This window comes from Crotalus tigris, unplaced genomic scaffold (genome assembly GCF_016545835.1).
Source record: "Crotalus tigris isolate CLP2741 ecotype Arizona unplaced genomic scaffold, ASM1654583v1 scf7180000017883.2314494, whole genome shotgun sequence".
Lineage (NCBI taxonomy): Eukaryota > Metazoa > Chordata > Lepidosauria > Squamata > Viperidae > Crotalus > Crotalus tigris.
This window is the reverse complement of record NW_024096700.1, coordinates 1-478,060: the sequence shown is the minus strand read 5'-3', so window position 1 is coordinate 478,060 and position 478,060 is coordinate 1. Positions and strand designations below refer to the sequence as shown.

The following is a 478,060-nucleotide window of genomic DNA, read 5'->3' as shown; positions in this document are numbered from 1 at the left end:
ACTGAGTGATAAGGCAGTTTTTGATAAAGATGTCCGAGAAGAGCAGTGTGTCATTCTCTTTTTCCCTTGTAAACTTTATTCTTTTAAAGATGTTGTTGGTTGTTTCACGTGTCTTCTATAGATGTACCTTTTTTATTAGTATGGAAGGATTATATAGGCTGTTTCTTTTTTCTGTTGTTCTGGGTTACTGCAATTCATTTGTGAATAATGCTCTTACACAACTCCTCTTGTGGGAGATTGGCTTGTTACTTTGGCAATGGAGCACTTGATTAGTGTGGGTTGGTTTTCTATAGACTGGCATTTCTGATTTGCCATTGTTTCTTCTGATGATGATGTCTGGGAAAAGCAATGTGTCGTTTTCTTTTTCCCTTGTGATTTTTGTTCCTTTAAAGATGTTGTTGATTGTTTCACGTGTCTTCTCTGGTTGTTCCTTTTTTATTAGTATGAAAGTATCATCAGCCTACTGAATCCATACACTATGAGTCCTAAAAGTGGTGATCACATGGTTGTTGTTATGTTTGTCCATCAAACTTAAAGAAGGCAGTAAGAAAGAGATTGATGAGGCCCATCATCAACCTTTCAACCTTAGTATATTTGGCTAGGTCCGCTGTGTTGTACTGTATTTCTGCCATGGATTCTACCACTACTTCTCCATCTACGAATGTAAAAGTTTGTTGTGACATTGAATGAAATCATAATTCCATCTTCTGGAAGCATTGTAATGGGGAGTTGATTCACTCCTCTCTGTGAGATGTCTAAGCTTTTTTTGTAAGTTCTTTGGCTACATTGTACGTTGGGGGCCCTGGTAACAATACAATTGGTTTAGAGGCATGTTAGGCTGGCATATTTGGGGGCATCCATAAAGTGAGGGAGGATGGGTTCACTGCTTTTCATCCATCACTCTCCTTTCTCTTCTATTGGAAACACCTATGGGCATCAAACACTTCAGAAAACACGCAATGGGAGAAATTTGCATGTAGGCAGACTTCTACCAAGAAACAACTATTCTTTCTGCAAAAATGCCTATGACAGGATGCCCTGCTCACAAGTGTCAGCCACAAATTTCCAAAATAATGCACAGCTGTATGTAAAAGTAACAACCCAAGCTTCCACAAAAAGAACTGTGAAACACATTATTCAGATTAGCACAAACACACTGCAGCAACCTTAACTGTCAGGAAAAAGGAAACAGACCACCTATACCATGTCTTCCAATGAAATGGATACCCACATAATTTTATCAAAAAGTGCCTGGCCACTCAACCTACAGCAGAACCAATACCAACTATGAAAAGGATAACCCTACCATACACCAAAAACATCTCAGAAACAACTAACAGGCTTATTACAACTGTAGGGCATCACAGTAGCACATAAACTAACTAAAGCCTTCCAAAACATCTTAAGTAAATCAAAAGACCCAGTGGCTCAAGAAATTCCTTTGGGCATGGTTGTGTGTACATAACGGTAGTAAATGATGCCTTTCCACAAATAAATCATGATTTTGTTACTGAATTATTTTACTCAATTCACAAAATATACTTTATAGTTTTTTTTGTGTGTGTACTTTCAGAGTAGGATCCATCCCATATTTTAATGTTAAATTTAAAATATTTAATGTTAAATTTAAAGATATTAATCTTTACTAAATTATCAATTACTTCAATGATTGTAAAATCATGCTTGATTGAACAATTTGGTTAGCCCTATTTGAAGGATATTTCTAATGATAGCTACTTCAATATTTCATGGATGTGAATTTAACACCACAGTTAAAGCTTTTCTAAATCAGACTTCTACTTTATTGCATCTACCAAATAAGACTATCCACACATTAGGTATTATAAGACGTCATGGCAGAAACTGGAAACAGAGACAGATTCTATTTTAAATGAAAACTTCAGCAAAGAATTATCAACTATATATGTAAATGGGAATAAAATCCTTTCCCACAAAAAATTGGCCCTTAATCAGAAGAAAACATATTTCTGTATTACAGACTTAGTAACAAAGTAAAACATTAAAGTAAATGGCTCTATTATTTCTTATTCAAAGGGAAAGCTTGTCTGATTTGGATTGACATTCATCAAATGCATTATTTCCACTCTAGAATTGATGGAAAGCAATCATTCTCTCTAAAATCCTGCTTTTAAAAGCAGATACATCTACACACTGAAGATCACTTGGTTAAGAAATTAAAAAAGATACTGCTTACACTCTTTTAATACTATGGTTAGTAATTACTACATTAAGTATACCATGTCCCCGGCAAAAACAAAAAAACAAATTTTAATTGAAAACATTCTGAACTTCAAGTACATAAGCCAAACCTAAAGGCAATGCCAAAGAATGTTCAAACTATCGCACCATTGCACTCATTTCACATGCTAGTAAAGTTATGCTTAAAATCCTACAAGCTAGACTCCAGCAGTATGTGGATCGAGAACTACCAGAAGTACAGGCAGGATTTCGAAGAGGCAGAGGAACTAGAGATCAAATTGCCAACATACGCTGGATCATGGAGAAAGCTAGGGAGTTCCAGAAAAACATCTACTTCTGCTTCATTGACTATGCAAAAGCCTTTGATTGTGTGGATCACAACAAATTGTGGCAAGTTCTTAAAGAGATGGGAGTACCAGACCATCTCATTTGTCTCTTGAGAAACCTATATGCGGGTCAAGAAGCAACAGTGAGAACTGGACACGGAACCACTGATTGGTTCAAAATTGGAAAAGGAGTCCGGCAAGGCTGTATACTGTCGCCCTGCCTATTTAACTTATATGCAGAGCACATCATGAGAAAGGCAGGGCTAGATGAATCAAAAGTTGGAATTAAGATTGCCGGGAGAAATATCAACAACCTAAGATATGCAGATGATACCACTCTAATGGCAGAAAGTGAAGAGGAACTAAAGAGCCTCTTGATGCGGGTGAAGAAGGAGAGTGCAAAAGTTGGCTTGAAACTCAACATTAAGAAAACCAAAATCATGGCATCCGGCCCTCTCAATTCCTGGCAAATAGATGGGGAAGAAATGGAGGTAGTGACAGATTTTATTTTTCTGGGCTCAAAGATCACCTCAGATGGGGACTGCAGCCTAGAAATTAAAAGACGCTTGCTCCTGGGGAGGAAGGCTATGGCAAATCTAGACAGCATACTAAAAAGCAGAGACATCACCCTGCCAACAAAATGTGTATAGTCCAGGCCATGATTTTCCCAGTTGCAATGTATGGCTGTGAAAGTTGGACCATAAGAAAGGCTGAGCGCAAAAGAATTGAGGCCTTTGAACTATGGTGCTGGAGAAGACTCCTGCGAGTCCCTTGGACTGCAAGGCGTTCAAACCGGTCAGTCCTAGAAGAGATCAACCCCGACTGCTCTTTAGAAGGTCAGATCCTGAAGTTGAAACTCAAATACTTTGGCCACCTAATGAGAAGGAAGGACTCACTGGAGAAGGGCCTAATGCTGGGAAAGATTGAGGGCAATAGAAGAAGGGGACGACAGAGAATGAGATGGCTGGATGGAGTCACTGAAGCAGTAGGTGTGAACTTAAATGGACTCCAGAAGATGATAGAGGACAGGAAGACCTGGAGGAACGTTGTCCATGGGGTCGCGATGGGTTGGACACGACTTCGCAATTAACAACAACAACAACAAATAACACAGTCTACAATATTCTTAACACAACTTACCTTTCTTAGCTGACTTTCTATTACTAACCATTGTATTAACATTGTCATTTAAACATGAAACGTTTAAACAGAGTTGTATGCCATTCCATATATAGAGATCAATGAGCTATTCTGTGTGTGTGTGTGTGTGTGTGTGTGTGTGTGTGTGTGTGTGTATTGAATGCATCGAAATAACTGGATAGCACTGCAGGTTTTTCCAAAATCTCTGAGTTTATATTTGGCTGCAAGATGCCATCCTGCATTATATTATTGTTTATGGGACCGAAAAACTTCAGTTCTAAGCAGTTGTAATATAATTTAGGAGGAAATAAAATGAGGAAGGAGTGGCAATTAACTTTATTGATACATGTATCCAAATAGTTAAATTTTCAAGTGTAGGAAATAATCTCAGGAAGCAATAAGCAGCCTATACTGGCAATGGGCCAAATACAAATAGTCCTCAACTTACAACCGTAATGGAGCCACCCATGTGACCACCTGATTTTATAATATTTTTTTGCAGCAATCATTAAGCAAATGTCATAGTCATTACACGAACCAATTGTTTGCTATGGGTCAGTTTTGCCAAAAAAACCGGAAGTAAATGCCAGGCTTTGGCAAAACAAAAAAAAGTTGTAAAACATGGTCACATGATCACAGGACTTTGCAAACAGCCACAAATATGGGCTAGTTGCTGAGCATCTTAAATGTGATCACATGATTGCAGGAGGCGTCATAACTATAATGTGTCCTAAAGGCCCACCCTATGTAAATCATAGTGTTAATGGAATGAATAGTATTATTGTCCCTATTGCCAAAGATTTTTGTTAACAAGACCCAGATGACTTTGATGCAGTAATTCTCAGTTTTGATATAAGGAGAGAAAATGAAATGGGTGTTATATTCATCACTGTTAGCTCCTTGACAATAGGTGAGATAGTAAATAAACTAATTGCGGGGTACTTCCTATATTCTTTCCTCAGCAGTTCTGTTTACTCTTCATTGGTCTTTTTCTAATGCTGTGATCTTGAACATTCACTAAAATGTATTAAAAATAATTTAGCAACTTCTTGGTGAATTGATCTGTAATGACTAAATCTTCCTTATTGCCCTGGAAGCAGAGTTTACAAATTAAATGTTGCTGTCAACCTAAATAAGGAACTCCCAAGTAGCAATTATTTTATAGAACGAGTTTCTGAGGATGATAAGTGTATTGATCTGATGTGCCTGATAACCTGGTGCTGCCAGCATGCATGTTATCTTTGGTGCTGCCAGCTGTTAGTCAAAATGAATAATCAGGAACTGATGCAATGTCCAGAAGTTGCATTTATGCAAAATAGTGCAATGAGCTTAGAAACCAGTTCAAGATGCAATGGTCCTATGATTGCTTTCTGCTAATTGCTTTCTGAAAATAGTTTAAAACATAATCTTTATCTTTATTTATATTTTATTCTATATATCTAATTTAGAAACTGTCCACCTAACAGAGTAACTCTGTGTGGTATACCATTAAAAATATAAAAACCATATAAAATATTGTATTTCAGAAAAAAGGAGGCAGTTAATACGAGGATAGAATAAAGTTAAAAAGGGAGGGTGTTCCTCTGCCCCATGAAATTGGCAGAGCCAGTCTTCAAAATTGCCCAGAAAGCCAGGAGAGTGAATCTTTAATGTTCTGAATATGCTCTGTCTGAGGGACTTTTCTCCTATTACTTGTCTGACCATTAAGGTCTTTAAGAAAAAGAAATCGGTCTCTGAGGCCTATTTATCTAGCAACAGAAAATAGCCTTGCACATTGTTGCTCTTGGAGGGTTGTGTTTAAATCCTACTTCCTCTCCATTTAGAATAGTAGCCAAGATGCACGGCTTTTGGCAGATTTTAAATGTAATGTTTGCATTTGATTTAATATTTAAAATGTTTTCATATTTGCTGTTGTAAGTACTTGACTAAGTTGAAAGCTGGTGGTAAACCAAATAAAATCTTCACTATCATCATCATATTGTTGTCGTCATCATCATCATCATCATCATCTACCTATGCTTCTCAGTGCTAAAAGGCTGTTTTACATCTTTGTTGTGGACAATTGAAAGTAATGTCCTCACTAATTAAAACTACATAAAAAAGCAAGTAAATAATCTGAACTGTATTTATAGCTGTTGGCTATTCATTAAAATAACTATACCCTTGCAATATGGATCAATACTCCAGATGCTGTTATTCAGTTATGTGTCATGGTTCCAACAGACAGAGACGAATAAAGCAGAACTCTGAGGCTTGCAAAGTCCTCAAAGAACATGTTTATTAGTACAAAGTATCAGCACGATCAAGAGTGAAACCAAGTCTGGATACACAAGTAACAATTTTCCAATACAAAGTTAAATAATTGCAAGCAATTATGTTCCCAAATATGATTATTTAGCGGGCTTTTTATGCAATGCCCAGTCCCTAGTCTGAGGAGCAGCCAATGACCATGGTTCCCATGGGACAAATGATTATTTTAACTAGCAAAGCACCTGGGAAACCCCCCTCCCTCCATTCTATGTAGCAACCTAGAATGAGAAGGAAAATGGCTGCAGCCATGCTCATTTGTAGAGTTGACATTCTGTTTGTCAGTAATGTTTTCCCTACACTTCCACTGCTTGTTTTAAATTATTTTGACAATAATTATATATTAGACCAAATAAACAGAAAAAATGAGTTTGCCAATCCTGATTTTTTTTAAAAAAAGGTAATTGATTAAAACTCAGTTTGTTATTTTAAATTCCAATTATAGTTCCACAATAACTACAGAATAAAATAGAATTTGCTTTTACTGCTCAGGGAATACAGAACATTTAACTGGGAATAGGGATTTTTTAACAGTACAGAGAAATGTGTTTTTTAAATCACAATATTGATGAGTATTTATATTCTTTGCTGGATGTGATGACTCCCTCAGACACTTCCCCAGATACCTCTTCAGATGTTAGCTCAGGGGAGGATTAACCAGCTCCTGGCATGTCAGGAGGGGAGTTAGTCAATGGCTCCAAGCAGCTGTCTGAGAATGATTTGGCTAAAGTGCAGCTGCAGCAGGACAGCCCTGATGGTGTCTGATGGGGAAAGCATGCAACTGCAGCCAGTCAGCAATGAGAAAGAAGAACCGCCTTTTGCACCTGATCCAAGAGCACGTATGGCAGAGAAAAGGCAGGAGCAGCGAAAGTCAGCCAGATTACCCTGAGGAGAAAGCCTCACCCTTCTTCATGGGCTACACCAGAAGCTGGCTACTTAGCACAGCAGATAGATGGAGGCGATGCTGGGAATGTGTTCATTTCTTAGCTGTGTGTTTTCTGGTCATTGTGATTCCTGCCTTGTTTTGGATTGATACCGTGCCTTGACTTGGACCATGCCTTGTGAACACTCTTGTATTGTGGATTTAATTTTGCCTGGTAGGTTTATTTTGATTGGGAAACTTTCAAGTGCCTTGTGGATTCATTGGCCATTGCTCTGCAGACTAGCATTGATCTGCTTGTAGCTGGACTTAATTGGGACATTTCTGAGTTTTTGGTAAAGGGAATTGCTGGGGAATATTAATAAACCCACTAAACCACAGTTACATGTAGTGAGTGAGTAGGACAGCATACTGGATATCCCGCTTTTCTCAATCTCTCTCTGTGTGTGTGTCAAACCAAATTATTCCTAATCTGGCATGCCTGAACCAGCCCAAAGTATGGAAGCCAGCCCTATCCCTTTAATGCTGGTCTCAGGTGTTTATATAATCTCCTGGAACGCAAACTTAGAAAGTGAGATTTGTTTCCATCTTGAGTAAAATATCACTGCTGCCCTTTGTAATTGGTAACAGTACTTTTTTTTTTTAAAGCAAAATATTCTCTAATAATGGAGATTGTTTGCAAAGGCTGCTATGGGGGTTAGTAAATCTTTACATGTTTTATTTTGAGTGCTAATTTCACACCTTTGTTCCATTTTAAATGAGGATTCAATTATAAGAATTAAACAGAAAATAAATGAGCAGGCATATGTACTTGTAACAAAACAAGTAATTTCTGAAATGGTTTCTATATAATATATTAAGAAAATATTTTCTCTCTTGTCCTTATTGAAATATGATAAATAAAACTGGAATGAGTATACTGTAGATGGGATATACCACAACCTCTGGACTAACATTTGAAATCTCATGAAATTAAATTCAGTCCCAACATCTATTAGTCATATTTGAGCAGCAAACTATGTCCTTAAGCCCAGTGGGAATCTAAAGCAGTCTCTGCAATTCTGTTCAGATCCAGTAACAACTCGATGGTAGCTGTTAATGCACAGAAAATACTCAAAACTTTCTTTCTCAGCAGTGTTTTTTTTCTTTTTAACAATTGGCTCAGTAATAAGGAGAAACTCCTACGCAACAGCAGGACTACTATGCACCAACAAAAATGTGTTCAATATAAATTGACTTTTTTTAAATGGTAGTCTTACTCTTTTTTAAAAACTACAATGATTTCTGAAGGTTTTAATTGCCTACCATAGGAGGTTGATGTGACTGCATTGTAGCTGTTAAATTACATCTATAAACCCATTCATATGTGTTAATGTCCTTCATTATCTTGCTTATCCTCACAACAGTAGTCTTATTTTTAAAAGACCATGCCAAGAGCTAGTAATTGATCAAAATCAGAAAATGGTAGATAAAAAAGTTAGTTCGTTTATGTAACATTCCATTTTAATCTTTGCCATCTTTTGTTTTATCAAGATCTAATAGCGAAACCGCACCCACCCCATTGCCAGCAATGGCAAAAGAGTTGTGAGACATCGAGACACTTCACGTGACATTGCAAGTTTGGCACCCCTGATCTACTCCTCAGTGGATAATGCAATTAATCAATCAGTTAAACCTTTATTATGACCATAAAGCCACCAAAGTAAAACAGAAAAAAAGAAACAAACAGGCTAAAAATATATAGAATATATTTCAGCCCCAAGGAGAAGTGGAGAATCCCTATAGTGGCGCAGACCTGAGCAAAACAGTATATAAGTCTCATAAATAAATAAAACAAAAAGATCTTCCAGAACAATATTTAATCAAAAGAAGTCACATTCTCTGCCAGGGAATCTTTTCCTGATAGGATAAATAAAAGTCATCCAACATTTGACTTTTTTTAAATGGTAGTCCATGCCAAGAGAAGAGACAATGAGGTCCAATGGAATCTAATTCTTCATTTGCTTACAGCTAATAGCATCTTGACAAACTAAATCTGTAAATTTATATTGAAACCAGCTTGGAGAACAAACCACAGTCTAAAAACCTCTAAGTTTCTAAACTAGTAGATATATCTTGAGAGATTCTAGGGTGTGGTTACCCTGAACATCTCCCCTCTTCTTCCCTTACTCCTTAGCTTGCGACTGTGCAGTCTCTTGATTCAGGTCTCTTTCTAAGAAAAGTCTGGAGTTGGTTCCCTCCTGCTGCTGCAAGTGCACTTTCCATCCCATAAATTTCCTGCAGAGCAAAAGAACATTTAAAGTCTGTGAGCAAGTCTCCGTAAGGGCATGTATGCTATGTTGGTATAGTGAAATATTACTGGAGCACCCCAATAGGGCAGTGGAAGGCAATCCAAGCTGAACAAACTGAAAGGCCTGGTAGAATTTCAGAACTGTGAGATAGAGGACTTAAGAGGCTAGCATGTATTTATTTACAGAAATCCCACATGCTTCAAGGTTATGAACCAGACTGATTTGAAAAACCAATGTCCTAGATATGTTGTCTAAAATTACTTCTCATGTTTCCAAGGCCTAATGAGCAAGAAGAATCCAACGTATCCTACAGAATGATGCTTGCCAATATTTTTTTTAATCAAGTGGACTTTATGTGGTCTTTAAGAACTTGTAGGCCTAGTTGCTCTCAGAAAAAAGATAATTCTTGCTTTGATAAGCCTCTATTTCAGAATGGGAACAAAAGCAGCAGACAACAGAAAATTGAATTAATCCTATTTTCTTTCTGTGTTAAATGCTCCTGAATTTACTTAAATAATTTTCCTCGTGTAATTTTGAGTTAAGAATGGATAAGTGTGGACTGGGGTATTATGGCAGTTGATTTCATTTTATAGTTTTATGAATGAGATTATTTATGCAAATATATTCCAGTATTATAGCAGTATATGTAACAAATTAAGACAAAGCATGTACATATTAAAACAAAAGCATTTTCAGATTCCTGAATTACTATTAATAAATAGCAAGATGCATAGATCACATGATTTCTTGTTTGATGTCACCTGTCAATAGGAACCTCAAACCATGCAATTCTAGCTTGTTCTACTCTTAAATCACAGCTAGAAGTTACACTTTGTTTTTCTGCCAACATTTCTGGTTTGTTGGAATTACTGACTCTCAGTTTGAACATAAATCATGTAAAAAGTTTCAATTTGTTTAAGAATCAAGCAGAGATAACTGAAACATTATTTCACGGAACTTCAAGAACACATCATGCTATATATTCAAATCCATGGTCTTTTAAGATGCTGTGAATTAAAATGAAACACAAAGTACTTGAATCCTTGCATATGGAAGATTATTCCTCCATTGTGCTGATATTTCAAAGAACAACTAGTAATAAATCAAAGTATGCTAAAGTGGTGTAGGTGCTGAATCGTCCTACTCAAAGCTATTTTTGAGTGTATGAGTCAATGCTTGTGACAAATGCTTTCTCAATTGCTTTTGAAATACGCATGGCAAAAGTTTATTAGAATTATATATAAGTAGAAAAGCTGTAGGTTTATAGAAGTGATTTATAACATGATTAAAAAATCCTTGGTTGATGAACTTTTGATTATGTACACATATATTCTTTTGAAATCTATAATCTTGACAGCAGATATAATGTTCTGATCTTTGATATAAAACAATACTGGAATTTCACAAAATCTATAGAAAAAAAATAAGTTTCAGATGTGAATTTACATCACCAGATATGGACACAGTTTCTTCCCTGAAGATGCTGCTACCAAATGATTCATTTCATGATAGAAATAAATATATAAATTACTTGCTTAATGTCAAGGGGAAGGAAGGAAGGAAAGAAGGAAGGAAGGAAGGAAGGAAGGAAGGAAGGAAGGAAGGAAGGAAGGAAGGAAGGAAGGGGAAAGAAATTTAGATTGGTATACTGGTTAGGCACCTATAAACCAGGTTGGTCCCACTTTAGATATGAAGCAAGCTGGATGACCTCAGACCAATCATTCTTTCCCAGCCATAGGAAAAAGCAGTGGCAAAGCACATCTGAAAATCTGTGTTTTTTGTCACATGAACATTTCCTTAATCCATTAAAATCTTTGCATTAGATCTGAAATTTATGTTTTTAAGAGTTGTAAACTGCAGCTATTTAGAGTAGAATCTCTTCTGTATTAACACTGAATATTTGAAGTACAGCTGAAGGGCACCAGGTATATATGTTTGTGTGTGTGTGTGTGTGTGTGTGTGTGTGTGTGTGTACGTATGTATGTATGTATGTATTCTTTTCAAATGTTAAAAACTATATGGACAAATCCCTGCAGTTTTCTTGAGAAGGTTTTTAAAAGTAGTTTGCCATTGCCTCCTTCCTTAGGCTGAGAGACACGGACTGGTACGAGGTTACCCAACTGGCTTCATGTTCAAGACAGGACTAGAACTCATGGTCTCCTAGGTTTTAATCTGGTGCCTTAACCCCTACACCAAACACTCTCTCTCTCTCTCTCTCTCTCTCTCTCTCTCCTCAACATGACTCTGCGCAACTTACAGAATATATATCTCTTACAAAGCATTCTGGAATTTTACAACAGTTTCCCTAAATTAGGAAGGAAAATCTGTGGCCTCCAGATACCAGTGAACTACAATTCCAGCCAGCATAGCCATGGCAACTGAGGAGAAGCACTGGGGATTGTAATTCTACAATTCTTAGAGCATCGTCAGTTTACTATTTAATCTATTAGGCAAGACTAAAACAGGTGCAATGGAAAGTGCCAACTTCTCCCCCATCCTGGCACCACTGCAGATATCCATAGAAGGAAGCTTCCTTTGATTTGCATGGACTTCACCCAAAATTAAGATCTTTGGAACAGCAGTAAAATTACTTTGAATATTAATATAAAGCACTTACTTGCCCAAATACGTATTTGCCTAAGAAATATGTCCTCTCAGTTTTCTCTCTCACATGGTTACAAAGAGTACTTGTGCTTTGGTATAAGTATAGCCTTGCATGTGAGAATATAGAAAAGCTGAAGAAAACCTATTGCTAGTATTTTTGAGAATGTGAAATTATTTCTTATCTTTATGTTGTAACCATTATTAGAAGATATCGTGAATTTGATTTACTTTACCTGCTGATTTTCTGGTTAACAGCATGAAACAGGAGCTTAATTTGTAAAGGTAGCATCTGTTTATCTTATTGCTTGAAACAATTTATGTTGTCCAGTTAGAATTATTATCTTAAACTTTGAAGAGGGTTCTCCCACCCTCCCACCTCCAGTATGGTATGCATTGCTCTTGTATGCTTCCCACAGCATGTATTATGTCTGGCAATCTTAAAGTCCAATAAAACAAAATATGAATTGAACTAAGGCACTATTTGCCACTCAGCTTCTGTTTATAAAACAAAATATACTTCTGCATAGTGGCAACTAATGACTACCAGTTTATTTTTAAGCTAAAAAACACATGATAATGCTGCAGTTAAAAAAGAAAAGATAGAACCCGAATGCACCTATTTTCCTATTCTTTGCAATGTCTGTGTCACTTTTTATTTGATGAATCCCATTGTGGGATTGAGAGACAGAGGCACATATTTCACAGAAACCATTTTATTTTTCAGGAAAGACTTAGAAACCACTGCTCTATGCCAGATATTAAGACCTTGTTTTGGGGTTTTGCTGGGATTTCTGTATAGGAATAGGCCAGATATGATGAAGCAAATGTTATTTCAGTAGCATTCATGCCCAGGGTTGCATTATCAGGAAGGTGGGCAATATATAATTTAGTAAACAAAGAAACAAATACAGTTAGTCTTTGACTTACGGCCACAACTGAGCTCAAAATTTCTATTACTAAGCAAGGCAATTGTTAAGTGAGTTTTGCCCCATTTTACGACCTTTCTTGCTATAGTTGTTAAGTGAATCATTGAAGTTATTAAGTTAATAATATGGTTGTTAAGTGAATCTGGTTTCCCCATTGACTTTGCATGACAGAAAGTCACAAAAGTTGATCACCTGATCCCGAGACACTGCAACCATCATAAATATGAGTCAGTTGCCAAGAGTCTGAATTTTGATCAGATGACCATGGGGATGCTGCAATAGTTATAAGTGTGAAAAATGGTTATAAGTCACTTTTTCCAGTGCTGTGGTAACTTCAAACAGTCACTAAATGAACTGTTGAAAGTTGAGGACTACCTGTAAATAAATAAAATGTTTTGTGTTTTTGCTGGAATTTCTCTTTATAGATCGTGCAAGAGTAAAATATTGTGAGAGAAACTCTTTCTGTGTCAGAGTATCTCTGGCTTAATCAGTGAAGCTTCACAATAAAAGAAGGTAGGATTTTAAAATTTAAAACAGACTGATACAATCATACCACTGCTGTCCTTTTATCATCCCTTCTCCTATCACTAGTGAAGCCAGTGAGGCATCAATGCTCTTACCAAGGTGTCTCTGAAATGTTTAGATTTTTTTTAATCCTCAGTTGATGGAGATTTAACACCTGAAAAGTAAGATACATCTGAGAAAATCCAGATATATTGTAACCCTACTCTCATTGTAATGTTATCTTTTCTTAAATATAAAACAATCCTCAGGACCAAATAGATATTGAATTTTTTTAATTCTTTTTTTATTTTATTCTGATTGCAGTCTTTGTGCCATTTTAAATGTGAATCCTGGTGGTGTCTGAATCATGTTCAGGTTTTGCTATAAATAGGTAATATGAGCATTGGTTGTCTCAGATGTTTTACCAAAAGCTGTTTTTTCCTTGTGGTTCACCAGTCATGCTTCTTCGCTGCAGTATAATATATTCCTCCTGAGAGATAGGCCCAATCAGAGGAACCAGTAAACATTATTTCCAGTGGCAAACACAACAAACTACAATGACACCAACATGGAGATATGCATATAGTGACATCATAAACATATTTCATCATTTTATTTATTTATTTACTTACTTACTTACTTATAAATTTATATGGCTGCCCTTCTCACAGAAAGTGACTCTCCATGGTGTACAACGTTGCCTGCTTTTGCCACCTCCTACTCATGACTCTGGCCTGTTACAAACATTAATTTACCATATTTCTTTCTCACTGACAATATTACTGCTCAATGTGATAGAAATTGGGGCAACATGGTAACCACTGAATTTATTTTAACAAATAGCACAGGACTCATAGAGCTAACTAATAATTGTAGAGCTGGAGCATTCTCCTTGACTGCTTGCCAGACAGATGATATAAGAAATGTAGTTACAGGTAGTCCTCGACTTATGAGCACAACTGAGCCCAACATTTTTGTTGTTAAGTGAGACATTTGTTAAGTGAGTTTTGCCCCATTTAACGACTTTTCTTGCCATAGTTGTTACGTGAATGACTGCAGTTGATAAGCTAGTAACCTGGTTGTTAAATGAATCTGGCCTACCCATTGACTTTGCTTTTCAGAAGGGGATCACAAGACCCCGGGACACAGCAAAGGTCATAAATATGAACCAGTTGCCAAGCATCTGAATTTTGATCACATGATTCTGGGGATGCTATAAAGGTTGTAACTCTGAAAAATGGTCATAAATCACATTTTTCAATGCTGTTATAACTTTGAACGTTCACTAAAGAAACTGTTGTAAGATGAGAATTATCTGTAATGATAAGAGGTGTGAAAGATGCAACTTATTGGGAATCTTGATGCTGGCAGCCTTCCCTCAACTGCTGAGTGCCAGGACCTAGATAGCTCCCACATCTAACATACCATATATAATCATCTAAGTGCAAAGATCCCTGAGTTCAGTTCCCACTAATACAATGACTCCTGGGGGTCACTGCAAATGAAAACACCACACAGAATAGACATTGTATAACAATAGAAAATTTCTCCATCTCCAAGAAGAGTAGGAGTGGAAGTCATGCAAAATCCCATACTTGAAGGAATAACACAATACAGGTAGCACCCTGACTTACGACCATAATTGAGCCCAAAATTTCTGTTGCTAAGTGAAACATTTGTTGTGAGTTTGCCCCATTTTACAACCTTTCTTGATGCAGTTGTTAAGTGAGTCACTGCAGTTATTAAATTAGTCAAACTGTTGTTAAATGAATCTGGCTTCCCCATTGACTTTACTTGTCAGAAGGTCGCAAAAGAGGATCATGTGACCCTGGGACACTGCCAAGCATCTTAATTTTGAACACCATGGGGATGATACAACAGTTATAAGTGTGAAAACTGGTTCCAAGTCATTTTTTTCACTGCTGTTGTAACTTTGAACAGCACTGATCTCTTGTAAATTGAGGACTAGCTGTATAACATTTGAACCTTCATTTGGTTATCAATGACAGACACTCACAGATACAGAACTTTTATTATACACATTAGAAAACTACAACATTACATTAGTTTTTGACATAATCAGCATTCAAATTGAGGCATGTCATAACATCTTATACGTTTTGAAATTCCTTAAAAGTAGTTGCTCCTCACCAAATCTGGGCTATAGGAGAAGTGATCAAAAACATCCCAACGGAACTGCTTCAAAAGTTCTTGGGTGTGTCTAGAGTGTGCGGGTGAGCATTATTGTGAACCGACACCACACCAGAAGTGGTACCATAAAAAATCCTGCCAAAGGTGAAGATGCCAAAGGAGTACTTGCCTGTGAACTTCCTGGAGTGTGGTTCAACCATCAGTTCAGAAGTCTACTGTGAAATGTTACGAAAACTCAGACGAGTCATCCGTAACAAGCGTCGAGGCCTGCTGACTTCTGTGTGGTGTTGATTCACGATAATGCTCGTCTGCACAATGCTAGACGCACCCAAGAACTTTTGAAGTTTTTGATCACACCTCCCAGATTTGGTGCCAAGCGATTATGACTAAGGAATTTCAAACACTGTAAGACGTTATGATAAGTGCCTCATTTTGAATGGCGATTATGTCTAAAACTAATGTAATGTTGTAGTTTTCTAATGTGCATAATAAAAGTTATGTATCTGCAAGTGTCTGTCATTGATAACCACATGGAGGTTTATTTCTGAATTGTCCTCATATCTGGCTAACTATATTGGAGGATGCCAAATAAGAATAAACCTGATAATGTGTGCCTCCAAGACATTTGTAGCCTCCAAGATCAAATATGTGGGCATTGACAAAAGACTATTGAAGAAAGAAAATATATTGTATTGGCCCTTTTACATGGCTGTTAGGAAAATCCATACACTCCAATCATTTATGCAGCAGTATGTTATTTTTAAGTTGCACACATGCATTAAAAAACACACATATATTCCTGAATATTTTTTTTCAGCCCCGTATGTAAGTGTTTTAGTCTGAACTAGGCTACCATGCATTTGTTTTAACAAAAGCACAACCAGAAGGATTTAACTATTTTGAGTTATAACTTCCATTGACTGTAAATCAAGTCTGCTGTTAACCGACACATCCACATCTACTCCCAAGAATTTTTTTAAAATGTTGCCTGGTTTGCGATATAAAAAGTGATCTCTGCTGAACTAGGCAGTCTGGGTAACATTTTTTTTTTTTACTTACCAAGTATCAGAAGGTTGTCCTCATTAGTCCACTCTTATCCATGGAAACTGAGGATTTGTGACCAGGCAATCTCTCTCAGCCCCGCAGGAGCATTATAGCAAAAGGAAAGTTGGAGGAATACCAAGTATGCTGCCATGAGCTACTACGGAATTCTATCTGTCCTGCTCTTTCCATCTGTCATAGATGTGATCTGTTTTCTTTTTTCTTGCATGTTGGTTTATACTACCAATATAAACCAGCCCCTTGTTTGCTTTCAACTGTGCTTTTTTAATATTTAGATTGCATTATTTTGGTTAATATGTAATTGATCCAACTTTTGAAATCCCCTTGCTGGTGTATATTTACTCATCATTCTAAAAATTAATACTGGTGCTAATAAGATGCTGATGTCCTCTGCAGACACCAGGGGAGGGCAGCAAAGTGGTTAGATATTAATATTCCAATCTCTGTGGAACAGGTTTTATTATGAATATAAAGTACCCATTACTGTTTAATTCTTTCTAGAAGTAACTTGGAGGCATTTCCCACTAGAGGCTGATATGGCAGCTGAGTTAGTTGAACTTCAAAGCTTCTATTTACTTATTTATTAACTTAGGGAAACAATTTCCATTGACCTCACTGGTATAGAATCAGCCCACACTAGGCTTGTTTATATCACAGTGGCAATAATAAAAAATCCCAAATTTTAAAGTTCTGTATGTATGGCAGTTTTATACATCTTCTTAATAGCACAGTGCTCAATTGTTCTAATACTATATTGCTTTTTAGTATTGTTTGGGGAATAACAATACCTGCTGTGTATTGAACAGTGATTTCAAATAGAATTAAGCTGAATTTATATTTTCAAAACTGTTGCCTTGATTTTGCTCATTTGTAAATCTGTTGTTAAAGATTTATATTTATATTTAGGGCTTAGAAGAAGAAATTTTAGAGCTTTCTTCCATTTTATTCAGCAAACAGATTTTTAAAATTTGTCTCAGATTGCAGTCTATTTATTTGGAGGTGTGTCCATTTGAAATAGTGATGGATTGCTTTAAAATGTGTAAGATAGTTATAGCAGTACTGACAAGCTGGAATATCACACTTGATTATTAAGATTTCATCTTTTATTAGAAAAGTAAACTGAAATTGATCTTACCATTGTTTCTGTTGAGCTACCCTACTAATATCACATGTTGTTCAGTCAAATAATAATAATAATAATAATAATAATAATAATAATAATAATAATAATAATAGTAATAGTAAAGTTAGAAAGGACCTTGGAGGTCATCAAATCCAACCCCCTGCTCAGGCAGGTAACCCTATACCATTTCAGACAAATGGCTGTCCAGTTTCTTCTTAAAAACTTCCAGTGTTGGAGCATTCACCGCTTCTGGAGGCAGGTTGTTCCACTGGTTAATTGTTCTAACTGTCAGGAAGTTTCTCCTTAGTTCTAGGTTGCTTCTCTCTTTGGTTAATTTCCATCCGTTGCTTCTTGTCCTGCCTTCAAGTGCTTTGGAAAATAGCTTGACTCCTTTGTGGCAGCCCCTGAGATATTGGAACACTGCTATCATGTTCCCTCTCGTCCTTCTCTTTGTTAAACTAGACATACCCAATTCCAGCAACCGTTCCTTATATGTTTTAGCCTCCAGTCCCCTAATCATCTTTATTCTGACCCAAATCTATCGCCGTATCTGGTCGTTGAGATTCCTCTGTTCACCTACTCGGACTTGGGGGGCTTGTGGCTGGCTGTGGCGCTCTCACCTGTGCATTCTGGAATGCACTTTGGTTGTCCATGTAAACCTGTGTGCGGCTATGACGCTCTTCCTTTTCCAGTTGTTCCCTATTAGGCAAGAAAGTGGTGTTCTGGAGTATTCTCTGAAGGCCTTCCACTCTAGCCATTTTGTCTGCCATATCTCTTTGGCTTTGAGCAAGTTCAAGTTCTTTTTGGGTGTCTTTTCTTTTGGCCTTCATTTTGTCTGCTATAGCCTTTCGTTTGGCTTCCATTTGAGCTGCTTCATTTTCTTGATCGTTCTTCATTTTGATTGCTTCGGCTTCTAGCTTGGCCTCTATTTCAGCTTCCTCAAGTTCTATGGCTGCCAACTCCTTCTTTCTCTGCCTCTCCTCTTGTGCCACACGAAAGACAGCTTCAGCAGCTTTAACATCTATGATTATTTGCTCTTCCTGTGAAATTGTGGATGCTCGGCTATGACGGGGGGATGCCTTCGAAAGGCGGAAGGCACCTGTGACATGCGATTGTTGGGACACACTGGAATATGCCCTGGGTATGTGGCGAGAGGATGAGGCTGTTCCAGATATGTGGGATGGAGCCGCATGCGACCGTTGGGATGGTGCATGTGGGGAGCGGGAAACTTCGGACTCGACCCTGTCGACTGGTCTACCTCTCTGGCGAGGCTTGGGCTGTGGGGAGCCCTGTGAGCTTTCTAAAAACTTCTTACATTCCTTGTTTAGTACCTCGAGGTTGTGCATCTCACCATCAACTCTTGGGTCTCTTAATTGTTCCTGAATGTCCTTGAGTTGCCATTCAGAGACCGTCCATTGCTCAAGGGCATCTTCTTTATCTTCTTCCAATTCACTCGCCTGTACAGGGGAAAGCTCCTCCTGAGGCTCTTGGTAGAGTGGGAGTAGTTTCCTCCAGTGTCTTTCATGGTGCTTGTAGTTTGACTCCCATCTTTCCATCAGATGTGAGTGCATGGCTGCTGTGTGCTGGTTGGGGTATCTCAACTAGGCTGGTTGGTTGAATCCCTTCTGCTAGACCAGTAGGACACTCTGCTATGGCTAGGATAGGTTCAGTGTCCTTCTCAGCTATTTTGAAGAGAATTTGAAAAATTTCTCTCTTTGACCACTAGGGGTCGCTACTTGTAGATCAGCTTCTGAGGTGCTGTCTGTGGGTGGAGATGCCACTGGGTGCATTCTCCTGCATTTGTGGGTACTTCAGTGCAGTTCACCCCTTCACCACTAGGGGTCACTTGCTGTGGGTCAGCTACCAGGGTGCCCTGGCTTCGAGGTTCACCCTTTGTCCACTAGAGGGGCTTCTCTGGGTGCGGTTAAAGGCTTGCATGTAGTGCCTCCTTTAACCACTAGGGGGCGTCTGAAGAAAGGCCAGCCAAATTCTTCCTATTACCACGTTACTGCTAGTGGTCACTGAGAGAATGTAGAGGTACAAACTCCCACCTGGCACTGTACTGCTAGTGGCCACTGAGAGAATGTAGAGGTACACACTCTCATCTGGCTATCTTTGAGTTGCAGGCTGTGACCCTGGGTCATCAGCTGTGATAATAAGCAAAGAGACTTGGCTTTGATTTCTTCTGCCTAAGTTCCCTCAAGCTGGAACAGCTTAGTGCTCAGCTTGAGTGAGTGAGTGAATGCTTCTGGTAAGTTCACTCTGTGCCCTCTAGGGGGTGTTGGTAGCTTGGGATAACTTTAAGTAGTTTGCACTTTAACTAACAGATTTGCTCTGTTGTGTGCTGAATTAATTGTAGCTGTTGTAACTCAGCTAAAAAAAATTTCGCATGACCACCAGGGGGTGCTTCTGCGATGCTATGTGGGGGTTGATTCTGCCTCTGTATCCAGATTCCTCCTTATAACATTGGCTGAAATTCCGAGCATTCCTAGGGGCTGTTTCACTATGGCAACAAATGAGCTTTTGTCTGAATTTTAGAGGCAGTCATTAAACAGTTCTTTGTTTCAGGCTGCGTAATTCACTGGCAAAGGGGGGAGGAGGATAAAGTCCAAGCTCCTTTTGGTGTTAAAATTCAAACTTTTCATGCAAGGAACAAAAGTGTAGATTTTTTCCTTTCTCTTCGCTATAAACATTAACTTGTGAACAGATCCAAAGGTAATTTTGAATCAGTACAAGGCACTTTTTACTTTGAAGCATTGTAGCTGCTAGCGAATTAGCAAGACAATGCCTCTGAATAACTCCTTGAAAGCTGTCTTTTACACAGACACGCTGGCTTTGCTTTGCAGGCTTTTAAAGGCATCAAGAGAATCTTCACTTTGCTTCCTTGAGGGTTAATGTAGAGAAAAGGCTAACAGATTTGATTCTCTTTCTTCAAACTGTTGCAGCTTTGAGAGAAGAATTAATCTTTGCCAATTTACTATTTGCTTTCAAAAGATGGCACGAATTATGAGTATACTTTCTTACTATTCTGACCCAAATCTAAAGTGTCTTCTTTTAAATCCAGTCAGATAGTTAACTCAAAAGAAACTATCTTATAATAAACAAAATATATTTTAATGAGAAAGATTACTTGCGTTCATGTTGTGATTGGTGCTGCTGGAAATACATCTTTGTCCATCTTTTAGATCATCACTTTAGGTAAGAAAGTATTGCTCTTTATACCATCTTTATAATGACTCAGGCTTATTGTGTGATCTTCCATGGCCCATGCTTCTTACAGACAAAGAGATTCCCATGTGGCTTGTGTCCAGGAAGACTCCCAATGACCTTTGGAACTCCTCCCACTGACCCATCCGCATACCTAGCATTTAACCCATAACTACCAGACACTCCAACATAGAGCTATATGGTCCATAGAGCTATATGGGCCAGAATAATCTTTGTTGCTCTTCTCTGTACTCTTTCTAGAGTCTCAACATCTTTTTTACATCGTGGTGACCAAAACTGGAGGCAGTATTCCAAGTGTGGCCTTACCAAGGTATTGTAAAGTGGTATTAATACTTCACGCGATCTTGATTCTATCTCTCTGTTAATGCAGCCTAGCACTGTGTTGGCTTTTTTGGCAGCTGCAGCACACTGCTGGATTGTATTTAAATGATTGTCCACTAGGACTCCAAGATTCTTCTTACAGTTACTACTATTGAGCAAGGTACCCCCTATACTATACCTGTACATTTGTTTTTTCTTGTCTAAATGTAGAACCTTACTTTTTTCACCATTGAATTTCATTTTGTTAGATAGTGTCCAGTGTTCAAGTCTGTCCAGATCCTCCTGTATCCTAAGCCTGTCTTCTGGAGTGTTGGCTATTCCTGCCAGCTTGGTGTCATCTGCAAATTTGATGAGTTCCCCATCTATCCCCTCGTCCAGATCGTTGATGAAGATGTTGAAAAGCACTGGGCCCAGAACAGAACCCTGGGGCACCCCACTACATACTTCCCTCCATGTAGATGCGGTTCCATTGAGGACCACACGCTCAGTACGGCCGGTCAACCAGCTATGGATCCATCTGGTGGTGTTGCTGTCTAACCCACATTTTTCTATCTTATCAAGTAGTAGGTTGTGATCTACTTTGTCAAATGCCTTACTGAAGTCCAAGTAAATTATATCCACAGCATTCCTCTGGTCCACTAATTTTGTCACCAGAATCACAAAATAAAGCCGAAGATAAGAAGAAAAGCCTGACAAAATGGATTACAGAGATACTAAAAAATCTACGACTTGAGAGACAAAAAAGATAAAAGAAATCAACATCTTACCTGATTTGTCTCTCCCATCTTTAACAACATCCACAAAAAAATAGCAAGACTTTTTAACTAAGTGGAATAGATGGATGAGAAAAGCCATTTGGCGAAAGAAAAAGATTAAAATTAGATTCAAGGGATTAGATTAGAAGATTGGACCTATCAGAAGCAATTTTTAAAGATTAAGCATTTGTTTGAATATGATTAAAATATAATATGGTCTGCTTAACCAGTAACTATTGAATGGAATAGAATCTTTTTTTTAGCAATCCAAATTTAACATAAAAATGATTGTCGCAGTAGTGACTGCTGCCTGGGGATAGCCCTAGATTGGGCTGATATAGGCAAAAGATTTCTTCTTCCCGTATTTGGGCTGACAGGGTGCATCGTAAAAAACACTCAAGACATATCTCCTCCCCGACCTCTTCCCTCCCTGATACATCTGACAAAGTGAGAAAGAGCCTGTGGCTTATAGGTCAACACAGCTGCCTAATGTGCAAGCAGCCCAGGTTTGAATCTCAGAAGGGTATGGCTGGCTGATCAGAGCTATATATAGCTAGTTACTATATATATATAGTTACTGGTTGAGCAGATCATATATATATTCTGAGGTTTTTGCGGGTGTTTCTATGTAGGTCTTTGGTTATTCGAGTTTTCTCCCGCGTCAAATTGGAAGTGTCTTGGCGACATTTTGACGAAGTCTCATTTGTCATCTTCAGGCTGGTGTTTTCGGCTTCGTGCTTCTGGGAGCAATATATATATATATATTAACAATTACACTAAAAATATATCCCTGGGTATATCCATATTTAACATTGAGAGCTTGGAGCATGGGTAATCCCCCATCCCACTGGAGACAGCCTAAGGAAACACCGAATATATCAACGGAGAGGATTATAGAGAAGACTTCCCCTTCTTACCATCCACAGCCCGGGAGTATCCAGACAGAATGCAAACAACGATTGAGACCTCCCCCCCTCCCAAAATGGTCATATATCTCCGAGCATCTGAAGGAGCGTCGAGAGACACAGGAGCTTCAATGTGTGGACTAGGGGTTTGCACACACACCCCGGGATATCCAGAGGGGAGAGCATCGCCTAATAAGAGATCCATATTTAAAACACCCTTGGCGGGGGCATTGAATTGCCTGCTGTATTTGAAAGGGGAAAGAGTAGCCTCTCCAACCCCATTGCCTGTAACAACTCGATCACCCTGTTCAGCAGTACCAACCTGAATGCGCCAACGGGAAGTGTGGAGTGACCCCGATGAAGATGCACAGGGGAGGAACACCAAGAGTGGAGGGGAGAGAGCAGTGAAGGCTGATGCTCCTGATTGTTGTATAGAGAACATCCAGGGCGAGTTAGTTAAAACTAGGATGGAATGTATAAAGATCGGAGATAAAGAGAGGAGATGCCTGGGAGCAACAACCACCAGATCATACTCGAAAAGGGGAGAAACAGCCTCATTAGCATGTTTGGTGAATACGACCTGCCCACCCCACCTCGCAATGCCGATCCGCCCGTATCAACAGGCAACACGGAAGAACCCTCAAGACGGCACTATGCAAGCAAGGAGCAAGGAGGAAACAGGGGGTGTGATAGCAATTAACTTGAATAACATCTGCGGAGACCATGATTGGGGAAAACACAAAGAAAATAAGAGACAGTGCATTGCAACGGGGCAATCAGAACGGAGTGGGGAAGGGGGGGATGGAGGTGTGCAACTAAACAAAGTGGGTGTGGCAATAAAGCAAAAAAAGAGGGGGGACGTTCCACCAAACCCTGAATTTGGCAAAGAGAAAACACCCGATGACATTTACACAAGCAAGAAATGAAAGAAAGCAATTATTGCTAATAAGAAACCGGCAACCGGGAAACAGCCTATTCCATCAGGCCCAATGACAAGATCTAGGAGCCGGGTGCAGACCTTGGCCAATCTATAAAGAGGACTCTCCTACTTACCGGCATTTTGAGACCTGATGATGTCAGCAGTTGCTGACGAAAGCTAGGCGTTTTATTGATTTTATTGTAATTTTATTGACATTTTACTAAATTTTATTAAATTTTTTAGCACTCCCTGGTGCTCACATTTATTTGTTTGGTTATATATATATATATATATATATATATATATATATATATATATATATATATATATATGATATGTGAAATGTAACTGTCTTATCAGATACTATTTTTAAAGATTATTTGTTTGAATATGTTTAAAATATAACATGGATTACTTAATTAGTAAATGTCAAATGGAATAGAGTTAAAAAATGAAAAATGGGGGATATAAATGAATTTTAGTTTGAGAGAGATATTTTTCTTTTTCTTTCTCTTTTTCTTCTTTCTTATTCTGAGTACCGTAGTACTGTATTTTTTTATATGATAAATGTAATTGTTGAGAGGATTATTGTGAGGGAAACAGCTTAGTTATTTAACCATAAATTAACTTTGACAAAACAGATAAAAATTATTTCAATTTTGTGGGGAAAAAGTCTAAATGAGAATGTTGAAAACAGGACATATAATACAACCAAGAGGACTAACTAGAAAAGAAATTCTATATTGATGCTATTACTAATTGGATAAATGTTAGAAAAATGTTTATATTTCACCTCTTTGTTACTAAAATACTAAGAACTGTATTAACCTAATATTTGCAAAAGAGAACAATATGGGAAGAAGAGAAAATCAAGGAAAGCTATTATGTAGAGTACGATATGATAGAAATTAACTATTATTGATTGTTGTGAAATGTGAACGCAGACAACATGCTGTTTACTAAGCAGCAGGTTGTTAGTTTTAAAAAAATCAATAAAATATATATTAAATATCTTTTGATCTATTATCATTTACTTCCAACAGTTTTATAAATTCAGTAGAATAAAGAAAATACAGCTATTGGACCATAATGTAATATTTAGTGATGCAAGTCTTAAGTGAGGTTTCCATAACAACCCTGCTTGGAAACCAGAAGCTTTGAAAACTTTCCTGAAATAGAAAAGTACCAAAGCATTGGTACATTATATTTTATGGGGAGGTTTTCAAGTTAGAAGAGACACATGTTTATGCATCTAGCTTCATTACATCATAAAATCGTGGCTTTGATGTCAGTAATGCTAATAGATTATCATTTTTAAAATGGTGCCTGATATCTTTGGTTGAAGCCTGGTACATGCTGACTTACTGATCATAATGGGATTTACTTCTGAGCAATGCAAAACAAATCAGATGGGTTTGGGAAACTAGAACAAAGCAATATTCATTTTTTCCTTCCCCATGGTGGATATAATATTCGATAACTGCAATGTAGAAGAAAGGAAGGTGCTGGGGAGAGATGTTGATAGAGAGGTGAAGCGATAAATTGGAAATGTGGGAAAAGAATGAAAGGAAACATACTCAGCAAGATGGCTACAAGGAGAAGATTATGCACATGGTATAAGCTTGCAATAACAAAGTAAAGATCAATTTAGGCTAACCTAAAAGCTGGGCCGCAACTTTTGTTTATACAGAGAAGGACTTTTACAGCTTTTTCTCTAGTGCATATAAATCCCATCAATATAGATTATTCATCTATCTTTAGTTTTGGGTCTGTATTGTTTATGATCAAATTAGATACATAATACACAAATTAGATATTTATTTGATAGCCAGAGGATACACTATTTCCTGACACATTGATATACTGGTTTTGAATCAGTCAGCTAAGGCATCTCCAATACTGGATCCTACAGTACTCCTTCTGACCTCCCTCCCTCCCTTCCTGTCACCCTTAGGACATTAGACAGGTATTGCTGATGGCCCAATCTGAAGTTCATATACACCAAGACAGTCTTTAATTAGAATCCAAACTTCCCTCCATCTGGGAAGGACATGAAGGCAGGATCAGTAGCTTTGACTTTGCAGCTAAAAGAAACATGAGGCTATTAATCACGTTTGTATGGAGATTCTCAATCATTCAGGTTATGGTTGTCCCAAAGATGCTTTTTCAGAAGGCAACTGGACTTTCTTTGTTTTTGCTTGAAGACATTTCGCTTCTCATCCAAGAAGCTTCTTCATTTCTGAACTCTGAAGAACCTTCTTGGACGAGAAATAAAACATGTTCAAGCAAAACCAAAGAAAGTCCAGTTGCCTTCTGAAAAAGCACCTTTGGGATATTGGTCAAGTTCTAAAGGTTTTTCTATGCAAAACCTTTTCAAGTTAGCTTCTTCCCCAACCCTGCAACTGCAGTAGCAGACCCATCCCTAATTTTTTTCTGAGTGAATGGTAACACCCAGTTTGAATCAGAGAAAGAAACTGCCCAGAGCTTACTCCTCTGTGTGATTGAAAGTTATTATCCAGTGACTCCAGTTCCATATCTCTTCCTGTTTGTGGCTAAACTCATACTACCATACTATTATGGTATGTATGTGACCTTGCCTCACACTATTGCAATTGCTTTCCTGGGACTTGGAGTTTAATTCATGGAGTACAGTAATGACTTTTAAAAAGCATGATTTCCTTTGTGGCAAAGAGGTAGGTAAGATTTAATAATATGGAGTTAGAGGGAAGCCTGGAAACAAAGGGAGAATTATTCCATTCCACTATTTTGGGGAAACCATATTCTCTACACCTAGAAGTATTTCTAGAGGGACTTAGGTCAGAGCCAACTGATTAGTATAGAAATAAGAGCTTGGCCACTCACTTGCATTCATGTCAGAAGCACCCAGGGGATTCCAGATTCAAAGGATCAGACGGTGACATCATCGTTGCCTAAAGGACAGCCAGTTGGGGACTTCTTTCATGTCCCCATTAATGTGCCCACCAAAGTGGTATCTATCTCTTTACTTGCAATTGCACACTTAACAGAATAACAGATTAATAGAGTTGGAAGAGACTTTGGAGGTCTTCTAGTCCAACCCCCTGCTCAAGCAGGAAATTCTATTCCATTTCAAACAAATGGTTGCCCAATCTCTTTTTAAAAACCTCCAGTGTTGGAGCACCCACAACTTCTGGAGGCAAGTCATTCCATTGATTAATTGTTCTAACTGTCAGGAAATTTCTCTTTAGTTCTAGGTTGGTTCTCTCCTTGCTTCTTGTCCTCTTCCAGTGCTTTGGAGAATAGGTTTGCCCCTCTTCTTTGTGGCAGCTCTTTAGATATTGGAACACTGCTATCATACTTTCAAACTGCTTATCAGTACTTTCAAACTGATAAGTTGGTGGGAGCTGGAGCAAATGACAGGAGCTCACCCCATCACAGCAGCAATCAGGTTGTGGGCTTGCTGATTGTCAACCCAGCATTCTAACTACATTAGCCACCATGCTCCACAGCTTGGCCACTAATTGTGTCATATTGGGTTAGAATCTCCCAAGGTGCTGATGGTTCCACTTAGACTGTTCTCTAAATATAAGCCATGAAGCTTGCTAAACAAAGATTAGGAAATCTTGAACTTCAGCATATCAGCAAACCCTAGGTTATATAGTACTGTGAATTATTGAATGAACCAAGCAATGTTAATACCCATCCCTTTGAATACAGTTTTATAGTATTTTTATAATATATTTATATTAAACATTATTTATGTTATAATATTATGCATTATATGAATAGCACTTAGTGCCTGGGCCTCTGGTGAATCTGAAACTCTAGAATGTGTTTGTTTGAGGCATAAAATCTACTCAGAAATATGTATTCTGTTAATTCATCTCCTAAAGGAAAGTCTGTCTGGTCATCCTGATCAATGTTATTTAAATTTTTTCTTCAGTGATAATTGTCCAGAAATCACCTTTTTGATTGCTAAATTTTGTGCCTTAACCATAAGCCTGTGTAGTGCTTTTTTTCTATAAAAAAAAAAAAGTGCCGGAACTCACACACGTCATACAACCCGCCTTGCCTACCCTACAAGGTTCCATCCAAAAAAGGTGCCGGAACTCCGTTCTGGGCCTTCTATGAGAAAAAAAGCCCTGAGCCTATGTCATATTCAGATTTGTCAGTTGAAACACACCATATATTAAACTGCTATAATTCTTTATGTTTTTATTGTAATGGATTGTTTTTATTTATGTTATAGTCTTGTACTGTATTAAGTATTATGTAATTTTTTTCTTCTTTGCTAACATATGTCACTTAATCCACTCAGTTGTTTGCGACAACTGAAAAAAGATAATATATGCAGAATATTAATTGGCACAATCTTTTATAAAAGACAGATCATAACTGATGCAGTTTTCAAATGACATCACAAAAGATAGATCTACATTCCTTGAGATTAATCTTTTAGTTGATGCTGCATCAGTACTAGAACTGCAACAATTCAGTGTTGCTTTCTCCTGTAAAACCAGTTTTCCCACATACAGATTGTCAGTACTCCATCAATATTAAGTTGATCGTAAGTATTTTCTAGTGAAGACTTTACTAGAACATTACAGCTGATTGAATTTATTCTTTATTTTGCAACATGAAAGTTAAGATTTGTGTTATGATGACTCCTAGACTGTTTAAGAACTCAGTTATCCAAAGGGCCTCTCACTGTAAATTGCCTACTGATTTTCTACGGTCACATTTGAATACAGTTTCAGGTATTCAATTGAGCGCCTGTTTGGGTGGCAAAGTCCTTCTAGTGCAGAAAGTAAAAAATAAAGATAGATCTTTGTTTGTTTGTTTGTTTTACAAAAACTCAGATTTAGCACTGTATTATTATCACCACTGCCTGAGTAGCATCTGCAATCAGGAAACAAGGAAAAGTTAAAGCTGCTGCTTACCACACTGCTTAACAATGGCAGTATTTATTCAAAAGAAGCAAGGTTTTGATTTTTTGAATGAAAGACTATAATACATTAGCATTTGGACTTAAAGCAATAAAAATATTTACTCAGCAAAATATTCATTTTGTTCCTTGGTTAATTTCTAACCAAATTAACTAACAGAAAAAAGAAATCTACGGGAGAGGTCCGTGGTGCTCTCTGAGCTTGGTTATTTTCTTGCAGACATTTCATTACCCAAACTAGGTTGGATAATGAAACGTCTGCAAGAAAACCACCAAGCTCAGAGAGCACCAAGGGCCCCTCATTTCAACCCTGAGCTACAAATATTCTCCTTTATTGAATGTGGGCAATACCTTGCTACAATTTTTAAAAGGTTGGTATGGCATAGCCATAGTTGGAAGAATACATATTTAAATTAACTGAATGGTCTGTGAATGACCATTCTCCACAGCCATTCCAGTTTTTCATGTGGCCCCTTGGGAAAATTAATTGCCCATCTGATTTAGATGCAATAGGCATATGTGTGTGTGTGTGTGTGTGTGAGAGAGAGAGAGAGTGCATGTGTTGACAACATAAAATTTTTTTTAGCAAGTGGACATCTCATGATATGGGAAGGATGGAAAAGGAGAAACACAATCATTTTGGATGCTATTGCTTTTCCTGATACCCTCTTGGAGATTTCTGATAAGGCTTTACATGTAATAAAAAAACTGGGTCACTGATTAGAAAGCCAACTTCTTTCCTCTTCTGTGATTTAAAGTAAGTCTGTTTTCTCTCCCCCTCCCCCATCCTGTTCAGTACAAAGATGTCTTGAAAGTTCAGATAGTAATTGGATTAAAAATAACACCCAAGGTCATAATGTGATTTGTAGACTAAATTGATTCTTAAATTATTTTGGCTTATACTGTGCCCACAAGACACAGGTTAAATGGGCTGCAGAGATTTTGAATATAGAAACTGGGTTTTGTTTTCCCCTTCTCTGTGTCCTTAAAGCAGGTTTCTAAAAAGCCTCAGAGGGACTGCAGGAGAAAACCCTTCAGGATGGCAAGAGGTTTTGTACCCTTCTGTCGGCTGGCCCACTTGGAGCTAAGAAGTGTTTTATTTGTAATGATTAAAGCCACCTTGTGTGGGGATGGAAGACTGAAACCACTTCTCTACATAGCAAGCATATGTTACACTGAAATCTGTGGAATATTCATAACCCTGAATGTAACCACAACTTTGCCACTTGTCTTTAAAGAAAAATATATTTCTTTTAAAATATCATGTTTTTTACTGTGCAACTTATATTCGCTTAAAGACTGAAGGTATTCTAAATTAGCTTGATTATCCTCTCTGTATGTGTACAATATGGCTGCATGAACTTTAGTTTTAAGTCAATGATGTCAACACCACAGGGTCTCTTTTAAAGTTATTTATCCCACCCCATTGTTAAGCAAGGAATATATTCAGGTTATTACAATGAAACAGCAGTATTGTGCTATCCTTGAATTTTTCTATCCTCCCTGCTCCTTTTATATGTGTTTTGCTCATGGAGAGCTATTTGTAGTGCATTTCCTCTTGTGGATTCAGAGAATGAATGAGAAAAGGTATGTGTGAAGTAGAAAATTCTAATTAAAAAGTCACCTAGTGATTAAAAGACTGACTAGCAAAGGGGCTGTAGTGTTCTTGTGTATTCTATGATGACTCACAAGCTATCAAATTAATAAACATCTCTAATTTGGTTTGCATACATTCTGCAGGTAGTTTAAGTAACAATTCTGTGAAACGATGTGCATTTTCTGTTGATATATTAAAAAAAATAAAGTATTCCTCATTTGATCTATAAATAACTTGGAAATATAATGCCATAAGTAAAAGGCCTCTTTTTTGCTAATTTGATGTTTCTAGGACACTGAAATCATATTATAAGGGAGAGATAAGAAATAAGCTATTCGTTTGGTATTCACCAGCCTCCTTGCCCCATCTGGCTTTACTTTTGCTTTAATTTCAGAAATTAAATGGAAAACTGGAATGCAAATCAATTTCTAAAATCTGAGTCCACCTTTCCCAGCTGGTGGCTTTTTCAATTTCAGCTCTTTTCTTCTTTTACCAAAAGTGATCTAGCATTTCTGCAGGTCTTTTGCAGTAGTTTAGAAGCAGTTCCAGTCTTGTCCAATCTCATGGCATTAGAACTGGATCAATCTTTTTCCAGATCTATTCGAGTTTGCAACATGAACAAAACTGGTTTTTCTCTTTGCAACTTTGTCCCTTTGCATAATTATCCATGATGTTTTCCCACTGGCAGGGGTGAACTTTTTCTCCCCTATGCTTCTGGATTCAAGATAGCCATTATTTTCTTCCCCATCCCCAGAAAGCTTCAGAATAATTATTTATAGATGTTGTTTGGAATCTCTCCCCCCCCTCAACCCCGCACCCCATTTCAGAAACTACTGCAATAACCAACCATAGTTTGGAGAAAGCAAGTGTTAGTAAAAATGTCAATACACTTTTTGGCAGAGATAGTTTGGCAGCCAGAAAGCTTCTCCTTAACATTTTTTTTGCAGAGTGTTGATAAACAACCAAACAAATGCATGTAAAATATGGAATTGGAGTAGTCTAGTATTTTATTTTATTTCCCTTTTTTTGTGTAATAGAAGGTGAGGGGATTTTGGATGCTTTGGTCCAAAGATAACTCGAGGTAGGCCACTCATTGAAAGATGTTGCTTGGGATGCCCTAATAGTCAGTTAGAAAGTCCACTGATTAAATCATGATGTTCCCAACGTGCTGAGGTAGGAAGAAGCAATGATGGGTCATCTTCAAACTGTCTATGATTGTTTAATGGAGAAATAGCAAAAAAAAAAATCTATTCTGCCATTACCTCTACTTTCTGTCTAACATTTTATTATAAACTTATAAGTATTTTTCAAAATATTAAAAAAAAAACTTTACTTCTAAATCCAGGAGGAATTATTGTTACATATACTTGTTAATTGTTAGGTCAGTTCCAGTAGAATATCCTTAACTATCTGGACTAAAACAAAGCCTATCTGACATTTTAATTTACATCTTGCTTTCAGGTATTATATTTTTGTAAGTATGCCTTAAATCAAAGGTCTTAAACGTAAAGGTAAAGACTTCCCCTGTACAGTTATTTCTGACTCTGGGTTGCTGTATTCATCTGTGATCTTAGCTGAGGGAGCCAGTGTTGTCCAAAAACACTTCCGTGGTCATGTGGCCAGCATGACTATATGCCATGATGCAGGGAATGCTGTTACCTTCCCACCTATTTAAGTGGTACTTATTTATCTACTCGCATGTGCATGCTTTTGAACTGCTAGGTCACCTTAATTAAGCTATAATGTCACTCAGATTCAGAAGTCAATCTGCCAATGGTCCTCAATCAAAAACATATCTGAATCTCATTGCCTTACTAATGCAAAATCATAGTGCCTATAAACCCTAAAATAATAATAATAATAATTTAGCTTTTATGTTGAAAAAATAGGTTCTGCAATCTCTATTATATTTTCCCTGTTCCAATTAAATGTATTATTATACATTTCATATAACATTTCTTAGCCTTCTCTAATTAGTTTGAAAGCTGTGTAGGGTACAAAAGAATTATCTGTGGTCAATGGAAATTTGCCTTAACCTTTTATTTCTGAGAATTCATTGAACACTATTTTTTTCCATTTTGCTATAAATACTTTCAAGGAATATCTATGAAGGTGTTAAATATGTTTATTGGATTTGATTGAAAATAGGCATATAATAAACTTCTAAACATTTGTTCATAAAACATAGCCTTATGGAGTAGCTCTTGAGATTGATTGCTTTGATTTTCTTTATTTTTTTTGCTAAGAAGCTTCAAAAATTTTTGGTAGCATTAGAATGTCAAAGAAACAGAATAGTCAATTTATTGAGGCATAACTTGCACATGCTGGTTGCTATGGTAAAATGGGTCTCTTATTTATATTTAAGTAAAATCTCTCTTCCACCCAAATTTTTTTGTTGCCAATATTAAATTTTCTTGAGTCACAGTGAAGGAAACAATACCACTATAAATAGACTATCTTAATAAATCTTATACAATAATTATATTCTATGAATAAGGTATAGAATTGTCTGTGTGCCTTTGAGTCAGCCTTCATTCTTGGTGAGTGCCTAGACATGTTCCTGCAGTTTTCTTGACAAGATTTTCAAAAGTGGTTTGCCATTGCCTGCATCCTAGACAATGACTACTCCAACATCACCCAGCTGCCTTTGTGTCTAAGATAGGATTGGAACTCTAAGTTTCATAATTGGTGTGGTGCCTTAACCACTACAGCAAATTGACTGTCATTTAAAAGATATCATATAGCAATAGCAAACCTATTTTCTCTGTATAGATTGGTGATCCATCTAAAGTAGTATATATTAGCAGAAACCCAAGATATTCAGAAGGTTAAAACATTTTACAGAAAGGACAGCACATGCACAGTAGATAGAATAATCAGTGAGTTCAAAGATTAAAAATAATAATAAAAAACCAGGAGAGGGGAAAAATGTTTTTTTTTTTTTTTGAAAAAGGGCTGGATAGGTTGACTGACAGAAGGGAATACTGCACTGTATTTACATCAGAACATCCTTTGCAAGTATCACTGCCTTTCTATTATGTTATAATCATTATCTTAATAACAGGAAGAACAGGCTTTATATATTCTTCTGTATATTAATTAATGTGAATTTTTTAGTTTAACATTTGTACAAATGTTATCATCCCATGCCATTTAGAAATCCAACTTTAGTTTTGGCTGTACTTCTAACAGAGAATGAGAACAAACATCTTCTGCCTGTTTGATGTTCAAGACTCCTTTTCAAAATAGCATGTGGTTCTGACATACGTAAAGAGAAATAGATATTACAAGGAACATTTATTGCCTCCTACTGGCCCTTATTCTGGAAAGCCAATTTTGTGTAGGGAAGAGAAACCACAAAGATGATTTTAATACAGCATTGTGTATCAAACTACATCTATCTGTTTTCTTTCTTTTTTTTATAATATTTTTTTTATTTTTTCATTTTACAATTGGATATTTAAAAAGCAACCTGATGACTGGGTTAATCAATAGTTCAACAGTGTACATAAATCTTTAGTATAAATCTCATGTTACAACATCAAATATTTCCTCTCTTTTTCCGTTAATATCTGTTATCTCATATTGGGCTAGTACAATTCTTATTATCAACTAAATAAAAACATCTTTGGTGCAGTTATCAATAATTTTTAGCTTGTAGATATCTTAATTGCATTTGCACTTAATCCTTGTATGCAATTAATGTCCTGTTATTGCTTTTTTCCCCCAGACTTTAATTTCCCGTCAGTATTCAAAATAACATTATTATTTATGATTTCCAAGTATTTTATGTTTAGGTACCAAACATCTATCTATCTCCTCTGGTCTAAAATCAAATCTCACCTTTCCCTGGATTCTACCATACTTCCAAGGGGAGGGGGGATATGCATGCAGGTTTATTGCTTTCACTTCCTCTATTCGCTATAATGTAAACTTTTGTTTACTGACTCCGTGTCTGCTATCCATTACAATGTAACAAATTGCCTCCTGCACTATGCACCTCTCTGAACCTTCTTCTCCCTAACTTGGGAGCTAGGAAAAGTGGGGGAGGGGAGAAGTACAAACCTCCGGGACCTGGCTTATTTCTCCGTTCTCAAAAGGACGTGTGAAGAGCTATGGAACATCACACTACAAATGAAGCTGAATTGATGTTATCTCCCCTTTCCCATGATGGACCTAACACCTGGGGATTGGCCGATCTGAATCATCCAGATGAACTGTGGAGTGGGGTTTGCTTAGGGACACTTTAAAGTAATTGATCTGTAAAGAAATCCCTCAGATCCTGTCTATTATGCCTGCTATCAACTACTCTTAATAAAAGTTCCTGTTGGAAGAAATTGTTTGCAAGAATTCTGCTTTCTTAAGAAGTGGAATTGAAATGGGTCCTTACATTAAACAGGATCTGCAGTAATAGTCAACCTGGAAGGAAGAACCTTACCGGGGGCCTTTGCAAAAATTACAATGTCAGACGATGAGGCAGGGAAGGGAGAAAACCCTGTAGAAAGGGAGACTTCCCCCCGACCAGGATCCCGCCAGCTATTGGGATCCAAGACATCATACTCCTCAGGAGAAGTGGTGGAAACACACAACTCCAAACCTCGGTGGCTGATGGGCATTGGCAAGAAAGATGAGTGGGAAAAGAGAACGAGAAAAGTGACCCTGAGATGGGCAGCTACCAACCTGAATGGAAGCAAGAGATGGAGAAATCCCTGCACGTTAGCAAAGAGAAAGGAAGTTGTGCACAGCACTCAAACTGGATCCTAGAGAAAGCTATTGACCTGATGAAAAGAACCCTCAGCTCTCTAGGGGAGGAGAAATCTGAACCCCACGGCTGCACTAGCACCTAGAGCTGCAGCTGGAGAGACACAGATGGGGAATTGGAAACTGTGGTTCCAGGGATGTCCACTGAAACAGCAGCTACCACCTCGGCAAATCCTACTCCCCACCAACCCGCAGATGGCGATCAGACTGGGAGACAATACCATTGGCGGCAAAGGCACAGATCCATCCAAAGATTCCCGCCACTGGATGTGAAATTCAGGGGGGAGCCGCCACGCTTGGGGTTCTTCCTAACCCAAGTCCTCAGCTACATGGAAGAATACGGATGGGATATCCCCAGTGATAAAGCCCTTATCTGTATCGTGCAATCCGCTCTGGACGGGGCGGCCGCAGACTGGATGGTGAACCTGTATGATTCCAATGCCCCAGAGCTTAACAACTTCAACCACTTCATGTCCTCTCTGAGAATGCGATTTGAGGACCCCCTAGCTGATCGAAAGGCCCATGAGAGAATCAAGACAGTGAGGCAGGGCAGACGCCTGGTAGCCGAATATACACAAGAATTCCGGGCCATTGCCAACAAGCTGAACTGGCTGGAAGATATCCTCCTTAGCCATTTCAAGGACAGCCTAAACTACAACCTGTATGATCTTGCCTACCTCGAGCGGTCCTGCATCAACTCGATGAATGGTACATCCTGGCGGAGGAAGCAGAGATCAATCTACTGAAGAGGCACCGCCAAGGAAGAACATGGGGCTGCTCGCCTCCTGAGCCGACACGCGAGCCTGCAAAACCACTGGCTATAGCCAAGAAGTCAACGGGCTGTTTCAAATGTGGGAGAGAAGGACATCGTGCCATAGAATGCCACTCAAAAGCCCCTCAGTGCAACCCAGACCGATCACCAGCCAGGAAATCAGGGAAGTCCCCAAGCCAAAAAACCCACCATGAGGGCGATAGAGGCTGTGGAGTCCCCAACCCCTGCCAAACCTGGGGAGGGAACTCTGGCCTACACTGCAGGGCCGGTGGACACTTGGATGACAGCTCGGAGGGCAAAGTGGACCCATCGTACCTATCCTCAAGACAGTGACTATATTAGCTCCCTCCATGCCCGAAGCTGTCAAAGTGAAAGCCTTAATAGACTCTGGCTGCACCCGCTGCCTCATTAGCCTAATGCTAGTGGGGAACTTGGGCATTCCAGTGGGGAGGCTGAAACAACCAATCTCATTTGGTCAGTTAGATAGGTCCATAGCAGGGGGATGCCAGCTACCCTAGCCACTTTACCAGTCCACCTATCCCTGGGGAACCATGAAGAAGACATTACATTTGTAGTGACCCCAGGCATGGAGTGCTCAGTGATCCTAGGGCTGGAATGGTTAAAGAAATGGAATCCCTGGGTAAATTGGAGGATGGCAGAACTCAGTTTCCCGAAGAGGGATCCTGCGAAAACCCAAGGAGTCCTACCAAACTTAGGAATGGAGAAAGCATCAATGGGAGAGGAAAAGAGGCTACCCAAAATACCAGAGGAATACCAAGGCCTTGCTGAAGTTTTCAGTGAGGAGAGGGTGGATGAGCTTCCCCCTCACTGACCCACGGATTGTGCCATAGAATTCAAGCCCTGGGCAAAATTCTTGAAGCCCAGACTATACTCTATGAGCCCTAAGGAGAAGAAGGAAATGGAAAGATTAATAAATAAAAACCTAGAAAGGGGGTTTATCAAACCTGCCAAGCCTAAAGTAAATGCCCCGGTCCTCTTTAGAGAGAAGGACAGCACTTTACGCTTGTGCATGGATTACTGCACCCTGAATGCAATCAGTGAAAGAAACCTATATCCCCTACCCCTCATGAAGGACATGTTATCCTACCTCTTGAAAGGAAGAATTTTCACTAAACTAGATCTAAGGGAAGTGTATTACTGCATTAGATTAAGGAAGGGGATGAATAGAAAACTGCATTTAATTGCCCAATGGGGTGTTACCAACTCAAAGTTTTGCCATTTGGACTACGAGGGCCCCCCGCAATATTTATGCAATTAATCAACAAAGTACCAAGGGAACATCTGTTTCAAGGGGGCAGGATGTCAGAATCCAGTTATATTTCAGTTCTATCTATCTCCTCTGGTCTAAAATCAAATCTCACCTTTCCCTGGATTCTGCCATATTTCAAATGGGGAGGGGGGATATGCATGCGGGTTTATTGCTTTCACTTCCTCTATTTGCTACAATGTAATCTTTTGTTTACTGACTCCGTGTCTGCTATCCATTACAATGTAACAAATTGCCTCCTCTGCTATGCATCTCTCTGAACCTTCTTCTCCCTAACCAGGCAGCTAGGAAAAGGGGGGGAGAAGTACAAACCTCCGGGACCTGGCTTATTTCTCCATTCTCAAAAGGACATATGAAGAGTGGTGGAACTTCGCACTACAAACAGAACCAGATTTATGTTATTTCCCCTTTCCCACAATGGACCTAACACCTGGGGATTGGCCAGTCTGAATTGTCCAGATGAACTGTGGGGTAAAGTAATCAATCTGTAAAGAAATCCCTCAGATTCTATCTATTATGCCTGCTATCAACTACTCTTAATAAAAGTTCCTGTTGGAAAAAATTGTTTCCAAGAGTTCTGCTTTCTTAAGATGTGGAATTGAAGTGGATCCTTACAAATATTCTGGTTACACATCTTATCTATTTGATTATAATATTGTTCTTTCTAAGAGTTATCTGATTTCCATCATATTTAACCATCTAATTGATAATACAGCATCCCCTCTAATAAATCAAAACCATTATAGGTATTGTCTGGGTTAACCAATAATTCAGTAATATACATAAATCTTTAGTTTAAGTCTAATATTAGAACATCAAATACTTCCTCTCTCTTTCCAATAATATCTGTTATCTCATATTGGGCAAACACAATTCTTATTTTCAACTAAGTAGAAAAATCTTTGTTACATTTATCAATAATTTTTAGCCTATACATATCTTGTGTTTCCACTTAATATCCTTATATGAACATTGTCCTGTTATTGCTTTTTTTTCTCTATTTTCTAAAAGTTATCTATTTTCCACTATATTCAACCATCTAATTGGTGATATAATATCCCCTCTAATAAGTCAAAGCCATTATTTTCTTCAGCCTTACTCTGGCTTTCTTCCTTTGCCAGCTAACCTTCCATGTCAGTGCCTTTGAATAATCAAATAGTCTATTTTATATATATATTATTTGGAATAAGAAAGGTTGAAGTTTTTTGGGAAGAACAACCACATTCGTATGCCTTAAACCCCTTCCCTGTTACTCCAATTTCCCACAATTGTCCTAATAGCTTTATCTTCCATTCAATCTGTTCTTCCTTTTCCTCAAATATATCCTGATTTTTTGATTTGAAAAGTCTCTTACATTTTCAATGTTGTCACTCCATTTTCTGATTTTTCAGTTGGCTGGATCTTTTGGTCAGTTGGGTCCTCTGTCTTAGCGTTTAGTTGTTCCAATTTTTCTTTTGTTTTCTGCATTTTAATTCTTTGTTTATAATCAAGATCTGGGTTTGTATATTTAAGCTAGAACATTGTTCCTGTGTGTTGCTTCTTATTTTATCACAAGCTGAAAGAATAGTTTCATGTATTGATTTCAACTTGGAAAGAATTTTTTCCTGATCTTCATCGATATTTTCTTTTCTTTTCTTTTTTTTTGTTTTTTGAAATTTTTAAAAAATTTTACAAAAACAAAACAACCCTTCCCCAAACCTCCCCAACTCTCCCATTCCCTCCCCCGACCTTCCCAGAGCTGAATACAGGCTTAATTAAAATTTCTTCAAAAAATCTTAAAAAAGATATAAACCATGAATAAATCTAAGTACATTAATTGAACAAATTATAAAATAATTAACAATAATATATGTATAGAAAAACATAAATACCAAAAGAAAAATGCTTTAAAGAAAAAAGAATAAAAAAAGAAAAAGTTAAAATAAAATATAATAAAAATAAAAAAGAATAAAGTCTATAAAATGTTTTAAATTTTAAATATAAGTTATTGAAAAACTAAATAATATTTTTTATATCCAACTTATATTGTATAAAATCTATCCATTTTTTCCATACCACAAAATACTTCTCTTGCGATTGATCCTTCAAAAAAGCCGAAATCTTTGCCATTTCCGCCAAATAAGAAACTTTAAAAAACCACTCTTGCAAAGTAGGCAAAGATTCCTTCTTCCAACATTGTCCTACTAACAACCTTGCAGCTGTAATTAAATTTAACATCAATATGGTCTCTTTAGTATCACAATCAATAACAATACCTAACAAGAACAATTGTGGGGTAAATTTTACCCTCCTTCTAAAAATTCTTTGAATATTCCACCATATCTTAATCCAAAAAGCTTTTATATTTTTGCACAACCACCAGATATGATAATAAGTAGCATCCAAACATCCACATCTCCAACATTTAGGCTGTAAGTCAGGATACATGCGAGACATTTTTTGTGGATCAAGGTGCCATCTATAAAACATTTTGTAAAAATTCTCCCTTAAGTTTGGGCTTGTGTAAATTTAACATTCCTCACCCAAATAATTTCCCAGGTATCTAGTAGAATTGGTTCACCAAAATTTTGTGCCCATTTAATCATACATTCTTTGACTAATTCTGCTTCTGAATCCAATTCTACTAACACCCCATAAATTCTCTTAATGTGAGTTCGTCTTTGATCTTTTATTTGTTTTAACAAGTTTTCATCTTCTCTAAGCAAACCCACATTACGATCTATCTTCCACCTATCCACTATTTGTCTATACTGAAACCATGAGTAAATAATATTTTCTTGTGTTAAATCTTCCAAAGATTTTAACTGCCAATTTTTACCATCCCATCTAAGTAATTGTGCATAAGAAACACTATCCATCTTAACTCCTCTCCTTATCCCTTCTATCGCATGCCATGGTATAGCCCATAATGGAATTTTAAAATCACTTCTATAATATTTCCTCCAAACCCGAAGTAAAGAAATCCTTATAATATGAGACTTAAAAACCCTATCGACCTTTTTATTAAAAATTAGATAGGCATGCCATCCAAAAAGTAAATCCCAACCCTCCAAGAGGAGTATTTCTACATTTGTTAAATTAACCCAATCACTTATTAATGTTAAAACCACAGCCTCATAATACAATTTCAAATTCGGTACCTTGAGTCCACCTCTCTCGCGAATATCTTGTATAATTTTAAGTTTTACTCTTGGTTTTTTCCCTGCCCAGATAAATTTATTAATACCTTTCTGCCATTCATCTAAATCATCGATATTTTCTTGATAATGTGTTAAGTTGAAGACTTTAGAATCAAACATTAAAAATATTTTTTTGCCTTTTGTAACTAGGTATGGGACATCTAGTTCATATTTTATAGGTGGTCTTTATAATAGAAATTGTTTATCAAGAAAGAGTTTATAATCCAAGGTATTCCATCATCTTGTGTAATAATATTTGCTTCTCTTGCAGGGAAATAGGAAAGCAGTTCCCCATGCATAGCTCTGAGAGTCAGTAAAAGTTTAGATTCATAGTTCAAGCAGGCCAGCTTCCAAAACAGTACATCATCCCTGCCACACAGATAAACTGCCCAGAAATCCTTTCTTTGCAACTGGGTTTTTCAAAGGTGGCAGCTGTCAAGATCAAACAAATTTTATCTGAAGTCTGGGCTTCAAGCCAGGTTTCTTTTAGGCAATAACAAATTGTAATACCATAATTCACCACAAGATGTCACCAATGCCATTTAATAGCTTTTTAAGTCCAAAACTTATATGGTGGTTTTTCAAGTCTTTTTTTTTTAAATGAAAACAAAAGTCTCCAATAAGAAAAAGGATCCCTTTTAATCCCAAGTTTCAAAAGAATATATATCCAGTTAGGTTAAAATTAATCTTATGGTTGCTCTGTTTCTCCTGGGTAGTTAGTCGTCACTTTTCTTAGAGCAGGGCTTTTCAACCTTTTCACCCATTGTACCACTTTTAGGATATGGCAATATCTGAGTACCACCAGTTGCCTAGCAAGGTGTCAAAAACTTGATGACCAAAAAAAAAAAAAGGAAAAAAGTAATAAAGTACAAGTAGTCCTCGACTTACAACAGTTCGCTTAGTGACTCTTCGAAGTTACAATGGCACTGAAAAAAGTGCCCCCCATCAGAAGGTCACAACAGGCCAAGGGCCCATCTAAACATCTTGAGGACTATGTGAGGTTTCTGTCAATTCTAAGGGAACCTTGCTGGTCCTTAACAAGATGCAGTTCTAAAACTCAGTAAGGGGTGTTATCCCCAGGATATTATTAGTTGTATTTTCTTTTGAATAATTATAATGTATGAGTGTTCTGCCTGTGTGCAGACAAATTGTGATTTCCATTAACCCCCAGTCCCTTGAACACATATACCTGTGTTGTTACATCATAAGGTATATTGTTTTATCTATGGGGGAGGGATGTTGTGTCCTGAGCCTGCTGAAGCATTCAGCAGGCTCAGAAATGTTGCAAATGGTCCCGGGCAGATCAAAAGCTGCCCGGGACCAGACTGGCTGTCGCCAGCCTTGTGCACATGCGCAAGGTGCAAAAACAGCCAGATTCCTTTGGCTGACATTGTCCGGGTTCAGGACAGTATAAAAGGCTGTGTGCCTTTTAGGTGGCTGCTGGTTGTAAGGAGGAGTCAATAAAGAAAGCTTGATGTTCACCATGTGTCTTGTTTAATGCCTGCGACCCAAAAACATAAAAGCATTAATGATCTAAAACAAATTTAAGGTTTGAGAAAGACGTAGACAAATCTTTGACTAATTCTCTTGTTTCAGTGCTGGAGACTAAGATGGAGGAAGGGTTTAACAAATCCTGTATATGGATAGTGTATTCTGTTAAAATATAACACAGAAACCACAAATTAAAATGCTTGCCAATTCTCTTAGGAATAAAAAAAGGCTCAGTAATATTTAAAACTTAAAAATAAAGGGCTTCTTAATCCAGTGTATTGCCAGAGGAGGATGCTGTCTATCTATGACTGCTCAGCACTCTTTTTACATTCATATATTCAACCCTATCAGGCCACAACCTGTTCAATCTGCAAAGCATTCCCAGGACACTATAAATTCAGCCTCTTCACTTTGTTTTATCCTCACCAATGTCAGATTGCAGATGCTTTCAATAACTCCCTGAAGCTACCTGAGGGAATGTGAAATGTGAGCTGCCAAGACAGGGGGTACAGTGAACCTTCTCTGACAAATGGAAAAGCTAAACAGGAGAAACATTGTTGGTTTGTTACATTTATAAGTAGTCCTTGACTTATAATCAGTCATTTAACAACCACTAGAAGTTACAAAAACTGTTATTTAAGAGACATCCTTGAAGTTACAACTATGAAACTACTCCTGTGGTCTCATGATTGTATTCTGGATGCTTGGTAATCATCTCACATTTACGACTAGTTTTAGTGTCCTATAGACATATGATGATGTTTTGTAATATTTTTTGCCATTTTCCAGCAAAAAGTGCAAAGATGCCCTTTGGATAAGCTGGATTTGGACTTACAATCGTGATACATTTAATGACCACATAATTCACTTAACAATTGCAGTAGATCACTTAATGGCTGTTGTAAAAACAGTTAGTAGTTTGCTTAACAATTGCATGATTCAATTAATGACTGTCATAAAAATGATCATAAAATCAAGTCTGGTCTCTTGGTTAATTGACTTACAATCACAACAACTTACAAATAAAATTCTGGACTCAATTGTGGTCAGAAGTGAAGGAGCAGAAGGAAAAGAAGGTGAAGAAAAAAACAAACAAAGATGGTGTCCTGAGTTGCAGACAAACCTTTTTCCTGCTTTCAAAAACGCAATGCTAATTTACAATAGATGTCATGTACTGAAAAGGATACATCATGCAGCAAATGTGTGATGGTTAATAGACCTGATATTGAGAAGGAAAAAGAGAACAATTAAGGGAAGAAAAAAATTACTCAGTTCTGAGAAAGTGTTAAGCATGAGAAAGACAATAATTCCAACTTAGTTTTGTATGGTATAAAATAGAGCAAAGAAAAACTTCAGCAGCCTTTCAAAATTTTATTTCTGTATCCAATAAGAAGCATTCCTGCTGTGCCCCTTTCTTATCATTGTGTACTTCGAAGGGCTGACAAGATATCAGGTACTCTCTTGCCTCGTAATCTTCAGAGTACAATTCAAAATGCTAGTTTCAGCTTTTATAGCCTAGTGCCTAGGTATTTTCAAGGCCTAAGTGCAACTGAGGTAGATGAAAAATTGCCATTAAGAGAAATGATAAAGTACTTTTGAATTATATTTTAATTAACAGAGGTGATGTTTTGAAAGCATTAACTAATACTATAAACTGGCTGAGTGTGATGACCTGTGTGCAATTCTATGAAGAAACATTTTTACAAGAAGTGCCAACCGAAAGTCACAAATGGTGTAAGATATTACACCTGTAGGGGAGTGTGGTTTTCTGCACATTGTATAAACTTCCCTTTTCCTATGTGTGTTGTCTCAAGATATGAACTTCTCTCTTTTAGTGTGTTAAAGGTAGATAAGAAGTCATCTATTAGGTTAAGCGTGGGCGGCAAGCTGTATAAAAATGACACCCTGGGAGTAACTCAGGGTTCAGAATCTGTCATGCTAATGCTCTGAACCATTGTGCACAAATAAAGCCTGTTTTCTCCAATCCTTCGTGGTCTTGTCTTCTGATGTAAGTATCGTGGTTTTTCCACAACACAACAGCCCACTGAATATTTTCAGCCTAGGTAGACATGTTGAGAATTTATCCCCTAAGTGAGATCAGAATAGAGAAGACTGAAGGACAATGCTACTCTATAGAACATACTATCTCAAGAAGACTGGATGAAATGTAAGTCAGAACTTTTTTTTTAATAGAGCTTTTCACTGTTCAAGAATGTTGTATTTCCTTGGAATTTGTTTTGTTGGAGGGTGGAACTGTTTTATGGTTTTATGGAAATAATATGGTTGTAAAATGTCTAGAGATTGTATGTGATGTCAGAAGTACAGGAATGCTATAAATAAATCATGCCATAGATGTCATGGGATGATTAAAACAAATGTAGTCTAGCATCAGTGCCATGTCATGTTAAATCATCTTTCTAATTCTGTTTCTGACAACACAAAACATACTAAATGGAAATATGACAAGACCTTAATTTTTGTAGATTAAAATATGCCGTTTCCAGCCAGTGGATTGAATCCTGTTTCTCAAAGATGTGGGCTCAGTTCCCCAAGTCTTATCCTTCCCTACAGTGTGCTTGGCAGTAGCCCACTCATCATTTGCAAAGAACCATTTTTCATGGGGAAGAAGAAATAAGAATATTGGGACTGGGAGACTAGTCAGGGTTGAGGGAAAGCTGAATGGAGCAAAGTACCAGTATATCCTCAATGAAAACCTGTTCCAGAGCGCTCAAGACCTCAAGACTGGGCCGAATGCTCAGTTTCCAACATGATAACAATCCTAAACACACAACCAAGACAACACAGGAGTGGCTTACGGACAACTCTGTGAATGACCTACAGTGGCCCAGCCAGAGCCCTGACTTGAATCCTATTGAACGTTTTTGAATACCTGAGAATGGCTGTCCATCGACGATCGCCATCTAACCTGACTAAACTTAAGAGGATTTGCAAGATAGAATGGCAGAAAATCCGCCAATCCAGGTGTGCAAAGCTTGTCGTGTGATACCCAAAAAGACTCGAAACTGTAATTGATGCCAAAGGTGCTTCAACAAAGTACTGAGTGAAGGGTCTGAATACTTATGCCAATGCGATATTTCAGTTTTTTCTTTTTAATAAATTTACAAACATTTCTAAAATTCTGTTTTCACTTTGTCATTATGGGATACTCAGTGTAGATTAATGAGAAAAAGATGAATTTCAACAACTGTAGAATCAAGCTGCAGCATAACAAAATTGACAAAAGTGAAGGGGGTCTGACAACTTTCTGAATGCACTGTAAGTACTAAATTATGACATTAATGAACATTTCTAAGTGAATTAGCAAACAGTATTGTTGTGTCCTGAGCCTGCAAAAGCAGGCTCAGGACGTTGCAATGGTCCTGGGCTGTTACAAGCTGCCCAGGACCAGACTGAGTGGCGCCAGCCTGCGCCCATGCGCAAGGTGTGGAAGTGCGCCAGTTTGTTACCTTTTTGCCGGGGGATTCTATTAAAGGAGGCAGAGAGGCCTGCGAGCCTCTGAGTTGTGTCGGAGAGAGCTGATGAGAATAAAAGCTGTTAGAATCAACAGAATGTGTGCTCTTCTTTCGCCGTTGACTCGAGGACTCAACACTGGCAATGAAGGTGGGATCGCTTACAAGATAAAGAAAGAAGACTTGTAAGGCTTACCCAAGAGTCCTGGAGAGAGGAAGACAGCGTTAAATTCAGCATCTGGCCTGCCAGTACAGCGTTGCTGGAGGTAAGCTGGCTGATAGACCCCTTCCTAGAATAAGAAGCAAGGATGGCGAAGATAGGGAGATTGTCTGAATTCAACATTACTCACCCAGAAAGATGGGAATCTTATGTCGCTAGAGTAGAAAATTACTTTAGAGTGAATCAAGTTAGAGAAGATGGCTTGACGGCCGCTATTTTGCTGTGTGTCTGTGGTCAAGATGCATTTGAAATTGCAGAAAATTTGGCAGCCCCTGCTCCTCTTGAGTCTGTTACTTATACAGACTTAAAGAAGTTATTGAAGGAACATTTCCAGCCCAAGTTGTCTGTTATTGCGTGGAGACACACGTTTGAACAGAGGGATCAAAGAGCTGGTGAATCAGCCAAAGAATACATTGCAGCCTTGAGAAGAGCAGCTAAGCCCTGTGACTTTAAAGATTTAGAAGAAAGGCTGAGAGACCATTTTGTATGTGGGCTAAGGAACAGAGACTTGCAACAGAGACTCTTTGCAAAAGAAGATATTTCCTTCCAAGATGCCTTGAGAGAGGTCACTGAAGAGGAGGCAGCAGGTGGGGCGGTCAAGAATATGAGGCCTATCAGGAACAACCCAGAAGCAGTTTCTGTGCACCATGAGGGAGTTCAAGAGAGCTCGAAGAAAGATCCTGAAGATGAGGTGGATCATCTCTACTCATCCAAAGAAAGGAAGCAGAAGGAAGGCAAAGAAAAGACTCCAGCTGTGTCCAAGTGCTTCGGGTGTGGAGGTCATCACAAGAGGGCCGACTGCAGGTTCCGTTCTGCAATCTTTAGAGCATATGGCAGGCAAGGCCACATAGCATCTGTTTGTCTGGGCCATCAGAAGGCACAACCTCGAGAAGAATTGCGTCTGAAAGGTACCAGGGTCCCCAGCCAAAACAGGGTGGGTTTCTGTGCATCACGCATAAGTATTTGTAAAACAGGCACACACAAACCACTTAAGAAGAAACTGTCACTTAAGGTGAGGTTGCAAGGAGTTCCATTGGTTATGGAGCTGGACACTGGGTCTGCTCTTTCCATCATTTCTATCTACACTTTCAGGAAGATTTGCAATAGCAGCGGGTTCCAGGCCAAACTTAGGCCATCCAATATAATCTTAACAGATTTTCAAAATTCCAAGATGTGTGTAAAGGGGGAAGCCACCCTTACAGTACAATACAAGGATTTTGAAGGTCCATTAGATGTATTGGTAGTTGGGGGTGAACGAACGAGTCTTATTGGACTTGATTGGTTTGAGGCTTTGGGAATCCAAGTTACAGGGCTACACAATTTGCAAACGTTAGGCCTAGCAGAGGTCTGCAAAGAGCTTGCAGATGTCTTCAGTCCCCAGCTTGGAGCTTACAAAGGCCCCCCAGTTTCTTTGAAACTTGACCCCACTGTCACTCCCATTAGGGCGAAAGCAAGAAGAGTACCCTTTGCTCTTAAAGGGAAAATTGATACTGAACTGGATAAATTGATCCAGCAAGGTATTTTAGAACCTGCTGATTCAAGTCCATGGGAAACCCCCATAGTTACGTCTCTCAAGGCTAATGGGGACATTCGCATCTGTGCAGACTACAAATGCACACTAAACAAGGCATTGCAACAGCATGCGTATCCTGTACCTGTAGTCAGCCATATTTTGGCTTCTCTCAAAGGGGGGCGTGTTTTTGCAATGCTAGATCTGGCACAGGCTTATCAACAGTTACCTGTTGATGAAGCTGCTGCTGAAGCACAGACTATTTAACTCATAGGGGGCATTCAAAGTCAAGAGACTACAATTTGGAGTAAATGTAGCTCCTGGAATTTTCCAAAGTGTTATGGAAAACACCCTGAGAGGTATCCCAGGGGTTTGCCCCTATTTTGATGATGTCCTTATTGCTAGAGAATCCACTCAAAATTTAGCTGAGAGGTTGAAGGATGTTTTGCTTTGCTTCAGAAAAACAGGCCTAAAACTTAAAAAAGACAAATGCAAGATAGGACTTTCTTCTACAGATTTCCTGGGATTCAGAATAGATGCCAGGGGTATTCACCCTGCTGAGTCTAAATTAAAAGCCATACAGCAGGCTCCTAGGCCTAAGTCTAAAGCTGAGTTACAAGTATTCCTAGGCCTCTTGAATTTTTACAATGCTTTCATTGTAAAGGCTAATGTAGCAGAACCACTTCATAGGCTTTTAGACAAGCAGGCAGTGTGGCAGTGGTCCCAAGTACATGAAAAAAGTTTCAATGAGGTCAAGGCATTACTTACATCAAATGATGTGCTTGCACATTTTAATGAAACCTTTCCTGTCTGCATCGCTTGTGATGCTTCCCCTTATGGGGTGGGGGCTGTACTTAGCCACTTAAGAGCTGATGGAACTCAGGTTCCTGTTGCATATTACTCCAGAACTTTGTCCTCTGCTAAGCGAAACTACGCTCAGATAGACAGAGAAGCCTTGGCCATTGCCGCTGGAATTAAAAAATTCCATGATTTTCTATATGGCAGACATTTCACGGTCTATATTGACCATAAGCCTCTGTTGGGGTTGTTTACCACTAACAAACAAACTCCCTATTTCATCTCTCCTAGAATGCTGAGATGGTGTATCTTTTTGTCAGCCTATGATTTTTTATTGATTCACAAACCTGGCAAGGAAATGGGCCACGCTGATGACCTAAGCAGATTACTTCTGCAAATGGTAGAGGCTGACCCTGACCCTGCCATTAATATTCTCTCCATTCAAGTGTCGCCTGAGTCTCCCCTAAATGCCAGGGATGTGGCTGCTGAATCAGCCACAGATGTCACGCTTACTCGTGTGCTGTCATGGGTTTTGTCTGGATGGCTGAGAGTTGTCCAGGTACTGAGTTCCAGAGCTTCTGGCTCAAGAAGCATGAGTTATCCACTTTTCAGGGTTGCCTGTTGTGGGGCAGCAGAGTATTATTCTTACCTCATTGAGACCTAGAGTCTTAGCTTCCCTCCATGAGGATCATCCTGGCATTGTCAGGATGAAAGCGCTTGCGCGCAGCCATTTATGGTGGCCAGGACTAGACAGGGAAATAGAGGCCCAAGTGCATGGATGCCATTTGTGCCAGTGTTCATGCTCTGAAATGCCTCAGGCTCCTGTGCATAGATGGGAGGAGACACAGTCACCGTGGTCTAGGGTGCATGTAGATTACACTGGGCCCTTTCAGGTCCTTGTTGACAGCCATTCAAAGTGGCTTGAGGTTGTTCCTGTCTCTTCCACTACTGCTGCCAAGACCATTCAAGTACTGAGAGGGATTTTTGCTGCACATGGCCTTCCAGATGTTCTGGTTTCTGACAATGGTCCTCAATTCACTTCTTCTGAGTTTCAGGCTTTCTTGCAGACCAACATGATTTGTCATGCAACTTCGGCACCATTCCACCCTTCCACCAATGGTATGGCTGAACGGATGGTTCGCATCACCAAGGATGCTCTAAAGAAACTGACCTACGGGGACTGGCACCACAGGTTGGCAGACTTTCTTCTTGCTTACCGCACCACACCTTCTACTTCCATTGGGAAGAGCCCAGCAGAACTTCGCTGGGGGCACAGACTGATCACCAAACTTGACAGGTTGCATCCGGACAGGGTGGCTCCTCGGGTCATCCAACCAAGGGCACCAAGGTGTCTGCAAGTGGGTGCCCTGGTATGTACCCGGAACTACGGGCTTGGTCACCTGTGGGTTCCGGTGGTAGTATGAAAGGTCACTGGTCCATTGTCTACGAGGTTTCCCTGGACAACGGTCGTGTCCTTCGGCGGCATATCGATCAGCTGCATATGAGACTGGACTCTCCCTCTCAACTCCTGGGTTTTCTCCGGGGGAGAGGGGGACCACTGTAGGCAAAGGGAAGGGTGTTGGCAGCAATCGGGGCCAAACAGAGAAGCAGAGGAAGGCCTGTCCCAAGGTTCTGCAAATGTCCCTAACAGGAATTCAGGGGAACAAGGAACAATACAGGCACCAGTACTTACTCCAGCCAGGGAGTCACCCAGGGGGCATACTCATTATTCACAACCCCAATACAGCTCCAAGCTGGGAGAATAACCGGGAGCATCCAAACAACCCAAATAACACAAGAGAACTGGCATACAAACAAATAAGCTGGCCCAATGCTGCTACTGCTTCCAAAAGGATGTCTACACACAGGGAGGTAGTCAGAGAGGCAAGTCCTGATTCTGGTACCTCCGGCATAGAATGGGGGGCAACCGAGTACTGGGGCAATGCAGAAACCCCAGACAATCCCGTTACAGGGCTTGGGAGTGAAGGGATGCGTTCCCTTTATAGGTCTACTGTGGACTTGGAGAGTACCACAGAAATGCCAAATACTGGCGGGAACATAGTGGGGCCTGAGAGTCTACAGTTAGGCAGATCAACCAGATACAGTAGGGAGCAAAGTCTTGGTCTGACGAGCCCGGTGAGCAAGCAAGCAGACCAGGCAACAGAACCCAGTTCTTGGGACCACCAGGGCTTAAAAGAGGAGGCAACTCCACTACAATCTCTGCACAGGATGATTTAGGGAGTTTCAAAAACTGAGAAGGTCACAGAGGGTTAAAAGATCTCCCAAATACCTGGAAGATTTTGTGACATTGCTGTCAAAGCAAGGGAGGTAAAGAGGGTGCCTGTTGTTGGGGAACTTGGAAGTGCAAGTATTGGGCACTTAATTCCAAAACAATAGCATGGTACCATGCTATAATGTGGCTAGTAAGTAGCTGCAACCGATGTGCAGGTTTCATAGGAGTAGCACACCACGCTCATGTTGAGGTCGCGTATATCTATCAATATAGCTAATTAAGTTTCATCCGGGGGGAAGGGGTGTTGTGTCCTGAGCCTGCAAAAGCAGGCTCGGGGCGTTGCAATGGTCCTGGGCTGTTGCAAGCTGCCCGGGACCAGACTGAGTGGCACCAGCCTGCGCGCATGCGCAAGGCGCAGAAGCGTGCCAGTTTGTTACCTTTTTGCTCGGGGATTCTATTAAAGGAGGCAGAGAGGCCTGCGAGCCTCTGAGTTGTGTCAGAGAGAGCTGATGAGAATAAAAGCTGTTAGAATCAACAGAATGTGTGCTCTTCTTTCGCCGTTGACTCGAGGACTCAACAAGTATCATGCTCCTTTATAATGAATTGGGTGCACTGAAATGAACTGAGGACTTTTGCAGGAAAAAGATATTAACTAAATGGTCTAGCTAATAATAGCACTTAAACTTATATACCGCTTCAAAGTACCTCACAGCCCTCTCTAAGAGGTTTACAGTGTCAGCATATTGCCCCTCCCCCAACAATCTGGGTCCTCATTTTACCGACCCCGGAATGATGGAAGGCAGAATCAACTCTGAGCCGGTGAGAATCAAACTGCTGGCAGTCAGCAGAATTAGCCTGCAATATTGCAGTCTAACCACTGCACCACCACAGTTCGTTAAATGGACTATTTAGTAAAGTAGGTAGATTGAATGTTGTAGATTTCATTGCTAAAATTTCATGAGTTCAATTTTAATGAGATGGGCTAAAGAACTGAGCAACAAAAATCCATATGATCACTGGATGGCAGCAAAAATAGCATTTCTGAATATCTTCAACTCCATCTAATTGTTGTTTTGATTCTTGAAGGCTGAAGAGAATAGACAGAGAGAGGGGGGAGCGAGGGAGGGAGGGAGGGAGGGAGGGAGGAAGGAAGGAAGGAAGGAGTTTTTTGTGAGAGATAAGAATATTTTTTCTAATGTTGATACTGCAGTGGAATATTGTTTTCTCTCTCTCTCTTTCTCTCTCTCTCTCTCTCTCTCTCTTTCTCTGTGTGTGTGTGTGTTTGTGTGTGTGTGTGTGTGTTTGTGTGTGTGTGTGTGTGTGTGTTCATAAATTTAAATTTGAAACTAACCTGGCTATACCACTGTATTTATTTAATAGAAACTTGAGTTGATTTTCTTGAACTGCTGAACTTTGGATAAACAACATATAGATTGAAGAGGATAGAAATTAGATTCTATAAAGCTGTACAGAAATCAATCTAGCATAATTTATTGATACTTGAATCATATGTTCAACCAGCAACTTCTTTTACTTAGTTCCACTCCTTAAATTTCCATTACTGTACTGCACTATCTTAATGTTTCTGATATGTGAGATGTTGGATATAGCAGGCCTTCCCATTTTATTAGAAAGAAAAATGCATTTTCTTGTATCATGATATATTTTATGATTGCTACTTGTTTTTCCTTAGTGGTGTTGCTTGCTTTTTTACTAATTTGCATAATTTAATAAAATCCTATAAATCATCCCATCATTAGCATAAATAGATAAGCTTTAATACTAATAAGGAAATTACTTAGTTTCCTGTTGGGACTAATTTGGAAAAATGAATTACTAGGGCGATTCAATGTTCCTCTATTTCTTTTCCTGTTAATTAATGCATGAAAGTTCCCAGTAAGCTATGGTTACTCTTTTGAAATCTAATCTTGAAGATATTCACTTATCAGTCCCATTGTACTCTAATCTTTTATGTACATACGCACAGAGAGAGAATTTAAATTGGTTGGCCATGTCACTAGCTAGAAGAATGATACTAATTGATGTTTTGATTAGGCCTAATAAAGTTATTATCTTTTAAAAAAACAAGCATTTTCTTTTCAGTAAAAATATATCAAATGTATGAATGTTCATGCCAATAAATTTTCTATGTTATAAATATTGCACACACCTTCAGAGACAATGAGCATAACAAAGATGGTCAAATATAGGTAAAAATATTAAGAAAGGTAAAAGTGGAAAAATAAATCAATTAATACTTTAAAAGGTGAACATGGGAAAAATTAAACACCCGCCTGCTCATAATTGCCAAGCAACTTGAAACAAAAACCTGTCCAAGTAAGGTTTTTGTTCTAAATCTGATGGGTTTAGAACATAGCAATCTGTTGTAAATTTTCAGCCTCAAGGAAAGATGACACTCCCACATTGGAATAGCAGTTCTGAGTGGGTTTTTTTATATATATAAATAAAGCTTTTCAGGAAGGACAAAAAAAAAAAAAAAAAAAGACCTCCCACCCTGGCTTAAACAATAGGACATTTGTACCCACATCAATCCATCAATGTGCACCACTTTGTATTTGGAGGAACTTTTCACTGATGGCACAATCTATGTGGAATAGCCCCTTTAGAGAAGTCCAGCTAGATCTAGCTCCAACTTTAGATGTCAGTTGAAAAATAAAACATATGGGCCTTATTTTTAACATTAAAAAATTAAAGAGTTAAAGTCATGTAGGTTAGGTGAATGAATAAATATGAATGAAATAAAGCAGTAGAAAAACATTAATAACATGACCATTTTGAGACATAGCAAACAATAAGAATGGTGATTACTAAGTATTGCATTGAAAAACGTCTGCTTGATTCAGAGATGTGACTTAAATATGAGTTTGTTCATGGATACTCATAGCAAAAAAAAGGATTTAAAATTATTGTTGACTTTATTTTTTGTGAAAGTTATATCTATTGTGTCCTGAGCCTGCTGAAGTATTCAGCAGGCTCAGAAATGTTGCAAACGGTCCAGGGCAGACCAAAAGCCGCCCGTGACCAGACTGGCAGGCGGCGGCCTTGTGCGCATGTGCAAGGCACGAAATAGCCAGATTCCTATTGTATGTTACTGTCTGGGATCAGACAGTATAAAAGGCCTGGTTGCCTTTTTACAATTGCTGGTTGTAAGGAGACATCAATAAAGAAAGCTTTGCTGTTCACTATGCGTCTTTGTTTAATGCCTGCAACCCGAAAACACAAAAATATCCATGTCTTTTCCTTCTGGTATGAGATGATTTTGGAGATTGGCAATGTTATAAATCAAAGAATTAATATGTGTCCACAACTTACTTTGGTGAATATATTAATACAAATATTTACTCTAAAGAATTAGTGATACTTTTGGTGACTGCTGCTAGAATATCCATAGCTAAACACTGAAAAGATGGTGTTCTGGTGCCAAAATGTGATCTGCACTCTTCATCTAGGTTCTAATCAAGCTAAAATTAAAGCCTTCTCAAAGGCTTTAATTTTGATTTTATTTTTATGGTAATCAGGGGAACCATAATTGATCACAGTTATTAAAATATTAAGGCACTGAGAAATATTGAATAATTACCGTATTATTATTAGTTTTATTATTTTTTTCTTCCCCTTGTTTATCCATATATTTGTGCCTTGAATTTTATTGCATTGCTTATTATATTTTTTGTAGAAATTAGAAAACAATAAATAAAAAGTATAGCTTTAGAATAAAGTTGATGGAACTATTTGAGATGAAACCATCATGGAAGAATTCTGGAAGGAATATTTTAGAGAATTGCATAGGAATAACATCAATGTATTGAAGATTGAGTCCAGGAGAACTTTCAGTTCATGTGCTTATTCCTTCAAGGGGAAGGAATAATGATCCAACTGTATTAACAATGGGCTGAACTCGTAAATGATTTTTTTCAGGAGCAGATGCATAATGGCCACTTTAAGATGATTTGTAATGACTCTATTCTAAAAAAAAAAAAAAGATCTCCTCTGAAATCCAGCCTGACCTCCTAAATGAGTTGGTTGTGGGATGTAGGTGGGAGAATTCATGATGCAGAAATCCTTTTCAGTAAGATACAGTTCTTCAATCAAATAGATGTGACTTTGTAAGTGTTGCCCAGATCGGAACCATTTCCTGGAGATTTTGCTCTATCTCTTATGAAATTAGATTGGATTAGATTAGAATATTTTGTGGTTTCAAATTTACCAAAGCAAATCATAAGGATGAGCTCATGTCTCCCAAAAATATATGGAAATAAGCAGGGACAGGTAGGGTGAAATTGCAGAGCTCATAAATCATTATTACTTACACTTATGCTACAAATCTTCTTAAAAATATTATAATAGTCTAGTCCAGTGGTTCTCAACCTGTGGGTCGGGACCCCATTTGGGGTTGAACGACCATTTCACGGGGGTCGCCAAACAACGCAGTCCACCACATTTTTCCCCTTTTCCTTAGCTATGCTACTCCCTTTTATTCTATTGGCTTTTGAAAGCCAATAGAATAGACTCTCTTGAATAGAGTCTAATTCTATTGGCTTTCAAAAGCCAATAGGAATTGTCCAGGCTGTCTCTGCCCTGCTGAGCCCGCCAAAAGTCCCATTCTGCAAACGGTGCTGCACCAGTTGAGTAGTCCTCGATTTACAACCGGTTGAGTAGTCCTCGACTTACAACCGGTTGGGGGGTCGCGGCATTAAAAAGGTTGAGAACCACTGGCCTAGTCCCAGCTAACACTAACATATTTGAACAAATATATGGTGAAACTGAGCTTTATTACAAATTTATTTTAATTTAAGATAAGATTTCGATCAGGATTAGAATTTTTGGATATGGTTCAAAATTACAGCAAAACTATTCCCATCTTCTCTGCCTTTTAAAATTTTATTCAGAACACTATTAGTACTCAACTGATATGGATCCCTCTTTTCAGACATTTAATTATTAGTATGATACATTGGGACCCAAGATTTCACTATAATAATGTATTGTATCTGTATAATATTTCCAATATAATTGTCTGCATGTGCCCAATAACAATTGCTGAACAATTCATCCTGTATTCTCTAACCTTCAGGTGATCAATTTTTCTGCAAGATCTCGTATTGTAACAAGGTCTTGTCTACTTCTTATTCTAATTAATTTAATTGACGCCCTCTTTGCAATTTTATGAAATTTGTTCTTTTCAAAGAAAATTACAAGATCAAATATTTATTCATAAATGCTTTCATCAGCACCAACACAAAAATCTTTGAAAAACATACAGTATAAATAACACATTGTCATTTCCCATGATAATGGAATTTTTAGCCATCAAGTGTTAACATCTTTTCTCCCCCAAAATTGTTTCCCCTCTTTTTCTTTGTTCTGTAACTACTATGTGGTCCACTTGTCAAAATCCGATCAAGATTAAAGAGAGAACATAACCTCCAATATGTCACTTATCACTTCTTTTTTTCAGGTGCAGGTATATGTGTAATATTCACACAGCCAAAGTACAGTATTCCAAAGAGCATGTCTAGGTTTTCAACTGTGCATCCTACAGCATGAAATATGGTCAATTTATTGTGAATCTTTAGCTGAATATGATTAGAATGTCTTTTCATTCTATAGATGTTTAAGAGTAGACAAAACATAGTACTATAATTGTATTCAGTGTATTCAATTATATTCTACTATAAATTATATTCTGCTGGATGGTTCTTAGAGGGTCATAGGTCTACTTTTAAAAGTAAAATTAATGTAATCCAGTTATATTCTGAACCATAATATGCTATCTCAAATTTCACAAGTAAGCTGTCGCACAATATACAGATGCTTCAAAGACATGGGTAAAAGAGAATCAGTGTAATCAGGTAACATAAGCTTTGGACTGAGCTTATGTCAAGTGCAAGAAATCAGGAGTCTAGGCAATTCAAATGAATACAGTTTATTGTATGCTACATTTTCTACAAGAATCTGAATACTAACAGTCAAAGCAGATTGGTGGTAGATAAGAGTCAATGTAATTCAAGGTGGGCTGGACTTAAATCTCTTGTGGGCACAAAAGGACTCAAGACTGATAACGCACTTGACCCTTCCCTCAGGCTCAGCCTGGTCATCTCCTACAGCTTGTGATTTTATGACCATGATTGTATAGCCTTCCAGGTAATAAGATGGAAGTGGTTTGCTACTGACTTATTGAAGCCTATCATCCTCTGATTTCAGGGTTGTGTCCCATTTAAGTATTAACTGGATCTAAAGCTCAGCCAAGGTTGGCAATGTGCTACTACCATAGAATGAGCATCTCAATTTTAGTCGGACCATTTTTCACAAAACAGTTAATGTTGTGTGCTCTATGGTTGAAACTGAGGCTGCTTTATCTTAAGTTTAGCGAGCTGACTTCCTTAAATTGACTTATGTAGGAATATTCTTGGTTAAGACAGAAATAAAAGTCCTCTGAAGGACAGCAGGGTATATCAAATCTATTCTGCTTGAATGGGCTGCCCATGAAATCATTTTTTAGACCTTAGGAACATTTCACAAAATTAATTTTGCGGAATATAACATAATTGTGCATTTTGACACCTGTTATTTTTCTCACAATTAATCTTTCCCAGGGTGTTATTTTATATAAAATATCTTTCTGCATCCATTTTAAATGCAAATTCAGTGAATATATTGTGCAACTATCAGTATGTTATCTATCTATCTATCTATCTATCTATCTATCTATCTATCTATCTATCTACACATACACACACACACACACACACACACACACATACACTGCTCATCTTCCTACAAACTGTAATCTAAATTTTGTCATTTAAAATCACCTGCCTGACCTGTTTATGTATCTTGCAGGAAATGCCTTGTTTTTCTCACTGGTTTATTTTATCTGGCTCTTATTCTTATGCAATGCATTTTCTTTTCAGAACATCTTTAAACCTGCAAAATGTTTGCCAGCAATTTAATGTCTGGAACTCTCAGTTCCTTCTTTGTCACATTCAGAAGCCAGACATCTTCCACAGCTGTTTTTCCTATGGAGGAAAAACAAGGCTGACCAGAGGAGTCATGATATAGCCAATCCCAAATGTGACTAAAATGTCTTCTGGGCATGGAATATACAGTATTTTTAACAGGACAGCTTTAAACCATCTGTTAATTCTGGTGCTTGAGATTCAGACTCAACGTGCTCTCCCTTCACATCTCATTTTGGAGACTATTAATGCTACTTTGCATTTTTCCTGCTTTAGTAATAACAATATGAAGTTGCAAATATAATATTGCCTTTTTCATGTTAAGAAACAAGTAGAGATCCTACTGCTGCACAACTGGATTTTGTATCTGTAAATTAAAACAAAAACCCTAATCATTAATCATAGAATGAACAAATGGAATATAGTCATTGGCGTGATTTTTGGAGGTCCTTTCCAAACATTTGTTCACACATTTGAAAGTCTTTCCACTGTTCCCTCACTTTTCTTGGCTGAGTGGCTTGTGGCTTCTGTTACCAACCAACAATGTAGCCAAATGTTAGGAACTCAAATACAGCATAATTTAAAATCTCAGATTAAATTAAATCTACCTCCAGAAAGCAAGTATGCTTCTCTTTTTCAAAGAGCTTTCTATAATAGCTGGAAAGATCCTTCCTTGTAAATCATCCCTGGATTGGCCATTAAGCAAAATAAGTACATACTCAACTTTACTTGAATTGTGCTGTAATTTTATTTATCTGCTATGTTCAATTTTAATCTGCTTTGTTAATAAAACTATTCTCTTTGACATGGTGAGTGAGTAAAGTTTAAAAGTTTGGTTAGCAGTTTTTATTTATTTTTATTTTTACAAATAACTCAAGGCAGCAAACATATCCAACACTCCTTCCTCCTCCAATTTTCCCCACAACTGTTAATGAGTCCTTTTGTTGGACAGCGCTTACAGTATTAGTTGGTCCTGGTGTAAGGGCAGAAGTCTGTTTCTTCTAATAAAGCAGCGTAGACCACTGCAAGACGTACAACTTCATGAAACTACTTCATAGTTAATTTATATTAAATGTATTCATTTCTAGATGTTTTTAATGTAGCTCGTTCCTTTAGTGGTCCAGAATGATTTAAAGAAATAGCAATAGCAATTAGACTTATATACTGTTTCACGGGGCTTTACAGCATTCTCTAAACGATTTACAGAGCCAGCCTATTGCCCCCAACAGTCTGGGTCCTCATTTAATGACCTTGGAAGGATGGAAGGCTGAGTCAACCTTGAGCCAGTGAGACTTGAACTGCCGAACTGCTGGCAGCCGGCAGTCAGCAGAAAGTAGTCTGCAGTACTGCCTTTTAACTACTGCGCCACCACAGTTAAACCGATCTTTAAAATATCATTAAAACAAAACATTTGAAAACAATTGATATATTAAAATAGTTAAAAAGGCTGTTAGAAGCCTGTAGTAATTTTTTTTAACGAGAAGACTCTCATTAAAACTACAATGGCACCTTGTTTCAGACTAGGGTCCCTCCATAGAAAAAGTAGAATTAACCATATCCCCAGTGAGATTACAAAATATGTCTCACTGATGATGGCTATACTCTATGGAAGTACAGTTGTTGGTCTTGAAAGTATTTTGGTCCCAAGCTATGTAAGCCCCATGAAATGAACTTGGAAGGAATATTGCTTCAACATGAACTTGGTTGCAATGCCCAAACCATCCTCAAGAGATCCTCTATAAAGAGAATATTAAACAATTAAAACAAAGTACCTTTGAAACATTTTACTTCATTGGGCTTTTCAGACCGGATTTGACACTAAGCTAGCTCTCCTTTCACCCTCAATTCTGTTAAGGGGTCCTGAGCCCCTACGCCCTTCTGGTAGCTTCCAGAGGGGTAATGAAGAGTCAGGAGAAGATGCCTGAAATGGAGTAGCTGGCTGGAGCCGGGTTGGGGTTGACCAGAGAGACCCCGACCAGTGCTGAAAGCAACTTTGCAACCTCACCAGGCTCAATGCATTCCAAGGTGTGGGCTGAATGAAAAGAGTTGACCCAGGTGCTGGAGTGGATGACTGGAGCAGCAGCTTTCAACCAGCCACAATTGGAAACGTGGTGAGAAGGGTTGCGGAAAGCCTACAAAGCCTAATTCCCACTGTGCTACCCTCGTCCTGAACCAGGCAGAGAGTTAAAATGGTGGAAGCAAGAAGCCCCAGAATGGCTAGCATTGAGAGAGCACTACTTGCCGATGTACAGTAGCCAGGCAGTGGAGCAACTGAGGCAAAAGCTTAGCAGCCTGGAGGTCCGAGGAGGAGAGCAATCCCATGACTGGATCCTAGACCTCAGGGGGATCAGTTCAGCTCTCAGCACCAACATCGATTCCATCACCCCAACACTCATCGGGAGCAACAGCCTCAGCAGTTGGGGGAGTAACTAGTAACTAGGGGATATCTCTGCAACCCAGCCCCAGTTCAGGATCAGGGACTCACAGTCCACCACTAGTACCTATCCTCCAGCCTGGTTATGGAGCTCATCTGTGGATGTACCTGTATGGTAGAGTTTGGATGCCAGGATCCTGGCCTGTGCCAAGAGCAGCTCCTGGCCCAATACTTCCAAGAGGGTCTGAGCTGCAACCTGTTTCATCTGTGCCTAGCCCGAGGGATTCTAGACTGGCTTAGTGACTGCTACCATTTGGTCACCACCGTGAAGCTAGACCTGGCAGTGTACAAGAGCCATGGAGGGTTCAGACCACAGCTGAAGAAAAGTCAAGAGAAACATATCTTAGGGAGAAAGCAACCAGTGGAAGTGACTCCAGTCCCTGCAGGATTGTCTGATTGCATCCTCTTCATGTGTTTCCACTGTGGCCAGGAGGGCCATAGGGCAGTGACATGCCTGCTCCCAAACCCCCGTAGGACTCCAATGCCTCCAACTCCCTCAAAGTCTAAAAAACAGCTGAAGAAGGGAAGGGGAAGTTGCAAGCAGCAGCCCAGTTTGTGGAGGTCTCTCCCCCCCCCCCGAAGAGCGAAGGGGAGGGAACTCTGACTGAAGAGAAGCTGCCAATGACCCTTTATGACAGTGAGAGCAAGGGAGAGAATGACCCTATGGTGAGTGGACCTGTCAACCACCTTGAAGTTAAATGTTTGTTGGGCTTTTCAGCAGGAATTTGACACAATCATAGAAAATAACAAGCATTTAGCTATTTAGTAGATAATGCTGGAAATTTTCCCACAGCTGGCTTCTACTGTTGGCTTACTATTATTGGACAAAATAAACTTGAATGTAGTTTGATGCATGATGACAGGTCCACTACTTTATTTAATGAACCTAATAATTCTTAATTAATCATTTTTAATAATGTTTCTGCCATTATCACTGCCATGTGTATGAATCAATCCTAGATGTTCAAACCAAATCCCACTCTGGTCATAATCAGATACCTCATAGCATAGATTCAGTATGGATTCTTGATGAAATACAGGATTGTGCAGTGACTATAGGACAGGGGTGTCAAACTTAATTTCACTGAGGGCCACATCAGGGTTGTGGTTGACCTCGGGGGGCAGGGGGCGTGGTCAGGGTAGGCATGGTCAGGGTGGGTGTGGCCAGCTCAACATCACTTGAGCTGGGGGGCACCTGTGTGGTCTGGGCGGGGCTGGGGGGATCCAGCCTGGTTCTCGAGCTCCCGGGGCACTGGGACCCCACAGCTCAGCCCAGCCCAGCCCAGCCCAGCCCAGCCCTGCTCTCCCAAGAGGACACCCTGCTGCACTTATCTCCTCCTTGAAGCTGCTGCTGCTGCTCCTTGGCAATGATGTGTGAGGGAGGGCAAAGTATGTGGGTCAGAGGGAGGCCCACTCCCTCTCCATGTGAGGAAATCTGGCTTTGTAACTAAAGTATCCTCAGCAATAAGATGGGAGACCACCAGGAGAGATCAAGATGAGGAGACAAGGGGATGGCAAAAGGGCAGCAGGGCTGCTGGTGGCCAAGTGCTAAGACGGCACTTCCCTCAGACCCTCACTCTTTCTCATTGTAATCCCCTTCCTTCCTTCCTTCTTCCCTTTTCTTCTTTTTCCTTCCCTCTTTATTCTCCTTTCTTCCTTCTTCCTTCCCCCTCTTTCCTTCTTTTTCCTTTCTTATTCTCTTCCCCTCTTTCTTTCTTTTTTCTTTGTCTTTCCTCTTTCCTTTCTCCTTTCCTTTCTTGGGTGCTCAAATGTAAAAGGGGAAACATTTCTCTATGCCTCTTTGCCTTGTGATCAAATGACACTTTTGCTAGTAATTTGTGGTCATTTAAAACACGGAGAACAAACCAGGTACAGTTTATCCCATGCTTGAATTTAGTGGGGGTGTCCACAGACAACAGTACAGCAAAATAGTCAAAATGGTGGCTGTGATAGTTAATAAGAGCTCCTCTGTTTTTTATGTGCAACAGCTTTAGCTTTCATGAGCAGAGGTAGGTTAGTTGTTTTTCTATTAATACATAATCCTTAAAAGGGCTCTCCGATAGGGAGCCTGCCTTGGTCTAATTCAGACTGGAAATATACCAAAGGAAAATATTTTCCCCACTGGAAATGGCTGTTGCAACATACAAGGAGGGGATACTTTCCTAAGAACTCACAATTCAAGAATACTAATGTTAACTTGGATTGCCAACAAAGTTCTGTCTTGACAAAACAGAACACAAAATAGCTTTCTTCTTTGAACTGGGGCATTTCCAACCGAACTGTCTCTTCCTCAATCCCTGATTCCTTCCTTCCTTCCTTCCTTCCTTCCTTCCTTCCTTCCTTCCTTCCTTCCTTCCTTCCTTCCTTCCTTCCTTTTTTTTAAGCTGCCAGAGGCACCAGGCAGATGTGGCAACAGGCAGCCAGCTGTGGGCAAAGGCTTCCCCTCCCCATCATTGCCTCTGCATGGCTTAGCTCACCTTTCCCAGACACACACAAACACACACACACACACACACACAGTGTGTGTGTTTATATGAGTGCACACGAAGGTTTGTGTGTTTCTCTCACCCCTTGCAGCCCTGCACCCTCAACAGAGACCTTCTGCGATGGCAGGCTACAAACTAATGAAAGCTGTTTTTTGGAGTTCTTTTTCTCAATGTGCTGCCAATTACATTGTGCCCTGCCCCCTGCCCCCTCAGCCCCGTGGCAGGCTGCAAGAAGCATTCCTCTCCCATTCTTTTCCTCCCGATGTCACAGCATGGAGATGCAGGAGGTGAGACACCCCCACATACACACACACTCACACAAACACATTGCAGGTTCTGCGAGAGGTGAGCTGAGAGCCATGGAGCAGGAGGAAATGATAGGGAAAGTGGTCAAAATGGGAAACTTCTGTCCGGAGCTTCTGGCAGCTTAAAAAAAATAAAAATGTGTGGAGCAGTGGCCTCTCTTTCAGTCCACCCTCCCCTCCGTTGCTTCCACGCCAGGGTTGACTCTACACCTGCCAAAAGAACAGTTTTGATTTCAACCCCCCCCCATTCCAGAAATTGAAAACTGCTGCCGTTCACCTGCCGTGTCCCCCTGACAGCCCCTGCAAACTCCTGTTGCATGCTGGCAGGAAGAATCCTAAATCTCCCATTCTGTTTCCTCCATGCTCAGGAAGGAAGCTGTTGCCCGCGGCTCTCCCATTTGGGGGAGGGGCAATCCCAGTGAAAGTGTGACAGGTGAGGCTGGGAGGGGTGGGGTGAGGCTGGGAGGGGCAGGGTGAAGCAAATGAGCTGCAGCTGCTCCTGCACACCACCACCCTCCGAGCGCTCACCATTTCCTGTGTGTGTGCCAGGAGATCGGGGTGGGCCAGGGCTGGGGCAGCAGGGGCCGGTTCTTTGCCATTTCTGTGAACAGCTCCAGGGGCCAAATTTGGGCCCTTGGCGGGCCGTATCTGGCCCATGGGCCTTGCGTTTGACATGTCTGCTATAGGAGGTAAGAGATGCATAGAGTGGTGAGGCCAGGTAATTTTTGCCCTAGATTCAGGTCAGTCTGTATTATAAGGCATTTTGCTTTCTCCTTTTTTTCTCCTTTCTGTCTTTCTCTTATTTATTCAGATGTTTAGAATCCATTAATACACTGGTGTATTCATCTTCCCTGTAGGTCATAAAACATTAAAATTTAAACAACCAGTCACAAACCAAATATAGCCCCATTATAATGACATATCACTGTAGTGCTAGGTTTGCCACTAACCACATTGTGAAGTTTGCAGATGATACAACAGTAGTGGGCCTTATTCATGATGACAGTCAGGGTGCTTACCGCAAGGAGGTTAAGGGTTTGGTGAACTGGTGTAAGGAAAACAGCCTAGTTTTAAATACTGAAAAAACCAAAGAGATCATTGTTGATTTCAGAAAAGGCAGGCACAGCCACACTTTTCTGTGCATTAATGATTCACTGTAGAGATGGTTACCAGCATCAAATTCCTGGATGTGCAGTTAACAGGTAGGCTGGCTTGGTCACTCAACAGCGAGACACTGGTAAAGCAGATACAGTAGCGCCTGCATTTTCTGTGCTGCATGAGAAAAGCACATCTTCCTTCACCTGTCCTTACCACTTTCTACAGAGGGACAGTCAAGAGCATCCTATCATATAGCATCACAGTCTGGTTTAGAAGCATCAATGCTTCAGACAGGAAGGCAGTGAAGAGAGTGATGAGGATGGCTGAAAAGATCATTGGCAGTTCCCTCCCTTCCATCCAGGACATAGCACATAAGCTTTGCTTGAGCAGAGTCCGTAGATTGTCTGGGACATGACACATTCTCTTCATGACCTGTTTTCCTTGTTACCTTCTGGGAGGAGGCTCTGTGGTATCCGAAGCAGAACATACAGATTCAGTCACAGTTTTGTGTCATACAATATTAACCTTGTGAACCCTAAAGCTTCCTCCTTCCGTTATGTATTCAAGATGAACAGTGATTAATTTTTATATGTTACTTATATGTAAGGGTGTAGGTCTATCCATATGTTGTATACAGTATGTTTTAAATGTGTGTTACGTATATGTACACTTTGATAGGAAGCAACTAAATTTCATTTTTTTAATGTGTGCCATTGTGCCCACAGGAAAAAATGACAATAAAGGTTACCTAATCTAATCTAATCTAATCTAGGTTTATCAACAGCTTTGTATCTGTGAATCTGAAATTGATTTTTAAATCAATTTTTCAAATGGTTAAATTAGAAGTCCTTTTTTATTCAATGACAGCTTGAATTAAATTAAAACCATTTTTTCAACAGTGCCTTAAATTGGAAGCAAGTCAGATCTATGAAATATGTTGCCTTTTAGCAATTTTTAAAAAAATCTAAAGTTATGTTGCTTAATGTCAACAGAAAATTGAGCTGACAATTGATACAAATAATGCTATCAATCTGTCTGAAAATCAAAGCAATTCTCATTGGACTTTTTTTCCAACAATATTTTCAGACAGTTTTTCATCTATTTATTATATTTTTAAAAATGGGTGCCCTGTTACAGTTTTCATAATTAACTGCAGTGTTATTAATGGCCTCTTGGGGCATCCATATTTTCCCTAAAAGAAGACAAATTGACAATAAGCCTGTGTACTTAGTCGAAAGACTCTCCAGTTTATGAAGACTATGGTTGCATTTAATCATATTGCAAAATGCCATAGCTTATTTTTATTCTTATTGAATCCTTGCCTAAGGATTCTGTTCCTTTTTTCAACTTTGATGGTCTTGAATCTCTCTGAATTAGTTATATCCTTGAGCTGGACACAAAACCCAGGCATAATATGAAAACTATAAACAAATGATATATTTCCTTTTATCCAACAAGCAAGCTGATGTTTGCAGTTAGCTAACTGCAAATTAAGGTTTAAAATTGCACTCTACTGCTCTAAACCAAATAATGCATATTACGCTATGTTACAAACAAGCTAATCACTTTTCATATTATCACAGTATATGAACCTAGTCAGGCACTGGAATATATTTAGATGTAAACTATTTTTGTATTATATATTTAGTTTCCTTTTTAAGTGTAAAAATATACCCTATAATGTGTACATTAGTGGCGTTGTTATGAATCATATTAAGCCTTTTGCTTGTTCTGCCACTTTGTTCTGCCACTTTGGCTTCTCTTTCTTCCCACCCATCTCCTGTTCATCTTCTAACGACAGTAATCAAGAACAAGCATGCAAGCATATGCAACTATGAAAAACCATCATAGTTCAAATGTTTCATAGTACCCCAAGTTTTCTGCATTTTTGCTCAAGCCTTGTAGCATCATATTTGAACAATATTCTATACAGTGAAAAGCCATTTATTTGAAGCCACCTTTAATTTGATGGGTTTTGTATTTGTGATTTTTTTTTTAGACTCTGGCTATGTTGATTTTTTTTCCTTGTCAGTAACATAATTTTAACTTCCATCGTGCCCTCACAGCATACGATATTTGTAATTGGAGGGATGTAACATTTAACAAAAATTCCTGAATACAAATAAATGAAATATTCATTATAAACATATCTGTGCAGCACATCACGTAAAAGAGAGAAGTTGAGCTGCTTTGCTTTCATATCAGTTTTGACTCCTGGGAACTGCATGAATAAATCCATGTATTTTTCTTGGCAGCATTTTTTGAAGTGGTTTGCCATTGTCTTCATTCTCAGGCCAAGAGAGTGTGACAGGCCCAAAGTTAACCTGTCAGATTCCATGTCTAAGGCTACATTAAAACTCATCCTCTCTTGATTTCTATTGCAGTATCTTTAAACACTACCCCCAAATTGGCTCTTATAATATAGTAATTTTAATATATTTCTTTCATAACCAACAAAATAAGCCCATTTAGTTTAATAAACAATGGTTTAGAATAGTTTCTAGATATATATTAATCATTTTCAGTAGTTTATATTTCTCCATGACATCATCATCATCATCATCATCATCATCATCATCATCATAAAGTTGGAAGGGACCTTGGAGGTCATTTAGTCCAACCCCCTGCTCAGGCAGGAAACCCTATACCCTTTTGGACAAATGGCTGTCCAGTTTGTTCTTAAAAACTTCCAGTTGGAGCATTCACTGCTTCTGGAAGCAGGTTGTTCCACTGGTTAATTGTTCTAACTATCAGAAAGTTTCTCCTTAGTTCTAGGTTGCTTCTCTCTTTGGTTAGTTTCCACCTGTTGCCCACATTTTTCTTTGGCTCTGCTCTTCAATAAACTACAACTTTCTTTCTAAAGCAGTCTCCCTTTTGTTTATTCCCGGCTTGGATTGGACCCTGATGAAGATTTTTCTTTCAACAATAGCTTTATTGTATGTAATACCAACTCAAATTGTTGAGGCTTAAGATTACTGCATTGTTGAATGCACCTTAGGATATGCTCATGAAGTGATTTATTTTGATGTTTAATAACCCTGTTGCTTTTTATTATAAGCACAATAACCTAGATAAATAGGATTAATAATAATAATAATAAAAACAATAATAATAATAATAATAATAATAATAATAATAATAATAATAATAATAATAATAATAATAATAAAGTTGGAACAGACTTTGAAGGTCATCTAGTCCAAAACCCTGCTCAGGCAGGAAACCCTATACCAATTCAGACAAATGGCTGTCCAGTCTCTTCTTAAAAACTTCCAGTGTTGGAGCATTCACAACATCTGGAGGCAGGTTGTTCCACTGATTAATTGTTCTGTCAGGAAATTTCTCCTTAGTTCTAGGTTGTTCTCTCCTTGATTAGTTTCCATCCATTGCTTCTTGTCCTGCCTTCAGGTATTTTGGAGAATAGCTTGACTCCCCTTTTTTTCTGGCAAACCCTGAGCTATCGGAACACTGCTATCATGTCACCCTTAGTCTTTCTCTTCATTAAACTAGAGATACCCAATTCCAGCAACCATTCTTTATATGTTTTAGCCTCCAGTCCCCTAATCATCTTTCTTGCTTTTCTCTGTGCTCTTTCTAGAGTCTCAAAATTTTACATCTTGGCAACCAAAACTGGATGCAGTATTCCAAGTGTGGTCTTACCAAGATATTATAAAATAGTATTAACACTTCATGTGATTTTGATTCTATGTATGTTAATGCAGCCTAGAACTGTGTTAGTTTTTTTGGCAGCTGCAGCACACTGCTGGCTCATATTTAAATGATTGTCCACAAGGACTCCAAGATTCGTCTCACAGTAACTACTATTGAGCAAGGTACCACCTATATTATACCTGTGCAGTTGGTTTTTCTTGCCTAAATGTAGAAACTTACTTTTTTCACCATTGAATTTCATTTTGTTAGATAGTGCCCAATGTTCAAGTCTGTCAAGATCATTCTGTATCTTCTGGAGTGTTGGCTATTCCTGCCAGCTTGGTGTCGTTTGCAAATTTGATAAGTTCCCCATCCATCTCCTCATCCAAATCATTGATGAAGATGTTGAAGAGCACTGGGTCCAGAACAGAGCCTTGGGACACTCCATTACACACTTCCCTCCATGTAGATGAAGTTCCATTGAGGACCATACACTGAATACAGCCAGTCAGCCAGTTACGAATCCATCTAATGGTGGTGCTGTCTAATCCACATTTTTTTATCTTATCAAATAGTAGGTTGTGGTCTACTTTATCAAATGCTTACTGAAGTCCAAGTAAATTATATCAACAGCATTCCTCTGGTCCACTAATTTTGTCACCTGGTCAAAGAATGGAATAAGATTTGTCTGGCATGATCTGTTTTTGACAAACCCATGTTGGCTTTTGGTAATTACTTTGTTTGCCTCTAGGTGTTCACTGATTCGTTGCTTGATTATCTTTTCCAAGATCTTGCCAGGTATTGAGGTCAGGCTGACAGGACTGTAGTTTTCTGGATCCATTTATTTTCTCCTTTTCATGAAGATGGGAACTACTTCAGCTCTTTTCCAGTCCTCTGGTAGTTCCCCAGTGCTCCGGGATCTTTGAAAGCTATAGTTCAGTGGTTCTGAGATCACATCTGCCAGTTCCTTCAGAATTTTGGGGTGTAGACCATCTGGTCCTGGTGATTTGAACTCATCTAGGGTGGACAGGTGCTCACTTACCATTTTCTTGCCTATCTTAACTTGTGTTTCTATACTGTTTTTTATGGTACTGTTTTTGACAGGTTGGACTGCTTTTTCCCTTTGTGTAAATAAGGATGCAAAAAATGAGTTGAGTAGTTCTGCTTTCTCCCTGTTGCTTGTCGCCTTCTTGCCACTTTCTCCCACTAATGGACCAATCATTTCCTTAACTTTTTTCTTGTTTTTTACATGTTGAAAAAAGCTTTTTTTGTTACTTTTGACTTTTGTTGCAAGCCTTAGTTCATTTTGAGTCTTATCTTTCCTCACTTCATCTTTGTAGGCTTGGGCTATTTGCTGATATTCTGCCTTAGTTATGTGCCCCTCTTTCCACTTTTTATATTTGTCCTTTTTGCCTTTGAATTTATCAGAAAATTCTTTATGCAGCAATGCTGGTTTCTTTTGAGAGCTGTTATTTTTCTTCTTCATTGGTATAGACTGAGCTTTTATAATCTCACTTTTCAAAATTTCCCAAGCTTCTTGAGTTGTTTTCCACTTGAGGATTCTCATCTATGGAATCCTTCCCAAGTTCTCTCTAAGTCCAAGACTCTAGTTTGACTGTGTTCTATTGCTTGTGCTTGCATAATGTTGAATTCCAATATTGCATGGTCACTCTCCCCCAAGATTCCTGTGGTTTCAACACCTTCTATCATTTCATCTCTGTTAGTGAGAATTAAATCCAATATGGCTGATCCCCTAGTTCCCTTCTCTACTTTTTGGGAGTCAAAGTTGTCTGCTAGGTTTGTCAGGAATCTGTTTGATCTTCCACTCTTTGATGAAGAGTTTGTCTCCCAGTTGATGTTAGGGTAATTAAAATCCCCCATTACTATTGTGATGTGCTTCCTACATACCTTAGTTAACTGATTAGAAAAAGTTCACCTATTACCTCTGTTTGGTTGGGTGGCCTATAGTATATACTTATGGCAATGTCATCCCCCCCCACTTTTTTTTATATTGATCCAAATGCATTCAAGACAGTTTTTATTATTGTTGTGCTCTATTTTTGTAGAGATGTATTTATTTCTTATATAGAGAGCAATTCCACCTCCTCTTTTATTTGGTCTGGTTCTTTTAAATAATTTAAATCCTTCTAGCTGTGTGTTTCATTTGTGGGTTTCATCCCACCAAGTTTCCATAATGGCAACAATATCATATCTGCCCTCATTTATCTGAATTTCTAATTCACCCTGTTTGTTGCTCATGCTCTGTGCATTGGTGTATAGACATTTGAGTCCTTTATGATGAACCTTGTGTTTACTTTCTACATAACCTGTGTGGTGCCTGATTCCCCTATTTTCTTACCACCTGTTTGATTAGCGTTGTGTGACACTCGCTATTAACAGCTTGATTTTGCTTGACAGCAAGGTTGATATTCTTGTCCATACACACCTATGTTACATGCACTGATAACCCTATAATTTTTAGATTGCCAGGGACAGAAATGTTCTATGTCAACTAACTCACTGTCCCCATTGTTCAGTTGTTGTTTCTTGAATCCAACTGAGTACTCACAAATTATTTACTCAAATGAGCCAGATAGAATATGGGTCAGATGGAAGATTCACCTTCAGAATCTACAACAGAAGCATAATTATATTCTGGTAAGACATTATCAGTTATCCCATTTGTTTCTGCCAATATGGAATTTAAATGGGAGCATTTTGTTGATTTTGAAGCATATAATTTTGGAAGAATGTCACAGCAGCCTGGACAAAGATTGTTGTATTATTCATCCACAATAATGTATGGGGCACCTTAAACAATGCCATCAGTCAGCATTCAGTGGTGCATAACAGAATCACGAGGAAAATCCCCAAGTACCTCTCAAAAACTGAGCAATCCTTTAGGAATCCTAGATAGACCATCATAAGCAGATCCCTAATGATGCCAACAATTTCAAGTTGACCAGAAAGTGATCTGCCCATGATAAAAGAGTGGCTATAATATCTCCTACCTTCAGATCTCAATCTAACAGATTTGAAGTGAAAACTATATCATGTATGTAGTTCTTCATATTCCCACTCAGCAATGGAACAGCTGTTCTCTTTTAAACCTGACCACTGCCAACTAAACAGCTGCCATAAAGAGTCATGAAATGTCCATAATTCAGAGAGTAAACTGATCCACCCTAAGAGAACCATGGGAAAAGGAAGTGCCATCTACATGCTCTCTTCTAGTGCCCATAAAATGGTTGTTATCAGACTCTTGTGGCTGAGGCTTTGTCATAAATTTCAGGGCAGAAAGAAGAGAAATGAAGTATGAAGAGGTGACAAGAATTTGAGATCTAAGATTTCTGCTTATTTGAAGGATTATTCACAAGAAAGATACATTTCGGTTTGGAGAAGATGGATAGATTATATTCAGAATAAATATGGGACTAAAAAGTTCCATTTATTTTATGAATAAATTATTGAATATTATTATTATTGTTATTATTATTATTAATAATAATTTAGTGTAGTGGAATTTTTATTATATTGTGTTGTTTATAAATTGGGATTTTAATTTGATTATATGATAAAGTTTATTTGTAAATTATTTATTCTGTGTTAAAAGAGAGTTAAAGTACATTATATTTGTTTATCTACATAGCTGGTTAATGTTAGTTAGATTATGATTATTATATTTGTTACCCTGTATTCAGCTCTGGGAAGTGGGGGAGGGGTAGGGGGGTAGGGTGGGTGAGTTTGGGGTATATTTTGTAATTTTTCTAAAACTTTTCAATAAAAAAAGAATCTGAGATATCTCTCTCTCTCTCTCTCTCTCTCTCTCTCTCAAAAAAAAAAAAAATGTGGAATGCCAGTTTTCTTTCAAGGCCACCCTTCTGTTGGCTTCAGTGTCTCAATCACTCTGCCCCTTTTGTACATTTTTATCTTCAACTACAACATTAGTAGTAGTATCTATGGATTTCATCATAAACTGATGTTTCATTTCTTCTCCCTGACCAAACAAGGTAAAAAAAATTAGAACTATGAGTCATCTTCCAAAAGATCCTTTCATAATATGAATAAGCATAGAGACAACCAAATCCAAATTGGATTTTTTTTCCCTTTCTCTGAGGCTTATAGACTATACAGAGTGTACAGAGAAATTTGGAATTAAAATCTTTGGATTCTTTTTTCTACTTGTTCTCTTCTTTTCTGCAGTCTTGTATCATTGGTGCTCTTTTTCTGAGTTTTCATCCAAAGCAAGCTTTTTCTCCTGTCTGAATTCAGTCAGAATTGTATGTGGATTCTCACAAACTCTTAGGTTCGGGAGACGCCTGTGCTCTGATTCTCCCTTTGAGAAGACATATGAGTCTTCCCCTATTTTCAGAGACCAGTGGAAAAATTCTTTCCATATTCCAAGGGAATACACATATTTGGGCTTAATTACTAAACTTGAATACAGTAGTTCAGCTATTGATCTTATGATGCTTCATTAGATTTGCTCTCATATCAGTGATAGATTCTACTCTGTTTTCCCTTTGTTTTCAGTTCAAGTACTTAGGCATAGCTTTCAGACATTTGGAATCTAAATTTGAGTCACTGTCTTAATTAGATCTATAACTTCAGAGAAAATTTCCAGGGTTTTCAGTCAGAGATGGAAAATGAAGATTAATATTGTTTCATCTGAAAGAAATTTTCTCACTCGTGCCTATTTCTGAAGACAGGAAACTTACAACTTCAGGTTTTCCAGTTACATTAGTTTTAGACCAGTTGAGGGAAAGTATAACTCAGCCTTTAAACATCTCACCCTGTGTACAGTAATGTACTAAGTCATGCAATAAAGTGCAGTGGCTTCATCTGCATAATGCATTAGATCACTAATTCATTGTGTTATGACTTAGCTTGTTCCAGCCTCAGAGTCAAGAATTGGGCAAATGTATAAAAATGGTATAAGATACAAATTTTTATATTGATATTAATTTAGATTGGACAAACTGGCTGAACAAATCAAGCAATGATAAGAGTAGGAAGACATAAGCAGTTACCATATTAAAGTTATATTAGCATATACAGTATCTTTGTACCTATTTCCTCAACTCTATCTTTAAAACAAAAAAGAAATCAGTTGCCAATTTAAGATCTTTCAGCTAGCTCCAATATTACAGTAACAACTTACTCAATTAAGTAAGCAAAGTAGCCTATGAAATGCTGTTCTGTTTCATTAGCACTTTAATGTCCATGCTAGGGCATTTATAGCTAATAGACCCTTCTATTATATCACTTGGACAATTTGTTGGCCAAGGAGCTAGGAACTATAGAGCAGTCCTTACTAATAAATAGTAGTGCGTGACAAGTTAATCAAGGATTTAAAAAGTCATGTCCATAGGCTACTGTAGAGTGTGGCTGCAGATAGCAGCAAGCATAGTGCTGTGATTTATTTATTTTTTTTATTACAAGTTTTACAAATTTAATACAATATAACCCAAACCCCTCCCACCCCTTTCCCCCCTCCCCCACTTCCCAGAGCTGATTTCAGGGTAACAAATAAACAATCATAATCTAACTAACATCACCCACCTATACTATCAATCAAACCATAACATACTTTAACTCCCTTTTCAAAACAACTATTAATAAATTAAAAACAAAAATAATAATACAGTTAAACCATAACACTAAAATAGTATAAATTCAATCATATTAAACTATTAATAATAACCTAAAATCTACTCATAAGCAAGATAATACTTTTCAGTCTCATATTTCTTTTGAATATAATCAATCCATCTTCTCCAAACCGAAATGTATTTTTCTTGTGAATGGTCCTTCAAGTAAGCGGAAATTTTCACCATTTCTGCTAAGTTAGACACCTTAAGTATCCATTCTTCCATAGTAGGCAAAGAATTTTTCTTCCAATTTTGCCCCACCAATAATCTTGCAGCTGTTATAAGATTCAACATCAAATTAATTTCTTTAACATCAAAATCAACCGTAATACCCAACAAAAATAATTGTAGAGTAAACTTTATCTTTCTCTTAAAAATCTTTTGAATATTCCACCAAATCTTAATCCAAAAAGCTTTTATATTTCTACAAGTCCATCAGATATGAAAATAGGTTGCATCTAAGCTTCCACATCTCCAACATTTGAGCTGTAAATTAGGATACATGCGGGACAACTTTTGGGGGTCCAAATGCCATCTATAAAACATTTTATAAAAATTTTCTCTTAAATTTTGCACTTGAGTGAATTTTACATTTCTAACCCAAATTGTCTCCCATGTATCCAATAAAATTGGTTCTTGAATATTTTGAGCCCATTTAACCATACAATCTTTAACTAACTCCGTTTCAGAATCTAATTCTATTAAAACATTATAAATTCTCTTTATTTGGGCTTGAGTTTGATCTTTAATCTGTTTTACCAAATTCACATCCTCTAAAGTAATTCCAACCTTTTGATCTAGAGTTCACCTCCCTAACAATTGATTATACTGAAACCAAGAGTATACAATATTTTTTTGCTTCAGCTCAGTTAAAGACTTTAGTTTCCAATCCTTCCCTACCAAACTAAGTAATTCCTTATAAGAAATCCTGTCCAAATTCACACCCCTAGATATTCCCTCGATCACATGTCCAGGAATTCCCCAAATTGGAATTTTATAATTTAACCTATAATAATACTTCTTCCAGACACGCAACAAAACACTTCTCAAGATATGAGATTTAAAAACCTGGTCCACTTTTTTATCATAAATTAGATAAGCATGCCATCCATATACTAAATCCCATCCCTCAAGAGAAACAATGTTTTTATTTGTTAAATTGAGCCAATCACTAATCAGTGTTAAGGCCACCGCATCATAGTACAGTTTTAAATTAGGCACCTTAAGTCCCCCTCTTTCCCGTACATCTTGTATAATCTTAAACTTAACTCTTGGTTTTTTCCCTGCCCATATAAACTTATTAATCCCCTTCTGCCATTCCTCCAAGTTAACATCTTTTTTCAAAATAGGTATCATTTGAAACAAAAAAAGAAACTTTGGAAGAATATTCATTTTAACTGCTGAAATTCTTTTCCAATCATTTAAATCCTTTTGAACTTTTGCCCATAATGTCTCATAATTATTTTTATACAATTTAACATTAGAAGCTGTAACATATACTCCTAAATATTTAACCTTTCTCACTATTTCAAAACCTGTTAATTTAGCCAAAATATCTTTTTCCTTCATAGACATATTTTTCGATAATATTTTAGTCTTAATATTATTTACCTTAAAGCCAGAAACCTTGCCATACTGAGTTAAAATTTCAACCAAATCTCTAACCAAATCTGTCGGTTGAGATAATGTCACAACCAAATCATCAGCAAAAGCTCTCAACTAATAATCATTCTTATTTATTTTTATTCCCTTAATTCTAGATGATTCTCAAATTTTAATAAATAAAATCTCCATAGTTAAAACAAATAACAATGGGGATAAAGGACATCCCTGTCTAGTATCCTTTTCAATATTAAATGCATCTGTTAATCCCCCATTAACTATAATTTGTGCAGACTGTTGTTGATATATAGCCTTAAGAGCATACAAAAATTTATCCCCAAAGTTCATTTTCTCTACCACTCTCAATAAAAATTGCCAATCTAATTGATCAAAAGCTTTTTCAGTATCCAAAAAAATCAAAGCCGCAGGGATTTGGTTGTTCTTGTCTAAATACTCAATTAAATTAACAATTTGTCTAACATTATATTTCATGTATCTTCCAGTTATAAATCCAGATTGATCACTATGAATCAAATGCTTCAAAACTTGCATTAATCTATTTGCCAATATTTTTGAAAAAATCTTATAATCTGTATTCAAAAGAGATATAGGTCTATAATTCTTAGGCTGAATCAAATCCTGATCCTTCTTTGGGATCAATGATATAATGCCCTTCTCCAAGATGGAGGTACCTCTGCTCCTAACAGAATATTGTTAAAAAGTTCCTTCAATGGTTCTATCATTTCTTCAGATAACATTTTATAATAAATTGCTGTTAATCCATCTGTACCTGGAGCCTTACCAACCTTTAATTGCTTAATTGCCCAAATGATCTCTTCAGAAGTAATTAAACCATTCATCTCATCTCGTTGATCATTTGAAAGTCTAGGAAAATGTGCTTCCTGTAAATACTTTTCTATATCTGAAACTTATATACTTTCACTAGCATATAACTTTGAATAAAAATCTAAAAAACTCCTTTTAATCAAATTTTGTTGAAATACTTCTTTACCTTTGTAATTTATTTTCTCTATAATCCTTAATTTCTGTTTCTTTTGTAGTTGGTAAAGCTATACTGGATCTAATCCTTACTAATCAAGAAGAAGTGATAGAGGGAGTTGAAGTTGCTGGAACCTTGGATGAAAATTTCATGTTGAAATAGAATATAATGCAAACACAAACAATAGAAAATAATCCAACCACAATCTTAAACTTCAAAAGAGCTGATTTTAACAAACTCAGAGAGAACCTAGGAGAGATTCCATGGATAAAAATCTTAAAGAGGAAAATAATACAAGAAGCATGGGAAATTCTGAAAAATGCGATCATAAAAGCCCAGACCATCACAATACCACTGAAAAAAAAACACAAGAAATTCAAGAAGAAGCCAGCATGGCTGCACAAAGATCTCTCTGACAAACTGAATGACAAAAAGGACAAATACAAAAAATGGAAAGAGGGGCACATAACTAAGGCCAATTATCAGCAGACAACCAGAACATGCAAAGATGAAGTCAGTAAAGCAAAGGTTCAAATGAACAAAGACTTGGAACAGAAATCATAGACAATAAAAAAAGTTTCTTTCAACATATTAATAACAAGAAAAAAGTCAAGGAAACTGTAGTCCACTAAAGAGAGAAGATGGCAAGGAAGTAACAGGCAACAGGGAGAAAGCCGAGCTGTTTAACTCATTCTTTGCAACAGTCTTCACACAAAAAGAAATTATAGGCCAACATACAAAAAAACAAACTAGAAACAAAAATTTAAATAAGCAAGAGAACATCTATCCAACCTTGATAAATATAAATCACTAGGATACATCCCAGAGATCTGAAGAAGCTGGCAGATGTTATATCAAACCATTGTACCATATCTTTCAAAAATCTTGGAGCTCCAGGGAAGTACCTGAGGATTGGAAAAGGGCTGATGTGGTTCCCATCTTCAAGAAAGGAAAAAAACAGACCCAAGAAATTACAGACCAATCAGTTTAATATCAATACCTAGGAAGTTCCTGGAAAAGATAATAAAAAAACAGATCTGTGAACAACTAGAAGCAAACAAAGTTATAACCAATAGCCAGCACGAGTTTGTCAAAAACAGATCATGCCAAACCAATCTTATTTCATTCTTTGATAAAGTTTCTAAATTAGTAGACCAGTGAAATGCTGTGGACATAGTATACTTAGATCTCAGTAAGGCATTTGACAAAGTAAACCACAACCTGCTGCTTAGTAAACTAGAAAAAGGTGGGTTAGACAACAACATCATCAGATGGATCTGTAGCTGGCTGACAAACCATACTTAGCGAGTAGTCCTCATACAGAGAAGTAAGCAGTGGGATACCACAAGGCTCCGTCTTAAGCCCAGTACTCTTCAATATCTTCATTAATGACTTAGATGAGGGAATAGAAGGGGAACTCATCAAATTTGCAGATGACACTAAATTGTCAGGAATAGCCAACACCCCAGAAAACAAGCTCAGGATCCAAAAAGATCTTGACAAACTTGAACAATGGGCCTATCCAACAAAATGATTTTCAATGTGGAGAAAAGCAAAGTTTTACATTTAGGTAGGAAAAATCAAAGGTTTAAGTACAGATTAGGTGAGAACTGGCTCAAAATCAGCAACTGTGAGAGTGACCTTGGAGTCCTAGGGGGCAATCACTTGACTATGAGCCAGCAGTGTGCAGCAGCAGCCAAAAAAGCTAATACAATCCTGGCTTGTATAGAGGCATAGAATCAAGAAGTATTAGTACCGCTTTATAAAACCCTAGTAAGACCACACCTGGAATACTGCAACCAATTTTGGTCACCATATTACAAAAAAAAAAAAAATGTTGAGACCTTGGAAAAAGTTCAGAGAAGAGCAACTAAAATAATCAAAGGTCTGGAGACTAAAATATATGAAGAATGGCTGCAGGACCAGGGTTTAGCTAGTCTAAAGAAAAAAAGAAACAGGGATGATATGATAGCAGTATTCCAGTATTTGAGGGGCTGCCACAAAGAAGAGGGCATCAAACTATTCCCCAAAGCACCAGAGGGCAAGACAAGAAACAATGGTTGGAAACTGACCAAAGAGAGAAGCAACCTGGAATTAAGGAGAAATGTCCTAACAGTGAGAAAAATTAACCAGTGAAACAGCTTGCCTTCAGAAATTGTGGGCGCTCCAGCACTGGAGGTTTTTAAGAAGAGACTAGTCACTTATCTGAAATGGTATAGGTTCTCCTGCTCGAGCACTGGGCTGGATTAGAAGACCTTCAAAATCCCTTCCAGCTCTATTCTGTTCTGTTCTGTTCTGTTCTGTTCTGTTCTGTTCTGTTCCACTCCGCTCCATTCCATTCCATTCCGTTCCGTTCCATTCCACTCTATTCTATTCTAAATAAATATATTGTGGATTGAATTCCTGAAAACATATTGTGACTTTGTTGAAGCTGAATATAGAAGACTGCTCACCTACTCTCTGCCTAATCTCTAGCCTAATAGGATTTTGATATGTATGCAATTCTGAAATTTCAGATCTATCCACCATTCATTCATTCATTCATTCATTCATTCAGTTTATATAGCTGTCCAACTCAAATTGGAGATTCTGGGTGGCAAATAATCATAAAAACAATTAAACAGAATACAAAAAATTAAATCAAATACAAATAAAAACCTAGAGATATTATAATCCATCAGTATCAACATAGTCAGAAAATGGGGCCCTTTGTTATGGGTCTTATGTTTACCTTATATGCAGCTTTCTCATTCATCTCTGTTGTATTTGTTTCCTGTGTCACTCTATGAGTCATCTCTCTCTCTCTCTCTCTCTCTCTCTCTCACACACACACACACACACACACACACACACACACACACACACAATGGCTTTGCACAGTGATGGCTTGTATTTTATTTGCTTACTCCACAGGAAACACCCTTCACATACTTGGGAACCCGTGTCCACGAACATAGCCTTCCAAAGATCCTCATCTCAGGAGGGGGAAAGTTCCGGAGGGCAAGCACTATGGCAGAAGGAGATACCCAGTGGTGGGATTCAGCCAGTTTGCACCGATTCTGCAGAAATGGTAGCTAAATTTGGCTGAGTTCGGAGAACTGGCTGAATGCACACTGCTTCCAGAAGTCCAGTATAGGCCTTGGAAGCCTGGAGGAGGCCTCTCAGGCCTAGAGCAGCCCACCGGAAATTCATGGATGCCACTTCTGGAAGTCCGTTCTAGGCTTGGAGACCCAGGCCTGCATCAATAAGAGAACCAGTTGTTCAGGTATTTCCACCACTCGACATACCTCCAGGTCCCACGGCCAACAGTCCTTGGAGCATGCCCATCCTGTCAGACCAGCTTGGATAGGTAGAAATAACTGGAAGAAGATGGTCTCTACTCAGGTAAACTGGTTCCAGGCCATGAAGGACTTTAAAGGTAACAATCAAACTTGAACTGTACCCAGAAACACACTGGCAACCAATGTAGTCCTCAAAGCACTGGTGCTTCATGTGCCAAATAACTGACACTATTTAGAATACTGTGCAGTCATGTTTTCTTCTACCTGAAGGTTCAAATGCTTGCCAAGGCAGTCCACATAGAACTCATTGCAGTAGTCCAACTGGATGTCATGAGTGTATGAGTGACAGTGAGCAATGCTTCCTTGTCCAGGATGGGCAGAATCCAAAAGTGTACAAAGGTCATTTCAATCATGGCTGCCACTTGCTCTTCTAGTAGAGCACTGAGTCCAAGAGAATTTCCATATGGTGCACTGATGCAATGCCATCCCCTCCAGGACCATAGCTGGAAAAACCTTGATACTGGAAGGCCCAAGAACCCAAAGCCACAGCTGCAGAATGAAAAAAAAAACTCAGAAAAATACTCAGAAAGAAACTGCCTTAACTTTTCAAACTGTAAAGGAGACAACAGGAGACTTTATCAGATGTGCAAGATTGAAGTCAGCCTTCCCATATAGATTAGACAGGAAACACAACCAGATGAGTTAATTCTACTTTATTGTAAAGCTACATTAACAGAGTCTTGCAAGTCTGATAATATTGTTCTTCAAAATGCCTTGTCAAGAAGTTCAGACACAGCTACCTGCCCTAAAACTTTATTAATGAAAACAATGCAAGGAAATTATTTTGCTTTTCTGTGGCTTCCTTGTCAGGTTTCATTCCTCCTGACTAGTAGCCCAATTGCTTTCCTACTTTGGATATATTTTAAGGAGATTTTTATTCTTGGACTTAATGTTTCTTAGTTTCTTTTTAAATTCATAATTTGACTCCATTAGCCACAGTGTAAGCATCTGCCCCAGCTGTTCCCTCAGGAAAGCAAAACTCTTGACTCCATTAAGGTTAATCAAAAGAACCTTTACTGAGATAGTGGATGCAGAAAAGTCAGGTAGAAACTGAAAGTCTTGCACAAAGCACAAAGCAATTTTTTTCATTTTCCCTCAAACCCAACCCCCCTGAGCAGTCCATTGGCAGCCAATATGATGCCGTAGAGATGTTATGAGAACACTGAGGTGCTGGGTAGATAATAGGTCACTCTCAGGGCACAATGACCTTGGGACAAGGCTGGAAGCAGCTGAGAAGGAGTCTGCTTCTTCTCTGAAGACAGACTTCCTCTCTAATTCCCAAGAAGCAAAAGTATGCAAAAGCTTTCCTCCCCCCTCCCTCCATCAGAATAGCAGGGCACCTGCATGGTGGATCTAAAGAGCTGCCCCCTGAAAGAACAACTTTAGTCCTGTAGCAGAAAACATAACAAACAGGGAGAGAAAGGAAACAAAGGATTACTGTACACAGTCATTTAGGTTTATCAGGGTATTGGTTATGGAAACAGTCTGGGAGCCCTCACATGATGGTCATTTACCCACTCATTTTCAGCTTTGGGAAAATCTTTCAATGTAACTAAGTACTAGAGTTCCCTCCTATGGCTGTGGGAATCTAAGATCTCATGAATTTCAAAGTGTTGCTCCCCCTGTACCTTTAATGGTGCAGGAGGGGGTGGAAGAGTGGGTCTAATAGGCAAAACAACCTCAGGTTTTAACATACTACAATGGAATATTGAGTAGATCCTACTTGGGGATTTTGGTAATTCTAGCTCAACAGCCAGAGGGTTGATGATACGCTTAATGGGGAAAGGCCCCACAAACTTAGGTCCCAACTTCTTCAATGGCTGCAGGGATTGCAGGTAGTGTGTGGAGAGGTAGACATGATCCCCAATTTTGAATGGTTTGGGTTCTGTGCTCTTCTTGTCAGCTTGCATCTTATAAGCTTCTCGAGTGTCCACCAGGGCTTTTCTCACAATGGCCCATATGTTTCATAATTTCAGAATTGTTGTAGGCTACTTCTGCAAAAGGCAATAGGTCAGTCCAATCATCCTGTTGATAACAAAGCATCTAAGGTATTGTTCTAGTACTGAGTTTGTGTGTTCACAGTCCCCATTTGTTTGGGGATGATGACTGGAACTGAGCCCCTGATCAGTGCCAAGTAAATTTAAAAATGCCTGCCAAAATTTAGAAGTGAGTTGCACCTCTCTATCTGAAATGATGCACTGAGGTGCCCCCTGTAAATGATAAATATGGTGCAAAAATAATTTGCCCCCCCATGCTGATGGAATCTTTGCACACGGCACAAAATGTACTTGTTTAGAAAATAAATCAGTCATGACCCATATAACTGTATTTCCTGAGTGTTCAGGGACCTCCACAATAAAATCCATAGAGAACTCTCTCCAGGGTGCTGACAGTTTTACTACAGTTTGAAGAAGCCTGGGGTTTTCCCTTGTCTTTATTTAGCTGCAGCACACACAGGGCAACTCGCCACATAGCTCTCAATGTCCTTCTTTAGGGATGGCCACCAAAATCATCATTTTATTAAATGCAAGGTCCTCACAAAACCAAAATGTCCCACCATTTTGGAGTCATGGCCTTTTTTTAACACCATCAATCTCTGAGTTTTTGGCACATAGAGTTTACTCCCTGCCCAAGCTAATCATGGTGGTACAGTGGTTAGAATGCGGTATTGCAGGCTACTTCTGCTGACTGCCAGCAGTTTGGCAATTCAATTCTCAAGGTTGACTCAGCCTTCCATCCTTCCGAAGATGGTAAAATGAGGACCCAGATTGTTGGCAATATGCTGACTCTGTAAACTGCTTAGAGAGGGCTGTAAAGCACTATGAAGTGGTATATAAGTCTATGTGCTATTGCTATTGCTATTCCATCTTGGATGGAGCAAATATTAGCATGACTTTGAAACCATGTGTCCTCTTTCAACACAGCTTTAAGAGCCGCAGCCACTCCATTGTCATTTGGGGCCTTCCTTTTCACCTACATTCTTATAGTTACTTGGCTAGCTAGCTGCTGAGATGGAAATACTGGTTTAACTATCTTTGCTTTTGGGCAATTGTACTGAGACATGCATGACAGGGCATCAGCTAGGAAGTTTTTCCCTCCTGGGAGGTAACGCAGCATGAATTTGAAATGACTGAAATATTGTGCCCATCGCACCTGCTTTGGAGACAGTTTCCACAGGGTTTTCAGCACTTCCAGTTTTTCATGGTCAATCCAGACCTCAAAGGTATTTTGCTCCAATCTAGGAAATGCTTTCAAGACAGGAGTGCCCAAAAAACTGCATATGCCTCTTTCTCCCAAACAGGCCATCTTTGTTTGGTTTCAGATAGTTTCCTGGAGGTGTAAGCATATTGCTTGCTTCATTAGAAGATTGGCATGGTCAGGGTGGTCAGCCCTCCACCTTCTTCCTCCTTATCCTCAAGCTCCCCCTCTCTAATTCCCAAGCAGTTACAGCAGATGTGAAAGTGTACAAAAAATGCCAAAAGCCTTCCTCCCTCCTCCCTCCAACAGAATGGCAGGACATCTGCATGGTGGACCTGACACACAGTGGCATCTTTCTGAAATCAACTTGAACCTTTTTTTTTTTAATTGAATTTTTGAAATTTTACAAAAACAAAACAACCCATCCCCAACCCTCCCCAACCCTCCCATTCCCTCCCCCGGCCTTCCCAGAGCTGAACATAGGCTTAATTAAAATTTCTTCAAAAAAGCTTAAAAAAAGATATAAACCATGAATAAATCTAAATATTAAATACATTAATTAAACAAATTATAAAATAATTAACAATAATATATATATATAAAAACAAAGATACCAAAAAAATAATACTTAAGAGGAAAAAGAATATAGAAAAGGAAAAAAGAAAAAGATAAAAGAAAGTATAATAAAAATAAGAAATAAAAATAAAAAAGAATAAAATCTATGAGTTATTTTAAATTTTAAATATAAGTTATTGAAAAACTAAATAATATTTTTTAATATCCAACTTACATTGTATAAAATCTATCCATTTTTTCCATACCGCAAAATACTTCTCTTGCGATTGATCCTTCAAGAAAGCCGAAATCTTTGCCATTTCCGCCAGATAAGAAACTTTAAAAAACCACTCTTGCAAAGTAGGCAAAGATTCCTTCTTCCAACATTGCCCTACTAGCAACCTTGCAGCTGTAATTAAATTTAACATCAATGTGGTCTCTTTAGTATCACAATCAGTAACAATACCTAACAAAAACAATTGTGGAGTAAATTTTACCCTCCTTCTAAAAATTCTTTGAATGTTCCACCATATCTTAATCCAAAAGGCTTTTATATTTTTACACGACCACCAAATATGATAGTAAGTAGCATCCAAACAACCACATCTCCAACATTTAGGCTGTAAGTCAGGATACATACGAGACATTTTTTGTGGATCAAGGTGCCATCTGTAAAACATTTTATAAAAATTCTCCCTTAAGTTCTGGGCTTGTGTAAATTTGACATTCCTCACCCAAATAATTTCCCAGGTATCTAGTAGAACTGGTTCACCAAAATTTTGTGCCCATTTAATCATGCATTCTTTAATTAATTCTGCCTCTGAATCCAATTCTACTAGCACCCCATAAATTCTCTTAATATGAGTTCGTCTTTGATCTTTTACTTGTTTAAGAAAATTTTCATCTTCTCTAAGTAAACCCACCTTACGATCTAACTTCCATCTATCCACTATTTGTCTATACTGAAACCATGAGTATATAATATTTTCTTGTGCTAGATCTTCCAAAGATTTTAACTGCCAATTTTTACCATCCCATCTAAGTAATTGTGCGTAAGAAACTCCATCCATCTTAACTCCTCTCCTTATCCCCTCTATCGCATGCCAAGGTATAGCCCATAATGGGATTTTAAAATCACTTCTATAATATTTCCTCCAAACCCAAAATAAAGAAATCCTTATAATATGAGATTTAAAAACCCTATCTACTTTTTTATTAAAAATTAAATAGGCATGCCATCCAAAAAGTAAATCCCAACCCTCCAAGAGGAGTATTTCTACATTTGTTAAATTAACCCAATCACTAATTAATGTTAAGACCACCGCATCATAGTACAATTTCAAATTTCGGTACCTTGAGTCCACCTCTCTCACGAATGTCTTGTGTTATTTTAAGCTTTACTCTTGGTTTTTTCCCCGCCCAAATAAATTTATTGATACCTTTCTGCCATTCATTTAAATTAATCTCATTCTTTAAGATGGTATCATTTGAAATAAAAAAAGGAACTTTGGCAGAACATTCATTTTGATCACCGCAATTCTTCCCAAAAGAGATAATTGCAATTTCTCCCAATTTTTCAAGTCTCTTTGTATCCTGACCCACAACCTTTCATAATTATTTTTATACAATTTTACATTAGAAACAGATAAAGTAACCCCCAAATATTTTACCTTATCAACAACCTCAAAATCTGTCAACTTGACCAAAGTCTGCTTATCCAAGTTGGTCATATTTTTGGGTAATATTTTAGTCTTGTTATTATTAATTTTAAAACCCGAAACCCGTCCATATTGATATAACAATTGTAATAACTCTACTACAGAATAAGTAGGTTGGGACAGGGTAACCACCAAGTCATCTGCAAAAGCTCTTAATTTATATTCTTTTTTATTAACTTCTATTCCTTTTATTTCCTGTGATTCTTGAATTTTAATCAGCAATATTTCCAAAGTTAAAACAAACAGCAATGGTGACAATGGACATCCCTGTCTAGTCCCCTTTTCTATTGTGAAAACCTCTGATAAACCTCCATTAACAATAAGTTGTGCTGTTTGTTTTTGATAAATAACACCAAGAGCTTGTAAGATTTTTTCTCCAAAATTCATTTTCTCAATTAATCTTAACATGAATTGCCAATTCAGTTGGTCAAAAGCTTTTTCAGCATCTAAAAATATAAATCCTGCAGGAACTTGATTATTTTTATCTAAATATTCTAATAAATTAATTATTTGTCTAACATTATTCTTCATATACCTTCCAGTTATGAAACCCGTTTGATCCTTATGTATAACCTGGTGCAAAACCCTCATAATCCTATTAGCTAGGATTTTTGCAAAAATCTTATAATCTACATTTAAAAGAGATATAGGTCTATAATTCTTTGGTAAAGTAAGATCTTGATCTTCTTTTGGGATTAAAGATATAAAAGCTCTACCCCATGACGGGGGAATCTCTAAACCCTGTAATATATTGTTAAAAAGCTCTCTTAAAGGTTGAATCATCTCTTGTACCAAAGTTTTATAATAAATAGATGTCAGACCATCCGTACCCGGTGCTTTACCTAATTTTAATTCTTTAATCACTATCTCAATTTCCTCACTAGTAATTAAACCATTAATTTCTTGTTTCTGATCTTCTGTTATTTTGGGGAAATTGGCTTCATTTAAATAATTATCTATATCTAAAACCTGTATTTTAGTACTCTTGTATAATTTTTGATAACAATCTAAAAAAGATTTCTTAATCAAATCCTTATGGTATACCAATTTACCATTATAATTTATTTTATCTATAATTCTCTGTCTCTGTTTCTTTCTTAATTGATAAGCCAACCATCTCCCTGGTTTATTAGCATTACAAAATGTATTTTGTTTCATATACAGTAAGTTAGTTGCAGTTTGATCAGCCATCAACATATTAAATTGTGTTTTAAGCAATCTTATAGATTCTTTAACCTTTTCATCTGTAGGATTTGAAATCAAAATTTTTTCTTTTAATTTAATCTCATCTTCCAATTCCTTACGTTTCTGAATCTGCTTTTGTCTATGAGCATTATTCATTTGTATCAAGATCCCACGCATGAAAGCTTTACCTGCATCCCATACCATTGACATTGAAGTTCCCTTATGCATATTTAAGACAAAATAATCCTTTAAGTGCTCCTTTAATTTTTGAACATTCTTTTCTTGTCTAAATAGATTTTCATTCATCCTCCATGATCTCCTCTCCTCTCTTTCATCAACCAACTCTGACTATGATCTGTCAATGTCCTAGGAAAAATTTTAACATTCTTTACCCTGAAAGATAAGTCAGTTGTAATAAAAAAAAGTCAATTCTTGAGAAGGATTGGTGTCTATCTGAAAAGAAAGTAAAGTCTCTCTCCTCCTGATTGAGTTCACGCCAGTAGTCTCGTAGCTCCCAGTCCTCTTTCAAATCAAAAAAAGCTTTAGGTAATTTAGCCTGTTTAAAAGAAATAGAAGATCCTTTCTTGTCTCTTTGTGTATCTAACACACCATTCCAGTCGCCCATTAATATCACAGATCTATAATCCAACAAAGTTAATTTCTGATGTAACAATTTGTAAAATTGTTCCTTTTGTTGGTTTGGTGTGTAGAGTCCCACTATAAGTATTTTCTTACCATATAAGCCAACTTCAATCATAACGTATCTCCCTTGAAGATCAGATTCTACCAAGCAGGCTGATAAATTTTACTTAACATAAATAACTACGCCCCCTTTTTTTCCAGGAGCAGAAGATACAAAGTGAGATCCCAAACGAGCATTGACTAAATATTTTTGATCTTTAGCTATAATATGTGTTTCCTGCAAACAAATAATATCATTATTATGTTGCTTTAAATAATGAAAGATTTTCTTTCTCTTCTGGGGGGAGTTAAGGCCATTAGCATTCCAAGTCAGGAGCTTTACCATCTCCCTTAACCAGAAGCCTGGAGAAGACTGCTTGAAGATCTGCCATTGAAGAATGTGCTGCAGAACTCTTGGGTCTTGCTCCTCCCACCGGCAACGAAGCACTTTCTTGAAGAGATTCTTTAACTTCTTTCCTCTGTTGTTCCTTTTCCTTGCATCTGTGCGCTGCACGGGTCATTCTTTGCTCTTTAATCTCTGCTTGTCGCGACCACTCCGACTGTAACTCTCCAACCACCGTCACGCCTAATCCTTCAGACTGCTGTTCCACCTCTTTACCATCCAAAACTTTCTGCATCATAGATGATGGTGAGCCTGCTCCCAGGACCGAACTGTAAAACTCCTTTGCTTTAGTGACTGTGTTAAGTCTATAACGCATCCCCGCATGGCTCAGAACAATACCCATCAGAATCTCCCATCTGAATAGCATCATTCTTTTTTTAAGTTCATTAGCTAAAAAAGCAAAATCTTTTCTCTTTCTTAGAATTTTAGATGGGATCTCCTTTAAAATAATGACATCTTGAGCAGCAATCTGAAACCTCTTGTTATAGAAAGCTTGTATAATTTCATTACGCAGAGATCTCTTTGCAAAATAAATCACCACATCTCTTGGTAAGTTTTTCTGTTTTGCGACCCAAGAGTTAACTCTGTATACTTTTTCCACTTCTCTAAGTATTCCCTCTTTCTCCCTCTTCAAAATAAGATCAAAGTCATTCACCACAATCTCTGTCAAATCTTGATGCATATCCTCTTTCAGACCTCTGATTCTTAAAGCATATTCCATCTCCCTATACTGAGACATAACAATGTCATCTTGTGAAATTTCCATCTTTTTTTCCATGCCTTCAAACTTATCTTCCAAGATGTCAACCTTATCTGCAACTCTTCGACCCTAGAGTCAAGCTTCTCAATCACAGAAGCAAGTTCTGATAGAGCCATAACTATATCTTGCCTCAAAATAGTATTATTATGTTCTAACAGGTTCTTCACGTCCCCTCTAATTTCAGTTTTATTCTGATCTAAAAGCTCCTTCATTTCCCCTCTGATTTGAGTTACAGCATTTCCCATAATATCTTTCATATCTTGTACAGATATTACTGGCAGAGGAGAAGATGGTGGTGTAGCTTTAGGTTGTTGTGCCGGTAAAATCGCAGGAGAAGAAGCCACCTTAGGAACTGTAGAGGCTGCTTGCCTCTTTGAAGCCATTTTTAAAAAAAATTCTTATTTCCTCTTTCTTCCTTCTTAAAAAAAAACAATAAAAAAATCCTCAAAGAATAAAAAACAAAGGAGAGTTTAAAAGATATTTCAAAAACACAAAACCACCTTCAGAAAAAGAAAAAAAAAGTTAAAAAAGTTTGAAAAAAAAAGCTATATAACGTTCCGTTTAAGTCACTTTTTTTCCCCCGAAAAAAAACTTTCAAATCGCCATTTTACTTTCACTCTCCTCACAAGCAAAAAAAAACAAAAAAAATCAACCTAAACTAAAAAGCAAATAAAACTCAATAAATCCAATCCTTTATCCAGCTCTGTCCACTTACCTTTTTTTGATATTCTAAAAAAACCCACCCCTTTGATTTGCTTCCTTTAACAGTCCCTTCATTATTTTTAAGTTTTCTCTTTTGTAGTTTATTGTGCCTAGGTAACCATACCACAAATATGTCCTTGATGCAACATTTTCTCTTCCATGGCCCCATCATCTCATTCACAACCCATGAATCTCCTTGTCACAGCTTCCAATGCCACAAAAAATGCAACCATTTTCTCCATTGCTTCTAAAATGGAGCATTCACAGGACTTTTTGTGTGCTTGTACAACCTAAATCACTTTACTATTTTAGTCAATTTTCAGGATTAGACCTTATTTGTTAATAGAAAGTGTGCAGAAGCTCAAAGGTGTCAGATTTCTGACATAAAACGCCATCCACCCCTTGCATCACTTTGTGATTGGTGCATGGTTCCCACTGGAAACATTCCCAAACATGATGTAAGTTTCTATAATGTTCAGATTGTACCAATGCAGTTTGTAGATAAACATCCCTTTGAGATGATCATCTCCTGATGGTATCTCCCATTGAAAAGATTTTCACTTCCATCTGTGACTAATAGAAAGCAGTCAGTTTTACAAAGCTGCCACAGCTATCATCTAATATTTGCAATAATTCACTTTCCCTAACTGAGGTCAGTAGACATTCACAGCATATCTGTAGTATGCAATTAAATTGCTATTACAAAGAAATATGGCACAAAGTCTGCAATAGTCTGAATAATGAACAGTTCATTTCCGGAGTAATTTCTGTTTCCATGGAAATAAAGCTAAGGGATTTTTGTTTCATTTTTCTAAGAATGTATTAGAACAAGTATTTTATAATAATGGACAGTATTATGGGTGGTGACATACTATATATGCATCTTTTCCTTCTCTGCAACTGAGGACAGCAGGTTTTCTCCTGTTCTTGTGGGTTCAGTTAACTAGAAGAAAAGATGGTCATCTTTCTAAACTCATCTAGTTTTATCCATGGCTGAATAGAAATTTAAAAGCTACCTAAGTCAGTTACAGCAGTATGCATATTAGTTTCCCTTTTGATAAAATCCAATGCACTGAATATACCTACTGAAGGAATTCTGATTCTCTGGAGAAGATGGTTCCTTATGTACACTGGCCTTGAACCATAGACAGTTTATAGGTAATAATTAGCACCTTGAAGTATATTCAGAAACACATAGATAGTAGTTATCTAGTAGTTATCTCTTACCCACTAACATTCCGTCCACTGCATTTTATTGTAGTTGCAGCTTCTAAGTAGCTTCAAGGGCAGCCCCAAGTACATATGTTATAGTAATCTAACCAAGAAGTAATAAGGGCATGAGTAAATGTCATTAAGAAATGAAGTACAAAGCAAAGTTATTGCAACTTGTATTTATCTGCTTTTGCAATCAGCATTAAATTACACACAAGCAATATAATTGCTTTCAAAATAAATAGCCTGTAGCCACATTTTAGATGGAGACAGTTATTACCAGCCAGAAAGCTAGTTTCTTGACACCAGCAATAATTTTCTGTAACCTAGCTTTCATTTTTTGTCACATGCTAATAACATCAATCTGCTAATAAATGCTGACTGTTTAATATTGGAAGAGACATAGACCAATGATTTGTGATGTATAGGATATGCTGCTTGCTTATTATCCTGCAAAATACATGTTTAGAATTTAAGCAAGCTTTGAAACTTGGTCAATAATGCATTAGATCAGGGTTCCCCAACCCATGGTCCGTGGACAGCCATAAGTCCACGGCATGCCAGAAACCAGGCTGTGCAAATAAGTGAAGGTCCATCCATGGGATGCAAAACCACACACCCCCTCTCCGTGGAACCAGTCCCTGGTGCCCAAAAGATTGGGGGCCACTGCATGACATGATTGCAGCTTAAAGGTTTGTAAAATTATGAAATATTTATCTCACTATACCCCCAACTATTCAAGTATGCACAATAGGCAGAGTTCCTTACTAATCCAAATGAACTAAGCAGTTTCCTCTATTCTAGCAAAATTAAGCTCCTCTGTATTAATGTGCATGGAATGTGAGGGGATGCATTTATCATTAATATTGCAACACAGGACAGGTTGAAAGATACCTGATGAATTTTAAGACTCTGTTTTAGAACTGTTCTCCATCAATCCTTGAGCCAGCAGAAAAGTATAGTCTCATAAATTGTGCTTCTCCCTTTATTCATAACTAAACTGCAACACTTAGGCGATAGTGGGACTGTTGAAGGGAACAATTTGTTGCACATTTTATTTCTTAATGTCTTTTCACTTTTCAAAATTAAAGTAAAATCCCATTAATTTGGGGATATCTCTAGAGAATCTGAGGTTCAGGAAAATAGAACGGATACTGTATATACATACTTCTCTTCCACAGTACTGAATATAATTATGAGCCTGTCTCTGGCACATTATGTTTTCCCAAGTTAGGACTTTAAGTTCCATCAGACCTATCCTATTCCATCTCCCCTCTAGACTATAAACAGAGAGGAAGTACCTTACATTGCCATCAACCAGACATCCTGTTATCTACAACTGTTACAATCCAAGTTAAGAAAAGGGGGATATTTGCCAGTTGGGTCCTCCTTCCCCTTTCTATTTGCCTGCCCCAAATGGATATCAATCTCTCTACCTAACAAGTGGTTTGGGGTGCATTGAGCAAGATGCATTTGGTGGATATTTAGAACAGCAATTGTAGCCATTTGTCAAGGTGCCTTATTAACAGGTTGAAAGTGCAGAGGAAGAGTGAAGAAAGACAGGGCATAGCTGAGATTCCTGCTTGATGCAACTATTTTGTGTAATTATGACTTTCAAGCTATTTCTGAATATAAATCTTGTGCTTTTTTAAAAGAGCACTAAACCCATGTTTTTAAAAAATAACTCTGCTGGTAAGTAACAGGTACAGAAGAGAGCTGAAAGTGATGCAGAGAATAATGCTATGAACTGGGACTCTTCAGCTGATCTAATCTATCAAATTGCCATCCTTAGGAGTCACCAGACAGCAGAGGATGACTCAGCTGAGAACACATGAGGAAGGAGTCAGGTGACAAGGGCCCAATCTGGGCAAGGGATCCAATCCTGAAGCATATCAGTAGCTTTGGAAAGTTGAGCTAAAGCTCTCTATTTAGCTTCTCAAGAAACAAGGGAACCAGTGTCTGTCATGTATTTTTCAGAAACAATCATGCAGGGAAAGGCTATCAAAGGACCTTCTGACAACGTGGTAAGAACTACAAAATTCAGATATCTTTGAAACACAAATTTGTTTGGCCCAATTACTAGAGACAAAATGTTGTTTGAGAGATGGAAGGGGTTGGGTTGGAAGGTCAAATGACAAAATGACTAGGAATGTGGAATTGTTGGGGGATACACAGGGAATTAGGAGATTCAGCCAAATTTAAGAAATGGATGGAATTCTGATTTTCTGATATAAGAGTTTTAGAGAAAATTAGTATTATCCTCTTAAAGATTGGAGATAAAATATCTGGTGGGGGGCAGATATTCTACTGTGCATTGCCTCACTCTTTCTCCAATAACCCTAATACCAATGCAGCCTGGTGAGGGACTCCTGGTCTTTATCAAAAACATCTAAGTATTATAGAACACATTAAAACTAGAAAAAAGACAGTTATCTACTTTCCTCATATTTGTAAACTTGTGATCTAACAGAGCCCCTTTCATGAATATTTCTCCCATGTAGCAGGAAAGAATATTGACCGCTATTGTTTGGATGGCCGCCTTTTCAGTCCAATACTTCAGAAGTTCCTGGATTTCCCCAAACCACAACATATGTTCTGCAAGCTATCAGAGAAGTGCTGGTTTTGACATGTTTCCAAAATAGCTTGTCATGAGGTTGACTAGATTTATTTGTGTTGCTTCTGTGAGGAAGGTATAGGTTTCTCAGAAAGTGTTATGGTTGTTTTTTTTTTCCTGGAGAATGAAATGTTTACCCATCTTTTTGTATAAATCTAGTTTGTACCAAATTTAGAAATATTAACACAAATACAGTTCAGAAACTTAACAATTTATTTGGACTTAATTATAGATACAGAATTTGGGATAAAAAACATTTCAAACTTATATGGGGAAGAAGCTGGCAGTATAATGAAGCCTTGACAGAACTGTCCTGTTCCAAAGATTTAGACATGTTGGGAGAAAGAAGCAGGGGGTTTCGTATGGCCTCAATTATCAACATATGATCTAGTTAGAATTTATTTATTTATTTATTTATGAGACTTATATACCGCTTTAAGTGCAAGCACTCTCTAAGCGGTGTACACCATCTTTCTATGCTGCCAGAATCCAAGGAAAGGAGCTATGACAAGATTAACTGATGACTGGGTTAAGTGTATTGTGTGAACTGAGCTAGTATTTTAGAAAGAGAAAGCTACCAGAAGACCAAGTGAAGTCATAACAGAAACGGATGCACTTCATTGCAAGAAAGACTGCAGTTTGGAATAATTTTGGAATAATTTTCCCCATTGAGAGGTTATAACTATGCTGAAACTAGGCAACAGTGAAGGAAAGTTCTCCATTAAGTCAAGCTGAATTCTTAGTATTTTGTGGATATGATACCCAATTGAATTTGAGGATATTTAAAAATCACACTTTATTTCATTTATTTTTCTTCACTTGGCTGAATTTTGAAAAAGTACAGTCCTATCTATTTTTCCTACTGAATTGTCTTAAATGTAGATGGGCTCCCTACTTCTTTGTGCTATGCCCCCTTCCATCCTATATTTATTCCTTCAGGGATTTAGACTGCCTTTGGCAAAGACATCTATGCTGACTTAAGCACATTATTTTGGAGAGTGGTGGTGAAGAAATATCTAATACAATGTGAAGGAAGAATGTGAGGGTGCTTGCTTGAAAATAGTAATCACACGACCACTTTCCTTTTATTGGAATAAGGTTATTTAGAGAAGGGCTTTTCAAACAGTGGTACATTGGCGCCTGGTAGGTGGTATGCTTACGATGGGTTGAAAAGCACTGTAAAAAAATGCATTAAAAAGTGTAAAACTGTAGCATGGGATGAACTGAAGCAGTGGCAATGCAACACAAGCCTGTGGGAGAGCCAGCTGGAGCTGTGGTGTTGCCGGGGCTCTGCTGAGCACCCAGGATCCAGCTGACTGGTGCTTCCGGATGCTGTGCGCAGCCTGGGGAAAGGAGTCAGTTGCAGCTACACCAAAGACAAAAGGAGCAGGGAAAGAAAGGAGATGATATAAAATAGACATGCCCACGGGGTATGTACATTTGGTCTGGGGCCACCCTGGAGACAGCAAGTGGCCAGCCCACCCCAGCCAGCCCCAGCCTGCAGTCAAAGAAAAAACCCCAATCCAGTGGGCCATGCAGTTCTAAAATCAATAGGCTGCTGTTGGGGAGGAAAATCAAAATAGAGCAAAACAAGCATAATCCAGCATGGTTTATTGAATGCAAAGTTTTCCTTGGGTTTTCCTATCCCTTCCTGGGCTATTGGCAAGGTCTGAACTGAACACCGGGCTGAAAACTACTCAACCAGATTTTAGCCTAACCCCTTGTGCAATCCCAAACCACATTCTTGAGGTAAGAAGATGTAGTAACAGAAGAGAGCTGCAAAATTGATTCGTTATTTATTCTTGTCTTTAGCAGCAATAACTATATTCTTTGATGACTTTGCTAGCAACCTGCAGGCTGTGAACTTTTCTTTCCCCCTTGGGGAAAGAATTCAGGAGTGCTAGATTTATTTTTCCGGCTAATTACAATATACCTTGTTGGTTTTTTAAGGAGCTTATCAGAAAAAGATGTGTCTGAAAATTAAAGGATCTATGGACTGAGTTGTGAGACAGTACATGGACTTATGCACTTCCAGTTGCTGACCGGTGTGCCACTAATATTCTGACTTGACACCAGCATGCTCTCAGGGCCCAAAGATTATCTTCATTCTTCATAGGGCAGTATTGTGGATTAACTACATTTTTCTGGGTTCTGATTTTAAGGTGAGTATCCTGAGCTACGGAGGCCTTTGATCTTCTTCTTAAATACATAATAATAAAATAATGAGAACTAAAGGCTCAAAGGGAAGGCAGATTAGAAAGAACAAGACCTTTTGGGGTCTTCAATTCCCTTCCTATTAAGAGTTCCTTAATAAGGTTTGTTCTTCCTTCCTAACATCAATAAAGGTGGTTTTTCCAGAAAATATGTGAAGAGCTATAATTAGTGATTTAACTATGTTTCCCTTTTTGCTGTGTTTTAATTCATACATAATGTATGTTTAATTGAGGAGGGCTTGGAGAGGTAGAAGTGGCCAATACCAGTGTGTCTTCTTCCATTCGAACCCAGCTGTCTTGAGTCAGCTATGTCCAGTGAGTGGCGTCAAGCAGGCCACACTCATCTGCTAGGCGACTGGTGGTACTCGAATATTGCCGTATCCTAAAAATGGTACAATCTCTGAAAAAGTTGAAAAGCCCTGATTTAGAGCAGTGATTGGCTGGCTATTTGTATTACTTTGAACAATGAAGAGAGCATAACTTAAACCTCCCTTCAAACCCCTTTCTAGAGCTCTTGGATAATCAGTTAATAACAATAGGTTTCCAACACCCAAAGATCAGCTCAACTGGTATGTTTTGTACCATTCCATCAAGGAGTTCTCCCTTATTTTACTTCCAAGAAGAATTTTAAAATGTGGTGCTTTGGAGTTTTCTGCCCCAAACCCAGAAATAATGAATTAAACAAATTGTCATTCCTGAAACATAAGCAGACACTATACATTGGCAGCACTTTTCAGAGAAATTGTTATTAAACTAATGAAGCAAAATCTCCAGGTAGAGATAATAAAAGGTGCTTACTGATAGAAATATAAAAAGTATATTGAAGGAAGGGAAAAACAGGAAAAGCTAAATGTGGGATTCCAAATAAAAATCAGGTTAGTCAGCATTTCTAAACTAGCTATTTACAACCTGCTTGAGTAAGGTCTTGAATTTGAGCCCATGTTCAGAATTGATTGCAGAGAAGGATGGTAGGTCAGAAGTCATCTGGCTTTCCTTACTAAATGTTATTAGCAAGTCTTGTTTGCCATTGCTGTTTTTATTCTTCCTTTTTATAAAATGCTGAAGAAATTCAAGGCTAGCCTTTTTGGAAAGATTAATTGTTGCTATTAGATACAAGATAAAAATGAGGAAATCCAGAAATACAGTAGGTTATGTAAAATGTTTGGCTTCCAAACCACCAAGTCTTCATACACTCAGAAAGGCAGGAGGAAAAGAAAACATCAGAGTTTATGCTCAAGACTATAAAAGTTATTCACATCTTGGCTTTGGCAAAAGTCAGCTGTTCAGTATGACTTCATTCTTGTTTACAATTAAGATTCCACTCTAGCCATGCCTTTCCACAAAGCTGGCCAAGGAGTTGAGACAGACTACGAAGTGTCAGGAGATCTGTGATTTACTGCCAAATAATAGTCAGGAGTTTAGATGGTTGGTTTTTTTTTAAATTTAAGCAAAATGCTGTCTCTGATGTCATGGATTTAGCTAGCAAATCATTTTTAAAAATCTAGTAACTGAAATCACCTTCCCAACAATCTCTGATTAGTTTTCATCAGTTATGCCACAGGCATTATATAGAAGACACTTGTAGGGCTGGGAGAGAAGTAAAAAAATGAATTCTGTCTATTCAGGCCATCAACATGGATTCAATGTACCAATACTTTAAAACAAAAAATAGAGACTTTCCATAATGAAGCTACTTATACCAAAACTCTAAGAGATGATTACAATTTCTTTTTTAAAAAAAATCCAACCGTATAAAATACAAGTACCACGTGTATAAGCAGATAGACATGGAAAATACTGGGTCGGGTGACTGGAGGGAGAAAATGAGAGCCCACTCCATGGAAAGAAAAGAGGAGGCAACAGTATTTAATGCAAAGTTGCCTGTTCTTGAGGAGAAGGGGAGCTGATTAACCTCACCTCTTTTGAAAAGATATCATTATGTAGCCTGATTATTTATTATATTTCTAGCCAGAATTTGAAAAAGAAAACATTCCAGTACATCCACAGATTTCAAAAACTCAAAAAGGTACTGGAAACACTGGAAAATACTCTTTCCTTATCAGAAGCCAGATCCCTAAATTTATATTGTAGACAGAGGGTAGAACAATGAGTGGGTTTGGCCTTGTTTTTATTTCCTGAAAGAGTTTTCTTATTTCTACCGGGAAATGAAGGGTTTTTCTTCTCTGGTGAGCTGATGCTCTTCATCCACCCTTAAGGCAGCAGAAAACAAAACCAGCATGAAATTTGCTGTCTTCATTGCCAAACTCTATTCAGTCTCTTATGCCCTTTTTCTCCTATACCACTGGTATCATCTGATTGACCTGAATGGGTGACAAAACCTAATGGAGCATAACACAGAAATAAGAAAGGAGTTCTACATTTCAAACAGAGGGGAAGATTTTCTTTGCCAAGTTATATAATGATGTTTGGGAAAAGCTTTCAGCCTTATCTCCAAAATATTACACTCCAAGTTTTTTTTTTAATTGAAAAGACCAAATATTATCAGCAAGAACAATGGATGGAAATGGAGACAGCACTTATTGAAATCATAGAATCAGACCCTTCAGTTCCAGACCTTGTAGAGATTAATAGCACATGTCTATCTTTGCCCTAGTAATTAAAAAAGAGAGCTTTGGAGGGGAGGATGGAAACTCTAATTGCTCTGGGACACAATCCTGCTTTGTACACCAAAGGGCAATATTGCATTAACTCTGTGCTGATGGGGGCATCGTGTTTTAATAAGGTAATAAACTGCCTGGCTTCAGGCACATGGGAGTTCTGTAAGACAAACTTTGTTCATTTCGTGTGGTTGAAAAAACACCAGAGAGAACAAAATCAAACTGGGGACTAATATTTTTGTGGTTGCAGCATCATTGCAGGAAGCACCAGATGAGTAAAGCTAAGCTTCTCCATCAAGGATATTGTACTACTATAAGAAACCATCATGCAACTCAGCCATCATGTACTTTATTTAAAACAATAACCTGGTCCTCTTTAGGGAAACCTTGTGTAGGGGGGAAAGGGACAAATAGGAGACAAAACCAAAAAAATTAGCAATAGATTTCTGAGTACACAGATATTCATCTCCAAGAATATATTTGACAACATCTGGCTATTTCCTAACTACTATGAGAAGACCTACTGGCTATTTAATTAAGAATGTACTTAACAAAAGAAGATATATTTAGGCAGACTTAGCCAACAGATTTGACCAACTTTAAGCAGTCCTCTTAGTCCTTTAATAAGTCAGATTCACAAAACTATTATTTAACCTTGCTTCAAAGCAAGTGACTTCTTCTCTAATGGTATAGTAAAAACCTTTCATATGATATAAACCACTCTGAACTTTTTGAAGAAGGTATTTTAAACATGCCTATGCAGACATGCCATTTTCAGAAGAAGAGCAGAAGAAATGGAGCATCAGGATGCAAATACAAGAAGCCTCTGTTTCCTGTGCTACTTGCTTTCATTCAAAGGCAATATGCAGCTGTTCTATTTTTCTTTCTTTCAGAGATTACCTGATTTTTAAAAATAAGGTGACCAACCGTCCTCCTTTAGGGAGGACAGTCCTCCTTTTGTGAGTTCTGTCCTCCCTCAAAAAATGTCCTCCTACATGTCCTCCTTTTCGATATTTGAAGACTAATCTGCAGGGCTTTTTTTTTCTCATAGAATACTCAGAATGGCATTCTGGCACTTTTTTTGATGGTTTTTTTTCAACTTTTGCATGAGCTGTGCTACTCCCCCTATTAGCTTTCAAAAGCCAATAGGAATTGCTGCTGAGCACGCCAAAACACCCAGCCGGCAAACTTTGCACATGTAAGTTGTCTGCAGCAAAGGAGAATTGGCAGGAACTTTGCACCCCTCCCTGCTACCCTGCTATCTCCTAGTTAGTCCCGAAGATACCTGGAGGAGACTGGTAACTTTCTCTTGATCTTCGGCCCTGTTAGGGCAATAATGGCTGCGGGCGCAAGACGCAGGGGCGGCGGGGCTGCTGCAGGTGTGGGTGTAAGGGGCGGCAGTGGCTGACTGCCCCCGTGCTGTGGGAGCCATGGGGCCTGCTCTACATGGGGCTGCGCAGGGTGGGTGGTGGTGCTGGCAGGGTGGCTGCAGGCAGGGCAGCTGCAGGCGGAGTGTGTCAATGGCGGGCTGCCCCCCGGGGGCGGAGCTGGTGCAGCTGGTGGTTTAGGAGCCACGGGGGCTGCTCTACATGGCGGGGCAGCAGTGCTGGCGGGGTGGCTGCGGGTGGTGGCGCTGTATGTAAGCATAATTACAATATAAAATGTTATTGTTACAAATGTTTTTATTATGCATTTATCATATTATAGTGTATTCTATATTATTGTTGCAATGAATAAAATGTTTCTTTTATTTACAATATTTTTTTCTTCAATTTATTTGTAAAACTTTTCATTGTAAAAAAGTTGATCACCTTATTAAAAAGCAATATTGGGAAAACAGGAAAAAGTTGCTAACAGAAGACCGTTTCACATAAACAATCGCCAAATATTCTGAGAAAAAGGATAATTGCATAATACATAACTCAATAAAACCACCTTTGGGCAGGAAATAGGAGAGAGCAGAACACAACATAAAGTAATTTGTTCCCAGTTCAGAATATTAGAAAACAAGATTGTGTGTGCTTTTCATTTTACTTAGTGGTTAACCCCATGCACTGCATACAAAAGTTCTCACAACCACACCTTAGCATTTTTATATTAGATTGTGGGGTGGGGTTGGAAGTATCTTAAATTTTTGGGAACCCTAGGAAGTCTATGTAGGCTTTACTATGCTAAAGGGATCAATGGTCTGATTTTGTACAAAGTGGTTTCTTCTGTTCCTAAATCCTAAATTGTCCATGTAGTATATAGGGGATGCTCATGGACATGTTCTTTCGTGCTTTCAAACTTCCCACTCTACAGACTTTCATTTTTAAGATTCTTTCATTTCTAAAAGAGATTCACGTCTCCACTTGATCATAGAAGTTACATGGGGAGGGAAGATAGTTCCATGCGGCACATCAAAGTGGTATTTTTGCATATATGGTAGAACATTTGATCAGATTACACTGTGCTCCGTTTCAAAAGTGGGTACGTTTTGTTCATGTAAATGTGCAGAAGGTTTTTTTTTTAATGTTCTGAACATTGTAATCTGCTGTGGGGTATTTCAAAGCTGATGCACTGCTTTGGGCTCATGTTCCCAGCTTGACATGATAATCACTTAATTCAGACCAGAATGGGAAGATTTATAATACTGATGAGAACCAGGTGTGGTTTTGAGCACTTACTGTCACAGTTTCTGAACTGACAGCATCTTTTGATGCTCTAAAAGATGATAGCAATTATGTAAGGAACATTTTTTGTTCTTAACTAAAATCATGTTTAGGTTATATTTAATGAGGCATTATCCTGTCTGAAGATTACCCTCACAGAATCTCTATTTCTGAGAAGTCACATTATCAGAATCAGCAATTCACTTAGATATGCTGCTGTAATTGATGGACACCTTAAGAAATCTAGTTGCATAGGAGGTATAATAGAAAATAAGTATGGAGGGAGGGAAGAATTGTTGCTGCTACACCAAGTTTTGCCCCACTGCTGTTCCTAGGTTAGCTGTTATCTCACCAGCAGAATCACCACATCTTCTTACTTCCCTTTCCTCCTTTAAACTGTTCAATGAGTACAGGCAATCCTCACTTTAGGACTGGGGGATGGGGGCAGCAGTCCAAATTTCAGAACCAGGCTATAAATAGCTTCAAACAGTTGCTAACCAAAGACTCCCAGAAGGGCAAATTCATACAATGGAAACAGAACTTTCTGGGACTTTGTTGCTTTTCCAGCAGTTCTGGTCATTCTCTCCCTCCTCTCTTGAGTTACTACTCACAGGGCTTGGCCTGTTTTAAAAACAGCAGTTGGGAATAAAAATAAATAATAACATACCAGACTTAACAATTGTTAAGAAAGACAAAGTCTGAAAAGTGGATATTGTAGTGAGGGAAGTTAGCCCAAAGAAGGAAATATTAAAAAGGCAGAAAAATATATTTTTTTCCTCAAAAGGACTTTTTAAAACCAAACCTGGCTCCAAATCTATCTCTCTGCCCCAAGCAAGACTTTAGCCCCATACAAATGCAGATGTAAAACCATCAGAAAGTTGGAGCCAGAGCAATCAAGAAGACAAAAGAAGATCTGTATACCCCACCCAAACTCTAGGAATCAGCCCCATCACCTGGGAAGCAGGATATGATAATAGAATTAAACCACAGATATCAAGGCCTAGACAAACACAGAAACAGTCTCAAGGTTCATGCCACAGGAACAGGAAACTATTCCAAACAAGGCTAGAGGGGGTATAAAAGCCTACTACCCCATGTGCTCAGTCTCTTCTCTCCTCTGTACTTTCCTGAAGACCATCTTTCTGCAATAAACTGTAACCTTCTTCCCAAAGCAGTCACCATGTTTGCTTATTTATTCCCGGCTTGGATGAACCAGGATGAAGACCTTACTTCTATCAGTAGTATCTGGAGACAGCAGAGTAAAAAAGAAAAAAACTAGGGGAAAAACTAGAGAAAAAAAACCTGGAGAAATTCAAAGAATTGCAAATGGAAATATATTGATTGTGGCAAAAGAAAGCAAAGATAGTGCCAATATTAATAGGCAATCCCAAAATAACTGGAGCACCTCTTGAACACCATTGGCATTGACAAAATCACCACTGGTCAATTGCAAAGGTTTTGCTTGGAACAGCTTACTCCTCCTAGGATACATTTACAGTGTAACACCATCAAACAATATCTGCCTATCTCAGGTCCTTGGAAAGAATTCAATAGGTGGATAAAAAGGGCAAATCCAATTTAAACACCTAACTGACTGTGCAGCCAACCATAATAATCAATAGAAGCTATCTCTCAGGTGCATCAAGAGAACTAAGAAAGCTGCACTCTAGTGAACTTAGAGATACATTGGATTAGTTGCTGAGATTTCTATAACCTCTAATTCTTTTGCCCTTTTAATCAAACTAGAGAAACTTCTGAGGTTTTTTTTAATGTAATTAGATAATGAAAGTGTGATAAGTGATTAGAATTGTTTCTTATTAGACATGTCTAAAAATGCTAAGATTTCTTTTGGGGAAAGTGCCAACTTCTCTAGTATATGATTTTCTATGAGAACTTGTCTGTGCAAATTGGTTTTGCCCATCTTTTTTGCTCTGCCTATTTGCACCAGCATATTATAATACGATTGTCCCACAAGAAACATTTTTCAGACACCAATTTCAGTTTTCATTTGCTGATCTTTGCTCTATTACAAGCATATGTAGATGGCTATAGCTGAGATGCTAAGCCAGCAGTTCTCAACCTGTGGGTCACAACCCCATTTGGGGTTGAACAACCATTTCACGGGGGTCGCCAAACAACGCAGTCTGCCATTTTTTCCCCTTTTCCTTAGCTGTGCTACTCCCTTTTATTCTATTGGCTTTTGAAAGCCAATAGAATAGACTCTCTTGAATAGAGTCTAATTCTATTGGCTTTCAAAAGCCAATAGGAATTGTCCAGGCTGTCTCTGCCCTGCTGAGCCCGCCAAAAGTCCCATTCTGCAAACGATGCTGCAAGTTGTCTGCAGCGAAGGCGAGCTATCTGGAAGTTTCCACCCCTCCCTGCTGAGCAACTACTAAAAATGTAAGTAAAAGAGGGCCAGAGGTGGGAGGCCAGAGGGCGCAGGGAGGGTTGCTGACGCGTGTGGGGCCCGGCGGGTGCCTTACCTTCCTTGGGCTGGGCCAGCTGGTGGCCCAGCCAGTGGTCGGCCTGCGCCGTCTCTGCTGCTTGCCAGCTATGCCTCGGCCGGCACAGGGGTGGCACCATGCATGTGCGGCGCTCCCGGGCAGGGAAAGTCCTCGACTTACAACCAGTTAGGTAGTCCTCGACTTATGACCGGTTGGGTAGTCCTCAACTTACGACCGGTTGGGGGTCGCGGCATTAAAAAGGTTGAGAACCACTGTGCTAAGCAGACAGTTTATTCATTCAGATAACCACTCAGTAAAAAGTCTATTCTTTTTTTTTATTATTATTGAAAGTTTTATAAATTTTACAAAAAGACAAAAACAATACAAAACAAAAGACAACATATACAAAAAAGAAACTAAACATTACATATATATATAAAAAAAAAACCCATCCCCCACCCCTCACAAAAACCCTCCCTTCCCCTCCCTGAGCTTCCCAGAGCAGAATATAGGCTTAATTAAAAATTAAGAAATAAAAATAAAAAATTAAATTAAAAAATTTATATTTATATATATATAAAAAAATATCTATATATATATATATAAATAAAACTTATAAAAAAGCTATGTGATATTTTTGTATACCCAATCTAAATTGTATAAATTTTATCCATTTGTCCCAAACAGCAAGGAACTTCTCTTGCGTTTGTTGCTTTAAGAAAGCCGAAATCTTTGCCATTTCCGCCAGATAAGCTACTTTAAGAAACCATTCCTGCAATGTAGGCAAAGATTCCTTCTTCCAATATTGTCCTACTAACAGCCTAGCGGCTGTAATCAAATTTAACATCAATACAACCTCCTTTGTATCACAATCTGTAACAATGCCTAACAAAAATAATTGCGGAGTAAATTTTACCCTCCTTCTAAAAATTCTCTGGATATTCCACCATATTTTGATCCAAAATGCTTTTATCTCTCTGCATGACCACCAAATATGATAATAGGAAGCATCCTTATAACCACATCTCCAACATTTGGGTTGCACGTCAGGGTACATAAGAGACATTTTTTGTGGATCAAGGTGCCATCTATAAAACATTTTATAAAAATTCTCCCTAAGGTTCTGTGCTTGTGTAAATTTGACATTTCTCACCCAAATGGTTTCCCAAATGTCCAATGAGACTGGGACACCAAAATTCTGCGCCCATCTAATCATACAATCTTTAATTAATTCCGTTTCTGAGTCCATTTCAACTAATACCCCATAAATTCTCTTGATATGGGTTTGTCTTTGATCCTTGACTTGCTTAATAAGATTTCCATCTTCTCTAAGAAAACCCAATTTACAATCCACCTTCCATTTATCTACTAGTTGCCTATATTGAAACCAAGAATAAATAATATTTTCTTGCGCTAAATCTTCCCGTAATCTTAACTGCCAGTTTTGCCCATCCCATCTAAGTAACTGACTATAAGACACCATGTCCATTTTTACTCCTCTTTTTATTCCTTCTATCGCATGCCAAGGTATAGCCCATAATGGAACTTTAAAATCACTTTTATAATATTTTCTCCAAATCCTAAGTAAAGAAATTCTTAAAATATGAGATTTAAAGACCCAGTCCATTTTTTTATTAAATATTAAATAGGCATGCCACCCATAAAGTAAATCCCATCCCTCTAAATGAAGTATCTCAGGATTTGTCAAATTTACCCAATCACTGATTAGTGTTAAGACCACCGCATCGTAATATAATTTCAAATTTGGTACCTTAAGTCCACCCCTCTCACGGAAGTCTTGCATAATTTTAAACTTAACCCTTGGCTTTTTCCCTGCCCAAATAAATTTATTAAGACCCTTCTGCCACTCACTTAAATTAATCTCATTTTTCAAAATCGGTAACATTTGAAACAAAAAAAGAAACTTGGGTAGAATATTCATTTTTATCACTGCAATTCTTCCCATGAGGGATAATTGCAACTTCTCCCAATTCTTCAAGTCCTTCTGTACCCTGACCCACAACCTTTCATAATTATTTTTAAATAATTTTACATTAGAAACAGACAACATCACCCCCAAATATTTTACCTTATTAACAATCTCAAAACCCGTCAAGTTAGCCAAAATCTGCTTCTCCTGACTAGACATATTTTTAGGTAAGATTTTAGTCTTATTTACATTAATCTTGAAACCCGAAACCAAACCATAATGATGAATCAACTGTAATAAGTTTACTGCAGAATAATCAGGTTGCGACAAAGTAACAACCAAGTCATCCGCAAAAGCTCTCAACTTATATTCTTTTTTGTTAACTTCTATTCCTTTAATTTCCTGAGACTCTCGAATTTTGATCAATAATATTTCCAGTGTTAAAACAAACAACAATGGCGATAAAGGACACCCCTGTCTAGTACCTTTCTCTATTGTAAAAACCTCCGACAAACCTCCATTAACAATAAGTTGTGCCATTTGTTTTTGATATATTACCGTAAGAGCTTGTAATATCTTTTCGCCAAAATTCATTTCTTCCATTACTCTTAGCATAAAATGCCAATTCAATTGATCAAATGCTTTTTCAGCATCTAAAAATATGAGCCCTGCAGGAACTTGGTTGTTCTTGTCTAAATATTCTAATAGATTAATAATTTGTCTAACATTATTTTTCATATACCTTCCTGTTATAAACCCTGATTGATCTTTATGCACAAGATGATGCGCCACCCTCATAAGCCTATTTACCAAGATTTTTACAAATATCTTATAATCCACATTTAAAAGAGATATAGGCCTATAATTTTTTGGTAAAGTAAGATCTTGATCCTCCTTTGGAATCAATGATATAAAAGCACTACGCCATGAAGGAGGAATCTCTAAACCCTGTAAGATACCATTAAAAAGATCATTTAATGGTTGGATCATCTCCTCCATTAAAGCTTTATAATAAACAGCTGTTAACCCATCCGTACCCGGTGCTTTCCCTAGTTTCAATTGTTGAATTGCTGAGGCAATTTCCTCCTTAGTAATTAAGCCATTAATTTCATGTTTCTGATCCTCAGTCAGTTTAGGAAAACTTGCCTCAGCTAGATATTTATTTATATCTAGCAGTTGCACATTAGTAGATTTGTATAACTTTTGATAATAATCCAAAAAAGATTTTTTAATCAATTCCTTCTGAGAAACTAATTTACCCTTGTAATTTATTTTCTCTATTATTCTCTGTCTCTGTTTCTTTCTTAATTGATAAGCCAACCATCTCCCAGGCTTATTAGCATTACAAAATGTATTTTGTTTCATAAACAATAAATTGGTTGCCGCTTGATCTGCTATCAACATATTAAATTGTGACCTTAGTAACTTTACAGATTCTTTGATACTTTCATCAGAAGGATTTAGAATCAAGGCTCTTTCTTTTGATTTAATTTCATCTTCAAGTTCTCTACGTTTCTGAATCTGCTTCCACTTATGACAATTATTCATTTTTATCAAAACACCACGCATAAATGCTTTACCTGCATCCCATACCATTGACATTGAAGTCCCCTTATACATGTTCAAAGCAAAATAGTCCTTTAAACACTCCTTTAACTTTTGAACATTCTTCTCTTGTCTGAACAAATTTTCATTAACTCTCCAGGATCTCCTTTCCTCTTTCTCTTGAGTCAGCTCCATCCAAACTGGGCTATGATCCGTCAGTGATCTAGGAAAAATCTTTACATTCTTTACTTTATTATACAAATCCGTAGTAATCAAAAAAAAAGTCAATTCTTGAAAAAGATTGGTGTCTATCAGAAAAAAAAGTGAAATCTCTCTCCTCTTGATTACATTCCCGCCAATAATCCCTTAATTCCCAGTCTTCCTTCATATCAAAAAAAGCTTTAGGTAACCTTGCTTGTTTAAGAAAAGGAGAGGAACCTTTCTTGTCCCTTTGTATATCTAAGACACCATTCCAATCACCCATTAATACCACTGATCTATAGTCAAGCAATGTTATTTTTTGATGTAACTGCTTATAAAATTGTTCCTGTTGTTGATTTGGAGCATAAAGTCCCACTATAAGTACTTTCTTACCATATATACCAAGTTCAATCATCACATATCTCCCCTGGGGATCTGATTCTACCAGACAAGCTGGTAGGTTTTGTTTAACATATATAACAACTCCCCCTTTCTTCCCAGGAGCAGAAGATATAAAATGAGATCCCAAACGAGCATTGACTAAATATTTCTGATCTTTAAGTAAAATATGAGTTTCCTGTAAGCAAATAACATCATTGGTATGTTGCTTCAAATAATAAAAGATTTTTTTCCGTTTCTGAGGAGAATTCAATCCATTAACATTCCAGGTCAAAAACTTTGCCATCTCCCTTGGCACGCAGCCTGGAGAAGACACCATCAAGATCTGAAAGAGCTGCATGTGTTGCATAACTCTTGGGTCTTGCTCCTCCCACCGGCGATGATGCACTTCCAGAAGAATTCTCTTTAGGCTCTTTTTTACGTTGCTCCTTCTCTTTACGCTTATAAGCTGCACGAGTCATCCTCTGCTCTTTAACCTCCATCTGGCGTTGCCTTTCAGCTTGTATCATCCCAGCGGAAACCAAACCTAATGCCTCAGATTGCTGCTCGACTTCCTTGCCACTCGGAGATTTCTGACCAGATGGAGTTGAGCCTGCACCCAGGACCGAAGTATAAAACTCTCTAGCTTTGTCAACTGTATTCAATCTGTAGCGTGTCCCCGCATGGCTCAAAACAATACCCATCGGAATTTCCCATCTAAATGGCATCAATCTAGCTTTGAGCTCATTAGTTAAAAAAGCGAAGTCTTTCCTGCTTCTTAAAATTTTGGATGGGATTTCCTTTAGAATGATAACATCTTGGGCAGCAATCTGAAATCTTTTGTTGTAAAAGGCTTGTATAATCTCATTCCGCAGGGACTTCTTTGTAAAATAAATCACCACATCTCTAGGCAAATTCTTCTGCTTAGCAATCCAGGAGTTAAGTCTATAAATTTTTTCCACTTCTCTATGTAATTCTCCTTTATCCATATCCAAGGCCACTGCCAGATCAGTAAGGACCACCTCCACCAAATCTTGATTCATATCTTCCTTGAGGCCTCTAATCCTCAGGGCATACTCCATCTGTCTGTACTGAAACATCAAAATATCTTCTTGTGAGGACTCCACCTTCCTTTCCACATCTTGAATTTTATCATCAAAGGAATCAACTTTGTTTTCCACTTCCTCAAGCCTTGCATCGAGCTTAACCACCACAGTAGCCAAGCCTGAAACTGCTGCAAGTATATCTTGTCGTAAATCATTATTATTTTCTTGCAATTTAGTCTTTATCCCCGTTATCTCTTCTTTAAGATCAGATTTAATTTCTGATTTAATCTGTGAGGCAAATTGCTTCATTTCCTCTCTCATTTGAACTACAATCTCTCCCATTATGCCTCTGACCTCTTGTGCTGAAAGTCCAGGCAGAGGGGGGGAGGGTGGTGGCTGAGCCGGTGGTACATGTTTAGATTGTTGTTGTAATTGTGCAGTGGAAGTTATAGGAGAAGAAACAACCTTAGGTATTGAAGCAGGCTGCTGTCTCTTTGAAGCCATTTTAAAAAGCGCAGTTCTCACTTCCCTTTCCCCTCCACACAAGAAGGGAGGAGGAAAGAAAAAGAAAAAGAATTTAAAAAGAGACAAACTATAGTCCTTGAAAATCCAGAGAAAATCCAAAGAATAAAAGATAAAAGAGCAAACAATTCAAAAGAAAAAATTCTAAGCCAAAAGCAAAAGCAAAAGCCAGTCCTTAAAAAGGGAAAGTAAAACAAAAGGGAAAGGAAAAAAAAAACTCCGACACTTTCAAAACGCCATCTTAAATCCTTTCACTAATATAACAAAGAAAAGGAGGAAAAATAGTAAAAATCAAATAATAAAAAAAATAAACACCTAAAGTATATAACAAAAATCCTTTAAACTGCTCCGTCCGTTTAAAAATTACTCACCAAAATACTATAAACACGGAGATAGAAGCGGCGGTTTCTTTTGCTTCCTAGGAAGCAAAAACAGCTGGGAGGCGGAGATCAGCAGGAGCTCCGAGGGAACACTCCTTTCACCCCCTCTAGAAATAAATCCAGAGGGGGTTTAGGGGTTCTACCTCTATTCCTGCGTTCTCTGTCCCTTCCCTTTGCCCGGGAAGGGAATTCCGAGCCGCGGGCCAGCTGATGCGCGCTGTGCTCCGCGGCTCTGACACTTCCCCAGCTGGACGGCTAAAAGATAGCCGCCATCGCCGTCGCCTCGTACCGGAAGCTCCAGTAAAAAGTCTATTCTTATGAACAACATAACATACAGTAATAATCTATGAAATATGAGGTAGTATCTAATGGGTAAAATGTTGGCAAATAATTAGCATAAATTCTAAAGGATACTTGATAGAGCTATAGAAATGAATTCTACATTTGTAAACAAGAGTAAGATTTCAATATATCCAATGATGTAAAGATATCCACAATCCAAGACAAAACTTAAAATGGTTTTGCAGAGAAATTAAAAATAAGCCACATTTTTTTAAAAAGCTACAAAGAACCAATAGCTGCAACTCTTTGTGAACTGTCAAACGTCTGTTGTCTAATCTTAATGTTAACAACTCCAAGTTCCTTGTGGAAAGAGATGCTCTATTATACAGACACAGCTGTTATTCATGGAGTTGTGCTCTTTTGCTTAGTTATTCTCTGCTGGAGTTGGTCTGGCTCTTTTATCTACAGCAGTAGGATGTTCTTTCTTGGGAGAATAATAATCCTTTTCCTCACAGCTCATGAAAACAACTGAAATAGCACTCTCTTCTGTGCTTTTTCATCAGTTTCCCATTATTGTGATCCCAATCATTAGGCATGTAAATATAGTAACAGGATCTGAACACTGGTATCTATTTGTACTGTTCCTATATGATTAGATTTAACAGCACCAGTCACCTCTGTGGATCTGAGCACTATTTCCTGAATTTCCTTACTGCTGATCATTGCCTGCCAAGAAACATGTATCCCAGTGCTGACTTTGTGGCCCTATTTGTTCTTCAAACCATAGCAAACATAGCCAGTGAGGGAAAAGTGAATTGCGTGTTATTTTCAAATTTTATCCTGACCTTAGGGAAAGGGATCTTTGCCATGTTAATTTCTACATGTGCCATGCAGCATTATAGCCTAAGGTATATAATACCATTTCAGGGCTTGCTACTAAACTAAAGGAAGAAAAGTAGATAGATTGAAGGATAGGAATTAACCAATTCAATATGAAGAGAAAAGAGGGGAAATTAGGAAATAGAAGGGACTGAATCTTATCATATCCTTCAGTATACGGAGAATGGAATCCTAGTGTGATTTGAACAGAATGCACTGTTACTTTCTGAAACAAATTGGAGCTGGAGAGGGAACAGCCAGGCTGCAACATCAGTTGTGGGTTCTAGACCTATCTTAGTCATGAAAGCTAGCTAAGTGATTGTGGGCCAGGCATGCTCTCTCAGCCCAATTCACTTCATAGGATTGTTTTTATGGGGAAAATAGGAGAGAGGAGTATGAAGTATGCTTGCCACCTAGAGTTATTTCTAAAAATAATAAAGGCAGGATAACAATTTTTTTTAAAAGCTCCTTTGCTAAAACCTCCAAACAAGCTCAAGGTCCATTCCATTGTAACAAACTCTTTAGTTTTTGGTATGTCTCAACAGTACCAACTAAGACATCTGATCAACATCCTCAGTAGAACAATCTTTTGTATGGAATGGCATAATATTTGAAAACAAGTCAACAATTAATCAGTCGGTTACAGGGTCTTTAAGAAAGTAGGTTCAGCTGCCAGATAATTTTCTCATTTGCAAGATAGGCCCATGACAGCTGGACCTATTGCTCAATTGAACCAAGCAGTACAAAGTCTTCCAAGGAAGCTGCTTTCACATACAGTATGTTCTATATGAGGATAGCACTGAAGAGAAGAAGGGCATACCTAACCTCATCCAAACTGAAGGCAATATGATTTCTCTCCTACTTTGTCTCTTCCAAGAACCCTGAGCAGGTTTTGAAAACAAAAATTTTATTGAAGCACCTGATAAGCATAATTTAGACTGTGTATGCTTACACATGTCACACATACACACACCCACACAGATACATGCGTATATGTATGATGGGCTTGTTTGCTTTCATTATTTCATGGAATCTTTCCAAACCACTGTCTAAGGAAGGGAATACAGTCTGCCAAAGACCAGAATGAGTGGATTACGTTCTGTTCTACATTAACCTAAAGTTCATGCATGACTGATTTTTCTCCTCTCCTAATTGAAAATCAGCCATTTATACTATTTATAATTAAATAATCTGACAAGGATGCATGTGGTAAACAAAAGGAAGATTAAAGCAGTTCAACAAATAGTAATTATTTTATTAAAAAGAAAGTTGAAGCCAATTTTCACATCTTTCAAGATCATTCTGTTATTTGATTGTTTCTATGACTACAAAGATGGTGGGATGGAAGGAATGCCAAATAAAACTACTGAGGAATTAAAGCCATAGTAGAGTAAGATAAAATAAAACAATTATGAAAGCAGAATATGGAAATAATGATACCCATATGTCATTCCATTTTTAAGGTTACCCTTTATTGATCTTACATGGGTGTGGAAGCCAAGCAGAATCTGGCATGGTTAGTATTAAGCAAATCTATGCAATGCCAGGGCAGATTAGACTGGAAAATTGTAAAAACATCCTTTAAAAAGGCAATATAAAGTTTTTCATTTTGCTGCTAAGAACACTACATATATTACATATTCATGAAGTCCCCAGGAGTCAAGCTCATCCTGAAAAACACTTCACATTTGCATTATTTGAAAGGTTTGTTCAAATCACATAATTTTTTTAAAAAAAGAAACCCCCCCCCAAATAAATTATGAACATAGGAAGTGTACAGCCTTCATCTTTCAAATATTATGCAAAAGTCAGAATTAGGGGAGATGCAACAATAGCCCATTCTCTCATTATAAACAGTTAACAAAGTCATTAATCATTAATGACTTTAAACTAGGATAGGCAGTAGTAGTAGTAACAATAGTAAGACCGGACTACATCTTTTAACTGAATCCTTTCAAAATCCCCAAAATTATTTTGTTTAGAAATGACAACCATTCTGGCTTTATGTCATCCTATATGTATTCTTATCAGCAAGAAAAAAAGAGAGAGCCAGGAAGACTTGCATTAAAGAATTATCCATTTGTAATTCTTGTTAAATTTAATAGTGCATTTTGAGCAAATCGAAGCTTACAGACAATATAACACAATTTCTTCATTTAGCATTTGGTCTTGAAAAGTGTTGAGTCCTTCGCGGAAATGCAAGACACAAGAAGCAGTTGTAGTTCTCAGTTTTCTTTATTCTGTGTTCAGCTTACAAGTAGATGGCTTCAGCAGCTCCCAAAACCTCCCAGCTTCTTATATAGGCATTTCCCGGGTCAATGCGATACTTTTCCCGCGCCAGCACCCACGCATGCGCACGGCGCTGGTGACAGCCTGTCTGGTCCCGGGCAGCTTTGCACCTGCCCGGGACTGCCTGCAAACGCCCCGAGCCGTTTGCAAGGCTCGGGACATAACACCCCTTTCCCCCGGGCTAAAACTACTACCAACATATAATCATTTATTTTATGCAGTGTTCTGCTTCCCAGTGCTCCTATCGTTACCTGGCTTTTGTTTAGCCAGCAATGTTATGTAATCTTCTAAGTATTTAGGAGATTTCCTTGCTCTCTGTGACCTTCTCAGTTCTGGGTTTCTGACAGGTGTTCCCTGACTGAGGGGTGACAAGAGCCTGTTCCCCTTATCATGCCTTGGTGCCTTCCAAGGACTTTGCCCCAATGCCTGGCCTGCTTGCTTGCCCACCGGGCTCGTCAGGCCAGGGCTCCTGTCACTTTGTGACCTGGTTGACCCGCCTAGCTGTAGGCCCTCGGGCCCCTTGAAGTGATAGCCACTGCTGGGCGTTTCTGCAGACCCTCCTAAGTCCAACCAAGACCTGTCAGAGGGTTGTCCATCCCTTAAGTCCCGTTCTGTATCCGGGCTTGTGTGGGATTCTGTACCTTCCCAAAATTCAGTTACTTCCTGATTTGGGCTAGAGGTGTTGTAGTCGGGACTTGGTTCCTCGACCACCTCCCTGTATGTTTGACCCCCTGTAGGATTTGGGGTAAGGTCAGGCCAACTCTGGGGATTGTGTGCCAGCTCTCTTGCGGGGAATGATTTGTTGGGATGCTCCCGGGTATCCTCCGTGACTGGAGTGCTGTGTGATGTGTGTGGAAAGTGAGTATGCCCCCGGGGTGACTCCCTGGCTGGAGTAGGCGTGAGTGCCTGTTGTGTGGGTAAGCTCCATGAATTCCTTTTTGGAGCACTTGCGGAAGCTTGAAATGGGCCGTCAGTGGCTCCATCAGTGGAGATGGGCAGCAGCTCGTGCCCTTCCCTTTGCTCCAAAGGGTCCCCCTCCCCCCCTGGAAAAGACCCAGGAGTCTCAGCTGGAAGATGCCACCTAGGGCGGAGTTGGTCGATGTGCCTGCGCAGGACACGACCGTTGTCCAGGGCTACCTCGTAGGATAGAGGACCCATGACCCTGGAGACAGAAGTGGGGACCCATGTATGACCAGGCCCATAATTGCGAGTCCAGACCGGGGCACCCTCAAGTAGTTGTCTAGGTGCCCTAGGATGTGAGGTAGATGAAGGCAATCTGTCCGGATGCAACCGGTCAAGTTTAGTAGTAAGTTGACGCCCCCAACGACGTTCAGCTGGACTTCTCCCTGTAGAAGTGGACGGTGTGGTGCGATAAGAAAGGAGAAAGTCAGCCAACCTGTGATGCCAGTCCCCGTAGGTGAGTCTTTTCAAGGCGTCCTTTGTGATGCGCACCATACGTTCAGCCATACCATTGGTGGACGGGTGAAAGGATGCAGATGTGGCATGACGAATCATGTTAGCCTGTAAGAAGCTTGGAATTCGGAGGAGTGAATTGAGGGCCGTTGTCAGACACAATGACATCTGGAAGCCTGTGTGCAGCAAAAATCCCCTCAGTACCTGAATAGTCTTTGCAGTGGTGGTGGATGAGACAGTACAACCTCAAGCCATTTTGAATGGCTGTCAACAAGGACCAAGAAGAACTGGCCCTGAAAGGGCCCAGCGTAGTCAATGTGCACCTAGACCATGGGGACTGTGTTTCCTCCCATCTATGCACGGGAGCTTGGGGCATCTCTGGGCGAGATCGTTGGCACAGGTGGCATGCATGCACCTTAGCCTCAATATCTTTATCTAAACCAGGCCACCACAAGTGGCTGTGCGCAAGAGCCTTCATACGAACAATGCCAGGATGACCCTCGTGGAGGGATTCTAAGACCCTAGTCCTCATTGAGGTGGGAATGACAACTCTGTTTCCCCAAGCAGACAACCCTGAGAAAGGGACAGCTCGTTCCTTTTGGACCAGAAACTCTGAAACTCAGGACTAGGGCAGTGCTCAGGCCAACCAGACAAAACCCAGGAACGGACACGTGAAAGTGTGTGATCTGTACCTGTTTCAGCGGCAACATCCCTGGCACTAAGAGGGAGCTCGGGCAAGGCTTGGATTGATAGAATGTTGACAGCTGGCGCGGGGTCAGCTTCTACTACTGGCAGAGGCAACCTACTGAGGCCATCAGCATGGCCCATTTCTTTCCCAGGCTTGTGGAGTAATGAAAAATCATATGCAGACAAAAAAATAGACCACCTAAGCATTCTAGGGGAAATGATTGGGGAGTCTGCTTACGTGTGGTAAACAGTCCCAGCAGAGGCTTATGGTCAGTGAAGACCGTGAAATGCCTGCCATATAGAAAATCATGGAATTTTTTAATTCCAGCAACAACAGCCAGAGCCTCCCTGTCTATTTGAGCATAGTTGCGCTCAGCAGAAGACAATGTTCTGGAGTAATATGCAACAGGAACCTGAGTTCCATCAGACTTGAGGTGGCTCAGGACAGCTCCTACCCCGTAAGGGGACACATCACAAGCGATGCACACAGGAAGCGACTCGTTGAAATGTGCAAGTACACTGTTAGAAGTGAGCAAGGCCTTGACTTTGTTAAAACAAGCCTCATGCGTTTGTGACCACTGCCACACTGCTTGCTTGTCTAGTAGCCTGTGAAGAGGCTCAGCTACACTGGCTTTATGTGGAAGGAAGGAATTGTAGAAATTCAGGAGGCCCAGGAAGGCCTGAAGTTCGGCCTTAGACTTTGGCCTAGGTGCTTCTAAAATAGCAGTTAGTTTGGATTCAGCAGGGTGAATCCCAGCAGCATCAATTTTGAACCCCAGAAATTCAGTAGAAGGCACCCCAATCTTGCATTTGTCTTTTTTGAGCTTGAGGCCTGTTTTCCTGAATCTTAACAGAACAGCCCTTAGCCTTTCAGCTAGAATGTGTGTGGAGTCTCCTGCAATCAAGACATCATCAAAGTAGGGGCAAACCCCTGGTATACCCCGTAGTGTGTTTTCCATTACGCTTTGGAAAATCCCAGGAGCGACATTCACTTCAAACTGTAGCCTTTTTACCTTGAAGGCCCCTCTGTGGGTCACAATAGTCTGAGCTATAGCAGCATCATCATCAACAGGCAGCTGTTGATATGCTTGAGCTAGGTCAAGCTTTGCAAAAACACGCCCCCCTTGAGGGAGGCCAGAATATGACTGACCACAGGAACAGGATAGGCATGTTGCTGCAATGCCTTATTAAGAGTGCATTTGTAATCAGCACAAATGCGAATGTCCCCATTTGCCTTTAGAGGCGTGACAATGGGGTCTCCCAAGGACTGGAATCAACAGGTTCTAGAATTCCCTGTTGGATCAGTTTGTCTAACTCAGTGTCAATTTTACTCTTTAAAGCAAAAGGGACCCTTCTTGCTTTAATTCTAATGTGAGTGACAGTGGGGTCTAGTTTTAAGGACACAGGGGGTCCCTTGAATGTGCCCAGCTGGGGGCTGAAGACATCTGCAAATTCTTTGCAGACTTCCTGTAGGTCGAGTGTTTGTAAGCTGTTGAGTCCTGTGATATGTATCCCCAGGGCCTCAAACCAATCGAGTCCTATGAGACTCGTTCGTTCACCCCCTATACTAATAAGTCTAGTGGACCTTCAAAACTCTTGTATTGCATGTTAAGGGTGGCCTCCCCCTTAACACACACTCTTGAATTTTGAAAATCTGTTAGCACAATGTCAGAAGGCCTTAACTTGGCCTGAGTTCCACTACCGGAACAAATCTTCCTAAATGTATGCAAGGAGATGATTGAAAGGGCAGACCCTGTGTCTAGTTCCATAGTTAATGGAACCCCTTGTAGCTTCACCTTGAGTGACAGCTTTTTCTTAATGGGCTTGTGTGTGCCTGTCCTAAGGATGCTTCTTCGCGAAGCGCAAAACCCTACCCTGTTCTGGCTGGGGACCCTGGTACCTTTCAGGCGCAGTTCTTCCTGAGGTTGTACCTTTCGTCGGACCAGACACACAGCTGCAATGTGTCCTTGTTTGCCGCATGCCCGGCAGGTAGCGGAGCGGAACTTGCAGTCAGTTCTCCTGTGGCGACTTCCACAGCCGATGCACTTGAGCGGAGCTGAAGAGCTTCCCTTCTGATTTTCTTCCTTCGTGGGGTGGAGACGGTTGACTTCCTCGTCCGGATCCTCCTCGGAGTTTCTTTGGACGTCTTCCTGGTGCACGGATGCAACCTCTGGACTGTTTCTGATCGGCCGCATGTTCTTGACGGCGCCGCCTGCTGCTTCTTCTGCGGTGACTTCTCTTAAGGCATCTTGGAAGGATAATTCTTCTTTAGCGAAAAGCCTCTGTTGTAGATCTCGATGCCTTAACCCGCACACGAATCGGTCCCTCAGTCGTTCTTCGAGGTCCTTGAACTCGCAGTGCTTGGCGGCCTTCCTTAATGCGGCGATGTACTCTTTGGCCGACTCACCGGATCGTTGATCCCTCTGCTCGAAGGTGTGGCGCCATGCGATGACGGACATCTTGGGCTGGAAGTGCTCCTTCAGTAGCTTCTTCAGATCTGCGTAGCTGACAGACTCTACTGGAACAGGTGCTGCAAGGTTTTCTGCGATTTCGAAGGCATCTTGACCGCAAACACAAAGCAGGGTGGCAGCCTTCAAGCTCTCTTCCCTCACTTGGTTTGCCTTGAAGTAGTTCTCCACCCTGGCTACGTAGGACTCCCACCGCTCTGGATGTGAGACGTCGAACTCCGAAAGCCTTCCAACCTTTGCCATCTTCAGGAGACGGGTCTATCAGCCAGCCTACCCCCGAATGCGCACTGGATTGGCGAGTAGCTACCGAGTCAACGCCGTTCCGCCGCTTAGGACTCACTTGGGTAAGCTTACACTTCTTCCTTTCCAGGCGATGTAAGGCATCTCACCTTCGTCGCCAGTGTTGAGTCCTTCGCGGAAATGCAAGACATGAGAAGCAGTTGTAGTTCTCAGTTTTCTTTATTCTGCGTTCAGCTTACAAGTAGATGGCTTCAGCAGCTCCCAAAACCTCCCAGCTTCTTATATAGGCATTTCCCGGGTCAATGCGATACTTTTCCCGCGCCAGCACCCGCGCATGCGCACAGCGCTGGCGACAGCCTGTCTGGTCCCGGGCAGCTTTGCACCTGCCCGGGACTGCCTGCAAACGCCCCGAGCCGTTTGCAAGGCTCGGGACATAACAAAAAGTATATCAGTATGCTTTTTACATCAGATTCTCTGGATGGCTGAGCACTGACTGATTAGTTATTACGTTACATTATTGTTTTGTCAGAATATTTCAGAAAATTAATATGAGCATGAGAGGACACTCAAACAACAGCTGATCTATTAGCATATTAAGTGAATCTTTTATATGAAAAACATCAGAAATATATCTTAATATGGCTCAAATAGAACAATTGTTCTATTTTTCAAATAGATCAATGGTAATAGGTCTTTCTGAGCCAAAAGCATCTATTTAAATCTATTCTTCTCTTTCCTAACATTATTCCAATAACTCTCAGAATATGATCCAACTCCATATTCTCAAGAACTGGATATAAAACTGCTACATGTATAATACTTGAATCACAGAAGTAATCCTATATATTCCAGTTTTTCAACCTAAAAGTAAATTTGCCTGGGTTTTGTACCTATCCAGAATACTTTCCTAGACTTCACAGTCAGAAACAGTTTGAATATTAATTATCAGTGATTATTTCAAACAAAAGATGTGGAGAATGTGTGCAGAAGTATTGTTTCCAACAGTGATACTCAGATGGTCTGCAACCCACCTTCTTGATTTTTATTAGTGCAAGTCATGGTTCAGTTGCCTTGACACAAAGGTTTTAGTTTCAGCTACCAGTGATTTGGAAAATCTTCATAGGAGCTCCCAGACAACACTGATATTAAAATATGGTTGGTCTTGATATTTGGAAACAGATTTGATGTACATGAGCATGTATCTCTCTCTCCCTCCCATGTATCTCTCCCTCCCTCCCTCCCTCCCTCCCTCCTTCCCTCCCTCTTGCCATTTTCATTTAAAATAAGTCTTTTGCATTATGAATATTGGTTTAAAGTATTGTTTCTATAAACTAAAAAATGATTTCCTGCCAATAAATATATTTATGCAGAATATAATCTTTGAGCAGCAATTATGGCATATTCTTCTTCCTCTTAGTAATTTGCCATCCCAGAAAATTCTTAGTAAACCTTTCCAGCATTAGCAAGCAGTCTATCTCTCTGTTCGACCATAATTGCTTACTAGCATCTGTTAAAATAAATCCCTATAGCTTTAACCATATTTTCTTCAAAGGAAAGTTTGGAGTTATTTCTCAAAGATATATGGAACTCTGAATTTCTGCTCTTAAGATTTTTCAGACATATGTGAAGTCAGATCTGATTTTTAATACCTTATATATTATATAGACATTTCGAATCATGTCTAAAATAAACAGTTCTTGACTATCATTTATTGTGCTTTTTGATTAACTTGACTGCCTAAACCCAGATGAGGAGGAGGAGGAGGAGGAGGAGGAGGAGGAGGAGGAGGAGGAGGAGGAGGAGGAGGAGGAGGAGGAGGAGGAGGAGGAGGAGGAGGAAATGGAAAGGTCAGGAGCAGGGGGCTGAAAGTAGTTGATGGTGGTTGAAATGAAGGAGATGAAGATTGCCAAGTCCGGACAAGTCAAGATGAACTTTTCTTGGCTAGACTGGACATGATGAGAGCTTAAATGAGAAATTATTGGAGATCAAAGGTGGGGCGCCTGAGCTGTCAGTCAAAGACTGAATCTTTGTAGGGCTCTTCTTTTGTAGAAGAGAAATGACCAAGGATGAGACATGGTGATTATTCCAGTCTTTGGGTTTCCCAGCAAATTGAAGAAGAGAATTGGAGAATTGAATCCCAGACTTTTATTATTAGCTCTTCTGGTCTAGCACAGCAGCAGCAGCAGCAGCAGGTGACATTCAGAAAGGAGGAAAGGGAAGTGGCAGTAAATGTTGTTAGATTAGCTTACATTCCCCTCACTGAATAACACTTACTTTTGATTTGTTACAATCTGCTTTTCATCTGTTTTGTTCATTTTGTGGCACAGAAACATTTTTTTTATCTTTCTGTGACATGAACAAACAGGCAGATTTTTCTTCTCTTAGTTTTCCTTTTTTATCTTTTAAAGTTTTATTAATTTTTAAGAATTACAATCTTTAGAGCTTAGTAAACAGCATGTTGTCTGGGGTCACATATTTAACATTAACGTCCTCAATATAAGTCTATTCAGTACTGCACAATCCAGTATTTTTTCGCATGGAGGCGCTAGTGCAGAGGAAGGCAAGTGGCAGCCCCAGTGGCAAGAAGGGCTGCTGAAAAGATAAGAGTCTGTATGTGCACCTGCTACAAGCTCATCCATCAGCCATGCTGCCCATGCTCAGATCAATTGTAGCGCACTATAGAGAGCGTTGCTGATGCGGGCAAGGCAGATGCACACACAGGCTTCACTTTTTCAGCAGTGCTTTGGTGCCCGGCCAGCAAAGTAGAGATGGGCGTGATAGGGCAAGGCCAGAAGGGGCGAGATGGGGTGAGGCAAATGAGCTGCAACTGCTGCTGTGCATCATCAGCCCCCGAGCACTTGCCATTTCCTGTGAATGCACCGGGAGGGCACCCAGCCCAGGTTGGGGTGGGCCAGGGCTGAGGCAGCAGGGGCCAGTCCTTTGCCATTTCTGGAACAGCTCCGGGGCCAAATTTGGGCCCTTAGCAGGTCAGACCTGGCCCGTGGGCCTTATATTTGACATGTCTGGCCTAAAGTCACCCTGAAGAGGCGATGAAGAAGGAGGAGTGTCTTGTTGATCACAGAGAGTGATCACAGGCAGTCTTTCAGTTTGATCTGAGAAAAGCCCTCCAAACTGGCAGGAGAAATACTGGCTATATTCCTATGGCCAGCGATTAGCTGCTGACAACCAAAGAAGAAAAGCACCAATTAATACATTGTAAACAGCATGTTTGGAACTGGGTGAGAATATTGATCCTTTCTTTACTATTTTACAGCTGAATTTCCTGGGAAAGACTCCCAAGAAGCTAAAAACCTCCGAATGTGAATGGAAGCGGCGTTTTAATTTTTTTCTTTTTTTGTCCAAACAATTTTATTGTTTTATCCATTTTTACACCAGAATGCTTGAGAAACAAAGTGAAGATAGGGTAATCAGTTAGGTACAATAATATCATACATATATAGCTCAAATAATGTTCCTTAAAATTTCCCTCTCTAACAATTAGAATAATATAGTGAAACTAATACATTTCTAAGTAAAATTAATTCATTAATACCTTCCTAAATAAGAATCAATAGAAGTTATCAGCAACCTTTCATCGATGTAAATCAAACCCTGTTTTTAGGTTTATTAATTTCCAAATACCATATCTAACTTAGCCTTAAACAAAAATATTATTTACAATTCGGGTATCCATAATTTCTCTTATTTAAGCATATTATTTCCATAATTACATTCTTACATTTCTCAACTATTTCTATTTCTTATTCACTAATTCTTCATTTATTAATTTCATCTCTTCCATCATTGCAATCTTTTTATCATTACAGCTCCACAAATTAGCTATCATATCTAATAATAAAAAGCATAGGAAAAATATAAAAAAAATAATAGAAAGAAACAAAAAGAAACCAAGAAAAAGAAAGAGAAAAGAAGGAAGATCTATTATTCCAAAAAATATATTCTTACTATAGTTCAATATTAAATTCTAAATCTTATCCTAAAAATACCTTTTAAAAATCCAGATCCAAATCAATCCACATCTCTATAAAGCCACTGCAACCCATAAATGTAATCTTAAATTCCATATTTATATCTTATTCTAGCTTTCTTTCTGTTCCAAATGGGTTTCCATAGTAAGGCCTCTAAGTCCGCAAATAAAACTCCCTCCATTTCTTGCCGTAATGCATAAATCAGGGGAGAATCTCCCATTGTCCATTTTAATAGGCTAGTGAAAAAGTTGTAGCAATTCTCAATAGCTCGTGGTTGAATATCCATCTTCATCTTTTTTGAAGTTGTGTCTAGTTTAATTACAGTCATTTTTGAATAATCCAAAGTCTCAATAGATTGTCTATAAAGTAATATAGAGTCTTCTTTGATATTATTTTGCTCTCCTCCTATTGGTTTTTTTATCTGTCAGGTAATCAGTTGGAGTCTGGAGATCAGCCTGCCCTTCTAGGGTAACATCCTTAGTTTCTGTGCTAAAAGTCATTTGTTCATTAGCATCAAAAGTTTTTTCCGGTGTAGGTTGGTAGTCCTGATGTAAGTTTAATTCCTCTATCTCAGTAAATTGTGGATAAGTTGAAGACGGGTGTCTTGAGTATATACCCCTTCTGCTGTTTCTTGGCTTACAAAGTGCTCGCTTACACCTTGTGCTTTGATTTGTTGTTGAAAAATAATCTCTTTTGTATAGGCAATTATTTGTTCAGTATTTTCAAAAATTTTGTCCAATATATACTTATAATTGAAATCTGGGTAGAGTTCCTCCATTTCAGTAGTATATAAAGCCATTTTTCTTTAGGTGGAGGCTGTATTTAATAACAATCAGACAATATCTGCTTCCACCCAGCTATATAGCTTCTTTATCTTTCCCTTTTGAGATAATTTGAAGGTCAAAGTCCAAAGAAAGGGAATAACAATTGCAGTAAATAATTTCACCACAAGATGTCCCCAGAGGGTTAACCAGTTGTTCAGTCTTTCCAGACCCCCAATAAAAATAATTTCTTTCCTCTTTTCCTCGTTTCCTTTTTTACTTTAGTTATAAAAATAGTAGAAAATAGAAAAAAAGATTTCTCCAAAATGCTAGCATATTAAGTTTCTATAATAGGGATTTTATATTCAAATATTCAAAAATAAAATCAACCATTGAAAAAGTTAAAATTATTTTTTCTTTTGTTCTAAGGCTTTTCTTCCCCCATCAACAAAGCTGCTTTAAAAAGATAGGGAAATAATTCCAAAGGCTTTTCACAGGAATAAATAGGAAAGGGAGAGGCAAGGAAAGGTCTCACTGAATCTTCCACAGTGGTTCTATTTTGCTTAGATGTTCTTGTGGCTTACAGTTGGTGCAGCTAAGTGATCGGCCGTTTTACTGACCAATCTTTACTCCGTCGGCCCAAAGAAGCTTGCTTAGACCGCAGAGGGCACCGCCGCCCCTCTGCAGTCAGACGGGCAGCCTCCTCAATGGTGGTCACCCCTCCAGGGCGACTTTCGACCCAATCAAGGGTCTACCGGCAGGGGAAACTTGGCTGATGAAGAGACAAGTCTCTCCCCTCAACCGCAGCACTGCGACCTGGAACCGGAAGCCTGGAAGCGGCGTTTTAGTTTCTGTGGGGGACAGAAATATATAATATTGAAGTGAAAGTAACATAAAGTTATAGTTTTGAAATCTGAGAATTGAGATAATTGTTAAGATTTTCTCTTTAAAAAAAAAGAAAGAAAAAAACATTGAGATGAAACATAAGAAATCAATCCTTTGTTTTAAGAGTGGAAAATGGATTTTGAATGACATCTAGTGGTGGATCTGAGTACAGCACTATAACTAGCTTCCTGCCTGCTTTGTGATTTCTAGCCTAAAGGAGAACAGCTGGCAATAAAGGAAAATATTTTGGCATACTTATCACCCTGAACTTGTTGGATTATAAACACCCACTGAGCTTGGACTTTTAATCTCAATAGTTAGTGAAAGGGAAAGAAAAACTTGACCTTTGATTATGTCTGACTGGGAGAGACTTTTGAGATGTTTTCAGGGAGATTGAACACTTTGAACACTTTGAACATTGTGGATTATAACCTTGCCTGACTGACAATTTTTGGATGTCTGAGACAAAGGATCACTATAAAATGTTGCTTTTGGGACTGGACATGTATTCTAAAATCTATTGGATTATAAAGGCTACATATAAAGACCAGAAAGCTAGAGGAAACTTTGCTTTACTCTTACTGAGACTGGTGATATTAGGGGATCTCCAGGACTGATGCCTCAAGAAAAAACAAATACCTTTCAGAAGGAAATATATGCTATGCTACAACTATTTCACCAAACAATTGTTGCATACCAAGAGGACATAAAAAGAAACCACAATGAGACCAAAAATAATTTAGATAATATAAATGAGCAAATCTCCAAATTAAATCTACAACTAGAAAGTTTCCAGACAATGACTACAAAGTATGAACAAATAAACCAGAGATCGGAAGATGAAGCAGAGGAAATGGACCAAGAGATGGAAGCTTGCAAGATGCACCTGATGACAAGGAAGAAGGATATGTCAGGGGATATGCTACAGTTTGGGAGACAAAAGATGAGGAGAGAAATTGAGGGAGAAGGAAGGTGGGAGTTGCTTAAGGAACATAAATGGGTGGAATTCCCCCTCAAAAATACCCTACCTAAATTATCTTCCCCATGCCAAGCAACTTTCATAAATATAGAATGGCCAAGATGTGCAGTTTCTGGCACTGTTGAGGGCACAGGGCTGCAAGGGGTCACACACATGCACACACCAACACTCTCACACACACACACATACACACACACACACACACACACACACACACACAAAGACGTGTGCAGGTCTGGGAGATGTGAGCTGATCAGAGCCACGGAGAGGCAATGATGGGGGAAGAAAGCCTTTGCCCACTGCTGGTGCCTGTTGCCACCTCTGCCCGGAGCCTCTGGCAGCTTAAAAAAAGCAGGAAGGAAGGAAGGATGGAAAGAAGAAAGGAGTCAAGGAAGGAGAGAGGGAAAGAGGAAGGAAGGATAGGCAACTTGGTTGGAGATGCCTCAGTTCAAAGGAGAAAGCAATTTTGTGTTCTGCTAACTTTGTTAGCAATCCAAGTTAACATTGGTATTCCTGAATTGTGAACTCTTAGGAAAGTATCTCCTCCTTGTGTGTTGCTAACAGCCATTTCCAGTGGGGAAACAGAACAAAGCAGAGTGGTATATTTCCATTCTGAATTAGACCAAGGCAGGGTCCCTACAAGAGAGCCCTTTTAAGGATTATGTATTAATAGAAAAGCAATTAACCTACCTCTGCTCATAAAAGCTAAAGCTGTTGCACATAAAAAACAGAGGAGCTCTTATTAACTATCATAGCTACCATTTTGACAGTTTTGCTGTACTGTTGTCTGTGGACGCCCCCACTAAAAGCAAGCATGGGATAAACTGAGCCTGGTTTGTTCTCTGTCTTTTAAGTGGCCACAAACTACTAGCAAAAGTGGCATTTGATCACAAGATAAGGAGATATCAAAAAATATTTCCCCTTTTGTATTTGAGCAACCAAGAAGGGACAGGAAAAGAGAAAGGGAAAGAGGAAAGACAAGGAAAAAGAAGGAAAGAGGGGAATGAAGAAGAAAGAATAAAGTGGGAAGGAAAAAGAAGAAAAGGGAAGAAGGAAGGAAGGAAGGATGGAAGGAAGGAAGGAAGGAAGGAAGGAAGGAAGGAAGGAAGGAAGGAAGGAAGGAAGGAAGGGGATTACAATGAGAGAGAGGGAGGGTCTAAGGGAAGTGCTGTCTTAGCACTTGGCCACCAGCAGCCTTGCTGCCCTCTTGTCATCCCCTTGTCTCCTCCTCCTGATCTCTCCTGGTGGTCTCCATCCTATTGCTGAGTATGCTTTCGTTACAAAGCAGGGTTTCCTTGTATGGAGAGGGAGTGGGCCTCCCTCTGACCCACATACTTTGCCCTCCCACACACATTATGAGCAACCTGGCCAAGGAGAGCAAGAACAGTAGAAGTAGCTTTGAGGAGGAGGTAAGCGCAGCAGGGTGCCTTCTTGGGAAAGCAGGGCTGGGCTGGGCTGTGGGGTCCCGGCACCCTGGAAGCTCAAGGACCAGGCTGGGTGCTTGCCCTCCACCAGGGCTCCAGGCAGCCTGCACTGCTATCTGGGGGACCTCCACATGGCTTGAGAGGGTCAGTGAGGCTCCTCTGGTGGACAAGAGTTTGGTGCTTGCCCTGGTCTTGCCTTTCTCCACTGGAGACAGTGGATCTCCCCAGCCTGCCTGGACCACACAGGTGCCCCCAACACAAGCAACATTGAGTTGGCCATGCCCACCCCGACCATGCCCACCCGGCCCCACAAGGTCAAGCACAAATCTGATGTGGCCCTCAGTGACATTGAGTTTGACACCCCTGCTTTAGCTCCTTTTTAGGGCAAAATTGGGCATGGAAGGCCTTCCCTGCCGTCCTGCGTCCATCTCGCTGTGACACAAAACTGGAAGTCGTTCTCTTAGTTTTCCACATCAAACATTTTCTGTAAGTTTGAAGACTAGATGGCATTTTTACCAGTGACTCATTTCATCCATTCTTGACTACAATTTCATATTTGAATTTACTCTCAGATTGCACATCTCTTTTCTTATAATGTGATATATAGCCCCTATGCAGTGCTCTTCAGTAGGTTTTTATCAAAAGACTATTGTACTTTAGAGTCCATTTGTTTAGTGGGTGGTAGTTCAGCAATAATTTATTATTTATCCAATTTATTGGCCATCATTTTATCACAGAGTAACTCCTGGTGGCTGACAATATTAAAAAAAATAAAACTATATAAATAAAATACTACAAAAGTATAAAAATACAGAATACAATAAAAGATGTAGAGGGAGGGAGTAGGATGAGCCAGTTGGCTGAGCAGGTCTTTAGCCACTTATGGAAGGTCAGGAATGTTGAAGCAGACCTCACTCTGAGTGCCAAGATGTTCCAAAGGGGAGGCTCAACAGCAGAGATGGCCCTTCTCCTGGACCATGCCATCCAGAATACCATGGCTGATGGGCTCACAGCATGCGTTCTCTCCCGGCACAAGTAGGGCGGATCAATCCCAATGGGATGAGATGGTACCCTAAGTAGACAATCATGTTATATAGGGCTTTAAAGGGGATTACCGATACCTTGAATTGCATATGGAAACAAACTGGCAGCTAGTGCAGCTTGTGAAGCAATGGTGTGATAGGGGCCACCTTGGCACGCCAAGAACTGTCCATGCCACTGCATTCTGTACCAGCGGAAGCCTTCAAATGTTCTTCAAGGGTAGCCCCATATAGAGTGCATTGCAATAGTCCAAACACAAGATGACTAGGTCTTGAATAGGATTGCTGAGCCAGGAAAGGCTACAACTGATTATAACCCAAAGTTGCACAAAGGCTCTCCTAGCCATGACTGCCATCTATTCATCCAGGAGAACCCCCAAGTTGTGGATCAGATCCACGACATCCAGCACAAAGATGTCAAAGTTCTGGATCTTGGGACTCCATGCCCCAAAGCCATTCAGTCTTGCAGGGTTGTTACAGTAGAACCATTATCACATTACAATAGTCCATCCATGAGATGACTAGATAATCCCTTTGATAAACCTCTTATTTTCACACTATTTTTGGATACTCACTGAAACAGTATTTAAATTGAAAGAATCCCCTTTTTGTTATTTGATTTGGTTTTAATAAAGTCTGCACACATTGTTTGCTCCAATGTTTTCTTGCTGTAAATTACAGAATACAAAGTCACTGCAGTTATATTTTTATTCTACAGGTAAAAATATATAGAGAAGAAAATAACAATAGAAATTAAGATACTGGAGACTTAAACAGCACATATATCTGAATCATTCTAGTTGTCTGGAATTCTCCAAAATTTGGGACAAATCCTGCCTCTGGCTGGAACATTTCCACTGCAAGGTTTTCTGTTATTATGGCAGAAAATATACAAAAGAGAAAAATATAAACAGAATTGCCATGTTAGTAATTTCAAGAACTGAAAGCCTAATTTTTTTTTTAAAAGGACAGATTTTGACACTTCAAATTTCAAAATCTCACTTTAGTGTATAGCAATCTGAGTATTAATAAATAGTAGAAGAATTTAAAGGAGCGTTTTAATCCAAGTTTACTTTTATTGCATATCCTGCCTTAGCACCAATGTATGGTAGCAAGGCATGCTATAGAGATGTTCTGCAGCATCATATGACCGTCTCTGGTGTGTACACATATTTCATCAAACATTTTCTCTGGCAATATTGCTTGAATCTGATGAAGAACATTTCAGAAGAGACCTCTGTTTGTTCAAATATGACGAAAGGCCATGAACTATTACACCTCACCAACTGGACTATGTTGAGTTTTGTGGTTCACTCAGTAACTTTTCTTCTGTAGTTGTGCTTCTGCATTTGAACTGATTCCACAGTAAGCCAAAGATGGTTGGCACACATGGCAATAATAGGAGAACTTGTACATGTATTATATTTTCTTTGCATTGCTCAGCAGATATATTTCTATTGAAGGAATCTATGAGAAGTCACTGGCTCTTATAAAACAGAATATTTCACTAGGAACTCCAAGAAGAACTTCCCAGAAGTTGGCAGGTTCTATATAAAGAATTAAAATGAAAAGCATTTGTACCCAAATGAAGACTAATGCATCAAGCATTTGTTGGAACAAAATGTGCTTCATGAGGTTATACCAGCTGAAACAACTCAGGATCTGCCAGCAGAATACAACCCAATATCCCTGCAAAGGCTTGTTTGATAACTTCCATTCTCACCCTGTTTTATAAGCTGGAAGTGAAATCAGGAAATATATCAGTCCTATTGAAGCTCCCACACTGTGCTGGTGGACTCTGTTTAACTTGGCAAATTCATTGAACTGCATCATCCCAGCCTGATTATTCTTGTTTGCTTCACATTTAGCAAATTGTCATTTTTAAAAGCACAGTATGACATCTCTGCAGAAATTTTCCCAGAGACATTAGAAACAAATAATTACATTGAAGTGGTTTGTGAAGACCATCTGACTTGACTGCTGTTCCCAAAAATAACTTATGTCAGTTCTGTTGTCAAATGAATCTATCTTATTGTTCATGCTTATTATTCCTTAGCTTTCTATGCCATTAGTGTTTCAGGAATTTGAGCCAGCATATGTAGGACATCATCCATTTTAACCTATAACTGGGCTGAGATTTGGTGACAGATGCAGTCACCTAATTAGCTTCCATGGCTCAGTATCAGCTTGAACTAGGATCTACTCAATTGTAGTCCAACATTGTAAATACAGCATCATACTGTTGACAGACGTTTTGCCATAAAGAAATGCCTAAAAGAAAAGTAGAAATTTAGGATCTCAGTAGAGTCCAGCCTGACAGTTGAAAGAAGTTATATTGACATGTATTGGGAAAGGGGGGTTCATCTTTCATCGTTCATCTTTCTGAAGTAAATTCATATTTTATATAGCAGCCTTCCCTCAACTTGATGCCATTTAGACTGTTGAGCTGCAAGTCCCAGAATTACCATTCCACAAGTGTATTGCTGATAAATACTGATGTATACTGTACTGTACTGTATGTATGTGTATAAAACAGTACTTAATCTAAGCAGGTGATTCAATGAACCTTTTTCAAACAGCTGATTTCCAATAAAAGTCTTACAATACTCCTTCACTATTTCATTAATTAGTACCAGGGCTTTTTTACTCATAGAACGCCCAGAATGGAGTTCTTGAACCTTTTTTGGATGGAACCTTGTAGGGTAGGCAAGGCGGGTTGTATGACATGTGTGAGTTCCGGCACCTTTTTTTTTTTTTTTTTACAAAAAAAGCACTGACTAGTACCCTCTTATACTGTATATAAGACTTTGGCTTTTAATCAATAGCCAACAAAGTAACCAGCAGTGTTAGATAAGGGTTACAAGAATTAAAATCTACAGTGAAATTCCAAAAGCCAACAATTAGAGAAAGCTAGTTACTCAGAATATGAGTCAGTGCCTTGGCTTGGATAATAAGTTAATCTTCTGACAAACTTGCAGATGGTATTTTGCAAATCTACACATGAAGGACTTAATCATATACCCTGATAAAATGACTTTTAAAAGAGGACAGGTGACTGAAGAAAAGAATGATTCTGAGTGGTAAGAGCAGTTGTTATTAATCATAGGTTTCTTGGTACTCAAAATGGCAATTTAAGAAAGCCGCACAGGATGCAACAGAACCTAAAATCAAAGTTCTTTTGAACAAAAGCTGTAATGAATACAATATTTGTGCCAGATGAACAATGCTGCAGGTTCCTTGTGCTTCCTGAAAAATATACTGACATTTTAGGTCAGTTCCACAGATCCTAATCTGAAACAGCTTCCAGTTATAAAATTAAATTTTAGCTAGGAAGTTTTCAATTGATGTTTATGATTGATTCTTTCTGGAATAAATTGTAAAGAATCATTGAAATTTCCCAGATTTATTCAAAAGATTTTTAAGAAAAAGATAAAGTTTACTCCGCAATTATTTTTGTTGGGTATTATGGTTTATTTTGATGTTAAAGAAATTAATTTGATGCTGAATCTTATAACAGCTGCAAGATTATTGGTGGGGCAATATCGGAAGAAAAACTCTTTGTCCACTATGGAAGAATGGATACTTAAGGTGTCTAACTTAGCAGAAATGGCAAAAATTTCCGCTTATTTGAAGGACCATTCACAAGAAAAATACATTTCGGTTTGGAGAAGATGGATTGATTATATTCAAAAGAAATATGAGACTGAAAAGTATTATCTTGCTTATGAATAGATTTTAGGTTATTATTAATAGTTTAATATGATTGAATTTATATTATTTTTAGTGTTATGGTTTAATTATATTATTATTTATGTTTGTAATTTGTTAATATTTATTTTGAAAAGGAGTTAAAGTATGTTATGATTTGATTGATAGTACAGGTGGGTAATGTTAGTTAGATTATGATTGTTTATTTGTTACCACTCTGGGAAGTGGGGGAGGGGGGGGAAGGGGTGGGAGAGGTTTGGGTTATATTGTATTAAATTTGTAAAACTTTTAATAAAAAAAAAGAAAGAAAGAAATTTCCCAGATTTTAGTTTTGCTATGTGGGAACAACCCTGAACTCTTTTTTACTAAAAAAAAAAAAAAAAAATAGGTATATTGCTCATTATTTTAGTAAAGCATACACACGTATAGTTTCACCACTACCGTGGGTCAATTTCACTAGTAGTTAATGGATTTCTTTGAAAAGACTTGTATCTTTGAATCACATATAAGCATCTCTAAGTAGGGGTAGAACAGATATATTTCTGAAGAGTCAGCAGAGACAAGTCAGCACAGATGGTATTGAGTTATTCATAGTATTATGTTGTTTTGCCCAAGAAGAAATCATACTTCTTACTTAAAAAATAAACATTTATTTATTAAATGAGAAAACTTAATAGTACACGTTTTTTAAATTTAGTTCAGAAGAGGTGCCTTTGCAGCATCTGTTCATGATTTATTAAATTGTTTGTTTAAGATCATGAAGTTGCAAAGTTTCCAAAATAACTGCACAACTTTAGAAAAAGTAGTGGCAGTTTTAATAAATCAGCAATGAGTTGCTGTGCTCTGATTCCCAGATATCCAAAGATTTCCAAAGCATTTCTTCCAAACCAAATCTCTTAAAAATATTTTATAACAAAAATTATTACAATTTATTATTCTTTCTAAAAATATTTTATTGAAGATTTTAATAATTCTAGAAACATACAAACTAAATTCAGAGAAAGAAGAAGAAATAGGATTAAAAATACAAAGAAAAAAAGAAAAAGAAAAAGAAAAAAATGTATAAAAAAGTAACTTCTGATCTTTATCACAATCAGGTAAATTAGCTAATTAGTTAATAACTAAAATAGATTTATTGGTTGTACAAGACAGTCATCTCAGTAAATATCAGTCTAAAATATCTTTTATTAATGAGCTGTAAATGGAATGCCTCTATTCCTAAAAGGTCAAGCTTTCTATAAATGGTAAAACAGATTTTTAACTTGAACATCTGATTCAGAAATGCTTGGGATTTGCCTGCTTTAAAATGATACTCTGAAGACAAAGCCACCATATCATTATGGCCAGTCAAGTATGTAAGTGTGAATTTACCAATTTCTGCTAAATATTATTTGTGGTTAACTGATCAAAGCAATGCAAGAGACTATTTTGAGTCTCCTTAGAACACAATTACCCAATCAATCATTTCTTCACATTCCAAGACCAGCATAGAAAAAAAACACAATCAAGATAATTGCAGAAAGATAAAATATGAATATAACGTTCCAAAAGTCCAGACATTTTCATCTGCTGTAGAGTTTCTTTGAGCATTCTCAGTAGCATAAGTTATCTGTGCCCCCAAGGAGCATCTGGGGGGATACAGCATCCAACTTATCTTTATCTATGCTCCACTACTTATTTTTGATTTGGCATCTAAAGAAAAAAAATCCCTAATTATTATCTTTATAGTACATTTTCTTCTAGAAAATGAATAGTTAAAGCCACAGGGATCTTTCTTAATGAGCTTGCTACAAAGGATAGAATATTTGTATTGTCTGCATAAAAAACACAGGAATGGATCATCTGCCAATTTTGGAAGCAAAAATTAGGTCCAAACCAGTTTCAGCCATTGAACATATATACAGGGCATTCAGAAAGTATTCAGATTCCTTCACTTTTTCAATTTTGCTATGCTGCAGCCTGATTCTACAATTATTGAAATTCATTTTTTTCTCATTAATTTACACTCAATACCCCATAATGACAAAGTGAAAAGAGAAGTTTAGAAATGTCTGTAAATTTATTAAAAAGAAAAACTGCAATATCATGATTTTTTAAAAAAAAATAAAAATGTATAGTATATTGACATCCTTATACTCATATTTCTTTTGTTATGCACCTCCATGAGCCTATTATAGAAATTAGAGGGAGAAAAAATAGACCATTAATTGGCCATCTCCAGTTCTGTAAGGGAACCACTGTATAGCATTTTGTAATACATCTAATTTCATGGTAATCAGCCTGAATTTTCATTTAATTATACATCATTATTCTTAATTACACACTGAATATATTCCTAGGTTCTTCTTCCTTCAAGGTTTATGCCATTTAGAGAAGTGTGTATCTTCTCTTTTTTAGACGTGAATGTATCAGAATTAGAATATTTGATATGACTGAAATTCTCACTTATTCTTTACAGATAGTTCTCACTCAACAACCACTTGTTCAGTGACCATTTGAAATTATGGTAGAACTGAACAAGGGGTCCTAACATTGCAGCCATCCCAGTTTCCCTGCAAGAATATAAAAACAATTCAGGCCTTGGCAACTGACTTGTACTTGTAACTGTTTTAGCATCCCATGATCATAGAATTGCCATTTGAAACATTCCCTGCTGACTTCCCACAAGCAAAGTCAATGGAGAAGCCGGTGGGAAGGTTGCTGGTTGCTCCTATAAGTAGCTCCCACTTCCACTGTTTTTCCTCCTGAGAGTCCTGCCCACCCAACTGCACTCATGCCATGCTACAGTGCCCAATGCCCTGCCTGCTATCATGTCACACTGCAGCACCATTTCCCTGCCTGCATTCACACCATGCCACAACACCTAATCCCCAACCTGCACTTTCACCGCACAGCATGTCCCTGCTCCCTGGTTTGTTTGTGAGCTATTTAAGGAAAAGCTTGTCATAACTGGATAACTAATTCTCAATTTCCTCTCAGTTTCACATTGATTTTGTTTGCTGGAAACTGGCAAGAAATTTCAAGTTGCAATCACATGAGGTGTTCAGTGCTGAGCTGAAGAAGCTTCTTGGATGAGAAGCAAAATGTTTTTTTTTAAAAAAAAAAAAAACAACAACAAGAAACTCCAGTTGCCTTTTGAAAAAGTACCTTTGGAATAGCATCAGGTAATTGCTTAACAACTCACAATCTTAATGGTATCAATGAGTATAGAAAGTTGAATTTGCAGCTTTGTGTACTAATTATTTTCAATTTATACAGGTTTCTTTTTCATTTGTTTTTTTTTCTTCAATAAGCTATACCTGGAAAGTATATATTAAATTTTATTAATGTAGTATCTGTATTTGGACAGAGAAATCATATTGGTAAAATAAATTATATATTTTAATTTGATAGAATATGGATTCATTATGCAAAATATTATATTATATTAACTAGAACCAATAAAATTGTATTATTTTTATACATCGTGAACTTCCAGAGATTCTTGTAATATATATTTATAATATATATTACACTAGTTACCACTCAGCTGGATTATTGCAATGTGCTCTACATGGGATGCCCTTGAAGTGCATTTAGAAGCTTTAGATCAGTGGTTCTTAACCTTTTTGAACGAATCGCCCCCTTGAGCCAATGAGGAAGTTGTCTTCGCCCCCCTCCTCCAACATAACCTCTCAATCACAACATAGGAAATAATTCTTCAATTTATGCAAACATTTTTTTTTGTTTTCTTCAAAATTGTCATCAGGACATATGATGCAAATAATTTATTTCCAGTCTTTTTCCCATATCTCAACTGTGTGAAAAATTTTGGTGCCACCCGTCACTTTATTCTCAAACTTTGTGATACATGTATTTCATTATTATCTTATTTATTCAAGACACTTAAATGTAATGACCATTGAAAACAAAATTCAATTGCAAGAAAGTGAAATGCCCAAAAAGAAAAACAGTAACATTTAATGATTGAATTACAAGTTAAACTTAAGATGCAAAAAGAAATATAAAAAGGGCATAAGAACAAACCACAATGCAGGAACTAAGAATTTCAAGACAAAAACTCTAAAACTAAATTAAGATTCGAGGAACGTATATATAGTCACGCACACTGTAAAAAGGACTAAAAAGACACAAAGAAAATATAATATCGAACTGGAGTGCACGCTAAAAAAGTACAATACAAAGAGACACACAAAACAGCATGCGATGTTTCGAAAGAAGCGCTCCCCCCTCCATCACTGCCCATTCTGGGCAATGGCGCACCACTGTATAGGTAGAGCAGGGGTAAGCAACCCAAAACACTCAAAGAGCCACTTGGACCCATTTCCCACCGAAAACAAAACACTGGGAGCTGCAAAACTCTTTTGACATCTAAAATGAAGATAACACTGCATATATCCTTTTTTACCTTTATTATATATATATAATATATATATATATATCTTCAGTGTTATCTTCATTTTAGATGTCAAAAGAGTTTCTCTCTCTCTCTCTCTCTCTCTCTCTCTCTCTCTCTCTCCCTCTTTCTGTCCTTGGTCTGCATGTCCTCTTCCCCCACTCAGTGTGTGTGTGCGAGAGAGGGGGGGAGAGAGGCACTCTCCCTCTCCTTCTCTCTTTCTCTCTTTCCTCTCCCTCCCTCCCCCCTTCTTTCTCTAGGTGAGGACAGAGAGAGAGAATGAAAGGCAGAGGGCACCAAAGGGGCGGGGAGGGGGGCAGGAGGCAGCAGAAGACTCTCTGCCATTGCTGGAGGCTCACAGTCATGTTGGCAGGCCATCCCACGTGCCGCTGGCAACCCTGGGCTCAAGTTGCAGAATGCCCTGCCCATTGGCTGCATTACCAAGCCTCCCCTCGCGCCGCCGGGCTTAAGTTGCGCTTCTCCCAGGGGGCAGAGTACCCGGGCGCAGGGCCAATCAGGAGGCCTGCGAGGGGGCAAATCTGCATGAGAGAGAGAGAGAGGGAGAGGGAGAGAGAGAGAGAAGGAAGCATAAGTGCCTCTCTGTGTCTCTTTCTCTCTCTGCAAATGGCGGAGGAGGCTCGGAGCCATAGGGGAAGGTGTCCCCAAAACTTCTCGTTCCATCGCCCTCATATTGCCCCCTTTTTGTTCCTTCGCCCCCGCATTGCCCCTTTTCATTCCATTGCCCCAGGTTAAGAACCACTGCTTTAGATGGTTCAAATTACAGTGGCATGTATAATTTTGCTATTATATGAACTGCACTGCTTCCAGTAGACCTCCATGTACAATTCAGGATGCTGATTGTCACCTCTAAAGCATGGTATAAAGCCAGGTAACTTGTAGGACTGCCTCTACCCAGTGGTTTTTGCCTACCCCACCATATCTTCTCAAGAGGGTACACTCCATGTACTATCAATAAAAAGGGTCATCTGATGGGACATCAGAAGCATGCTTTGGTGTCACAGTGTGGGACCTAGGGAACAATTCTTCCTGAGAGACAGACCGGCCTATCCTATTGGCCTTTCAAAAGGTTGTGAAATACTGGCTGTTCCCTCCTCTGTTGGGGTTGGTATGTTAACATGGGGGTTGTGGCATATATGAATAGTAATTTTACTGACCTTCAATGCAGTTTTACTTGTTTTTTGGGGTGGGTGGGTAAAGGAATTCTTTGTTTTTATCTTGTAGTCTACTCAGGGTTTCAGTCATATAAATTGAACAAATAAATAAACGACTGTGTGTACAGTATTTGTGTCCCTGTGTCTGCTTTTTACTGTTTGTTGTATGCCTGTGTAATTTTGATTTCAGTGATAACATGTTTCTAAAAGATGCTTGAGATTGGCAACATTGTATTCTGTATATACAGAGATTGCTTATTCATTTGTTTGGAGATAATAGCATGTCACACTATAAGTGCTTATTCAGAGACTGTTGTAATTTCTTTATCACAAATGAATTGTTGAGCGAATTATATACACAGAATCTTAGAATGACAGAGTAACTCCCTTAACTCACTTCAAAAGTTAATTTAGGATAAAGAGCTCCTGGATAATCTAAGGCTGATGTAGATTTCTGTTCCATTTCAGAATAAAACTCCCATGCAAACAACAGATAGAGTGCAATGAATGAAGGTTTGAATTTTAGAATTTAACTAAGCATTAATTTGGGAATTACCTGATACAATAAATAAGAACAAACATCTAACTAGGGAAATTGTGCTGCGTTGCTAGAAATCGTAGGCCTTTAACTCAGATTCCTGGCTCACTGACAATATACAGATCATCCTCGACTTATGAGCACAACTGAGTCCAAAGTTTTCATTACTACCATAAGTGAAACATTTGTTAAGTGAATTTTGCCCCATTTTACAACTTTTCTTGCCCCAGTAGTTAACTGAATCACTGCACTTGTTAAATTAGTAACACTGTTGTTAAGTGTATCTGGCTTCTCCATTGATTTTACTTGTAAGAAGGTTACAAAAGGTGATCATATGACCCCAGGACAATGCAACTGTCATAAATTTGAGTCAGTTGCCAAGTGTATGAATTTTGATTACATGACCATGAGGATGTTGCAATGGTCGCAAGTGTGAAAAATGGTCATAAGCCACTTTTTTCAGTTGTAAGTCAAGGACTCCTTGGGTCTGCAATAGAGAGAGGAGTAAATGCAAGTTGTGGAAGATTTTCAGAAGAAGACCAACTAAAAAAATGTGCAACAACTCCTTATAGTCTCTCTTTTCTTTAGCGCTTATCATTTGTTCCAAAGGAGAGGGAAATTATTGGATTTTATTATACACACTGAGTTGTTTCTTGTATTGTAATTTATTTCCTGAACTACCAATTCAAATCAGATAACCCAGATTTGGGGTAAAAGTTGGGACTAGGTTTTTGAACATTTATACTTGACCATTGTACTTTCATGAGGAAAAACAGTGTTTCAACACAAGGAGAAAAAGTAAATAAAATCTCCTTGCAATTCTTTTTTCAACATTATTCAAATGTCCTGTTTCTTCATGTCATAATTTCACTGCTGGATTTCGTGCTTTTATCTAGTGTGCCTCAGCATGTATCAAGGACTGTATAGGACAGTGGTGGCGAACCTATGGCATAGGTGCCAGAGGCAGCACTCAGAGCCCTCTCTGTGGGCATGCACACCATTGCCCCAGTCCTAGGCCTTCAGCTGGGTTTTATAAAACCTTTTCACTTTAGGCCTCCACCGCCATGTGCAAAAAAAAAAAAAAAAAAAGGTTCAATCAGTCAATTTCAACTTTTCGCAGGAAAAAAAAAGATCTTGCAAAGTTGGAATTAATTGATTGAACTTTTTAGTCCCACCCAGTCTGCCATTACCGCTGCAGCCACAGCCACCCAATGGGCCACACCCAGCCAATGGGCCACACCCACCCGGCACTCAACAATGCATAAGTGGATTTTGGGTTGCAGTTTGGGCACTCAGTCTCTAAAAGGTTTGCCATCACTGGTATAGGAAATCTGATCATGGCATTAAAAAAGGTAGTTGAGCTGGAATGGAATTAGTGACCTGGACACATCTGTGGTGCTAAATAGTCTGCAGCTATTGCTACTCTTAGCAAGGAATTTACAGTCTTAATACCTAAGATTCTCACAATAGAATTCCTGTATCATCCTTGTTTGACAATATTAATGGGAAAGGAGGAATGTTTTCAATATTTTAGTCTGCATGGAAGCCTTCTGGGAAAGTTGGATACATTCCTGGATGTTTTCTGAAGAGGAATTCCTAATTTTGGCTGAAACCAAGAGTATATTGTACCAGGAAGTATAAATCAATAGGAAGGCTTTACACAATATGATCTAGATTCATGTGTCATTGAAAAAAAATCTATATCTTTATTGTTAAATCTTGAAATATAATGAAAATAGAAGAAAAAAGCATGATAGCATAAAAAACACTGCTATATTTGAAATTTTAATACATTGTAAAAAAGAAGAAAAAAATAGAGGAGTTTAGTGATACATCTTCCCTTCCCTTCCATTTGTGTCCCCAGCCATAGTTAAGATATATGAATTATTAGTTTCTATTTGAGCCATAAAAACTACATTGTCTAAATTTACCCTTCTCCCTGATCACATGATCATTGTTAAGCAAAAAAAGAAACTAGTTACTTTGTAATTGTGCTCATGTTACATTTATTGAATCATGAGTTAGCCAATTATGTTTCAGCATGGCAGACTGTATGAAAAGAGTTTAGGTGATTAGTTTATCGATATAGTGCAAATCCAAGCATTGGATTAATTAGTAAACTATGGGTCAATTAAAGAGGTGCAGTGGGTTACGTTTGATTAATAAGTAAATACTTAAAAACAAATTAACATTACATGTTGAGCATATTAATAATACATTTCAATGAAATAATATTACTTAAGTTTTTTCATTTGTTAGTGACACATCTAAGATATAAGTAGATATACACAAATATCTATAAATATAGCCTGAAAGGATACTTGGTACTTTCCACTCATGTAAATGAAATTACTTCTGGAAGTTGACCTGTTTAAATTAACTTGATAAAGAAAATCCCATGAAGCAGAAGATTGGAAATGTCATCGTCATTACAGACATACAGTCATCTTTTTCTTGTAGGCTCTTATTGAAATGCTCTCGCCATATACCATTCAAAAAAAAAAAAAGACCCTTGTACCTCCTTACAGCCTTCAACATAATTCTCCAGACCTGTAGTACTTCCACATACCAAAATGGAGGTCCTTTATTTTCAGTGTTATTGAAATTATTTGATCCCTAATACAGAATGCTTACAGTAAAGATTTTATTGTGCAAATCACCCTACTTCATGAGATCATACGGGGAATTCACACAACAGCATCTTTTTTCCATGTTTCTCTTTCTCTCATTCTAGAATGTAAGATAGATAGAATGCCTTTTTATCATTATTACTGGTATTCATTCAGTATTTCTTCATTCAATATTACTGTTAAATCATAATGAAAATGATGCTGATGCTGGATCTCAGGGAATCCATTTGTCTCTTTTTACACTCCCTCTTCTTCATTTCCACCTCTGCAGAGCAGCACAAGAAAAGTTTTATTGTGATGGTTGCTTCTGCAAATCTCAAGACACATAGCAAGCATATGCACATATGCATCTTAACCTAGAGTTAAGATGGAAGAAAGATAAAGTAGTAGTAGTGGTGGCTGCTTTGACATCAGGGTGCCAAGAGTTCAGGGAAGAGTGAGGAGTTCAAATATTAAGGGGAAGAGTTTGGAGGTTGCAAGATCTCAGCCCTCCTGTAATTTTGCAAAGGGGTCCTTGGGAGAAGAGGTGGAAAGGAAGAAAGAAGAATATGGATTTAGGGAATGAGATGCATGAAATGAATATAATAATTTTGTAAATTCTGGCCTATACTTGAGCCTGATGGTGCAGGACTTCCCCAAGGTCTAAAACATATTTCAAGGATTCCTCTAACCTCAAAATGTTGAAAAAGGCTGCTGTAAAGGATATATCCCAAGATATATCCTAAAGGACTCTAGAGAGTATCTATCCTAACTCTCTTCCTCTGTCTCTTAGCTAGCTAGCTCCAGACTGTGATGTTTCTTGTCTCTCTTGGAATGTGTTCCCTTCTTCTTGGGAAACTGCTGTTTCTCTGTAGTCCATCACGCCACCTGTTCCTTCGTAAGCACCAATATGAAATTAAACTATTAACCCATTTAACTGTTTAACTTGATAATGGCAGTAGCATTAATAGGTTTATAATTTTTAAAACCAATAATTAAAAATGGAATTATTTACTAGCATGATCCACAAATACATAAATGCATAGAAAAGAATAATTAAAACAGTAATACTATAGTGATAGTGAGGCATAACCAGTAGTCATCAGTCTCTTTCTTCACTAGATGTTCATCAACTGCTGTTAAAATGTGACTACATGTCCAAAGCTGTTCCAGCCAATAGAGAATCATTCATCAATAGCGATTTTTCCACTGTAGCCTCAAACATTTCTTAGCCCTTTCCCTCTTCCCAGCAATACATAACACTGAAAAGATAGAGAGATTGAAATATCAAGCAATGTCACTGTGTACAGCATGCCATGTTTCTCTCTGCAAAATCCTTTCTTTGATGGACCTAGTGCCATACAAAGATCACTAAACCTACATGACAAGAGATGTACTGCACTGAGCTCTCCAAAGTGCTGTTTGGAAAGCTTTATAAAGGGGTAGTATGTTATCCTTTTTTGGAAAATATGTGCAAGATAAAGAGAACAGATTTATTGTGGTCAAAAGCCTTCACCTTTGTGTGTGGGGAGGAGGCAAGGCTAGCTATTGTTACAATCATTTCCTCATTGCTTACATTCCAGGCATTTATGTTGCCACTTAACTCTAATTGAAGGATTCATTCATAGTGAAATTACTAGACAAGAGCTGGCAATAAGGATTTAATTCTCTTTTGCTCAATACCTTATAAGCTTAGGCAAGTTATTTAATTGCATTGGCCTTGATCCAGCACTCAACTGGGAAGACTTCAGCACCTTCTAATCAAAACACTTTAATGAGCTTAGCTCAGCTATCAACAGCATTGCTGTATTCAATCAGATTATCATCATCATCATCATGTCCATCATCCACTCCTAACCTACTGATTCTCTGCATGCAAACAGAGCAAAAAAAGATAGATATAGGTATCATTACTGGCTTGCTTGTTTTAATAGCACTCTATTATATTCCTGACATTCATGGTTGTTCACATGCTTCTTCAACTGGTGATATTTGGGATTTGCTTACAGGTTATTATCCTGCTTCAAAGTTAAATGAAATTCCAACCATTCATATTCAGGAGAAAACAGATCTGGAACTGCTCATTTTTAGACATAACAGTATGTATGGAAGTTTTATAGCATAGTGATTAAAGTCCTGGATTTACATTAAGGAGATCAGCTTCAAATCTCTATTGCATGACTGGCTAGTTATTCTATCCCCTGGTTGTGGGGATATTAGTCAGACTCTCCCATGAGAATTTTCACTTTGAGGTCATTGAGAAAAGGAAAAATATAAATACTATTGTAATCTTCAGCAACGTATTTTATGCTAACTATTTTCCTTGATTAAATTGCCAGAGATTGCTAAACACTTAAACAAGCCACTTTTTGATATTGTGCAGGATCATTTTCTTCTAATCAAATAAAAACAGTTTTATCACACAATGTGGTATTTTATATGATGAAGAAGGTTTTATTTAAATTGGTTCTCTCTAAGCAACAAAATGAGATGGACAAAAACATGTATAGATTATATTCTTGATTGTTCATGAAGACCCATATTCTTCCACTTCATTGCCCTCTGGTGAACATTGGCAGTTGTTGTTGTAAATATAACTGTGTAAATATTTTTGTCCCTTTGCTTGATCATAAAGACTTTTCCTCTCTTTGTGGATCTTCATCTCTTATTCCAAATTACTATTAAGTGATCATAGAGGAATAAGGCATTGTATTATGAAGACTATTAGTATTTCCTTTTGTTTGTATGTACTGTATATACTACTCATAAAATAATGGTCACAAGGAACATAACAGGATTTAAGTCTCAGCCAGTAAGCTTTCTCCCCATACGTTATGATTTGAATACTCTGTATCTGCTACCATACATTCTTTTATAACTAAAAGAGGATCACTCCAGCTTCAGGTGTGGTAGAGTGAGTTGAAGAGCAAAATATAGAAGGAAGCAGGAACAACAACAATAACAATAGGCAATAAGGTAGCCATGGAGGATAAGATTGCCCCTTTCTCAATTAATTATTGGATTCTAATTTGTCCAAGAGCTGTCAATTAGGATCATATTTGGAGTAAGCGAGCAATCTTCCCAGGTTCCTTACCTGCCTGAAACAAATGGCTAGACTGCCTGAAAAAAGAGGCAAGCAACTTCTGAACATAGAAAATAGAGGGTCAGAGGAACATGGAAACAATATTCGAACTGGAAGGAGGCATTTTAACATTCAATTCAGTCACTAAGCTGAAGACTTGAACTTCACACAAATGAATAGAAATAGTAGCAAACAAGCATCAGGCATTTAGGCTACAATGGTCTCTCTGTTGATTGATAGAGACAATAGAATGGCTCTGCTCTTCAAAGCAAAAGGTACTTCTCTTAAGATATTTAACTAATCATTGAGATTCATGGGAAACAAATGGCGGACAGAAGACAGTTCTACAAAAAGCAGAGCCATCAACCACAACAGAATGAAGAGCCGGTGAGTAGCCTAGTTCTTTGATCATTCCTCTCTAGATAAGAAGATGGATTTGAGATTGCCCACAAGTGCTGAAGATAATTGCTCCTCATGCTGAAACTGCAAGACAGTAGACTCTAATGGGTGGGCATGAGGGAATATCAAACCACAGTTAGGGCCTTTGGACCATCATTGGGTTCGCATGCTCCTTTTCTAATAATTTTTACAAATGTTTTTTTAAGTACTTTTCAGCTATTAGAATTTTAGGACTGACAAGTTTTACAGCACCACGTGAGTTTCAATCAGTCCCTAGTAAAAACAGTTTTAAATACAAATTTAAGACCTTATTTTTATTTATTTTGGAATAAACAGCAAAAGGGTGATATTAAAACTTTGATTTTAAAAAGTTGCAAACAGATTAAGAGACCAGATAAATTAAAAAAAATATTTTGGAATGAATTAATTATAAAGAATCCTTCCCAGAGGAAAATGCTTTTGTTTTGAATTCTTAAAAAATACATAGGACTTTATAAATTAAACTCTAAAGGAAACTAAGAGCTAAAGATTACAGTTAAAGGAGAATAATACTCAAACTCAACTTACAGTTACAGAATAAGATGAAATATTTTAATTTTAGACATATTGAAAGATATTTTTGGACACATGTTAATTTTAAGAGTTTCTGTTTCTAAAAATGTGTTTAAAAGATGTTATGGAAGAGGAAACAGGTAGATTTTAAAATGATTGGCTATAAGAATGACATGGGAAAAGATGTTATACTGACATGCAATAGAAACCCGCTGATATTTTAATAATGGGTATACAAATAACAAACCAAGAGAGTGATGAGCATAATTTTTCTATATTGATTTATAAAAGAGAATTGTTAAAGCTTTGAAGAATTGAGAAAGATTAAGAAAAGAAAATTGTAAGAAAAATGAAAAGAAATCAAATTCTAGAACATTATTTGAAGGGACTAAAGTCAAGATTGGAAGAGGTAAAAGGGAGGGATCTAAAGTTGGTTTATTCAATTCAATTAAGTTAAAATAGATACTGTATGGTGTTATTGCTGGTAACCCTTAATGGACTCTGATAAAGGAGAATATTTATAGTTTAAGATTGAACCGAGGAGTCTTCGGTGCTTTCTGAGCTTGGTTGTTCTCTTGCAGACATTTCATTACCCATCCTGGGTAGCATCATCAGTGCACAAATCCTTAATGGACTTTTGCTGACACCATGACTGAAATGACAAGGCTTTAAGAAATTGTTTATAGATGGGATATGGGGAGAAAAGATCATTTGTTGTACTTTAAGAGAAGGTGATAAATTACTAAATTGTCTGTACTTGTGAAGTAGAAAGTAATTTCTTTTATATTTCTCTGCTGTTTCTTTATCATATACTTATTTTTTCTTTTCTATTTTTTTCTTTTCTGCATCTTCTATTTTTATTTTTAATTCATTTGTATTATTGTAATTGTAATTTTTAATAAAGTTACTATTAAAGGATAAAATATTTAAGTAATTGTTAACTAAAATGGAAATCTTGATTTTACGTTGATATAGCCAATAGTTCTCAACCTTTTCTTCATCACAGACCCCCTTTAAATACTTTTTGTGGCCATGGATCGTGGTCATGGACCACCAAGATTTAATTCAAGATTTAAATGATAACATTTCTTCAAACCTTTGTGCACCTCCTTTGATGATATCACACACACACACACACACACACACACTAGAAGTCTGTGGACCACAGGTTGAGAACCAATTATTATAGACAATTACATATATAATGAGTAAATGAACAAGTTCCCATTCTAAGCAAGATTGCTTCTTATTTCTACTGGAAGGGGGAAAAAATCTTTCTTAATTTCCTTCCTGACACCAATTAATTCACTGGAGAGCTATTTTGCATTTCTAGCTATTTAATAACAGTCCATCTGTCTCAGTCTTATGATCATGTTTGCTTCTGGTTCTGCACCAAACTCATTCTAAGAAAGAAGTCTGAAGTCATTCCTTTGGGTTATAGCTGTCCATGATGGACACTGAATTCAAAAGCATTTCTTCAAGACATTCTGACTTTTCAGAATATTTTATCAGACAAAAAACTTGTCTTTTGTTAACACAATTTCACTTTAATTGTTTTTGGCCTTTATATATGCAAGCACAAGAAAATACCAACTCTACTTCAGAATTATTATTAATAATGTTAATAACATGTTTGTATCAAATACTCTAACATTCCTCTCCCCTTTTTAGGAAATCATTTGTGCTGCCAAATGATGTATTTATATTTAAGGTTGAGAGGCACAGCAGCTATGTATGCATTGACTAAATAAAGCAATATGCAATTAATGTAATCCTTCCTGTGTAGCTGAAGAACCAAGACCTGCTTAACCAAATAAGGCTGAAGCGTCTGCAGAAATCAACATATAATTCTTGCTGAAAAAGAAAGAGTAACAGGATGGAAGAGAAACATATTAAGGCACATCAATTATTTCTGTGTGTGGAGGGAGGGAGAGGGAGAGAGAGAAAGACAGAGAGAGAGAGAGAGAGAGAGAGAGATCTAAAATCTAATATTATTCTCACCCAAATCCAGCAATAAGAATATTTGGCATGTAAAATAAATAAATTTCTCTGAGTTGATGAAGATCGTTACGTTGCTGGAATACGTGAAAATGTAGAATTCTTAAGCATGAGTGATATCTTATGCACAAAGACAAATTTAAATACTAGGATCTGTTCTTAGAAGAAAGCAAATTGGGATTCAGAGCATTGGGGCGGGGGATGTGTGTGCTTGTGTTTGTAGTGTTTAACTTCTAACCTGCCTTCAGTTTTTTGTTAATATTCCCTTTACATTCCCTGTAAAGGCACATGCGCTTTTTCCAGATGTATCTCATACTCTATAGAGAGAAAAATAGCTGCCAGAGCAGCTGTGGGCAACTAGCACTAAGACTATAGAACCCTTAACCTCCATGTGGTTGTTGGCCTAATTTTAAATCCCTCTTCAAGAAAATAGGTCAAGCCAGATATCAAAAATTATATCTGCCCTTTGCCTGAAGGCTAGTACTCAAAACAGAGAGAGAGGATGCCTTGAAGAAAATGAGAATAGGAAAAAAATGAAAAAATATGTTAGAGCAAACGGGGATATCAAAGGAAATTAATGTTCCAATCCACATTTGACTTTATGTCACTTCCCACTAGCTGTTTCTCTATCTATCCTATAAATTAAGGTGACCAACTATCCTCCTTTTGGAAGGACAGTCCTCCTTTTTTGAGTTCTGTCCTCCCTTGAAAAGTGTCCTCCTAAATGTCCTCCTTTTCCATATACCATCCTCTTTTTGGAAGGACAGTCCTCCTTTTGTGAGTTCTGTACTCTCTCGAAAATGTCCTCCTAAATGTCCTCTTTTTGACGACTAATCTGCAGGGCTTTTGTTTCCTCATAGAACGCTCAGAAGGCGTTCCGGGACCTTTTTTTAAATTTTTTTTTCAACTTTTGCATCTACTCCCCCTATTGGCTTTTGAAAGCCAATAGGAATTGCTGCTGAGTGCGCCAAAACACCCGGGCGGCAAACTTTGCACGTGCAAGTTGCAGGAACTTGCACTCCTCACTGCTACCCAACTACATGATCTCCTACTTCTTAGTTCCAAAGATAGCTGGAGGAGACTGGAGCGGTAAGTTTCACTTGATCTTCCCTGTTTGGTTCTACGCGGGGATACACAGGGTAGGTGGTGGTGCTGGGGGACGGCTGGGGGGTTGGCTGCAGGACCAGAGCCGGCGTGGCTGGTGCTTTGCAAGCCGCGGGGCCGGCTCTACGGGGATGGGCAGGGAGGGCAGTGGTGCTGGGGGCGGCTGGGGGGGCGGTGGTGCTGGGGGGCGGCTGGGGGGGCGGCTGCAGGGCCGGAGCCGGCGCGGCTGGTGCTTTGCAAGCTGCGGGGCCGGCTCTACGGGGATGGGCAGGGGGGGTGGTGGTGCTGGGGGGCAGCTGCAGAGCCAGAGCTGGCGCGCCTGGTGCTTTGTGAGCCGTAGGGCCGGCTCTCCATGGCAGGGCAGCAGTGCTGGCGGGGCAGCTGTGGGCGGGGGCGCGGCGGGCAGTTGACCTTCCATGGGCTGCGCCAGCTGGTGGTCTACGCAGTGCTGACCTGCGCTACCACCACCTCACCCTGCGCATCTACATGGCCATCCTGCAGTGCCTGGCTAACAACACCTGCCTCCGCCGCCCACCCCCGCGCAGTCCAGCCGTGTAGATTTTTGGACAAGTGAGAAACCGAGATTGAATATTGATACTCTAGCTGCAGCACTTGCCGTAAAATTCAATATGAAGGATATTTCTTATTCAGATATTTCCAATATATTGTTAGAAGATGATACATTGACAAAAAATATTCATTCAATGGAAAAGTACTCATTTAAATAATTAATAGGCATGTAAGCATAATTACAATATAAAATGTTATTGTTACAAATGTTTTTTATTATGCATTTATCATATTATAGTGTATTCTGTATTATTGTTGCAATAAATACAATGTTTCTTTTATTTACGATATTTTTTTTCTTAAATTTATTCGTGTCCTCCTTTTTGTTGTAAAAAAGTTGGTCACCTTATATAAATACAGATTGAAAAAATACAGTGGAAAAAAATGCAATAGGAAAGAGGTAAATGAAAGAAAACATTCTCCCATCATGTGTTTTTGTGTGTTTTTGTGCTGTGTTGAGAAGTATTATATCAGAGGCACAGAAAATAAGAATTTTAGATTCAGAATGGAGCTTATTGACCAGATCCTTTTTTCTCAATTAGTCTGTGTTTGTGGTGTACATTTTCTTTTTCTTTCTTTCTTTCTTTCTTTCTTTCTTTCTTTCTTTCTTTCTTTCTTTCTTTCTTTCTTTCTTTCTTTCTTTCTCTTTCTTTTCCTTCCTTCCTTCCTTCCTTCCTTCCTTCCTTCCTTCCAATACCACAGTGATAAAACCAATTTCATATGACTTGGTGAAGAGAAATGTAATTAAAACATTTAAATCCTCTCTAATGAATAATTTTAAAATTACTTGGTCATACTTACTATTTATATGATAAACAACCATGTGAATTTGGAATGACTTAATTGTTGTGTCCTGAGCCTGCAAAAGCAGGCTCGGGACGTTGCAAGGTCCTGGGCAATTGCAAAAGCTGCCCGGGACCAGACTGAGTGACCCCGGCCTTGTGCACACGCGCAAGGTGTGAAAGCACTCAGTAATTGTTGCTATTAAGTTTGGGTCTCTGAGTTGTTAAGAGAGGCTGTGTGCCTCGTAGATTGCCAGATTGGAAAAAGCTGTTACTAATAAAAGACTGCTGTGTTCAAGATGAGCCTCCTCACTCTTAATTACTCTCAGGATATAACACTGGCGACGAAGGTGGGATTCTGCAAAGACTCACCTTGAAGTCCTGAAGAGGGGGAAGTCGGCGTTGGAAGCAGCATCTCAGGCCTATCAGTACAGCATCGCTGAAGGGTGAGCTCGGCTGAATAACTCTTTCCCTCCCCACATCAGAAAGAGTAGAGAGAAAATGGTGAAGATTGGGCGTATTTCTGAGTTTGACATTGCTCATCCAGAAAGATGGGACTCTTATGTTGCCAGGGTGGAAAATTATTGTAGAGTAAACCAAATAAGGGAAGATGGATCAAAGGCTGCAACGCTGTTGTGTGTTTGTGGTCAGGAGGCATTTGAAATAGCTGAGAACCTAGTGGCCCTGCACCTCTAGAATCAGTTACGTTTACTGACTTGAAGAAATTGTTAAAGGAACATTTCCAGCCCAGATTGTCTGTGATTGCATGGAGACACACATTTGAGCAAAGAGACCAGAGGGCAGGTGAATCTGCTAAAGACTTTATTGCAGCTTTAAGGAGAGCAGCCAAACCTTGTGAGTTCAAGGATCTGGAAGAGAGGCTGCGAGATCGTTTCATTTGTGGTTTAAGAAACAGAGATTTGCAGCAGAAACTTTTTACCAGAGAAGATATTTCCTTCCAAGATGCTCTAAGGGAGGTGACAGCTGAAGAAGCAGCTGGAGGAGCTGTAAGGTCTCTATGGCCTACCAGAAACATTCCTGAAATGGCAACTATCCATCAGGAAGACATCAAAGATGAGTCAGACACAGATCCTGAAGATGAGGTGAATAGACTTTACCTGCCATCGGGGAAGAAGCAGAAGGGGCATCTGGACAAGGCCCCTACAGCCATCAAATGCTTCGGATGTGATAGAAACCACAAGAGAGCTGAATGCAGGTTCTGGTCCGCCATATGCAGAGGGTGTGGAAAGTGAGGCCACATTGCAGCCGTATGCTTGAGTCAACAAAAGGTACAACCTCAGGAAGAATTGTTTCTGAAAAATACCAGGGTCCCCAGCCAAAACAGGGTGGGTTTCTGCGCATCGCGCAAGAGTATTTTGAGGACAGGAACACATAAACCCTTAAAGAAAAAACTGTCTTTAAAAGTAAGGCTGCAAGGGGTTCCTACAGCTATGGAGTTGGACACAGGGTCCGCTCTCTCTATTATTTCTAACAATACATTTAGGAAAATTTGCAACAGTAGTGGCATTCCAGTCAAACTAAGACCATCAAACATAATTCTCACAGACTTTCAAAATTCTGAAGTGTGTGCTAAGGGGGAGGCCACCCTTAATGTGCAGTATAAGGATTTTGAAGGTCCTCTAGATGTGTTGGTAGTGGGGGGGAACGCCCGAGCCTTATTGGACTTGATTGGTTCGAGGCTCTGGGCATCCAAATCACTGGGCTGCACAGTTTGCAAACGTCATGCCTGGCAGAAGTCTGCAAGGAGTTTGCAGATGTGTTTAGTTCAGAGCTTGGATCCTTCAAGGGGCCTCCAGTCTCATTGAGGTTAGACCCAACAATCACCCCCATCAGGGTTAAGGCAAGGAGGGTATCCTTTGCCCTCAAGGCCAAGATTGATGCTGAACTGGACAAGCTGATACACAAGGTATTTTAGAACCTGTAGATTCAAGCCCATGGGAAACCCCTATAGCAGCGGTTCTCAACCTATGGGTCGCGACCCCATTTGGGGTCGAACGACCATTTTACGGGGGTCACCAAACAACGTGATCTGCCATTTTTACCCCTCAGGGGGCGGCGCCGGGCATGCGCGCCCGCCACACATGCGCGGCGCGGCCGTGTGACGGGAGTCGCCGTCACACAAACGTTGAGAAACGCTGCCCTATAGTAACGCCTTTAAAGGCTAATGGGAAGATACATATTTGTGCAGATTACAAATGTACACTAAATAAGGCTTTACAACAGCATGCTTATCCAGTTCCAGTGGTAAGTCACATTCTGGCATCTCTTAAGGGGGGCAGCATCTTTCCAAAGCTTGACCTGGCACAGGCTGTTGATGAGGCAGCTGCAGAAGCACAAACTATAGTCACTCATAGAGGAGCTTTTAAGGTCAAGAGACTGCAATTTGGGGTTAGTGTAGCCCCTGGCATATTCCAAAGCATCATGGAAAGCATGCTGCGTGGAATTCCAGGGGTCTGCCCCTACTTTGATGATGTCCTCATTGCTGGGGAGTCATCTCAAATGCTAGCTGAGAGATTAAGGGCTGTCTTGCTTCGTTTCAGAAAAGCAGGCCTTAAACTGAAAAAGGAAAAATGCAAAATTGGAGTCAATTCCACTGAATTCTTGGGATTTAGAATAGATGCCCAGGGTATCCACCCTGCTGAAGGCAAGCTGCGAGCTATACAAGAGGCCCCTAGACCTAAATTCAAGGGTGAATTGCAAGCCTTCCTGGGCCTCTTAAATTTTTATCATACCTTCCTACCTCACAAGGCTGCTGTGGCAGAGCCCTTACATAGGCTCTTGGACAAACAGGCTCCTTGGCAGTGGACTAAGGTCCATGAAAAGAGTTTCAGTGAGATTAAGGCCTTGCTAACTTCCAATACTGTCTTAGCTCATTTCAACAAGCAGCTGCCTGTGTGCATCGCCTGCGATGCATCTCCTTACCGGGTAGGAGCAGTATTCAGCCATCTGAAGGCTGATGGGACTCAGGTCCCTGTAGCTTATTATTCCAGGACCCTGTCTCCTGCTGAGCGTAATTATGCTCAGATTGACAGAGAGGCTTTGGCCATAGTGGCTGGCATTAAGAAATTTCATGATTTCTTATATGGCCACAAATTTAAGTCTATACTGACCATAAGCCTCTCTTGGGGTTGTTTACCACAAACAAACAGACCCCACATATCATTTCTCCTCCTATGCTGAGATGGTCCATTTTTCTGTCAGCATACTACTTTACCTTAATTCACAAACCTGGAAAAGATATGGGTCATGCTGATGGCCTGAGTAGATTGCCCTTGCAGCAATTGGAGCCTGATCCGGCTCCAGCTGTTCATATTCTGTCAATTCAGGAATTACCAGAGTGTCCCCTCAATGCCAGGGATATGGCTGCAGAAACTGCCACTGATCACACGCTCACACGCGTGTTGTCATGGGTATTGTCAGGGTGGCCTGACAAGTGTCCCGATATGGAGTTTCAGAGCTTCTGGAAAAAGAAGCATGAGTTTTCCACTTTCAAAGGTTGCCTGGGGTAGCAGGGTTGTGATTCCTACCTCATTGAGGCCTAGAATCTTGTGCTCTTTGCATGATGGACATCCTGCTATAGTAAGAATGAAAGCGCTTGTGTGCAGCCATCTTTGGTGGCCAGGTCTCAATAAGGCTATCAAGGCTCAGGTTCACGGGTGCCAAGCATGCCAACAGTCCCAGCCTGAAATGCCTCAGACCCCAGTACACAGGTGAGAGGAAACTCAATTCCCATGGTCCAGGGTGCATATAGATTACGCTGGGCCCTTTCAGGGGCAATTCTTCCTCATTGCGGTTGACAGCCATTCCAAATGGCTAGAGGTTGTTCCTGTTTCCTCCACTACTACTGCCAGGACCATCCAGGTGTTGAGAAGCATTTTTGCATCACATGGTCTTCTGGATGTGTTGGTTTCAGACAATGGTCCCCAATTTACTTCTTCTGAGTTCCAGGCTTTCCTGCAAGCCAACATGATCCAGCACGCAATGTCAGCTCCCTTCCACCCGTCCTCCAATGGAATGGCTGAGAGAATGGTGCGCACTACCAAAGATGCCCTCAAGAGATTGACTTATGGTAACTGGCATCACAGGTTAGCAGATTTCCTTCTTGCACACCGCACCACACCATGCACTGCCCTGCTGAATTCTACTGGGGTCGCCGCCTCATAACAAAGCTGGACAGGCTGCATCCTGACCAGGTGGCTTCACAGGTGGCACAACGGCGGGCACCTAGGAGACTCCAAGTGGGTGATCCAGTCTGGGCATGCAACTATGGACCTGGTCATCTCTGGGTGACAGCTGTGGTCTGCAAGGCCTCGGGACCATTGTTGTACAAAGTGACATTGGGTGACGGCCATGTCATTCGCAGACACATAGATCAGCTGCATTGGAGATTGGAATCTCACTCTTCCGCTCCTGGCTCTGCTCTGGGGGGGAGGGGGATGATAATATGCAGTATGAAGATTCAAGAGATAGGGGGTTTCCCCACTTATCCACAATCACTCCAGACAGGGAGACATACCGGGGGTGTTCACATTACTCACCTTCAACTGATAACACTCCAGACAGGGAGTTTGACAGGGGGTATCCTCATATCTCACAAGGGAACAGTGACCAGGAATTCCAGCAAGGGCGAGGGTACGTCCCGGCAACTACCTCACAAAGGAGGTCAGCAGGAAGGGGGGTGGCCAGGGAGGCGACTCCTGATTCCGGCAACTCTAGCACAGGTGGGAAAACTTCCGAGCTTAGGGGTGACCCTGATGCCCAGAATCCAGTATTGGCTGGCCTCGGGGCCGAGCAACAGTGCTCCCAGGGAAGGTCCATTGTGGACCTGGGGACTACCACCCCTCCAAGGTATGCTGGGTTGGACAGAGAAAGTCCAGCCAACCAGCCAGGGGGCAAGTTGGCCAGGTACACGGGGCAACAAAGTCCTGGTCGGCTGAGCTTGGTGGGCGGGCAGGCAGCGGTGGCAGCCCTACATTTCCAAGCACCTTTGGAGGCCAGGCCACAGCTCCAAAGGTGCTTGGAAATGTAGGGCTGCCACCCTAGCAGTAGAGCAAATGAGCCCTGCACCTTCGCCAGGTCCAAGAAGGTCGCAAAGGACCAGATACCCCCCAAAATATCAGTTTTGAAGGAAACTACTGAAGGAAGACTCCACAAGTAAAGGAACTGTTTAGTATTGAAGAGTTCTTTTGATTTCTGATACATTTATTCCCAAAATGTTAGGATGTGTGTCATGCACGTGGCAGGACAAGGGTGTTCCCCAGGTCTGAAGAGGTCACAACGGATCAATCACACACTCATAAATCTTACGGGAATTATTACAGGGTGTGATGGATCCGGAACACGTTCGGTCAGTGAAGTTGCATATATGAGCAGAAATGTTTAATCTGTGTCCTGAGCCTGCAAAAGCAGGCTCGGGACATTGCAAGGTCCTGGGCAATTGCAAAAGCTGCCTGGGACCAGACTGAGTGACCCCGGCCTTGTGCACACGCGCAAGGCGCGAAAGCACTCAGTAATTGTTGCCATTAAGTTTGGGTCTCTGAGTTGTTAAGAGAGGCTGCGTCCCTCGTAGATTGCCAGATTGGAAAAAGCTGTTACTAATAAAAGACTGCTGTGTTCAAGATGAGCCTCCTCACTCTTAATTACTCTCAGGACGTAACATTAATAGCCAGTGATTCTTAAAACTTTATGTCTCATGATTATAATACATGTCCTCACTCTCCTTTGATCCACCTTTGTATTTTTCTACTTGATCTATATAGCCCTTTGGCTATTTACTACTTAAATCTCTAATTTAAAAGCTGTTCAGGGGAGCTGAATTGGAGTGGCAGCCCTTGTGGTCATGGGATTGCAAAGACCTCCCACTTGTCATCTCACAACCTTAGCAGATAAGTTAAAGTTGCCAAGATTGAAAGAAATGGCCTGCCTATTATTGACAGCAAACTGGGATACCTCCTTAGCCACCATGTTCTGATTGACCACATGCACTTACTGTCTGTCAGCTGTTTTTCAAGCTACTTAAAATATGTGTTTAGCAGTCTTTTGAAAAAGTCCTAAACCCATTTAGTCTGGTTTTGAACATAGTTTTACTGTTCTTTTAGAAAAATGCTGGTAGACAAGGTAATGAGCTCCTTCACTTTACCTCACAACTATTTTTCCCCACCCTTCTCAGATTAAACAATGGATGTTTAAAAGACTGTAAAGTTGTATTCAAAAGCAGACCAAACAATAGTTGATAGTGCTGATCCAGATCTTACATTCAGAGCTGACTAATCCAAGTTAGTTACTAGGCATTTTGAAACTTAAATAAATAACACTGTTTGTCAATGATTAGTGTGAAAAATACTTTTGTATACTTCTTTTAACTCAGTTTTTACCTCTAAATTGAGCCTGCTCACAGAACTCTTTATACATCCAGAGACAGTTTAAACCAGGTATATTTTGCTGGAAGACCCAGGGCTATGTCTACCACCCCCACCAATCTCTCCAAAAATTACCAACATTTATCTTTTGATCTAAAAGAGGCAGATAAATTCATGGTTATTCCACCCCTCTTCGAGAGAGTGATTGGTAGCAGTTTTCCAGCCATCAGTGTTTGGTGGAGAAGAAGTAAAGTCAGAAGGTCTCGCAGTTGCTTTCCTAGCACATTCCACTGTAAAATAATAAGCACCAACTGCTAGCCTTGTAACTTAGGCAGAATAAGACTCATCAGGCAGCAAGTTTTGTATCAGAATAGTTTGAATGGGGCCCTTCAGCTGGGCCATATATTGTACTTAGCAGAATGTTGATGAAACTGATGGATTCAAAACAGTATAGTATATTAAAATGTGACATACTTGCCATATTAAAGATTATATTTCTTCCATGGCATCTATCAAGCTCCTTGCCTACCTGACTTGGTGGAGTTTTTTTCAGTTTATTAAAAATTATGTGATAGGTCAAGTCTCTAGCATCCACATTATTTATTTATTTTTTTGTAAAAAAAAATTATTTTCAATTTTACATTACATCATAAAAAATACTTCAGATAAAGAGTAAAATAAATTTATACACATAACTTTCGGTATTGTTCACCCATTTCCCCCCAAACCGCATCCACCCTCTAACCTCTTTTCTCACTTCCCTCTTTCCCTCTTCTTCTTCACTCTCCCCCTCTCCTCCTTCTCCTCAACCTTCCTACTTACTTCTCCCCTTCCTCCTATCTTCTCATTCCGGATGCAGTACAGGAGAAATGCCCGAGCAATTCCTCTCTCCAAAATAAAACATAACATTATATACAATGAAACTATTTCTACTTATCTGAGCTATTTAAACTTCAACCCATCCCCCCCTCCCCCCCCCAACTTCCCAGAGCCAAGTACAGGGTTATACAAACATATTAAACATAATCTATTTAAGTTTACTAATTATACAATAACCAAAATCATACTAACCCTTAAATCTCTTCAAACTTTAACATCATAATTTTATAAACAAATCTATTACTCATAAAATAAATGAAACTTTGTAGTTCCATATTTCTTCTGAACATATTCTATCCATCTTCTCCATACAATAACATATCTCTCTTGTGAATGGTCCTTTAAATAAGCAGAAATTTTAGCCATTTCTGCTAAATTAGAAATACCCATTCTTCTAAAGAAGGCAGACAGTCCTTCTTCCAATATTGACCCACCAATAATCTTGCTGCTGTTATTAAATTCAACATTAAAATAGTTTCTTTAGCATCAAAATCCACAAAAATACCCAAAAGAAATAACTGAGGAGTAAACTTAATCTTTCTTTTAAAAACCTTTTGAATGTTCCACCAAATCATAATCCAAAAGGCTTTAATATTTTTACAAGTCCACCAAACATGAAAGTAGGTTGCATCCAAGCAACCACATCTCCAACATTTAGGTTGCAGGTTCGGGTACGTACAAGACAACTTTTTAGGATCCAGATGCCATCTATAAAACATTTTATAAAAATTTTCCCTCAAATTTTGAGCCTGCGTAAATTTAACATTTCTAATCCAAATTACCTCCCATAAATCCAATAAAATCGGTTCCTGAATATTCTGGGCCGATTTAATCATACAATCTTTTACTAACTCTGTTTCCGAATCCAATTTTATTAACTCATTGTAAATTCTTTTAATATGAGCACATTTCTGATCTTTAATCTGAATTACCAAATTTTCATCTGCTAAAGTAATTCCCACTTTCTTATCTAAGGTCCACCTCTCCACTATTTGCAAATATTGAAACCATGATTGTAAAATATTTTCTTGCCTTAACACATCTGAAGACTTTAGTTGCCAATCAGTACCCGACCAAATAAGTAACTCTTTATAGGAAATATTATCAAACTTTACCCCCTTAGAGACCCCCTGAATTGCTTGTCCAGGAATCCCCCAAATAGGTATTTTATAATTTAACTTACAATAATACTTCTTCCAAACTCGAAGTAAAGCATTTCTTAAAATGTGTGACTTAAAAACCCAATCTACTTTCTTATCAAAAATTAAATATGCATGCCAACCATATAATAAATCCCAACTTTCAAGAGCAAGAATATTTTTATTTGTTGAATTAAGCCAGTCACTTACTAAAGTTAAAGTGGCCGCATCATAATATAATTTCAAATTAGGTGCTTTAAGTCCACCTCTTTCTCGAGCATCTTGTAAAATCTTAAACTTTACCCTTGATTTCTTCCACCCCAAATAAATTTATTGATACCCTTCTGCCACTCATCCAAATTAGCATCCTTTTTTAAAATAGGTATCATCTGAAACAAAAAGAGAAACTTTGGTAGAACATTCATCTTTACTACTGAGATTCTCCCCAGTAACGATAGTTGTAATTTTTGCCAATCATTTAAATCTTTTTATACTTTTACCCAAAAGCGTTCATAATTATTCTTATACAATTTTCCATTGAAGTTGTGATATATATTCCCAAATATTTAACCTTATTAACTACTTCATAACCTGTTGCTTCAACTATAATATCTTTTCCCTTCGTAGACATATTTTTCAATAATATTTTAGTTTTATTCTTGTTCACCTTAAAACCAGAGACCTGTCCATACTGTGCTAAAATTTCAACCAAATCTCTGACTGAATCTGTTGGATAGGATAACGTCACAACCAAATCATCAGCAAAAGCTCGCAGCCTATAATCAATCTTATTTATTTTTATTCCTTTTAATCTAGATGAATCTCGAATTTTAATAAGTAAAATCTCCATTGTTAATACAAATAGCAAGAGGGATAAGGGACAACCCTGTCTCGTACCTTTTTCTATTTTAAATACATCTGTTCATCCCCCATTAATTATAATTTGTGCCAATTGTTGCTGATATATGGCCTTGAGAGCACACAAAAATTTATCTCCAAAGTTCATTTCCTCTACGACTTTCAATAAAAATTTCCAATCCAATTGATCAAAAGCTTTCTCAGCATCTATAAATATTAAAGCAGCAGGGATTTGGTTGTTCTTATCCAAATACTCTATTAAATTAACAATTTGTCTTACATTATTTTTCATATATCTTCCCATTATAAATCCAGATTGGTCAGTATGAATCAATTGTTTCAAAACCTGCATTAATTTATTTGCCAGTATCTTTGCAAAAATCTTATAATCTGTATTTAAAAGGGATATAGGCCTATAATTTCTAGGTTGGGACAGATCCTGGTCTTCCTTTGGAATCAATGATATGAAGGCCCTTCTCCAAGATGGAGGTAGCTCTGTTGCCGATAGAATGTCATTAAAAAGTTCCTTTAATGGTTCTATCATTTCTTCAGATAGCATCTTATAATAAATTGCTGTTAGTCCATCAGTACCTGGAGTCTTGCCAACCTTCAATTGTTTAATTGCAGAAATAATCTCTTCAGAAGTAATTAAACCATTAATCCCATCACCTTGGTCACTCGTAAGTCTAGGAAAATGTGCTTCCTGTAAATATTTTTCTATGTCTGAAATTTGTATAGTTTCACTAGCATATAACTTTGAATAAAAATCTAAAAAAGACTTTTTAATCAATTTTTGTTGATAGACTTCTTTACCTTTATAAATTATTTTATCTATAGTCCTCGATTTCTGTTTCTTACGTAATTGATAAGCCAACCATCTACCAGGTTTATTTGCATTACAAAATGTATTGTGTTTCATATACCTCAAATTAGTTGCCATCTGATCTGCTATTAACATATTAAATTGCTCCTTAAGCAGAGTTATAGAAACCTTTAAATTATTATCCATTGGGTTAGATATTAAAATCTTTTCCTTACATTTAATGTCATCTTCCAACTCTTTACGTTTCTGAGTCTGTTTACATCTATGAGCATTATTTATAGAAATCAAAATCCCTCTCATATATGCTTTACTAGAATCCCATACCATTGGGATTCTAGGTACCCTTATTCATGTTCCAAGCAAAAAATTCCTTTAAATAACCTCTACAACTCTGTATATTCTTTTCATATCTAAATAAATTCTCATTCAACCTCCAAGACCTTCTAGTCCCTTCTTCCAATGAAATTTCCAACCACACAGGACTATGATCTGAAATTATTCTAGGAAATATCTTGGTATTCTTCACCCTAGAAGAAAAATCATTAGTAACTAAAAAGAAGTCAATTCTGGAATAAGATTGGTGCCTATCTGAAAAAAGGTAAAATCTTTTTTCTCAATGTTCCATTCTCTCCAAATGTCTCTAAGTTCCAAATCATCCTTTAAATCAAAAAAAGCTTTAGGAAGTCTTGCATGATTAGAGACTTTAGAAGAACCCTTCTTATCTTTACTTGAATCTAGAACACCATTCCAATCTCCCATCATAATAACTGACTTGTTATTCAAAGAAATTAATTTCTGGTGAATCATCTTGTAAAAATATTTTTGTTGTTGATTGGGAGCATATAATCCAACAAGAAGAGTTCTCTTATCATTTATTAATAAATCAGTAATGACGTATCTTCCTTGTGGATCAAAATCAATTAATTTCAGTGAAAGCTCCTTTCTCACATAAATAACTACACCTCCTTTTTTCTGCAAAGCAGGAGCTATGAAATGTACCCCCAGGCGGGTGTTAAACAAATATTTTTGATCTTTAAAGATAATATGAGTCTCTTGTAAACAAATAATATCATTTCTATGTTATTTCAAATAATGAAAGGCTTTCTTTCTTTTCTGTGGTGAATTGAGACCATTAACATTCCAGGTTAGAAGCTTTGCCATTCGTGGCAGGTTGAAGCCTTTGGAACAAAACCTCTAAATTTGCAGTCGATAACCTCTTTGGTCTTGCTCTTCCCACTGGCTCTGAAGTAGACTGTGATGAAACTCCATCATCTACCTTTTGTTGTTGTTGCTGTTGCTGTTGCTGTTCTCTTTCTCTACGTTTATGAGCAGCACGTGTAATTCTCTGTTCCCTTGGGTCTTCCATTATTTGCAAACTCTGTTGCATAGATTCAACCAATAATTCTTCTCCCAAAAATGATATTGAACCTACATTCAGCTGTGCTTCTACCTTGCTCTCTTCCTTTTTTGATCTTGGATATGGTGGTAGACCTCCTTTTAAAACAGTAACATAAAAATCTCTTGCTTTTGAAATTGTATTAAGACGATATCGTGTGCCAACATAGGTCACCACTATCCCCACAGGTATATCCCATCTAAATTGAATTTGTCGTTTCTTAAGTTCTTCAGCCAAAAAAGCAAAGTCTTTTCTTTTTCTAAGAATTTTGGAAGGTATTTCCTTTAAAACTATCACATCCTGAGCTGCAATCTGAAATCTTTGCTTGTAGAAAGCCTGTATAATTTCATTACGAAGTGATTTTCTAGCAAAGTAAACCACCACATCTCTTGGTAATTTTCTCTGTTTTGCAACCCATGAATTAACTCTGAAGATCTTTTCTATATCTCTCAACATTCCTTCAGGATCACATTCCAAAATAGAAGCCAGTTCTGCTGCAATTTCTTCTTTCAAATTCTCCTGAACATTTTCCTTCAAGCTTCTTATTCTCAAAGCATACTCCATTTCTCTATATTGTGACATTATAATTTCATTCTATGCAACATCCACATTATCTTCTATTTTTTCAGCTCTGTCTTGTAATATTTCAACATTACCAACCACCTCATCCTCACGGTCGTCAATCTTTTCTACAAGACCAGCAAGCCCCTGGAGTGCAAACACAATATCTTCCCTCAGCTCATTATTTTTTTGAGCCAGGAGCTCTGCTGTTTTTTGTACAGTCTTCTCCAAAGCATCTTGTAAATTCTTAAGTGTAATTGCCTGAGGTGGAGGAGAAGGTGGGGAAAATTTAAGTTTAGGTTGTTGTACAGTCTGAATTACTGGAGAGGAAATTGAAGTTTTAGGAAGAAAAAGAGGTCCAGGATGTTTTGAAGCCATTTTTTAAAACAGAGAAAAAAATTTTTTTTAATCTTTAATAGGAATAAAGGAGAAGAAAAAGCAATTTCCCCTTTAAAAAGAAAAATCTTCTTTAAATAAACCAAGTTTATTACGTTGTTGAAACTTTGTTACCAGTTAGCAATAGTGAAAGGAAAGTGAACAGTGAAAGTTCTCAGACAAAGAAAGTAACAAAGAAACAGGATTCCTCCACCATATTTCTTCACTCCGATTGAAGTAATAACAGGAGAAGATGTTAATTCTCACTGAGTTAAGTTTAAAATAAAATCATCCAATTCTTATCTTCCTGACCGCTCTGTCTGCTTTTAAATTAACTCACGGTTTCCATTTAAACAGCAACAGTGGAGGCAGCGTCTACCTTCGTTCTCCCGCTGGAGAACAAAGGCGTCCAGGAAAGCGGAGCACACCCAGACTCTGAAGGAGCTCTCACACTTCGTCTCCCAGGAAAAAATCTCTGGGAGACTAGTGAGGCTCTACTTCTATCCAGGCGAAGGCTCACCTTTCTTCCTTCGCCCGGGAGGAAGGTTTCAAGCCGCAAAACAGCTGATCAGTGCTGTTTTGCCGGCTTTTACGCTTCCCTGTGATGGACGGCTATCAAATAGCTGCCATCGTCACGGCACAGCCACCGGAAGTCTCTAGTATCCACATTATTATCAACAATAAGTTCCAGATTATTTTTAAAATATAAAAATTATAGGAGGACTTCTGTTTATATTTGCCCAGAGAAGAGGGGGGAAAAGACACAGAAAATGCAGTAGCAAAATGACAGACAGTAATGACTTGGATCCCAAGTGTGTTACATTAAATGAAAATATAACTTTTTGAAATTCTGTGTAATATTTTGTGAAAAATTGACCTGAAAGCTATGCAGGCAGTAATCTAAGCAATCACAAAGATGACCATTTTTGCAGAGAAAGTTAGTATGTAAAATAAGCTGGTAATTTTATCATTCCAGCTGTAGAACAGAGAAAAAAGCTCCATACTGCCTCCTTGTTACCTCATGCTTATTTATATTGAAAGTCCATAAATGCTCAGTTTTTACTTTATTAGTCTGCCATCTATATGAGGTAGCAAGGAAAGGTTAGAAAGTTAGAAATGTAATGCTGTTTTCACTCACAGTTCTGTGCAAGGATGCCAAGCAAACATCCTCCGGCAGTCGTGTCTGAATGGATCCTACACTGTATCACTGATAGTATGTAGTGATTTCACATATATATTGTCACTTGAGATACATATGTAGAAGCAGACTTCAATAGAAAGCAATAAAATGTACTTTGGAAAAGGAGACCAGAAGTACAAGTTGCCTAGTTACAAAGCACAACACAAACGTAGAAGGAATTTGAGAACAGAAGTTCAAGAAATCACAAGAGTTAATTGCACCAAAGAAGTATAAAAGAAATTTTGCACATTGCTAGAACAGACTTTTGGTCACCTTTAGCACATTTTAACTTGGTTTCATGGGTGTAAAGCCACTAAAGTACTTATTTCCTACAGTATTTTATTTTAGCTTAAGTAGCTTGTCAGGTACAGGTACCTTGCAAATCTTGTGTTGCTGATAGAAAATATAATAAAGAATTAAAATAAATGAAGAAAACTACACATTTTAAAGTTTATTCTTGTGGATTTTTTTTCAAACAAACTGAGTGAATCAATGAACAGCAAGTCCAGCCCTTCCAAAGTACAGAGCTGTCTCTGAGAAAACAGGATATCATATTTAGTAAGTTCACAAGTGCACATGTTCTTTCTAGACTTTCCCCAAACAAATATGGGAGCACATTTCTTTTCAGAAGCCTATGCTTTATATGACTGCTGATATGTGTTTCATTTTAAGCTGCTTTGATGCCTTTGCAGGGCTAAAGAAGAAATGAATGTAGTTCCACTTTAAATGTCTTGCACTGGGATATGTCACCTATTCTAGGCTTGTTTGCTAATTTGATAAGCTGCAATAGATTTGCCATCCAAGAATTATGTTCACAAAGTCACTATCAGACATTTTACTTTCTGCTCATTATGGCCTCGATTTTATCTCATCTTTACAAATGACCTATGGACTCATTTGTGTAGATATTTCTTTAAGAAAATAAAAGAAAATTGTAATTATTTTGTTGATACTATTCTGACCCAAATTTAAAAGTGTTATATTTCAAATCCAGTCAGATAGTTAACTCAAAAGAAACGATCTTATAATAAACAAATATATTTTAATGAAAAAGATTACTTGCGTTCACGTGGAGATTGGTGCTGCTGGGAATACATGTTTGTTCATCTTTTAGATCTTTCCTTTAGGTAAGAATATATTGCTCTTCATACCATCTTTATGTTTATAGGGAGACCTTCCATGGCCCATGCTTCTTACAGACAAAGAGATTCCCATGTGGCTTGTGTCCAGGAAGTCTCCCAAAGACCTTTGGGACTCCTCCCACTGACCCATACACATACCTAGCATTTAACCCAATAACTGCCAGACCTTCCAACATAGAGCTGGGCCATAGAGCTATATGGGCCATAGAGCTATATGGGCCAGAATACTCCCCACTTGGAAATTTATATTTCCACTACTAAAATAGTAAAAACGTAGCATCAAGGCATGCAATACTCATTGTGGTTAACTTGTGACTACATAGGTAAAAACTTGGTATCAAACATGCATAACTATAAGGTAAACATAAAACATGCACAATTATGAAAAAGGCAAGTGTTACATCAAACAATGCATAAGACAATACATAATTTGAGGTTTAATCTTCTGGTTCAGTCTTCATCAGCGATGGACCAAATCGGTGATCAGCCTGGTACAAGTGTCTTTGAGTCACAACCTGACTCACGTGGCTTCACGATCTGGATCTCAGCTGGGTAAACTAGTTCATCAAGTGGGTGGGCCCAGTGCGCAAGTCCCTTGGGCCAATAGTTCTGGTATGCAGTCTTGTCTCCCAGTGAGACAAGGTCTTCTTCCTGTGAAGGAAGCTGGAACCAAATCTGGAAGAGAAAAAACTGGAACCCAAGCTTCTCAGGAATGAGGGGAACTGGATGCACAGGATACTCAGGAACTGAAAAACCTGGAAAGACATAAACAGCTGGATCTGGAAACTCAGGAACAGCTGGGGCTGAAGAATCAAGATCAGGAACATCAGGAAACTCAGGAACAGCTGGAGCTGGAAACTCAGGATTAGGAACATCTGGAAACTCAGGAACAGCCGGAGCTGGAAACTCAGGATCAGGAACATCTGGAAACTCAGGAACAGCCGGAACTGAAGAATCAGGAACAACAGCTGGAACTGAAGGGTCAGGAACAGCAGCTGGAAGTGAAGAATCAGGAACAACAGCTTGAGCAGAAGACTCAGGATACTCAAGAACCGAAGGGTCTGGAGCCACCGGTGGAGTACTGAAGAGGGCTGCTACTGTTGTCGTCAGGGTGAGGACTTCATGTGTGGGTGTCAGTGTATTTAATGACATGGAGTCCATGAAAGGCAGTAAGTCTTTGCAGGCTTCTACAAGGCTAATTCTTGGGGTGCTGAGACAAGTGATCAAGACGATCAAAACTATGCCTAACTTCAGTTGTCTGTGCTTAGACAGGGTTTTGAAGCGGATTGGTTGACGTTTACCGGGTGTCTGAGGTTGAAGGTTGGCACTTTGATCTGAAGCTGGAAGTGCATAATGTTTTGGTCTATGTAGCATCTGTCTATTTGGACAGGCCAAGAGCTGAAGACTTTCTAGCCAGATCAGTTCTGTTATCTGCGTGGCAAGGTTGGGCCACTTTACTTGGTTAACAAAGTTCTTATTTGTTGGCACATGTTGCCATTGTTCAGGGTTTAAGGATGTTTCAATCCTTTTCTCTCTGTTGCTTACATGGACGTAGAAGTGTCTACTTTGTTTGCAGATGTAGCTTGACATCACCTTGCTGTCTGCGTAGAAGGTGGTGGACTGTAGTTCAAGGCACAACATCTTTGCTGTCAAGTTGGTCAGCTTTACAGCCAAAGTGGTGCCATATAGCTGTAACCTTGGTACGGTGTGGCCTTCTTGTGTTGTTAGTCTCGCTTTTCCTAAGAAGACACTGAGACTGCAGCACTCCCCGCTGTAGACCCTGATGCATCTTATGGTTGCAAACAAGGTAACATAAGTGTGGCTCTCCCCGCTGTAGAGTGAGACGTATCTTAAGGCTGCAGACACCTTCGTAGGCACATCTAAGGAAGCGTACAACTCTTTCTTCTGCACTGGGGCAGGGGAGCTGGAGACATACATGCGCTGCACTTGCATGCTTTGGGGACATTTTGGGAGTATGCTCCATGACTCCCAGTCTTGGGGGCGTTGTTTGTCTTGTTTGTCCTTTATGGACAAAGCTAAATTGTAGTAAGTCTTGCTTGTCTGGAACACGGTTGCTTCCAAAACAGGTTTGGTTGTTACAAGCGTGCGATGCTCTAGGTGCAGTTGGAACATTGTTGCTACCAAAACAGGTTTGGTTGTCACAAGCATGCAGTGTTGTTCTAGGCACAGTTGGAACACTGTTGCTACCAAAACAGGTTTGGTTGTCACAAGCATGCAGTGTTGTTCTAGGCGCGGTTGGAACACTGTTGCTACCAAAACAGGTTTGGTTGTCACAAGCATGCAGTGTTGTATGTGTGGTTTTATGGGGTTCAATGGGGTAATAACGGTGGAAAGATCTTGTGGCACTCCCCGCTGTGCAGTCATTGCCATTGCTGGTAATCCCATCAGGTTCAATGTGGCAGCAATGGCGGGAGGATCTTGTAACCTAGGTGTCGTGACATCAACTCTGCGGTTGACCAGCGAATCAGGTCGTTGAGATTCCTCTGTTCGTCTACTCGGTCTTGGGGGGCTTGTGGCTGGCTGTGGTGCTCTCATCTGTGCATTCTGGAATGCGCTTTGGTTGTCCACATAGGCCTGTACACAGCTGTGAGAACTTTCCCTTCCTAGACTTTCAAAATTGGGCGTTGACATGGCATCTTCTAACTCTCTCTGCAGGATCGCTTCTATTGCGGCTGCCTCTTTTGCTTTCTGTTGTCGCTGGAAAATCTCAAAGTTGGCCTGAGCTTTGGCCAAGTCTTCTCTATGTAGCTTGTCGTCTACTGCTACTTGTGCAGCAATGTTAGCCATTGCGGTATTGATCCGTGCTTCCCTGAGACGGGCGGTGATGCTCTTTGCTCCTGAGGCTTGAGATGCATGGCTCTGGCGAGAAGATGCCTTTGAATGGCGTGAGGGTCCTGTGACGTGCGGTTGTTGGGACATGCTGGAATGTGTCTTGGATATGTGGCGAAAAGATGAGGCTGTTTCAGACACGTGGGATGGATCTGTGTGCAACCATTGGGATGGTGCATATGAATAGCGGGAGACTTTGGACTCGGCCCTGTCGACCAGTCTGCTTTCCTGGCGAGGCTTGGGCTGTGGGGAACCCTGTGAGCTCTCTAGAAACTTCTTGCATTCCTTGTTTAGTACCTTGAGATTGTGTATCTTGCTATCGATTCTTGAGTCTCTTAATTGTTCTTGAATGTCCTTGAGTTGCCGTTCAGAGTCCATCCATTGCACGTAGGAGTCTTCCTTATCTCCTTCCACTGCATGTGCCCGTTCTGGGGAGAGTTCCTCCTTCTGTTCATGGTAGAGTTTGTATAATCTCTCCCAACTTCATTCATGGCGTCTGTGGATGATGTGCCATTTCTCCATCAGATGTGAATGCATGGCGTCTGTGGGCTGGTTGATGTATCTCAACTAGGCTGATAGGTTGAACTCCTTCTGCTAGACCAGTAGGATGCTCAGCTATGGCTAGGATAGGTTCAATGTCCTTCTCAGCTATTTTGAAGAGAATTTGAAGAACTTATCTCTTTGACCACTAGGGGTCACTACTTGTAGATCAGCTTCTGAGGTGCTGTCTGTGGGTGGAGATGCCACTGGGTGCGTTCTTCTGTGTTTGTGGGTACTTCAGTGTAGTTCACCCCTTCACCACTAGGGGTCACTTGCTGTGGGTCAGCTACCAGGCTGCTCTGGCTTCGAGGTTCACCCTTTGTCCACTAGAGGGGCTTCTCTGGGTGCGGTTAAAGGCTTGCGTGTAGAGCTTCCTTTAACCACTAGGGGGTGTCTGGAGAAAGGCTAGCCAAATTCTTCCTATTACCACGTTACTGCTAGTGAGCCACTGAGAGAATGTAGAGGTACAAACTCCCACCTGGTCAGCTGCAGGCTGGAACTCCGGGTCATCAGCTGTGATAATAGGCGAAGGCAATTGGCTCTTGCTTCCTGTCTCTCAAGCTGGGACAGCTTAGCCTTCAGCTTGAGTGAGTGAGTGAGTATTTTTGGTAAGTTCACTCTGTGCCCTCTAGGGGGTGTTAAAAAGGCTAGCCAAATTCTTCCTATTACCACGTTACTGCTAGTGAGCCACTGAGAGAATGTAGAGGTACAAACTCCCACCTGGTCAGTTGCAGGCTGGAACTCCGGGTCATCAGCTGTGATAATAAGCAAAGAGACTTGGCTTTGATTTCTTCTGCCTAAGTTCCCTCAAGCTGGAACAGCTTAGTGCTCAGCTTGGGTGAGTGAGTGAATGCTTCTGGTAAGATCACTCTGTGCCCTCTGGGGGGTGTTGGTAGCTTGGGATAACTTTAAGTAGCTTGCACTTTAACTAACAGATTTGCTCTGTTGTGTGCTGAATTAATTGTGGCTGTTGTGACTCAGCTAGAAAAAAAAATTGCATGACCACCAGGGGGTGCTTCTGCGATGATTCCTCCTTATAACATTGGCTGAAATTCCGAGCATACCTAGGGCTGTCATTATGGCAACAGATGAGTTTATTGAAAGGCAATAAACCTTGCTTTTGTCTGAACTTTAGAGGCAGTCATTAAACAGTTCTTTGTTTCAGGCTGCGTGATTCACTGGCAAAGAGGGGAGGGGGAAAAGCCCAAGCTCCTTTTGGTGTTAAAATTCAAACTTTTCATGCAAGGAACAAAGTGTAGATTTTGTTTTTCTTTCTCCCCGCTATAAACATTAATTTGAGAACAGGTCCAAAGTAATTTTGAATCAGATACAAGGCACTTTTCACTTTGAAGGTTAGCTAGCAAGCGAATTAGCATAACAAAACTTCTGAATCACTCCTTGAAAGCTGTCTTTTACACAGACACGCTGGCTTTGCTTTGCAGGCTTTTACAAGCATCAAGAGAATCTTTACTTCCTTGAAGGTTTATGCAGAGAAAGGGCTAACCAATTTGATTCTCTTTCCTCAAACTGTTGCAGCTTTGAGGGGAGAATTAATCTTTGCCAATTTACTATTTGCTTTCAAAAGATAGCACAAATTATGAGGATATCTTCTTACTATTCTGACCCAAATTTAAAAGTGTTATATTTCAAATCCAGTCAGATAATTAACTCAAAAGAAACGATCTTATAATAAACAAATATATTTTAATGAGAAAGATTACTTGTGTTCACGTTGAGATTGGTGCTGCTGGGAATACATGTTTGTTCATCTTTTAGATCTTTCCTTTAGGTAAGAATATATTGCTCTTCACACCATCTTTATGTTTATAGGGAGACCTTCCATGGCCCATGCTTCTTACAGACAAAGAGATTCCCATGTGGCTTGTGTCCAGGAAGTCTCCCAAAGACCTTTGGGACTCCTCCCACTGATCCATCCACATAGCATTTAACCCAATAACTGCCAGACCTTCCAACATAGAGCTGGGCCATAGAGCTATATGGGCCATAGAGCTATATGGGCAGAACAGATACTATATTAGGAAGATGTACTGAAATAGTGCATCAGGTTTCTAGATTTTTATTATTTTCTGTTTGGACTGTAGGGTCATAATCTATTAACAATAGTATAGATATCAACTGTACATCTAACATTTCTCCTACAAGCAAGCACATTGAACAGGAAAACTCCTAACTCGTGGGCTAACCTGCACATTTCCTCCTCTAAAATATCAGTTCACTCTGTGCTCCAGTAGGAAAAGAAATGGCAAGAGAAACTAAAAATTAGTGAAAAATGTGCTTATGAGTCCTCAGCTATAGTGCCCACAAATGTGATTCTGGTAAAACACTTCTTTAATTTCTTCTGCCCTATTAAGATGGAATACATTAAGTGATGGCCAATGGTGACTAGATTTAATTCCTCACTTGTGTTACAATCACAATAGGCATTGTACTGATCATGTTTTTTCCCCAAAGGTAGAAATTAAAGCAATTTCTCCTTTTTCCACAGAACATTAGCTAGCCTTTCACTACAGCTGTTTGATGGACCATCTGATTTACAATAAAGTTGCTAGTCTTGAATGACAGGAAATGACTGAGTTTTTCCCTGTCTATGTCATAGCTAAACAACTGAAATTGATTTATTTAAACAGAAAAGATAGGCAAAAGTTGATAGGGACTAGACTGGTTAATAGAAGCAGTCTATCAATTTATCCTAATTGTGAATTATTTTATAGCAGTTTTGATCAACCTTATGTGCTCAACATGCATTTGACCAGACATGAGAGGACCTATAGTCCAACCACAGTGAAAAGATGAATTGTGGGAAAGGCTATTCAACAATTTATTAATGCACCAGTTGTTACCAAGCAGGTGGGGACATTTGTTTAGTTTTCCAGCACACTATTTGTATATAAGCAAAACTAATGCAACGATTCTCATTTCAATGTGTAAATTGTAGCACTAAGATTGTTAATTTTTACAGGTATAATTAACTGCAAGTATTCCTTTAGAAATAGAATTTTTAAAAGGACTTGGTAGAATTTTTTTTCCTGTATATTGAAAAGCAATGACCTAGAAGTTTATTCCTAAAATTCTGTCACCATTTACTTTGAAGAACATGACTTTCCTATAGTGAGTGCTATTGATTTCAGTGCCTCTTAGAGCCAAATAAAACTACCTGTACTTGGAGTATCTGTGTAATCTGAAAGAACACCACACTGTAATACAAACTGAGAATTGCAAATTAGCTTTAGCTTTTTGTATCAGGGTAGATTGAACTGTCTTTTTTATTTTTGCAGGCCAAGCTGTGCTTAGTTTATATTTTGTAAAGTGAGGGCAAGGTGATTTAAACCAGAGTGTCTTTTCTAATTTCCTCCTTTAAAAAGGGAGTATTTGGAAAATTTCAAACACCTGTTTCCATTGTACATAGGTAAATTTAGGACCCAGAGTTTCTAGTAACTGCTGAATCTATGCATCACTGACTTTATTTGTCAAATGTTATCAAAAGTAAAACTGAGCAGCCTATGGTCTTCTTAGAAGAGAAGAGCATATAGAGACTACATATTGGTGCAAAATAAAGTCTATTATGCATCAGTTAATAATGGATCCAAGTACTAATAGCTTGAAAGAACACTTTGGTTGGCAAGATCCAACTTATACAAATATAGCCAGTGTTGTAGAAAGGGAAGCAGTACAATCACAAACACTCCAGTACTCCCCACTTTTTCTCTATATAACAGCACCAGCTATACTAACTCATGGGACATTTCACCATAACCTGTTGCATGACCCAATGACCTTTCTCAATAATTAATAGTTAGTGCACCGTATTCATTTTGCCTAAAAGATTGCAAAGCCATCTTATATTAGATGATTTGTGAGCACATCTGTGCCAGGTTTTTCACAGACAGTACTGCAAGTCTGCAAATTCTGGTCACTGTGAATAAAATGCTATTTTAAATCTAGGTGTTTTTGTCTAGAGTTTTTTATTTCTGTACAATACACAAATGATTGTCATTCAAGGTCTGCATTGGTTGTTGTTCTTGCAGACCCAAATCTGCAAGGCTCCCTTGTAGAGATAGAGGTCATGTAGAGGCTGTGTGCAGCACACTGCCGTGGCTCAAATTCCTACATAATCTCACCTACATGATCTCACCAACTTCACACCACCAGGATGTTGCAGAACACTGCCCCTGGCTTGTGCCCCCTGGCTGATATATTCTTAAAGATTGGCGAGGAGAATCCACCAATAAAAATGCTGTTGCTACTTTATCTTTTGCTGCTTGGAAAAACTGTATAAAAGCAATAAACACTGTGAAGACAATCGGACATCTTCGCACCTGCAATGACTGGCCTCTGATTCCATCATCTGGTGCCCGAACCGGGACCCCCCCCCCCCGTGGGTAGCAACGGCCAACATACTTACCAGCATCTGGAACAGACCCCTAGGTGCACCTTCATCCTCCGGGACCCCTCAGTGGTAAGTATGGGTTGCAATCTATCTCAACACGAGCAGAAACATGTACAGGAACTCTGATTCCTGTTACACAAGTCAGGCATGACGGCGCCTGAGACAGACATAAGGAAGCTGGTTGAGGAGGTAGGGAAACACTGCTCCTAGTATCCAGAACACGGGACGCTCCGGTTACGAGATTGGATAAAGATAGGGCATACTTTACATCTTGAACCCCAGTACAGATATTACATTGATGGTATCAATGCTGTCAAGCAGTGGAAAAATTTGGCTCCAATGCTTCGGCAGAACAACAATTGACTACAAGCCTCCTGCATGATTACGACCAGGTAAAACTTGTCCCCCCAAAAGCATCTCCAGTTGGACCTTCAGCTCCTTCTGAAGAGGCTAATTCTTTTGCTTCTTTACGGCCATTGTACACCCCCATAAGGAAAATATTAGAGGAACAATTAGAAAAAAAGGGGGGGGAATGTAGAAGAAATTGTTGATATGCTTTCTGTTTGTCCAGTACTCACCACGGGACAAGTAAATAAAAATGGAGCTCAAATAGTGGAATATCACCCTTTGTCATATGCAATTTTAACAGAACTTAGAAAAGGAATTAGAGACATGGGGTTGGGAAGTACCTATGTGCAGGGAATGCTGAGAAATTATATCTTAGTACCTGAAGATTGGAAAACTACCTTTCGCATGTTGCTTACTCCAGCGCAATATGTAGTTTGGGACAGTGAACTTAAACACCAATGTGCTGTGTGTGCTCTTAACTCGGGGGGGGGTCTTTATTCCTGATCAATTGTACGGTTCTGGTCCCTTTGCCTTAGTTGATGTCCAGGTTGTTCTACCGGCTGCCACTTTACAGGTTTCTTCTGAATGCGCTTATCGAGTCTGTTTCTGGGAAGCCTCATCAAGCCTTTTCTAATATCAGGCAGAAGGCTACTGAGCCGTATCCTGATTTTATTAATAGACTACAGGATGCCTTACGGAGGCAGATAGACAATCCTGAAGCTCAGCAGGAATTGTTGATGAGGCTGGCAAAGGATAACACCACTTCTGAATGTCGAAGAGCAATTATTGGTCTGGGGAAAAATCCTGATTTGGCAGATATGATTAGAGCATGTCAAGATGTAGGAACAGCCTCTTACCAAACCAATTGGCGCCTGCTTTATCACAAGGCAGCAAGCCTCAAGGAAAGTGTTACAACTGTGGCAAACCCGGTCATTTTAAAAGGAAATGTAGAAATCCGGGGAGAGGTATATCTGCAGCATCTCGCTCCCCTTTCCATCCGGGATTGAAACCAAAAACAAAATGCCCAAAGTGTCAAGGGTTATCATTGGGCAAGTGAGTGTCAGTTGGGAAACGGCGAACCGGCCGGTCTCTGGTGCCAGTCCAAACAGAGACAACAGACCAACAATAAGAAATACTCCTACAGCTACAAGAGGTAGTGCCAGTATTGATTTGATACTGCAGGGGGAAGTGAAATTTAAATTTCCTGGGTAGGTTCAATTATTAGGCCCCCTACTACAAAATTATGTAGGGCTTGTCCTTGCATGGTCAAGCATGGGTAAAAAAGGTATTTTTGTTATCCCCGGGGTGATAGATTCGGATTATACCAAAATTATTTATGTTCAATTGTTGACCAACTTGCCTCAAATTTTGCCCATTTACACTAGCCCTGCTCAGCTCTTGCATTTGCCTTATTTTGTCCTGGCAGGGGGAGAGTTAAAGGAGAGAGGGGAAGGATGCTTCGGTTCTACTAACCTGACCACTTCCGTTATAGCTGCCATCACTACCCCTATCACATTTCAATGGCCCTGTCAGATCATTGTGCTGCAGGGAAAGCCATTTGAGGGAATTTTGGACACTGGAGCAGATGTTTCAGTGATCTCTGCCAAGCAGTGGCCTGCCACCTGGCCAACTGAGCCCTGTCCAAGTGTGTGTGGGGTCATCAAAGTGCGCAATTTCTTTCAGCCCATTTGTCTAATTCAGATTTGGTCATTCAGGTCTGCCCCTTTATATTAGATATTCATGTCAGCCTTTAGGGATGTGACCTACTCAATAAATTGGGTGCCACCCTCACTTTGGAAGACTGAGACTACTGCCCTTCTGTTGACTTGGCTGGTTAAAGAGCCAGTGTGGATTGATCAATGGCCCATGTCACACGAAAAATTGATGGCTCTCCACCAGCTGGTTAATGATCAGCTGCTTTCTGGTCATGTTGTGCCTTCCACTAGTCCATGGAATACCCCTGTTTTTGTCATAAAAAAGAAAAGTGGCAGATGGCACTTCTTGCACGACCTTAGGGCTGTTAATGCCTGTATTCAACCTATGGGCCCTTTGCAGTGCGGAATGCCTAATCCTAATTTGATTTCTCAAGATCATGAAGTAATGGTAATTGACTTAAAGGACTGTTTTTTCTCTATTCCTCTATGCCCCCCTGATCCAGAAAAGTTTGCATTTACTGTGCCTGCAGTGAACCATTCAGAACCTAATAAACGTTATCACTGGACAGTTTTGCCACAGGGAATGCTAAACAGTCCCACATTATGTCAGCTTTATGTTGCTGCAGCATTAGCCCCTTTTCGCAAACTTCATCCATTGGCTTTGGTATATCATTATATGGATGATATTTTAATTGGAGCCCCAAAGATACAACCTAATTGGCTTTTTGAAATACAAAAGGATTTAGGTATCTATTGATTGCAGGTTGCCCTGGAAAAAATACAGCTGCACTCTCCCTATCTTTATTTAGGATATAAAATGTTGCAATCTTATTCTGTTCCAGCTTTTCCTCGCTTGAGCTTACTCAAAGTTATTTTGTTGGTCAATTTGCAGCAATTGCTGGGCACCCTCAATTGGGTTCGCCCATATTTTTCTTTGCCTACACATTTACTTAGTCCATTATTTGACTTATTGATCAAAGGAAAACAACCTGGAGATCTCATTATAGTTCCACGTGCAGCACTTGTCACGGTTGAGCAAATTAATGGCATCTTGAATACTCAATTTGTGGACCGTATTCCACATAAAGATTATCAGTCAACTCTTTTGATATTCCTTACTAGTAAGCTACCTACAGGAGTATTAGCTGTATTAGAAGCGCAAAAAGTATATTGTATTGAATGGCTTTATTTACCCCATACCCCATCACAAAATGTTTTGCCATTTATCCAGACTATTGCTGAATTAATAACCTTAGGATGCACTCAAGCTTGCCATCAAAATGGGATCGATTTAATTAATATTGTTTTTCCTATCCCAAAATCTGATTTTCAATTTTATTTTCAGAATAACTTATCTCTTCAGTGCTCTTTAACTGACTATATAGGCTGTATTTCCTATCATTTGCCTAAAGATCCTTGGCTTACGTGTTTAATGACTTCTTCCTTTCCTGTCCACCCACTGCTTTCTCCTTCTCCATTGCCACAAGCTCCTACTGTTTTTTCCGATGGAGGGCAAATGAGAGGAGCAATTGCTTACAAGGATCCTCATGATGATACCTGGAAAGTGTCCTACACTGCAGTGCAATCCTCACTGCAACTCTCAGAATTATCTGCTGCTATTCTAGCTTTCCACACCTTTTCTCAACAGCCTTTTAATTTAATCTCTGATTCTCATTATGTGTGTCAACTTATTTTTAATCTTCCAGGTGCTTATATCGCGCCCAGGATTGACCCCAATCTCATGGCTTGGTTTTTAACTTTGCAGCAGCTGCTACAAGATCAGAAGCATTTATACTTTGTTTCTCATATACGCAGTCACTCATCCCTTCCTGGCCTCTTTCTGGAGGCAATAGTCACGCTGATGCCGCTGTTCATGTCTTACCCACTTTGTTTTCTGATCCTTTTTTTAGTCACTCTTTTTTCCATCAAAATGCTAGAGGGCTGGCACAAGCTTGCCATATTCCACTCGACCAAGCCAAGCAAATTATTTCATCTTGTCCCCAATGTTTTGGGGCATCTCCTTTGGGGGACATGGGAGTTAATCCCTGTGATTTCACCTCTAATCAACTATGGCAAATGGATGCTACCCATGTTCCCTCTTTGGCTCCCTGGAAATATATTCATTTATCTATTGATACCTATTCAGGAGCACTATGGGCCACGCCTCAAAGAGGGGAAACAGCTCAACATGTTATTTCTCATCTTTTTTTGGCCATTTCAGCCTTGGGTAAGCCCTCTTCTTTAAAAACTGATAACGGGCCAGCCTATTCTTCAGTGGCCTTTTTGCAATTTTGTAGAACCTGGAATATTGTTCTTACTTATGATCTCCCCTCTAATTCCACTGGTCAAGCCATTGTGGAATGTGCTAATCGGTCCTTTAAGGACTGCCTCCACAAACAAATAAAAAAGGAGGGCTCTCGGGTACCCAATTTGTTGTGGGTAACACAACAGGTTCAAAAAGTATTATTTACATTAAACCAATTGAATGTTTCCATTCAAAATTTGACCGCTTATCAGAGACACTTTCAACAGAAAACAAACTTGCCTCCCCCTCTGGTATATTATCGGGCTTTACCAGACAAAGCATGGTTGGGACCGGTCCCTCTGATCACTTGGGGATGAGGCTATGCTGCTGTGCTTGCTCCTACAGGACCTTTGTGGATTCCAGCGTGTTGTGTCTGCCCAGCCAAGGATGTCTTGGCACCAGTCCCTGGATCCAGTCCCAGAAATGGCAAGGGTAACTCTACAGACCAATCCGATCCCGGCATGCCAGTCGGCCAGTGACATGGGGAGATGTGAAGAACTTGACTGCCAAAGCGCAGGCAGTGCTGCAGCAGCAGCTAGTAGAGCAAACCCCTGAGAACTTGTGCGCTGCCATTTTTGCAGTTTTAACTGCAAATTCCTTAGCCATCATTTGTTTATGTTTGATTGTTAACAGCAGCTGTCATCCCACCCGAACAATCACTCGAGCAACGAATGAAGAAAAATTTATGGGTGCAGCTTGCTAACATCACACAAAATGATGTCTTTTGCTTACATGAAGCGTAGGACATGGAAAATTTGCTTTCTACATGTTTAGTCCCTGTTTGTACCCCTTCTGTAGTAATTCAAAACTTCACTGGCTTAAGCGGATTTTTATTAAATGAGAACTTTAACTATGGGACTATATCTAATTGGGGGTTCACTGCTTATTATTCACCCCCTGACGCAATTGCTTTGCACACTCCCAGTGGTAGCAATCTCTGTAAGTATAACATGTGCAAAAATAGTTAATTGTACTTCTTCAAGTAAAAAACCTCACTGTCGTCGTATTAGCTCACCTGTTTTAAACTGTACAGCTTTTGAAGAGACTTCCTTTAATTTTACCTATGTTTGGCTACTGCAAGGATGGTTTTTTACATGTGGACAGGAAACTTTTAATTATATTCCTGCTAATATTAGTGAAGTGCAGTGTTGCCTCAGCCGGCTGATTCCTGTTTTGCTTTCCAAACAACAATTTCACTCGAACTGTTCTTGGCATGAGGTCATGCTAGATAGCACTTGTGACTCTGAGACAGCCTTACTTAATAAAGCAGAATATGTAGTGCTGGCTGTGTCTATAGTGGGTGTGCCAGCACTTGCTGCTCATGCTCACCTTAACATTAACGCTGTTGTGTGTAATTTAGTAAAAACAATTAATGCTACTTCTTCAGCTATCTCAGCAATCAACCATGAGCTGCAAGATTTGAGAAAGGTTATTTTGCAAAATCGTGCTGCTATTGATTATTTGCTTCTGTGCCAGCATTTGGGTTATGAAAGTTTTGAAGGAATGTGTTGTTTCAATATTTCGGATAGGTCACGAACCATCCAGCACCAGCTCAATATTTTACACAATTTGGCCTCCGATTTGAAAATTGATACTTTAGGATCTTGGTGGGAAAGCCTTTGGGCTTGGTTGCCCACAAGATTATTGGGAAATGTCCTACATTATTTAGTCATTATCTGTGCTATTTTGATTAGTGGTGTTCTGCTTTGTTCAGTGTATTCCTTCCCTTTGCAACATATGTATCACAGCTTTTCGCCCCAAACCCCCTCCCACTTTGCCTCAGGGTCAGGTTTATGCCCTATATAAACAACTGCAAGGATGTGCCTCTCCTGATTATGATCCTTTCACTAACCCCTCTTACAACGATACCTTGTCTAAAAAAACAAAAAAGAGTGAGATGTAGAGGTAGAGGTCATGTAGAGGCCATGTGCAGCACACTGCCATGGCTCAAATTCCTACATGATCTCACCTACATGATCTCACCAAGTTCACAGCACCAGGATGTTGCAGAACACTACCCCTGGCTGGTGCCCCCTGGCTGGTATATTCTTAAGGATTGGTGAGGAGAATCCACCAATAAAAATGCTGTTGCTACTTTATCTTTTGCTCTTGAAAAAACTGGTATAAAAGCAATAAACACTGCGAAGGCAGTCGGACATCTTTGCATCTGCAATGACTGGACTCTGATTCCATCACTCCCTCAGCTAAATTTTGTGTCTGTGCGTGTGTGTGTGTGTGTGTGTGTGTGTGTGTGAGAGAGAGAGAGAGAGAGAGAGAGAGAGAGAGAGATGTTGGTCATGGGATCTGTTAGAATCAGTCCTTTAGCTTAGGAGTTACAGCCCCAAGTGCTTCTACCACCACTGGGACAACTTTGGTCTTCACTTTCCACATCCTCTGGTTCTTCCTTTAGGCCCTGGCACTTCTCCAGCTTCTCATACTCCTTCTTCCTGATATTGTTATCTCACAGGATCTTAGCCCTCCTATTCTCCATAATGCTCTGTGGAATTTCCTATCTGAACTTGGGATGGTCTAGCGGCACTCGTACACTGTGTAGATGTTCCTGTACATAATGCCTCTGTGTGTGTGTGTGTAAATGTATATATGTATACTCTATAGGTATATATATATATATATATATATATATATATATATACATTTAGATTTTTTCATTATAGTAAAACTATACAAAACAAAAAACAAAGTGAGAAAAAGAAAGCATATAATCATGCCTTTTTTTTACCCTTCTTTTGATTGAATAATCATCATCTTAATCTTTTCCCAATCCTCTTTGCCTCTTTTTAATCCTCAAATCCTGAAATCATCAATTCAATATTTTTTTTTCTTTCAGCAAAAATTCATATAAGGTTTCCAGTCTTCCAAAATAAAAAAAAAACTTCATTTTTTTTCTCTGACCAAATTGGTCAGCTTCACCATTTCTACAAGTTCAGTTAATGTTATAATCCAATTATCTGCCTGTACATATTTCATTGCTTTTCCAACTTTTTGTGGAAGCTAAAGTTCTGTTGCAAAATATTCTGCTTCTTGTCAAGAAAAGCATTGGTATGAATCCTGTCAGAACTGTCTCCATCCCACTATGGGTCTCTTTCTCCCTCCCTCCCTCCCTCCCTCCCTCCCTCCCTCTCCCTCTCCCTCTCTCTCTCTCTCTCTCTCTCTCTCTCTCTCTATATATATATATATATATATATATATATATATATATATATATATATCTTGCATTCAAAATTCAAAGCTGTAGTCTGAGGTACATGGTCACCTTCAAATAGTCTGTGATTGTGTTTCAGTTCTTTTAAACTGGCACAGAGATTTTCCTGCACAATAGGAATATTGTGCAGGAACAAAATAAAACACAACAAGGTAACTGCTTAGTAGAGTACAAACATGTAATTGTAAAACTATTCTAAGTGGTCACTTTATTGCACTTTATTTTGTTCTTTGATCTCTTTGGGAAATTTGGCTGCATACAGGGATACTAGCATCTTTCATTTTTCATGAGCTAAGTGAGAGCATACCTTGAAAAACTAGCTGGTTCCCTCCAAGTATTGTTACCTTCATTGTCACTGTGTATGAGGGCCATTGATTTTAAAGGTTTGTCTCATTTGCATAAATTTGTGCTTGTGGATTTAATTTAAATATACCATCATGTTTTATTCTCACAGGGCATGATGACACTATAAATGTTAGTTGTTGTCTCTACAGTTCTTTTATGCCTTCTGAGTATCTATGACCCATGCTTTTTGCCACAAGTGATTGCTTTGATTGTGTTGCCTATTGCTGTGAGTATCACTGCATTTCTTAGCTAACAGATCTCTAAAAAGTCTTCTGGTAGATTAAAGTGCACACCCAGGTGAAGAGGATTGACATATATTGAATTTAGCTGCATTGGCAGTTGAATTTTACCATAACACAGGCAATGGGATAGTATTTCCTGAACATTTAAGAGCGTCTCATTTGTTTAAAAGGACAGAATTCTATAGAACAGTGGTTCTCAACCTTTTTAATGCCGCGATCCCCAAACGGTCGTAAGTCAAGGACTAAATAACCGATCGTAAGTCGAGGACTAAACCGGTCGTAAGTCAAGGACTATCCAACCGGTCATAAGTCGAGGACTTTCCCTGCCCGGGAGCGCCGCGCATGCGTGGTGCCGCCCCCCTGCGCCGGCCGAGGTGTAGCTGGCAAGTGGCAGAGATGGAGCAGGCCGACCACCGGTTGGGCCACCAGCTGGCCCAACCCAAGGGAGGTAAGGTATCCGCCGGGCCCCATGCGTGCCAGCAACCCTCCCTGCGCCCACTGGCCTCCCACCTCCCACCCCTGGCCCTCTTTTACTTACATTTTTAGTAGTTGCTCAGCAGGGAGGGGCTCGCCTTCGTGTAGACAACTTGCACCACCGTTTGCAGAATGGGACTTTTGGCGGGCTCAGCAGGGCAGAGACAGCCTGGCTTTTGAAAGCCAACAGAATTAGACTCTATTCAAGAGAGTCTATTCTATTCTATTCTATTCTAATAAAAGGGAGTAGCACAGCTAAGGGGGAAAAAAAATGGCGGACTGCGTTGTTTGGTGATCCCCATGAAATGGTCATTCGACCCCAAATGGGGTCCCGACCCACAGGTTGAGAATCACTGCTATAGAAAGAGAAATGTCTGATATTCAAAAAGAGTAGCCAAGGAGTTCTCATCAAGACTTTGTGGCCTCCTTCCATGAAACTTCTATAGCTTCAAGGAAATTCTCCATGTTGCCTAATGGTAGGGCTGGCCCTAAAATGCATGCATCCAAAGCAGTGTGCATGTTTTGCCTAGGGATCTAACTTCTAAAGTCTATACATAACATATTAAAAATCTAATAGTTTTTATGAAGAGATTCATTTTAAAGCATGAAAAATAAGTAACCTTTTTAAGAATACAGCAGAACACTAGCACTTACCTAATCAACTGGCTAATATACTGTACATAATATTTTCCTGTTATTCCTGAACTGTACAAAAACTTCAACATATTTGTAACTCTTCCATATCTGGTTGTTGAATGACTATGTAATGTACACAATAAAATGTCAATAGTGTCATTTGGATATTTTAAAGACAGAGAAATTACCCAAGAATCATTGATGCTGCATATATCAATTGCTCTCTCATCAAGCTGTGTCCTGCAAGTTTCAGGATTTAGCATCTGTACTTTCACAACTTGCCACAGAAAAAGGACCCATGACGATAATTAATACCTAATGGCATGTAAATGCTGCTGCTTTAGTTGTTGCATGGCAACTGACAAATCATAGACCTGTCAGTGGGCAAGAAAAGAAAGGAAAGAGACATTTAAACTAGAAGAGGCATTCACCCTGTTTCCCATACCAGCTGATCCATTTTCTTTTTAAGCATATTTCTTTTTCTCTATTAGAAGTCAGTCCTGATTTTGTGGAATAAAAAACAAAACAGCAAAACAAAGTGGAAAGCCTGAAACATATAATTTAGCAAAACTTTTTCTTTATTTTTAAAGTAAAAATTTCTAAAAGCTAGTTAGAATGCTACACAGTTATATTTCTAAAACAAAGGCTTTAACAGTATCCATTCCTACAGTTCAGACCAGGATATACTTTTGAGTTACTTTTTGGTAGATTTTTAGTTAAAGTGATTAAGTTGTGTTATGGTCTCACAAACTATAGGAGAGGATACTGCCTTGATTAAATGCTTGTTTTTCCAAAGATTCCTTCCTCAGTCAGTTATTTTTAACCTCTCTAGGAAATAACTAGCAATTTCCAGTGTAAATTCTGAAGTGTGTTGGCTTTGCAATGTAAATGAAAGCAAACAATAGTTCTCTTGTCCTCCATCTAAATGAGCAGTGATAATTGTCTTCCATCTGGGTATAGACTCCTGTTAGTTATGTTATAATTAAAATCAAGCTTGGCCCCTCAATTGCCATTTTACTATCACATCATTCTAATGGGTTATAGAAAATAAAAGAATTTTCCACTTATTGTACTGTGGGAGGACAGCAGTTGTTTTCTGAAGCTGGTTGCCTTTTAGATTGGCACAGAAGGCATCCTTTTTGTTCATCTGGAGAAACAAAAGCATAAGAAGAGACAAAAAAAAAGCAAAAAAGAGACAAAGACAGGAAAAAACACATTTAGAGCACATATCAAGTAAGAACATTCAATAAGTACATTATTTTCTTAGTGTTGTGTTGTGATCCAGTTTGTGTTGTGGTCCAATCAAAGCAATGAATTTGGAGATCTGCTGGAGTCCTTCAAGAGCAGGGTACCAGGCCATGGGATGCCAGCATCCAGTCTGCCACAAACAAGCAAAGCCCCATCCAGTCCACAGAAAAACCTTTCTCCACGGAACCGGTCCTTGGTGCCCAGAAGGTTGGGGACCTCTGTTCAAGAGAACCTCAACCAGATTTAATCATGAAGGGTTCACTTTTCTCCTTTTTTCCTGTGGCAGAAAAAAGCTATTTCTTTGTGTCTGTGATAGAACTAACAATCCAGTGAAATAGTTTCATTAGCAAGTAATCTCAAAAGTGTTTTATTGCCAAGCATTTCTCCAGCAGCAAGGTTTAAACACGGACCTGAGGGAGTTAACTCTTCAATGGTAAAGAGCTCTATTGACAGTGGAAGGGATTAACACTGCTGGAGATCTTATTTTCCTAAATAATGGAATTAATTTCAGAATAAGGCAGTTTGGGAAGGAACAAAGACCTATTTTCATACCATCCTGTCATTATCTGTATTACAAGACATCTCCAATAGTATCGTTGGCGGTACTTAAGATAACCTTTATTGTCATTTTTTACTGTGGGCACAAGGATACACATCAAAAATGAAATTTAGTTGCCCGTTCTCAAAGTGAACACATACATGACATACACCTAAACATATTATATACAACATATACATACTATAAACAACATATGTATAGGCTACACCTCATATGAACATTAAACACTGTCCATCTTGAATATATAACAGAAGGAGGAAGCTTCCTGCCTTGAATAGAGCTGTGCCTTTTTTGTTACAGGCACACTGATTCTCACCTGTGTTGCTTCCTGTGAGGTCAGGCATGAAACTAAATGTAAGTTAGTACCAGCTATTATTACATTAATTAGATTTGGTTCGATTAATTTGATAACTGAATTGATTACTATACCTTCCACAATCCCTGATAAAATAAAATGCTATCTTTCTACAGTACTGTTACTAACCTACTCTATCTTCCATATACCTGCTGAGAGAGACCTTATGTTTTGAAACCATAGCTGTTTATTCAGCCAATCTCTGTAAAACAAATGAAATGTGGTAGCCCCTTTACTGAGGATATGAATGCCCTCAGTTCTTTCTTTTTATGTCTTTCCCAGTTGCTCACTGTTTTCCAATTTTAATTCTTCTCTTCAGGCCTCTCATTAATCAGCACTTGGCCCATGTAAACCACTTCACAATGGCTTGATTAAAAAATCATGGCTAAAGTAAACCATGACTAAACATTTTTATTTGGTTTTTAATTAAGGAGAACATAGAGGAAAAAGAATAATGTACAGTATGTATGTGACAGATCTCCTGCGTGGGGAGAGAGGGAGAAAGAGAGATCAGAAAAAAAGCAAAGGATTATTAATTATTTTTTCTTTCCCATTCTGAAAAGCATTAAGTCTCTTAGCAGTAAGAAAGGTGTGGATATTTTACTCCTGTTGTCCAGCCCTCAATTTCCATGTAGCAGGTACAAAATTTAAAAGAATATGACTATCAGAAAATATTAAATTGAAAACTAAATTAAAAATATAATGAGTTCTTCCCAGAATATAACAATTATTAGAAATTGTGTGTGTTTGAGTGAAACATTATTGGACTTCTAATAATATGATGGTTTAATTATTCCTCTTCTGTGCAATAACAAAAAGTCTGAAATATTTTTCTTTTGAGTATTAGTTTAAGATCTACTGAAATATTTATGACATACATCAAGACAGCCTTCCATTATTTATATAAAATGGGGATTTCCAATTTCTTTTTCCATGTAGTGAAATAGTGGAAAATATGTATTTCAAATCTTTTTAGTCATCAGAAAACCATGGTTTAACATGAGATGTAACCAAAAACTTTTCCATGGGGTCGCGATGGGTCGGACACGACTTCGCAATTAACAACAACAACAAGAGAATTGCAGCATTAATTTCCTAGATCAGTGATGGCGAACCTTTTAGAGATTGAGTGCCCAAAACCCTGCCCACCCACCCACTCCCATTCCGCCCCGTGCCCCACCTGCCCCACCCCCACCCCGCAGGCCCACCCACTGCCTCCACAGTCTGCTGCAGATCACCCAGGTAGCCCAGCAGCACCATGGCAGCCACGCCCCTGCCCGCGCCCCGCAGCATCAACTGTGTGTGACGGGGCGTGAGGGCAGAGTCTTGTCCCCACTGGCCAGCTGCCATGTCCTTCGCTGCACTTGGGGGAGACTCTCCTCCAGGGGGGCTGCTGATGAAGAGGGGGCCAAGGGGGGAGCCGGGGCTGGGCCCCAGCCTGACCTTGCCCTGTGACAATGGCACCCCTGCCCTGCCTTGCCTTGTTTCGCCTCACCCAGCAGGATGAGCCTCCTGCCCACCATCCCACCTGCCAGAGACCCCCTGGATCTCCCCCAACCCTGCCTGCCACCCACAGGCATCCCTCCCCACAAGCAACATTGAGGTGATCACGCCCACCTTGTCCACACCCAACCAATCTGCCATGACCACAACCACGCCCACCCAGTGAGCCACACCCACCTGGCACTCGGCAATAAATAAGTGGGTTTTGTGTTGCAGTTTGGGCACTCGGATTCTAAAAGGTTCGCCATCACTGCTCTAGAGTTTCAGCATGTGAGACTATAACTGGTATTATCCCTGACTATCTGATGTAATCCAGATTTTAATAAAAGATGCAGATTCATCATCCATATTCTATGCAAACGTACTAAGTGTTTGCATGATTGAAAATATCCTATTAAAAATAATGCATTGAATTTATTGACATAGAAATTTATCTTCTCATCTTTGTAGATGATATGCTTTTGATCATTTCTATCACAAAAAAAGTTAAATAATTTTGAACATTTGGATCATATAGTAGAAGCAAATTTTCTAGGGGTAGAATTTAGTCGAAGTCCTGCTGGTTTGTCTAGTCCAGGGGTCTGCAACCTTGACAACTAGCATAGCAGGCTGAGGAATTCTGGGAGCTGAAGTCCACAAGTCTTAAAGTTGTCAAGGTTGCAGACCGCTGGTCTAGCCTTTTAATGTTATTTTTAGCTAGATTGGGAAATGGCTTTCTCTGAATCATTATTTTTCTAAACCTGTCTTCTCACAGAAAGGGACCTTTTTGAAATCTTAGTAATGAGCAAAGAAATGAAAGATTCATTTGGATTATAATAGGTGTCATGGGCTAAGCAATAATTTGAAAGTCTCATTGGAGTAACCCAGGTTGAAGTTCACCCTCAGTCATGGAGGTTTAGTGGATGAGGTTAGGTCACTCACTGTCTCTCAACCCAACCTGCCTCAAAGATTTGTTATTGTGAGAAAAAAATGAGAGAACAGACATTGTGCTTTCAGCTGCTGAATAAAAGCCAGTACACAACCAAGCAAAGAACAATAAATAATGATATATAGGCCCTAGTATTGATGTTATGTAATTATTTGTAGAATACTATAGCAAGCTATGGAACTGCATACCTTGGCTGAAACATACCTTGTATTCTGAGATGGTATGGTAATGTGAAAAACACTCACAGAACTACAATATGTAAGTCAACAGTATCCATCCAAGTCTGATTGGTTGCTTTTCCATGAAATGAACATGAAACCTCAATGCTAATTTTACTCCAAATGGCTCCTTAATCTGAAGTTCAAAGGAGATAACCTTTTTAGTGGTGGCTTCTTACTTTACTAAGTGATAGCAGCCAGCTGATCTAAGCTGATCTCCAAAAGCTAAGTAAAACTTGCATGGGAAACTACCATGAAATGCTAGGATTATAGCCAAGATTAGTAAGTAAAAAAATATCATGGAAAAAAATGGCAAATCAATTCCATATTCTTGCCAAGAAAACTATATTAATATATTTGTGAAGTCATCAAGAACTGAACTCGACTCAAAGTAGACTTTATTTTTTTTAACCTCAGTTAAGATGGCTGCCACCTGGCCCCTTCATTAATGTTATTTAGCACCATACCTTGTAATATCACTTCTATATTAATATTTTATTAATACTGATTTGATGGTATTTACATTGTGACATAGCACTCCATTTTGTGACCAGTCTATCTTCATTAGATAAAAGCTTTGCATGTGTGGTACACTTCTCTTTTAGCCCTGTGGGTCACTTCTAAATCTTCCAAACAATGGGGCACACTCCAACCTAGAAGTGGGAAGAAAATAAGAGAATATTTGTGCTGCAATAAAGCAGTCTGTTATGCTATGATATGTCCAGTTCTTGGAAAGCAAAGGACCCTCTCCCGTCAGCTGTACTGGAAGGCAGGTTTCAGAAAAATCCTTGTGTAAAAAGGATGAGTGTCTGTCAGACTGTGAACATCAAACTATTAACTCATGTATTACTCTGTTGTATCTCCTACAGAGATAAGGGGAGTGAGCTCTTAATATTCCCCATCAGACTACTCTTGAGACAACCAAATGATTTTTATCAGATTCTCCTTCTGACAGATAAGAGATCCTAAGATGACACATATTGTGGTTAAGTTTGCATTTGCAGCCTGCAGAATTCATTCTTGTCTAATGGCAAATTCATTTTAGATTGTGCTTGGATTATACTTTGTCAACCAGAGTATTGCATAGACTATATTGATTGCTATTACCTTCTTTTATTGTTATCTTAGTTCTATCCTTCTATTCATTTAATAAAATTGTTTTTATTCTGATATATTTGCTTAGTCTGTGACCTACAATGTAATATTCACAAAGACACTGTGCTTTGTAAAGTATAGTTAAATTTTATGTATTTCAGTATCACATCTAGGTTGGAATTCAGTACTGGACCTGAATGATATAGAAAAGACATTTCCCTGGGGATCCTTTTCCTACAAAAGTGTTAAAGCCAAATTCCAAATGAAAGCCAATGATTCTAAAATCAGGACTTTCCACTGAATGTTCTGGTTTGTGGGATGAATTTGCCAAGTGATTTAGCAGCCTTTGTGCTTCATGCCTTTGTGGAATTTTTCTATATAAACGAAGGACACCACACTAATTCCTAACTAAGGCCCAGTTTATTATTAACAAGCAAGTGAATTGTTTATGTTACTATGGCTATTCAGGCCACTTCCAGTTCAGTGACAGTGAGGAAACAAGTAGAAGTTATGCTTGCTTACATAAGTTTACGGACAATATCTTTAAATTGATTACACTGATTTTCCATAGTACTGCCTGTTTCTTTTAATGGTGTCTGAACACAAGTGCCAAAACTCATTTTTCCCTTGAGAATCCACTATCTTGGCCTCAAGCAGCAAAATTCTCTTAACCAGCCCTGGAGATTGGAGAATTAGCAACCTTCCACATATTATTTCCAAAATCAGCTATTTTGTTATAAGCCTGTTTGCATAGCTTGGCACTTTGGATGCTAAGATTCTTGAGGGTCAACCAATTTGATGCAAGCATATAGAAAAATCTGTCTTAATCACCTTGAAAAAGAAAATAAACTCTCAGAAAATGGCAGACTGAATTACTAAATCCTTGTGTATCAGTTTATAGATCTAGCTGCTGAGAATTCTCAGAGAGGCAATATGCCACTGAATATTAAGTATCTTTCCTACTTTATACCTTACCATGGTACAAATATGTCCTTTGAACATCTTCTGTTTGTCACTTCATGACTTGCCCTGCATCTCATCCTCAACTCAAGACAGGCTTCAATAAAGTAGTGTCTTCCCCTGCCCTTTCCACACCCACCCAGCATCTAACAAGATTTTATAAAGTGTATATAATGTCTTCTGTTGGAGGCAAAGTGGAATGCTCAATCCTGCATGGGATCAGAGATACTTTATGGATGTTTCAGATTTCTGTAAACATAGCCTCTTTAGTTCCTGGTCAGTTTCATCTACCATCATTCTGAAGAGTTGGACAATGAAATCCTGCACTGATTTGTACAGGGAAGAGAGTTATAGTTTTCTAGCACAAATGTTTTCTTTTTATTCTTCAAACATTTCTTCTCTAACTCCATGTACAGTTCCCTGCCATAAACACTCATCCACTCATGTAGGTTGCCTTTTGGAAAAGCACCTTTGGGACAACCAGCAGCTGGTGAATTTAAGGAGTGGTCTACAATGGAAACACCAGAGCTCTCAATGGCTTAACCAGATTTATTAAGATTTAACACTATGATCCATCCTTGTTTAGCATGAGGCTGAAATAGTATAAACATGGGACCATTATGTTCCAAACAGAAAATGGAGGGCTCTGAATGCCTACATTTGTTGTTTGTATAAGGAAAGGAAAGGAAAGGAGGAGGAGATGGGGAAGGGACGGCTAAGTAAAATTGATGTTTCTGATTTCCATGACATCGTTTAAAAACATTTTTAAGTCTGAGCTACAACAAAATCGCTGCAGGAAGGGAAACAGGTCAAGAAGTTGAGGCACTATTTACTTACAAAGACCCAACTGGTTTCTACTGTGGTGCCTGACCGGCGAATGGTAGTCCACCAGCTAATATATAAGGGAAGCAAAGCTAGTGGGATAAACAAGTCCCTTGGTTTATGATAGGCTGCACACGCATAATCAGGACAGCAGCCGTTGGCACCCAATGGTTCTGAATGGATGCACCAAGACGCCGACTGGCAAGTGTTAATATCAGCATTGTTTTGCAGCGATTTAACCATGCCAGCCCCACAGTCTTCCGTTTCGTAGCTGCTTTTTAAGACCCTCTGCTCAAGGTAGCATGTAACATAAGCCCACAACATCCGACATGGGGATAATATTATCCGACATACAAGAGGCCATTTCAAAATAAAGGAATAGTGAAAAAACACCAGGACAGAAAATACACATCAACGGCTCCACCTCCCGGACTGCAGCTCCGAGCTCGGGGCCGGAGGGAGGCGCTCCGCGCTGGAGCCGAAGGAGTTAAGCGGCGGCAGAGGGTGCCGCTACTGTTGCTGTTGCGGGGGCCGCCGTTCGCTGGGCTCGGCGCCGTTCTCCTCTGCCCGGAGTCGGGGCTCGCTCTGCCAGTGGGAAAATGGCGACGGAGGGAAAGAGAGGGGAGCCCGGCTCCAGCGACCATGAGGATCCAACAGCAGTGGTAGGCGAAGAAACGTCCTTCTTCCCGGTCGGCCGAGCCCGACCGAAATGCCGAGGCAGGGCAGGCTTGGAAGAGGCGGGAGGCGGTGTCCGGAGGGGGGCTTGGCGTCCGGCGTGCGGAGCTGGGGAGGCAGAGCGCAGGGAGCGAGGGAAGGCGCGCGGGGCCCAAAAGGGGCTGAGGGAGACAGCGCGCCGGCTTAGCTTGCTCGGTCCCCGGAGGACATTCTGCCTCCTTCGCTCTGGGGAGGGGAAGCCTCGGAGAACGTTGAGCGGTGGTCCGCAATTACAGGGCTGCTCCCCCCCTCGCCTTCGATCTCAGCAGGATAGAGGATGGGAACGGGACCCTGCTCAGAGTCAATCCCGGACTCTGTAACACGCGTGGGGAATAGGTAGCGCGCTTGGGGAAATATGGGCGGGTACCTGAAATAGGACCCTGCTTCGGGAGTCTTTCGGTCTAAGGGCGGTCGGTGAGAGTCTCCTTAGAAGAAGAGGTTAGACCCAGGGCTGTTTCTCCCAAGTAGCTCCCCATTGTTTCTCTGCTGCTCTTTATGTAGGTCTGCCAACGCGACCTCGTACTTTCCAATGGGACGGTGCTGTGGACGTCCACAACCTGCATTGTGGATGGGTTATTGGAATATTTCAAGGAGCTGACACTACAGTCCTTTCTAGGGTTGATCTCCTGCTTTCCATTCGAGTTGCCTTTCCCGCCCGGTCAAGTCCGGGATATTGTGGAAAGCCTTCCAGATTTTGGAACGCGGCATTGCCTTTGAATTCCTAGCTTTTTCGAATTAGGATCGCTCCAAGTTGGAAAGAATATGCTTAATAGGAGAGAGGGCTCTTACTGAAAACAGACGGGGAATCGGCCTGCTCGGGCTCTCCCTTTTTCTTTTTCCCATATATAATGCCAGGCACACATTTCAAAGTGGCAGAGCTGGAATGATCTTATCTTTTTCATATCTTTGCTAGAGGCTTTCTCTCACGCAAATACAAACTCTTTCAAAATCCCCCCAGATACAGATAATGTTATGCTTTGTCACTTAATCAGATATTCAGTTTGGCAGTCTTTCCCATCCAAAACCCCTTCCCACATCCCCAATGTTATAGGCATGACCTTAATAATTCTATAATTTTTCAATCAATTTCTAGTTCACTTGTTTAGTTGATTTAATCTGGTGGTGATTTTATGGAACTGCAGAGAAAAATCCATGATTTGATTATTCCCCTGAAAGCTGTAAATCAAAACCCTCTTGTCAGCTGAGCAGCATGTGCTGCTTATCCACTAGCACTCTTTCAGGGAATGTAGCATAAAAGTGAGGCTTTATCCTTCCATTAAGGTTCTTTGGAATTATTATTGCATTTGTTCCATTTGGTTCTTCTCTTTTCAGTAATTAAAGCAAAAACAAAATAAATTCAGAGCAGCCTATTACAGTCTGGTTGTCTTCAGTTGTGTTGGAAACCAGATTCCCAAATTCCTGTGTGGTCTGGAAATCTTGCCCTTATAGCTCAAGACAGTTGAGGAAGGGGGGGGGGGAAATTGAGGAAATCTGATGAGAAGATGGTTATAGAACTTGACCTTTAGACAAAATCTCTAGGGCAATGATTAAGACAATCAAAAACAGTCAAAAAGAAAAGTAGGTCACACTAGTATTTCTTGCACAAAGCAGGGGAACATCAACATGTGTGTATGTATATACAGTATTCATTCATACTATAGGCATGAATTTGAGAAACTAAATTGGAATGTGGAATCCACAATACTGATTGTTTGAAAAAATAATTTCTGGGAATGATGTAAAAGAAATCCCAGTTTTAAGTTTTTAAATATAATTCGCTATTTATTTAGTTTTACAATACACATATTTTGATTAAAATCATTTAAACTGCTTGAAATAATGCTGATCTGCTGAATAGATTCTGGGATGGTAATAGTTACCCAGCTGAATCGATTGTTCCTACATAAAGTGAAACAAGCTTCATAAAATAAATATTCAAATACTGTATTTAGGAAAAGTGAAAAATGCTATTCAAACCCACGATCCATCTAGTCCAGTTTACCCGACCTATCACTGCTTATTGTCTGCAGGATTAGTTTTCACATAGAACTATTTTTTTTCCTGAGTCTTACATGGAAATGCTGATAATTGAATTTGGGATTAAAGTATCCTAGAATTAAACTAAGGTCCCTTTCCATATTGCAGAATGAATTAAACATATATGTAGATGACATTAGCAATGCACTATGAAAGTAGAAACATGCTTTATATAGGAAATCAAGGTATGGAAATGGATTTCTACTTGTACAAGATAATTTTCCTGCCCCTGCACCCATCCACACCATCCCAGTATAAGCCTTCTGATCTGTTCTGGAGAAGCTTACCATCCTCTAGAGCCAAAGAATGGGGAATTTATCAGCAGGCAAGTATCATTAGATCGCATCCCTGGAAGGCTATTTATAAGCAGTTCCCCTACTAAAAGGTTGCTCAGGGGATACTTTTCATTCTGATAACTGGTGCCTTTAAATTAATATAAAAAGAGATCCAGCCCCAACCATAATGGCATTTTAAAAAACTTGTGAGGGGCACAAATCTTGGACTAAGTTTCATTGTTATGAGTGGAACTTGTATCATTAAATGTGCATAAGATTGGGCTATAAAACAGTTACTGGTATTTTATAATGAAGAAAAGCTGGTTTCTTTATTAATAGGTAGATTTTGCATTGTTGGCCAGGTCTCATATTAATTTGCAATTTAGCAGTTATCTTTCCACCATTGGACTTTCAACTGAACTGAAATTTGGCTTGGTTTTTACAGATCCCAAAACCTAGTAACATCATATTATAAATGGGGGAACAACAATGGTTGGACAGCACCCTTCTTTTGTTATTAAAGTTTTGTGATAAGAATGCCATTTTGAATTTGTCAGCCCTCAATGTTTTATTCTGCTTTAGAATATATTAATAAAGGAAAAACAAAACAGAACCCAGTAAGTTTTAGCAACAGTGTTGGCAGGCTTTTGCTGGAAAAAATGTATAGAATATTATGAAAAAATAACTCTGCCTTTGAATATCAGCAGGAAATTTATGACTGGGAGAGGAGTGAAGAGGAAAGTTCTTTAATAGACATATTTGGGAATGAAGCCAAAATTCTTCCCAATCTATGTTTTCCTGAACTAAGCAAAACTTAGTTGAGGGAATGGAGGAGTGAGGGGGTTGCAAACCTTAGTATCTGCTTTGTTGCCATGGTAATACTGACAAGGGAAAAACATGAAGGCAGTTGGCATGATTCACCCCTCACACCTACAGGAAACTCTAAGATACCTTTTCAGAGAAGCATCTCTAGAAACTGTCCTAAAGGTTGATGTTCAGCTAAGCACAGGTTTGCATTCTGCCTTCTCAAAAGGAGCACAGGTTGGATGCCTTCCTGATGCCTTTCTACAAGACAGTAGGAAATCTGCAGTAGAGTGGAGTTGGATCATAAGGAGATACGTAGTAACTGAATTTCCTACAAGACAGATTCTGATTTTTACATGAGGTGAGCAACCTTTGGTGTTTCAGAAGTTTCAGCATTTACATTGTTGATCCTTAGCCATACTGGCTGGCGCTGATAGGATTACCTTCATGTGATTCATGAAGTCACTTTTCCTGAGTAACAGCCATGCTAATTATTGCTCCATTGCATAGGAAAGTTCTTGACTCATGCTAATTCCACCTGCCCTACAAGTGAAATTTGCTTCAAAAAAATGTGCATGCAACTATACATAGGTAGTGATGGTGCTACCAGTATGTGCTACATATTTTTCAAGAAGCTTGTTTATCTTGGTTTCTATTGTGTATTAAGAATATAATAATCTGCTTGAAGCTATTTGTGAACTGTAACTCAAGGATTGTTTCAGTCATTATATTACATAACAGAGCTGCTGCTTTCTGTAGTCATAGGCATTGTCAATTGATGCTAATTAGTTTACATTAAATTCATTCACTATTAAGTTAATGCAGCTGCTTCTGGATTTTAATTTTTTGGAGACAATACAGATCTGTAAACTGCATTTTTTTTCAAATCTCCTCTTGGGAATCCTTATTTTACAGACTCACATATGGTGCCTTCTCATGGAATCTGATTGTATTGCAGTGAATTCTAGACCAGTGGTTCTCAACCTGTGGGTCGGGACCCCATTTGGGGTCGAACGACCATTTCACGGGGGTCGCCAAACAATGCAGTCTGCCATTTCCCCCCCTTTTCCTTAGCTGTGCTACTCCCTTTTATTCTATTGGCTTTTGAAAGCCAATAGAATAGACTCTCTTGAATAGAGTCTAATTCTATTGGCTTTCAAAAGCCAATAGGAATTGTCCAGGCTGTCTCTGCCCTGCTGAGCCCGCCAAAAGTCCCATTCTGCAAACGGTGCTGCACCAGTTGAGTAGTCCTCGACTTACGACCAGTTGAGTAGTCCTCGACTTACGACCGATTGGGGGTCGCGGCATTAAAAAGGTTGAGAACCACTGTTCTAGACATATTCTAAACCCCAGAATATGGAGGGTTTTACTGTAGAAATATAAGAAGTGGATTTCTGGTCCTATGTGCTGTGTCTCACTCGTTTCCCACTTAGCAGGAAAATGATGGTACTCTGGCTGACATTCACTAATAGTTGATATTTTATATTGTCTGTGATTCAGGTGAAGAAGGCACGCAGCCATGTAGATTAGAGTCAATTATTGTCTTTCCTGAATTAATTGGTCTAATTCCCTTTGAAACTAGTTTTAGGAGCAACATTACATCTGATGGCAACAATTTCCAGCAAATTCTTGCTTCACAAAGATCGGAGATCAAGTTTTTAAGGCAATGTTTCTCAACCTTGACAACTTCAAGATAAGTGGACTTCAACTCCCAGAATTCCTCAGCCAGCATGGAGGATTCTGGGAATTGAAGAGCATGGAAATTCAGGGTGCCAAAGTTGACAAACAGGGATATTAAACTAAGAACATATATTAACATACAGTATGCTATCCTACAGTTGTCCTTTGCAAAAAAAAGTTGTGTTAAACCAGCTTTTTTTCATGGCACTTGTACACTTTGTTTCACTAAGGAACTCTGGATAAGGTTTCATGGTTTATTTGAACACAAGTGGTTGCACATGTGAATCTTGCAATAATATGCATACAATCCCTAATCATGGGCCACACAGGAACCAGCAGGGAGTAGTTAATGCAAGATTTTTTCATTCTTTTTAAAATAAAATAACAAAAATATTGTGATCTTATTGCCTCCTCCATCATGTACCAACTATACTATTAGATGTACAGTTAACAGACTTTGTATATAATACATCTTGGTTTTATGAAAGGTGGCCTTGACACTTTGGTAGTATATTACAGTATATTTGAAGCATCCTGCAGACTTGGAACATAGCTGACCTCTATTTTGGATTCATTATAAAATTGCACCATGGAAAAACAGATGTGCTATTTTGATTTTACTCTTGCTTTGAAACGCCTAATTAGGTCAACTAGCAACAGGGGTTTTATATGTAGTTTATAAGCTCGCACTGAACAGAATTGCATTGGCAAGACTTTGGTAGGAGGGTTATGGGTTATGTATCCCATTTATGATTTATTTTTATACTTGTAAATAACTACCAAAAGGTTATATTCTGTAAATATGTGGCTATCAGCGTGTCATCTGGTGGTCATCCAGGTTTTTGCAACTCAGATCTGATTTTTATTTAAATCACCACCAGACATGTTCTTGCATATATGTAAATATCACATAAAATCATAAGTACTTGTTTCAAAACTAATACGTTGACTGCAGCTATTATTCCCAATCTAACCAATGCAATTCAGATTAGAATGCACTGAAATGCATTTGGGGCTATAGCTAATGGTTGCATGTGAATATTATATGCATATACCTGAGTTCAGCTATCAGAAACTGCAGATGGGAAACATCAGCATCTACTGAAATACTGAATTTACAGTGTCTTTTTTGATGTTCTTAAAAACGACTTGTGCAGGAAGAAAATTCCCCTTTTCTACTTAATTGTGAATTAATTATTAATTGTGTTATATTGGCACAGTGCTTGCTGCAAACATATTTTGATTTTTCCCCCCAACACAAGTGAGCTTTTAATGATGTTCAAGAGCAGAAACAGACCTTTCCAGAGGAAATAAAAGCTATTATAAATGCACCTACATTCCTTTTCAAGAACTTTATCTACCACTCATTTTTACCATTTCAAGTCAGCTTCTTTTATTTTATCACTTCTGATGTCTTGGAAATAATTTGTTAAAGATCTTGGTGGAGAGCACTAGGAAAAAATAATATTCCCCAAAGAATAAGTTTGAATGAAGAAGAAATGAATAGCTTTAGTTTAATTTTGTTCCCCTTAAGCAACTGATATCTATTGTTCTGAAATTGAATGTAACAGAATAGACTTTGAAGAGATTTTGCAATAATCTTGCCTACTCTAGATAATAACAAGATGGAAACAAGGAAAATAGGAAAACTCTCTTTACTGTCTTTGCACATCTGAAATGGCTATGTTGATGCAGATTTCTAATGTGCAATCTGTCATTAATGTAGCATATTAAAAGACTTGACCCAGACCTCTCTATACTAGTAAACTCTGGATGCTATATAAAGAAAACTCATGTCATCCATGTATAGGCATGATTGCAACAAACTCCTTGAAGCTAAAGTTGCTATTGAGCAAACATGAATAAACTACTGAGTGAGAGATTTTCAAAGATTATCATAATCTGCCATCTCAGTTATAACCCCTGTCCAATACCAGTAGCATGGGCAGGACTTAATTGTCAGATGAGTGCAGATATACTGTCATAAATTGCTGATGCATTTGTGTGGTATGTCTGTAAGGTTTGGCAAGGGAGTCACCAGGAGGCATCTGGTTATTAATGAAACTATATATAATTTTAGCAAATATTGATTGCTTCTCTGAATTTAACATACTATATCACATAAAATGATGTAATAACTAAAACTGTTAACAGTACAGAAAATATTATGTAATAGCCCTATATAATATATTTTTATTAAAGGCTGAAATATCTCCAGTATTATAGTAGCTACAGAGCCACAAATCACTCAAAAGCTAACTGTCAAATTGCGACAAACTGAACTGAACAAAAGCTTTCTTTTTAAATCAAGTGCGCTCCCACATGAACAGGAATGCTAATGCCTAACCAGACCTTGCTACTATGGTCGATGTGATAGTGGCAAACCTAGAGAGGGAGGCAACGGAGTGGTTGAATGGCTTGTATAACGAACAAGCACCTGATCTATGGGACTACAACCTGTTCGTCCAAGGGTTAAGGGCTAGGTTCAAGGATGGTTCCATACCTTTGCAAGCTGAGAAGTGAAGTGAAGGGCCAGGTTCGAGGATGGTTCCATACCCTTGCAAGCACGAGGTGAAACAGAGGGGTCGACCAGCCAAGGAATATGTGCATGAATTCTGGAAGGTTGTTGGCAAGATTGTGCAGTGGCCTGAGCAATTGCTAGTTCATCATTTCAAGTCTGGTCTAGATCCAGACCTATTCCAGGCATGCATCTACAGGGGGATCCCTGATCAACTCCATGAGTGGTATCGCTTGGCCATGAATTTAGACATCAAGCTGAACCACTACAAAAAGCCACTGATTCCTGGAACTGGACCGAGGCCAGATCCGACAAGGTGTCAGCTTCCCCACAAACCTCACCAACTGGGATGACTGGAACTCCAAGAGCATCAACTGGACCACCGATCAAGTGTTTTATATGTGGCCAACCAGGCCACTGAGCCTCTGTTTGTCCAGTTCCTTTCCCTCAGCAAAAATGCACTTCAACCACGCCATAGAAACAAAAAGGAAGCTCACAGCCTACCAGAGAAAAATTGAGCTGGATTAACCAGGAGTAAGCCATTCGAGTCACCTCCCGTATTTGAGAGAAGGCCAAGGCCCCAACTGAAGCTGCCACTTCACCCGCTCCATATGACAGCGATGATGAGGGAGAGAACGACCCGATGGTGAGTCAGCCTGTTCCACCTTTTTCCCTCTCTGCTAAGCTCTTAGTCTTTAAGACAGGCACCCAAATGGACTTTCATGTGTTAATAGACTCTGGGTGGTCACAGTGCCTGATCAGCCTTCCTATTGTCCTCAAATTGGACATCAGAGCAAAAAAGCTTTCTTCCCCCATGAGGTTCGAACAGGCAGATGGATCCTTAATGGGCGGAGCTTTAGTCACCCACCTAACGGAGCCTATGCAACTAGAGGTGAGGGAGCATTGGGAATTTATTCAATTCCTGGTGGCCCCAAAAATGACTGAAGCAGTGATCCTGGGATTAGCTTGGCTGGACAAGTGGAAACCTCTAAGCTGGTGGCAGAAGGGGATGAGAACCCTGAGGTTACCCATAGGGCCGTCACCTCCCAACCCCTCTAGTGCCACCAGCGGGATCTCAATGCAGCCATCCAAAACTCTAAAAACAGCAGCAGATCCTCTGCCAAGAGTGCCTCTAATTCTCAGAGAATACCGAGATTTGGCTGAAGTGTTCATGAGACAGAATGTGATGTCTTACCTCCCCATAGAATCACTAACCGTGCTATTGAGATCCTGCCAGGAGCAAAATTGACAAAATCAAAGATGTATGCAATGATCCTTCTCGAAGTAAATGAACTGAGAGAGTACATAGATAAAAAATTGGTGAGGGGCTTCATTCAACCTGTAAAATCCCAAGTGGCCGCCCCTGTACTTTTTAAGGAGAAAAAAGATAGATCACTTAGACTCTGCATTGATTTTAATTTTAGTCTGAATGCAGTCAGCGTGGTAAATATGTACCCTCTCCCATTAATGAAGGACATGTTAGCCACCTGGCAAAAGGATGAGTTTTTACCAAATTAGACCTAAGAGAAGCATATTATGGCGTGACAATAAGAAAAGATGATGAATGGAAAACTGCCTTTAACAGCCCCCTAGGTAGTTTTTCAGTTCAAAGTCATGCCTTTTGGATTACAAGGAGCTCCTGCTGTGTTCATGCAGCTGATCAACTAGGTGCTGCATGATAATTTATATAAAGGGATTTTGGTTTAACTTGATGACATCTTAATCTATACAGAGACTATGGCAGAACATACGATTTTAGTACGAGAAGTACTCAAAAAACTGCTGAATGCAAAGTTCTATGCAAAACTATCAAAATGCGAATTCCATCAGGCATGTTTGGATTATCTGGGTTACAGGATCTCCAACAAAGGGATAGAGATGGACCCAGCTAAAGTAAAAGCAGTGATTGAATGGCAGCCCCCACAAACTCGAAAGTAAGTCCAAAGCTTTCTAGGAATTGCTAATTTCTAGTGCCAATTTATCCCCTCATTTGCTGAGATTGCTTTGCCCATCACAGAACTGTTAAAACTAGTAAAGATGGGGGTAAGCCATGACCAGATGAACCCCTGCACTGGTTGTTAGAGTGCCAAGCCGCTTTTGAGAATTTAAAAAGACTGTTTGCTGCCGAACCAGTTTTTAAGCACCCTCATCCTGAGGAGCAGTTTATCTTTCAAGCTGATGCCAGCGATGTGGCTGTGCGGGCAGTCCTACTACAAAAAAACCCTAAAGGAGAATTACAACCCTGCGCTTACATGTCGAAAAAACTCACTGACACAGAACCAGATGGGCTGTCTGGAAGAAAGAAGCCTTTACAATCCGGTGGGCTTTACTGACTTGGCATCATTTCCAAGAGGGGAGCAAGGTGCCTTTTGAGTTTAGGACTGATCACAAAAACGTAGAAGCACTGAAAACATCCCGCAAACTCTCTCCCAAACAAGTCCACTGGGCACAATATTTTAATTGTTTTAACTTTACCCTGAAATATATACCAGGGGAAAATTTTTTTTAGCTGATGCCCTCTCTAGGTTACCTCAATATAAAAGCCAACACAAACAAATCATAAACCCTATCATGCCACCATCACAAGTTATTTCTCAAATAAACCCCGGAAGACAACAACAAGTGAGGTCACCTAATCCAAACAACCCATTAACAGAGAAATTAAAACAAAAACTAAAAAATGACCGATGGTTCAAGAAAAATCAAACCATGGATTGGCTTGGAAAGGGGGGAAATTGTATTTGCCAGAATTGCTCAGGCTCCAAGCGCTCCAGTGCAGCCATGATGTTAAGCAAGCTGGTCACTTTGGTTATTTAAAGACACTACATTTAATTCAGAGGCAATTTTGGTGGCCAGGTTTTAAAAAAAGATGTGGAGAACTATGTAAAAAGTTGTGCAGTCTGTGCTACCATGAAAAGGATTCCAGGAAATCCTCCTAGACTATTGTAGCCTGTCGTAGATCCTTCTCTGCTGTGGGAAGAGATCGCTATGGATTTCATTGTTGAATTACTGGAGAGTAGAGGGAATACGGTAATATGGACTGTGATTGACCTTTTTTCAAAGCAAGCTCGCTTTATAGCATGCTCTAGACTCCCATCTGCACGGAGACTAGCCAAATTGTTTCTTAAACATATCTACTGGTTGCACGGTGCACCAAAATGAATAATTTCTGATGGGGGGGGGTTCAATTTACGGCCAGATTCTGGAGAGATTTCCTCAAACTGATTGGTTCTACATAAGGACTTTCATTGGCTTTTTATCCCTCTATGAATGGAGCATCTGAAAAAGCGAACATAATGGTGGAGCAGTATCTTTGATGCTACATTGATTACCAACAGACAAATTGGACTGATCTCTCTTTTGCAGAAGTAGCCTACAACAACACAGTACACAGTAGCACTGGACTTATGCCATTCAAGATAGCTACTGGAAGGGGTTTTATTCCAATGCCTGAATAACCCCAGGATCCCCTACCTCTCAGACATTAGATCAGTGGGTGTCTGCCTGGAGGGGTGTGTGGGACAATATAAAAAAAGCTTTAACAAAAGCCTCAGAGGCTTATAAAAAGCAAGCTAATAAGAAAAGAGCACCTCAGAAACCTTTCCATGTGGGAGAAAAGGTTTATCTTCCTACAAAGTAAGACTAAAATTACCTAGCAAAAAATTAGGACCAAAATATTTAGGACCATTTCCCATAGTGCAAATCATAAACCCAGCCACTGTGGAATTAAAACTCCCTCATCTTTTAGGAAAGATCCATCCAATGTTCCACTGCAGTCTGTTAAAACCTTTCAGAGAACCAACTCTGAGACCCCTTCCTAAAAAAGTACCTAGCCCACTTGTGGTGGCTGGAGAGACTCATTATGAAGTAAAGCGTATCCTTGATGCTAGATTATGCAAGGGAAAATTGCAATATTTAGTACAGTGGAAGAGATATCCGTTGTCAGAAGCCACCTGAGTGAAAAGTATTGATGTGAAAGCTGACAGACTGATTTGCAAATTCTATGATAAACATCCAAGTAAACCGAGAGGGGATTCTTAACTTTTATTCTTGTTTAATTTGCAGGATTTCTCCTTTCTTTTAAGGGAAGCCGAATGTCAACATTGCAACAAACTGAACTGAAGCCATTTTCACTTTGTTTTCATTACCACATATTTAGTTTAGAAGAAGGGAGGGGGGTGTAGTTTTCAGTTAGCCAAAACAATTTAAATACATGGGAAGCATTTTTTCTAACAATTGGTGAATGTGATTTATGACAACTAATTTGGGGTGGGAATTGCAACTTGTAATTTTGTAACCAAGGGGAAGGGAATTTAATCTTGGGTTCACCTTTGTACATGCTGTTATTTTGTAGCCAAATAAAAATGTTCTTTAAGGAAGAAACCCTTGCCTTGAAATTCTTTTAATTGGTCTCATCTACCAGAACCATGACACTATCAGGAAGAGCAAAAAAAATATTAAGGTGTGCTGAAAGACAAGAAGAGAAAATGCATGCCCCTGCAAAGAGGCCAGAGAACTTCTGTATTTGTTGATGCAACTGTCTTGGCTCTGAATAAGGCAACCAGTGCCCTCCAGATGTTGTGGATTGCAAGTCTGATCATTTGAATTGCTAAATGCAGTAAAATTCTGGGTAGGTTTATTCAGAAGTCAGTTCCATTGCATTCAACAAAATTTACTCTTGGGTAGGTGCATTTAGGTTTCTAGACATTAACTTGAGTCCTTGAAATCAAAAAGCTTGTGAAATTTTATTTTTGAAAATTATGAAATAATTTGATCTACATTTCTAGGGCTAATATGCAAATCAGCTTTAAATTATCCATCAACTTTTCTATTTGGTAAATGTTTCAATCGAGTTAAAATGTTTCATTTCATAAAAGTTCTGATGCAAATAGAAGTTAAAAATCAAAGTGTATTTAGAAATGTACTTTTTCAAATGAATGTTTTAAAATATGCAAATAATGTGAATGCCTTTATTTTCCTTCCAGAATTTTAGAAAATTTGTACAGTCCATTATTTCTGAAACACTATATATTTTTACGGATCTGTTTTCAATGCTTTTATCACCAACTCCCACACAATTAAACAATCTTTCTTTTACATAGGAATCTCACTTCTAAGCTAATGGCTCATTACAGTGCAAAGATGTTAGAGACAAACTTGTTCCACCCCTCCCCTTCAATTGATTAAATACTGGATTTCCTTCTCCTACTCTTCCTAAATTCACAAATATTGAATGGATCACATAATAATCTTGGATGGTTTTGATATTTTTATATAATCATCTTTACCCTAGAAATTGTTAGCTTTCTCCCAATCTCTGCTCTCACACTTCCTGCATGATGCCAGGAAATCTTACCAGATCTTTGTAATGCAGAAATTTGTGGGATGCAGGTACTTTCTAGAAAAAGTAGATAGTGATCCAGTAATTTCAGAAATTGTGATGTTTGATCCAGTTATAGTAATTGTGTGCTGCCAGAACTACTAGTAAGAGGATTTGACTGGGTCATATGTGTGTGTTTGTATGTAATATTTTTTAACTGCATGAATCACTCAGAGTTGCATCAGTGAGATAGGTCAGAATCTGTTAAAAATACTCTTAATATCATTCAGATTCACCCGCATCCCCCAAAAGTTAGGCAAAAGGCAAATTTGATACATAAAGGACTGCTCAAAGGATGTTCTTGACAAATATGTTTTTAGACAGCTTTAAAATGTGAACTCGCAAAATTTTACAGCCGATCAGTCTCTGGCTAACTATCTTAAAGTTTGCTCCATACATTCACCATAAATCAGACATGTCAAACACAAGGCCTGGGGGCTGGATGCGGCCCGCGAAGTGGTTTCATGTGGCCCGCAAAGCCATCTTGGAAACAGTGAGGGAATGGCCCTGCTGCCTTGGCCCTGGTCCAGGCCAGCCAGGAGCCAATGTACAATTTTATGATGGCCATCTATGCTGAAACACATTTAGTCTTACCTCCACAAGGCTGTCTGGAAACAGCGAGGAACCAGACTCTGCTGCGACGGCCCCGCCCCCTGGGTGCATGCTGGGGAGGTGTCACCCTTTGTGAGGAATGAAGAAATGCACCATTGCCTGGAAGTGGCCAGCAAATGGCCCTCGTCTATTTCACATATCCGGCTTGATGGGCTCTGGGAGAGGGTTTTGGGCAGGCAGCGGGGTGCTCTCCTCACAGCGCCAAGGGGCTGAGCCGGGCGGCGCAAATCCCAAAAGAAGCACAAGGCCGCCCAGCTCCCAGCCTGCCTGTTTTCAGCAGGCAGCGGGGCGCTCTCCTCACAGAGCCGGGTGGTGCAAATCTGATGAGAAGTACAATACTGCCTAGCCCCCAGCTTGCCCAGTTTCAGCAGGCAGCAAGGTGCAAAGCTGGCGAGTTTCACACTGCCTGGCTCAACCTCTCGACGCTGTGAGGAAAGTGCCCCGCTGCCTGCCGAAACTGGGCAGGTTGGGGACTGGGCAGCATCATGCTTCTTTTCAGATTCGCACCGCCTGGCTCAGCCCCTCGGCGCTGTGAGGAGAGTGCCTCGCTGCCTGCCGAAATCTGGCAGGCTGGGGGCTGGTTGGCATTGCACAGGTAACGTTGACTCTCATGCTGCTCATGGCATCCCCTCCCCAGAGTACACAAAGCCAGATATGTGAAGTAGGTGAGGGCCATGTGCTGGCCACTTCCAGGCTAGGGTGCATTTCTTCATTCCTCACGAACGGTGACACCTCCCCAGCTGCATTTCTTGCCTGTTTTTCTCCCTCATCTCAAATATTTTCCCATCACTCTATACTTGGGAAGGAAGGAAGGAAGGAAGGAAAGAAGGAGAGCAAGTGTCTGAGGGAAGTCCTGCCTTAGTCCTGCCCTGCTGCCCTTTCACCATCCCTTTGCCCCCTCCTCCTAGCCTATCCTGGGGGTTTATTGCTAAGGAAGCTTTGGATACAAAACTGTGTCTTCTCCCATGGAGATGGAATGGGCCTCCCTCTGACTTTGCCCTCGTACCCATCATGAACAACCTGGGTAAGGAGAGCAAGCACAGCAGCAGCAGCCTTGAGGGGGAGGAGGTAAGTGCAGCTGGGTGCCCCCTTGGGGAAGTGGGGCTGGTCTTGGTGCCTCAGGTGCTCGACGGCCAGGCTGGGTATTTGACCTCTACTATCCAGGGCTCCCGGCTGCCCGCACCCCCATTGAGGCCCTCCCTGCATGGCTTGAGAGGAACAGTTGAGGCTCCTCCAATGGACCATGCCTTGGCACTTGCTCTGGTCCCACCCCCTTCTGCCAGAGACCCTCAGATCTGTTCCACTCTTGCCCAGTCCCCCACAGGCACCCTTGATGCGAACGATGTAGAGCTGGCCGTGCCCACCCAGCAGACCACACCCCCTCCATCCACACCCACTCATTAGGCCACACCTACCCTGGCCACACACCCCCAGCCCCCCCCCGAGGGCAACCACAATGCTGATGCGGCCCTCAGTGAAATTGAGTTTGACACCCCTGCCATAACTCATCTCTATCTTTTCATCCTTGGTGGAAAGCTGATAAAAAAGCAAAAGAGAATTTGACCAATAGACTAAAAATTCAGTGGTAGTGAGCAACAGTGCGGATCTGGACAGTTTAAGTTTGAAGTATTGTGATGAAATCAAATTGATAAAATGTAATCTTTATTGTCCCCTTTATGGATTACTGCCTTGTCGTGGTGAAGGGGCTTGTGTAACTCAATGAAGCTATAAGCTATGCCGTGCAGGGCCACCCAAGACGGACAGGTCATAGCAGAGAGTTCTGACAAAATGTGATCCACTGGAGAAGGAAATGGCAAACCACTCCAGTATCTTTGCCATGAAAACCCCATGGACAGTACTAAAAGGAAAAAAGATATGACGCTGGAAGATGAGCCCCTCAGGTCGGAAGGTGTCCAATATGCTACTGGGGAAGAGCAGAGGGCTAGTACTAGTAGCGCCAGAAAGAATGAAGCGACTGGGCCAAAGCCGAAAGGACGCTCAGCTGTGGATATATCTGGTGGTGAAAGGAAAGTCCGATGCTGTAAAGATCTTTTCTCCATAGGAACCTGGAATGTAAGATCCATGAATCAAGGCAAGCTAGACGTAGTCAAAAAAGGACTTCCAGTGGATCTGCGCGCGCGATGGCGGCTACTTTGTAGCCGTCCTCCTGGGTAAGTGTTTGAATCGCTATGAACAGCGGCCATCAGCTGTTCAGCGGTTCAAAATCCCCCTCCCGGGCAAAGGGGGGGGAAGAGGGTTGTCTGAATAGTGGTAGAGCCACTCTCATGCACCCCCAAGGCTTTTTTTGGGGGGTGAGAGGAGTGCTCCCACGGAGTTCAGACTGTCTCCGCTTCCCAGCTGCTTTTGTCCCTAGGGACAAAACAAGCCGTTGCAACCACCTCCGCGATTAAAGTGATCTGGTGAGGGTTTTTTTAGAGGCGGACAGAGCTGAGTAGAGGATTTAGCTTTTGCTTTCTTTGATTTTATTTGGATTTTAAGTTTAAAGATTTACTTTTACTTTTATATTCCCTCTTTTTATTTTTTTTCTTTTGTTGAAAGGGGAAGTAAAATGGCGATCGGCAAGCCTTTCGGTTTTTTTTTTTTTTGGGGGGGGGAAGGTAGAATGGCGATCGGCAGGCTTTTTGGTGTTTTTTTTATCCTTTTCCTTTTTTTTTAATGATTGGAACGGAATGTGGATTTGATTTTGATGTTGGGTTTGGATTTTAGAAGCATTATTATTTTTGTTTAACTTCTTTGTTTTGCTTTTTGTACTTTTAAAAAATGGAATGGATTTTTTCTATTTAATTATTTTTTTCTTCTTCCCTTTTCTTTTTTTAACTCCTTTCTTTTTATTATAATGATCTCCTTTTGAAGGATTTTTTGATTTTTTGGAGTTAATCTCTCTTTTTATTTTGTTTAATTTTTGTAACTTTTAAGAAGGAGTAAAGATTTTTCTAAGATGGCTCCAAAGCTTTCAGTATCTTTTTGTTATAATGATCTCCTTTTGAAGGATTTTTTGAATTTTTTTGGACTTAATCTCTCTTTTTCTTTTGCTTAATTTTTGTAATTTTTAAGAAGGAGTAAAGATTTTTTTTAAGATGGCTCCAAAGCGTCCAGTAATTCCTACAGCTCCTAAGGTGGTTTCTTCTTCGGTGTTATCATCAGTGCACCAACCTAAATCAATAGCTTCACCCTCTTCCTTGGTACAGCCAATAATTGTGAAGGATTTGCAAGATATGATGGGAAATGTTATATCTCAAATTAGGGCAGACATGAAAGAGATTTTAGAGGAAAATAATAAGATTTTGAGGCAAGAGATAGTTTTGGCTCTAAAAGGAGTTGCCTCTGTTCTTGAAAAGCTGAACTCTCGTGTAGAAGAGGTAGAAGAAAAAGTGGAAATGATGGAGGGAAAATTTGAAAGCATGGAAAAAGAAATGGAAAATGAGATTCTTATGCTTCAATATATACAAATGGAATATGCCTTAAGAATCAGAGGTTTGGGAGAGTCTGTGCAAGGAGATCTGAGAGAGATGGTTGCAAAGGACTTTGCTGTGATTTTGAATAAAGAAAAAGAGGAAATACTTAGTGAAATTGAAAAATTATTTAGAGTTAACTCTGTGGTGGCAGTGCAAAAGAATTTGCCAAGAGATATGGTAATTTACTTTGGGAAAAGATCCCTGCGCAACGAAATTATACAAGCTTTTTATAAGAAGAGATTTCAAATTGCTTCACAAGATGTTATAATTCTAAAGGAGATCCCATCTAAAATTTTAAGAAGAAAAAAGGAGTTTGCTTTTTTAGCAGATGAACTTAAAAAGAGACGAATCTTGTTCAGATGGGATGTTCCGATTGGAATGGTGGTGAATTACCTGGGGATATGTTATAGACTTAATACTGTTTCTCAAGCAAAAGACTTTTATACTTCGGTCCTGGGGGTATGTTCATCGCCATCTATTAAGTTTAAAGCTTTGGAAGAAAAGAAGGTAGAATTGCAGTCTGAAGAGCCTATACTTATGAAAATTGGGAAATCTCAGTTTGAGGGGCCTCAACAAGTTGAGATGGAGGAGCAGAGGATAACCTGTGCAACATATAATCGTAAAGAAAAAGAGCAACAGAAGAAGGAGTTTAAGGAAGCCTCACAAGTATTGGCTCCTGAGTCTGTGGGAGAAGCAGGATTTATAAACTTTTTGGAGCTACCTTTAAAGGGTAGAATTGCAGTCTGAAGAGCCTATATTAATGAAAAATGGGAAATCTCAGTTTGAGGGGCCTTAACAAGTCGAGATGAAGGAGCAGAGGACAACTCGTGCAACATATAATCGTAAAGAAAAAGAGCAACAGAAGAAGGAGTTTAAGGAAGCCTCACAAGTATTGGCTCCTGAGTATGTGGGAGAAGCAGGATTTATAAACTTTTTGGAGCTACCTTTAAGGGCAGATTTCAAAGCACTTCTTTCGAGATTTATGGATAAGAGAGACTGACAAGGATGGAGATCGAATGAAAATTCTAGATAAGATGTTTAAGTTTAAGTACTTAGTTTAAGTATTCAAAAGAGTACTGAGTCTGTGGGAGAAGCAAGATTTACAAACTTTTTGGAGTTAGCTTTAAGGGCAGTTTTCAAAGCACTTCTTTCGAGGTTTATGGCAAGAGAGACTGATAAGGAATGTGTTTATTGTGGATGGAATTTGTTATTGGTAAAGATTTAAATGTGTATAAGGGAATTTTAATGGTTTATGGACAAGGGAGACTGATAAGGAATGTGTTTATTGTGGATGGAATTTGTTATTGGTAAAGATTTAAATGTGTATAAGGGAATTTTAATGTTTTAAGTAATGTTCAAATTTGTGTTTTGGAGAGAGTTTATAAAGAATGATGGATAATAACATAAGTATGATATGAAAAGGTTCAGAGTATATTATAATGTGTTTAATGATTGGGTTTTTTATTATTATTATTATTATTTTTAAGAGAAGATAACTTGTTTAATTAAATGTACCTAGATTTGTTTAGGATTTATATGTCTTTTAAGTTTTTTTTTGATAGGAGAGAAGATTATGGAGATTGAATGAAAATCTTAGATAAGAAGTTTAAGTTTAAATATTTAGTTTAAGTATTCAAAGAGTATTTAGTTTTAATGGTATAATGAAGGTTTATATGTTTATTTTTGTGTTCTAGGATAAAGAAAGAGGGAGAGATTAGATTTTATATTGTAGGTATAGATATTCAAAGAAAGTAATGTTTAAATTTGTGTTTTGGAGGGAGTTTATACAGAATGATGGATAATAATATAAGTATGATACTAGAAAATGTTTAGAGTATATTATAATGTGTTTAATGATTGCAATTATTATTTTTTAGAGAAGATAACCTATTTAATTTAATGTATTTAGATTTGTTTAGGATTTATATGTGTTTTAAGTTTTTCTTTTCTTTTTCTGAAAAATTTTAATTAAGCCTGTACTCAGCTCTGGGAAGGTTGGGGGAGGGTTTGGGAGGTTTGGGGGGGTGGGGGAGGCTATGGGAGGGTGGGGGGGGGGTTGGGGAGGGGATTTGTTTTGTAAAATTTAAAAAACTTTCAATAAAAAAAAAGAGATGACAAGAATGAACATCGACATCTTAGGAATCAGTGAACTAAAATGGACAGGAATGGGTGAATTTAACTCAGATGACCATCAGGTATACTACTGTGGGCAAGAATCCCTCAGAAGAAATGGAGTAGCCTTCATAGTCAATAAAAGAATAGGAAAAGCAATACTTGGATACAATCCCCAAAATGACAGAATGATCTCAATTCGAATCCAAGGCAAACCATTCAATATCACAGTAGTCCAAATCTATGCCCCAACCACTGGTGCTGAAGAGGATGAAATTGACCGGTTCTATGAAGCCCTACAGCACCTTATAGAATTAACACCAAAAAATGATGTCCTTATCATCATGGGGGATTGGAATGCTAAGGTAGGAAGCCAAAAGATAACCGGAATAACAGGCAAGTTTGGCCTTGGAGTACAAAATGAAGCAGGGCACAGGCTAATAGAATTTTGTCAAGAGAATACGATGGTCATAACAAACACTCTTTTCCAACAACCCAAGAGACGGCTCTACACATGGACATCACCAGACGGTCAACATAGAAATCAGATTGACTATGTGCTCTGCAGCCAAAGATGGAGAAGCTCTATACAGTCAGTAAAAACAAGACCAGGAGCTGACTGTGGCTCAGATCATGAGCTTCTCGTTGCAAAATTTAGGCTTAAATTGAAAAAAGTAGGGAAAAGCACTAGGCCACTCAGGTATGAACTAAATCATATTCCTGATGAATATACAGTAGAGGTGACAAATAGATTTAAGGAATTAGATCTGATAGACAGAGTGCCTGAAGAACTATGGATGGAAGTTCGCAACATTGTACAAGAGGTAGCAACTAAAACCATCCCAAAGAAAAAGAAATGCAAGAAAGCAAAATGGCTGTCTGAGGAAGCTTTGCAAATAGCTGAGGAAAGAAGGGAAGCGAAAGGCAAGGGAGAAAGAGAAAGATACACCCAATTGAATGCAGAATTCCAGAGAGTAGCTAGAAGAGATAAGAATGCCTTCTTAAATGAACAGTGCAAAGAAATAGAAGAAAACAACAGAATAGGGAGGACCAGAGATCTCTTCAAGAAAATTGGAGATATGAAGGGAACGTTTCATGCAAAGATGGGCATGATAAAGGACCAAAATGGCAGAGACCTAACAGAGGCAGAAGAGATTAAGAAGAGATGGCAAAACTACACAGAAGAACTATACAAGAATGAGCTTAACATCCCAGATAACCACAATGAGATGGTCACTGACCTCGAACCAGACATCCTAGAATGTGAAGTGAAATGGGCCTTAGAAAATCTGAGCAACAACAAAGCTAGTGGAGGTGACAGTATTCCAGCTGAGCTATTCAAAATCTTAAAAGACGATGCAGTAAAAGTTCCAATTCCAAAGAAAGGCAATGCCAAAGAATGTTCAAACAATCGCACCATTGCACTCATTTCACATGCTAGTAAAGTTATGCTTAAAATCCTACAAGCTAGACTCCAGCAGTACGTAGATCGAGAACTACCAGAAGTACAAGCAGGATTTCGAAGAGGCAGAGGAACTAGAGATCAAATTGCCAACATACGCTGGATCATGGAGAAAGCTAGGGAGTTCCAGAAAAACATCTACTTCTGCTTCATTGACTATGCTAAAGCCTTTCGATTGTGTGGATCACAACAAATTGTGGCAAGTTCTTAAAGAGATGGGAATACCAGACCATCTTATCTGTCTCTTGAGAAACCTATATGCGGGTCAAGAAGCAACAGTGAGAACTGGACACGGAACCACTGATTGGTTCAAAATTGGAAAAGGAGTCCGGCAAGGCTGTATACTGTCGCCCTGCCTATTTAACTTATATGCAGAGCACATCATGAGAAAGGCAGGGCTAGATGAATCAAAAGTTGGAATTAAGATTGCCGGGAGAAATATCAACAACCTAAGATATGCAGATGATACCACTCTAATGGCAGAAAGTGAAGAGGAACTAAAGAGCCTCTTGATGCGGGTGAAGAAGGAGAGTGCAAAAGTTGGCTTGAAACTCAACATTAAGAAAACCAAAATCATGGCATCCGGCCCTCTCAATTCCTGGCAAATAGATGGGGAAGAAATGGAGGTAGTGACAGATTTTATTTTTCTGGGCTCCAAGATCACCTCAGATGGGGACTGCAGCCAAGAAATTAAAAGACGCTTGCTCCTGGGGAGGAAAGCTATGGCAAATCTAGACAGCATACTAAAAAGCAGAGACATCACCCTGCCAACAAAAGTGCGTATAGTCCAGGCCATGGTTTTCCCAGTTGCAATGTATGGCTGTGAAAGTTGGACCATAAGAAAGGCTGAGCGCCAAAGAATTGAGGCCTTTGAATTATGGTGCTGGAGAAGACTCCTGCGAGTCCCTTGGACTGCAAGGCGTTCAAACCGGTCAGTCCTAGAAGAGATCAACCCCGACTGCTCTTTAGAAGGCCAGATCCTGAAGTTGAAACTCAAATACTTTGGCCACCTAATGAGAAGGAAGGACTCACTGGAGAAGGGCCTAATGCTGGGAAAGATTGAGGGCAATAGAAGAAGGGGACGACAGAGAATGAGATGGCTGGATGGAGTCACTGAAGCAGTAGGTGTGAACTTAAATGGACTCCAGAAGATGGTAGAGGACAGGAAGACCTGGAGGAAGACTGTTCATGGGGTCGCGATGGGTCGGACACGACTTCGCAATTAACAACAACAACAACAACAATCTTTATTGTATATGGCAGTGGTTCTCAACCTTTTTAATGCCGCGACCCCCAACCGGTCGTAAGTCGAGGATTACTCAACCGATCGTAAGTCTAGGACTACTCAACTGGTGCAGCACCGTTTGCAGAATGGGACTTTTGGCAGGCTCAGCAGGGCAGAGACAGCTTGGACAATTCCTATTGGCTTTTGAAAGCCAATAGAATTAGACTCTATTCAAGAGAGTCTATTCTATTGGCTTTCAAAAGCCAATAGAATAAAAGGGAGTAGCACAGCTAAGGGAAAGGGGGTAAAATGGTGGACTGTGTTGTTTGGCGACCCCCGTGAAATGGTTGTTTGACCCCAAATGGGGTCCCGACCCACAGGTTGAGAACCACTGGTATATGGTGTTTGGGTCCTAACAGTGAACAAGTAACAACCAGGAAATGAATTGATATGAATATGAGATTTAAACAATTCTACTTCAAAATATTGAATTACAAATATACTTAGTGAGAAAATAAAAATATATTCAGTGTTTGGAACTAGATTGACTTTGTTGCAAGTTATAAGTTTATTTTTATTGAACATGCAAATGGAATAATCTAGCAGTTACAAATCTTATATTTCATCTTGAAAATAAAGTCTTAATCAGACATGAATTGTGAATATATTTGCTAATGTAAAAATGCACCACCATATCTATAGCCTTACGGACAAAGCAAAAGGTTGGTGAACAATATTTCTTTTTTATTTTGTTTTATTTCCCCAATCACTGATTCAAACAATTCAACAGATAAGGTTAAGATCTGCCTTGAGTGTCTGTATAATTAGAATGGTGAAATTACATATTTAAATAAATATTTCCAAAATAGGCACTTTTGGAGACTATAAAAACATAAAGTGCCAGCCAGGATGCCTTCTTGCTGGCAGCCAAAGTCAGTAACTGCAATATGGAAAGTCTATAGTAAAAGGTCCAACCTTTTAGCATAGAGATTTTAAAAGAGTTGAAATCATGTCTGTCTTCGATGACCAAACAAAATATATGGCCACAATACTTGCTGTGTTTTCCCAAGATGGCATTGTCTTTAATATGTAGAAAAACACCATGGGGGTACACAAAAATCTATTACTTTAGAATATTTTTAGAACAGGGGGATGCAACATTACCCATACCCAACAATTCTGTTTAGTTTCATAGTAGTATGCTGTGGACTGCATGCTCCCAAATGGTGGGTGAGACCAAAAGAAATATAAACATGAATTAATTTAATTTATATTTTATTAGTAAATATTAGTAAATATGTGTAATATTTTTCTATTATCATAGTAAAATTATAAATTGGTAATATTTGGCCATTATCATTATCATCTAAGGGTTTTGAGATCTTCATGTAGCCAGGGAACCTTAAACTGCTTACCTTCTTTTTAGAAACAGAGTGACTTGAATTATAAATATGCCCTAGACTCTGCTACATGGAAGATGAGTAAAGATTAGCTCCTGTATTTACTGACAGTTTTATTGTTGTTTATTGCAGTGGGATTACTTGCTGTTTCTAGGAGCATTAAAAGCTAGAAGTAAGACATGAATCAATCCATACCTTCCGCTGTCGAGTGGATAGCTGTCAAAGCAAACCTGTCATAATATATGACATTCTCAAATACATCTGCATTTATTTAGCCACAATTATTGGTGGATAAAGAAGGAAAAAGTAAAATATTATTCAAGTTGAGATGAATCCCTGGTGAATCATTGCAGTTTCTTGATCATTTTGGAATTGTTCAGTTTCTTGCTTGCTGAAGTGCATATGCTTCATTTTTGAGGAAAACATTTGTTTTTTCTTCCTTACTTATAAATGAACCTTGTTGCAGGAATAATTTTATTTTACTACTTCATTAGATGGAACATCTTCGCAGAACCTCATTTATTTACTTTTATTTTTCAGAAAAGAGAATTCGATGTGGACAGTCTCAGCAAATCAGAATTGAGGATGCTTCTGAGTATTTTAGAAGGGGAGTTGGAAGCACAAGATCTTGTGATTGAAGCTTTGAGGGTATGTCACCTATTTATTACAGAAACATTTTTCAGTCTAGAACTAAAAGTATTGCTCAGATGTAGTAATGATTCTAACAACTATAGATGAATAATTAAATTTCAGTATCAGAAAGGGTGGTATTTGATGAACTCCGTCCGGAATCTCTGTTCAGGCTCCAGGACTGTAGGTATATTTGTTGGGGCAAGATCTTTTAAAAGATTGTTCTGCAATGTTTAATTAAACAATTCACTGATAATTAATACAAAAATACTGGCAAGTTTTATGGTCAAGCCCTTTGAGATCCATAAATTCAAGTACCACTTGGATTTCTTGAAAAATCTAGTAAGCTACTTTATCAAATCTTGCAAATTACTACTAAGGTAATTTTCATATATAACTAAAATTTTCTCAGACCCATCCCATCCCTATCTCACTTTGTCTGGACTCAGAAATCTCTTCTGTAATGGCTTTGTTTCCCACCTGAATTGCCTTAGTGTCTCCTCTGTATTTTCTAAGTCTGTAGGCATTTTATCACAACTACAGTGTTTCCCCGAAAATAAGACCAGGTCTTATATTAACTTTTGCTCCAAAAGACACATTAGGGCTTATTTTCCAGTTAGAGCTTATATCAGGGAAATATAGTACTAAATGCATCTATCTGTCTGATGATCTTAACTGGGGCTTATTTTGGGGGTGGGGCTTATGTTGCAAGCATCCTGAAAAATCATGCTAGGGCTCATTTTCTAGTTGGGTCTTATTTTCAGGGAAACATGGAAGGTGATTTTGGGGTGGAGGTGTGGTGGGGTAAATCTCTTTTTTAATGAATGAATAGAAACCATATATATACCCCATAGGGGAGAAAGAGTAAAGGTTTACTCTGGTTACTACTAGAATGGCAATTAAAATTTTCAGTAGTAGGATCCCAACAACTGAGAGTTAAGCTGCTTCTGCCTGTCTGTATGTGATTGTTCCATCTTGATTAACTAGTCTGGGCTATGATTATTTTATTTTATTATTTTATTTTATTTTATTATTTTATTTTATTTTATTATTCCATTGTCATTGTTGACTCCTGGCAACTGCCTGGCCTAGTCCCTTCAAATTTTTTGGAAGGATTTCAGAAGTGGTTTTCCTTTGCTGCTTCCTAGAACTGAGAGACACTGACTAGCCCCATGTAATCCAGGTGAATTTGTGCTTAAATTGTAATCCCAACCTCTGGTTTCTAGCCTAGTGCTGTAACCATTTACCCAGACTGATTCTCTCTTCTGGATTATGATAGAAACTGCTAAATAGTGAGAATCCTGTGTAATGTTTCTATCTGCAGATGTGGATTCTCTGAACAGAACTGAAGGGGCATTTTCTTTCTATTCTTGCAGTTCATCATTTTTGCATCTGCTTACATGAAATGGAATGTGTCGTGTTGAGTCCTCGGTTAATGGCAATGACGGCGCGAAACATTCTGTGGTTTCAGGAACTCTTTATTGGTCTTCAGTAGCCCCTGTTACAACTCTGAGCAGAACAAACCTCTCAGCCTCTCTTAAAGATGATCCCTGGGCCAAAAAACATTTAGGCGCGCTGCGCGCCTCGCGCATGCGCGCAAATGCTGGCGCCAGCCAGTCTGATCCCAGGCAGCTTGCAACTGCTCGGGACCATTGCAACGTCCCGAGCCTGCCTTGGCAGGCTCAGAACACAACACCCCTTCCCCCCGGCTAAGACTACATGAATAATTACACACGACCTCAACACGAGCGTGGTGTGCCCACCCTTGCTCAATGGTACCATGCTATTGTTCTGGGGATTAATTCCCAGTGTCCCCTTTTCCGGCTTCCACAGAAACACCCTCTTACTGTTTCTGCTTTGCCAGCAGAGTTATAAAATCTTCGAGATATTTGGGAGACCTCTTATCTCTCTGTGATCTCCGTAGGCCCTGATAATTCCCAGATACACCTTGTCCAGAGGAGGCTATAGGTTCACCCCCTTTCTCAGACCCTGGTGGCCCCTGTGGACCATGCCCCGCTGCCTGGCCTGCTTGCTTGCCCACCGGGCTCGTCAGACCAGGACTTTGCTCTCTCTCTAACCTGGTTGACCTGCCTAGTTGCAGGCGTTCTGGCCCCTCTAGAAGGCTGCCACTGTTGGGCAATTCTGAAGAGCCTCTCGAGCCCACACTGGACCTAGCATGAGGCTGACTTCCTCTACTCCCCAGTTCCATAGTAGGACTGTCTGTAATTTCATTACTGTCCCAAACTCAGTTGCCCCCTCGGTTGAACCAGAGGGTTCAGGATCTGGATTTGGCCCTTCTATCACTTCCCTGTGGAAGTGTCCTTTTCTGGGGAAGGTGGCGAAGTTGGGCCAATTGTGTTGATTGTGTGCCAGCTCTCTTGCAATGTTTGAGTTATTAGGATGCTCCCGGTTATTCTCCCTGACTGGAGTGCTGAAAGGTGTAAGTGTGTAATGATTATGCCCCCGGGGTGACTCCCTGGCTGGAGTATGCACTGTAGCCTGTGTGCTAGCTGGTTCCCCTGAATTCCTGTTCGGAACACTTGCGGAATCTTGTGATAGGCCGTCTGTGGCCTCTCTGTTGGGGCCTGGTTGCTGCCAACACCCCTCCCTTTGCCCGTAGGGGTCCCCCCCCGGAAAGGAACCAGGAGTCTCTGAAGGTAAGTCCAGTCTTGTACGCAGCTGGTCGATATGCCGTCGCAGGATACGACCGTCATCCAAGGAGACCTCATAGGACAAAGGACCTGTAACCTTGAAAACTAGAGCAGGAACCCACAAGTGACCTGGCCCGTAGTTACGGGTCCATACTGGGGCACCCACTTGTAATTGCCTCGATGCCCTGGGTTGTGTACCCCTAGGAGGCAGTCCGGGTGCAACCGGTCAAGTTTAATAGTTTGCGCCCCCAGCGAAGTTCAGCTGGGCTTCTCCCCGTAGAAGTGGAAGGTGTAGTGCGGTAAGCAAGGAGGAAGTCAGCCAACCTGTGATGCCAGTCCCCATAGGTCAGTTTCTTTAAAGCATCCTTGGTGATGCGGACCATCCGTTCATCCATCCCGTTGGTGGAAGGGTGGAAGGGCGCAGAGGTGGCGTGACGAATCATGTTGGCCTGTAAGAAAGCTTGGAATTTGGAAGAAGTGAATTGAGGGCCATTGTCAGACACCAAAATATCCGGAAGCCCATGTGCAGCAAAAATCCCCCTCAGCACTTGGATAGTCTTTGCAGTGGTGGTAGAAGAGACAGGTACAACCTCAAGCCATGTTGAATAGCTGTCAACCAGGACCAAGAAGAATTGACCCTGAAAGGGCCCAGCGTAATCGATGTGCACCCTAGACCGTGTTTCTTCCCATCTATGCACAGGAGCCTGAGGCATTTCTGGGCATGAGTGCTGACAAAGGTGGCAAGCGTGCACCTTAGCCTCAATTTCCTTGTCTAACCCAGGCCACCACAAATGGCTGCGCACAAGTGCCTTCATTCGTACAATGCCAGGATGATCCTCATGAAGGGAACCTAAGACCCTAGACCTCATTGAGGTAGGAATGACAACTCTGCTGCCCCACAGCAGACAACTCTGGAAGGTGGATAACTCCTTTTCCTTTTCCTTTTCAGCCAGAAACTCTGAAACTCAGTGCCTGGACAACTCTCTGGCCATCCAGACAAAACCCAGGATAAGACACGAGAGAGTGTGAGATCTGTGGCTGATTCAGCAGCCACATCCCTGGCGTTTAGAGGTGATTCAGGCAGTGCCTGAATTGAAAGGATGTTGATTGCCGGGGCCAGATCAGCCTCTACTACTTGTAAGGGTAATCTACTGAGGCCATCAGCATGGCCCATTTCTTTGCCAGGTTTGTGAATTAGAGAAAAGTCATAGGCTGACAGGAATATTGACCATCTGAGCATCCTGGGGGAGATGATGTGGGGGGTCTGTTTGTTAGTGGTAAACAACCCCAACAAAGGCTTATGATCAGTGTAGACCGTGAAATGTCTGCCATATAAAAAATCATGGAATTTTTTAATTCCAGCAACAACAGCTAAGGCCTCCCTGTCTATCTGGGCATAATTCCTTTCAGCAGAAGACAAGGTTCTGGCGTAATATGCAACAGGAACCTGAGTTCCATCTGGTCTGAGGTGACTGAGTACTGCTCCTACTCTATAAGGAGAAGCATCACAAGCGATGCACACAGGAAGAGTTTCATTGAAGTGTGCAAGCACATTGTTGGATGTTAGTAAGGCCTTAACCTCATTGAAGCTTGCTTCATGTGCCTGTGACCACTGCCACACTGCCTGTTTGTCCAGAAGCCTATGAAGTGGTTCGGCTACATTAGCCTTGTTAGGAATGAATGAATTATAAAAATTCAAGAGTCCCAGAAAAGCTTGCAGTTCAGCTTTGGACTTAGGTCTAGGAGCTTGCATGATAGCTTTTAATTTGGACTCAGCAGGATGAATCCCATTGGCATCAATTTTGAATCCCAGGAAATCTGTAGAAGGCACCCCAATTTTACATTTGTCCTTTTTAAGCTTGAGTCCTGTTTTCCGGAACCGCAGCAGGACAGCCCTCAATCTCTCAGCTAGATTTTGGGTGGAGTCTCCAGCAATTAAGACATCATCAAAATAGGGGCAAACCCCTGGTATACCCCTCAAAGTATTTTCCATTACACTTTGGAAAATTCCAGGAGCCACGTTTACTCCAAATTGTAGTCTCTTGACTCTGAATGCCCCCCTATGAGTTACAATGGTTTGTGCTACAGAAGCAGCTTCATCAACAGGCAGCTGTTGATAAGCCTGTGCTAAGTCAAGCTTTGCAAAAACACGCCCCCCCCTTGAGGGAGACCAGAATATGGCTGACTACAGGTACAGGGTAGGCATGTTGTTGCAATGCCTTATTGAGAGTGCATTTGTAATCTGCACAGATGCGAATGTCCCCATTAGCCTTAAGAGGTGTGACTATGGGAGTTTCCCAAGGACTGGAGTCAACAGATTCTAAGATTCCTTGCTGAATTAATTTGTCCAATTCAGCATCAATTTTCCCTTTTAAAGCAAAAGGTACCCTTCTTGCCTTTACTCTGATAGGGGTGACAGTGGGGTCCAGCTTCAAAGAGACTGGGGGCCCTTTGTATGTGCCCAGCTGTGGGCTGAAAACATCTGCAAATTGTTTGCAGACTTCCTGTAAAGCTACTGTTTGCATGCTATTGAGCCCTGTAACTTGTATTCCCAAGGTCTCAAACCAATCGACTCCTATGAGACTCGTGCGCTCACCCCCCACTATCAATACATCTAATGGACCTTCAAAATCCTTATACTGTACGTTAAGGGTGGCCTCCCCCTTAACACACACTTTGGAGTTTTGAAAGTCTGTTAGCACTATATTAGAGGGCCTAAGCTTGGCCTGAAAACCACTACCAGAACAAATCTTTCTGAATGTGTGAATGGAGATAATTGAAAGTGCAGACCCAGTGTCTAGTTCCATGACCAATGGAACCCCTTGCAACTTCACCTTAAGTGACAGTTTCTTTTTGAGTGGCTTGTGTGTGCCTGTCCTATAAATGCTTCTTCGTGAAGCACAGAAACCCACCCTGTTTTGGCTGGGGACCCTGGTACCTTTCAGGCGCAATTCTTCTCGGGGTTGTACCTTCTGACGGCCCAGACACACAGTGCTTCTCACATGCTCTACAGATTGCAGAACGGAACTTGCAGTCGGTCCTCTTGTGGCGACCTCCACACCCGAAGCACTTGGGTACAGGTGAAGCCTTTTCTTTGCCTTCCCTCTGCTTCCCTTCTTTAGTTGGGTAGAGATGATCTACTTCTTCATCAGGTTCCTCTTCCGAGCTTCCTTCGACTCCCTCGTGGTGCACGAAAACAGCTTCTGGAGTACTTCTGATAGGCCTCATATTCTTGATTGCCCCACTTGCTGCCTCTTCTGCAGTAACCTCTCTCAAGGCATCTTGGAATGATATATCCTCTTTAGCAAAAAGTCTTTGCTGCACATCTCTGTTTCTCAGCCCACATACAAATCTGTCACTCAGTCTTTCCTCTAAGTCTTTAAACTTACAATGTTTAGCTGCCCTTCTTAATGCAGCAATGTACTCTTAGCTGACTCACCAGCCCGTTGATCCCTCTGTTCAAAAGTATGTCTCCATGCAATAACAGACAACTTGGGCTGAAAATGCTCTTTTAGTAATTTCTTTAAATCTGTGTAGGTAACAGATTCAAGAGGTGCAGGGGCTACTAAGTTTTCAGCAATTTCAAATGCATCTTTTTTTTTTTTTAAATGCATCTTGACCACAAACTTGCTGTGTCAGGGTGGCGGCCTTTAAGCCCTCTTCTCTCACTTAATTTACTCTGAAATAGTTTTCTGCTCGGGCCACATAAGATTCCCATCTTTCTGGATGTGTAACATCAAACTCAGAAAATTTCCCTATCTTTGCCATCTTCAGTAAAGCAGGAAGGGTCTATCAGCCAGCTTACCTCCAACGAAGCTGTATTGGCAGGCAGTTGCTGAATTTAACGCCATTTCCTCGCTGTCTCAGGACTCCAGGGTAAGCTTACAATCTTTTGTGTAATTGTAAGGCAATCCCATCCTCGTCGCCAGTGTTGAGTCCTCGGTTAATGGCAATGACGGCGCGAGACATTCTGTGGTTTCAGGAACTCTTTATTGGTCTTCAGTAGCCCCCGTTACAACTCTGACCAGAACAAACCTCTCAGCCTCTCTTAAAGACGATCTCCGGGCCAAAAAGCAACATTTAGGCGCGCTGCGCGCCTCGCGAATGCGCGCGAGCGCTGGCGCCGATTCTATTAACTATTTGAAAAGGTTTAATAATGCTTCATTTGCCTCTAACGCCTTTTCATATCCACTGTGAACTTTGAACTCTGTTTCAAGTATCATTATTTCACTATTCCATACCTATTAGGTTCAGAATAAATTTCTTCTAAATTATAATCCCTATCAGATTGAAATCTGTAAAAAAATCCTTCCACAGCCTAAATACTTTTGCATACGAAGCATTCTTAACAGACGTGTTCACTGACATCTGATTCTGTTCTGTCGTAATTTTTTATGGTTTTTTTTATATTTAATTTTGTGCAACCAAACAGACAACACGAACATCACAGTTACTTTAGGAAACAAATGAACGTTTTTTGTCAGTAAGTTATCTGCCAGTGAGAAGAATCATATACTGTATGGCAATTATTTCAGACTTTGGAATAAACAAAATGGGATAATTGGATGTGGCAGTTATATGTCATTCTGAATTTATAAATGGTTTTAATTGTTTTGGAGTTATATACTATATTTGAGATAAGTCCCTTGGGATGAATGAGATTTCTTCCCAAATTCAGGAATTTCTGAAACAGTTATTTCTACCATCTTCTGTAAAAAAGTATGCTCACATGAATCTTCTTCTCATGAAGTTTTAATTTTGAACAGATTATTGGTAAATGTGGGAGACTGTTGAGGAGATGGGGGGGATATCAGCAGATTGGGAGGGCCCTTTATGGCTTATCAAAGAAACCAAATCTTAGCTTGTCATGCAAACAGTCTGGGGAAAAAAATGAAAAAGCTTCAAAGAGACCCTAATGAACTCATTAATGAAAGAGCTGGAGTTTTCCTATCTCAGTTCTCAATATTCTGTACTCTAATTCTTGGCAGTAAAACAAATTAAAGAAACTCTGTGTGGATGTTGCTTCCTTAGCTGTGTTCTACATTAAAGGGTTTGACAGTAAAATTCAGGGGAATTTTGCACTTTGTAATAGTCTGAATCCCTATGGGTTATGAGTTATGATTTGTTCTCAGTAAGGTTTCTCCCATGTTTGTATCATGTTATTACAAGGATATTGTAAGGGAGATGTCAAACTACTCAGTGTGACATCTAAACAATTTTCATCTCTCAAACATATAGGATTGGCCTATCATTCTTCATGGGGTATCTAAGATGATACTGTGTTTCCACGAAAATAAGACCGGGCCTTATTTTATTTATTTTTTGCCTCCAAAAGAGGCACCAGGTATTATTTTTGCGGGATGTCTTTTATACTCACCTCCTGCACTAATAGCCCCACCCAGCAGGTCCACTTCTTCTGGGGCTGCAGCTTCATTCTGCAGCTGCATTCCAGTCTGCATTTTGCAGTCAGGTCTTTCTAGAAGGCCTTTGCAGCCAAGTACCGAGTTATGGATTCAATCCATAGCTCGGTTTCGGCTGCAGAGGTCTTGTAGAACCGAGCTGTGGATTGAATCCATAGTTCAGTTCTTGGCTGCAGAGGCCTTCCGGAAAGGCCTGTGACTGAGAAATGCAGGCCTGGCTGCAGAAGATGCCACAGAAGAAGTGGGCCGGTGAGGAGAGTCCTGGCTGCAAGGTAAGTGAGTGTGGGGCGTGTGGGGCAGATCCACCCCCACCCCCACCCTAGCTTGATTTTTAAATATGTGCCTTGCCCCAAAATTAGAGCTTATTTTGGGGGTAGGGCTTATATTACCCCCCCCCCCCAAATGAAGTTAGGGCTTATTTTCGGGGAAACATGGTAGTTGTCACTAGCAGAGTAAGCAGATTTTCTTTAGAGTCACTTTTCAGGGTGAGCTAAGCAGCACATAAATTTAATAAATTCCTAAAATAAATAATGCATGCTGTGAATAAATAGCACATGAATATGCATCTAAAAGACTAAAGTATATTGTGCATACAGCTTATTAACCACAACTTTGGGTGACTCACAAACAACAAAAGAAACAAGACAAAACAAAAACAGTAAAATAGACCCTAACACCCCACCCAATTCATCAATAAATGCAATTCACAACCTGCAACCTGACCCTATTCCAATGCTAAGAACAGCCAGCTTTTTATGGTCTTCTAGAAGTCTAGGAGGGGGATGCATCCCAGAGGAAGAACGTGTTTCACAAGTCATGGGCTGCTCTGGAGCCCCCACTCCTCCATAGATGCAGTATTTAAGGATGAACAAAATAACAGAGTTGGAATGGACCTTGGAGGTCTTCTAGTCCAACCCCGTGCTCAGGCAGGAAACCCTATACTATTTCAAACAAATGGTGGTCCAATTTCTTCTTAAAAACCTCCAGTGTTGGAGCACCCACAACTTCTAGGGGCAAGTCATTCCACTTGTTCTCACTGTCAGGAAATTTCTCCTTAGTTTTAAGTTGCTTCTCTCCTTGATTAGTTTCTATCCATTGCTTCTTGTCTTGTCTTCTTGTGCTTTGGAAAATAGGTTTACCCCCTCTTCTTTGTGACATCCCCTTAAATATTGGAACACTGCTATCATGCCACCCCAGTCCTTCTTTTTGTTAAACTAAACATATACAATTCCTGCAACTCTTCTTCATATGTTCTAGCTTCCAATCCTCTTATCATCTTTGTTGCTCTTTTCTGCACTTTTTCTAGAGTCTTAACATATTTTTTATATCGTGATGACCAAAACCAGATAAAATATTCCAAGTGTGGTCTTACCAAGGCATTATCAAGTGGTATTAATACTTCATGTAATTTTGATTCTATTCCCAGCCTGTGTTGGTTTTTTTGTTAGCTGCAGCACACTGCTGGCTCATATTTAAGTGATTGTCCACTCAGACGCCTTCAGAGAAAGGATCCGGTGTGTGCCCATCCTGTCTGACCTGGTAGAATGGGAAGATACCCTCAGGGAAAAGTAATCCTGCAAATTGCCTTGATCCATACTATGCAAGGTTGTATTGCATCCAGAAAGAAATTGGGAACCAGTGTAGCTCACATAACAGCAGGTTACTTGGTAATTAAGTTGCCTGCAGTTTCTATAATTGCCAGTAACATGCCTAACAACTTACTAAGAATTCTGGAATTTGTAGTCTAACTCCTGGAGGGTATCAGGTTGGTAAAAACTTATAATTCAACATGATTATTTAGGCTATACCAGTTATATATTACAGAATCCACAAGAGCCGAGGTGGCGCAGCAGTTAGAGTGTAGTACTGCAGGCCACTTTAGCTGACTGTGTTCAGCAGGTCAGCGGTTCAAATCTCACCGGCTCAAGGTTGACTCAGCCTTCCATCCTTCCGAGGTAGGTAAAATGAGGACCCAGATTGTTGGGGGCAATGTATATATATATATATATATATATATATATATACATTGCTTACTGGTGTACATCGCTTAGAGAGTGCTTGCACTTAAAGCGGTATATAAATCTCATAAATAAATAAATAAATAAGATGCCTGATAGAACCTCATCTGTTCCACTATATCTATAATGAGTAGCCATAAGTCATATCATTCCTGGTGTTAGTAATAGCAACATGGGTATATGCATGCCTTCATAAATCTAGCTCTCTCCACTCTTCCTAATCAATGAGTACAAGGTCCAAGTTTGCTGTAAAAGGGAGAAATGGAGGCATGCCAGAATCCTAGATTTAATAACTGTTGGCTTTAGATGGAACTAGAAAATCTTCTGCTTAAAACTCTGAAATATTGCTATCAATCTGTAAAGATGCTACTTTGCTAGATCTGATTTGACTTGCTGTTTCATATGCTTAATACTTAATATAATCTAGTAGAATTTGGATAGAGAAATTGAAGCCATGCATAGATCTTACAATATAAGGTCCATGCATGTCTTGAATTTCTCTATCCAAAGCATATCATGTCCATTTCTCTCTCTCTCTCTCTCTCTCTCTCTCTCTCTCTCTCTCTCTCTCTCTCTCTCTCTCACACACACACACACACACACACACACACACACACACACACCACTGCTATGGGGAAAAAAGACCTGTGGAACTCTCTACACATTATCTTTGGATTGGATTAAGTCATTGGACTAGTTGTTTGTGGTTTATAAATATAGTGAATATTCTTTTTTTTTCTTTGAATAATTAAATCATCAACTAACTAACTTTATTTTGACATCCCAGTTTAGATAAGATTGTTGTGTTTTCACTTCTAATTTCTTTTATTTTTTTACAATTCAGGTGGCAAAAAATATTAGCATTGTTCTCTTAGCTTGATCCAATTTAGTGTCTGCCATTCAATTTTAACCATATTCATCAATTAATGGCCCAGATAGAGATGTACTTTCTTATTTGCATTAAAAACAATATTCCAGCAATGTGATTACTTAGGACAGGGCTTTTCAACCAGTGGTACGGGTAACACTTGTGGTACATTGGCACCTGGCAGGTAGTACACGACCATCCTAGAAAAGTGGTAGTGGGGGAGGGGAATGAGCTGAACCGCTGGAGCTGCAGGGCTGTCAGGGCTCAGCGGAAGCGCCAGGATCAGCGCCAGGCTCCAGCTGGAGCTCACCGCTGATCCTGGTGCTTCTGCTGAGCCCTGAAGAAGCACCAATCAGCTGGAATGTTGCAGCGTTTCCAGGGTCTTGTGATTACATTCAGATGCTTGGCAACTCATTCATATTTATGACGGTCACAGTGTCCCAGGGTCATGTGAAGTGACCAAAACCTGCTGCAACTACCCAACTGATGGGGGGAATAAAAAACAAACATCCCCCCACCCTACCCCCGTTGCCAATCCTCAACAGAAATGCTCACAACAATGAAAACCTCGGACAGGAGGAAGAGTGCCGCCAGGTGGACAGGCAGGTGTCTTGCTCGGCTATGGCTTGGGGGGCACTTTTTCAGTGCCATTATAACTTCAAACAGTCACTAAGCGAACTGTTGTAAGTCGAGGACTACCTGTACTTTATCACTTTTTTGGGGGGGGGTCATCAAGTTTTTCACACCTTGCTGGTGGTACTCGGATGTTGCTATATCCTAAAAGTGGTACAATGGGTGAAAAGGTTGAAAAGCCCTGACTTAGGAAGTATTGCATTGCTTATGTAGATGCACATGAAGATGCATAACCATATCATAACATTCTTACGTAAATGAAAGAGTTTTTCCAAATATTCCTCTGCTTGATAAAATTAATAGAAATATTAATACTATCAACTGAGCATCAATGAAAATATTAGCGTTTAAAAATACAGAACCCTCTAAAATGGTTTGTGACTGACACTGAAGCCTATAAAACACAAACAACTTGTCAGAAAATCTTTAGCTTTAAATGCTGTTCTGTGCCATACTTGAAGATTAACATAGCCCACACAAAATACACACTGTGTCCATAAATGGTGATGTTTCTCTAATGAAGCAGCACATATATAATAATGTGAGAATAAGTAAATGGAAATAATATTGGATATATTGTGTAAGATGCATTATATATACATTGTACATGGTCTTCTGTAGATAATACATTCCATGCTTTATAAACTAGCTTGCATTATGTTTTTATCTTTTATGATTAGACAAGAAGAAATGTTTTAAGACCACCAATGCACTGTTTGGTGATGATACAAATACAAGAATATTCAGCAATTTTCTTTTTTTTGTCATGTTGATTTAATGTGGCCTTTCTTAAATAATATCTTTTTTTTAAAAAAAAACAAGTTTTATTAATTTTCCATTTTTACAAACCTTCGGGTATTTAAGGAAGCAACCAGGTGGTTAGGTAATATATAGTCCAATAACACGCTTATCCATACATATATCAGTTTACATCATCAAAAATTTCCTCTCTGTTTCCCTTAGTCATTAAACCAAATTCAAATTAGTAGGTTGCTAGTTATAACTCAAAGTTTAAAACAATTATCTACAACTTTTAGATTATATATCTCCAAATTCTGTTTTTAACTTTTGTCTGGTTTCAATTAAAATATTCCAGTTGGCTTACTGTCCAATAATGTTTAAGTTTCAGATAGCCCACAGTTCCCTTAATTCATACAAAATAATATCATATCTAAAATACACTTATTATTTATTCCAGTAAATTCTTAATTTATTTCACCATCATATTCTAATTCTCATTTTAATATTATCGCTTACTCATAAAATAACCTTTATCCTCTAAATCCATCTTCTATTTGTAATTCAAAACAATTATTTAAGTAACTAATTTATTTCTCTTATAGATATAGATCCTAACTATTAAATCCAATAATATCTTTTAAAATCTCCTTGGCTCATTACATAAAGTTTAAAGCTCTTCCCTTAGGTATCACACAAAGAAAACTATTTTTTTTTTTTTAAGTCTAACTCTGGCCTTCCTTTTATGCTAAGCTGGCTTCCATAAAAAAGCTTTTAGATCCTCAAGTGGCTCTCCCTTCCTTCCTGGATATATCATTTGAAACAGGGGAGACCATCCGATCATCAGCCTATCAAGGAAGCCAGTCCCTTCACAGTCGTTGAATTGTTGGCCAAATGGTTTAAGTCTCCATATCTGAGTTAATGTATTTATCATACGTTCAGGCTGGCCTTCTTCTTCTGATTTCAGCTGAAGTAGATGAAAATTCATGTTTGATGTTGTAGTTGTTTTTGGATCATCTAGATTATCTAGAATCTCTGTATTGTCTTAAATCCTCTGCAAGTTCCATCTTAACATTGCTTTGTTCAGTTTCTGTTGCTGTTGTAGTTGTAAAGTCTTTAAGTGAGGTCAAAATTTGGGTATTAAAGTTCTGAGTAGATTGTTCCTGACATTCTTTAAAATCCACTTTGTTATTAGATCCTTCTTCTGTTGTTTTTTGAAGTGTAGATTCCTCTAATGGGGTTAAAGCTGTGTTTTGTGGCTTTAAAGTGGCAAATAAGTCTTTGATTCTAGAATTCACTAGCTTAGTAGCCTCTAGAATTTTTTCAAGTATAAGTTTGACATAGACTGTGGGTGGTATGCCTCCATTTTTGTAATGTTTACAGGCCTTTAGTGGAGAGTATTTTTAATAAGAGTCAATAACTGTCCACCTCCACTATAAAAAAATATTTTCACCACCCAGCTGTTTCAAGTTCTTATCTTTTGGTTGCTGTCAAGGACAAAATTTAGTCTCAGAGATCTCCCAGTCAGAATTTTTTTTCCACTTGCTGTACCAAATTTCACCACTAGATGTCCCCATACAAAATAGGGCTTTTTTCTGGTTCAAGAGAGGAAACAAAGAACATTCCCTTCCCCCTCCCCCCCCAGTTAACAAAAAAGTAAAGCAGTAAGTTTTTGTCGAGATGCAGAGCTTTTAGGGAGCCCTGGTATCCAGATATTACAAGTCCAGGTAAGTGGTCATTTAATCTTGTTGTTCCTTTTGTGTGTGTGTGTGTGTGTGTATTTCTTGGCTTTAAATTCCCAGAGTGACCAAAAGCTGCGGAATTCAGCTGGGGGAAAGGGGTATTTCAAAAAGGGCTTTCAGCTGGTTTGACTAAGTGAGCAGTCATGTTAATGGCCGCTCTTTCCTCTTCGGTCCTGAGGAGTTACTGCAGATCAAACGGAGAGGTTGCCGCCCCTCCATGATCCAGCAAGATTCCCCCCCAACGGTGGTCGCCCTTCTAGGGCGACTTTTGATCCTTTCCAGGGTCTTCCGAAGGAGAAAAACCAGACAGCAGAGAGAGGGATCTCTCTGCGTGTCCGCCAGTGTCGAAAACCGGAACCAGAAGCCCTTAAATAATATCTTAAGATATTGTTACCAAGTCTACTTATATTCAGAGGCTGCCTTTTGATATAAAACAGAATCTAATATCAAGATCAAATTGCAAGTTTAAAATACTTTGACCCTAATCCTGAAATAAAATGCATAATCCACAGAGACAATTATAGAATTTTTTTCTGGGATAATTGATTGTAATTTTATTGACTGCAGCATAAGCAAACTCCAGAACTTTGTCTAATATTAATAGTAAAGTAAAAATGCTAAAGTCTTCAACTTTATTGGTTATGTGCAAATTTGATTTGTAAACTGGGAAATAATCTCAAAAATACACTGTTTTTGAGAACCAAGTTGCTTTAAAATCCATTCATTCTTCCTCCCTAATGTCTTCCTCCTTACTGAGACTGCATTTGTTGATGCGATTAAATAATTTGGTCCTTGAGAAACAATTATGTATATGAAGAACACTGTTAATTAAATATAGTAAAATTAGAATGCAGGCAGTTAAATATTGGAATGATTTCTCTTTAGGAATGTAGCGCTTATGTTTAAATGTACTGGTTTAGTTTTTGAAATAAATAGCAATAGTACAGCTTTTAATCCTTGTCCTTGACGTTCTATAAAAATATTACGTACAGTATGCTTGGGTTAGAGCCAGTATCTTTGAAGGCTTTGGAAGAAACTAAACTACAAAGAATAAATATGGATTTTGAGTATTACTATTTAGGTCAGGAAGAAGAATTGTTTTGTTCTTTTTTTTTCATTGGATTTTTGGAAGTGTTTTTCTCTGTTTCATCCTTGTTATTGGGTTAAATATGTAGTTGTTAAATACATATTTATAAGTGCTTTGATGAACAATTTATTATATGCTTTTTAGATGCTGTTTTCCCAACTATGTTTCATTTTTGTTTGCAGCTGTCCTAAATGTATTTTTTTAATGTGTGTATTTCTTGATGGCATAAAAAAAATAAGAAAAATATTTGTTTTTAAAATGTTGTATTAAATAATTTATCTGTTCCTCCTAGTCAGGAATAATTATTTCATGGTAGTTGTTCCCAGTTATTCAGAATTCCCTTAGGCTTATTAATTCTGGCCCCTTCTTTTTTTCAAGAGGCAAGTGAACACATAATGATTTAGAATGCTTTTGATTCCCATGAAAATCTAATGTTTGCTGACTCTGCATTATTCATCTGAGAATGTGATTTTTATTGTATTACATTGGAGTGTTTTAATTATTAGAGATTTATTGTGTGTGTGTGTGTGTGTGTGTGTGTTACAACACACCTTGCTTGGCCAATAAATATTGCCAAGTTTTAGATGTAAATTTTGCTGAATCAACATAACATAACATGGAAGCCAATGACTTTAATTGCACATTATGCCAGAATATGGTTTAGCAAAACATAGTTTTCCTTCTCTCTCTTCAGGGTTGTGTTTCCCTCTCCTCCCCTGCAGCTACTATATCAGCTATCAGTGAAATAGCAGCCTCAACATTTTTGTGGTGATGATGAACAGTACTGGAATTAATGTAATGGAGGCTTTCACAATGTGGCTGCCATGGAAGGAAGAATTTCCCATTCCCATGAAATTGTTATGGTGGACATTATACATTATATACACAAACAACAAAATACCAGTGACAAAATATACTCCCTTCTTTGCTCCATTTCTCAGTTAACCCCTTGAGGTTAAAGAAAATTAATTTGTTTCAGAATTTGCTCAAGGCAGAACTATAATGGAACTTGGATTCTATGAATCTTATGATCAACCCCAGATTTCTGCTGAGAAGGGAGCCCTATAACTGAATACCAAAGATAGGCTTCCTCCTCCAAAGCCAAGCAGTATACCTAGCCATGAAAGCACAGAAATATGTGACAGCATTAACACCTTACACCAGGGGTAGGCAACCCAAAACACTCAAAGAGCCACTTGGACCCGTTTCCCACCAAAAACAAAACACCGGGAGCCGCAAAACCCTTTTGACATCTAAAATGAAGATAACACTGCATATATCCTTTTTTACCTTTATTATAGGTGTGTGTGTGTGTGTATACACACATACGCGCGCGTGCGCGCGCGCACACACACACACACACACACACATTAAAAATAAAAGTAAAAATATCACTCTTGGGAATATCCATACTATTAAAACAATGATCACCAAGAGAATGCTTTAAGAGAATAAAATTACATACACACAAAGGTAAAAAAAGGATATATGCAGTGTTATCTTCATTTTAGATGTCAAAAGGGTCTCTCTCTGTCTCTCTCCCTCCCTCCCTCTCTATCTGCCCTTGGTCTGCCACTCCTCTTCCCCCACTCTCTTTCTTTCTCTCTCTCTTTCCTCTCTCCCTCTCTCTCTCTCTCTCTGTCTCTCTCTCTCTCTCCCTCCCTCCCTCTCTCTCTTTCTCTCTCTCTTTCTCTCTCTCTCTCTCTCCCCCCCCTCCTATCTGCTGCTCACCTGGCAAGCTTCAAGCTGTTGTCCAACAAGCTCAGGGGTAAGCAACCTAGTCTCTGTTATGACTCATGGACTTCAACTCCCAGAATTCCTGAGTCAGCCTAGCTGAGCTAGCTAGCTCTCTCCTGCCCTTCCTGCTTCCTGCAGAGACGCAGCAAAGGGAGGAGCTCCGCCCAGTAAGCTTTTCAGCTCCTCGGAGAACACTGTGAGTGCACTCTCTTTTACACACAGAGAGAGAGAGAGAGAGAGAGAGAGAGAGAGAGAGGGAGGGAGGGAGGGAGGGAGAGAGAGAGAGAGAGAGAGAGAAGCGCAATTGCCTCTCTCTGTCTCTGTCTCTCTCTGCAAAGGCAGAAGAGGCTGGGAGCCACAGAGGAAGGCTCAAAGAGCCACATGCGGCTCCGGAGCCACAGGTTGCCGACCTGTGCCTTACACCAACAGAAAAAAAAACAGCCTGGCAAAACATACCTACATACCAACCTACAGTACATAAAATCTAAACAAAACATACTATCCTATTTTATACAATACTAAAAAATTATGGAGCACTTTGAACATTGCATTAAAAAAAAAACTTACACATAATGAGAGATGCACAGCACAGGCAGAATTCTTCCTTTGTCCTCCAGTACTCTTGAGACTTTTCCCACAATAAATCGGGACCTCTAGTTCATTATCTTCACCACCTTTTTAAACATAGCGGGTAAATTTTGAAGGAGCACATTAGGTTACATTTTTATTTGATGATTATAAGAAATCAAAGCTATTCTTGATAATACAAATAGCATTTGTAGCATTCTGTCCTCCCAAGAAAAGCCTTTAAAAAAAATCAGGTGGACTAGAAAGCCATGGAAAGGGACATTCCTAGAGGCAAATAGGTGTCTATAGTTCCTATGTTGGATTCCCAGACTTAGGGAATCACAAAGGCTAGATGTTATGAGTTTGTCACATGGACATTACTGCAAATAATAACACACTTTTCTTGGTGGACACATTTAATTGTCAAGCATAGAGTAAAAGCATTGCCAGTTTCAGGCATAGTTATAGAAAAGTAATGGCCATAAATAAATATCTGTATGTCTGTGTGAATGCCACTTGGCACATTTTAACATAAATTTAATAAAATAGCCCCAAAGTCAGGGGTGTAGTCCTATTGTACTTATGGATGGTAATTATCAAAATCAACTAAGACATTTTATCCTTTTGGTTAAGTTTACATTAAAAAGATTTTTTTCTCATAGCAAATGGCATTAATTTGCAATTATATTTGCTTTGGTTGTTTTTAAAAATGATGTCTTTGTTATTAAAAATCACAATTTGTGTATGCAACAAATTACCAAAATTCAAATTAAATAATAGGCTCTGGAGAATTTGCTCAGAATATCACTGCATTCTAAAGCAGCTCAGGCAGACAGCTAGGGAAATTACTTCAAAACTTGTGATTTGATTTCTAGAGCTGAAAGTTCTCACTTGAGTGTCCTATAACTTAATAGATACTTGAATTTACTGACCTTGGTTCAGTTTATTTCATAGCTGGAAATGAGCTGCTTCCCGTGTAGATTGCTAAAATAATATGTCAGATTCCTCTATTGAACTTTTTGAAACAAGAGATGGATCTGTAACTAAGTGTCAATTAGCAACCTAAACTCTAGGTCAGATCTGGAAAAAGATTTCCAAATAAGTCATCTTTTCAAGGTAAAAAGTATTCCTCTTTATTACACACCCCACACATGTTATTCAAGCACAGGATTACTAAGGAATAGGAAAAAGCTTTGACCTCCAACACAACACTCAAGTTTTTTTTCTTGCTATTAATAAAGGAGATACTTCTTTCTTTTCTCCTTCCCTCTCTTAGTCATAAAACAACCAAAGTTCACAGAGCCTGTAGAAACAGTTTTAGTTGCTTCTTCAGTAGCCACCCAGTTTCATGGTCATTCATCAGTCCTGTCAACTCTGGATATTGCACCAACAGTTGACATTCTAAAGGTATTGCTGGCTCCATTGGTAGCTCTTTTCTAGGAATGAAAGCTACTTCAAAATAAACATAACAGTGCTGATGATAAAGAGCGAAAATCCTGATTAAAAAGCAGACTGCAAAACAGGCCTTCAAAGAGCTGCTTAGCCCTCATTTAGCAAGCACAAGTGAGAATGGCAACTTGGTCATTAGGTGAAGCAATCACTAAGCGAAATCATGACTGTGTTTATGATAATTCAGATTTCTACTTTTTCATATTTTTCATATCTGTGCATGATTGCTAAGCAAGGGAGTTCTAAATGAGGACTTTCTGTACATCCATCAACAAATTAGGAAGATGTAATCCTGTCCATTGTGTTTAGTACAGTTGTAATTTCTTACCAATTGCAGATAAACATACCAAGATCACAAACTGCTCTAACTAGGTTTCTATTTTAAGCTGTTCTTTTAAGCAGGGCAAGCATTTCAGTCCCTGGCTTTCATTATCAAAATTTAAGAGTACCGAGTTAGAACATTGTTCAGCCTGCTTAATAGCTCTCACCTTTGCCAGCTACTATGTTCTGCCATTCTGGCCAGAGATGATGCTTATTGTCCACTCCTGACAGTGTGGAAAACTGCTTTAGACTTTCAAGGCAGGAGGTTGGTGTCGAGGCTATGAGGGACAGGAGGTACAGCCACTATCAAGGCAATGGCCTGATAAAAGAAGATTGAATCCAGGGCTTCCGGATTGTCATGCGGCTGCCATGGATGGCTGGGAGACTTACTCTCTCTCCCCCGTTCAGTTTCGCAGCAAGGAGGGGCTTTCGCTGGATCGCGGGAGAGCAGCAACTCTCTCGTCAGAACAGGCAATCCCTCCAAACCGGCGGACGAAAGGCCGGCTATAGAAATATGGCTCATCCCTAAGCTGCTAACAGCCAAAGTCACATTACCATCTGGCAACTTCAAAGCAGCATGGACAGGACTGGGTGAGGTTTGCCTCTCTTACATCCTAATTACTTAATTACTTGCATAAGCTGCTAAAGTACTTTCCCCCCTGTGGTGAGGGAGGGGGTATTCTAGCCCTCCCTCCAGAAACAGCGACAATCAACCACTCGGGAATTTAAAACGTTGGAAAAATACTGGGATCCTAATTGGAATTCTATTTCCTAAAATTGGTGGATTATAAGATTTGTAACTTTCTACTCTCTATATATTTTTTCCTCTGATTTTCACTCTAATTACTATTGGAGATTTGGGGTTTTTTCTCCTTAAAATAGGGGGGGGGACTAAAAAGATCCAACTAACTCTGAGACATAACCTGCTATTCTTCAAGAGACTTGTTGACAGCTTTGAAAATAGATATCGTACTTTCCGGCGTATAAGACGACTTTCACAAGCATTAAAATTGGCGCCGAAGTCGGGGGTCATCTTATACGCCGAGTCGTCTTATATACCGGAAATAACGGTAGTTTCCGGCATATAAGACGATTTTATAGGCATGCGACTCAGCGCCGAAGATGGGGGTCATCTTATACGCCAGGTCGCCTTATACACCGGAATATACGGTAAGATATAAAGCAACCTTGAAACACCATCTGCAAAAAACTCAGCTCAGCTTCTCATTTGGTGGACTTTCTGACTAAGTTTCTTTTTTTGAGTTTAATATACTACAATGGAAAAAGAACAGGAATGGATTTCTTCTACAGAGGAAGTACAGGAACAAATTCTTTGTATGTTAAAAGCGATGATCCAAACTCTACATATAAGTTTGGATATGCAAACTGAAACTATGACTTCAACCAAAGAATTATCTATACAGAACTCTATAGAGAAAGTGAAACAACCAAATGTTGTGACAGAAGACTTAGATACTCAACAAATACAGACAATGGAAAACACAAAAAAGAAACTGATAATAGAGAACAAGGAAAGGACTTTTCTTATAAACCAGAATGAATTTGAAGATAAAAAAGAAAAACAGATGAAAGAGAAGATAAATACTTTGGGACAACTGCATCAAACTGGAAAAACAAAGAGACTATCAGCTAAATCAACGTGTCCTCTTAAGAAAACATCAACTGGACGCTCTTATCAACATCAAACAATAGCCATAACAATACAAGGAGATTTTTTTTTCATGATTTAAAGGCAAAGATACGAAAAATGACCTGGCAGAGAAAAAAAGCTAGAATAAGATTGAAAAAGATTGGGGTTTTGATCTATACATGAGATCTAAAATAGAATATATCTAAATGGATAGAATATGTATTCTGAACAAAAGATATTGTAACGATTTGAGGTAAAGAAAAATTTGGTCATATACAATCTAGAAATATATTGAAATAAGAATATTATACTGTCTTATTAGATTGATAAGATAGATGGTAGAATTTATATTTTGTTGTTGTTAATTGCGAAGTCGTGTCCGACCCATCGCGACTCCATGGACAACGTTCCTCCAGGTCTTCCTGTCCTCTACCATCTTCTGGAGTCCATTTAAGTTCACACATACTGCTTCAGTGACTCCATCCAGCCATCTCATTCTCTGTCGTCCCCTTCTTCTATTGCTCTCAATCTTTCCCAGCATTAGGCTCTTTTCCAGTGAGTCCTTCCTTCTCATTAGGTGGCCAAAGTATTTGAGTTTCAACTTCAGGATCTGGCCTTCTAAAGAGCAGTCAGGGTTGATCTCTTCTAGGACTGACCGGTTTGAACGCCTTGCAGTCCAAGGGACTCGCAGGAGTCTTCTCCAGCACCATAGTTCAAAGGCCTCAATTCTTTGGCGCTCAGCCTTTCTTATGGTCCAACTTTCACAGCCATACATTGCAACTGGGAAAACCATGGCCTGGACTATACGCACTTTTGTTGGCAGGGTGATGTCTCTGCTTTTTAGTATGCTGTCTAGATTTGCCATAGCTTTCCTCCCCAGGAGCAAGCGTCTTTTAATTTCTTGGCTGCAGTCCCCATCTGAGGTGATCTTGGAGCCCAGAAAAATAAAATCTGTCACTACCTCCATTTCTTCCCCATCTATTTGCCAGGAATTGAGAGGACCGGATGCCATGATTTTGGTTTTCTTAATGTTGAGTTTCAAGCCAACTTTTGCACTCTCCTTCTTCACCCGCATCAAGAGGCTCTTTAGTTCCTCTTCACTTTCTGCCATTAGAGTGGTATCATCTGCATATCTTAGGTTGTTGATATTTCTCCCGGCAATCTTAATTCCAACTTTTGATTCATCTAGCCCTGCCTTTCTCATGATGTGCTCTGCATATAAGTTAAATAGGCAGGGCGACAGTATACAGCCTTGCCGGACTCCTTTTCCAATTTTGAACCAATCAGTGGTTCCATGTCCAGTTCTCACTGTTGCTTCTTGACCTGCATATAAGTTTCTCAAGAGACAAATGAGATGGTCTGGTACTCCCATCTCTTTAAGAACTTGCCACAATTTGTTGTGATCCACACAATCAAAGGCTTTAGCATAGTCAATGAAGCAGAAGTAGATGTTTTTCTGGAACTCCCTAGCTTTCTCCATGATCCAGCGTATGTTGGCAATTTGATCTCTAGTTCCTCTGCCTCTTCGAAATCCTGCCTGTACTTCTGGTAGTTCTCGATCTACATACTGCTGGAGTCTAGCTTGTAGGATTTTAAGCATAACTTTACTAGCATGTGAAATGAGTGCAATGGTGCGATAGTTTGAACATTCTTTGGCATTGCCTTTCTTTGGAATTGGAATGTAAACTGACCTTTTCCAATCCTGTGGCCACTGTTGAGTTTTCCAAATTTGCTGGCAAATTGAGTGTAGCACTTTTACTGCATCGTCTTTTAAGATTTTGAATAGCTCAGCTGGAATACTGTCACCTCCACTAGCTTTGTTGTTGCTCAGATTTTCTAAGGCCCATTTCACTTCACATTCTAGGATGTCTGGTTCGAGGTCAGTGACCATCTCATTGTGGTTATCTGGGATGTTAAGCTCATTCTTGTATAGTTCTTCTGTGTAGTTTTGCCATCTCTTCTTAATCTCTTCTGCCTCTGTTAGGTCCCTGCCATTTTGGTCCTTTATCATGCCCATCTTTGCATGAAACATTCCCTTCATATCTCCAATTTTCTTGAAGAGATCTCTGGTCCTCCCTATTCTGTTGTTTCCTTCTATTTCTTTGCACTGTTCATTTAAGAAGGCATTCTTATCTCTTCTAGCTACTCTCTGGAATTCTGCATTCATTTGGGTGTATCTTTCTCTTTCTCCTTTGCCTTTCGCTTCCCTTCTTTCCTCAGCTATTTGCAAAGCTTCCTGAGACAGCCATTTTGCTTTCTTGCATTTCTTTTTCTTTGGGATGGTTTTAGTTGCTACCTGTTGTACAATGTTGCGAACTTCCATCCATAGTTCTTCAGGCACTCTGTCTATCAAATCTAATTCCTTAAATCTATTTGTCACCTCTACTGTATATTCATCAGGAATATGATTTAGTTCATACCTGACTGGCCTAGTGCTTTTCCCTACTTTTTTCAATTTAAGCTTAAATTTTGTAACGAGAAGCTCATGATCTGAGCCACAGTCAGCTCCTGGTCTTGTTTTTTACTGACTGTATAGAGCTTCTCCATCTTTGGCTGCAGAGCACATAGTCAGTCTGATTTCTATGTTGACCGTCTGGTGATGTCCATGTGTAGAGCCGTCTCTTGGGTTGTTGGAAAAGAGTGTTTGTTATGACCATCCTATTCTCTTGACAAAATTCTATTAGCCTGTGCCCTGCTTCATTTTGTACTCCAAGGCCAAACTTGCCTGTTATTCCAGTTATCTTTTGGCTTCCTACTTTAGCATTCCAATCCCCCATGATGATAAGGACATCATTTTTGGGTGTTAATTCTATAAGGTGCTGTAGGGCTTCATAGAACCGGTCAATTTCATCCTCTTCAGCACCAGTGTTGGGGCATAGATTTGGATTATTGTGATATTGAATGGTTTGCCTTGGATTCGAATTGAGATCATTCTGTCATTTTGGGGATTGTATCCCAGTATTGCTTTTCCTATTCTTTTATTGACTATGAAGGCTACTCCATTTCTTCTGAGGGATTCTTGCCCACAGTAATATACCTGATGGTCATCTGAGTTAAATTCACCCATTCCTGTCCATTTTAGTTCACTGATTCCTAAGACGTCGATGTTCAGTCTTGTCATCTCTTATTTGACTACGTCTAGCTTGCCTTGATTCATGGATCTTACATTCCAGGTTCCTATGGAGAAAAAATCTTTACAGCATCGGACTTTCCTTTCACCACCAGATATATCCACAGCTGAGCGTCCTTTCGGCTTTGGCCCAGTCGCTTCATTCTTTCTGGCGCTACTAGTACTAGCCCTCTGCTCTTCCCCAGTAGCATATTGGACACCTTCCGACCTTAGGGGCTCATCTTCCAGCGTCATATCTTTTTTCCTTTTAGTACTGTCCATGGGGTTTTCATGGCAAAGATACTGGGGTGGTTTGCCATTTCCTTCTCCAGTGGATCACATTTTGTCAGAACTCTCTGCTATAACCTGTCCGTCTTGGGTGGCCCTGCACGGCATAGCTTATAGCTTCATTGAGTTACACAAGCCCCTTCGCCACGACAAGGCAGTAATCCATAAAGGGGAGAATTTATATACAAGTGTGTATTTCAAATATTAGAATGTATGAGGAATTGTGATAAAGGAATTGTGTTTAATTAAAAATCTGGAAAAAAAAATAAATATTAAATGTTAAATTAAAATATTAAGGGAAAATTAACCATAAGGTCACTGATTGGCTAAATGTTTGAATGTTTACAAATAACTAAGATTTGAATTTAAGATATTGTTATGAGTTGGGACAAAGGTTAAGTAAAACTTAGAAGTATAAATACTAATAATTAAATTTGTATATGGGTTTGTGGTACAAATGTTGGTGGTTTATTTTTTTTATTTTTTTTCTCGGAAGTAGAAGGAAGAAAAGAAAAAAAAAATTATTAGCCCCAAATGTGAGATACGAGAAATTGGGATCATTTAAGATCTGGAAATGATAAAGATTAAACTTAAATATCAATGGGAAACTAAAGTTAAGAAAAACCTACTAGGTTATTGTCTAAAGGGTGGAATGTCAAATTAATTAAGATATGTATAGACTGAAGATTATTGATGAATATTAGAAAGGTACTTTTTGTTTGATAGAATAAAAACTGTATTGGTTCGAATACGACAGTAGATATTATGGGAGAAAGAAAGGGAATTAGTTGTTGTAATACTTTGAGATTTGTACTGATGATATTCAAATGTAATAGAATGACTGCGCTCAGCTGCCATGCTACTTTTCAAATATGTAAATGTAATATTGTAAAACTAATAAAAAACTTGGAAAAAGAAGAAGAAGATTGAATCAAGGGCAGGAATGTGAGATGAGTAAACATAACAGGCAAATTTTTCCCTATTTCTCAGGAAGATAAACAGAGGGAATAGAAAAGTGCATTCAGACTTGCAAGACCTTGATATTATAGCTTTAGAATAAAACTACTGGGTACATGGCATGGATATGAAGCCTGATCTAGAACTTGAGAACTGATAACTGAGTTATCTCTTAATGAACAGTTTAGAAATACCCTTCCTTCTTTTGAATGGCTTTGTTTTAAATTTGAACTTGCTCCTTTCTGAAGCATTTCAAAGCATATCTCAATAAATTAATGCATGCACACACAGAGGGAGAATGAATGTTAACTCCTAGACAATCCTGTGATCTGTTGGATTATGCTTTGAGAAGAGGGTAGTGTAATCTGATGTGACCAGAATAATATTAAATGTTAGGCTAACCATATATTTCTTTTTACACCAATGCTGGATGGAATAATGGATCCTGGATTTTTTCATACATTCTTTAGGTTACCAGATTTTAGGTACTTTGATTCAAAAATTGTAACAGTATAATGCATCATATGGGCTAGGCTGGGGTACAAACAAACAAATAGAATACAATGAGAGTTTTAGTAGCAGACAGAGCTGTAGAAGACAAGCCATGCATTGATTTTGGGATGCATATAACATACATAAGATCTTTGTCAGATAAAACCAAGAATGAAAAATCTGTCTATTTTTTTACTGTCTTTCAGAGTACAAATATTACATCTTGAATATGTTACAGTGTTATCTATGAGTGAGCATTATTAGTTTTACTGATTGAAATCAGAATTATACATTGGATCAGGAAGCCAAGAAACAGCTCAGTAGCCCAAAATACTGCTTTAGCTTTTGATTTGAAAAATTATATATGATTCTCATATTTAATTAATTAGGATTTTTTTTATTAAGCCAGAGTATCATTTTCTTCTTTGGGCTGCATTTTCTGTTGACTTCATGAAACCAGTCCATGAATGGTACCTCAAGTACATATTATTTAATGTCAGGCTTTCTACAGCTACTTTTTAAGGCACCTGCTGCAATTTAATCTGTCTTCTTGGGCAGCCAAAATTACTCATGAACTTTGCTTTCATTCTCTTCTCATTTCTAACTAGTACCTGCCCTTTGACAGAGGCTACTACATTAGATGGAGGAAGCAATTCAAGCAAGATATAGGAGTTTATATGCATATAATTGAATATTCTTTTTCCAAGATAGTTGCTATCTGTCTCTCTTGATATACTAAGAGGAATTCCTAAGTCAAATTAAATTTGAGAGAACATTGAATCTGCAAATTATGCCTAACCAATTTTAGGGTTACCTGGAGGTAAATAGAGCAATTATATCTTTCAATAACAAAGATGAAATCTAATGCCAACAGTCAAATGGAACTTAGAATCCCACTGAATCAATGATACAGTACTTTAGGGGTTTCACTTTTTGCTTATAAAAAGTATATCAATTTTAAAATCCAACCTGTCTTACACAAGCACTTGCCAATAAAAAAAAGAAAATATTTACAAAATTAATTATTATTCAAAACACACTAGAGGATTCTACTGAAAGTTTAGCAACAAAGTGCATAAAATACTCTTTTATTCAATTATCCTTTGGAAGTAATAAAACTGCTTTAACCTCATAAATGAAACTAAGGAATAAGGGAAAGGCAGGTCTCGCTAGAACAATTCTTGAAACTTTTTATTGCCGCAGTGATGGTGATTGCCTCTTTTTCAGCATTTGCCATGTTAACTGTTAGAAGAAACAGAGCAGAGCATCAGTAGGTAGCTTGAAATGTTGGTCTTTTGGGGTAAAAATAAGGTATTCTTGACATGTATGGGTGCCACACTCTTTACACACATAATTCCTTGTACATCTTCGGAATTCAGATAAATGCATTACTTACCTTAAGGCAGGGGTGGGCAACTATGGCAACTTTACGACCTGTGGGCTAGGGTTAGGATTGGCTCAAGAATTCTGAGAGTTGAAATCCACAATTCTTCAACTCCCAGAATAGTTGCCTGCCATAGTTGCCCACTCCTGCTTTATCATCATCATTATCATCATCTCATGGACAAGATGGATAATCAATATAAATGTAATAAATAAAGAAATAAAGATTGCCCTGATAGACAGGTGGCACCGGAAAACACTTAAAGAAAGAAATAAAATATCAAATAGATGACAGTTCTGTATCTGGGATGAAATTGCTCCACTGTGCTCATCTGGTTTCTCTTCAGGTTGTATAAATGATTTGCTATATTTCAAAATAGAAAAATTTACTTACTCTGCCCTTGGGATTTGAGAATGGGTATATATCTCAGCCTCAGCAATAGGCAAACTTGATTCATCCCCAGATTGGTCAAGTAGAGTTTGGGAATTGCGTGGAGATTACCAGAGATTGCTGGGTTATCTGACAAAAAGGCAATGACAAAGCATTTTGGTTTGCTGCCAAGAAAACTACATGGGCACAAACATGTATTTATCAAGGAGTTGTGTTTGTCTCAAAAAAGTATTTACTTTTTATTTTAAGTCATGGAATAAAAATAAACTGGTCGATATAATGAAAACCCATGTTGCAACCATTTCAGCCCTACAGTCAATGATTCCAAATTATTGAACTCATTGGATGCATTGGAAGTTGTTCTACTGAAGTTAAAGAGAATAGAGTGGTGATATGGTAAATATTTAAAATTTATTCATTATGGGGAGGGATAATCATAACATCATAGTCCAATTCATTTAAAAGTTCCCAAAGTGTTATCTGTGGATAAGTCTTGATCTGTATTTAATCCTGTATGTGATTTTTCTCCTTTCCTTTGGCTGTTCCAGCAGCTATCTTCTTAGGATTCTCAGGCAGCCCAGCCACTGGGTGTGGGACTAGGTTTTCAGCACATGCTTATGAGGAATAGGAGGGAAGGATTCATCACTGTAGGCTTACTATTGCAGTAAGTCGTTCCTGATATATATTTCTCGGGATATGAAGAAGTATAGGTGGTAACAATACAGTATCTCATGAAAGACACTGATTAATGATCTCCTGGATTGTTAGAGGGGAAGGTGAACCCTAGCTCACATCAACTCTAACACATTTAGAAGTATGGTTTATTGATGCAATGGCAGTGGGTTGAAAGAATGTCTGCAATTCAGCTCCTGAAATGTCAAACCCATATGTAAATGTCTTCTGAATTCATGTACATTACTCATAGTTTATTTTTGGTTCCCTCTGTAGTGCAGCTCCGAATTGCTTTTCAAGAAAACATGATATCAAAGCAGCTCAAAGATTGTTTTAAGGTTGTTATGTACATTTTCTCCTCTCAGTATGAATAATATAAAAACTGAATAGCTAAGAATATTTGACTACTGAATGCCAAACCCTAAAGTGCTTTCAGTTTGTTAAATAGGAAACATAGGATGGTTAAGTGTAGTCTGGTAGACAATGGAATACACTGGGTAGTAATTCAATAGTCTTGTTGTTTTCTGGCAGGGCTGTTTGTACATTTGCTCCAGGTGTATATCACATAGTTTTTCAACAAGAGCAGTTTCTTTTCCTTCCCTTCAGTTCTCTTTCCTTCCTTTCCTTTCCCTCCTCCCGTTCCTGAAACAGCTGGGTGGTTAATAATGAAAATTAATTCATAGATTCCTCATAGTAAGAAGATCAAAATATAATATAAACAAAGTTTTATTTAGCCATATCATTGAACAGATGTTCCATTCCATTCTGTTCCTTCCTTCTAATATTTTTCATCCTATCTCCAATGGTCAATGTTCTGTATCATCTGGGCACATTCAATCTGCATAGGCTATTTTGGACTCTTTTGTTTTTTTCTTAAAGAGGTTTTCTTATTTTGAAAATTTGATATTTTTTTCCCAAGCCTGCTGATATTTGCCAATACTATATCAGCATATGGATGGGCTGGATGCAGCTGAAAGAATGAATTTGCCATTTGAGTATAAAATACAGACTCAGGTTTATAGGAAAGGAAAGGCAAAGACTGACATATATTCAAGGATAATGAGGTCAAGAACTCTGGGCAGGATTTCAGGAATTATTGTCCTTTCCTTTTCTTAACTTTGTGTTGTATGAACAGATGTTCAGGCACTAAGACCAGTTTGAGTCATTTTTTACTAAGAGTCAAGAAAATACCTTATCTCTTGATAAATGTTATTGGTACAGGAAAGACAAGATGAGAACCTTCCGGATGGTATATAGGAATCGAAGTAAGAAAACAAAATTTTAGAATTTACTTTTCCATTGTGATAGCTTATAAGTTTCCTTTAATCAGTTGGCATCCAGATAAATTAGACTTTATTTCCCATTTTCAACCAATTCAGGCGCTGCTGTTAGAATCCACCATATGTGTATGGTTTCATGTTAGCAAAACTAAGTTTCCATATTGATTTAAGTCACAATGTATATTTATGTATTCTGGAGGACTTAAACTTTACTTATTAATACAGAATGAAGCAAAATATTTTAACATTTGACATGTTGAAGGATATTTTTGAATAATGGACCCTAAAGTTAATTTTAAGAATGTCTGCTTCTATAGATAGACTGTAATTTAAAAGATGTTACGGAAGAATATCAAGTTTTACTAGGCAAGGCTGATACTGATCAGAAGGTGGATTTAAAAATGGCAAGCTACCAAAATATGGAAAAAATTGTTATGTTGAACATACAAAAGAAACTGCCTGATATCTTAATGATTAAAAAGGATATGCTACTAATAAACCAAGAGATTGTCCTGTATACTCTTTTTATATTGGATTTACAAAAGAGGCTTTTGAAGAATTTTGTGAGAAGGGATAGAGAAAAAAGTAAAAAGACATCAGGTTGTAGAATATTATTTGAAAGGACTAAGACCAATATTGTAAAAAAAAATAAAAGGAAGGAATTTATAATTGGTTTATCTGATAAGGTTAAAATAGATAAGTTGTTACCTCTGGTAATCCTTAATAGATTTTTGTTAATCATGAATAAAATCATGATTACATTTTTAAAGGATTTTTTTTTTACAGACAAGAAATGGGATAAGGGAAGAAAACATTGTTTGAAATGATAAATTACTAAAATTCTTTGTACTTGTTATGAAGGGTCATTTCTTTATATATTTTTTCTTTTTCTTTATGATATTCTTATTTTTTATTCTTTTCCATTTTTTCTATTTTTTTCTTTTCTGCATGTTTTCTTTTTTTAGTTTGTAGTTTTGTAATTATAATTTTAATAAAATTACAAAAAAGTGAAGTAGATATAAATATGTTTGCTTAATAAATGTAAGGAACTTATTTTTCCTTCACGAGCTGCATTCATTGCACAAGATGCATTGGGTGCCAGTTTGCTTCCAGGTCCAATTCAAGGTATTGATTATGATCTTTAGAGCCCTAAGCCAAGTAAGGTTAGCTTACTTAGGGAGAATTCTCTTTTGTTCCCCTCTCATTCTCCTCCCATATGGGACCCAACTCTCTTGGCCTTTCAGAAAGGTATAAAAAGTGGCTCTGTGGCCTTACATGTGGCTCACAGAAGAGCATGCAACCATGAGGATCCTGAAAGCCGTCCTCCTTCCTTTTAATTGACTTTTAATATTAATTTTAATCCATACTTGCCTTCCTAAATTGTAAATCTCATATACTATTTTTTATGTTTTAATATATTTGTCTTGTACATTGATGAATTAAAAAAAACAATACTATTATTTTAAAACAAACATTTAATAAAATGATAATGATATCAATAATGATCAATAAAATAAAAACACTTTCCCAGTGTAATTGTATGCCTGCTTTTATTTACCCATTAACTGTCTTCCAATTAATTGTTATGGAGCTGCTTCTGTAGATGTTATACCTATCATCTGATATACTGTTATTCATATGTGACATACAGAATCAGACTTATGACTTATCTAAAACTTGCACTATCAGTGGTCAGTTCATATGATAATCTTTCTGAATTAGAGTTTAAGATTACAATTTATTTTATGTGGATTATCAATATAGTTCACTATATTGGCTCCTCCTGATATTTTAAATGCTGCCATCTATTTTTTTAATTATTTCTTTTGTTCCACATGTTTTTGCTCTTAAATGCATTTGACCAATCATGTCATTTTATAGTTTCTATTACTTTATCCATGTATTTTTGGATGCTAATCTTAAAGAACAATTTGCAGATAGTTTCCTGTATGTATTAGTTTAAATGAAAATGTCTATGTGGCTAAATTGAGAAATATGCAGTGTCATTAATAGTATTGCTAGCTAGTTGTTTTTAAGTATACAATTTTGGTAAAGGAAATGCTGCAGTGGACTTGCAAGGGATAAAATTCATATGAAATGGAAAGTGTATATAATATTAGCCAAAGTAATGGAGAAAGAAAACAACCTGGGTGCAGCCAAAAGAATTTATTGAAAGTTTGACTAATTCTATTAGAAGGGTGATTGAATAAAGCAGTGGTTCTCAACCTTTTTAATGCCACGATCCCCAACCGGTCGTAAGTCGAGGACTACTCAACCTGTCGTAAGTCGAGGACTACTCAACTGGTGCAGCACCGTTTGCAGAATGGGACTTTTGGCAGGCTCAGCAGGGCAGAGACAGCCTGGACAATTCCTATTGGCTTTTGAAAGCCAATAGAATTAGACTCTATTCAAGAGATTCTATTCTATTGGCTTTCAAAAGCCAATAGAATAAAAGGGAGTAGCACAGCTAAGGAAAAGGGGGAAAAATGGTGGACTGCGTTGTTTGGCGACCCCCGTGAAATGGTTGTTCGACCCCAAATGGGGTCCCGACCCACAGGTTGAGAACCACTGGTATATGGTGTTTGGGTCCTAACAGTGAACAAGTAACAACCAGGAAATGAATTGATATGAATATGAGATTTAAACAATTCTACTTCAAAATATTGAATTACAAATATACTTAGTGAGAAAATAAAAATACATTCAGTGTCTTAGAACTAGATTGACTTTGTTGCAAGTTATAAGTTTATTCTTATTGAACATGCAAATGGAATAATCTAGCAGTTAGAAATCTTATATTTTATCTTGAAAATAAAGTCTTAATCAGACATGAATTGTGAATATATTTGCTAATGTAAAAATGCACCACCATATCTATAGCCTTACGGACAAAGCAAAAGGTTGGTGAACAATATTTCTTTTTTGTTTTGTTTTATTTCCCCAATCACTGATTCAAACAATTCAACAGATAAGGTTAAGACCTGCCTTGAGTGTCTGTATAATTAGAATGGTGAAATTACATATTTAAATAAATATTTCCAAAATGGGCACTTTTGGAGACTATAAAAACATAAAGTGCCAGCCAGGATGCTTTCTTGCTGGCAGCCAAAGTCAATAACTGCAATATGGAAAGTCTATAGTAAAAGGTCCAACCTTTTAGCATAGAGATTTTATAAGAGTTGATGATATTCAAATGTAATGGAATGACTGCGCTCAGCTGCCATGCTACTTTTCAAATATGTAAATGTAATATTGTAAAACTAATAAACAATTGCCACGATCCCCAACCGGTCGTAAGTCGAGGACTACTCAACCGGTCGTAAGTCGAGGACTACTCAACTGGTGCAGCACCGTTTGCAGAATGGGACTTTTGGCAGGCTCAGCAGGGCAGAGACAGCCTGGACAATGCCTATTGGCTTTTGAAAGCCAATAGAATTAGACTCTATTCAAGAGAGTCTATTCTATTGGCTTTCAAAAGCCAATAGAATAAAAGGGAGTACCACAGCTAAGGAAATGTGGCCCAAATGGGATCCCGACCCACAGGTTGAGAACCACTGGAATAAAGTATACTAAATATTTTTTAAAAAATTGCAAGCTTTATTGATTCATGGTTGAAATGCTGGTATTACATTTAAAATATATTTTTGAAATTCTGAATCTTGTTGTTATCGATCATTACTTTGCTAATTGTGAATTTCCTTGAATATGGTTTCCTTTGGGGAACAGTTGCATTTAAACTAAAATCTAATTTGAGTTGGAACTTTTCATTTCTCTAATGAGAAAGGTTGTGTAATTATGATTTAAAAAATACAAAATCAACATTAAAAAGAATTATTAAAGAAGCATAACCTGTTTTTTCTTATTGTTTCCATTCTTTAAAAAAGCAAACTTTTTGAATAGAGGAGGTTTCCTTGGCAACCATTGTTCCAGCTAATTCTTCAGTGATATCATAATTGTATATGTAGCAATATTCTGTTACTATGGAAACAAATGTGATAAAATATCTGTATTTGTAGAACTTTAGAACAGTCTTGCCTATGAAAGAGGGAAAACAGCTGAAAAGTTTGCATTTTCCTTTTTCTAATAGTTTTGATGTCATGAAAAATGTATATCCTTGATCAACAAGAAAACAGTTATTTATGATCAAGATTCCTGTAAAAACACATATTTCAGAATCAAATATTCAGAGCAAATAAGTTGACATTGTATGTGATTGTATAACATAATCTCTGGAAAATGGTCTCTGATTCTCAGCTATTACAAAAGGAAATACTGAAATCTAGTATTAGTTCTCTTCAATGCTTTTTTTGTAAAAAAAAAAAAAAAGGTGATGAAACTCACACACGTCTTACAACCCGCCTTGCCTATCCTACAAGGTTCCATCCAAAAAAGGTGCCGGAACTCCATTCTGGGCGTTCTATGACAAAAAAAGCCCTGGTTCTCTTGGACTCACATTTTCTTCAGAAATTTAGTTCCTAGCAGTTCTTCCTTTATAGCTATGCTTCATATGAAATCTCAGTTTGATCCTGAATTGTAGGGTAAGAACAAGGTGGGAATGGAAAAGAGGTTCTTCTCATTTTTTTACTTGTTCAAAGTCTGGATCTTCCCACATCTTATTCCTAATGATTTTAAATAAGTGTTAGGCTACAATTTTCAAGGAATTTGACTTAAACTATCAATGCTAGAATATTGTTTGGAGGATGGATCAATGCAATACTGGTGTCAAGGGGAGGGAGGCAGACCTTCATGAAACCAGTATACATAGTCCTTGCTTAGCAACCATTCATTCAGCAACTGCAAAGTTATGACAACGCTCAGTAAGGAGAATTATGACCAGGCCATGAAATTACAATGGTTGCAGTGTTCCACAGTCACAAGATAGCAATTCAGGCACTTGGGAATCATTGTGCCATTGCAATGGTAACAGCATCCCACAGTCATATAATCGTCAACCTTCACTGCTGGCTTTTGGCAAGCTGGGGAAACCAGCAAGAATACAACATAATATATAAGAACCACATCTGGAACTGTCGCTTTATGAGTGTGTTGCTTCATGATGAAGTTGTCAGTCCCAATCAAGATTGTTAACTTATATTTGTGAGGCTGATGGAATGCAAATTTAAGAAAAAATGTAATTTTCTATGTTTTGCAAATTTTCTTTCAAACATTAAAGATGTTCTGCTCTGAAATGCTTTTCACAAATATGTTTTAATGTCACAATAGCATGCTACATTTCTGCTAATTTCATATCTGTTTTATTTATATGAAAAATTAGATCCAAAATATGTGAGTGGGATGGTCCTGTCTTTAGGGAATAGAAATTATGGTGAGAGGCAGGTTTTTTTTTACTTCATTCCATGGGAAACTGTTAGTAATGTTGCTCCTAATGCAAAATAGGCAATAGAAAATAAATGATTGTAGATCTACTCAGAATAGATGTAGGTCAATTTCTTCCAGGAAATTCTTTTTCCAGAAGAATTTATTTTTCTAAGAATAAAACTTTTCCAAAATAGTACAATTTTGCATTGAGATTCCTACATAAATAAGATCAGTTAAGGAGCAAATCAGTAGCTGCTGCCCTGCTCCTCATTTTTTTGTTTTTGCTCTAAAGAACAATTATTTATTAAAACTCATATGAACAATATAGTGAAAAAATATACATATTCAACTTTATACATGAATTTGGTACCTTTCATAATTACTGTATTTTCTATGCAGTAAATTTCCTATGTCAGGAAAAGATTAGTCTATTTTTTGATGAATTAAATGTATAATTCTAACTGTATAATTCAGGCTTTAGTAAGAAAAGTGTATTTCTAGCTGTTTGCTTATTTTGTGACTAAAACAACTCTGAAATAGCCAGACTACATAAACTATATAGAGTATGTGCTTGTATAATTATAAATGTCAGACCCTTTTGGTATAATATTCTTCTGTTCTTTCTCTCTTACAGTGTTTCTGTCTAGTATGTCAGCAACAAAATCAATGTACTTTCTAGTTAATGGGAAACATTTCAAGGTTTTTGAAACACAAGGTGCTTATGAGTCATGTAAAATTGATTTTTTTTCTACGGCCAGTCAAAGATACTATTACTATATAAAGACAAACTAAACATGCATTCACTATAAAATGTTCCTTAAGCTGTTTGCAAAAAGAATGTTTAAGGAAATTTCCAGTGAGTTCTAAATTAGTATGTTGATCTTGAAGGAAGTATTGGGTTTAAACCCTGGCATCCAAAGAAAGGAACATTTGAGTATTTTTAGGAAGGCAAGGAGTTTTTAGAGTACAATTACTTCATTTTCTTCATGAAATGTGACCTGCTTTTCTTTCCCTGTTTCTTTTTAAGAAATGTCAAGGAAATATTAAATTTTCTACTATATGTAAGAGGCAAGCATTCTGGATATATATTTCATAAATGTGTGTGTGTGTGTGTGTGTGTGTGTGTGTGTGAGAGAGAGAGAGAGAGAGAGAGAGAGAGAGAGAGAGAGAGAGAGAGAGAGAGAGAGAGAGAGAGAGAGAGAGAGAGAGAGAGAGGACAAGAAAGAATCTAAAAATTGTCCCACTTTGACCTTCTTAGGTATAACAGAGAAATAAGAAATGTTGCCAAGCTTTCAAGATTTTCTTATTCATGCCTGTATTAATAGAATTTAGCATTGTTGCTTGTGACTTCAATTATATGACCTGGCCTTCCTTGAGGGGATCATATATACTTATATATTGTTTGTTCCACACTGAATGCTACATATCCCAATGGCATTTGATTCTGTTTTTTGAAATTACCAATTAGAGAACAATTATTTCTATATCAATAAGACTGATTAAAAAAACAATGCTGACTCTATTCAACTGAAACATGCCTATCTTGTCTTCATTAATACACTTAAAAATCTTGGTTCTACAAGGACACAGGAGTGCAAGTTGTGTAGCATTAACTGGTCAGACTCTGTGATGTTAGCAAAAAAAAAAAACTTGGTTTGTAAAATTTAAAAATGAAGGAAAATAATAAGCATTTTTATTTGATGAATACACAAAAAAGGATGTAAATCTTTTTGCCTTAGAAGCCAACTGACTTTCATAAGTACTACTTTAACAAAATCTTGAGAAGATTTTTGAGCACTTTTTATTGATACTTTTAAAAATCCTGTTTATAAAATTGTTAAGTTACTCTCTGTTAATATTTACTTTCTGTGTTGCTTGTCATGCTTCAAAGGAATGAGAACTTATAGAGAAAACTGCCATAATACTTACATATTCTAAAATGTGTTGATTTATTGTTAAAGACCCTGAAATAATTTGTAATCATCTAAACATGACTCAGGATGTTGATTGCTTTTCAGCAGCAGGTATATGTAGTTGGTGAGTCTGTGAATATATAATTTAACTATCATTAATTATTTGTGTTTGTCTCTCAATATTTCAGGCACGGAGGAAGGAGGTTTTTATCCAGGAACGATATGGCAGATTTAATCTTAGTGACCCATTTTTGGCTCTGCAGCGAGATTATGAAGCAGGGGCTGGTGCTAAAGAGAAGAAGTCTATCTGTACCAACCCACTCTCTATTTTGGAAGCTGTTATGGCGCATTGCAGAAAAATGCAAGAGAGGATGGCAGCTCAGTTGGTTACAGCAGAAAATAGGCAAAAGAAGGTATCCTTTCCATTTTTTTCTTTTCTAGATGCTTAGTAGGAAAATAGGGATTTTTTTTTTTTACTTATACCAAAATAGACTCCTCTTTTAGTGGTATTTTATTATTGATGGTGAAATACTAATGGTAGAATGTAAAATAGTAGGGTTGAAAGAGACCTTGGAGGTCTTCTAGTTCAACCCCTGTTCAAGCAGGAGTTCCTATACCATTCTGAACAAATGGCTGTCTAATCTCTTCTTGAAAACCTCCAGTAATAGATATATTGCATTTCCTCTTAGCACTTCATGGTACACACAATTCCATCCTCAACAGTTTCCCTGAGAGGAATGACTGGCCCAAAATCTCTACAGTTCAGGGCAGACTTGAGTAGCTCCAATTCAAGTCCAACATCATAACCTCCATGGCTCCATGCTTTACTTTAACTGCCTTTGGGCAAGAAGAATAATTTCTTCTACTATTTGTGAATAGGCAGAATATAAACTTTCATAGCTTTGCTATAAGCAAACAACTAACAAAAACAAAATATTTTATATAGCTGCTGATGGTTACAAATCAACATAAGTTTGGTTGTGAGACATCTGAAGCCAAACTATCTTTTGATTTTATTTATGTATATTTTGCCAATATCTGCATTGCAGTTCTATTAATAAAGCAAAAACTCAGATGACTAACATGAAAATTTTTTGTCCTCCTTTGAATTAGAAACGGAGAGACCATGCATGAGAAAAATAGGGGGTTTCTGAGATTTGATCTAGACAGGTTAATATTAGGAGTCTGTTATATTTATTTATGAGACTTATATACCGCTTTAAGTGCAAGCACTCTCTAAGTGGTGTACACCAGTAAGCAATGTATATATATATTTGCATTGCCCCCAACAATCTGGGTCCTCAGATTGAAAGCAGGAAGTTTGAAGATCCTGAACTGAACATCTGATAATGAGTTGATAGGTAAGAAAATGTCCAGAACTTATTAAATCAGTCTTTTCCAACCTGTTTAAAACTGCAACTCCTATATATACTGATATTATGGGACTGGAAATTATATCAAAATATCTAGCAAGATCCAGGTTGGAAAGAATTGTCCCTGATGGGATCAGATATCTGATCCAATTCTCGGTGACAGAGAGGAATAGAATTCCTTCCTTCCTTCCTTCCTTCCTTCCTTCCTTCCTTCCTTCCTTCCTTCCTTCCTTCCTTCCTTCCTTCCTTCCTCCCTCCCTCCCTCCCTCCCTCCCTCCCTCCCTCCCTCCCTCCCTCCCATTGATTTGCTACCTATCTCATTTCAAAATGACTCGGGTGGCTTATAGCATTAAAAACATAAAACCATAAGATAAATATTTCTCAAATGATACAAATGGAATTACAATCAAAGATAAAATCATGCGGTACAAAGATTGTTTGGAGGTGGGAGAAACTTCTAATACAATTACCAAAGTCCTTGCATGGATTGCCTTTGATTATGTAGGACAGATGGCGAGGAAGTTAACCACCAGATTACAAGAATATGAGCAAGCAGTTAGACAAAGAGACCAGAACTCACTGATAGCCTCACATTGCAATGAGGCTATCTAAGATTGTTAGCTAAGCTACTAAGATTGTTAGCTAAGCAGGAACAAAAATAGCCAGAGAAACAATTGAAGCCTGGGAAACAGGCCACTTGTCAGTCAACAAGAGTGCTGATTTACCATCAGCTTACTTAGGAGCTGAGGTCATGGCAGCACTAGGAAACAACAATCAATGATTTAATAACTGGCCATCAATACCCTTATCAATAACTAAAAGCCACATATAGCCAGGCATCATATACATACTACACACAGAACAGTGCTTTTTTTTAAAAAAAAAAAAAGTGCCGGAACTCACACACGTCATACAGCCCGCCTTGCCTACCCTACAAGGTTCCATCCAAAAAAGATGCCGGAACTCCATTCTGGGCATTCTATGACCAAAAAAGCCCTGCATAGAACAACCTGGTGGAGACAACTTAAGATTTCCTGGTTTCTAGCCTGATGCCATAAATACTACACCAAAGTGGCTTTCTTGACAGGGATTTGTGACACATAAAAATTTGTCTGGAGTTTCAGTTGCACTGCCATGGCTGGTTTCTTTACTTTCTTGACTACACACTATGATACCTCTGTTTAAGATCATCTTCTGAAGCTCTTCTTCTTGTGCCCTACCAAGTGAGTCAGAATGACTACCAAGAGATCTTTTCAGTAGTGTTTCCCAGCTGGCTTGCCTTTTCTATATGCATGAAGCAGAAGAATCAAAATCATGTCCTTCATCTCTGGCAGAAACATGCCATAAATGCTCCTTCATGCCATGACATTTATGCTGTTTCTGGTTTTATTCTGTTCTAAACGTGTTCTAGTAAAATACTGAGTATTTTACTGCTTGGTAAGTAAACAAATACATTCATACAATGCATTTTATTTTATTCATTAAGTATACTTAATCTGGAAGGTGCTAGATTCGGTATAGTTGGGGAGCATGAAAGTGAAAAAAACCACTGCTGGTTTTAGAATTTCAAACCTAAGGTGTTTCCTATGTCTAAGCATTAGACATTCAAGTATATCATAATGTCAATGAATGTTCAATAGAAAGCTTTTGTGATTTGTTATCCCAATGGTGAACATTCTATCCTAAAGACATTGTCTCCTGAGTAGGGCCATGGGAGATCTTAAATGTAGCTATGTTGCTTCTTCGAGCGATCTCAGATGCACCCTAAAGCATATGCACAGGAAAGTACATGAATGAGTTGTAAATAATTTAAATGCATAAGCCTATGGCTGACAAAATGTTGTTTTAATCTGATAGCCCTTTTGAGAGAAGTATAGGATTTATCTCTCCTTGATTATGTGTTTACTCCTGAAAGTTTATTAGAGTCGTATTTGTCATTGCATTGAATTCATTGACTTTATTTGCTTGTGGGAACAATTATAATGAAATTTGAAAATATGGGAATTGCAGCTATGCTAGACAACAAACGTGGCTGCCAACTCTAGCTTATAGGAAATGTCCTGATTCAGATACTGTGGCAAAAAAAAAAAAAAAAAAAAAAAAACCACTAAAGAAGCTTCTGTTTTAGACAAATAATTTGTACCAGCAAGATAAGCAAACTGAATATTTGAGCAGTAGGACACCAATATTTTTTTTTGACAATTTAGATGTACTGCATCTGAAATCTGTGATACTATTTATTGGATTTGAAGGAGAAATAAAACAGTTTTCTAAGGATGGAGATAATGTGGAGATTCACCTTTATCTATTGTAATTCTTTGCACCCAACCCAGCAGTGATCACAATAACGAAAGTTTCTACTGAGATTCCCAAGCTTCTCAGTGTGAAGCATTCATAAAAATCATACAAAGATTACAGGTACTGAAGTTATGACCATTTACAGCAGCGCTGAATGAATGGTACTTATGCCTACTCCCTGAAGTTTGTTTATTTATATCCTGGTTTTATTATTTATATAAATAACTGAAGGGAGAGGACATAACTATTACTCTTACTTCCTATTTTCCCCACAACCACAACACTATGAGGTGGGTTGAGCTGAGATAAAATGACTGGCCCAAAGTCACCCAGCTGGCTTTCATCTCTATCCAGTACTAGAACTCACAGTCTGGTGCTTAACCATATACCAGATGGCTGTCAAATTAATTAGAAGTCATGGTTGTTGCAGCACCCTTGTGGATATGTGATCAAAATTCAGGTGCTTGGCAGCCCTCCTGCACTTATATCCACAGGCACATTTCAACCCCTACCACCTACCTATCTTCTCCCCACTTCTGTTTTTTTTTTAATTTTTATTTTAGACCAACAAAACAAAACACAACACAACAAAACATTACACACATACACACGTAATATATCCTTTTTTGTTAACTGCAATTTGTAACAATACTCTTCTATTATTTACATTTCCCCCCTCATTCTTCTTTGAAATATTTGTCCTTATTGCCCCATTGTTTCTTATTTACGTTTTCTTCTTTCATATTCTACTACTTACTAGGAATAATTCATATTATTATTATTATACATTATTATACACATATCGCCTCTACCAACACCTCATTTTAAATTTCCAACATTATTCATTGTAGTAACTCTCGTATTTTTATAAGACTCGACCGGGATTCCATCTAGGCCTGGTGATCATACAAATATTCTCATAGTCCAAATCCAGTAGCTTCTTATATACCTTATTTTTTTAAAAAAGATTCACGTTAATTATTATTTAGTGCATATACTGTTTTTACTCTAATACTACTTCCAACATTAAAATTCACCCCTTTTCATCCAAGTATATTGATTTTATTTTATTTTTTCTTTGACATATATAATAATTCCTCCTTTCTTGTTTTATGCTAATATTATGTATAATGTTTCTAAATTTTACTTTCTCTAGTAATTTTCTATAATCCTATTTTATATAAACTTCCTAAAGATACATCGCATCTACATCCAATTTCCTTAAATTGTTAAATGTTTAAACTCTTTTTCTTGATACATTTAATCCATTAATATTTACAGAAAAGAGCTTAATTACGTCTCCCATTTTTAACTTGATCTATTTTTTTGTTTTTATTTTGTTTTATGCTTCTTGTCTCTATAAGTCTTCCTTTTGCTTCTCTTTCTAACCTTTCTCTTTCTTGTAACTTTCGTATTTCTCGCTCTCGATCAACTTCCTCTAATAAATCTTCATCATAACTTTTACTCTCCGGCTCTCCCCTACTTTCTTGTTCTTCTCCTTGTGAAAAGTAACTCTCATAAAAGTCCTGTGCTTTCTCAAGTGTATCTATGTTGTGTTTTTTTTCCTGCCAAGTTAAAAGTATGCCTTCAAGTATTAACCAACGAAACTTGACTTTATATTTAATTAATTGAGTCGTTAAAAATTGGTATTCTCGTCTCTGATTTCATATACTGCGTGGTATTTGTTTTAATACAATTATTTCTTTACCCTTATATATTATTGGTTCGTTTCTTGTTTTTTTATATATTTCATCCCTTATTGATCTTCTAGTAAACCTTATATGGACCTCTCTCGCCAATCTATGCCTTCATGCATAATTTGTATATACTCTATATATTTTGTCTATGTCTCTTTTTACTTCCAGTTGTTTTTTTTTGCCTAAAATCTCCGCCAACATCTCTGCCATCTTTTCTCCCAAATCTTCCTCCTTTTCCTCTACAATATTTTGAAATCTTAGAAAGAATGAAGCTTTGTTCATTTCCAAAAAAGCAATAGATTCAGTCAACTCCCTATTTGCCTGCTCAGATTTCTGTATCATCCCTTCTATTTTACTATCAACAAGCTCCATTTTTGTTTCGATTTTTTGAATTCTTTGTTCATTTTCCATCATTGTTTGTTGTATATTACCCATCTTATCATTCATATTTTTAATTTAATCTCTCATTTTTCCAATATCATTCTTAATTTCTTTATGATGTATTTTCATTTCTTCATGATTATTTGCTATTGCCTCTTGGGTCATCAGCATTGTTTTTTGAATCGTTTGTAGTGTTATCTGCAAACTCTATGGGTTCATTGCCAATTCTACTTTTTCTTTCCCCAACGTGATTTTTTGGCCTGAAGGAGAGGCCGTTGTAATTGTGGGATTTGTAACTGTTTTTTTTTTTTTTGCTAACTTTAGTTGTAGTTACAGTACTTGTCATTTTTATTATTTGAATAATATTTCTCCACTTTTGCATAAAGAATATATATAATACTTCTAACTATAAATCAATATATATGACTATAATATCATTGTATAACATTAACGTTAACAACTAAAATTACAAGTAAAGTTGTACCTTTCCTTATCCCACTATTTATCTAGTACACTTTATAATTATTCTTAACATCTATTATATATATATATATATATATATATATATATATATATATATATATATATATATCCAAATTTCTTTTTCTGACAAAGAATTAAAGAATTAAATTGGGAGACTAAGATGGCCATTTCGAGCTCATTCTGCTCTCATCAGTTAGCCACACCCTTTATGGGATTCTGACGAGCTAACTGACGAGAGCAGAATGAGCTCGAAATGGCCATCTTAGTCTCCCAATTTAATTCTTTAATTCTTTGTCAGAAAAAGAAATTTGGATTTGTAATGTTTCGCAGTTGTGACTTGAGCCTGCTTAACGCCCCTAGTTGGGGAGCTGCAAGGCAAAAGAGATTGTAAAAAAACTGCAGTATAGCAGTTAAAAATGTCAAGGTGTAATCAATTAGACATCTGTCTGAAAAACTTCCTGCATATATATATATATATATATATATATATATATATATATATATTTCTATAACACTATACATGATACATATACATATACTATTCTCTAAGTAATGTCACCACTCTTAATTTCATTCACTCTCACTTGAATAGTCGCCTGTTGATATTTCTCTACTATGCTGTGATTACTTTTCCACTTCTATTTAGTTCAATTACTCAATTACACGTATTTCTATTTCATTAATACAATTCATTTACTTCATTATTTTTAATACATTTGCCTGAGACCACTTTTCTACTTGTAGCTTAATCACTGCTTGTATATGAGTGAATATTGCATCAGCCTTTTTTTCCTCTCAGTCTCAATTTAATATGTCCACCAATCCACCAAATATCACCTCTTATTTCTTCTTCTCTGTATCCAATATTTCCAAAACATCCACTCGTCACTTTGTCCAGATATATGTCAATTAAAGTCCAAGTTTCAATGTTATTTATTCTTCAACAATAAGCTAAATTTCTCCGTTGTCTCCCTTCACCTTTTAGTCCTTATGTTAATTTTTCAAAGTCCTTCTTAATCACCTTTAATTGTCTCCAACCGTCCTTTCTCCAGTCCTTTCTTTGATTTCATTCACAACTTCTTGCAGTTCTTAAATTCCAGTCTCTCACATTTTGTAAACTTTGCTGTGGGCTCTCAGCATTCTTCACGCTGTTCTCGTTCTGCTCTATTTGCTCCCTTTTCCACTCTGTTTCAATTCAGTTGCCGCTGTATTTCTCTCCTTATAGCTTTACTTTTCCTGCGCCTTCTCTCAGCCAAATGATTCTCACCTCCTTCAGGGGTTTCCTTGTCTCCTGTTACAAAGCTGTCGGTTCAATTTTTCACTCCCTCTAAGGCTGCCGCCATCGCTCCAGGCCGGTCATAAAGACTGGTTTCTTCTCCGCCAATTTTAAGAGTGCTGCTTCATTCTGCTCGGGTGTTTGCTTTCCACCCGGCTTCTCTGAAGCTTCCTCTTTAATTTACCGATTTCTCCGGGATTGGCAAAGCCCTTGCCGGGCTCTTTGCGAAGATTTTCCCGGGACTTAGGAACAGAGATCTGTTCCTTCACCCGCTCCACGATGACGTCACAGTCGGAAGTCCCTGATTTTTTTGGGGGGGGGGGCTCTCCCAGTTGACCCTCACCATATTCTTGCTCCCATTACTGACCAAACACACATAACTTGGCCCTTCACAAAGCAGTGCTGCCGTGTGAGGCATTCTTCCTGAGGTCATATTTGAGGGACCAGGCTAAGCATACCTCATCAACACTGGGAGCAAAAAGACAGCAAGGGGCAGCGGGGGCAGCAGAGTGCAGGACAGCCAAGACCTCAGAGTGCAGAGTGGCAAGAGTAGGACTTTACGCCACACTGTGGGCTGGGCTGAATTGGACTGGGCTGGGGCATTGTGGCTTTGTACTGCACTGCTGGTCTGGGGCTTTGTATGAAATGACTTGAGGTGGAACCTTGGCGAACAACTGGTGGGATTCAGTTAACAATAGCAGTTGTTACTAAGTCACATGATCTCAAACTTTATGACCATTTCGCTTAGTGGCAAAAATTCCAGTCCCAATTGCTGTCATAAGTTGACGATTACCTATACTTTTGTTTGTGCCTCATCACACTTAACTCATGTGCTTTGACACTTGCGAAGGGTGATACTTCAGAGATTCTGATGCCTAATGTGACAAAGTAAAATGTAATTTATGTGCCCCTCAAAAAGTGTAGGGCTAGAAATCTATTAACAAGTCTCAGTGCAGGAAGTGCTGTTAATTACAGCCAGACATAATGGTACCATGATTCTTTTTATGACAATAGCATTGTGAGAATTGGAGTAGCCATGTACATCCATTTTATCTGGAGGTGTAACTTGGTAGACTTCTGGTAATTCCTAGCAGTCCAGAGGTACAGTTACTTGTTAGAAGGATAGATATGCAGATATTTTGAGAAAACAACTGGAAATATAGATTCACAGTATTGGTTTGAATAGTACATTTTTAAAATATGTATTAAATCAAAATAGTAAGAAAACACACAGAGAGAACTGAGGCATGAATGAAGGAAAATATACATGTCCCAGGATAATGTTGCAAGACTGAATCTGAGTCAGTCATTGGGACCACAGGTTTACTCTTCTGAGCTTTTGGACCCATGCTGGAGCAAATGTACAGCTGAGACCATTTTTTATAACTTTTGTCCTTACTTATCTCTTTGAAAAACCAGCAAAACCAAATCTTTCACCCTTATTTAAACTTATATGAAAACTGACTATTGGCAATTGTTAATAATAGTTGACTATTATTCAGATACCATTACTGCTTCTGAGTATGCACCAAAAATACTTTTAATATTTCTTGTGGTAATGAGGCTATTCTGCATTTCTTTGTAGTTGGAAATGGAGAAATTGCAACTACAAGCCCTTGAAATGGAACATAAGAAGCTCTGTGCTCGGCTGGAGGAGGAACGTGGCAAGAATAAACACGTTGTACTGATGCTAGTGAAAGAATGCAAACAACTATCCAGCAAAATGGTAGAAGAGGCCCAGAAGTTGGAAGAAGTCATGGCTAAATTTGAGGAAGAAAAAAAGAAGGCCAGGGAGTTAGAGGAATCTCTTGCTATGGAAAAACAACGGAGTACACAGATGGAAGCCCAAATGGAAAAGCAGCTTTCTGAGTTCGACACAGAGAGGGAGCAGCTACATGCCTGCCTCAGCAGAGAAGAAGCTCACACAAGTGACCTCAAAGAAGAGAGAGAGAGAATGAGAAAAACAATTGAGCAGCTCAGCAAGGAAAATGATGCAAAACTCCACCTTTCTCTTCCACGAAGGAATAAAGAGAGAGGCTTCGTTTCTGTCTCCACTGGAACAGAGGGACCAATTTTGAGGACGCTTTCCTGCCAGACAGATGCAGTATTAATAGACAATGGAAATGAAAGTGTTAGAAAGTTGCCTTTAAAGCATTCAACCATCCACCCTTTGCTTTTGGGGCACGCAAAAGTGAATGTATCCTCCAATGCAGCATTTATGAAGCCCATAATTGACAGGCATTCATCCTGCAGCGACCTTCTTTTGTCCCCTGTAACTTCTAATCTATCTCATAATCAAATACGAATTGAGGAGAATGGACCAGTGGCTTCACCTGACTTAACAAATCTTCCTTCCCCACTTCCAGATCATGTTGCATCCTCTCCGGCTCCCAGTATAGCATCCCAAAGCTACTTGCAAGCATCATCTGTTCCTTCCCCACATTCTCCATCTGTCAGCACTACTGGGCATCAAGGTCTGAATCCACGGGTTCAGGCAGCCAGATTTCGATTTCAATCCAATGCTAATGATCAAGATCAAAATGGAAACACGACTCAAAGCCATACATCAAGAGACGCCTCACCCACAAGTCGAGACAACCTAGTTGCCAAGCAGTTGGCTCGGAATACAGTCACTCAAGTCCTTTCAAGGTTCACCAGTCCTCAGGGCGTGACACCTGGACGTCCAGGAATGTCACATTCAATAGATGTTGGCACTTACCCTCCCCCAATTAGCAGAATGAGTTTTAAGTCTCCCAGTGTTTCAAGGATTGACAGAGGAAATCCCCCTCCTATTCCTCCCAAAAAGCCAGGTCTTTCACAGACTCCGTCTCCACCACACCCACAACTTAAAGTAATTATGGATAGTGGTCGCTCCCCTAATGTAGGTGCCAAAACTGAAGGCAAATTCCTGGTTTCATCATCTTCCTGTTCACCTCAAGGAATCAGGGTAATAAATGAAGAGGTTATGTCTAGGTCCTCACCGCAGCTGCCACCAAAACCAACAATAGATTTATCTGTGGCATCTGCAGGCTGTGCCATTCCATCCATGGACATGCCTCAGGTGGGTGCCTGGCCTTCCCCGTCCCCTGGACTGAGCCAACCTGCATGTTCCAACAGCTCCTTTGTCATTCCCTCCACCATTGCCTGTAGCTCTTCCATAAACCCTCTTAGTGCTTCATCCTGTAGACCATGTGATTCAGACAGCCTCCTGGTAACAGCATCAGGTAAAGGGTGATGTACCCGCTAAACAACTTCCTTTTTTTACATTGTCATATAAATATATATTTTTTCTCCATAGATTCCTTTTCCCTAAGATTCTCTTTTGCCTTTTCTCTTCCTTCCTTTTTTCCCTTTTCCTGTGTCACATTGCACTTCCACTTAATGCCTTTCTAGGTTTCAGGGGTTTGGGAAATTCATTTGTTTTCATGAATTCTGATTATTTTGCATGGCGAACTTTTTTCTTTTTTTCAAGAAAGTTGAAGGAATATCTTAGAGGGATTGTCTTAAATTAGAAGTCTTTTTCATGTGTTGTTTGGTATTGTAGTATGGAATGGGGAGGAGGGAAGGTCTGTTTGTTTAATCCATTCCTTCACAGTTCTTTTCTCCCTAAGAATTGAGGGTACATTTTCAAAAGAACTCTTAGTGGAAAAAAAATAGGCCAAATGAAGAGAAAGGTCAGAAAATACTTTATTGCTTTTGCTGCTCACCAGTCTTTGCTTCATCTCTGTTAACTGCTTTATCTGATAAAAGAAAGCTGTCAAGAAACAGAATGATTGAAACATTTATATCTTGCCCTTTTGGGGAAGAAGTACTGTTCCTAGTCAGTTATAGTGTTTAAAAATGACAATTTCATAACAATAACAGCACAAAGCAAATTGTCCAAAGAGAAAAGGTCAGCTGTTCTCTGCTGTCTGCAATAAATCTTCAGTAACTGTTTAAAACAGCAAAGGAGGGGAAGAGCATATTCCCTGAGTGGAATAAGATGGGGATTCTTTTTTTTAATGAAAACACTTTGTTGGTTTTATAATGTGTTTTCTCTACTTTCTATTAATACGTTTTAAACTAAAAGGGAAATTGCATTACTTTTCTGAATCACTGTATACAGTCCTGCTATAGTGCAACTGAAAATGGCTATAGATTATAGCCCTAACTAGTCTTTGCCATTTTATTCACAAAATCCTTACACTTCTGAACATTTTTAGTGATTAGTTTAAAACTTATTAAAAATAACAATTGACTTCAATTAAGCATAATTATTTTTTCAGTCTAAAATGCTTTAAAATGCTTTTTATTCTAAACTCAATGCAAAGTCTTAGCACTTCATTAAATGTTCTTCAACTGAAGGTAGATTAATCATTATGAAAGGTTCTATTAGATTAATTACATAGTTGAACTTGTTGTGGTTATGCTAAGATTTAATGTTTTGCCATATTTTAATTTATGAATATGGTAATTTAATGTCAAACATGTTTTGAATAATTGTTTCTCAACTTTCAGTGGTAAAAGCAGACTTAAATGTAGTTATGGGTCTGTTTTGTTTTGATAAAGCCAGGACAGTGTAACTTCTAAAATTCCTATTCAACAATTAATAACCAAATGGTTCACATATTAACCCTGAGGGTGTGAAATATCCATATTGCATACTCACCATAATACTATATTTACTTTTCATGTGATGATTGCAATTCCACATAGTTTAAGGCGTTCTGATTCTTTCCCTCACTTATGATGTCACGTGAACTAGGGGTTTTGCCCAATTTCAGGAGAATATGAAGGGTACTCTATATTTGCGTGCGTTGAGTATTCTCAGTGTCACCACTTAAAATAAGTGAAGCTGGCATAGAACCACATTTGTTCCTCATGTTGAGTGTGTCCAGTCACATTCTACTGCACTCCAAAAATAGTAGCTATTGTAGGCTTTGCTTCACTGATCTAAAATAAATGAATTGCTTTGTCCTCTAGTAGATATCAAAACTATTAGTTATCTAAGAGAAAAAGGGGGGAGAGAAAAGAATTTGTAGCTCTTTACATCCTTATGAACATAATATTACCTTTAGATTTTAAGCCAGAATTATTTTTGTTAGGAATAATTGTACGAAATTATGAAAAGGTATGTGTATATTTAATGTTATATGTATTAACTGCAGTGAGAATTGTATTTGCTCAACATTGGAAGGATGAAGAATTAGCAGCTGAGGAAGAGATAATTAAGAAAATTTTAGATTGTGCAGAAATGGATAGACTGACACTAAAAATGAAAGAGAAAGAAGATTCAGATTACTTTAGAACATGGGATACATTTTATCAATGGCTAGAAAAAAACGAGATAGAGAGAAAGGGGTTTAACATGTATTAGTAAACTAAACATTGGAACCCAGACAATATGTTGCTGATAAAATATTAAGGATTTGTGACTATAAAAAATTAATAAAATATTAACTCTTTATGGAAAGTGTTTGGAAGATTAGCATCAACTCTTTTAAAGCCAATAAATATCTGTTAGGTTTATAATCAGGAAAGAGAAATTTTATAATTCTCTAATCAATTGAATAGATTATAATCAAGAAAGAGAAATTTTATAATGCTCTAATCAATTGAATTTCCCATCCCCTCAGCTTATATTTTCTTTCATTTAAAAAAAAATCCTTTCAACCAACCTACATGATTCCATATGGTTTGTTTCTAATGTAAGGTTGGTAATGAATTCTTTATTAACCATCTCCATAAACTGAAGCTGATGCCAGAAGCTGTTTTTTCTGCCTTGTTCCTTTCATTCTTCATCACTGCATGCCCAATTCTCCTTTCTAGATGCTTTATGTTTACTAACTTTTGCATATAAAACCACAAATCTTATTCACGTTTCCTAATTTTATTACACAACTACCTCAGTGTATTCAAAAGCTCCTGCTTGTTAATAAGATCTTTCAATTTAGCATGGATTGAACATTATGCTTAATTAATGCAATGCAACTATTACTGCTTAATTTTTAAGTGTTTAGTGTTGTTTTAGAAGACAGAAAAGGTCCCTCACGGAGCTGCTTCATTCATGTGTCCCTACGTTGAATTCAGGTTCCCCTATAAAATATATTTTTGTGCCATATTTTGTGCGCAGCAGTCTACCTGTGAAGTTTCAGAAATTTTTCAAAGATACTGCATTCAACATTAGAATCCTGTTAATTGCAAATGAGCTTATAAAAATGAAATGTAAGCATTGCTAATGCAGTATAATTAATAACCAGGCAGCTCATAGTACTCAGTTGATCTTTGATGAATAACTGTGTTCCTGAAATAGAAGTCTTTTCCAGAGGTTTACTCTCAACATTTTTTTCTGTGTGGTCTGGTCACTATAGATAGTTCTCAACTTATGATGACAATTGGGCCTGGAATTTTTGTCCTAAGTTGTTTTGGTCTTAAACCTAGTCAGACCCAATTTTATGACAATTTTTATAGTAGTCATTAAGTGAATCCAGTTTCCCCAATGCATGTTGTTTATCATTTTTTCCCCTGAAAATCAGCAAAAAAGACCGCAAATTGCATTTTTGTGACTGCAGGATGCAGTCTGTCATAAATGTGAGCCAGCAAGCATTCAAATTGTGCATAGGTGATTATGGGAGTGGTGCAGTAGTCATAAGTGTAAGCCACTTTTTATTGTAACTTTGAATCATCTTTAAACAAATGGTTGTAAGTTGAGAACTACCTACATTATAAACCCATGCTGTCATTTGATTGCTGCAGTTCACAATAGTGCTAAATAAGACATTGATGCTGAAAGTTTATTTCCTTCTTCTCCTCTTTTCGATATGAAACTGTAGGGAATTAGGAATAAATTCATCATTAAATTCAGTCAATTAAAAAAAGTCTTTATACCTGTGACAGACTGTGAAGTGGGCTGGTCTTCTATCATACCTGCTTTAACTTATTGCTAAGAATATCATCATAGCAAGAATGGATTGCTTCCACAATAATCACATTACCTAGAATTCATCATCCTTGTTTATTCTGTTTTAAGAAAAAAATGAAATTATTTGACAACTCAGTGTCCACCTCCATATTTTCAGAACCAAACTGAGTTGCTTTGAGCAGAGAATACTAAGCCCAGTGATTCTATTGTGCCAACATAATTTGATGAACAGGATAAAAGTTACAATTATTATATAATTGTTTCTATTATTTGTATTTTAAAGAGTAAGCCTGAATTCTAATTTGATATTTAACATGAAGAAAATAGTTTATTCCATAAAGGTGGCCTTGGTCAGTCAAACTGAACAATGAAAAATTGAGACATATTCATCAAAGTTCTAACTAGTGATCTATCAAGGGAAATAATCTAGTTTAAACTACAAAGTTTTTCACCTCTTTTGCCTATATTCTGTTTCATATTGTTTTCAATTTTGGTTAATGATTTTGATTTATTTTTAAAAAAATATGTGACAGAAGCTTTTAACAGTTGCTTGTAGCTTTGTAAGTAAAACAAATCTTATGAAATTCACATGACACGATTCTGTATTGTTTCCTTTCCTCGATGAAACACCAAACTTTCTATGATGGCCTACCCTGCAGGTACTTAGTGCTTTAGAACACATATTTATGTTCAGAAAAGCTAGCCCTTGAGTAAAAGAGTCATTTGTGGCTGCAATCAAGAAGCCAACTATCCTGTGCTACCAAGAAGTCTAAGTTGGTCTCCTTCCCCCCACCATCAATCACTAGCCTAACCTTGAGTTCTCTGTTAGAATCTTGGCTTGGGAATAGAATTATTTTCTTTCATTTTTTATAGAACAGCTTTCTCTTCTAGAAGGAGTTCCAGGATGGCATAGATTAATTAGGGACAAAAGTAATATTTGTGGAGAAAATAAGAAACTATTGCTGTCATTGTAGCAAAATACTGATTCCAAGATAAACTTCAGGATGTTGATGGCCTTCTTGCTCATTTCCTGCCTTTTCTTTACTACTTTCCTCTTCGTTTACCTTTTTTTTCACCCATCAATGTGACTTGCTGCCTATTTAAGTTTTCAGTGCCTCCCTTTTGGCCCACTAAATATTATCCAACACCAAGGAGACCTACTATAGCTCAATTATCTGGAGCAGACATTGGGAATTATAGCCCCTTTATGACTTGTGGGCTTCAACTCCTAGAATTATGGCTGGCTCAGGAATTCTGGGAGTTGGTCCACAAGTCATAAAAGGGCCATAGTTCCCCACCCCTGATCTAGAGGCTGATTAGGCTGTAATATTACCATAACTACTTTCTTTATATGCATTTTGGATCTATATATTTGAAATTACTTTCAAGTCCAATTTTCTTTCTCTGTTTTAGCCAAATCTGATTATTGCTATTGTAAACATGCCATCTTTAATGAAATTTACTAATATTTCATCATGGAATGGAAGCCTAAGTATAAATACATTGAAAAAGCACTACTTGAAAATTAATTAATAATGAATTGTAATATGGATATGATTATAAAGTATTTTCTACACTGATATTTGACAGCATAAATGCCAAATTGCAATGCAAACAGTATTCTAAATCTTATTATTCCCCCCCCCTCATGGTACCTTCCAGGTGTTTGCAAAGAATTATGATGATTGAAGTTGAACATACTTGGAAGGCTTCTTACTTAAAGAAATTAATGACCTCTTGGGAATAGAATAGAATAGTTTATATGTAATGAATATTCTTCAAAGAAGAAGAGAGATTCCTTTATACTTACTCATTTTTAGTGAGAAGTTCACAGTTCCAAACTTCTTTATTTTCAATCCTCTTCTCTATTTCCTTTTGCAGACTTTTGATCAAAGAAGAGTTCACAAAGTTTTCCGCACCATATATAGCAAACTTCATGTACTTAATAAGCTGTCCTCTAAAGCTGCTAACCTCTGATACCTGGAATGTCTAACCAAGATAACCTTTATGATTTTCTAAAGTTCTGGTCTGTCAGTTGCCTTTCTTAAAGGATGATGTGGACCTTTGCCCAGTAATGTTTTATGACATTTACTAATTGCGCACTGTAACCTTCTTTTTAAAAACACCACAAAAAATGTAGCAGTGCCATTAAAAATGACACTACAAAGTGATTAGGCCACCAGAAAAACAAGTATGCATCAATTACAGGGCTTTCAACTATTTCTTCTGAAATGCACTTTCAATTAAAATATCTTTTTATACATTTAAAATGAAATTTCTTTAATTGTTATTTGTAAGACATGGCATTTCAGAGTTTTTAAGAAGGGGCATAATCCTGTATGAAATATCTCAAAGCTTTCCTACTAAATTTAGCTAGCTTTAAAGTTGTGTGTGTGTGTGTGTGTGTGTGTATGTATGTATGTATGTATATATGTGTATATATATATATATATATATATATATATATATATATATATATATATATATAATCATTTCAGTTTTAAATAACAATAAATATAACCTTTTAGAGCTAAGTGTGACTTTAATTCTTTTGGGATGCAGGATTGACAAAATGTCAGAGTTTTCATTTTGTTGAGCATTGTATAATAACTTGCAAAGTGAGCAGCATTAACTTCTTGTGTGTTCTCTCTAACGGATGTTGCTTTTAACTCACAGGCTGGTCTTCCTCCCTAACCCCTTTATTAATGAGTGGTGGTCCTGTTCCCCTGGGTGGCAGGTCCACCCTTCTTCACCAAGCTGCTGCCCAGGGAAATGTCACTTTATTGTCAATGCTGCTTAATGAAGAAGGTCTGAACATTAATGATTCCTGTGAAGATGGCTGTTCTGCCTTGTATTCTGCTGCTAGGAATGGACATACAGGTGTGGAATTTCTCAGATTTTATTATATTGGGCCGTTATCTAAATGTTGTTTTCAAATTAATAATTAATATTCTTCTTCTTGTGCCATATCCGTTACCGGATGTTGGCGATCATTGTTGGCGATCCTGTTTTTATCAGCAGCCACACGAACAAGTGCTGCTGAGTTTTGTCCAAACCAGTCCCTTAGATTTTGAAGCCACGATGTTCTTCTTCTGCCTGGACCTCGTTTGCCTTCAATCTTTCCCTGGAGGATTAAATGGAGTATGCTGTATTTTTGTGGATGTCGCATCACATGTCCAAAATATTCTAATTTTCGTTTTTTAATTCTTTTGATGATTTCCCTTGGCTTTCTCAGGCAGCTTATCACCTCCTCATTTCTGATCTTGTCAACCCAGCTTATATGTAACAGCCGCCTGTAAATCCACATTTCAAATGCTTCTAGTATAATAATTAATATTGCAGTTCCAAATATTAGGTGTAGGTAACCTATAGTCTAAAAGCAACATATGCTCCCATCAAAATTACATTGCTGAAATTTGTGAGAAATCACTGATTATCAACAATGTAATTTTTACTGTGTATTTTTTTTAAAGTGTGTTAAATCTCCATAAGTATTATTCTGTAGTCCTTCTAAAAGGCATGATAAAATCTTGTACAACCATTATATAGGCTGCATAGTTCCTCTTCCAGTACCAAGAACAGCTCCTGCTATTTAGCAGCAGAATTTTGTAACACCAAAATATTTTGCATTTGGCATAGGATTTTGCATATAGAAATTTGTTTCAAAATGTTTGTAGACTGATTCAGACTGCTGAGAACTGTTCATCAACACTGAATAAAGAAGACTTAGAAAGTAATTTAGTGGTTCAGTAGGCCCACAATGGCTAAGAGGGAAATAACCTCATAACAAACATGGAGATTTGTTGGGAGCAGATCAACAATCTATTTAATCCAGTATCTTGTTTCCCACAGAGGCCAATTCTTTGGGAAAATCTTAAGCAAGGCCAAAACACAGTAGTCAGCAAGAACTTGCTTCAGAAGTTGTAGGTGCTTCATCACTGGAAGTTTTTAAGAAAAAACTGGACAGCCACCTACTGTATATGCCGGCGTATTAGGCGACCCGGCGTATAAGGCGACCCCCGTCTTTATAGCTGGGCCGCATTCCTAGAACGTCATCTTATACGCCGGAAACTACCAGTATTTCCGGCGTATAAGACGACTCGGCGTATAAGACGACTCCCGTCTTTGGCACCGATTTCAGCGCTCGCGGAAGTCGTCTTATACACCGGCATTTACGGTATCTGAAATGGTAGTGGGTCTCCTGCTTCAGCAGGGGATTGGACTAGAAGACCACCAAGGTTCCTTCCAGCTCTATTCTGATTGATTGAACTTTGTATCTTGCTCTAAGACAGCCATTATAACTAGTAACCATCTGTATACTTTTTCTTTATCTAATATCCTAAGCTAAGATGTCCTATTACATCTTGTGGCAGAAAATGTAATTGGCAGGAAATTTCCAATCCATTTTGCTGATGTCTAAATTCTTTTGGCAGTGTGTATAGTTCATTAAGGCTGTTATAAAATACAACATATACATTTATTTATTTATTTATTTATTTATTGAATGAATGAATTGGGTAGCTGCCCAATACCAAATGGAACTCTGAGTTGGATATACCCACCGATCTAGAAGTTAATCTATTAAACTGTCTCAAAACTTTCGAAGAATTCCACTGCAGGAGATTTTAAAAACTGCTTTGATAAGCAAAGACTTTTGGAACTGTCATTAAACTTAATTGTAATTTATTCCTCCTCTTCCCATTTTCCTCCTCCATATATTTCAACTCATAGATTGTGTAAGATTGCTGCTGACTTCAGAAGCACAAGTTGACCTTATTGATAAAAATGGCTTTACTCCTTTGTGTTCAGCAGTCACTCAGGGACATTGCAAGTAAGTAATTTGCCAATTATGTCTTTCTTTCCTGTCAAGCAAAATGACATGCGTTCTTTAAGTTTCAGTTTTGGAATGTATAATTTTTGTGAGTGAATTAAGGCAAAGAAATGCTTGGCCCTCCTATAATACTTCCTTGCAGTATGCATTATTGAGATGATTTAGGATTTTTTTAATGAGCTGATTTAGGATTCTTTTTATGATTATGCTACAGGGAACTCCTGCTTAAAATTGATTTTTTTATTAGAAATGGACAGCTCTCTCTACCTGTCTACCTTAAAGAAGTTGTACCTTTTCCTGGACATATGCCATGACTCCATGGAATCAGAAAAAAAGAAACTGTGCTTGGGATAAGCAGGTAGCAAAGGCTACAACCATATCACTCTTCTCTTAGTGCCTTGGTAATTCAAATCTATATTTTCCTGAGCACAGCCATTCCCACATAGGTTCTCTGTAAGCCAAGGAGAGGTCAGGAGTTCTTTAAGGAGCAATCAAAAATAGAAAAAGGAGGCCCATGCTGTATCCAGATACAACACATCACTAGTTTTCATATATAAATGCAGAGATGTATTTGAGATTGTAGATTCCTCTCCACCACATAGTTCACATTTTTGCTTTCATATGTGTGTAGAAAAGGGAAAATTGGGCTGCTGTGCCTTGTTTTCTTCAAGAGCATCTCTAAAGTGAAGCTTTATATTGATTTATAGTTTGATTTTTCTTGAGAGCCTTATCAGACATTTCTTTGCAGGCACAAATTAAGATGATATGAAAAACATTGGCAGTTACTAGCAGCCAGTGAAGAAATTGCATGCATAAAGATATTTCCTTTCAATCTTCAAACTAATCTGCTTAGAAGACAAAACCTCCTATCAACTCCACTTAACTGCAGACAGAATAGAATAGGGTAGGATATTTCATTTTCTGCAACACCTGAGAAAAATTGCATAAAGGTTTAAATTGTTTGAAAGAGTGATGGACTGAAGAAATCTTTAAAGAACTTAATAAAGATGAATATTTGATACCCCCAGGCTAGAATTGTTATTGGTATGCTTGCTAATGTACATGTATAGGAGATAAAGATGAAGTATCTGCAGTAAAATGCATAATTCTTCTGGGCAAGGGCAGCTTCTTATTTTGTCTGCCATGTAGAAGGAATCATCCATCTGTAGACTGATTCTAGATAGGGTGGAGAAGAGAATCTCTTCTCTAAAATGTCTGCAATATTAATTAAATCACTTGTTGACCAATGAAAAGGTTTCTTGCTTGCTTACTTGCTTCCTGCCTTCTTCCAACCTGAGCAGAATATTTAAATGGCAAAAACTTTGATAGTGATTCTGGTTGGTCTATCACTGTAGAACTGTTTCAACAAATTAGCAAGTCCATAAACAATAGAAAAGGCAGCACTGCAAAACGGTGAGCTCCCATGAGCGTTCATGTTTGCCCTTTCCAGCTATCTATGGGCCCTCCCAACTCTCTCTCTTGATCCATATGATGGGCAGGATTTCAGCCCATGACAATCATAGATTCCAATAGTATGAATAATGCTAGGCTGCATTAACAGAGGAATAGAATCAAGATCACGTGCGTGTTAATACCACTTTACAATGCCTTGGTAAGGCCACACTTGGAATACTGCATCCAGTTTTGGTCACCACGATGTAAAAAAGATGTTGAGACTCTAGAAAGAGTACAGAGAAGAGCAACAAAGATGATTAGGGGACTGGAGGCTAAAGCATATAAGGAACAGTTACTGGAATTGGGTATGTCTAGTTTAATGAAGAGAAGGATGAGGGGGGACATGATATCAGTGTTCCAATATCTCAGGGGCTGCCACAAAGAAGAGGGTGTCAAGTTTTTTTCCAAGGCGCCTGAAGGCAGGACAAGAAGCAACGGGTGGAAACTAAGCAAGGAGAGAAGCAACCTAGAACTAAGGAGAAACCTCCTGACAGTTAGAACAATTAACCAGTGGAACAACCTGCCTCCAGAAGCGGTGAATGCTCCAACACTGGAAGTTTTAAGAAAAGACTGGACAGCCATTTGTCCAAAATGGTATAGGGTTTCCTGCCGGAGCAGGGGGTTGGACTAGATGACCTCCAAGGTCCCTTCCAACTTTACTATTATTATTATTATTATTATGGAAGGGGATGGGGATGGGGATTCCAATAGTACAGGCATGTCAAACTGCCAGCCCGCAGGCCGGATGTGCAACACCGAAACCGTGCCCATCCCATTGCCAGCAATGGGGAAAAAGTCATGATACGTCATGTGATGTCATGAGTTTGACATGTCTGCAATAGTATAAAGATCAGGGAAGGGGATGGGAAAAAATACCTTGCCATAAAACATCACAGCTCCAGTATTCATATGGGGTGAGCACTATTCTTCAATCTACACCTCTCAGTCCCTCTGAAATGAATTATGCATCACAACTCTGGAAGGATTTAATGGGCTCATTTCCTAATCGGGAATAATACATTAGAGAAAGGGCTATCATCAGACTATGCCTCGGTTATCCCGAGGGAAACATAGAAGCAAACCTTTGGGATAGATCACTTCTAAATGATTCAGCATGCTGACTAGGTTGCAGTCTGTTCACAGAAATCTAAAAAGTAGAAGACATTTCCAAATTTCTCTATAGGCCTCAATCTGATTCAGAAGCCCTCTTAAATGAGGCCTTCCTTTTTAAATAAGAACAAATTTACAAACAGAAAGTCAATAATAAGTACATCAGCCAAAGAAAGGGCTTGCTGTGCCCCTGGCTTCAAAGCTATCTCTTCAAGTTATTGCCCTGCTCGTCTATCTCATGTTCATATAAATATGAGGTACTTTTACTTGGACTCCAGCATCATAGATAAAGAAGAGCCATTCTCTAGTGATAAGAATAAAAGGATTAGGTCCATAAGCCACCTAAGTGGCAATAACACTCTCTACAAATTTATTGTTACAGTAGAACTATTAGGAGCTTAAATTTCCTAGGAGGATTAGTGATTTAATCCTACATCTACCCCATCTCCAAAGCACTTTCTTTTTTCTTTCTTATAATTTGCCCAAATAGCTATCAAAAACATATGGGAATGTGGTAGTGAAAAGGAATAGGACAATCCACTAAAAGGATTATATAATAGAAACCAAAAATTAGTCTTTTTGTTAGAATCATCCAAACCTCCCACTTGGAATCACCAAACCTTTGATATTCTTCATTTGAACATGCAGGCAAAAAGTTCAACCTGGGGAGAATTCGTTTTTCATATAGGTTAATAAAAGTTATTATGTTGGTTCTTGATTTAACCTAGTGTGTGAATTCTGAGATTGATAAATTTGGACAATTCCATGCTACAGTCCCTCTTTATCTTGTTTAGTTAATCTGCAGGCATTTCAGATATTCAGATAATTCATTCAGTGGATCTTTCAGGTGTACTTATCATGTTTCCAACCATTATTCCCACAAATGGTAGAGATTCATGTGATTCATGAACAGAATATTCAGTGTTTTTATAGACATACTTGTGATGACAAGAAATACCATTTGCCTGCAAGCAAGAACTGGTGTCACCACAAAATAGACAAAATGAAGAAATTAAAGAAGCCAAGGTGCTCTGGGACTTTAGAAGTCAAACAGACAAGTATCTGCCAGACAACATCCCAGATTTAACAGCTGTTGATAAGAAAGACAAAAATATCTGAATACTGGATGTGGCATACCTGGAAACAGCAGAATACAAGAGAAAGAACTGAAGAACATAACAAAATAGAAATACAAATCTGCAAATAAAAGTAGGTGAACAGTGGCAAAAGAAAGCAAAGACACTATCGATAATAACAGGTGCCTTGGGTGCAATCCCCCCCAAAACTGAATCACTCCTTGAACACTATCAGGATTGACAAAATCACCATTGGTCAATGGCAAAAGGCAAATTCATTAGGAACAACTTACAGCCTCTGCCAATATCAAAAACACCATCAAAAAAACCCCATCTGCCTATCCAAGGCCCTTCTGAAGGACTTGACAGGTGGATAAAAATGCCAAATCCAGTGTAAATATTGGGTGCAACCAACAATAATTGATAAACAATTGTAATCTAATAGCTAAAATGCTGTTAATAAAAGCCATTTATTAGAGGAAAATATTCGCTTTCTAAAAGGAAAAAGAGCAAGGGCTGAGTGTAGCTCGTGAGAGAGAACCTGCCATAAACTGAAAGTAAAAGAAGTGAAGGAATTCTACTGAGAGTCCCAGAGACATTAAAAAGTGAGGGCCTCTTTAAAAGGTTTTATTTTCTGCTTTATCAAGACAAATTTATTTTGAGATAGGTGAGAGGTTATTCAGGCCACAAGCAATCTGCCACACTACACTGACACCTAAACTCTGCTTGATTGGCAACAGTGCAAGGTTTTCAGCCCAAGTGCCATACATTCTCAGTGTTGTGTAGCAGTCAGCAGCCTGTCCACCAATTAAGGTTCTGAACCCTTCTCATGTGTAGCCCAGTCAAGTGAGCAAGATACCTAGGTTTCTAGATGGCAGTAAAAAAAGAAAAGGAAGTCACAATCCAGCCACACTAACTACTTTCCTTTGCATCAATTTTTTTCAGATATTTTGAATTATAATACCCAGAATTTTCCCCTAGGAAGGACATCAGTTAAGGGAAGGGTTCCTGTTTACAATAAAACAGAATGGAAACTTCATAATGCCACATTTGCCAAAGCAGAAACTCTCACTCATTATAACTTTCTATCAGAGAGCACTTTGCTTCTGCTCTTAAAAATGAATTCTGAGGATTGGGTGGATAAGTGGCGGGAGTTGGTTTTTTTTTTCTTCTTTAAATACAATTAAACTTTAAAATGCAATTAACACTAAGACAATCATGTTACTTCTGTTAAGGCAGATACCTTTCAAATATTTAAACTAGAATACCCATAAGCTTCATCCAGTATAATTAAAAGACTTCCAAGAATTATTGGAATTGTAGCCTTAAATATCGAGGGACACAAAACCTGTGCATGTGTCTAGGAACAAAATGAAGGACCATTTATGCATTGTTTAGCCAATCTGTATCTCTGACATAAATAGCAGAAAAAATTATTACATCACATTGCAATGATTGTAATAGATGTTTTAAAAGTTTTTCCTACTAAACTAGAATTACAACATTCAAAGGTAGTTATTGTATGTTTTGTCAACTGCATCTGTAGATAAGTTGCAGCCCATTTTTTATATATTTCAGTGTACTTATTGTAACAATATAAATGCTTACTTGCTCCCATTTTGTCCAAATTATTCTAAGCTTCAAAAAAACAACAACAGTGGTGTTAAAGCAATGTAGAGCAGTGCACAAAAATGTTATAGCAGCAACAAGTGACTTTAGACCTGCCTTTCTCACCAGAAAGCATCATACTAGATGCTAACCTAGTTGATCACCAATATTATTTCTATTATATTATTTGCTATGTAAGTTATTGTCTTTTATGCCTGTTTTTTACTTATATCTGTAATTGTAGTATATGTGTTTGATGCAGCATTTTCTATTCTAGGGGCAATAATAATGCTTTGTAATCACAAATCATTGAGAGGCTGTAAATATTGGAATTGTGCATAATTCAGAGAAGGGTGGTGCAGGTTTTTCTGCAGAGTTGTCTTCTCAACTGATCCCTGACCTGTGACAACCCTATTTATATTCTAGAGATTGTCATTTCTCTTTGGTGGCATGGCACAGAGTTTAGCACAGAATTATAACAAAGGTTTGAATTAATTTCTTCCTTCCATCAGTTTAGATGTTTGACTGTATGGTGTCCAGCAAACAAAGTCAATGGTGAAACTAGATTCACTTAATGATTACATACATTAACAACTGCAGTGATTCACTTAACCATGGCAAAACAATCATAAAATTGGGCATGACTCACTTAACAACTTCCTTGCTTAAAAGTAGAAATTCTGGCCCAAATTGTGGTCATAAGTTGAGGACTATGTTACTTTCATTGCTTCTCCTCTTATCTTAATTCTCTGATATTTTGAAAGGTCCTCCTTCATTCTGAAAAATTCTTATATATCTTTAGATCCTTTGATTAAGTCTTCCTGTAATATAGAGGTCCCCAACCCCCAGTCCGTGGACCAATACCGGGCTGCAGCATGCCAGCAACTAGTCTGCACAAACAAGCAATGCCCCATCTGCAAGATGGAGGCAGCACACAAAACCACACACCCTCAAGTCCGCAGAAAAATCTCTCTCCACGGAACTGGTCCCTGGCACCCAAAAGGTTGGGGACCTCTGCTGTAATAGACACTTTTTTCTCTGTTTCGTGCATGCATATTATCTCATCTTAAACTTATTTCAAATTGGTTGGGCTAGTTCTTGCTTTGCTGATCTCTTTTCTACAGACTCATGAACTAAAAAGTTGCTTTTTAGTTCATGGTATAAACACTTCCTTATAATTGAATCAAAGATGCTGTGCTCTGTGTTTGTAAGGGTTTTTAACCTCTGGTCCATGGACTCCTGAATGTCCATGGATAGATTTCAGAGGATCCCTGAACTACGATGGGGAAAAAATTACAATTTAATTTTTATTACTTTATGTATTTAAATATAATTTTTCTGATAAGGGTTTTATAGATTTGACCAGATTTTCAAAGAGATCCATGGAAGAAAAAGGTTAAGGACCCCAGTGGATCCATGTAACTAAAAAGAACCTTTGAGTGGTGCAAAAATTATAAATACAGAGCAGAAATTGATTTCAAAACATTTGAAATGTATTTAATAGTTCTTTTAGTGCATAATATGAAGACAGTGCAGTTAGTTAACAATTTTTTGTGAATCCTTATCTAATAACTCAGGTGTAATCAGTTCCGACTAAGAGACCAAGTAGTAAGGCTGAAATATTTAGAACTCATATTGAAAAGATTCTGGAAAGGGATTTGGCTTAGGCATCAGAATTAACTACTGTAGAATTGCCGTATGTGGACCTAAAGTGAATTTTTTCCTTTGCCAGAAGGATTTGCTTTTTTTCTGTAATGTGCTTTATCATGCTTTCTGTAACCATCAGATAGTTATAGGCACAACTTTTCCATTCTGCAGTTTCATATTTGATGCTGTCATACTGAGCACTGTCTGAGAAAGACATGCAAATAGTAGAGTCGCTATCTTCCAGAAAACTTTTTTTTAATCCAGCTTTATTTTTTGAAATTTGAATTTGAAATAGCAGTTGGAGATTTTTATTTTCAATGTGTAAGGACCCGCCTCAATCCCCCTTCCCAAGAAAGCAGAACTCCTGGAACAGCTTCATTCCAAAATGAACTTTTATTAGGAGAAGTTGACAGCAGGAATAGAAGACAGCATCTGAGTGTTTCCCGCACGAATCAATAAGTTAAAAGAGTAAATGGCAAACCCCACCCCAATAGTCTATCTGGCTAGTTCAAACGGCCCAGTCCCCAGGTGTGAATCCACTAGGGGAACAGGGTTGATAAGGCGCCATTCCCAAGGCTGTTAGATTGTTAGGTCTTTGTGCCTCTTCTTCCACAGCTAGAGATAAGGCAGATGGCCGGAAGCACATTCCATTCTCACCCCAGGCAGGCATCAAGGGAAACAGTTCAAAGAGCAAGCACACAGAGGAAAGCAGAGAGGATACATTGAGCACCCATAGCTTCCCCCCCCCCCAGGATTATGGCAGAACCCTCAAGAAGAAAGAAATCACCCCCCTCCTAACAACTGTGTTCTGACACAGTGTGTGTCAGTTAAGCAATTGCAGGGTTGAGGGACTCCGTTGTTGCATTTATTTATTTATTTATTTATTTATTTATTTATTTATGAGACTTATATACCGCTTTAAGTGCAAGCACTCTCTAAAGCGGTGTACACCAGTAAGCAATGTATATATATATATATATATTTAAATTGCTACCAACAATCTGGGTCCTCATTTTACCTACCCCAGAAGGATGGAAGGCTGAGTGAACCTTGAGCTGGTGAGATTTGAACTGCTGACCTGCTAAATACAGTCAGCTAAAGTGGCTGCACTCTAACTGCTGCGCCACCTCGGCTCATTAATGGAGTCCTGCTTCCTGCCATAGTGCATAGTAACCAGTTGGAATGAGGAAGCTTGTCTACAATGAAATATAATTCAGAAATGAACCAGATAGCACTGCTTGAACAGTTCATGTCAGAAAATGTTATTTATGATGCATAACAGAAAAAGGCAACAGACATTGTTTTCCCAGTGGGCTGGGTGCAGAGCAATAATGATGCTGTATAAACCTGCCCTTAGGGCCATGGCCCGTTCTTCCACAGGTGAAGGCTGGTCATGTGGACTAGCCCTAAGACTTCTCAAGCCTGGATTAGGGAGCAAGGCTTCTGCCAATATTTCTATATTATTTATTTACAGGAAACCTATTTTTGCTGATTATATTTTGCAGAAGAATTGGTCAAAAATTCCTTCCTTCTTAAGCTCGTTAGGTGTTTTCAGTCTTCTTATGACATCCTAAACAACCAATAATATTAGCAATATGTAAAGCACAGAGTAAATAGATATCATTTAAAATCAAAGGAATATGCAAAATTCATAATAAATATAACAGGCTGTTTCAAAAGTTAAAAAAAAAATGGGAAGAGAACCTGAGATTTAAACACAGTGAATAGGCTTGGAACTGTATGGCATAATATTTCCTTCAAATCTATTTTGGTCAGTCATCTAGGATTCTGTAAAAAAATAATTGATAAATGGTATTTCTTTGAAGCTGTATTTTGTCAAAGTCTGCTGTTCTTCTTGAGGAAGTATAGTTGAATGTTTTTAAGAAAATTGGAAAAAGTACACAATTAGTGGTAATTAACAACAATGAACAACAAAGAGTCTTGAATTAAGGACTGTTTTACTCTCAGCTATTCCATTTATATTAAATTACATCTCTCTATGCCAGGGGTGTCAAACTCAATTTCATTGAGGGCCGCATCAGCATTGCGGTTGTCCTCGGAGGGGGGGGGTAGGTGTGGCCAGGGTGGTTGCGGCCTATTGGGTGGGTGTGGTTGGAGTGGGTGTGGTCTAATGTGTGGGCATGGCCAGCTCTTCAACGTTCACGTCAAGGGTGCCTGTGGGGCCTGGGCAGGAGTGGGACAGATCTGAGGGTCTCTGGCAGAAGGGGATGGGACTGGGGCAAGCGCCAAGGCATGGTCCACTGGAAGAGCCTCACTGTTCAGACCATGCGAGGGGGGCTGGATGGTGCCGCGGGCTTCCTGGAGCCAGGCAGTACGAATCCGAAAAGAAGCACGATGCCACCCAGCCCCCAGCCTGCCCAGTTTCGGCAGGCACGGGGGCGCTCTCCTCATAGCACTGAGAGGCTGATCTGGGCAGTGCGAAGCTCGCCAGCTTTGCACCTTGCTGCCTGCTAAAATTGGGCAGGCTGGGGGTTGAGTGGCATCGTGCTTCTTTTTGGATTTGTGCTGCCTGGCTCAGCTTCTCGGCGCTGTGAGGACAGCACCTCACTGCCTGCTGAAACCCTTCCCCCGGAGCCCATCAAGCCTGATATGTGAAGTAGGCGAGGGCCATTTGCTGGCCACTTCTAGATGATGGTGCATTTCTTCATTCCTCACAAAGGGTGACACTTCCCCAGCACGTGCCCAGGGGGCAGGGCCAATGCGGCAGGGGCCAGTCTCTTGCTGTTTCCAGACAGCCTTGTGGAGCTAAGACTGAATGCGTTTCAGCATAGACGGCCACCACAAAATTGTACATTGGCTCCCGGGCGACCTGGGACAGGGTCAAGGCAGAGGGGCCATTCCCTCACTGTTTCCAGGATGGCTTCGTGAGCCACATGAAACCATGTCACGGGCCACATCCAGCCCCCGGGCCTTGTGTTTGACATGTCTGCTCTATGCAAATGTTTTTGTAGACAGAAATATTGAATATGAATATTTAAAATTCTGTGTCTGCTTTTAATATTACAGTCTCTCTTATATATTCTTGCAAACAGTGCATTTTTAAATATTTGCTCCTGTGTAGTTTTTTGTTTGTTTGGAGTTCTTTATTTATGCTTGCTTCTTATATATTCTAAGAACACTGTTTGTTTGGGACTGAATTGTTCCATGCTCTGATTTATTTATGTATTGCATTTATCTAGCCAGTTTATATAACTGATTGACCCAGTTTAAATGTGTGCATGCTTAAAAAGATTGTAGATGAATGACATTGTAAAGGTCAGGTATTTTTATATATCTTTTCTTTTTCCTAACCCTCTTTTGTCAATTTTTCTTTCCTTAGATCTGCAGAATTATTAATCATGTATCATGCCAATGTTAATCATGCTGCTGAAAAAGGAGAGACTCCTTTACATTTGGCCTGTAGAAATGGAAATATTGAATGTGTCAAACTTTTACTGGAAGCTGGAGCAGATAGAAGTGCAAATACCTCTGTAAGTCTGAATTCTTTCTCAGTCAACATTTCTGTTGAGATGTATCTTATTTTTGTTGGTTTGCTTTTTAGACTTATAGCCTCCCTTTTGGTCAGGAATTCAAGGCACATCTATATAGTGCTAGTCTTCCCCACAGGAGCCCTACAAGATTCGATGGGCTAAGAGAGTGATTGCCAATAACCTAGCACACAATTTTGTCTCTCAAAAAGTAGAGAACGGAACTAAGGGATCAGCCATATTGGATTTAATTCTCACTAGCAGAGATGAAATTAGAAGGTGTTGAAGTTACCGGAACCTTGGGGGGAGTGATCATGCAATATTGGGATTCAACATTATGCAAGCACAAGCAACAGAACAAAGTTAAAGTAGAGTCTTGGACTTTAAGAGAGCTAATTTCAATAAACTTAGAGAGAGCATGGGAAGGATTCCATGAATGAGAATCCTCAAGGGGAAAACAACCCAAGAAGCTTGGGAAACTTTGAAAAATGGGATTATAAAAGCCCAGGCTAGCACAATACCAGTGAAGAAGAAAAATAACAGCTCTCAGAAGAAACAAGCATTGCTGCATAAAGAACTCTCTGATAAATTGAAAGACAAAAAGGACAAATATAAAAAGTGGAAAAGGGGGCACATAACTAAGGTAGAATATCAGCAAATAGCCCAAGCCTGCAAAGATAAAGTGAGAAAAATTAAGGCTCAAAATGAACTAAGGCTTACAACAAAAGTCAAAAATAACAAAAAAAAAAAACTTCTTTCAGCATGTAAAAAACAAGAAAAAAGTCAAGGAAATATTGGTCCATTAGTGGGCGAAAGTGGCAAGAAGGTGACAAGCAACAGGAACTGCTTAACTCTTTTTTTGCATCCATCTTTATACAAAAGGAAAAAAACAGTCCAACCTATCAAAAACAGTACCATAAAAAACAGATTAGGAATACAAGTTAAAATTGGCAAGAAAATGGTAAGTGAGAACCTGTTAACCCTAGACAAGTTCAAATCATGAAGACCAGATGGATTACATCCCAAGGTTCTGAAGGACCTGGCCGACGTGATCTCAGAACCACTGAACTATATCTTTCAAAGATCTTGTAGCACCAGGGAACTACCAGAGACTGGAAAGAGCTAATGTAGTTCCCATCTTCATGAAAAGGAGAAAATAAATGGATCCAGGAACTACAGACCTATCAGCCTGATCTCAATACCTGGGAAGATTCTGGAAAAAAACTAAGCAACAAATCAGCAAACACCTAGAGGCAAACAAACTAATTACCAAAAGCCAACATGTGTTGTCAAAAACAGATCATGCCAGACAAATCTTATTGCATTCTTTGATCAGCTGACAAAATTAGTGGACCAGAGGAATGCTGTGGATATAATTTACTTGGATTTCAGTAAGGCATTTGATAAAATAGACCACAATCTACTACTTGATAAGATAGAAAAATATGGGTTAGACAGCATCACCACCAGATGGATTCATAGCTGGCTGACCAGCTGTACTCACCGTGTGGTCCTCAATGGAACTGCATCTACATGGAGGGAAGTGTGTAGTGGGGTGCCCCAGGGCTCTGTTCTGGGCCCAGTGCTCTTCAACATCTTCATCAATGATTTGGATGAGGGGATAGTTGGGGAACTCATCAAATTTGCAAACGACACCAAGCTGGCAAGAATAGCCAACACTCCAGAAGATAGGCTGAAGATATAGAAGGATCTTGACAGACTTGAACATTGAGCGCTATCTAACAAAATGAAATTCAATGATGAAAAAAGTAAGTTTCTACATTTAGGCAAGAAAAACCAAATGCACAGGTATAGCATAGGTGATACCAGGCTCAATAGTAGTAACTGTGAGAGGGATCTTGGTGTCCTTGTAGACAGTCATTTAAATATAAGCCAGCAGTGTGCTGCAGCTGCCAAAAAAGCCAACACAGTTCTAGGCTGCATTAACATACACAGAATCAAGATCACATGAAGTGTTAATACCACTTTATAATGCCTTGGTAAGGTCACACTTGAAGTACTGCATCCAGTTTTGGTCATTACAATGTAAAAAAGATGTTGAGGCTCTACAAAGAGTGCAGAGAAGAGCAACAAAGATCAGGGGACTGGAGGCTAAAACATAAAGAACATTTGCTGGTATTGGGTATGTCTAATTTAATGAAGAGAAAGACTAGGGGTGATATGATTTTGCTTACCTATTGTTTTTCTTAATGTCCTGTCCTCCATCTCAAAACTTGAGTACTCTTTCTAAAGCCTCTAAAGTATATCAATTTATATAATAATCAAATGCATATTATTGATGGGTAAATTAATTTGCACAAGCATAATTTCGCATCAAAATCCCATTACATTTCCTCAGCTGAACTACATCATTTAGCAAGCCTGCCAAATGTCATGAAAAAGCAGCAAATTCTTGATGATTTCTTTTGTTTTTATTGCATCCAAGAAAAAGAGAGAGGTGTTGGGAGTTTATGCTGCAGATATCAAAAAAGTAATGACATAGAAAATGGTATTCTGGCAGCAAAACGTATGTGGGCAGTCATGCTGTTAAAATGCAGTATTGTGTTTTTATTCACTTCCATTGGATTTCAGTCAGATGATATAGTGAATAATTATAGTTTTAATTACTTGGGGAACATAATCCACAAGGCCTAAAGAACTTTTGAAATGGATCTTTAAAAATAATATCAATATTATTATTTTATCCTTTATTTGTAATTGCCTCTGTGATAAAAAAGCTAATTGACAAAATTATTTCCTGATTGATCTTGACCACTTGACCTTTGACCTTGATTGCAACACAAATTAGTGCAGGCAGTTGCATTTTGAAGAAGAAGGTTGCATTTTTTTTTTCAGAATAAAGAATACTGGAAAATACTGCTGTTTGTAATTTGCCATTTAAGGGCAGAGAAGCCTTGTTCTATCAGCTGAAATGTACTAATTGGTGAAAGGAGAAGGATTAGTAATAAAAAGTGTAAAATTTACATAACTTGAAGAGAACCCAGAGTATATTAATAAAGTAAATATATGCTTTCAGAGGTTGGCTGTTTTAAAGAAATAAATCAAACATAATTGAAAATTTTTTCCAAAGAAGTTGTACTTCCTTTGGCTTTTGTGCTTTCTACATTATGCTAATGTAGAAAAACACTTCTAGCATCGCATAGTGCCAAAAAGTAAGCATATTCTTATATAAATGTGTAAAATTTGTAATTATAATAATAATAAAACATCCGCCTATCCTAGGTCTTTGGGAAAGATAAATGGATAAAAATGCCAAGTTCAGTCCAAGCATCTGGCTGACTGTGCAGCCAACCAGAATAATAAATTAAATATCTGACAAGGTTCCAATAATGACTATAATTGTCTTACTGGTGAGCAGAACAATGGAAGTATCTATATCAGACATATCAAACACAAGGCCCGGGGGCCGGATGCGGCCCGCGAAGTGGTTTCATGTGGCCCGCAAAGCCATCCTGGAAACAATGAGGGAACGGCCCCTGCTGCCTTGGCCCTGGTGGCCATCTTGGCACTTGCCCTGGTGGACCATGCCTTGGCACTTGCCCTGGTCTCACCCCCTTCTGCCAGAGACCCTCAGATCTGTCCCACTCCTGCCCAGGCTTCCATAGGCACTCATGATGCGAATGATGTAGAACTGGCCAGGCCCACCCAGTAGGCCACACCCACTCCATTCACGCCCACCCAGTAGGCTGCACCCACTCTGGCCACCCCACCCCCACCCCCCACTCCCCCAGGGCAACCGCAAAGCTGATGCGGCCCTCAGTGAAATTGAGTTTGACACCCCTGATCTACATAGCTGGCAATGAACAAATCCCAAAATTTGTTCAACTACCAAGAAAAATATAATCCATATAACATATATCTTATCAAGATAGTTTATTTTATCCAATAAAGAACAATAAGTTGGAAATTTGGCCCAAAAACATGTGATCTACTGTGGCCCTTCTTGAACTGATATTCTTTAGAGTTTAAAATGCAATTTCTAAAATTTCCAGCCAGCATGGTAAGGAATCATCCATATATTTATCCCTAGATCTAGCTCTACTTTTGCCCAAATTAATGTGTCTGCTTTACTTCTGAAACTGCTACAAAATTAAAAGGAAGGGGGGGGGAGAAGAAATATAGGTGGCTTCCTCAGGGATTTCTTATACTATCTTAGCATTTCAGTATTGTGTAGCTCACTAGTAGAGGTGAAACAATAGAGTTTTATCACCTGCAATGTCTTTGGGTGGCGATGCCCCATTTAGATCTAAGTGAAGGTATGAATTAAAATACTTGTTTTGGTCATAATAATTGCCTTTAAAAAACCAGAACCAGCATATATGTTATAAACTGTTATATCTGTAACTGTAATAGAGGCTACAGTTTTAAAGCAAGGACATACGAAAGATCATACCTCATATTTCTAGAAGTTGGTGGGAAATGCATAAAATAAAGCTGAAGTTAAAGAAAACAAATGCAAAATGCATTTCTCCAAACAATATAAATTCTCTTCAATAAGCATGTGTTTATACTTGCATCAGTGTTCCCATGTGGTGCTATTTTTTCTACATTTCCTAGGAATACAAGACATTATTATCGATGAGCTTTCTTTACCATACTTTTTTATGATTTTACTTCATACAGCTAAAAGCATCCTTTGCACTCATTAAACTCATTTTGCCCTATTCCCTAATTTACAGTCTCTTTCTCTCTTTCTAAAAGCAGCTATGGTCAAAAAGTCAGATAAAGCATTTTCTTCTCAGATTAGATTCTGATATATGGAAGGTAGTAGTAGGGAGTCTTTACCAAAAGTATTGCAAAAACATGAGATATTTAGAAGAGAACAGGTTTAAGAATATGTTTGCTTATTTGTGCATTCATTCATTCTTTCATTCATTCATTCATTTGTGGTACTAATTCATTTATTAAGGATCCCGAACTTGTTTTAAATTTGTTTTTAATTGATCTAGGATGGCTGGACTCCATTTCATGCTGCTGTTGATGCTGATAATGTTGATTGCCTAAAGTTTTTGATGTATTATGGAAAATCAGGAGATGGAAGCTTTGAGAATGAAGCAGATGCTAACAACATCTTGAGCTTAGAGAGTGAAGATTTATTTAGCCATAAAGCAAATCCCGTGGTTCCTGCAGATCTCATCAACTGTGAAAACAAAGATGGCTGGACTGCAGCCCACATAGCAGCATCAAAAGGCTTTAAGGTCAATTTGTTTATCTAGCACATTGTTTAGGATGTTGGGCATCAGATTTAAATGACAATTGCATTGGTATGCTTGGCTGAAATATTTGAGGCCAAATTTTATCTTAATTTAGGATGCTATTTAAAAAGGGGACAAAGTTAGTTTGGGGATAAAAAATATGGATGTGTTGTCATGAAGATGAAGGAGAATGTAAACCAGTTTTAAGACTGGAATGATGATTGAGGTAAATATCCTACATTATAGAATTTAAAATTATGTAACAAAAGACAAACATGAAAATCCTTTACAGGTTCATTGCCACCAAAGGAAAATAAAGCAACTAGTATTAATCTAATTCACATATTTGTACTCTAACAATTGTGGCCAGTGTTGTGCCTTGTGGAACCAACTTCCTAATTGTTGGCTTATAAAATTACTGTCTAAATTCTATGCTATTCCTTATCCTCTAAGGCAGACATGTCAGACTCGCAATGTCACGTGACGTGCAACGTATCGGGACGGTTTTGCCATTGCTGGCAATGGGGTGGGCGCGACTTCCAGATGATGCATCCGGCCCACGGGCCGGCAGTTTGACACCCCTGCTCTAAGGGACATAATAGAAACATTTTAGCTGGGTATAATTGGAAAGACTAAATTAAATGAATAAGTCATAGATCTTGTACCCCTATTGCCCTTTTACATAGTGTCCTTCTAAAAGAGCCAACTCAAACTGGAGTACTACTTGGCTATTATATAAACTGCAGTGGACTCCACAGTAGTAATGGCTATATGTGCAGACTGTGAAAAATGGCCTGCTTATAAACTGCCTAATTTCCACATTAAAGCAAAATACTTCTTAGACTTTTAAACTGATAAACATTGATCAGATTTATTACAATCAACTCATTGGGCTTTTGACACATCTATAAATCATCTTTCCCCTTTAAAGTAAATGAATGCAGAGCATCACTTTTTCAAATCTGGGTTCTGTGGCATATATTTTTCCTATTCAGTTATATCATAAAAAGCCTGTACCATGGTCTTCAACCCAGAGCCTTTTGATAAACACTATAATTTCTATCATTCTTCAAAGTTTACCTGGTATATTCACTCCTTAGGAATAATGGGGCTTGTAATTAATCCAGTCTATTTATTTTCTGCATAAGTATTAGGTATGTTTTGCTTGTAATCAAAAAGAAAACATTTTATTTTATATATGTATATATGTGTGTGTGCAATATGCAATATTGTTGCAATATGCAATATAAATTCATGGAATCCCATGCTGAAAAATGTCTGAAGGAAAGCTAGTTCTTTTTATATATAACTTGTTTCAGTGATGAGAAGCATTCATTTTAAAAGATTATAAAAGTTGAAACCAGTTCATACCGATCCCTTGTAACCTTCGAACTATATTGTTACTAACTTTCCAGAGCTGTCTAGAAGTTTTGTGTAGCCATGGGGGACTGGAGGCTGAAAGAAAAGATAAGTGCAACCGAACACTACATGATGTTGCTACAGATGATTGTAAACATCTTCTAGAGAACTTGAGTAAGTTAACAGTCTTATATGAGTACCAGAGTGTTTCTGTAAAACACATAAAGTATGCACAATTCCCATGTGATGCAGAATATCCTACTAATTACAGATGTTAAGACTTCTCTCTATTTCTATGTAACCTGACAATAGAGAATGTTCTCTGGTGGAAAGCCTGAATGAAGGAATGGTTATGGTATTGTCCAAGTCCACTCACAACCATGGTCATCCACTGGCCCTGTTCATTTGAGATGCTTGACTAGATCTTGTAGTTGCAGAGAGTTTGTCATGACACATTCAAATGATATAATGGTCTTTAGAGATTAAATTTAGCCCCAAATAGATCTAATTTGTTCAGAATGAAATCAGGCTTCCCCTAGTCATCCTTGCCCAAAATACTGATAGAGCATAAATAATCCTTACCTTTCCAAAGATCAAAAGACCATCCTAGGCAGCCCTTGAGTTATGGAGCTACTCTAGTAAATTTCTTTCTGGCGTTGTTTGTGCTCCCTCCCATGGCTAGTGAGAAATAATGGGACTACCCTGTTTCCCCATGTCTTATATTATTTTTGCCTCTAAAAGAGGCATTAGGTCTTAATTTTGGGGGTGTCTTACATTTTTTGTGACACCTGCCTCGCCTTGTGGCACCAACAGCCCCATCCCCAGCTGCTGGTCTACTTCTGCTGTGGCCGCTTGCAGCAGGAGGCCACACGGCATATCGCGCCGCTGCCACCACAATGAGGCAAGGCAGGTGGGGGAGGGGGTAGAGCTATCCCATGTGCCCCGCACCTGCTTACTGGTACTTCAGCCTTCCCCCCAGCCAGGCCATTCCTTGATTGGCAGGGAAAAAAAGATTTTGCGAGACGTTGGAAGGTCTGACTGAACTTTTTTTAGTCCCACAAACTCTGCTTCCCTGCAGTAGAAGAGAAACACGCCAGAGCTGGAAAGCAGGTTAGCAAATAAATGCTTTTGGGAAGCGGGAGGAGCTGTGCTGAGAGGAGAAGCAGCAGAAAATGGGGCTGCTGTTTCCAGAAAGGAGAAGGGAGACGCTGGGCAATGCAGGCAGCAAGCAAGTGCTGTTCTCTGCTCTGCATCCCTGCTCAGAGCCGCTGCGTTCTCCATTCTCTGCATGACAGGTGACAGGGCTGGCGGAGACAGGCGGCCGAGAGAGGTGGCGGCGGAGAAAGAGGTGGCGGCTGTGCCCTGGCAGGTGATCTGTGGGGTAAAGCTTAAAGACAGCCCCTTCAGTGGCGCACAGTGGCAGTGGAGCCGTTTACCATCACTCCCCCCTGGCTCCAAAATGGCAGAGAGGGACCAGGCCTACCCCACCCATCCCATCCACCATAACATGGCAGTCCAGCTTGGGAGGCGAGTGAAAGGTCATCGATCAAGAAATGGTCTGGCGGGGGGGGGGCTGAAGTACCGGTAAGCGTGGGGAAGCTCCACCCCCTCCCCCACCTGCCTTGCCTTCTTGTGGCAGCAGCGCAGTATGCCTTACGGCCTCCTAACCCATTGCAGCAGCAAGGTTGGACAGAGTGGGCAAGGTCTTAACTAGGGCTTATTTTTGGGTAGGGCTTATATTAGTCCCTCCACCAAAAAGCAGGGTAGGTCTCGGTGTAGGGGAGGGGCCCATTTTTGGGGAAACATGGTATGAGAATAAATAAGACACAGGCAGCTCGTCTGAAGCTCTCCATGATGGTGATAGCTGTTATCATAGCACACTGATGCTTTTGTTTGGACTTGCTCTGGCAAAAGAAGAAAGAAAAGAGGTGAGGTGAGAGAAGTCAGTCTTTAGGAAGAATGTTGGAATGGACTAGGTTGTTCACTTCATGTGAAAACAGCCAAGGATCAGTCCAACCTACTTGTCAGAATTGTTTTGTGAGAAAAATTGAAAAGGTAAAGCTCTCTGTGCCATTTGAAGCTTCTTGAGGAAAACAGGATATAAACCTCTCTATCTCTCTATAGAGATGGCATAAAATACTTAGGGTGGGTTTTGTAAATTTAAGGTAAAATATGCTATTACATTTTGGACATTCACCATATATCTCTTTTTATGGTTTGCACTCATTTCTCTTGAGCCATCCTTGTCAAAGATTTTCAGACTTGCCTTGCCATAATTTTTAGCCATACATAGTACAGACTGAAGGCACATTAGAGCAAGGCTTTTCAACCAGTGGTACGAGTACCACCTGTGGTTCATTGGCACCTGGCAGGTGGTACGAGACCATCCTAGAAAAGTGGTAGCGGGGGAGGGGAATGAGCTGAACCAGTGGCAGCACCGCACAAGCCTGAGCGAGAGATGGCTGGAGCTGCAGGGCTGTCAGGGCTCAGCGGAAGCGCCAGGATCGGCGCTTCTTCAGGACTGTCAGGGCTCAGTGGAAGTGCCAGGATCCAGCTGGAGCTCAGCGCTGATCCTGGCACTTCTGCTGAGCCCAGAAGAAGAGCCAATCTGCTGGAATGTTGCAGCATCTCCAGGGTCTTATGATTTACATTCAGATGTTTGGCAACTGATTCATATTTATGATGGTCACAGTGTCCAAGGGTCATGTGAAGTGACCAAAACCTGCTGCAACCACCCAGCAGATGGAGGGAATAAAAACCAAACACTCCCCACCCCAACCCCACTGCCAATCCTCAACAGAAATGCTCACAACAATGAAAACCTCGGACAGGAGGAAGAGTGCCGCCAGGCGGGCAGGCAGGTGTCTTGCTCAGATGTGGCTTGGGGGGCACTTTTTTCAGTGTCGTTGTAACTTCAAACAATCACTAAACGAACTGTTGTAAGTCAAGGACTACCTGTACTTTATCACTTTTTTCCTTTTGGGGGGGGGAGTCATCAAGTTTTTGACACCTTGCTAGGCGACTGGTGGTACTCAGATAGTGCCATATCCTAAAAGTGATACAATGGGTGAAAAGGTTGAAAAGCCCTGCATTAGAGCACCGTTGATTATTCATGATATTTAATCATTTTAGCACTAATCACTTACATTCCTTTATGTCCCATTTACATTAAAGAAAAGTTGTCAAAATCACACTTATTATTTCATGCTGAATTTATATTTTCTCAAGCTAATTCAGTGAGAGGATATCATTATTTCGATTTTGCAGACCAATCTTATGGTTGTTCAGGGTTTTTCACTGGGACCATTCTCAATTGCATTGCTCATGGCTTCTTGCCAGTTTATAATCATGGTACTCAAATGCAAACGTGAGTTGCATCCTTTGAAAAGACTGCTGCTTGTCCTTTCCTTCTCCTGTTTTTCTGTTTTCTGGAATTTGGACATTGGAAACCAGTCAGAAAAAATTTGCCATATATGCTCTTCTTGTAGTCACCCTTGTGAGCATTGCAGTTTGGCAGAGCTCCAGTGTTAATCCCTCTGTCCATTTAAAAATTGAGCAGTCTGACATAGCATATCTAGACACCTAAATTAGCATGGAATGAATTTTTCCCCAAGGCACTCTCACGTGGAACTTTAAATGGAAGCGTTAATTAAGTTGAACCTTTTTACATCAATTGAAAAATTGATTTATGCAGCAGCAAAGTATCTTCAAACTCTTACCAGAGCATCTATTGTAGTAAACCACAGTCAGCATTTTAAATGAAGGAATAAAGTAGATTTTACACACTAAAGCAGGAAAAAAAAGCATGTGCAGAATACAGGTTGTGCTGAAGAAAATAATTTTAAGATATTTACTTTTGCCATCTGTGGTGACTTTCTTTCCTAACCATACACATTTGAATGCCATCCCATTTCATGGACCAGCAAAAATTGGCAGGAGAGTGTGGGGAGAAAAGATAATCTAATGATTCCAATAAATTTCTCTTTTTGTACCTTTTAGAGCTAAAGAGGGTATGGGTGTTTACGTGCACGCAGGCAGCTTATTAAGAAACGATCAGTAGAAATGCATGTATATTTTACTAAGTATCTTAAGTAAACATATTTTTAGTTTGGGATTATCAGAACAGAAGAAAAAAAGTTCCTACTTCTGCTTTTTTTTTTTTTTTGCATTTCCTTTTAGTTGAGCATTCCTCAATTAGGTAGCTTGTATATATAAATTGGATGACAGTTACCATAAACACTAGTAAAGATGAGCTCTCTGGGAATTGTTGGATTTGTAATCCCAATATATTTGAAGGATGTCAAGTTATGGAAAGCTGATATACAGTAGAGTAAGTTAATATTAAAGCAAGAGCCTTCACAAGATGTAGAAATTATGATTTGGCTAGAACAATAATAATATGGTAGGATATTCTTGAAATTTAAAATAGGGGAAGCAATGGCCTTTCTGATTGTTCTTTTGTACTGTGAGGAATAAAAATTCAACTCCAAGGATGTTGGAAAACAAGTTTATTAAAGCTTTTGCAAAAGCTGGTGAAACTCTTGGTAATGGAAAATCCCAGAGTCCACACCTGAATCAATTTTTGCAGAGGTTTTTATACCCTGTCCCGTGCATCACGCCACATCCTTCCAAAGTGAGCCCAGTTAATAGGCCCACCTGGTCACATGCTTTCCCACCGCCTAATAACCATTACAGTTGTTGGCAGGAATAGCCAACACTCCAGAAGACAAGCTTAAGATACAGAAGGATCTGGACAGACTTGAACACTGGGCACTAACTAACAAAATGAAATTCAATGGTGAAAAAAGCAAGGTTCTACATTTAGGCAAGAAAAACCAAATGCACAAGTACAGCATAGGTGGCACCATGCTCAATAGTAGTAACTGTGAGAGGGACCTCGGAGTCCTAGTAGACAATCACCTAAATATGAGCCAGCAGTGTGCTGCAGCTGCCAAAAAGGCCAACACAGTGCTAGGCTGCATTAACAGAGGGATAGAATCAAGATCACGTGAAGTATTAATACCACTCTACAATGCCTTGGTAAGGCCACACTTGGAATACTGCATCCAGTTTTGGTCACCACGATGCAAAAAAGATGTTGAGACTCTAGAAAGAGTACAGAGAAGAGCAACAAAGATGATTAGGGGACTGGAGGCTAAAACATATAAGGAACGATTGCTAGAATTGGGTATGTCTAGTTTAACGAAGAGAAGGACAAGGGGGGACATGATAGCAGTATTCCAATATCTCAGGGGCTACCATAAAGAAGAGGGAATCAAGCTATTTTCCAAAGCACCTGAAGGCAGGACAAGAAGTAAGGGTGGAAACTAATCAAGAAGAGAAGCAACCTAGAACTAAGGAGAAACTTCCTGACAGTGAGAACAATTAATCAGTGGAATAGCCTGCCTCCAGAAGCAGTAAATGCTCCAATACTGGAAGTTTTTAAGAAGAGACTGGACAGCCATTTGTCCAAAATGGTGTAGGGTTTCCTGCCTGAGCAGGGGGTTGGATTAGATGACCTCCAAGGTCCCTTCCAACTTTACTACTATTTCTGACTATTTCAGTTACCAAACCGTACAATTATTAGATCAAAAGCCCCTTTTGTTTCTGTCTTATCTTCCCTTCCTTGTCTATGGCATGATTTGTAACATTCTGCTAAGTAAGGGTGTAGACTTATCTACAAGGTGAACTGTTACCCAAACTGAATAACTGCAATTATAAAAGATTTATGTCTTCCCTTTGCATCTAGAAGCTATGTGTGTAACAGAGTTCATGCTTCGGTTAAACATGGCTGCACTTTGGTTCATAGTTATACTTTAAAATACTAACTCTAGGCAGTTTTTATAAAGAATAAACCTTACATAAATGGATAATATGTTATTCATAAGCTATATGCTATTCTACAATAGTGTGCACTATTCTAAAAGTATGCTTTAAGTCAGTGTATATAGTTTCTCTCTATTCCTCCAGCTTACCATATCTCCTTTCCTAAAAATACCTTGGCTAAGTGCCTCTACATGCCTATTCCTTTAGCAGAAATGGAAAATTGCAACATGTACATTTCTTGTATACCTCACAGTACAAAGATAAAAACTTATTAAAATACAAGTAATATGGACAACAGTGGAAAGAGCTGATTAAAAGGAAGTAGATACTTTAAAAGATAAATTCTCTATTGAACTGAGCTTGATTTCTATTAACTGGAACATATCCATGCAGTTTTCTACATACTGTAGCTATTACATTGTGTGTGGGCAGCAACACTGCTGGGCCTTATCACCAAGGTGTGTAAAGTTGGAGCATTGCAACTGATTAAAATACTTTCCTTCCATCTCAAGGGTAGGAGGAAAACACATTATAACATGGTTGTGAGGAATACTCCACGCTCTTCTCATTTCTGATTCAAACAACACATGAAGCATGAAATGAAAATATAAATTTGTAATATTTCACCTTTTTGTCAGATTTTAAATAAAACTTTGATGTAATCTATCCAGCTATAATGTTTCTAAAGTGTGTTATGCAAATGGCTACTGTCTATTGTGATCTGAAGCATTTTAGATATATTTAATATTCATCTAATGAAAGAAAAGGATCATACAATAATCAAAGATTATGAAGGTGGATCTGAGACCACTGTTGTGTAAACCTTTGCTGTAAAGTGAAATAATTTTTATTTAAAAAATCATTGTTTCTCCTGGATTCATATTTTAATGTAAACGTAGAACTAGTTCTTGGATCCAGGAATGCAAAGCATTAAAAAATGTACTGGTAAAATGCTATGTCTCGGTTGCAGACTTGTTCAGTTTTCTAATTCTACTTAAACAGATGCTTTTAAAATCCCTTTACGGATTGCTGCAACCCAGATTGAGCAAACTTGCTATGGTACAGATGATTTTGATATGGAAAATATTGTGTGGATGTTAAATATACGAAAACAGACAACCTGGGATGATTTTTCAAAAGCAGTGACTCAGGCAGTGACAAACCATTTCCAAGCAATTGCCTCTGATGAATGGAGAAGCCTGGAAGACTTGACACCTAATAACACCACAGAATTCAGCATCGGCCTCACTGCAAGCAGTATATTATCCATCAAACTGGGTAAGCACTATTGTTTCACAGATCTTTCACATGTAAAAAGTACCTTCTGTAAATCTAAGCCAGTTACAAGAAGCTGATAGAATATAAAGACTGTCTTCAGATTTAACATTCACCAGAGGCCTCAAGGAAAACCTGGCTTTATCTATTCTTTCCTGAGTCTGAATGATAATAAGCCTATAATATCACACTCAACTACAATATAATATTGATATTTGGCTTTTTTTAAATTTACTGTCTTATATTAACCCAGTCATTGATTTGTACAGCATGATTCATGATTTTAGTATGATATATGAAACCAGTTGTGACTTATTCTGTGCACCACATTTTAATATAACGTATGTATCCCAGTGTGTGATTAATTCATCCCCTCCCCCATACCTGGCTTATTAGTTTAGTTAGGAATTGATTTGAGTTTGTATTAAACCATGATTCCTGGTGAGCGTATCAGGACAAATTAGGAATTGGAGTGGAGTCATAGTTTATTTTGTTTGTTTTTATCTCATCTTTATTATTTTACAAACAATCAAAGGGGCTAATTTGGAACAAATTATTATACATATTACAAATTACAGTCCAATTTTATTATTATTGTAGGAGTCAGGTTATCAGTGATAAAGCATGTGGAATCTATACACTTCATGTGGTCTGTAGAATAATATGCAAAATGAATGTATGTGTATTGACTCCAGTAATTTTCTTTAGTCTGCATTAATCTATGAATAATAAAAGAGATGAATGCCAAATTATAAATTAATAATAGTTACAATAAAAAGTCTGGTAGAAATTTCATTAAACTTTATCTTTACCCTTATTTGCAGAAATCCAACAATTTCAGTTATTATTTTTTATTCTGAACTTTATTTCAGTTTTCAAATATGATGGAGAAAATAATGAACTGTTTAGTCCTCCACATGAGTTGTACTATAGTCACTGTGGTAAATATAAAAGTGTGTGATGTATTGTATAAATTGCATCATAATAGAACTATTAGTGCTCTGGGTATGCCTTTGAATTCCTTTTCTTTCTTTTTTTCTTTCTTTCTCTTTCTTTCCCTTTCTTTCCCTTTCTTTCTTTCTTTCTTTCTTTCTTTCTTTCTTTCTTTCTTTCTTTCTTTCTTTCTTTCTTTCTTTCTTTCTTTCTTTCTTTCTTTCTTTCTCAGGTAATATTTCATGGTCAGTAGGTCAGACTTTTCCCCAGCCACCTTGGGAATTTTTGAAAAGCAGTGAGGTGGAACACATCATCATATCTTTACTTGGTAAATTCATTTATTTCTGTCTGGCATCATATATCACATTTTAATGAAAAGTTATAGGATTGTCATCTTCAATATATTCTTTTTAATTTTTAAAGTTCAATACCCTTCCTAGAATATGTTCACAGTTAAAAATGTGAAGTTCAGCTGCAACAGCTAATTTTTAATTATCTTTTTAGATAAGTCTTTCTTAGCTTAATACACACAATATTCATATCATATGCAAATTATTTTCAATAATTGGTTTTGAGCTACAGTTTTATATTTCTCTCTCACATAAATAAAATATACAATAAGAAGGTTTTGTTTAAACTATCATTCTGGGGGTCTTTCCATTCTCAGCCTCACCACCTTGGAATATGGTCATAACAGTTCTGTCCTACATTACAGATATTATGATTATTATAAAGGTGTAACGTATCTAAAGAGGTTAGAATTTTCCAGAATGCTTGCCTAAAGCATACATGTAATTTTGTTTTTCATTGTTATCCAATATATCCAGAATAACTCACAGAGAAATTTTTTCAAGGCAGTTTGGATTGATTAATTTAATAAAAACTACAGCTGTAGGTGAATGTTATGCATTTACAGTAGTGTGTAATTTAATACTTAGCCCCTCCTAACCATGGAATTGTACTCATTATTCTTTGTCCTATAGGTCCTCAAGAAGGATATTTGCACAGTGTGACTTATGCATCTATGATCCATCTTCCAACTTTACAGAATTATCTCAGGCTGGTATGAAGATGCTTAATACTTCCTAACAATATTATATTTCTTTCTGACTTGCCACTTTTATAAATATGCTGAAGTAAAATCCTATAAAATATTCTCATTTCCTACCTAAGCATTTGGGAAAAGTTTGTTGATATTTGCTCCTGTCAGGATTGCCTGACATGAATGAGAAGAAGAGAATCAGGAGTTTGGCCACTGCAACAAACTAATTTCTTTCCCTGGGTATCATTTATGGCAGGGGAGGGCAACTATGGCCCCTTTACAACCTGGGCTCAAGAATTCTAAAGTTCAAGTCCACAGGTCATAAAGGGGCCATAGTTGCCCGCCCCTGATTTATAGTATTAAGAAGCAGATTATTTGTGACAAAAAGTAATGGTAAAATTATTTATGTTTAACTGTTTGAATAACTACAACTGGAATATGTGACATTATTTTGAGGTTGGAAGATTGTGTCTACTTCTCTCCCTTAAACCTTTGACTATGAAAATTTTATTTTCCTCCCTGGTTTCATTCAATTGTCTTGGAGAAAATCTATATATGTGGTCACTAGAAGTTGATGGCACATAATCAGTCAATCAGTCAATTCATTTCATTGCTTAGAATAAACTGTGAAAAGAGCCATTAAAGAGAAGCAGAAGCTTTCTCAGCAAAGCACCATTTTTTCCTGGATGTATGACTTCGTTGAACATACTCTAAATTGCTTGATTCCTGTGTATGAGTCAAAACATTAACCTCTCCCTAAGATCACCAGAGAGATACTAGTGATCTAGCATGGTCTGTATTCAGGTACAATTAAAGTTTAGATTAGCTACATCTGGTGAATCACAGATTCCCCACCACTGTTCTAAGAGTATTAGAAAAATTATGCTGGATCACATCAAGATTCCAAGCAGTCATTTTATATCAAGGTGCTTTAGTGAAGAACCCACATATATCAACTGTCCCCATGTTCTGCAATAAAATATAAAATCATAACACTTGTGACATCTATAAGGAAGGAATTCTGAAATCTGCACAGGGGCTCACAAGGTTAGGACACTGGGCTGATGATTGGCAAGCTCGCATTTGAGACCTGGTTGCTACCATGGGACAGGGTGAGCTCCTATCACATGCTCCAGCTCCTGCCAACCCAGCAGTTCAAAAGCGGGCAATCGCAAGTAGATAAATGGCTACAACCTAGATGGGCAACTTAACAGGGACGTGAAGTGATGGCAGCAGTGATGTCACCATTCAATCCTTTCAATTCAGAAGTGCTTTAGAGCTCCCAACACAACTGTGGTAGTAGTACTGGAACCTGCAGTTTAAAAAAAAAGGGGGAGGGGGGAGTTCAGCAATTTAATTTAAGATATCTAAGCATATCTGTACTCATTGTCCATTTTAATGGTTCTATTGGCTTGAAAGGGTATGTATGGGTATGTCATAGGAGTTTGATAACTTAAAACTTTACTGGTAGATTCCTTGTTCCTAGAGCTTCCCAGTAAAAGATAATAATGTTAGACTTCCATCAATCAGGCTGAATCTCTTAACATACTCCTAAAATCTAATCAGCTTTGTATCCTTAGTTCTTCCACTAAAAAGTTGACCTGTTTATGGACACTGACTGTTATTTTGTTTAGTACTCAATTCTGATGTTACAGGAAAATAATTTTGCTAAAAATTAGGAATCTGTTTCTTACCAACATTCATGAAAACAAAAGATAAATGCCATCTATTTAGTTTAAGCCTGAAAACTATGTAAAAATAAGGAATCAACGTACCAGATGGTGTAGAGAGCACCATTGTTAATACAACAGGAAAGGGAAAGGAAGGCTGGAATCCTATTCTTCCTTTCCTGGTAATACTGGTAAATCCAACTGAACTCTTCTTTTGAGTATGTATGTACACATTTATTCCATAAAACAATGTGTGTGTCTGCCTGTGTGGGCCTATGTCTGTGCCCGTGTTTGTGTGTCTATTAATTTTGAAACAGACCTGCTGAAAATATCACCTCTTAAAATTGCATATTGTACATCAATATTATTGTGTTTCTCCCTAGGTGGAACAGTATCGTAATATTATCTTTCATGGTCCAGAAGGAAGTTTACAAGACTATGTGGCTTATCAGATAGCCCTGTGTCTGAAGGTAAAAGGATAAAACTGCACAGCATTTGGAAAAATGAAAGAACATACTATAAATATTTATTAAATTTGTAAATTTTTGACATAGCACAAGCAACTGGCTGCAGGTTTCTGCTGTGATATAGTCAAAGTGAAGATAGATGCTGATTTATCCAAGGAGCAACTTGCAGAAGTATTCATCAACAATGGTATGAATTATTTCTGACTTTAAGCTGTATGCTTATTGGTGCTTACACTGGCAAAGCTACTTTTTAATTCAGAAAATCTCTGAGATATCTAAAATCTGACAAAGTATAAGAAGCTTTTTTATTGGATTATTTCATTGTACATATTGATTCATAACAGTATGCTATGTCCAAGAGTGGCTTAATTTTTTTCTAATGATAGAGATGTGTCCAGGGTAGGGGAAAGAGTAGGTTCAGTGGATTCATAGCTTGTCTCTAAGATTCTTTGTTGTGTTTTCCCAGCATGACAATTGTAAAACTTTCCTCTCTATTATCAGAACTTTTCTCAGACCATTTCCTTCCTGATACTAATAGGCCACCTCTGAAAAACCCAGTCATCTCAAAGGAACTTCCCAACAATTGGAGTATAATAGGCCATGGATGCAAACAAGTAACTATATGAAAGTACACTCCATTCAACACCATGGGGCTTATTTCCAACAGAAATGGATTACATCATAATACAATTCTTTTATCAAAATATTTCAAAATTAGAAAAAAAAGAGGGGCACAATGAGAACTATTAGTACTTTTTCATGGATTACCCATTAAATGTATTTCTTTAACTGTTTTAAAAGTACAATGTTGAAAACATTGTTTTGGTTTTTTATTTATAAATATTATATGGACATTAACATTTTGAGTCCCCTTGTGATGGAATATCCAGCTAGAATAGGGGGAGGGGTGAAAAGATTGGAGAGTTTGGAGTCCTTGCAGGGAATGAAGCAATGGAGGCCACACACCCTCCCCCAGAACTGGCTGTTACCAAAAGAATGTAGTCAGTCTGGCAATATTGATGTTAGATGCAAGGAATCACCATGAGTTGACCAGGGTTGCTTCTTTATTGTTGCCTTCCTATTTACAAGAATCTCAGCAGACTGAGTATATTTTCTTGGGAACAGCCAAAGACTTCAGGAATTCTCCATGGGAGGTGGTTTGACTTCCTGTCACTTCCTTCCCTGGAAGGACTCCAAGCTGACCAGTGTTTTCTACTCCTCTCCCTCACTCTAGTTGGAGATTCCGCCACACCTCTATGTGTCTTTTCCTGCTAGTAATTCAGTGTAATTAGAATAACAGACTTTTTCGGTGTATGGAGCAACCATATAATTTTGTTCATGTGCAATCATCTTACCCTCCCTTTTTGCTCATCATTGGTAATTCAGGTTGTTCCATCCCCCATCAAATATAATGAGAATACCTTCTAGACATGTGAAATGGACTTTCTTTTGCCAGACACAATAAACTCTGCGTATTTCCAGGTTGCTTGATTCCGGTGAAACAGCCTTCAAGAAGCAACAGAATCATCGTCATTTTAGAAAATTTAGAAAAAGCCTCATTATCAGAATTACTCGGGGAGTTTCTTCAACCTCTTGAAAATCGTGGCTTGGATAACCTCTACACTGTAAAAAAAGGTATAAAATACATTAATTCATTTGGATTGGTTGTAATCAGGAGTTGAAGAAAAAAGAAACTTTAAAAGAATAGGATTCCATTTTGTTCTGTCTCTTTCCATTTCCTTTAGTGATTTTTAACTCATTTAATTGATTTATATTTGGGTGGTGAAATTCTTTATACTAGAACTATATAAAATATACATTTTTTCTTATGTTTTAACATTATTTTAGCCAATGGAGTATCATATACATATTACTTCCATGAAAACTGTTTCCTTATGGGGACCATTGCAAAGTCTCGGCTTCAGGGCTCTGATTTGATGGTTCAGCAACATTTCCTCTGGGTTCAGCTAAGATGGGATGGAGAACCAATTCATGGCCTCCTGCGGAGATTCTTGCGAAGGAAGGTTTTAAGCAAGGTAGGAATCTTACATGTTTAAGTTTGAGACAGTTATTCACAACTAAATATATTTTAGATGATTACTAAAGTCAGCCTCACTTTATGTCAAGCTTCACTCCTAGAGATCTCATGAATACATCATTACGACCAAGAAAATTGTTGCAGAAATAAACTTTTATTTTTGATGGATAAATTTTAGGAGTAATCACTATCAGCAACTGGTAATTTTCTAGGCCCCAGAAGCCGACTGGTAGTTTTTAATACATCATGCTTTATTGTCTCTGAATAGCGTAGCTGCAGAGCAATATCAGATTACAGGTAGTCTTTGAGTTATGAATGTAATGGAGCCTGCCTATTCAATTTGTAATTCGAAAACTCAAAGTGAATCTCGTACCTTGAACGAGAAAACTCCCTGCTCCTTAAGATGTGGCTTGTTATGTGCACATGAGGTATCTCAGGGTGGGGAAGGCCATGGAGGGCCTAGTGATGGATCTCCCCTTCCCAGCTAGCCACCCAGCCTGCCCAACCTACTCCTTTCCTGACTGGCCGGTAGCCCAAATCCTGACCGCTCTTCTCCTTGTCATCCTCTCAACTCAAGCAGCAGCAGCAGCTTGAGTTTTTCTGCTCCATCCTTAAAGAAGAAACCAGAGGTGCAGAGCAGGATTGCTCTCAAGAAGACGCGGGTGCACTGCTCGCTTGTGTGTGCCCGCCTTATTGAATGCAATCTTGCTCTGTGCCTCCTTTCGGACAGAGCAGAGAAACTCAAGCCACTGCCGTTCAAACATTTTTTATCTGAATGGAGACCTTGGGGAGATGGGGAGCATCTTCTGCGTGCGAATGCAAGGCTTGAAAATACAGCAAATTGCTGCGTTTTCACCACTCCATTTCCATAGAGAAGGAGCTCCCCATCTCCCTACAGAAGGAGCTCCCCATCTCCCCAAGGTCTCCGCTCATATGAAAAGTATTTGAGTAGCCCACGGCTTGACTTTCTCTGCTCTATCTTTAAGGAAGAAACCGAAGGCGCAGAGCAGGATTGCTCTCAAGAAGACGCAGGTATGCTGCTCACTCACATGCGCCGGCCCTATTGAGAGCAATCCTGCTCTGCGCCTCTGTTTCCTTCCACTTGGATAGAGTGGAGAAACTCAAGCTGCTGCTGCTCAAACACTTTTTATCTGAACAGAGACCTTGGGGAGATGGAGAGCTTCTGTGTGTGAATGCAACGCTTGAAAATGCAGTGAATTTGCTTTGTTTTGAACCCCATTTGCTCACAGAGGGAGAATCCAGTTTTCCCAAGGTATCCCTCCTGATAAAAAGTTTATGAGCAGCAGTGGCTTGCGTTTCTCGGCTCCATCTGAGTGGAAGAAAGCAGAGGCGCAGCAGCGGGATTGCTCTCAATAAGGCTGGCGCATGTAAGCAAGCAGCACACCCAACTCTTATTGTTTGAAAGCAATCCTGCTGCTGCGCCTCCACTTTTTTCCACTCGGACGGAGCCGAGAAACCCAAGCCCTGGCCCCATGATGCATCCCTTCTCAGTTGAAGGCTTTGTTCCTGCTCTCAGAATAGGCCAGTGCATGCAAGTGAGCCAATCAGCCGGGCCATGGACAACCACGCTTTGCCCCTAGGCATGCAAACGAAGCAAACATTCCCCCCCCCAGAGAATGGAAGCTTCCGGGGGCCATGATCTTTTTTTCAGAGAATGGGTGTTTGAACTCGCGTGGGGGGCATGATCTCTTTTGCAAGAATAGGTGTTTGAACTCTCACAATATTATGGCACCCAGGAGCTTCCATTGTAATTTCCAAGCTGACTCTCCTCTCCTTCAAAGGGAAAGAAACCGCAGAAGAGAGGAGACAGATTTTTGCAAGGTGAGTCCTGTGCGTCAGGAAGGGAGGGAGAAGCAGTTGTAAGAAGTGTGTGGGGGGGGTGAATAGGGTGAATGATGCAGAGCCTCTGCAGTTATTTATAAGGGCGAATGACTGCCATGATGCTGCAATATTCGTAATTTTGGGACTTGCTTATAAACACTAGGGGGTGCTGATTGCGTAACTTCGAACAAGCATTAAGTGAACACTCATAACTTGGGGATTATCTGTATGGTTCATCAGTGATGTTAAGCTGACACTTACTGTATTATTGGATAGTTTCCAATTAAGTTGTTGTTGCTTTTAAAAACAATTCCATGCTAGCTTATTTTTTATCCTGGTTCATAGTCAAACCACAGAATAAAAGATTGTCTCTAGGCAAGTTACTCAAAACCTACTGCACTGCAGTATGGGTTGTTGGGTTTTGTTTGTTTGTTTGTTTGTTTTTTGCAATAGAAGAGAATATATGTCGTTCAGGGTTGAACTCCACAGTAGGTTTTTTGCTGATTGCAGACTTTTTGCTAATAAGGAGAGTTCCAAATCCTCATGAGAGATGGTACATCATCTTCTCTTCAAAGTATAGTCGAACTATTGCTATTTAATGGAGTGAATAGGAATGCCAGTTCCTAGTGCAAAAAGGATGCTCTCTGGCCTGCACTATTGATCGGACTTTTCGTCAAAAGGGTCCATGTCTGTTTTACAGTAATTAAGAAGGACATCCACTCAGGTATTAATACATGGCAACCCCAAGATTGCCTCTTCATCACAACTGAATGTTATCCATAGGTTTGTGCTTTGCTATTAAAAAAAGTAAGCTAAACTTATTGTGATTATAACACTGACATTTTCCATTTTAGAATGTCAGAGCCCAAGTATTACTATAATAATTGCTACAACTATTTGTATGAAGTAGGCTCCGTATGAGTCATTGCAATAATTTACGGTTTGAGGCTGAAGCTGAAACTTGCTGGTTCTCAATTCAGTTTCTTACAGAATGTGGGGGGGGGGGGGAAATCCTAATGTAAAATTATAAATGTTGGGGCATCACAATTGTTGCTTCAAATATGGGACAAGGATTGCATTGCTACAGTTGTTTTTTTTTTAATTATTATTAAAAAGTTTTATAAATTTTACAAAAGAAACAAAACAATACAAAAACAAAAAACAACATATACAAAGAGAAAAAAAACTAAACATTACACAACAAAACCCCCCTTCCCCCACCCCCACCCAGACACCCCCCCTTCTCCCCCCCTGAGTTTCCCAGAGCAGGATATAGGCTTAATTAAAAAACAGTTAAAAATTATATTTATAGAAAGAAAGAAAGAAAAAAAAAATATAACATTAACATATATATGTATATATATAAAAATAAAAATTATGAAAAAGCTATATGATATTTTTTTATATCCAATTTAAATTGTATAAATTTTATCCATTTATCCCAAACAGCAAGAAATTTCTCTTGCGTTTGTTCCTTTAAAAAAGCCGAAATCTTTGCCATTTCCGCCAAATAAGACACTTTAAGAAACCATTCCTGCAATGTAGGCAAAGATTCCTTCTTCCAATATTGTCCTACTAACAGCCTCGCGGCTGTAATCAAATTTAACATCAATATAACCTCCTTTGTATCACAATCAGTAACTATACCCAACAAAAATAACTGCGGAGTAAATTTTACCCTCCTTCTAAAAATTCTCTGAATATTCCACCATATCTTAATCCAAAATGCTTTTATCTCTCTACACGACCACCAAATATGATAATAGGTAGCATCCATACAACCACATCTCCAACATTTAGGTTGTAGGTCAGGGTACATAAGAGACATTTTTTGTGGATCAAGGTGCCATCTATAAAACATTTTATAAAAATTCTCCCTTAAGTTCTGTGCTTGTGTAAATTTGACATTTCTCACCCAGATGGTTTCCCAGGTGTCCAATGGAACTGGCTCACCAAAGTTCTGCGCCCATCTGATCATACAATCTTTAATTAGTTCCGTTTCTAAATCCAATTCAACTAAAACCCCATAAATCCTCTTAATGTGGGTTTGTCTTTAATCCTTCACTTGCTTAATAAAATTTTCATCTTCTCTAAGAAGACCCACCTTACAATCCACCTTCCATCTATCTACTAGTTGCCTATATTGGAACCAAGAATAAATAATATTTTCTTGTGCTAACTCTTCCCGTGATTTAAACTGCCAGTTTTGTCCATCCCATCTAAGTAGCTGTCTATAAGACACCATATCCATTTTAGCACCTCTTTTTATTCCTTCTATCGCATGCCAAGGTATAGCCCATAATGGTACTTTAAAATCACTTTTATAATATTTTCTCCAGGTCCTAAGTAAAGAAATTCTTAGAATATGAGCTTTAAAGACCCAATCCATTTTTTTATTAAATATTAAATAGGCATGCCACCCAAAAAGTAAATCCCATCCCTCTAAATGTAGTATCTCAGAATTTGTCAAATTTACCCAATCACTAATTAGTGTTAGAACCACCGCATCATAGTATAATTTCAAATTCGGTACCTTGAGTCCACCCCTCTCACGGAAGTCTTGCATAATTTTAAACTTAACCCTTGGCTTTTTCCCTGTCCAAATGAATTTATTAAGACCTTTCTGCCATTCACTTAGATTAATCTCATTCTTCAAAATCGGTAACATTTGAAACAAACAATTCGAGAACCAGGCTTCTTTTAGCCAGGCTTCGTGATGCCACGAAGGGAGGTCAGCTGCTAAAAGAAGCCTGGTTCTCCAATAACAACTCAATCAATCGTCACATTGACTTGCACCCAGCACAACAAGCGCTACGAAAATGGAACTCAAACCATCATCCTTTATATCACAAACCTTACAATCAACATCCACAACGTTCTAAACCAGGAGCTACACCTCCCCCCTACCAGAAACAATCTGATATAGACTACCCAGAAACCTCCCAACAACATCAAGGGGAAACCACACACCCCTTTAATTGGAGAAAACAACAATAATGACATTGGAACGCTTAAGAAATTTGAGGATAGAACCACTAAATTTAGCACTACCCATAATAATAATAAAAGTGAATATCCCATACAGAGAGGGGAGAAAAAACATGTGATGACGACCCGTTCGCTTGATAAAAGGGAAAGTAACATGAGCGGGGAATCTGCCCAAATATCAACAGACTTTTGCTCACAGAAATGGGGGGGATTTAACTTGAATATTGACCTACGAGGGAAGATGAGCATGGAGGACACCATGATGGAGGAGGATGATTCAAATGGAGATGTGAACACAAGTGCTCGAGAGAACGACGGAAGAAATCTTTACTCCGATTCCCCCTCCCACCTATCAGCTGTTCAGCGGGGAATGCTGGCACGGTCTAGGAACCAAGCGCAGACGTCTATGGAACCCGTTTAAACCAACTTGTTAGAAACGGTCTCTCAGCCCTGAAGATGTTGGGGAGTTTTCCCAACGAAAGCTTGGCAACCTTTTAATATAGTAAAATACTTTAATTAAAATATTTTAACTTTAAACTCTCCTGGTGAACGCGCTTTATTCATTCCGGGAGTCGCATTTTCACCATCATTATTGAATATATATATATATATATATATATATATATATATATATATATATATATATATATATATAATCACTGAGATTAGAAAGATGTGTTTTTTTTTCCTTTTTTTGAAAGGAATTTCTGTTATAGCTGTTGCTTCAAAGCATGATATTATACCTTAACTGAATACTTATGGCAAGTTCTTCTGTAACATTTTGGACTTTAATCTATCTCTATTACATCTCTCAAGTGCTCTCAATTTGTACAAATGTTATCATTAAAATGAGCCAAATCAAGCAAGTATATATGCATATATATACTTGCCTTTATCACTATATATGATTTGCCTTTATCACTATAAAAATGTGTCTTAGCAGGACTGTTTGAGGGAAGTCTTGATTAATGGTGGATGGTAACTGTCTTCTATTGATGGTACTCCTGAGTATAGTAATAGGAGTACCATCAGAGAAATTTAGAAATGCTTAGAGGTTATGAGGGCCAATGTCAGTAGGTTAAAGTCCTAGAACCCTAGTAGTTGATCCTATCTGACATGCTAAAGCAGGTCCTACTTCTCAGTGCCAATTCATATATCTTTGGAGAAGGATATTTAGAGAAGGCCTTCAGGAAGCAAGAGTCTACAATCTTTTGTTAGTGATACTTACAATTTCACATTTCTTCTTAGAAAAAATGCTATGGACTTACATACTTTTAAAATTGAGAATTCTCAACAATTGAGCCAATGTATATTCCACACTGCCATATAGATAAATAGCTCCAGTCCCCCATTATACTGAGGTAATCTCACCTTTCTAAGTAAATGATTGGATTTCCCCCCCCCTTTTTTTGCATTAAATCATTTTTTTTTCCTGTTTTGACTATTGTATTTGAAAGTTGCCTTCACCTCCATTTGGGCTAACTTTGAACCAAGCTCATTTGTGATCTGAACCAATGATTTTACAATTCAACATGTGAATGTCTGAGAATTTTTTACATCATTAAATTAACTAATTTCTCTAACAACATAATGATGTGAACAGACAAAAGAGTCATTAGGAAGAATGTTTCTATCCCAAATGCCTTTTATTTTTGCACAAATCATGATGCACAATAGTCACTTGCTCCAAGATGGTTTATACAGCACATTTTGCAAGTTATCATTTCTGTAATATTATATCCTGTTTCCTCTTGTGACTGCTTGTCAGTTGTAGGAAATCTGTGTAGCAAATATTTCTGTAATGATTCAGCTGGGAATTTAGCACAATAGTTTCATACAATGTTGACAGGGTGTGTTTATTAGACTGTGTTGTTTCTGGATCTAGTCCAGTAGGATAAAAACTGCCTCTGAAATGTGCAAGAATCTGTCTTTGTACATATTTTGCTCATTCTTATAAAGCTTGTCCAGTTCTTCATTTATTATCATTGGCAGAACCAACAACATCCTTACAGCTTCAGCTATATACATATAAATGCAGATAGTCCTTGCTGAACAACTGCTCAAAGTTACGATGGCACTGAATGAATGGTAGTTAATGGCCAGACTTAAAGTTATGGTCAAATAATCAAAACTCAAGCACTTGGTAGCCCACCCACATTTAAATTGCAATGTGTGCTGCAAATCCCTACATCTGCCTATGTCCCTTTTGACTAGTGTGCACTTTACCCTATACCTGCTGCCCTAAGCTGAACTTTGCTATCTTCCACTGGTAAAGAGGCACACCTAGCTGAAGGAGCTGATAGCCTTTTGCAAGGTAACTTTAAAGGTTTTTGATCTATGATGCATCGTTTCACCCAGTTAAAGGTGCAGACATAAGAGTATTAGTATATATATTGTGAATCCAGTTACCTTATCTAAGGACTTCCCTTTTGAGAATATACCTATACAAATGGCAGAAATAGAACTGAATTATTCTATAGTAGCCAAAAATCAGAAGAAAACTGAAAATATCTTTACAGAGTAACCTATTCCGATAAAATTCTAGCTGCCTAGAATGCCCCACAGCAAGCTAGGGGGCAAATAAATGGAGTGGAGAGTAGAGAGTGGAATAGGATAGGACAGGACAGGACAGGACAGGACAGAACAGAACAGAACAGAATAGAATAGAATAGAATAGGTTTTTGTGAACTACAGCTCACTTTATCAGAGGGAGGGGGGATGGGAGGCATTGCCTAGTATTTCATTCATTAATTCACCACCAAATAAAACTGCAGTTTATAGCAATCCAATAAATGTTCATTTAATTAAAGCATCCATGATAAACATAAGGAGACCTAAGGAGAAACTTCCTGACAGAAAAATTAATCAGTGGAACAACCTGCCTCCAGAAGCTTGAAAGCTCCAACACTGGACATTTTTAAGAAGAAATTGGACAGCCATTTGTCTGAAATGGTATAGGGTTTCCTGCCTGAGCAGGGGTTGGACTAGATGACCTCCAACTAACTATTTACCAAATGAATAGTTTGAAAGAAAGAACTTCTATAATATTAAGAAGGATTATGCTACCTTTGGTTACAAAGCAGTAATTGAGAAACAGCATCTTGTGTTTGAGTTTTAAATTCTGTTTCATCTTTTTCTGCATTAAAGGGGACAAGGCAAGAGCAAATCATTTTAAATTTAGAGTCATTTTTCTTTGGGTAATCACAACTTGAAGCTAATTATCAAACAGTAAATTCCCAGGTGTTAACCTGCTCCCAAAATCTGTTTTAAAAATTATTATTTCCTGTGATTTGCAATGTATGCATCTGGAAATTGCTTACTTTCTTTAAAGAGCAACATAAGATTATCATAAAAAGTAATAATTTGTTCTATTCTGTGCAGTTCAGGGGACAAATGCCGCCTCCCTGTGATCCAGTGTACAAGATGGTTGAGTGGATTCTTACAGTGTGGGATCAACTGAACTCATGTTTATCACGGCTTGGTGCACCCGAAGCTCTTGTTGGGCCCAGACATTTTCTTTCTTGTCCAGTGATCCCTGGTCACAGCCATGCAACAGTGAAGTAGGTCTTTTTATGTAATTCTTATTAATATCATCCCACCCTTTAAAACATTTCCATCTCTCCCTCTCTACCTCCTTCTCCCCCTCTCTCTCTCTCTCTCTCTCTCTCTCTCTCTTTCTTTCTCTATCATCTATCTATCTATCTATCTATCTATCTATCTATCTATCTATCTTTTGCAAAGTGGAGTCTTCTGAAGGGATCTCATATTATCTTTTAGGCAACCTGCTACTTACTTTGGATTGGTTTCCCTACGTGTCTAGAAAATCAGTACAGGTCCTGAAATCCAGTATTTATTTAATGAATTAATTTTATTTTTATTTATATCTTGCCTATACTGTTTTTACAAATAGCTTAAGGCAACAAACATATCCAACATACCTTTCTCCTCCTATTTTCCTCAAAACATACCTGGGAGGTGGATTGGGCTGAGAGAGAATGACTGGCCCAAAATCATCCAGTTGTTTAATTCTCTATCCCTTTCTGTGGGCACCCACGCCATGAGCAGGGCGATCAAGGGAAGTAGCACGCAAGGGGAAGAAAGAGAGGGGGGGGAGGGAGGGAGGAAGGAGGGGAGGGAGGGAGGGAGGGAGGGAGGAAGGAAGGAAGGAAGGAAGGAAGGAAGGAGATGGAAATGAAAAGGAGGGAGTCAGGGAAGGTGGGGAGGGAGGGAGGACAGAAGGAAGGAAGGAGATGGGAATGAGAAGGAGGGAGGCAGAGAAGGAGGGGAAAGAGGGAGAAAGGGAGATTGGAATGTGAGGGAGTGAGGGCCTGAGGGAAGTCCTGCCTTAGCACTTGGTAACCAGCAGCCCTGTGGCCCTTTTGCCATCCCCTGGTGGTCTCCCATCCTATTGCTGAGGATGCTTTAGTTACAAAGCCAGGTTTCCTCGCATGGAGAGGGAGTGGGCCTCCCTCTGACCTATGCACTTTGCCCTCCTGCACCCACCATGCCCGCACAGGCACCCCTGACGTGAGTGATGTTGAGCTGGCCACACCCACCCACTGGGCCATGCCACGCCACCCCCCAAGGGCATCTTAATGCTGATGCGGCCCTGAACTTTGCAATAAATAAGTGGGTTTGGGGTTTCTGTTTGGGCACTCGGGCTCTAAAAGGTTCGCCATCACTGGGCTAACATGTCTTTCATTAGGGGCAGGGGGTAGACATTTTCCACACACATATCTTTTAGCCCTCTATAGTCTACAAATAGGCATAAGCACCCATCCTTTTTCTCCCGGAGCTGTACCGGGGTGGCCGGCTGCATGAACCCCACTTCAGATTTTTGTCTATAAAAGAATGTAGTTCCTCTAGTTCTCTAAGGGTCATCAAGTACAATCTGTGTTTAGGTAGTTTATCCTCCAGCAGGATCTCTAAGGAGCAGTCCATTGGCTGATGGGGTGGGAGTTTGTCTGAACCCTTCTCACTAAACACATCCCGGTATTCCAGCGGAATTTGGGAATCAGCTTTCTTCCTCTCTTGCACTGCAGTCCCCACCTCCTGCCTCAGCTTTGGGATCCCTAAGTCTCTTCCCAGTTTCCTTTGAGTTTCAGATCGCCAGATTTTTAGCAGTCCCCTCCTCCAGTTCATATAGGGGGTCCATTTCTGTAGCCACGGTAATCCCAGCATCAAATGTCTCTCCATGCCTGCGGTCACAATAAAACTCAGAGTCTCTGTGTGCATCCCCATCCGCATTTCTATTGGCTTAGTGATGAATGTTGCTGGGATCTCCCCTGCTCACGAGTCATCTAACTGGCAGAACGTGACTGGCACTTTGAGTAGTCTAAGTCTCATCCCTAATTTCTTCACTAGGGCAGGGTTGCCCAAGCACCTGGGGCACCCTGAGTCCAGTAGGGCTGTTAGGTGGCTTTTCATCTTGAGGATTGGACTATCAGTTCAGTGGGGACTGTCACCAGAGTGATAGGGCCACTTACCAGAAGTCATCATCAGAGTCAGTGTTGCTCTCCCCCAGGCCTCTTATTGGGCCGGTTGGAGTTCTGTCACCATATCTGGGGGAAGGGGTGAACTCTATGACCTCCACTCCTTCCAGGGCCATCTCATGGGCATGCAGCGGTGGCTTGGCAGGCTTTTTGGTGGTCTTGGGGTCATCCTATTGCCCCTCCTTTCTGCACTTGAAGCAAGCTGTGGAATGTCACTGAGGGCTCTGGGTACCCGTCTGTGCTTTCAGGGTTCCTTTCTTCTCCAGGAAGGAATTTTGCTACCCCTTCCATGGGAGATGCTTGTTTTGGGCGAGGTTGATCTCTACTTCCTCAGCCAAGACATACCTGCCATACAGAGTGAAGGAGGAGAATGACCCTGGAGATGCAGGCGTTGTAGATGTTGGGGGGGAAATCCAATAAAGGCAAGAGAGAGCACATCAAAAACATCTCACTTTAGAATTCAGAGGTTTACTTTATTAAAATTTAGAACACACATTAAATACTTACATTCAATAACCCATTGCAATGAGGACCAATTTGGATCAGCAGTCATAACAGTGATGGCGAGAGGCCCCGAGTTCCATCCAAACTCAAGCTTTTATACCTTAATTCTCTTCAAAACTAGAAACAGTGGTTTTGCAATATCGTGTACTTTCTGCTGACCACAACTTTCCACATAACTGTTCTTACACGTGTAAATATGAAATTTGCACCCATCTGCAAATATCAGTTCCTGTACCATTTCCCACAGCTCAAACCCTTTTGTTCTAAATATACATATAAAACAAGCAAAATCCCCTTAAGCAAGGCATAGTGACAGTTTAGATTACAAATATTTCTTCTGAATTGTGAAACTGGCTATAGCACAAACTTTGGTTCAGTATTGTTCTATGAGGCCTGGTTTGAATAGTCTAGGCCTTACTTTGCATGCAAAACTATGGCATAGAATTTTTCCTTCCACAGTCTCCACTTCTTGTCCATAAGGACAACACTAAGCATAAGCAACAAGATAAGGAAGATTTGGGGGAGCTAACGCTGGAAGGATGTTCTAGTATGTGTATTTATAAAGTTATAAAATAATTAAAGGTAATATATATATATATATATATATATATATATATATATATATATATATAAAAAAGAAAAATAGAAAAAAGAGGAAAGAAGAAAATAATAATAATAAAAAGAAAAAAAAGGGAAAAAAGTTTGGCTTTTCAAGAAAATTGGCTTTTCAATATAAATTATTAAAAAGCTAAATAATATTTTTTAATATCCATCTTGTGTTGTATAAAATCTATCCATTTCCTCCATACCACAACATACTTCTCTTGAGATTGATCCTTCAGGAAAGCCGAAATCTTTGCCATTTCCGCCAGATAAGAAACTTTAAAAAGCCACTCTTGCAAGGTAGGCAGAGATTCCTTCTTCCAACATTGTGCTACTAACAACCTTGCAGCTGTGATTAAATTTAACATCAATGTGATATCTTTAGTATCACAATCTGTAACAATACCTAATAAAAACAATTGTGGGGTAAATTTTACCCTCCTTCTAAAAATTCTTTGAATATTCCACCATATCTTAATCCAAAAAGCTTTTATATTTTTACACGTCCACCAAATATGATAGTATGTAGCATCCAAACTTCCACATCTCCAACATTTAGGCTGTAGATCAGGATACATACGAGACATTTTTTGTGGATCAAGATGCCATCTATAAAACATTTTATAAAAGTTCTCCCTTAAATTTTGGGCTTGCGTAAATTTAACGTTCCTCACCCAAATAATTTCCCAGGTATCTAATAGTACCGGTTCACCAAAGTTTTGTGCCCATTTAATCATACATTCTTTGACTAACTCTGCTTCTGAGTTCAATTCTACTAAGACCCCATAAATTCTCTTAATGTGAGTTCGCCTTTGATCTTTTATTTGTTTAAACAGATTCTCATCTTCTCTAAGCAAACCCACATTCCGATCTATCTTCCACCTATCCATTATTTGTCTGTAGTGAAACCATGAATATATAATATTTTCCTGTGCTAAATCTTCCATAGATTTTAACTGCTAATTTTTACCATCCCACCTGAGTAATTGTGCATAAGAAACGCTATCCATCCTGACCCCTCTTCTTATCCCTTCAATCGCATGCCATGGAATAGCCCATGGTGGAATTTTAAAATCATTTCTATAATATTTCCTCCAAACCCGAAGTAAGGAGGTCCTCATAATATGAGATTTGAAAGCCCTATCAACCTTTTTATTAAAAATTAGATAGGCATGCCATCCAAAAATTAAATCCCAATCCTCCAAGAGGAGTATTTCCACATTTGTTAAGTTAACCCAATCACTTATTAATGTTAAAACCACTGCATCATAATACAACTTCAAATTCGGTACCTTGAGTCCACCTCTCTCACGAATATCTTGCATAATTTTAAGTTTTACTCTAGGTTTTCTCCCTGCCCAGATAAATTTATTAATACCTTTCTGCCATTCATCTAAGTTAACCTCATTCTTTAAAATGGGTATCATTTGAAATAAAAAAAGAAACTTTGGCAACACATTCATTTTAATCGCCGCAATTCTTCCCAAAAGAGATAATTGCAGCTTTTCCCAATTTTTCATATCTCTTTGTATATTGGCCCACAGCCTTTCATAATTATTTTTGTACAGTTTTGCATTGGAAACAGATAAAGTAACCCCCAAGTATTTTACCTTATTAACAACCTCAAAATCTGTCAAATTAACCAACACCTGCTTATCCAAATTAGTCATATTTTTAGGCAATATTTTAGTCTTATTATTAATTTTAAAACCCAAAACCCGTCCATATTGATATATCAGTTGTAATAACTCTGTTACAGAATGAGTAGGTTGAGATAAGGTAACCACCAGATCATCTGCAAAAGCTCTTAGTTTATATTCTTTCTTATTAACTTCTATTCCTTTTATTTGCTGTGAATCTCGGATTTTAATCAACAATATTTCCAAAGTTAAAACAAACAGCAACGGTGACAATGGGCAACCCTGTCTAGTCCCCTTCTCTATTGTAAACACCTCTGACAAACCCCCATTAACTATAAGTTGTGCCGTTTGTTTTTGGTAAATAACACCATGAGCTTGTAAAATTTTTTCTCCAAAATTCATTTTGTCAACTAATCTTAACATAAATTGCCAATTCAATTGATCAAAGGCTTTTTCAGCATCTAAAAATATCAATCCTGCAGGAATTTGATTATTTTTGTCTAAATATTCTAATAAATTAATAATTTGCCTAACATTATTCTTTATATACCTTCCAGTTATAAAACCTGTTTGATCTGTATGTATAACATGATGCAAAACCCTCATAAGCCTATTAGCTAAAATTTTTGCAAAAATCTTATAATCTACATTTAAAAGAGATATAGGTCTGTAATTCTTTGGTAAGGTAAGATCTTGATCTTCTTTGGGAATTAGAGATATAAATGCTCTACCCCATGACGGGGGAATCTGAGAACCCTGTAATATGTTATTAAAAAGCTCAGTTAAAGGTTGAATCATTTCTTGTACCAGAGTTTTATAAAAAGTAGATGTCAAACCATCCATACCCGGTGCTTTACCTAATTTTAATTCTTTAATCACCTTCTCAATTTCCGCACTGGTAATCAAACCATTAATTTCTTGTTTTTGAAATTATGTTAATTTAGGGAAGTTGGCTCCATTTAAGTAGTTATCTATATCTAAAATCTGCACTTTGGTACTCTTGTATAATTTTTGATAATATTCTAAAAAAGATTTCTTAATCAAATCCTTCTGGTAAACCAATTTACCATTATAGTTTATTTTATCTATAGTTCTCTGTCTCTGTTTCTTTCTCAGTTGATAAGCCAGCCATCTCCCTGGTTTATTAGCATTACAAAATGTATTTTGTTTCATATATAATAAATTAGTTGCAGTTTGATCAGCCATCAACATATTAAATTGTGATTTAAGCAATTTTATAGATTCTTTAACCTTCTCATCTGTGGGATTTGAAATCAAAATTTTTTCTTTTAATTTAATCTCATCTTCCAGTTCATTACGTTTCTGAGTCTGCTTCTGTCTATAAATATTATACATTTGTATCAAAATCCATCGCATGAAAGCTTTACCTGCGTCCCATACCATTGACATTGAAGTTTCCTTATGCATATTTAAAACAAAATAATCCTTTAAGTGCTCTTTTAACTTTTGAACATTCTTTTCTTGTCTAAATAAATTTTCATTCATCCTCCACGATCTCCTCTCCTCTTTTTCATCGACCAGTTCCATACCCCAATGGATAGTATGTGTATTTATTGTCATGAGGGGCACTGGAGAAGGTTTGTGGGAGAGAGAAAATAGGTATTTTTTTACAGCAACTACCACTATGCACAGAATAATAATAATGAGGACAGAGAGTAAGAGCTTCAAAAATTTCTCTCCAATAACAGAGAACAAGTTAGAAAACATGTTCCAAAATTCTCCCTCTCCAAAAGACCCGAAGGGGTCTGGGTCTGTTTTATAGTCTGCAACAGCCTTACATATTTTCATAGTGTTGTTACACAGGCTGCAGTTGCCATCAGGGATAAAAACACAGCAAGGTGAACCTATCAGTTTGCATACTCCACCTTCTCGGGCCAGTATGTGATCAAGAGCCAATTGGTTTTGTAAAACTGTAGTCCATATAGCAGTTAGTTCAGAGCCCATAACCTCTAAGCTATTGACGGTAGTATTGGCCAAAGCTTCCAAAAGAACAGATTGATCCCACAGCATGTTTATACCCAATTGGGGAATAACAGTACCAAAAAACTGGTTCCATCCATTGGTTAATAGTTCTCGTTTATGAAGGCGGGCAGAAGTAGGGGCACGAAGGTCTCTGGGTTCCAAAAGGAGCAGGAGGCCTGGAAAAACTACTCCTAAATAGCATCGACCTTTACAGCCTAGGGAGGCATGCAATATGCATGATCTCTGCAAATGAATTGTAAACCAGGTGGGGCCGTAATGCCAAAAATGCACTTGGGGGAGTGTCAAAGACAAGTATTTCCTCTATGGAAGCCTGATGTTCTAGATGAAGGGGTCAAAGGTATGGCATGCCAGTATGCCTACCCTCATACATCTTAATTTTCTGGGAACAATTGAAAAAGGTACATGGTTTAGAAGCAGATATCTGACAACACACATCATAAAAAGGTATATCAAGGAGGAAAGGCTAAACAACATGTGGAGATAGGGAAAAGCAGTATTTAACTTCATGAACATCAGATTGGGACAGTATTGTTTGGTACATGTCCTGGTCATAGCGTGGGTATTTATGCCAGGGGTCGAAATTGCACTTATTACCTTGCGCAGGATGGCAAAGCTTAGTAGATGCATTCATTGTATACAAGCAGGTCCTAATCCTGGAATCTCCTGGATACTTTTTCCATGAGATGGTCATAACAACTGTAAAATTACAGAAGCTGTACCCCAATTCCTCAATATTCTGGGAGGCAATGCTGAGACCATGGGATTCAACACATACTGTCCCCACTTCACTGTCATGCAAAGTGTGGTATTGCAACAGAGAGGGGAATGATTGGCTGGTATCTGACTATGCTGGTGTGGGCCTAGGCCTAAAATCTAGCTTACTTACAGCCAACAAACCATAAGCCCTATTTCTTTTTGTACCATGGTCGTGGTATGGCTCTATCAAACAGGGAGACCATTTTACCAGTATCCCCAGCATATTACAAACCCAACAATTACTTAAATTACTAGTGCCATGGGTGGCAAACTCAGAAGGTACGGAACTAGAGGGAAGGCTAGACAAACCCAAAGGGGAATCCCTGCATCGTCATAGTACCTGTTGTAGTACCAGATCTTCGGGAGGATGATGATCACACAGGTCCTCGGTGGCAGAAAGAATGGTTTGAGCAGGCTGAATAATCAGGCTAGGGGGAAACAAGGTGTCATACATATTGAAAAACAATAACACAGTCATGATCCAGACTGTAGGCATGAGACATCTTATCCACACTGTCTCTTGTAATCATCTCTGGGCTTCCATTGGTGAAGACTTAATTGCAGGGGAGTGAATCAGGGGCTTCCTTCTGTTGTTGCAGTCTGGGTTAGAGATTGTATGCTGGTGGGGAGCAGAAGTTACTAGCACTTATTCCCCTGTTGGCAAAGCTTCAGACTTTGCCTTATTGTGGTCAGGTGCCTTGGATCACGTGACTTCCTCGTCTGGGGCTGGTACTTTCTTTCAAAGAAAGAAACCATACCTTCCTTGGTGTTTGTACTTGGGACCTGAAAACCAGAATGTTGTTTAAAGACTAGTGTAAGGCATTTGTTTATCTGCAGCCCTCAAGGAATTGCGTATATTCTGAAAGAGAGCTGTAATGTCAGGAGAGGGAGAAGGGGAGGTAGACGGAGTGGTAGAAGCAGGAGTGGGGGTAGCAAGAGGGTTGTAGCTAAGGCAAGGTTAACATAGGTGTTATGTCCCGAGCCTTGCAAACGGCTCGGGCGTTTGCAGGCAGTCCCGGGCAGGTGCAAAGCTGCCCGGGACCAGACAGGCTGTCGCCAGCGCCGTGCGCATGCGCGGGTGCTGGCGCGGGAAAAGTAACACATTTACCCGGGAAGCGTCTATATAAGAAGCTGGGAGGTTTGGGGAGCTGCTGAAGCCATCTACTTGTAAGCTGAACGCTGAATAAAGGAAACTGAGAACTTCAACTGCTTCTCGTGTCTGCTTCCCGCCAAGGACTCAACACTGGCGACGAAGGTGGGATGCCTTGCACTACCTGGAAAGGAAGAAGTGTAAGCTTACCCAAGGAGTCCTGAGCGGCGGAAAGGAACGGCGTCGACTCGGCAGCTGCCCGCCAATCCGGTGCGCATTCGGGGGTAGGCTGGCTGATAGACCCGTCTCCTGAAGATTTGAAGATGGCGAAAATCGGAAGGCTTTCGGAATTCGACGTCTCACATCCAGAGCGGTGGGAGTCCTACGTAGCCAGGGTGGAGAACTACTTCAAGGCAAACCAAGTGAGGGAAGAGAGCTTGAAGGCTGCCACCCTGCTTTGTGTTTGCGGTCAAGACGCCTTCGACATCGCAGAAAACCTTGCAGCACCTGTTCCAGTAGAGTCTGTCAGCTACGCAGATCTGAAGAAGCTACTGAAAGAGCACTTCCACCCCAAGATGTCCGTCATCGCATGGCGCCACACCTTCGAGCAGAGGGATCAACGGCCCGGCGAGTCGGCCAAAGAATTCATCGCCGCATTACGGAAGGCCGCCAGGCACTGCGAGTTCAAAGACCCGAAGAACGACTGAGGGACCGATTCGTGTGCGGGTTAAGGCATCGAGATCTACAACAGAGACTTTTCGCTAAAGAAGAACTGTCCTACCAAGATGCCTTAAGGGAAGTCACCGCAGAAGAAGCAGCAGGCGGCGCTATCAAGAACATGCGGCCGATCAGAAACAGTCCAGAAGTTGCATCCGTGCACCAGGAAGACGCCCAAAGGAACTCCGAGGAGGATCCGGACGAGGAAGTCGACCGTCTCCACCCCACGACGGAAAAAAAACAGAAGGGAAGCTCTTCAGCTCCACTCAAGTGCATCGGCTGTGGAGGTCGCCACAGGAGAACCGACTGCAAGTTCCGCTCCGCTACCTGCCGGGCATGCGGCAAACAAGGACACATTGCAGCTGTGTGTCTGGGCCGACGAAAGGTACAACCTCAGGAAGAACCGCGCCTGAAAGGTACCAGATTCCCCAGCCAGAATAGGGTAGGGTTTTGCGCTTCGCGAAGAAGCATCCTTAGGACAGGCACACACAAGCCAATTAAGAAAAAGCTGTCACTCAAGGTGAAGCTACAAGGGGTTCCATTATCTATGGAACTAGACACAGGGTCTGCCTTTTCAATTATCTCCTTGCATACATTTAGGAAGATTTGTTCCGGTAGTGGAACTCAGGCCAAGTTAAGGCCTTCTGACATTGTGTTAACAGATTTTCAAAATTCAAGAGTGTGTGTTAAGGGGGAGGCCACCCTTAACGTGCAATACAAGAGTTTTGAAGGTCCACTAGACTTATTAGTAGTAGGGGGTGAACGAACGAGTCTCATAGGACTCGATTGGTTTGAGGCCCTGGGGATACACGTCACAGGACTCAACAGCTTACAAACACTCGACCTACAGGAAGTCTGCAAAGAATTTGCAGATGTTTTCAGCCCCCAGCTGGGCACATTCAAAGGACCCCTGTGTCCTTAAAGCTAGACCCCACTGTCACTCCCATTAGAATTAAAGCAAGAAGGGTCCCTTTTGCTTTAAAGAGTAAAATTGACACTGAGTTAGACAAACTGATTCAACAGGGAATCCTAGAACCTGTTGATTCCAGTCCTTGGGAGACCCCCATTGTCACGCCTCTAAAGGCAAATGGGGACATTCGCATTTGTGCTGACTACAAATGCACTCTGAATAAGGCATTGCAGCAACATGCCTATCCTGTTCCTGTGGTCAGTCATATTCTGGCCTCCCTCAAGGGGGGGCGCGTTTTTGCAAAGCTTGACCTAGCTCAAGCGTATCAACAGCTGCCTGTTGATGATGATGCTGCTATAGCTCAGACTATTGTGACCCACAGGGGAGCCTTTAAGGTAAAAAGGCTGCAGTTTGGAGTGAATGTCGCTCCTGGGATTTTCCAAAGCGTAATGGAAAACACACTACGGGGTATACCAGGGGTTTGCCCCTACTTTGATGATGTCTTAATTGCAGGAGACTCCACACACATTCTAGCTGAAAGGCTAAGGGCTGTTCTGTTAAGATTCAGGAAGTCAGGCCTCAAGCTCAAAAAAGACAAATGCAAGATTGGGGTGCCTTCTACTGAATTTCTGGGGTTCAAAATTGATGCTGATGGGATTCACCCTGCTGAATCCAAACTGACAGCTATTTTAGAAGCACCTAGGCCAAAGTCCACGGCCGAACTTCAGGCCTTCCTGGGCCTCCTGAATTTCTACAATTCTTTTCTTCCACATAAAGCTAGTGTAGCTGAGCCTCTTCACAGGCTACTAGACAAACAAGCAGTGTGGCAGTGGTCACATACACATGAGGCTTGCTTTAACAAAGTCAAGGCCTTGCTCACTTCTAACAGTGTACTTGCACATTTCAACGAATCTCTTCCTGTGTGCATCGCATGTGATGCGTCCCCTTACGGGGTAGGAGCTGTCCTGAGCCACCTCAGGTCTGATGGAACTCAGGTTCCTGTTGCATATTACTCCAGAACATTGTCTTCTGCTGAGCGCAACTACGCTCAGATAGACAGGGAGGCTCTGGCTGTTGTCGCTGGAATTAAAAAATTCCACGATTTTCTCTATGGCAGGCATTTCACGGTCTTTACTGACCATAAGCCTCTGCTGGGACTGTTTACCACACGTAAGCAGACTCCCCAAATCATTTCCCCTAGAATGCTTAGGTGGTCTATTTTTCTGTCTGCATATGATTTTTCTTTACTCCACAAGCCTGGGAAAGAAATGGGCCATGCTGATGGCCTCAGTAGATTGCCTCTGCCAGTAGTAGAAGCTGACCCTGCGCCAGCTGTCAACATTCTATCAATCCAAGCCTTGCCCGAGCTCCCTCTTTGTGCCAGGGATGTTGCCGCTGAAACAGGTACAGATCACACACTTTCACGTGTCCGTTCCTGGGTTTTGTCCGGTTGGCCTGAGCACTGCCCTAGTCCTGAGTTTCAGAGTTTCTGGTCCAAAAGAAACGAGTTGTCCCTTTCTCAGGGTTGTCTGCTTTGGGGAAACAGAGTTGTCATTCCCTCCTCAATGAGGACTAGGGTCTTAGAATCCCTCCACGAGGGTCATCCTGGCATTGTTCGTATGAAGGCTCTTGCACGCAGCCACTTGTGGTGGCCTGTTTTAGATAAGGATATTGAGGCTCAGGTGCATGCATGCCACCTGTGCCAACGATCTCGCCCAGAGATGCCCCAAGCTCCCGTGCATAAATGGGAGGAAACGCAGTCCCCATGGTCTAGGGTGCACATTGACTACGCTGGGCCCTTTCAGGGCCAGTTCTTCTTGGTCCTTGTTGACAGCCATTCAAAATGGCTTGAGGTTGTACCTGTCTCATCCACCACCACTGCAAAGACTATTCAGGTACTGAGGGGGATTTTTGCTGCACACGGGCTTCCAGATGTCATCGTGTCTGACAACGGCCCTCAATTCACTTCCTCCGAATTCCAAGCTTTCTTACAGGCTAACATGATTCGTCATGCCACGTCTGCACCCTTCCACCCGTCCACCAACGGTATGGCTGAACGTATGGTGCGCATCACAAAGGACGCCTTGAAAAGACTCACCTACGGGGACTGGCATCACAGGTTGGCTGACTTTCTCCTTTCTTATCGCACCACACCGTCCACTTCTACAGGGAGAAGCCCAGCTGAACTTCGTTGGGGGCGTCAACTTACTACTAAACTTGACCGGTTGCATCCGGACAGACTGCCTTCATCTACCTCACATCCTAGGGCACCTAGACAACTACTTGTGGGTGCCCCGGTTTGGGCTCGCAATTACGGGCCTGGTCATACCTGGGTCCCCGCTTCTATTTCCAGGGTCACAGGTCCTCTCTCCTACGAGGTTGCCCTGGACAACGGTCGTGTCCTGCGTCGGCACATCGACCAACTCCGCCCTAGGCGGGACTTTTCAGATGAGACTCCTGGGTCTTTTCCAGGGGGGGAGGGGGACCCTTTGGAGCAAAGGGAAGGGCACGAGCTGCTGCCCATCTCCACTGATGGAGCCACAAACGGCCCATCCCAGGGTTCCGCAATTGCTCCGAAAAGGAATTCATGGAGCTTACCCACACAACAGGCACTCACGCCTACTCCAGCCAGGGAGTCACCCCGGGGGCATACTCACTTTCCACACACATCACACAGCACTCCAGTCACGGAGGATACCCGGGGGCATCCCAACAAATCATTCCCCGCAAGAGAGCTGGCACACAATCCCCAAGGTTGGCCTGACCTTACCCCAAATTCTACAGGGGGTCAAACATACAGGGAGGTGGTCGAGGAACCAAGTCCTGACTACAACACCTCTAGCCCAAATCAGGGAGTAACTGAGTTTTGGGAAAGTACAGGAACCCACACAAGCCCGGACACAGAACGGGGTTCAGGGAATGGTCAGCCTCCTGACAGGTCTTGGACGGACCTAGGAGGTTCAACAGAGACGCCCAGCAGTGGCTATCACTTCAAGGGGCCCGAGGGTCTACAGCTAGGCAGGTCAACCAGGTCACAAAGTGACAGAAGCCCTGGCCTGACGAGCCCGGTGGGCAAGCAAGCAGGCCAGGCAGTGGGGCACAGTCCTTGGAAGGTACCAAGGCAAAATAAGGAGAACAGGCTCACATCTCCCTCCAGTCAGGGAACTCATGCTAGTAACCCAGAGCTGAGAAGGTCACAGAGAGCAAAGAAGTCTCCTAAATACTTAGAGGATTACATAACATTGCTGGCTAAACAAAAGCCAGGTAACGATAGGAGCACTGAGAAGCAGAACACTGCATAAAATAAATGTTTATATGTTGGTAGTAGTTTTAGCCCGGGGGAAAGGGGTGTTATGTCCCGAGCCTTGCAAACGGCTCGGGCGTTTGCAGGCAGTCCCGGGCAGGTGCAAAGCTGCCCGGGACCAGACAGGCTGTCGCCAGCGCCGTGCGCATGCGCGGGTGCTGGCGCGGGAAAAGTAACACATTTACCCGGGAAGCGTCTATATAAGAAGCTGGGAGGTTTGGGGAGCTGCTGAAGCCATCTACTTGTAAGCTGAACGCTAAATAAAGGAAACTGAGAACTTCGACTGCTTCTCGTGTCTGCTTCCCGCCAAGGACTCAACAATAGGGGTGTGTGGGGCAGAAGGAAACAAATGGGGGAAAGCAGGGAAGAAAAACAAGGGGGAGGGGAACGGGGGGGAGAGAAAGACATGAGGAGAAAGAAGGGAGGGGAATGAGAGGGAAGGGGTGGAGGAGTTGCGTAGGGAGGAGGCCGAGAGGAGGGGCGTCTAGGATAGGGCTTTTCAACCTTTTTACCAATTGTACCACTTTTAGAATATGGCAATAGTTGAGTACCACCAGTTGCCTAGCAAGGTGTCAAAAACTTGATGACCAACCCCCCCCCCAGAAAAAAGTGATAAAGTACAGTTAGTCCTTGACTTACAACAGTTCGCTTAGTGACTGTTCAAAGTTACAGCGGCACTGAAAAAAGTGACTTATGACCATTTTTCATGCTTATGACCGTTGCAGCATCCCCAGGGTCATGTGATTTACATCTGGATGCTTGGCAACCAATTCATATTTATGATGGTCACGTTGTCCCAGGGTCATGTGATCCCCTTTTGCAACCTTCTGACAAGCAAAGTCAATGGGGAAACCAGATTCACTTAACCATGTTACTAATTTAACAACTGCAGTGATTCACTTAACAACTGTGGCAAGAAAAGTCATAAAATGGGGCAAAACTCGTTTAACAAATTTCTCTCCTCCCTTTTATATCCTCTGTTCTCTCCTCCCCTTTTATATTCTCTCTTCTCTTCCCCCCTTTATATACTCTTCTCTCTCCCCTTATACCCTCTCTTCTCTCTCCCCCTTATATCTCCTCTCCTCTCCCCCTTTTGTACTGTATCGTCTCTTCCCTCTCCCTTTATATCTTTTCTTCTCTTCCCTCTATATCCTCTCTTCTGTCCCCCCTTTATATCCTCTCTTCTCTCCCCCTTTATATCCTCTCTTCTCTCCCCCTAGCAGGACCCAGGCAGGCAATACATCACGCAGCTCCAGCTGAATCTCTGCCTGAAGACTGCATGAGGCTGCCTACCACCCTCAATCAGCTGGAGCTGCGTGGGCTGATCCTGGGCTCTCCGCAGGACCCAGGCAGGCAATGCCTCGCGCAGCTCCAGCTGAATCTCTGCCTGAAAACTATGTGAGGCTGCCTGCCACCCCCAATTAGCTGGAGCTGTGTGTGCCAATCCTGGGCTCTCAGCAGGACCCAGGCAATGCGTCACACAGCTCTAGCTGAATCTCCACCCAAAGACTGTGAGGCTGCCTGCCATTCCCAAGGCCGCCGCCAATCAGCGAGAGCTGCATGCTTTGATCTTGGGCTCTCAATAGGATCCAGGCAATGCCTTGCACAGTTCCAGCTGACTTTCCCACAAGCCTGTGCGGCACTGCCACCGCTTCACTTCATCCACTTGTACACTTTTTTTTACAGTGCTGTTCAACCCATTGTACGTGTACCACCTGCCAGGTGCTGATGTACCACTAGTGGCATGCATACTATCAGTTGAAAAACCCTCCTCTAGGATACTCAAGCAACAAGTTCAGGGTGTGGTCATCTTCAGGGCTGGGGGAAGCAGGGGTCAAAGGGCATATTCTACTAATAGGTACCTTCTAATGCAGCATCTTTTCAAATAGCAGCAATAGAGGTTTTAAGATCTGTGACTTATTTTTCTAGCATTTCCTTAGTATGTTTAGAAGATTGGATATGGTGCTCAAAGCATCGTTCTTTCCATTTCAGCATACCAGACAAAAAATGCAAACCAATTGCCTGGCTTCCAAGAGTCAGCAGCAGCGTCCAATTGATAACAAAGGAAGCTGAGGTTGTCCCTATCAAAAATGGCAGAAAGGGGAAACTGGCGCTTGGAGTCTTGACCAGTGAGAGCGTGCCATTCTGATAAGTATTGGCAAAACCTAGGCCCTTTATGGGAATGAATGTACCATGCTGGGGTGCCCTTTTCAGGGATGTCATTGGTCTTGGAGGGGTAGTTTCCCATTGTTGAGCTGCAGCTTCTTCCATTTAGTCCAGTGATCAGACTGTTCTAATTTGAAACAATGATAGCAGGAAGTGTGTAAAAGCCAGGCAGAAAGGCTAGTGAGGAAAACAAATAAGTAGAGATTGCTAGATGTACAATTATTTAAGGAAATAACAGTGTAGGAATACACTTAATGGAATGGTGGTGTGTATAAATGTGTGTGGTTACAGAAATATGTTCACCCAGCTGCCATTCTCATATATTTTTCCAGATGCTTTGCCCATATCTGGCCATTTCCCTCATGGGAAGATGGAACCACAAATCTGGGCTACCACAATCACTGTACTTTTAGGCACATCTCAATGCATTCACCAATCACCAGACATTCACACCTAGTAACAATCGCTTCATCCTTCTCTGGCCATTTCCCTTGTGGGAGAACAGAACTGCAAATCCAGACTACCACACTTGCTTCATATCTTTAGATAGGTCTCATCAGGCATGGCTGGGATTATAAATGCTTATGTAATACTGATATTGAATACCATATCTTCTTTTCTTCCTTTTTTTTCATCTCTTTTTGTTTTCTCCTCTAAGACAGTCCAGGGAACCAACTGTTCTAGGGGAATAGAAGGCATTTGAACCCAGCCAACACAGGCAGTCTTTATGTATGGAAGAGGTCCACATCTTCTGGGCAGCATTAAAAATGCACACACACCCCAGCAAACAAGCTGACCCTTATCTACAGGAAAGGGGGTGCAAATGTCAGTGGTGCAAATGTCAGCTAAGACTATCGCACTGCCTCATTGCTAGGTGGAGAGTGCAGTGTAAAACAAAAAGTTAGAGGGCCAAAGTGCTAGCACAAATACAAGCTGAGGTAGAAAGAAAAAAATAAGTAAATGCAATAAAGGAAAAGGAAAAGTATAATGGCAGCAATGCCGCAGAATAACCCAAAGACAAACCGTGGCGTAAAATTCAACCTTCATGGGGGAGTAGGCCAAACAAGGATGATAAAACAAAAAATAGCCCGATGAAAAAGGTTAAGCAAAGTATATAAAAGCAAGCAGTTATACATAAAGGAATCAATAACTCTAGTGAGAGAAACAAGGTCAAAAGGTGCATGTGGAGAATGCAACGCCCAAAACAGGAAGAACAAGACTATCAGTTCAGCCTATATACCATATAAAGGCTAACTAATGTTAACCACTAACATTAGTTAGCCTATATACCATTAACAAAAGAAAAGGGACTCTGAGGTCAGCATGACTTCATCACTGTGATTTGTAGTCCTCATCAGGAGAATTAATCAAGGCATCATTAATCAAGGCAGGCAAAATATTGACTAATACAACAAGTGCAGATTCAGATTGCAAAGCTTTATCACAAGACCCATTGAAATTCACTCATTCAACATGGTCTATGTGACAATCTATGCAATGATAACAGCACTCAACCCAGCACTCACGGACACAAAATTTACACATACTGTTCTATCAAATGGGTATGGTTAAGGGGCAAGGCAGACAATGAGCAAACCCAGCTTGAACAAGTGTAACAGAATACTCACTATTCAAGTTGCCCTCCCCAAAGTCCAAAAGAAAAATATCAAAGGAAAAGAAGAAGCAAACAGATATTGCAGGAGAAAACTGGGCTCTCTCAGCCCTCATAATAAACTACTTCCAAAAATATTACCAAGAAATTGCATGGATTTGTCCAGAAAGTTATCAACAATCAAGAGTGGCTCAAAGTTACCAAACTAACTAATTAGCTAACTAATATTTGTCACTAAATATTATTAAAAGTATATTAAGCAGCAATATATATTTTAAGAGTATCATTCAGTATACATTCACATGACATGTGTAAAGGATAGGGAAATTTTAAGATAAGGTAAGATGAAATAAGGTAAGATAGGATAGGATAGGGATTTTAATTGTAAACATTTATGTTTAATTCTATTTTCAGAAGATTGGAACACAGCGTTCAGTTAATTCGTAACTACTATATGGATATAAGTTCCATCTTTTTAGGAACTCCAAAAATATAAAAATCTTTTTTTCACTTTTATCATTGATTAATATATATTTATTAGTTTTTGAGGTTTGTGCAAATGCAGATATATGGCCCTTAGATAAAATTCAGCAAACTACAAACCTTAAGAGAGTTTTTTTTTAAAGCCCTTGCAGCAGAGTTCAATGTCTGTGGTCCCAGAGCTATATGCAAGTTCCCAAAATAATCCAGAAGCCATCTAAAAATTGCTGCTGAATTTTATCATTTATTTTTATAAATAACTTCTTTATTTTTACAAACAATCCCAAAATATTAAGTATTATATACCAGTATATAATTTTTAAAACAATAACATTCAGTAAAATGTTATTTATTACCATTGCTTCTATGCTGTTTGCATCATATGACTCTAAGCTGCTTACAATGCAATTACATCAAAATTATTAGAGATATTCAAATATTAACTAAGTTTAAAAAAAAAAAACTAGAATCACTGTGCCAGACTGGATCAGATGGGTAGGACTGAGATAAGCTTAACCAAATCTCTGAGAGAACAGATGTTTCTTAAGCTGTTACTTTATAATATTCTCAAAGGGAAAGCATAAAATGCTAGGAAGTAATCATATGAACACATTTAATTTAAATCAAATTCTGGCTTTTGCTTGACCTTCTTCAACAGAGAGGAGTTGTGGCCCTTTGCTCCAAAACACTGGGCACACCTGCTTTCCATTAATATGATGTACTGGTGAGAAAGTCCTGCTTAACTTTTGGCCATCACTCATAACTAACACTGCTTTTAAGACTTCCCAACAGTATTAATAGCTGAACTGTCTAGCATGTAGATTGCTGCTGTCAGAACCCTCTCTGTCAGCCTCATTTTTCGGCCTTTAAATTTTGGATAAGGATGAATGATGATAGTGATGATGATGATGATGATGATAACAACAACAATAACATCATTAATAATAAAAATAACAACAACAACAAAGTTGGAAAAGATCTTGTAGGTCATCTAGTCCAAACTCCTGCCCAAGTAGGAGACCCTACACCATTTCTGACAGATGGCAGTCCAGTCTCTTCTTGAAAGCTTCCAGGGATGAAACTCCTACAACATCTGAAAGCAAATTGTTCCATTGGTTGATTGTTCTCATTGTCGCCTTATTTCTAGGTTGAATCTCTCCTTGATCAGTTTCCATCCATTATTCCTTATCTGGCCTTCAGGTGCTTTGGAAAATAGGTTGATCCCCTCCTTTCTGTTACAGCTCCTCAAATATTGGAACACTGATATCATGTCTCCCCTGGTCCTTCTCTTCATTAGACTAGCCATGCCCAGTTCCTGTAACCATTCTTCATATGTTTTAGCCTCCTATCCCTAATCATCTTTGTTGCTCTTCTCTGCACTTTTTCTAGAGTCTCAACATCTTTTTATAGTGTGAGGGCCAAAATTGGTTGCAGTATTCTAGGTGTGGTCTTACTAAGGTTTTATAAAGTGGTATTAGTACCTCACATGATCTTGATTGGTTGATCTTGTTGAATTCTTCTGATAATGCAATTTAGGATTGCATTGGCTTTTTTGACTGCCACCGCACACATTTAATTGATTGGCTCATATTTAATTGATTGTCCACTAAGACTCCAAGATCCCTTTCACAGTTACTGCTATTAAACCTGTTTCACTAATCTATATGTGTACTTTTGATTTTTCTTGCCTAAGTATAAGACTTTACTTTTCTCTACATTGAATTTCATTTTGTTAGATAGGACCCAGTGTTCAAATCTGTCAAGAGCCATCTGGATTTTGAGCCTATCATCTAGGGCAGTGGTTCTCAACCTATGGGTCGCGACCCCATTTGGGGTCGATCGACCATTTTTCGGGGGTCGCCAAAGAAGGCGATCCACCATTTTCTCCCCTCAGGGGGCGGCGCCACGCATGCGCAGAACGTTTGTGTGACGGGGGTCGCCATCACACAAACGTTGAGAACCGCTGATCTAGGGTGTTTGCTATTCCTGCTAGCTTAGTATCATCTGCACATTTGATAAGTTCCCCTTATTTAAGCCATTTATGAAGATGTTGAATAGTACTGGGCCTAGGACAGAACCTTGTGGTACCCCGCTACTTACTTCCCTCCATGTAGACTAGGGGTGTCAAACTGGGCTGGATGAGTCATGACGAAACCAGCTCTGGCAATGGGGTGACGTTGCGAGTTTGACACTGCTGATGTACAAAGTTACAAATCCATCTGATGGTGATGCTGTCCCATTTTTTTCTAGCTTTCCAAGAAGTAAGTTGTGGTCTAATTTGTCGAATGCCTTGCTGAAGTCTAAGTATGCTGTACTATGTCCACAGCATTTCGCTTTTTCTACTTACTTAGTTACTTGGTCAAATAATGAAATAAGATTGCTTTGGCATGATCTGTTTTAACAAACCAGTGCTGGCTACTGGTTATATCTTTATTTGTTTCTAGATGTTTGCAGATTTGTTTTTTGATTATCTTTTCCAGTGTCTTCCCAGGTATTGATGTTAGGCAGACTGGTTTGTAGTTTCCTGGGCCTGGTTTTTTTTTTTTTTTTTTTTAAGATGGGAACCACATCAGCTCTTTTCCAATCCTCTGTTAGTTCCCCGGTACTCCAGGATTTTTGAAAGATATGGTACAGTGGTTCTGAGATGACATCTGCCAGCTCCTTCAGAACTCTGGAATATAATCTGTCAGGTCCTGGTGATTTATATCCATCAAGATCAGACAGATGTTCTCTTACCATTTTTTTGTTTATTTTAACTTTTATTTCTAGTCTGTCTTTTTCTGTTATTTTTTGGTAGATTGGGCTATAATTTCTTTTTGCATGAAGACCGATGCAAAGAATGAGTTAAGCAGCTCTGCTTTCTCTCTGCTGCCTGTTGCTTCCTTGCTGTCTTCTCTCTTTAGTGGACCAACTGTTTCATTGATTTTTTTTTCTTGTTATTTATTTCTTGATCTTTTAGAAAATATTGCTTTAAAGATGAAAAATTATATTTAGGTCTCAACATGTTATGGAAGAAAAGGTAAAAAACCCCCAATCATTGTAGTAAGGATTTTTCAAAGATGGACAGTGACTGTCAGAAACATAGCTCTGTTTAAATATTTATTTGCTGGATAAATAAAACAAGATGCTAAAAATAAAGAAGCAGAAAAATTGCTAAGCATCTCTTTGTCTCACAAATGTCAGCATTGCTGATATACTGTGCTTGCATTTTCATAGGAAGAAGTATTCATCTTTTCCATGGGAGTGAGAATAGTCTCTCTCTCTCTCTCTCTCTCTCTCTCTCTCTCTCTCTCTCGCTCTCGCTCTCGCTCTCGCTCTCTCTCGCTCTGTGTGTGTGTGTGTGTGTTGAGCAGACTGGAAAATAACAAAATGTCCTTATATTCCCATTTCCTTCCTCCCATACTGGTTCTTCAGTTCTAATACATCAATACTTCTTTTTTTGACTTTAATTCAGACTTTTTCAATTTTAATTTATAAACTGGTCATAAGGAATATTTTGAAACATAGCCAAAAGGAGCTTTCTTATAGGGATGGTTAATGTAACCACTTGCTTCTGTCTGTCAGAAGGCTTCTGCTGTTGCTAAGAGTAGTAAATCTATCACAGCATAAGCTTTCAGCAGTGCACTTCATTAAAGGTATAATATTTTAGCCCAAGGTATCTATTATACTGATCCACAAGCTTAGTTGTGAAATAGGGAATTATAAACATTGAGGCCAGAGGAAAATTAAATGCAGGAAGTACAGTATTCAATTTAACTATTCTCTTTAATTTGCCCTATTTGTGAATTAAATATGAAGAAAGAAAGAAAAAGAAATGGAAAAGGAGTAGGGAAGGCAGATTTGTTCAAATTCCACATACAGAACAAACCTAGTACTTCTCCCTAATTTTAAATGAAATCCTTTTATACTCTTCTTTTTGTATTATGAGGGCAATTTGGAAATAAATCTCCATTTGGTTATCAATGACAGACACTTGCAGATACAGAATTTTTATTATACACATTAGAAAACTACAACATTACATTACTTTTTGTTGCTTGGCCCCAAATCTGGGCTATACGGGGTGGGGGGGTGATCAAAACCATCCCAACGGAATTGCTTCAAAAGTTCTTGGGTGTGTCTAGTGATGTGCAGGCAAGCATTATCATGAATCGACACCACACCAGAAGTCAGCATGCCCTGATGCTTGTTATGGATGGCTCGTATGAGTTTTCATAACATTTCACAGAAGATGTCTGAATTGATGGTCGAACCACGTTCCATGAACTTCACTATCAGTACTCCTTTGGTATCTTCACATTTGGCAAGATTTTCTTTGGCACCACTTCCGGTGTGGTTTTGGTTCACAATAATGCTCGCCCACAATAGCTAGACGCACCCAAGAACTTTTGAAGCAGCTCCATTGGGATGTTTTTGATCACCCCCCCCCCCATAACCCAGATTTAGCACTGAGCGGCTATTACTAAGGAATTTCAAACCTTGTAAGATGTTATGACAAGTGCCTCAATTTGAATGGTGATTATGTTGAAAAGTAATGTATTTCTGTAGTTTTCTAATGTGTATAATAAAAATTGTGTATCTTTGAGTATCTGTCATTGATAACCAAATGGAGATTTATTTCCGAATTGCCCTCGTAGAATATATTAACTGTATATATTGCCATTCTGATACTGATAAATGATTAGCTTTTAACATGGTTTAGTTGGGAAATTCCTCTCTTTTATTTGGGAGTAATCTTTTATTGTAAGGACCATTATTTTCATCTTCTTTGAACTCTGTTTTCTCATACTTTTCTACCTGTTGTATATGCTGAAATCTTCTGGGACAAATCTTTGTTTTTCGAATCTTCTCTAAGTAGATCTCATCTCCTTCCCATATATTCATATCTACAAATTTATGTCATAAAGCTACAAATAGTTATATCATAGCATTATATAGTGATTGATATAATATACCAGTGACACCATACTAGCATTAATGTGCTGGTAGATTATTAATTAATCTGATTATATATGGCTAGCACTAAGTTTCCTGATAGTTTTTCCCTTTTGCAGATCTTGCTTTCTGTTTCAAAAATATTACTTTTGTGAAATTGTTGTGAACATTGTTAGCATTTTCTGAGGCTTTTGAGTGTTTTAAATCCAAGTCATAATCTAGTGTTGAAAACCAATATGATGGAATGGTAAACATGGAAGGACCCAAATAAATTCCTAATTCACCATAGAAATGCTCTGATTGACCTTGACCAATTATTCTTTTTTTGACCCGCCCACCTACTTCACAGGTTAATTATTACAGGGGAACAAAGAATGGAGTACTGTGTATGTAGCCATACACAGTACTCCATATGTAGCCATTACTGAACAAAAGGTTCCAATCAGGGTCGGTCACCAGGACCAGAGGTTTAGTCTTCCGAGGTAATCTTCAATTGACAACCACAAATAAGCCCCACATTTATGTTGTTAAGTGAGATATTTGTTAAGTGAGTTTTGCCTCATTTTACAACTTTTCTGGCCACAGTTGTTAAGTGAATCGTTGCAGTTGTTAAGTTAGTAACTCAGTTGTTAAGTGAATCTGACTTCCCCATTGTCTTTGCTTGTCGGAAGGTTGCAAAAGGGGATCACACGACCCCAGGATGCTGTAGCCGTCATAAATACATGCCAGTTGACAAATGTCCAAATTTTGATTGCGTGACCATGGGAGTGCACAACGGCCATAAGTGTGAAAAATCATCATAAGTCGCTGTTTCCAGTGCTGTTGTAATTTTGAATGGTCACTAAATGAACTGTTGTAAGTCAAGGACCACCTGTATTTGCCTTCATTCATTCTGAATAAAAGTTGGAATATAATTCAAATAAAAAATATGACCAACATATTCCTTTTCTATAATTCATTGGTTTTAAAGCTAATGTCTTTTTGTGCCAATACAATATCAGAGTCCCCCCCCCCAGCTTTGGACAACTAATTCCTTAGCATTTTGAAGAAAATCAGTGCTTTGAGTCAGATAATATTCTGATGCTGATTTATGATGTCAAACTGCAACTAATACTTTGTCAAAATTATGCTGCTTCTTTGAGTACTTTTTTAGTGAATATCGCTGTTGTTCGGAAAAATAACAATAGAGACATGCTACCACATTGAATGCACTACTGTAGATAAAACCATTATAATTTGAATAGCAGACTGGTGGCCAGATCAATCTTAGCACTATCCTTTTCCTTATATTTGCATCAGTGTCTGGAAATGATAGTTATCTCTTCATCCTATTTCTTTTTTCCTTCTGCTTCAAGGTGGATGTCAAAATTGTGGAATGCCATTATTGCTCCCCGAGTTCAAGAAGCAATTCTCTCCAGAGCTTCTCTGAAAAAACCACCCACATTTGGACAAATGGCAGTCAAGAAATGTCCAAGCCGAGGGCAGCAGGCAGTAGTGAAAGCTGCACTCAGCATCTTATTAAATAAAGCAGTTCTGCATGGATGTCCTCTTCCCAGATCAGGTAAACTGTGGGAAATATGTAAATCTCTGGAACATTTACTTTTGGTATTGTGATCTTTATTTTCTTTATATAAGCTTTTTTGTTAATTCCTGGGATCATGAGCTTAGAGTGAAAGTTAGGTCAAAATGAAACTAAGTGGGGAAAATACTCTTTTAAACAAAAGACTTAATGCCTTGGCAACTGCACTACACTTCCTTAATACCTTGGCAACCACATTGCATCACAGTGATTTGCTTCTTTCATTTCCATTATTACAGAAATAGAGCTGTACATTGCAGATTTTAAAGGAGGAAACTTTCCTCTCTCTATGGTATCAAACTACAAGAACTGCCCCAAGAAAAAAGGAGAAAATGTTGCTTGGAGAAAAGCAAACACAAGTCCACGTAAGAAGTCACACTACTCATCAGCCCAGTCCTGGAGTAAGCCAGAGGGAAGTGCAGAAGGTAAAATATTGGTGGAAATTGGGAGGCAACAGGGATAATTTATTTGGACACTTCAAAACTCCTTATTGACATTTAAAAAACCCAGTCAAGGACTTTCATTTTTTAACTTTATCAACTGTGTTTAAATCCACTAAGCAATTTTGGGAGCATAAATTTTCTTACTTGTCCAGGAATAGTTGCAGAATCTTTTTTCAAACATAGAAAAAAATGGGCATAAATATGAATTTCTGACTTACGATCCTTTCTCTTCAGTAGGTATTAAATCAAATAATTTATTGAAGGAAAATGGGAATAATGTGTCTTCCTTAGAAAAAAAGTAAGTTCTGTGTTTGCATGTGATGTCTGTCCCTTTCCCAAGGAAATTTCACATTATAGTTTTGTAGCCATCAAATAAATCAATACATCTTGTCACCTAGTGCAGGGATCCCCAACCCCCCATCCATGGACCGGTATTAGGCTGCGACCAGTTAGGAACCGGGCCGCGCAGCTGGAGGCATGCAACATCTAAGCTCAATGTCCTTCCTCCTCTTCCTCCTGCTTCTTGTGCTCTCTCTTCTTCTGCCTCCTCCTCTTCCTGCTTCCTCTCCCTCTTGCTACTTTTTCTCCCTCCTCCTCTTCTTCCTCTCTTTCCTCCTCTCCCCCTCCTGACACCCCTGCTGGGCTCATGCTCCTTCGCGCAAGTCACCAAGTTTGCAAGGCAAGCGCCCACCAGCCCAGCTTGCAACCAGGGGCTTCCCCAAAACCTCCCCCCAAGGCATGTGTTTGTAAGGGTGCTTTCTCAGAGTGCAAATAGGGGCAAGGAGAAGCTACCTTTCACTTTAAGCACTGCGTCTTTAAGAGAATCTCTCTCCCGTTTGCACCTTTTCTAAGACCGCTGAGGTTTTTTGCTTTTGTTTTGATGGTGCTCCAGGTGCCTCATATTTTGGCAATTTCCTGCCTGCTTTTCATGGTTTAATTTGGTGTGTGTATTTGTGTATGTATGTTCATGCTCCTTTCTTCATGCAGCTCTCAAGTTTGCAAGCCAAGTGCGCTCCGGGTGGCTTTCAATGGGGGAGGGGGGAGGGAAGAAGCTACATTTCCCTTAAGCACTATGTCTCCACGAGAATCCCTCTCTCATCTGCATCTTTTCCAAGGCTGCTAGGCTTGTGCAGTGCCCTCCCCCCCCATCTTTCTCTCTTTTGGAATGATTTTCTCAGCACTTGTTCAACATGCTCCGTCTTTGGTTTGTTTTGCTGGAAGGCTGAGTTTAGGATTGTCTCTTTTCCTACCCACTTTCTTAGAAACAGAAAGTCACTGGTCTAATCTAATACAATGTAATAATAATAGAAATAAAGTACATTATTTATTTGTTTATTTAGAAAATTTAGAATAAATATAATGAATCATCCTGAAACCTCCCCCCCCCCCGGTCCCTGGAAAAATTGTCTTCCATGAAACTGGTCCCTGGTGCTCAAAAAGTTGGGGACCTCTGATCTAGTGTATGTTTCTCCATTATCGCCCAGAAATTATAGCAGTCAATACATTGTACACAATTTTTAGTATGATGGATGAATTTTGTAATTAAGACCCTATTCTTTAGGCCTTTTGCAAAAAAAAAAATATTTCCAATATTTGCCAAAATATTGCACAAGTAAAATCAGTGGAAAAAATCCAGAGATTTTACTGTGAATATTGTATTGGAAAATTTACTCAATTAAATTCTACTCTATTAATATCCCAGAAGTGGTTGAAAATAATTTGAATTTTATTAGGAATAGAACATGCCAGTAAGAATATTACCGAATTTTCTTTTCTTGTCATATAAAATACATCTTTCTTTTAAACAGATTACAGGAAGAAATTATGCAGAATGGAAATTTAGAACAGAAGTCTCTTTGATAGGTTATAGTACTTCTTCACTGTAGACCATTAGGAAAACAACTAGAAGAATTCAAATATCAATTCCAGAATAATTAGGTTTACTTTTTTCAAAGATTTTGAGAATTAAATAGTTTTAGATATGAATAAAGTATGCGCAAATTGTTTTTTCCAAAATATTCCATTTGGATTATCTACTGTATGTATCATTTCTGTCTGAAGCAAATCTCTATTTATGCACTACTAAATATTTTTGTGAAGTCCTTGGTGTTCTCTGAGCTTTGTTGTTTGCTTTCAGACATTTCATTATCTGATTAGATAACATCATCAGTGTAGTGATTGTGGGGGTTTGCTCTCTGGCACTCACTAGCACTGATGCTATTACCTAGCTGAGTAATGAAATGTCTGCAAGTGAGCAATCAAGCTAAGAGAGAGCACCAAAGACTCCACAATTTAACCCTGAGCTACATATATTATCTTCAAATGGTACCCTATATTTTAAAACCTGTTTTAAAAAAACAATGAGTTCCTTTGAGTTGAAATACTTCTGGCCAACTAAAAATAATTGGATTGAATTTTTATTGCATGAATCTAATTAACTTGCCCTGCTTCCATGTATGCTTTCTATATTCAACCGTAAGAGACAAACAACATTTTTATAGCTCCATCTTATAGATTGTCATTTGCTATGTTTTTCAACATAATTTTGTTTTCCTTTCCAAGGTCTCCCAGAGATGATCCATTAAAACAGAGACTATCTATTTGTTCAGATGATGAAGTGGACCTTCTGCAGGAACTTCAAAGTATTTGTTTAAGCAAATCGGAATCTGACATCAGTAAAGTATGTATTACTTACTCTTTTCTACAAAGAGTCGCCAGTTCTAAGTTTCTCTATATTCTATTTTCTTTTCCTTGTATTTTCTCTGACCCCTGCAACAATTTCCAAGCTTTCTTGTGCAATTTTTCTTTTGATTCTTAACAGTTACACTGTATACCCTGTACCCTATTTTGCCCTGTACTTCAGCCTGCCTTTCTCTTACCATCTGCTGTGGAAGTTCTTTTCAAAGGATCTAGTGTACAATATATGTTAATACAAAACGACCATTCCCTATTATCTTGCCCCATAGAAGTCTGACCAGCACTGAGTTTATTATATATTTGGCATGTTCGGTTAAAAATGTTTGTTCATACCTAGCTAGTGTTTGTTTATGGTACTGCCTTTTCAGTTACATTATGACTGTTCTGTTTTGTTTTAATTGAATTTTAGGACTATATGACCATCTTTATTTCATCTTCATATCTCAGAATGAAGAAGATAAATTTATCATTAACATCAGGATCATTCAGCATGTCCAACATTGTATTTCTCATTTTTTTTATCTTCCTTTTTTCTCTTCACATATTTTGTGTATTCATAAACCTTGCCCTCTTCCATTTTAGACACAGCTTTGATTTCTTTCCCTCATTTTGCTTTGATAGCTAGGTCTTTTTTACAGAGCTTACTGGATTCATTCCACCTCCATGCCAACTATAAGCAACATTTCTGTGCTGTTGGACACTGCCAGCTGGCCTGCCGAAGGAAACAAAATTGATAGCTGATGTTCTATCCCTTTCTTGTTCTTCCTTTTCTTGCCTTTATTTTCACCCCAAGTAAATAGTTTAAATCAACAGCTAGTTTGATGTAGTGTTAAAGTATCAGGCTAGAAACCAGGAGTTTGTGAGTTCTAGGGACACCTTGAGCACAAAGCCAGCTAGGTGACCTTGGGCCAGTACCTCCCTCTTAGCCCCAAGAGGGAATGGGACAACTTGCCACAGCCAAATCACTGCGGCCAACTCCCCGTGGCCAACTCGCCACAGCCAACTCACCACAGCCAGCTTGCCCTGGGACAACTCACTGCAAAATAATTTAACAATTCTATTTATTATTTAAAATAAATTAAAAAATATTTTAATTTCATTCTGTCCCTCCTTTCGCATCCTTTCTTTAATGAATCTATTCCACCATTTCTTTGGTATTAGTATAACTTTTGTCCAGCAATGAGTTGTCCTGTGGTGAGTTGTCCCACAGCAAGTTGGCCATGGCGAATTGGCCGTGGTGAGTTGGCTATGGGGAGTTGGCTGTGGCAAGTTGGCTATGGCAAATTACCCCAAGAAGAAGGCAATGGTAAACCACTTCTGAAATCATACCAGGAAAACTAAGGGATTTGTCCAGGCACTTCCCAAGAGTCAACAATGACTTCAAAGCATGCGCACACCCACACCCACACCCCCATATGCACAAACACACAACAAAACCAGACAAAATAACCCTTTTTAGGGGGGGAAGAAGAAGAAGAGGTAATAGCAAAACACAACGCACCTTCACTACCAACAGTCCTGAAAACTGGATGGTAGAGTAAGGTGGAAGTACTTACTTGTGAGAAATTGCCTGTCCCCAAAATGTCTTTGTATTATTTCCTCTGGAACAGCAATTGAGCAAAACTAATTACCTTCCTAAGTTAATTGACTCAGCATGCCAAGTCTATTGAAAGTCCTAGGGCAGGGGTGTCAAACTCGCAACATCACGTGATGTGACGCGACATATCGCAACTTGTTTGCCATTGCCAGCAATGGGGTGGGCACGGTTTCGCTATGATGCATCCGGCAGTTTGACATCCCTGTCCTATAGCATTGTGGAGACATGTAAAGGCAATACTGATTTTGACCAGCAGCACCTTTGCATCTGAAAAGATAGAATCTTGACTCTGTCATTTAACTCAGGTCATTTCTCTGTTTTGTCCTTTCAGAAAAAAAGGGTGATTTATGCTTTTGTGGAAACCCCCCCCCCCACTGCAGTTTTCTCCTCTGTGTTTCCATTGTATAGCCTTAGCATACTGCCCTATATTCAGAGCTCTGCCAAAATAAGTCAATTCTTCTGTTATCAAGATCATGTCCTTTAATCAGCTTAATATTTTCCTGTCTGGGATCTAGCAGAATATATCTCCCTGTGGTCTTTTGTTCTTCACTCCACCATTTATCTCTCTCCAAAAGTCATCTTCCCTCTTTTCAAGTGTGTGTCTCCCCTTCAGTGTTTCAGATTTCATTAGTATTGTATAAATTAACTCATGCTCAGACAGATGTCATAAGGCAGAAACTTTTAAACCTTTAAATAGTGATGACAACCACAAATTTTATACTGGATTAAGATTTTGTTTACAAATTGCATTTGTCCTATGGGGAATTGGGGAAGCCCATAAGTGTGTCTCCTCTGTGTTTAGATTTCATTTATATTGTATAAGTTAACTCACCCTACAGAGAGATGCCACAATAAGGAGACTTTCCAAATTTCACAACAAAATTCTTGTGAGGTCCTTGGTGCTCCGTCAGCTTGGTTGTTTTCTTACAGACATTTCATTTTCAAAAATTTCATCAGTGCTAAAAATATTTGTTGCAGATGTCATGGATTTATTTCACTAAAGCCAAGTTGCAAGACAAAATCTGAATTCCAAACTTTCTCACCCAATCTTTGCAAGACTTTACTGAATAAATATACTAATTTAAAAAGAAAATAGTGACTTATGGATGTTCTTTAAACATTCCATTTTAAACTGATAGATTTGACACATATTTATTAAAGACTAGGAATATGTTGGTAGTTCAAGACAAAAATGTATAAATCTTTCACGCAATGATGTATTTTAATATAGTATTTCTATGAGTATATTGTTGGTAAGGTGGTTTATATTGTTAGGAATTCCAATGTAAGAATAACCCTCCCCTCTTCTTATCCATTTTTCACAGATAATAGATTTAGAGGATGAGTTGCTTCTGACAATCAGCACTCCTCAGAAGGATCCAGTGTTTTCAGCAAACATCAGGAATACAAACACATCAGCATCACACCAGGTACATGAGAAGCTGCAGGGCATGTGATAGATGTTTGCAGTGCATGTTCAGATCTTTACATATGAAAAAAGTAGGATCATTCTGAGTTTAACTGAGCCTATGTTATGAGTAAAATACAGTTACATCATTCAATCCTAGTTAATAATCTAATAATCCTATTCAGGATTAATTGCTGATTTCAAGGGGTTTTAAAGGCAGACTCTACTATAGCACTTTATTTAATAGATTTTCGTAATTGAGGCCAAATTGTCCCCATCCCAGAACCACTTACTATCTTGTATCTATAACAAAATTATGGAATGATGAGATGAAATTGGCCTCATATATTAGATGTTTTCTATCAAGGAGACAAGAAAAAAGGATTTTAAAAAGAACACCTTCTAAAGAAAAGAGTTGAGCAGCTCAGCATTTTGAGGAGAAGGTTGGGTTTTGGCCATTGAAATACATTGGTATCATGCAGTGAGCTTTCCAGATAGCTGCAATTGTCATGGAAACCAAAAAGATGTAAAGGAAGTGACTGCCTGAAATAGAACTGAGGAGGAAGGCTGATAGAAGATGCAGAGTTGCTGAAGGGCTTCTCTGTTTCCTCTCTGCCCCCCCCCCCAACCTCCCCTTCACCCCATTGATCTTTCTCTGGAAAAAGAAGGCAGAAGGAGACAAACAGAGAATCCAGCTTAGAAACATTTGAAAGGCCGAAGCCTTTACGAGATTCTGGTTTCTAGGCAAACAGCAGGACCCAGAGGAAATTGAGGAGAGAAAGGTTGCAATTAAAAAAAGCAGGCAATGTGCAGAAATGTTCCCCAGTGGCTGAGCTGGTAGCTGAATTCTGGAATTTTGCATTATTGATTTGTTTAAAATTTACATAGCTTATAAGCTGCTTCAGCCACAAATACCTCTAAGCAGCATATACAGTACTCCCATGCAATGACGGAATGAAAAAATAAGAATAATAGACAACCCATGACGTCTTGAGCCATCGTTAAAGAGATATTTATTGACCAGATTCCTCAATGCTTTCAACAATGGCAATGCTTCTAATGTACTTGAAAAAATTACAGAAATATTTAGAGATAGATCTGCCTTGAAATTAGCCCATGTTGAACTGGATAACACAGTCAAACTTTAACACAGGATATATTTTATGAAATTTAGTGTTATGTCATAAACTGTTTTATGATGATTTTTATGTCATAACATGCTTTATAAATTTTACCAAATGTCATTTCTTTGGGAGTCCTGGGTCACAGATTTTGGATGCATTAACCCATTTGAAGTAGCTTGGTTCAAAAATCGTTGCCCCATGATGCACCATTTCACCCAGTTAAAGGTCTGAAAACATGAGTTTTAGAAGTATATACATGTCTAGTGCAAAAACCCAATGGTATCATTCTCATGTCATGGCATACTGTTCCCAAAACAACATAGATTGTTGCTTACTGTGGTGGGGAGACTACGTCTCTTGGTCATAACTGTGGAAGTTATGCAAAGTCTTCTACTGGCCATGATTGCACCAGCTCAAATCACATCTGTGAGTTCAGAAGAAATGTGCAGATCAGGGATGTACTATCTGACTGGAGATATTTTATGGAACTTTTGACAGAATTGCCTGCTGTCATATCTCCCACCACTGCTGCCTTAAACTGAAGAAAATAAAACTCACATACAAAGAACATTCCACTGGGACAGACACGATACTCCAGTCACTGCTACTTAAGAAATATAATATTTCTGTTCATTTGGCGGGAAAGGGATGCTCCCAATGCAATATCTGAAAGATTTTTTTACCCAAACAATATCAGATTAATACAATTTTATGTTTAATTTACAGATGTCACGATCTCATGATAATGAGATGACAATTATAATTTTTGGATACATTTAATTACTGTTGCAGTAGTGCTTCTGCTTCTGTTACTGCATCTACTGTAGATAAAAATACGTTACAGTGGCTTACTTGTTTAAAAAGAAATACATATAAATAAACTGTGTTTGAATCTTGTCCAGAATTGTGCTCTGATGCAAAGAAATCTCAACAGCATTTAGCAGCTTTCAGCTTTTCCTTGTGAAGGTCATACATTTATTAGCAGGTTTCTCTCTCCAAATTAGAAAGCTTCAGGCAAGCTTTGAAAGAATCTGAAATATAGAAAGCAGATGGCTGAACATCTTCCATCTTGCTTCTCGAAACATATTCTCTACTTGCAAGATGGCAAAAGAGGGGAAGAAGAGATATTCTTTCAAAAATATAAATAGGAATATTATCCTAATTTCTAAACTTCAAGATATGGTGGAAAAGAGAATCAGCATTATCAGAAATCAATCAGCAGAAATCCTATTTATTTCCCAATCATTTCTATATAGAACTAAGGAAAATGTATTGCAATTCTTTAAAGTACAGATTTAAAGAATTTATGCCTGCTACATGTTGCTGAATTACAATTCCCATCAAATCATACAGCATGTTAAAATATAATATTTGCAAATATCTGTAGATTGGGTGTAGGATAAGGATGAAGGTTTGTTCTCCGAGCTTGTCGATTGGTTTCCAAACATTTTGTTACCAGGCTAAGTAATATCTTCAGTGGAGTTTAGGGGGTCTCAGTGTTCTTCTGTTTATAAGAACTTCAGGTGGGGTTTGTCGAGTGAGGGTCTTGTGATGGGCAGATTACATCAGGTCAGAATCCTTGGGAGGTGAACTGCAGGGAGGGGCTTGCGTGGATTGGTTGAGGGTTGGTGCTACCTCTGGTTGGCTGTGTGGTTGATTTATTATGAGGGGTTTGTAGGCTGGTTGAGGGTCAATCAACCACACAGCCAATCAGAGATAGCACCAATCCTCAAATAACCCACACAAGCCCACCCATTAGAAACTGTCCCAAAGTCACCCAGTTGGCTTTCTTGTCTAAGGCAGGACTTGAACTATCCTATTGGTTCCCCATTGTTAACTTCCTCACATTTTAGACAACAACAAACCCCAAATTCAAACCAAATCCTTAAATGGAAGTTAGGAACATTCTGATTTCTGGTTATGTTGGCTATAGAAAAAATATTTATCAACTGCAGGAACAGTTTGTTTTTATTTTTATTTTTTGGTTGGTAGACTTTTTTCAAAACATCTGGATGCTCCATAGATGATTCAACAAAATTGTATCCTAATCTGAAGAATATCTATGTGTATAGTTTTTAAGCAAAGAATTTTTTTACAGTTAAAAGATAAACACAAAAATATAGAAAAGAGTAAGAAAGGGCATTAAAAGCATTTTGAGAACAATAGAAAATGAAGCAAAAGGAAAAATTAGTTGTGATTTCCAATCTTCTTTATAACAGTTACAGATTTACCTGATATCACTTTCCCCCTTCAAAATTATTTAACATACTTTGCTTCTCTCCATATACAGTCCTTTTTAATTTATAAATCCAGAAATCACCACTTCATTTTAATCCCTTTTCAGTTAAAATTCCACAAAGGGCTTTCAGTCTTTCATAAAAGTAGTTGTTTCCTCCCTAATCAAACAAATCACTTTAGCCATTTCTGCAATTCTACCATCTTCACAATCTATTCCTCCATTGTGGATATTTCTGTTTCCATCTTTGTACATACAACAACTTCCCTGTCATTGCACATTTAAAACTAATCATACATAAGTATTTTCTAATTGATTATCCATAAGTAAGAAAAAAATTGGTTTTCTCTGAATATTGGTTTTAAAGTTCTGAATCATCATATGATATCTCTTTTTTTTTGCTTTTTTACAAGCCCACCATGCATGCTTTTCACATTAACAACAATTAAAAATACTTTTATACATCTTAGGTCAGTGTTTCTCAACCTTGGGCACTTTAAGACTTGTGGATTTCAACTCCCAGGGAGTTAAAGTCCACCCACTTAAAATGGCCAAGATTGAGAAACACTATCTTAGATAATTCTTCTGGTGATATGTATACCAACACTACATTATTTTATAAAAGTTTTTTCTAAAGTTATAAGACATTGTGAATTTCAATCCTTTTAACCACATTCTATCCAACTAACCATTTTAACCAAAAAATTTAATCCTTTTATCATGCACTGTTTAACTTGTACTTCTTCCATTTTGAATCTCAACAGAAGTATATACTTTTTAGCAGTTACTTGTTTATCATTGATACCTAACTCTATTTCAAATTCCATTACATGTTGTTCTATACTTGCTAGCTTTTTATCTACTTTAAACCTCACCCTTAGTTGTGTTTATGAAAACATTAAAAAGTAAATCCCTCTGCACTCTGTGGTTCTCTTGATTTCATTTTAAGTTCTCCATTTTGCTGTGTTATTAAGTCTAGATATATTAACCATTTTTCTTTGCCCACTGGCAAGTTCTAAGTTCACTTGCTCGTAGGTTCTGCTGTATACAATGGGATTAGCTTGCTTCCAAGTACATATATTTGCTTGCATTATGGAAGATCTTTAATGTCTGTCTTATAGGAGCTCTTACCATCCTTGGCTTGGTATCTATTGCCAAAGAAACCCCTCACATTTTATTGATTCGGAACCTCGGTAAAAAAATGACAGCTTTGTGTGAATTCAGGCTGCTCAATACAGACTGATGTGCTTTCTTTGCTATTGTTTGGGCAAGTGATTGTGCTGCTATAAAACATTATTCTGTTTGCAGGATGAGAATCTTGGGGTCTGTCCTCTCAGTAGCAGCAGCCAATCTGTGGAATGCAGCAACCATAAATCCAAAACGGAGTCTTTCAAGAGAGGCAGCAGTATTTCAAGAGTGAAATCTTTTCTTCCTGTGCCCAGAAATAAAGTCAGCCAGTTTTCTCAGAACATTAAATGCAGCAGCAGCAGCAATACAAGGCAAACAAAGGCAATCTGTAACTAGAAAGAAGAAATTCGGAACACGTACACACACAAAAAAAGCAAATAAAGATTCATTTCCTTTTCTGTCTTGGTTATCTTGGAAAACAAAATTCATCTAAAGGTGTAAATAATTTTTAACATGATTTTCTCAGTTCTAATATACCCATGGGACCACAGTTTTACTTTTATGTGAACAAGCTGTTTATAATGAAAATATTATCCTGTATTATACTGATTTATCTTTAGAAGTAAATGGTGATAGCTTCATAAATGCTTTTTTTTTAATCTGAAAATGCTTTTCTGTTTAGTTATTACCACAGAAAGTGTATGTGGTTAAATAAAAATTTAAATAAATGTATTGGATCTGATCCAGAGATACCTGTATATAAAAGAACTAATACTCTATGGAATGCTTCAGTGGAAATGGGGTATTTCCACTAAATACAGATGCAGATAACTGATTTGAAACAAAAGGCTGTCTATCAATATTCCATTGTTAGTGTAGCCAGTTGTCAATGTGAATCACTTTACATATTCTGAGATTAATATGCAGGTCTATATTGCTAGTTTGTATTGGATTTCCACGCAGTAGGGTCTGATGTAGATTTCTCTGCATGGAAAGCTAAGCAGTTTGGTCTGCTTTTTTCCCCATGTATATCATGAGAACCTGCAAAGTGTTTCTCATGAATAAAGTCTATTCTATGTAACATCCCAGTTGCCTACAGAACAGGATCACTTCATTAGGACAATAAAATTTTTATCTAGTTATATACTGAATTTCAGTGTTAAATTTCATACTTTGGGTTGCACAATTCTGTACAGTACTGGCTTAAAGTTAATATATATTTCAAGGCAAAAAAAACAGGTTCAGTTTTTGAAAAGTGAATGATGTGGCAATAATGGGAAGAACTGGGACTATGGTCCAGTTATTTTTAATGAGAAACTGCATTAAATGTTCTGGTTACCTGTATTATTGGGTAGTTTCATTTGCTTTTGTTATTTGGATTCTTTGTCCTTTTTCTTTAAAAGCAAAACTCCTACAGCCATTCTTAAGAGCAAACTCTGATTATGGATCTGATAATTGGGAGGGGGGGTAGGGAGGAGCTAGAGAGAAATCTCCTTTAAACTCACCTCTAATTATATCATTCCCTATAATTATTATAGAAAGTTCCTCCTATTTTCTCAGTATTGATCTGCCAGGAATTTATGCTATTTTACCCAGAAAAAATTCTTCCTTATTAGCAATACAGCTACACACTATCAATAATCAAGACTGAAAGAAGCTGCAATAATTTGGGAAAGGAAGAATTTACCTCTTTCTTACAAGCTGTCTGAATGACATTTCACCCTGAGGGAAACTGCTTCTGTCTCCTATATTGCGTTTTTTCCCTAGAGTGTAGTTTTTCAGTATTCATGGTGAACCCTCCTATTCTTTCTTCCTGGGATATCTTTATGAAAGACACAAATGCCTTAAGAAAAAGGTTCTCAATTGCCTGAAAAATTGCTAGGTACTGACTGATAACATTCTAAAGCTATTCAACCCAATATCTTTGCAAGAGCATTTGTAAAAGTCAAGCAGTTAAGTTAAATAATCTGGAATTTCACCTGTCATGCCAATAAAACCTTTTATACTACTGTTTCTGCAATATCTTTGTTTCTGTATTATATGTGTTTGTGTAGTCAATTTTTTTCTGTCTCTGTGTGCTAAAGCTGGAATTTGACACTAACTTTAATTTTTGAATGCTTACTGCTTTCTTATTTAAAGCAGAATGAAACAACCTTATACCTCACAGGCTGTAGGGAAAGGTTAGTTAGGACTGAAAACTGAAGAGTGAAGCTTGGACTAGATGCTCAAAATAAAACCAGCCTTGACGTCCCAAAAAAACCTGAGCCTTTCTCCTTCTACAAACACATATTTTTTTAATTGAAATTTTTATAAACATTTTACAATAAAATCCTTCCCCACCTCTCTCCCTCCCCCCTCCCACTAACCCCCCCTTCCCAGAGCTGAATACAGAGCTAAAAACAACAAAAAAACAAAAAAAATTAAATAAACATCAAACAAGTGTACATAATTCCTAAAAAGTACATAAATTGTACATAAATCCTAATTGACGCACGCAGACGGCATCAATTAGCAAGAGTAAGTCAACAGAGGTCAATGAGGCACCTCCAAAGTAAGAAGAAATGGCAAGGAGAGGCACCGCCTTGGGACTGCTAAATAAAGGGAGGAGGTATGAGTGGTGCTGGTTGCTGAAGGCAACCGTTTGAAAACTGCGTCTTGTAATCTTGGTCTGTGACTTCTCTTGTGACTTTGCATCTGCTTTTCATCGTGTTCTTTAGGACTTGAGTTTGCTGCATTTGACAGGTTTGTCAACAAAATTAAAAGGGGTTTTTATTTTTGTTTGCAAGTCTCCAGCCTGTTGTAGTAGCAGGGGTTTTGTCCTTGTGCAGTTAACAAGGACGGCAATAGGCTGGGAAAGAACAGTTTGCCTTCAGCCTCACCCCCTATTATCATAGAGCAGCTACGTGCTAAGAATGCCCAGCTTGCTCAGCGGCTGGTTTTGTTATCTGCCCAAGTTGCTCAGCTATCTGCCAAGGTTTCTGCTGCTCCACCACCACCCAGGAGAAAATGCCAAGTGGTGAGGCCGGACAAATTTGATAGCAACCCGGACATGTTTCCTGTTTTCATGGGACAATGCCACTTGTACATTAGTGTGAAAGCAGATGATTTCCCCACTGACCGGGATAAAGTGGGGTTTATGATAAGCCTGCTTTCTGGTTCTGCAGCTCGTTGGGGCGCACCCTTGTTAGCTCAATGTAGCCCATTGCTGGACAACTTTGTGGGGTTTTGTGAGCACATGCGGTTGATGTATGAGGACCCCATCAAGACTCAGACAACTACCCAGCGTTTGAAAGCTCGAGGCAAGACCGACATCCCCTGCAGGGCTATATCAGTGAATTTCAGCTGCTTAGCCAGGATTCAGCCTGGAATGAGGCTCCGCTCATGGACGCTTTCCAGGATGGCTTGTCGGAGGAGATGTTGGATGAGTTGGCCCGTGTTGAGCTTCCCCCGGACCTTAATGGGCTCATTCATCTCTGCCTGCGGATCGATACCCGGCTGCAGCAGCGAAGGAGTCGCCGTGCTACCCCAGAGATCCCTAAGCCCCCCGTTGTGAGTGCGACCCCGGTTCAGAGGGAGGAGCCAATGGAGTTAGGTGCTGCCAGACCTCGTCTATCGGTGGCAGAGATGAACAGGTGATGTTCGGGGGGGTTGTGTTTTTATTGTGGGGACCCTGGACATTTGGCTGCTTTCTGTCCCAAGAAGCGACGAGGGGCATCTGTGACGGAGCCGGTCCTGAGACTGCCCTCGGCTTCCCTATCGGGAAACGGGCCACACCCAAAAGGCCTTTTGGGTCAGGCGTCCCGCAACTCTGAATCATGTCCTTCTGATGCTAGCCACTGACCCCCAAAACATCTGATCTTGGAGGCACGCCTGTTTCTTCCTACGTTGCCCAAGGGGATTCCTGTCCATGCGTTGATTGACTCTGGGGCTACTACGAACTTTATGGACGCAGCATTTGTGGCTAAATGGGCAATTCCCCAATGCCCAGTGGATCCGCCGATGTTAGTGGAGACCATTGATGGTCGAGTGCTTCTGTCTGGGCCAATTAAGGCCACTACACAACCGCTATGTATGGCCATCAGTAATCATGAGGAGGCCATTCAGTTTTATATCACCTCAGACCTACATTTTCCCTTGGCCTTGGGAATGGCGTGGCTCCGGGCGCATGACCCCCAGATCTATTGGTCTCAGAACTTGGTCACCTTTCCAAGCCTGCAGTGTGTGGACCACACCCGTCACATCTGTGCTGATCAGATAGAAGGGCCCATGGGGGTCTCCTTACCCTCTGAATTGGCAGAGTATGCTGATGTGTTAAGCGAGACTGAGGCGGATCAATTACCCCCGCACAGGCCTTATGACTGCGCCATTGACTTAATCCCTGATGCGCCTCTCCCAGTGGGGCGTCTGTATTCCACGTCGGACCCCGAGTTGGCCGCGTTGCGGGACTTTTTGGACAAGAATTTGGCTCGGGGTTTTATCAGGCCCTCGTCCTCGCCAGTATCTGCACCCATACTCTTCGTCAAGAAGAAGTCCAGTGAATTGCGGTTTTGCTGCGATTATCGGAAATTAAATGCCATCATGGTGTGCAACCGATACCAGCTGCCCCTCATCCCCGAGCTCTTGGATCGGCTCCGTGAGGCCAACATTTTCACAAAACTGGACTTGCGCGGAGCTTACAACTTTGTCAGAGTTCGGTCGGGTGATGAGTGGAAGACGGCATTTGGTACTCGGTACGGGCACTTCGAGTACACAGTGATGCCCTTTGGCCTGACCAATGCCCCTGCTGTGTTCCAGCACTTTATGAACGATATTTTCCGGGACTTGTTAGATCAGTTCGTTGTGATCTACCTGGACAACATCCTGATCTATTCCCCATCGCGAGAGGTGCACCATCAGCATCTCCGTCAGGTTTTGCAGCAGCTCCGAGAACATCGGCTATATGCTAAATTAGAGAAGTGCCAGTTCTATCAGACGGCTATCGAGTTCCTGGGTCACTGTATTTCTCCTGAGGGCATCGCCATTGACCTGAGTAAGGTGGAGTCTCTGCAGAGTTGGCAACCCCCACATTGTGTGAAGGATGTCCAGCGACTTCTTGGGTTCACCAACTATTATCGGACTTTCATCCCCGGGTTTGCTACCATGACAGCTCCCCTTACTTGGCTTCTGCAGAAAAAGACTTGATTCCAGTGGGACGCTCCAGAACAACGGGCTTTCCAGGCTTTGAAGGAAGCCTTCATGAAGGAGCCCATCCTGAAGCATCCTGACCTGCAATGGCCATTTGTTGTGGAGGCAGATGCCTCTGACATTGCCATTGGGGCGGTTTTACTCCAGGTGATGACACCCGGCGGTGCCCTCTTCCCTTGCGTGTACTATTCACGGAAACTGAATCCGGCGGAGCGCAACTATACCATCTGGGAGAAGGATCTATTGGCCATTAAAGTGGCATTTGAGACCTGGAGGCATCATCTGGAAGGGGCGTGGCATCAAATTGAGGTCCGGACAGACCATAAGAATTTTAAAAGCCTGCAGACCGCTCGGAAATTGAACCAACGCCAGATCCGATGGTCTCTCTTCTTTGCAAGGTTCAATTTCGGGTGATGTACATACCAAGCGGTCACAATCAAAGAGCGGATGCTCTGTCCAGGAAGCCCCGAATATTCCCGAGCAGAAGACAAGCTTCTGCCCAGCACAGTACTCCCTATTGAGTCTTTTGCTGTGGTGAGGGAGCCAATAGATGTACGGGCTTGGATTCGGGAGGCCCAGCAGCAGGATGGGTGGGTGGTTCAGCGAAAGGAGGAGGTGGGGCCCAATTCACCATGGACAGTCGTGGATGGACTCCTCCACTATTGTGATCGGCTCTATGTGCCTGGAGGCCCGCTCAGAGGACTCAGCCAGTGTCACGATAATCCAGCAGCGGGGCATTTTGGCCTGTTCAAGACCCTGAATTTGGTATCCCGTACCTTCTGGTGGCCCCGAATCTGACACAACTTTCAGACCTACGTCTCATCGTGTATTTCCTGTAGGCAAGCCAAGTCAGCGACAGGGGCCCCACCCGGACTACTGCAGCCCTTGCCGACACCCAAAAGACCCCGGGGGGTTGTGTCCATGGACTTTCTGACGGACTTACCCCATCTTCTGGATTCACGATGGTGTTTGTGGTGGTGGACATGCTGACCAAGATGCCACATTTCATTCCATGCCGTGGCTTGCCATCTGCCCACGCCACCGGTCGCATGTTCATCCAGCACGTGTTCCGGCTACATGGTCTGCCTGATAGGGTCGTGTCTGATAGAGGGGCCCAGTTCACAGCCCATTTCTGGCAGGAGTTGATGCAGGCATTGGACGTCAAGATCTGCCTCTCATCCGCACATCATCTCCAAACTGACGGAGGGACCGAGAAGGTCATTGGAATCCTGGACCAATATCTGCGCTGCTGTGTCAATCAGCAGTAGAAGAATTGGGTGGACTATCTGGCAGTGGCTGAGTTTGCGTTCAATAACTCTCAGCACACTTCCACGCAGATGACACCATTCTTAGCCAATGTGGGCTATCACCCTCGGTTTTTCCCCACTAGATGCACCGGAACCACCAGCAAATGACTACCTGGCAGAGTTACAGGCGATCCATCGATTGGTGCAACGACAGTTGGAGAAGGCCAAGGCTGACTACAAACGGTTTGCTGATCGGTCAAGGTGGGATACGCCTCCACTATCAGTGGGAGATCGGGTATGGCTGTCCACCAGGAATCTACCATCAACCCGGCCAACCAAATTAGACCACCAATATGTCGGACTGTTCCCAATCGAGGCTGTTATCAATCCGCCTATCGCTTAACCCTGCCATGTTCCATGCGGGTACATCCAGTCTTTCACCGTTCTCTGTTGGTCCCTGAGCAACCGGCATGTCCACTCTGCCGAGCCGAACCACCCCCACCAGAACAACGTGACGGAGACAGTGCCCCCGAGTAAGAGATTGCCAGCATTCGGGACTCTCGTTGGGTGAAAGGACGCTTCCAGTACTTGATTGAATGGAAAGGCTACGGACTGGAGGAGTTCACCTGGGAGGATGCGTCTACTGTTCATGCTCCTGCCTTGGTGACCGCCTTTCATGAACAATTCCCATCTTTTTTTTTTTATTGAAAAATTTTTAAAAGTTTTTACAAAAAACAGAAAACAACAATAGAACAACAAAACAAAAAAAAACACAGAATTAAACAAACCAAAACAACCCTCCCCCCACCCTCCCCAAACCACCCAGACCCTCCCCCCCCCGGAGCTTCCCAGAGCAGAATATAGGCTTAATTAAAAAAAATTAAAAAAATTATATAAAAAGAAAAAAAAAGAAAAAAGAAAGATTAACAATAGATATATATATATATATATATATATATATATATAAAAGTTATAAAAAAGCTAAATAATATTTTTTTATATCCAATTTAAATTGTATAAACTTTATCCATTTGTCCCAAATAGCAAAAAATTTCTCTTGCGATTGTTCTTTTAAGAAAGCCGAAATCTTTGCCATTTCCGCCAGGTAAGATACTTTAAAAAACCACTCCTGCAAGGTGGGCAAAGATTCCTTCTTCCAGTATTGTCCTACTAACAACCTTGCGGCTGTGATCAGATTCAACATCAATATAACCTCCTTTGCATCACAATCAGTAACTATACCTAACAAAAATAATTGTGGAGTAAATTTTACCCTCTTTCTAAAGATTCTCTGAATATTCCACCATATCTTAATCCAAAAAGCTTTTATATTTTTACACGACCACCAAATATGATAATAGGTGGCATCCAAACAACCACATCTCCAACATTTGGGCTGTAGGTCAGGATACATGAGAGACATTTTTTGTGGATCAAGGTGCCATCTATAAAACATTTTATAAAAATTCTCCCTTAAATTCTGAGCTTGTGTAAATTTAACAGTCCTCACCCAGATAATTTCCCAGATATCCAGTGGAACTGGTTCACCAAAATTCTGCGCCCATTTAATCATACAATCTTTAATTAATTCTGATTCTGAATCCAGTTCCACTAGAACCCCATAAATTCTCTTAATATGGGTTTGTCTTTGGTCCTTTACTTGCTTAAAAAGATTTTCATCTTCTCTAAGAAAACCCACCTTACGATCCAACTTCCATCTATCTGCTAATTGTCTATATTGAAACCAAGAATAAGTAATATTTTCATGTACTAACTCTTCCAATAATTTTAACTGCCAATTATGTCCATCCCATCTGAGTAATTGTGTATAAGACACCGTGTCCATTTTAACACCTCTCCTTATACCCTCTATCGCATGCCAAGGTATAGCCCATAGTGGTATTTTAAAATCACTTTTATAATATTTTCTCCAAACCCTAAGTAAAGAAGTTCTTATAATATGAGATTTAAAAACCCAATCCACTTTCTTATTAAATATTAAATAGGCATGCCAACCGAAAAGTAAATCCCATCCCTCCAGATGGAGTATCTCCAAATTTGTTAAATTTACCCAATCACTAATTAATGTTAAAGCCACCGCATCGTGGTATAATTTTAAATTCGGTACCTTGAGTCCACCTCTCTCACGGGAGTCTTGCATGATTTTAAACTTTACCCTTGGTTTTTTCCGGGATGAACAATTCCCATCTTGACCGCATCCAGATCGGCAGACCCAGGGGAAGGGCCCTGCGGTGCGGGATAGTGTTGTGATTCCGTGGCAGCCTGTGCTCCCAACAACTGAGTCGGAGGAATGTGAGGAGGAGGTGGAGGAGGCATTTGAAGGGCCATCAGAGCCAGAGGGAGGCTCTGATGAAGTACAGGACTCTCAATTGGATGCAGAGCTGGGCCCTTCAGTCGTGTTTCTGATGAAGCTCAGCTGTGTGAGGAGCATGAGTCAGACTTGGAAGAATCACAACTGACGGACTTGCTAATTGACGCACGCAGATGGCGTCAATTAGCAAGAGTAAGTCAACAGAGGTTAATGAGGCACCTCCAAAGTAAGAAGAAACGGCAAGGAGAGGCACCGCCTTGGGACTGCTAAATAAAGGGTGGAGGTGTGGGTGGTGCTGGTTCCTGAAGGCAACCGTTTGAAAACTGCGTCTTGTAATCTTGGTTTGTGACTTCTCTTGTGACTTCGTGTCTGCTTTTCATCGTGTTCTTTTGGACTTGAGTTTGCTGCATTTGACAGGTTTGTCAACAAAATTAAAAGGGGTTTTTGTTTTTGTCGGCAAGTCTCCAGCCGATTGTAGTAGCAGGGGTTTTGTCCTTGTGCAGTTAACAAGGACGGCAATAGGCTGGGATAGAACAGTAGTCCCCAAGGTATGAGCCTAATAGAGCTTGCCCATTAGGCTCATAATCGTCAAATGAATCAGACTCAATATTACAACATTTTAAAATCAAACTCATTAATTGAATCAAATGGGTCATTAAATGAACAAAGATTTCATTTACTATTTCCTCTGATAGCTGCCTGAAATGAGAGATTTTACCGCTGCTGCTGCAGGCTGTTTCCAGCTGCAAATCAGCTGTTTCCAGTTTCAGTAACCACAGTACTTATAAAATGCCTCCCAAGTAGGCAGTAGGCTTTTTTTTTAAAAAGCCATTTGTTGCTAGGCAGCTCAAGTTTCTTCAGAGGGGGCTGCAGCTGCCACTAAAGTAAAGTGTCTCCAGTTTATAGAAATCTCCAATTGCTTTAAACACACACACACACACACACACACACACACACACTTGCCGGCCATTAGCTTAAGTGTCTCCAGCCAGGCATTCACAGGGAGATGGGGTGAGTTTACAGAACTGTTGGCTTGCAACAGTAACTGAGATGGAAGGGACCTTGAAGTCATCTAGTCTAACCCACTGCTCTCACAAGAGATTACAGTACTGCACTGTATTTCAGTGAGAGAACACCCACAACTTCTGGAGGCAATTTAAATTTAAAAATTATTTTTTTTAAAAAAACTGCTCCTTATCAGGACAAGACTCTCCAGCCAAAATCCAAAATGGGGTGGGGGTAGGGATTTCCTTCCAGTAAGTGTTAGCAGAATCTCTGATGGATCTATATTAGGGAAAGGAGCAGCAGCAGGCACATGCTATAAGTTTCAGGCAAATGCAAACAATCAATCTTGCAAAATACTGCACTTACAAAATAATAAAAAGCAGAGCAATCCCCAAAATAATTACAAACAATACAATATAGTACTATAGAGCAGGGGTGTCAAACTCAATTTCACTGAGGGCCGCATCAGCATTGCAGTTGTTCTTGGGGGCCAGGTAGGTGTGGCCTGGGTGGGCGTAGCCTACTGGGTAGGTGTGGCTGGAGTGGGTGTGGCCTACTCATGTCAAGGGTGCCTGTGAGAGTGGGCAGGAGTGGGACAGATCTGAGAGTCTCTGGCAGAAGGGGGTGGGACTGGGGCAAGTGCCAAGACATGGTCCACTGGAAGAGCCTCACTGTTCCTCTCAGGCCATGCGAGGGGGGGTGGATGGTGCCGTGAGCTTCCCAGAGCCAGGCAGCGCAAATCCAAAAAGAAGTGTGACACCACCCAGCCCTCAGCCTGCCCGGTTTTGGCAGGCAGCAGGGCGCTCTCCTCACAGCACTGAGAGGCTGAGCCGGGCAGTGCAAAGCTTGCCAGCTTTTCACCTTGCTGCTTGCTGAAATCGGGCAGGCTGGGGGCTGAGCGGTGGCGCGCTTCTTTTTGGATTTGTGCCGCCTGGCTCAGCCTCTCGGCGCTGTGAGGACAGCGCCCCACTGCCTGCTGAAACCCTTCCCCCGGAGCCCATCAAGCCGATATGTGAAGTAGGCGAGGGACATTTGCTGGCTACTTCCAGGCAATGGTGCATTTCTTCATTCCTCACAAAGGGTGATACCTCCCCAGTGCGTGCCCAGGGGGTGGGGCCAACGTGGCAGTGGCCACTCTCTTGCTGTTTCCAGATTGCCTTGTGGAGCTAAGACTGTGTTTCAGCATAGATGGCCACCACAAAATTGTACATTGGCTCCTGGGCAACCTGGGCTGGGGCCAAGGCAGTGGGGGCCATTCCCTCACTGTTTCCAGGATGGCTTCATGGGCCACATGAAACCATGTCACGGTCCACATCCGGCCCCCAGGCCTTGTGTTTGACATGTCTGCTATAGGGTAACAAAAAAGAATATTTTAAAATACTTACAGAAGTAATTCTAGCTCTCTACAAGCCCAGTCTTCAAGTCTAGCAAGCAGCAGATCTTCCACATGCAGCTCCAGGAAAACAAACGGTCCTGCCGGCTACAAAAATCTTGCTTGGCCATGTGAGTAGGCACAAAAAAAACCCCACTTCTGGCTTCTCGTAGGCTCGAACTGGCCCAGGCAAGTCACAGAGTTAAAATGGCCACTGCAGCAGCCGAGACTGAATCCAAGTCACATGGCTACAGAGGCCTGTTTTTGATTGCAATTTTGAATTTTTAATGTAAGTACCCTTTCTGAATAACTTCGTTTTTGTGAAATATCACTAAATAAACGCTCGTATCTGTAAATCCTGTGACCATGAAATTAGAACTTCCTAAGAGTTTATGACAAATCCACCCTGTTTTCCATTGCAGTCTGCTGAAATCCAAGATTACTTCTGCATTAAGGCCTGTCTCTGCTCCCACCCTGCGACCCATTATGGTTGAAGGTGAGCAACACTTTGAAATCAAGGACATTCTGGACTCTCATAAACATCATGGGTCCACTCAGTATTTAGTTGCCTGGAAAGATCTTCCTGCTTTGCAGAATGAATGGGTCTATAAGAAGCTCCTAGGTTGCTCAAATGTTTTCATGAACGATATCCTGATAAATCTGATTGATGTGTTTGTTTTCCTCTTTCCCTCCTTCCTTTTCTTTGTCTTACAGGTGGATCTGTCATTCTTTTAGGGGAGACATATGTCAGGACCTCTCAAATGGATATGCTTACAGTTTATTCCTTGTGCCTATGTCAGTGATGGTGAACCTTTTAGAGACCGAGTGCCCAAACTGCAACCCAAAACCCACTTATGCATCATCGAGTGCCGGGTTGGTGTGGCCCATTGGGTGGGTATGGCCCATTGGGTAGGCATCGCTGCGGTGGTAACAGCAGACCAGGTGGGACTAAAAAGTTCAATCAACCAATTCCAACTTTGCAAGATCTTTTTTTTCCTGTGAGAAGTTGAAATGACTGATTGATTGAACCTTTTTTTTTGTACACGGCAGCAGAGGCTTAAAGTGAAAAGGTTTTATAAAATCCAGCTGAAGGCCTAGGACTGGGGTGACGGCATGCGTGCCCACAAAGAGGGCTCTGAGTGCTGCCTCTGGCACCCATGCCATAGGTTCACCACTACTGGCCTATGTATTTATTCTTGGGGCCTGCCATTCTGTTGCAGCCTGGGAATGTTGGGAAATGAAACCGAGAGAGACCTTGAGAAGGGTGCTAAATCACTAAGTTCTCAAAACAACCTAGTACCTATGGATTGGATGGATTTCAAACAGACGGTTGGGCACTGGGAGGAGGAGACCTGAATGGGCAATGTAGCCTTTCGTGCATGAAATCTTCAGACCTTGCTTTGCTTTCCTGCTATCACTAACTCTCAATAAAAGTTTTTTTTGAAACAATGCTTGTTTCAAGAGTTCTGCTTCCTTGGGAAATCTAGTTGAGGCAGATCCTTACACAGTGTTTTTAAAATTATCTTGCCTCTCATGCAGGCTCTGTCAGAATGTGAAGCTCAAATGTTTGAATGCCCACTATGTTCTCAAAATAAATCATTGGTGTGATCAGTATATCTGGTCCTAAAATGACTGTTCAAAAATCTCTACACTCTTGCAATCCAAATTCCTGAGAATACAAGAGATTAGTTGACTAATGTTTTTCTCAAATAGTTTGTTATCAAATGATGTATTTGATTTTTAAAAGATGCCATGCAATTCTTTCCCCAAATACGTAGAAATGAGCATCATTAGTTGAAGGGTTTTGGACTCTTTCCAGAGTTGGCTTACATTATGCTGCCCCTCTGACTTATTCATGGAAACATACATGAGGTCCACCGTATTCCTCCTGCATCCTTTTTGCAAAAACAGTACAACTGTACAAATCTTTGTGATTAGTGTTAGGATCCTTCATCAGAAAGCAGCTTCTTCTTGGGTAAGTATGGCTTAATTCTAATTTAATTATATCCTCTTCATTTCTGTTACTTTTTCTGTCTTAAAATTTGTAATACATTTTTCACCCTTGAAAGAAAAAGGCATTTCCCATGTCTCATTGTACATTTGGGATTATTTTTCAGAGCAAAATTCAACATTAATTGTGTGTTTGTTTTATTGCTGGCATTGGTGTTGTTGCTGAAAATAACTGTTATTGTTTACAATAGGTTTGTTCTCAGTGTCTTTTTCCCCATTTCCCAATTTTTGCATATATTTCTCTCACACACACATCTGTCAGAAGAATAACTGCAATTATTGCAGGAATGCCTGCAGAATATGGCTACAAAAGTGAAAGAGGCTGCCATAAAGGTATGATTGAAGTTTTGCCTCATTTTTCTGTGTGCTGTACATAAATACAGGCGGAGCTTCTGCTGCAATGTTGGCTGCCATCTTGATTTTTATTTACTATACCCCTCCGCATATACAGTATGCTTCAGAGCAATTCAGCTATAGTAAAATCTCTGTTTCCTTACACTGTCTTTATAGCAACCTTTTTCAAAATCCTCTCTCTCTTTGCTCCACCTCAATCTTTAAGTGCTACCTTATGTTTTAAACTGAATGCAGGTAGTCAGTCCTTGTTTAGTGACTGCCTTGTTTAGTGACCATTCACAGTTACAAAGGTGATGAAAAAGTAACTTTACCACCACTCCTCACCTTTACCACCTTTGCAGGAAAAGAAAACAAAGGAAGCTAAAGTAACATCATAAACAGTTTCATTTAGTGACCACTTCACTTAGTGACTGAGTTGCTGGTCCCAATCGTGGCTGCTAGTAAATTAAATAGGATATTATACGAACACTGTATAGATTTAGGATTTTTTTGTTTTTTATCAATCATCATACTGATTTTATCACTTACTACAACCTTCTGTGTAATGAAAACATATATATATATTAAGTTTGGATTATTTTTCTTTTCGTTCTTGTAGTGTATTGTTTGATATTATGCAATACTTTTATCATTTTACTGGCTGAACAAATGCAGTTTGATTTGTCTTTCTTTTGATTCCATGAATGGAATTATTTCTTTCCAAAATTTGAATAAGAGCCTGTGGCTATGCAGTTTCCTGCAGCTTTTAGATCTTTTATTTTTTGATCCCCACTTCAGCATTGACAAATCCCTGAAAAAAAAAACATTGTAGTTTTATACCTGATAAGTAATATTTTTTTAAAAGAGCTTTTTCCAATGGGTATTACATTTTCCTCTGTGGGTAAACATGCACAGTGACAAACCTGACATAACTGTGTATCTCCAGTTGTCTTAGTGCAATGAAACCTTAGGAAATGCATTTTGGCAAAGCAAGCCAAGGCATTGAAAGAAGACAACAGGAGATCCTCTTGTATCTTATTAAATTTGCTAGCAACATTACCTGGCATTTTAACAGAGCATGAATATTCTGTGCCAGAAAAAAAACAGGCTTTATGATGGATTACTTAAGCTGGCCTTTAAGATATAATTATTCTGAAAACACATTTGGGACTTGTTCTGCATGCTGCTCACTTCAGGCTGGGCCTACTTTGTGTCCTTTTGCCTCAGACAACTCCTCCTTTTACCTTCTTCTTGGTTACATGATTCCTCCAACTGCCTCCGTTGCAGTAACCAGTATGGATTCTTAGTACCCAAAATTTCTCTGACAGCTACTTTCTGTATCAGAAGTTGCATCCCCTGGTGATGCTCCAGATTTTCTGAACCACATTTCCTGGCAGCTGCAGCCAATAGTTCAGTGGCTGCATTAGGAAAGCACATGCTTTACACCTAAAGCCTTTCTTTTCAGTACCATAGGCATAATTAATAGTAAGACTTCCATATTTTGCAAAAGCATATTAGGATGTCTTTTCTCTTTGGTTATAGGAAACTGCAAATAAACATAAATCATACATTATTTAGATTGTAGAGTATGAAACAATGAAACCATTTTCTAGACTGAATCGTTAATAAGCTTCTGTGCTGCAAGTTTCTTTTGCCATATCAAATGCACAGGTATTAAGAGAGCTACATCTGGGCTACAAAGACAGATAGATAACTAATTCTAGTGGTCATCCAGAATCTTTCAAACTCAGATCTGATAGGCATGGAAGTAAATATATAATGAGATTATGCTTGAAAAGTATTTTTTTCATATACCAGTAAGCTGTGTAACCAGGTTTGCCTAAAATCATGGATTCCAACAAGATACAAAACTCTTGCAATAAAAAGTATCTGGAACAACAAATAAAAATGAGTCAACTCTTCGGCACCACCTAGTGACAACAAAACAAAATGTTATTACTCTGCCAATTTATTAAAAAAATCTTTATAGTTTAAGGATTTGGTGTTCATATATTGGATGCTAGTAGACTGACAATTCAGGAATTTGCATTTAGCTCTGTTCACTTGAATGGCTTCTTATTTAATTTTTATTATGATCATATAGCAAAGGTTATAAATAAAACTTTCAATTTATTAACGTATGTTATATAATAATATCAGTAAACTATTTTAATCAATATTTTTTATAAGTGCAGTGTTGGCATAGTGTTTTTTTGTACCACCTGATTATAAACACAGCAGCAGATGGTTATGCCTGTTACAAATGCCACTTAATATTTTTAAACTGATATATGGTCAGAGATCAGCAAAAATGAATTACATTTTGTACATTCTTCATTTAAAGCTGCAGTGTATATGAACTGCCAATTTATCTATGTACCACAAGCATATTCACAGCAAATAAAATATGGAGTGTGCTGTACAGTCCTATGTCTCTGTCCCATTCCCTAGTCTTGTTATCCAACCAGCTCTTTAAAACATACACTGAATGGGTGGGACTCAAATACTTAAATAGCTGGCAGCTTATATATTTATTGGGACCAATTTCTTTTTAATAGAATGACTGATGAGATGTTTCTGGGAAGCTCACAAGCTAAGCACTGAAGCAATAATTTATTGCTATCTTCTAGAATTTTACAGTCTATTTCTTGTGAAGTAGAGGCTTCATATAACCTTATATTGTGATTGATTACATGCCATCAAATTGGTGTCAACTTTTAGTAATCACAATGAGATCTTTCTCATTATGGTCTATCCCTAACCTGGTCTTTCAGGTTTTTGCATTATGTATCTGAAGTAGGATAATTTGAACTTGGTCATTTGTGCATCAAGTGAAAACTCTGGGTTCATTTGTTCAATGATGTCTATATTCTCAGGAGAATTCTCCAACACAACATTCAACATTGTCAATACTCTTCCTAATCTGCTTCCTCAAAGTGCAACTTTTACTTTAAACTTTGTCACAAGGAAAACTTCGTATTCATAGACATGCTGTGGCTTCTGAGTATCTCTAGCATGTCCTCCATATATATTCTACCAAGTTCTAGTCTACAGCATATTATTTAATTGCTTGTTTCTTTACTATTGGTTGCTGATCCTAAACGGCAGAAGCTTACTTTTTACCACTTTGATATCCTCATTGTCCATTCTAAGGCTGGTTGTTGGACCTATTATTGTAAGTTTGGTCTTTTTTATAATTAATTTTAGTCCCATTTTTCACTGTGCTCCATTACTTTTATTATGAGACCTTGCAGATCCTTCACATTTTCAGTAATCAGAGTAATGTCATTCGCATAGTTTAGATTATTGATGCTTCTTCCTCCATGATCACCTTCTTCAAATCCAGTTTTCCTTAATATATATTTAGCATATAGATTGATTAAATAAGGGGAAAATATGCAGCCTTGTTTCACTCCTTTGCTTATTTGTATTTTGTATTTGTATTTAATTTTATTTATATGCCGCCCAATCCCAAAGGACTCAGGGCGGCGTACAGAGTTAAAACAATCATAAAACAATAAAATAATACAGTCATACCGCAAGTCCGATCATATCACGGCCCCCCCGGGGACATCAGCCCCAGGCCTGCCGGAACAGGAGAGTTTTAACGGCTTTCTTAAAGGCCGGCAGGGTGGGAGTAGTTCGAACCTCGGGGGGAAGTTGATTCCACCAGGTCGGAGCCACCACAGAAAAGGCCCTTCCCCGAGGGCCCGCCAGCCAACATTGTCTGGCCGACGGGACCTGAAGGAGGCCCAATCTATGGGACCTCACCGGTCTCTGGGAACTGTGCGGCAGAATGCGGTCCTGTAAGTAACCTGGCCCTATGCCATGAAGGGCTTTAAAGGTGATAACCAACACCTTGAATTGTGTCCGGAGACCCACAGGAAGCCAGTGCAGCTCGCAGAGTATAGATGACATGTGGGCGTACCTTGGCACGCCCACAATCGCTCTCGCGGCTGCGTTCTGAACCAACTGCAGCCTCCGAACGCCCTTCAAGGGTAGCCCCATGTAGAGCGCGTTACAGTAATCCAGTCTTGAGGTGACAAGGGCATGAGTGACTGTGAGTAAAGCCTCCCGGTCCAAATAAGGCCGCAACTGGTGCACTAGGCGAACCTGTGCAAAGGTCCCCCTGGCCACAGCCGATAGATGTTGTTCCAAATTTAGCTGTGAGTCCAGGAGGACACCCAAGTTGCATGCCTGCACTGAGGGAGGTAAATTTGCCCCCCCCCAGGACTAATGATGGACCATCCAGTTGGCCTTTGGGAGGCAAGACCCAGAGCCACTCAGTCTTGTCAGGGTTGAGTCTAAGCCTGTTCACCCCCATCCAGACCCTCACATCTTCCAGGCACTGGCACATCACGTCAACTGCTTCACTGAAAGGACACGGGGTGGAGATATATAATTGGGTATCATCCGCGTACTGATGATACCTCACCCCGTGTCGCCAAATGATCTCACCCAGCGGTTTCATGTAGATGTTAAAAAGGAGGGGGGACAGGACCGAGCCCTGAGGCACCCCATGATCGAGGCGCCTAGGGGTCGATCTCTGTCCACCCGCCAACACCGACTGCGACCTGTCAGAAAGGTAGGAGGAGAACCACCGCAATACGGTGCTGCTCACCCCCACCTCTCCGAGACGACGCAGAAGGATACCATGGTTGATGGTATCGAAAGCTGCTGAGAGGTCAAGAAGCACCAGGATAGAGGAATAACCCCTATCCCGGGCTCGCCAGAGGTCATCAGTCAGTGCGACCAAAGCAGTCTCAGTGCTGTAGCCGGGCCTGAAACCAGATTGAAAAGGGTCCAGATAATTAGTTTCATCCAAGGATCGCAAGAGTTGGGACGCCACCACCTTCTCTACAACCTTCCCCACAAAGGGGAGATTGGAGACGGGGCAAAAGTTCTTCAAAACAGCTGGGTTCAGGGAAGGCTTCTTGAGGAGGGGCCTCACCACTGCTTCCTTTAAAGGTTGCGGGAAAGACCCCTCCCTCAAGGAGGCATTGATTATCGCCTGGAGCCAGCCTCGTTTCACCTCCCTACTGGCAGAAACCGGCCAGGAGGGGCACGGGTCCAATAAACAGGTGGCGGCATTCATTGCCCTCACGGCCTTGTCCACTTCATCAGGGGTCACAGGCTCAAACTCGCTCCAGATAACATGACTAAGACCAGCCCCTGGCAACTCGGCTGGCACTGCCCAGTCGGAGTCCAGGTCTCTCTGAATCTGAGCGATTTTGTCCGAAAGAAACTGAACAAACTCCTCAGCTCTCCCCTGCAAGGGTTCCTCCGCCTCCTCCACTTTAAGAAGGGAGCGGGTCACCCTAAACAAGGCACCCGGGCGAAATTCTGCGGACGCAATAAGTGCGGAAAAGTGAACACACTTTGCCGCTCTTATCGCCACTAAATAAGTCCTAAGATAGGCTCTTAATAGTGATCGGTCAGATTCAAAGTTACTAGCCCTCCAATGTCGCTCTAGACGTCTCTTATGGTGCTTCATCTCCCGGAGCTCCTCAGTAAACCAAGGCGCCCTCCGGGGACCACCACCACAGAGAGGTCACAAAGGCGCAATTCGATCCAGGCCCCCGGACGCCGCCTCATTCCAGGCTGCAACCAGGGACCCGGATGAGTTGTGGACAAGGGAGTCAGCTATTTCCCCAAGCTTCTCCTGGAACCTATCTGGGTCCCTTAGGCGCCTGGGGCGGAACCACCTAGTCGGCTCCCTCTCCCTGCGATGGGGGAGTGATGCTCTGAAGTCCAGCCTCAATAGGAAATGATCTGTCCATGACAAGGGCGAGATCTCTATTCCCCTTAATTCCAGATCATGTCTCCATTGCTCCGAGAGAAACACAAGGTCGAGTGTGTGACCACCCCTGTGAGTCGGATCCTGGATTACCTGGGTCAGGTCCATGGTTGCCATGGAAGCCATGAACTCCTGCACCGCCTCTGAGTGATCGCCGAGTGATGGTAGGTTAAAGTCCCCCAGTACTATAAGTCTGGGGAACTCCACCGCCAACCCGGCTACTGACTCCAGCAACGCAGGCAGGGCTGTTGCAACGCAGCTGGGAGGTAGGTACGTCAGCAGCAAGCCCAACTGAACCCGTGAACCCAACTTCAATAGGAGGGACTCACACCCAACAACCTCCAAGGCAGGAATCCCACGAGGACTCAAGGACTTCTGAGCGATGACTGCCACTCCCCCACCCCTGCCCTGATGTCAAGGCTGATGAAGCACCACAAACCCATCCGGGCACATCTCCGAGAGGGAAACACCCCCCTCAGGGCCCAGCCAGGTTTCGGTTATACATGCCAGGTCTGCCCCGCTGTCCAATATTAAATCATGGACAAGGGGGGCTTTGCTGACAACGGACCTGGCATTAAGCAACAGCAGCCTACAATTAGGGCCCTGTACTCCCCTGTCACCAGTACTACAGGATGAGCCTTTTGAGGGGCCGGAACAAGGAATCGCTCTAACATAGCGAGTCCTCGTTCCCCAAAGATGGCCTGCCCCTCGGCTCCCGCCATATCTGCCCATCCCAGTCATAACCGGGATGCTCTGACCTTCTCCCCTCCCCAGAGTACCCCCACCCTCACCAGCCTTCTCCCTTCCTGACCGGACTAGCTTTCCATACAGACCAAGCCCAAGGGTAAGTCCTGCCCCCCCTACTTTTGCTATTGCACTCAGCAGAGGGGGTACCAGGCTCCGCCCCCGACTCCACCATTCTCATACCCCAAACACTCAATATACATTCACACTCAATTTATATACATAAAAATAAAAATATTCACATTCATACGCCCTAAATACAATAATAAAATTTATACATAACAGGGCCACCATTCATCTACATGCATACACACACCCACAACAAACATTCTCTAAAAAAAATAATATTGCCCCTCTGTGTCCCAGGCTGGTCCAATGTGGCCGGCTAGGTGATCATTAGGTACTTGTCTTGGGGCAGACCGTACTTGGCCTTATGCTCCTCAAAGAGCTGGGTCAACTTCTCCAAGTACCTCTCGTTCAGCTCATCCATGGCTTCTCCGGACATCCAACAATTGTGTAAAGTCAACCCAGCCACGGCGGGACGGCTAGTCAAACTGGGGCTCCTTAAAGCTGAGTTGGTTTCAATTGCTGGGATCGCAGCTGGGAATGGAGAACGTAACAACACCTCTGAGCATGTACAGAGTAGATTTCTAGGCCACAAGCTCGCCTCTCCCACTCCTTTCACGATGTGGCACTCGATAACGGGCCCAAACTCCTGGAAGAGGACGCGCAGCTCGCCGCTGGTGCAGGCGGCCGAGACGTTACCCACGAAGGTCTTGATGGTGTGGGTGGGCCTCGGGCAGGAGAACTCCACGACCACACGGTGGCAGTGGAGGAGGTGCCCGTTGAGCTTCTGGATGGCGCGCTCGGCCGCCGCCTCGTCGCGCAGGTGGATGTGTTCCAAAACGTTTCAGTAAATTTAACTAATTCAGCTTTAAAGTCATGAAGTTGGTAATAATTCCTGGCTGTTGTACCTACAGATTGTACAATGTAATGCCTAGCATTTTATTTTGCTTTAGTAACACAGAAGGCTGAAGTGGGCTGAATGTTAGGGAGAGGATGGAGAGACTCAACTTCAGCTGGAGCTACTGTTTGTCTATAAACTTGTGGATGATCCACCAATATCAGTCCCTGTAGTTATCATGGATGGAGTACTTCTCTAAAAGTGGTGATGTATGACTTGGGGATCCTCCTGGATTTAAGGTTCTTCTGAAGGAGCAGTTGGAAGCCCTGCTCAGAAGAGCCTTTGTGCAGCTCTGGCTGTGTGACAGTTATAGATGTTTCTGGAATAGGATACCTGACAATAGTCAATCATACCCTGATGTTGACTTGATACTTAATGCATTCTATGTACATCTACATCAGAAGCTGCAGGTTGTAGAGAATAGGATGGCCAGAATGTTACAAAACAGATCAACAGAGAAACACCAATTTTGAAGTCATTGTGATAATTGCTGATAGGCCTTTGTACCCAAATCAAATGCTTCTTATTGCTTAAAAAGATCTAGAAAATAGCACCAGGATACTTAGGAACTGCCTTGTGACATTGCTGATCTGATCTGACCCCTGGCTACCAAATCAAGACTATGGCTAAACTCACTGTAGAAATAAGAAAAAAAAAATTGTTTCAAGATGTTGCCTTACATAACCTCATACTTTAGATTAGAACCAATGTCATCACTGCACATTAAAAAATTAAGACAACAAAAACAAGGAAAATAAGTAATGCAGCAGTTAGTAGCTAGGATTTTCATTACAGAATTTTCTCTAAATTGTATAAAATTTAAAATAAAAACAATCATGATGGCTCTTTGAATTCCAATACAATTTATACATTTTATTTCCAAAATATAGAACATTCTTATTAAAGGAGTAGCATAGTAACTTTTAATAAAATTATGAAATAAATATGCTAGATAAATTTCAGTTAACTGTAAAATAGTATGGTATAAAAGATCACAAAAGTCAAGTATTTTTTTCTTTCCACTAGAAATTACAAATTCTAAAAATTAAAAACAATGCTAAATTTTAAAAACTGAAAACAATGCCCTGACTCATTTTACTGCCTATAAAAACAATAAAATGCTAATTTCTCCTGGTCCATATGCAACAGATAAGTAGATTAACAGTTAACCCTTTCTTTTATAATGGTTATGAAGCATCAGCTACTGTATCTTACATATAGGAAAAGATTAATCTGACTAACAGAATGCACAAAATACCAACAAAGTTGAACTATTTCAGACGAAGACAAATGCCATTTGTCTTTAATTCCATCTTCCTACTTTTTAATTCATATTTTCCTGGCTATTATAACAGATAATATATATGAAATTAAATATAATTTCTGTTGCATGAATGGGTATACTTGCTTTCTTTCTTTTTTTTTGATTATGCAACTTTCATGCATTTGCACTACAAAAACTGTATACATTTCAATCACATTTTTCCCATGTCCTTTTCATATACAGGAAAAACAATTTAAAAATTCCTAATTAAATTTATGTTCTCATATGTTCTTATGAAGATTTAAATGCCCAAATGTCAAAAACTAAGAGCTAGCAATTCCTGTATTTGTGTTAATCCAGAAAATAAATGTTCATTTTGGCTGACATATCTATAATTTGCACAGAAATAAATACAGTTCATGACCTCTTTTGCAATGATCTCAAAAGGCACATATTTCATCCTTGGTTTGTTCTCTGATTAAAAAAACCCGGGCCTTTAGAATCAGAGCTGCTTATGGATTTACTGTAGCTTAAAATGTGACAAGTGTGAACTATGCTTGTTTTGTATGATGTTCACATACTGTAAAATATGTACTGTAATATTTAAAAATTCAACTTATAACTTAAAAACCTGATTATCATCCTGATCATCCCATGTCTGTAAAAAGAAGATATTTTATGAAAAAATTCTTTGGGATCAAAGAACTGCGTACATGTCCTTGATACCTAATTTGACCCTTGCAATGAAGCATTTTATGCAGACAGATTACACATTCATTAATTTAAATTGCTAAATCTGTTCTTGTTCCTGCATTTTTAGTGGTGTTCTTTCTGCTCCCATTTGTTCTGGTATTTGTCTCAGAATAATTCTAGGAAACTGTATGCAACAGCATCTTGAGGCATCTTCACAGCCGGGTTTCTTGAACTTCTTCCTCTGTTTCCTCTTGCAAAGCACTGATTTTAGGCCTTGACCTTCGCTTGCTTGAGTTCCTAGGATATATTGGGAAGAGCTTGACTCGAGGCATTGATTCATATTGCATGACTGTGTTTTCTTCTATGACCTAATACATCAGAATTAGAAAATATAAATTATTTATGAATTGATATTTTCAGGAATCAACTGCCCATCTTACCGAATGACAATAATCAGTAAATTACTTAATGTATTTGTATTCTTCCCTTTGTGCAAAAATATTATTTCATATCTCTAGAAAATTTACATTTATATATTGCATAGAATCAACTAATAACTGCCATAAATAGGCATCTTGGGCTATAATTCTGTAACAAATTACTAAGAAATAAACAACATTAAAGTCAATTACTTTTAGATAGATATTTCTATGACTTTGTTGACAATTCTCTTCAGGTTATTTCCAAGTTCCATTCAGCCTGCTGTTTTCTTTCTTTCTTTCTTTCTTTCTTTCTTTCTTTCTTTCTTTCTTTCTTTCTTTCTTTCTTTCTTTCCTTTCTTTCTTTCCTTTCTTTCTTTCTCCTCCTCCTCCTCCTCCTCCTCCTCCTCCTCCTCCTCCTCCTCCTCCTCCTCCTCCTCCCTTCTCCCTTCTTATTTTCTTTTCTTCTGCAATTTTATTTTATTTGAGCATGGTATCTACCTTATCAGAAGCTAAAGAATATTATTATAGTGAACCCAATCTTCAGAAGATTTACTGATCCATCACATACTGTTTCCCCTTTTCGACCATATGTTGAATCTCTCATAAATTGTGGGTTGTTTATATAACAAAACTGCATACTAATATGCAGTTTTACTGCAGTTAGTTTTTATTGCAACTAGTGCCAACTTGCTTCAAGAGAAGGAGAATAGGAGGGGAGGGGAAATGGAAGAAAATACAATCAGGAAGGCTTTGATAAGTAACTTTCTCACTGTTACTCATGAAGAAAATTTGTGCAAGCTTTTCTGCTGACATCACCTTCAAAGAGCGACTGTGCCACTTGACAGGTGGCTAGCAGAGAACTTCATTTGGAGGAGATTGTTGAGACCCTGACAAACTTGATATCATTGTTCAATAATACTTATGCAATGAAGGGCAATTCTTCTCCCTTTCTGCAAAAATACCCTTATGTGTTTGGGGTGCAATAAATGAAGAATAATAATGGACAAGTAGAAATAAACATTTGGAATAGGTATACATCAAAGCATTCAGCAAACAAACTTGTTTGATTTATAATGCTTTTGCTGGGAATAAAAGTATGCATGAAACAATATGTGCTATTTCTGACATAACATATTCTTGCTAGCATAATTATGCAGTTGAACTATAACTTTTTTAAAGGAAGTTTGTGTTCAGAACAGTTAGTGCTTTAATATAAAACTTGTTCTTTCTTTTTATGTATTACTTTAAAAAAAATAATAAAAAAGTATTTTGAAGATCATCAGTTTCAAGCCAGCAGCAGTAGCATTCAAAGCAAACAAAATTGTCAGCTATTTCACTTTATGTTTCAGATTTTTGATTCCTAGCATGCATAGAAATGGTTGTTCAAAAATAAAGTTTTGAAAGAATGACTATTTAGTTTGCCTGGTGAACTGTAGAGAGAGCAGAAAACAAAATACTGTTTAATTTCCTGTTGTTACTCTGTCATATTATCCAGTTTGTTCTTCTGCCTTGAATTTAAGAAGTCTTCAGATTTTGTCTGGAATCTATTTATGTGTAATTGGGTTCTGCCATCTTGGTCTTCACCCTTTTTTCTCTCTTTCAAAATGGAAGAAGGATGAAGCTGATTTTGCCCCAAATAGAGGACTGAGAAGCCAGAGCAACAATCTGCGCTCAAGGGAGAGTGATGGAAGGACCCTATTCGGGCCCCAAAGGCTGGTGGGCAAGCCACGTGGGGAAAGCAGCAGAAGCAGAGTATCAATCAGTCCCCCCTGGAGTCATGGTGACCCAGGGGAGCAAGTGGAAGGCTAGTTGAGGAGCCAAGTGGGATGATCCAACTGAGTGGCAATTTCCAGCCACAGCTCACAATTTGTCAATGGAACAGCTGAGAGCTGGGGAAGCCATCTCTCCAAGGGCAGTGATCATGGGAGTCAGGACGGGGGCCATGAAACCACTACCTACCCTGTCTCCTCCCTTCCTACAGCCGATGATGCCAACCCCACTCAAGGCAGTGGGAACCCCCCATGAATGGATGGCAGCTCCCATCCGTTCCACCATCCCATTGGTGGGGCAGAGGCTGGCACTTGCAGCCCCAGTGGCAGACACCCCTGGCAGCAGTGGAGTGGCTGCCTAGGTGCATCTTAGTATTAGAAGACCAAACGCTGCCTCCTCTAGCGGTCCGGTTCGATGGGCAATCTGACAACTAAGCCTACTTCCTGACCCAGGTCTGGAACTATATGGCATGCCATAAAGACAAGCCTGCCCGGGTCAATGCCATTACATCTAACCTGGAGGGGAATGCAGCAGGATGGTGGGTGTCTCTCCACGACAAGGAGGCTCCAAAACTGCAAGACCTAGATGCTTTCAGGTAGGTATTGCGAGACAGACTTGAGGACCCCATAGCAGTCCTGCATCCACTTCCTGCAGCAGAGTACATCCAAGATTTTTGTAGCCTGGCAGCTCACCTGAGAGATTGGCCTGAGCATATACTGGTTTACCAATTCCAGGAGGGGCTGAACAAGGAGCTGTATCACAACTGGCCCACAACCTTCGAGCATGATACCAGTTAGCCACAAATGTGAAGTTTGACTTGATGGAGTACCGGGACCATGCTGCACATGAAAACTGGCCAAGACAAATGCCCGAGAGACATCTAGCACCCTGTGGATGAAGAGGCAGTGTACCCCCTGCAACAGTGTAGAAGCCCTGCTGGAACCCAGGAGCATGTTTTCAATGTGGGAAGAAAAGCCAATTGCCTCACGTTCACAACTGCTATCTACACTGTTAGCCCCAGCACAAACAAAGCTGGAAAAACCACCCAAGAAGCCAAAGGAGAAAACACAGGTGGCTCAAAAGGTTGTGGAGTTCTCTCTCCAATCCAACAAAGGGGAGAGAACTTCAGCTCATGACAAAGCCTGGCTTGGTCATCTACAACAGGGCTTTTCAACCGGTGGTACTTTAGCACCTGGCAGGTGGTACGCAACCCCTAGCCAAGTGTAGTGGGGGAGGGAATGAGCTAAAGCGGTGCCGCACAGACCTGGAGGAGATCAGCTGGAGCCACAGAGCTTGGCAGAAGCCCCAGGATCTGCTTGTGTGGCTACATGCTGGTTGGAGTTTCCAGTGCACCCGGAAGAGAAAAGGAGGAGGAGGAGGGCAGAAAGAGGAGAAGCTATAAAATGAGCAGGTTTTGGCAGGAGAGGGGAAAAACAGGAGAAAGAGAGAGAAGGGGCTTTTGTTAGCGAAGCAGTGAAGAGACAGCGAGCGAGTGGCCTTTGCAAGCAAAGGGTGAGTGAAAGAGTGAGAAAGAAGCTTGTGCGAGCAACATGTGAGTGAATGAGAGCAAGAGAGAAGCTTTTATGAGCAATGTGTGAGTGAAAGAGCAAGAGAGAAGCTTTTGCGAGCAATGTGTGAGTGAATGCAGCTCTTTACTGCAGAGCCAGTCTTGAAACACCCAAATCCAGATGAACCTTTCATGATCCAGGCTGATGCCAGCTATGTGGCAGTATGGACAGTTTTACTCCAGAGGAACAAAAAAGGAAAGTTGCAATCATGTGCCTACATGTCTTGCAAGTTATCTGATACTGAGAGATGGTGGGTCATCTGGGAGAAGGAGATTACACAGTCCAATGGGCTCTTCTGACCTGGAGGCAGTTTTAAAGGGTAGTAAGATTCCATCTGAGGTGTGGACAGACCACAAGAACCTGGAGGTGTTAAAGCCGCTTGAGGGAGCTGTCTCCTAAGCAGGTCCAATGAGCTCAGTATTTTAATTGCTTCAATTTCACCCTTCACTACTTGCTGGGGGGGAATTTCTTAGCAGATGCCCACTCTCACATGCCCCAGTACAGGAGAACCCAAGAGGAAATAATTAATTCCATTATCCCATCCAGGCAACTTGCAGCCCCAGTGCTCATGAGGCAGCAGAGAACAGTCTCCCTGCAGCCGGCTGGGGACTTGTTGACACAACCTCTAAAAGATGCCTTGGAGGTAGACGAGTGGTTCCAGAGACATAAAGATGACCTGATGTTAAAGGAGGGCTTGGTCTGGAAGGGGAGTGAATTGTATGTCCCAGCCAGTCAGAGAACCTTGGTCCTGCAGAGGAGCCATGACACAAAACCCACAGGGCATCCCTGGCTTTGTGAAGACCCTTCACTTGTTAAAGAGACAGTTTTGGTGGCCAAAGATGAAAAAGGACATAGAAACCTATGTGGCCAGTTGCCCTGTGTGTGCCTCCATTAAATGCCTGCCTGGAAAGTGTCCAGGCTTGCTACAGTTGGTAGTCAACCCATCTAACCCATGGGAGAAGATATCCATGGACTTAATCATGGAGTTGTCTGAGAGTGCTGGGAATACAGTATTATGGACTGTCATTGAACTGTTCTCGAAGCAAGCACACTTTGTGGCATGTCCAAAGATTCCTTCTGCCTGGGTCCTAGCCAAGATGTTTGTGCAACACAATTACAGACTATACAGGGTCCCAAAGTGCATTATCTCGGACAGGGGGGTGCAATTCACTGCAAAATTTTGTCAGGAATTTTTAAAAATGATAGGCTTCTCCCAACTCATTAATAGAGCAATACCTGTGCTGTCATGTAAATTATCAACAGACTAATTGGGCCGAGCTCCGGCCTCTCGCAGAGATGGCATATAACAACTTGGTGCAGAGCAGCACAGGTTTTACTCCTTTCAAAGTGGGGACTGAGTTCATGCCCATGCCAGAGCTCCCACAGGAAGCCCCATCCTCAGTGTCATTAGCTGACTAGAGGGAGAGGAGCACTATGAGATCAAAAAGATTCTTGACTCCAGATATCACAAGGGAAAATTACAATATTTAATACTGTGGAAAGGCTAGCCATTAACAGACGCTGAGCGGGTGGCTGTTCCAGATGTTAGGCAGAAAAGTTAGTTAAGAGGTTTCACACTAAGTACCCTCAATGGCCCCAATAAGGAATGTAGTAGTAGTTGGGTTGTAAGTAATAATGTTTATATATGTATATTGTTTCAGGTCTACCCTTCTTCTGGGGGGTTGGCATGTCAAGACTGACTCACACTTTCACCTACATTTTGCTTCACTTGCAGCTTGACAGTAAAAGGGAGGGGGTGGAATGGAATGCAAGGGTGGGGGAATGGCATCCAAGCATCCATCAACTCTTGTGACACATTGCTTCCATCTCAAGGATACACCAAGCAGATATCCCAGCAGAATAGAAGTGATTGGTGGACATAATGGACTATGGTTGGCCTGTAGGGAAAGGGGGAAATAACTATGCTTGCTTTTGTGTGGGAAATCTGGAGCTGGTTTCATTACTCTTGTGCCAATGTGGTTTATTCAGTAAAGTTTTATACTCTTGGTAAAATAATGTCCCAGGAGTTTATTTTTCTGTATTCACACATACTCACCAAGTATTGCTGGCATTCTAGCAGAGCTTCTAATCTGTGTTCTGATAAAATCACTGTACAGTTTGCAAATGCGTGCTTGAGCGTCTTTTTGATGACTTGGAAGGTCCTGAAAGAAAAACATTTTTTAATATGTGAACAAATACAATATAGAAATGTGATTAGATTCCAAGATTTTTAACAGACATTTTTACAATGTTTGTTCACTTTTATTATATTGCTCTAGGGTGTCTAAAGTTCAGATGCAATATCATAATGACATATACAGTTAAAGTTAGGCCTAACTAGTTATTGAAGTAACTTTCATGAAAAACAAACTGAAATTAAGTGTGTGCTTATTTTATGCTCCTGTATATATTTTATTTCTTGACTTAGCCAGAGAAAGTTAGAAAAAGTTAGTGTTTGCTACAACAAAGAAAAAAATGGACAATTGATTAAATTTGTTTAATAGTTATTTTTTCTCCTAAAGCAATCTTAAGGGCTATAACTATAGGCACAAGATTACAAGGATCAAACAATTTTCAGCTTCATTTCCCAGAGTATAGTGGAGAAGCTGCAATTGTTAAATTACCTTAAATTATTGTACATCTGTGTTTTTATAACAAGAGAATATTGTATATTGTCTTTTATATTGCATATATTGCATAACATTGCAAACTAATGCCGATCACATCTGCCAACCTGCATTGGACCAGCATGGCAGATTATGATCCATTCCTTTCACATGTCAATACAACCTCAAAAATGGCCCTCATTCTCCAGAGGCCCTAGGGCACTACACACGGCAGTGGGAAGACCTGCCCAAAGGCAGAGGGTGCTAAGGATCACTGAATTAAATCATGCTGCCTTTGGACTTTGGACATAGGAACGGTCAACATTCAAACAATGAAAATGGACACTTATGAACTATTTATTGAACTCAACAATATACATTGGGATATTATTGGATTATGTGAAACATGACAAAAAGGGGAAATGTAATTGAATTTGATAGGACTGGGCATTTACACTAGAGGTACCTAAGATGGACAATGTGGTGGAATTGGTTTTCTCATCAACCAAAAGCTGAAATACTGTACTAAAATTTAAAAGTATATCAAATAGAGTAACCCAATGCATCATTCAACTGGACAAACAGTACAAGTTTCAAATCATCGAAGCTTATGTGCCAACAATAAGTTATAGTGATGATGAAGTCGAAGAGATTTATGATGATGTGGCCCGCCTTCAAGACAAAGAAAAATGCTAATATAAAGTACTAATGGGTGACTTTAATGCAAGGATAGGAAGAATAATACCTGGAGAAAAAGTGACTAGCCCGTATGGAAGTGGGGAACAAGATAATAGAGGCGACAGACTAGTAGATTTTGCAGGAACTTTATATCATGAACTCATTTTACAAGAAAAAAGCTAGCAGAAAATGGGCATGGAAGAGTCCATCTGGGTACCCAAGCAAAATTGACTATATAATGTTAAGTGATAAAATCATATTCTGCAATTGTATTGTTATTAATAGTTTTAACATTGGAAGTGACCATAGAATGGTATGAGCTAAAGTGAAGACAGACTGTCAAAAAGAGCATATGAAAATGATAAAGATGTCATGAAAAACAAAAATAAAGATTTGATAAGCTGTTAGAGGAGAACAGCAATTTTGAGATTAATCTATCAAATCCCTTTCCTCTATTGCAAGATTTGGAAGAAATGAAAATCATGGACCAAAATGAACTAATAGTCAAAAACATCCTTGAATCTGTTATATCTATAGCACCACCAAAAAACAAAACAAAACACTTTGTACAGTCAAAAATCTCTGATGGGACTATTGATTTTATGAAAAAACAAGGGACAATGAAGAATACTGGAAGTTTCATTAACAAACTGGAGTATGTTAAACTTTGCAAGACCATAAAAAAACTTATCCTAGAAGAAACACGTCAGTTTAACCTGAAGCTTGTTAAAAAGACAATTGAAAAAAAAAAATAAAGGGATTAACAGAGCAAAAAGCAAGTTTATAAATACAAGAAAGAAGGATTTTGCATTAAAACATGAAGATGTGTGTAGAACAGGAAATGTTAGAATAGAATAGAGCTGGAAGGGACCTTGGAGGTCTTCTAGTCCAGTCCCCCACTCAAGCAGGAGAACCTATACCATCTCAGACAAATGACTGTCCAGTCTCTTCTTAAAAACCTCCAGTGATGAAGCACCCACGATTTCTGAAGGCAAGCTGTTCCACTGGTTAATTGTCCTCACTGTTTGGAACTTTCTCCTTAATTCCAGGTTGCTTCTCTCTACGATCAATTTCCAACCATTGTTTCTTGTCCCACCCTCTGGTGCTTTGGAGAATAGTTTGATACCCTCTTTTTTGTGCAGCCCCTCAATTACTGGAATACTGCTATCATGTCACCCCTATTTCTTCTTTTCTTTAGATTAGCCAAATCCAAGGCCTGCAGCCGTTCTTCATATGTCTAAGTCTCTAGGCCTTTGAGCATCTTAGTTGCTCTTCTCTTAACTTTTTCCAAGGTCTCATCATCTTTTTTGTAGTATGGTGACCAAAAATGGTTGCAGTATTCCAGGTGTGGTCTCACTAGGGTTTTATAAAGAGGTACTAATACTTCATGTGATCTTGAATCTATGCCTCTGTTTATGCAACCCAGAATTGTATTAGCCTTTTTGGCTGCTGCTGCACATTGCTAGCTCATAGTCAAGTGATTGTCCACTAGGACTCCAATGTCCCTCTCACGGTTATTGTTTTTGAGCCAGGTTTCACCTAATTTGTACTTATATCTTTGATTTTTCCTGCCTAAATGTAAAACTTTGCTTTTCTCCACATTAAAACTCATTTTGTTAAAAAGGGCCCATTGTTCCAGTTTGTCAAGATCTTTTTGAATCCTGAGCTTTTCTTCTGGGGTGTTGGCTATTCCTGCCAGTTTAGTGTCATCTGCAAATTTGATGAGTTCCCCTTCTATTCCCTGATCTAAGTCATTGATGAAGATATTGAAGAGTACTGGCCTAAGAAGGAGCCTTGTGGTACCCCACTGCTTACCGCTCTCCATGTAGATGTAGTACCATTGAGGATTGAGTACAATTTGTCAGCCAGCTACAAATCCATATGGTGGTGATGTTATCTATTCCACCTTTTTCTAGCTTACCAAGCAGTAGATTGTGGTCTACTCTGTTTAATGCCTTATTGAAATCTAAGTATACTATGTCCACAGTGTTTCGCTGGTCTACTAATTTGGTCACTTTAACAAAGAATGAAATAAGATTGGTTTGGCATGATCTGTTTTTAACAAACCTGTGCTGGCTACCAGTTATAACTTTGTTTGCTCCTAGTTATTCACAGATCTGTTTTTTGATTATCTTTTCCAGGATCTTTCCAGGTATCAATTTTAGACTGATTGGTCTGTAGTTTCCTTGTTCTGTTTTTCCCCCTTTCTTGAAGATGGGAACCACATCAGCCCTTTTCCAATCCTCAGGTACTTCCCCAGTGCTCCAGGATTTTTGAAAGATATGGTGCAATGGTTCTGAGATAACAGCTACCTGTTCAGAATTCTGGGATGTAATCTGTCGGGTCTTGGTGATTTATATTCATCAAGGTCGGATAGGTGTTCTCTTACCGTTTTCTTGCTTATTTTAATTTTTGTTTCTAGTTTGTCTTTTGCAGTAGTTTTTCTTTTGGTATGTTGTGCTATAATTTCTTTTTGTGTGAAGACTGATGCAAAGAATGAGTTAAGCAGCTCTGCTTTCTCCCTATCGCTTGTTAGTTGCTTGCCATTTTCTCACTTTAGTGGCCCTACAGTTTTCTTTTTTTCTTAATTAATATGTTGAAAAAAACTTTCTTTTAATTATCCTTGATTTCTGTTGCAAGTCTTTGTTCATTCTGAGCCTTTGCTTTCCTGACTTCATCTTTACGTGTTCTGGCTGTCTGCTGATAATCAGTCTTAGTAATGTATCCCTCTTTCCATTTTTTGGAGTACTTGTCCTTGTCCTTTTTGTCTTTCAGTTTGTCAGAGAGATCTTTTGTGCAGCCATGCTGGTTTCTTCTTGACTTTCTTGTTTTTCTTTTTTAGTGATATTGTGCTGGACTGGGCTTTTATGATAGCATTTTTCAGAGTTTCCCATGTTTCTTGAGTTGTTTTCCCCTTTAGGATTTTCATCCATGGAATCTTTCCTAGGTTCTCTCTGAGTTTGTTAAAATCAGCTCTTTTGAAGTTTAAGACATTGGTTGAATTATTTTCTATTGCTTGTGTTTACATTATATTGAATTCCAGTTAGAAATATTTGGAAAATTCTATTCAGAGATATACAAAGATCAAGAGTATCAAAAGTACTTAAAAGTACCAACATCCACCCACAAAAGAGGAAATGCCAGATATCCTAGTGGAGGAAGTATCAAATGCCGTAAAATCAATGAAAAATGGTAATGCTTCAGGAAATGAGTGTGTTATGATTGAAATGCTGAAAGTTTACACAAGATACTAGTAAAACTATACTCAAGATGCCTCAGAAAAGAAAAAATACCTGATGCATGGAAAAATGCTGAAATGATTCTTATGCACAAGAAAGGGATCCAAGATGATTTAAAGTATTGCCCAATAAACCTTCTTTTAGTCATCTACAAGGTTTTCATCAAGATAATAGCAAAAAAATATTGAGAACATTAAATGATGCACAGCTAAAGGAGAAGGTAAGGTTCAGAAGTGGCCACAGCACAATGAATCACATCCAGGTTGTTCAGCAAGTCATTGAAAGGCACAATGAGTACACCATGCCTCTGTGCATGGCTTTCATTGACTACAAAAAGGCCTTTGACTCAGTATTCCATTAAGCAATAATTAATGTATTGCTTAACCAAGGTGTAGGCACTGCTTACATAAACTTATTACAATCAATATATGAAAAACAAAGGCGACAATTGCCTTAATGATCTTAAAGTGGAAATCAACATAGAAGAGGTATACAAAAAGGCAATACAGTATCACCTATCCTTTTCTCAGCCTGCCTTGAAGAAGTATTTTGCAAACTAGACTGGGCAAAAGATGAAATAAAAATCAATGACGCCTATTTAAATTACTTAAGATTTGCAGATGATATTCTCTTCTCTTCTCACAAGACCCTGAAGAGCTACAAAGACACATACAAGAGTTCCACAAAGCAACAGAACCCTTTTGCTTAAAAATAAACTTGAAAAAGAGCCAAATTTTGTTTAATAAATTCACTAAAGAAAGAAAAAATGTTATACCTGGAGAAGAACTAGACTCAGTAGACCACTACATATACCTTGGCTAATAGATCTCAGTGGAAGGTGATACAATAAAGGAAATTGAACGGCATCTTAAATTTGGTTGGCAGGCATTCGACAAGCTAAGCATAATTTTCAAGAACAACTTCCCCCTATGCCTGAAGAGAAAAGTTTTCAATCAGTGTGTGCTACCTGCTCTAACATATGCCAGTGAAACATGGACACTAACCTCACAATCAATACAAAAGCTACAAGTGGTGCAAACAGACATGGAAAGATACATGCTCGGCATTACAAGACAAGATAGAAAGGCCTGCACATGGATTAGATAACAAACAAAAGTATACGATATCATCAAGAGAGTAAAAGAATTGAAATGGAAATGGGCTGGTCGTATAGCAAAAAGAATGGATGGCAGGTGGACCAAGGCAGTCATAGAATGGATCCCACTTAATAAAAAGCACCCACAAAAGAGACCTAAACAAGATGGAGCTACGACATCAGCAAGTATTGTGAGCCCAATTGGCAAAAGAAAGCTCAGGACCATATTGGTTGGAAACATGTGAAAGAGGCCTTCATCCTGCAGTGGATAAACAATGACTAAAATAATTGCACACTGCTGGTCTTTATTGTTGGAAATTATTACATTATTTTAAACCTTGAAGAGTACCAAATATTACTTCTGGGCCTAATTAAATAGAAGTTTACCTTTAAAAAGATACTTGTTCAACTTCTGCCAATCATCTAAGGGCGTAATAATCCTGTGGCTACTAGCACCAACTTGATGATACATATAAATCAAAACTTTTCCAGGCTCATAGCTCAACTAGCTCAAGTAGCAAGAAGTGAAAAATTAATACACTACAAAATATAGTACTTCTTTTTAAGGTAGAGGGAATTTACAAGGACTTTGGGTATATGATAAAAACTGTTTGCTGCCTGGGCCTTAGATGTTGTTTTGGCTGTAAAGTCTACTTAGGTCCTGTTCTTTTGAAGACTTCATATTGATCTCAGGAGAGAATACTGATCTTCCATGCCATATGTCTGCTAACCATCTGTTACAATGCCTTTAAGCAAACAACTTCAGTCTAGTGCCACCCAATCTTTCATTCCAAATCATGACAATGCAGTATTAAGATCAAGTACTGAATCTCTGTGAATTGTTTTCAGACAATAGTAAAATTTGTTCCATTGGTTTACTTTATTTAAGATACAGTTTTGGATAATGAAAAAGCATGATTAACATTGCAGAGGATTGCCATATATTTTATATTTATTCTCTAGATCAGACATGTCAAACTCGTGATGTCACATGATGTCGCACAACGTATCAGGACAGTTTTGCCATTGCCAGCAATGGGGTGGGCGTGGCTTCCACGTGATGCGTCTGGCCCGTGGGCCAGCAGTTTAACACCCCTGCTCTAGATCATTTAAGCATTATGTATACAATGAAATGAGTGATAGAAGAAGGAATTGCAAAATAGTATCCAAACTGTTGAAAGGCATTTTTACATTGGATTATAAATAGGACAAAGCATACACTTTTTGATAAATTCAAGTATGTACTTTTGTAGTGTAAAATTCTGAATGTAGGCAAACCAGAATCACTTCATTATAGCCAATATATACCAATACAGTATTTTTGTGGTACTTACATTTGATCAAGATGAGCACTTGGTTCATCAAGAAGAAGAATTTTAGCTTTACTGAGAATTGATCTGGCAAGACACATCAATTGCTTATGTCCATGGCTGAGGACATAGCCACCATCAATAAGAACAAAATCAAGCTGGCCTGGGAATTGCTCTATTACAGATTTCAGTCCAACCTGAAAGCATAACAATTGGACAAAGAGAGGGGAGAAAAGGAAACATTTTGTATCACACAAATGGGCTTGTTTTATTTCAGCAATATTGACACAAAACCTTTGGAGCACATGGAACTCATTTAGCATGTTTGGGAATTAACATAAAGCTATAATTTGATATTTTAATTATGACTTCTTTGTACTTTTGGTACCAACTGTATTCACTTATTGAGTAATTTGTGCTCTGCACTATGGAGTTTATAATATATCTGGACTTAATATCTTGAGTTACACAAATTTTATTTAATATACTGTTTCATTCTATACCTCCCTAACTATAAAAAATAACAGTGGCTTGAAACAGAAGTACTCTTATAGCTCGCAAATGTTTGTTGCTGGCACTTTTAACAATTTCCCCCTCTCTGCATCTCTTTTCATGGATTTATTTCCCTGTTCAGTTCCTGGAGTCACCTCCCTTGAAGTTTTGCCATGATTTTTTAAAGAGACATAAGGGATTTGTACCTGTATCTAATAAGGAGTGCATATTAAATACAAATCTTTAGTCTAAACAACATCTGAGAATAAGTCAATAGATGCAATTCCATAGTTAGGCTTAAAACCACAATTACACAACCTCAGCATTACCATTTTGTCATTTCCTGCTAAAATCTGTTTTGCAATACTCCACCCATGTACTTTTATATATATTAAGGAACCAAGTATTGCTCTCAACAATTCTTCTGTTTCCATACTAATAAAGTTTTAGTACTGAAAAAAGTGAGTCAACTGAAAGAATGACAATAGAGAAAAGGATATTTATACAGGGGAGTTTGGCACAAAGGTTTACCAAGTTAACAAGCCTTTATGGGGAATGCTAACAATGATAGAAGCCATGCTTCAAGATATTCTTTCTTAATGCTGACAGCAGCCAAATATTTAAAAGGACAGGTATGCCTGTTTTTCTCTGTCCCATTTTGGTTTCTACCAAGTCCAACCAAATGGCGGCCATGGCCACCCAATGCATATTCAAAAAGAATAAGGCATTGATTACACAGTTTCAGCCACTCCTTGACTTTTTTGATTCCCTTGCAGATGCCCCTGCTGCTATCTCATGGTAAGGAAAATATTGATGTTGGAGCTCCTTTGGCTGTCTTAGACTGTAAAAAATTCTTCAGTCTACCAAATGATTGTACACAGAAAAGGCCTTATGAAGAACAGGATGACAGCCAGTAATAGAAACTGGGGGCCTTAGAAAGACTCATATTGCTTGCTTAAGAATCATATGCAGTTCTTCCCCCAATCCCATTTTAGCGAAAAGAGGAGTTTAAATCCCACAAACCAAATAAAAAAACTGTCCTAACTGGAGCTTTAAAAAATTAATGTTCAGAAGTTATCTATTTTCATGTTTCAGAGATCTGTTTGGTTTAATTTCCATAGAAATTCTGGTAATCTTGAGTTTCTACTTCAACTGTAATTTGAAGTTTGCTTCAATTTTGATAAAATGCTGGGAAATAACTTTCTATTTTCTTTCCCTTGTTCCATCCAACCATTCATATTTACTTGGATTTCTTGTTGCAGCATGTCTCAATGATATACCAATCATTTTGTTATCTGGTACCTGTTTTCATGGTTATCTTTCCATCTATGCAGTCTGAGGATATGGACAAACTGCTCAAGGCTATCTCTCAACATTTATTAAATTATGTACTTCTGATACTGTCTATTCTTGTGGTGATGTTTAAATCTATGGCAGCATTTCAGTTCCAGATACTCTTGATAAGGCTAAATAAGGACTACTGAAACAAACAATGCAGAGTCAGTTTTATCTACTGGTTAAGGCACCAGGTTAGAAACCAGGTGACCATGACTTCTAGTCCCATTTTAAGGCATGAAAATCAGCTAGGTGACTTTGAGTCAGTTACTCTCTCTCAGCCACCCCACCTCACAGAGTTGTTGTTTTTGGAAAACAGGAGGATGAAGAAGTATTAGATATGTTCACAGCTTTTAGTTATTTATAAAAATAATAAAGGTGGGATATAAATAAATATTTATACAATAATCTGCCACTATCATTTCTGTAACCCTTACAGAAGACCCCAGAGTAGATGGGATTGAAATTTTTTATGTCTTTTTAAAAATATACTTTTGAGTTGGGATAATAGGGAAATAGTGTCCTTAAAAGGTACCATGTAGCCTTTTGTTATCCCAGAACACTGGTCTCAAAATAATCCCCAAACCACTAAAATAAAAAGTCGCCTATTTAAAAAAAAAAAAAAAAGATAAAAATGTTTTATCACCAGAGGGAGCCATTACAATATAAAACATTGCACCCTCTATTGATGAAGAAAAAAAGATGCATCTTATTTTGTTTGTGTGTGGTTTTATTTTCACTTCCTTAAAATAATAACATCAAAATTAAAACATAAAATTAAATAAGTAAAGTGAACGTATCAGTTTGCCTCACAAAGATCTGCAGCTGTTAAGCCAAGATAACTATGCATCTCTGGTTGCATTTCAGTCTTTTTTCATGCTTAGTTTTAGGACAGAAATACCTATGATAGCCTTGATAAATTATCTACACTTACCACTTAAAGACAGTAAGCTTGTCAGCTAGAAAGCTGACAGCCTGGATTCAAGACCCTAGCACAGACATGTCAAACACAAGGCCCGCAGGCTGGGGCCGGCCCAGGGAGGGTCAAGATTTGGCTCCCCGGGGCTGTCCCAGAAATGTCAAGGGACCGGCCCCTGCTGCTCCAGCCCTGGCCCACCCCAACCCGGCTGGGCACCCTCCTGGCGCACACAGAGGAAATGGTGAGCACTCCAGGGCTGGTGGTGCGCAGCAGCAGCTGCAGCTCATTTGCCTCAGCCCACCCCGCCCCTCCCAGCCTAACCCCATCACGACTGGCCATGCCCCACTTTTCTGGGCCTCTCCTCATCCGGCTCTGATTTGCTGCACCGCGGCTTTCCTTGTTTGGGCCATGGCATTCTGTAAGCCTAACGCCCAGGGCATGCCCAGCCTGTGGGATGAAAGGCGCAGGGATGGGAGCACGCGGTGGCACAAGCTGAGCATCAGCTGGCTCCCAGTTGCCCTCTCCACCACATGGTAGGGGCGGAGAGGGGAACACAGCACTCATGCAGAGCCACAGCCTGGAACTGCCAGTGGCCAGCAAAGTGTGAACCTCTGCGGCGGCTGGAGAGAAAGGGTGAGAAGAAGAAGAAAGCAGGAAAACCTTGTGTGTGTGTGAGAGAGAGAGAGTGAGAGAGAAAGAGAACCAGGAGGGGAAGAGGAGGAGGAGGAAGCCAAGGTGTTACAAAAAAGGGAAGCTTCCCCCTTTCTTCCCCCCTTCTTTTTTTAACCCCCCCCCACTCCATTCAGCTGCAGCTGGGGGGAAAGGGGGAGAAGGGGGAGAAAGCAGGGAGTGTGTGTGTGTGTGTGTGTGTGAGAGAGAGAGAGAGAGAGAGAGAGAGAGACTGAGCCAGCAGGGAAGCAAAAGTGTGGGGAAAGGAAAGTGTTGCAGAGTAAGCAAGCAACCTTACAAAAAGGAGATCTCTCTCTGTGTATCTCTCTCTCTCTCTCTCTCTCTCTCTCTCTCTCTCTCTCTCTCTCTCTCTCTCTCTCTCTCTCTCTCTCTCTCTCACACACACACACACACACACACACACACACACACACACGTGCATCAGGGAGGTGGTATGCAGGCAGACAAGAGAGCAAACTTGCATATTGGCTTTGTGTCTATTCTTGCTGCCTCTCCTCCCTAAAATCCAGGCAATAATAGTACTCTTTGGATTGAATGGGAAGTTAAGAGGTGAGTTGAAATTAAAAAGCCCAGTCAATTCCCCCCTCCCAGTGGCTTATGGCCACTGTTCTATAAACCAAACCAGGGGGACCATCTGGTCTAAATGGATGGTAAACAAAGATGATTAGGCTAAATCATATGACATCATATGGAGGCTAAAACATATGACAAATGTTTGTGGGATTGGATATGTCTAGCTTAGTGATGACATGATAGCATTGCTCCAATATTTGATGGGCTGCCACAGAGAAGAATGGGTCAACCTATTTTCCAAAGCATCAAAATGCAATAATAGATGGAAACTAATCAAGAAGAAAACCAGCCTAGAACTAACTAACCAGTGAAAAGGCTTGCCTTCAGAAGTTGTGGATGCTCCATCACTGGAGGCTTTTAAGAAGAGATTGAATATTCTGTTGTCTGGAATAGTATAGGTCCCCTGCTTGAGCAGGAGGTTGGACTAAAGACCTCAAAGGTCTCTTCCAACTCTCTTATTCTTTGAGAGGAGTGCTGCCAACCTCTTCCTCCCCTTGTTCCTTCCTGGGCACAGAGAGAGGGAGGGAGGGAGGGAAGGAAGGAGGGACTGGAGGGAAACAGGAAGAAAGAAAGGGAGGGAAGGAAGGAGATGGGAATGAAAGGAGGGAGGCATGGAAGGAGGGGAGGGAGGAAGAAAGGAAGGAAAGGAGAGAAGGAAGGAAGGAAGGAAGGAGATTGGAATGAGAGGGAGGGAAGGTCTGAGGGAAGTCCTGCCTTAGCACTTGGCCACCAGCAGCCATGTTGCCCTTTCGCCATCCCCTGCTGGTGTCCCATTCTATTGCTGAGGATGTTTTGGTTACAAAGCCAGGTCTCCTCACATAGAGAGGGAGTGGGCCTCCCTCTGACACACGCACTTTGCCCTTCTGCACCCACCATGAGCAACCTGGCCAAGGAGAGCAAGCACAGCAACAGCAGCCCGAGGAGGAGGTAAGCTCAGCTGGGCATCACCTCAGGGAAGTGTGGATAGGCTAGGCAGGGCTGTGGGATCCCGGTGCTATGGGAGCTCAAGGGCCAGGCTGGGTGCTTGACTTCCACTGCCCAGGGCTCTGGGCAGTCCATGCCACTGTCCAGGGGGGCCCTGCATGACCTGAGGCTCAGTGATGCTCCTCCAGTGGACCATGCCCCAGAGCTCACCCCAGTCCTATCCCCTCTGCCAGAGACCCTCAGATCCACCCCAGTCCTGCCCAGGCACACCTAAGTGTCCCTGATGCAAGTGATGTCAAGCTGGCCACACTCACCCAGTAGGCCATGCCTATGCCAGCCACACCCACCCAGTAGGCCGCATTCACCCCAGCCACACCCACCCGGCCCTCCAAGGGCAACTACAATGCTGATGCAGCCCTCAATGAAATTGAGTTTGACACCCCTGCCCTAGCACAATGTGATGGGGTGAGTTCCCATTACTTGCCCCAGCTCCTGTCAACCTAGCAGTTTGAGAGCAAGCGAATGCACCACCATCTACAGTTGGATACAACTGGATAGGGGAAATCTTTATCTTTACCTTTAGTACAGACAGAATGTCACAATAAAAACTATATATAATAAAAATAAAATAATATTTTGTTATTCTGAATCCCAGCTGTAGTCAGTGGTCTGAACTATACTACTTGTGAGACTGCTGGTTAGGAATAGATTGGGACTGATTTGTTCTATGCCACCTTTCCTCGAGAATTCAAAAACTCATATACCTGGGAGGATGAATAAGGTTTCCTTTCAGTCACATTACATGTGATTTTTTTTATTATGTTCTTATAATTTTCTCAGGCATAATGCAGAAATGCTTTGCTATTTCCTTCTTGTGGGAATTTTCTCTTTTAATTCCCAGTCTATAGCCTTGTTGTGCCCTGAAGCACTAATTAAGCCTGGTTCTTCTTAGTTTCCAACCTCAGTCAAGGTCCTCCTAACCCTAATCCTTCTGAGACGCATGAAAGGAATCCCTAAATTTCATTCTTACCACAACCCTATAAGATAGACAGAGTTAAGACAGAATGGCTACTTCAAAGTCATTCAGTAAACTGACTAAGTAAATAAGAATTGAATCAATATCTGATCCAAATGCAATATCTTAACTACTTCATTATCTTACAAATTGTGGGGTTTTTTTCTTGAGATGCTTTTGTTTCACCTCTTAACACTGGCTGAGACACACTTAAGTTGTCCTTAGCTCTTCTGAAATAATAGAAGTAGCATTAGCAACAGCACTTAAATATATACCGCTCCAAAGTGCTTTACAACACTCTCTGAGTGTTTATAATGTCAGCAAATTGCCTCCAAACAATCTGGGTCCCCATTTTATTGACCTTGGAAGAATGGAAGGTTGAGTGAACTTTGAGCCAGTCAGGATCAAACTCCTAGCTGTGGACAGAGTTAGCCTGCAATACTGAGTTCTAATCACTACACCACCACAGTGCCTAATAATGCAAAATCTATTGTTGTTTACCATCTATTATACTGGAAATGAAGTAGCTGCAGGTCAATAAATGACAGCAATGTTTATTGGCCATTTCAAGTTGATTCAATAACAGACCACATATACATGCACATTCCCATCTGTGGCCATTCTATTATTGTCTCGCTAAAGAGATGAACATAGACAAGCTGTGTTGGTGATCCATCTGAATTGGCAGCTAGCAAACATACTGCAAGTGCTGTAACTCTTTGGACCTTACTGATTTAGCACAAGACTGAAATAAAAAAACAGTGGAAAATGGGAATACCCCACCCATTTGGAAGGGAAGACAAATTTAAATAAAAATGTCATTTGATACAGATCCCTTTTCTAAAGAAACAAAAAATAATGTTATCAGCTTGACTTATGGTAAAATGAGTAATAAGAGGAAAGGAATCTGAGTCTTAAAGCTGGTAAAAATCCTACAGACAGAACTGCTCTGTTCTTGCTCAATACAGTAATTGGCAGATGGTTTTCCTGCCAGCTAGTGATCGGCAGAACTCATCATAGAAAGAAATTTGTTTTCACATGAGTAATCTGTTTTGTGGCAAATACAGTATTAGGCCTGGAAACTCTTTCAACACCATTGCACCTGTTCCACTGTTTTGAAGATAATTAGAAAATGATAATTAATTCACATTTCCAACTAAGTTTATGCTATGGTATCTGATGACTTCCACTCTATTTCCAGCCCAAATGGTGGTTTTAAAGTTTTGAAGCTTTTATATTTCAAGGATCACCTATCTACATCTACCTGTGGGCTAATTTGTGAGCTGCCCTCATCCTGGCACATTAAGTGGTAAAGACATGCCTTAATTAAAAAATGCCTAAATTAAGCTGTGTATATTTTTTGTGTGTTCTTATTTACCAAAGATTTTTAAGTGCTTTCAAAATGTTAGCATGTTAGCTCTCTTTTGTGTAATGTTTCATTGCTTATTATATGTAGAATATTCAAATGTACAACTCCAGGTGAATTCAGTTGGAGAATGATATAAAATATATAAAATAAACATTATCAAAATATATTTAACAAATTCAAGAAAAATGTCATTTTGAATATCGTTTTATTTCTTAGATTATACACTAGTCATAGAAGCTGTAAGTTACCAAAATATAATATGATAACTAGGAATGTTTAAACATTTTAAAATTATCTACTTTTCAGCTTCCAGGAACAGGATTTTCAGTTTTTAATTGCACAGGAGTATAATTTATGATGATAGTAGATTCAGAATTCTAGTTTTAACTTTCTCATTTTACTCATTCCTGAATGTATCTTCATGATCAGAGCATTGTACGTTGATCCAGCTCTTTGCCACATTTCCAAATCTAGCTTCAAACCCAATAAACAAACAAATGTAGGATATAAAGAAAAGGCAAAAGTAAAACAAGTGAGAGTAAATAAACCCAAGGCAATGGAGATTCTAATATTGTAAACTTTCAAGCAAACCAATAAAATATTTAGTGATTTTTCTAATTATATGTGTAGTTCTTTTATTAAAGGACTGAATATTCTAAGGAACAAGGAAAAATTTATTTTATAAACTATCAGATATTGGTGACAAAGTTCTTGGGGCAAGTATCTTCTCCTATTTATATGTTTGCTTATTTATATAAAAATTATGCTCCATGTTTCTAAAACGGATGCTCACTCATGTGTACATTAAGACTTAAAGAACAACGATGGACATTTCCTTACCTCTTCAGTAACATTCCATAGTTCTTCATCACTCCATTGTCCATAAGGATCTAAGTTTTTTCTAAAAGATGCAGAGAATATGAACACTTTCTGTAGAAGGAGGTAAAAAATGAAACAAAAAATATTGCTGAAAATAATGTCACAAGCTAGAAATAAGGTTTTTTTTTAAAAAAAATTCTGAATTAACAAATCAGATACTTGAATTTATTAATAGTTTTTCTTTTTCCTAAACAGTGACAATTTTCTAAGAAGTACAACCAGGGATTTGTTTCCTTGGATAAATACTATAGATAAACATTATTAAACATATCTAATAAGTACCACCAAGTTCACTGGTGGTTTTCTATTTTCTCTTCTCAAAATAAATGAAGATGTTTCAGTCCTCTATAGTTGTAATTTTGTATCAATATTATACTGTACTTCTACGCTATATAGAAATATATAGGATATAATAGTATAGTATAACATAACATACCGTACAGTACAATATAATACAGTATATGATTATACTATAATTGGCTGATTTCTCTAAACATGATGGCTAATCAGAGTTAAGATTCATAAGTACAGTACCTTCAGGAAAAGAGATAGATTGAGAAGAAAAAGTAGGCACAGAAGATAACATCAGCAAGCCACTATAGCCAAGACAGCTGCATAGGCATACTCATGAAGTCACAAAAATTTCATTACTTGTTCAGTTTTATTGGTTTTAGGTAATAAATTACTTCCCTAATTATTGTAAACAGTAAATAATAAGAATCTAGTTGGCACTGACTATTGGGTCATTTTGTGGTATGGTAAGGTTTTACTTTGATTTCTTAACTTTGATCTTCCCTACTAAAATTACTAAGACAGGGGTCTTCAAACTTGGCTCTTTTATGACTCGTGGACTTCAGCTCCCAGAATTCCTCAGCCAGGCTGGCTGAGGAATTCTGGGAGTTGAAGTCCACGAGTCATAAAAGAGCCGAGTTTGAAGATCCCTGTACTAAGAGGTCACTTGGCAGCTATAATAAAAGCTGAAACCTTTGCTTCTTCATTGTCTTGCCTAATTCCAGCATTTAGGATGGGGATCACACTATCCATATTCATACTTAATTTCTTAGTATTTTATGATTGTATTAAATTGATGGGAAATACGTTTAATCTGTTCTTTCACAACTCTTCCAAGAGCAATTGTGATAATTTGATGTCGTCAGAAGTACTTGGCAGATGTTTCCTTCAAAGAATACGGTTTTTTAAATTGCTTTTCCTGCATTTGACATGGAAACTGTCTTGAAAAAAACCCTATGAGCTGATTATTTCCTCCAACGCAAAAATATCTAGCTAGAATACATGAATGAATAAATTACAGTTGTGCTTAATATGAGACAGGTTTTCATAAATTTAATGGTTTTTCCTGTGCCTGAGACAAACACTTATTGGCAACTATATCTTCCAATAATATCACCACCCCAACTCCGCTCAGCCTTAGGGACACTAACCTACTAATCTCAGCACAGAGCTAGAGCCTTCTATATGGTGGCACCTCAATTGTGGCATTACATCCCCCAAAAGGTGCTCAACAGGTCTCCATCCTCTCAAACTTCAGATGAGCTGCTATGATCATTTTATTTTGCTAAGTTTTTGCCTTTTGTCATTCCTGTTCTTTTCTTTGCTAAGTAATTTTACTGCATTTAGTTGTATACTTAGGCACTGGGTGGGATGAAAAACACCATGTAAATAATTATGTACTAAATATAAATAATACAGAAAAAAATGGTAGTTTTTATTGAGAAGGGAGGCATGTTTGTATTTGTCACATCAACACTTGCCATTTGACGATGATGTTTAATCAAGCATGTACATATTCAAAGCACTCATTTGCAACAGCACACTTGCAAATCAATCTGTTGGCTTAATTTAATGAATTTATTTTTCAAGTATAGATGCATAGAATTGCAGCCCTAGATTAATACTCCAAATCAGCTTTCTAAATTCTCCTAAAGATAAACGGAATGGTTGAAGGCCCACAGACCTCCTCAACAATATCATATACCTATCCAACATCGAGAAACAAATGCTTGATGAGAAAATGATAGGAAAGCCTTTCTTTGATCTCTGTAGAAAATTCAAATTATCTATGGTTCCTGAGAATAGATGCTAAGAACTACAGAACTGCAGCATTGATAATGAAAAACAAATTCTTGAAATAAAAGAGCACATGTTCTTCTTTATTAAATTTGTGTGCAACATTATTTGAAAATCTACTCCTAGTTAGAGAAAAATAACTTGCCTGAGGTAGGGCTTGTCCATTAAGATCTTTGTTTTCTTATGCTTCTGCAGGTTTCTTTAACTTAGTGGAACTAGCCTTATTCTCTGTGGGATTAGTTTCTCAAGATTAGAAGGTGTGGTTGTACTAATACAATAGAGGAACTATGTCTGGCATAGTTTACATTTGGCTGGGTTTGTGAAGATCAATTAAATAGTTTGGAATCCTATGATGACCAAGAAATTTAACTAAATGAACCAGGTTTTTTTAGAAAACAATAGCAATAGCTTCATAATACCTACAATATTTCTTACCAATAGTTATCTAGTATGAATGAAGTGATGCATTTTGCTTTCCTAAAACAGATGAAGGTCCTAATTGCACTGCTCAGTTTGCAAATAGAGACCTTATAAAATATTCCATTACTATTTTGAATTTAGAAGATAATTTTTCCATTTAGTTTCTTAAACTGTTAAAATCTATTTGTAGTTTCTGTTTTGAAAATTTCACATTTTTTACATTTATATTAAATTGTATTTTGTAACATTTTATTCTTGGTACAGCAGTTCTAAGAAGAAAGCCCCTTTTTCATTTCCTTTGTTTTACTCACGGCTATCTTGGGTTTTAGAAAAGGCCAAGTCTATTTCCACAATTTATTTCTTCCTTGTTCTCTTTCCTTTGAATTTACTTATTTACATTTTCTTTGCTGTTCCAATGTATCTCAGCAGTATTGCTGAGTACTGCATCTTTCTCCAATCTTATCAAACAAAGTTTTTCCGATGGAGCTCAAGTAAGATTGACTATTATCTCAGTATAAGCATATATTGTTTAAAATTCTTCTTGTTTGCTCTCTTCAAGATCTTGATTACATGCTTGTATCTGATGTATGCTGTAAAACATTATATCTAGCCCTGTCCTTGATTGCTGATAATAGTCCCACATCTTGACCACTAAAATCTCTGCAAGATGTGTCCTCTATTATTGTTATGATGATTTCCTCTCCTTTGTTTGCATTGCCTATTTGATTTAAATTTATTTATTAATAAATTTATAATCTGTCCAACTCCAAAAGATATATACAAGAGGTATAAAATAAACTATAAAACCCAATAGATAGCATCAACCAAAGGGAACAAACCAAGTCTTTCTCACCAGCAAAGAAAAAAATAGACATGTCCACAGACCTATGTTAATTCAGATCCTGGGAGAAAATCCAGTAGTAAGGTAGAAATATATAAAAATCTGTATTGGTATGTTCTAGGGAAGAGGGAGTAGCAAGTTAAAGCGAGATATGCCTATGCTATGCTTCTTACAATTTCAGAATTTAAAATAAAGTATTACTGGTTTTTGTTCTGCAAAGTTCTTTAACACTTCATATCTGCAAATTAGAAATAAGGGCCATTTGATCAATTGGTCTAACCCAAGGCTTTGAGTTACATAAAGTTTATAAGAATTAAAATGCCATATTTTTACCTCCCTTACCTTATGTTTTACCAAGTATAATTGCATTTCAATCTTCAGGGAAAAGATATAAGTCTAGCATAATTAATTAATTATAATTAACAAGCTGTAAAACTAAATAATCTCACCATGTAAGTCTTCAAACTAATCATCCACTATCCACTAATTATCCACTATCCACTAATTATCTAATATTTGAATCACAATATTTTGTACTGTTTTATGCCAGATGGCAAATCTTTAGGGTTGCAGGTAAACAATTCAGATCAGTCATTCTTGCTTCTCTTAGAACAAAGTTCCCCAACCTTTCTTGCTTAGCGGACCAGTGGGGGGGGGATGGTTCCACATGAGTGATAGGTAAGCATTCATGTGTGCAGCTCTATTTGCATGAGTGGTGGACACGCACACCCGCTGCTTATGCAAATGGAATGTGCACAGATGTCCTCACACTTGCCTGATGTTTCCATGGCCTGGTTCCAAAAAGCTCATGGCCCCGTAGTGGGCCACAGCCTAGGGGTTGTGGACCCATCTTAGAAGCCATGACAGATCAAAATGTCATGACACAATGATATCATTTGTACAATGATATTATAATATGTATGACATCATTCCCGCCTTTCCTGGACTCCTATAGTTGCTGATTTGATACAAACTGGAGCACACATGAAAAACCAGAGTTTCCCCACTTATTTAATTCATAACATAATTGAAACCAGCTCCAGTGATCTGTCTATCTATCATCTTCATCCCTATTTTGCTATTTTGCTATCATATCCCTCTATCTATCTATCTATCTATCTATTTATCTATCTATCTATCTATTTATCTATCTATCTATCTATCTATCATCACAGTTGTCAAAGCCTGTGGCAAGTCTAACATTTTGATTAGGCTTTGTATATTTTTGTAGGAGAGAAAAGGAAAATATAGAAACATAAAGAATAATATTAATATTAATAATATTAAATTAAAATAAAAACATTGTGAAATATTTTTTATTTTGTTTATGGCCTTGCCCTTTATTGTTACAATAGGTTAATCAGGATCATTTTAAATTCTTTGGATTTCCTAGAAACTAAATCTTTATTTGACTAGGTATGTACAGGTAGTCTGCAACTTATGAGCAGTCATTTAACAACTGCTCAAAGTTACAACAAACTTTTAAAAAGCTACCTACTGTCCTCAAAGTTACAACTGTCTGGCCCCCACCCTATAGTCATGGGACCACATTTGGGAGTTTGATAACCAATTTGCCATTTTCCAGTGGAAAATGATACAAAATGACACATTGGATGTGCTGGATTTGCTTAATGTCCATGTAGTTTGTTTAACAATCATATGATTTGCTTAAAAACTATAGTGGCTTACTTTAGGGCCATCATAAAAATAGTCATAAAATTGAATCCAGTCACATGTACCTCAACTTGTAACCACAATGACTTACAAACAAAATTCCAGGTTCCATTGTGATCATAATCTGAAGACTATCTGTATTCACAATGAGAACTTGTGAAAATACCTTTTTCACCCCAGAAGTGGAATAACTGTTTTTAGTCTTTCAAGACATGAAAAAAAACATTACTAATTATTATTCACACAAGAAAGGATAATGGCCAATTCAAGCATTTAATAAACATTAGGAATATATCTTCCTTTTTAAATATATTGAGTAAGCAATAAGAAAATAACAATTTACATGGAACAGGGTATGTTATTAAGAAATACATCCTAACAAACATAAATTCTACCTGTCATTTAGTAACTTTAATTACTTAACAACATGTAGAATTGGGAAAGATTCACTAGTTAAGGAAACTAAAGGTCAGGCAGAATCGGAAAATAGTCACTAAACTAAAGCTGCATATCTGTTGAAACTGAATGGTAATGTCTAACTGGCAACAGATGCAACAGAACAGAATGGAATAAAACAGAATAGAATGCTGTATAGGAAATTTAAAATAACTAGATACAAATGATCCCAATTCCCATTTTATCTGGAGTAAAAAAAAATGGAAGTTATGAACTCCACTGTTATTGGATTATACCTCCTATTATTCCTGGACCATTGATAATGCTTGGTGAAGCCAATGGAAGTTCGACCACATGCATGCTATTATAGAGAAAATCCTACTATGTACAGCCCTTTTCTTCAATGAGCCCTGAGAGATCCATTAAAATCAATTCAACAGTTAATTTCATTAGATGTAGGAATGAACCAACTGATGAAAAATCAACTGCTTCCTAATCCAAAATCCAATCAAGGGTCAGAAAATAAATGAGAGAGAGAGAGAGAGAGAGAGAGAGAGAGAGAGAGAGAGAGAGAAAGAGAGAGAGAGTGAGTGAGAGAGAGAGAGAGAGAGAGAGAGAGAGAGAGAGAGAGAGAGAGAGAGAGAGAGAGAGAACACACACTAATGAAAGTTTAGAATAAAAGGAAGTTTAACTCCTGAAATTAAAGAATGTCCCTTTCTTGTGTTGTTCTGCAGTTTAGGTGATAAACCACGCACTCAGTTCATTCTAAAAGAGTAAACCTTTGACCAATGATTTCATTTACTTGGCAGATGCTCTATGTTCATGTGAACAACTAAGTTCAGTTGCCATTATCAGAATAAGCCAGTATTAGGGAGCTTCTGGCTACCATGATCAGATTTAAATCATCAGTACCAAATCAATTTCATCAAAGAATATTTAATGTGTTGTGGAGGACTCTTGGAGGCTCTTTCTATGATCATTGAAAAATCATCAACAACAGGAAGGGGGGAGAATCCTGTTAATTACAGACTACTTCAATCAGCTTGATACTGATGCTAGACAAAATATTTGAATAGTACATTAAGTAGAAATGACCTTATCAAGAATCAATCATGCCAAACCAAACCAATTTCCTTTTTTGATAAAGTGATTGATTTACTTGGACACAGGAACATGATGGACACAGTATACTCTGAATTCAGCAAAGTGTCTCATGAGATTCTAACAAAAAAGATAAGACAAAATGTGGATTGGACTGCACTAGATGGATACCAAGCTGGCTGAATCATCCCAACTGAATAAGAGTTGTTCTGTGTCAAGATGGAGGGAAATTTTGAATGACATATTATAAGATTCCATGATAGGTCATTTATTGTTCAAAATATTTGACAAATGATTTGGATTAGAAAATATTATCAAATAGGAAGATGACACAAAGATGGGGGGAATACCAAACAGCTTAAATGCCAATATCATGATTCAGGAGGATCCCTAAAAGCTTGACCAATAGGGAGAAACTAACAAGATAACTTCCAACAAATAGAAATGCAAAAGTTTATATTTTTAACATTAATCTTGTTCCCTCAAATACAGAATCCTGAGGATCCTAGGCCCTTCTTGCTTATTGCTTCATAATTCAACTTGGTGTCCTTTAAAGCCTGTTATGCATGCATGCTCAAAAATATTGTATGGAATTTGATTTTATCGTCTATCCCCTCCTTCTAATTAATTCCTGTACTCAATACAAATCAGCTTATTGTGATCATAGGCCACTTCAAGCAAAGTGCTTGGTAAAAATATGTGTATGTGTGCGTGTTTAATCTATTTTAGTGGGTGATAAATAAAATAAAGTTTAAGACAAAGTTAAAATATATTTATAAAACAACCTAACAGCTTTAAGTGAGGTCCAGGATGCAGCTATATTAAATTGTAATGTAGATACTAAATTTATACTAAGTACAATAACATCTAAAATTACAGCGAAGTGACTCCTGTACTTGAGCATTTTCTTTCACTTCTAGGTTTAACTGTTAGTATTACGAGCTAATCATAGCTAATTTCCAAAAGCTAAGCAGGGTCATAGTAAGTGATTATTTTGAAAGGGATCACCAGAAATCTCATAGCTGAAAGAGAAACTAAAAAATTGGACTAGAATATACATGGTTTTCACTGTTCAGAGTTACATTACATCCTATTAATTAATGTCAAACTGGAGGGGAGGAGAATTGCTGAGGATTAGAAGATCCTTCAGCCCAGAGATGGAGAGAGAGACGTTGGATGTAATTTTGGTTGTAATATTCAATCTGTACGATGCATCTTTGCCTTTTTGCTACAGTATCATTCTGAATTTTCATTTGATTCAGAGGAAACATGCAAACTATATCTCCGTGAAAGAGAGTCATTCTGGTGTGCTTCCTTCTCTAATCACATACTTCAGTTTGTCCACTAATTTTCTACTATGACATGATTTCTATACCGGGAAAATTATAATTTGCATACATATTTGCCTTACAAATAGAATTAATTTGAACTGCATTTCAACAAAATATGTGCAATTACACTGTGTGTGTCATGTATGTGTTTCACTTTGAGAGCGGGCAAATAAATTTCATTTTTGATGTGTGCCATTGGGCCCACAGTAAAAAAATGACAATAAAGGTTATCTTATCTTATCTTATCTTATCTTATCTGTCCACTCTGATGTTATAGTGAACTGTGATTTAGCTAAAACTCAAACATGTATGAGCAAACAAAAATAATAAGGTAAAAGGCACTGCAAATTCACAACTGTATCTAAGCAACTTATATTCTCTCCCTTGTATATCTCTTAATGAAAAACCTTAATATTGAAATGCATCTGAAGGTTTTATGTGAATGAAATGGTCTGGTCACTCCAGGAAGGAGGCAATGGCAAACTACTTGTGAAAAACCTTAAAAGAAAACTGTAGAGATTTAGTCAGGCAGTCTCCAAGAATTGAAAAGAATTGAATGGAAGATTTTTTTTCCCCACAAACTGATACAGATTTACCTGGGGTATTACTCCAAATGCTTTTCTCCACTGCTGTACAGGGACTGTGTTCCAGGAGACACCATCAATTTGGATATCTCCTTCTGTATTCAAGAGTCTTAAAAAAGCAAAGAGCAAAGTACTTTTCCCTGAGCCAGTTCTTCCTAGAAGGCCCACCTGAAATATTGATAAACATGAAATATTGAAGGAACTAGCATTCATACATTTGATGAAATTAACTAATTCAGAAATTAACATTTATTTATTTATTTTGTTGGATCTTCTGTTGGATAGGGTTTAAGTGAAAATATTCTTACCCTTTGTCCTGAACGTATTGAAAAGGAAATGTTTTCTAACACTGCCAATCCTCCATCTATATATTTAGCAGTAAGATTCTTCACTGTCATTTGCCCACCAGATGGCCAGATGTTTTCTTCCTTTACATGCATATTCTCAATTATGACAGCATGAGAAAGGGCCTTATTTTTTAATACCGGTAAAGGTTTAGATTCTTCTGTTGGCAGATCAATGAATTTAAATACTCTACTCACTGACCGCATCTGAAAATCAAAGAAAATTTTATTTTAAGTGCTATGCTTTTCTTAACATATCTCTTGGACAAACACATATAGACTGATATCACAAAGTATGAGTGCGAACATAAGATGTTAATACATTTATCTCTACATTTTGTTATTCAAACTGTGAATACAGACTATTTGGATTATTTCTTCCTTCCCAAGCCAGTTCCTTCTTTAATGATATCCTCCAGTCCTTAGGAATTCTTGGTTACTGAAAATAAAGCACTTCCACACTTTTTAGAGTCCCAAATCTGGGATGCCAAGATATGGATGGTCACTAGATGACAGCAAAAAGTTATGGAGTAACTCTATATTTCTTTGCAGTAATTTAGTGGTGGTCCTCATTTCTGCAGTTCATTTAGGCTAGCCTAACACTGCCAGCATTTTACTTCCTAACTCAGTGATGATCTTCATATCTTGGCTTGGAGATGCTATGAAAACTGAAAGCCACTGTCCAGCTGTAAGCACCCAATAACCTTGGCACTTTGCACATTGGTAAATTTAGTGCTAGAGAAGGAAAGTGATAAAATTTCTCCCCCATCTTTTAGCCTGGGCTAGGAAGAGAGTGCTTCAAAACTAGCAATGCCACAGGACATGAATCTTAGGGCTGGCAACAGTTTCCTACAGTGAGGAAATGGAGCCACAGCATCTCTTCCTCCAACTGCTATTCTCCACTTAGTCCTTCAACACTTTGCTATGCTGCAATTTTAAAAGATATTTTTAAGCTCCTCAGCCCTCAAGTAGCACTCTCCAACACTGCTGAAATGCCAGAACACAGAAATCCCATGCTCCTTTCCAATTAGCAAAAAATATTTAAGGAAGTGTCTGTAATGTTTTTGTGAAAATAATTAACTGAGGACCAAATAAAAAGTATTTTTATCATATACAAATAAAAAATGTTTTTCATCATATAATATAGAATGCATGCATAATAAAAGACAATTTAAGGTGTAAACTGTTCTTTTACATTTGATTAAAAGAATTCCAATATTTGCTATAATATTTAGAGATGTTGCATTTCCAAAAATGATGCGCAGACCATACTCTGGTGTATGCTTGTCCTTCTTCACAGATAAACCAGCAGTATAGAACCTACACTATTATATGGAAAGAATCATTACTGAAAAAGATATCTGAATTTTTAATTCAAATTACTAGAAATACATAGCATTTCAACGTAATTCCAAAGGTGTTTGCACTTGTCTGAAACAGCTTTTAAAAATTATTCAAATTAAAATTCAATCAAATAATAAATAAAATATTTAATTATTTGAATGTACAAAAAGGTAAAAAAATAAAATACATGGAATGAAATATAATTAGATGTATAACAAATCTAGAGGATCATAAAGGAACATAAACTACTATATTATATTATATTAGAAAATTAGGATATTATAAAATATATTGCATCTGTTTTCTAAACAAAACCTGAATGGAGTTTTAACTTTGATTCACATAGTATAATGCAAAAATTACAATATATTAATATTGAAAGTAGAATATCAAGTAAAGCATAAATACTATGCTTCAGAAAACTCAGATTTTAGATGTGGCACAAATCTGTATATAAAATTGAAATCAGGTCAACAGTTGATTGGTTCCAATTAGAATTAAATTTGACATCAAATTCACTTTTTATGAAGTTATTTTGGGTACAGGGCATATTCCCAGAGTTTGGTTAGTCATTCTTCTAAAGGCAGGATCAAATAGCTTTTCTAATAAGAACTATAGAGATTTTTTGTCATTATTAGTATATACTGCCAATTTAGTATATTTGGAAGAAATATATAGTGAAATTTAATTGAGATTATAATGAAATTACAGCTTTCAAAATTTGATACATTCTATTGTGAACATTTTTTCAGACATGCTGAGATTTGAAATGTTCCCAACATGTTTCAAAGATTCTACTTTATTCAAAAGTATGTTAAAATACAAAACTACAAAAAAATCCAGAAAAAAAACAAAAGAAACCAAAAAACCCACAAAACATTTAAGACATTAAAAAGGCACAAAAAACTCCAACATATATACATATATTATCCCCCCAGTTGAATACTGATTAATACATTACTACAGTATTAATTCCCACCTCTTGTGAAACAGCCCCCCTCCATTTTTTAAAAAACTAGTAAATCTATTTGCAAATTATTGGTCTGTGTCTATATACTATATTTGTTTTGTTCTGTGCACTGGTAAGGCATTGAGACGAGGCAGGAGTCACAACAGTTGCTTCTTTATTTAATCTCCAACAGAACAACACCCTGGGTCTCTCTGCAGCTTCCTGCACCTGCTGTGTCAATCACAGCTCAGGACATAACACCTCTCCCCTCTTAGCTCCAAAACACATAGAACTTACTATTTTACATTACTACAAATCTAATACCTTTTCAGTTCTTTTGATCGTGTTCTTATTTCTAAGTACACTTAAGCCTGCCCACTTACTAGCAGGAATTTCACATAGTCCTGCAAATACTTTGGTGGGCCTCTGGCCCGCTCTGATCTTCTTGGAGCTGTTGCAAGTGCTCGGTCTACAGGCTCGCCTGCCAGGCTCAGCAGACTGGACTTGGATGCCCGCTATGTACAGGCGAACCCACATCATGCTGACTGGCCGGGTTCTGTAAACCCAGACCAAAGTTCCTTGGTGGGGTGGAATTCCCCAGGTCCACGACAGACCCCTGTTGGGAGCAATGCCCCTTAGGCACAAGGCCAATAGATGGAGTGGCCTGAACAGCTGGTTGTGTGCAATTTTCCATGGACCCAGTGCCAGAGTGAAGAGCTGTCTTGTTGGCACAACTCCTATGTGCAGAGTGCAAACCCCCGCTTCTGCAAGAAGACTGAGATCCACGATCGTCATCGTGGTCCTCCTTCCCCCCAAAGCAGACAATGAGTAGCATCAACCAATCCATGCAACATATCTTTCCTGCCTTGTGCATGCGCAATAGGCTGGAGACAGCCTGTCTGGCCCAGGTAGCCACGTGGTCTGCCTGGGTCTCTCTGCAGCTTCCTGCATGTGCTGTGTCAATCACAGCCCAGGACATAACAATATTAATGACAAAATAACTAACAGTAAGAAAGATAATAATAAAAAAGATGAGATTAAGGTTTCAAAACTCTGTTAACAAACTGTAAACCACTCATAGAAAATTCACCATGGTATCTTAGCTACCCCAAGTGATCCCCAAAATTAAAAGTAGTTCATCCTGGATCAAATATCCATGTTTGCTTCTTAATTTCTTACCAATTGTCTAATTAAATAAAATAGATTTAGTCTCCCCAACAAGTCACCAAAGTCCAGATAGAAATGATTTCCAGTTAGGTGTAATAAAACTATTATTCAATCTCCCTCACTCATCATGAGAAAAAAGAATTTGCCATTTCCCTGTTCAGTTAGGCTGCTAGTATTGTAAGGAAATGCAGACTTAAGCTTCAAAGTGATGTGTGGAATCAACTCAGTTCCATGGCTGTAAGAATATCTCTTTGGTTCAAATCAAAGTCCTTTTGTGTATCTAATTTGTGCAAAACTAAATGTCTCTGTATTATCACAAGCATTATCACTGCATCAAACTTTTTTAATAAACTTTCAACTAAAAACTGAATGTCGTCTGTCATCTGATCCATTATTGTTCTGTGTAATTTGATCAGAGAATAAAAAAAACACTGAAGCAGAAGGAAATAGGAAAGGCATTTTCTGGATATTTCAATCCAAGATTAAAATAAAAATAATAAAAACTCCAAATATTTTGCAAATTCAAAAAAATACAGAAATCCAGTGCTAATAACCCAGTATTAATATAAGTCAAATGAAATGACTTTACCACCACCCCAAAAAACAAAATCAACCCACACCTTTTTCCTTGAGGCAAGAACTAAGGTTGTTGAAAACAACATAAATCAAAGTGAAAGCAAAAGAAGAAAAAACATCTAGAGTCCAGTAAGGAATTGAAATAAATCAGCATTCAACCACTAATCAACTTTTAAAAGCAAAGAACAAAGTGAAACAGTAAATTTAAAAAGAGAAAATTAATAGCCCAAGTGTGCTTAAGAAAATCAAACTTCTGACAGAAAGATGGATATGCCCAATGACTTTCCAACCAATTTCAAAGGGAATTAGAATCTTTGAGACTCCCCTTCCCACATGGGTTCACAGCTGTTCATAAGCCATCTTGGGTCATTCATAAGTGCTCCCATTTGAATCCTGCCAAAGCACTGGCTTTGGCAGCAAAAACTACAAATCATGGTGTTAAGATAATAATTTGGGGTTTCTACCAGCGAGGGTGATGCAAGAACAAATTAAAGAACATACTGTGCAAAAGGAGATTTTAGTTTCAAGAACAAAAGCTCTGCTCTCGAGGGTAGGCTACGGAGAAAATGAGGTTCAGGGACTTGGTTTTATAGGAGGACTGGTCCTTTGTGTGAATTAGGTGTGGTGGTTTGTGTATGTGTTGGTTTCAACATGTCCTTCCCATGAAGTTTGGGATGCCCCTGTTTTTTGCTTTGGTCCTATGTGAAATCCAGAAAAGGTAGATTGCCTTCGCTGTCAGATATGCAGATTCCATCTCTGGTGGCTCCCACCACCTCAACTTAATTCTTGACTCCCCATGGAGCCAGTGAGGTGCAAAAAAAGGGGGAGGCCTTTTAAGCTTCTAACAGTGGGTAAGAGATAGAAAGTCCCCTAGGTTCAGCAGCCATCTTGGGAAGAAGTGCTTTATAATTTTTTATTCATTGAAAATAGAGTTAAAATATGCAGATGGCATACACAGCTATTATGCTGACCCAGTGGTGGGATTCAAATATGTGAACAACTGGTTCTCTGTGTGGATGCAGCTTCCAGAAGCCCATTCTGGGCCTGGGCAACAAAAAATTAGCTACCGGTTCTGCTGAACTGGTGCGAACTGGCTGAATCCTACCACTGTGCTGACCTTTTAATTCTAAGACAAAAATATGAGCAAATCTCATGGGAAAGTAAATTTTATGAGAAATAACCTATTCAAGGTGGGGAAATAGAGGAAAAGTTGTGGTCAGCTAGTTCTTTTTCTGCTAGTCTGTTTCTTATGCAATGGAATGTGAAAATAGTAGGTTGGATTCAAAGACCACTATGAAACTTTTTAAGAACAAAATGCAGCAGCTCACTTGCTACCAAGACCTAGACACAATGAACATATTACACCTGTAGGCCCAGCTTTGAATTGGTTGCCAAAATATATTTCCAGTTGCATATTATTGGTTTTAATTTCTAATTTGGTTCCTCACAAGGCATCTGCAAGACCATGTCTTTTAATCTGAATTAATTTATTTGATTCAGTCAACTTGAGAAAATTGTGTTAATAATATCTAGTTTGAGAAATCAGATAGTCCAAGGATAGAAGATATGTTTCTGCTATGACCCTCTTGAGGAATAATTTACTGTCAGAGATTTAATTTATTCTGACCCTCTCCCCTACCATCTTATGAAAGATAATAATAAATAAATTGTAATATCTTTCTTATATTAATATCTTTCTCTCCATAGGCAATTGACATGATAACATAAAGTCAGACCAGAATGGCAATATTCAGAAAATAAAATATAGGCACAAAACTATTCCTAAATCATGGGTGTAAAACTCCCCGCATCACGTGACGTGTTGCAACGTATCACGACTTTTTTTTGCATTTTCGGAGCTGGGGTGGGTGCAGCCTCTGTATGATGCAACTGGCCCATGGGCCGGCAGTTTGACACCCCTGCCCTAAATGTTGATGGAAAAAATAAGAAGACAATTGAATTAGATTGACAAAAGTTGATTAAGTTTAAAATATAAATGGTGTTTTGGCACTGAGAAGTTTTTATATGGGAAATAATGCATCGTTCTGAGTAAATAATCAGCTGTAAAGCACAAATTTAAAAACAATGCACAAAATGGTTTTTTTCAGTTATCTGCAAACATTTATCCAATTCTAGATCTTTTTATTATTTTGTGCCAATATTACTACAAGGTACAGTATTATATTTCAGGTTCTGCCAAATATTTGTACAACATAGGAATTCAAAATATGTTTTTGAATTTCTGAGTGGTTTATACATTTATTTGTATTGATGTTAATCCAAGAAGTATTTTAATGAGCAATAGATATGCATTAATAATCAGATCTGGACATCATCACATTCCTGGAAAAAAAAAACCAATGGTCTAAGACCATTGCTGATATCCAGTAATCACACTCTAAAGAACATTGGAGAAATATTTGCAGTTTCCATCTGAAGTTCATAAATCCCAGAGAACTGAGGTGGAAGTCCAAAACAATATGATTTTTTATCATAGAAGCTATGCAAATATAGAGGAATGGATTGTACATTCAGAATGATTAAATGTAATGGATGACAACAGCAGAGTAGTGACAATAGGTAATAGTTGCACAGTTCTAACTGTGTAGTGTTGATAATGATGGCTGCAATGGAGGTCTACAGAAGTGTTTATTAATTTATTCCACTGAGAAAGCCATTTCTCTGTGCATCAGTGCAGTGGTCAGTTTGTTGGCAGGTACTGTACATTTAAAGTGTTGCTTTAATTTACTAATCCTACATGTTTGGTTCCCTGGGATCTTCAGAGTTGCTTCTTCCAAGTGGAATTGACTGATCCAATTGACTGAATTTTTTAAATAGTCCCTCATTTTTGTGAGGTGAAGGTCTAGGGGTCCACATTTAGTGTTGTTATGTGATAACCTGTATTCTATGGAACAACTCACTCTGAAGTGACATTAGCATCTACTTTAATGGTTTTTCATAAGAGGTAAGGCCAGAATTGTTCAGGTGGGCTTTGGGAGAAGCTAGGAAGATTTTCTTTGTGACGGAAGGTCTAGCAGATCTGAGGAATCGACAGGAATCTTATAGAAAAGATTTCTTAGAGCAGATAATATGGTGAGAAAAAGATTAAGAGTAAGGGCAGTATTGGATTCGCAGGCCCAAGGCATTATGAGGAGACAACTGGTATAACAACAAAGATTCTTTATTGATTACTCCAACAACCAACAATGGGAAAAACGGCGTGCAGGCCTTTTATAGTGTCCTTGCAAAGGACAGCATCAACTAATCATTGCAGAGGCTGTCTCCCACCTTGCGCATGTGCGCAAGGCAGGAAACAGCCAATCTGGTCCCGGGCAGTTTGCGGTCTGCCCGGGACCCTTTGCAACATTTCTGAGCCTGCTAAATGCTTCAGCAGGCTCAGGACATAACACCCTCCCCCCTAGATGAAACAATAAGTGCCGTTATTGTTATAGCAGCACATGTACATGTGTTCAATTGACAAGATGTTGTTATGAAGCACACTATGCCTGTATATTAGCAGAGCAACCTTACATGTTTAATTATACAAAAAAAGTACAACAAAATAATACACTGAATGCAACACTCCTTCACTTTGAGTGTTCTGCATTTTTCTCTTTTAAGGACTAGCAAGATTCCCTTGGCTTGACAGAAACCTCACATAGTCCTTGAGATGTTTGGGAGGACCCTTGGCCCACTGTGACCTTCTTTTTTTAATATATTTTATTAGATTTTATATAGATAGGGAAAAGGTGGGGTCGGTGCGGGTACAGGAAAATCGGGATAAAAGGGACAGGGTGTGGATAACTACAATAAATACGTAATTCGGCGAACAAGCTGTCATCCAGGTCTTCATATTAAGTGTTATTGTTTATATAATACTAGACATTTATAAGAATAAATCGGTATAGTTACAACTGACATTTGGTAAAACATTAATATTCCTTTAAATAATTAACATAGTTGATAGCATAACAACTATTTCCAATCATCAACCTTAATACTTAATATAATAAAACTCTAAAATCTCTTCTTATTCTAACGTGTTTCAGGTTTTATAAAAGATTGAATCTTCTTTCTCCTTCATCTCTAACATTAATCTGTCCATTTCTGCACAATCTAGGATTTTCAAAATTATAATCTGGTCTGATGGTAGGTTTTCATTTTTCCAAAATTGGGCAAATACTATTCTTGCAGCTGTTAATACATGTAATATTAAATAATCATTTTCTTTGCCATAGTTAGGTTTTAATATACCTAACAGGAACAGTTCCGGTTTAAATTCTATCTGGATTTTCATCATCTTTTCTAACCATGTATGAATCTTAGACCAATATTGTTTTGCAATAGAACATGTCCACCAGGCATGATAATAAGTACCCGGTTTTTGCTTACATTTCCAACATGTATCCGATAAATTTTTAAACATTTTTGCCAAGCGAACTGGTGTTATATGCCATCTATAAAACATTTTATATAAGTTTTCTTTGTATGTTACTGCTTTAGTAAGTTTGATATTTTTATCCCACAGATAAATTCTAAAGAATATCCAAAGTTCTTCGCCCATACTATCATTGTCTCTTTTACTTGTTCTTCTTCCATCTTCCAATTTAATAAGTATTTAATCAAATGTTTATCTGTTTTTAAAAGTATTTTATCAAGTGGAGTCAGCTCTTGTAAAATCCCATTATTTTTATGTCTTTTTCATATCTTGTTTGAATTTGCATATAGGACCACCATGTTAAGTCAATACCTTGTTGTTGAAGGGCTTGCCTGTCTTTGAGTTTTCCGTCCTTGTCCAAAATACCTTTATAACTAACAAGTTTATCATAATTAATCAAATTTGGATAAGCAAATGCTTCCATCGTTGAAAGCCACTCAAGAATTTTCATATACATTTTGTGTCTAACTTTCTCCCATTCAGAGAGTAAAACATTTCTTATAGCATGGTTTGGAAGGACTTATGTATTTTAGCTTTCTTGTACCATAAAAAGGCATGCCAGCCTAGTTGAAGATCATATCCCTCTAAATCAGTGGTTCTCAACCTTTCTAATGCCATGAACCCATAATACAGTTCCCCATGTTGTCGTGACCACCAACCACTTATACATCACCATGTGCCAGGGACATGGCCAAAAAAAAGGGGAAAAAATGGCGGACAGCCTTGTTTGGCGACCCCCGTGAAATGGTCGTTTGACCCCAAATGGGGTCCCGACCCACAGGTTGAGAACCACTGCTCTAAATAGAGAATTCACTTATTTCTCAGAGTAATCCATTCTTTAAGCCAAAGCAAAATAGTTGCTTGATAATAAAGTCTCCAATCTGGAAGTCCAAAACCCCCTCTATCTTTCGAGTCTTGTAGAAGTTTTTAATTCTTGCTTGCTTTTTTTGCCATATAAATCTTAATATCATTGTGTTTAAATCGCCAAAAAATTTCTTACCCAGCTTTACAGGAACTGTTTGAAATAAAAAAAATTAGCTTTGGTAAAATGTTCATTTTAACAGTCGCTATTCTTCCTAACAATGATAGTTGGAGATTTTCCCATTTTTCCAGGTCGATTTTCATTTGTTTTATTAGTCTCTCATAGTTATCTTCTTTTAGTAATGAATATTTCGCCATAAGATAAATACATAAATATTTAACTTTTTTAATTATTTGAAGATTTGTCTTTTTGGCGAGTTGAGTTTTCTGTTTATCAGTTAATTTTTTTGTTAACACTTTAGTTTTTTCCTTATTTATTTTCAATCCAGCCACTTCTCCAAATTTCTCAATTTTCTGCAAAAGTTTAGGGGCTGTTTCCAAAGGCTCCACTAAGATAAAGACCAGATCATCCGCGAAAGCCTGTAATTTATATTTCTGGTCTTTAATCTCAAGACCTTTAATTTCTATGTCTTGCCTGATGTTTCTAGTCAATACCTCCAGAGTAAAAATAAATAGCAAGGGTGAGAGTGGACATCCCTGTCTCGTGCTTTTTTTTAATATCAAAGCTCTCTGTATAATCTCAATTTATAAGTATCCTTGCTGATTGTTTCTTGTAGATCGCTTGGATTGTTTTAATAAAGTTTTCACCAAAGTCCATTTCCTGTAGTTGTTGAAACATAAATTGCCAATTTAAATTATCAAATGCTTTTTGTGCATCAAGAAATATGAGTGCCATCTGGTTCCCTGGATGGTTTTCATAATACTCCAAAATATTTAAAATAATCCTTAAGTTGTTCTTTATCTGTCTTTTAGGAAGAAAGCCATTTTGGTCTGGGTGAATAAATTCTATTAAAAATTTTTCATTCTTTCTGCCAAAACTGCAGCAAAGATTTTATAATCCACATTTAGTAACGATATTGGCCTGTAGTTTTTAATTTGTGTAGGATCTGTATCTTCTTTAGGTATCAAGGTCATATTAGCTTCAGTCCATGAGTTTGGAACTTTTGTCTGTATAAAAGTTGCATTACACAACTCCTTCAGAAAAGGAGTCACAGTATTTTGTAAAGCTACATAAAATTCTGCAGGTAGTCCGTCCGGTCCCAGTGTCTTATCTTTCTTTTGTCTTTTAATTGCCTCTATGGTCTCTATCATTGACCTTTATCCACTGCCAAGGAACCTGTTTATCCAAGAGCTGGTGTAACGGCTCAGCCATTGCAGCCTTGTGGGGAAGGAATGTGTGATAGTCCCAAGAAAGCCTGAAGTTCACTTTTGGATTTGGGACTTGGGGCCTGCTGAATTGCTTGAAGCTTGGATTCAGCAGGATGGATGCCTTGAGCATCATTTCTGAAGCCTAAGAATTAAATGGAAGTAACTCCAATTTTACATTTATCTTGCTTCAGTTTCAGATCCACTTGGCAGAAACGAAGCAAGACAGCCCTTAATCTTTCAGCTAAGTTTAGAGATGACTCTCCAGCAATGAGGACATCATCAAAGTAGGGACAGACCCCAGAAATACCACGGAGCGTGCGCTCCATCACACTTTGGAATATGCCAGGGGCTACATTAACCCCAGACTGCAGTCTTTTGACCTTAAAGGCTCCCTGGTGCATTACAATTGTTTGAGCTGTTGCCTCATCAACAGGTAACTGTTGGTAGGCCTGTGCCAAATCAAGCTTTGCAAAATTTCACCCCCCCTCTTGAGGGAGGCCATAATGTGGCTCACCACAGGTAGTGGATATGCATGCTGTTGCAGCACTTTTTTCAGTGTACATTTATAGTCCACACAAATTTGGACTTCTCCATTAGCCTTTAGAGGCATTACAATGGGGGGTTCCCCTGGACTAGAGTCCACAGGTTCTAAGATGCCCTGCTGGAGCAGTTTGTCCAGCTCTGCATCAATTTTGCTTTTGAGAGCAAAGGGCACCCTTCTAGGCTTAATCCTAATGGGTGTGATAGTTGGGTCTAAGCGTAAGGCAATGGGAGGCCCCTTGTATGAACCAAGCTCTGTGCTAAACACATCAGCAAACTCCTTGCAGACTTCTGCAAGGCCTAACGTTTGCAGGCTGTGCAGCCCAGTCACTTGGATTCCAAGTGCCTCGAACCAATCGAATCCAATGAGACTCGTGCGATCACCCCCAACTACCACCACATCTAGTAGGCCTTTAAATCTTTATGCTGTACTTTGAGCATGGCTTCCCCCTTCACGCTGACTCTGGAATTTTGGAAGTCAGTGAGAATTAAATTTGATGGCTTAAGTTTGACTCGAAGGCCACTACTGCTGCAAATACTTTTGAAGGTGTTATGTGAAATGATCGATAGAGCGGACCCTGTCTCCAACTCCATTGACAAGGGAACCCCTTGCAGCTTCATGTTAATGCGAAGCTTTTTCTTAAGGGGCTTGTGTGTCCCTGTCCTTAAAATGCTCCTGCGCAATGCACAGAAACCCACCCTGTGTTGGCTGGGGACCCTGGTACCTTTCTGAAGCAATTCTTCCCTAGGCTGGACCTTCTGGCAACCCAAACAGATGGAAGCAATGTGGCCTTGCCTGCCACATGCCCAGCAAATGGCAGAGCGGAACCTGCAGTCAGCTCGCCTGTGATGTCCTCCACACCTGAAACACTGAGGAGATACTGGGGCCTTGTCTGGATGCTCCTTCAGCCTTCTCTCCACTGACTGGTGCAGCCTGTCCACCTCCTCTTCAGGATCCAGTTCTGGATCTTCTCGAGCGACCTCTTGATGGACGGTCATGGTAGCTGGAGGAATTCTGGTGAGCCGCAAGGCCTTCACAGCACTGCCCACTGCATCTTCAGCTGCAACCTCTCTCAAGGCATCTTGGAACGAAACATCTTCCTTGGTGAAGATCTTCTGCTGCAGCTCACAACTCCTTAGGCCACAAACGAAATGATCCCACAGCCTCTCTTCCAGGTCCTTGAATTCACAAGGCCTCGCTGCTTGCCTTAAGGCAGCAATAAAGTCCGCAGCAGACTCACCAGGCCTCTGGTCCCTCTGCTCGAACGCGTGTCACCAAGCAATCACAGAAAGTTTAGGGTAGAAATGTTCTTTCAGCATCTTCTTCAAGTCTGCATAAGACACTGACTCCAAAAGTGCCGGGGCCACCAGATTCTCTGCTATGTCAAATGTTTCCTGTCCATAGACACACAGCAGGGTAGCCGCTTTAAGGCCATCTTCTCTTATCTGATTGACCCTGAAGTAATTCTCCACCCACGCCACGTACGAATTCCAGCGCTCCGGGTGTGCAATATCAAAATCTGACAAGCGGTCAATCTTAGACATCTTCTGTAACCCTCGTTAACGCCTTCACTGCAAGCCTGATATTGGGAAGAGGTCCTTTTGCCGAGCTCACCTCCAGTGATGCTGTACTGGTAGGCAGAGTCGCGATGCTGGATGCTGAATTTTCCCAGGGCTTCAGGACCTTCTTGGTGAATCCTAAATTCTTTGATTGTTTATCCTGCTTGCAGCGATCCCACCTTCGTCACCACTGTTGGATTCGCAGGCCCAAGGCATTACAAGGAGACGACTGGTGTAACAACAAAGCTTCTTTATTGATTACTCCAACAACCAACTATGGAAAAAACAGCATGCAGGCCTTTTATAGTGTCCTTGCAAAGGACAACATCAACCAATCATTGCAGAGGCTGTCTCCCACCTTGCGCATGCACACAAGGCGGGAGACAGCCAGTCTGGTCCCGGGCAGTTTGCGGTCTGCCCAGGACCCTTTGCAACATTTCTGAGCCTACTGAATGGTTCAGCAGGCTCAGGACATAACAGGCAGCATCAGCCCTTTAAGGTAGGCCAGGTAAGGAAGCAAGTCCAGAAGTAATAGTGGTACTGTGGAATCTTGAAAACCTGATAGAGTTTTTCTCTTGCCCTCTTACAAAGCAAGGCAATCCTGAGCATCTTTCATGCTTCATCTTCCCTTTCAGGGCTAAGTTGGTGTTCATGTAAGTGTTTTTGCATTCCCTCTTCAAGACCCTTTCTGTACTTCTCTATAGACAGGCCTTCAAGATTTGATTACATTACTCCGTAATAAGGAGGAAGATCATTCCAGAAATACATGTGATTTTTATTTCCTGATTTTACCAGTCTCATAGTGCTTTAAATCTTGGTTTGGTAGATCAATTACTATTACATTCTGAATTTTAATTAATTGCTGTGTTTTATTGCTTTATTATTTATTTATTTATTCAAGTTATATAGCTGCCCAAGTGACTCTAAGCAGCTGACCACAGTTAAAAACAACAATGATTTTATATTTTGTGTATTAACTGTTAGGAATCTATTACATGCTTACAGCAGTATATCAAATAAACAAACAAACAAACAAACAAAAAAGAAACTTTCCAAACTGAAACTGTTCCCTGACATGCAAATTAATCATTTCCAGCAGTGCTCTTATCTGCAACTATACAGTTTGGCACAATGATGTCTGTAAAAATAAAATCAAAGATACAAAAGACTGAGGATTTGCTCTCCATCATGCAATGACGGAGAAGCAAATTTAAAGAAAAAAAATGTGGTTTACAAATCATATATCAATACATACTTATCTTCAGTTATAAAATTAACACCAAATGCATATTCTACAATGTCAGATATTTTATAAGCTTGCTAAATTAATACAAAATATTTACTTTGTTTTTCCTTTTTTTACTTTTATTTAATTATTATTATTATTATATTTTTTATTAAAATATTTACTTTCAAAGAAATGTTTAAGGTTCTTACCAAACTGTCCACATCAATGCTTGTGTTCACAGCCCATTGCAATGTTCCCATAATGTTCATGGCTAATGTAAGAATAATGCCGACTTTTCCTTCTCCGTTACCTACAAGTAAGAAACATAAATAAAATCCCAGCATAAAACATAGTGTGCATATGTATGCTGTGCTAGCTTGCACACATATAAAAAACTCATGCATACATGCACACATTCATGCATAGGTAAATCTTCACAGAGGGAAGGAGAAGTGATATCCTAAGTTATCAGCTCATTAGGGTAACACTTAAATTTAGGGCAATCACTCTTGCAATGGGAAATTAGCAGTAACAGCTTCAGCTACATACTATATGGTCAGAACACATCTCCTTTGTAACAGCTACTGTCTCATGGCACAGCCTCCACTACCCCAAGTATCAGGCAGACCGTGATACTTCTAGCCTTCTGGAAGTCCATGAAGATGTAACTCTTCCCCCTAGTATTAGACTGTGATGTCAGATGAGCCAACTGAGAGTTGTGGCTTGCGTCATAGGTTTATTATATTCTCAGTTATTATATTATGATTATTTTAATTTTGTTTTGGTGTTTCAATAAATATTTCATTATATTGTTTTTTTATGCACTGTTTATGTATGCAATATAGCAGTGATGGCGAACCTATGGCACGGGTGCCAGAGGCGGCACTCAGAGCCCTCTCTGTGGGCACGCGTGCCATCGCCCCAGTCCTAGGCTTTCAGCTGGGTTTTATAAAATCTTTTCGCTTTAGGCCTCCACCATGTGTGCAAAAAAAAAAAAAAAGGTTCAATCAATCAGTCAATTTCAACTTCTCACGGAAAAAAAATCTTGCAAAGTTGGAATTGATTGATTGAATTTTTTAGTCCCACCCAGTCTGCCGTTACCACCGCAGCCACGCCCACCCAATGGGCCACACCCAGCCAATGGGCCACACCCAGCCAGCACTCGGTGATGCATAAGTGAGTTTTGGGTTGCAGTTTGGGCACTCGGTCTCTAAAAGGTTTGCCATCACTGCAATATAGGCAGCCATATAAAAAAGTAAAATAAAAAAATACATTCGCCATTCTCAATTAAAGCATATTGATTAAATTATCAGTATATAGTGTCCATTAATTATTTAAATGTGCATATTTTTTCTATATGTAACAGGTCTTGCTCTCTCTCTTTTTCTCTCTTTAATATAAACACAAAAATATATACACCTGTAGTAGCAATAGAAACAAAGGTCACAATAATGAAGAAGATTACAAAAATCATTTCTATTCTCATCTGAAACCAACGTAACGTAGACAGATACAGGAACCAGTTTGCTGTATGCAAATTTAGAGCTTTATGGAATAACGTTTCAAAATATGGTTGCCGTCCATAAGCTCTCAATGTCCAGAGTCCCTTTAAGCTGGTAACAAGATGTGTGAAAATTGGACTTCTAGCTATAAGGAATGCAAATATGAAAATAAAAATAATACATGGTTATTATTTCTTTAAAAATGAATTGCATAAAGATTCAAATATAACTAATACTTGTGTTTCCATCACATATATTCTTTTCTAGTTGCATCATGTCACAGAATATTAAAAATAGTATGTAATCACACTATTTCATCAAAACATATATATTGTTTTGATACTATAGTACTTTGATAATATAGCTTTTATATATTATTTTAATTTTATGATTTTATATTATGTATTTGAAGCTATCCCATTGTAAATTACTTCGGAAATGTGTGAACTGCTTAGTGTTCTATGTGAAACAGTAATCCATTTACTAATGCAAATTTTCTATAAATCGATAGATATACCAAATTTATTTTTATCTCTGTGGTACTATAGTTATGTCTATGGTTCCCTTTCTTTCATCTCAAACTTAGCATTATTAATATTTAATATCAGCATCTGGACAAGCACTAAACATTATTCAGAGAGATGAAATCTTAAAATAGGAGTTGGATGAAAAGCAACAGAGAAAATCTCTTTTCATTTTATTTGTGTCTATATTAGATCATACCTTCAGATTCCAGTTGTTTCAGCTGTTGAGATGTGTGCAGGAAGTATGCTCTTAACATAACGAAGGCTCCTATCACAGGCACAGATGCCAGGAAGATATAGGGTTGTATGAAAGAGACTACTACTATAGCCCCAATCACAATGAGCATTAACTGCAGGTTGAAAGAAAAATACTACTGATATAGCAACCTTTCCACAAAATTTTACAAGTTATGAGGAAGTAATTTCCCTAAGGTTACTATGATAAAATTATCCTTCTTCCATATGGTGCAATTCAAATGTTCTGATTTACCATTCTAGTCTCCATAGTCAGATCAGTACAGTTAGTCCTCGACTTATGACCACAATTGAGCCCAAAATTTCTGTTGTTAAATAAGACACTTGCCCCATTTTATGACCTTTACCATAGTTGTTAAGTGAATCATTGCAGTTGATAAGTTAGTAACCTGGTTGTTAAGTGAATCTGGCTTCCCCATTGACATTGCTTGTCAAAAGGTTGCAAAAGGTGATCACATGTCCTTGGGACACAGCAACGGACATAAGTATGAACCAGTTGCCAACCATCTGAATTTTGATTACATGATCATGGGGATCCTACAAAGATTGTAATTGTGAAAAATGGTCATGTCACTTTTTTTCAGTGCTGTTGCAACTATGAATGGTCACTAAATGAACTGTTGTAAGTAGAGAACTATCTGTAATTATACTCCAAAATATCTGAAGGGCAATAACAGATATTGAGTTTGTTTCCCTTGAAATCTAACTTGGTCACCGTATGGTCACTCAGTTTGAGACTTCTATTCTGAAATATGTTATCTTAGTATAGATCCTAATGATATATTTCTATCATGCAAAATTACACAATTTCCAATCTTGTTAGCACAAGTTTTTGATAGTCTATTCATTTTTTATGTTTTTCAAGATCACCTATAGATTTCCTGGAATTTTTGAATTGAGAGAGAGACTGCTGTCATATATACCAAATTAAAATAATCATGCATTTATTTAAAATTAGATGTTTATTTTAATAAAAAGGCAAAAGATGTATATGATTTGAGGAGGACTGGAGGATGAGATGCTGCTAAACAGTCATGACATTAGTTTATAAAAATGTATTTCCTGGCTAGTTTATGAAATGACATGACATGACATGCATTGCTGCTAAATTATGACATCTGATCAATATATTGGTTATAGCCTAATTGAGACTAGGCTGGTGGCAGGAAGATGAAATATAACAATAACAACATCAACAACAATAATAATAGCTTTTTATTGAAATATTAGGTTAGATATTGTAAAATAATTAGATTAGTTTACATGTACCCCTCAGTATAGATAAAAAAATGGTACAGTACCATCACCACCAGGTCACAATGATGGCAAACATGATGAAATCATGACCCACTTCTGTTTTTATACACTTTTGTTCCAGTGGGTACATAAATTTATAAATCATACTATTTATAATATGAAATATAACTGAGGACCCAGATTGTTGGGGGCAATGTGCTGACACTATAAACTGCTAAGAGACTGCTGTAAAGAAGGGATTCCCAACCCCTGGACTGCGGCCCACTACCAAGCCGTGGCCTATTTGGAACCGGGCCGTGCACGTAGCTCGACTTGTGTGAGTGACAGAATGGTTCCCTTCTCCCTGCCTTCCCACCAGGCTGCCAAGCTGCAAAGGTTAGGGACACTGCTGTAAAGAACTATGAAGTGGTAAAGTCTAAGTGCTATTGCTATTTCTGTTATGGCTCATGTTTTCCCTTGCCCGAATAGAGGTGCCCATTTTACTGCATCAGACCAAATTTTACCCAAAACAGTATCCTATGACAACCATATCTTTCTTAAAGCCACAAAATGAAGAAAGTAGTTGTCTCTTACTTTTGTCTAAGGTGATTTATTGAAAGGTATTTTTGTTTGGTGATTTATTGAAAGGTATTTTTAGGGACAAAAAACTCAGGATAATTCTAACATAGCTGAAGAATCATAATTTATGCTGTTCCAATTTTTGCAACATTTATTATAACATTTACAAACCTGAATGAAGTCAAATACTGTAAGTGGCAATAAGTCATCCAGAATTGCTATATCCTTTGAAAACCTGTTAAGTATTCCACCTATATGTTGAAGGGAAAAATAATTTAGTTATCAACTGAATATTTTATCAATATTAGTTAAACTAAATGAGTTTTTTGAATAAGTAAAATGCTAAAATTCTACTATAACATTCCTGAGCTTATCTGCAGTATATTTAAGCATATAGTACTGATTAACACTGGATTAGTTTACATTCAGATTATCTATATGAAAATGTTTACATAGAAAGATTTATATGCTAATATATAAATGGTGAGAAGACATGTGCCTAATAATTTAACTTTTTCACACATGGGGTAACAATTCACATATTTTTGGTTATAAAGTTATTTTATTTATTCATATAAAACATTTATATACCTATGCATCTTCCAATCAACTCTAGGCAGCCCACAATAATGTTATACATTTTTAAACTTTATTATTTATTTATTTATTAGATTTCTTTTAATCCCACCTTTATTACTTTATAAGTAACTCAAGATGGCAAACATATATAATACTCCTCCCTCTTTCTCTTTTCACAACAACACCCCTATGAGGTGGGTTGGGTTGGGAAAGAGTGGCAAGCCCAAATTATCCAATCAGATCAGCTTTCATGCCTAGGTGGAACTAGAACTCACAGTCTCCTGGTTTCTACCTCGTGCCTTAACCACTAGATGGAACTGGCTCTATTTACTGTATGCTGCTGAGTCCTTCAAACTTAGGCAGATTATAAACAATATAAAGTAAATAAATATTTGACATCATAGATGAGTTTTAAGCAAGCATCAGATTCACCAATTGTTTCCTCCTCACCTAGTACACCTATCACAATGTTCAGAAATAATTGCTTCTATTTTTATCAAACCTTACTTGTGAAAAGTATGCTTACTTAATTTTTTAAAATTAAACTTTCTATGATGGAATGGGACAACTTGATGCAGCCAGGTTGGTGCAGCCAGCTCACTGCCGCCAGCTAGCCACCAAGTCGCCTCTGCCAACTCATACCATCAAGTCATTGCAGGACATTGTAACACAGCCAATTCACCTCAGGGACAACTCACCATGGGTAGCTGGAGAGATGGGCACATGGGAAAACGAGTGGGTGGGCAGAGTGCAGAGCAGCAGCAGCCTGGAGCTTTCCATTTTCACACACTTCCACTGCACTGAGCTCTTAGCTGTTCAGAGTTCGGGCCGTTAGATGGCAGTGGCAATGTTCAGGCCATTTTCCAGCAGTGGGCAAGGCAGGCAGCAGGGAGGCCTGGCATGTCCCATTTTCATACACATTTTGCCACTGCCGCGTCAAGCTCCTCCCGTTCACTTGCCTGCCCACCCAGTGCTACCTCCAGCTGCCCATGGCAAGTTGTCTCCACAGCAAATTGGCCATGTTGTCCTGCAACAACTTAGAGGTTGTAAGTTGGCAGAAGCAGAGGTGAGCTGGCAGAAGCAACTTGGTGGTGGTGAGCTGGTGGCAGGGAGCTGGCCGTGCCAAGCTGGCTATGCCAAATTGTCCCATTCTGCCCTAAATGCCTAGCAAATGCCTTTGCTATAAATGCTTTATTTTATGATATCTCTGTTGCATTTTAAATTTGCCATACTTGTGCATACATGCTGCCCAACATGACAGGATCTAATGCTAATGCTAATATATGCAAACATGTGTGAAAGCTGGTAATGGACCTCAATTAAGAATTAATGCCTTCTATTCTTAAATATCCAGTGTATATCCTTCATCAAAGATGGTTTCTGAATGTCTATCTCCAATATCTTTGGATTTTTTAAAAAACTGATTATTGCAACTTGTTTTGAGCGTGTTTGCAAATTTTGAATGATGGAATAAATCACAAACGTCTTCTTTGCCTAAGCTAAGCATATAAAAATTATTGCATATTGAGTCAGTTTTAGTTACCTGCTTTGAGTTTGTTGAAGGACGACATTGGAGCCTGAAGTACTGCATGAAGCATCTTGCGGTGAAGAGTTTTAGAAATTGTTATAAGAGTATGTACCAGGGGTATGCCTCTAAAGATCCCCAGGGCTAGAAAGGTATCTGCCACACCCACATATATGTAGAAGATATAAAAGCTGCTAGTCTCAGTAACAATAACTGCACCGTTCTCCAGTCCATCAGAGGAATGATTTTTTGTTGATTCTGTTTTATTCGGGTGAGGTGAAATAGCAGAACTATAAAACAGACACAAACTCATATTATTATAAGTTTATAGTCATTTATAAATTTACAGTCACATACTGAGTTTCATTTCTTAAAAGCATGATATATCATACTAACACTGAAATCACAATTTAATAGTTTTTGAGAATGCAGTTTTGATAAAAATGATTGTTTAAAGGGATATAACTTGAATTTATTATGATTAGGCATTTGAAAAGGAGCAAAGAATAATGATAACAACAACAATTTTGATGTCTTATAATGTTATAAGACATCAAAATTGGTTGTTGTTAGCATTATACCTCATTTATTATACTACCACACTTGATAAAAAGTATTTCTGTCCAAAAAAAAAAGATAACAGGAAAGCTGTTATTTATACATTTACATAGGAATAATCCCATTGAATTCAAAGAACTTATTTTTAGTAGAGAATAATTGGATAGGACAGAAAACTTTAAAAGTGCAGAATTGGGCTGTAGCATTTAATAATGAATTATCCATGCAGGACTAAGCAACGGCTGGATTAAAAGTGATGTTTTTTAAATGAAAATTTGAAATGTAGGAATAAATTAAAGGGAGTCCAATTGGTGCCAATGGAGAAATAGAAATAGCAGTTTTATCATTTTATGGCAGGGAGAGAAAGAGAGAAATTGTTTTGGTCTGTTCAACCTTTCCAAAAGCATCATTGATATCACAGAACAAACTCTTTGTTAATTGTACTTATGCATTTAATATTATGACTAACAGATAAAATCTCCTTCGAGTTCACGACTCCCAATGACTCCATGGGATATCCATGACAATAGAATGGAAATGGTTTTCCATTATCATCTTCTGATATGTCTTTTTCAACTTCCTTGCATTGCCTGTTCTGGGCATTTCCTATCATACCAACTAAGTAGACCATGCTTAGCTTGTTGAGATCAACGGACATCATGTGCTGCCATTTAACTGGGTGTGTGATAATTAGTTTGGCTTTAAATATTAAAATTTAGCCCCATTGAAATGTTACAGTTACATAAGACACACAAATCTTTAATACTGTATCATAAACACTCACCTACTGATATACCATACCCCAAACAGGGAAGCAGCCACCTAAAAATAGAAAATGGATAGTTAATTCATACTTAGATGTCCCATTTTTGGCATTCTATAGATTTCCTATGCACTCTAAAATGTCTAATTTCACATATTGATGATAAGATGTATAAAGTCAGCTGAAGGTTTTATGTCCAGTGTTACTCTAATTTATAAAGTGACCAATTATAAAATAGAACTGCCAAACTACAATTTAATAATACTGTACAAGGAAATTATTTCAGGTGCTGTAATTTTATTATCTACAGGCCTGTTGAAGTACCCCTTGAAAATTGGATACATCTGTCAATTTCAATTTTACTTATTTTCCCAATCATATTTCTTCCTGTTTCCACATTAGTTTGCTGGTTTTTAAAAAAAGTCAGAATCAAATTTATATATGTTTTCATATTTGTTTCTCCCAATGTATACATTTCTGTATTTTATTTTGTCCAGTGAATGTGTTTATGTTACATATTATGTTATGTTTCTGCATGCATATTGTTGGAGATCACTCAATTAAAAAGTTATAGTATCAAAACATACTGGTGTCTAGGCTAAATAGTGGAAATTTACATTTGAGGTGATGGGTTTTGATTTTTATATGTTTTAATTGTTTTATAGTTTTATTGCTGGGAGCTGCCAAGAGTTGTTTTAAGGTGGATAGCCATAGAAATCTTTTAACATAAATAATAATAAATAATAAATAAACTTGTAAAATAATACAAGAATCAATCCATTTGGTAAGTTTTTGTTATATAGACAGTCCTTGCTTAATTACTATTTATTGAGCAACTGTTCAAATGTAAGACAGTGCTAAATGAATGCAGTTATGGCTGATGCTTGAATTTATAGCTATTGTGGTGCCCCCAGCAAAGGCTGCAAAAGGCTTTAGGGCAATGTTTCTCAACCTTGACAATTTTAAGGCATGTGGACTTCAACTCCCAGAATTCCACAGCCAGCATTGCTGGCTGTGGAATTCTGGGAGTTAAAGTCCATATGCCTTAAAATTGTCAAGGTTGAGAAACACTGCTTTAGGGAAACCTTGGGAGGCCTCACAAACACCCTGCAAAGGTCCAGCAGTTACTTCGACCAGGCATGCCTCAGCAGCAACAGGAGGAAGAAAACGGTGAAAGTCAACTAGGGGTGGCAGGGGATACAGATGGGAGCGGCAACAGAGTACAAAATAGCCAAAAGAGCACAGATAAAGGGCAAAATGGGTGGGTGTGAAGAACTTGAGGTGAACATAGCAGAGAAGGAGTCTGGTTAATGACCTCAACTGGAACTACTGGAACCTTCATTGCTAAGCAATGCAGTCACATGATGTTTCACCTAATGATCAAATCAATTAACAATGGAAATTCCATCCCAATTAAGGTCATAAGCAAGGAAATTGCTATCATTCTTTTTTCATTAGATCCCTGTTCTTCTATACATCTTACACAGTATGTACGAAATGAAAAAGCTTTTATTTACAATTGTCACATAAGCAATTTGTTTTAAAATAGAATTTATTGTTATATTCTTACCTCAATTAAAAAAATAATAAAACATATAAATAACACAACAATCATTTTTTTGTGGATGGTTATATATCTGAAGTATGTATTCCATGAGGTGACTGCATTCATAGTGTCTGAATCATCAAAGAAACATTCCTGGCAAAATAATTGAGAATATAATTAGACTGTTCTATAAAATTACTTCTTGTTTGTACCCTACTGCTATCACCAGTATAAGCCTAGAACTTACTGCTATTGGTTTTCATGAGAACTCATGTTATTGAGATATGCTTACAATTTTGGTTTCTAGCTTTTAGACCAGGGGTGTCAAACTGCTGGCCCGCAGGCTGGATGTGTCATGCCGAAACCGCACCCACCCCATTGCCTGCAATGGGGAAAAAGTCATGATACTCGCGACATGTCATGTGATGTTGTGAGTTTGACACCTCTGGTTTAGACAATAATGTGCTTAAGAATTTTATGTTCACCCTCTTATTCATTCATATTCACAGCTCTTTAAAAGCAAGAGGAATACTTCCCTTTGCTTTTTCTCCTTATGTATTGCTATTGTAGTTGAAAGAGAATGTCCTATTTGGGATCATTCAATATTAAAAATGAAAGGACACTTCCAAATACAATTTCCCCTAATGTATCCTTTTTTGTACACATTTTCTTAATAAATGTATCAGCATATTAAACTAAAAGCTAATGATTCTTTGAATTGGAAATATTATCTTGCAGTACCAAGCTGGGTGTCCAAGAAACAGGACCAATGACAACCATTTAGCTACAATAACTTGAAATATATACCTTTAAATCATCTTCATTAAGTTCTTCAGTTATTTCTACCAGACTGCCCCGAGACAAACGCCTCCCATAAATGTCTGCTTCAGAAGATTGATGGATGACTGATATGCTGCCTTTTTTGTAAATGCTTTGATTTGGATGACTTGATGTTCTGGTCATTAAATTAAGTACAGATTGTCTTCTCTGCCCTCTGAATGTGGGTCCTGAATTTAATACATTGCTGCGAGGCAGAATTGCCTCCCCTTGTTCAGACTCTGGCACTAAAGACAACTTTCTTTCTACTGGTTCTCCAAGACCTTCTTCCTTACCATTGACCTGCAATGATGTTTTTCGCATGAGAGAAAACTTGCGGCTAGAATTTAGTGCATTCATTACAGAATTCTTCCTTTTCTCAGTAAAATCTGAAGTTTGTTTAAAAGATGTTTTTTTCATGTCATTTCGTGAAGCCATGCCATCATAATCAACAGAGAGACGCCGCAGTGTTTCTGTAAGAATGGAATTTCTTCTTTCTGCACTGTAATGGTCAAAACCATCAAATCCCATCAGCTCAGAACTGAAGTTGGGTCGCTGACCCTGAAGTTCAGAAAATGTTCCATAGAAATAACAGCTTCCTCCATGGAGAATCAATATCTTGTCTGCTATCTTTAAGTGTTCCAACTTTGAAGTGACAAGTATTCTAGTTTTATTGACAATAAGCTTGCAAATGCAACTTCAGAAAAAAGAAAAGAAAAATGCAGATTTGAAATTAGGTAGTACATATTGATGACTTTATTATACGATTTAATTTAAGAAAGCTATCCTAGATTCACTTAGCTGACAATAATATTCGGGAATTGAAAAAGAACACTATTTTCTAGGCAAATCATAATTATGCTCAATATCTGACTAAAAGTAATCCTCAACTTAAAATAGTTCATTCAGCTATCAGTCTAAGATATAATGGAACTGAAAAAAGTGACTTGCGACCAGTCCTTGCACTTAAAACTGTTGCAGCAGTCCCATGGTCATGTGACCAAACTTTGAGCACTTGGCAACTGGCATGTATTTATTACATTTGCAGTGTCCTCGGGTCATGTGATTGCCATTTACGACCTTCCCAGCCAGCTTCTAACAAAGTCAATGGAGGAAGCTGGATTCACATGATTGCATGATTCTCTTAACAACTGCAGTGATTAGCTTAACAACTATGCCAAAAATGGTCATAAAATTGGGCATGGCTTATTTAACAAGTGCCTTGGTTAGCAACAGAAACTCTGATCCCAGTTGTGGTCATAAGCTGAAAAGTACCTGTATTATAATCCTTGGTCCTGCATTGCATTTCCCAAAACTCCTCTAGTGGCTCTCAGGTATATATGAAGGACATTATTGCAATCCTCCAGTGATTAAAGTACTCCTATAAATTGGGTGACCATGAGTTCTAGTTTCACCTTAGGCCATCTGGGTGACTTTGGGCCAATTGCTTTCTTTCAGCCCAACCCAACTCACAGAATTGTTATTGTGGGGAAAATAGGATGAGGAAGGAGTATTATGTGTTTTGGCTACTTTCAGTCATTTATAAAAATAATAAAGGCAGGATAAAAATTAAATAAATAAATCCATCCATCCTTGTCTTCATTGATTTTCAGTGTCTTTTAAGACAGTCAACCACAGAATCCTTCTGAATTGGCTGTAGGGATTGGGAATTGGGGACATCATTTTGTGGTGGTTCTCTTCTTGCTTCAGCACAAGTTCAAGTAGCTCTCTCATCTGTGGAATACCACAAGGGTCGGTGCTTTCCTCATGTTTAATAATGACATGAAACCACTGAATTGGGTCATCCACCAGTTTAGATTTTGATATCAGCATGAATATGATACCCAATTGTATCTTTCAAGCCCAACCTATGCAGTTCTGGATGGGGGATGAATTGTCTCATGGATCAACTACTTTAATTGCAAGACCATTCAGAAGCTTCTGTTAGTCCAGAATGCAATGCCGCAGGTAATTGTGGGCATCTTTTCGTACGGTTATGTGACCTTTCCACTTTGAAAGCTGCACTGATTTCTAGTATACTTCCAGGTGTGATTCAAGGTCCTGGTTGTTGCCTACAAAGTCTAAACTTGCATAAGGCCAGGTTATTTGAGGGACTGCCTATCTCCCATCTTTTCTGTATGGATCAAAAGAATTTGTACACTCCAGGTACTTTTGATTAAACAGTATTGTCTTGGAGACCCAGAAATCATGCCTCCTCTGTTGTGGCCACTGCTCTCTGAAATGAGCTCCCCTGATTTCCCGAGATCCATGAGGTAGTATTACTGAAGGCCTTAAAGACGTGACTATTTCCTCAGGACTTGAATTGTGGGATGTGTTTCGTAGATGTTTGTGTGAGGTGTCCATCTGTAGATTCATTTTGTGTTGCATTTGTATTTTAACTTTTATTTGGTTTTGCTATATTGTGAGCCACCAGAGTTGTTTTAGAATCAGGTGGAGTTTAAATTAACTAAATGAATGAATAAAAAAATTGCATTTTCTGATTTTTCCTGAATATAGTCTTCTGCAGACCTCAAGTGATTAGAAAAATGAAGAAGCACTGCACCAATGGGGAGGGAGGGAAGGAGGGAGGGGAGGGAGGGAGGAAGGAAGGAAGGAAGGAAGGAAGGAAGGAAGGAAGGAAGGAAGGAAGGAAGGAAGGAAGGAAGGAAGGAAAAAATAGGGGAAAATGTCAGGAAAGTTTTACAATATTATATTAGTGAGAAAGACATACAGTAACAGAAGCTGCAGCAGGCTTTACTCAGGAAAAGCCAGAAAAATAGTATAAAGGGAATATTCTTACATCTGAAAAGAAACCAATCAAAGTGCATGACTGGCTTAGAAGTGCAGCAGGCACACTGGAAACACTGAGTTGACAGAAGCAGGAAAACATCACTTTCAAAAAGAACAAGAAAATGAACCTGGTAATCACATTCATGATGGGTGGAAAGTGAACTTAGGATAATGACATCCATTCTTGCTCTCCAAAAATGATTGCTGTTCTGTTCTAGATATGGGTCAAGCTGGCTACGAGGATAAGGCTTTTATAGCTCTATAAAAGTATTTCCTTTTCTATTCTGGCTCCTCAATATAAAAGAGTACTCCAAATGGGTTTTTAATCTGCTATTGGTTCTTATGTTTGTAAGTGATGAACAAAAATGCCATCATATACCAGTAGGTTTATGAAAAGGATTAACAGATCTTCAATTATCTTGTTCAGGCTAAGTTACACAAACATTTGTAAAGGATGGTGATCACTTAAATTCCATTATAAACCTGATAATGCTAAATTACAAAAGAAGTTTAACAAGCAAAAATGTTACCATGCTTAGTGGAATTATTAATGTGTACATATTATTATAAAACATTAATCTTCAGATTGGAATAATGAAGTGGAAATGAGTATAAGAATTTATTAGAATTGCAGCAGTTGTTTGTTTTTATTTATAGGCTCTAAAATAATTTAATAAATGCAAATTTCAGAAACTGATGTTCTCTATTAGATGTTTTTACTGAATGCCAACACTGTTCTTCATAAATTATTTGCTATCTTATTGTACAATATTATTTTATCTAGTAGTTAACCAAATATATAAAACATATCCTACCTTTCAAATATTTCTTTCTCTGTTAACATGTCTAAATAACCAAAAGGAGAATCCAAGAGATACAAATCAGCATCTTTATACACTGCTCTATATAGATGACAAAGACATTTAGTTAGCTTTCATTAAAATATATGCTTTGATTAATTATTTTGATTTTATTACAATCTTGCATTATTGTTATACGTGATAAAACATATTAAACCAAAACAAATTCTTTCATTAAATTAAATAAGAAATGATAGGCAAAATGCAGTAATTGGCAGTTATAACATTTTAAAATACAGGAATTATGCAATATTAGATTTTAATCTTATATATCCATTCATGATAAGTAAGTTCCATTAAACTAAATGGTACAATATTCTGACTTTAGAAATCAAAATATTTAACATGTATGTAAGGTTACTTCCCTTTAAGAATGAGTGAAATTTAATTCTATTTATTAAAAACAACATATCATTATTTCTACACACCTAGCTAAAGAAATTCTGGCTCGTTGACCTCCACTGAGAGTTATTCCACCTTCTCCTAAAACTGTGTCATCTTTCTCTGGAAACTTTGAAATATCCTGTTGAAATATTGTATAAAGATGTTAATTTTTCATTTTCAGATTATCATTACTTTTCAATATACAGCATTTTAAGTCAAAAACATGATAATTAATAATATGTTTTCATAACAATGTTCTTGTTTTAGGCTAAGAAGATAAATATTTTGTTTATCTGACAGAGTAAGCTACTGTACAAACCCCACACTCAGTCACAGTAATGATATTACCTACTTGGATAATAAAACATTTGCAAACAACAACCAAGCTTGGAAAACACCAAGCACTTCACAGTTCAGTCTTGAGCTACATATATTCTCTTCTTTTGGAAATATTTTTTTCACATGAGTGACCAAGAGTCAATGGTTATAATAATGATAAAATACGAGATTTCCGGTGGATAGCGTCGATGATGGCGGCTACTCTGTAGCCGTCCTCCTGGGAGAGCATGAGAACCGCGGAGGGCAGCAGATATCAGCTGTCCCGCGGCTCGAAATCTCCCTCCCGGGTGAAGGGGGGGAGAAGAGAATCACCCGAATAGAGGTAGAGCCTCTTAAACCCCCCAGGAATTTTTTTCTTGGGGGGTGAAAAGAGAGCTCCCTCGGAGTTTGGGCTGCCTCCACCTCCCAGCTGTCTTTGATCCTTTGGGAACAAAGCAAAACGCTGCTATCACCTCTGTGCTTAAAGAAACTTGGTGAGTTACTTTTAAAGCGGACAGAGCTGGGTAAAGGATTGAATTTATTGGTTTTTATTTGATTTTTATTTTAGGTTGATCTTTTTTTCTTTTTTCTTTTTGTTTGTGTGGAGAGTGAAAGTAAAATGGCGATTTGAAAGTTTTTTTTTTCCGGAAAAAAGTGAGTTAAACGGAACGTTATGGACTATATAGTTTTCTTTCAAACATTTTTCCTTTTTTAAAAGGTGGATTTGAGATTTTTTAAACTCTCCTTTGTGTTTTTATTTTTTTTGAGGATATTTTTTATTGCCTTTCTTTTTTTTAAGAAGGAAAAAAGAAGAAACAAGATCTTTTGTTTTTTTTTTAAATGGCTTCAAAGAGGCAAGCAGCTTCTACAGTTCCTAAGGTGGCTTCTTCTCCTGCGATTCTGCCGGCACAACAACCTAAAGCTACACCACCACCCTTTCCTCCTTTGCCAACAATAACGGTACAAGATATGAAAGATATAATGGGAAATGCTGTATCTCAAATCAGAGGGGAAATGAAGGAGCTCTTAGAGCAGAATAAAATTCAAATCAGAGGGGAAATGAAGGTGCTTTTGGAGCAGAACAATACTATTTTGAGGCAAGACATAGTTATGGCATTAACAGGACTTGCTTCTGTGGTTGAGAAGCTAGACTCTAGAGTGGAAGAGGTTGCAGACAAGGTTGACATTCTGGAAGATAAGTTTGAAGGCATGGAAAAAAAGATGGAAATTTCCCAAGATGATATTGTTATGTCTCAGTACAGGGAAATGGAACATGCTTTAAGAATCAGGGGGCTGAAAGAGGATATGCAGCAGGACCTGACAGAGATTGTGGTAAATGACTTTGCTGTTATTTTGAATAGAGAGAAAGAAGAGATATTTAGAGAAGTTGAAAAAATTTACAGAGTTAACTCCTGGGTCGCAAAACAAAAAAATTTACCAAGAGATGTGGTGATTTATTTTGCAAAGAGATCTCTGCGTAATGAAATCATACAAGCTTTCTATAATAAGAGGTTTCAGATTGCTGCTCAAGATGTCATTATTTTAAAGGATATTCCATCTAAAATTTTAAGAAAGAGAAAAGACTTTGCCTTTTTAGCTAATGAGCTTAAAAAAAGAATGATGCCATTTAGATGGGAGATTCCGATGGGTATTGTCATGAGCCATGCGGGGACGCGTTATAGACTTAACACAGTTACTAAAGCAAAGGAGTTTTATAGTTCGTCCTGGGAGCAGGCTCACCATCATCTATGATGCAGAAAGGTTTGGATGGTAAAGAGGTGGAACAGCAGTCTGAAGGATTAGGTGTGATGGTCGCTGGAAAGTTACAGGCAGACTGGTCGCGACAAACAGAGATCAAAGAGCAAAGAATGACCCGTGCAGCACATAGACGTAAGGAAAAGGAACAACAGAAGAAAGAAGTTAAAGAATCTCTTCAAGAAATTGCTTCATTGCCGGTGGGAGGAGCAAGACCCAAGAGTTCTGCAGCATATTCTTCAATGGCAGATCTTCAAGCAGTCTTCTCCAGGCTTCTGGTTAAGGGAGATGGTAAAGCTCCTGACCTGGAATGCTAATGGCCTTAATTCCCCCCAAAAGAGAAAGAAAATCTTTCATTACTTAAAGCAATACAATAATGATATTATTTGTTTGCAGGAAACACATATTACACCTAAAGATCAAAAATACTTAGTTAATGCCCGCTTGGGATCTCATTTTGTATCTTCTGCTCCTGGGAAAAAAGGGGGAGTAGTTATTTATGTTAAGCAAAACTTATCAGCCTGTTTGGTAGAATCTGATCTTCAAGGGAGATATGTCATGATTGAAGTTGCCTTATCTGGTAAGAAAGTACTTATAGTGGGATTGTACGCACCAAATCAACAACAGGAACAATTTTATAGATTGCTACACCAGAAATTAACTTTGTTGGATTATAGATCTGTTATACTAATGGGAGACTGGAATGGTGTGTTAGATACTCAAAGAGACAAAAAAGGATCTTCTATTTCTTTCAAACAGGCTAAATTACCTAAAGCCTTTTTTGAATTGAAAGAGGACTGGGAGCTGAGAGATTATTGGCGTGAACGCAATCAGGAGGAGAGAGACTTCATTTTCTTTTCAGATAGACACCAATCTTTTTCAAGAATTGACTTTTTCTTGATCACAACTGACTTATATTTTAGGGTAAAGAATGTTAAAATTTTTCCTAGGACACTGACGGATCATAGTCCAGTTTGGATGGAGTTGGTTGACGAAAAAGAGGAGAGGAGATCGTGGAGGATGAATGAAAACTTATTTAGACAAGAAAAGAATGTCCAAAAATTAAAGGAGCATTTAAAGGATTATTTTGTTTTAAATATGCATAAGGGAACTTCAATGTCTATGGTATGGGATGCAGGTAAAGCCTTCATGCGAGGGATTTTGATACAAATGAACAATGCTTACAGACAGAAGCAGATTCAGAAACGTAAGGAATTGGAAAATGAGATTAAATTAAAAGAAAAAACTTTGATTTTAAATCCCACAGATGAGAAGGTTAAAGAATCTATAAAATTGCTTAAATCACAATTTAATATGTTGATGGCTGATCAAACTGCAACTAACTTATTGTATATGAAACAAAATACATTTTGTAATGCTAACAAACCAGGGAGATGGTTGGCATATCAATTGAGAAAGAAACAGAGACAGAGAATTATAGATAAAATAAATTATAATGGTAAATTGGTATATCAGAAGGAGCTGATTAAGAAATCTTTTTTAGATTATTACCAAAAATTATATAAGAGTACTAAAGTACAGGTTTTAGATATAGATAATTATTTAAATGAAGCCAACTTCCCTAAATTAACAGAAGATCAGAAACAAGAAATTAATGGCTTGATTACTAATGAGGAAATTGAGATAGTGATCAAAGAATTAAAATTAGGTAAAGCACCGGGTAGGGATGGCTTGACATCTATTTATTATAAAACTTTGATACAAGAGATGGTTCAACCTTTAAGAGAACTTTTTAATAATATATTACAGGGCTCAGAGATTCCCCCGTCATGGGGTAGAGCTTTTATATCTTTAATTCCAAAAGAAGATCAAGACCTTACTTTACCAAAGAATTATAGACCTATATCTCTTTTAAATGTAGATTATAAGATTTTTGCAAAATCTTGCATCATGTCATACATACAGACCAAACAGGTTTTATAACTGGAAGGCATATGAAGAATAATGTCAGACAAATCATTAATTTATTAGAATATTTAGATAAAAATAATCAAGTTCCTGCAGGATTTATATTTTTAGATGCTGAAAAAGCTTTTGATCAATTGAATTGACAATTTATGTTAAGATTAATTGAGAAAATGAATTTTGGAGGAAAAATCTTACAAGCTCTTGGTGTTATTTATCAAAAACAAATGGCACAACTTATAGTTAATGGGGGTTTGTCAGAGGTTTTTATAATAGAAAAAGGGACTAGACAGGGATGTCCATTGTCACCACTGCTGTTTGTTTTAACTTTGGAAATATTGTTGATTAAAATTCAAGAATCACAGCAAATAAAAGGAATAGAAGTCAATAAAAAAGAATATAAATTAAGAGCCTTTGCAGATGACTTGGTGGTTACCTTATCACAACCTATTCATTCTGTAGTAGAGTTACTACAATTGATACATCAATATGGACGGGTTTCGGGTTTTAAAATTAACAATAATAAGACTAAAATATTACCCAAAAATATGACCAATCATGATAAGCAGACTTTGGTTAATTTGACAGATTTTGAGGTTGTTGATAAGGTAAAATATCTGGGGGTTACTTTATCTGTCTCTAATGCAAAACTGTATAAAAATAATTATGAAAAGCTGTGGGTCAAGATACAAAGAGATTTGAAAAATTGGGAGAAGTTTCAATTATCTCTTCTGGGAAGAATTGCAGCAATTAAAATGAATGTTCTGCCAAAGTTTCTTTTTTTATTTCAAATGATACCTATTTTAAAGAACGAGGTTAATTTAAATGAATGGCAGAAAGGTATCAACAAATTTATTTGGGCAGGGAAAAAACCAAGAGTAAAACTTAAAATTATACAAGATACTCGGGAGAGAGGTGGACTCAAGGTACCGAACTTGAAATTGTATTATGATGCTGTGGTTTTAACATTAATTAGTGATTGGGTTAACTTAACAAATGTAGAAATACTCCTCTTGGAGGGTTGGGATCTACTTTTTGGATGGCATGCCTATTTAATTTTTAATAAAAAGGTTGACAGGGTTTTTAAATCTCATATTATAAGGATTTCTTTACTTCGGGTCTGGAGGAAATATTATAGGATTGATTCTAAAATTCCATTATGGGCCATACCATGGCATGCGATAGAGGGGATAAAGAGAGGAGTTAAGATGGATAGTGTTTCTTATGCACAATTATTTAGATGGGATGGTAAAAATTGGCAGTTAAAATCTTTGGAAGATTTAGCAGAAGAAAATATTATATATTCATGGTTTCAGTATAGACAAATTGTGGATAGATGGAAGGTAGATTGTAATGTGGGTTTGCTTAGAGAAGATGAGAATTTTTTTAAACAAGTAAAAGATCAAAGACGAACTCACATGGGGTGTTAGTAGAATTGGATTCAGAAGCAGAATTAGTTAAAGAATGTATGATTAAATGGGCACAAAATTTTGGTGAACCAGTTTTATTAGATACTTGGGAAATTATTTGAGTGAGAAACGTTAAATTTACACAAGCCCAGAATTTAAGGGAGAATTTTTATAAAAAGTTTTACAGATGGCACCTTGATCCACAAAAAATGTCTCGTATGTATCCTGACTTACAGCCTAAATGTTGGAGATGTGGATGTTTGGATGCTACTTATTATCATATCTGGTGGTCGTGTAAAAATATAAAAGCCTTTTGGATTAAGATATGGTGGAATATTCAAAGAATTTTTAAAAGGAGGGTAAAATTTACCCCACAATTGTTTTTGTTAGGTATCGTTATTGATTGTGATACTAAGGAGATTACATTGATGTTAAATTTAATTACAGCCACAAGGTTGTTAGTAGGGCAATGTTGGAAAAAGGAATCTTTGCCTACTTTGCAAGAGTGGTTTCTTAAAGTTTCTTATTTGGCGGAAATGGCAAAGATTTCGGCTTTCTTGAAGGATCAATTGCAAGAGAAGTATGTTGTGGTATGGAAAAAATGGATAGATTTTATACAACATAAGTTGGATATAAAAAAATATTACTTAGTTTTTTAATAATTTATATTTAAAATGGAATATTTTGTCTTTTTTTGTTCTTCTTTTTTCCTTTTATTTTTTTTATTTTTTTCCTTTCTAAACATTTATTTTTTGTATTCATGTTTTTCTTTATATATATACTATTGTTAATTATTTTATAATTTTTCTAATTAATGTATTTTGATTTCTAACTAATGTTAGATTCATTTATGGTTTATATCTTTTTTAAGGATTTTTTGATGAAATTTTAATTAAGCCTATATTCAGCTCTGGGAAGGTCGGGGGAGGGAATGGGAGGGTTGGGGAGGTTGGGGGGGAAGATTGTTTTGTTTTTGTAAAATTTCAAAAATTTAATAAAAATTATCTTTGAAAAAAAAAATAATGATTAAAATACCTAAGAGTAAAACTCATAGATCTTAATAAAATGTCATAAAGAAACAACAAATAAAAAGTGTGGAAGATCAAAATAAAAAGAAGTAACTCATTTTTAAATTATTATACACATGTTTCAAGTTAATATAGGTCATAATAGGCTAAATGACCTATGGCTACTAATGAAATAATGTTAATTGTAAGACAAACATTACAGGAAAATTTATGTTCATTTTTTTTCCTAATAACTTATAGCATAAAATTTGTTTTGTTTATAGATACACAAACTGGATGGCAGCATCCTTGGATATGCCATAACAACAAAACATTATTTAGTTAGCAATTGTAAATCTGAATATTATCAGTACAGTGAATTCATTGTTATTTATTTCATTTGCCAACATTTACATCACTTCATATTTGCATTAGCTGTTAATAAATCACTTGTATTCAAAATTTAGCTAATGGGGCTCAACATAGTATTTGACCCTTGAACTTTTTTGAATAGGATAATACTCTAGCCCTATTTATGGAACCATCTGGGACCTGCTAATTCCTTCCTTTCATTACAATAATAACTTGTTTTTAAACTATTTTCCTGTAATTCAACAATTTCTAAACGTTCTCTTCTCCCACAATGCTTAGTTTATTAAGTAGGCTTCATTTGATGCTTGGTTGATATTCTTGGCAATATTCTGGTGTATAATAGCTAATGAATCACCCCTAGGCACATTCTGTTTGATACTTTCATGGAATCCCAAGGGATTGATGAATCAGAACCTGCCTTTGAAGAAGTCTTGGACTTCTACCCTGGATCTAATGACATAGGATGAATGACTTTCTCTTTAATTACACTTTCTACTGATTTGTGATATTTCCTGAATTCTTCTTGTTTTCTGGCTAGCATTACACTGATAACATTTAATTTTCATTTAGTGATTAAGTCAGTAATTTCACATGAGGTTCTTTAAGAACAGGCTTTTTTCTTAAGAGATTGGTTTTAATTAAACTCTAGAAATGTATTCCGTCTGAAGTTCTGCTATACTGCCTCATAGTGACAGTATGTGTGACTTATGGGGTGATGGCAATGGTGATATTAGGACTGTTCCAGAAGGGATGAATGAAGAACAGTGAGACTATATGGCAATATATTTCCAGCAGAGTCATCCAAGGAATGAAGTATATCTCAGTTACCCAGCTAAAACAAGCAGGCAGTTATAGCAGGCAGAGATGATACAAGAAGATACTAAAGCTGGGTGATCATTTTAATGATAACAACAAAGGCATCGTTTCATACTGTGTAGGAGAAGGCAATCATAACCCACTCCTGTAAGATAGGAGGAGCAAGATAGATGGACTCAATTCAGTGGTGGGATTCAGCCAGTTCGCATCATTTCGGCAGAACCAGTAGCTAATTTTTTGTTGCCCAGGCCCAGAATATACTTCTGGAAGCTGCATCCACCCAGAGAACTGGTTGTTCACATATTTGAATCCCACCACTGATTCAATTACAGCAGAGACACTTGAAATATCAGAAAACCTGAATGGCCAGGTTAGGGACAGATCATCCTGGACTCTATATGATGACTAAAAGTTAACACCAGCTTACAAGTCCATAATCAATGAATCAAACCTGTCAAACAAGAGATTGATAGGTACTGTAGATCAGGGGTGTCAAACTGCTGGCCCACAGGCCAGATGTGTCATGCGGAAGCCGCGCCCACCCCATTGCCAGCAATGGCAAAACTGTCCCAATACGTTGTGCGATGTCACGTGATGTCACAGGTTTGACATGTCTGCTGTAGATAGATAGATAGATAGATAGATAGATAGATAGATAGATAGATAGATAGATAGATAGATAGATAGATAGATAGAGCGAGCAAGCGAGCTATACTGGAAAAGTCAGGGTATAAACCACCTTGAGTTCTCAGATAAGCTATAAATGCAATAAGTAGATATTGATAAACTGCATAAGCCTGACTATAACTGACCTAATCCATGCACTTTCATTTTCAATAAAACAAGCCAACAGTTACTATAATTCTTTCTTTCCACATTCCCATATCTGATTTCTATAATCTGTACAATGAAAAAATCAGCACCTGAATTTCAATACCTAAAGACTCACTGAGTACACAGTTAAACATTGTTGTTTATTAACTGCTAAAGATTCCCAAACCACAATATATTTACCAAAGGTGTGTAAGTGAAGGTTTCAATATGACTTTAGCGTTGATCTTAACACTAACACTCTTGCATAACATAAATTACAGCCATAAATTTTATTTCACAGAACTGCAATTTAAGACTATGGTATACTAACAAGACAATGTTATTCAGTTAAACAATTTGTTATGGCATTTTGTCATCTAAAATATTTGCCTGTAATAGTATAATTACTTTACAAAAATAATGTACATTCTGGATTACCCAAAAGTATGGTTGCTCACACAACTGAAACAACCTTCCTGTACCATAAAAAACATATCTTAATTCAGAATTTTGTTTCTTACAATGGTCAACTTAAAAGCCTTGAGATGCTTGTAGGAACATGATGGAGATATAGACCCATTCCCACCATTACATTACAAATAATTGAGGGGATGTTGTCCTTAACATAAAGGTAACATTAATTCTTAAGAACAAGTAGTCTTGATAGATCTGAAATTATTTTATACATTTCCTTTGAATGGATTAATATATTCACAGTGTGCATAGATTTTTGTCTTATATTAGTGTTTTCATGTTTATCAAAAGTAAATTTTAAAATAAACAGAAAATATCCTAAACATCTGGGATGTCCCACTGTGACAATTCTATTGGGATCAAATATTGTACGTTATTAGGTAGACTTATGCATCCATTAAGTAAAAAAAATCAAACTACAATTACTAACCAATCAATATATTTTATTAAATGATATTTGAAGCTAACAGATATATCCTTCAGGATTGAACTGGGATATAAATATGATTAGTAAATAAATACTGTAAAATGTAAAACAGTCTAAAAGCTACAAAGCAAACATGAAAAACAAGCAAAATACAGCTGTAAGGAATTTAATATTCCTTACAATAAAGGGAAAGATAGTATGAAAATTCCAGCCAAGGAATAAAGAAAGAGGTTTTAAAATATTAACACTCTATAGATTAATATTAGGATCTAGGGCTTCAGGGCCATGTGCCCCAAACAAATCACTAGCCTACAAGGACAGATCATTTACCTAGGGTCTGTAATCCGTGCTCTTCGGGCAGAAATTAGGCATCCAGTTCAGCCACTCTACTCTAGTAAGCCTCCATGCTATCAGCCCCCTTTACCACAAAGATCCTGCAGGAGAAGGGCAGTGTGGACAACTGAGGGTTCTGGCAGGGTGAGAGCTGTGAACCATAAACACCAAGCTTTCGCTATGTCCCTGCACAATAGTTACAGTGCCCTTGCTGACCTTAATAGGGACATTAAGGAGACAGGTAAAGGTATTTGTGAAGATAACTCAAATAAGCAGGGGATTGTGGTCTGAGACGAAGAACTAGATTTCGACAGGGAGAAGTGTGAATCAGGTATTGCACATCAGTCATGCAAGAACAGAAAGGCACCCAAAAAGAGAAGCTACCTTCTGGTAGGTGATTCAATTATAAGGGATGTAAATTTAGGAAAGGACACAGAGGCTTCGAAAGAGGTCAGGTGTCTTCCAGGTGCTACTGCCAGTAGGGACAAGAAGCGTATTTCTAAAATAATCAAGAATGGCAGCAAGGACTGTGATGTGGAGGCTATTGTACATTTTGGTACTAACGATCTGTCCCAAAAAGATGTACTCTCTGTGCAGAATGATTTCCAGAGCTTGGGGAAGGAACTTAGCAGAATAGGCTGTAGGCTTACTTTCTCAGAGGTTTTACCAGTGTATAAGGAGCAAAACGGAAAAGGCCAGCACATAGCACAATTCAATATGTGGCTAAAGGAGTGGTGTAAAGGGGAAGGCTTTGATATATTAGTCACGATGTCAGTAGCTGGTCCAATCAAAAGATGTACAAAAGAGATGGTTTGCATCCATCAAAAAAAGGGACTGAGTTACTTGGCTATAAATTCACAGATTTTCTGGAGGGAAATTTAAACTAAACAGCGGGGACAGGGAGTTAATTGATACGGAACAACCCTGTCCCCGGCAATCTAAAAATTATAGGGCTATCAGTGCATGTAGCATAGATGTGTGTGTGGACAAGAATACCAACCTTGCTATCAAGCAAAATGAAGCCTCTAATAGCGAGTGCCACACAAAGTGCACTAACCAAATAGGTGGTAAGACAATTGGGGAACTCAGGCACCACACAGGTTATGTAGAAAGGAAACACAGGGCCACTCACAAAGAACTCAAATGTTTATACACCAATGCACAGAGTATGAGGAGCAAACAGGGTGAATTAGAAATTCAGGTTAATGAGGTCAGATACGATATTGTTGCCATTATGGAAACATGGTGGGATGAAACCCACACATGGAACACACAGCTAGAGGGATTTAAATTATTTAAAAGAAACAGACCAAATAAAAGAGGAGGTGGAGTTGCTCTCTATATAAGAAATAACTACATCTCTACAGAAATAGAGCACAACAATGATAAAAACTGTCTTGAATGCATTTGGGTCAATATAAAAGGGGGAAAAATGACATTGCCATAGGTGTATACTACAGACCACCCAACCAAACAGAGGAAATAGATGAACTTTTTGCTAGTCAGCTAACTAAGGTATGTAGGAAGCACATCACAATAGTAATGGGCGACTTTAACTACCCTGACATTAATTGGGAAACAAACTCCACACCAAGTGGAAGATCAAACAGGTTCCTGGCAAATCTAGCTGACAACTTTGTCTCCCAAAAAGTAGAGAAGGGAACTAGGGGATTAGCCATTTTGGATCTAATTCTCACTAACAGAGATGAAATGATAGAAGGTGTTGAAGCCATAGGAACCCTGGGAGGAAGTGATCATGCAATATTAGAATTCAACATTATAGAAGCACAAGCAATAGAACACAGTCAAACTAGAGTCTTGGACTTCAAGAGAGCTAATTTCAATAAACTTAGAGAGGGCTTGGGAAGGATTCCATGGATGAGAATCCTCAAGGGGAAAACAACTCAAGAAGCTTGGGAAATTTTGAAAAATGAGATAATAAAAGCACAGTCTAGCACAATACCAACAAAGAGGAAAAACAACAGCTCTCAAAAGAAACCAGCATGGCTGCATAAAGAACTCTCTGACAAATTGAAAGATAAAAAGGACAAGTATAGAAAGTGGAAAGAGGGGAACATAACTAAGTCAGAATATCAGCAAATAGCCCGAGCCTACAAAGATGAAGTAAAGAAAGCCAAGGCTCAAAATGAACTAAGGCTTGCGACCAAAGTCAAAAATAACAAAAAAAGCTTCTTTCAACATGTAAAAAACAAGAAAAAAGTGAAGGAAATGATTGGTCCATTAGTGGGTGGAAGTGGCAAGAAGGTGACAAGCAACAGGGAGAAAGCAGAACTATTTAACTCATTTTTTGCATCTGTCTTTACACAAAGGGAAAAAACAGACCAACCTATCAAAAATAGTGCCATAAAAAACAAAATAGAAACACAAGTTAAGATAGGCAAGAAAATGGTAAGTGAGCACCTGTCCAGCCTAGATGAGTTCAAATCACCAGGACCAGATGGATTACACCCCAGAGTTCTCAAGGAACTGGCAGATGTGATATCGGAACCACTGAACTATATTTTTCAAAGATCCTGGAACACAGGGGAACTACCAGAGGACTGGAAAAGAGCTGATGTAGTTCCCATCCTCAAAAAAGGAAAAAAAATGGATCCAGGAAATTACAGACCTATCAGCCTGACCTCAATACCTGGGAAGATCCTGGAAAAGATAATCAAACAACGAATCAACGAACACCTAGAGGCAAACAAAGTCATTACTAAAAGCCAACATGGGTTTGTCAAAAATAGATCATGCCAGACAAATCTTATTGCATTCTTTGACCAAGTGACAAAATTAGTGGATCAGAGGAATGCTGTGGACATAATTTACTTGGACTTCAGTAAGGCATTTGATAAAGTAGATCACAACCTACTACCTGATAAGATAGAAAAATGTGGGGTAGACAGAATCACCACCAGATGGATCCGTAGCTGGCTGACCGGCCATACTCAGCAAGTGGTCCTCAATGGAACTGCATCTATATGGAGGGAAGTGTGTAGTGGGGTGCCCCAGGGCTCTGTTCTGGCCCAGTGCTCTTCAACATCTTCATCAACGATTTGGACGAAGGGATAGATGGGGAACTCATCAAATTTGCAGACGACACCAAGCTGGCAGGAATAGCCAACACTCCAGAAGACAGGCTTAAGATACAGAAGGATCTGGACAGACTTGAACACTGGGCACTAACTAACAAAATGAAATTCAGTGGTGAAAAAAGCAAGGTTCTACATTTAGGCAAGAAAAACCAAATGCAAAAGTACAGCATAGGTGGCACCATGCTCAATAGTAGTAACTGTGAGAGGGACCTCGGAGTCCTAGTAGACAATCACCTAAATATGAGCCAGCAGTGTGCTGCAGCTGCCAAAAAGGCCAACACAGTGCTAGGCTGCATTAACAGAGGGATACAATCAAGATCACGTGAAGTATTAATACCACTCTTACAATGCCTTGGTAAGGCCACACTTGGAATACTGCATCCAGTTTTGGTCACCACGATGTAAAAAAGATGTTGAGACTCTAGAAAGAGTACAGAGAAGAGCAACAAAGATGATTAGGGGACTGGAGGCTAAAACATATAAGGAACGGTTGCTAGAATTGGGTATGTCTAGTTTAATGAAGAGAAGGACAAGGGGGGACATGATAGCAGTATTCCAATATCTCAGGGGCTGCCATAAAGAAGAGGGAATTAAGCTATTTTCCAAAGCACCTGAAGGCAGGACAAGAAGCAACGGGTGGAAACTCATCAAGGAGAGAAGCAACCTAGAACTAAGGAGAAACTTCCTGACAGTGAGAACAATTAATCAGTGGAACAGCCTGCCTCCAGAAGAAGTAAATGCTCCAACACTGGAAGTTTTTAAGAAGAGACTGGACAGCCATTTGTCCGAAATGGTGTAGGGTTTCCTGCCTGAGCAGGGGGTTGGACTAGATGACCTCCAAGGTCCCTTCCAACTTTACTACTATTATTAAATTGGCTATGGGAAAAATAGGAAGGCATGGATAAAGCAAATTAAAGAGATGGAGAGAGGGGATTTGCAGGGAGTTCATGACAAAACAATTTTTCAGCATATTTTCTCTCAGAATTTAAACACAACTTAGGCTATTTTGTAGTCTAGTTTGAGTTATTAAAAACAATTTATATTCAAGAAACTTTTAAATATATAACAGCAAAATCGCAAATCCACAAGACAAGTTCCTAACCATTTGAAAATGTGCAATTTTACAAGTTATTCAAAACTTTTTCTGTGCAAACTCAAAAGTTTGCAATTGCTGTAAAACTTCAGTTAGCCCAGTATGAGTATTAACCCTTGTTTACTGGTCAGAGATGTATTTTTAACAATTCATATTCATGGTGAACACAGCTGTCATTTGTTTTCATTAAATATCTGCATTAGAATAGAAATATGTATTGCTGGTTATGAAAATCCTTTATATGAAAGCAGCCTATATTTCTTGGATTTAATTGATAAATTAACAGTTCAGCCATAGAGGGATAACTTAGAAGTAAGCCAATCGTATTGACTGTGAGTTAGGAAAAATTCTATTCTATTCTATTCTATTCTATTCTATTCTATTCTATTCTATTCTATTCTATTCTATTCTATTCTATTCTATTCATCTACCTACTCTACTTTACTCTACTCTACTCCACTCTACTCTGCTCCACTCTACTCCACTCCACTCTACTATGTTCCGTTCCATTCCATTTTATTCCATTCCATTCATCTTGGATGGGTAACTATCATTCTGTTTTCTGCCTACATGCTAACCAAAATTCATCCCACTTGGAATATTTGGATAGACTGTTTATTATATTCTCATTAGAACCTACATTAATTTAAGTCCCAAGATTTAAATGTTTATTGTATTGTCCTTGCTTTTTTCTAGTTCCAGAAACACTTTAAGATGAGTTGGCAAAGAGAAGGCACCTCTTATTCAAAATAAAACCAGTTTCACAAAATAATAAGGTGATTCAAAGTTAAACAGCACACACCTTTAAGAATTCCCGATTCTAACTGAAATTATTTTTGTACTGAAACCTATACCAAGACATTTTACACACAAGATCAAAAACAATAAATAAAGTACTCCACCCTCTCAAATATGCATTCATACCACATTACAGAATGAACATTTCTCCTGATATCTCAGACCTAGAAAGTTATGTAAACTATTTTCTTCTGCTTTCATAAGTGAATAATTGCATTTGATAAAATACCTGAGACATCTCCTGTAATTGCTCAAGAGAAATTTGATGATAAATTTATCAGGAACAGATTGCACACCACCTTTCAATGAACAAATGTCTTAATCCAAGATATCAAATAACCGAGGCATGAATGGAGGAGAAATTACTTGACTTTTCACTTGACAATATATAATATGAATGACATGCGAAAACAGGATTATTTCCAGAACACATTCAGATACGACAGTACTATCCTGCAAGTGTAATACATGAGCAGAAAAGCAGAGATGGGCTAGTGCTGGATATCACATTATACTCTTTTTTTAAACTGGTATTTCCAGTTCCTAATATACATACTGTATACAGCAGCTAACCTGACTTTCGGTATGCATGGCTTTTTGTGGATTATTAGATGACATCAGAACTATAAGATGTTCAAATTGTACAGCACTTTAAATGATTTGTTTGTTTATTAAATTTATATGGTTGGCCAACTCACATATAGTGACTCTAGACACCTTATAGAAATAAAACCCACCCCTCCTGGCACAACAATTAAACCCCCATGATTGACTCCATATTATCATGGGATCCCCAGTCTCATTGTCAAAACCATGTTTTCACGGCCTTTTGAAAGGTGTCAAAGTGGGGGCCACTTTTTCTACCACAGAGAAGAAGACCCTTCTTGTTTCCACCAGACTGAGCTCCTTAAGAGAGGAGACCTGAAACACATATCCTGCGCCTCTGCACTCTGGTGGGTCAGATAAATATAACTATAAAAAGATGGTTCTTCAAATAACCTGGCCTCAAGCCATGTAGGGCTTTAAAGCCAGCATCTTGAATCGGACCCAGAAGCAAATCAGCAGCCAATGTAGCTCCTCCAGGAGAGGTGAGAGATATGCAAATCTAGACTTTCACAAAATGTGAGCCACCACATGTTGAACCAACTGAAGTTTCCAGATACTTTTCAAGGGCAGCTCCATGTAGAGTGTATTGCAGTAATCCAGATAGGAGGTGACTAAGACATGGCTGATTTGTGAGCAGGATTGTTGGTCAAGGAAAGGGTATAACTGATGCACAACCTGCAGTTGCTCAGAAGCCCTTCTAGCCATGACTGCCATCTGCTCCTACAATTAGGATTGTAGTCATACATAAATCAGGCTCTGTCTTTGAACCTTTGATTTAATATATTGAAGCTCTTAAATATTTTTCTTTGCTAACCAGATTCAGCAATCAAGTGGCATGATTTGACTTCGTGATGTGGTTTATTTACCACTTTTGGTAGCTGGATCACAAAACAGAGTGCCTGATAATAAGGTTTATCCATGGAACAGTAATATTTTAGTATACTACAAAATATAAACAACTAATTCTTCTTCAAGTATGCTTATTCTCGTCTTGTAGAAGAGCACGTAATAGCTCAGAATAGTATTTATTGATACTATTTCTTTCAGATCATACTTCGATTAGCCATACTTAAATATAACTTCTTCATATTTTTCAAAATGGGGTATTATTATTTTTTTTAAAATGTAACTTTAAGTCCATTGTTATTTAGAAATATTCATTTCTTTATTTAGAAATATTTAGTCTACTTCTGAGTGTAGATTGGTCTATGATTTTGATACACACCGCTCCATTTATAAGATCACCGTAGGAAATAAAACTGCCTTTCTTCAACAAAATAGATGAAGAGCTACAACAATGAAATAAATGATACATGTATGGGATTCATATAACCTTATCTCGAACTATAGAAATGTTTTAATTATTTAAAATTTACACAGTATTTCCTATAGTGTGCTACAATTAATTTTAATTATCTTTTTGTCTTCAAGTAACTTTTTTATAATTATTAAGAAAATACAGACAATTGAAGACTAACCTCTTTTAACTGACAGGCTTTGATGACACTCTTATATCGGTATTCATCGTAAGAAACACCAAATATTATGTTTTCTTTAATTGTTCCAGGCATGATCCATGACACTTGAGGACAAAAGGAAATTCTTCCACTGTGTTTAATTTTACCTTCTAAAGGTTCCAACTCTCCCATGATCAGCATTAGAAGAGAAGTCTGTTATTGAGAATGTTAGCAATAATTAATATTTGTTCATTAATACAACGTATATATATCGAGTTCTACAAAACTTGACTGTTCTTATTCTGCTATTTTTAGACTAATGGGACATACCAAAATCAAATTTAATCTTTAAAGCAATATAGGAGAAATGTTTATAAATCTGCTTAATTCTAGCACCACTCAAAATATACAATTATTAAAAACTCAGGAAAAAGCATCTAGACATTAGCATCTTAATTGCAATACTTCAACTTTAAAAGGCAAAAGAAATGTGAAACTGTCTGTAAGCTCTAAATCTGGTGCCTACCTGTGCTTTTTTGAAAATATAATTGATTAATTTTTAATTCATTATATAAACAATATGTACTGATCTTGTATTTCTTGATATTTATTTCAGCATTTTATTTCAATACTAGTTTGAAAAATCTTCAGAAAGCTATGGAATACATATTCCAAAATCAAATGACAAGAACCTACTTTAATTGGAAATAATAATCTACTAGCAATCAGCATATTTCAACAATTGAGAATACATGTCAAAAGCAAATGCAAGCACCAAAATAAAAAATTAGCTTTAAACAATTTTATAAGTTATTCGAGGACATAGAGTCTGATTTGCATAGTTCTTTGCAGAATTTACCACTTTTGACATTCTTAGCATGGAAATAAATATGAAATAAACAAGTAATAATGAAATAAATATGAAATAAATAAGTATGAAAAACTATTGAGCACAATAAGAGTTTAAAAACATTATACTTTTCAAAGAGTCAAGAGTATCATTCCTTAAGCATTAATAGATTGGAAATGCCTTAAGTTTTAGATTCTTTTCATTGTTTTTTTGGGAAAAAATCACAACTTTTATTTTGTTACAATTTCATTTTTTTCATTTTAAAAATATTTCAAATGTTGGGGACCTCCTCAACTATATTGATTACCAGTTGCAGAGGAAATGAATGGCACATTGCAATACTCAAAGATACAGAGCTCATGTTATTATAGGCAGAACAATATTTGTGTTTTAACTTCAGCCTACCTTAGTTTCTGTGCGTATGAATTAACATGTTTATATTTTAGCAATCAGGCTTTTTTTTTTTTTACCTTGCCTGCTCCAGTAGATCCAGCAACAGCAAGCAATTGTCCCTTTTCAATCTTGAAGTTGATGTCCTTAAGGACAGGAGTAAAATGAAGAGTGAAATTAGTGAAGAAGAGACCACCATTTGTTGATGGAATCTTATTATTACTGTTCTCCTGTTTTGTTTTTGTAAAGATCTCGCCACTTCCCTGAAAGAAAAGAAAGAAAGAAAGATGATCTTTCATATTGTAATACCAAAATACCAAAGAGTAATGTAGACTTTTTTCTTTATATCTGATCTTATATTTTAGATATTTGTCATATGTAATGTTGCCACCTCCTATTTTCACCACAGTAACAATATTGTTATTATAGGTGGGTTTGGTTGAATGACAATTCAGCGCTCTGACATTCTAGAATTTTTCTTAGATATTTACCCCATTAAAATTATTTCATTTGTTTTTGTTATTTTCAAAATATCTAGCATATCTGAATTAGTTGTTAGTTTACAGTGAGACTGTACCATGTGTTTATGTAAGTATGTGTGTGTGTGTATATATATTCTGAGGTTTTTGCGGGTGTTTGTATGTAGGTCCTTGGTTATTCGGGTTTTCTCCTGTGTCAAATTGGAAGTGTCTTGGCGACGTTTCGACAAAGTCTCATTCATCATCTTTAGGCTGGTGTTTTAGGCTTCGTGCTTCTAGGAGCAATGTGTGATTGTAGCTGTTTCTTCCTTTTAACTGCCAGTGGGGGTATGAACTGATTGGATGAGAGCCTGGCTGTGTTCTGATTGGATGGAGGTGTGTTCTGGTTGGTTAGGAGCTTGGCTGTACTCAGAACACACCTCCATCCAATCAGAACACAGCCAGGCTCTCATCCAATCAGTTCATACCCCCACTGGCAGTTAAAAGGAAGAAACAGCTACAATCACACATTGCTCCTAGAAGCACAAAGCCTAAAACACCAGCCTGAAGATGACGAATGAGACTTCATCGAAATGTCGCCAAGACACTTCCAATTTTACGCGGGAGAAAACCCGAACAACCAAAGACCTACATACAAATACCCGCAAAAACCTCAGATATATATATATATATATATATATATATATATATATATATATATATATATATATATATATGCGGGTCTTGGCATATTTGGGTCTTTTCCCGTGTAGGATTGAGAGTATCTTGGCGACGTTTCGATGAGGTCCCACTCGTCATCTTCAGGCTGGGGTCTTCGGCTTCGTGCTTGTGCGAGCAAAATGTGATCGGAGCTGTCGTCTCTTTATAAATAGAGAGACGGCAGCTCCGATCACACTTTGCTCGCACAAGCACGAAGCCGAAGACCCCAGCCTGAAGATGACAAGTGGGACCTTATCGAAACGTCGCCAAGATACTCTCAATCTTACCCGGAAAAAGACCCGAATACGCCAAGACCTGCATACCTGTACCCGTGAAAATCTATGAAAACAAATATATATTATATCCTGGTGTTCGTTTTTTCTTTTATTTGTTTACATACATACATACATACATACATACATACATACATACATACAAGAAAAAACGAACACCAGGATATAATAAACCAGCCTGTTTAATATAAACAAGCCTGTGGTTAAGAAGAGTCACTAAGCTTTCATCCGGCCAAAAAACTGCCAGCGTCATCAGAGTTAGAATAGCAGGAGATTGGGAAGGCAGCTCATATAGCCTCCTGCCTCTGCACCCGGCTCCTTGAGCGCGTCATCGGCCCGTTGATTGTGTTAATCCTTATCTCACTGAGTTGTTCCTCATCAGGCAAACTGTCTTTGACTCCACTGGTTGTTTTACGATCCTCAAGTGCTCTTTTTGAGCGTGTGCAAGCACTTGGAGGGCGGCTTCAATCTGTCCCTGCGCCCAGTCCCCCTCCCTCCCAGGGCCATTATCTTCCCCCAATCTCCTGCTATTCTAACTCTGATGACGCTGGCAGTTTTTTGGCCGGACGAAAGCTTAGTGACTCTTCTTAACCACAGGCTTGTTTATATTAAACAGGCTGGTTTATTATATCCTGGTGTTCATTTTTTCTTTTATTTGTTAGTATAATGCCCAGGATTCGCATTTTTAGTATTTTAAAAGACAATTATGAGTGAGCTGTGTTGCTCCACGCCAGGAGATGGGAGAAGCTCATACGGCACATATCCACTGGCTACCATAAACTGGCTTTTCTTCATGAGTGCCTCCGAGGAGATCTACACCCCAAGTCATTACGAAGAAAACCCCTCGTACACTCGGCAGAGTGCCAGAGGATTACCCGTCAATTCCAGCATTGTACCATGCGCGCTTTAATCAACAAACATCATAGGTGCATAGGAATGTGGATGGTAGGAATCCAAGAACATCGTGAATGCTGCCATGCCACACTGACACATCAACATTATCAGGCACTCCACCAACAGGTCCACCAGGCCATGGTAAGAGCGAGTCGGCAAAAAGCAATGGCACTCCAATGTAAAATGGATATCTTACAGGTGCCAGATAATGGTGGGCATACTATTAAGCTAGTCCACAATCTGTCCTCCAAACCCCTGACCCAGGAACAGATTTCCCTCTTAGAACAGGATGCAGGCCACAACCTGACGGATGCATGGGCAATTGACTTCGTGGCATCTTTAGAGCCTACCATCCAATGCATGGAGGCCAATGACGTGGTCAGAAACACAATCAGACAGCGGGTTACCAGCCTGCTGATTAACCATAAATGGCATCAGGTGCTCCCTAGAGAGGAGGAAAAGGCCCTGGAACAACTAAAAAAGAACAACACTATTGTCATACTCCCAGCTGACAAGGGCAGGGCAACTGTGGTTATGGACAGATCAGCGTATTTTGACAAAGCCCAGGCATTACTTAATGACACTATGGCCTACAGAGTCATCACTAAAGATCCAATGACAACACACACAAACCGCATCAATAAGGTACTTAGCAACCGCAAACGTCGGTGTAAAATCAATGACGACACATTGAGGAGGATACATCCCAGCGACGCGGCCATGGCTAGGTTCTATGGTCTCCCGAAGGTACACAAAGAGGGGGTCCCCCTATGACCAATTGTGTCCTTCAGGGGCACACCCACTTTGGGACTAACCAAATGGCTTAGCGGTCGCATCAGCCACTTGGTCGACAACAATGAGACCACTGTGAAATCGGCTGAGGAGTTTCTGGAGAGAGTAAAGCCCCTAATATAGAGAAAGATGAGGTAATGATATCATTTGACGTTACCTCACTCTTTACCTCTATCCCCCAAGATCTGGCGGTCATGGCAATAAGGGACCTCCTACAAGAGGGGCCTGAGCAACATAAGGACTCTTTCCATACCAATGATTTAATACAGTTGCTAACCCTGTGCCTGAAGACATACTTCATCTTTCGGGGCATAGTATATGAACAAATAAAAGGGACGCCAATGGGATCCCTCATCTCAGGCATTATTGCTGAGGCAGTTCTTCAGTGGCTAGAGTCAATAGTAATGTCTAGGTACCGCCCAAAATTTTGGGCACGCTATGTGATTGTCAAAAGACAGGATAGCGCCAAATTCTTGGAGGAACTGAACTCAGTATATCCAGATATCTGCTTCACCACAGAAGAAGAGATCCAAGGCAGTCTTGCCTTTCTGGATGTACTGACAGCTGACGCCCTAATGGCACATTGTGCACGTCTGTATATCGCAAACCCACCCATACAGACAGAATGCTACATTATAATAGCAACTACCCAGTAGCACATAAAATCAGCTACATCCGGATGCTGTTTAAATGGGTTAATTCCCATTTAGCCCCAGGCAGGGCTAAAGCCGAGGAGAAAAAAATCTCCATCACATCTTCATGCACAATGGCTATCCCATGGGGTTTCTGAGACACACATAGTAGTAGACCACATCAAAATCATAGAGACTCACGCTCCAATGGGACAGCAATGCCAGCCACACGAACAACCCTCCCTTATATTCATGGTGTCTCCGAGGCCATGGCATGGCTGTTGGCCCCCTACAATGTGAGCGTTGCCCACAGGCCCGAGTACACCCTTAGGACCAAGGTCACGCATCCAAAAGAACCGCTCCCCAACGGTCAAAGATCATCTGTGGTTTACAGAATTAATTGCAAGGACTGTGCAAGCAATTACATTGGGGAAACCACTAAAAGACTGAGGACCAGGTTTCATGAACATGAACTGGCTATTAGAAGGCAGGAGCAATGCTCACAAGTGTGGGCTCATATTTCCAGCTCTGGCCACACTTTCGATCTGGCTAATGCAGAGGTTATAGCTCGTGAGATTACCAAGAGTGGCCACCTACTCAAGGGAGTCTGGCTCTCTAATGAAAATTCTATCAACCGGCATATAGACCTTGTGCCGGCCTACCAGACGCTTAGGAGATGGGAACAACAGCACCACGGCCTACTGAGAAGACATTTAACTCTTCCTTGGCAGGACTGGAGTGGTAGAATGATGGATGAGACAGACACGATCTCCAAGGAAGAAGATGACAGCGTTTTACATAATTGGGACGATGGCTCTATAGATGGGATGACCATGACTCACATGGACTGAGATGATGGACCAAATGGCCCTAAGCCAGGGATGGAAGCGCTGAGGCAATCTGGAAGGAAGGGGAGGGAGGGGGAAGACAGAGAGCAGGAATGCCGGAACAGCTGCTTGTTGCAGACTGGGGCAGAGGAATTACGACAATGGCCTTGGGAGTGGGGGAGGATAATGTCCCTGGAAGGGAGGGGGACTGGGCACAGGGACGGATTGACAGCCGTCCTCCAAGTGCTTGCACATGCTCAAAAAGAGCACTTGAGGATCGTAAAACAACCAGTGGAGTCAAAGACAGTTTGCCTGATGCGGAACAACTCGGTGAGATAAGGATTAATACAGGGTCGATAACGCGCTCAAGGAGCCGGGTGCAGAGGCAGGAGGCTATATGAGCTGCCTTCCCAATCTCCTGCTATTCTAACTCTGATGACGCTGGCAGTTTTTTGGCCAGACGAAAGCTTAGTGACTCTTCTTAACCACAGACTTGTTTATATTAAACATGCTGGTTTATTATATCCTGGTGTTCGTTTTTTCTTTTATTTGTTAGCATAATGCCCAGGATTCTCATTTTTAGTATTTTAAAACACACACATATATTTAATTATGATCAAGGTTGATCAAATTTCCCTTTCCAGCATTATCCAGAATTATGATTTGATGTAAATTGTGAATTAAAATAAATTTTATTAATCTTTTCCATAAATCAATGTTATTTATTTGTTAGATTTTATCTCACCTTTATTACATTATAAGTAACTCAAGACAGCAAAGATATATAATACTCCTTCCTCCCCCTATTTTCCCCACAATTATGTAGGTGAGAGAGAGAGAGAGGCTGGTCCAAAGTTTCCCAGCTGACTTTCATGGGAAATAGAAATAGAATTCACGGTCTTCTGGTTTCTAAGCCAGAGCCTTAACCACTACATCAAACTGATTCTTCTTTTGATGAAAATATTGCATAGACATAGTTAATTGGATATATTACTGTACTCAAAAGTATTATAAGGAATATAACACAAGACTGACTAATAACAACAATAATAAAAATAATACAATGCCAATATTTTATGACATCTTAGGTTTTTGGGTAGAACCAGTGCAACATCAGTAAAGAAGCTATAGCCATGGATTTATTTTGTTTGTTATAATAACCATAAGGGAAGTATTCATCTTATACCCTGACATGGAGAGGTTTGCATATATAATAACAAAAATGCTACTTATTAGCATTGTCAGAATGCAAATCATTTTATTTCAGTAATAATGAACTAGCTGAAGTACCTCCAACTGCTACTACCTACTAATCTGTCCATTTTTATATAATTGCCAAAGCCATTAAATGTTGCCATATTTTAAGGGTAAAGCTACTCTGTGAGTACAGTCAGCCTTCCTAGATTGTGGCATGGTTTCATGCAACAATAATCAAATTGTAGTATTACCTCATCCCAAAAAGCTGTTACTTTATCCAGTTCAAGGCCTGTGGTTGTTAAATTATATTCCAGTGTTTTGTATTCTTCTTTTTGCAAAAAATCCTGTAAATTTAATTGTGAGAGTTTTAAAGACAAATGTAATACAATATACTTAACTTTGGACATTAAATGGTCCTTTTTATTTTCCTGTTCTCATACCAAATAATGTTAATTAAAAGATGGAAATGAATGACTATAAATAGCCTATCTATTCCAATGAAAATGTATATTGAAAGCTGTGACATGATATGGTGGGAAAATGTCAAGCAATATATTTTAATATTGAAAAAAGATATCCTTATTATATTTGGATTCTTATTACTTCTTAAGTCAAAAATATGAACCAGCCAAAATCACCTCTATTAACTCAATCTATGCCATTGTCGCTTCCTATTACGATAGTTGGACTATTGTAATGTGCTCTACTTGGGGCTACCCTTGAAGAACAAGGGAAAGGGGGGACATGATTGAAATCTTTAAATATATTAAGGGTATGAATAAGGCTTTAGAACAGTGGTTCTCAACCTTTTTAATGCCGTGACCCCCAACCGGTCGTAAGTTGAGGACTACTCAACTGGTGCAGCACCGTTTGCAGAATGGGACTTTTGGCAGGCTCAGCAGGGCAGAGACAGACAGCCTGGACAAGAGAGTCTATTCTATTGGCTTTCAAAAGCCAATAGAATAAAAGGGAGTAGCACAGCTAAGGAAAAGGGGAAAAAATGGCGGACTGCGTTGTTTGGCGACCCCCGTGAAATGGTCATTCGACCCCAAATGGGGTCCCGACCCACAGGTTGAGAACCACTGCTTTAGAAGGCAGCATTTTTAATATTAAGCAAAAATGAATAACTTCAACTGACAGGTGGGAGGCTCAAAAGTAATGTTAGAAAGTTTTATCACAGAAAGAGTAGTGGAGGCTTGGAATCAACTTCTAGCAGCGGTGGTGGGTCAATCATCTGAGTTTAAACACTCTTGAGATAAACACATGCCTATCATGTGACAAAAATTAAAAAAAAATTAAAAACTCAAAGGGCAGACTCAATGAACCACTATATCTTTTCTGCTCTCTCTATATATCTTTTCTATGTTTCTATAAAGAAGCTATCATTGGAATGAAAAGGGGCAGCATAGGCAGCAATATATATATTTTTCCTTAACAAATTTATATGGCTGCCTAACTTAACGAAATAACTCTGGGCAGTTAACAAAACACATGCATAAAATATCACACTATTAATTAAATGAAATAACAGAGAATTTAACATCAGCCAAAGTTCCCCACCAAGTGCTCCCAAAACACAGAACAGGCCACAAGTACTGATCTTGACTAGCATAATGATCTCTGCATTTGAACTAGTCTTCAAAACTTTCCAGAAGACCGACAGGGTTGAAGCCATCTGAATCCAGAGATGAGGCTGCATCATAGGGCATGCACTAGAAAAATATAAACATGCTGGCTGGTTCCCACTAAATGACAGTTCCACAGAAAAGACCTGTAATATATCTACTCTGATATAACTGATGGAGTAGGCAGGCTCTAGGATCCATCTGTGAAATAATATGATAATGGGCGTACCCTGATATACTTATGTGACCTTCAGCTTTGGGAGATCAATTGGTTGCCTATGGGCTTCTGAATATGATTCAAGGTGCTATTTGTCATCTACAACCAGGGCTTTTTTTCTCATAGAACGCCCAGAACGGAGTTCCAGCACCTTTTTTAGATGGAACCTTGTAGAGTAGGCAAGGCAGGTTGTATGACGTGTGTTAGTTCCAGCACCTTTTTTTTTTTTTTTTTTAGAAAAAAAGCACTGCCTACAACATTCCAACCCTAGTTATCCAAGACACCATCTCCTCTGGCAATCATTTACCCATCCATCCATATACTATCAACTCTCTCCAAATCCAGTACTGTCATCTGATGAAGCCTCAGATCTGGGCTTTTTCCATCACTACCCACATCATCTGGAACACCCTCCTGGTGGAATTTCTGCCTGTTAAGTTAAAACTGGTTTCCCAAATAGCATTTAATAAAAATTGGTAAAATAATACCCTAATATATTTTGTATGATAAATTGGCAAGATAAGACACCACAAAAGAATAAATTATATCTTGCATGGAATTAGATTTAGATACTATACCTGTATCTTGTTTATTGCTCCAAGAGAATCATACCATGTCTGCACTGCCCAAGGGAACTGTCTAGTGACTGTCATTCGAAGAACAATGCAGTATGATATGGTAGTAAATATTTTTCTAAGAATAATTCCATGGCTCAGTGCATATGGAAGGACAGCCAAAAATACCACAAAAAAACCAGAGAAGAAGAAAGCTGAACTATTGAAGTATCTCACATATGCAGCTTTTCGGGTCAGCTTCAGTTCACTTCTGTAAAATGATAGGCAAAAACTGAAAATCTAATACAAAAATAGAAACTCTACATCTAGAATGGCATAACTCTAAAATATGAAACAATTATGAATGCAAATAAGCAAGTTTTAAAAGTTATACTAGTTTGGAATGTGTATTGGAACTGTGTTGAAAATGCAGCTACCAATCTTTCATCAAATTGTATTTTACTTAATGTGCATCTCACCTCAGGATGGCATATAACAATTCTCAATACCCAAGTTCACTCTTTTTATTCATAACAATTAAACTGAGTAACAGAGACTGACAAAAAGATTGTCCAGTGAGCTTCAGAGCTAGGTGGGAATTTTAAATTCAAAGAATTTACTACAATATTATAGTTTTCATGAATCACTATTTTAACTGAAATACAGGGCTTACTGCTACAACAACACTGTACTTTCTAAGGCAAAGTGAAGTTCTACAACTTGAAATTACATTGAAACCAACATTAGATCTAGTTGGCAAGTTATGACATATTATATTTGTTACTGCATCTCTTTTGCTGTCAAAATGCTAGGGATTTCATAAAACTATGTAAGTCAAAGAATGTATGGGTAGGGCCAGAATAATTCTTTTCTCTATGTAAATATGGGTATGTCTGTGCTAAGAAAGAGTGATAAACACACACTATGAAAGAAACAAGAACAATGAAAGCAACTTCCCTTTTGTGTGTCTTACAATTTATTTCACTTTATCTCTAACATGGCTTTGAAAAAGATCTAAAGATTTCAAACTAAATACTGCCAAATAAAATAATTCAAGCATTTTGAATTTGCATTACTTCTAGAAAAAGGAGTCTTGAAATACATATTAACTGGAGAACGAAAGTACAGTAAATTTCTGCCCATTGAGTTGTTAGAATGCAAGGGCTTATGTGCAACAGTTCAGGAAACAATAAAGCTCCTTATTAACATAAGTCCAGACAGAAATATGTACAGTGAGATAATAAAGAAAAAGCAGTAGATTTTGTTTTAAAGCACCCTTCACTCCAGCAGAATGCTGTAGCAATAGGAAGTTAATTATTCAAAGAACATGCATCATGTTGAAGGTTGAATTGAGAAGAAAAGCTCTTTCCCCAGAGATTTTAGTAGCCTTGGAGTTGATATAAGCAGTCAAACACTAAAGCAGACTATGAAGAGTTTTAGGAGGAAAAAATGCAGAACTAAATATCTGACCAAAGATAACAAATCAAATTCACTGTTGATATTTGGAACATGATAAGATAGGAGTGGGGAATTCTTTGCCTCAAGATTATGCATAAACCAGGTGTAATTAAATGATTTTTATTGGATTTCAATGGAGAGAAATAAGTCTTGTAAATGTAGTATTATTGTTACTGTAAACAGCAATAGCACTTTGACTTATATGCTCCTTCACAGTGCTTTACAGCACTCTCTAAGTGGTTTACAGATTCAGCTTATTGCCCCCACCAATCTGGGTCCTCATTGTACCAAGCTCAGAAGGATGGAATGAATTTGTAAACTTTTATTGATTAATGAAATTTATATAGAGTGAAATATTCAATGAAAATTTGTTTTAGAAAGGTTTTAATGAGTCTATAACAATATAAATAGATAGAGAATGTTAGTCTATTTTTAATTATATGATTTGGATGAAATGTTATATTAGTGAATGAATTCGTTTTAGATATTGACTTGATTATAATGTCTTTAAATAAATGGAGTTCACTAAGCCTAAGTTAAATGTGAGAAGATATATAGGTTTTTATAGATTAATTTTTTTATTGATTAATGTAGTTGATGGTTAGACATAGTAATGAATGAATTCAATGAAAATGTACTAATCTGATTATAATATTCTATATAGAGAGGGAAATACTTAAGAAATAATGGGTATATATTTACTATATTATTGTTTGTTTTCAAAAAATGGATCACCACATTTCCACGTGGGTTCTTAAGCTGTGTTGGTGTAAAATGGAAAACTAATAAAAATTGTTTTGGGGAAAAAAAAAAAAAAGAAGGATGGAAGGAGGCTAAGTCAACCATGAGCCAATCAGGATCAAAGCAATCGAATTCCTGGCAATGTGAACAGAGTTAGCCTGCAATACTGCATTCTAACCACTGTGCCACCACGCTCTAATTAGTTCCTTGTCAGAAATTTTATACTTTTCTAGTATTACATGAAAAATCAGTTGGACACTCTTCCAACAAAAATCTTTAGTATTGAAATAATCATCTGATTAACAGGTGAAACAGTTAAGGTATAAATTCATGGACAATTTTGAAAAAGTAAATGAGAAAGTTAAATACAATACAAATCTGAAACAAGAGACTGGCATTTTAATGAATGAAAATCAGAAATGGGTATTACTTTGATTTTATTTTATTTTTTAAAAAAGCAATTTAATACCGACAATGTATAAACCTATTAAAATATTTTTGAGAAATATCAGTTAGAACCTCACTGCCAATACTTTTCTATTTCTATTCTGACTTCCTTTCATTTCTTTCACTTTCAAGGTATACAGGATCTTCAAATTAGATTGAATTTCTTTTACCTTAGAAGATTTATATGAGCTAGTTGTAATTTTAGCATTCTTTCTATTTTCTAAAGAAGTATAGTTCCTACTAAATTTGAACTGCAGTTATTATTTATAATTCGTACACTGTGTACCAGACACGGTCTCCAAGTTTTCTTTTAAAAAACAGAATATAATGGCACACCCAGTTCTACAATAAGCACCTGAAGGCAGGACAAGAAGCAATGGATGGAAACTAATTAAGGAGAGAAGCAACCTAGAACTAAGGAGAAATTTCCTGACAGAACAATTAATCAGTGGAACAACCTGCCTCCAGAAGTTGTGAATGCTCCAACATTGGAAGTTTATAAGAGACTGGACAACCATTTGTTTGAAATGGTATAGGGTTTCCTGCCTGAGCAGGGGGTTGGACTAGAAGATCTCCAAGGTCCCTTCCAACTCTATTATCATCATTATTATCATCATTTTCTGCCAAACAAATAATAAATTATTTATTAAGGAAAATATAGAGTAATCATATAATATTTATGAAAATGACTCATAAAATAATTCTAAACAGCCAGTAATCTAGTCCCAGATATAAAGACTGAGAAAAATTCCTATTCACAAATATGGACTTTTATTGTTTGTCTAAATATTTCAGCACAGAGGTAGAATTAGACAGGAATATGAACAAATGATTATTTTCTACTTCATTGACATTTGATCTCCTTTTAAAAATAAAAATCCTGTCAAATTAAAAAAAACAGCCTGCCATTCACACACTCTGGTTCCCCTCCCCCCCCCCTCCAGTCAGGCCACCAAACTGCAAAGGTTGGGGAGGCTGATCTAAATGACCTATTGAAAGATGATTTCTATTATATGGTTGATTTCCAGATAAAAATATAAGAACCAGGTATGATTCCTGGGGAAAATGATTTTTACAAAGATCTTATTCATATAACATAGACAAAGACAGCACAGCACAGCACAGCAGGTAAAAATAGTTGTTTGGATCAGCATGACTCAACAGTTTTATTAAAATCAGGATATAATGACAATTATTATCTTACAAACTAAACTTTTATCTCATTGTTGGGTTACACAACATATATGCCATGCATGTAAGATAGACAAATATAAATACTTACTGTCGCAGACTTTCAACCATATTTTCCATTGCATCTTCCCAACAATAAGCCTTCACTGATTGTATATTATCTATCATTTCTGAGGTAATTACAAGTCTTTCGTTGATCTTTCCAGCTCGCTGATCTCTGTAGATAATTATGTTGTATATTTAATACTCATCATACTGAAAATCTGGTAAGCACTGCACACAATATTCTATCAATAAAGTTCTATTCATGCTATAAACCAGAAGTGTACAGAAGATTGTACTTTTTTGTCATTCTGGTAACAAGTTCTTAAAATACTTAAAATGTCATATGATACTGTTCAAACAATTCTTCAATACTTTTAGAAAGCTGCACTGTATAGATGTGCCATTATGTAAAAATCAATGCAAAATACAAAGCTGAAAATCAATCATTTGAGAACAGTAGCATTATGTATATATGTAAAAACACTAGCACAGTGTGTGTGTGTGTGTGTGTGTGTGTATTGCTCCACTGCCCTGGAATAAATTTCCATTGAGTCTATGAAACTTTTTTCTGAACATGTAACAATAAACATTTAGGAATATATTGAACTCCATGTGGAAATAGCAAATAAGAGTAGTACAAATATAAGTTTTGTTGTACATAAGGGGAAGTTTCTTATAGCACAGTCCTACAGGCAATCACCCATGCTCCTTGCCATTTGGAACCTGAAAAAGCAATGTAAAGAATAGTGTAAGCCCTAAAGTAGGCCTAACTTAATTTTTTTTAAAGATGGGGGGGGGGGAATTGTCAACTATTGTTACTTCTGTTCTTCCTGCCTGTGCCATAACACTTCCTTTATGGGATTAAGTCTTTTTGCCCCACAAAAGGTTATGTATAGTTCTTAGGAATCAAAGAGTTGCCCACTTAACCAAATTTTGTTCTTTATTTCAACCACTTCCAGCTTCTCAAAGCATAGCTACTGAAATCAAGGCAAAGGAAGATATACTGTATCATGTCAAGACAGGACCACTTGTTTGATATTATTCCTTAATTATACGTATATAAATTACATATAGGTTATGTGTAATATATATAATGTGTTGCCCATGAAACAGAGTTAATGTTCCAAATATTCTTGGTCAGGCTAATACAATAGGACAAAATGTTCAGCTGCTGAAGAAACTCTAAGATGCTTCTTCCCTTATCATTATGGCCACCAATTACGCATGGCTTGCCCACAACCATAAGCTATATGACTTCTGCCTATATTTTTCTGCTCCGTGTTGAAGGTAGTTTTATGGCTTCTTTATTTAAGAAGCTCTCTACAACCTTATTACGGCATTTATTCAGTAACAGTTCAAAGTTAACAATGATGCTGAAACAAGGGATTAAATCCTTAAAGTTATGAGCATTGCAGCATCCATGTGGTCACGTGATCAAAATTCAGGCCCTTGGTAGCCTGCTTACACTTACGACTGCTTCAGTACTTCAAGTTTCCCTACTCCACTATCTCCCCCCATCTATGCCCTTTTGGCAGCCTCCATGCTGCAGTCTCTGTTGCCCTTGCTGAACTTTTACAATCCTCTTTCTCCCATTGCTGACCAGGTATACATGGCATGGCCTTTCGTGAGGCATCTTCTGGCTGTGTGAGGCTTTCTTTGCAAGGTTACACACAGGGATCCTCAGGAGACCTGGGAGAGATGGTCTGATGTAGCCAGCAACTGATTCATGAAGGGCCTGGGTGAGGCATGCCTCAGCAGCAGCGAGAGCTAGAAGACAGCAAAAGCCAGCTGTGGCAGCAAAGTGCAGGGGCATCAGAGTGCAGAGTGGTGAGGATGACTATGGCTGGGATTACCTGGGGTGGCTGAGCTTTGCACCATGCTGCTGGTGCAGCTGGAGCTTCCTGGAGTTGCTGCATCTTCGTGCCATGCTACAGATCAAGGGCTTCTCGTGGCCCCAGAGTCAAAAGAGGGTTGCTTGCCTGCATACAAGGCAGGATGCAGGGTGGCCAAAAGGGCAGAAATGGAAGGGGGCAAGGCAGTTGGGCAGAACTGCAGGGAAAGAGGTCCTTTATCTTATTAAAATTAAGGTTTGGGGCTGGGAGGGACTAGATTAGATTACAAGGGGGCCTCAGTTAACTAGTGGAATTCAGTTAAAGATGGTAACAGGGATTATCAGGGTTGCCATGCTAAGTGGCTGAAATTCAGGTAAGTTTGAGGATTACCATTATTTGAGAAAACTACCCATAACTGCTTTGTCACCTGTATTTCATCATCATTTGTCCTAGCCAGGCTTGAAAAAGGACGACAAGAATCAAGAATCCAAGCCCACAAAATGCTGATGCCTGCAACATCTCCCAAAGAAGCCCCATCAGCAGCATAACTTGTAAAGGTGCAATCCATACAAAATGAGCCAAGGCCAGACCCTGAAATTAAAAAAAAAATCACAATGAAAGCACAAAGAAACTATACTTAGAAAGCAACATGAAAGCTGGTAAGAGTGGCATGTTTGTCCAATCCAAACTCCATTGAAATATATTGGCTGTATATTCAGCAGTGTTGAGCAGCTATTCCATTTCAGATGGTGTTTTGCCATGCAGCTTCTGATCACCCATGTAAAAGCAGTGGAATAGGCTGGCAGATGTTTTTGATGTTTGATAGCCACGACCTGTTCAGTATTGTTGATAGAGGAGTCAGTGCAATGGCGAAAAGTAGTGGAGATAGTGGCCATATCCTTAAAAGTTTCCTCTCTTGATATTAACCTCTCTCTGTCTATTACCAGTAGTAGTGTCTTCCACTATGCCACTGATCTTTTAAGCCATCTTCTCATATTTAATCAGAATAATGGGACCACAGTTGCAATGCCTATTTTGTCTCTAAAAACATCACAAGGTAGATATATAGATATATCCAAAAGAGATAAATGTTATGGATTTAGTATTACAGTATATACAGTATCCTATTCTCAGAGTTTATTAATAGCTTAAGAAGCCACTTCAAATAGCAAAGAATAATGTAATACCATTTGGATAACTTGGATCCAAAAATTCAGGCAAGTGAATTGTTACCATACATAATAGCATTTTTAAAATATTTTGATTGTTGTTTTGTTCTGCTTTTTATAATTAGGCAGTGATTTTTTTCTAAAAAAAAAAAGGTGCTGGAACTCACACACATCATACAACCCGCCTTGCCTACCCTACAAGGTTCCATCCAAAAAAGGTGCCAGAACTCTGTTCTGGGCGTTCTATGACAAAAAAAGCCCTGCGCTTAGGACTATTCACTAGCATATCTATCCATAGCATAGAATTTACTTTAATTCTAGTAGTGTAAAGCACATTATAATGGATTGGAATCAATTCCTTCTCCTTCAAAGAAATATAACAAACACATGATTACCAACATACTTCATCAAATTTGTTCAGATTGTTTGAAAGGAGGCTAACAAGTTGTCCAGTACTTATGTTATCTAGGACTCTGCTTGACAGTTTTAAAATCTGTAAAACAGAACAAAAGAAGTTTACCAACCAATCGCATATAATAGCACAAACAGAAATAAAAACAATATCAGTGGATGCTAACACTGCAATATAATTTTTATGTTTTATTACAAATACACTTTATTTCATCTACAACATGATTACTCATAAATACTCACAATATTCAGTAGGGTTTACTCTACAAAAAATTTTCAATAGACCCTGAGTGTGCCATTACAAATTACCACCTAAGAACTACAAATCATGAATAGCATGAAGCTCTTGCCAGGAGGAAATTGAAAACAACATTTGAGCATCATATCAGTTAAAGTTAGGTGGCCTTATAATCTGGGGATGAAGTAAAAGCTATTTCATTGGGACTTGTTTTTTTAAAAAAGAGTTAAATATCTTTGAAGTACAATTAAAGTGCCAGACTCACAAATATCCTACCCCTACTTGTTCACTCTGATTCCCTCTTCAGTTTGCAAGAACCATGCAAGAAATTGCATCTGAAGTGATTAACTCTGATTTGCACTTTATTTTAAACCAAAATTCATCTTCTTTTTAAACCATACTTTCCAGTTATGTATTGGAGAGTAAACTGAGGCCAGTTTTTTTATTTCCAAATTATTGAAATTTATATTTTGTGCTTGTAAATGTAAATGTATTATTATTTATTGTGCATCTATTTAAGGAGCCTGAATGGAAAAGGGATAGGTAGATTTTATAATAAATACGTTTATAGTAGATGCAATAATTAGATTGGAGACTCTGTTTTTATTTCAATTTAGATTCTTTTCACACTTTATTACATTTGTAAGAAATTATCTGAACACAAATACAGGGTTTTTTTGTTTTAGGGTTATGCAATAGGATAGTTTATATGTAATGGTAAATTAATTTTGTCATTCTTTGCTCATTAGCTACCTTCTTTCCTAGCATATTAGTTCTTATTGCTCTGATGACTTCATTCTATTCACAAGTAGGAAGTTGGATGATGGTCATATAGCTTATATAGCAACTCATATTTTTATTCCCATTTTCTCTGTTAGTGCTGGTTTCAAAGCTAAATATTAAGATGTCCTCTGCTGATATTGCACAATAAACTAAGTGTAGATCATCAAAAAAGAAATACTTCTTGCCACAGTATGCTTTCATTACTGTAGCAACATGAGGCCACAGTATGTTATTATCAATCTCCTATGCAGTTTAATTACCCTTGAATTTCATTTAACCAAAATAGGAAACATACCTTTTTATAAATTAAGCTAAACATGGCTATCCTTATTTGCATTCCAATGTGATGAAGGCCAAATATTGCTGGGTGGAGAAGCAACATTCGTACAATGAAGAGAAGACAGAGTCCTATGGCTAAATAGTAAGCTATTGATCGTTCGAGTGAATTAGAAGGATCATAAGAAGCAATTATTCTTCCGAGTAAAAGAGGCTGCACGGATTTAGTAACTTCCTGTAGTTAAAAAAAAAAGGCAGATATTTTTGTCAGTTTTTCTGAATAGCTACTGCATATGACACTTATCTATTCAGCATATTTGAGCATGAGAAATTATAACCTTTTCTTCAGATAATGAGGTGGTGCTTAGCAGTGGGCAAAATGAACGCATGTCACAGACTATATTATGCTTCCTAAACTACTAACTTCCCTCAAGAATGGAAGAGGAAGTAAGAAAATAAAATTCAGCAGTTAGCCTGATTTGTTCCTATTTATGGAATTACAGGGGAAGTTTCTAATGTTTTTTGAAAAAGTAACATTTGTCTTTTGGCTCAGGGAACATTCCTATCCATATCTCTGTTTTTGGAACTAATGAATGCAAAGTTGCAGAACTATTCAATATTCTGTAGCATATAATATTGTCCCTTTTAATAGCCTTATGATCAATATCTTGCTGAATAAAATTATTTATTCCATAATAAAGAGTAGACTAGAAAGATGTTGAAAAGGAAGCATCTTCTAGCCTGCTCTTTATTATAGAATAATTTTTTTAAGGTTATAAAGAATTATATATATACATATGGAATTCTATTATTTGTTATACACTTTCTAAAGTCACCTGTTTGTGTTTGTAAGATGGGTGGCTATATACATTGGTTTGATAAATAAAATAATGTCTTACAATGATAATGAGAATTATTGGGGAGGATAATAGTGAATATTTTAGGTGATCTAGCTTGAATATGAAGCAATTTTTTTCTACAATGAAAATAGAAGTTATCACTCTGAATTACTGAAAGGACTATAATTACAAAAATCATATTGCTTACAATCACAAGTCTGTTAAAGGGTATTAAAGTTCACCACAATAAGAATTGTGGTAATTTTGGGTTGGATTCCCCATCTAGTTGCAGGGAACAAAAATAATCCCATTCCTCCAAAAGAATCTCCTTCTAGAAAATATTCATCATAATTTAATATATCTTTAGTAATTATCATATCTGACTCTTTACTTATAGATTATTGTTAATAAATTCATTCTCTCTATATAAATGAAAATTGAAACAAATGGGAAAAATTCCAGCTTTAATGCATCCTTTAGCATTATTAAAATATACAAAAGAATGGCAAATCTTAGTAATAAAATTTTATGTTTATAGTTCCGAATGAAATTTTAGAAATTTTATTGAAATGATCATATAGCATACAAATTATTTTGTTAAAAAATACATTGGAAGAATGTCATCGGGATTTATAAGTGGGGTCATAGTACCCTTTGTTTTCTGTCTTTTAAATAACCTGAGGTCAGCATTGTAAATTGATTTATTATTATTATGTGTAGTAATTTTCTAAAGGGTCAGCATGAAAACACTCATATTCATATGTTTTTTTTTCCAGAAATGGACTGAAATTGACACTCTGAATCACATAGCTCCTGTTTTAAGTATTCACATTGTTTTTCATGTTTACATATAATTTTAGAAAAAAGACAAACAAAACAGACTTATGTTTGACCAACACAGCAATGTTTTTAGTACACAAGGAGGAATATTTATAAAAGAACAATTAAAAAAAAGAATTGGGCAGGTGTGTCAATGCATCCATGTTTACAACCAAGACCATAATAAAACCTGTACACACACACATACACACACAGAGAGAGACATTATTTTTGTCCTTTAACATTTAAAACACACATACACACACACACACCTCATATGCAATGAGAATGTTAAAGGACAAAAATAAAAAGTTGGTGACTAAAACTCACTGCTTGACAATGGAAAGAACATTTTTCAGAAATAAATAGAGTCACAAAACATTGTGACTTGTACAGAAACTGTCATCAGATCAGGAGGTACAAAGGGCAGGATGGGGTAGGGGGTACAAAAATTAATTGAAATGTTATAGCCATGTAACATATAGGAAAAGGATAAGTATGAAGAGAAAGACGACAATCTTCATTTTAATAAGCTTCAGACTGACTTTAAACAGAACACAATTGGTAAAAATTCCAGTTCACATAACATAATTTAATGATGCTAGAGGTTGTAATGGAATTCTCCAAATCCTTAACTTCCTCTTCAGTTGGCTAAAAAAATTAAATCACGTCTCTGTTCCTCTGTCCTTATACTTACGAGTTATAGCACGTGTGTAGAACTATAATTTGTATTTTTACTATTGTTTGTTGTGTATACCATACAAAGATAGCAATGTGTTTTCAGATTATTGTTACAAAGTGATTTATAGATTTTTACAACAATACAAAAGAAGTGGCTACACATAATACACTTTAACGATTAACAAAGAAAAAAGTTGTACTATTTGCAAATAATAGTGTCAATACTTGCTCTTATTGCTTTTCTTATGATCTGAAAAACAGAATTTCTGTACTATTTGCAAGCAAGCTGAAATCAAGCTCTCCAGGATATCGATCTAACAAAACTAACAATTGTTAAAGATTTCTTTTAAAAATGCAGAATCTGAATATAATATATTGTAGGAAGGCTGCACCCCCCCCCCCAGAGAAGGAAATAGTTTGGGGGATATTTAAAAAAAGCAGAATATATTTTCCCAAAGGAATAATAAAAAATCTTAGGCAGAAATCACCCCCCCCCCCAAGTCTCTCTGCCCCATGCAGAAACCAGCTCTGTAGAAATGCAGATTTGATCATCTTTTCAGAAAGACTGGAGCAGGAAGCTTGGAGCTGATGGGATTAGAAAGACAAAGACCCTCAAAAATCTACATCCCCCACCCAAAGTCTAAAGACATGACCTTTAGAGGATTAACCCAGCACCATCAAAATACAAAAATGGCACACTGAACCTCAGGTCAAAGTTCATGCCACAGGAACAGGAACAACTCAAAATACAAAAGTCCAATAAGGTATAAAACCCACCAATCTCAGCTCCATGTGGTCAGCCACCCCAGAAACATGCTGCTGTCACTGAAGTTTCTGGCACCTAAATAAACAAGAACCTTCTTTCTAACGCAGTCTCCATTTTGTTTATTCTCAGCTTGGACTGAACCCTGATGAAGATTTTTCTTTCAACAATGTGTATTGCAATTTCTTTTAAAATCATTGTAGACACACCTGACATCATTAGTCTTTACTATATTTTCATTATACTTGTCAAAGATAACTTGTGAAAGATAACAATAGTAGTAGTATCAGGATAATTTATACTATACACTAGCCAGATGCTGGATAAAATGAAGCAGTTTAAGAAAATATTATTATCCATATTGCTGCAGCTTGCACTACAATACAAAAAAGGCAGTGAGAAACAACTTTAGTTAAGTGAAAAAAATTATTTTTGAACCTTCTGAATTGGATTGAAGAATAATTCTAATTCAGGAAAGCAAATTCCCTCTCTAGCAAAAAGCAATATTTTTATGAACGTTGTTGACAAACATTGAATTTGTTAAAGAATTCTGACTTATCTTTTCAAGCGTCACTTTGCTTGATATATTTAAATTCTAAAGCAAAAAAAAGTACCAATATTTACACAGTCCTAGAATCACATTTTAACACTACCAAAATAACTTACTTTATTTAAAATTCAATTTAATTGTAAATTATTTTTAAAAGACATAATTTTAGCATGAAACCCATAAGCAAAATCACTGATTCAATGATGTTGACAACTTTTTGAAGCTCCTGCACCAAAGTCTCCATCAATTTTACAACAGATTTTAATGCTGGATGTTTGTGACTATCTTAACAAACATATATACATACATAAGCACTAATAATAATAATAATCCTAGTAAGGCCGTCTTTTGCAATTGACTAATAGCGAATTTGTCAATGCCACTAATAATAATAATTATTATTATTATTATTAGTGGCATTGACAAATTCGCTATTAGTCAATTGCAAAAGACGGCCTTACTAGGAACTGCTTCCATCCTGCGACGATATCTGTAATACCATCAAACATCCACATCTGCCTATCCCAGGTCCTGGGTAAGGACTCAATAGGTAGACAAAATGCCAAATCCAGTCTGAACATCTGGCTGACTGTGCGATGATCCATAGTAATAATAATAATAATAATAATAATAATAATAATAATAATAATAATAATAAAGTTGGAGGTCATCTAGTCCAACCCACTGCTCAGGAAGGAAACCCTATACCATTTTGGACAAATGGCTGTCCAGTGTTGGAGCATTCACCGCTTCTGGAGGCAAGTTGTTCCACTGGTTAATTGTTCTAACTGTTAGGAAAAGGATGATCCCAACTTTCTAATTCTTTATCAATCTAGAAACTAAAACTTAATTCATTGTAAATTTTTCTCCAATCTCTTTCTATATATGGTAAAAGAGTAAGAGCATATCTTCAGCATGCTCAACAAGTATGTCTCACATTTTTAAGCCTCCAGTTGTCTGTGTATCAGCATAAGATTTAATAAATTATATGTACCTAGGATCAAATGTATATTACAAAAATTACAGTTTTTCAATGGAAGGATTTGGCTATATTATATGAAAAAATTCAGTTAGAATATCTATCTATCTATCTATCTATCTATCTATCTATCATCTATCATCTATCATCTATCTAACTAACTATCATCTATTTCCCATGGAATTTCTCCTCTCCATCCCACAAATGTAAGAGAAAAAATAAGTTATTCATATGGGGTATATAGATGCTAATACTGATAATAAATGATCTAGACAATATGAACCTCCACTAAATCTGAAGAAATTGGATCTATATTCAAGGAACAAATGAATTCTAATGATTAAATAATTCTAAAGTGTATGTATAACTATGTTTTCTTGGGTAGGTTCATCTTCCATTTATTTCTTTTATTGGAAAAATGCAATTCAATTATTCAATGATATGCAATAAATTCTGTTTAAAATAGAAGCTCCCATTTGATAAGTTCCAGTACATTTCCTAAAGGTAATTTTTTTTAAAAAAAAAAACTTGCCTTGTAATGGGCATATACATTTGATAAATAAAATAATTATGAAATTATGGCAATGATTAAAATTATGCTACTCTTAGAATCCTACCTTCTATTATATCATAGAAAAGAACATATCTGGAAGATATACTGTAAAATATCTGAAAATAATTCATTTATTTTTAATATTTTATAAAAAGGAGGTAGAAAATTTGTAGCCTTCCAAATACAGGATTACAGTTTCCAATATCCTTGAACTTCAATATCCTGTCTAGGACTGATGGATATTTGAAATTCCACAAATTCTGGTATTCCACAAATTTCCCACTTCCGATAAAAATTGGCTTAAATGTACAGGTAGTCCCCAACTTACAATCACAATTAAGCCCAAAATGTCTGTTGCTAAGTGAGATATTTGTTAAGTGAGTTTTGCTTTATTTTATGACTTTTTGCCACAAAATCACTGCCAGTGTTAAGTCAGTAACATGATTGTGAAGTCAATCTGGCTTCCCCATTGACTTTGCTTGTCAGAAAGTCACAAAAGGGAATTGCATGACTCCAGACTGAGAATCTGCATAGACAAATACACTGCTTAGAATTTCTTAGGCAGGTTACAAAAGAATATAATATTGCAATATGTTAACTGAAATAAAAGGAAACTTACCCCTAAATACAGTATTATTCCATACAGCATAAATTTCCAGAAGAAACACCGTCTAAGAGCATTGATGAGTTTGGGTTTTTTCTTGGAAGCCAATTCTCTGTCCCATTCTCTGAGGAATAAAAAAGAACATTGAATTATGTGGCCAAATAAACCGTTCTTTGGCCAAAGCATAGTTCCTTTCACCCAAGGATATCCAAGGAGATTTAGTTAAGGAATCCATTGAATTCAAAGCCTTGCAAAGACCCCAAGGACCTGATCCTCTGTGACATGATAGCTCAATAAAAGTTCAAGTGTAGTTCAGTTAAATATTTGGCAGATGGAAATGCTTAGTTATACATCATTCTGCAGAAAGTTAATTCATTAAAAAGGTCACAGTGTGTGTTTTTGAAAAAAAAACCTGTTGTACTTCTTCAGACCACTAAACAAATAATAGGCAAATAATGGTTTTGGATTGCTTCCAGTACTAAGGGAAAGAAAAGGAAAAAAAGACAATTCAATTCTGTTTTGTTTTGTTTTTAATAAAGCATGTCTGCCAACATTGAAAACCTGTGTAATTCAACAGCCCCGAATGATGCATTTTTAGAATTAGTTTTAACAGATAATACAATTATTTATGGAATATAAAGTAATCACAACATTTAGATTCTGATAACATTTCCAACCAAATTGGAATTTGATCACTTCTTAACTACACTGAATCAGAATCGGAATAGAGATGGAAGGGACCTTGGAGGTTGTTGCGTCCTTCGCGAAATGGCAAGACACGAGAAGCAGTTGTAGTTCTCAAGACTTCTTTATTCTTAGTTCAGCTTACAGTTAGAAGACACACAGCAACGCCCAAAACTCCTGGCCTCTTATATAGGCCATTCCCGGGTCAATCTGCAACTTTTGGCGCGCCAGCACTTGCGCATGCGCACAAGTACTGGCGACAGCCTGTCTGGTCCCGGGGCAACTTGCACCTGCCCAGGACTGTTTGCAATGCCCCGAGCCTGCTTGCACAGGCCCAGGACATAACACCCCTTCCCCCCGGGTTTAAACTATTAACCATGCCATAGTAACACATAACCCATTGCGAGTGTAGTGCCATACTACCCAATGCCAGGTATTACTTTTGCTTCCATTAGTCTAAGTGTTCTGTTCCCTCTGTTAACTCTGTTTTGCCAATAGAGTTACAAAATCTTCTAAATACTTAGGAGATTTCCTGGCTCTCTGTGACCTCCTAACTTCTGCGTACCTGCCAAGTACCCCTTGACTGAGGGGTGATGCGTGCCTGTCCCCCTTGTTTTGCCTCGGTGGTTCCCAAGGACTGTGCTCCAATGCCTGGCCTGCTTGCTTGCCCACCGGGCTCGTCAGGCCAGGGCTTGTTTCTTTGTTTAACCTGGTTATCCTGCCTTGCTGCAGGCTCTCTGGCCCCTCTAAGTGACTGTCACTGTTGGGCGATTCTGTAGAACCTCCAAGGTCCATCCAAGACCTGTCAGGAGGTTGTCTGTCCCCTGGTTCCTGTTCTGTCCCCAGGCTTGTGGGGTTTTCAGTACTGTCCCAAAACTCAGTTGTCCCCTGAGTGAAGTCAGAGGTGTTGTAGTCGGGATTTGGTTCCTCGACCACCTCCCTGTATGTTTGCCCCCTTCTAGGGACAGGGGTAGTGTCGGGCCAACTAGAAGGAGTGTGTGCCAGCTCTCTTGCGGGAAATGGTTTATTGGGATGCTCCCGGGTATCCTCCCTGACTGGAGTAGGCGTTGATGCCTGATATCTAGTTGGGCTCCTTAAATTCCTGTTTGGAGCACTCGCGGAATCTTGAGATGAGCCGTTTGTGGCTTCCTCATTGATAATGGGCAGCAGCCCATGCCCTTCCCCTTGCCCAAAGGGGTCCCCCTCCCCCCCTGGAAAAGACCCAGGAGTCTCAGCAGGAAGGTCCCGTCTAGGGCGAAGTTGGTCGATGTGTCGACGCAGGACACGACCTTTGTCCAGGGACCTCTCGTAAGACAGAGAGCCTGTGACCCTGGATATAGAAGTGGGGACCCATGAATGACCAGGCCCGTAATTACGAGTCCAAACCGGGGCACCCACAAGGAGTTGTCTCGGTGCCCTGGGGCGTGAGTAAAAAGAAGGCAGTCTATCCGGATGCAACCTGTCAAGCTTGGTAGTCAGTTTGTGCCCCCAATGAAGTTCAGCTGGGCTCCTCCCCGTAAAAGTGGACGGTGTAGTGCGATAAGAAAGGAGGAAGTCAGCCAACCTGTGATGCCAGTCTCCGTAGGTAATTTTCTTCAAGGCGTCCTTGGTGATGCGAACCATGCATTCAGCCATACCGTTGGTGGACGGGTGGAAAGGTGCAGAGGTGGCGTGACGAATCATGTTAGCCTGTAAGAAAGCTTGGAATTCGGAAGAAGTGAATTGAGGGCCGTTGTCAGACACGAGGACATCTGGAAGCCCGTGTGCAGCAAAAATCCCCCTCAGTACTTTGCAGTGGTGGTGGAAGATACAGGTACAACCTCAAGCCATTTTGAATGGCTATCAACTAGGACCAAGAAGAATTGACCCTGAAAGGGCCCAGCGTAGTCAATGTGCGCCCTCGACCATGGCGACTGTGTTTCCTCCCATCTATGTACAGGGGCTTGCGGCATTTCGGGGCGCGAGCATTGGCAAAGGTGGCATGCGTGCACCTTAGCTTCAATGTCACTATCTAACCCAGGCCACCACAAGTGGCTGCGCGCGAGCGCCTTCATGCGTACAATGCCAGGATGACCCTTGTGGAGGGAACCTAAGACCCTAGTCCTCATTGAGGTAGGAATGACAACTCTGCTTCCCCAAAGCAGACAACCCTGGAAGTGGACAACTCGTTCCTTTTAGACCAGAAACTCTGAAACTCAGTGCCAGGACAGCTCTCTGGCCATCCAGATAAAACCCAAGAAAGGACACGTGAAAGTGTGTGATCTGTGCCTGATTCAGCGGCTACATCTCTGGCATTCAAAGGGGACTCGGGCAAGGCCTGAATGGAGAGAAGATTGATAGCTGGTGCAGGGTCAGCTTCTATTACCGGCAGGGGTAACCTACTGAGACCATCAGCATGGCCCATTTCCTTCCCAGGTTTATGAAGTAGGGAGAAATCATAGGCAGAAAGAAAGATAGACCATCTTAGCATTCTGGGGGAGATGATTTGGGGAGTTTGCTTACGTGTGGTAAACAGCCCCAACAAAGGCTTATGGTCAGTGAAGACCGTGAAATGCCTGCCATATAAAAAATCATGGAATTTTTTAATTCCAGCAACCACAGCTAAGGCCTCTCTGTCTATTTGAGTGTAATTACGCTCAGCAGAAGACAAGGTTCTGGAGTAGTATGCAACAGGAACCTGAGTTCCATCTGCCCTGAGGTGGCTTAGTACAGCTCCTACCCCATAAGAAGAAGCATCACAAGCGATGCACACAGGAAGGGATTCATTGAAATGTGCGAGTACACTGTTAGAAGTGAGTAAGGCCTTGACCTCATTGAAACTTGCCTCATGTTTTTGTGACCACTGCCACACTGCCTGTTTGTCTAATAGCCTGTGAAGAGGCTCAGCTATACTAGCCTTATGTGGAAGAAAGGAATTGTAGAAATTCAGAAGGCCCAAGAAAGCCTGTAGTTCGGCCTTAGACTTTGGCCTGGGAGCATGCATAATAGCTTTCAGTTTGGATTCAGCGGGGTGAATCCCAGAAGCATCAATTTTGAATCCCAGAAAATCAGTAGAAAGCACCCCAATTTTACATTTGTCCTTTTTAAGCTTGAGGCCCGTTTTCCTGAACCTTAACAGGACAGCCCTTAATCTCTCAATTAAACTGTGTGTAGAATCTCCTGCAATTAAGACATTATCAAAATAGGGGCAAACCCCTGGTATACCCCGTAGTGTGTTTTCCATTACGCTTTGGAAAATTCCAGGAGCAACATTTACTCCAAATTGAAGCCTCTTCACCTTGAAGGCCCCTCTGTGGGTCACAATGGTCTGCACTACAGCAGCAGCAGCATCAACAGGCAGCTGTTGATATGCCTGAGCTAGGTCAAGCTTTGCAAAAATGCGCCCCCCCTTGAGGGAGGCCAGAATATGACTGACCACAGGAACAGGATAGGCATGTTGCTGCAATGCCTTATTCAGAGTGCATTTGTAATCAGCACAGATGCGAATGTCCCCATTTGCCTTGAGAGGTGTGACAATGGGGGTTTCCCAGGGACTGGAGTCAACAGGTTCTAGAACTCCTTGCTGAATCAATTTGTCCAACTCAGTGTCAATTTTACTTTTTAAAACAAAAGGGACCCTTCTTGCTTTAATTCTAATGGGAGTGACAGTGGGGTCTAGTTTTAATGACACAGGGGGTCCTTTGTATGTGCCCAGCTGGGGGCTGAAGACATCTGCAAATTCTTTGCAGACTTCTTGTAGGTCAAGTGTTTGCAGACTATTGAGCCCTGTGACGTGTATTCCCAAGGCCTCAAACCAATCGAGTCCTATGAGACTCGTTCGTTCACCCCCTACTACTATTAGATCTAGTGGACCTTCAAAATCCTTATACTGTACGTTAAGGGTGGCCTCCCCCTTAACACGAATGCGTCTTGACCGCAAACGCACAGCAGGGTGGCAGCCTTTAAACTATCTTCCCGTACTTGATTTACCTTGAGGTAGTTTTCCACCCTGGCTACATAGGACTCCCACCTCTCTGGATGTGAGACGTCGAATTCCGAAAGCCTTCCAATTTTTGCCATTTTGTAGAAGGAAGGGTCTATCTGCCAGCCTACCCCCGAATGCACGCTGGATTGGCGGGTAGCTGCCGAGTCAACGCCGTTCCTGCCGCTCAGGACTCACTCGGGTAAGCTTACACCTTTTTGCTTGATGTAAGGCATCCCACCTTCGTCGCCAGTGTTGCGTCCTTCGCGAAATGGCAAGACACGAGAAGCAGTTGTAGTTCTCAAGACTTCTTTATTCTTAGTTCAGCTTACAGTTAGAAGACACACAGCAATGCCCAAAACTCCTGGCCTCTTATATAGGCCATTCCCGGGTCAATCTGCAACTTTTGGCGCGCCAGCACTTGCGCATGTGCACAAGTACTGGCGACAGCCTGTCTGGTCCCGGGCAACTTGCACCTGCCCAGGACCGTTTGCAATGCCCCGAGCCTGCTTGCACAGGCCCAGGACAGAGGTCTTCTAGCACAGCCCCCTGCTCTAGCAGGAGATCCTATACCATTTCAGACAAGTGACTGTCCAGTCTCTTCTTAAAAACCTCCAGTGATGAAGCACCTACAACGTCTGAAGGCAAGCTGTTCCACTGGTTAATTGTTCTCACTGTCAGGAAGTTTCTCCTTAATTCCAGGTTGCTTCTCTTCTTGATTAGTTTCTATCCATTGTTTCTTGTCCTGCCCTCTAGTGCTTTGGAAAATAAATTGACCCCCTCCTCTTTGTGGCAGCTTCTCAAATACTGGAATACTGCTATCATTTCCCCCTTAGTCCTTTTTTTCTCTAGAGTAGCCAAACACAAATCCTGCAATCATTCTTCATATGTTTTAGTCTCCAGGCCTTTAATCGTCTTAGTTGCTCTTCTTTGCACTCAACATCTTTTTTGTAATGTGATGACCAAAACTGGATGCAGTATTCCAGGTGTGGTCTTACTAAGGCAGGGTGTCAAACTTGATTGTGTCATGTGATGTACCATGATGTATCATGTTTTTTACCTTTACAGAGCCACAATGGGCATGGCATGCGTGTGCCGCATCCGGCCCACAGGCTGCCAGTTTGACACCCCTTACTAAGGCTTTATAAAGTGGTACTAATACTTCAAATGATTTTGATTCTATGCCTCTAATCCCTCATCTAAGTCATTTATGAAGATATTGAAGATATTGAAGAGTATTGGGCCTAGTGGTACCACACAGCTTATTTCCCTCCATATAGATGTAATACCATTAAGGACTACTCGTTGAGTACGGTTTGTCAGCCAATTACAAATCCATCTGGTGGTGATGCTATCTATCCCACATTTTGCTAGCTTACCAAGAAGTAGGTTATGGTCTACTTTGTCAAATGTCTTGCTGAAGTCTAAATATACTATGTCCACAGCATTTTGCTGGTCTACTAATTTAGTCACTTTGTCAAAGAATGAAATAAGTTTGGTTTGGCATGATCTATTTTTAACAAACCCATGTTGGCTACTAGTTATAACTTTATTTGTTTCTATATGTTCATAGGTCTGTTTTTTGATTATTTTTTCCAGTATCTTCCCAGGTATTGATGTTAGGTTGATTGGCCTATAGTTTCCTGGGTCTGCTTTTTTCCCCTTTTTTGAAGATGGGAACCACATCAGCTCTTTTCCAATCCTCTGGTAGTTTCCCAGTGCTCCAAAATATTTTAAATATATGATACAATGGTTCTGTGATAAAATCTGCCAGCTCCTTCAGAACTCTGCGATATAATCCATCAGATGATTTATATTCATAAAGGTCAGCCAGGTGTTTTCTTACCATTTTCTTACTTATTTTAATTTTTATTTCTAGTCTGTCCTTTAAAGTTATGCTTTTGTTGGTTGGTCTATAGCTTCTTTTTGTGTGAAGACTGATGCAAAGAATGAGCTCTGCTTTCTATCTACTGCCTGTTACTTTTTTGCCATCTTCTTTCTTTAGTGGACCAACTGTTTCCTTGACTTTTTTTATTATTTATATGTTGAAAGAAACATTTTTTATTATCTTGTTGCAAGTCTTTGTTCATTCTGAGCCTTTGCTTTCCTGATTTCATCTTTGCAGATTTGGGCTATCTGCTGATTCGGGCTATCTGCCTTAGTTACATGTTCCTCTTTCCATTTTTTGTACTTATCCTTTTTGTCTTTCAGTTCATCAGAGAGACCTTTGTGCAACCATGCTGGTTTCTTCTTGGATTTCTTGTTTTTCTTTTTTAGTGATATTGTGTTAGCTTGGGCTTTTATGACTATATTTTTCAGTGTTTCCCATGCTTCTTGATTTGTTTTCCCCTTTAGGATTTTTATCCATGAAATTTTGCTTAGGCTTTTTCTGAGTTTGTTGAAGTTTAAGACATGGGTTGGATTATATTCTATTGCTTGTGTTTGCATTATATTGAATTCCAGTATGACATCATCACTCTTGCCCAAGGTTCCAGCAACCAACTTCCTCTATCACTTGTTCTCTATTAGTACCGTGTTTTCCCGAAAGTAAGGGCTACCATGAAAATAAGCCCTAGCTTGATTTTTGGGGGGTGGCCCTAATATAAGCCCTACCCCCAAAATAAATCCTAGAGGTGAGGCACACACCTAAAAATAAAGCTAGGACCGGAGTGGAGATGTAGATCTGCCCCATGTGCCCTGCACCTACTTATCTTACTATGCCTCTCTTCACTACTCTATTTCTTCTGTGGCATCTTCTGCAGCCAGACCTGCATTTCTCAGTCACAGGCCTTTTCAGAAGGCCACTGCAGCTGGCCCATTTCTTCTGTTGTGTCTTCTGCAGCCAGAGCTGCATTTTTCAGTCACAGGCCTTTCCAGAAGGCACTGCAGCCAAGAACTGAGCTATGGATTGAATCCATAGTTCAGTACTCGGCTGCATAGGCCTTCCGAAAAGGCCTGACAGCAAAATGCAGGCTAGAATGCAGCTGCAAAATGCAGCTGCTTCTTTGGCCAAAAGAAGTGGACTGACTGGGTGGTGCTGTTGGTGCTGGAGGTGAGTATAAAAGACATCCCCAGAAATTAAGACCTGATGCCTCTTTTTGAGGCAAAAAAAAATTAAAATAAAATAAGACTCGGTCTTATTTTCAGGGAAACATAGGTAAGAAGCACCTCCTGCAGTTCCAGATGACTTTCCCACAAGCCTGTGCAGCATTGCCGCCACTTCACCTCATCCATTTTTACACTGTTTTTACACTTGTTTTTTACAGAACTTTTCAACCTGTCATACGTGTACCAACTGCCAGGTGCCAACGTACCACCAGTAGTACGTGTACCACCGGATGAAAAGCCCTGATCTAGGTAATGAAGAACATGGTCTAGGAAGCCAAAGTTCTGTTGACGACACCAGTTGTAAGCCAGTGGTTCATTTCTAAAATCCTTTGCTCCCTCATTGGATGTTGGCCTTTTGTTGGAAGTACAGATAAAAACACCACTTGTGCTTCTTATTCTTTAACTTTCTTCCCTAGCTGTTCATAATCTCTTGTTATTGTTTTCAGATTCACTGTTGTGTCATTGGTCCTCACATATAGGAGAAAATAGGGGTAGTAATCCGTGGGGTTGATTATTTTAGTAAGATATACAGTTACATCTTTGATTTTTGCTCCAGGGAGACAATATATCTCCATAGATTGACTGCCTGGTCTGCAGACTATAATTTCTGTTCCCTTAAGAACTGAATCTCCTGTCACCAATATTTCCCTTTTTTTCTCTAGGGAATACTTTTCTTCCTGTCACAGGAATCCTGCGATTGTGCTTCTTTTTTTAGAAACTACTGATGAATGCTCTTTTGTGAGTGCCTATATATTTTCTTCCAGGATAAGGCTATGAAAGCAATGGTTCAGTTCCAGAGGGGCTTCATTGGAGTGGGGTAGGGTAGATAGTAGCAACTTTGTTCTTGGTTGTTTTCTTCTAAGAGTGACCTATTTCCATCAGTCTTGTTCTTTAGGTACATACAGTATGTAGGCTCATTTTTTGTAGAGACTGTTCATTATTGTGTTCGATTTGGGTGTATCGGTTTTATTCTTTATGTTCATGTATGGGGTCATCATTTTTTTAAGAAGCTGTTTGCTCCCCATTGTGTTTTATTTTGGTATAGTCTTCTTGTTTAGATTGAGAATACAATATGGGAATTAAGTAATATCAAAAAGCAACTGATATGACAGATTATACTAAAGCAATGGTTCCCAACCTTTTCTATATTCTGCACACCTAGAACACTTCTGATATATTTTTGCACCCCTTACAAAAGTTCAAAATAATGGCAATGAATTATGCATATACACTATAATTTTGAAAACCCAAGTTTTCACACCCCGGAATATCGTCTTGCACCTCTGGTTGGGAACCCCTGTACTAAAGCATTTTTTCAGAAGTGATTTAAGACATTACCCTATCATAGGGTTTTCAGCCACTGCTGAAGACATGTAAACCATGACCTCATTACTGTTATTTGCAGAATAGATGCATAAGTCTAAGAGAGGCTAAATGTAGTTTTATAAATAATTTATTTAAGCTGTATCTTTTAAGGAGGCCACTAGAACTTTCAATGGGATAACCATTCTAATTAGGGAGAAATTTCAGAGTATCGAATCAATGCACAATTTTTTTCCAGGTCCAGAAATTGGTCTTAGATGTGGTCATGATTGATAGGATGATTGCTTTGAGCTATATCTGGGCTCAAAACAATTCAAATAATCATCAAGAATTTCTATTTGTTTTTGGTACTACTGTATGTAGGATGTATCATGCTTCTCAATGTATATTCATTGTTTCAAGTAAATAAAGCAACTAACCAGGAAATGATCTGATATTAAAAATTTCACTCTGTGGGAAATTTGTGAAATATTTTTTATACAAGATAAATGTTTTTAGTTAAACATCAAATGTCCACAAAACCAGTAATTCATTTAGTTATGTAACTCCAGCTCTCTGACTAATTTATGAACAAGAATCCAGGTTACTCTGTTTGTGATCAACTTCCATTGAAAAAGGAGTAACATAATCATAAATACTCTGATAAATTTTAAGTATCTAAAATGCAGGGTAAGATTTTTCCATAAATAATTATTTACTTACTTACTTATTTACTATTTTACCCTGAACCAGCAGAAATATAATATTAGAAAAAAATCCATGCTGAATAAATATTATTTGTATTTATCTTAGAATCATTAGTTATAAAAATAAGTTTTAGCCAAAATTAAGAAGGCCAGATCTACTAATCTTAGATATATTAATGCAATTTTACCTAGTCTGGTTCTTTGGTAGATTCCTAAATTTGTTTTTTAAACCATTTTTAACAGATTATGGAAGCATCTTTATCTAAAAAAACCTATTTCATTGGAATTGTGATAGAAGGGCTAGGCTAGGCAGGATTCAGCAAATATATACCAACATTTGACAGCAGAGAAACAAAAGCTGCAAAACAAGTTATGCACTAGAATGACTCCTGGAGCTTGGATTTCTCTCACCACAAACAACTATATATTTAATATAATCTATAATTAGAGGATTTTAAATATTAGATATTCTATACACTATTATAAGAATTATACATTTGGATGTACATAGTTCACTCATCTAGAAATAAGACAAATTATCTCTCGACCAGGCCAAATGTCCTGCTATCCATGCTGTTTCAGGAATGGTTTAATGGTTTCTAGAAATAAATACTGCAAACCAGAAATTATTTGGATATTCCAGACATGGCATTGAAATGACATAATTTTGAAGAAGACTTGGCATAGTGAAGAGAGAAATGGAATATTTCAGAGTTCTACAGAATTTTTTACTCATAAATAATTGAATTTTATACTTCATATTCCTTAAATATCTTAAGGACAATAAAATAGTTTTGGCTCAATAAGAACAGTTCATAAAAGTACTTAAGAGGTTCAGATTGGTTCAGATATGCTAGAAGAATTAATGGGATTCAGGGCACTTTTCAGAACAATTCTAACTGGATTAATTAAATATATTTATGATAGACCTTTTACTCTTCAAGAATGTAAAAAATATCCAAAAGTTCTATAACAATGTGAGAGATTAGTTGAGAGGAAAAACAGAAAATCTACAATGATACTATGTTGATTCACACATTGTACTATGCCTTAGTTTTCTTAAATCAAGATTTATTGAACAAATCCCATTTTTCAAGACTTACACATAATGATTATCTATATAACCATTGCTTATAAACCACAAAATTTGGTTCATATACTTACCTTGAACAAAATCCAACCATGAAATGATTGTTTACTTGAAAATTAGTAGAGATTTATTTATCATAGGATGTGAGGAAAATGGTTCATCCTCATCATTTTTATTATCATATATAAACTGAAGTTTTGATGGTATATTAAGAATGATTTGTTAAAAAGCTTTTCACTGGACTGGGATCCTAAGAGTCTTTTAATTTCCAAATAGCTTACAAACATAATTGGAAAGAAAGCTATTTTCAAAGTAATTTCTGTATTATGTATATGAAAATAATTGCTTTGAAAAACTAGTGCTGCAATCCAGGTATTAATGTCTAAGTAAGATTTACATTTGAACATATTCCTGAGATTCTATCAGCCCTAGGAAGCAGGCAATGAGAAACCTTGCTGAGAAAACTGCACGGATTTGACCAAGCAGTCACCAGAAGTCAAGGTTGACTTGAAGGCACATGGACATAAAAAAGGATTATACTGTCATTAATATCTTTGAAATGTTATGATATCTGGGTGACTACAATGCAGTTTGTATTAAAGGTAATAAGGAGTCAGGGCCTTGGACCTGAACTGAGGAGAGCCTGTTTCTAAGCTCCATTCAGCTCCAGAATTTATTGAGTAACAATAGGCGTTATTCTTACTCAACCCCATCACCTTTATAGAATTATATTTCTGAGAATAAAATAAGAGACCACTAACATATGCCGTGTAGAACAGGGCTTTTCAACCAGTGGTACGGGTACCACCTGTGGTACATTGGCACCTGGCAGGTGGTACGCAACCATCCTAGAAAAGTAGTGGGGGAGGGGAATGAGCTGAACTGGTGGCAGCACTGCACAAGCCTGAGCAAGAGATGGCTGGAGCTGCAGGGCTATCAGGGCTCAGCAGAAGCGCCAGGATCAGCGCCAGGCTTCGGCTGGAGCTCGGCGCTGATCCTGGTGCTTCTGCTGAGCCCTGAAGAAGCACCGATCAACTGGAAAGCAGCACTGATCCTGACACTTCTGCTGAGTCCAGAAGAAGCGCCAATCAGCTGGAATGTTGCAGTTGTGATTTACATTCAGATGCTTGGCAACTGATTCATATTTATGACAGTCACAGTGTCCCAGGGTCATGTGAAATGACCAAAACCAGCTGCAACCACCCAGCAGACGGGGGGAATAAAACCCAAATACCCCCCCACCCCACCCCCACTGCCAATCCTCAACAGAAATGCTCACAACAATGAAAATCTCAGACAGAAGGAAGAGTGCTGCCAGGTGGGCAGGCAGGTGTCTTGCTTGGCTGTGGCTTGGGGGGCACTTTTTTCAGTGCCGTTGTAACTTCGAACAGTCACTAAGCGAACTGTTGTAAGTCGAGGACTACCTGTATTTTATCAAGTTTTTGACACCTTGCTAGGCGACTGGTGGTACTCGGATGTTGCCATATCCTAAAAGTGGTACAATGGGTGAAAAGCTTGAAAAGCCCTGGTGTAGAATATTCAAAGAGAAAAAGTAGGAGAAAAAATAACAATTGGCAGATAAATAACATTATATGCTTCCAAATATGTAATACATACCTTTCTAATTTTTCAGAGAGATTATCAGCAGAATCTGCAGCAGGAATTTGATAAATGTCTGATAATTCCAGGCGCTGTCTATAGCCCTTTTTCAAAATAGGCTTTGTCCATCTGCAAAATAATACAGGTATTTTAAAATTAATCTACACATTTATATAACCTATGACTTATAAGTAAGTTTTCACTTTTCTATTTTTTCTTTTAGCTTCTGCTAGCCTTCCAGAATCACATGATGATTGCAGAATCATGCATGTTGGTATAATAAATAAATAAATATTAAGATGCAGAACAAAATTGGCATAATTTGTTGCAAATACTCAAGGAGGACCCACACATTTTCAAACTGATGTTATATGGCCAATATAATTTTCAAACCCAGGTGAATTTTTAAATCTGTGAAATGTTAGAAGAAAAAAAGAAACTTAAAATAGCACTGACTGCATCCAAGATCCTGAATATATCTGTAAGTATTATTTGGATCAATATGGTTAAATTAGCTACAAACATTTATAAAATATGATTAAAAGATAGGCTCATTTCTTACCAGTTAAAAATGGAGCACAATTTTTATAAGTAAATATCATTACCACCCATAATGTATGCTTGTGATGTCTTATTGCCCTAAACTTAGTTTTTTTTTAACTTGATCTCATATGCTAGAGTGAAGCATACTTAATGGAACTGCCATAAGAAAACAATTTCCAAGACTTCCTGGTTGACCTCACAATACTTATTAAAATATTTTGAGTACACCAAAACCCTTGGGCATAACAACAGAATTTCTTTCTTTTTTTCCTTTTAGACTTCTGGCATACAGCTTTTAAAAATCCCTTCAGCTCCATAAGTTTCACAATTCCATTGTTTTATGCCATAGATTCTAAAATGACTTGCTTCCCAAAAAAAGTGCATTATTCTTTGATTTTTACCTACATCAGCAAAATATTAAATTGAAGGCTCAAATACATCCATACGCTCGTGAGGCCTGAGTATGGAAATGTTGATTTTTAATCTGGTATTGTTATCTGGGCAAAACTACTGCATAAAAGTATGCTGTTAATTAGCAGTTTACAGTGGCCCTTCTCAAAATTAAATCTTTTCTATGTTAATCCTGACTATAATAAATTGCTATTTATTTACTTCCATTTATATATAAAAAGAATTGCAAGATTATTTTATATATAAATGGAAACAACACTTTTAGTAAGATAACATGATTTTCATTTCTATTAATATGCTTCTCTTTCAAAGTTGTATAGTGAAGCAAGCAAGGTGTTGTTCATTATCTAATTCTGGATTTTCAAAATATAAACAGCAGTCAGAGGCCGAAAGGGATGAATAAATAAGGTTTAATATATCCATTCTCCATAGACTAGGTTATAATAGTTTTCTTGCTGAAGCTGTAATCTGCATCTCAGATGGCAACATAACAAATTAAGATTTTCACCAGCTCCTTCCCAATGTTCCAGACACTGTTCCACACTAACTGTAAGGAGAACTCTTCTTGAATGTTATATTGACTTTGAGAACTTCTGAAGGATCTTCCAATCATCACATTTATACCTTATCAACTCCAGGTTCAGAAGCAGGGCACATACCTGAATAATTTACTTTTCCCCCAAAATATTTTATCAAGAATTACAATTACAATCAATAAAAACTAATACAAACTACCAAAAATATAAAAATATAAAAACAGAGAAAAAATGTAGAAGGAACTTGTCATCCTAACAAGTAAAAATAATTTTAGTATCTTACCACATTATATATATATGCTCTCTTCACCACATAACTCATCTCCTAGCTAAAAAACCAAATCCAAAAGTCCATTATTTATTCTTTATCACAAAAATCCAGTAGGAGAAACCAGATATAACTAATTTTCTCTTTTAACCTTTATCAAAAAAGTCAACTTTGTATTCCTTCCCTGAATTTTTAATAGTCTTAATTTTAACCCCATCAAATGTAGTCCCAAGGCTTGTTTTCTATTCATCTTTATTTAGAGGAGGGGGCAAGTCAAGGATCTTTCATAACTTTAGCATGCCTCTTCTGTATATCTATTATATACATTTTGTCCTTTTTAAAATCACTTTTCATAAAGTTTTTCAGGACTTCCTCAGACTTTTCTTCTGAATCCAGCAAGAAGTTATCCAAATAATTACTCTGGTTTAAAAATTGTACATTCCTTTAAGCAGTGAAATGTCCATTGGTTTTATTTGTATATCTAGAATATATTTCTCCATATCCTTCTCTTTGCTTCACACATTTAAGTCCACATTCCAATTAATTTCACACTTGTTCATGGTAGCTTCTTCGTCTTCTGTAACTTCATTGACACAGGACCTATCTATCATATTAAATAATTTTGAAGACCAAAATTCAAAAATATCAATCAAAGATTTTTGCTTCAATCTTTCTTAATGAGATAAATTTATTATCATCTTTCTCCCTATCATGTCAAACCTTCAGGGTCCCACTATCATGTTTCTGCTTAAAAAAACCTAATAACCACCATTTCCCACAGGAAGAATTCTTCTAATTAATTCAAAATTATAATTGCAAGCCATCTCAGCCCTTAGTCAATTGTTAACTTTCTAAAATCCATATTCCAAGCATGCTTTCAATATTTAATTCCCCAAAATAGTATTTTTCAGAAGATTAAAAATGTTAACTACAACTGTTTCTCAAAGGAAAAGATAGATCACCTGATGAATATAATAAACCTTGCCCATCCAAGAGTCTTAATAATTCCAATACAGAAAAACCCTTCAGAAACCGATTAAGAAATGAAGCTCAGTTGAGCTTTATGTCTTTAAAAAACAGTGTTACAAGTGTGAACTTGGTGGTGTCTCTTGACTCCCAGACATTCCCAGCAGACCATAAAACAGCAAATTCCTGTGGTTTTCTTATAAGGAGTGACTGTTTGGAGCCATACTGATTATCTCAATGATCTCTCCTTCCTCCAGAGAGATTTCACCAATCTGGACCAAGCATCCAGTTGCAGTTTCCCTAGCAAGTGCAGTGCCACTGTCAACAGGACATCAGATCACCATAGCACTCACCAGAATTTGTTCAACAACACGCCAATAATTTGCAAGGCCTAAAATATTGCTTAAGCATTTAAAAAATGAAATGTGTCAATTAAATTATTACAAAAAAAGATATTATAGACATGGTTAAAATAAACTATTTCGTTTCTAGTATTCAGATACTATATGACAGAGTCAGTTTGCTCTAGTGGTTAAGGCACCAAGATAAAAACCAGAAGACTGTGAGTTCTAGAACCCACCTTAGGCATGAAAACCCTCTTGGTTATACTAGACTAATCCTTCTTTCTCTCAGCCTATGATGTCAGGCTCAGGCAACAAGACAGTTGCATTTTTTGTTGCAGAATGATGCATACAGTATTGTTGTGAAAACTGTTGAGAATTAATTAATTAATTAATCTATTGCTAAAATTATTTTTATTTATCTATTTATTTATCTATTATTTACATGTACATACAAGAGGTCTTTGTGAATCTAGTACCCTCCTAATATGCCAAATGCTATATTGGCTGGGAATTCTATGACTTGCAATTCCTTCCCTGTTGGAGAGTCATGTTGAGAAAGCTTGCCAGAAAAACTGTTCAAAATGTGGAAGAACTAAGAATGGTAAAAACATGTTATCAGTACCTCCTCTTCATAAATACAATCTTATCTTTCAGATAAGAAAACCCTGAACATTTATTTCATTTGCCATTGATAAGAAAAAGATAAAGAATAATGCAAAACAGAAATGTTCTAATATAGTACACCTCCTGTATGGTTCTGATTTTACTCATATGACTAAGACATTTCAGCAGTTTTTAGAATGATTATAAATCATCCCAGTCTATTTCATATCATATTTGGGGGAAATATTTCCAATAAAGTGTTATTGTCTACATGTTTATTTTTTTATTAAAAATGTAATTAGCATATTGCCAATATTAAAGAAAGAATATGCTGGAAGTGAGTTGATTCTTGTATCATTCTAGGAAAACACAGTATGAATCTCAAAGAATCAATGAATCAAGTGGTGTTCTTTTATCTAATACTACTTTTGTACAGCTACAGTGAAGTAAATAATATATAAATAAATAATATATGTCTGCATGCATGCCTAATCAACAGACGTTGCACTGGAATACACACAAAGATACAAACACACACACACACACACACACACACAGGGACATCTAGTTCATTCCCATTTTCCCATCTTTGCAAGTTTAAACAGGAACAACTTTAAATAAAGCATATAATAATAATAATAATAATAATAATAATAATAATAATAATAATAATAATAATAATACAGTTGGAAGGGACCTTGGAGGTCATCTAGTCCAACCCCCTGCTCAGGCAGGAAACCCTATACCATTTTGGACAAATGGCTGTCCAGTCTCTTCTTAAAAACTTCCAGTGTTGGAGCATTCATCGCTTCTGGAGGCAGGTTGTTCCACTGGTTAATGCTGCACAGTATTGATATGAACACATTTATGTTTAGCTACCCATCTAAGTCATATTATTTGCAGAGAAATAAAGTATGTAGCTTATTGCTGAAATAAAACTCGGTATTAGATAAACTTACTCCATTGCCTAAACTGACCTTAAGCACAAGCAAACACTTAATAAAAATTGCTATTGCTGCTACTATTGCTGCTACTATAACTCCATGTAATAACAGGAAACCATTCTTACTTCACAGGGAATGGATTAGAAGTTTGAGGCTAGCTACCATTTGTATATTAAATAGTTTTTCCTTCTATTTCTTTCTTTGTTGCTGCAATATGTAATCTTTTGGCAAGGGTAGACATTCCTAATGGTAATATTTTTATATGCCAAAGTAAGTTCTAAGATGCATGTGATTATGTCAATATAAGATAGATTACTTCCTTGTACATCTTGTAACTCATGTTCTTGATTTCACTCCTGATGAAAACTTGTTTTTGCTTTCCAGATTCATTGTCTAATAGAATGACAATTAGTCATTATATTATAAAGTCATACTGAATACATATTCAATATGACTTTATAATGACTTCCACCTCAATAGTATAGAGGATCCCAGCACTTATGGGAGTAGTATTCTAAATTGGACATTTATTTGACATTCCAAAAATATGCACTGTTTTACTATGCTGATCAGTGGAAATGGAAACGATTAGATTGGGGCAGTACTTTGAAGTCCCCAAAGTGTTTAGGAGGATTCAGTCTCAAACTGATTTTCCAGGTTTCCACTATTTCAGTACCAATGCTTCCACCAATCAATTCATCACTTTATGGAAATCCAATATATTACATATTCCTATTTACATGAGCTGATCAAGTAATGATTATTTATCAAATTTTGATACTGCCCATCTCATACACAGAGAACATTTTTCCCTATATATTTCTTTTTATAAAAGTTTACAAACAAAAGGTTTATTAGTGTTTAAAAGACATCAGTAGTCTTCATTCTTGAAAATATATGTCAGACAGAATGTAAAGACGATATAATAAAAAAGGTATCTCATTATCAAAAGTTGTGCTTTTGCAATATTCTGGATATACGTTTTGCTTGAAAAGGAAAGAGACTGATAGGAAAGAAATACAGTTAGTCCTCGACTTATGACTATAATTGAACCCCAAATTTCTATTGTTAAGTGAGACATTTGTTAAGTGAGTTTTGCTCCACTTTATGGCCTTTCTTGCCATAGTT

At 38.7% G+C, this 478,060-nt stretch overlaps 2 protein-coding genes across 3 annotated transcripts; one reads left to right on the top strand and one right to left on the bottom strand.

Moving 5' to 3' along the window:
• Positions 1-185,439: 185,439 nt before the first annotated feature.
• CTTNBP2 (cortactin binding protein 2) lies at positions 185,440-340,838 on the top strand. Of its 2 annotated transcripts, XM_039343954.1 has the most exons (23): positions 185,460-185,764; positions 209,338-209,445; positions 246,302-246,526; positions 255,207-256,845; positions 263,199-263,402; positions 265,254-265,353; positions 275,590-275,740; positions 280,708-280,956; positions 282,369-282,486; positions 289,141-289,416; positions 290,579-290,674; positions 291,330-291,409; positions 293,442-293,528; positions 293,613-293,712; positions 295,008-295,160; positions 295,374-295,561; positions 303,775-303,953; positions 327,962-328,167; positions 328,425-328,610; positions 328,863-328,926; positions 331,191-331,308; positions 334,248-334,352; positions 338,999-340,838. In XM_039343954.1, exons 1-23 carry the CDS (start codon positions 185,702-185,704, stop codon positions 339,212-339,214), a joined length of 4,911 nt encoding a protein of 1,636 aa, XP_039199888.1. In that variant the 5' UTR covers positions 185,460-185,701; the 3' UTR covers positions 339,215-340,838. The 2 variants fall into 2 exon arrangements, 1 of the variants encoding a protein (XP_039199888.1); XR_005556794.1 differs by lacking the exons at positions 328,863-328,926; positions 338,999-340,838 and having other exon boundaries at positions 185,440-185,764.
• A 20,384-nt stretch (positions 340,839-361,222) lies between these two features.
• Positions 361,223-473,928, bottom strand: CFTR (CF transmembrane conductance regulator). The gene is made up of 27 exons (XM_039343983.1): positions 473,896-473,928; positions 472,336-472,478; positions 459,882-459,990; positions 454,098-454,313; positions 452,774-452,863; positions 451,629-451,792; positions 449,416-449,541; positions 445,512-445,758; positions 443,343-443,435; positions 437,359-437,541; positions 436,060-436,251; positions 419,381-419,475; positions 418,908-418,994; positions 415,294-415,999; positions 414,511-414,639; positions 412,962-412,999; positions 411,638-411,909; positions 409,687-409,766; positions 407,645-407,795; positions 406,839-407,066; positions 405,629-405,729; positions 391,392-391,634; positions 391,096-391,251; positions 382,610-382,699; positions 374,477-374,649; positions 367,580-367,685; positions 361,223-362,131 (listed from the first exon to the last, which is right to left on the bottom strand). The coding sequence occupies exons 1-27, from the start codon at positions 473,926-473,928 to the stop codon at positions 361,976-361,978; spliced, it is 4,407 nt and encodes a 1,468-aa protein (XP_039199917.1). The 3' UTR covers positions 361,223-361,975.
• Positions 473,929-478,060: the final 4,132 nt, after the last annotated feature.

Bases quoted from the DNA above. Each gene is read 5' to 3' on its own strand.
- CFTR (XM_039343983.1), bottom strand. From the start codon at position 473,928: ATGTGCCCTGCTTCTGAACCTGGAGTTGATAAG. The intron at 445,759-449,415 runs GTAAGTATTTAT...ATCATTTTACAG, and splicing joins ATGGTTGAAAGTCTGCGACA to AAGTGAACTGAAGCTGACCC. The intron at 443,436-445,511 runs GTATAGTATCTA...TTAAATTTACAG, and splicing joins GAGCAATAAACAAGATACAG to GATTTTTTGCAAAAAGAAGA.
- CTTNBP2 (XM_039343954.1), top strand. From the start codon at position 185,702: ATGGCGACGGAGGGAAAGAGAGGGGAGCCCGGCTCCAGCGACCATGAG. The intron at 290,675-291,329 runs GTAAATTCATTT...TTTGTCCTATAG, and splicing joins CATCATCATATCTTTACTTG to GTCCTCAAGAAGGATATTTG. The intron at 334,353-338,998 runs GTACATGAGAAG...TTCTGTTTGCAG, and splicing joins ACACATCAGCATCACACCAG to GATGAGAATCTTGGGGTCTG.